This window comes from Pleurodeles waltl, chromosome 10, assembly GCF_031143425.1.
Source record: "Pleurodeles waltl isolate 20211129_DDA chromosome 10, aPleWal1.hap1.20221129, whole genome shotgun sequence".
In the NCBI taxonomy this organism is placed as follows: Eukaryota; Metazoa; Chordata; class Amphibia; order Caudata; family Salamandridae; genus Pleurodeles; species Pleurodeles waltl.
In genome coordinates this window covers 304,591,423-305,079,009 of record NC_090449.1, presented here as the reverse complement: position 1 = coordinate 305,079,009, position 487,587 = coordinate 304,591,423, and the positions used below count along the sequence as shown (strand labels likewise).

The window sequence follows — 487,587 nt, the reverse complement described above, 5'->3', positions numbered from 1 at the left end:
ATCACGCCCTAAATGCTCTAGAATGTAAAATTTCTGGCACACTTTACTGTATGGGAGAGGCAAAAAGCAGAGGCTAGCTTCTCTGTACAACCTCTTCTCCCCACACATTCCTCATATTTTAAAGGCTCATAGAAAGGCTCGTTCTAAAACATCATGTACCTAATGCTTCAGGCTGGTTAAGATAAGGTGAGTGGAGAAAGGTATGTAGCAATATTTGTAAACTAATATTTTAGGCTGGAAATGGATGTATTTTTAAATAACGCAATTTAATTAATATGCCACTAGGAACCAGCGTGAGTTCTGCACAGTTGCTTTTGAAGTCCGCCTTAGTTTTGTTTTGCCACTAAACTTGAATTATATCAACTGCAAACGTATTCCACTGAATAAGTCAGCTTTTACTTTACACACCTGGACACAATTCTCCCACCTGATCTCATTTATGGTAAGTAAATGAGCACTATACTGGGCAACACAATTACTTGGTGATTCGAGTATCCGTGACTGTGGGAGTCTCAGATTCCATTTTACTCCAAGGTTACCCCTCCATACTCTAGATCACAGTCAGATTTCAACCACACAATTTGGCGAGTTGGTTTTGATGGCATCAGCAATCATCTTGGCTCCTGATTGGCCAATACGGTTCCCCTGGAGGCTGAAAAGGAACACAAAAAAAGATTTACTCGCATAGAGTCCACCACTGGCTTAGAGTTCAGAATCTGAGGGTCTCCTCTCCCTACTTTCATGCCCCTTGCTTGAACCCTCCTTTTTAACAATGACATACTGTACACATACAGAGATAAGGAACTGCTTATTTCCACCCATAACTCCAGCTTGAAATCATATTGCACAATTTAACTCTGGCCTGACGTTCAGATATAAAGGCAAAGACGGACTACTGGCTGAAGTCGATGCCCTGATGAAAGGTCGGTTAACAGCTATACAGCTGTCAAACGTGTTTGACGATGTGAAACCGGCAAGACTGAAGAGGTGATTTTCCAGGATGTATTCACAATTCACACAACTTGCTGAGCAGCATGGGGAAAGACTTTACCCCTCCATCCCACCACAACGCACCAAGCAGGAGGAGGCAGAGCCTTAACCTGAAGCGTCATGTGGGAGTATATATCCCAGCGTCTCAGCCTGCCCTGTGGAACACAACTTGCCGAACAGCAGGGAGGACTTTACCCCCCCCAAACAAGGCAGGTGGCGGGGCCTTAATTTGAAGTGCTCTGCGGGCGCATATTCATTTGCAGCTCGTGGCGCGGGACGTGGCGGTAGGACGTGCCTGGAGGAAGAGCGGCCCATCTGTGCCTGTTCACGACCAGACAAGGCTGGGCTGCAGCCTGTCTCTTGGTCTTTGTAAAGAAACCCTAAGGTAGTTCTGAATCCGTTTTCGAAATTTCTTTAGACTAGTCTAGCTATCTGTTATTAACTATGGGGAAAAGGAAATGTAACTCCAGAAAGTGTGACTAATAAAACTACCAGTACCAAATTAATTAAAAAGTGTCTGATTTCGGTCATGTGGATCATTGATACTGAAACAGGGCAGGTGGAGGCAAGGCTGGATGCAACCTTGCACCTATCACCAACTGCATCTGATACACAGCCAGAAGACAGGTCTCCTATTAATCAGGTTACCACTACAAGGAGCAGGACTATCTGCGGAGCAGACTTCCCCTCCAGTGCTCCAAGGCGACACACGTGCAGAATCTCGAATCCCACTCCAAGCCCTCTAAGACCCCCAATCAGACACTGTAGTATTATTTACTGCAAGCTACTGCACACTTACAGCCAAAAGGAATAGAAATTCTAGAGGGCTAGAGGGGGTAAGGATACTGTGGAGACTCAGCAAGAGCCCATAAAAGCTCCCCCCAAAAAACAATGTTCACAATGAGGTAATGCAGGAAACATTGGTGGTAAAATCACTTCTTTGGATTTGCTGGAGCTTGAATCTAAATTTAACAATCATTGTGATAATTGTTTGAGCAAATTGGACAAGCTCGGTCAGATCAAAGTTTTAAAAGAAAAGTTAACAGCTGTTCACAAAGCTTACAATGCATCAGACCAGTGTGCAAACGGTTTTCTTGGATGTCGCTCTGCGCAGCCATCGTTGCCTGAGTGCCTAGCTTGTCCTGCTCTTTTCAATAGGACTAATCAACAAAGTGGTGTGATCAAGAATAGAACTCTTCCTGATAGAAATAATGTAGGAATTTAGAGGGACCTACAGCAAAGCTGTCATCAGCTCGTAGTGCAGAAACGTACCCTGTTAACCCATCTCATCCTGCAGTGAATGATAATCATCCTCATATTTCCCCAGAATGTACAGTAAACATTATTGCATGGAGAATGTCCCAACTTTGGTTAACACCTCCAAGAAAGTCAATGCCTCACTCTTAAATAAAGCAGTCCATTGGCCAAGGAAAAATTCTGGATGGACATGTAACTTTCGTGAACAAATCTCCTTAGTCAGAAGGGTTACGAGTGTTGGGTGACAACTGAAGGATTCTCAGGGAGACTATGCGCTTGTCAATTTAAAAAATCTCTCTTTTACTCAGGTGTTACTCCATTGGCTAGGTCCATTAATTTTCAAGCCAGGATCTATTAAGGACCAAGCATTAGGATACTTTTTGACCCACCTAATGCAAAAGTACCCGTAGACCTGCAAGAGCCTAAGAACAGAAATGAGGACCTGAACTTGAACCCTGTTTATAATGTACTTACTTTTAATAGATTTGAGGCCCTGAACATGTCCCCATTGACAATACTCCTGAGTCACAAGGAAATACGAGTAAAGAACTCATGGCAGACCATCATAGTTCTACCATCTAAGTCACTTCTCCAAAATTAAAGGTAATTTCTTGGAGTGTGTCAGGGCTTTGATCCAATATGGTGAATCCAGATAGGTTGAACTTTGTAAACTGTTACAATGTTATATGTTGCCTGGAGAACTGTGTTACTGAACACTGCTGTATAAATGGTTATTACTCATTCTGCACCTCTGCCATTCCGTCACCAGCAGGAAGAGCAGAAGGGGGACTAGTGACCGTGATCTCAGTCAGACTTACCAAACTGGTTATTGAGCAGTCAAAATGCACTTTGTTTGTCAGTTATTACTTTTTAAATTACAGGAGTCGAATTATCTATTACTGATTATTTTTTACAACAATGTTTTAACAATTCTAAAACTAATGTGATCGATAATCTGGAGGCATATATAACAGGTTTCCAGGACAAGCATAATAAAGAGACCCTGATTTTGGGTGGGTGATTTTAATATGCAAATTTGTAATCCACTTATTTCTTTGACATGTGGCTTACTGGACACAGAGGGGAAAGAGTTGACACACTTCAGACATGTGCCATATGGGGAGGATATAAATAGGGTCAATATGTTGGTGTTTGCACAAGAGTGTAAGCGTCGGCCAGTTCCATTACCACCTACTGGTAAGAGAAGAGGAAGCTGTAGTAACACAGATTTTATGTTGCTTTCAAAGGATCTTGCCCTGTTCATAATAAACTATGAGGTGACTGCAAGTTGCATTAGCGATTACAACCCGCTATCTCTCTAGCTTGTGATTGACATGGTGGAACCAAGAGTATAGGTCTGCAGCGGTGAAATTGATTTCTCTCTGAATAGAGGGGTTGGAATTAAATGGGAGAAGGTTCACAAAGAGCAATTTTTTTGTGATTTTTTAAAAGAATAATTATTTTTGTGATTTTTTAAGACATAATGAGTAGGACCTTTCTTTGGTCTCACGACATGGGGGATCCCCATAGATTATTCTACAGCGATATGTACCCTTTGTATTAATATTGTTTCTAGGTTACTACCAGGTCAACGCTCGAGAAAACCACAAATGCAGTAGTTTTACAATGCATGCACCCTAGCACATAAACATCTCAAATCGATCTTAGGGAGAGTCCCCAAGACAAGAACAAAATTTGTTATGGCTAGACGTGCATACAGGGATATCTTGGAAAAAAAGAAAGGCAGAAATAAGAGCAGAGGCGTCAGAGGAATTGCACATGGCAGGACAGTTAAAAGACAGTAAGGGCCATATTTACACAAAGTGGCGCAGCGCAGCAGGTTATCTTGCTTCGTTGTGTCACTGGGAAAGGACAGGAATGTGCTGTGTTTAAGGCATATGTCACACTCCTGTCCTTTCAGACTGCACTGGTACACAATGGGCTGCCTAGTACCAACACAAGCACCCTTACAGGCATTCCCAGGTTTACTAGGTTTGGTAAATCTGGTAATGCGCCATGTGTGGTGTAATTGAGCACCCACGAAACGCCCGTGGAATGCCTCCCTTGCACAGAGTAATGCAATGCAGCATTGCATTACTCCAGATTTTTTAAGCCATTCAAAGCCATGCAAAGTAGCTTTGTGTGGCTTCAAAAATCTGTCTTAGATGTTTACGTTATGTAACACACTGCGTGGTGCAAGTATGATGCAAAGCTCTCATAAATATGCCCCTAAATCTTCTTGGAAAGCAGTAAATCTGATTTTTTTCAGATTATGACAAAACGCAGATTGAGGCTCTCATTTCTTCTCATACTTGGGTACAGCTTTTTACCGCGGTTTTTGATCAAACAAACCTAGAATCTTCTTAAATTAATAGGGATGAGGTCGCCTAGGACCTGGAAGCCACCATTCATTTTACTGAGACCACTGACAGAAAGGACATGTTCTCCGCAATGAATGATAGCCCATTAGGCAAAGCACTCGACCTGGCTGGCATTCAGGAACATCTTTCGTTTTCGGCCCCTATAGTCACCAATGTGTTGAGAGAAGCAATTGCAGGTCAACTAGTCGCCATGTGGCAAGAGGCTATCATTGAACCGATGTTAAAGAAGGAGGGACAGTCCCTACCTATTTCTTATTGCCCTATTTCTCTTTTACACAGTACAGTCAAGATCTTGGGAAGGGTGATTTTGGCCAGGTTGGAAGAATGGACAGCCAGTAATATCAATCTGAAGTACCACTCGGTTTCTCCTCTGGCCTTGGTACCACTGAACAGTGCCTGCGTTTACATTTGATTACAGAAACATATGTCAAGGCCAAAAGAGGGTTCATGCGTATGGGCTTTCATGGTCCTCTCTTGTGCCTATGACACTGTACAGCAATGTAAACTCTGGGATATCATGAAGGCTCCAGGTACTTAAAGGGCCGTAATTGGTCTGCTTCACCAATTACATTGGCACACATCTGCAAAATTATGTTTTGGGAATATAAACTCAACTCTGGGAGGTTGTCAGGGTCGTGTCATGGCCCTGTTTCTATTTTTGCTTTATATTAATGGTCTAAAAAAGCATCCAGTGTATGGGGGTAAGGATTTGCCCAAAGTGGTCTCCCGATCGGGCCCAGCCCTACTGTAGGTAGACAATGGTGTTCTCTCGTCGAGAACTGCAAAATGACTGCAAATCCTTCTTGATGCTTTTCATACTTTCAAAACGAATTTGACAAAATCTTTTGTAATGAAATGTGGCCCAAAGAGTTCTAAGTCCAAATATTTTAGTTTAGCAGGAGCGGAAGTGGCGAAAGTTCAGCATTTCACCTATCTGGGCTTCCCTTACATAATTGGAAGTTCCTAATAAAATTCAGATCTCTCCTATTTCAGAAAACTATTGACTCAGTCTTACATTTTTCAACGAGACTGGGCCATAAGCCAATAAAGGAGTTAATATTTTTTTTACAGAAACTGATGCATCGCAATCGGCATTTACGGCACTGGAATCTGGGCTTATGTTTTTACGTACTCTTGGCTCTACCCCGATCTGCATCCACGTTATTATGCTATGCTGAAGATGGCCTTGATTTCGTGAAGATGTCATGAAGCCTAAACCTTTACTTTTATGGTTGCGAGTATGGAGCAACCCAAAAGCCAAACTCACCAGGCAAATTATCTCTGACTGCGTAGCCTTGGAGCGTGCCCTACATATTCCACGGCTGGGGTACATAAAAAGAATTTGCAGTGACTTGGGAGTTCAAGATTTCTATACACTGCTAGGTAGTATTTCCGCACAATCTACTGCCACATTAAAAGGCTGTTTCTATTATGGACGCTGAAGAGGCAGAATCTGGGGCAAGGCAAACGTTTCAACTTGGTGTTTCCTATCTACCACGAAACTAAACATTTGCACCAAAGGCCTATCTAACATATACATCTGACGCCTGGTCAAGATTCCCTCTCACCAGGTTGCGTTTTAATCTGGTCTGGTTCCTGTAAATTTTTCCTAATGAATGTCCATGGTTTTCAAATATTACACCGTGCCTTTCTTACGGTTTTTCTAGGCAAATCACTATTTATTTCATGTTATTTTGTATTCTTTACCTTTCTAATCGGAAACGTTTTTAGTTCCACTCTTCCGTGATGCTAATATTAGACATAATACATCTGCGTGTTCATTTTTACAGCAATCAGGCAGTCGCAAATCTGTGATGCAGTAAATAATTATTTTAAAAAAATGCTCTTTAGCTGCAAGGAAAAGGTCTATAGCAAATCGATTGCATGTCTCATAGTGTTTTTAGATCTCCTGTATGAAGTCTTTACTATTTTTTCTTTTATCTGAAATATAAAATTGTTTTAGAGAATAGATATTGATTTTGAGGCAGCGAAATAATGTGCCATAAGATACCTTTTTATGCTCTGTGTTTGATGTCCAAATAACTTTTAGAGATAAAACGATATTGATTAGACATATTTGTATTTTATTTTTAGCTTTTTTAATCTGTATGTGTGTGTTTATAATGGCTATTTATAGCCGAATAAAGTTGATTGATTGACTGCCTTTTAAGGCAAAGGTTTACAACCCGACTTTAGAACATCATTTCGGTACCCCCGGGTTAAATACAGACATGATGACCCTATACAAATATATAGTACATAAGCAGGGGTCCACTACTGCCTGTCTAGTAACTTAAATGTGCCATTAAAAAATGTATGAAACTCCATAGGTGTTTTCAGAATTACCAAAAATGTTTATAAATACCTTCCACTTCTGTCTATAGCGCATACATTCTCTTGATACACGCTGATTGTGAATCCTGGAAACCTGGCTGGATTGCCCTATTCGATGGGCTAATGAGCCTGAGCCTGAGTCTGGTTAACAGATTACAGTAATGACAACATACTAAAAGTGAAGGGCTAGCAATAAGTATGAGTGTATGCATGTTGGGAGCTGTGTGATTGCAACTGCTGCAGTATCCAACACAAAGTAAACCACATGTTTGGAGACCATGAATGAAGCTAGCAATGTATCACTTGCTGGAAGGAAAGATGATAAAAGTGGTAGTAATGTAATTGACTCTAGGATGATAGATGAAGATTGCTGTTGCCAGATTGACCGGCTGTGTGTGCACCAAAGTGCATGTTGTGAGTGGAAAGTTTCAGCTATAGAAAGACGAGTGCTAGCATCAAATCATAGAGGATGGTGCTCATGGGCACTGTAAACAGTGCAGCTCAGTGGCAATAACATGCTCTGCTATAGCAGAAAGGATGTCAGATCTGGAAAGCAGGGCAACAGCCCTGGAGACTGACGGTGCTGCTGCCCATGAGCAGACAGAGGCTCCTGAAGCCCAAGTGACTGAAATCCAGTGGAAGCTGGAAGATTATGACAATCAGCAACAATGAAATAACCAACATGTTCTAGGGGTGCCAGAAGAGAAAGAGGGAAATAATGAGAGACTATTCCTGACTAGCTCGGGAGAAGCCCCCTGAAACAGATTAGAGGGTGGAACTGGGGTCAAGAGATCCAAAGGGTGCACAGAATCTCATTAATGATAAATCAGACAAATCAGGACAGTTTGAAGCCCAGGGCAATTCTGGTGTATATTGTGTATTTTTTCCTGAGGCAAGCAATTTTTGAGCAAGCACAGCCAGACTCTCAATGCATTGTACATAATTGCTCTTTTTTTTTATAAGACCAACTTTTGCCACATAACAGTTGGGAGACGATGGCGTCGCACACAACTGTTCAGGCCCTTTCATGACAAGGGAGCTCAGGCATTCTTGATCAATCCAGCAAGGCTCAAGGTTGTTTGAAACAATAAAATGCGGTGTTTACATCCAAAATTAAAGCTGGGGAGTTCCTGGAGGGCAAGAGCCCATAAACTCAATGTAGGAGGCTGGCCTGGTTTGTAGTGGGTATCTAAGGTACTTACACCTTATACCATGTCCAGTTATCCCTTCTTAGTGAAACGTAGGCAGTGTCTAGAAGCCAGGCTCTCTAGAGGTAGCTGTAGCTGAGTAGCCAAGGCTTATCTAGGAGACATGTAAAGCTCATGCAATACCACTGTAGTCACACAGTACTCACACACATGAAAGAAAATACTCAGTGTTACAAAAATAAAGGTACTTTATTTTGTTGACACAAATGCCAAAAATACTATAGAGAATATACTCCCTAAGGAGGTAAGTAATACAAAAAATATATACACTAGTATGCAAAAACAGGTGTAAAAACAGTTAGAAAACATAGTGAAAATCACAATAGTTAGAAATGGGCCTGGGGGGAACACAAACCATATACTAAGAAAGTGGAATGCGAATGTCGGTTTCCCACCTAAGCAAGTGTAGTGTGTAGAGGGTCGCTGGGAGTACTAGAAAACACCAAAGGTAAGTACTAGAACCCACCCCAGAGCCCAGGAAAGGAGGAGTAAAACACAGTAACTTTCCCAGAACACACAGAAACACGACAAAGAAGATTATGCAAGAACCAGAAGAGACTGCAAGACACCAACAGTGGATTCCTGAACCTGAAGACCTGTTGAAGAAGGGGACCAAGTCCAAGAAGCACAGAAGACTCCAGGGAGAACAGGAGCCCCTGCTAACCCAGATAAAGGTGCGAAAGAAGAACCACTGGTTACCAAGAACAGTCAGTACTGCACCCAAGAAGACGGATTCGGGTTCCTAGTTGGTGCAGATGATGTCCCATGCCGGATGGAAGATTGTAGCCTGGTTTGCGTTGCTGGAGTCCGCCAACAAGCCCTGGCACACGCAAAGCTCGTGGTTAGCGGAAATGCCTGGCCCGGAACCAGGAAGGACCAGGTGGGCTCTACCCAGGAGGGGAGTCAGATGGGCCACTCAGCAACTCAGAGAGCCCACAGAAGACCAGGCAGTGCGCACAGGAGTCCCAAAGCACGGGGACAAAGGAGGTGCAAAATGAGGCCAAGGCAGCACTACGACAAATGCTCCCACACCGCCGGAGAACCATTCAGGAAGATGTGCATTGCAGGATAGAGTGCTGGGGGCCGGAGTTGCACAGTGCATGAAGAACTTCGTGGAAGGATGCCAACAAGCCTTGGCAACTGCAAAACACGCAGTGCATGGGGGTACTGTCTTGTGTGGGGAGGCAAGCTCTTACCTCCACTAAAGTTGGACAGTAGGACGTCAGGACCGCCAGGACCACTTCAGTCTACCATCCGTGATGCTGGATCCAAGCAACTTGTCAGGAGAGGGGACCCACGTAACCAGTCGTAGATGCAGTGAGGTGCCTGCTGAAGCAGGGGAGTGACTCCTTCACTCCAAGGGAGATTCCTTTGCTCTTCTGGTGCAGGCTGAAGACAGGCTGTCCTCTGAGGATGCGCGACCAGGAAACAGTTGCAGTTGCTGGCAGGAGCTGAAGATACAATGTTGCAGAAGTCATCTTTGCTTCTTTGTTGCATTTTGTAGAGTTCCTGGAGTGTCCAGATGCAGTTTCTTTGGTGAGAAGGTGAAGTAGAGGATGCAGAGGATTCCTGCTGGAGTCTTGCAATCCGAATCTGAAGAAACACCCAAAGGAGAGACCCTAAATAGCCCTGCAAGGGGGATTGGTCAGCTAAACATGTAAGCACCTATCAGGGGAGGGCTCTGACTTCACCTGCTGGCACTGGCCACTCAGATGCTCCCAGAGTTTCCTGCCAACTTGGAATTCAAGATGGCAAAAACCAGGGACCCTCTGGAAGAGCTTTGAGCACCACCCTTGGGGTGCTGATGGACAGGGGCGCGGTCACTCCCCTTTCCCTTGTCCAGTTTCGCACCAGAGCAAGGACTGGAGGTCCCTGAACCGGTGTAGACTGGATTATGCAAGGAGGGCACCAAATGATCCCTTCAAAGCATTTCCAGTGGCTTGGGGAGGCTACCCCCCAGAAGCCTGTAACACATATTTCCAAAGGAAGAGGATGTAACACCCTACTCCCAAAGGAAATTCTTTGTTCTGCCTTCCAAGGCTTGAGCCGGTCAAGCAACATGAGGGCAGAAACCTGTCTGAGAGGGGGCAGCAGCAGCTGGGTCTGCCTGGAAAACCTCAAAAGGCTGGAATGGCAATACTGGGGGTACTCTAAGGAGCCGCCAGAGTGCATGGAACCATACAACCAATGCTTGCAAAAGCCTTGGGGTATGATTCCAACATGTTTGATACCAAACATGCCTATGTTCGGAGTTACCATTATGTAGCTGGACATAGGTAGTGACCTATTTCTATTACACACGTAAAATGGCATCCCCGCGTTCACAAAGCCCAGGAAAATGGTCCTGGAGGTCGTGGGGGCACCTCTGGAAGCGCAGGGGTGTACTCACACACAGGTACTCTGCACCCTGCCCTTGGGGCAGGAGGGCATGCTATAGGGGTGACTTATAAGTGCCCTGGTGCAGTGATAATGGCAGTGAAAGGGTGTGTGCACCCTTTCATGCAGGCTGCAATGACAGTCCTGCAGAAGCCTTTGCATGGGCTCCCTATGGGAGGCAAAAGATATGCTGCAGCCCATAGGGATCCCCTGGAACTCCAATTCCCTGGGTACCTAAGGACCATATACTAGGGACTCTTAAGGGGGCACCAGTATGCCAATTTCTGATGGATACAACTACCTGTGGATTCCTCACCTTATGAATTCACCCTTGCGCCAGCATCCGACGGAAAATCTTCTTCCCAGCTCTCCACGTCGTCGAGGATGTCACAATTGCATGGCTCCATGCGACTCTGTCTGATGTCACCGTGCCAATAAGAGGTCCTCCCCAGCATGCTGACGTAATTTTCCTTTTTTCCGTGCCTTCGACGCTAACGTTTTCTCCTAGCTCTTGCTTCTGTTGGAGGTTTCATTTTGTTGCTATCAGAATTGTTAGTTACAATGTCTCCGCCTAGGAAGTCCGGTTTCAAGCCATGCAGAGAGTGCGGGGGTCGCATGTCGGTCACTTACCCTCATGACGATTGTCTTTTGTGCCTTAGCTCTGATCATGATGTCGAGGAGTGTGTGTCTTGCCAGAGCATGAACCCAAAGGTGTTAAAGGAAAGGGAGGCCAAACTCTTTTTGGCTAAGGCGAAGAAGGGTCATAGGAGCCAGTGTAGATCCTCTTCCCATGCTTCTTCGAAGAAGCATAAGAAACGGCGCTGTCATGACTCCCGGCGTCGTTCGGCTCGGACCCGATCAAGGTTGAGATCTCCATCTCGTCGACGCCGTTCGACGTGGGAGGTGAGTCCGACGGTGACTCCTCAACCCCAGAGCCCCAGGCTTCTCCGGCACCGTCTGTCTTTGAGGTTGTGGCACCTCCGGACAAGTCCTCGATTTTCACCTGCTGTTCAGGAGTCCGATGTTCAGCAAGCACAGGTGCATCAGGGAGACCAGCGGTATCCTGCCTTCCCGGCTCCGGGAGCGGATCTGGTGGCATTTTTTAATGCCATGTTCTCTTTGTTCAATGTGATGGCCCCTGCTGGTGCACCGGCTGGTCCCACGGGTCCATTGGCATTTTCATTGGGCTCCCCGCTCCGTAAAAGGGGCCGCCGTTTATACCATTCTATCCGTCTGAGGGTACCAGACCGGCGCCGAATACATCGCCTCGAGGCCCTGTGGATCCCATGACATCGCCTTCTAGATCCATGACGCCGATTTCATCACCCCGTCAACCGGCGCCGATGGTGGGGCCACGAGCATCCTCAGCGCCATTAGGATCCGTGCCAGTGCCGGATCCGAGTGATGGATTCGAACGGAGTCAACCTTCCTCTCCTGAGGCCGGTGTCTTCGATGTTGGCAAATTCCATGTCGACGCCGAGGTTGCAGGCTCGTTTGAGGTCACGCAGGAAGGCCTAGCGACGCTTAGAGGAGGAAGAGTATCAAAGGCAGTTGTTGGAGGAAGGAGAGATTGTTGAGCCCTTGGGAGAATATCAAGGCCTGGAGTCGGCCAGTGGGCTGGATACTTCCCCGGAATGGGACGTGTCTTCACCGGGGGAATTTACAGAGGAGGCATCTTCTTTTCACACAGCGATCAGGAAGGCAGCAAACTTTTTAGAACTTCCATTGCCTGCTGCGGAAGTTAAGACGAACATTTTAACGGAGGTCCTGCATCCTTCTTCGGTTTCTGAAGACCTTTTGCTTCCATTCAACAAGGCTCTTACGGAGCCCATATTAAAACTTTAGAGGAAGCCTGTATCCCCGCCTGCTGTGAATAGAGCTGTGGCAAGGAGATACATAGTGACGCCTGGTGATCCAGGGTTTATATCACAACATCCTACCCCAGAGAGTTTGGTGGTTCGGGCCTCCTGCTCTACACGGTCTGCTCCAGGCTCCTTCCTTGTGATTCCATCAGACAGGGAATCCAAGCAGATGGAGCAATCCGCAAAGAAGACTTTCTCGTCTTGCAGCATGGCTCTCAGGGCTGCAAACGCTACCTGTATGCTGGGTAGATATGTCCACGCCCTCATAGACTCTGCGAAGGGCATGGTTCCTGACCTGCCGCAGGATGTATAGAGACCATTTGGGGATCTCCTGTCTGATGCGCAGGCTGCGGCGAAACAAATAATCCAGTCTGGCCTGGACTCTACGGACTCGGTGGCCAGGGCAATGGGTACATCTATTGCTACCAGGAGGCACGGTTGGTTGATGTCCTCTGGGTTTTCTTCAGATGTATAGACCACTTTGTTGGATTTGCCTTTTGATGGGGATAAACTGTTTGGAGATAGCGGACTCTGCCCTAGAGCGCTTTAAAGATAGCCAGGCCACGGCGAAGTCTTTGGGATTGCAAGCCTCTTCTGCTACCCCTTTTAGGTCCTTTCGGAGGTTCAGGGGGTTTGGGCGTGGAGCAGTTTATCGAGGGAGACCCCAGTCCTCGGTCCAGCAGCCTACCAGCCTCCCATATCGGTCCTTTAGAGGGTGGAGGAGGGTTAGGACAAGAGGGGCCTCCCAGCAGCACCCTACGTCATCCTCTTCCTCTGGAGGACAACAGCAAGGGAAGCAGCCCTAGTTTTCTCCCCTTTATTGACCATACTTCTCCTGTAGGGGGAAGATTACGTCTTTTTCTCCACGAGAGGGAGTTAGTTACATCAGGCTCATGGGTTCTAAATATTGTGAGAAAAGGATATGCTCTCCTTTTTCAGGAGTTTCCTCCTCCCATCCCTCCCCGTTCCTCGTTTTGTTCAGAAGACCATCTCCTGTTGTTACAGCAGGAGGTTCAGACCTTATTGTCAAAAGGTGCGGTGGAGTTGGTTTCAGAGCAGCAAAGGGGTCAGGGTTGTTATTCAAGATACTTTCTGATCCCAAGAAGGACGTTCGTTTGAGACCAATCCTAGACCTGAGGATATTGAATTGGTTCCTCAAACCGGAGAAATTCAAGATGCTGACACTAGCGAAGGTACTTCTGGCGTTGAACAAAGAGGATTGGATGGTGTCTGTCGACTTGCAGGATGCGTACTTTCATATCCCTATACTCAAGTCGCACAGGAAGTATCTCCGGTTTGTGGTGGGGTCGCAACACTACCAGTTTGCGGTCCTTCCGTTTGGTCTTACTTAAGCACCTCGAGTTTTCACAAAGGTAATGGCAGTGACGACAGCAAGTCTCAGAAGGAAGGGGATATCGGAATTCCCTTACCTGGACGATTGGTTGATCAAAGCCAAGTCTCCAGAGCTTGTGTTGCGTCACTTGCAGATGATAACTCAGTTGTTGTTCAGGCAGGGTTTTTCGATAAATGTACCCAAAACTCACCAGGAGCCCTCTCAATGCCTCCTGTTCATAGGGGCAGTACTGGATACAACATTGAATCTGGCTTATCCACCGCCTCAGCGGATCTAGGATATTCAGGCATTGATTCCAATGTTTCAAAATGGAGCGGTTGTTCCAGTCCTCAAGGTATTACGCCTGCTTGGTCTGTTCGCTTCTTGCATTCTATTGGTCACTCATGCAGTTGGTACATGAGGGCTCTCCAATGGTGCAGTCGCAGGCAGTGGGTTCAACACAAAGGGGATCTTGAGGAGTCGATAACGATCTCCAGAGACACTGCAGCGGATTTACGATGGTAGCCTGTGGACGGCAACCTTTATCAAGGAAGGCCATTTTCACTGCTGCCTCCGGTGGCCACGGTCATGACGGATGCTTCCACTCTAGGGTGGGGAGCTCATCTGGGGGACCTGGAGATCAAGGGTCGTTGGTCTCCAGTGGAACAGACTTTTCATATCAATCTGTTGGAATTGCGGGCAATACGTCTGGCTCTCAAGGCCTTCCTCCCGTCCCTTCGCAGTCGGTCAGTTCAGGTCCTGATGGACAACACTACTGCGATGTGGTATATAAACAAGCAGGGAGGAGTAGGGTCGTATCTTCTCTGCAGAGAAGCTCTGCGTCTCTGATCCTGGTTTCAGGACCATCGGATTTGCTTGATAGCAAATCATCTGGCCGAGGCGCTCAACGTGTGTGCGGACTCTCTCGGTCGGCATCTTTCGGCCGATCACGAGTGGCGTCTCCATCCGGATCCGGCCCTGCACATCTTTCAGATGTGGGTATCTCCAGTGATAAATCTGTTTGCCACTCGGGAGAACGCGCACTGCCTGTCATTCTGCAGCCTCCAGTATCCGATGCAAGGAGCTTTGGGGGACGCGTTTCAGATCTCCTGGTGCAACCAGTTGCTTTACGCGTTTACCCCCATACCCTTGATTCCTCGGGTTCTGAAGAAGATTCGCCAAGATCGGACTCAGGCTTTTTAATAGCCCAGGATTGGCCAAGAAGGGTGTGGTACACGTACCTTCTCCAACTATCGCTGTGCCCTCCGCTCCGTCTACCTCTCAGGGCAGACCTCCTCTCGCAGTCGCAGGGGCACCCCCACCTCCAGAGCCTGCACCTTCATGCCTGGAGATAGAATGGGGCAACCTGAGTTCCTTTTCTCTACCACTAGATGTAGTGGATGTTATTTTATCATCCAGGCGACACTCCACTAAGTCAGTTTATGCCGGCAGGTGGGCAAAATTCGTGGCTTGGTGTGGAGAAAAGCAAATCAATCCTTTGAAGGCCCACCTTTCTGATATTTTATTATTTGCTTTGGACTTAGCAATGAAGGGGTGTGCAGTGGCTACGGTTAAGGGTTATTTAGCTGCTCTGTCAGTCTTTCTTGCCTCCCGGATCTGCCCTCATTGTTTAAATCACCTATTGTGGTTAGGTTTCTTAAGGGTTTGCTTAATAAGTTCACCATTTGAGCATATGCATTCTTGCCCGTTAAGGTTTTTAGTGGTTAAAATAGTTTTTCTTGTTGCCATAACCTCGGCTAGGTGGGTTAGTGAGCTTCAAGCTCTTTCTGTTAAACCTCCCTTAACCTTATTTTTCCCAGATAAAGTGGTGTTGAAAACCAGGGTGGCTTTCCTGTCAAAAGTTGTCACTCCTTTTCATATAGGGCAGGCTATTACCCTTCCATCTTTCTACCCTCCTCCTCACCCCTCAAAGGAGGAAGAAAGGCTTCACCGCTTGGACCCTAAAAAGGCGCTTAGTTATTACATTGAAAGGACAAAGGAATTTCGAATGGAAGATCAGCTGTTCGTGGGGTATATTGGACAAAGGAAGGGCAGAGCAGTCCATAAAAAAAAAATCTCCAGGTGGGTTATCCTTTGTATCAAGATCTGCTACTCGTTGGTGAAAAATGTTCCCCCTGAGGGTATCAGAGCCCATTCCACCAGGGTAAGTCCGCTACTTCGGCCCTGGCAAGGGGGGGTTCCGGTGGTGGATGTTTGTAAGGCAGCAACTTGGGCGTCCCTCCACACCTTCGCAAAGCATTATTGCTTGTACTCTGAGGTTCGGAGGGACGGCCATTTTGCACGATCTGTGTTGCAGGATTTCTTGGTGTAATCAGACAGGCACCCACCTCCGAGTGCGGTACTGCTGTAGGACTCTATTCATAAGGTGAGGAATCCACAGGTAGTTGTATCCATCAGAAGATCAAGTTACTTAACTTCGGTAATGCTTTTTCTGGTGGATACAATAGCTACCTGTGGATTCCTCACAGTCCCACCCGCCTCCCCGTTGCCTGTCTGATTGCACTAGGATATGTGGTTGTATAGATGTATGTATATATTGATATTTTTACTGTATATATAAATGATGGTTTTGATTATGTTGCATCATGAAGGTTTTGTGTATATATGTGTTTATTGTAGTTATTTTGGAGTCAGTTTTCACCTGTTCGCCTTAAAGGCACGTAAAAAATGGGTGAAACTGACGTCAGCACGCCGGCGAGGACCTCTCATTGGCACGGTGACGTCAGACGGAGTCACGTGGAGCCGTGCAATTGTGACGTCCTCGTCGACGTGGAGAGCTGGGAAGAAGATTTTCCGTCGGATGCTGGCGCAAGGGTGAATTCATAAGGTGAGGAATCCACAGGTAGCTATTGTATCCACCAGAAAAAGCGTTACCAAAGGTAAGTAACTTGTTCTTTGGGTGAAATACTGGGTTACCAGTATGCAACAACAAAATTTAGAGGAGAGAAAGCATAATCAATGGGGTCCTGGTTAGCAGGATACCAGTGAACACAGTCAATCACACTGACAGGCAAAAAATGGCAGTAACCATGGCAAAATGAGGGTACTTTCCTACACTCAAGAGCCCGGGTTCTAGTGAATCTGATGTAATTAATTATGGAAAAGTAAGTGTCCTGACAAGATTTGGGGTCAGATATCTGGTTTAATAAGTGCTTTGGACAAAAGTGTTTAATTTTGACTATGTAGTTGTCCCGTTTGTTATCTCTTTTTTTTCTTACTCTTTCTCTTACCCCTTCTTCGTTCAATAGGTCACGCCACATAAATTCCAGATTATGGGTGAATAATTTCAAGGTAGCAATAGGCGCTGGTAACTGGACAGAGAGAATGTGAACATCGCCAACAGACCTATGTGTGGTCTGTATGCTTCACATGGGTGGTGTGGGCATGGGGGCAGGAAGGGGGGTTGGTCAGAGAGGGTAAAGTGAGGGCAAATATAAAAAAATAAAAAGTAAGCAAAGGCAAGGGGAGTCATATGGGGGTTTGGAGGAGCCTGGACATTGTTGTTTTGAGATGGAAATTGAGAAATGCATCATGATCTGGTCTAGGACTTTGGGGAGGTTATTTTTTTTGTTGTAGACATATCAGGTTATAACATGATGCAGGCTTGTAAAATTTGTATCTGTTCAGTGAATGTCTGTGGTCTAAATGACAAATCTAAGATGTAAAATGTGGTGAGGTACTCAGAACCCAGGGGCCAGATATTATCTGTGATTAGAAAACACATATTCTTTAGGAAAGGGGACTTTGTTGCAGGTTAGGGGTATTCTCTTCTTGATTGTACATCCCAGAGCACCTCTACTAGGGCAGTAACAATACTGGCAAAGAGTATATGTATGGGGGAACTGCGAGCTGGTGGAGAAATTTGGCAGATGGGTGACTGTCGAATGCCAGGCTGCTGGTGCCGGATTCACCTTTCTGCTCGGTCTATGGATCTAATTTAGATGAAGCAGTCATTTTGGAGAGGTGGTAGTGGAGCTGGCCACATGGTCTACCCCGTTGATTGTGTGTGGTGACCTCAACCAGCATCTGTGTATCGGTGGTAAACAGGATATAAATTATCTGAGGAGGAAACCACAGGTTTATAGAGCAATGCACCATCTTATCAGTAGCTAAGGTCTGGTGGACATATGGGTATATTTATTTTTCGTGTCCACATCAAAAATATGACGGGCTGGATTTTTTTTTTTCTTCCTTCCGGGCTTGTGGGGATGGCTGCCATTAGGAGTCTCCCAAAAACGTTTCTGATCATAATCCCTTAATCTCAACGCTATCGGATACGGGGATAGCTAGTTGGCTGGGAAAGTGGACAATCTACAGGAAATTGCTCCTTAATATCAAGTATGTAGACCAAATGAAAAAGTGGATGAATTACTTTTTGGGAGTCAATAGAAATAGTGCATCAGGAAGGATCATCTGGGATTCATTAAAACCGGGAGTAACTGCAGAGACACTCAGTTTTGTCTCTCACAATCTGAAACAGCAGGCTAAAGAGGTTGGGAGGCTGTTAGAAATGGGGTCTCTAGTTGGCAGTCGGTTTGCACCCTGTCCAAGAAGGGACCCTCACTCTAGTTAGGATAAGGGAGATACCCGCTCAGATAACCCCTGCTCACCCCTTTGGTAGCTTGGCACAAGCAGTCGGGCTTATCTCAGAAGCAATGTTTAAAGCATTTGCACATAACACACAGTAATAAGTGAAAACCCTACAAAAGGACACCACACCAGTTTTAGAAAAATAGCCAATATTTATCTATATAAAACAAGTCCAAAAACGATAAGAATCCAACATACAGTAAGAAAAATATGAATTATGCAAGATTTACTCAAAACTACAGTTCCTTGAAGTCGATAGCTCCACCTGGGGCTATCACGGCGTCATGATCAACAAAACCAACAGTTCAGGCTGGCTGTGGCGTTGCGGGCCAGCTACAGTGCCGGGAAGACCCGCAAACAGTACCTTGGATTTGCAGGGCGTCGCGATCCTCGCGGTGAGCTCCGGAGGGCGGCGTCCCTGACGTCGCAGTGTCGGGTCCGGAGTCGGTGCAGGAGTCGTCGTGCCCTTGAGATCACACGCGTTGCAGATCGAACTCCAGGCTGATGAAGTCAGGTGCGCCAGCGTGGATGGCGCCGGAGCTGCGGTGCGAAGTGGGACGATGCGACGTGCGGTGCCCACAGGTCACGGTGCAGGCAGCGGCTCGGTGATGGCGTCCAGCGGCGTCGGTAAAACCAGGGCCGCGGTGTGAAGCGGGGCGGTACGACGTGCGGTCTCCACAGGTCACGGTGCAGGCAGCGTCGTTGTCGTTACTGAAGCGCTGTCGTCGGTAGGCCCAAGCCAGCGGTGTGGGACGGGACGGTGCTTCTTGACCCTCACAAGCAGTATCCACAGACCAAGGAGCAGGCAGGATGCCTGGTGACGACACAGGAGTCAATGGTGCTGGCGTCGGGGGACTGGGGCTGCGGCGTGGGACGGGACGGTGCTTTGTGTACCTCATGAGCGGTGTCCACAGGCCACGGTGCAGGCAGCGGCGCCGGTGTCAGCAGGAACGGCGGCGTCGGGGATGCCCAGGCTACGGTGTGAGCAGGCGATGCCGGAGTGCGGGCCCACAGGTCGCGGTGTGAGCAGCGGCTCAGTGAAGTCGTCTGATGATGGCGTCGGGGAGACCAGGGTCGTGGTGCGAAGCAGGGCAATGCGACTCCGCGTGGCGTCGGCAGGTCACGGTGCAGGCCAGCGGCGGCGTCGTTGGCGGCGTCCCATTGGTTTATCCTCTTGAACAACACAAAACACACAGTTCCCAGTGCTGTAGGTGTCCCTGAGAGATCCAACAAGAGGCAGGCTCTACTCCAAACCCTTGGAGAATTTTCTCAAGCAGGACACACAGCAAGGTTCACCCTTAGCCCTCTTTTCAGGCAGAAGCAGCAACTGCAGGCCAGTCCAGCAAAGCAACACAGCAAAGGGACAGTACTCCTCCTTCAGCTCTTCTCCTGGGCAGAGGTTCCTCTTGATTCCAGAAAGATTCTAAAAGTCTGGGGCTTTGGGTCTGCTTCTTATATCCAGTACTGCCTTTGAAATTTGCAAACTTCAAAACAAAGTCGCAAGTGTTTGCAAGATCCTTCCTTTTCCAGGCCAGACCCCAGACACTCACCAGAGGGTCGGAGACGGCATTGTGTGAGGGCAGGCACAGTCCTTTCAGGTGTGAGTGACCACTCCTCCCCTCCCTTCCAGCACGGATGGCTAATCAAGATATGCAGGCTACACCCCAGCACCCTTTGTGTCACTGTCTAGAGGAGAGGTGTGAACAGCCTGTAGGAGGCTGGACTGGCTTGTAGTGAGTACCTAGGGGTACTTGCACCTTGCACCAGGCCCAGTTATCCCTTATTAGTGTATAGGGTGTCTAGCAGCTTAGGCTGATAGATAATGGTAGCTTAGCAGAGCAGCTTAGGCTGAACTAGGAGACGTGTGAAGCTACTACAGTACCACTTAGTGTCATATGCACAATATCATAAGAAAACACAATACACAGTTATACTAAAAATAAAGGTACTTTATTTTTATGACAATATGCCAAAGTATCTTAGAGTGTACCCTCAGTGAGAGGATAGGAAATATACACAAGATATATATACACAATAGCAAAAATATGCAGTATAGTCTTAGAAAACAGTGCAAACAATGTATAGTTACAATAGGATGTAATGGGGAAACATAGGGATAGGGGCAACACAAACCATATACTCCAAAAGTGGAATGCGAACCACGAATGGACCCCAAACCTATGTGACCTTGTAGAGGGTCGCTGGAACTATTAGAAAATAGTGAGAGTTAGAAAAATAACCCTCCCCAAGACCCTGAAAAGTGAGTGCAAAGTGCACTAAAGTTCCCCTAAGGACAAAGAAGTCGTGTTAGAGGAATAATGCAGGAAAGACACAAACCAACAATGCAACAACTGTGGATTTCCAATCTAGGGTACCTGTGGAACAAGGGGACCAAGTCCAAAAGTCACAAGCAAGTCGGAGATGGGCAGATGCCCAGGAAATGCCAGCTGCGGGTGCAAAGAAGCTTCTACTGGACAGAAGAAGCTGAGGCTTCTGCAGGAACGAAAAGGGCTAGAGACTTCCCCTTTGGTGGACGGATCCCTCTCGCCGTGGAGAGTCGTGCAGAAATGTTTTCCCGCCGAAAGAACGCCAACAAGCCTTGCCAGCTGCAAATCATGCGGTTAGCGTTTTTGGCGCTGCTGTGGCCCTGGAGGGACCAGGAGGTCGCAAATTGGACCAGGAGAGAGAGGGGACGTCGAGCAAGACAAGGAGCCCTCTCAGCAGCAGGTAGCACCCGGAGAAGTGCCAGAAACAGGCACTACGAGGATGCGTGAAACGGTGCTCACCCGAAGTCGCACAAAGAAGTCCCACGTCGCCGGAGAACAACTTAGGAGGTCGTGCAATGCAGGTTAGAGTGCCGTGGACCCAGGCTGGACTGTGCACAAAGGATTTCCGCCGGAAGTGCACGGAGGCCGGAGTAGCTGCAAAAGTCGCGGTTCCCAGCAATGCAGTCTAGCGAGGTGAGGCAAGGACTTACCTCCACCAAACTTGGACTGAAGAGTCACTGGACTGTGGGGGTCACTTGGACAGAGTCGCTGGATTCGAGGGACCTCGCTCATCGTGCTGAGAGGAGACCCAAGGGACCGGTAATGCAGCTTTTTGGTGCCTGCGGTTGCAGGGGGAAGATTCCGTCGACCCATGGGAGATTTCTTCGGAGCTTCTGGTGCAGAGAGGAGGCAGACTACCCACACAGCATGCACAAGCAGGAAAACAGTCGAGAAGGCGGCAGGATCAGCGTTACAGAGTTGCAGTAGTCGTCTTAGCTACTTTGTTGCAGTTTTGCAGGCTTCCAGCACGGTCAGCAGTCGATTCCTTATCAGAAGGTGAAGAGAGAGATGCAGAGGAACTCGGCTGAGCTCTTGCATTCGTTATCTAAAGTTTCCCCAGAGACAGAGACCCTAAATAGCCAGAAAAGAGGGTTTGGCTACCTAGGAGAGAGGATAGGCTAGCAACACCTGAAGGAGCCTATCACAAGGAGTCTCTGACGTCACCTGGTGGCACTGGCCACTCAGAGCAGTCCAGTGTGCCAGCAGCACCTCTGTTTCCAAGATGGCAGAGGTCTGGAGCACACTGGAGGAGCTCTGGACACCTCCCAGGGGAGGTGCAGGTCAGGGGAGTGGTCACTCCCCTTTCCTTTGTCCAGTTTCGCGGCAGAGCAGGGCTAAGGGGTCCCCTGAACCGGTGTAGACTGGCTTATGCAGAATTGGGCACATCTGTGCCCAACAAAGCATTTCCAGAGGCTGGGGGAGGCTACTCCTCCCCTGCCTTCACACCATTTTCCAAAGGGAGAGGGTGTCACACCCTCTCTCAGAGGAAGTTCTTTGTTCTGCCATCCTGGGCCAGGCCTGGCTGGTCCCCAGGAGGGCAGATGCCTGTCTGAGGGGTTGGCCGCAGCTGCAGTGAAACCCCAGGAAGGGCAGTTTGGCAGTACCAGGGTCTGTGCTACAGACCACTGGGATCATGGGATTGTGCCAACTATGCCAGGATGGCATAGAGGGGGCAATTCCATGATCATAGACATGTTACATGGCCATATTCGGAGTTACCATTGTGAAGCTACATATAGGTAGTGACCTATATGTAGTGCACGCGTGTCATGGTGTCCCCGCACTCACAAAGTTCAGGGAATTGGCTCTGAACAATGTGGGGGCACCTTGGCTAGTGCCAGGGTGCCCTCACACTAAGTAACTTTGCACCTAACCTTTACCAGGTAAAGGTTAGACATATAGGTGACTTATAAGTTACTTAAGTGCAGTGTAAAATGGCTGTGAAATAACGTGGACGTTATTTCACTCAGGCTGCAGTGGCAGGCCTGTGTAAGAATTGTCAGAGCTCCCTATGGGTGGCAAAAGAAATGCTGCAGCCCATAGGGATCTCCTGGAACCCCAATACCCTGGGTACCTCAGTACCATATACTAGGGAATTATAAGGGTGTTCCAGTAAGCCAATGTAAATTGGTAAAAAATGGTCACTAGCCTGTTAGTGACAATTTGAAAGAAATGAGAGAGCATAACCACTGAGGTTCTGGTTAGCAGAGCCTCAGTGAGACAGTTAGGCACCACACAGGGAACACATACATATAGGCTACAAACTTATGAGCACTGGGGTCCTGACTAGCAGGGTCCCAGTGACACCTAACAAACATACTGAAAACATAGGGTTTTCACTATGAGCACTGGGCCCTGGCTAGCAGGATCCCAGTGAGACAGTGAAAACACCCTGACATACACTCACAAACAGGCCAAAAGTGGGGGTAACAAGGCTAGAAAGAGGCTACTTTCTCACACAGCCCAACTGTCAAACTGCCCCAGACAGGGAATCCACAAACAGGCAGAGTCACAGAATGGATTAAGCAAGAAAATGCCTACTTTCTACAAAAAAGCATTTTCAAACGCACAATCTTAAAATCAACTTTACTACAAGATGTATTTTTAAATTGTGAGTTCAGAGACCCCCAAACTCCACATGTCCATCCGCTCACAAAAGGGAATCTACACTTTAATCAGATTTAAAGGTAGCCCCCATGTTAACCTATGAAAGGGACAGGCCTTGCAACAGTAAAAAACGAATTTAGCAATATTTCACTGTCAGGACATATAAAACACATTACTATATGTCCTACCTTAACCATACACTGCACCCTGCCCTTGGGGCTACCTAGGGCCTACCTTAGGGGTGCCTTACATGTAAGATAAGGGAAGGTTTAGGCCTGGCAAATGGGTACACTTGCCCAGTCAAAGTTACAGTCAAAACTGCACACACAGACACTGCAGTGGCAGGTCTGAGACATGATTACAGAGCTACTTATGTGGGTGGCACAACCAGTGCTGCAGGCCGACTAGTAGCATTTGATTTACAGGCCCTGGGCACCTCTAGTGCACTTTACTAGGGACTTACTAGTAAATCAAATATGCCAATCATGGATAAATCAATCAACAGTACAATTTCTATAGGGAGCAGTTGCACTTTAGCACTAATTAGCAGTGGTAAAGTGCGCGAACACAATAAACCAGCAAAAACAGACCTGAAAAAATAGTAGAAAGAAGGCAATAAGTTTGGGGATAACCCTGCAAAAAGGGCCATATCCAACAGAGGCTATATGATGAGCTGGCTGAATTGGAAGCACAACACATGGCGAAGATCATAGCAGGTCATGGTGGCCTGGAAATGCAACAAAGAATAACAGTGGTAAAACTATGCTTAATAGTTATCATACAAGAAATTTGGCCAAGACATTTTAGATATACAGAGAGCTATTAGTATGGGAAGACCATGGGTAGATTATTGGCTTTCCGCACATAAGAAGAGGTAGAGAGGGGCATGAATAGCATAGAAAAGAACGATGGAAGCACAGTCACAATTCAGGACACTACTATAGTCAATGTTCAAGGAGGTTTACAGAGCATTATGTCAGAAGGATAATTCTCCTTCATTTGATCAGATAAGAGGATTCCTAGAGGGAGTAAAAAAGGATTCTCTAGATACTGATGAGGCAACACTTTAAAATCACTAGCCTCAGGTAAAGCTGCAGGTCCTGACAAAATACTACTAGAGTTTTATAAAGTATTTTTCTTAGAACTGGCTAAGGATCTGATAGAAATGCTCTGTGCGTTTCAGCGAGAGGGGTTTCCACCAACCTTCGGAAGGGGGGGCGTTGGGACACTAATATAGTGATCTTTAGAAAAAAGGGGAAGCCACTAGATAAACCTGGGAATACAGGCCAATATCGTTGATCAATTCTGACGCCAAACTAAACTCAAAGAACTTTGCGGCACACATGGGGTGGGTCACAGCCAAGGAGGGTTTGCCCTGGCAGCATGGGTTCATACCGGGGAGAGGTGCTACTACACTATTCAACATTGCTGCATACAGGGGAGACGTGCTATTACACTATTCAACATTGCTGAGGTGACTGGGAACCCTGTGGCTATGATCCTCCACGATGCAGAGAAGGTGTTTGATAGAGTATACTGGGGGTATCTTGAGGAATACTCAGGCATAAAGGGTTTGGGTCAGACCTGATTAAGGCTATAAGGGCACTGTATAATGGGGCATCTCCTCAACTTAAAATCATGGGCTTTGAATCATGCAGGATCATGATAACTAGGACAAAGCAGGAGTGTCTCAGCTTCCCCATTCTGTTCGCTGTCTACATTGACCTGCTGATCAATCAATTATTAAGGAATCAGATTATTTAACTGGTGAGGGTGAATGGTTATGAAACAAAGGTTTTGGCATATGCAGACAACATCACTTTAATAACACCAGACCTCCAAAATGAGCTGGCTGAAGACAAAAATGTGGCCGAAAAGTTTGGGACAATATCAGGCTTACACCTTAATAAAGAGAAAACTCAGATTGTGTGTACTGACAATGTTGTTATGTTACACAATGGCAGAGTAGAGAATGCTACTTATTAAGAGATCAAAATTTCGCCTAAGGTAGGCTCCATTTATGAGCTAAACCTCAATCTGCTACTAGGGAAAGTTGTAAAGATCTGAGGTGGATCAATGGTTGACACCTTACCCTAGCTGGTAATGTAATGTTTTAAAAATGAGCTTGTTCCCAAAAGAGTTATTCCTGTTCAGAGCCATACCACGTGAGATGTAAGATATGTGGTTCAAACTACTGGATGCTGTCTGCACCAACTTTTTATGGCAGTATAAAAGGGCACACTGGGCTTTAAAATATCTATACCTCCCGAAAGATCGGGTGGCTGGGCCATTCCCAACTTTACGTTCTATTATTGGGCAGCACTTTTTTAACACAAAGGGCTTCTCTTTTCAGTCAGGGTAGCTAGGAAGGATACTATAGCTTCCTGACTAGAACGCCCAACTATCTACGAATTATCCCCCGTGGAGGACGTAAGGAGAAGTTTGTTAAGGCGTATCAGGCCCAGCTACTATTGGTGTAGCCCTTCAGATTTGGAATAAGGTGAAGGGGAAAAGTAGGAGTCAAAAGGTATAACAGATATACTCCATTGTGGCGATCTTCCATTTTCCCCTCAATATTTCATGATGGGGTATGCAAGCAATGGGAACAAGCTGAGCTGAGCAGGCTGGGTGGCTCGTTGGTGATCTGCGCAGGACTTTGGGTTAGGGGCTAAGACCTTTAAATATTTGCAGATCAGGGATTTTCTGAACAAAATAGGGAGTGAGCTCCTATCGGTTGAAAGAAATCCTTTTCTGGATACAATTTTCCATCAGGGATACAAGATTGGTCAGATTTATACAATTTTGACCTTTAATCACAAGAGGTCAGATGGGAGGAAAGATTGGGAACACGGGGTATAGATATACAGGCCTCAATAGAGGTTGGTATGAAGGTGCTACTGACTGCTAGCTTGAGATCTCAACACTACAAAACTATATTCAATCTGTATTACACACCTGCCAAACTGTTCAGCTGGGCTATAAGAGCTGACTATAAGTTCCCCCACTGTGGGGAAGGTGCCTGCAGATATGCTGCACATGTTTTGTGAGTGTGAGAAGTTGCAGACTTTTAAAGAGGAGATTGATGTTTTCTGGAATAAGGTATTCACAACAGAGATCCATATTAGTCCATCAAAGATGTTATTCGACATCGATAAGCGGTCCTCAGGGGATCTGGGACAGCTCTATTTTATCTTCATCTCCATGGCTGTATCATGTCTCCTTATAGCGACAGCAATGAAAAATAATGAACCACCGACAACGCAACTTACTGAGCATGTATAACTTAGAGAAATGTTTATACAACTGTAAAGGAAGGGGAGCCAGGAAATGGGGGACACTGATTTGGTCACCAATGACAGACTGGATAAAAGACAGTCTTGGGTTTAGCGATTGGCTAGCTTCAGGGTTGTAACACCTGCTCTGAGCAGCATCAGGATTGGCCGCAGGGCAGGTTGGGAGCCTGTGCCTGCACTGCAGCGATGGAGGAGAGGAGCGGCGTGGCGCGACAGAGGAGGTAAGTGGTCTTTAAAAAATATTTTATTATTTAATTCACACCCCCGCGCCACCCCGCCCCTTCTTCTTCGTGCGAGACACAACTGGTATCATGGCGGGAATCTTGGCTGGAAAATTTTAAAAAGGCCTTCCTTGGGAAAGACGTTTGTATATCTATGAATAGGTAACTGGAGATGTGTGGCAATCAGCTGTTTTGAATGTTTTATTATAATGCTGAAATAATTATGTATTTCATTCATTGCTTCTGTGTGATATAAAAAAAATACGATAGCTGCCAACTCTGTAGGTGAGTTCATTCGATAGGTTGGGAGTATAATTCTCTGAAGGAGAAGATGAACAACCCAGGACAGACTTTGGTCCACAGCTTTTGATACTTACTTTATACATTTAGGAAACGAAGTTCGGGCGCTCCTCATGACACAGGTGAACCCATAAGGGAAATGTGGGAACTGATCTTAATATCTACTCGTGCAAAATAATTGCTACCTCTTTTCTGAGCAACCATCCCAGAAGAGAAGTAGGATGCTTCTGGGGGTTCTATTAGGGGGCAAAGTGGTGTCCCAGCCCATGGTGTAAGAAGAGAAGCATTGCTAGTCAGCAGTATGCATGTGAGACCAGATGTACAACATTAGTGCGTATGTGTTGCCCCATTTAGAGTGCTGTGCTTTCTGAAGGGCCTTGACTGTTTTTTAGTTATATTCACTGCTGTGACAGAGGTTTGTATATAAACTTTCTACCATATGGCACTCAGCCATGCTTTGTAATCTATCTTTTCTTTCCTAGAGGTAGGGGTGTCGTGGTGGATGATTTTCTGGACCCACTCACCTGGATGGAAGCATTCTAGATGTTTAGTTGTGATATTTCTTTATTGCCTCTATAACATATGTTACACACACAGGCCAGGATGTATCCGCTTCTGTACAAATTAGATCAACCAGATGCACAATGTGATAAGTGCCGCCCAAGGGGCAGTTATAGTGCGCCTGGGGGGAAAAAATGGCTACAAAAACATATACAGAAAAAGTGGAAGGTTAGTGGCTAGGTCCCTGCACTTCTAGCTCTCCATCATTTGAAACTTCTTGCCTAGGGGCAGTTTAAAGAAAGATATGCAAATGCTTCAAGACTCATTTCTTCCTCTAGGTTATTGACTGGAATGAGCAGAGGCTCATATGAAGCACTAAGTAGGACACTGAGGACCAAGCAGAGGATTCTGGAGGTAATTCACTACACAACCATCAGCCAGTGGAGGGACGGTGGTACTCTTGATAGATAAACCAGCATCATTTTTCCATCCTCCAAAGCATGCATAACATTTTAGTGTGAAATCCTATGTAAACTGTGTTGCAGCAATCTAGGCCAGAAAGAATCACTGCAAGAGCTTTCGAATGATAGCCCTGCAGAAGATGGAGAATGCCTAGAATAAAAGACAAATTAGGGAAATCATTCTTGGTTACAATATTTACTTATGGAATGAAAGACAACTCAGAGTCCAAGATAAAACGTATGATCTTGACATTACTGGAGGGAACTGTAGGGAATCCCAAAATATCTGAAGATTCTGCAATCATACTTTATGTTTTCGCTCCCTTGCTTATCCATTGAGATATGTTTGAGTCAGTTTTTGACAATGCTGTGATTACCCAGATCCTTGGGAATCCTTAAATGGATCTGTTGGTAATTAAGGCAGCTGTATATGGAGTGAAATAAGGCATAAGAAAGGGGTACTCTTATGGCACGACATAGGACGCCCCCTAGTTTTTAAGGTAATCTACAATGTTTCACTCATTATGTTGTAGTTAGAAAACAATGTCTTGAAAAACCTGTAAGCTGCTCCCTCTCGACCATGGGAGGACTTTAATCAGGAGATGAGGATGTTCACAGTGTCAATGCCTGTTAATATAACGTACTGGAGAGAACAAGGGCAGAGTTGCAAGCTAACCACCACTTCAAGAACCCTCGCTTACTAGACGGTGCAAACAGTTTGGTGGTAAAAGACCTACTGCGGGCCTACCAAGAACTTACAGTGAACTTGCAGCCCGCTCACTTATTACTATTGGTTGGCTTTATCGTCACTCTCATTTGCTTGCTTATTATTCAGTGGCTTGCCTTGTCCATGTTGTGTCTGTCCTTCCCCTGAAGCATAGCTTCTTTACCATGCTTTGACTTGGTTGTCTAGTATCCTTCCACTGCTCACTTTCATTTCTTCTTGCTTAAACACTCCATAAGAAGGCATGTGTTTTCTCTCCCTCGGGTGCTTCTCCCCCTCAAATATCCGCTCCATGTTGTTGTGGATATAGTGTGCTGCAAGCTGTCTCTTGTGCGCTTCTCCACACCAACCTCCTTCCTCTACCACGCTCCAGGTTTACTTCTTCCTCATGAGCTTCTCCCTTGCCCTGCCCTCGCTTTCCCCCTCCAACACCTACTCCCTGTTGTTGCTTCACACCCTCCTTCACTTCTACCCTCCCCCAGCGGTCGTTTTTATCCTTTTTTTCAAATATATATATATATTTTTTTACCTTAATTATTTTTGGAGAACCAAGAAGTAAATAGCTGCCGGCCGCTCTGATTTAAAGTAATAGAAAGTCTGCCATACTTCTATTTCGTTTTTCATTTACAGATCCACCTAGGGTCAGCATTATTTTGAAGGCATGCTCATGCCTATAAAACAGCATAGCAGGCATCACTGTCCCGTTTTTGCTGCTTTTCTTTCTTTTGGCCATGCTGCACAGTATCTTGCCGATGCTCTGCAGCATCACCAAAAAGGTGAGACCTATTGGCTCTGCCAATTCTATTTAAACAGTGGGGTTACAATGGCGTACTTTAGTCTCTGCAGGAACACATCTGAAGTTTAGGAAGAACTGACCAATCTTGTAGTGATCGTGTGTTAGCTGTTTGACAATATTTAATGGTTTCACATTGCAAAGATTCCAGAGAGGAAGGGTAAGAGATCAATAATGATCACAGTGATATTTTTCAGTCTTACTTATCTGGTGTGTGGCTAGCATTAACTAGATTCAAGTAAAGAGATCGCAGCTACAGTGAAACTGGACTGGAGTAAAGTATTTTTGTCAGTGAAGAATTACATTATGCAGTATCAGCGACGGTGAGATGACAGCACCTGAAGAGCTCCTTGAAATGTCATAACAGTAAATTTGCTTGAGAAAGCACCACCTAGGGGGGTGTGGCCACGCAGCCGAGCGTGGCGCACGCTTAACTGTTCGGCTCCGGAGGGGCCGACTTCAAATGGGTGCCTGGACGCGCTGAATCGGGCGATCTCGTGCCCAGAGAGGAGAGGGACGACTGCTGCGGACGGGGGGGGACCGCGGAGGTGCGGACTCGCCCCCTGGAGTGGGCTCCCGAGTGGCTGGAGCTGCCCGGGACTAAGGAGAGAGGCCGCGGCCCTGTCGACGGGCGGGGCCGGGACGCGCTGGGCTGGGAGGCTCCCCGTGTCGGAGCACTGAAGGTGAGCGGCTGGTACGCCCGGGGCTGCTTAGGCACGGCTGCGGCCCCGGGGACGGCCTCCGACGGACTCGTGCGCCCTGGCGCAGGCCTGGACCCGCGAGGTCGCCGCCGGATTGCGGCCGAGATCCCGGATTGGGCGGTGTGCTGCGCCCGGCATCGGATTCGGACGCGGGCCCACCCTGAAGGGGGGGGGGGGGGTGCGGATCGGAGCGTCTGGTGGCGAGATGGCCCCCTGCTCAAGGGGCGGAACCTGGTGCCTCCTGGCTGCGGGACTGCATACAACGAGGAGACGGGGGGCCTCCCGGGGCTGCCCGGTGAGGGGCCCGCTTTGGGTACGCCCCTCTGGGGGACGCACAATCGGTGCGCCGGTGTTGGATGCCCAGGGGCCCACGGATGCCGACGACGGGACTCTCTACGCCCAGGGCGGCCCGAGACGAGCGTTGATTGTCCTTTGAGGGGCGGGGCAGTGTGGAATCACCCTGCGCCATCCGCCATCGACTGCCAGAGTTGGGGGCCAGGTGCCTTTGTTCCCAGGTGCGGGCCCCCCTTGGTTGACTGAACCGGTGCCGATCTGAAGGCCTGCTGCATCCACCCCTCCTACACACAACGACGCAAATCTACGAAAGCACACCTGCCCCGGTTTAGCCCAGGACTGGTTCCTCATCTGTGGAGCGTGACGCACGCATGATCGTTTGGTCCGCGGGGGGCCACCGGCGGACCCAGGCCTGAGCGCACTGGATCGGACGATCCTCTATCGCGGGACGGACGCGGTAATCCGCGCGAACGTGGGGGGCCGCTGGGACCTGTTTGGTGGAACCGGGCCACACAACGTAGGTGGAGTCCCTTGACCCGGCCGCTTGCCGCCGCTTACAGCGCTGGGTGTAGCTGGCGGAGTGCCTGGGGCTCTCCCTGGAGCGATCAGATCCAGAGACTGCGACAACAGTGCCCTGGGCTAGTAGACAAATCAACAGCAAACAGCATAAGCGCCTGAACGGTGCGCTAGACTCACTGAGTCACCCCTCCCTGCCTGGCCAATGCCCCCCAAGGGCAGACATAAGAGCAAAGCCATGGACCCCCTGACACATACACCACTGGGGGACAATGAACCGACCATGCAGAACCAGTCGCAAATAAAAATACAAGACACTCTAGACAAGATACTGGGAGCCATTGAGGACACCAAATCCACATTACAGCGCGACATCAATCAAGTGGCGATAGAGGTGGGCCTCCTGAGAGCCGATCACCACAAATTGGCCGACAGAGTAAAAGAAGTGGAAGCAACGCTAGCGGAAGTCATCCCAAAACAAGCAGCCGTATCAGCGGAGGTGACCTCCTTAGCTGGCAGAGTGGCGAAGCTCGAGCAGCAAGCTGAAGACGCAGAAGGTAGAAATAGGAGGAACAATATTCGCGTGGTGGGCCTCCCTGAGGGGGCCGAGGGGACGAATATAGTGGAGTTTCTGGAGAAATGGCTAAGCACAGTTGTCGCACCAGGATGTCTGACCCCCTTTTACTCACTGGAGCGAGCACACCGTGTGCCAGCTAGACCACTCGCTCCTGGCAGGCCACCACGAGCAGTAATAGCTAAACTCCTGCACTACAGAGACAGAGACATCCTCTTACAGAAAGCCAGGGAAACCGGCCCGTTTAAAGTAGCCAATGGCGAAGCGACATTATTCCCTGACTTCAACTTGGAGGTCCAAAATAAGCGCGCCTCCTTCTTAGCCATTAAAAGAACCTTGCGAGAAGAGGAGATACAGTACTTGCTGCTCTACCCAGCAAGACTACGAGTGATTGCGGAGGGGAAAACCACGTTCTTCCAAACTCCAGAGGAGGCATGGGAATGGCTCGAAAGATCTGGGACACGGCCGACGCGACCTGCACCGGAGAACCGCGGGCGGGCGGGACCCAGCGGACCCCGATGGGGAAAAGACCCAGAGACCGCCAGCGGCTGGCGCCAACGCGGACACAGAGAGAAACTGGCAAGAGAGAGGCCCTGGAAGCGGCGGCCAAGGTGGGTGGAGAGTCATTGCCCCGGGAGGTCTCTGAAGAGGAATCGGACGATACGGTGGTGTCCTCGCCCGATGGCTCTGGGGATTCGACTTACACACCAAGAGTGACCCCGCAGACCGCTGACGAACTTGCATAGATTGAACCCGCACCGGCGCTGAAAGGCGAGACAAGATAAGTAGTGAAATGGCCCCTCCGGACCTGGCCACTCCCCCGGACCAGACTCTTGCCTGTCAGTCCTGACTGGCGAGTATTGCATTGATGTGTTTGAATAATTTGCAGTGTTGCAGAACTTATTGGGCAGCCTACAGTTCCGGAGGTGCCCTGGGGATGGGGAGTTGGGGTTTGCAGTTACTAGTTATATCGGCTACATGTGCGAAATGGTATGAGCATGAGGAAGGTACAAGCTTGTGGGGGAATCGATCGGGGCCATGGGCGTGCCGGCCCTACATACAACAGGCCTTGAGAATAGGATGGCGGACTACAATATCATAACTTGGAATGTTAGGGGGATGGGTACTCCTGCTAAGAGACATAGAATTCTTTCCTTTCTAAAAAGGAGAGGTGTGCAGATAGCTATGTTACAGGAAACCCATCTCGCACCTGGAGAGGGAGAGAAACTAAGGCGTAGATGGAGGGGACAGGTGTTTGCCACAGAATATTCAACTTACGCAAGGGGAGTCCTGATTTGGATTAGGGCGGGGGTCCCCTTCACGATTGATTCCTCCAACATAGACAGAGAGGGAAGGTTTGTCATATTGGAAGGGAAATTACAGGAGCTCCAGTTGACCCTGAGTTGTATATACGCCCCCAACCAGGACCAAACATCATTCATGACGGACCTGTCTAGGCACCTCACTCGTCAACACATGGGGGAAGTACTAATAGGAGGAGACTTTAACGCAGTGCTCGACATTGACTTAGCTAGATCTACCCCCCCACTACAGGGAGCAACATCAACCAAAACAGCAAAAAAACTAGTTGGGTGGCTAGACGACTGGGGGCTGGTAGATGCTTGGCGGTTTCAACACCCAGCGACCAGGGATTATTCGTTTTATTCGGGTCTCCATCAGGTACACACTAGAATCGATAGGATAGTTTGCACCGCGGGACTGGCTCGAAATATGACCCATGCTGAGTACCTTGCCCGCACAATATCAGATCACAACCCTCTATTACTGACATTGAGAGTATCACAGGACAGACCCCCCATACCATCATGGAGAATGCTCCCGACAGCGTTAGAAGACCAGGCATACAGGGAGGAATTACGATGCTACCTAACAGAACATATAGAAACAGAATATTCAACTTACGCAAGGGGAGTCCTGATTTGGATTAGGGCGGGGGTCCCCTTCACGATTGATTCCTCCAACAAAGACAGAGAGGGAAGGTTTGTCATATTGGAAGGGAAATTACAGGGGCTCCAGTTGACCCTGAGTTGTATATACGCCCCCAACCAGGACCAAACATCATTCATGACGGACCTGTCTAGGCACCTCACTCGTCAACACATGGGGGAAGTACTAATAGGAGGAGACTTTAACGCAGTGCTCGACATTGACTTAGATAGATCTACCCCCCCACTACAGGGAGCAACATCAACCAAAACAGCAAAAAAACTAGTTGGGTGGCTAGACGACTGGGGGCTGGTAGATGCTTGGCGGTTTCAACACCCAGCGACCAGGGATTATTCGTTTTATTTGGGTCTCCATCAGGTACACACTAGAATCGATAGGATAGTTTGCACCGCGGGACTGGCTCGAAATATGACCCATGCTGAGTACCTTGCCCGCACAATATCAGATCACAACCCTCTATTACTGACATTGAGAGTATCACAGGACAGACCCCCCATACCATCATGGAGAATGCTCCCAACAGCGCTACAAGACCAGGCATACAGGGAGGAATTACGATGCTACCTAACAGAACATATAGAAACTAACCAGGGATCCACTTCCGCCAGAGGCATAGAGTGGGAGACACTCAAAGTGGGGACACGGGGTCACTGTCTTGGACAGTCGGTGGGGATAACACGTACGCTTGAGAGAGAATTAAATGCATTGGAGAGGGTCATACATGAGGGGGAGCTGAGACAGGGCTCCGCAGGGCAAGTGGATGAAGAGTATGAACGTGCACGTAGAGAGCACTCCCAAGCTGAAGATACTTGGCATCCATACAGTCAGAGGAGGGGAGATCCGGTAGACTTTTGGCATGGCTGGTGCGCCCGTACAGAGATAGTGACCCTATTGCAAGTGTACTAGACATGGGGGGAACACACAGACTCAGCCCAGAATCCATTAACGACGCATTTAGAGATTACTATACACACCTATACAGGAAGCCCACAGACTTGAGGACGGGGACCCTTGACAATTTCCTAACGGATACCCCTACCGGTATTGAGCCCAGAGGGCAGGGTCGGCTTTGGGGGCCCAGTGACCGCGGATGAGACAACTGAAGCAATTGCACAGTTGGCCCCTGGGAAGACCCCAGGTACAGATGGTCTCCCTATGGACTTTTATAAAAAGTATAAATCCTTACTAGTCTCCAGACATATAGAAATGTATACGGAATCGGCAAAGAACGTAGAACTTCCACGCACACTGCGTGAGGCATTGGTAGTACCACTTCCTAAAACAAACAGCAGGGAGGCATCAGTAACAGACTTTCGCCCACTATCAATGCTAAATAGCGACTTTAAGATCCTCAGTAAGATCCTGGACAACCGGCTATTACCTCTTATGCCCACCCTGATACATCCTGACCAGAACGGTTTCATACCTGGTCGAAGCACCTCTCTAAACCTTAGGCGTATTTTCTCTATCATACATATGCCCAGTGAATCGAAGCCGCCAACCGGGATCATGCTAGCAGTGGACTTTGAAAAGGCCTTCGACTCAATTAGATGGGACTACCTGAGGGCGACAATGTTAAAGATGGGTCTGGGTGAGGGCTGGGTCGAATGGGTGGATCTGTTATACTCATCCCCACTGGCAAGGGTCAAGACAGGTAGGACAATCTCTGGTGCTTACCCAGTGCACCGAGGAACTAGACAGGGATGCCCCCTATCTCCATTGTTGTTCGCCCTGGCGATGGAGCCCCTGACGGCCTGGGTACGAGGGGACGGAGCGGGTAGAGGGATTCAGTGGGGACCAACTGACCACATTATCTCGCTATATGCAGATGACATCCTGATCTATCTTAGAGATGGGGCGAGCGGTCTCCCCTGGGCCCTGAACGCCCTGAACGCTCTGGAGGAGTTTGGAGAGGTGTCAGGATTAAGACTTAACTGTAATAAAACATATGTGTTCCCCCTGATGCCCGGATATAGATGTCCTGCAACGTGCCCAACAGACCTGAAATGGGCCTCACGGACATTTAGATACCTGGGGATCCAGATCTATCATGACGTGGGAGACCTAAGAGAGGGCAACCTTGGTAGTGCGCTTCGATCCCTGAGATCCTCGGTAGAATTTTGGCGCTCTCTGAAACTGTCGGTGATGGCCAGAGTGGCGCTCTCCAAGATGATCATGCTCTCCGACTTCTCTATTACTTCACCAACTTGCCACTGTTAATACCCCGAGCATGGTTCCGCGATCTGAACGCATTACTCAGAGAACTAATATGGGACAATGGGCGCAGGCGAACAACACTTACAACTATCTGCAGGCCACCCAACACGGGTGGCCTGGGAGCCCCCGACTTTGAGGCATACTACCTGGCATCCCAATTACAGTGGATACCCGGCTGGCTTGCGGGCCAGGGCCAACTGGATTTGTATACAGCCCAAGGAGCAATTGACACGGCGTGGATTGCGGCATGCATGACAAACAGAAAGATAACCCCCCCCTGGGAACAATATAATGATAAAAGTGGCAATGGCATGCTGGAAAAGATGCACGAAAAGGGTGGGAGTGGGCCCTCCATATTCCCCAGCTCTGCCACTGGCGGTGCTCGCCATAGAACCTAGGGGGAGGGGGCCGGGAAGCACGGGACTTGGCCCCTGGTTGTCAGCTGGAATAGAAGTAGTGTGAGGACTCTTCAAGGAGGGAGTGATGACGGGATTTGCTGAATTAACGGAAGAGGGTGTTCCCGGGGGCAGTTCCTGCTTTACGGGAGGCTAGAACACACTCTTAAAACTCACTGGGACACGGTGAATGCGGAACCTGCCACACATGAGGTCCTGCACTCACTGTTGACATTAGGGGAGGAATCACATCTGATCACCAAAATATATCGGACCCAAGTTGAGTCAGCCTTAGACCCATTACGGTCGCTGAGAGGACGGTGGGAGGGCACAATTGGGCGGGAACTAACTGACTCAGAGTGGAAGAGAATACTGGCCTACCCCCGGAAGATATCACGTAATACACGGTTAAGATACATTCAATACAATTATTTGCACAGAACGTACCTCACACCTCACAGACTGTTCCGTATATATGGAGGGACTTTGGGGACTTGCCCGAGATGCGGAGGAGGAGGGGCGGATTTTGACCACATGGTCCGGACTTGCCCAGCGATCCAGATAGGCTGGAGGGAAATATTGCCCACCCTGACTGAATTGTTTGAGTTTGAGTTGAGACCCACCCCTGAGCTGTGCCTGCTGGGCCTCAGACCGGCTGCGCTTTGCGGAAAAGTGAAGGGGCGCTTTCTGGACCTTTCCCTGGCCCTTTATAAGAGACTAATCTTGAGGGGCTGGAAGACCACAGACCGTCCTCTGCTGTCCGACTGGAAAAGGGATATATCAACATGGTCTAGAGCTGAACTACAGGTCCTAAAAGCAGAAGAAGCCAGGAATATTCGCCAGGTCCCTATAGCTCCGGGGTGGGAGAATTTAATGACGAGTTGGGAGAGTATAAATAAGAGGCTGGCAGGCCCAGTAGGAGAAACCAGTGAAATCCAATCCCCACCGAGGTTGGAACCAAATGGTGGAAGTACATAGATAGACACCCAAAAACAGACCCAGACCACACGTAGATCACATCAAGAGTAAGGGTGTGAGGACAGTTGGAACTCTGACCCCCACTCCACTGACAGTAATAGCAAGCAACGTGAGTGACCCGCCACTCCCACGGTGCGCCGGTGCGCCCTGGGTTGACATCTTCCCTCACCCAAAAACGAATACAATATAGTACCTTCAAGCTAACAATCACAAAAGCCATTCACACAAAGCCGTAAAGTTGACCTTTTGGGGTCCTTTGTTTTCTTTTTTCTCCCCTTCTTACTTTTCCTCACCTCCAACCGGTCCAATATGACTGTCACCAGAAATTGTATATCACATACCTTGTGTTCTCCCTCTCCCCCACTTTCCTCTTCCCCCCCTACCACCCTTATCTTCCTGCACTTAACCCTCTACGCCACCCTCCCAAGTTACAAGGAAGAAGGGGTTCAAGTTTGTTGTTTGATTGTTGATTATGAAGGAACAGCGAATTGAAGAAAGGAAACACGCTTTAACAAGTAAATGAGCACAATTTGTTGAATAAAGACCATTAAGACAAATGACAATAAAAAGTGCAAACAATGAGCAAAAGGTAGAATATAGCATAATAAACAAAAAATGCATGTAAAATGAACAAGTATGAAACTGTGCAACAACAAAATGTTAATAAAAATATATTAAAAAAAAAAAAAAGAAAGCACCACCTAAAATAAACTAAATAGTCAATAGTAAAGACAATTAATGGTCCCCGATATAAACCGGAAACACAGTATAAAAACAATACTGTCGCTTGTAGAAACTTGGCAATCATTGCATCCTGCTCCGCGGGGACAGTGACGCAATTCAGGTTTTCCGCTCTGTGAGGAAGATTCTGAACACACTACTTTAGTAAAAGCATTTTTTGGCTACTAACAATATTTTTTTGCCTTTATTCCGCATTTATGTCATTTCTTATCTTTTAACACCTTCCCTAATTTTCTCGGGATGTTTTCATCCTCATCGTTTTCTAAAAAGCTGGCGCTTTTTGATAAAAGCCCGGCTTATAGGGGTGGGGAGGAAGATGTCAAGGAAAGATGGTTATGTGTGGTGTGTTTTCCTGAATCTCACTGCAACAAGGACTGTGCATTTGTCAGAAAATATCCTACAGGCAGATGAGAACCCAGAGAAGGGGTACGTCTCAGGCTTAAAAAAGGGAGAAATTGGGCTTGGAGTATTACCTTCTGCTCCAGGGAACAAATACCACCCTTCTGCCCTCTACTCTTCCCAGGAGGCCTCTTCTGCCACTTAAAGATGGAGTGGGCATCAACTCGCCATGCCCAGCACTCCCATTCTGGTAGTCATAGAGGAGCAGAAGATCGATGTTGAGACTCACCCACATAGCAATGTGGAGGAGTTCAGAGTTTTTTGGGTCGACATCGAGGCACCTGTTTATGTTGAGGAATATGTCGACATTGGAAAGTACGCCGACCTTCAAATCTCTCCTTCTTCAGCCTAAATTATGGTGTCATTGGTTCACAAACCCAGGTAGAAAGAGGCTCTTTTGTCGTTATTTAATCAAGAATCGGCTCGTGGTGACAGCAGTCTCGACAGGGGGAAGATGATCAACCCCACATTTCTGCATCACCATCCTATCAAGGAAGGGTGCAGCCTCCACAACATTCTTCGGCGGGACCGAAGCCTGTTCTTGTTCCTCACCAGCAAGAAGTCAGGTATAGAGAGGATCCTCACTGATACTTCATAGAGAAATCTTCCTCTGGGCATTCTTAGAAGACATCCTGGCAGTAAGAAACAGAATATATTTCCCCGCAAAGGCACTTTTGTTTTCATTGGTCTCTGTCTTACAGTCCAAGAGGAGTCATAAATTAAGAACGCCTCCCCCACCCCCCTATTCACGTTCTGCTTCATCTTCCTCTTCTGGTTGGAGGCAGTTTTGTCAGCTTCACTGGAATCTACGCCTACGATTTCTTCAGAAGATGATCTTTAGCCTTTCTTGACTTTTCTAACAGGGCTATTTGGAAGTTCAATTTACAGAACACAAAGCCAGACGTCAGTACATCATTTCTTAAAGGATCCAAATAAAGTTGCAAGCTTGTCCTATTATTCGTTCGCGAATTGCAAATTGCGAGTCACAAAACAAAATGTACAACAGTGTTAACCACACTGTTTCTGATTCCCAAATGGGTCACATGGGTCTTTGCCTCATTAATGTTCATGAGGCAGGTCGCAACTTGCGACCCATTTGGGAATGGCCACACTCGCAGGGATGGTGGCCTGCTGGAGTGACCAGACCACCATGTCTGTGACTGCTTTTTAAATAAAGCAGTTTTTTAAAAAAATGCATCCCGTTTTCCTTAAAGGAAAACGGTGTGCATTTAAAAAATAAAAATGAAAAGTTTTCTTTTAATTTTTTCAGAGTACGTAGTGGACCGTGGGGCCACTGCCTCCTCTGAAAAAACATTTTCGCTACCATTCACAAAGGAGGAGTCCCTTGGGGACCCCTTCCATGTTTGCGAATGGATTACCACTGCAAATGTCTTGCGACCGCATTCCAGGTCACAAAACATTCTTACATCCCCCTGCGAGTCACAATTGGGATGGGACCCCCTTGGCACAACCCTTCCTAATAGTGAGTCGTAAGCACATTTTGTGAGTCAGTCATAGGTTACTGACTCGGAAAATGAGGATGGTACATACCATAAGGCCTAAGTGATTTGCCCAGAAACCCAAGATGTTATGGCAACGCCGCTAGTTTTTTTAAGGCAAAGCCCTTCACTTTTGCAGTTGTTGAACCATCAATGCATCACTGTAGTTGGGCTTCAGGCAGACCTCTTTTCAGTCAGAAGCAGTAAACACGCTGACTGTGTATTTTCACTGTTCCTATTATCAATCCCAACATGCAGACTGTTTTGTACTGGCTAAAAAAAAAGGGGTCGCTGGAAGGCACACTGTTGGTAAAACCAGCTGCATCTATGTAATCTGGTCATTTCTCACAGCTAAAACGGTTATCAAGCATGCAGCTCATTTGTGTGTTCCACAGTGACAGCTGATCTGTAATCCACCCCACTCCAATCTAACCCACTCCACCCCCACTCCACTCTACCCCAATCTATCCCACTCCACAACCCTAATCTACCCCACCCCAAGCCACCTGAGTGGGTGATAAATTCCTCTCCACTGGCAAAGTTTCTGGAATTTTGGCCACTTTGGAGTTTTTCCTGTGCTTGGCTCACCAACAATAAGTTGGCAAGCGAGAATTGGCGTCCCCTCGTACAATTTTCAGGCACTAGGAGGGCACACAGCGAGATTCCTACTCAAATAGCATCACAATCAACACAAGCAGCAGCACCCTGTGGCACGCTGTGTGTTGCCATTCGTGCTGATTTTTCAGCACATTAAGAGCTCTCGGTGCTAAAAACAGTGTAAGCCTATTTCCGCCTGTACAAGTTCAAGGAACTCCAGGGAATCTGGCAGAGTTTTCATATAACTCCGCAGAACCAAGCCCACCCCTAAAGCCACCCTAATATACCACTATATCCTCTGTCTCAATCTATCCCACTCCACTTTACTCCACCCCAATCTTCCCTACTCTAGCCCCTTTCATCTACACTCTACTCCACTCAAATCTTTCCCAACCTACTCCACTCCAATCTACCCCACTCCAATCCATCCCACTCCTCTCTACCCAACTAAAACTCTACCCTAATCTACCCAAGCCACTCTACCTCAATCTACCACACCCCAATCTTCCCTGCTCCACCCTACCTCAATCTACCCCACTCCAATGTAACCCAATCCACGTCACTCCACTCCATTTCAATCTCCCCCACTCTACCCTCACTCCACCCCACTTCACCCCAATCTACCCCACTCCACTCAACTCTACCCCAATCTACCCCACTCCACTGTACCCCAATCTACCCCACCCCACTCTTCTCTTCCCCACCACAATCTACCCAACTCCACTCTATCTCCATCTAGCCCACTTCATTTAACCTCAATCTACCCCACTCACCTCTCCCCAATCTACCTCACTCTATTCTCCCCAGTCTACCCCACTCCAGTCTACCCCAATCTACACCACTTTAATCTATCTCACTCCACTCTACCTCAATCTACCCAACTACACTTTACCCACCCTACCCCACTCTAGTCTACCCCACTCAACTCTCCCTAATCTATTCCACTACCGCCTAATACAATCTAACCCACTCCAATTTACCCAAGACCCCACTCTAATCTACCCAACTCCACTCCAATCTACCACACTCTACCCCAATCAACTCTAACCAAATCTATCCCACTCAACTCTACCAAATCTATCCAACTCCAATATACCCCAAACTACCCCACTCCACCACAATCTCCCCAACTCCACTCTGTCCCTCTCCACCTCACTACAATCTACTCCACTTTACCCAATTTACGCACTTCAGTCTATCTCAGGCTGCCCCACTATACCCAACTCCACTCTTCCCCAATCTACCCCACTACACTCCTCTCAACCTCACTCTACGACACTCCACTCTACTACTCCATTCTACCCCACTCCACTGTACCCCAATCTACCCCACTCCAACTACCCCAATTTACCCAGCTCTAATCTACCCCACTCCGATCTACCCCACTCAATTCCAATCTACCCCACTCCAATCTACTATGCTCTACCCAATCTACCCCACTCTACTCTAACCCAATTTATCCCACTCCACTCTACCCAATCTACCCACTTCAATCTACCTCAGGCTGCCCCAGTATACCCGACTCCACTCTGCCCCAATCTACCCCAACCAACTCAAACTCACTCTACCACACTCCATTCTACTACTCTAATCTACCCCACCCCACTCCAATCTACCTCACTCCAATTACCCCTATTTACCCCACTCTAATCTACCCCACGCCTATCAACCCCAATCCAATCAACCACATTCAACCCCATTCATCCCACTTCACTCTACCCAATCTACCCCACTCTAATCTACCCACTCCACTTTACCACAATCTCCCCAGCACCACTCTGCCCCAATCCACCTCACTACAATCTACTCCACTCTACCCAATCTACCCACTTCACTCTACCACAGGCTGCTCCACTATACCCAACTCCACTCTACCCCAATCTACGCCACCCCACTCCACCTCACTTTACCACACTCCACTCTACTACCCCAATTTACCCCACTCTAATCTACCCCTCTCCGACCTACCCTACTCCACTCCAATGTACCCCTCTCCAATCTACCACACTCTACCCCAATCAAAGACAATCTATTCAACTCAACTCTACCGAATCTACCCAAATCTAATCTACCCCAATCTACCCCACTCCACCACAATCTCCCCAACGCCACTCTGTCCCACTCCACCACACTACAATCTACTCCACTTTACCCAATCTACCCACTTCAGTCTACCTCAGGCTGCCCACTATACCCGACTCCACTCTTCCCCAATCTACCCCACTCCACTCCTCTCAACCTCACTCTACGACACTCCACTCTACTACTCCAATCTACCCCACTCCACTGTACCCCAATCTACCCCACTCCAACTACCCCAATTTACCCAGCTCTAATCTACCCCACTCAATTCCAATCTACCCCACTCCAATCTACTATGCTCCACCCAATCTACCCCACTCTACTCTAACCCAATTTATCCCACTCCACTCTTCCTAATCTACTCGACTCTAATCTACCCCAATTTACCCCACTCCACTCTACCAAATCTACCCACTTCAATCTACCTCAGGCTGCCCCAGTATACCCGACTCCACTCTGCCCCAATCTACCCCAACCAACTCAAACTCACTCTACCACACTCCATTCTACTACTCTAATCTACCCCACCCCACTCCAATTACCCCTATTTACCCCACTCTAATCTACCCCACGCCTATCAACCCCAATCCAATCAACCACATTCAACCCCATTCATCCCACTTCACTCTACCCAATCTACCCCACTCTAATCTACCCACTCCACTTTACCACAATCTCCCCAGCTCCACTCTGCCCCAATCCACCTCACTACAATCTACTCCACTCTTCCCAATCTACCCACTTCACTCTACCACAGGCTGCTCCACTATACCCAACTCCACTCTACCCCAATCTACGCCACCCCACTCCACCTCACTCTACCACACTCCACTCTACTACCCCAATTTACCCCACTCTAATCTACCCCTCTCCGACCTACCCTACTCCACTCCAATGTACCCCTCTCCAATCTACCACACTCTACCCCAATCAAACAAAATCTATTCAACTCAACTCTACCGAATCTACCCAACTCTAATCTACCCCAACGTACCCCACTCCACCACAATCTCCCCAACTCCACTCTGTCCCACTCCACCACACTACAATCTACTCCACTTTACCCAATCTACCCACTTCAGTCTACCTCAGGCTGCCCACTATACCTGACTCCACTCTTCCCCAATCTACCCCACTCCACTCCTTTCAACCTCACTCTACGACACTCCACTCTACTACTCCAATCTACCCCACTCCACTGTACCCCAATCTATCCCACTCCAACTACCCCAATTTACCCCACTCTAATCTACCCCACTCCGATCTACCCCACTCAATTCCAATCTATGGCACTCCAATCTACCATGCTCTACCCAATCTATCCCACTCCACTCTAACCCAATCTATCCCACTCCACTATACCCAATATACCCCACTCTAATCTAACCCAATCTACCCCACTCCACTCTACCAAATCTACCCACTTCAATCTACCTCAGGCTGCTCCACTATACCCGACTCCACTCTGCCCCAATCTACCCCAACCCACTCAAACTCTAGCACACTCTATTCTACTACTCTAATCTACCCCACTCCACTCTACCCCACTCCACTCTACCTCACTCCAATTACCCCTCTAATCTACCCTACGTCAATCAACCCCACTCCAATCAACCACATTCAACCCCATTCATCCCACTCCACTCTACCACAATCTCCCCAGCTCCACTCTGCCCCAATCCACCTCAATACAATCTACTCCACTCTACCCAATCTACCCACTTCAATCTATCTCAGGCTGCTCCACTATACCCAACTCCACTTTACCCCAATCTACGCCACCCCACTCCACTCCACCTCACTCTACCACGCTCCACTCTACTACTACCCCAATTTACCCCACTCTAATCTACCCCTCTCTGATCTACCCTACTCCACTCCAATCTACCCCACTCCAATCTACCACACTTTACCCCAATCCATTCTAACACAATCTATTCCACTCTGCTCAATCTACCCCACTCCACTGTACCCATTCTACCCACTTCAATCTACCTCAAGCTGCTCCACTATACCCCACTCCACTCTACCCCAAGCTACCCCACCCCACTCCACCTCACTCCACTCTACTACTCCTATCTACCCCACTCCACTCTACTCCAATCTACCCCATTCCTATTACCTCAATTTACCCCACTCTAATCTACACTACTCTGATCTACCCCACCCCAATCTACCCCACTCTATCACACTCTACCCCATTCTATCCCACTCCATACTGCCCAATCTACCTCACTCTAATCTACCCCAATCTACCCCACTCTACTCTACCACAATCTCACCAACTCCACTCTGTCCCAATCCACTTCACTACAATCTACTCCACTCTATCCAATCTACCCATTTCAATCTACCTCAGGCTGTGCCATTATACCCGACTCCACTCTACCCCAGTCTACCCCACCCCACTCCACCTCACTGTACCACACTCCACTCTACCACTCCAATCTACCTCACTCCACTCTACCCCATCTCCCCAATTGCAATCTACCCCACTTCACTCCACTACAATCTACACCAATCTACCCCACTCCATTCTACCCCACTCTACCCCAGTCCACTCTATCCCAATCTACCCTAGTCCTCTCTACTACAATCTACCTCACGCTACTATACCCCACTCCACTCTACCCAAATCTGCCCAACTACATTTGATAGCAATCCACCCCTCCCAACCACACTTCACTCAACCTCATCTCACTCCAGTCAATCCCACCCCACTCTACCCCAACTCACCCCACTACACTCTACCCTTCCCTACCCCACCCCATTACATTTTAGCCATGCTGAACAGCAGTCATACGTGTGTACATCAGAGCTAAAACACATTGGCAAAGCCAATAGCTCTCGCATAGGTAACACCTATTGCCTTTGCCAATGCTTGTTATGAATTGGGCTGGATAATTATCTTTAAAAACTTTGTTCTGAGATCTCACACATTCTGTTTTTTATAATTTCAGAGGGAATTCCTCAGTTGAAGAAACAGAATTGTCCATATTCTCAGTGAACGTTCTCTGCTCACTCTTGCTGATTCTACTGTTCTGACAGCCAGCTTCCAACTACAGTCACTCCTAATATTCCCCTTATGGGGGCCTCGAAGCACCAGCCTTTTCCGTACTGCACCATGGTCCCATTCCAATGTGCTGCTTTACCTCTGTCAGGCCGTGCTAGTTTCTGCTCCACGTCAAACAGTGCATTCCATTCTTTGCTTAGCTGATTACCCATTTCTTACAGAAAAGCCAGGTTACATATTGACCACCCATCACTATTGGTCAGGGCTTACATTGCCATACTTTATACACACTCCAGTCAGATAGTTCCTGCATGGTTCACCTATGCCGTCATTTCCTCCCGACCTCCCTCCACTCACTGCCAAATAGTTCTGGGATGGCTCCCACCAACAAGCAGAATCAAAGGTCTTCTTCCTCTCCTCCCGCAGGCTCTGTTCAATCTATGGCTTGCTGTCCTATAACTCTTTCCTCTGTTGTTCCTCTGATTTTACTCTCCCTTGCACTCGAGCCTCGTCCTCTTTTTTCACACTTACTTAATGTGAGTAAGGCCATGGTTTCCAGTCAGTGCAGTGGCAATGCAGATCGCCCCATCCATTCCCAGGGCATTCTCCTGCAGACTGTGAGCCAAAGAAAATAAAAAATAAAATGTTTAAAAGGTAAAGAGGGAGAAATAACAAGTGATATAAATAAAATTGGGACATGGTCCTAATTAAGAGTAAAATACAGTCATATGAAGAGATGAAGGCTGCCTGCAATCAAGGTATTATACTCAGGCGACAAAGAGGGCACAAGGAGAGAGTAGTATTAGGTTAAGTCATGGATAAACAGGAAAATGGAAAGGTGCAGTGAGATGAAGGGGGCGTTAGATGAAAGAGAGAGAGTAAGACTGGCAGACAAAGGACAGGAACACCTTTTGTATATGGGTACAGAGACAGAGAAGGTGTTGGCTTCAGCAAGTATAGCACTGAGAAAAGCAATAGTTTGGCTAGTGCATGCACAAACAGGCAAGTATGTGCACACAGATCAAAATGCCTGAAGACATTAGGGCCCATATTTATACTTTTCTTGCTCCACATTTGTGTCCTTTTTTTACGCAAATATGGCGCAATATTTATATTTTGACGTTAGACACGTCTAACGTCAAAATATTGGAGTTTGCACCATTTTTTAGATGCATGAACATACCTTGCATCAATGAGATGCAAGGTAGGCATTCCCATCTAAAAAATAGTGCTATCCCCATAGCCCCATATTTATCCCCCCGTGCGTGGGAGGAGGGGCCAAATAATGGTGCAAAGACATTAGGAGACCTGTTGACCCACTTCAGACACCATGGAATGGGTCCACAGGTGCCCGCCCCAAGCCCCAGGAACCCCCCTACTCCCACCAGAGGGACACCGGAGGATGGGGGACCCCATCCCAGGTAAGTAGAGGTAAGTTTTTAAAAACTTTTTTGACGTGCCATTGGGGGCCCTGAAATGGGCCCCCCTAGACGTCACTGGGTGCAGTGGCCATGCCCCGGGGACCCTTGTCCCCTGTGCTGGCCATTGGGGTGATGGGCATGACTCCTGTCTTTTATAAGACAGGAATCATGTGGTATGGATGGTTTTGCGTCAGAAAATGAAGCTAGTCGGGTTAAAGGCATTTTTTTGCCTCTAACCAGCCTAGCGTCATTTTTTGGTACACAACCCCCTTCTCCCATACCGCCACCCCACCTGGCTAACATAATTTTTTTACACTAGCCCACCCTTTGGCCTGGCTTGCGGGATTCCATAAATTTGGTGCCCGGCTGGCGCTCTGGAATGATGCAAGCTGGCGCTATACTTTTTTTATGCAAAACTACGTTTGCGCAGTTTTGCGTCAAGAAGTATAAATATGGGCCTAGGATTTTTGAGCTTGCATCTATAACGGCAAGAGAAAAACTTAAATTCTCCCAATGTAACTGTGACGAAGAAGACATACATGATTGTTGCACAGTCCATAAATCACTCTCGTGCATATGGATGGAAAATAAATTGCACCAAAACACCTGTACTTTTCTGCCTTACAATGCTGAAAAAGTTACTTCTTTTTTGTTTGCTGCTTTAATCTACTTCTTTGGTGTTTCGTATTCTGAATAAACAGTTTTAATTTACTATGCACTTTTTAGGTCGAACCTACCAGACAGTACAAACTGTCTGGTTGTCAAAGACCTATCTTCAGCTTACCAAGATCTTACAGCAGGCTAAAAGCCCGCCCACTGCTTACCATGGGTTGGCTTTGTTGCTACTGGCATTTGCTTGCTTATATTTTTGATAGCTTCCCATAAGCCTCTGGTGTTTGTCCCTTCTTTGGAGCGAAACCTCTTGATTTGTGTCCTTCCACTAATCACTATTAGGGAACTAATGTTTTATTTTATGCTTCCGCACTCCAAGAGTATGCATGTGTCTTCCAACTGTCTCCTTCATATGCTTCTCGCGCTCCTACCACTCTGTGCTGTTCTCTCGTGTTTGTCTAATTTTCTTCTCTCAGCACAGCTCTGTTTCTTATTGCTGGAGCACTTCAGAAGTGCATGTGTTTTTTAGCTGTCTCCATTGTGTGCTTCTCTTCTCCTTCCCACACCATGTTGTGCTCACTCTCATCCATGTGCTTCTCTTCTAGACCTCGAGCAACATGGTGCTCTTTTTCGCCAGTGTACTTCACTGGTGTTTTCACCCTTGTGAGCTTCTCCTACTCCACCCCCTCGTGCTGCTTTTCTGTTTCCTTCAATCCTTGCTCCTCAGCTACACCCACACCACTGTGTTCCTTTTTTTAAAAAAAATTGGCAATTTTGCGCTAAAAAATATTTTTTTTTAATTTACTGAACCAAGTGGCATTTGCCATCTTAGATTGGTAAAGAACAAATGAAATCAGGTGGTGCATGCATCGGTTCACTGGTGAGCACACGCCTTCTGGCACATGCATTTGTCAGTGGAATAACCTAAATGCACTGTAACTTTTTATTTTTTATTTTGTTGATGCTGCCCAGCGACCCAATGCTGTAGGGTCAAAAGCAATTAACAAAGCCAATATGGCTTTGTCAGTGCTTGTTTTAGTTTGCCCTACTTTCCCATAACATTTGTTTAGTCAGCTACTGTTTATTTTGTAATTAAGGCACAGAGAGTCAGTAGCAGTACATCTTTGTAGTTGGTTGTTGCAAAGTTAAGAAAATCACTGAAACCTAATCAGGCACTGTACTGCCTGACTTGAGTGATTTCAGTGAATATAGTAGGTGAAGCCCATGGGTGACACTACTGGATGTCATCAAATCAATCTTGTGATGAAGCTTGACGTGACTTAGACAACGGCAAATCCATCAACCCACACTATCTCCAGCACCCTCTATTTCTTGGTAAGCGAATAAATCACATTCATACATTCACATGTAACACCGGGTGGCTGATAATCTTTAAATCACCGAATAAACGAAGCGTTCAGAAAGACAAACCGAAAAATGCAGGGAGGTGCAAATGATGGTTGCACATTGAAAGAGAGGAGGGAAAAGAGATGCTACAGGAGGAAGCAGGGGAAAAGAATGAGCCTGTATGTTCCCCATGGGGCTGTCGGTGTAAACATCAACACATCATTAGGTTGCATCTCCCAACACGCAACCAAGAAATAGCCAAAAAGAGCCTTAACTAAATCGCCTCCAGACAACCTAAAATGTACTAAACAGAGTATTAAATGTCGATGACTGTCTCGTATGAGGTGTTCGAAGTCCTGCCACCAGTACCTTACTATTGTTAGATTTTGCTAAACCAATGATAACTAAATGCCACTTACTTCAGAATTCTCAAGCTGGTGTTGACCTTCAGCGCGTTGGCCATGGCCTTGGCTCCTGTCACTTCAATGGAGTTGCCTCGGAGGCTGCAGAGAGAAGAGGAGGAATATTACAAAGGTCCACTGGCACAGGAATGGGTCCAGTATACTAAATGCCACAGCATCTTAGTAGCTTTACCTCATGCACACAATTTTTAATACAAAAGGGATTTTTCATGTACCTCGGTCTCAGCCCTCTGATCTGCCTGTAGAAAGTAAACTACCCTACACTGCATACGTTTTTTCGATATAATGGACTGTTTGCATGCCTTCAAAAAGCTAAAAGCACCATGAGGATAAGGAAGTGGCAGAGTTCTGTAATGTATGGCTTACCCGGATGCAGGGCCACCCATGGCATCTGTGTTTCACTGACCTCTGCAAGATTGTCAGGTGGCATTGCATAGTCTTTGCCGCTCACTGACTGAGTCTGGGAGTGATTCATTATTGGCCTATACTCTATTATTGCTGTTGCTCTATCTTTGTCTTCTGGTCTTTTGCCAAGCCCAGTGACCATTGTCAAACTAGATCTCCCTGGCTGGTGTAACTCAAAGGCACGTAAGACAATCCTTGTGACAAGTGTTGTCACTGTCCTTGAAAGCACACAAAATACATACAATTGGGAGGTAACTGAATTGCCAAGTACCACATCTTTAGGATTTTACTTGCAGGTGTGTGGGTCGCCCAACAGTTCATGGTTTCTATGTGTCCTGAACGTTTACAAGGCGAAACAACCGTTTTTTAAGAGCTGTGTTAAGAGATCTCTGATTCATTATCGATCTCCATTCTACTGAGTTCTTCCTGATGAGAAAGAACCTCAAATGAAACCCCTTGTTCTGGTTTTACTAAGGGACAGGTTCTCGGGCTCCCAACATCCACTTGTTCTTTCACGGTTAAAGACTACTCTTCAAGAAAGGCTGCAATTATTACCGCAACACAGGAAGGGTGGGGGTAATCACAAGTCAGTGCCAGTATGAGGTCACTTTTGTCTGTGTTCTTGACCTCCTGGATGCCTCCCCCTTTTGTAGTCTGACTGTTGTGATCTTGATGCATCTCTCGTCTTTTGAGAAGGCTATCAAGGGCTTAATGTCAGGAATACTTCTGTTCTCACTGCTGTTGATATGGCTGATATCCCAGGTAGGGTTTGCCCTTGATTCTTAATGCCCGAAAGGATTGCTGCCCGTGTGCTTGAATAAAACTAAATTATTTGACTGTGTCAGTCTCAGCTTTCAAATCCTAAAGGGTGCCATCAACATGGTGGACAAACAACGACCTGCCCACAAATGTGCAGTCTAGAATATGATTCTGCACCTCAGGTTGAAATGAAGCACACTTTAGCCAGTCTTAATGGCATAGCTCTGCACCTCCCATTAACTGACGAAAATACTTGCTTTGATGCATCAATGGCAGCTTTAGGAGCTCACTCTCATTCTTGAAATATGACAATGGTCTCCTCTCTCTTCCCTTCTGGAATATTCAAAAGGTACTGGCCAATACCATTTCTCACTTTGGGATCATGGCGTCCTAAGATCGCAATTAAATGAGCGGCCTGGATGGTTGTAGCTGCCCGGGCGAGACCCACTTGCTCCGGGGAACCCAAGTGTCTTCCTTCACTTTCAGGAGGTTCATTACGAGGAGATGAGGGATTACATGAGCAGTGCTGAGCAGCTTGTTGAACGCCCAAAACTGCATTGGAATGGCTAATCAGACATGCTGGCATAGCCTGGGCTCTTAGTTCTTCCTCTCACTCCACAAATAATCCACTGCAGGTGTAGCTGTTGAAATTCTCTTCATCAGTTTTTTACATTTAAGAAAGAAGCAATCAGTTTGTTCAACTTGGACTGGCAGGACAAACCTTTAAAATGTTAGTCCTTTGAGAGTGTGACAACTAGAAATGTTATCTGGAGGGGAAGTCACGAGTGGCCAATCCATTTCCTCTGCTGGGTTCACAATGTAGTTGTCTCACTTTGTTGAAAAAGGGAAAATCCTTAAAGAAGCCAACCAAAGTTTTCATCTATAGTATCTGCATCTACTACACGTGGTGCTGATAAAGGCGGTGGATGGTAGGTGCAGTGGAAGCTGCAGTTGAAGTGGCAGCAGAAAGTGAGCAGATTCCAGTTGCGTTGGTTGAAATCTTGTATAATAAACGGTCATCTTGGTCTGAAGTTCTTTAATTAGGTCTAGGGCACATGCATGATCAGAAGCTCATATGAAGATTCCTCGCAATATGGCTCAAAGTATTTTACTGATGACCGCATCCAGGGAATGTAAACTATTAGGGTGTACTTAAGTGTTTTCCCCTCTGACTCCTTTTGGAAGTTTAGTCACTAAAGTGTACAAGACTGTAGTATGATGACAGTATGTGCCCAGGGCCCTAAAGGCATATTGTGGGTCCATTTTAGAGCCTACCTTGGGCACACTTATTTTAGCTTAAGCCTGAGGCCCATGCCCTTTTACCTAGTTACATGATTCATTTTCATTTATTCAACGAAATTCATTTTAGCATGGCTTGCTTTTAGCAGGGATGTTTTATTTTTCTAATCAGCTGCTGTCTGCGAAAGTGTTATTATTTCCCTTGCATGACATTTCACCATGTACCGCTGCCCAAGGCTGCTTAAGATAATCTATCTAGTATTGCTACCTCAAGAGCGCACAGCCAACCCCAACACTTAGACACCTTGCCACATCAGCTCTGTTTCTCAGAACACAACACGTTTTGTTATAAAAACAATACACAGGCCAAAGAAGGTTAGAGAGGTCACCCCAGCCAGAGGAGCCATCCTGTGCTGTGGGCCACTTCACTGCCACTTTGCTGACCTCAGTCCTCTCTCTAAAGCCAATAATGGAGACTGGGGGGCAGACTTCAGTTTTTCAGGTATGGGGGCGAGTGTTTCTTCCATGGACTAAATATGGGCAGAGAAGGGGCTGTCACCGCTATGCTACCATGTAGAAGCTAGATGTGTGGGTAGGAATACTTAGGTACAGTTTTATTCCAATATGCTGGGATTGTTTACCTGCTTTTCACTTATGGTAACAATTCTAACTGTTCTATGTTTCATCTTACTAATAATCGCAGCTCATATACATTTTCATAGATTGCTGTCTTTTCAATAAAGGTATTGAAAACTGTCCTGTATCTTTTGTCTGCCTATGTGTTTATGAGAATTGTGCAAACGAGAGAAAGGGGCAGGAGCTGCCAACCACGACTTCCCTGAGGAGTCAGAGTCTCATGCGTCAGGCTGTCACAACTCACCTTTGCTTTAGATTTGGGTGAGGTGGTCTTGGCTAGCCAAGAGGGCTAGACTGACAGCTATCAGACGGTGTGGGAACGACTCAGTCCCCTACATGCAGTGGCGCTGCCGCCCAAAATCAACAGTCTTATCTCCATGGCAAGAGTCCTCCGACAGGCCCTGTTCATGGCTTACCCACTGTGGTAGTGTGGAACTCTTCAGCAGGGCAGCAAAGTCCTGCTCTGGATCGGCAAAGTCGGGCTGCGCATGGTCACATGCAGCAGGATCTAAGTCCAAGTTTTTGAAGTTTTATGTTGGGGTTCAGCTTCTTTGAAATTTACATCTTTCCCCCTTTCTTCATCCTCCTGAAGGATGTTTGTCACAGCAGGCAGGACTCTGAAGCTAATTAACTCACAACAGGATTCATGGGAGTGACCAGAGTTCACACCTTCATGTCAGCCACAGTGATATGTGCATAAAAAGGTTAATCCTGGGCTCCCTGCCCTACTCTTTATGGTTCCCTTATCAGTCCCATCTCTTTCTTCCCGAGATGTGTCCAGGCCCCTTCCTTGCGATCTATCATTGAATCAAAGACCCATGCAAAGAGCATGCAGAGAGAGCCTGGCTCTCTCATTCTTCATTGCATGTCCCTCCCAGCTTACAGGAACACAACAAAACACACATCTGTATTGGGGGGTGGGGTCCTCTATGCCTCATAGTCTGACCAGGCAGGCCTGGGCTTCCCAAATTGGTTCCTCCACGCAATATACCAGTGTAGGCACACTTGCACTCAGTGTACATCCACAGCGAACTTGCTGCGCAGCATTGTTATACTCTTGTATTATACTAACACAAGCATAACAACAAGCAGCAAACGCATTCAGTCTGGCACTGTTCAATACTGCAGCCTTTCTGTATTGTACCAGAGTGTGTTATTTTGAAAACACACCCTGTCAGCATACACATTTACCACGCACACACTGCACCACACTTCACCCCTCGTGTAGTGGACTTCCTGTGAGCACACATGCACTCAGCACGTGTCCATCACACATGCTCTTCCACAGCTACCTGATGTAGGCCCGGGGTGAGTTAAGTACACAACAGCGGAACATTTAAAAAGAGGAGTGAGTCTGCAGGCCTCACTCCAGTGACACAGGGAAAAAAGGTCCTATTCACTACTACGATCACTACACGGTATGCTGCCACCACCACGCTTGAGCTGCTTAACTTCTGGTGAAGGCAGTAACTTTACCCCAATATAAGGGCTGCGCTTTGGGTCCCTCTCCCTGTCCAATAAGACAGCAATCCGTGAGACATTAATGTTGGGTCATCAATGGCAGATCCATCGATGATGGAACTGTTAATAGCTGGACTGTAGATGGTGGTGGTGTCAACAATTTGCGTGTCAACGTAGGCATCAACAACAATTTAGTCTTAAAGATTATGAATTTTATCGAGCAGGACTGACTTTGAGACCCACATGATGTTGGAACCAACGAAAATGGCAATGGCGTCACAGTTGAAGATGCTACAGGGATCTTAAGTGGAGGTTTAATTTGTGCACTACATGATGAAGGCTTGCATTCATGTTTTTTATCCACCTGCTGTACATACTTTTTAAGCAACTTAGCAGGGTGTTCCAGTGAACTGATAGACAACTTTCCAAAGCTAAAACATGAACCTCCTTTTGGAGAATCTCCTGTCATGGGACCTCTTTTGACTCTGCTTGGTAGAAGTGAAATGCTCTTGACTGACTCACCCCCAGAGGAAGAAACTTTCTCCCTCTTATAATAGTATAGCACCCTCCTTTTCGATCCTGGAGCATCTTTGAAGAGATTTATTTTTACAGGATTTACAGGGTAAATGCATAGAATGCACTTTTTTGTATCAATAGCTTTAAAAGGCTTAAAAGGAGTTTTCTTTGGGAGCCTGATATCCTGGAAGAGGAGGACATGTCCTAGTCCAAAGCCCACAGAGACAGACATTTAGGGAGAAAAACTGTCAAAGTGGATGGATAAATCCAGAAAGTGCCTGGAAGTTGGAAGAATCATTGTACTGTAGCAAACTAAGCACAGCTCAATTGTGACTCCTTGCACTCACAACGTTTGGTAAACATCTGAGGAGCAATGACCTCTAGGGGGAGTAAAATTCATACACTTCGCTGGTCAAAGTTTGGGTCTTTTCATTTGCGGTGGAAATAATCACTAAACTTACATTATTTACAAGTTGTACTTATGGAGAAAATAAATTGGACAATGCTCAGTATGTACCGGAGGCTCCCACTTTGATAGCAGGGAATATTCAAGCATGTAAAACTAAGAAAAATCCAATGCCAGAAAAAGGAAGTCACTATTAATGTAATGAACAACATTTGGTAGTACACAACTAAGGCCCTCAAATAGTAAATTATAGGTGAATGGTTCACAAACCCTTTCCTCAAAGATTTCTTTTCATCTTGTTTCTCCCACAAGGTGATTGCGGCCAATTTTACTTTTATGTCAGCGAAGTGGTTGCCGACATAGGGTGTTTATTGAAGTTCATACCCATTGTTATACACTTTAAAAGGGTTGGCAAATTGAAAGGTATAAATATTTGAATCTCCATTGATGATTCGAGTAGATCAATGACTTAACATATCAGTACTATCTTACTGAATATTTGAAGGAGGTAAACGTAGAGATAAATGTTTACTGAAACATGACATTATCGATCAGGTTGCAGGGTTCACCCCACAGGTTTCCTTGATTGTTCTATTGCCTAAATGGGAAATGAGGGTCTAATTAGCATGTACATCTAGCAGCCAAACTTTACCATTCAAAGACAGCGCTAACTTCGTATGATACACCAGCTGAACAGTGCACAGTTCTAGTCCAAATTCGACCTCATAATGGTCTATCATCATTTGGAACAGGAGTAGTAGTTACGCTACCTAACTAATGTTTTCACCCACAAACCTTGGTTTTTGTGTCTCACTGGCAGCTCAAATATTGCAGGTAGATATCTGCAAGGTAGTCTTAGACATTCCCATTGGACCTGGCCCTCTCTGAAGGGTCACCATCAAACTGTTTGCTTTCACCCCTCCTGTTTTCTGAACCCATTTTTTTTGGCTTTTAGGACTTTGGGCACTTTACCACTGCTAACCAGTGCTAAAGTGCTTGTGCTCTCTCCTGTAAACATGGTAAAATTGGCTTACACCCAATTTGCACATTGAATTTAGTTGTAAGTCCCTCGTCATGTGGTACTACATATACCCAGGGCCTGTAAATTACATGCTACTAATGGGCCTGCAGCACTTATTGTAGTTTCCACTTAAGTAGCTTTTTTTGCCTGTGTGTGCAGTTTTGAAGTGCCACTTTGACCTGGGAAAATAAACCATTTGCCAGGCCTAAACCTTCCTTTTTAATACACGTCACCCATAGGGAATGCCATAAACAGCCTATAGGGCAGGGAGCTCCGTATTTAAAAAGTTGGCCATGTGTTTAAGTTTTACATGTCCTGCTAGTAAAAAACCCTCAAATTTGTTTTTTGGTACTGTGAGGCCTACCTCTCTCACAGGATAACGGTGGGTTACCTTATTACACGTAATAACTGATAATGTTTGATTGGGAGCAGGTGGGAATGTTATGTTTGCTGTCTGAGGAATCATAATTTAAAACCCTCTTTAATGGTAAAGTTGGATTTTAAGTCAGAAGTCCGAAAATTTTGTACCTGCAGGCTCTTCCTGAGTCACATGAGTAGGTGTAGTTGTCAGTTTGTCTTAGTATATTCTTCCCTGACAGTCACAAAATAGAAGGTCTGGGTATTGGCAAGATGGGCCGTCCTAACTTGTTGAGGGGGCAGAAATGTCACGTGTCACACTTGCACTTCAGAGGCACTGCATCTGCTCAAATACAAAGGACTTCACACTAGCACATTCTGCCTGCCAGCAGACTGGGACCACAGCAGGGAAGGCAGGAACTTCCAGACACCACTGGAGGGGGAATACTCCAGAAGTTTCTTCCACTTCAAAGTGCGCACCAGGTCTAAAAAGGGGATTCTGACCTACTTTCCAGTACTCTTCTGGACCTGTGTATACTACTATAGCTTTAGAACCCGCTGTAGCGGGTTCTACCGGCTATTAAAGACCCACTCCCGCATTAAAGGCCCGAGCCGAAGGCGAGGGCCTTTAACAAGGGAGAGGGCCTTTAATAGCCGGTAGAGCCCGCTACGGCGGGTTCTAAGGCTATTAGAACATTCTGCCACTCAGGGCAGAATGTTCTATTAAATAAAACAAATTCTTCACAGGGCCTGAGGGGATTAAAATCCCCTCGGGCTCCGTGAGGCTTTGTTCACAGCTGTTGCTGTGAACAAAGCGAACATTGGAATGTTGGCGTTGCTGGCTTTTACCGGCCAGTAAAAGCCAGCAGCACTCAATTGTTTTCAATGGAGCTGCCAACGTTCCAATGTTCTAACAAATAAGGGATGCCCTGCTGCCAGAGAACTACCTTGCTGCTCGAGGCCTCCCAGTGCTATAACATTAGTCCTTGCAGCCCCTGAGCCCCCCTCACAAAAGTGATAGGTGGTGGGACTGGGAGGGGGCCCCCCTTCATTTCCTTAGCGGGGGGCTCAAGTTTTGTTATGCCACTCGGCCTACCTTGCTGTCTGAGACAGAAGACTGGACCTGCACCCTTTATCTCAGGCTGAAGGGACTCCAAGGGTCAGCTGACTGACCTTCCGTTCTGAGCTACAGGGACACAAGCTCCAGCAGTCCCACTGCAACTGCCCAGCTGAGTTGATGCACTGGATCTGCCTACACCTGAATGAGCCCTGCTAGCCTCTGCTAGAGCAAGTTCCTGATACCCAGGAGGTGCCTCATACATCTTGGACTTTTGGTGTGGCATCCGTTGAGCTTCTCCTTGAAAAAGAGGAGAAATCCAGAAGTTGTGGGCTCCTTGCGACTGCAAATGGGCCTTTTCACCCCAAGATCTTGCTGCCCGCACCGACCACCAACATGAGCTAGGGTGAACCTGTGTCTTTGCACTTACAGTGACCGCCAACAACGACCGGCAAGGCAAGATGTACCCTTTGAGCTACAGTATCCATAGGCCGTGGTGACCGCCAACACGAAGCTCCAGCAACGACTGTCCATGACTCCCGATAGGATCTTCGCTCTACAGCAACGGCCATCCACAATGCCCAGCCTCCTCTGCGTACTACAGCAATAACCAACTGCGATGCTGACAACCACTGTGTCCTGGACTCCTCGCACCTGACTTTGAGAATCTCACTTTTTTAGCAGGACTAACCTGGTCCCTGTATCTGGCCCGCACTCCATTGCGGATGGCCTGATCTTGTGACTTTCACCTGGCCTCGCATAATCAGATAACCGCAAGTGGTGCTTTGAGCTTTTAGGCGCTATACTTGCTGTAAATCTTTGAAATTACATATTTTGTTCTACTGTTTGGATATTTGTCCTTTTGGTATCAAATAATTTATTACATTTCATAAAAATTTCCTAAATTGGCGTAGAATTTTTCCTGAATTACATTTCCACTTTATTACTGTTAGAGGCAATGTGTAACTCATTTATGTTGCACACAAAGTTAAGTCTGGCTGCTTTTTGTGCCACACTACCAAAGGGTTAGTTACAGATTGATTTAGTATTTCTTGTGGTTCACCCTGACAAGGATGGTGGTTGTTGCTTGAGAAGGGCTCATATCCCCTTCAACCAGCAACTCAATTTCTCACATTAGTGCTCATTGGTGGAATTCAGGTACTTGTATTTACACAGTTCTGTTGGATATATCACCCTAAGGGGGGGGGGGGTTGTCTCCAAAACATTTTGCCTACTTACCTCCAATTTGTGCTGAAATTTGTTTTCTTGGTCTTAGGAATCTGTGCACTTTACACCTGCTAGCTAGTGTTTGTTCTCATTCCCCTAAAAATAGTTTGGCATATATCTAATTGACCTACTTAATGTACTTATATGTTCCTTGCAGAGTGGTATACCACATACCTAGGGCCTTTAAATTAGATGCTACCAGTGGGCCTGCAGCACTTTTTGTGCCACCTGCTTAAGTAGCATGCTAAAACGTGCCAGGCCGAGCAAATGCAGCCTGTGTGTGCAGATTTGAACTACCATTTTGACCTGGTTGGTCCTGTTGCTTGCGAAGGGCTCACATCCCTCTCATCTAACAACCCAATTTATCACACTGGTGCTCAGTTGTGGGATTTAGTACCTGTATGGGCACAGTACTGTTAGATCTGTCAATCTTAGGGTGGTCTTCCATAAACATTTTCCCTACTTACCTCCAAATTTTGCTGAACTTCATATTTGTTGCCCTTAGGACTCTGTGCACTTTACCACTTACAATCAGTGCTAAAGTGCTTGAGCTCACTCCCCTACACATGGTTTGATTGGTATATACATAATTGGCAAATTTAATTTACAAGTCCCTTGTAGAGTGGTATACCATGTACCCCGTCCTGGAAATTAAATGGTACCTGTGGGCATGGAGCACTTATTGTGCCACCCACTTAGGTAGAATCCTAAAACATGTCCTAGGCCTACCATTGCAGCCTGGGAGTAGTTTTAAACTGCCATGTCGACTTGATATTTAAACACCCTTTCCAAGCTTTAAACTCCTAAGGTAGGCCCTAGGTAGCCCAGAGGGAAGGGTGCTGGGCAATTAAAAGGCTGGACAAGTACTTTTACGTTTTGCATGTCTTTGTACTAAAAACAACTCTGAGGCCTACCCCTCCCGTTGGTTAACATTGGGAATTCCTTATTACATCTAATACGCTGTAGTTCCTAATTGGGAGCGGGTAGATATGTCATGTCTGGTACCTATGACTCTGCAGTGATAAACCCTCTTTAATGATAAAGTTAGATTTTTCATTACAATTTTGAAAATGCCACTTTAAGAAAGTTGGCATTTCCTGCAGTAGCCCTTTGTCCCTACAGCCTTTCTTCGGTCAAATAACTGGGAGGAGTTTATAAAGTCTTACTGTCAGCTACACCCAGACAGTCACAAGATAGAGGGATTAGGTGTGCCTCAATGGGCCATCTGCTGTCAGAATGAGGGTGGGGGTCGGAGCTGAACAAAGCCCCACTTACAACTGAATAGCCTGTGTTCCACCTTCACACAAAGGGCATAACGACTCTCCAGCCAGCTTGGAGTAGGGGCAGGGGAGTCAATAAATTGTATGCACTTCCAGAAGCTTCTCCCACCTTGCAGAAGAAGGGTGCCAGGGTAAAAAAGTAGGACCTTCAGACCCACCCTTCAGTACACTACACACTTCTGGGCCTATGGATACTCTGCCAGGAAGAATGACTACTTGAGGTACCGCCAATCTGATGGACTGCTGCTCTGGAAGACTGCTGGATTACTGCCCTGTTGCTCTGCTACCTTCTGCCTGGTGGTACGGACAGGATCTTCAAATATATCAGGACCTCTAGAGTGAGTCACATGAGCTTCTTTGCTTGCCTCCTGTTCACAGCCACCGGGACACAAAAGGCTTCCTCCATCCTAAACCAACACCTGGACCCAGCCTGAGTGAGTCCTGACCCTCCAATTGGCACCCCTCCAGTCCTGGACACTCAGAAGTGGTGCTATAGGTGCCCAGATGCCAAAATCTAAAAGTGGAGACTTTGAAAATTTTGGGGTAAAAACTGCTCTGACAATCAGGAGGAGACCAGGAACACCCGGCTCGTCTACACACTGAGGTGCATTGCCGATCAGACTGACTTTGAGGCTTCTCCAGCTACTTTCTTCTCTGCAGCAGCAAATCCATTTCAGTGGGCCTTCGCCAGTGGGGATACAACCTTGTGGAACTGTCTTCGGCTATAGCCCTCTGCCTTTTCCCACTGGAGATTTTTGACTTTCATTTTGATAACTAAGTCTGAACGCAGAAGTCTTCTCTGCAGCTTCCACCCAAGGTCATCCGACGACCATGCTCCCTCCTCGAGCTCCTCCTGTAGTCTTGCCTCGCTGAACTTACCTTCTAGGAACATTTTCTTCAAATATTTTTTCAAGTCTGAAGGTAAGCACTGACTGGGCCCAATCAAATTCTTGTATCCAAACCAAAATTTATTGTGGTTGGCCTTAACTTCTGACTTTAACCCAGTCTTACACGACTAGAAGTCTGAGGTTGGCGTTTGATCTTTTAGGCACTAGTTTTTACTAAAACCTTTAAAAATTCATAACTTTGACTTCATTTATTGAATTTTTGTTGTTTTGGTGTAACAAAATGTATTAAAGTTTACTCTATTTATTCCAAATTGGGTTGGGATTTTTCTTGTGTTGTGTTTTCACTTTATTACTGTTTGTGTGCTGCATAACTCCTTTACACATTCCCTCTAAGTTAAGCTGGATTGCTTTTTGGGCAAGCTACACAGAATTAGGCAAAGATTAATTTTGTGACTTTTTGTGGCTCATCCTGCAAGGGATGATGGCAGTTGCTAGACCAGGGCTCACACCCCACTCAACCAACAACCCTATTTTTCACAAGTACTATACAAATGTTTGTGTAACATAAACATGCCACTATAACTAAATTGATACCTGATTCTATTTCTTTTAATTCTCCTTGATTGGCCATTTTTGCTTCTTCCATATTCACTGCCACTCTACCTCCTGTCTGTGCATCTGACCCTACCAACAAGTCTGGAATTTGAGCTCAGCAGCCCAGAGAGCTAAACTGCAGCTGAGATCAGAGGATTCTGCAAGAAAAGAGGGCTTCTAGCATAAAGGAGCTCCAAAAAGGAAGAGCTCTATAAGCCCCTCAAGGGCCCATGAGGAGGCTCGCCGGATGCTAGACACAGCAGAGGAGGAGGAGGAAGCTATGGTGGAGCAAGAAGAGGACCTAACAATAGGTCCTGAGCTGCAGCACCCCAGAGAAAATGAGCCCCCTGCCAAGGTAGAAGGGGTGCTGTGCCTTCCAAGGGTCTGTCCCACAGTCGACCTGGATGAGGGAAGGACTAGGAGAAAATTCCAGCTGCAACCAGCCAAATTAGAATTGGAGGCAGCCAAGGAGGAGTCTGCTGGCAAAAGGGCCTTGGAGGAAAGGAAGCTGCCCCTAGAGGAAAGGCTGGCACAAGAAAAGAAGGCTAAAAGAGCCGTGGAAGAAAACAAATCTTGTTGGTTTATGAAGTGAGGCTTAGGGAGCTGGTCCTGAAGGCTAAATAAAGTACAGGGCCTAACAACAATGGTGGCAGTGAAACCGCAGTGCCCAATGGGGACAAGAGAGTCCACATCCCGAAAGACAAGTGGAATTATTCACAAGTTCTGTGTGGTGCTGGTCTGTCACTTTTTGTGACGCACCAGTGGCGCATAGTGCAGGCCCATGTCTACATGGCAATGCCACTTTGAGTGGGTTTGCATGGCCTTATATGTAAGGCCATGCCTTATGGTGTAAGGCAACGCGGCGCAAGTCGCTGCGCTGCCTCAAACTGTGTCAGGGAGGCGTTCCATGGGCATTGCAGTGGATTTTGCCACACAACACCCATGGGTTTTGACACATTCCCAGGTTTCCAAGAATCTGGAAACCTGGGAATGCGCCAAAATTTTACACTTCCCCAGGAGAGGTGCAATGGGGAAAAAATGTTAATTTCTCATCGTTTTTCCCTTTGTCTGTGTGCTGCATTCCACAGTACACATAGAAAGAGGAAAAAGCCTCCATTGATTTTGACTCGTTTGATTGTTTTTGTGTCCCTTCCTGCACAAAAAAATCCTGTCTGTGACTTAGGCATCCTTGCACCATGATGCAAGGGTGCTTGCAACAGCGCTAAACAGCCCATGGTGCGCCAGGGCAGGGGGAGAGGACAGACATGTGCCGCATCTTGTAGATACAAAGCATTCCTGCCCTTTTCTTGTGGCGCAAGGCAGCCCAGCACAGCCCTGCGCCATGGGGCTTGTGAATGAGCCCCCTGGTGCCTAGCTATGTGGTGGGGATGACTTTGAGAAATTATTTTCAGCTTATCGGGTAGACCTATGGCTGCATAGGGTCTCAGAAGAGGATTGGAGGTGAGTCTCTGGAAACACGTGCCCACAGAGGGGAGGAATATCTTGCTGACACTAGGGCCAGATTTTTCAAGATTTGCTGCAACACAATGCAGCAAAACTACTTACAATGCTGTGTCAAATGGAGAGGGGAGGAATGTGCCACGTTTCCAAACATATGGTACATTTTTTATCCCCCTCTATCCTAGGATATTGAATGCAGCCTAGTGCCAAAGCAGGCACCCTTGCTCCATGGTGCAAGGGTGCCTGTGTTACAGCCATTATTGTTTTTGTGCCAAAAGGGATGGCATCCAGCACCAAAACAATCTTCAGAGGCATTTTCTTCCTTCTATATGAGGTGCTGAATGCAGCATAAGTAGAAAGAGGAAATAACAAAGACATATAAACGTACTTCACCTTGTTACACCTCTGTTGAGAAGGCATACCATTTTGACACATATCTAGGTTTACTAGCAGGGACAAGCCCTTAATACACTTGGGACTACAAGTAGATGACCGGATGAAGTATATGAAAGCTTTGTTGCCAATAAGTTGGGCTCACCCCAGAAAAAGTACTGCAAGCTGTTAAACCAGTCCTGGGTAGATTCCATTGAGTACTCCAGTAAGGCACTGAGTGGGTGGGTAAGGGGCAGAAAAGTGAATGATAATATTGGGCTGTACAATCTGCTTCTGAGACTGTGTATGCTCAATATCTGTTTTACAGAGCTGCACCAACACCTGGCTGATAACAAGGTCACCCCAGGGAGCTTGCTAAGAAAGAAGACATCTGAATTAGTACGTGATTATCTAGAAGGTACCTGGGAGTAACCTCAAAAATGCTGGTTAAGGTTTCCTTCACCAGAGTGAGAGGGAGGTCCAAGGAGACACAGATAAGTCCCAGAATAAGGTGGGGAAAAAGGTTCCCATGCCCCTTCTGGGAAACAGGGAGGAGGTTCTGTTTGGCAGTGGCCCAGTGTGCACCATTTCCAACCCAGGTAGGACACAAGCAGCGGGACTCTGTCTGTCACAAAGAACCACCCACTCATGCAAACTCTCCAGGAGTGGGCAGAGTGGTCTTAGGAGTAGGTAGTTCCCAGGAGCAGAGGGAGGAACACGCCCTGGTGTCCTTTAACTAGGAGGAGGATTCCGAGGGAAAACTTGTGACCCCCAAAGGTGGGAGTCACCACTTCTATCAGGTAACAATAATGGGATACCTGTCTGTATCATAAGGGATACCTGTGCCAGACGACCACGGTGGTGGAAAGAATGGTTCCCCCAGAGCATTACACCAGAGAGGTGTGTAGGGCAACTCAGGCCCATGGGCAGTCCTTCTTCAACCCTATGACTCTGGTGTCCCTGGAATGGGGTAGATAAGTGACACATAGGGGGCATCTGGGAACTAGCTTTGATATTCCTGACTGCACTCTGGGTAATGAATCACCACAAGGGTTAGAAGAGCTGAGAGGGGCTCTGGCTTCCCAATAGGAGAGTATGGAGGCCTAGATGGAAGGGTAAGAGGTGGAGATCATCCACAGTGGGAGGACCAGTGGATCAGAGGTTGCCAGCTCTGAGTACAGAGCACACCAAGACTGACCCTGGTGAGGTCACTTCTGACCTGGAGGAGCTCCCTGTGCTATTACGTAGATAGAGGGTTGGAGATCTGCACTAGGCAGGCCCCTGCATGGCACCAACATAAGGTGGCACCCTTGAGGGTGGTGGTAGTTCCCACCTATAAGTTCTGGTTTGCCAGGCACCTGTTCAGCCTCATGTTAAAGACTCCAGGTTGAGAGGCCAGTCTCAGGCTTCACCTCTGAAATGGTGGAAGGGAGAGTGGAAACTGGGTGCCTTACTCCAGGGGCTGTTGCTACTCACTCTGCGAACCCTCGGAGGTCAGAGAACCCTTGACGGCCTCGGGCCTGGCTTGACACTGACAGTTTTGGTGGCCTCTTATAGTTGTTGTTCTTATGGGCAGAACTCCCCTTGGGTTGGAGACAAAAGTTTGATCCAAGGGGTGTAATGGCCACATCACTTTGTTGGCCATGGTGGTACTGTCTGCGTTCTGGGATGCATCTGTAAGGAAGTTAAGGTTAGGTGTTTCACAGACTGGGTCCGCAAGTTGGGAGAAGGGTTCCACATGGATCAGTCCAGTGGCTCAGGAGAGTTTAGACAGAGAGATCCAACTGAGTTCTGAGGGGCATAAAACTGAAAATTGCCTCTTCAGTAGAGAGATGAGGTATGCACCTTGTCCAAGCATGAACCACAATCCTAGTTAGGGTAAGTCACAAATACACTCTAAATTATTAGTGCTCATCCTATTGCAGCTTGGCATTGAGCAGTTAGGCTTAACCGAAGAGGCAATATGTTAAGTATGCGTGCAACAAACAGTAAACCAGTGAAAATACCACAAAAAAGATACCACACCTGGTTAGAATAATAGAGCTTAATTTAATTAACAAAACCCATAAGAAGAACTTGAGATACAAATTTTCAATTAATAAACTGAAATGTAGTGCTTTAAAGCATAAAGCGGCAGCTGGTGCTAACTGGATGATCTAGACCGGGTCAAATCTGAAATTTCAGGCCGGCTGCGATGGAGCCTGGGTCAGATACAGGGACCAGCCTAGGTCCACTACAAAAGTACCTTGTTTGTATCAATGCTGAGGGAGATCCGAGGAGCACGGGAGCGAGACGCCATTGCTGGTCCTTAGGATGTAGATAATGCATCGGTTCCAAGCCGCACAAAGTCGGGATGCGTCGGAAATTGAAGCAATGAGCTGCGCTGTCAGCGATGCAATATCCTTGATCCTCGCAGCAGTGAAGATGCATCGACATTGATGGAGACGCGCAGGTTCTGAGTGGTGCAACGATGTTGATGTGTTGATTTATACTGGAGAAGCACTTTATACCCCCTTCCAAGGGCCCAGGACTGGATTGACACCACTTGGCAGGGCAAGACTCACAGTTGGCAGAGTCCAAGTGCTCCAGCAAGTGAACTGGAGTTGGAGGACATTTCAAAAAGAGGACTCCATTAGTAGTCCTGGGAGGTGGGAGAGGGTGGCAGGGAGGCAAGTGGGTAGCAAGCGGGGGAAGGGAGGGAAAAAAACAGCTGGAAAAATGGACAGTGTACAGGCAACAACAGGGTACAGAAAGGAGGGAAAATAAAACGGGGCAACTATGGGTCCAGAAAAACAAGACTATAATTACACTTTACAAAAAACTATTACTGTGACAGCAATCACACAAGGTGGTGAGTCAGTTCAGATGGACCCCGGGATCGAACTGGGGGCCTCGTGCTGCAGCAAGGCACCAGACACGAGGAGCAAGGCAGAGGCAGCAGAGGAGAGTGCTGAGACCCAGGTCAAATTCTACTCACTGGTGGTTGTGCAGTGTTCTCCATAAGTAGTTCTGGGAGGTGGGAGGGGCTGGAAGGGAGGCGGGTGGGGGAGGGTAAAAAACTGCAGGAAAAAAGGACAAAGTTCAGGCAACAACGGGGCACAGCAAGGAGGCAAAACAGAAAAAAGCAACTGATGGTCCAGAAAATATAATTATACTTTACAAAACAAATTACCGGAACAGCAAACACACAAGGTGATGAGTCAGTCCAAGCTGACCACGGGATTGAACCGGTGGCATCATATGCTGCAGTTGGGCAGCAGACACGAGGAGTAAGGCAGAGGCAGCAGGGGAGAGCACTGAGACTGGGGTCAGAGGATACTGTGATAAGGAGTGTCTATTTTGAGATTACGTACACCATTTTATTCTACATTTCAGCAACCATACACTTTTAGGAGAAGGAACAAACAAGAGACCAATGACTTTAGAGGTTTTCTGAGAAAATGATCTTGTATTATAAGGAATAAAATACCTTAGGCCTCGCTCCTCTACATGGCCAAATAAATGCTCAGTGCCTTGCAATATCCTGATGGTTTACATAAGGATCCCTTATCCCATATATTAAAGTTTGAAATGTAACATGGAGTCGGTTATTCTAGTATGCAAACCTATAGGATTCCACAACATTGGCCCATGTATTGGCTAACGTATTGGTCCAACCTTCTTTATCCCTTGGGTGTCATCAGGAAAATGTTCTGCCCTTTTGCTATCAGACTCCTTGTTTCACATTTCCCTTACATAAGTTCCTCAAAGTTTGTCAGCTTTCGTTTCACTACATTTATTGTTTGGTATATTCTTTTTATTGCTTTTTAGAGCACACTATTGCCAACATATTTATCATTCAATTTAATGATGGTACCCTAGCTTAAAAACATAATGTAGTGCAGGTTTGTGAAAGTGTGCTTAGCTAACACTTCTCACATTTCATCAAAAACATTTCCCATCCTTACTGGTCCCTCTTGGGGAATCTTTAATTGCCTTCTTAATTGGGTGACGACCCTCTTATTGCTGTAAACGTGTTTCTCAAATGCTATATCCCTTGTCCACGTATACTTTAGTGGGACAAATTCAACTTTACATGTCCATGAAATATCTGTTCCAGCTGTCAATGAGATTTTATGAATCTTTAACCACACCTGTAATGTATTTAAGTTTCTTGATCCCACTGTTTTTACAATGTATTTGCACAATTCCTGCATATTCGTGTTTATCGAATTGTATGACAGGGATTCCAATTATTTCAGGCACCTTATCTGTATCACAGATAAGAACAGTAGCTGAAAAGTAGGGATAATGGCAGAAAGCTTATGGCATCTATGATAAGTGAAGAGAAAAAAGGGCAGAAGACTAGCTGTGTTTAATTGTCCTAATCTGCCTTCAAATAGTGTATGTGGGTGTGTATGTATGTACATATGTATATTCACTTAAAAAAACTGAAGGTTACTGGGACGTTATAGTTAGGTTTTGAATTTACTCACACAAGACCATAGAAATTCAGCAGTTATGGTTATTTCAAGTAACTATAACTTGCGCCCTAATGTAACTGTAACTCACAGCCCCCCTTCCATTTTTTTAAATATTGTATTTGGCCCAGGGGAGGTGGTTGTCCTCGGGTTCAGGTGTCCTTGCGGACCCCTCCTTTATGCTCTGTTTGGCCCTAAAGATGTGGTGGTCCCCAGGGCATTTGAAAGCCCAAGGAGGAGGGTCTGTGCGCCCCCATCCCTTTTTCAGAAAAAGTACCGGGGATCTGGTTGACCCCCCAGGCAGTGCGCCCCACTATATATTTTTTTAATGTAGCCCTGGGAAGGTAGTTCGTTCGCAGGCTTTGAGAAATCCCTTGGAGGTGGGGTCCCATGCCCCCCCTCCATGGTTTTAATTTAATACCCATGCCCCCGGGACATGGCCCACCCAGGGGCTTCATTAAAACAAGCACGGGAGACCACACCTTTTTTTTTTTTTTTACGTCACAATAAAATTCGCCAATATTCTAAAATTTTGCTGTGAATTAAAAACATGTTTTTTTTGCAAAGGAAGGCTCCCAGGGGGTTCCTATGTATATATATATATATATATATATATATATATATATATATATATATGAACACTTCGTTGGGCGTTTCTCTCCCTGCACCAGAAGGCCAATGGTGCTAGAATCGGACGCGCGCCACCGCGTCTATAAATCAAACACTACACCTTAAAATGTCATTAAGGCTTCCAGCACTCCACGATGGTTAAACCGAAGATTTATTAAACAGAACAGGAACGCGTTTCGGCGTAGCCGCCTTTGTCAACCTGAATACATTGTTGATAAAACAATGGGAAATAGGAAGGTCAGTGGATTTAGGTGATTCTGTGACCGCAGTGTAACCGCATAATTAAGGTTTACCAAAGTTCCCACGATTCGTCACAGAATTTAAAAATAAAAATGATTCTAGCTCAAACGGATAATACTAATACTGCCAGAGAATGTGCCACATAAAGTACATTTTTTCTGCATAGTTTAGATAATCTAATTGTTATAGCCCTAACCATGTTGAAGCTCTCCAGAGTGGTTTGTGGGCTGACATGATGATGAAATTCACATTTCACAGGCAAATGTAAAATAATTTACATATTTCACTTATCAATGTGAACTACTGATTTTTCTACCACTGCCTTTTGAGCAATAAAAGGATCAAAACATGTTTTCTACATATATCTGAAACACCGACGTTCCATTACTTACTCTAGGGTGCTGAGGCTCCGGTTCAGTATCAAGGCCTCAGCTAGAGCTTTGGCGCCATTCACCCCAATTGAGGCTCCCTGTAGGCTGAGTAAACATACGTGTGATTTGTTTATTACATTCACAATGAAACAAGGGTTTTTATTAGACTTACATTAATCATTTGTCCTTTAAGCAATACTTTTACTTTGTTTATTTAGCACGGTGCACAGTATAACGGCTTTTAGCTGTTTTGTGAAAAGGACGGATGGTAAATGCGATAAATGCCATACATGTGAGGGACATGCATGAAAGTTTTTTTTGCGCAGTATCCAGTGTGATTGCGTCATGGATTCATTGTGGGGGTGGCATATACAAATGTCTTAGTGAAGTGCAATTCTGTTCCTAATGGATACACAGGGTCCTCATCACAGCATCCTTAGAAGCATAACACAGAGGATCAAGCAGATCACGTTCTCGTGAGTACTGTTGTATGGAAAAACCATAACCGATAAGCCAAGCCTAGTGAATGAGAAGCAGAAATGAAGTAAATGAGGAGAGCAGAGAACGAGCGGTAACTAGAAACACGGGGAGCAATAAAAGTAAGAAAAACAAGCAATGCTATGCCAATCGGTTTCCTCTATGTGTAATCTATTGATTTAGCCAATTTGTTGTTTACCTGTTGCACAGCAGCACGAGATGCTATGCAGCATGGCTTAAAGTAAAACAAAAAAGTGCTACAGAACGGCCAGCTTTGACCACGTAATAGCAATTTTTTTTCCCTTAAGCCACGTTGCACAGCAGCCCACGTGGGTGTGCAACATGTAAAAAAACATTGAGGGTGGCACATTTTTGGGGGAGGGAAACAGGTCACAAATACAATGAAAATACGTTGGGGAAAAGGGGTCGTGGGTAAATACGGGTGGGTTGAAGGAGAGTTCATTTTGAACATGAAATCAATGAGAGTGGATGTACAAGGTCAGCACCACAGTACCTGCAGGAGCCTGCTGACAGTGGAAGAACACTGGCCACAGGAAGCTGTACTTGGGCCATGCTCCATGGCCTGGATACGCAGAGAAGCCCCAGGCAGAAGCTGAGGTGAGGAGGAGGTGCTGAACAATAGTAAGTACAGAAACGTGAGTGACTAGGAGCCAACCAATGGTGAGTAGAGGTAAGTAATGGGTGGGCTCTAAGCCCCTTTTAGGATATTTTTTAAGAACAATAGCTTTCACAGAACATGCATGCGCACGATTAGGCAAAACCTAAAAAGTAAGGGGACTAAAGGAAAAAAAGCAGATACGGAAAAAAAAAGAGAGAAGGAAGGGTGAAAGGAAGGAAAAGTGAATGGAAGGAGTAAGCGAAAAGAAAAAAGGAAAGGCAAAAGGATTTATAGATAATGGAAGAGTTAAGGGATAGGTGGATGAATGGAATGATGGACAGAAGGGTGAAAGCCTAGATGGATTAAAGAATAGTTGAAAGGCTGGATGAATACATGGATATGTTGATGAACGAAAGGGTGAAAGTATGATGGATGGGGAAAATTCAAAGAAGGAGGTGGGTGGATAGGCGGAGGTGATAAAATGAAAGATGGGTGAACGGATGGATGAATGAGTAAAAGCATGGATGCATAGGTATCATGCTGGAAATCTGAATGGATGTATGATGGGTCACATAATGGATGAATCGAAGGGTGAAAGGGCACATAACTGAAAGGAAAGTCAGGCTGGTTAAAGCAGTGATACTCAAAGTACAGCCAGGGGGCCTCATGCGGCCTTTCTTATCTTTACACGCGGTCCCCTGGGCTGCTGTTAGTCCACTCAGCACTAACAGTAAAAAGATGTTAACTAAACAAGCAAGTATTTATTTAAAGGTTAACTGAAGTTAAAGAAAGGAAGTAAGTAGGGTATCTTGCACCTTAACTTCAGGAAAACTTTCATAATACAAGGCACCTTGCAGCAAAAGTGTAAAAATACGATAATGACTCTTCAAAATTCAAAAAGTGTATTTCATTAACATGCAGAACCATCTCACCTTAGTCCATCATATATCACTACATTAAGAAATATTTTTTTAAGTAATTTAAAAAAAAAAGAATTTAGTCATATCCTTTCTTCCTCCCATCCTGATAAAAAATGCCAAGAGTGAACTAAGAGGCACATCAGTTGTTATGTGCACTCTTTGGGTGGCCTTGGTTTCTATTATGAACATCATTACACCTTACTAAACCAAACAAGAGAGAAGGTCCTGTAAGGTGAACATCCAGAAGTTATGCTTTTGAGGTCCTTTTATAAGCGATAATGAAGAAAACAGAGGGAAAGGGGAATACATTGTTTGCCTAAGATCACACAATTTGGTAAAGCAATGAACCTGGGATTAGTCCCATGTTTTCTGGTTTCACATTATGCAGTTCAGCCACTAAATGTGTATATGCTTTACTTCCCCTACTCCTACCTAACCACTACAGCACCCTTAGCCATGGCCAACTCTCTGCTGGCAGCTATGTGGCCCTGGTCACATCACTGACCAAACATTTTGTTCCCTTGGAAAACGCTTGCGAGTAGCCCTGGGTTAAAAGATGGATGGGGAACAGATAGAATGGAAGAAATAATGAAATGGCGAAAGGATGATGACAGAGTGGTGAAAAGATGGATGGAAGGGTGGATGGACACATAAGTGAACGAGGGTTGTAAGGGTGCTGGAGGCCCTTTTAGTGAGGGTCAGGCTCGCTGATGTTAAAGGGATAGATCAAAGTGGAGGTATTTTAATTTTCTGCCTACTCCCTAAGTCACGGATGTTGGGGGGACAGATATGGTTGAATATCATTTGGTAGACCAAAGATCTACAAAGTACTGTGTGGTTTTGTTGCTTTTGCACTTTACATTAACTGAACCACCTGGATCCGGTTTTTACCAGAAGTGAACTACAAGTTATAGAGAAAACGAAATACATGTTTTATTTTGTTCTCCATTAATACCCATTCTATCCTCAGGAGCAAAACACTATGGGTGATAGATAGTCTGCAATAACAGGTGTACAACACCATCCAGCCCACATGATATTATAGATGGAACCACTGAAGATCTCCTGTTTGAGTGGCAGATACATTAAACAGATTTAGATCCATGGCTGTTTGTCAGTACCACTGAAATAGAAGTGGGTCAGACTGCTCCCACTGGGAGGGTGCAAAGGTGTGCATTTCACTGCTCAAAACATATTATGATATCAAAAGTATGAGATGCTTCAAAAAGAGGCTGAAGACGTTCCAATGTGGCACACTGAGGTTAAGACACAATATGAATGATTTGGATAGGACCAAACAAATCTTTGGGGGCTATTCACAAAGGTAACTTTCAATCATGAGTAATCTACATATGTAAGTTTACTCTTACACTTTTGATTAACTTTACTACTTTCGGATATTCACCATTTACAAGTGTAAAGCTACTCAAAAGTGTAGATTTATGTCTCCTCCCATTGAATCATGGGGTAGAGCCAACTGTATGAGCGTAATTTACTACTGCCAAAAAGGATCACTTGTAAGCCCAGCACCACACATGTCCAGCCACTGATACTGCAACACCCTCCCATAGAAAATAATGGCGACAGGGACTTAAAATAGACCATTATAAGTAATGTTAAAATAAAATAATTTATTTCAACTTTTCAAAAAAAAAAAAAAGAATTAAATCGAATGTTATATACACACATATATATATATATATATATATATATACACATTCTAAAAATAAATACTGATTGAGAGCATATTCTCATAACCCTTTTTAATTGAAAAATCAAATAAATTTCAAACAAATCTTTTTTGTAATTTGTAATACATATTAGGTAATTACAAACGTTTTACTTTTTGTGTGTAAATTATGTAAATATTTATTTCCAAATTAATGTAATAGTGTGGTAGTATTTTTTTCCCCTACATTTAAAGTAAACATATAAAATGATTTACAATAATATTTAATCCCTTCGCTGCCAGGCCTCTACCCCTTGGGTGCCAGGCCTTTTTTTGGCTATTTGGGGCAGTTGGCGCTTAGGCCCTCGTAATTTTTGGTCCACATAAGCTACCCACGCCAAATTTGCATCTTTTTTTCCAACATCCCAAGGATACTAGAGGTACCCAGAGTTTGTGGGTTTCCCTGGAGGAGACCAAGAAAGTAGCCAAAATACAGCAAAAAGTTTGTTTAAAAAAAAGAAAATGGGAAAAAAGCGCTGCAGAAGAAGGCTTGTGGTTTTTCCCTGAAAATGACATCAACAAAGGGTTTGCGGTTCTAAAATCACCATCTTCCCAGCTTTCAGGAACAGGCAGACTTGAATCAGAAAACCACATTTTTCAACACAATTTTGGCACTTTACTGGGACATACCCCACTTTTACAATTTTTTGTGCTTTCAGCCTCCTTCCAGTTAGTGACGGAAATGGGTGTGAAACGAATGCTGGACCCCAGAAATCTAAATATTTCTGAAAAGTGGACAAAATTCTGAAGGGGTTCTTTGTGTAGATCCTTTTAGTTTTTCCTATGGAAAATAACAGCTGAAATAAAAAAATATTGAAATTGTGGTGGAAAAACAGGCATTTTTCTCCATGTTTTACTCTGTAACTTTTTCCTGCAATGTCAGATTTTTTAAAGCAATATACCGTTTCGTCTGCTAGACTCTTCTGGTTGGGGTGATATATAGGGCTTGTAGGGTCATCAAGAACCCTAGGTACCCAGAGCCATAAAATGAGATGCACCTTGCAATGGATTTTTATTCTATAATGGGTATACAGCAATTAATTTGCTGAAATATAAATAGTGAAAAATAGGTATCAAGATAAACTTTGCATTTCCAAAATGGACAGAAGATAAAGTGTTGAGAAACAGTGGTTATTTGCACATCCCTGTATTACGGGGTGCCCCTACTAGCATGTGAATTACAGGGCATTTCTCAAATAGACATCTATTTTACACACTCTCTACATTTGTTCCTTCCAAATGTAAGACTAAGACAAGGGGCAATAACACTTGTTCTGCTATTCTGTATTTCCCCAAGTCTCCCGATAAGAATAGTACCTCTCTTGCGTGGGTAGGCCTAGTGCCCGCGACATGAAACGCAACATGGACACATCACATTTTTACATTGAAAACTGACGGGAAAGTGCCTAGCTGTGCATTTTGAGCTCCAGCTCAGCCAGCACCTAGGAAAACCTACCAAACCTGTGCATTTTTGACAACTACACACCTAGGGGAATCCAAGATGGGGTGACTTGTGGGGCTCTCACAAGGTTCAAAAGTGGTACCTCACTTGTGTGGGTAGGCCTAGTGCCCGCAAAAAAAAATGCCCCAAAACACAACGCGGACACTTCACATTTAACCAAAGAAAACAGAGGACAAAATCCACACCTAGGCACTTTGCAAAAACAGCTCTATTACAGCCGGCACCTAAGGAATCCTACCAAAACTGTGCATTTTTCTAAACTAGACACCTAGGGGAATCAAAGAAGGGGTGACTTGTGGGGGCTCTCACCAGGTACGTTACCCAGAGTCCTTTGCAAACCTCAAAATTTGGCTCAAAAAACACTTTTCCCTCACATTTCCATGACAGAAAGTTCTGGAATCTGAGATGAGCCACAAATTTCCTTTTACCCAGCATTCCTCCATGCCTCCCAATAAAAATGGTACCTCAATTGTGTGGGTAGGCCTAGTGCCTGCGAAAGGAAATGCCCCAAAACACTATCTGGACACATCAAAATGATCAAAAATAAAACTGCCTGCGTTTTTGGATTTGGGCTCATTAGCCATATAGGGGACCCTACTAAACCCGAACATTTTTGAAAACTAGACACCCGAGGGAGGCCAGGGAGGTGTGACTTCCGTCGATCCCCCAGTGTTTTCTTACCCAGAATTTTCAACTTAACACAGATTTAGCTAAAAAATCACATTTTTCCCACATTTCTGTGTGGGATCACCGCACTGGAACAAATTTGCTACCACCCAAGGTTCTCCTCAGGCTCCAGGTAAGAATGATACTTCACTTGTGTAGGTGGGCCAAATGCCTGTGACAGGGAAGAGCTGAAAACATGTCAAAATTGGGAGGAACCAAAGCAGGTCCAAAAAGGTTATTTGGAAAAAAAAAAATTTTAGGCTGACAAGTGGGGCAGAATTTTTATTAGAATAGATGCAACAATGCTGGGTGGTAGAAATTTTGTGGATGCCTGCAGATTCCAGAAGGTTCCATCACACAAATGTGGGAAAAATGTGTGATTTCCAGCAAAATTGGAGGTTTGCAGTGCATTGTGGGTAGGAAAATGGTGTGGGTGCATGTGAAGCACACCACCCTGGACTAACCCAGATGTTTCATTTTCAGATGTGTCTAAGTCTCGTAGATTTTTCTACATCACAACGTCCCAAAGTCCAATAAGTGCAGCCCTCACCATTCCAAGTGGGACGATTTTGAGGGTTAGCTAAGCTCTCATGGCCCAAATGTAAAACCAAAACCCCAAATAATCAAATGTCATCTTGCTTGCTGTGGGATAACATGTTTTAGTGTGCAGGGATGAGCTGAAAGACTGTTACCCCCTTCAGTTGAGGTGGGAGCATAACCATCACCATACTGGTTGGTAGCCACTAACCCACTATTTAAAAAAAAAAAATCCCTGGCATCTAGTAGGCTTTCTTCCTTGCGTTAAATTGCAAAAAAATAAAAAATCCCTGGTGTCTAGTGGTTTCTGTCCCCCTGGGGGGCAAATTGGCCTAATGCAAATAGGCCGGATTGGAGTGAAGTGGGGTGGATTGGAGTGGAATGGATTGGAGTGGGATGGGGTTGATTGGATTGGATTGGGGTGGACTGAACTGGGGTGTGGTAGATTGGTGTGGGTTGGAATGGGGTGGGGTGAACTGGATTGGGGTGGACTGAATTGTAATAGGTTGTTTTGTAGTTGGGTTATTGGAGTGGGGTGGACTCAAATGGATTGAGTGGATTGGATTTGGGTGGGGTGGACTGGATTAGAGTGGGGTAGATCATGGGGGACTGGACTGAAACTGGAGTGAGTGGATTGGGGTGGGGTGGGCTGGACAGGAGTGGGTGGATTTTTTGAGTTGGGTCAATTGGATGAATGGACAGGGATGGAGTGGGGTGGATTGGACTGGAGAGCTGTGGATTGTATTGGATTCAAGTGTGGTGGACTGGAGTAGGGTGGTTTGGTTTGATTGAATTGGATTGGGGTGGATTTGAATGGAGTAGGGTGGGTTGGATTGGAAAGAAGTGGGTTGGATAATTGGGATGGGTTGAATCAGCTCAAGAGGATGGGTTGGATTGAGGTGAACTGGACTAGAGTGAGGTGGATTGGATTGGTGTGTGGTAGATTGACTGAAGTGGGGAGGATTGTATTGGAGTGGGGTGGATTGAATTGGGGTGAGGTAGACTGGATTGGAGTGAGGCAGATTGGTTTGGACTGAATTCAAGTGGGGTGCATTTGGGAGTGGGGTAGATTGGAGTCTGCATATTGGATTGGATGGTGTGGACTGGATTTGTGTGAGGTGGGCTGGATTTGTGTGACATGGATTGGATTGGTGTGGGGAAGATTGATTGGTGTAGGGAGGTTTGGATTGATTGGTGTGGGGTGGATTGGATTAATTGGGAGGACTGGATAGTGTAGGGTGGATTGGATTGGTGTGCAGTGTATTGGATTGGAATGGGGCAGATTGGGTTGGCGTGGATTGGATTGTGTGGATTGGTGTGGGGTGGATTGGACTAGGGTGGACTGGAGTGCGGTGGATTGGGGTGGGGTGGATTGTGGGTGAGTGGTTTGGTTTGGATTGCATTGGAGTGGGTTGGATGGGAGTGGATTTGGCTGGGTACACCGGCTTGAGTGGGGTGGACTGGAGCGGGACATATTAGATTGGGGTGGATTGGTATGGTGTGGATTGGGGTGGATTAAGGTGTACTGCATGATTATGTGCTAAAGCATAATTTCAGAAATTACACATAGGAAAGAAACAAAGTTGCTTTGCAATATTTAGAACAATATAAACATGATATGTTGAGAAGATCACCCACAAGAAAAAACAAAACAAAACAAAACAAAACATGAGACAAAGTGAGAAAAGAAGACTTGGCAAAATAAAAGAAAGTTAACTAGAGAAAATAAAACTTTGCAATCATGTTTAACTTGGTGGGCATGTTTTTGCCAGTCACACACCTTCTGTTTTCAGGGCACTAAAAGTTAAAAGGAACAAAACAGTACCTCAAACACCTCTGGAGCAGCGGACGGGCACCCATTAAGTTGAATCAATCAGTCCTTGGTCCCTCCTCAACAGAAAGGAACAGAAACAATATACGCCTCCTCTTTTTTTCCTCTTTTCATGTGTGCTATAGAATGCAGCACTGAAAAAGCCTATCAGGATTTGTTAGATCTGACGGGCTTAGGGTGGTCACCCCCAACTTTTTGCCTGCCTCCCTACATTTTTTTTACACTGTTTTTTTCTGGTTTTAGGACTCTAGCACTGGATAGCAGTTGTAAAGTGCACAAAGTGCATATGCTCTCTCTCTTAAAACATGGTGACATTGGCTCATACCCAGTTGGCATATTTAATTTACTTGGAAGTCCATAGTAAAGTGCACTACATGTGCCAAGGGCCTGTAAATAAATGCTACTAGTGGGCCTGCAGCACTGATTGTGCCACCCACCAAAGTAGTCCTTAACCATGTCTCAGGCCTGCCATTGCAAGGCTTGTGTGTGCAATTCCACTGCCACTTCCACTTGGTACTTAAAAGTACTTGCCAAGCCTTAAACTCTCCTTTTTCTACATATAAGTCACCCCTAAGGTAGGCCCTAGGTAACCCAGAGGACAGGTGCTGTGTAGGTAAAAGACAGGACATATATCTGTGTGTTTTATATGTCCTGGTAGTGGAAACTCCTAAATTCATTTTCCACTGCTGTGAGGCCTGCTCCCTTCAGAGGCTAACATCAGGGCTAACTTCATAAACTGTTTGAGTGGTAGATTCTGATTAGAAAGGGGAAAACAGGTCATATTTAGTATGGCCAGAATGGTAACACAAAATCCTGCTGAATGGTGAGGTTGGATTTCATATTTCTATTTTAGAAATGCTACTTTTAGAAAGTGAGCATTTCTCTGCACTTAAATCCTTCTGTGCCTTACAGCCTGTCTCCAGTCCATGTCTGGGCTGGTCTGGGTGACAGCTCCCTTGTGCATTTCACCCAGACAACCACAAAATCAGGATGCTCAGTCACACCTGCACACATCTGCATACTGAATGGGTCTTCCTGGGCTGGAAGGGTGGAGGGCCTTACACTTACATTTCAAAGGACAGTAGTCTGCCCTCACACAATGGACTGCCAAACCTGCACTGGGACCCTGGCAGACAGGATTGTACTGAAAGGGGACGTTGTGCACTTCTAAGCCACTCTTCAAATGCACATTTGGGTATATAAACTGGATCCCTGACACTACCAAATTATACACTTCTTGGGAAGACATTCTGCACCAGAACCTGCAACCTGCCAAGAGACGCTGCCTGGCTGCCCAAAGGACCCACCTGGACTGCTTTGCTGTAAAGGCCTGGTGCCTTGCTGTTGCCCTGCTGCCTTGCTGGCCTCTGGCTCTGCTGTGAAGTGCTCTGTAAGGGCCTGGATTGAGCTTGCCTCCTGTTTTCTGAATTCTCAGGGCCAAAAAGACACCATCTCTGCAAAAAAACTCCTTGTGTGGCGAAAATCTACACACTGCCTGCCTGAATCGACGCACAGCCTGCCCAGCAGTGAGAAAATCACTGCATCGCCAAACCAGAACGATGCAGCCTAGCTCCCAGAGTGGAGATCACGCGGTGCCAACGTTGCGACCAGAACTTCGACACACCGCCCACCGGATCGATGCATTGCCAAGCCAGAACGACGCAACCCGACATCCTGCTAGAGAAATCGACGCAGTGCGACACAAATTTCCCCGCATCGCCCACGGATCGACGCAGCACTTGTGACTTTGACGCAAACCAGGTACTTTGTGCTTGCAAGAGACCATTGTTGCTTTTAAGAACTAAAGACTCTTTTTATCATTTCAAAAGTGATATTTCAACGCATACCTTATCAAATCTTGATCGTTTTGATCTGCATTTAAAAAGATAAATATCTTAGATTTTTCTAAATCTGTGTGGTGTCTTTCTGTGGTGTTCTCACTGTGTTATTGCATGAGTTATTGCACAAACACTTTACACATTGTCTTCTAAGTTAAGCCTGACTGCTCAGTGCCAAGCTACCAGAGGGTGGGCACAGGATAATTTGGATTGTGTGTGACTTACCTTTAATAGGATTGTGGTCCCTACTTGGACAAGGGTGTATATCTCTGCCAACTAGAGACCCCATTTCTAACAGGATTATTTTTGTGCAGAAAGGTGTGCCTTCCTGCACAAAAACAATCCTGTGTGCAACGCAGGGACCCTTGCATCATGCTTCAACTGTGCCTGCATTGGCGCTAGGCTGTCAAAAACCCATAAAAGGGCCAGATTTAGGATAAGGTGCGATGCTCCAACAGCAGACGAGAAGGAACATTCTACTTTGCTTAGCATCTTGGAGCAATGCTTGCAGGCGTCACCGGTCCGTTTAATAAAAGCTGAGGTTAAGTTAAGATCTGCTCTGACATTTGCGTGATGGATATGTGCCCTATTCATTTTAGGATGACTTTTCATGTCACCGTCTAGTTCTATTGTCTAGTTCACATAACACATCTCATTGTGAAATACATTTGTCTAAAAATGGTATCTATTTCACAAATTGTATCATAGTTATGCTCTCAGTATGTGCTGCCTGTAATCTTCGATGAGCAAGGAGTTAGGTCACAACGTTTCTCTGGAGACTCTAGGGCCCAGATTTACTAAACTTACTCCGCACACTGCAGGAAGGGAGTTGCTGCGCTTTGTTGCATGAAAGGGACAGAGAAGAAATGTGCCATATTTACTAAGACATGGTGCACTTCTGCAGTGTCTGCATTGTGGTCAGGATAGTTTTTGTGCAGGAAGGGGCACCTTCCCACACAACTGCTATCCTTAGTGGTGCATTCCTCCTTGAATATGTGCTGTAGAATGCAGCACGCATGCAAAGAGGAAGTTACGAGGTGAACTACAGGTATTTCTCCTTGTTACACCACGGATGGATTGGCGCACCATTTTGGTGCAAACCCAGGTTTACTGACTTTAGTAAATCTGGGTTTACATCAAAATATATGGGTGAATGCACAGGAACGTCCATGCTCCACCCTTGTAACACCTCCAGGATGAAGGACAAAGCAAGGAAGCAACTGATGCTGCTTTGTGTTACTTTGTGGGTGAAAAGTCACCCAAGGCCATACAAATATCGAATTGCATGACTTTGTAAATCTAACTTAAGCACTTGCATTGCCATGCATCGACTTGTGTGATGCAATGACACCGCAACTGCTTTGTAAATCTGGCCCCAGCTATTTATTTACCCTGGTGCATTAAATCAGATTTCCAGGGTTAGTCCCCATTCATAAGTGGACACACTGGTAATGAGACATTTTTTAACACTGAGAGCTAGTGTTTTGGCAGGCTGGAAGCCAATTACCAGTGACTAATGGACCACTCAATATGATGCCCTTGGTGGAAGGAACGGGAGTTTTTGCATTCCTAAAACTTAAATAGGCTCATGGAGAGTACATGTACAGTCTAAAGCAGGTATGTGAAATGTCCCCTGGTTGGTTAATCATTTTTACCCAAGAAATCTGTCAAAAACAAACTGATCTTTGACCAAATAAATCGATTAATGACAAAACTAATTCAGTCTATTTAAAAATATACTGACTAGTGACAAAAACGCATGGCTTGGTGATGGCACTGTAACAAAACAGATTGCAGTTTGCAAATCAGCGTCAAATACAACAATGCTTTCTGCCAATTTACTGTGCATTTAATTGGTATACTGGCTAACCTTTGGCCTCATCTGGTAGGTAGCTGGCTTCTCATTGGGGAGTAACTTCGAGTCGAGGGCGGCTGCTCTTTGCTTAATGTCTTCCGTGGCTGAACTGAGGGCGCATCAGTGTTTAGGGCCCTCAAGTCGTCAATTTTAGAAGCTCTAAAAGCATATAGACGTCTCAGTTTACGGAGAGTTCTACAGAAAGCTAAGCCCATATTTACACTTTTTTAACACTGCATTTGCGCCATTTTTTGACGCAAAAGCAGCACACACTTGCAAAATACAATTGTATTTTGTAAGTTTGCACCATTTTTGCGTCAAAATGCGGCGTAAAAAAAGTATAAATATGGGCCTTAGGGTCTTGAGTTAGAACTCAGCGGGCGGATTAGTCCGTCATAACAGTGACAGGTATCTCGTCCAGCGACATCTAAATCCCATAGGACATGATGGGATTTAGATTTCAGTGAACGGGATATCCATTGCTGTTATGAAGGAGTTACCCATTCATCGAGTTCTAAATCAGGCCCTAAGTTACTCAGCATTCCACAAAATGTAACTTTTACTGGAATATGCTGATGCACTCCCACATTAGTTAAAAAAACATTTGGCAGGAGGATTCAACCAGCCTCAGTGTATGCACATCACTCATGGATAGTCAGGCAAAGCAGCTGCCACCCTGGCTTTGTGATCCTGTCACAGCCTTTTCCATCACTGGTCTCAGACTCAAAATGGCAGCAGCGGAACAAATGAGAGGGTACTGAGGGGTTAACAATGGCAGATGGGGCCAACCTTTGAATGTCTTGGGGATGAAAGTGCATGGTATGTCCTTTGTGCTACCCTTAGGGGCATATTAAAGAGAGGCTTGCGCTACTGTTGTGTCAGGCATCGCAAACCTTTCAACCATATCTAGGAGGCCACGTAATGCTACTTTGCGTGGCTTTGAATGGCCTCATAGATATGGAGTAAGGTAAGGCAGTGCAAATCTCTGTGTTGTCTTACTCTGTGTTAGGGAGGCGTTCCATGGGTGCTGCAGTGGGTGTTTCAATGCAACAGCCAAGGATGATGATGCATCCCCATATTTACACGAGCCTGTAAACCTGGGGATGCACCAAAAACCTTATGACTCCCTGGAGAGGGATGGGGGGGAGGGGGGTGCAACAAGAAGAAATATCTTTTTACCCCATTTTCTATGTGTGCTGCATTCTGCAGCACACATAGAAAGAGGAAAAGGCCTCCCAGGATTGTTTTGTGCAGGAAGGTGCCCCTGCCTGAACAAAAACTATCCTGCCTACAACCCAGACACCCTTGCACCATCCTGCAAAGGTGCCTGCGTTGGAGCTTGGCAGCCAAAATGGCGCCTGCGCAGTGGGAAAGGACAACAATGAGCCGTATTGCATAGATAAGGCGCATTACTGCCCTTTCCCTTTGACGCAGGACAGCACAGCAAGATGACTTGCTGTGCTGCCCTGCATCAAAACCCCATAAATCTGGGCCTTGCTATTTTGGTGAGTGGACGTGCATGCCTGAAAGCATTTTAAGGAGTGACTGCCAGGATTCTACACCAGGCAGCCCAGTGATCAGAGCTAGCTAAATCTGTAACACAACAGTGATCTCTGAAAAGGTCAAACATGAATATTGTAGCAAGTTCCGCATCAGCTGAGCAGTCAAGAGAGCAACCTGACCAGAGAAGCATATCAATTTCTCTACCCTCAAGCAACGCCTCTTCTTTCCCAGACCTCTCATTTCCGTACAAATACAAACACAGACACATCCCCTCATCCATTACAGAAAGCTGCAACTTATTGCTTGCGTCACAGCCTTTGGATCCATTTCAAAAACAGACTTAGCATCTCAGAATACAATACCCAATAGTTTCCAGCCGGGCCGTGGGATAGCCGCGCTGTTGCATTCGCTTGTCTTGATCCTCAGTCTGTGTGCTTTTAAAAGGGCACACTGAAATCTCCAAAGCACCATATGCTTATTGTTAGACTATGGCCTCGGGCTCCGCTTCCAATGCCTGCAGGCGATCCCTTGCTGGCTTTGCAACCAGCAACATCAACAGCATTATGGAAGACTGCTGGCCTTTCATCCAGTATCCACACAAAGAACAGCACAGTGGATTTTCAAAATGCTCCGGCACTGCAGATAGTGATTTTGAAGGTTGTCCCAACATTAGGTTTGAAAAGTAGCTTTTTAATTTGTTGGCATACTGTAATTACCTCAGGAGAAAACTGATGTCTCTTATAACGCCATTTCCAATTATGTCTGGGCCCTCTGGGCCTTACGGGACTCCATGGACCATCTTTACCATTCTCTCACTCAGTCTCAGAATGCTGTTGATTCTCACATACTGAGTTGCACAGTACACTGTATATTCTTTGTTTTTTTTAACTAGATCATGTTATACACTCTAGGCCCAATGCACAAAAGGCAATTTTGAGTACATAAAGTAGTCCTTGAGTAGCACTGCTTCACATACTACAAAAGAACATTCACAAACCTATGGGGGAGATCTCCACTTCTGTCTCTTTTATCTTTTTTGTCCATGTAAGCAAAGGATATAGTAATACATGTGGAAGTATCAGGGTGGAGTGGTTGGAAACCTGGGACGGGTGAATGGAAATTTAAGGAGGGGTTTAGGGAGGGCCTTGCTCACAAAAATACATCACCACATAAGAGTCAGACAGTTGCATTTCACAAAATACAGTTAAAATTCAACTACAATGAAGAAAACAGCCTTGGCTGTACTCCAGCTCACCTAGTAGTAAGTCAAGCACCACACATGACCAACCACTGCTACTGCAGCACACTTCCACAGATATATATGGAGGCATGGTTTAGCACTAGTCTGCTCACTTACAGTAATGCCATAAGGTTTTGCCTCACTTCTCTCCTCAACTTCTGAAACTATAACCCATTCGTCTGCCAGCCATCTCCCCCATACTCACACAGCACTCTCTCAGCCGCCGCTATCCCTTTCAGCCACTTCTCTACCATATACACCCTTCATCCACAATACTTCTAACTTCTTACTGGCCAGGTCTCCCTTGGAGGTACGGACAATTATGTCTCCTTCACCTGTCTAGTTCCTCACAACCTGCACATAAATCCATGTCCAATTATGACAGCTGGATCAAGCATCCTTCCCCTGAGTTTTATATCCTTCCATACCCTGATCTATATCTACCTCGGATGGTGAGAGAATCAAGATCTCAGCACATGTATTGACTCATCTGTCAAACTCACGGTCCCAACTCAAGTGCTGTTTGCACCCAGGTCCACAACCATTAAGATTAATCCCTGGGGAGACAGACTACCTAGAAGCAGCCAACAATCCTAGATGCAAAAGAACAGGCTCCTCCATCGAAGTGGAAGATCTTTGTGTATTCATTGAAAGTTATGAAAGCCAGAACACCACCTTCAAGCATACTCTAATTCTAACTGAGATCTACCTTCCCACCCTCACCATCATGAACCACAGAACTATCAAATGTAATTCAAGTCTTGTTGAACTTCCAATGTTTCCCATTACCAAGTCTACTAACCTAACTCCTTGCAGTGGTGGCCTATTACACAACTACTGTTCTAAATTTAAATGATGTGTGGAGACTTTGAATTCCAGCCTAGACAGAAACATGGCTCAAAGAATACCTAAACAATATTCTGGACTTCTTTTTCCTCCCATATTACTAATTTCACAGTTCCAAATGAGAAGACTGAGATAGAGAAGGAATAGTGGTCATTCAGAAGAACACACTAAGCTATTGATCTCTTCCTATTATGCAATTCAAGTCATTCCAATGTCTTTCTCTACACCACCTTCCATAGAGAAACCAGTGCATTAATCGAAGATTTTTGGAATTTATCACATCTCTGCTAATAATCTCCAAATCCACCAATTTTCTTGGGGGGTTCAATCTATATTGGGACAATGTGAGCAACAGACCTGCAAATATGTTTTCCTTTCTTCAAGACAATAATCTCATTCAACACTGCCTGAAACCCGCAAAGTGCACCAGTTCCACTTTGGATCTCATCATCTCTAAGGGCAAGCTTCGAACTGCCAAGGACCCAATCCCATGTTACTGGTCTGACCGCCTTGAAGTTTCTTTCAAATTAACCTTTGTCCCAAATAAAACTGCAAGGCAACCATACAAAAGATACAACAATGCTTTGTAACACAAAAAAACATTGACATGGAAGCCCCGACTGAAGAATATGCTCCATTGGAGAGCAAGTTGAAAACATCAGAATCCTCTCACCCCGGGTACTCAAAAATGTTTATGCTGAAAGAAAATGCTGAGAAAATTCGAGAAAGAATAGAGACAATCCCACTCCCTATCCAATCTGACAATACTGCGAGTTGCCACAAAAAATAAATCTGGTATCTTCAAAGCTACGACCTCATATCGAATCTATCTTGGCTGCTTCTATTTGAAGTGGTTAAACAGTCTATTATGCTGACATCCATCACCTCAACCAGAGCACCAGCAGTTAACTGTAAAGGATTTGTAAACTTGTTTGCTGAGAAAGTAAAATTCATGTTCACTTCCCCTATTTTCTAACAACCCCAACGAGTTCAAGATGAGAAGCAAAGATCAATGGTCCTGATCCCATTTTGAACCAGCCACTGACAAGAGCTGCTTGATACCATAAACAAGGTTAATCCTTCTAACCATTTCGCTGATGCAGTACTGAGGTTCATCAGCAAATAACTTGCCAAACAACGTCTAGGCTGATCAGGCAGATGCCAATGGCCTGAGGAATTTCCACCGTATCTCTGCCCTACCCTCCTTAGGAAAGGTGATTAAAAGCTGAGTTGCCTCTCAACTCTCTAGCCACATTCAGACAAAAAAACTGGTGTTCAGACCGGGCTATGCACAGAGACAAAACTGCAACAAATTGCGGATGACTCACTTTGCATCCTAGACTCTGGGAACTGCTCTCACCTCTGCGACTAACACACAGCAAAAAAAAAAGTACGATTTGAGGTTCCAAGCCGCCATATGTGTGCTATTTTAGTGGCAGGCAGAAAATATGCCTGTCACAAAATAAATCTTATCCTTTGGTCTGTAACTCCTGGAGGCTCTGCAAAATCACAGTCAGTGGTGTAAGGAAACTTGAGGACCCCCCTGCAAAGTACGTGGAGGGGTCCCTTCCGGACTTATTCAGGAGCTTTCAGGCCTGGGTACTGGCTGAGGGGGGCCCCTGGAGCTCACCTCCCAAGCACCGCTTGGGCTGCAGAGGCCTTTGTTACGTCCATGGTCGCAGTGTGTGATCTGGCTGAGTGTCCAGCTGCACCGTACCTCGGAATAGGTTGTCGTCTATTGCCAGGGTGCACATATACATTCAAATATAAAGTAAAGCTTTGCTCTCTATGGCATCTGAAAACCCCTATTTCAAAGGTACACAATCCTGCATTGTATGATTCGTGGGGAGGGGGGCATAGGTGTATGGTTGGAAAAGCAGGGCGGGTGGATTTAGAGACCCTATTAGTGTCCTTGGGATAGAGGATGGGGGAGTGGGAGAGTGGAGGCAAGGGGTGAGTGGTTTCGGCCATGAGTCACAGGAGAGTGGAGGCATAGGACAGGGTGGGCTGTGTAGAGTAAGAAATGCAGCTGTGCGGTGGTGAGCAACCTGGGGCAGTTGGAAGCTACTAAGAGGCAGGCGACAAAGAACCTAACACCGCTGCCACCAGTTGGACTGCTGCTCATCTTCCTTTTTATTGGCTCAGCGGCAGCACAGGGCCAATAGAAGAAGAATTAGACTAATTTTTAAAAACTGGAAATTACCATTTTTAGAGGCACTTTCGTAAAAATCATGACATTTGTACAAAAGTGCTGATTTTACATTTTTTCACAAATTGCAAAATTCCAATATGTTGGGGGCTCGACCTAGATCGTTCAGCTGCTTTGATACAGTCAGTCACTCTTCTGTAAACAGTACCAGAAGGAAAGCATGAGTATGCAGGGATGGTCCTTAACTGGTTCACCTTCTACTTGTTGAACTGTTCTCAGGTAGGTACAATTGTGAGCATTTTCTTTAGCAAAGTCAGCCTATGACAGTAGGTTCCCCAGGGCTTCATCATGTACCTAATACCGTTCAACTTATACCCTGATCCACATGGGGAGTTTCTCAGTAACTCTGGGATCCTTTATCACGAATATGCACATGATATCCAGTGAAGGTGATATAAGCTGCAGGTCAGAAGTGCGGGGTAAAATTGACAGAAAACAGTTACAACAGGCAGTGACAGGGCACAGGTGCAAGCACTCATAAGGAGGTTTAAAAAAAAAACACATCCTTGAGTGTTTACTTTTTATCGGTGTGAGAACACCTAACATGTAAACAATAGCCACCAATAACCATGCCACAGAAAGAGCACGCATGTATGACACTAGCAGATCTGTAATGTAATAATGCTCGTAAGACGACCTCCATCACAAAGGGGTTAGCAGAGCCCATTCGACTACAGTACTCCCAACACAGCAATGTTATTTCCTGTAAAACATTCAAGCATCGCTGGAGTCGGCAGAGTCCTCCTCATCAGCTGAGACGGGCTGTCGGGACCCCCTGGGGTCCAGAGAACCGCGAAGGAGCTCCCCCAGACCGGAAGGTTGTCCCCCACCTTATCATCGTGCCTACACTGTATCTGCCGTGCCTCCTCCGACACCGCCCACTTAGCCACATTACCCTCCCAGCACTCCAAATAGGCACCCGTCTGACCCATTCTGGTGATTACGACACAGCACTTGGCCACCAGCAGCAACAAATGTAAGAACGTCTAACGGTGGGCTCAGCAGAACAGGGAATCACCACCACCACCCACACTCGAGCCACCACGCTCACCCAGAATGCCTGCACAGGCGGGCAGCTCCATGCCAAATGGAAAAAAAAAGCTACATGTTACTGGCATCGGGGGCAGCTGGCTGGCCTATCGGGATCCATTTTATGCAGCAGCTTAGAGGTTAAGTGTATGCTGTGTAGGGAATGAGAATAAGCGAGTTTGATTCTGGCATTACTCGAAATGGATTTCACCAACGCCCACATTCTCTCCCATTTTGTATATTTGTTGTGCATCCCCAATTCACTGTCCCAAGCTGCGAGCCTGGGGAGGGGAGTGAGTGTCTGATCGGCTGTCATGGCTTTGTAGAAGAGAGACCAAGTGGTGTCCCCCATCAGCTCCAGCAAACCCCGGAATGGACGTGGCACGCTTGGGGCAGAGGGAAATGATGTCCGTATGCCCTTGACTGTAGCTATAAGACTTGTGTGCTGTAGAAATTGTTCTGGTCCCAAGTTGAAATGCTCTGGGTGTCATCGAATTAAATAAACTCGCTGTTGGGGCAGAGATCCCACAGTGCTTTCCATCAAGCGGACACGTCCAAGAAGTCCCGGAGTACCCTAATGCTGGCAAGTCCAAGAAGATTAATACCCTGGCAATTTTAAAACCGCTTTTACGGCATGCTTCTACAACGAGGTAGTATGTTAAATAAGATACGATACCAGGCCATCGTCCCTCCCGCCATGAGATTCTGAGGGATGGTTAGGCCACTAGCCGTGACCTGCAAAAACGTTTTCTCCCCCTTACTCCCCTCTGTGAGTCAATGTGAAGCATGCTGGATTTGGCAGGCCAAGTAATAATTTTCCAAATTCAGGACTGCAAGTCCCCCTCTTCCAGTGGCAGATCAGGAAGTCCCTCGTCGCCCTGCTATATCCCCCATGTAGATCAACGAAGTAAGTAGGGAATGCAGTTGTTTGAACACAGATGGGTAAAGACTGTTGAACGAGTGTTGAATGGAGTAGAGACAAACACCATTTTCGAGACGGCAACATGCCCCAGGAGGGAGAGGAGTGGGGTATTCCAGAATTGAATGAAGGACCGATGGTCTTCCATAACCCTGTCAATATATTACTTTAGGTGAGTCTGAATCGCATGCGTCACTACTACCCTCAAGTAATGGAAACCATCATGGAATCTCCCACTAGAGGGGCAACTCTGGCAAAGTCTCCAGAGCTTAGGAGAGAAGCGCCCTCAAGGGAAACAACAACGATTTCATGAGAGTAATCCAAAGGCCAGATAGCTCACCGAAAGTATCCAGATGCCCTACCAGACAGAGGAGAAGCGTCTGGGAGCTGTCAGATAAAATCAGCATAGTGAGACACCAAGTAGTTAACATCACCCACCCTAAGTGTCCACCAGTGTGTCATCGTCTGTGGAATCCAAATGGCCAGCAGTTCTAGTGCAATGACGAAAAGGAGTGGAGATAGTGGTCAATACTGACATGTTGCCTTGCCAACCATCCAATTATCAGAGCATACCTTACCAATCCGCACCCTAGCTGTGGGACTTATGTACAGGAACCTCTTCCAAGCTCGGAATTGTGGTCCAAACCCCATCGCATCCAGCATCTGTATGGGGTACTGGCAATAAACCATACTGAATACCTTGGCTATGTCGATGGAGACAATAGTATGTTCCTCCTCCCCTCTACCCTCCACTTTGTGTCAGACATGCATTAAACTCAGGAGGTTCATAGTAGTTTTACGACCGGGGATGAACCCACTTTGGTCCTCATGTAATAATTGTGTAATCACTGGAAGTAATTGAAGAGACAGAGCCTTTCAGAGCACTTTTAAGACTGTGTTGCTCATTGTGGAGGTCTATATGAGGACAGGTCCAAGCTATCCTAACCGGGCTTCTGCATCATAGAGATGCAACCCTCCTCCATGGAGTGTGGGAGTGCACTCTGGCATCCAAATAAATGTCCAACAGATATTGAGTAAAAGGGGGGGGGGGAGAAGGCTTGATAAAATCCTGAAGGGAAGCTATCACTGCCCAGCGCTTCCCCCGGGCAACTGCAAAAGGGTCACCTAAATCTTTTCTAGTGTGAAATCTGCCTCGAGGTCCAGGAAAAAGGACTCCCCAGTCAGGGGAGCGGTAAAGCAGTCAAAAATGCAGATCTGTGTTTTGGTCAGGAGGGTAAGGGCTAAGGTAAACCTGCTACAAATGAGATTTGAAAACAACCACTATTCCCCGTGTGTGTACGTCCCAGCCCTGGAGAGGTTCAAGATGAAGTGTGGAGGAGAGGGGGGTTTCCTGCCGTAGGATCTAAGCTAATAACCTTCCAGAACTGGAGAAGCTGGCTGTAGGATTTTAAGGTGCATTTGTCCAATCTGTCCCTCACATCCGCGACCTGCTGCTGGGGCACTAACTCTGCCCGCCTCCCGAATGTATAATTTGGAGAAAGTTGTTGTAAAAGCGCCAAGACGTCTTCCTTCCGAGTGAGTTCAGTCTGGAGAGTGCGTCAAACCCCACAGGTGAGGCCAATGCAGCACCCCCAGATCACAGCCTTTATTGCCTCCGAATCTGTAGATCTGTGATGTGTTGAGGACCAATTAACTCTCGGACAATGCCTCTGCCAGCATCTCCCTGCCCTTCACTTCTTGGGGGATCTCAGGGGGGAGCCCCCAGGTCAAGGGTGACCGTGTCCTGCTCGCCCATCTGATCTTACAGTAGACTGATATGATAAGTATCAGGAGAGTTGGGCCACTGCAAGGACCTCCTCGTCCCAGCAATGCAGATAATAACATCCAATCCAATCCACAGTACATATTATATATTGATTAATACCGGATAAATTCCTTTGAAATGGGGTGTGTATCTCTCCGTATATCACTCAGTCCCAGGTGGGCAATGACCTCTTGAAGTGAAGACGTCACCCCAGGCTTAGTGTCGTAGCGTGGTGAATGTATCAAGCTGCACGTTCAAGATGTAGTTAAAGTCACCAGACCTGAGAACCCATCAGACCAGTGGCGGCAAAAGTACATCCTGCCCTTTCGGCTAAAAGTGCCCATAATCAATGTTGGGCCCATAAGTATTAACAATGACCATACCCACCTCATCCAGTCTTCTCTGTATTAATAGGTAACAACCCTCAACATCAGCCTCCATGTATATAAGGGCAAACAAAACTACTGGGGCTATCAAGATATGGACGCCCCTAAAAAAGTACAATAGTTAGCATAGTAGATTTTTCCCTTCATTTTCTTTTCAATTGACAAGCCTTTACATCAGAGACGTGAGTCTTCTATTAAGAAAGGAGATAACCCTATAGGGTTTCTTGTAAGTGCCCAGACCCCGCACATTCCAGGACATGAGCTTCCATGTTTTTGGACGTAACCATTATTACTTCAGGTGTACATGGAGATCGAAGGCTCCCTCCCCATGACAAGGTAGCAACAACCAATAGGTCAACGTAAGAAAACAAATAAAGCAATACCTCCCAACCGTGGCAAGTATAACAGAAACACATTATCATACGAGTCCGAAACATTCAATGTGTCAAGACGTACGCTATCTCAACCCAGCTCCTCCAGGACACTACTGAGTGTCATCTCGAGTTTTGAGAACTGCCCTCACTGGTGGAGAATACACAAACCTCTATGCATAGCACATTGAAAAATAGGAAAAAAACATTTACGTGAGATAACCAGGAGGGGTTGAAAGGCTCAGCCACTGACAGGTATAGGAAGGTACAATGAAAGCCATTCGTAGGCAAGTGGAAGGGTGAAGAAGATGGGCATGTGGTAAGGTCTAATGCCATTTATTAGTATAATGCTATTGGAGAGTACTGGGGCAAGGATAGGCAGCAAATATTATAGACCTCGCTGCAAGCAATGTGTAACATACATTAGTGGGAGAAGGGTTTAATCCTCTGTACAGCTGAATAAAAACCTGTTCACCTGTAGATTTTTCATTTTTATGGCAAATTTTGTTAGGTATACATCCTCCACCCTGTGGGCAGGAAACAGAATCACTTACACATACAATTTAATAATAACAATACTGTCTTGTTCAACCTCCAATTTCTCTTTCCCACCCCCGATTATGGATCAACTCAACAACTAATGTACTCCCACCTCGGCTATAAGCATCCCTTCCTATATTCTAGCTTGGTATCTGCAGATTTCTTCATGTAAAAAGTACTGTCAAAGCAATTGCTGGATCTATAGCTATCCACCAGTACTGGCATCAGTCCAGCCAAATTCTGAAATGCTCCTGTAAGTAACTTCTGACCATGTAGATGGGCCTCACCCTGCTTATATATTAGTCTAGTCCTTTCTTCCATTCCTTAAGTGTAGGGGCAGAACCATCCTTCCACAGGCAGTCTATGTCCCTCTTCTCCACTACCAGACCCAAACACAGAAAAGCCATTTTGTGTCTGTTAGTATCTAAGTTTACCTTTATGTTTAAGATAGTTAATCTCGGACCCCTGGTTAACACCCATCCCAAAACAGAGTTTAGGATGGGAAGTAGTGTTACACCACATCCCTATACTGTGTGAATCAATCTCCCAACTATGAAGAGAACAGCAAACACTTCGGGAAGGCCACTGCCCCCATCTGCCACAGTTTGTCAAGTGAGATATAGTTTATGTAAGTATCTGCGATGGATACATTTTTATACCTGGACAATATCCTAGCCTTTTGTAACGACATGTTAGCCTCCTCCCTGTTTTCGTTTGAGAGTGTGCCCAGAACATCGGTCCCAGATCGGTTCAGCATCTTAAAGGAGTCTGCAGCATTTGTCACTAAAGAACAGTATATCTGTGTTAGTTTATGAGATCCGAGTTCGACTAGCAATAATTTCACCTCAAAGAGGTTGGATTCTAGTAATTCTTCCAAATCCGAGATGTATGTGTTTAGTGAGAGTCTCAATTCTAAGTAAAGAAAGAACTGTCTATGGTGTAGGTCATACTCCCTTGTAGGTCTTTAAAGGACTTTAGAACAATTCCTGGCATCATATCTGCCAAAACAGAGAACCCAATCAGGTGCCATTGTTTAAGACCCGACAAAATCGCGACCTGCTGAGGTCTCATCCCTGCCAACAAGTATGTCTCTCCTGTGACTCTGTATCCCCATTCCAAGTCCCTGAATGTGTCTCTCGAAATTTTCATGGCCATTTTAGCAGCTGGAGGGAGAGAAGAATCTACTCTACTCCCACAGAGCAAGTTCTGAATTGACACCCCCCCTAGATCTCCCCCATGTCGTACCGCCCACCATTCGTTGATTTACTGTAAGTGAGCGGCCCGGTTATCTGGTTGAGACATATTCTAGTTGCAGATCCCTTACCTTTGAATTTCCCCCATGCGTCAGCTGGATTCTTTTAAAGCAGTACCCCAGTGTGCTGTTAGGTGGCATCGATTGGCTCTGCTTCCGCCGTCGAGCGCCAGATAGGACGTTGCGGGTCCTATTTAGGTGCCACTCTGACGTGCTGATGTCAGTTTCTTTTCACAACTTTCCATGCCAGAAACGCAGAGCAATGAAGAACACTTACTACTGGTGCATCAAAACTAAAGCCCTGAAGGGGGAGTCCCTGTCCCTAGAAATCAGTTCTCAGAGCGCAGAGGTTGGGTGGGTTGGTAAGGAATCTGCAACTAGAATATGTCTCTACCAGATAAGCCAAAGGTAAGTAACTTGTTTATCTGCTAGAGACTTCTAGTTGCAGATGTCTTAACTTTGAATTGATAACCAAGCAATACCATCCCCAGAGGTGGGTCTGTAAAGCAAGATCATACTACAAAGTCCTGTAGGACCGAATGGGCAAAGTTCCTCTATCTACCGACCTGACTGTCCAGGCAGTAGTGTTTGGTAAACGTGTGCAGAGAAGCCCACATTGCTGTCTGACAGATATCAAGGGCTGGAACTCCATGTGCTAACTCAGTGGTCGTGACTGTTGCTTGGGTAGAATGAGCATGCAAGGTTTCAAGTGGTTGCTTCTTGGCCAGTGCATAGCAGATCTTAATACAGAGAAAACCCACCTGGAGATGGTTCGCTTCTGCACTGCCCGACCTTTCTTCGCACATACAAAACCAACATATAGTTGATCATCCAACCGGAACTCTTTTGTACGATCAAGGTAGAATGCCAATGCTATTTGTGAGTCCAGGTGGTGGAGTCTCTCCTCTTCCTTAGAGGGATGTGGGGGTGCGTAAAAGGTAGGCACGGTGATGAATTGGCTTACATGAAAGGGCGTAATCACTTTCGGCAGAAGGGAAGCCCTAGTGCTAAGCACAACTTCGTCAGGATAAATGGAAAGGTAAGGGGGCTTAGATGACAATGGCTTCAGATCCCTCACCCCGCGGGCAGATGTAACGGCCACAAGGAAGGCTGTTTTCAAAGTGAGAAGCCTGAGAGGACAATTGTGGAGAGGCTCAAAAGGAGAACACATCAGAAATGTCAAACCCAAATTCAAATCCCACTGCGACATAATGAATGGGGATGGATGAAACATATGCATAAGACCTTGAAGGAATCTATGTACAATAGGACACTTAAACAAAGAAGGCTGATCAGGCAGCCACAAAAAAAGTAGAAATGACAGACAAAAAGCCTTTGAGAGTGCCCATAGAAGAGCCCTGCTGGGCCAAAGAAAGTATAAAAAAACAGAACCTCAGAGAGAGGGGCAGAAAGGGGGTCAACAGACTTGTCTGTGAATCATGCCACAGATTTCTTCCAACAATAGGAGCCACATGGATCACTCGGACTCAGTCATCCTTGATCTCCTTGAGAACTCTGGGTAGAAGTGATATAGACAGAAAGGCATACAGGAGGCCTGAGTTCCACTCAAGACGAAAAGCGTCTCTGAGCGACTGCTGCCTTAGAAACTCCAACGTGCAAAACTGCTTACATTGTGTGTTCTCTACGGAGGTGAACAGATGTAACCAAGGCTCTCCCCACTGCTGAAAGAGAACTTGCGCCACCCCAGGATGGAGGTGCCATTTGTGATCTGGTAGACATTTTCAGCTGAGTTTGTCGGCTCTGGTGTTCAGAGAGCTTATCAGATGTTGAACCACCAGGGATCTGCCCTCTTGTTCCAGCCATATCCCAAGGTGCAGAGGCTCTTGACAAAGGGCCCATGACCCCACCCCGCCCTGCTTGTTACAGTACCACATGGCGGTGGGGTTTCCCTGTGAACAACTGCACCACCTTCCCCTTGACAGAGGGAAGAAATACCTTCAATGCAAGCCAGATTGCATGGAGCTCCAACAAGTTGATGTGAGCCCAGATTCCGACGGAGACCAGATGTCTCTAATTTCCACCTCTCCCAGCTGGTCGTCCCTTCCCAGAAGAGGCGCATCTGTCACTACTGACACATCTGGTTGGGGAAGGGACAGGGATCTGCCTCTGACCCAATCGCAGTTTGTTAATCACCACTGCAGATCTTGTGCAGTTCCCTCTGAGATCTGGACCTTGTCGGAGAGATTCCCCTGATGCTGCACCCGCTGGAGCTTCAGTTCTCACAGCAGAGCCCGCATATGCCATCTGGCATGTGTCACTAGCAGTTTGCAGGAGGCCATGAGGCCCAGCCACCTCAGAGTCATTCTCATCGAAATAAAGGATAGGTTGGTATCATAGCCTGAATAAGCCAGAAACTGCACTGCACTGCACTGCATCCAAAACAGCTCAGATGAAATGGAGCATCTTAGAGGGAATCAGGTGTGGCTTCGGCATGTTTATAGTGAACCCCAGTGAATGCAGGAGGTCCGCTGTTGTCTGGAGATGGAGACCAGAGCCTGGAGCGAGCCCACCTTCAACAGCCAGTCGTCGAGATAGGGGAAGAATAAAACCTCTGATCTGCGCAGTTAAGCTGTGACCACCGCCATCTCTTTGGTAAACACCTGAGGAGCGCTGGTAAGGCCAAAGGGGAGCACGGTGAACTGAAAGTGCTCATGGCCTACTGTGAACCGCAAGTAACATCTGTGGGCAGGCAGGACAGGTATAAAAAAAATATGTATCCTGCAAGTCCAACACTACTATCCAGTCTCCTAGGTCCAGGGCTGGTAAAACCTGAGCCATAGTGAGCATTTTGAATGTTTACTTCTTGAGGAAGAGATTGAGGGACTGAAGGGCTAGGAAAGGGTGGAGGCCTAGACCAGAAAGTAGTGAGAATAGCAACTAAGACCTATTTCTGGCAGGGACCCCTCTACATGGCTCCATTGGGCAAGAGAGCTAAAATGTCCTCATGGAGAAGGGACAGGTGATCCTCCGTCATCCAATCGCCCTTGATGGAAAATCAGACTAGGAAGGCTTAGAGGCTGCTGTGGGGGGATGGAGGGGTAGTTAGAGAGACTGCTGGCTCCCTGAGGCCGAGAATCCTCAGTATGTGGCTGGCCAGGAATGGACACTGTTGGAGGCCTCTTCTGTAGCCACGAAAGGGGCAAAAGGCAGACTTAGGGGACGAGGGACCGCCGCGAGAGCCAAGGGCCTGGCCATAGCACAAGAATCCTTGAAGCACTTGAGTGTTATGTGTTCCTTGATTCCAAAGAGACAGGTACCATCAAAGGGCGTGTCCATCAAAATAGTCTGGACAGTCTCAGAAAAGCCAGACATCCTCAACCAGGTGTGGCGCCTCAAGGCCACTTTCGACAATCCTGCTCTGCCCAGTCCACAACAGATTGTGAACTTTACTGCATCTCCTATTGGCAACTGCCTGAAAGTGTACAGCCAGAGCCTCCTCGGGACCTGTGGCAGCACTCGTGCAACCGTGTCCCACCGCATGTGGAAATGACAGCCCAAAAGGCATGCAGTGTTCACAGACCACAATGCTAGGCTGGAGGAAGAAAAACATCTTCTTCCCAAGTGTATTCAACCTTTTGGATTCCCTATCCTGGGGTGCGGACGGGAATGCACCCTGGGAAGTGAAGACTTGGATAATCAAGCTCTCCGGGGTGGGGTGTTGCATCAGAAAGCTTGGGTCCCCCAGAGCGGGTGATTGTGGCAGGCAATTGTCCTGTTTATAGGAGCTACTGTGTTGGGTTTGGACAGGTACCCAGTAGGACATCCATAAGGCCTTCATTAAGAGGGAGCATGGGTTCAGAAGAGCAAACCCCAGGCTGAAGCACCTCTATCAAGGTTAGTCCTGTCTATCACCGAAGGCAACATTGGAAGCAAGGTGCCTGCCAGCATCGGAGTCGGGTTGTACCACGTCCATCTGGCTCTGTGTCGGAGTTGGCAATGAGAATGGGGATGGCACCACCACTGGTGCTTCAGGACTGGAGTCGGGGAAGGTCAAGGCGGTATGACTGACACCAGTCTGGATCCAGGACCGGATCCATGGGTGCCCCTCGTGCCGAGGCTTAAGATGCTGGTGCAGAACCCCCAAGGGGCCCCTTCTGACTCTGTGGGGCCCAAAGGTGCTCCATCAGAGCCAGGCTGCCAAAAAATGAGGCACATAGTATCGTAAAACTCTCGGAGTTGGGAAGGGGTTGCTCTCAGAAACTCAAGGAAAAGCAGAGTTGGCCCAGGTGCAGGTTCCTCAGAACGAGGCCTATAGCGCCGATGATCACTTGTCTCGTCGACCGACGGATGAGGAGAAGTCAAAGAACGATTCAATGTCTTGCCTTTTTTCTTGTGCCTCGATGTACCTGATCACCCCGAGGACCTGGAGTGGGATGACGATGATGGAGGTCTCCACAACCACTGTCGGGGCCTTCCTCTCTACCAGGACCTCGACTTGCACGGAGTCAACAGCAGGCCACCATCAGCTTCAGGGACCACTATCTAAAAGCCTTCGGATACATCGCCCAACACTTACGGCACAAATTCAGGTTTTGGTCGTGTGGTCACACTTCAGGCACCAAAGACACACACGAGGTGCAGATCCATCACAGACATCGCCCGATGACAGGAACTGTGGGCCTTAAACCTGGCCTTCCTCGATGACATCCTCCACGCAGCAGGAGTAGAAAACTTGAAAAATCTTTGACAACATTTTTTAAAAGCTGGCCAGTTAAAAAAAGATCTTAGTATCGGTGGTAGCTGCGTGGAAAGAACATAACTGACGTCAGCATCCAGGGTAGCGCCTTTATAGCACCCGCAACATCATATCCGGCGTGGATGACGCCGATAATGGACACAGAGCCGACTGACGCTACCTAAAGGTGTAATTCTCTGGATCCAGCTGACGCTTGGGGGAAATCAAAGGTAAGGAATCTGCAACTAGAAGTTTCTATCAGATATAAACCCTGATGTCTGGTGCTGCCCCTCATATGTCGATTTGCAGCACTAAGAGAGGGCTATCCGAAGAAACCCATGGTTCTTTAAGAAGCTATGCAGTATGGAATGGACCTATTAAAAAAGGACTATGGAATTTCAAAAGGGAAATAATGAAGGTGGTACAGCGACCATGTAGAAGAAGAAGACTTTATTCGGTATAAAAAAATTCATCCATTAAAACAAATAATCGCCAATACATTTGTTAATATAACAATAAAACCATATACAATAAAAAACACCCATCAAGAATGTAAACATATAAAACCTCATTAATAAAAAAAAACAATAAAATATAAGAATTCATTCTAAAAACTCTACATTTTTACGCCAAGTAATAGCTCCCTTCAAGAATGATCCGAGGCCCTTCCACACCAGTACATCTGAGGCCATTTGCAGCCACATAAAAGCAGGACGATATTGCACAAAATCCTTGGGCCTTAGAAGAGGTAATAGAAATAGAAATCTAAACGGTGCATAAAAAACACAAAACAATGTAAAATGGGACAAGGTCTGTTGGGACACCCCATCACAGGGGCAGGGTCTAATAGATTTTTCCCCATACTGACCTAACGGGAAACACAGATTACTTCTAATGATCCCCAAATGGAATCGAGTAATAAGAGACCTTTCCCTCACATCCAGCGACCATGTAAAAAATGGCTAGTCTGGCAAAGAGCGACAGCAGGGGCGTTGTCCAGAATTTCTAATCTTTTATCGTCTGGATATTTTTTTCACATCACAGCATCAGCATGTAGTATATCTGTCCCCAAATACTTAAATCACTTTGTGGTCACTAGCAGATTTTGAGACCAGTTTCCGCAGTGAAAATGATTGCCAACTGTATAGAGCACTGTTTTAGCTCTGTTTAAGTGTAAGCCGGTGGACTCTCCAAAGATACGGAAAAAAATTGAGTACTCAGGGGCAGGACAACTCAGGGTTTATGAGGAACATTAAAACTTAATCTGCACATAGTGCCATTCTATTTGAAACTCCACCTGTCCACTTGAGTCCTCTCACCTGTGCATCCAGTCTCAAACACATCACTAAAAGTTAAATTGCAATGGCGAATAGCAGGGGAAGAGAGGACACCTCTGTCTGGTACCCCTCTATGGGGGTAAAGGCTCTAATGTGTCTCTTCCTTCTCTAACTCTAGCCGAAAGGCCTGTGTAGAGTAGCTTGATATCTATAATGAATTTTGTGATTATGTTGAGTCTGTGTAACAGAGTATACAAATAGTCTCACAGCACCAAATCAAATGTCTTTCCAAAACCTGCAAGTAGCAGATGTCATATCATTCAGTCAGTTTGCTAGTGCCAGCACATTATAAAGGCATCTTAAATCATGCCTGTTGGCTCGCATAAAGCGGGACTGTTCTGGGTTGACTAAGGAGAGTATCACCTTTGAAAGGCTATTATTTGGACAACACATTCAGTAGGAATATTGGTTGGTAGGAGAAGCATAAATCAGTGGATGGCCAAGCTTGTAAATGACCATGATTTCAACCCTCCAAAGGCAAATACCCCACCACCATTGATTACCACATCAAGTCATCTAACACTTTGGGTGCAAAAAGACTGAAAAATTCAGTCTAGGATCCATTTGAGCCCAGAGTCTTCCTTGACTGCAACTGGGCCAGACCCTCACTTAATTCTGGAGTGGTAAAATCATCTTCAAATGGAGCTCTTTATGACTCCAACAGAGTCATCAAATGGATTTCTGATACAAAACCCCAAAATACTCTTGGATCTCCTAGCTTCATATTGTGCAAAGTGACAGTTTGATTATCAGAGGTAACAAAGAAATAGCCTATTTCCCCTGAAAGGGTGGGCGATCAGGTTGTGCTGTTGAAGATTTAGGCATTAACGATAGGAGTCTCCTGCCAGCCTTGTCCCCCATTGGTAGACCTAGCTCTGCATTGCAAGTCAGGCTTGGTGCGCAACACCTAACAGCAATTGCTAATTTTAGATTGCACTCATTTTAGAGTGCCGTTAACTTTCTGAGCGTAGCAGGTAACGGTGAGTGTATGGGTTGGGATTCAAGCATCAAGATTCTAGACTCTGAGGGCCACATTTATAAAGATTTAGCATAGGGAAGCGCCACAAGCTTTTTAGCTGCACTGCCCTACCCCAAATGGAAAGGGCATGAATGCACCGTATTTATGAGATACAGTGCATTCCTGTCCTTTTAGCCAGCAGAGGCACAGAAATTGCAGTTGAGCGCAAATGCAGGGAGCCTCGCACTGTGGTGCAAGAGTGTCTGCATTGTTGGTAGGACTGTTTTTGTGCAGGAAGGGACACCTTTCTGCACATGAACAATCCATGGAGGCGTTTTCCTTGTTCTATGTGTGCCCCAGAATGCAGCATACATAGAAAAATGAAAAAACAAGGAGAAATTAAAATATTTCTCCTTGTTACATCACCTCTGAGAAGGGAAAAGGTTTTGGGGGTGCACCAGGTTTATATGATTTAGAAAATATTGGGCAGCGTCAAAATCCATGGGTGCTGCATGGAACACCCACAGCAACGCCCATGGAATGCCTCCTTAACGCAGAGTAAGGCAACGCAGAGCTTTGTGCTTCCTTGCCTTACTCCATATCTATGAAGCGATGCAAAGCCATACAGGGTGGCTTTGCATCGCCTCGTAGATATGATTGAGAGTCGTGTGCAACCAGAGGGTCTATAAAAATTATACTCCGGTGGCACAGGACTCTTGTAAATGAGAGCATAAGTCTGTTATATCCTCATGTCTTTTCACTGAACAACCACTTTGAATCTAACAATTTCTACCCCCCGCAGAGTGGCATTAAAGGCCTTCCACAGACTCCCAGGAAATTGTACTGATCCCCTAATATTTGAAACATATGTATCAATGGTTCCCTCAATGTATGTCATACCAATTTTATCAAGCTGGATCCGTGTACTCAGATGCCACCTCATTTCAGACCCTTGCGAGCTACAAGCTAGACACTGGCAATCGGTCTGAGAGGACCCAGGCAATGATCTGAACACTTACTAATCAGTGACCCTCAATATTGGGTGGAAGAAAGTAGACAAGTTAAGAGAAGGCTCCATATACTCCCAAATAAAATGTGAAGCTATGTTCTTACGGGTGAGGAGTCTACAAGACATATACCAAACCCAGATTCCCCACGAATTTGGCCTTTAATGACATCCAGTTTACAGATGCTCGCAGTTTTCTCCACCAGTTTCGAGGTCCCTCTGTCACTCCATTCGAGTCACCTTCCAAAACCACTGGACCCAATGGTAGATACAATGCAGGCATCGGATGGTGGGCTACAGGAAGGCAGCCATCAAGGGCAGAGGCAGATATACATTAACAAGAAGGATTTCTCCTCCAGTAGACTGAAACCTCTACATTTCTACCTAAGTTGTTATGTCGAACCTTTGTGGATTTAAAAGGTGCATGGCATTGAATAAGTATGGCAGCCCTTCCAGAGTCCCTTGTGAATCCCAAATGAAACACTTGCTTAAACCCCTCCCTAGCCACAAACAGGCATTTGTTGCCCACAAGGTGGGTTTCTGTAGAGAAAGTACCTCAGCGTACAGTCTCTTTGCACATTTTATCACCTCTCCTCCTTTGCCTTTATCTAACAATCCATTTACATGCCATGACAAAATGCACTTGGTCAGTTTTGGACCCCACTAACGCACTAGTCATTGAGAGGGCACCATATGTTAATACGGGAGTGTCTTACAATGGGCCTTGTTGCAACAGATGCCAGGGTGTGCAGGAATTTTTGACAAGGAGTGAACGTAAAACTTAAAACCCCTACTACCATCCCTATATCGTAAACATGAAGCATCTGTCATGGGACAGAATGATGATCGACACCAACATAGTAAACAAAACAACATATGTGGGCAATTCATATGCCATTAATGCACAAAAGAAATGTGAAGTAAACCAGCATCTTACCTAAACTGTAATACCAAGCAAGGCCTGGTGTTCTGTTCTATGCTGCCATTTACCCCATTTCTTCTGCAACCCCCATCTCCAACAACCTCCAATTTTAGTTAGTTGTTCGAAGTTTCTTTTTGTCCACAGACTCAATCAAATAATGCAGCAGTATTTGCATGTCTCTTGGACCTTTCTGTACAACCCTACAAAAATAATCATTCAGGGTTCGGCATGTAGGGTGGAGGGATACCCTTCTTCTTTTATCTCTTCTTTCCTCGTTCCCCGAGCCGCCTCTGCCACACCCATAAGCACTGGGAGGGCTGGTTTCTGTGATTTATGTTGGACAGATCTAGGCTGTGTGTGTTGTGGGATCCAAAATGTGATATTGTCAGTGATCAGGACCTCGTGTCCGAGCCAGAGGTCTGTTAAAATGAGGGTTGCACATTTGTGCTGATGGTAGGTCTCACATCTGCCCATAGTCAAACCACTTCTTGAGTGTCAAATAATTATTTTTGATTTTGATACATGGTTTTAAGTTTGGCCAGATATAGAAGCATTTACTTAATGTTCATTGTGAGTACTTTCTTCTTGGCTGTGACACATGATTTTCATTGTTGCTGCATTCATTTGGTATAGTCCCAGAAAATATGAATTCTTTAAGAGTTTTGCATTAGTGGTTCCTGCGCCCAGGTGTGTCAAAAGATCTCATCTCCATCATTATAGTTTAGGAAGTCAGCAATCTTTTGGGGACACCGGGGCTCTTGGTGGTGGCTTTGGCACCAGTGCTCTCTGCCCACGTTTAATACTAAAAAACAAGTAGAGTGAATCCTGTAACATCGTTGAGCATAACCATAGTTCCAGGAATCTTTCGGATAACATTGCACTTGTGGCCCTCTGGGAAGCCCACAAAATGTAGACTGTTTCTTCAGGCTTGTCCATCAGTGTCTTTCATTTGCTTCTCCAGATTCCTGAAGAACACTGAAAGCTTGGATATCTTCTGCTAGCAAGTCTACCCCGTGTCTTCTAGTTCTTAAACTCAGCCCTCTGCCTCCATAATCCTGTTTACATCTTACATCTGGTCTTGTTGCAATTACATAACGTCGGGGCCTAAAGTGTCAATCTTTGCCTCCAATGCCGGATTCTGAGCAAACTAATGTGGCGTAGTGTGCTCGGAAAAACCTGACATGGCAGCACATGTCATGATTTGTGACTTACAGATGTAGGCAGAAATTTACAAATAGAAAGTGGAGTTGCTGTGCTGCGTAGTGTGAACGGGAGGGCAGAACAGAGCCATAACCTGAAAGATGTGGTGCTGTTCTGCCCTAACCCTGGGACACTGTATGCAGCCTTGCACGAACACAGAGATACACAGGCACCCTTGCACCCTACTGCAATTGTGCAGAATGCAGCACATATGCAAAAAGGAGAAAAACAGGGAGAAAAAGTAAAAAATGGTTCTTCTTGTTATGCTAAAACCCATGGCTGGGTGCATGAGAATGCCCTTGCACCACCCATGGAATGCCTCCCTGATGCAAAGTAGCGCAAGGTGGCGCACTGTGCAGTATTGCATTACATTCTGTTAGAAACCCACACCAATACCCATTTGCATTGGTTTGTAAGTTCCAAACAGGATTTTGTGTTGGGTCTACTTTAAAAAGGTAACGCAAACCTGATACAACTGTAGGAAAGTACCATCTTGCCTGGCATGTTACCCCCATTTTTCACTGTATATATGTTGTTTTAGTTGTATGTGTCACTGGGACCCTGCCAGCCAGGGCCCCAGTGCTCATAAGTGTGCCTGAATGTGTTACCTGTGTTATGACTAACTGTCTCACTGAGGCTCTGCTATCCAGAACCTTAGTGGTTATGCTCTCTCATTTCTTTCAAATTGTCACTAACAGGCTAGTGACCAATTTTACCAATTTACATTGGCTTACTGGAACACCCTTATAATTCCCTAGTATATGGTACTGAGGTACCCAGGGTATTGGGGTTCTAGGAGATCCCTATGGGCTGCAGCATTTCTTTTGCCACCCATAGGGAGCTCTGACAATTCTTACACAGGCCTGCCACTGCAGCCTGGGTGAAATAACGTCCACGTTATTTCACAGCCATTTACCACTGCACTTTAAGTAACTTATAAGTCACCTATATGTCTAACCTTTATCTGGTAAAGGTTAGGTGCAAAGTTACTTAGTGTGAGGGCACCCTGGCACTAACCAAGGTGCCCCCACATTGTTCAGGGCAAATTCCCCGGACTTTGTGAGTGCGGGGACACCATTACACGCGTGCATTACACATAGGTCACTACCTATGTGTAGCTTCACAATGGTAACTCCGAATATGGCCAGGTAACATGTCTATGATCATGGAATTGCCCCCTCTATGCCATCCTGGCATAGTTGGCACAATCCCATGATCCCAGTGGTCTGTAGCACAGAACCTGGTACTGCCAAACTGCCTTTTCAGGGGTTTCACTGCAGCTGCTGCTGCTGCCAACCCCTCAGACAGGTTTCTGCCCTCCTGGGGTCCAGCCAGGCTTGTCCCAGGATGGCAGAACAAAGGACTTCCTCTGAGAGAGGGTGTTACACCCTCTCCCTTTGGAAAATGGTGTGAGGGCAGGGGAGGAGTAGCCTCCCCCAGCCTCTGGAAATGCTTTCATGGGCACAGATGGTGCCCATTTCTGCATAAGCCAGTCTACACCGGTTCAGGGACCCCTTAGCCCTGCTCTGGCGCGAAACTGGACAAAGGAAAGGGGAGTGACCACTCCCCTGACCTGCACCTCCTCTGGGAGGTGCCCAGAGCTCCTCCAGTGTGCTCCAGACCTCTGCCATCTTGGAAACAGAGGTGCTGCTGGCACACTGGACCGCTCTGAGTGGCCAGGGCCAGCAGGTGACGTCAAAGACTCCTTCTGATAGGCTCCTTCAGGTGTTGCTAGCCTATCCTCTCTCCTAAGTAGCCAAACCCTCTTTTCTGGCTATTTAGGGTCTCTGCTTTGGGGAATTCCTTAGATAACGAATGCAAGAGCTCATCAGAGTTCCTCTGCATCTCTCTCTTCACCTTCTGCCAAGGAATCGACTGCTGACCGCGCTGGAAGCCTGCAAAACTGCAACAAAGTAGCGAAGACGACTACTGCAACTCTGTAACGCTGATCCTGCTGCCTTCTCGACTGTTTTCCTGGTGGTGCATGCTGTGGGGGTAGTCTGCCTCCTCTCTGCACTAGAAGCTCCGAAGAAATCTCCCGTGGGCCGACGGAATCGTCCCCCTGCAACCGCAGGCACCAAAGAACTGCATTACCGGTACCCTGGGTCTCCTCTCAGCACGACGAGCGAGGTCCCTTGAATCCAGCAACTCTGTCCAAGTGACTCCCACAGTCCAGTGACTCTTCAGTCCAAGTTTGGTGGAGGTAAGTCCTTGCCTCCCCACGCCAGACTGCATTGCTGGGAACCGCGACTTTTGCAGCTACTCCTGCCTCTGTGCACTTCCGGCGGAAATCCTTTGTGCACAGCCAAGCCTGGGTCCACGGCACTCTAACCTGCATTGCACGACTTTCTAAGTTGTCCCCGGGCGGCGTGGGACTCCTTTGTGAAACTTCGGGTGAGCACCGTTTCACTCTTCTTCGTAGTGCCTGTTCTGGCACTTCTGCGGGTGCTGCCTGCTTCTGAGAGGGCTCCTTGTCTTGCTCGACGCCCCCTCTGTCCCCAGACGCAATTGGCGACATCCTGGTCCCTCCTGGGCCACAGCAGCATCCAAAAACCCTAACCGCACGATTTGCAGCTAGCAAGGCTTGTTGGCGGTCTTTCATCGGGAAAACACTTCTGCACGACTCTCCACGGCGTGGGGGATCCATCCTCCAAAGGGGAAGTCTCTAGCCCTTGTCGTTCCTGCAGAATCCTCAGCTTCTATTGTCCAGTAGCAGCTTCTTTGCACCCACAGTTGGCATTTCCTGGGCATCTGCCCATCTCCGACTTGCTTGTGACTTTTGGACTTGGTCCCCTTGTTCCACAGGTACCCTCGACTGGAAATCCATCGTTGTTGTATTGCTGGTTTGTGTCTTACCTGCAGAATTCCCCTATCACGACTTCTATGTCCTTTGGGGAACTTTAGTGCACTTTGCACTCACTTTTCAGGGTCTTGGGGTGGGCTATTTTTCTAACCCTTACTATTTTCTAATAGTCCCAGCGACCCTCTACAAGGTCACATAGGTTTGGGGTCCATTTGTGGTTCGCATTCCACTTTTGGAGTATATGGTTTGTGTTGCCCCTATCCCTATGTGTCCCCATTGCATCCTATTGTAACTATACATTGTTTGCACTGTTTTCTAAGACTATACTGCATATTTTTGGTATTGTGTACATATATCTTGTGTATATTTGCTATCCTCATACTGAGGGTACACTCTGAGATACTTTGGCATATTGTCATAAAAATAAAGTACCTTTATTTTTAGTATATCTGTGTATTGTGTTTTCTTATGATACTGTGCAAGTGACACTAGTGGTACTGTAGGAGCTTCACTCGTCTCCTAGTTCAGCCTAAGCTGCTCTGCTAAGCTACCATTATCTATCAGCCTAAGCTGCTAGACACCCTATACACTAATAAGGGATACCTGGGCCTGGTGCAAGGTGTAAGTACCCCTTGGTACTCACTACAAGCCAGTCCAGCCTCCTACAACAACACCTTTGTAAATTTGGCTAGGAGTTCCGTTGGAGAGTGCACCCAACATGGCCACTTTGCAGCCAGTAAATACGTGTACAAATTTAAAGAATCTGTGATAAGTTTCGATTTAATGTACAGTGTTCAATGAAATCGCAGAGCATCCAAACAGTAGTCCTCGGAAGCTTATCCAGCAGCAGCTTTTGATCATCTGATGCTTATGGTGCAAACATCGCTTGCATTATTGACTCGGGCCTCAGTTAGCAGCAGCATGCGTATTGCGTCACCTCTTGCTATCAGAATCTGCTTAGAGATGTTCTTCTGGAGTGCAGACCATCAAGGGGAAGAATATTCGTCAAAGTACGGCTTCGCCCCGCTTTACTTACACAGAGTGCCTTTAGTCACTGAAAACTGCTTTTTATGTATAATATGTCAGTGCACTTTATATAATGAGATACTGCGCCGGAATACGGCTTTAAGACACTTCTGGCTACAGTTAAATCACTGCATTTTTCATGAGATCAAGAATCAAATCTTTATTATACTTAAAGCATGTTTAAGCTACGACATGAAGTGTGTGTGCGAATAACTGTTTAAGATATGTTTATTATATATTCTATATGTGGTGTATTTTTTTATCTTTTTTATTTGCATGGTTCATTTCTAATCAAACAAATAATACGTATATTAAATATTGATACCCTTACTTGCTAATGGCAGTTTGTTAGTCCAGTCCCTAGTTAAGAGTGGTTTGGTCCACAGTCCAATACTTTTGATTGTTATAAAGTGTGGTTTGGTCCACAGTCCAGTACGCTTGGTTGTTATAAAGTGTGGTTTGGTCCACAGTCCAGTACTCTGGATTGTTACAAAGTATGGTTTAGTTAAAAGTTGGTGTTCAAGTACGTTTTTGTCTAGTTTTGAAATTATCCTTACTTGCCAATGGTAGGTTGTTAGTTCTGAACTGATATATAGTAATACACTTATTTGGCAGTGGTAGGTTTGACAGTCCACTAACGTTGATTATTGAAGTGGGGCCTCTCACTATAGGCTTGTCGGAAAAGGTCGTTCCCAGTGATCTCTTAAACTTCATCTACCCTAGCCATTGTCAATTCAGACTCTAAATTGCATTGTGGCTTGTCATCTACCCCTCTGGCATCATCATGCAGTCTTCTACAATTATGAACAGCATTTTGGAACATGGGGCCCATGGTGATACGTGGTTGTTGGTCTTCCGATGGGTATTTTCGACCTGGATCCCTATACTTGGGAAGTCAACCATAGAGGGATTTGAATTTAAGTCTTTCTTAGACTCACAGTCGATGCAGTGCTTGGCACCAATCTCCATGCATCGTAAGTCTTGTATGACCATGGGCGTCCGCTTCTTCATCAGCAGTTTTCTACTTAGAATTGTACTTGTTAACTGCAGACAAATGAATCATAATATCCTAGGCCAGCCCCACCACATCTAGGTCATTGTGATCTCATTAGGAATTGTCAAGCATAGTTACATACTTTAATTATTTTAATTAGTGTAATTATTTGGAGACAGAAGTGGGTGTTTTTTGCCAGTGGACTGAGGGGCGAGTGAAAAGAAAGCACTCTATCGAACAACAGCTCAGGGTGAGTTACAACCTCTGCCAGTGAAAAGGCGCTACCGTTGTGAGCTTTGATTGTTTCCTCCTACTCTGTTCATTCAGGAGAGGCAAAGCTGACTGCTTTGATTTCAATGTTCTGAAAGGTCCCCCCTGCAGTTCACCTTCTCAAAATTTAGAGGCCAAATATTGATTAGTAAGAACAAAACACAGGAAAAAAACATGTGTGCTCCTCACTCCTCCTGGCTAACTTAATGCCAAGGACTCAGATTGGAAGTACAATGAAACCAACTAATGTTGAAGAGACCAGTAATTACTCCTGTCCAGAAGGGCCGCCTTCCCGGAGTGAAATAAAGCTTGGAGAAGAGAAGAAATAGCCAATAAATCACGGTCTCCAGATGTGATTTTAATTATCAACTTCAGCTGGATTGGAAATCGCCTACATCAAGCAATTGGAAATACGCCTGTGTTAGTAAACAATGTAAAGGGCTGTTGGTTGAAAATCCAATAAAGAGACTTTAAAAAAAAGAAAATAAGCTTGCAATTTTCGTTTTTTCTATTTTGCACATACATTTCAATTGCCTTTTAGAGGATCTACAACATATTGGGGATACCCTTTTCTACGCCTAACAACCGTAAAGGGAATTGGATGCCCTGGGCATCTATTCACCAAAATATCACAGGGTCATCAGTGGAAGGGACAGCACAGGGGTGACGCCTGGTCTCACCTTTACCACCTCAACGGCTTCCTCAATGCTGCTCATGGACTAGGCAAACGGCAAGGGGTGGAAACTACAGGAGGCGAACAGGGCCCTCGGAGCGGTGATCACTTTCTGTTTCCCAGTTACCTCCATAACCCATCAGACGAGGGGTAACAAGGGTACCAAAGCGCAAGCTTCTGCTATCCCCAGTGACTCTTCACTGACCAACATGTCGGAGATGCGTTTGTCTGAATGCCATGGCGTTGCTCCCCGTGCAGCTTCGTCTCTCAAAGCCCAGTGAGGCCGACTGCAAAGTCCTACATGTCTGAATGGGATTTTAAGTCTCAATATAAAAATCTGTCATAAAAAAAACGGCTTTACAGTTTACTCAAACCTCCAAGTCTCATATCAGTGAAACCTAGAGAAATAACTGGATGAACACCTGGCACGTGACACATATACATTTGCAAGTTCAGATCCTTAAACTTGTTCCACAGGTTCAGCTTTTTTACTTCAAGTGTTTGTTTGTTTGAAACATTGAAAACACATCATATCTGTATATTTTTATGGTAACTAAATCAGTGGAGTAGCCCGGGGGCTTGGGCAGTAATGCAAGAAGAGGACATGCATTGACAAAGCCAACAGATCTCGCCTTCGGTGCCTATTGGCTTGGCCAGTGGTTTTCAGCAATGCAGTACAGGATCCTTGTTCAGTGCAGCATGGCTAAAGAGGACCCGACGTTGTGAGGCATGGCTAAATAGAAATATATAAAAAGCCTATGACGCAGCCTGTAACATCATTTTGTAGGCACACATGCTTTTTTAGGTCTTGTTTACACAGCGCATACACTGTTCAAAAGCGCATTGTTTTAGATATAGTGGGCTTACAACCCGCCCACAGCATTGCATTAGTTGTTTTCGTTGTCAGTTGCAATTGCAATCTTTCGCTCTCTTAGCTCCAGTAGACTTATCTTCCATTTTTTCTGCTTCTTCAAGAGTTTGCTTCTTTGAAACGGTGAAAACGTATTTCAAACACAGCAAATTTGGATATTTTTATGATAACTAAATCAGTGGCGTAACATGCGGGCCGGGGGGTCATTGCTGTAATGCAAGAAAAGAACAAGCATTGACAAAGCTAATAGGTCTTGTCTTCAGGGCCTAATGACTTTGCCAACGGTTTACAGCAATGCTGTACAGGATCTCCGGTCCTGTGCAAAGTGGCTAAAGGGGACCCGACCCTATGAAGCATGGCTAAAGAAAAATATTTAAAAAAGCCAATGCACTTCCTATAGCATCATTTTGTACGTGCACATGTGCATTTTTAGGTCTTGTCTACACAGCACATACACTGTGCCAAAAGATGTTTTGTTTACATTCGGTGGGATTACAGCTCGTCCACAGATTGCAAATCTGAGTGACAACGAAAGCAACTAATGCCAATCTTTTGAAGACTTAGCTCCTGTGAGCTTCTCTTCCATTCTTGTATTAGCTCCTCCCGGAACATGGCCCAAGTATTTGTGTTTTTCCTCATCTTTTTTCTTCCCCATCTTTTTTGCAACACACTATTTTTTATTCCATAAGTGTTTCAACATTATTCCTGGATGTGCAATGTGATTTCCTACTTTTAACCCAGCCATACCGGTTCTTCTTTATGTTACTTTTACCCGGTATGCCATCTCTATCGACACTTTGGTTACTTACACCCACAACTGTATTACTCCATGTCACTCTATGCCACCCTACGTTACTGCCCTCTATTTCACTGTACGCTACTCCACCCCATGCCACTCTACTCCACCCCACACTACGTCACTCTGCTCTTTCTATTTTATGCCACTCTACTCATCTCTACACATCAATCCACCCAACTCTAAACCACTCCAGTCAATGCCACTTTACACCACTCTGTGCCACTCCACGGCACTCTACTCCATGCCTCTCCACTTTACCCTATGCCCCTCTACTCTACACCACTCCAGCATACACCCCTCTACCCTATGCCACTCTACACCACTCCACGCCAATATACTCCACCCCACTCCATTGCACAGCACTCTTTGTCATTCAACACTATGTCACTCTTCTCTATTCCACTCTACTCCACTGCATCATTCTCAAAAAGAGACTGAGCGGCTCTCACTTCTCGGTCCTTTCTCCCCACATCCCAAACTCCTTCCACCAGGAGATCAGATTCACCTCTTATATCCTAAGAGTTAGGAAACTACTGAAGACTTGGCTATTCAAACAGGCACATGATTAACTCTTCTGACGGTTGGCTAAGCCACTGTTACCTGGCACCATGAAACCGTCTTCTGTACATGTGCTCTATAGATGTATTTAACATAACATAACTCCACTCTATACCGCTCTAATCTATGCCACCCTACTCTATGCATTCTATGCAGCTCCACTCCACGGCCCTCCACTTTACAGCACCAGAATTTACGCCACTCTATTCTATGGCACTTCCTTATATACCTCTCTTCTCTATTCCACTCCATGCGACTCTGCATCCTTCTACTCATTGTCACTTTACTCTATGCCACTCTATACCCCTTCTCTGTGCAGCATGGCTAAAGGACATCTCAAAGCCAATAGCTCTCACATAGAAGAGACCTGTTGGCTTTGCCAACGCTAATTTTTTTTTACTTTGAATTTACCAATCCAAGCTGGATCAGAGTAAGTCATTCTAACAACTTTTAACATGGTTCCCTTTTTAGCCTACAGAACACTGTATCCTGGGTCTTGTAGTATTGCTCTTAACATTGAAAATATGTGCTACGAAATCCCAGCATGCAAAAACCTGGGTGACTAAAAAGTCTGGGCTAGCTGAAGGTGTTACAAATTATGTATTTCCTCTTGGAACCCATCCCTGGCGTATAATATTTACTCTTTTACTTTCATAGACAAAATATTTGCGTGTTTTGAAGAAAGCAGACTTCATTTTTAGTGGAAAACAAATTATAGTAACATTGTAGTACAAGGTGTATGAGTGGCGTTTTCACCATTAAAATAAAATACAAAAATGTCTCATAAAGCAGGTGAAAACTAATAACCATCTACGGTCCCCACTAACCACAAATATTTATTTGAGGTTCTGCATTGAATTCTCAAAGGTAATAGTAAATCAGCACACCTAGAAGTAGTTTTGCTCACGGTGTAGATTTACAATTAGTTTTTACAAAACTGAACAGTAGTGACTCGGGAAAGCTGCACAGGTTCTCAAATATATTATACAATTAGACCTGTGTCTGTTTTAGGGCTGCTATTTTTGTGTAAAATCACGCAGAGCAGAAAGAAACCTCAATGTGCAAAAAGCACGTTTTTTTAGGGTTTTTGTTCTCCACGGGAAAAACATTTTTTCCTCGGAGAAACCGCAGCCATCCCTCCCCCACTCTTCGGAATACGGATAATCCGTTCCTCTCATCATCCTTGAAGGAAAGTTGCTTCAGCGCTTTGTTGGAGTAAAACTATGACTGGAAGAAGGGGAGGGGCGAATTAGAGGTGCTCACAAACTGACAAAGTAAACCAAGCCTTATTTCTCCCATCTTTCACCCTTTGAGTGGGGCTTCTTAACGTGCAGTTATAAACACCACATAGAATTATAGAGCAGTGAAAGCATTTATAATTCACAGCTATCACTTTGTGGGTAGCTAATAAGGCGTAAATGGCACCCTTTGCGCGAGTAAATGTTGGTGCAATGGCGTAACAGGATTTATGACTCGAGCAATGTTCTTAATTGTCAGCTTGCTCACAAAACACTGCGGATTTGGTTATTCGCGATAAACAGTGCAAATGTTATAACTGGCAACGTTGAAATGTTTCTCGGATGTCCAAAGACACAGCCTTCGGTAGGTGTATTGATTCCAAGACGATTCTAAAGCAAGTACCACCAGTTGTGGGTAGGTTATAAAGCATCAAAAGTGTGCAGAGTAACATAGGGGAACATTTATGAATTCGTCAGGCAGAGCAACAAGCCACCTTGCTGAGCTGCGCTGTGTGACAAAGAAAGGGCAGGAATACGCCACATCCCTGCCTTTTCCCAGCGCTGGCACACAATGTGCTGCCTACTGCCAACGGTGCCTGCATTGTAAGTAGGATTGTTTTTGTGCGGAAGGAGTACCATCCTGCACAATAACAATCCCCTGAGGCATTTTAATTTTTTTATGTGTTGTGAAGAACGCAGCACATATAAAAAGAGAAAAAAACGAGGAGAAATAAACATACTTCACGCACCACCCATGGAACACCTCCCTCGGGCAGAGTACTGCATCACAGCAATTTGCGCAACGTGAGTTACTCTGGGTTTATCAAGCCACTTATTATCTTATCATCATGGCTTGATAAATATCATTTAGTAGATGTGTCACGTTTGCCCCCGAGGTGTGTGATGCAAAAGCGATGCAATTACTACATAAATAAGGTCCACTGTCTCTGCATCGATGAGAGGTCACTGTAATTTGAGTTAGTGTCACATTGGATATATGGCACTTGGCAAGTATGTGCAGATCAAATTTCATTTAACAAACCACTGTACCACAACTAGGAGAGCAGGCAGTTGTGGTGATAGGTTCATATGATTACATCTGCAGACTGTAAAGCGCTGAAAAGACAAAGGTATGCAATGATCAAAGTAGAACAACACTTTATAGCCAAAGCACGCGCAGAAATTGAGGGTTTTGCCATTGACCTTCATTAAACGTTAGTGGAAGCTAATTACCAACAAGTACAGCTTCTGTGGCCAATGTTTGATATCAGTAACCTGGCTTCTGAAATTGGGTCACCGTAGCAATGGATACTGTATGCAACAAAACGCCTTGTGGCTAGTATAGCTGTTTTCTTTTCCATGTTTAAAAGAACTGACCATAAATTATACAGTCAATTCAAGTTTCTATGCACCAGTGTGCCTTATATCTGTGTGGGACATATAAAACCATTTGTTTAAACAAATAAATAAATATGAGAGCTGGGAGGTAAAAACAGAGTGCTCGATCCATAAATCCATTTACTACCCAGGTCCTATATCTGCTACTGTAATAATGCTGATTTGGGAAATCTACATACAAAACAATGTTTTGGTCTGACCAATAAGCAGTTCACCGAGACACTTAATTTACACTGTAAATATTACTCTTGGAACAGAATTAAGAGAGTCCTTTCAGACATTACTGAATCTGAATTCATCACTCTAATATGAATGGAAGCTGAGGAGACAGTTAATGTGTTTTAACAGTATGTTGTAATATACAATAAAGTTGTTTCCCCCGTGGGCTTAGTGAAAAAAGACCAAGTGTTTAAAGCTTTTGAATACTTAAGTGCACAAAAAATAGTAATTTACTTTCTATAGAGTACTTTGTACTGAACGTCTGCCATTCATAAGTGCTGAAAATGTTATTATTACCTAGTCTAACATTGCTCAATTTATCAACCACAGAAAGACTGAGGAAAAAATGGTCAGGCCAGAATTTGAATTTCTAATCTGCAGAGCTCAGAAGATGCCATCTGCAAATGATAACTCACTGACAGGGACTTTTTCACCTTTGTAAATTCACTCCTGCTCAGGAAAATGACAATAAATGACGGTCTACGTAAAAACTTTCTTCTTATGCAATTAACAAAGCCAAACGTAATACACAAGTACAAATGCCCGTTTGTAACATATTTACAAACAGTGAAATGTACACCTGTTGAATTACAGTGCGTAAAACCAGATACATTTTTTAGCATTCCTGAATTATGTGACTGACACTTTTTCGGTGTATAAGAATTTTACAGTACTCCTAAAAATCGTCATCAGAGATGTAATCCGAACCGAGGAGTAAATCTTCCTTTGTACCTCGTGATCTTTGCCACAATTCTTTGCTAGAAAGCTAATATTTATTTTGATAACCAAATGTAACTGATTTAATTACAGCGAACAACGTTAAAGAGAGATATACATATCAAGCACACATTGCGATTTTTTATCAGAAAATGTTGACCGGCCAATTACAAAAAGAGCTACAGCTCACCATTTAGGGCACAAATATATTATAACAGGATCACCACCTCCTCCAGATTTTTCCACGTTTCTGGGGACATTCCCGTGCATTGTAGATATCGCCTCCTCCAATTGAGAGCACCAGTCCATTCGTCCTGAGAAGGGGCCGGGTATGATTTTCAGTGTCTCTCAATGTCTCTTTTAGACATGGTGACACTAATACCCACAGATGCATGTTCTCCCCGGGGCCGCCGACATTGACAAGGATATCCAGCACAGATATGTGTGAGGAGCAATCAATCGAGCGCTCTATTATTCTCGAAACAGCGGAGAAAACCTTAGCCCAATAACGTGCAATGTTGGGACACTCCCAGACCATGTGGAAGAAGCTACGGGATCGCTAGTGCAAACGGGGCACGTAGCCTCGGCGAGCACCCCATTCTCTCAAGACACTGGTGATAAGGTAAGCCATGTGGATGAATTTCAGCTATAGGCGGGGGTGATGATCAGTTCTCTCCAGCCATCCATCACCTGGGGTACCACCCAGTCCTCTCATCGTTCCCTTAGGACCGCAAACTGGACTTAGGCTTCGGCTATTAGGAAGCTCTACAAGGTTGAAATGGCTCCCCGGCCCAATGGGCCAAAAGTAACTGTGGGTTACAGGGGGTTGTACTATGGCAAGATGGTCAATGTGGGGTGGTAGACTGTCAGGGCGTGGAGCAATTGCAGGTATTTATGGAATTGGGACTTATAAAGCACAAACTCCAAAAAGGATTTCATCTGTGAACCATTCACTGCATTACCCATCTTCGAGATGCTGATAAGGTTTTGGTGGTCAATGCCCTCTTGATGGGCCGTTTGCAGAAGCCAGGTGCCGTGCCATAGGAGGATCTCTTGAGTGGGTCTAATCTCCCAAACAGATCCATCAGAGGGCGGCTCGCAAACACAGGAGGGGCACCCACGTTACATCAGTGAGCAACCCAGGGAGAAGGGTTCCCATACAACAGTCCTTCACTGTGTTTGCAGAGAAGCAGTTACATCTCAAGCTGATTGATGGGGTTCTCGTGGCCCCTGAATAGCTAGTCATTGATTGGATTTAGGAGGCCTAGTAGTAAAGTCAGGGGTCACCAATGCCCATCCCACCCTCATTTATGGATTGCATGCCTTTGGAAGAGGCGATCTGTGGAGATTTATTTCCCCAGAGAATGGCTTGTATCCTAGCCCTAAGGTGTTTGAATCAATTGTCTGGGATGAGAAGGGGAAGGTTTTGAAGAATATAGAGTAGCCAGGATAGAATCATCACTTTGAAGAGGGCCACTAGCCCAGAAAACTAACATTTACGCCAGCGCCCCATGGGAGGACTAAAGATAGCCATTTGCCCTGGCTTTCAAGCTAAAAGGGTGCCCCGTTTGTAAACACTTGACGTTTCTGTTTTTTTTTAAAGTTGAAATTATGTCTAGCGCTGCCAAAGTTGGATGTGGTCCTGGCTTCTCTAGAACGCTAAGAGGGACTGATGTCTTGTAAGGAGGTAATGTTTACATTGGGCTACCTGGACGTCACAATCAACACATCCGATATAGGACAAACAAATGTGTTCCTATGGCCTTTACTGTATCAATTCTTTAGTTGCTCCAAATGTAGTCCATAATTGAGTCTGTACAGGTTTCACAGTGCTACTTAGTGGCTTTGAAAGATTGACATGCCAGGACTTCAAAATAGATAAAGGCAGGATTTTGGTCCAATTGTCGCTCTCAGAGGAGGGGCAGTGGGTGTGTCAGAAACGCGGCATAATTTGCCAAAGTTATGTTATTGGTTAATGATACATCAGAACACCTTTGTAGTTTGAATTATGTCTGGAGACGTAGTTGTGTGTCTACAAGAGTACAGTACATCGTTGAGGCTTCTAGAACGTGATAAAGGCAGTGGGCAGAGTCTTGTTTGAGTGACAGGGCCTGTGAGTGTCAAGTAGGTGGAAAGCCTGCATGAGCTTTGGCTAACTGTGAGTCTGATGAGAGAATGGATGCAGTCTGTAAGATGTGGTATTATAGCGCAAACCTTACTGGGTAAAAACTGAGTGCTGTACTTGGGCAAAAGCCCAAGGTACATTGCAAATCCTTTCCAAAAGGAATGCAAAACAAGTAAGTTTTATTTATTGGGTGTAAAGAAATGGCTCCCTGTTGCAGTTACCCCCCACTTTTTGCCTGATACTGATGCTGACTTGACTGAGAAGTGTGCTGGGACCCTGCTAACCAGGCCCCAGCACCAGTGTTCCTTCACCTAAAATGTACCATTGTATCCACAATTGGCACACCCTGGCATTCAGATAAGTCCCTTGTAACTGGTACTTCTAGTACCAAGGGCCCTGATGCCAAGGAAGGTCTCTAAGGGCTGCAGCATGTCTTATGCCACCCTAGAGACCCCTCACTCAGCACAGACACACTGCTTGCCAGCTTGTGTGTGCTAGTGAGAACAAAATGAGTAAGTCGACATGGCCCTCCCCTCAGGGTGCCATGCCAGCCTCTCACTGCCTATGCAGTATAGGTAAGACACCCCTCTAGCAGGCCTTACAGCCCTAAGGCAGGGTGCACTATACCATAGGTGAGGGTACCAGTGCATGAGCATGGTACCCCTACAGTGTCTAAACAAAACCTTAGACATTGTAAGTGCAGGGTAGCCATAAGAGTATATGGTCGGGGAGTCTGTCAAACACGAACTCCACAGCACCATAATGGCTACACTGAAAACTGGGAAGTTTGGTATCAAACTTCTCAGCACAATAAATGCACACTGATGCCAGTGTACATTTTATTGTAAAATACACCACAGAGGGCACCTTAGAGGTGCCCCCTGAAACTTAACCGACTGTCTGTGTAGGCTGACTAGTTCCAGCAGCCTGCCACACTAGAGACATGTTGCTGGCCCCATGGGGAGAGTGCCTTTGTCACTCTGAGGCCAGTAACAAAGCCTGCACTGGGTGGAGATGCTAACACCTCCCCCAGGCAGGAGCTGTAACACCTGGCGGTGAGCCTCAAAGGCTCACCCCTTTGTCACAGCCCAGCAGGACACTCCAGCTTAGTGGAGTTGCCCGCCCCCTCCGGCCACGGCCCCCACTTTTGGCGGCAAGGCTGGAGGGAACAAAGAAAGCAACAAGGAGGAGTCACTGGCCAGTCAGGACAGCCCCTAAGGTGTCCTGAGCTGAGGTGACTCTAACTTTTAGAAATCCTCCATCTTGCAGATGGAGGATTCCCCCAATAGGGTTAGGATTGTGACCCCCTCCCCTTGGGAGGAGGCACAAAGAGGGTGTACCCACCCTCAGGGCTAGTAGCCATTGGCTACTAACCCCCCAGACCTAAACACGCCCTTAAATTTAGTATTTAAGGGCTACCCTGAACCCTAGAAAATTAGATTCCTGCAACTACAAGAAGAAGGACTGCCTAGCTGAAAAACCCCTGCAGAGGAAGACCAGAAGACGACAACTGCCTTGGCTCCAGAAACTCACCGGCCTGTCTCCTGCCTTCCAAAGATCCTGCTCCAGCGACGCCTTCCAAAGGGACCAGCGACCTCGACATCCTCTGAGGACTGCCCCTGCTTCGAAAAGACAAGAAACTCCCGAGGACAGCGGACCTGCTCCAAGAAAAGCTGCAACTTTGTTTCCAGCAGCTTTAAAGAACCCTGCAAGCTCCCCGCAAAAGGCGTGAGACTTGCAACACTGCACCCGGCGACCCCGACTCGGCTGGTGGCGATCCAACACCTCAGGAGGGACCCCAGGACTACTCTGATACTGTGAGTACCAAAACCTGTCCCCCCTGAGCCCCCACAGCGCCGCCTGCAGAGGGAATCCCGAGGCTTCCCCTGACCGCGACTCTTTGAACCTAAAGTCCCGACACCTGGGAGAGACCCTGCACCCGCAGCCCCCAGGACCTGAAGGACCGGACTTTCACTGGAGAAGTGACCCCCAGGAGTCCCTCTCCCTTGCCCAAGTGGAGGTTTCCCCGAGGAACCCCCCCCTTGCCTGCCTGCAGCGCTGAAGAGATCCCAAGATCTCTCATAGACTAACATTGCGAACCCGACGCCTGTTTCTACACTGCACCCGGCCGCCCCCGCGCTGCTGAGGGTGAAATTTCTGTGTGGGCTTGTGTCCCCCCCGGTGCCCTACAAAACCCCCCTGGTCTGCCCTCCGAAGACGTGGGTACTTACCTGCAAGCAGACCGGAACCGGGGCACCCCCTTCTCTCCATTCTAGCCTATGTGTTTTGGGCACCACTTTGAACTCTGCACCTGACCGGCCCTGAGCTGCTGGTGTGGTAACTTTGGGGTTGCTCTGAACCCCCAACGGTGGGCTACCTTGGACCTAGAACTGAACCCTGTAAGTGACTTACTTACCTGGTAAAACTAACGAAAACTTACCTCCCCCAGGAACTGTGAAAATTGCACTAAGTGTCCACTTTTAAAACAGCTATTTGTCAATAACTTGAAAAGTATACATGCAATTTTGATGATTTGAAGTTCCTAAAGTACTTACCTGCAATACCTTTCGAATGAGATATTACATGTAGAATTTGAACCTGTGGTTCTTAAAATAAACTAAGAAAAGATATTTTTCTATATAAAAACCTATTGACTGGATTTGTCTCTGAGTGTGTGTACCTCATTTATTGTCTATGTGTATGTACAACAAATGCTTAACACTACTCCTTGGATAAGCCTACTGCTCGACCACACTACCACAAAATAGAGCATTAGTATTATCTATTTTTACCACTATCTTACCTCTAAGGGGAACCCTTGGACTCTGTGCATGCTATTCCTTACTTTGAAATAGCACATACAGAGCCAACTTCCTACATTGGGTACTTATGGTAATTGAAGAGTTGTGTCTTCGGTTTCTCCCTGAATTACTGGAGGATCTGAGCAGTGTTCTATTGGTTCAGACGGGGTTCTGTCAGGGGACCTTTTGAGAGCTGACGGGCTTAGGCTTGCACAGGTGGTGAGGCCTACGGATGGCCAATGCTACTTGAGGGCTCCCAGCCAATGAATGGGTTCTCAGGGTCGAAAGGACAGAACCCTTACAGTTCAGTGACTAAGCAGATTGTCACTGGGGGTAATCTGACCCACTGGAGTCTCCTGGACCCATGTCATCTCTGCAATGTGGTTCACGGCTGGAAATAAAGAGGCACCAGATCCACTAGACTCCTGTGAGGCAGTGAGTGAGTGATGCACTTTGGATCTCTATTGGAAAACTACCAATCTAATGTGTGAGAATGGCACAGGAATGCCTCAGTTCATGCCTATAGCGGCGGTGCATACCTTACAATTAGCTTAGTATTTATCCAAGGTATCCCGAACATAGATTTTCGGCCTGCCTTTACATTTGGTGGATAGTCACAGGACACAGAACAGTTAGACCCAAAACTGGTTCACAAGATCTTGATATTTCCTCAAAGCTTTGCTGTTCTTGTCTCATGGGGAACCCCAAGGATCATTGGGATGCACTTGGGAGGGTAAAGGTGCCCTGCTCCAAGCAAGGAAAAAAAGAACATAATGAGAGAGGTAGTGCCTTTCATGAGGGTAGGTGCGGGCTACTAAGGACATACATGGATGAGAGGATGCTTGTGGCTACATGGGGCTGCATATCTCGCCATAGTCAGCAAAGTGGCTTCTACAAGTCCAGATCTTCTGAAAAGACATTTGAGCCCCATCCAAACTGACATATGTTGGCAGGTCTCACTCCTCCTCTATACACACAATGTTTTTTAAGGTAATTTGTTGCAATCTGACACCCTTTTGTGGAGGTGCAGTCAGGCAACAGAAAGACTGAACTTGCCTTTATAATACAAAGGATTGGCAAATCCCTGCATAAACGCCTATCCCTAATTTCTTTTCAATAGGCGACTTGTGACGCACCCAGTCGCCAATTATAAAGAAAAGACGTCAGAGTTCAACTGTAATGACTTATTACAGTTGAGTTCTGACGTCACAATGCCTGCTGCCAGAGACAACAGCAGGGGTGAAAGGCAAGAGCAGGTGTTTAAAGCAACTAAAATTAAATATTGGTTTTCTTTCTTCTACTATGGCTACGGTGAAAAGCAGAAAGATCATATTTATTTTTTTGCACTCCTTAGATAACTACAGAGATTATTTCTGCATATTTCTACCCAGTACGGCCTACTGCAGCTTTTTTTTAACTGACTTGTACTGCGTTGATTTTAATATGTTTTTGCAACAAATATCTAACTGATCTTGATGTGTTCAATTTTGCAATAGAGGTTCTATTTTGATTCATCATGTTTACAAACATGTTCTTTCATATGAACGAGCTACACACCAAGTACATAAGTAGTTTATAGAAAAGGTGATGGTGTGACCATGTGTTATATGGGATAATGTACCCCTGCTGTACATACTAAGGATACTGCAAGTCACCTCAGAGTTCAATAACCTTATAAAGGGGCTCAGACTTCAGCCTCGTTTTCTCTATATGGTTATGGAACTTCTCTGTGACTTGCCATATCCTTATAATCTACGGCAGGTTTTTTTTTATCCCTAATAAAAAGCCCTTTGTGAGCTCCTTTTGTAACAGTGGTACATTTAATAAATACTAGAATGTGTGTCACAAACTAAGTTGCGAGTTGTACGTCCTGCTTTTGGGCCTGATGAACCACGTTAAGACACAGGTTTATATTATTAGGAGTTAGTGATTAATTTTTGGGCGAGTTGTTACACCCTTCACAATTTGTACTCACTAGCATATTGACTCAGGACAGTCAGAAACAATTTCTTGCACAGTTATACAGCACATGAGGGAGGCAGATTAGTGTAGGAGACCTCTATTTTATATTTCCAGTTCCATGGCAATAGTAACTTATGGGAGCTTTGATGGTTATTTAGACCGAATAAAGCTTGTGTGACTGAAATTTATGGGAGCTAAAAAACGGAAACTGTTTATATGATGGCAATGTAGACTTATTCCATGGATAACACAAGGCACATTAGCTGAAGTCAATACTGCAATGATACACCATGGTACATAACATTCTTGTCATAACATTTATGAATCATAATTGATTTGGATTTATAAAGCATGCACATATAAGTGGCATTCATAGGAAAAATAACGAATATGTAATTTAGCTGATACAAAATGTAAATATAACAAGCAGTGGCAAAACCAACAGGTCATGACTCATCCAACTGTCATTTTGTAGGCACGCGCAAACAAATGCAAGCACCTAAACATTATGCAGGCTTTTTTTTTTTTTTATATATTTTTAATTTAAAAAAGCACTTTTTTCTTTTTTTGAGGTGTAGGTGGGGTGAAGCAACACCGCAGGCAAGGGTGGGGAAGGAAGCAATACCAGGGATTGGAGCAACATAGGGGACAAAAGCAACATGGAGGATGAGAGGGCAGAAGCAGCACAGAGAGTGCAGGCTGGGGTCAGCAATACTGAGGGCAGGGTGGAAGCATCATGGGCAAGAGAGAGGAACGTAGAGCACAGGATGGAAGAGAAGCACACGGGTTATAGAAGAATGTGGAGTTGTTGGGGGGAAGTGCGTGGCCAAGAAAGCAATATTAGGGAGAAACACAGGAGGACGAGCACAACATGGACTGGGGAGAGGAAGAAACACATGGTGCGAGAAAGCAACACAAAGCATAGCGGTGGGGGGAAGAGCAGTACATGAAAGAGACTGCTGAATACCATGCACACGCGTAGAATGCTTAACAAAAAAAAAAGTAGTGCTTGAAAAGTGAGCAGTAGAATGGTACAAGTAATGCGTTCATGCTCCAGGTGAGGGACAAATACAACAATAGGAAATAAAGCCTAGACAAGGTGACAAATAAAAAGCAAATTAGAGCAACAATAAAGCCAACTTGAAATAATAGGCTCGATGGACATTATAAACTAACAATAAGCCTTTTCACCAACAGACATTTTGTGCTGTCTGGTAGGCAAGACCTAAAAATGGGAGCCAAAAAGAAGGGAGTAAGATGACTTTGAGGGTAGGCCTGGATGAAATCTTAATGATGCCCTCAAATTAATGAAATATGCAACATTTTATGAAGTTTCACATTACCCAATTTGGCAAAATGTCTGTCTAATGAAGTATGAATTGTACAGAAACTGTATCGCCAAGAGTCTCTGTTTCAGCTAGTCTCCTGCCGAGCAGGGGTACAACTGTTATTGGTGGAGCTGCTGCAGGGGCACTGGGCCAAGGGATGGTGGGGCCCCACTGCAGCAGATGCATGAACCTTCTGAGTGCAGATGCTAAGAGCACAGGAGATTATGTGATCTGATACTCCAATGATGCACTGGAGTCCATCAGCTGTGGGAGTCAGAGTCAGAACATCAGCATCCACTGGATCCCCTTCAGTTACACTGATGAAGGAAGCCTGGAAGTAAATCTCATTGCACATGCTCTGAGTGGCCGAGAGACATCAGTGTGGGGCACTGCGCATGCTCATACTTATAAGTGCAGAGCCCACCACCTGGCCCTAGTTTTCTGCTGCCACCAAACAAAACCTTACCCTGCTGTGTGGCTTCTGCTCTGTCAGAAGAGAGTCATGATTATAGCCTCAGGGGCAAACAGGCAGAGGGTAGACTTTGAAGGTCAGTATAAACACAGGTGGGGTTATTTAGCACATAATCCTGAAAATAGAAAAAATATTTCGTTTTTGTGTGTTTCTTGAACATTTTATGATCTGTGGTATTATAGATAATGTCTACACACTGGCTCGTGTTGTAAAATGTCACCATTATTGGTTATTGCAGAAGAAATAGAACCATTTTTTCTGAGACTCATGGAAACAGGCCAGGATTTTGGAGACCAAGAGGGAAATCCTCAGATGAAGATGTAGATCGAGGGGACCCACGAGCACTTGTTATACATACCTAACAACGAGCCATCAAGAGCAAGTTTTGGGGAGGGAATGATCCAGGTAAAAATACATGGAGGATGGGGAATAATTTCATGGTGGGTGGTCACAATGAAGCCTTCTAAGATTGAAGAGGGTGATATCCTCTGCAGATGAATTCCGAAGTGTGTGGTAGAGGAGATGGAATTGTAGTTCAAAAGGCAAAGGAATGGTCAATATAATAAAATAGTGCTGCCTGGAGTCCCTGTAAAGAATACGAGATGTTGACATGACTGGGGTAAATGTAAACACATCTAGCTGTCCTGCCTCTCAAAGGCCAGTGGGCGTGGAGTACAGTCAGTGACCCGCTAAACGGGCCCCTGTCGTTTAAAATTTTCATCTTGGGAAGAGCAGCACAACTTGGAAAGTTGAGTGCATCCTTCCAGTGAGTTTTACAGATCCTCATACTTCTCGTATTTTATGTATTTCTGGAAAACAATTTTTTCTCTGTGTTATGAAGGTGTTTTCTATCTCAGAAGAAACGTTCTGGAGATTTCAAAAGGAGGAAGCAAATGAATACACTTGAAATAAGACCTTCTTCATGTCAAGAAGTGTTGGTGTCCGGAAGTACGCAGAGGTGTGAATGGGCCAGCTATTTATCTGAAGGAGGAAGGCTTGCACTGTGTTGTTTATGCTGTCCCTGTCTGGTGCTGCCATTGTTTAGTCCAAACTTGCATTATAGCCTTAAGGTTTTAATTAGGACACAATTGTAAAGGTAAAATAACGAAAAACGTGACTATTAGGAAATAATGTCTTTATGAAATGCATATTTTTCCGTTGTAGATATTGCAAAACATTAGTCAAATTAACCGTCAGAAAGAAATTTGACCAAAGTGATAACCTTTATTTTTTCCAAAAATGTATAGTTCGTTTCTGTTTTTGTAACTGTAGTCGGATAGACTTGCATAAGCAACAGAGACAAGGAGTGACCGCAGAATGACTTCGCACTGGTTAATAGTGGTGAGTACGGACAGGTGAATCTGATGTCAGAGGAGCCCTGTTGCTGCTTACGGATCGCGGCGTCACCCAAGCAAGGGCCCAGTTTCATTGCATTGTCCATGACAAGTTACCACCACTGCTGTCACTATTACAGCGATGAGTTAGTTGCAGGAGCTGCAGGTGGTGGGGCTGATTGCAAAGAATAACTTTGGCGACCTTGTGCTGATGATTTCTTCTCGCTGTTTTTTGACAGGTCTCATTTGCAAGTACCTAGAGACAACCTATTTTAAGCGAGCTATACAAATAAAAATAAATAAGCTGAGAAGGGAGACAGCTGGCAGTTCGGGCGTAGCTTCCCTAACGAAAGTAAAGCCAGGACTGGGCCAACTATATACCTTATAATTACTATGCATACACATTACACAATATATACATACATACCTGTAGGGAAATGACTATCATGGCATGGTTACCACCTAACTTTTTGCCTTTTGTTGATGCTAGTTTTGATTGAAAGTGTGACGGGACCCTAAACTGTACCTTTGTTCCCACAATTGGCACAGCCCTGGCACACAGATAAATCCCTTGTAAATGGTACCCTTGGTACCAGGGGGCCTGTGGCCAGGGAAGGTCTCTAAGGGCTGAAGCACGTATTATGCCACCCTGGGGACCCCTCACTCAGCACATGCACACTGCCTCACAGCTTGTGTGTGCTGGTCATCCAACTCAATGGTGTATATCAAGCCCCTTGATAATACAAATGTCACTATTCCGGTGGGATTAATTTGCTCACTCTCCTGAGGTTGAATATAAGCTGGTAGACAGCTCAGGACCATGACCTGGATGAAAGAGAAATTCTCAGCCATGTCCCTCCTTTGGACCTGGATCAATCACTCATTCTCCAGTACAATTTGCACTCCCAGTTGCACAGCCTAAATAGCTAAGCTGTCCAGTGCCAATGGGTGAATCTGAGACCATTTTCATGGGAAGGCATGAGTGAGAAATGAAAAGACAGAGTCCTCATTAAGCTGTTTAAGTAATTAATCCAGTCATGGTCCAAACAGTTTTCCCAGGAAGGAAAGATTAAATTGCACTGATTTCTGGGAGGATGTCCCTTTCCAGGACCTCAGCAAGTACTGAATTTGAGTGGTAGCCTCAAATGAGGAGATTTACCTCTGGTATCCTTCAATGCCTGCTCCTTCATCCATCAAGGACATCTACGACAGCTTCGGATCCCAAGACTCTCCGAACTCACCAATAATGCCCCAACTAGGATCCACTGAACCACCACGGCTCCGGCACACCTGGACCACCCTCACGACGGACTAGACTCACTCCATCATGAGCAGTATCCATTCCGGAGCCTCTACTGACCCCTGCCCCCACTACATCTTCAACAAGGCCAGTGCATCAATCACACCCCAGCTCCACAAGACTATCATCGGCTCCATAGAGTCAGCAACCTTCCATGAGAACTGGAAGCATGCCGAGATCCGCTCGCATTTAAAGAAACACACAGCCAACCCAACAGATCCTAAGAACTACCATTCCATCTCGCTGCTGCTGCCCTTCCCAGCTAAGTTTGCCAAAAAAGAAATCAACAATCAGGTCGCCAAGACATAGAGGACAAAAACATCCTGGACATCTCCCAATCAGGATTCAGAACTAACCATAGCACAGAGACCGCCATGTTTGCTGCCACAGATGACATCCGCTCTCCTCGACCGCGGCCAAACAGCAGCCCTCATCCTACTAGATCTTTCAGCCACCTCCGATACAGTGTCCCACTGCACCCTATGCGCCAGACTCCACACAGCAGACATACGCAGCAAGGCCGTTTGATGGATACACTCCTTCCGAACAGGCAGAACACAGAGAGTCAGGCTCCGGCCACTCCTCTCAGAACCAACAGAAATCAGCTGTGGAGTACCCCAAGGATACTCGTTGAGCCCCATGCTGTTCAACATCTACATGACCCCACTCACCCCAATCATCAGGAACTACTGTATGAACATTGTGTCCTATGCTGATGACACCCAGCTGATCATCTCCCTGACCAAAAACCCCTCAACAGCCAAGAAGAGTTTCAATGATGGGATGGAAGCAGTCACCACCTGGATGACAGAGAGCTGCCTTAAGCTGAACTCCAACAAAAGCGAGATCCTCATCCTGGGACAATCCCCCTCAACCTGGGATGTGGTGGCCCACAACACTCGGCAGCACACCCTCCCCCACAGACCACGCACGAAACCTCAGCGTTGTCCTCGACTCAGTACTCACCATGACAAGACAGGCCAACTCTGTCGCATCCACCTGCTTCCACACCCTCGACTCCTACAGAAGATTTTCAGATGGATATAAAGCAACTGCCACAAAAGCGTGACACATGCCTTGATCACAAGCAGACTTGACTACTGCAGCACCCTCTATGCTGGAACCACCAAGAAGAACCGGAGCAAGCTGCAACAAATCCAGAACATGCTCGTCCTGAACATCCCCTGCAGAGAACAAATCACAGGACACCCGATAGACCTCCTCTGGCTCCCCGTCAAGAAGAGGATCAACTTCAAACTCCTCGTATACACCTACAGAGCCCTCCACAACATCGGACCCAGCTACCTCAACCATTGCATCAACTGGTGCTCCCCTTCTAGACCTCTCCGCTCCTCACAGCAGTCGCTGAACACCTTAACCTGAAAAAGAAGTCCTCAGCTGGAGGAAAATCATTCACCTACCTGGCGGCAAAAGGTTGGCACCCCGTTTCCTCTCCACCTCAGGCAGTCGCCATCCCTATCTCAATTCAGGAAGGACCTCAAGATCTGGTTCTTCGACTGAACCCTGAGGAGATGCCTAACAACACCTTGAGACCATATGGATGAGTTGCGCGCTCTAAAAAAACTGATTGATTGACTTCTCCATTACTCATAGCAGTGGTGATTGCACCCTCGTGTTTGTGGCAGTCATTCACCTACTTTGAGTATCCATTGATTCAGTTGGCTGAGAAGGATCAGTCTGTGTCTTATCAGATCAGTTTCTCATGCAAAATTTTGGAGTTCTGCTGCCACAGCTTCACAGTTGTACCCATTATTGTGTTTGGCCAGGTTTGTGGGATGTGGGATGAGAGGAAGATCTGATCCCATGTCACGCCTGCACAAAAACTACTTTATTATCCCACTTGGAGCTGGAGACACAAACAAGTGGGGCCAGAAGCTTGAGAGCGCCAGCATATGCTTAGGAATACAACAGCTTTTTCATCTACGGAGGACATCTTTGTTTTCAACTATTTGTTAAAAATGAATGCCATTACTTCTTATCTTGCAAGAGAAAAGAGCCAGAAGTCTATCTTAAATAGTTGTATTATTTTTAACCATTGACTCGCTCACAGGAGACAGGCAAATCAGACCTCATTTTCATCTTTCCACATGAAACTTATGGACTTCAAGGGCTTGCTAGCTTACACTCTGGAATAAGCTTTGTTGCAGAGGTATTCTGACAACTTGCCATTTTTAATGTGTGAACTACACACATACTGGCATATAAAAATGTTTCATATTCTTCTGATAAGGTAAAGAAGGGGGAAACATACGATAGGAATTGTGCACAATAAATACATGAGAACAAAAATACCACATGGCCAAGTCAAAATCGAACAGAAGCGAGGCCACACATCCTAGCCTCACTGAAGGCACATCCTTGATAAATTAGAAGAACGCTGATTTATTAGACTGTGGGCACAGAACCTACCAGAAGGAGCTACAACAATGTTTTCTGGAGGGGAAAAGAAATGCCAAGCTCTAAAGGCAGGGCTAGTTAGGACAAACTGCTAACTGCCTTTACTGTTCCAAGAAATAAGGCAGCTTTTTGTGAAATGAGAATAATTAAAAAATATTTTCTTTTTTTTGACATATGCTGCTTGTTTTGCAAAATTGCACCATAAACAAGTGATACACTTAGTAACACATACCACATTCACAAGGGACAGATCATGCACCCAGAGACTTACTAGAGCGAAGTGAGGGTCGTGTTCACCTTCAGCGCAGCACATATAGCGGACATTCCTTCGTCTCCAATGGTGTTCTCCTGCAGACTGATAAAGAAGCAGGGTCTGATGTCAATGGGCTCTCTAAAGTCTACTCTGTCCAATCATCTCGAAGAGCTTTTATTACATCCCCCATCTACCTCCCCGCTTCACACAACCTCTAAAAAGCTCTTTTGTAACCTTGCAATCCTTTATTCACAGTGCAACACCCCACAACACGACCAAACATACAATTTTCAGTCTACTGATTGACATGCCACTAATGACGCAGTAGCAGAAAAGCCCAAAGGAAAGAGCCACACTGCCGAGTCATGGTTTCACGGAACACCACACAGCAGAAACAAACAGCCACTACACACACGGGGGAATCATCAAGTGATGCTTAGCAGTCCGTGGCAGGGCGTGATATATAGACAACCATAGCTTGCAAAGGTCTGCACGATGGTTTCCACAGAGCCCAAGAGCACGAAAAAGACGTCTTGTTTCGCTATCATTCCCTGCGTCACTCACAAGCAGAGCTTTATTTGTGCAGGCAGTAAGCACAGTTTTTGGGGACCGGGACTTATTTTTTATTATCAGACTTTGACACAGAACTTGAGAAAGAAAGGCAGAAAGAGACGAAAGAAAGAGCAAGATAGTAAAATAGTGACAAAGAAAGCAGGCATGAAAAAGAACCGGTAGGAATTACGTTATCAGGCAGGAAGTGTAGGGCGGTGGAATAAAGAGGCATAAGACGGAATCAACACTGGCCAGCTTTGGTATTCAGCAACCCTGATAATCAACAGCACAGAAGGCCGGGCCTTAAGGAGCCTTGTGGGTGCCAGCACCAACTTTTTTTTTTACAAGTTACTGCCAACAATGGTTCGTAATAAGAATGTCAACGGATCTTTATAAACATTCATTGTAGATATCCAAAGCTACAGAAATACCAAAGGGAGTAGCCAGAAAATGTAAATATGCCTGTGGTATTCATAGAGTAAGTAGAAACTTTGGGCCATATGTAAGAAAAGAGGCACTGCACTCAATGCAGCACCACTTTTCTTGCGCCCCTTAGCGCCCCCCTAACGACACCATGTGTGAGCCGTACCTAAGATACGGCACACCACGGCAGTAGCTAGGAAACTAGCATCAACATTTTTGACGCCGGTTTGGAGCTTTGCAGGATTAGGTTTAAAAATATTGATGCTACTACTGCAAATCCCACTGAGGCCCATTATTATAAATAATGGTGGGCCTCCTTTTAACACCTGCTCTGAGCAGTGCTGAAAAAGATGACGCAAATATGGCACATGCATAATGTAGGGCAAAGGGTTGAATGCACTGCACAATCTTGCAAATCAAGCGCAGCGTTTTTGGCCATCTAACGCCATGTTAGAGTAAAAAAAAAATGACGCTACTGTGTCGTTAGATGGAGCAATGGGCTCTTACATCTGCCCCTTTTTCTCAAGTTCCATTAAGAACGTCAGGGTTGGAAATTCTTATATTGTCAGTTTAGCACTGGGACTGACAGGAGGAGGTCATGCCGTGGCAGGCTGATTAGAGCTTCATCCTATTTACAATAATGCCCCACTTGTCTTCTCCAATGGCACGAGGAGTGAAGCGAACAAGCTGCATCCCCCCAGACGAGTTCCACCCATCTATCCATCCATCCATCATATAACACATCGGCTCACCCATCCTTTCACCCTTCCATCCACCCTTTTACGTGTCCACCCTTGCAACCTTTCACTCTTCTACCCTTCCACACTCTTTCTTTTACCCTGCTTCACTGCTTTCTATCTACCGCTCTTTTGTTTCTCTCCTCCTTACTTTTTCTATCTTACCTTTTCCTATCTTGTTTGTTCTTTCTATTTGCCTCTCTCTCTCTTTTTTCCCTCTCTTTGTTTTTACAACTTTCCTCATTGCTCTTTCACTGTGCATTGGTTAGGTAGCGGAGTTTTCCGTTGCCCACGCTCCTTACTTATTACTGGTTATTATTTACGAGCCGCTGTCTGAAGGCATGCAGATAGAGCAAATCTTTTAGGAACTAATTAACATTTTAGTGGACAAGTGGCAATCTCTGCTGTGGCTGCTTAGGTGATTGGTAGTTGGTTTCTGCACTGGCGCCATTAACCCGAGGCCATATTGAACTGCCTTAGTGACAGAGCTGGTGGACAGAGGGGTGAACTCTCCCGAGACATGCCAAGAGTCTGCTCTGTTAGACCGTCCCCTCAAGTCGTCAATGTAAGGCTCCCTGCTGCCCACTGTCAATGTCAGGTTGGGAGAGGCTCAGTTCATTGTCTTTCGAAACTCGCAGCGTTTCAGGGCTCGAGTGGTCTGGACTGGCGCATCCAATGATGATTAATATAATTGCCTCAGTGCAATGACTCTTGGGAAACGGCCATTCCTGTCAAGAGGAAAAAGCAGGGCAAATAAATAAAAGCGACTATATAAATGCAAGGATTTGCTGGACAGCAAGTCGTAGTCCCTTCTCCTTTTCCGGCATCACACTAATAAGACATCCATATAAGTAAGCCCCTACTATTAGAATCAAAAGGTGAAAATGAATATGCTGTGGAAAAAATACACTGCAGGCAGTTAAGCCATTAATATAATCCCCATGATAAACAGCCGCAGATTGCATCCGCCATGCTGTTCCCAACAGAATACTCCAAGGCATGCATAGAAAGACCACAAAGAATACCACAAAGTACCCCAAAAATGGTCACCTGACTGATTCCACAAAGCCATTTAGGACAAAAAGGCTAATGGACACTGGAGAACACAGCCACACCTGTACCTGACTAAACAAATCACCCAAGATCAGGGTCTTCAGAACACCCAAAGAGAGGAGTGCACAGGCAAACAGCTGAGACAGAAGTAGCATCCTAGAAAAAAGCCAAACAAAACACCATAGGGAAGTGTCATGGGGGTAACTATGACACACATACACAGAATATTCTAGAACATGGCCACAAGAAAACATAAGAAGAATATCATAAGGGAAAACAATAGACACAAACACAAAGGGTATCCAGGACCATGGTGACTCAGAATACCATGGGAGAGTAACATAGGGTATCTATGGGCATACGTACATGGCACACCCTAGACCTGCATTATACAAAGCAGGAAAGGATAGGTTTGTAGGTTAACCTTGAGTCATGCAGTTGTCCATAAAAAGGGCCACACAGAGCCTTACAACCAAAATGTCAACACAAAAGCTATGTGACACAGGCGGCCAGAGCACCAAAGTACAAGGTATTGATTGCACAAATCCCATGGGCCAGGTCACATCAAGCGCCCTCACAGAGGGAGACACAGAGAATGACAGTTCCGGGTCCTACAGAGCGCCATCGGACAGGACTGTGCAAGTGGTAGGATCTGGACACCACAAAAAACACTCACTCCAGGCTGGTCAGGCTTTGATTGTGCTGTAGTGCTTGCGCCAGGGCCTTGGCTGCCTTTGACTGGATGAAGTTCCACTGGAGGCTGCAAAGGAACAAATAATTACAAGAACCAGCATGTCCAAAAGGTTTCCTTTTGTATAGTGAGAGGCTTTTTCTTACTTCAGCAGTGCATACGCAACAAGTCTAATACAGCAACAGTTCACACTGCCACACACAAACACACTCAGTACAGTAGCGATCAGAGGCGCAGAAAGGGCGACCTGGGCCATAATGAAAGAAAGGTGGATCCTCAATACCTCAGTATGGCAAGAAACTACAGCCATAGTTGGGTTCCCGAGGGCACTTCACATTGGAATCTGGTGTCACTACACATGCTGCACTATTGATAGCTACGCCACAGGTACAGCTGGCAGCAGTATAAGCATTTTTACACAAACACAACTTCAATCGATTCACCTCATGAGCATAGAGTCTGACCATGACTATTACTGGAAAACACATACACTCTGATTAAATGCTTAACTAAAAGGAAAAAAGTAGTTCCCTAAAAGTGAGCTGTGGAAGGACACAAGTCAGCTAATCAAAGAAGATGGTAAAGAGGACATTCTCCAGAGGAGTGACAAACACAAGATAAACAATGGACGCCATCAAATAAGAAGCAAGGACATGAGACACAGAATAGGACCAACCAATGGTAAGCAATGAGCGAGCTTTAAGTCCACTGTAAGTTCTTGGTAAACACACAATAGGTCTTTCAAAATCAGACAGCTTGCACTATCTGGTTTACTTGACCTAAAAAAGAGCTGATTGCCTATAGTGAGGACAATTAGGTAGACTTTCTGAGCTCATTAAGTGGGTTTCACAGCTCAACATGACTCTTGAAAATAGTGCTTTTTGAGGGGCAGGGAAAGTAGGGAGTGTGTATTGGTTAACAATACCACTCTTACTCAAAAACGTGCTCTCCCTAGAGTGACTGGATAAATGTATTGGATGTCAATAATCAATCATGCTTTTGCTGAATAGCCACCCTTGCCTGGGAGCAGGAGAGCACTGAATTAGTGGGTGTTAATAACACTCTTACTAAGAAGTACTCTCTCTCTATAAAGCAATGGCATTGATTGAGAGGGTGTCAATATTCAATAATACTGTTGCTGAGAAGAAGTACTCTTTCTAGAAAGCAATGACATCAATTGAGTGGAAGTCGATAATCAGTACCACTATTACTGAATAGCCATTAAATTAAAGGAGAGAGGTTATCGATTGAGTGGGTGTTAATTCTTAAAAATACTTTGAGCTTTTCTTAAAAGAAGCATTGGTCCTACAGAAGGTCACTGATTGAGAGTTGAAATCAAAACTCGTGCTAGCCCCAGAGAGAGGGTAAATATTATTTGGTGCTGACAATTAAGACAACTCTTGGTGAAAATAAAATTCATGGAGAGAGAGCAACGAATCAGTACTGTATTGACAAGTAATATCACTTTATTGAAAAAAAACTTTGGGCCAGATTTATAAAAATATCACTCAAAGCACCGCAGCAAGACTATTTGCTGTGCTAATATCAAGGAGAGAGCAGGAATGCACTATATCTACTAAGTTACGACACATCCCACTCTCTCCCTGTACTGGCACACTGAGTGCTGCCCAGCACCAACATAGGCAACCTTGTTCCACAATGCAAGGGTGCCTGTGTTACTTGCAGGATTGTTTTTGTGAAAGAAGGAACATTTTCAGGTACAAAAACAATCCTTATAGGCATTTTACTCTTTCTATATATGCTGCAAATTGCAGCACACGTACAAAGAGGAAATAATGAAGAGAAATGAAAATATTTTCCTTGTTACGCTTCTGTTGGGAAGGCATACAATTTTGACTCCATCCAAGGTTTAATATCCTTACTATATTGGAACTGTGTCGAAATCTATTTTTGGATGCATGGAAACATCCATGCTCCCCCCATGGAATACCTTCACAACACAGAGTAGAGCTAGGGAGTGATTTGAGCTACCTTGAGTTTCTCTGTGTTTACTAAGCCAAGCAAGGTGGCTTAGCGTTGCTTAATGTACCTCACTTTAGTCCTTGCATCGTCTTGCACAATACAAGGGCTTAGTAAATCTGGCCCCAGGTCTTCAGTGAGACAGGGAAGGGAATGGGTGGGCATGAAGACTGACAATCCCTAACAACAGTGTGCTGGAGTAAATACGGAGAAGAAACAGTGCCCTATTCTTGACACCTACATGAACAGGACAAAGTGCAAAAGAAGTCAAAGAAGAACATAAAGGGACAGGAGTAGTGGTAAAAAAAACTCACTGCAGTGACTCTAGTGTCCCATTCAGTCTCACTGCCTGTGCAATCGCCGTGGCCCCTTCATCATGTAAAAGGTTTGCTGTCAAACTAGAGACAAAAAGAAGATAGTGGTACAACAAACAGTGTGAAGATAATCCCATTAATATTTACACTCTGCCCCCATTTTCATTTCTACCTTGGTGTAAAGAAAATTGCGGGACCCTCGACTATGTTCTGCAGGGTGGGTCCCGCAATCTACACACTTGAACCTAATGAAATACAATAGGAAGAGGACTCGCAATAAGGACACAATATTGCATGTCAGCAAACACTTAAAAATCAACATTTCACATGACAAGGAGTCTTTTGATGTAGCACTACTTACGCAAAGACATTACACATAGTGTACGGCTCACAAATGATATCTACCTAGCTGTACTAAGCAAGCACAAAAGGTGCAGAGTTTACACAACTTGAATCTATTCCATATTAGCAGTCTAAATGTTGTCTGTATTTCTTAAAAATCTTAAAAGATTTGAGAAATTTTAAAACTTTTTATTATCTTTATATGTAGTTCATTAGCTTGCCTGGAGACAGACACCTGCCCTATCCTGGGAAAAATGATAATAGAACATGCTCACAGTCACATGCAAAGAAAGGTCTATTCCATGTCCTCTCCACCCAACAATGGTATTGTGTCACAGGAGCACTTTGCTCTCACATGCCACTGTGGGCATCCCAGACAAGCAGAGTGAGGCTGCTCTAAGCAGACATTTAGTGTAACCGCTCAAAAACTAAGGTGCTTGCAAATGACTCATACCCCCAACATCACCAAGAATAGATGGTTGTAGAAAAAAACAAAGACGATTGCTGGCTATGCCAATACTTTCTTTAAAACATTGTGCCTCTGTGCAGCCATTATCCCACCACTACACCCACAACAAAAATGCTGGGTGTAGACGGTACCCTATCACCACTGTTTTCAGTGGGAGGGACTAACCATGACACAGCACAACTAACGACTCAAAATGGGTTTTGAGATTGACATGGGCTTCCAACAATATATACATACAGTGGGCAATGGGTCTGGCTCCTGCTGTTGATTGAATTACTTCCTTGCCTATCTCAGTTCCCACTTTATTGTCCACTGCTTTCCTCAGTGTTCTTTGCTTGTCCCACCTATAGAGTATGTGTCCTTTACTGTGTTCTGATCGGTTTGCTTGTGTCCTTCCATTTCTTGCTGTTTTTCTTTCAGCACCCCATGGCAGTGCAAGTGTTTTTGCTCTCTCCACTGTCTGCTGCTTTCTCCTCACTCTCTACATTGTGTACTATATGTTTGCCCAACACCTTCTCCTGTTACCCCACCAATCAACTGCTTGGCTTTTATCCATTTACTTTCCTCCTCCCTCTCTACTTGAAGCTCCTCTGTTGCTCACCTGCATCCTTCTTCCATGATAACTTCTCCCCTCACCGTTTCTCTGGTGCTCCCCTGCCCCTCCCATTGCTGTGTTTGTCTCCCTTTAAAAACATGTTTTTTTTTTTTTAAATGCGGTTTTGAACACATTTTTATTGTATTTTTATTTACTGCTCCAAGCCGGAGTCTGAAATTTTGGAACATTAAACAAAAAAAAAATAGAGGTAACCTTTACATTTAGGTATACACGTCATCGCTTTATCTTTTACCAGTGCTGAACAGCATTGGCCAATGTATTTTTCCCCTCTGTTTAATGATGCTAAACAGCATCACGAAATAGGCATTGTTAAAGTCTACATGTTTGAATTGATAGCTGGAAGGCGAGTCGCATTGGCTTTGCTAATGCTTGTTGTCTGTGGTATCCATCATGCGGTAGAAGAAACATTCTTTATGAATTAGGTAAAATCACTTGTTTATAATACTAGTACATAACCATGCCTGTTTTCACCGAATTTCTTTTCCTATGTGGGTTATCTTAAAACGGTTTATAAATAGAGATTCTCTTTTTTTAAAATGCCTATCTAGAAACTCATCAATTCTATGCAGACAATTAGACATTAAAACTTTATATTGGACAAGTTGCTCAGCCGGTTAAATCTATCTAATGCTTGCAGGGATATATACAGTAAACACACAATGTATGTAAAAACACATGACTCTGAGCAAACAACTGAGCTGCAGTTTATACATATTTTTTGTGTGCATCCGCCATGCATCAATGCAAATTGCAAAATCTTACTCCCTTAGGATATGCCTTCTATAGATTAGATAGGACAATTGGCAGGGGAGGATGATTAGCATTCAGCTGCAGGTCAGACTTCACGTGCCAATTGAATGGGACTAACCCCCCCTCTGAGACATGTGAAGCAATGTCCTTCAAAATCCTTCAGCATAACTTTCTACTCCTTGAAGGCTTATTAATATATTGCTCACCCGGACCGCCTTGAAAAAAATTCAGAATTGGACAGATCTGTTAGAACCCATGGTTATGTCCACTAAGGCCATCATATTAGGTGACTTCAACATTCACTTTGATGAGATTCACAATCCGTTTGTCATTCGCCATTGCTATGAATCAATTGCCCCCCCCCCCCAGGTCTATGATACACTTAATATTAAAAAGCCCAGTCAACCTTGGTTTACTAAAGACCTCAAGCTCCTCCAAAGAAAGTATCGCCAACAAGAGCGACGCTGGAAATTGAATTGAATTCAGCTTTAATGGAGAAAGACAAATTAAATATTGCTCTCAAAAACTATAAAGAAGCAAGAACTGAAGCCAAATCTGAATTCTTTACCTCAAAAATTAGAGAGGCCTCTAACGCCACTAGAGAACTTTTTAAGGTGATCGATGCGCTGGCTTCCCCTCCAATATTGCCTGAACTGGAGAATTCACAGGAATTCTGAAATAAAGTAGCTATGCACTTTGAAAACAAAATCCTACAAATGTATGCAAACTTCATCCCCTGTGAGGAGAAAGCGGGCCATCCCATTATGGCTCACACGGACTCCAGCACAAGCCTCCTCACTCTATCCAATTTTCAACCTCTTCTCCCCGGACAGAATTAATAAGCTGATGTTTGAAACTAAATCAGGCTCTCCCTTGGACCCCTACCCCCTTCTATTATTCAATTGGCCCGACCTTGTTTCCTCAGCCCTAGCTCCAATCTTTCAGGAGGTCCTTACTTATGGGGTCTATCCAGCATCTTGGAAGGAGGCTACAGTAATCCCTCTGAAAAAAAAGCAAAATGGAAATAGCCAGGACTTTAATAACTTGCGTCCCATTGCCTTTTTTCCCTTTTTGGCGAAGATTTTCGAAAAACACATTAACAAGGAATTAGTAAACTTCCTATTAGATTCCGGAGGACTAGATGCCTCCCAACACGGTTTCAGGAAGGCACATAGTACAGAATCAGCCCTCATTAATTCCTCGGACTCCATCCGGAGAACGGTAGAGGAAGGGTAAGGAGCTATTTTGATCTTATTAGACCTGTCGGCGGCTTTCAATGCTATCTTTCCGTAAATTATGCTAGTCCGCCTACATCAAGCAGGTGTTAGAGAGCAGGCTCCTAAGTTACTGGAATCTTTTCTGACAAACAGGTGGACCACGGTTAGCTGTGGAGACTTCAGATCCCCAGCCTACCTACTACCCTGCTGTGTCCCTCAGGGTTCATCACTTAGTCACACTCTGTTCAACTTGTATGTTGCCCCGTTAGCCAATTTGATTCGATCGTTTGGTTTCAGACCTACTCCATATGCAGACGACACCCAATTGATCATCCCAGTTAACAAAAAATGGGAGGAAGTGGCTGATTGTTTCAATAAATGCATGCAGGCAGTCAACAGTTGGATGAAGCCTAACTGGCTCAAATTAACCGGTAACAAAACCAATATACTTTGCTTTGGACTAGGAAGTGAACAGTGGAATTTTCGCTGGTGGACGACTTACTGAAGCACTCTCCCAGTTCCTACTACCGCCACAAGGAATTTAGGGGTCATCTTTGTCAATTGTCTCTCTTTTAGACTACATGTCAACCACATTGTGAAAAACATGCTTTTGGACCTTAGAAATGCTAAAGAAAGTCTTCCCCTACCTTCAAAGGGAATGGAAAATTACAGTGACCTTGGCATTGGTGATTTCCAAAATGGACTACTGCAATGCCCTGTTGCTTAATATGGACAAATCCTCTCTGAACAATTTACAGCTGATCCAGAATACCGCTGCTAGAGCTATCCTGAGCCTCCCTCTCTCAGCTTCGGCTAGTGACAGTTTAAAACAACTGCACTTGCTTTCAGTGGCCCAGCGTATTATTTTCAAAACCATATGTCTGACTCATAAAGCAGTTCATGAAATCGGGTCCAATTATCTGGTTTCTAAACTTTGCTGGTATAGACCCAAGCGGCCTCTTCGCTCATCAGGAGCCTGTAGAATTCAGGCCCCCCGCACTAACAAAGCAAAATGGGGAGATAAAGCCTTCACTGTGGCGCAGCAAAATGCTGGAATTCTCTTCTCCTGACAATCAGGAAGGAACAAAGAGCCAGATGTACCAAAGGATTTTACCCATTCTGTGTCTATGGGAAAATGCTTTCGTACATATGGCCCAAAATCTTTTAACTTTTAGGAAGTTAGTCAAAACGTGGTTATTTCCGCGCTAACTGCCGTTTTCTGCTTTCTCTCCCTCCCAGCGGATGCGTCTCTTACCTTTTTTGCTAGCGCTTCGATGCCTCTGCCGGAATGCGCTTTATAAATACAAATATAAATATAAATACAAATACCGTGCAAGCATCAAATTGTGGTTAAAATCACACATTTTCTCATATTTTTGTGAGGGTAAGTTCTGGAATCAGTGGGGATTCAAGAAATTCCTTTCACTCAGCATTCCCTCACTTCTCCCAATAAAAATGGTACTGCACTTGTGTGGCTGAACCTATCACATTTGACACAATAGGTCCATGAACATCAATACATCAGAATATCAGAGGTAATGGAAATGACATCACACCAGTGCTTAATTTGTGCTTTTTGTTTCCGGTGCTGAGCACCAGCACTTATTTTTGAGGGCCTGCGCTTAGTCTTCTGCCTCAAGCATTTGCTGCGAGCAAAAGACACGTTTGGGAAAGACGGAGGAAGAGTAAAACAAAAAAGCGTCACGATGAGCAGAAAGCTGCAGGTGAGAGCTGAAGGGCAGGGAGTGGCTTTAAATGGATTAAAAAGTCCCGAAACGGCTTTAGGATTACGCTGCCTCAGTATTCCGTGTTTGCAGATTTAATTGCAGCAGCGGCGTGTTTAAGAGGAGGGCTTTGAGCACCGGCACCTTTTTATTGACAAATTAAGCACTGCATCACACACTATTTGACCTTTACTTTCACTCACACACACATGCACATATACAAGCACTCTTTTTTACTAACACACTTACACCATCAAACACGCACACAACATACATTTAAAATCATTTTTTACTTTCCTCAGCTGCTCGGTAAGGTCGTATTCCAGTGAACTGTACTCCATCTTTTACTACACTAATAGCGAATCATATTTTGAATGAGGAGGGGACATGTGACCCACCTCCCCAAGCCTTTTCTAGGCCCTATAGATCCCATTCCCTGGGTCCGATTGATATAAAAGGGGAGCAGTCGTCTGCCCCCTCCTCACCCATTTCCAGAATCCCGGGGGAGAGTAAAATGTTATGGGGAGGGGGATGTGCACCCCCCTTCTCCAAACCTCATTAAAGCACTGGGGGTCCCAATCCCTGGGGCACTGTATAACAATTAGGGTAGAGGAGGCGTGCAGCCCCCTCCCAAAACTATGGTATGACCCTGGGAACCCCATTGCACAGGGGTGGCTATATGATGGTGTCCCGGGGACCACCGGGGACACCCTTGTTTCCCTGCCCACAAGAATGCAGGCAGGGAAAAACATATGTGCTCCCACCCAGCATCTGGTGGGTCCCCAAAAAAATAAAAAGGCTGCTCCTTCCAGGTGGGATTAATGCCGGCTCCCACTGCACCCGGGATGGGTGCTGGCAGGGGACAAGTGCCTCCCTCACATTGGATATGTTGTAGGGAGCCCGGGGGAGACAATGGGGCACCCCACCATTGAAAAAACACAAGTTTCCAGCTCCTGTGCAACCCCATAGTATCTGGTACCAGGAAACCAGCGGAGCACCCACCGCACCATTGTGGGTTGTCCTGGGTGGGCACTGTATGAAAGAAGAACAAGTGCTGAGTCTACCACTTTTACTCCGGAAGGGAATCCTTGTGGCCGCCTCCCTCCCACATCAGAGGTTTGACGCTGCTCTTGCCCACAACATGTCTCGCTCCGAGCCCTTTCCACGTCGTACCCCCTCCACGGCGGCTCACCGGCTGACTCCACCGAAGGCCACATCGCCGTCTCGCTGGTAGGGGATCCCCTTAGGTAAGCTGTACGCCTCTCCTACCGCTGTCTCCCTACGTTTCATTGGGAAACGCTGTGTGACCCGCATGTGGCATTCCTTCTGCTCCTGGGTCCGGCGGAGCTTCTCAGGTGGCCCGCTTCCTATCCGTCTGCCATGTTCTCTCTCCTAGAAAACAGCACATGCGGCAGGAGGTCAGAGGAGAACGGTGAGGTGGCTTGGTCCTCGCAAACAGTGAATTTTGGACAAGAAAAGCGAGGTACTGTGTACCCCCGTTTTGACTGCAGAACAATGAGGGAATTGTGTTAAATCATCGGGGCCAGGTAGTAGTAACGCCATATGTGTTTCCAAGGGGTTGCCGGGTACCAGGAGAGGAGTAAACTGTGTCAAAAGGCAAGTCTGGAAGGAGCGCAGTTTACTCTTTGAGGAGTGGTAGGAAGGTATTTGGGGTCAAAGATAAGCTGACAAGTGTGTGTGTGTGGAGCCCCTTCTTAAAACAACCTAAACCTGGAGAGCAAAAGGACCAAGGCAGGGTTAACGGTACAGGCAAAGCTATTCTAAAATCAAAAAGTGGGAAATAACCGAGTAAGAGGCCTAGGATTATCCCCTCTGTGAGAACATATTTTAGGGATCTACCCAGAACGCTAGCCAAAGAGAGACAGGAGGCTGAACTACACCAACAGGACACACACATGGATACAGCCGCCTCGAAGAACACTATGGGTTTGGGAGAAACCCAAACAGCCCAAATAGAATGCAGCCCAAACAGATTTCAGACCCTGGTGTGCTTGGACTCAACAGGGACGAAAGTTGGATGCATCATAGTGGACCCCATAGTTTGGACGGCGGAGCTTGCGAAGGAGGAACTAGTTAAGCTAGGTGGGGGCAGTCAACAGCAAGATCAAGATCAAAGGCCCAGGGTTATAAATCTGTCAGGCCAGACCCCACCCGAGTGTTAGTAGGGGATGAGGAAAGTAGGGATCAGAGTGACTTAGAGTGCACCCTTAGTCAGTCCATCTTGGTAATGCTGAAAGTACTGCCTGTGGAAGTTAAGTGCGGCTTTGAAAAATCAAACTGTAATCAGATGGAGATCAGAGGGGGTTATGTGAGGTCCTCTGTAAAACAAATTGAGAAGTTGGCAGGAAGAACGGCTGCCCTGAAGGAGGAGGTAGGGAACCTTAAATCTGTAGTGGAAAAGAATAAGGAGAAAATCCACAGTTTCAACACAGGAGAGGAAAGTGTTATGACTAAACTTGAGCTCCTTGAAAACAATCAGAGGAGGAACAATCTGAGACTTTTAAGGGTTCCTGAAGGAATGGATGGTGAAGATTTAAAAGGGCTGGTGGTCGTTTGATTAATTTGAAGACACAGAGGCGGCCATTGCAAGGGACATTCAAAGGGAACAAAGGGATCCTTATAGAAAGCCCCATAAGAGACAACCCTAGGAAAATTATAGTGAGCTTTCACACGTATGCAATTAAGGAGCTTATTTTAGCAACTGCGCTAAAGAAGAAATCACTATTGGCGGAGGGAGGAGTCCCTTTTGAAATCAGATCAGATGTCTCAAGTACAACATTAAATAAACAATGGGAGTTGGGAAAAGGAGTGATGTGCTCAAGTGGTAAGGGCCACAGCCCAATTAAAGTTTTTGGCTTCCCTGAGAGTAATGGCAAAAAACAAAATGTAGAATTGTAAGGGTGGCAGAGAGGTATATGATCTCCTCAAGACCCTAGAGAAGGTCAGTTAAAAGGGCAATTTTTGTTCCATCCCCTCCCCTTTAGTTTAGTATAGGTTTTATATGTTTGATTGCAATACAAAATCTAGGCTTGGTGGAAGCCCCTCCTGAGGAGTTGATGCAGAGAGAATGGAGACAGGGGGGCCTCTCCCAGGGTAACAGGGGTGGGATGGGGTAACAGGGGTGGGATGGGGTGGCAGGGGACCACTGCATGGGGAGCCTGAGGGAAAAAAAGATGTCCTCAGAGTGGTGGAGAAAAGGGAGGCCTCAGGGGGGTATCACAATTCGAAATGGTGAGATTATATAGATGACAAGGGTAAATGAATTGAGGTTTCTGTCTTGGAATATTAATGGTTTGCGGGTGAGGAGTAGGCAAAGGAGGTTGTTGCAATATCTGAGAGATGTTCGGATGTGATGGTTCTACAAGAAACACACCTGTCTAAGCAAGAATGTATTGAGGGGTTTAAACCATGTAGATGGTTGCAACAGATAGTAGGTTCTGGTCAGTGGGAGTAGTAAAGGGGTAGCTATCTTAATTAAAAATCATCCTAGTATTTCCCTCCAGGAGGGGCCAGCATATAGGGCAGGAAGGTGGGTAATAGGAAAATTGGTGGCGTATGACTGCATTTACTTTGGTGGGATATTATGGGCCCAACAAAGATGATACTGTACCCCTAATCGATTTATTTCAACATCTGTTGCAATTTTCAGATCCCATAATATGGATGGGGGATTTTAATGTTGTATTATTTTTTTTTATTTTTTTATTTGATTGTATTAAATTACTTTTGATAGATTTTCAGGTAGTAGATCTAGATTAAATGAAAAAATGTGCTCCGAAGTACTAATTATGATGTCCCAGCTGGGGTTGTATGATATATGGAGAGAGACGATGGGGCCCAAACAGGGATATAAATATAACAACAAAAAATACAGACATCAGTCCAGGATCGATTATATCCTTATAGATGCAAGCCTGAGGTAGAGTGTGGAGGAGATAGTACATGTTGGAGCTCCCTTACCAGCTCATTCGGCAATTAGCTTGAATATCCGGCTAATGGGGAAGGTGGGCCGAGGTAGGTGGACTCTAGACAGAACTTTATTATTGGATGAGGATATGGTGGTAAAACTGCGAGCAGATGTAGAGGATTTATTAAATTTTAATGCAGGGTCAACTTCTCCAGCTTTGGTGTGGGACGCCTTTAAGGCGTTTCTGAGAGGGAGACTAATTAGGGTGGCTTCATTTAGGAGGAAGGCATATAAGGAAGACAATAGTAGGCTAGAAGAACAGGTGCAGCAAACAGAGCAAAGACTGACATCTGGATTTGGATGATGGGGAAATTGACCAACTGCATAAGTTAGACCAGGGATTGTGATATGAGCTGGCAGCTGTGATTAAGAGAAGGATTGAGAAGAGATGTGAGGCGAATAGGGTAGCACATTTTGAATACAGGGAAAACTTGGTCAACTGTTGCCCTGGAAAGTAAAATCAGATACGGTTAGAAATCGAGTGACAGAAATACGGTGTGAAAACTCTGGAGGAGGGGGGTCAGTAAAAGTGAGGAGGAGGCAGGAGAGGCTTTTTGAAATATTTTTAAGGAATTTTACACAGAAAGATTAATGGTGTCCCCGGAGGCAGTTAAGACATGGTTAGAAGTGGTGGGTCTAGTTATCTTGAGTGAGGAGGATAATAGAGTTCTGAATGAACAAATAGGGCTGGATGAAGTGGAGCACGGTATAAAGTTAGGTAAACTAGGGAAAGCACCAGGCCCTGACGGTCTACCCAATGAAGTCTATAGAGCCCTGGGAAGTGGTATAACGACATTTTTTGCGATTTTGTGTAACGATATCTTAGAAGAGTGAGGCGTGATCCCCCCATCCTGGAAGAAAGCTATGTTGCATTAATTTTAAACCCAAGGAAGGATCACAAATCTTGCGATTAATATATGCCGATATCCCTGTTAAACTGTGACTATAAAATCTTTGCAAAAATTATGGCAGATAGATTAAGTGGAGTCTTAGGAAATCTTATACATGTGGACCACGACATAAACAAAACAGAAGCTAACTTTATGAAGGTTATGAGGGACTCCTGTCGGTTAATGAGGAGTTGGAAAAATCTCCCTCTTACTATTTTAGGGAGGGTTAATCTAATTAAGACGACAATCCTACTCAAATTTTCATTTATTTTTAATGGTGTGACCCAGATGTATAATAAAGAAAAATGAAAAATTACCAGTTTTACGTGGGCCTCAAAGGGAGTGCGTATTGCCTGGAATAAGTTGAGAAGGAAGAAGGAGAAAGGAGATTGGCTCTGCCTGATATGCAATATTATGCGTGGGCCTTTCTCCTTAAAAATGTAAGAAAACTATTGAATGAACCTGAGGATTCCGAGATAGGGAGGATTTTCAAAGTGATGATGGAAATTAGTAGTGGATCACAGAGAGGCTTTCTATATAAATTTGGAGACCCCAAATATTTTTAGAAAGTAAAATTTAAGGTAATGCAGGATTTGGAAAATCTCTGGTGGGCAGTTAGGAGAGCAACCAAACTATCATATTACAGTAAGTATGCTCCTGTTTGGGACTCTCCAGGTTCGCCGGAATGGACCAAAGATACTCTGGCCGCACCTTTGAAGGAGGCATGGTTTCCAGAATGGTGGCACCTCATTAATAATGGGATTGTAAAGCCATATGAGGACCTCAATATGGAGATGGGGGGAAAACTCTCAAATTTAAATATCTCCAAATAACCAGCTGGTTGAAGTGTGTGAAAGATGAGGTTGGGGCTCGAATGACTTAGAGGAGCTATTACATCAGAAGGCCCACTTGAAAAAGGAAGTGTCAAAAGTTACTGGCTGATGATGGAGGTCAAGGATGGACAGTTTTCTTTGGAAGAAGAAGTGTGGGGAGAACACTTCCCTGGAATACAGATAAGAGATTTATGGCAAGTATCTACCACTCTTTTATATGCTACAGTTAGGCACGCTTCTTTAAGAAGAAACCATCTGTTTTCAATTCACAGGGCCTTCTGGACTTCTGAAAAAGTATCTAGACTGGGGTACGGTAACCAGATGAGCTGTAAGAAATGTGGTTCGGCTTCTGCTGACAATCTACATATGTTTATGAAATGCCCTCAGCTTACTCGATTGTGGAAAGAGGCTGGTCAGGTAATAGGTGAAATTCTCTCCTTAAATTGTCAGGTAAGTCTCCCTCTAGTTGTTTTTGGATGCCTGCCGAACCTGCCAATATTTAATAGAAATGGTGCTAAATACCTTTTTTACATGATATTATTAGCCAGGAGAGAGATCGGCAAAAAATGGATAAACGCTTCTCCTCCATCTTCCCTGGAGCTGAAGGATACACTTGTTTATAATTTAATACTTGATGGGAAGGACGAAAATAAGAAACACAAATTTAGGTGGTCCATTAAAAAATAACTGGAAAGATCAGGATAAGGATTATAAATAATAATCTGGCATTGTCCTATGATTACACTAATCGTTGGTTTTGAGACATATCTTGGTGGATGAACTGTAAAGGCAATACGTGACAGAGATTTGAACCAATCCAGAGAGGAGTCTCTCTGGGGAGACTGGTAAGGAGCAAAAAAAAAAGGAATTCCCTCCGCATGATTAGTTCTCTGAGTCTGGCTGTTGAAATGAATGAGGACAAAACAAACAAGCATTTACAATCCAACGGGTCTCACGTTTGCTCATGTTAGAGCTGATCGCGTTGTAAACTCCTAACCCGACTTTTCACCTATCGGGCAAAAGTGCATTTATGTACATAACCCGAAAAAGTGAAATTAACTATGTAAAGCGCTCGACTTCTGCCAAGCGAGAGCGCGCTCGTAAATTAGAGAAAAAAAAGTCCACGAGCCCGATGGAAAACAGCGAGCCTCGCATGTTTTCTGTACTTGGTCGCTGCGCTCGAGGAGGGCTAGCCACCGGAAAAGGCATGACGTATGCGTGCCTTCGACTAATGAAAGCAAGCAGATTTTATTAGGCAAGCCCACGAACCAATAAAAAACACTGACGTGAAGTTGACAGGGCTCCGAGCCCTTTTCTAAATACAAAAGTGTCTCGCTGCGATACGCATGCGCGAGCACATGCAACGCAGGCTCGACCCTACAAAAGGGAAGGACGGAATGCTGAACAATGTCAAACATTCACCACCAGTACAGAGATCTAGGCCTAAATCCATTGTTTTTTGCTACCCATGCCATTCCAGTTTGGACCCTGCCATATGCAAATCAGTCTTGATCCTGCTCCCCATAGCAAAAGTCCAGCCTGAACTGCCAGGCTAGGTCCTCACTAGCATCCTGGAACTGGTTTCAGAGTATCACCCCTCTTCAGCCAAGCTAGCTTGACTCTAATGGCATGGACAGCACAGTACCCACATCTGAGCATACTTGTCTCACTAAGGGCAACAAATGCAAAAAGAACAAGTGATGATATGTGTCACCCAAGTAATTTAAAAAAAATGTAGTGTTGCTGGCTCCTGCACGATACCATGGAATTAGGCCACTTGCAGTATTCCGGATGGGTCGTAGGGGCCCTGGGGTTCCCCTGCAGCCCCAAAACAAATTAAAGTTGTGGGAATCCTGGATGGGACAGGAAACAAAATTTAAGAAAAAAAGGAAATGTAATACATGAGGAGCTGGAGTCGCTCATTTATTATTGACTGCTTCTAGCAAAGAGTGCCCATAATGCCCTTCATTGGAAAATTTACTTATATTGTACTTCTGGTAGTGCCCTAATCTGGGAGTGGCACCACCATCATGGTTTTTAAATGCTAGTATATTTTGCTATTCCAGTTTTGGGTTCAAGTTTGTTAATTTATTAATAATAATACAATGAATACCAATTTATTATATATTTAAAAAACAAATTGTGAGTGCTTCAGATTAGAAAGACTAACAACTGTTGGCCTTTTTCACAAAAGTAAGTTTTGAATAAGTTTACTACTTTTCGATATTCAAAAACTGCACTTTTGAAGTAATTTACATATTTGTACTAATTTACATTTTTATAGTACGTCCAGCATTACACATGGCTAACCACTGGTACTGTAATACCCTCCAATAGAAAATAATACAGGTACGGACTTAAAATAAAACTCATAGGAAATCATATTATGAAATTAAATGATTTAAACCAGTTAAAATATAAATAAATATGAATTCGAATATATAAAAATAGTACATATATGTATATTTTTATGCATATATATTATTTAATTATAAAACACATCTGTTTTATAAATATGCCTTAATTATAACTATTTAATTATAAAATATTTAAGGAAATAATAAAAAAATGAAAGGAAAGAAAGAAAGGCTAGGAAATCAGAAACGAGTATGTACAAAGAAAGACAAATAAATAAAAAATAATTTCTGGGCAGACTGTCGTTAACAGTTAAAAGAACAAAGGGGGTCTACCACACGACATACCTGTGATATATTTTAGTTCAAACAATAATACAGAGTTCAACAACTAATGCGTTTGTCATATTCAACTTCTTCCTCACTTTAAAGTAGTGATTTTTAATTTCTAAATTTTGTGAAGAATTCTCGCAAGTAAGCACTTCTGCAGGAGATTCAAGGTCGTGATTCTCTTCAGGTAGGTTGCAATATAGTAGACTTCAGAAGATTATCTTTCCTATGCTGCTGAATCACAGTTAATCCCAAATTTATTTGGGATCAATCCCGCTGTTTGAATTAATAATATCTGATCTCTTATAGAGAGCAAACTCGAGTTTCAAAGTGTTGATAACAGATAATACTTTTGCCCACTGAACGGGGTGTTTGTATTAATGCTTATTTTTGATTTATGAATCATAAACTCGCCATGTATTATTAAAAATAGAGATTAAAATATTTTCATAGATTCACTCTATTTACTACAGATGTAAAAAAAAAAGTTTTAAAACTCATTCACTAAAATAAGCATTTTCATAAACACAGGATTCGGAAAGTAATACACGATTTCGTTATAACACTGTTTAATATCTTCATTAGGCAAAAGTAAAATAAATCAGCCTCTCAAAGTGTGAGCATGTGTCCTAGTGTGTCCGGTTACTCTTAACTCATAGGCATTCCCAGCCAATATGGGATTAAGTAGTTCGTAGGAACCGCTGGTTTGAAACTCCAGCGGAAAATGGAAAAAACATTCTAGAATGGAGTGGAAACACTGACTCCTAGCCGGTATCACCTAAAACATTTGATTCGGTGGAAGTTCTCACCACATCCTCAATATGCAATGCCAGAGATATCTATAGTCCTGACGGTCAGAGAAACCGGGATGCATCCCAGCCCCTATGTAAAGGACCTCCCTAAATCAGAATATCATCTGTTTTCTGAATGCCACTATATCTGCCCTAGAAAGATGAACGGCCAGATCAGTCATGCTGAGTTTTAATCCTGAGGACTGCAACTTGCACACCAGTCTCTACATAAGGTTTCATTTAGGAATATACTATAAACAAGTTAATTGTCCTCAATTGTTAAGCCACACTCCTTCTCAAGGTTCCAGAGTCACCCTTCTTAGGCTGCACCCCACCAAAACATAATTTTGTGAAATCGTAGAGCGGCCACTCTTTCCCTTGTAATTATATTACCGGGGCACAAAATAAGGCAGTTTAGCCTGTGAGGCGTCCATACCACACAGTCTTACAATTAGGCCCTCATTCAGAGTTGGCAAGCAATACCGCAAACAGTTGTTATTCCTGACTTGGTATTAGAAGATGTGTAAAAGTTTTGCAAAGGCACCACGATTTTACGTAGCACAAGTTCTGTAAACTAATGGCTGGTGAAATGAGTGCAGGGAGAAAACTGCAATACTCCATGTTTCACAGCTTGCAAACTGTGAAGTGTGCAGTATTAAGTGTGATGCCTGCGCATGTTTGTACATGGATCTCAATATAACAGGCCACTTATAATCAAGTCCTAATAATTCAAACATCCAGCTTGATGCTTGAAAAGCGTTCATACAATTCCAGAATTATTGATTGTCAGTTCTTTTTTTCATTTATCATTTGATATTTCATCAAATTCAGGACAAACAGGACCCCCGGCTGTGCAGGCATATTTAACAGTCTTTATGCACAAGCATTCAAAGGAGTGCATTAAGTCAGTTTCTGAAGGCAGGGCTGTGACAGCTGACAACTGAAAATGCCTGGACTGGGATGGAGGGGGGCAGGATAGCATGGGAGGGTGAGAGGATGCCACAAGTGTTTTAAAGATAATATATGGTGTTAGAGTGGAAGAAAATAAGTTACTTACCTGCAACTGTGGTTATCCAGAATTGGTATCTTTCATAGATTCACATGCTTGAATCATTCCCCGTCGTCGAAGTGGGAGTTCCACGGTAAACAGAAAGCAGTAGAACAAATTTTTAACATTGAAGTCAATGGAAAAATACATTCACTTTCATAGCTTATTAGTGTCATTAGAAAAGACCCAAAGTCCAGCCAATCAGGCGAGACCACCCTTTAGAACCCTCAACAGAGGCTCCATTCTCTCAGAGTTTCTAGCACAAGTGATGTATAAAGGAAGAAAAAACATAAGGTGAGCCTCTATGGGGAGGAGAGTAGGTCGCATGTGAATCTATGAAAGATACCAATACTGGAGAACCACAGTTAAAGGTGGGTAACTGATTTTCTTCTCCAGTATTGGGGTATCTATCATAGATTCACATGCTTGAAACAGAATAATTAGCAGAACACATAAGATATATATATATATATATATATATATATATATATATATATATATATATATATATATATATATATATATATATATATATATATATATATATATATAAACACACATATATTTTAGAGGATGGTGAGTAAAGAAATATCATCTCACCTTATGCAAATAAATTACGCAGAACGGCTTGTCCTACCGCTGCGTCCATTCTATCTGCGGTATCTGGGCGGTAGTGCTGAGAAAAGTTGTGGCTGCTAGACCACGTTGCGGTTCTGCAAATTTGCTGTAGAGGCACTCCTGCAAAGAAAGCGGTGGAGGTGGAGGTGGATACAGCTCTGGTGGAGTAGGCGTTGACGTTGGTTGTCAGTGGCTTTCCTGCTAGTAGGTGACAAAATTGGATTGCAGTGGCTAATCACAGAGCTATAGTCTGTTTGGCAATAGGATACCCCTTTCTAAGTTGCCCATAGCCTAAAAACAGTTGATCAGCTCTACTAAAGCTGCTATTCCTTTGTATGTAAAATTTGAGACATCTCTTGATATCTGAGGAATGTAGCACTCTTTCTGATGGAGTTTGGGGGTTTGGGAAGAAAGTCTTTAATATTACTGGCACATTTAGATGAAAGTTCGGGGAAACTTTAGGAATGAATTTTGGATTAGTTCTAAGGATGACCATGTCCGATTTAAATTGAAGAAAAGGTTGAGAGATTGTGAATGCTTGAATGTCACTGACAACCTTTGCTGAGGTAAGCTCTAGGAGAAGCGCTGTCTTCCAGGAAATATATTCCAATTCTGCTTTGTGAATAGGTTCAAATGGATGTTTCATAATTTGCGAAAGTACAACATTGAGGTGCCATGGAGGGGGAGGGAGTTTGATTGGAGGAAACAATCTGAATAATCCTTTTAGGAATTGCTTTACTATTCTTGAGGACCATAAAGATGGTGAAGTAGCAGTATGGCAGAATCCAGAAATGGCTGCCTGGTGAACTTTGATGGATGAGTAAGAGAGACCTGATTTTGCCAATTAAAGAAGATAAGGAAATATATGTTCAGGAGAAGATGTCAGAGGGTGGATAATGGAATACTTACACCATATACAGATTTTTTTTCCTTTTGAGTTTGTAAGTTTATTTGTAGCCTGGACTCTGGCATTAGCGAGCACTTCACAACAGTCTGGTGGAATATCTAGGCCAGCAAATTCATTGAATGCAGGAGCCAGGCTGATAATCGAAGAGAAGTTGGGATGGGATGACAAAATCGGTCCAGATTCATCGTTAGCAAGTCCAGTATTGGTTTCAAATGAATGTGAGGTTGTTCTGAGAGGAGCAGAAGCTCTGTGACCCAAAATTGGCGTGGCCATCTGGGAGCTATCAGTAATAGTCATCAAGGTTCCCTCTTCATCTTTTGTAGAATTCTTGGGATTAGCAGAAGCAGGGGAAAAGCGTAAGCCAAGATTCCTGACCATTTGATCAAAAATTTATTCCCCCTCGACCCTTTCTGCGTTTGCCAGCTTGCGTAGTATTGGCATTTTTTGTTTTCCTTTGTCGCAAAGAGGTCCAAATTGGGCTTGCCCCAGCAAAGAAAAATATGATCGAGAGTTTCCTGGTTGAGCTCCCTCGTGGCAGGTCATTGAGGTTCTGCTTAATGAGTTTGCCAGGGTGTTGGATACTCCTGTAACGTGTTCTGCTCTGAGAGTTACGTGATGTTGAGGTGTCTAATTCCATATCTCCTGTGCCTGAAGAGAGAGTGCTGGCGATTTTGTACCTCCCTGCTTGTTGAGGTAATGCATACTTGTGGTGTTGTCAGTTCAAACCAAAACTGATGAGCCTTTGATTTTGGCTAGGAAGGATTTGAGTGCCAGGAATACGGCTTTTAATTCCAACAAGTTGATGTGGAGCATTGCTACCTGGGTGGTCCATTTTGCTCTCACTGTCAGGTCTTTGAGGTGTGCGCCCAATCCTTCCTGAGTCGCGTCTGTGGTCAGAACATGCTCTGGGCTGTGATTCAGAAAAGAGAGACCCTCAGAGATGTGGGGGGTCTTCCACCACCATTCCATGGCTCGTTTTATCAATGGGGTTATTTGGACAATATCATCGAAAGATCCGTTTATTTGTTTCCACTGGCTGTCTAACTGCTGCTGAAGTGTTCTCATGTTGAGTTTGGTGTTAACAAAATGCACAAGGAGAGCATCCCATAAAAGATTTGTAACTCCGGACAGAAGTGGACTTTCTTTTGCAGAGATGGAGCGCTAGACTTCGAATCCTGTTCTGCATGTCATGAGAGGTGAAAACGTTTGCCTGTTACGTATCTAATATGGCTCCTAGAAAGGTGATGTTGGTTGACAGCATTAGGTGAGATTTTTGGTAGTTGACTGAGAGGCCTAATCTCTGGAAGAGGGACAGGCATGTTGCTGTGTCTCTGGCTGCCCTGGATGCTGTTTGTGGTTTTATTAGCCAATCGTCCAAGTATGGAAACACTTGAAATCCTTTTTGTCTGAGGTACGCTGCCACAGGAAATAAGACCTTGGTGAAAATTTGAGGAGCCGATCACAGACCAAAAGGTAACACTCTGAATTGGTAGTGCAACCCTGAAGCGTAAGAATTTCCTGTAGCTGGGGTGAATAGGGATGTGAAAATAGGCGTCTTGGAGATCCAAGGCCATCATGAAATCCCCCTGGTTGAGCAATCGTAATACATCCTGAAGAGTGATCATCCGAAATGATTGCTTTTTCAGGAATTTGATTAAACATCGAAGATCTAAGATAGGTCTCCAGTCCCCTGTCTTTTTCAGAATGAGGAAGACGCTAGAGTAGAAGCAGGTTCCCCTCTGAGACTTTGGTACGAGCTCTATTGCTCCCTTGTGTATCATAAGGAAATATGTACAAGGAGCTAATTTAAGTGGGCAGGTGGGGGTCCTCGTGCGGTACAGCTGTAGAAGGTTGCTGAAATTCCAGAGCATGCTTTTTTGTGATAATATCAAGGACCCATCGATCTGAGGTGGTCTGGGACCACTGGTGGGAGAATCTGGAAATTCTGCCCCCTATCTGAGTGTCGAAATAGAGGTTGGAGGCAGGCACTCGGTAGAGGTCAGAGCTTTCTGGCTGCGTCCTTCCCTCTATAAGCAGACTTTCCTCCTGTGGTGTGTCTGTAGGCTGCAGAGGGTGGTTGCAGATAGGGCTGTTGCTGACTGGTGGCTGAACAATACTGGCCCTGGTAAGGCTGGTACTGCCGATACTGGTGCAGGACGCCTCTGTAAGAATACAGTCCTCTTCCTCTTGCCCGTCAAAAGGGCTGCCTTTTGAACTGGAGAGTATACAGCGATCTAGCTGTGTCCATGTCCGTTTGTATTGATTGAAGCGCGTCATCTACGTGCTTGCCAAATAGTAGCTCTCCATCACATGGCGTATTCAGTACTTTCATCTGAACCTCTGGGGGGAAGGAAGTGGCTTTTAACCACCCCTGTTGTCTTAGTACTGCCGCTCCGGCTAGCTGGCGGAAACCTGTGGATGACACATCTATTGCACAGTCTATGATCTCAGCAGAGATCTTTTCTCCTTCTTGAAAAATCTTCAGAGCTTCAGCTCTAGCATCCTCAGGAAGGAGATAGATGTATTGGGAGATGTCCCACAACATCTGTCGGTCGTATCTGCCTAGAATTGCCAAGGAGTTTATTGCCCTGACTGTTGTAGCCACCATTGTGGAGAACTTTTTCCCTATCATATCTAAGCGCCTTCCTTCCTTATCCGGGGGGCGCGGAAAGTGGGGAGGATGGATTTCTGGACCTGCGCTGGGCCACCTGAGAATATTACGGAGTCAGGTTTAGGTTGACCATTTAAACAGGCTGGTGAATTTTCCAGCGATTTGTATTTTTTGTCCAGCCTAGGAAGTACCGCTGGAATGGAAGATGGGGTCTGCATTACTTTAAGGCCCTCTTCCCAGATGAAGTCTACAATCGGGATCGCACAAACTGATTTCCTGGTGTCTTCCTTAAAGTCATAAAGGAAGGAATCCGACTGTTTAGTTATAATGGGAAGCTGGAACCTTTTAGCTGCTCTTTTCATTACACTATGGAACTCCCCAATATCCTGTGGTGGAGAGTCTACTGGTGGTGGCGTAGAGGGGGATGGTGTTTGCGTCTGGTAATCATCCCATTCAGTGGGGAGTGAGGCAGTGTCCTGTATCCCTCCTCCTTCCTGGTCGTCTTCCGAAGAAGGTGGCTCGTTTCCAGGAAGTGGAGATGGAGGTGGTAACGGTACTGTAGGTACTTGAAAGTCTGAGGATCAGTATCCGGGAGCAGGACTCAATGGTATTTGCGGATGCTGCAGTGAAGTGGATGATCCTCGTGGCAGGAATCTACTATAATAATCTTGCATCATATGCTGTAAGACGGCAGTTAGTGACACTGGCATCTGCACTGTTGGCTTGGTGTGCCACCAGAAGCAGACCATCATCAGAGTAGTCATCTCCATATGCCTCTTCATCCGCATCAAGGAGATGTTCTGGAGGTACGGATAACACCTTACTAGGTGAGGTATGTGAAGGTAGCAATGCCTCTTGAGCGGATTTACGTTTAATTGCTATTAGTCTTAAGGGTAAAAAGGAAGATCCTCCTGAATCTACTATCGTCCACGGTGTAACTGTGGTGAATAAAAGGGCCATCGATGAAGCTGTTGTCAATGGTCTCGTCAACGGTGTGCTTGTCGACGGTATTGTCGTCGTCAGAGCCGTCATCGATGGAGTGGTCGCTTTTGGAGTTGTCAACGAAGCTGTCGTCGACGGAGCCGGTTTCGTTGGAACTGATTTCGATGGGGTTGTCATAAATGAAGCCTTAATTTGTGGTCCACCTGTCGATGTTGACAGAGTTGTTGACGGTATGACTGTCGACGATGTAGTAGACTTTTATTTCTTACCCGTCAACGATGTTGATTTCATCGGCATCTTTATATCCTGGGTTGGTAAAGAAGACCCATACCTCAATCTCACTGATGTTATTATCATCGTTGACAACGTTATTATCATGGGCGACGATGGAGCTGTGAACGTTGCCGTCGCTGAAGTAGCAGATGATACGAAAGCTCTCGATGATGCTCTCGCCGACGGGCTCGTCGACGAGACTGAGATTTTGTACGTCAACGGTGGCAAAGAGCTAGATGGTTTCTTAAGCTTTAATGAAGTGGCAGCTGGAGTGGAAGGTTCAGAAAGAACTTTCTCGCCATCTTTCTTTGAAGTAGAAGGAAATTCCTGCGCCTTTTCTTTCAGAGAGTGCATTTTTTTGGCTGCCTTACTTGTTTTTTGGAAAAAAACTCTACACAGATCCTTTCCTCTTTATTGATGCCACATAGGTGCTGCTGTCATCGTCATCAGAGAGATTCTCTCTGGTTTTACATTTTTGGATCCAATGCAGGAGCCAAGGTTTTGTGAGGAAGGGTTCCACAAATTTTACAGTCATTTACTTTGTGATTTGGGTGAAGACAGTAAATGTACTCCTTGTGAGGGTCCTCACAGTGCAGCCTTAGCTTTCCACTGGTGTTGCAGAGTCTAAATAAACCTTTCTTGGTTGTAAACATAACAGCTGTCGATGTAGAAAACAATATTAAAAAAATTCCCAGTCAGGAAAAGGTAAACTGAGCAGAGCTCAGGAAGGTTCTCTTACACACGAAGTGCGGTAGAACATCTGAGAGACTGGAGCCTCTGTGCTGAGGGTTCTCAAGGGTGGTCTCGCCTGATCGCCGGGACTTGGGGTCTTTTCTATTGATACTAATAAGCTATGAAAGTGAATGCATTTTTCCATTGACTTCAATGTTAAAAAATTGTTCTACAGCTTGCTATGTACTGTGGTATTCCCACTTCAATGACTGGGAATGATTCAATTAAGTGATACCCCAATACTGGAGATATTTGGGGCCCATTAGCGCATTAGAACTTCGTATTAGCAGTATCCTTTCCCCATCAGGTTTCAGTAGCTGGAGAGATATTCTACCAACGCTACTGCAGCTGCATGTAGACTAGGGAAAACAATTAAATACATTTCTCTCTGAATTGATTAATTTATTGATCAATGCTCACATGTATAAACAAACCAGGTATGTAGCAAGGCGAAGGAACAGAAGGGATGTAACAGTCAGAATACTTTCTGACATAAATAAAGAGCCACATTTATCCACGCGTTCTGCCAGTTCAAAGTTACCAAAAGTGTTACAAACCGATACAGTGTTGATTTATTTGACTTTGCACTGGAAAGTTGCCTAAATGTAATACAAACAAGCTTTGCGCTACTTTGCATCAAGGGGAATCCTCCACGTGAGGCATATGGGCATTTCAATGCGATCACCCATGGTTTTGATTCAAAGCTCTATCTATTAACATTTGTAGACATGGTTTTGTGCCAAAAAATACAGCTGCTCAAGGCAGAAGCACGGAAAGAGAGAAGTTTCCTGCCATTTGTTCTAACTTCTCCAGTGCGTTGCAGTGTACAACAGACATACAAAGTGAGACAAGGAAGCCTAAGCATAGTATTTTGTACTAGAAAGCTACCCTTCCAGTACAACATCTATGCTAGACTCACGCAGAAACCTTTCCGTCATGGTGCAACAGTAAGTGTGTGGTGCTTGGCAGCCAGAACATGCACCAGCGCTTGGTAAGAAAGCCACAGCACCGTAATCTCTTTGTAGATTATGCACTGTACTGGTCCCTCCCTTTCACAATTTTGCAGGAAAATAGTAATTTTGTCACGTTCTCTTAAATATCATTTACAAAAACATCATAGCATTGGAGTTAATAACAGAAAATGTATAACCCATGGAACAATACTTTGTAAATGATACTCAGGGAACAATATTTATGCCACTTAGTATGTCTGAATGAATATTATGAAATATATTGTTTGTTGCTTCAATCTGGATCACACACACGTCCCCGCATGTCTAGTGGGTGCAGCACTATCTATCAAGTTCCTGTTCAATGCTTCACCACCTAGTACCCTGGTGTTTAGTTTCTTGGCCCTAACAATCAAACTTCCACAACAGCTCCCATCCCAAATACCTGAGCATCCCACCAAACTGTTTACAATCTGCGCTATCTACAGAGAACCCTGACATGTAGACTTAATGAGTCACAGCTTGTGCAGAAAACTCTCTGAATTGGATGCCCCAGGGTTTCACTAGGTTATGGGTGAGTATGGTTGTGTCTGTTATTACCCAACACCTATGTCATTGCAGCCACGATGGTGGATGATGGTGGAGATGGTGTCTCTCAGATTCCACTGACTCCTCTTCTATTAAAGACGGGTAAATTGGTGGCAATTGTTTGCTGACCTCTGGCTTCCGATGGTTGTTTCCTGAAGCTTTAGGTGACTTATTTTGATCTAGTACTGAATACATTACATTGTGAAAGAACTACAGACTTCAGATCTAGGTTTAGTATATCATGCCCCATTTCATACTGCTGTCCATCCGTGGTCACATTTGCAAACTGTATGTGCTCCACCTCTGGTTCTACTTCATGGCCCAAAGGAGGTATTTGGTGCTTCAATACTAAGTCAACCATACTTTCATGACCTGTAGAGGCCATCACTTTACTCGGGTAAATTTGGGATAGCAGCTGGGGCAAATTTTCTGTATGGCTGTAACCCACATCGAATACTCCATAGATTCTTCTGATGTTTTCATAGGTTACATGTCTCATTCCCTAGCTCTTTTACTGAGCATGTGCAAAACTACACAGCTGACATCCTAAACACACAGGCCACATGACAATGCGCGAGCCCCCAAAGGAGAGTTCTGTCAGTAGTTTGTGAGACTGTGGGAATCCATCTTTTTTGTGGCATACACTGTACTTCTTTCTGCTTCACCAAGGCATAAATGGAAATGCTGATCTCATGAAAAATGCTCCAGTGATCTAGCACACAAGCACTCTAGCTACAGCAGTACAGAAGTGTCAAAATGGTCACGCCCTCAGACCCTCTTGGGTGCCTGGAGACACCCAGTTGCCACTGTGGTCCCTAAAGTTAGCTGCATTCCAGCTGTGAAGTGCATTGTTGATGCAGAGTGCATCCTCTGAAATGTAAGGTAGCTACCACACTTCACAAATGATGTCAGACCATTAGAGACCAGAGAAATGCCGAAGCACCAATCATGTTTAACAATCAAAGCACATGGAATAACCCCAAATACACTGTTACAAAAGAAGGACACTACTGTAAAAAAAAAAAAAAAAATCTGGAGACTAAAGTGACCCCAAAGCATTTGTGTATGCTATTGTGAATCACAAGGACATCACCACACCCTTGGGCTCAGTCAACAACATCACCCCCTCCTACGAACTCTGCGATGACTATCAAACTTTTTCCACAGCAAAATCACTACAGCAACTGTGCACACCAACCTGACCCTAGCAAACTCATTGCCTACCAACCCATCACCAATCAAGAAGGCCACCTGACGGAATGGACAACTCTCACCAGAGATGACACAGCGACAATCAAGTGGACCATCAACTCACAGGCCTGAACAGATTCACGTCTACGACCTGGGAATACCATCAATTAGCACCACTCTCACCCACATCATCAACACCTCCATCCCATCTGCCATATTCTCGGATGACTGGAAACATGCAGATGTCTATGTCCTCTGTAATAAACCATCAGCCGACCTGAACCAACTGAGCTCCTCTACCCAGCTAAATTGATTCAGACGTCCATCAACAAGCAGCACTCAACCCACCCTAACATCCACAACCGGCTGGGCAAGACCCAATCAGGATTCAGAAAAAAACACAGCACTGAAACAACACTGAACGTTGCCACTGACTACACTGGATGAAATTTCCAGAACATGCATTGCAGATTCAGGGGCATATTTATACTCTGTTTGCGCCGAATGTGCGTCAAAAATTTTGACGCCCAACCGGCGCAAACCCTGCCCCAAATTTATACTTTGACGCCCGACCCCGCGGGCGTCAAAATTCCACCATGTGCGTAATTTTTTGGAAGGGGGAAGCAGCCTTGCGTTAATTATATGCAAGGTAGGCGTTCCCTTCCAAAAAATGACTTTAAGGCCTGTGCCCCTTATTTATACTCTGGCATCATTTTGACGCGCAGGAGGGGGTGGGCCTTAAAAAACGGCGCACAGCCTGATGGGCGCCGTTTTTTAACTCCTGGGTCAGGGCAGGTGTTAAGGGACCTGTGGGCTCGGAAGGAGCCCAGAGGTGTCCTCCCCTGCCCCTAGGGACACCCCCTGCCACCCTTGCCCACCCCAGGAGGACACCCAAGGATGGAGGGACCCATCCCAGGGAAGTAAAGGTAAGTTCGGGTAAGTATTTTTTTCCGATTTTTTTTATGGCATAGGGGGGCATGATTTGGGCCCCCCTACATGTCACTATGCCCAATGACCATGCCCAGGGGACATAAGTCCCCTGGGCATGGCCACTGGGCACGGGGGCATGACTCCTGTCATTTTTTTTAACGCACACCAGTCCGCAGCGCCGGCTAACGTCATTCCATTATTAAGGCGCCCGCATGGCGCGTTGGAATGGCGTTAGCCGGCGGTAAACTTTTTGACGCACAACTGCGTTGGCGCAGTTGTGCGTCAAAAAGTATAAATATGGGCCTAAGTGCTGAAGAGTTCCATACCCCATGACTATTTAAATCTCCTAGAAGTAAATGTAAATGATGAGAATGTTAAACTCCTTGCTCTGTGAAAAGTTACAGTAAATTCGATAATCGTTGTCTCCCTGTAATCAATTTTACGAACGTGTGCGGTATGTAACGTAGCTGAGTAAGAACCAACTTATATATGAGTGACCGAATATTTCCTTGTGTTACCATGCTTTCAAGCAGTGGTCATTACCTACTAAACCTCGTCACTTTACACAGGGGTGATGAGGCCACACAGGGTATTGTACATGGACAATGCAGACTTACTCTAAGTCTTTGAGGGTGTGATTCTGGCGCAGAGCGCTGGCGAGCTCTCTTGCTCCTTTCACTCCGATGGAATTTTCTCGAAGGCTGGAAGAGACAAACGATAGAAAAGAGAGATAGTGATATAAAGCAATTGTGGGAAGGAAGCAAGAACAACAGTGAAGAAACTCATAGAAAGTAGGATCAAGCTGGCGCAGATCCATCATGGGACTCACTTGAGGTGGGCCAGCGCCTCGTTTTGCTTCAGTGCCTCTGTAAGGGCCATCACACCCACGTTACTGATAGAATTGCTCTGGAGACTAAAATGGGGAAGTAAATCAATAAATAAAATGAATCCATCTGATTTTCTTTTGGTTTTCACATTAACATTTTAAAGGAACATTTCTAAATTACGGTGAGTTGCCCGGGTTTTGTTTAGTGATAGAAAAAAAATGTTACTGCCAAACCCTATTTAACAAGGCCCCAGTTCTTCATTGGTTTTAAAGGTGGATGCTCGGGATGCTGAATATCAAGCCTGTCTAGTCATTATTCTAACTCATGCTTGCTTCTTCTGCCACCCTACAATGCCTGTCTCTATCTCACTCTTGCAGGTCCCTTTTCACCTCTACTTTCTCCGTTTGTCTCTGTTTCCCTACTTTTCTCGTCCACTTTCTTTTCTACATTTATCTCTCTCTCTGCCTGGATTGCAGTCTGACGATATAACTGAAGTCCCACCACCCCGAAACAAGTGTGACGACCAAGACAATAAAGCACAGGAGCCGCCTACATGAAGACCAATCTTCAGTTCGCAATAACAACCATTCCCCTGTCCATACTTGCATTCCTTGCCACCATTTGATATTACATCCTCTGCTCCTAAACTCGAGGATAGACCACAAACGCATGCTTCAGAGTATGTAAGGGGACTTACTCTAGGGTGATGAGGCTCAGATTCACCTTCAGCGCTTCTGCCAGGGCTGCCGCACCAGCATCCCCCACACAGTTGCTGGATAGTCTGAAAAGAAGGGAGCACACAGGTGAGTTATCAGGGAAAAAGAAGAAGGACTGATCAGGGAATGAACACGTGAACACACTGGTGAGTGAATATAAGGCAGGTAAAGGTGGTAATGAAAATACCATGCCAGTACATTTCTGAAGGAGTGGTTGAGTCAGTACATCACAGAGAAACTGTTTCTGAATCAGGTAAAATAATGAATGGATTAATCATTCACTGAGCACAATGATACATGAATGAATTGAGTGTAGATAAAACACAATTAGATTGGTTCAAGAATGCAATGATTAGTAAAGGCATAAATGAGCGATTGGTTGACCAAAAGTGAAAACACTGCGTGAGTCAACCATTTATTGAGCAAATTGTAAGTGGATGGATTATCTATCTACCCATCACACAGTCGCGTGTGTAATTAAACGGGAGTTCATTTCCATAGGAAGAGCATTTATTTACTTTGCTATTAACTTTCCTTTCATTTGACGTATCTTCACAAAACATTCTAAAATAAAAATACATCAGCCTGAGATACCTTCTGATAACTTTTAGGGTTATCCATCAAGTGGGTGCAAAGAAAAAGGGCTGGGTTCTAAAACACTTTTTCCCCTTTGCATTTTCCATAGGAAAAATTAGACTACAAAATAGAAAAAAAACGGCTGTACAGATGTACTCAAGATTTGGCTGAAAGCTAGATCTTTATTCAGAAAGCATGGTTTTTGTGATCTGGTGTAAATCAGTTCAGTAGTTTTTGATAAATCGAGGTTGAAAATGAATAGATATATTGACAGTGGGTACAGCAGGAGTTTCTCAGGAACTATAAAAAAATATTACAGCTGCCATAGTAGGATTCGGGGACTCAGTCCCCTGATCCTGTACATAAAAACCTAACATCTAAAGAGGCAGGGTGACCTCCCGGGCCCTGTTGGGGGTTGCTGGGTTAATTTTAAAATAAAATATCTTTTTGGAGCACCACAATCCTGCAACAGTCAGCGGAAGCTAGCACAGCATCCATGTGCTCCCACAGGAGCCACGGTGACCCCACTGGCTCCCGTGGGACTCCCGCAGGATTGGAAACAGAATTAAAAAAAAGGAAGAATGTATGTTGGGTGTCTGTGGGTGGTAGACCACCAATGGGGGGCTTGATCACCTGCAGGATGGTAGGTGTGTGGCACAGTATGGTCAACCAATATCACAAAATAAAATGAGGGACAGGGTGTTGAACCTTTTCAAACACTCACCCCAGTCACAGATCTGGGTTTAATCCACTGTTATTTTGCTTGCCACGTCTTCCCAGTTCGGACCCAGCTATATGCAAATCAGTCTTGACCCTGCTCCCAATTGGAGCATTCCAGCCCAAACTGCGAAGCCAGGTCCTCCCTGGACAGGATTCAAGCATCCTGTTGCATCATGTTGCTAAAGTTGTTCAAGCATCCTGGGACCGGTTTCAGGGTATCACCCTTCATCAGCCAGGCTAGATTGATGGACTAAACCCAGATCTGTGACTGGGGGTGAATGTTTGCATTGTTCAGCACTCCCCCCATCATCCTTTTGTGTTGCTACAGTATGGTCAACCCCCTGCCATGCACAGCCGAAGGCTGTCCGTGGCAAGATGTCAACCCCTGTGCACACGGCTACCCAAACATGGGGTGTTGGCTGCAATCATCACAATAAGATATTACTTTATGCTAAAACAACACAAACATTTTAATATACATTAAAAAAAACTGAAATTCACTTTGATAGTGAAAAACGTATATCTTGCATTGCTGTGACGTTCATATATTAGATCACTGATGAAATCTCAAGTCTATTTCATCACTGATGACAACTGAAATCTTGTGTAACTTAAGTATAACTGACGAATTGTGAATTTCAGTGTTTTTTTGGGGCTTAAAAAGTTGTAATTTTTTGTGTGTATTTCTAAGGTATTTTTAATGTCCACTTTGACCTTTGTTTTACACACACACACACACACACAAAAAACACACTACACAGTGGTAGTCACTAGTAGGCCGATATGGTTAGGTCAGAGTTTCCACAGGCAGATAGTTTGGATTTGCTAATAACTTTGGTGCTATTACACAAATCTGCACAAAACTTTCCAAAAAATGTTCATCCACCTCAGCTCCTTCCTAGAAAGTTTTCAGGTGATCCATCAAGTGTTGGCCAAGAAAAAGGGGTGTCCCAAAAAGTTGATTTTCTATAATCTCATAGGAAACTTCTGTTGTTGATACAGAAAAAAATGAATACCATACCACCAAATTTGGCAAACAGTTATAACTTTTAACAAAAGAATAAGTTACTTACCTTCAGTAACACCTCAGATTCCTCATGTTGTGAATATTCCCCAGGCAACAGACTGGACCTGGACATTTTAAAACAGTTTTCCTGTGCGCCGTAGGTGGCATTATGCAGCTCTGCACCAATGTCGTTCCGCTTCAGAAGTGACAAATGGAGCTGCATACATGCGTTACCCATGCATGCTGCTGTCAGATGCTTTCTAGGCTGTCTGCGCTCTCAGCCCCTTAGCAGACTGGCAAAGTGTGGGAAAATCTCTAAATTTAGGAGATTTTAAGATGTGAAAATAATCCAGTTAACAGAGTGGGGAGGTGGGGGGGGGGTCAGTGAGGAATTTGTTGTTCAATAGAGTATCCACCCGAAAGAGGCTTACCAAAGGTAAGTAACTTCTCCTTTTGATTGATACTTTTGCAATTTCCTCACCTTGTGAAAAGTACCACAACAGTACCTCCCAAGATCGGGAGTCTGCAAACTGCCCGCTAGGTCCTGCAGGACCTTTGGGTCTGAGCCAAAGGGCTTCTCTCGATGGACCTGACCGCTGAGGAGGGTGTGCTTTGTGAAAGAGTGCACCAACGTCCCTGTAGCTACCTGACAAATGTTCAGAACAGGCATTCAGCATACTAAACAGATGAGAGCAGCTGTGGCCCTGATAGAGTGAGTATGCAACCCTTCTGGAGGCTGTTTCTTTGCCAGTGCGTAGCAGAGTTTTCTGCAGAGAACAATCCAACAGAAGATTGGCAGTTTTGCATTTCCTTGCCCTTCTTTGCTCCATAAAACCCCACAGGGAGCTGATCATTCATCTAATGTTCCTTGGTTTCTATAAAAGCTTAGAGCCCTCTTAAATTTAAAAAAATGTGGTCTCTCTTCCTCCTCAGATGGAAGAGGTGGAGAAGATCTGGGGAGAAAGTGGTATAAAGTGGGTTGACCGAAAGAACTTGCAGCTCACTCACTCTTTTCACCAATGTTACGGAGATGAGAAAAACTGTCTTCAACATCAGAACTCGAAAAGCACAGCAGTTCAATAGGGGTGCACATCAACAAAAGTGAGGACAAAGTTCAAGCTCACTTGAGACATCACAAAGGGTTTTCGTGGAAACAAACGTTGCAAACTTTTCACAAATTGCATCAAAACAGGTGATTTAAATAATGAAGACTAATCCAAGATCCGCAAAACAGCCAAAAGAGCTGATAAGTGGCCCTTAACAGTGCTTAAAGCAAGGTCTTGCTGGGTTAGGGAGCGAAAAAACAAAATTTCCGACAATTCTGCTTGTAGTGGGTTAGTTTGTCAGATGCCACAACATTACACAAATTTATCCCAATGACTGGCATATTCCATCTTGTAGATGGATGCCTCCGTGCCAAGATGACATCAATGACCTTGTGATCTGCTAGCCATCTACAACTGAGTTTGTACGTCCTGGTGTTCAAAGAACGGTCTCTGCTGGTAAATACCTAGACAGGATCTTTATAGTTCAGCCACTTCAAGAAGAGCAGTTTCCTGATACATGTCCAAGAACACAGCCTGCCCAGCTTGTTGCAGTGCCACATAACAACGTTGCTGTCCACGAGCATGAGCACCTGCACCAGCCTTTGTTTGATAGTGAGCAGTAAGGCCTTCAACCCCAAATGAATCACCCTCAATTCCAACAAATTAATGTGGAGTTGAGGTTTTGCCACAGACCAGACGTCTCTGATCCCTACCTCTCCCAGATGGCCTCCCAAACCCAGCCGGATGATCTATGACCATGTTAGCTATGGGTGGGGTAAGGTGAGGGGCCTCCCACTGACCCAGTCACAGTCCAATAGCCACCACTGCAAGTCTTTTGCAGTCAAATTTGAATACAATCTGACATATTTTTCTGATGTTGTTCCCAGAGAGATATGATTTCCACATATTTGGCCAGCAGGATGTAGGTGGCCAGGAACCCCAAAGCCTCAGAGTTATACGCACTAAGATCCAGGAAGGAGGCTGAAACATCGGGCTTGTAGCCTAAATGTCCTGGACTCTCAATCCCATGGGAAAGGCACAAAACCACACTGTATCCAGAAAAGCTCATAGGTCTAACAGCAGAGTTTAAGAAGCACAGCCACATCAGGTAAACAACCCTATAATCAGCTAATAAGGTAGCAGTTCTATGCTTTATAGTCCCTCTAAAAGCCACCACACCTTAGGTTCTACAGCACTAGTGTGAACAATATTTAGTGAGCCTCTGACCAATGAGGAGGGAGGGTTTCATATGCATATATGAAAGATAGCAATGCTGGAGAACTAGAGTTACAGGTAAATAAGTAATTCCTTCTCCAGCAATTGGTCATTCAGAGATCCACAGACTTGAATCAGAATAGTAAGCAGGCTTGACTTTAACCAAACAAGTTATGCTGAACTGCTAGTTGCCCTGAAGAGTTGGCTGCTGCATTCAAATCCAGGGAGTAGTGCTTGATGAAAGTGTGCCTGCTTTTCCATGTAGCTGTGAGACAGTTCTAAAAGATAGTAGTCCTACATAGAGCGCAGCTATCACTGACCTGCTTCTTATGGAATTTGACCTCTTTCTGACCTGATGTGGGCACTTGGCTTTACTGTGGAAAAAAAGGTGATGCAGCCAGCAGGCAATACCATGCTGCAACATAGGGTGAGAACCTCTTGGATGGCCAAATTAGATGACTAGCTGATCAGAACCAAAGATGTCCTTTGTTCCATCTATGCAAAACTGGATGCACCTGCTTACATTGAAAGCCTAGTCCTAGACTTACAGCCAAAAGTTTCAAGATGTTTATGTAGAGTGACCTTTCCTTGTCTGGCCAGGCACGTTTTTGAAGGATCGGTTGTCATGACAACCTATATGCTGTAGGAAGGGAGTGAAGGCCTGCGTTGATGTTGTCTCATGAAACCTCCATCACAGCAGGGCTTGCTTGAGTTATCTGGGGACCATCCCATTACCTGACCACTACTGCCACTGTTGGTTTAGCTTTTACTGAGTGGGTCTCATCTGCAGCCAACAGAATGGAACTAACCTTTTGCAGGATGACATTAGTCTTGACTGGGATCGAATTTCCGCAGCATAGGCTTGCCATCAATGCTTGCAACCCAGTCTGTGTAGGGAAATTTATTGCTGGCCTGTTTAGCAGGACTACTGCAAGGAACTGAACCTGAATCAGGACAGATGGAAGACATTTGAACATTTGTGGGTATATTTACTAAATATTGCACCCTGTTTGCGTCACAAAAATGACTCAAATCAACATGGAATATTTTTCCTCAATTTACTTTCCAGTGTAAAACGGGTTTTGCGCTGGAAATTCACTTGAAAATAAAGCAGAATAGTGCATAACGCTGCTTTGCAACACTTAGCGCTAAGGGAGTGTCCCATGAGTGGTGCACAGGCGTTCCAATGCAACCACCCATGGTTATCGACACAAAACCCTATCTACTAAAGAAGTATGAAGGGTTTTGTGTAAAAATATAACACCCATGTCACATAGTCACTATTAAGGAGAAATGCTTTTATTTCTCCTTTCTTTTCTGACTTTGCATGTGTGCTGCACTGTCCAGCACACATGCAACGTGGGAAAAGTTTTAAAGTTATTTTAAGCATAGTAGTTTGTACTTTAAGGGTATCCTGCAAGTACAAAACCTATGCTAGTCACGCAACTGCCGTTGCAGTATGGTGTAAATGTGGGTGGGTGGTGCACGGATCCCTGATTGTGCACGCCTGCTAGGGAGAGGGAAGGAGAGTGCGATAACTTTGTAGATATGGTGCTGTCTCCTCCTCATGCAGTGCAGCATTTTGACTGCTGCGTTGTGCTGTGTGAGCATATGGTAAATAGACCCCTTAATCCTAGACCTAACCCCTGAGAGAGCTTGATGTGAGCAGCTGTGGAGGCATAAACCTTCACGAGCCTGTCTCCATACGAAGGCTGCCAGAGGCTAGGCACTTGGTGGATATACAAGGAGAAATTTTCAGGCCAAACAGAAGTGCTTTGAACTGGAACTACTGCCCTACCAAAAAGAAATGCAGACGCTGCCTGTGGTTTGGGTGTATGAGGACATGGATGTAGGCATCCTGCAGATCAAGGAAGGTAGGAAATTCGTCCTGCAGCAATAAAACTACATTCTATAAGGTGACTATACAAAAGGATTTCTTCTTCACAAAGTTGTTGAGTTCTCAAAGGCCCAGAACAGGTCTCCATTCTACCATTTTTTTCTGTGACTAAAAAGAAACTGGTGGGGAAGGGCACATTTCTCTGGGACTTTGGTACCTTTTTGATCTCTCCTCTGAGAGGAAGATTAAGAAGAGGAAGAAAAAGATTTTCCTGCTGAAGTTCCCAGACAGGCAAAAGATTGTTCCTTCCTGGGTGGGTGACTGGGCAGACTTTCCTGGAACTCTAGGTAGCACCTAGTGGTTGAGGTAATCTTGCCCCATTCCGCAGTGAAGAACAAGAGTCTCCTCCCTACAGCCTTTCTAGGGTTGAGCGCACAAGCGATCTGGCCCCTGTTATAATCTCTCTGTGGGCTTTTAACCATGCCAATGTCACGCCCATCAGTCTGGTTGGTTTGTGGGCTTGCCTTTTAAAATTCGCTTGATTTCTTTAGTGAAAGGCATGCATACGTAATGCCTTTTCCAGTGTACAGCCCTCCTCGAGAGCACTGGTAAACTACTGAAAACATACGAGGCTCCATGTTTTCCGCATGGCTTCTGGACTACTTTTTCTTTTTATTTCCCACACAGCACGATCTCACTGGGCAGTACTCACACACTTTGCATTATATCGACCCTGTTAGATGGATAATTGCACTTTTTTCGGTTACATGGATAATTGCACTTTTACCGATGTGTTTGACTGCAAGCAAACTTCTGTTTTCTTTTGTGTTTCTCCTTCACGCTTATGGTGGCCATCGGCTCGCTTATGTGAAACTGTTTTACTTTTCATTTTCAGTTTATGTAGCAAGAAAAGTCCGGTTAGGAGTTTACAATGCTAATAGCTCTAACTTGAGCAAATGCAAGACCCACTGCATTGAAAGTGCTTGTTGTGGATTGTCGGTGGGAGCAGCATCGAGAAGTCAGGTTCACTTAGTAGAATGTTGGGAGTGAGATTGTAAGGCACCCCTCTTCATTCCAGCCAACCTGTGGTAACTATGACATTCTTGGCCTCTGTCTGAGGCATATCCTTGGTAATAGTCGAACTGCCCAAAGGGGTACAACTGTGACCATTCGCCTTACTGGTTGTAGGCCAACATTTAGGCCTGTTAATGTTTGGAGACACAAAAGAGCATGGAAGGGGCACAGCTCTATTAAAGGACTTTCAATCAGTGTGCTGTACGAGTTTCTTGCTTTTAATTTTGCAGCGCATGGTTTACCTGTTTGCCAAACAGAGAGTATCTTTCAAAGGCCATTTCAAGAATTTCCACCTTCAACTTTCGGCAGAACGAATTTGACTTGAGCCAGCCTTGCCTTCTGAGGACTGCAGCACCAACCGAGTGACGAAATCACGCGATCAGCAGTTGAAATGTTAACCCGTTCCTTAATGATGGTTATAGCCTTCTGAGATGCATTTGCTGCCATTATAGATGTTGCTGCCATTGAGTTAACAACATATGTTGTCAATGCAATGTCATCCTCGTCAGCGAGTAAAGATAGGCGTTATAGGATTAGAACACCCCTGATGTGTTGTTATGATTAAATCTGGTTGGGGTGATCTGTTAAACATGCTGGAGTAAAGGAAGGTGCCCTCTGCTTCGGTTTGAGGCCCTGCATCTGCGGAGGTATTGTGTCAGTGGCAGTCATGAGGGCTAACCCCTCCTTCAAGATATGATCTAGAATAGACGTGACTTTGTTGTTTTTCTGAATAAATCTCCGAAGTTGTACAAAAAAATACTAGTGTTCTACCGAGAATTTCGGGAGGTGGAACTTCTTAGCTGTCCCTTCTAACAATTAATTGAACAGGGTGGTGTTGTCTGGTACAGACTTGTCTCCATTTGGCAGAATTAAGCTCCTCCATTGTTCCTCATCATGGTAATCACTGTCATCTTCCTTCTCTTCAACCATTACCTCATCTTTCTCCTCCTTTAGCAATGTGTCCTGATCAGTGTCAGGTGTGCCTTTGTCACCCATATCTCTTGGTGTTGGAGGAACTGGTTGTGGTACCGGAGGTGGAACTGGTTGGTTTTGTGGAGGTAGCAGGAGCTGTGGCTCAGATGATGCCAGTATTTGTTACTGAGGTTGTTCAGGTGCTGGCCCCTGGTGAGTGATATAATCTCGCAGCTGCTGGACCAGCCTTTGAAATACTTCCTTTATATGCCGTAGGCGAGGCATGAATGTGACCAGAACCCACATCATGAAGGTTCCCTGTAATGACGCCTGGGCTCGTAGGGACACACATAATCCCTGCATTAACGTTAACACGGTTGATCTCTTACTCTAACTCTTCATAATCACCTTTCTCATACTCGGGTATGTAGTACATATCTAACTGTGCTGGGAAATAAGCATGTCTGCGGCCTGCTCTTGGTTAATGACATGTGCTTCCAATTCCAATTCAAGAGTCTTTACTGGCACTGTGATGGAATCCTTATGGAAAATGTGAATAAGCTGGTAAAACCTACACAGAAAAGCAAGTTCAGCTGTTGTTGACAGGATTAACCACAGAATCAGCAGTGGTATCACTGCTGGAACTGTTTTCAATGAACTATGGTAGATGATGTGGTCACCCTGAACGTGGTCATCATCAATGTGGGTGTCACTGACGTGGATGACGACAGTGGTGATTAGCCCACTATCGACAGGACTGCAGCTGATGGCCTCATCATAGCAGGGTCTTCTCATTCAGCAATGGAATGGTCTTCAGTGGTGTACTTGATGTCATTGCTTGTGAGGTGGCTGTCAGTGGGGGAGAGGAGGGCTGTCAACAACGACTTCTTCGTAATTGATGGATTGTCCCTTATTGATGGTTTAGGCGGGATTACTGAAAGGGTGTCAGAAGAGCGGTACCATTGTGCCACGTTGTGGCCAGCCTAGTCCTTGGTCTTTTTCAATATTTCTTCTGTTAAAGGCTTGGTTTTGTCCTTTACAGTGATGGCTACAGGTGTTTCAGGTGCAAACTTCAGTTGAGGCAGATCCCTAAGCTTCCATTTTTGCGTCTTCTTCATTAAAGTGCTTTGTGGAGGTCTGTGCTTGGAATCATCCACAGATGAGAGGGAATCCCCTTTCTTCTTCTCAAGAAGTTGTAATGCTTGCAGCCAATCAATACCTTTCATAGTGGCTAAAGGCAATGAATACACTGACTGTATGGGCCAGCTGCATATTCTTCTTTTGTCCACAATCTTATTAGGATTTGAAGAGAGATATCTTCTTTTCTATGTCATGGTGGCAGTTGGTGGTGCCCCCTGGGCCGGTATGAGTACAAAAAACACGCAATAAACATCAAAGGTTGACTGAGCCAAAGCTATGGCTGATTAAAATTAAAGGAAGACCAAATCAAAATCCAGTACAGTAATCTGTGAGTTAGTAAAGAGCAGAGTCTTTCGGGGTACTCCCTTTCATATGTTAGAATGTGTGCAAGCAAGAACTCTAGAAGTAGTAGCGAGCTCAGCACTTCCACTTTATAGGCTGAAGTTTGGATTGTATCAAATGAGGGAGATGTACTACTATAAAAACACTATTGTTTAGTCCATGGCTGATTTAATACTATTGATTGCTATTTTAAAAGTACCAGGGATTGCCAGCCTGGAGCCTGGGAACTATACAAGCATGTGAATAGATGAAAGATCCAATGCTGGGGAACAACAAGTTATGCACCTCACTTAAGTAAGACATCTTACACATATTTAAGGATGACAACTGGGACTGAGACATTATTGAGAGAAATTCAAATGTGAATCTAGGATGTTAGAGACAGGAAGCCGAATGATGTGCTTGACGTGGAAATGGCCAGGCCCCTTGAAATCAACTTTCTTTATCAGAAAGTCATTGACAAAAATGTGCAGGGAGGAGCACACACTTGCAGGGCTTATACACAGTATGATAAGCAGCAAGTAATTTGATGTCATATCAGCAGGAGGTAGGCATAATTCAAGAAATATCGCTACTGATGAAGCGCTTACGAGATGTACACTGAAGTAGTACTTAGATATCATGATTAAGTAGATACACATTTACAAAGGGTTGACTTGACTACAGTGACAAAAGAGGCACCTTTTGCATTTAATGGTCAGAAGGTGTTTCAAGAGATAAAGTTTTGAAATGTGGAAAGGTCCCATGACTGCACACAGTATTTTATAATGTTCATGCGGCTATACAAGCCCCAACACTGTTGAAGGCATTTAAAGATACTACTCAAAGGAAGGAGCTGACAAATATGAGGAAACCACTGATATCAGCCTTAATGAAGCTAAACAAAGACCCTTAATGCTCTGGGTCCCCCCATAATAGGAAACCTCTAGCCACAAGTCTGTCAGTGTACGATTTCCACTGGCGGAGCGGGGGGGGCACCACTGGCAGAATCATACCTGACTGCCCGACTCTAAATAAAGCAGTCTGACTGTTCGTCGGGCAGACAAGGTGTTCCGTCACTTTTGTGGCCCACAATCTCCTACAACCATACATTCAGAACATCAGAAAAACAGTTTAATCATTACAAGCACCTGAAAGCACTATGCAAAGGAACCAGTAACATGGACTACTAATTGTAGAAGAAGGCTTAATTAATAAAATAAGGTTATGATTCTGTTGACATCTCTTATATAATCAATGTCTGGAAGCAGAGCCAGAGAAAGAAACCTGGAACTAAGAAATCTAATCGAAAGCATCCTGACTCCAAGAAAGTACAGGATATTCAGGCAACTGTCTAGTGAAGCTGAAATTAAAAGCTTCCTTCGCATGACCATCTACTGTATGTGCTTGTTCACAAATTTGGGGACTATCAGTGAACTACCCAGCGAACGTCTGAGAAATGATACAGTTTGAACAACAGGATACTGAAAGCTGGCAGTGGTTGTTCCAAAGCACAAACGACGCTTTACTTTGAATCACTCTAGGTGTGTAAAATAATGCAGGTCTAAGGAAGTAGCCAAAAAATAAAATACCACCCACTTTGAACCATGTGCCAAGAGCGAGAGGGAATTCTGAAATGCTTAAATTCCTTTCTTTCTTTCTTTACATTCTTCTTTCAATCTTTTCTCCTTCCTTTTTCTATTCTACTTTCTTTTTCCATCTTACTTTCCTTCCTTATTTACCTTTCTTCAATTTTTCCAACTACTCAGCCATTCATCGATGTATCCTTCTTTGTCATTTCCATCAACCCATCCCTCCTTCTGTCCATTTTTCTTTGTGCTTTCCTCCTTTATATTCAACATCCATCCTTCCTCCTAGTTATCAGCCCATCAATCCACCTTACTTTCCTTCTTCTTTCAATCATCCTGCTTTTTTCCTACAATTCATCCTTCTCTCCATTCATCCTTTGACCAACAAACCACACACATCCCTTCATCCATCCACACTTTCTTTTGTTCGTCCATCCCTCCTACCTTCTCTTCATTTATCCCTCTGTCTCCCCTCCATCTATGCATCCATCCATCCTCTTTCTATCCTTCTCTTAATCCCTTTGACAGAACGTTCTTTATAATCTTCTTGGAAACGAGGGTCTTTGATTAAAGTTAAAGAAAGCATAAAAATAATGTAAATGTTTCATGCTATGCAGAATTGCCCTGTGAACCCAAGCCGCCACTCAAGCTGCCCATGTTGGGGGAGGAGAGGTGGGTGAATAAAGTCCCTGGCCAAATCTGCAAACTTTTAAATAAAGTTTTTTCAAAAATTGCTGAGCACTTCCCCTAAACTCTTTGGGGCATATTTGTGAGAGCCTTGCATCATGTCTGCACCACGCAAAGTGGTACATGCATGATGCAAGGCTCTGAGTCAGATTTATGAAGCCAAGCAAAGCCACACTGCATGGCTTTGAGTGGCCTCATAAAGCCTGAATAAGACAGTGCAGTGCAATTCGTTGCATGGCCTTAATCTACGCAAGGGAAGCTTTCCATGGGTGTTGGTGTGGCTGTTACTACGCAACTCCCATGGGTTTTGATGCATTCCAGATTTACAAGGATTTGCAAACCTGGAAATGAGTCAAAATCTTATATCTCCCTCCGTAGGGTCGGCGTACCAAGGAGAAATATATTTACTTCTTCTTGTTTTTTCATCTTTCTACGTGTCCTGCTGCAGCACACGTAGAAAAAGAAAAAAGCCTCTATTGACTGTTTCTGTGCAGAAAGGTATCCCTTCCTAAACTTAAACAATCCTGCTGACATGGTTAAAGGGTACTTGTGTTGGCGCTAGGCTGCCGAAACAACACCAGCGCATGGGGAAAGGACAGGAATGCATCGTATTGGATATATGCGGTGCATTCCTGCCCTTCAATTTGACGGAGGGCAGCGCAGCAATTTACCTTGCTGCGCTGCCCTACGCCAAATCCCCAAAAAGCGAAAAAAAAGCAGGGCAAACAAGAGCACATCGACCAGGCACAAAGTAGCGCAGCTGTCTTTAGCGTGCAACTCTCGTAACCATTACTGAACAACCCAGCAAATTTATGAAAAATGCACAGTGTAAACAGAAGGACGATGAGGATCTACCAATGGTCGAAAAACGCATTGCTTGCCATTTCTCTCAGAGTGCACTTTTTGGAAGACAGCCCTTTGGGTCATGTTGACGTGTAAAATGTTAACAGAATACAATAATACAAAAAGCGTACGATTATTAAAATAAAATTAATCTGATGTCTAAAAAGAGTCGGTGTGCAGAGTAATATCTGTCCATTTAAAATGCCTGTCTCAAGGATGACAAAGCACGTCTTTAAAAGTATAACCAAATATTATTGTTTGTCCTTATATTATTATAAATAATTTCAGGAACAGAAAAAAATCTCCAAAGATTATGTCAAATCAAGTTCATATAGTTTCAAAATCCAAGAAATACATATATGGTTCTTTTTAAATCTAAAATTATATTGCAGTAACAGCGTTAAATTGAACAAACATGATTCGTGGTTTTGTCTGATATAAAACTGATCCACTTGCAATGTATAAATGAGTTAATGACTATTCCAGGCCTTAAATAGATCCCAAAGACCTCAGAGTATCCAAAGCAACCGAACTGGGGAGTCAGGGAGAGACCCCTAAAACATAAGCCTGTGGCACTGTAGAAGCCTTCAGCATCCTCTAATTGCAGGTAAGGGAGGACGCTTTAGGGGTATTCATGGGGTATAATATAGAAACAAGACAGTGTTACCGTAGCACTAGGACTTTGAGGAAGCACTTCCCCGTTAGGTTAAGAGCACTAATAAAATTTGGGGTGTATCTCCGTGATTAACTACTTTGGAGACCGCATGCTTAAAGCGTCTTTCTGGAATTGTAGTGAATTATCATGTTGGCAAAGACTGTCAGATGGATACTTCTGCATAACTGGTAGTCAATACATAAAGAATCCCACAAAAATGAAGGATCTACTTGATGCAGGGTACCCGGTAGAAACAAACTCCCTTTATCGATGGAGTACATGAGAGCTGAACTCAATCCTTTTTTTTTATGTTGTATTTTTTTATTTTAATATTCCATAACAATACACAGAGAGTAAATAACAAGCCTTCAAGATTCGTGTACATCATGCATCTTAAAGTCTGATAAAACCACACAAAAAATGTCAAGCAGGTTAGGAAAGCAAGACACTCAGCTTTAGGATAACATCCTGAAGTTCCTTGATACTTCATGTCTATTTCTAAGGCATGCAACTACTACTAAAATAGAGTAAATAGAATAACCATATTACAGTAGCACGATAATACAGTAGTACCTTACCCTAAAACAATAATGCAGTAATACAATAACACAATAATGTAATAATAATACAGTACTACAGTGGCCTGCCGGCTGCCTAGCATGAAGCTACTGGAAGAACTGGGTACTGCCTTCTACTGATCACGCTCAACCCATGGTGCGAGAGGCCCTCTTGCCACATGGAGGTTTTGCGGGGGAGCGCCGATATCGGCAGTCTCCCCCCCGGAATGTTTGCGAGAGTGGTACAGCCCATTCGCGCCGTTTTGGGCGCTTTTTGGGCTTGTTGGGACGAGGGGTTTGGTAGCATGGGGCTACCATATAAAAAGGGGCAAACACGTGGGGAGGCCACCATTTTGTGGATAGTGTTTGCCAGTGTGGCAGGCATTTTTTCACGGTGGGCGCGGCAGGTTTGCAGTAGGTTTCTATTTCAGAAGGGTGGCGAGGTATTAAAAAAAAAAAAAAAATACAACAACAACCGTTTAATATATTAGGGTAGTACAGAATAGTAGGGCAGTACCGGGATAAATAGAAGTAAGGAGGTTTGGTTACCGGTTCAGCGCGGTCGTGCAGGCTGTGTCATCGCGGGCCGAGATGGATGCCAGAGTGGAGGAAGCGATGAGGCTACTACGCGAAGCAGGTCGTTTGGACCTGTACGCAGATGGTGTTGCCTGCCGCGATTGCCCGGTGCGGCAGGCAGCAAGCGGAGTCGCGGCCGCGATGGCGGCTTGCTCCCTACCACGAAGCAGCGGGGGCGGCGGGCCCCGCAGGTAAGGAGCGTAGTGGCGGGGAAGATTCGCGCCGGGAGGGCTGGTGCGCCCTCCCGGTGACTAGCGGCTGCGGGGGCGCGGCCGCCTTCGGAGGTTGAGAAGGGCGGAGCCGGGGGCGGGATCGGCTCGGTCCCGGCCGCGGCTCCGACAAAAAAAAGATTAGTGGCAAGGGGGCCTCGCTCTTTAGGGGCGCGGCCGCCAAAAAGGGGCTTGCCGGCTAGGGCGCTCCAAGTAGGAGTGTCGGGGTGGGGTTTTCCCAGGCGGGGGAACGGGTTGAAGAGGGCGGGGGAGTGGTGTCTGGGCCTGGCCGAGTACTGCACCAGCTGGGGAGGCACATGGAAAGGAGCAGACAGGTGGGGGGTGATACAGAACAGGTACAGGTTCAGGAAGGAGTGGGAGGAGAGGCGGGTGGGGGGGGAAAGGGAGGAGTGGGGTTCGCGGGTGGGCAGTGGTGGGGGGCTTACAGACTCATGGGCAGGAGGTTGAGGTAGAAGGGACAGGTTTGGGTTCTAGTTGGGGCGGGGAGGGTATTTTTATGTTGGAATGGAGTGATGAGGAAGGTCAGATGTGGGAGGAGGAGGACATGATGGAGGAGGATGGCATTACCCTTAAGACAAATGAAGGGGACAGTGTAGGGGCGCAGAGTAGGGGGGCCAAAGGGTGGGTATAGGAGGATGCAGGAGTGGAGGACGGGCTATTGCTCACCGACCCGTTGGAAATTTTGCAGGGGGAGAAGAGTGGGAGCGATGAAGGGGACCCAGGTGAGCCTTTTGCGGGTTCAGCACCCTGGGATGAAGAGAAGGCGAGGCCCAGTACGGCTGGCTGGATCGGGCCACAAGGTAGTGGCCTTTCGCGGCGGGCCAAGGCAGCGGTACAGAGACGCCAGCCTGGATTGGGTGGTGCGCCCGCCAAGGTAATGGTGAGTACGGGGGAGCGGCCTGGCCCTTCTGCGCAAAAGGTGGGGCTTACGGCGGCCTCAAGGCGACCGCACTCTTCGGCGGCGCAGATGGAAGATCTTATCAAGAAAGCCCGGTTCGGGACAGGAGTTGGGGACAATGACGAGGAAGATGGGGCAGATGTGGAGGAACTAGATTATGAAGAAGACAGTGTGGAGGAGGGTGAAATTAGAGATGAGGAGGCATGGTGGGCGACTGGGGGGGGGAGTCTAATTCTGTTGGTGAAGTTTTGCAGGTACCATCGATGAGGGTGAGGAAGGAAGCAAGGCGGAAGGTTACTGAGCGGCCCCCGTCGTTGCGGACAGGTAATGCGCCACCGGGGTCAATGTCAGTGGGGGTGGCGGTAGGGACAGATGATGTGTTTGGGGGCACAGGGGAGCGGCTGCGCAAAGGTGTGTATGTGACGGATGTCGGGGTTGCTACGGAGGAGGTAAAAGAAGTAGAAATTAAGACGGACAAGGAGACAGGTAAGGCAAGTGAGGAGCACGGGGTGGGAAAAGTAGGGGGCAAGTGCAAAAGGTTGCCATACATGGGGACAGCGAAGCCTTTGGGTGTGCACCTAATGCAGGCGACGAAGGAAAAAATTTGGAAAGGAGAGTATGTGGAGATTCTTAAGTTACTGCATAGGGAGGTTCGAGCGAAAGAAGGCTCGAAGGAGGAAGAATTTGAGTTGTCGAAGCGGCCCCGCGTTCCAGTGACAATTGAGACTTAGACGGCGGCTTTTCTGATATTTGCGAGCGTGTATTGTGAGCGATTCCCGGAGCGGTCAGTGGCACTGTTAAAATTCATGGATGTTATTCGCAAGGCCTATTTGAATTTTGAACGAGGAGTTTCGGGCACGCATGGCTGCGGACGAGGAGGCTCAATGGGGTGAAATAGATGCTGACTTATGGCAGCACACCATGGGGCCCGCGAAATTTGGCAAAACTATTTTTACGGCGAGCGGGCTACCAATTATTTATCGGCCCTTTCGGGACCGCCCAACCCAGGGTGGGGCCAATCCCAGTACCAACACAACTGAAAAAGGTGGATCAGGAGCTAGCGGGAAGAGGTCTGGTGCGCGCTGGGATTTTAACAAGGGGTTATGCACGAGGGAGTACTGTAAATTCCGGCATGAGTGTTCTAAGTGCGGAGGGAAACATCCCCTCACCAGTTGTTAAGGAGGACCTACCGTCGGGCAGCAGTCAGCGACAGGAGGGAGTAGTGCCAATACGAATCAGGGACAGCCCAAGCAGAAAGGGCCAATGTTGGGGAAAAGCTATTACGCCAGTTAAGTTAGACAAGTTGGCGTTTTGGGTGGGGCGCTACGGGAATGAGGCTCAGGGGCTACTGTTGTTGCGCGGGTTTTGTGAAGGTTTTGAGTTGGGATATAACGGACCACGACAGCGGTGGTGGGCAGAGAACTTGCGCTCGGTGAAGGGTAAAGAGGAGCTTGTGCGGCTCAAACTTGACAAAGAGGTGGCGGAAGGGAGAATGGAAGGGCCTTTTACTGATTGGCCTTTGGAAAATTTGATTGTATCCCCTATAGGGGTGGTGCCTAAAAAGGAGCCGGGTCAGTATCGGCTAATTCATCATTTGTCCTGGCCGGAAGGGACATCGGTGAATGATTTCATCCCGGAGGAACTCACGAAAGTGTCATATGCCTTGGTGGACGTGGCAATGCCATTGGTGGAAGCCTTGGGGCCGGGCACCCTTATGGCGAAAACCGATATAAAGTCTGCTTTTCGGCTCTTGCCGGTGCATCCGCGGGATTTTGAGTTGCTGGGCATCCAATTCCAAGGCAACTGGTATGTGGATAAGGCTCTGCCCATGGGTTGCTCGATATCATGTTCATTGTTTGAATGTTTCAGCACTTTTTTGCAATGGATTTTTGTGACGGTCACTGGTCATGAGGCGGTGACACATTATTTGGATGATTTTTTCATTGCAGGGCCGAAGGAGTCCGAGTCTTGCAAAACAGCGTTGCAGAACTTTCAAGGCATTATGGGGGACCTGGGTGTGCCCCTGGCCCCCGAAAAGACAGTGGGGCCCTGTACGGCCTTATCTTTTTTGGGCATTGAATTGGATACTGTGGCTATGGTGGCACGTTTGCCAAAGGAGAAACAGAGGAATATGTTGGGAATGGTGCGACAGGTGGTGAAAAAACAGAAGGCGACAGTGAGGGACATTCAAGTGCTGTTCGGCCATTTAAATTTCGCATGCAGGGTTGTTCGGGTGGGCAGGACTTTCTGCAGGAGGCTTGGTATGGCATTGTCGGGGGGCACCGTGCCACATCATCACGTACGGCTCAGCGCGGGAATAAAAGAGGACTTGAGAATGTGGTGCGTGTTTTTAGAGTCGTTCAATGGAGTTCCCATTCAAGCCTGGACATTGTGTGAATGGGATGTTCACATTTTTTCGGATGCTGCGGGGGCGTCGGGTTTTGGAATTTATTGGCAGGGACAGTATTGTGCGGAACAGTGGCCTGAGTCATGGCGTTCAGGAGGGCGGAGCATTGCAGTTTTGGAGTTGTTTCCTTTGGTGGTTGTTGTGTGTGTGTGGGGGCATTATTTACAGAACAAGAGAGTGCTTTTCTGGGTAGATGATATGGCAGTGGTGCAGGTTATTAATCGGCAGTCAGCAAGAGAGCCTCAGGTGTTGCAGATTCTTCGTGTTTTTGTTTTGGCATGTTTGCGGCACGATATTTCTTTCAGGGCGCAGCACGTACCAGGGGTGAATAATGACATTGCGGATGCGTTGTCTCGTTCGCAGTGGGAGAGATTCCGTGGGTTGGTCGCGGACAAACGGGTGAGCAGGACGGAGATGCCGGCGGCGTTGTGGAGCATAGGCGGCAGAGGATTCTGCGATTGGTGGTGAACTCACTGGCTCCATCAACGCAGCACACATATGTACGGGCTTGGCGGGCTTTTTTGGAATCGGGAGCTCGGCGTCGCCAAAAGGAGCAGGAACGAGTTGATGATGTGGTCAATTTTATTATGGACATGGTGGATCTAGGTCTTTCAAAAGTGTCCATGGCAGGAAAATTGGCTGGGGTAGCCTTTATGGGCAAGATGTTGTGGGGTTATGCACTGTCGGCGGGGGAATTGGGGCGGCGCATTTTGGAAGGTTGGGCCAGGGAACAGGGGGCCGGAACGAGGACGCGGCAGCCCATTACGTTGGGGTTGTTTAAAAAGCTTATGCAGGCGGCTGAGGTAGTTTGCAAGGGTGCGGCGGAGTGCGCATTGTTCAGGACGTTGATGTCATGGATGTTTTTTGGGGCTTTTCGAGTGTCTGAGTTATTGGGTTCTTCTGATTGGGGAGGGATTCGATGGCAGGATGTTTGCGTGTCAGCAAAGGGCGTTGCGATATTTTTGGTACGGGCGAAGAATGATCAGCAAGGTCAAGGGAGGCAAGTATTTCTTCGAGCGTACCCTCGCCGAGAATTGTGCCCAGCGCGCTTGGTGCAAGAATTGAAGGGGATTTTGCGAAATAAGCAAGGTTGGGTTTTTTGTCATGCGAGTGGCGGACTGGTGTCAGCTACTGGAAGAACTGGGACTGCCTTCTACTGATCACGCTCAACCCATGGTACGAGAGGCCCTCTTGCCACATCCAGGGAATCCCTGTGAGTACAACAATCTGCTACGTTTGCACATAACATTTTACGTAGGAGCGTGTGTCTATTGCGACTACATCACAATTTACCCCGAGATGTGCATCAGTTCCATCAGGCCTTTTTGGAACCTGGGAGGGAGGGGCTGACGATGTGGAAGGCTGAAGGCGTGGGCACCTATGGCACTCTGTTTCACAATGGCGTACTCATACCCTTCGAACAATTACAGATTGACTATGCATTACCGGCGGGCCATTTCTTGGCCTATGGTTGTTGTTAGCAGAGATGAGCTGACTATGGCAGACTGTCGACATGGAGGCGGTGCAGCACCCACTGGTGCACATACTTCACACTACAGAGGGGCAACTGGCTCATCCCCTGACATATACATCACAGGACCCCTTGCTGCCAGCTCGCTGATGTTGGGAATGAGATATAGGCCGCAAACTGATGGTAACATAATCTCAATAAAAATTGGTTAAAAAAAAGCTCTGTTGCAACCTGAAACGTCAGACTCCTAATTCTTGTATCAATTTTACCATCTACAGTTCATTTACATAGGATTCACCTGTTAGTGCCAACACTCTAGCACAAATACCCTACCACACTGTTGACCACCAGGGTTAAACCTGGCACCCTTGGTGTGGGTTTCCCCTAACTTTTTGCCTTCAGACCCCCTGTTTTTGCTGGCTTTATGAGACTGCACACTTTACCAATGCTAACCAGTGCTCAAGTGCTTGTGCTACTTCTTAAAATGTTAGAGCAGTGTGGAAACAAAAAAACAACTCCAGCATCATGGTAGTCCACAAGTCTATTACAGGAAAAGGAAACTCCAGCCACTGGAAGCAGCTCAGGCAGTCTGAAGGCTTACTGCTTTCACAAGTCCCCACTCAAGTACAAACACTCCAACATTTCCACAAGAACATACCATAAGACAGCCCAAACAGAAGAACGTAGGAGATACCAAATACATGTTGTAATAAATACAACTGCTAACAATCCCACGTATCCCCTCCCACAAAAAAAACAAAAAAAAATAAATTCTAAAGAAAACGCAAAAACATAATAGGATTATTGATTAGAGTTCAGTTAATATTCCAAATCCTTCCATCCTTCAACTTCGCAGCCTCATCAAACACTTTGGTCACTCAATAAAGTCTAAAAAACATGTGGAGAATTGCTTGATCCCTTTAGTAGTTCCCCCTTTACCATATTCCCCCACCTTAACACCAAGGAATTTGACTGCTTTACTGATGTCATACAGTTTTTTCTTCATGCTGCAACTGAATTTCTCTAGCCTATCCCATCGAAACCATCTTGTGAACAATCAAGTCGGAAGTGCTGTGCACGTTTACTCTAGGCAGACACATCATAATACACGGCTTGCATTTAGTAATTCAAATAGAGAAATGCCCATTGTAAAGTGAGGAGCAAACCTATGCTCCACCACACTATCCTTCACCATTCTGAACTAATCATTTAACACACATTTTGCAATTTGAAAAGTTTCTTAAAGTGTTCTATTCAATCATTCCACATCCTATTTGTTTCATGGTGGTACAAGGTACACTTCTTGTGTATAATACCACTCTCATTCAGAAACTTCTCCAACTCTTTTGAGGTAAACTGCTGTTCACTGTCTGTCAAGATACATCTAAGACTTCTGTCGTTAGAGAACACCTCAACTGAAAACCTGATCACCAGAGATTTGGAGATATCTTACTCCACACTGACCTCAGGCCGCCTCGAAAGCATGTCCGTTAGTAGAAACAAATACTTAGACGTACCACCACAGTTCAATGGTCCCACAATATCCAACTCTAATTCCTATCCCATACCTGCAGGAATCTCATGGCAAATCAAAGAACACTAACTGATTTTCTGTGTCTTATCGCTCATCCAGCACTCATACCAATGTCTTAAACAATCTCTCCACCTGAATGTCCATACCAGGCCACCAATAATTTGCTCCTAATAATTTTGTAATCTTGCATATGCCCTGATGGCCTTTGTGTTCAAGGTACACCAACCAGCTTTTCACACTACATAGAGGAACTAACCTTCTACCTCTGAGTACTCGTTTGCTGCTAACAGAAAACTCATCCCTAAGCTTCCTAAAACTCAGAAATCAGTTACGCTACCTGTAACCTCACTACCACCCTCAATGGCTTTCCTGAACATTGAGAGAATTTCATACTTGTCAATTCCACCCAACTACTAAGACTCAGAAACACAACCACGAGAAACTTCACATACTCTGACCTCATCTACTTTCCACCATGTATCTTCCTCAACACTAAAGAATCTGTGACTAATCTTGCTGAACAATCTGCTGTTTTATTGTCCATCCATACCAGGAATATAGAACACAGAAAAATTATAATCCTAAAAAGCAACCAACCATCTACATATGTAAGAAGAAACATTATTCAACCCGTTCTTCACAAAAATATCTTGACGAGGCTTGGGATCCGTTTGAATTCCATCTTCACACCAAATAAACGTTTTTGAACTTCCTTACACTCCATTACACTGCCAAAGCCTCTTTCTCTATGGTGGGGTACCGAACTTCTGCTCCTTTCAAAAACTTTAAGGCAAACACTTCAGTACCCTCATGTCTCTGCCTCAATATAGCACACAAACCTTTCCTGCTTGTATCCGTCACAAGAATACAAGCCACCCCAGGATCAAATCTCTTCAAAGATCGTGCTGTAGCTAAACAAGTATTGGTATTAGAAAACTCTTATTGGCATTTTGTGACCCAATTGAAATGGATCCCTTTCCTAATCAAATGCCACATAGTGAAAGTTTCATTAACAAAATTAGGGATAACCTTACTATAAATCTCGGGCATACCCAAAAAAACGTTTATGTATATTTTTTTTTTAGAGGGATGGGGCAAATCTCCAATGGTTCTGACAAGATTGACGAGCAGTTCTTGGTTTAATACCTTCCGCCATGATATGACCCCGAGAAAGTTATTTCAGGTTGACAAAACTTGCATTTTGTGACTATCAAAGTAATACATTTAGGACTTACAACACATAATGCCTCCTTAACCTTCTCTAGATGAGATCCTAAAGAATCAGGGAAGATCAACACATCATGCTGAAAAAACTTCACTTCAGGAATTGTACTTAATACATCTACCCTGATCCTTTGGAAAAGAGACGCCGGTGACCAAAGACCGAACAGCATCCTATTAAAACAGAAAACACAAAAGTATGTAACTAAAGCAGTAAGGAATCTTCACAGAAACAAACCTGGTGGTAAGCAGCGGTTAGGTCCAACATGGTGAAGAACTTTGCACCCTCCAGTATATTGACCATCTCAGAAATGTTAGGCAGTGAAATGCTATCCTCAACTTCTTCCGTGTTGAGGTTCCTTAGATAAATGCAAAGTTTGCTCTCACCAGCTGTCGGGCCTGCAAACCTAGATGTGCTCTACTGTAGTAAAGAACTCTTAAGCCAATCATCTGCCTTTGCAGGGACCAATGTTTGTCGTAACCCCATAAGAATGTTTTACAGATACCAATGCTTGTTTACAAAGACCAATGCTTGTTTAGGACACGTGTTGCTCAAGCCTCCAGCATCCCTATGATTCAGACTGGGTGTGGTTGGATGCAGCAGGTATTTAAGCCACATCCGCCTGAGTGCAGTGGTAGCTGTAAAGGTCACCAGCTGCAGAGAAGGAGTCTCTGCTTCTCCACTTTTGATCTTTGTGTTCAGTCCTGTAACCTAGATGCCGCTTCTGGGGAGCTGAAGAGATTGAGAGAACTGACTACTGAAAAGACGGTAACTTGCTGCGTGCCCTCGAAAATAATTTATTTGTGAAAACTTGAAACTTGCTGTCTTGATATTTGAAAGTCAGATGTTTCGGAGCACGATGCCCCTAAGAAAGAACATCACTGGCGTTTAAGGTCACTGGGATACTCTCCGCTAGTCGTGTAATAACGCTTAGCATTACTGCTTACTATGCATCGCAGATAGGATTATTTCATGCAATTATCATAAAAACGATGTATTGTGAATTAGTTTGTTATGGCTAAATTTAATATGACATTTGCATAATGGGTGCTGGTGATATGGAACATTATGTGAATGGCCTGAAAGTTTCATTGCTATGCTCAACTTACGCTGTGATGTAACAGTGATAAAACAGATTGCTTTTGTTATTGATATTAACCCTATGTTCCCAGAATGTTACAAACATTGCACTGTGATCTTCTAATATAACCCTATGTTCCCAGAGTGTTACAAACATTGTACTGTGATCTTTTGATATTAACTTTATGTTCCCAGAGTGGTGCAAACATTGCACTGTGATCTTTTGGTATTAACCCTATGGTTCCAGAGTGATGCAAACTTTGCACCGTAGTCTTTTGAAATTAACCCTATGTTTTCAGTGTGATCAAAAGACACCGGATATGTGTTAACCCATGAATGTCTGTAAACCCTATTACCTGAGAATTTGTTGTCATTATTTGTTACCTAGCTAAATGTTGATGGAGATGAGTGAGACAGAATCTTAGGAATTTTCAGCAGGGTCATCAAAACAAGATATCCACGGAACTTCAAGTATATTTCGGTAGGCATTAATTAACGTCACTTAGGATCAATCTAGGGCCACAGTGGGAGTAGTCATAGATATTAAAGGAGGTTCAAGGTTCCTATGTTTTTACAAGTAATCCACATAGTTTCCCAAAAGTTCCTAGAGCAAGGAAGAGCCATCTAAAGCAGGGAAGGAGAACCTAACAGGTACACCTAGCTTGCACATAGTAGTCAGAGACTAGTATATACATGGTTACGAGTTACGAGCTGTTGAACTGATATATACTTTATCATATGAAATTGCAGCGCTTCAAGAACCATCACCAGTTGTTCAGATCCAGACCAGTGGCTAACTTGGTCAACATTGTGTTTCAGTGGGACAAACAGGTTAGTGCTTGACACAAGCATTCTTGGTGGCAACTACTACAGGTTCCACCCATTGGGAAGTTTCAACTTTTTCAATTATCCCCTCCTTACCTAATCGATCAAATTCCATCTTAACTGTAACCTACAGGCTAAATGGTATAGTCCCAACCTTAAACACAATGGGCACAACACCCTCCTTCAATTTTATGTGATGTATATAACCTTTAATACAACCCACTTTTTCAGAAAACACCTCTGAAAATTCACGTAACGTAATCTCTGGAATGGTATTCACCTTTCTGATTTGGACCTGGAGATCACCACTGGGATCCAGGTAAATGTGCAAACGCTTCTGAGGAAGCCAACTCAAAACACTGTCCCCCTTCCATGGAACATATATTTTACCATTGATTGTAGTACCTTAAAATCTTGTTTCTTACTCAAAATGTCCCACTAATTCAATTGGTTTTCCTCCATAACTATACATAGTAACATCAGGCTCATGCAGACTGACTACCCCACAGAAGCACTGTGCATAATCATAATCTAAAACCAAAGAAAATCATGCTCCTGAAACAATCACCATGGAAACAGAGATACCATTAAGAGCTACATAGGAAGGATGATCACATTTAACAATAGATACACAATTCACATCATTAATAATTTGATGCAAAATATCTGTTTCTTCAGAAAAAAAAATCCTTATTCATGTTGGACTTGCAACGTTTGGCAAATGTCCCTTTTTACCCAAAATTTTACACAAAGCTTTAGTGTCAGAACCGTCCTTGAAATTAGCAAAGTGATTGGGAGTGCAACATCTAAAACATAAAAAATAATTTTTCTTTTGTTTCGAAGAAAAAAATTGTACAGAATGAGCAGCTCCTTTGTCCTTACGTAATTCTTGTATACATAGCATAGAATGTTCAACACATTTAGCAATTAGTAACACCTCATTAAGCTTGGGATCATTCTTAGACCAGAGTTCTTCACATTTACATTCCAACTTGATTTGGTCCCTTATTATTTTTTCTATACCGGAAAAGGCTAGTTTAAGTAAAGCGGTTACAAAATCTTCAAAGCATTCATCCTCTCCTTGCTTTCTTTGATCAAAATAGTACCTCTGTTAAATAACAGATACTTAAGGGAGAAAATTAATGCCTAATTTTTTTATGGTAATGGCAAAATCTTTCAAAGACTGTGTAGCGCCTTCATCCACACTCTCACTTTCAATATTAGGTAGTTTCTCAAAAATGTCTTGTCCCTCTGATCCGAAATAATGAACCAACATAAATATTTTCTTTTCTGGAGGCAAAGTTGAACCACACACTTTCAAATAATTTATGAACACTTTCTTACATTCAGACTATGGAAGAACTCATTCATCCGGTGAAGCCAAAAAAATGGAGGACTAGAGATATGTTGCATGTTGGAAGAGAGAAGAAAGAAAAAAAGAAAAGCACAAAATACAGGAGAGCACAGGACTAATAAAACACAAAATCTAACAAAAACAAATAATAAATATAGAAAGACAAAAAAAAATCAATAGCTAAATGTGTTACACTGGTACACGAACATCTACCCAAAATCTACCTAAAAAGAAACTTGATTACATTATTGGACAACAAAGTGATCAATTTTGTACAAAAAATAGAGTCCTTCCTCAGCAAGAAACACACAGGGGGTCATTTTGACCTCGGTGGTCTTTTTCCAAGACCGCCAAGGGACTGCTGTGCAGAAGACCGCCAGTGGTGGCGGTTTGCCGCTCGGCCTATTATGACTGTTGGCAGCTCTCCATCCTTTTACAGACGGAGAGCTGGCAACAGCCATACTGGCGGGAGGTGGGGAAGTGGAGGTTGCTCCACCGCCACACCAACAGAACACCGCCCAGCGAATCACATCCTGTGATTCGCCGTGGTGGTGTTCTGTTGACGGTGTGGTGTCGGCGGAGCAGCCCCCATTGCTCCCGTCCCCTCCCGGAGGATCGTCGGACCAGGTAAGTCGATCATCCGTGAGGGGAGGGGGGTGAGGGGGTGTTGTGTGCGTGCTTGGCGGTGTGCGTGTGTGTATGTAGAGGGGGTGTGTGAGTGCGTGTATGCTTGCGGGGGTGTTGTGTGTTTGGGAATGAGTGCGTGTATGTCTGTAGGTATGTCTGTATGGATGTGTGCGTGTATGTTTGAATGTGGGTGTGCGTGTCTGACTGTGTGTGTGGATGTTGGCATGTATGTCGGTGTGTGTGCGTGTATGTGTGTTGGTGGTGCCTGCATGCGTGTCGTGTGTGTATGAATGATGTTATGTTGGGGGTCGGGGTGGGGAGGGAGGTCCTGCCACCTTTGGGGGGTGGCAGGGGTGGTGGGGTGGGTAGGAGAGGGAGTCGGGGTGGGGGTGGGGGAGACCCCTATCAGTGTCAGGGAAGGAATTCCCTGGCACTGATAGTGCTCACCGCCATGGATTTCATGGCGGTTTCAAACCGTAGGAAATCCATGGCGATCAGCTGGGTCCAAATACCGCTGGCGGTACAGTGACGGCCGCCGGGCTGAAGACCCAGGACTCCAGCCCAGCGGTCGTCTCCGCCCTGGCGGGCGGTACGGAGAAGCAGCGGATGACCATGGCGGTAACCGCCATGGTCATAATACAAAAAAAAAGACCGCCAGCCTGTTGGCGGTCTTACCTCCGCTTCTCCGCCTTCGCCATAATGACCCCCACAGTCTTTCCAAGTGAAAGTTGACGTATGAGTCAGAAAGCAGGAACAGAAGGCGATGATGTCACTCAAATGATCATCCCAATACAGGCAGACATCAAGAGCAGAAGAGAACAAGTATGAGGTCACAAAGAATCCACAGGGGCAGTTGCAGGTAAGTACAATGCAGGGAGAAATACAGCAATGAGCTGCAGCCAGTGGAGCCCAGTACTAGGAAGAAGAGAGGCCGACGAGGTGGCAGCCAGGAGCACTGAATTCACGGCTGCTATGGGCTGAAAAGAAACCAGTGAGTAGCAGGCAGGAGTGTATGCAGGCACAGTTGCTATGAGCCAAAAAGAAACCAGGCAAAAATGCGTGAAGGCATGGGTGCTTGCAGTTAAGTTGAAGCAAACGAGCGAGGAGGCTCGCACAAGTCACCAAACAGGGGAAACCATAAGTTCAAAAAACAAAATCCATATCACTGATAACAATGAATCCGAAAGGATTATAAAAATGAGGCCCAAAAAAGTAAAAAGCCCCACTACAAACATAAACACACCACATTAACAGTACCTTAGAGAACAGGAGTTGCAGGATTGAAGAAAACCCACTGTGGTGAGGTTTCCAAATGAAGAAACTGGGAAGTTCAACAAATCGTCACCAATATGGAAAGTAAATACAATCCAGTATTAAATTAGTCTGCAAGTTTATTGCAGGAAAAGAAAACTCCAGCCAATGGAAGCAGCTCCCACAGTTAGAATGCTAAGCACCTTCACAGCTGCCACAGTCAGGAACAAACAACCCAACATTTCACAAGAACATACCATGACACAGGCCATGGGAACAATGCAGGAGATACCATATACATGTTCTAATAATACCACTGCTAACTATGCCACAATTGGCTTAAACACAATTAGTATATTTAATTTACTTGTACGCCCCTGGTAAGGTGGCACTACCTGTGCCCAAGGTCTGTAAATTAAATGCTACTAGTGGGCCTGTAGCACTGACTGTGGCACCCACTTACGTAGCACTCTGAACATGTCTCAGGACTGCCACTGCAGCCTGTGTGTGTGTGTGTGGTTTTACACTGTCATATCAACCTGGCAAAGTAAATCTTTTGCCTGCCCCAAACCCTTCTTTGTAATACATATGTCACCCCTAAGCTAAACCCTGGACAGCCCAGAGGGCAGAATGCAATGTATTAGAGTAGGAAATGTACTTTTAAGTTTTACATGTCCCAACTCCTAAACTAATTTTTCACTACTGCAAAGGCCCACATCGCTGATGAGATAACATTAAAGTTACCTTATTGTATTTTATAAGTGTAATTTCTAAATGGGGACAGGTAACCAGTTCATTTTGGTGTCTCTGGAATTGGAATTTAAAATCCTAACTTATGGTGAAGTCCGATATTAAACTGCAATTTTAAAAATGACACTTTTAGAAATTTGACATTTTCTCGCCTTAGCCATCTGGTGTCTGCAGCCTGTCTCTGGGTCACATGACTGGGTGTAGTTGACAATTGGTCTTTGTGTATTGCCTGTTATACAGCCACACACAATAAGGAGCTTAGGTGTGTCTGGATGGGCCATCACTGGCAGGATGGGAGAGAAGACTCGTGCCCACTCTCATTTACATTTGAATAAGCTGGTCCTGTCTCCACACAAGGGCTGCATACCCCCTGTAGTTGGCCTGGAACCAGGGCCAGGAAGAGGGAGTACCTGTACACTTCAAAGGTATGTCTCTAGAAGCTTTTCCTCACTTCAAAGGCACAACTGGGTATAAATACTGGACCTCAGACACCACAACGTCAGTATACTTCTGTACCTGTGGATACTCTGCTAGGAAGAAGGGTTGCTGTGCTGCTGAAAAGACTGCCACTCTGCTGGACTGCTGATCCTGGATTGCTGGATCCTGTTGCCCTCTTGCTGGGGGTGAGGATTGGACTGCATCTTTTGAACCTAGAACCCAGAGCAACTCCAAGTGCTAGTTGTTTGGCCTTATGATCTGAAGCCTCAGGGACATAACAGGCTTCCAACAAGCTTGAATCTGCATTTGGACTCTGTCATCTGTGAGTGTACACTGCCAGGGGTGCCACCCCAGTCCTGGACCCTTGGAAGTGAGATAAAGGTGTTCAGCCAGTTTTTGTGGATCCAATGGAACCAATGCATCTGTCCTGCTGCACGGCGCAACCCCAAGTCGAACCAACGCATCTTTGCTGCTGTGTGGATTGGACATGTTACAAAGACCAGCATCACTGCTGAAGTCTGCAACGCCTTTGGAACCTCTGCTGCTGTTTAGAACCTCGTATCTCTTGTCAATGGCAGTCTCGACAATGACACCAACTCTGCAACGCAGTGCCGCAGCTCCTCGGAACCGACACATCACCTCCACTGCGCAACGCATCCTTGATGCGGACTTCGCATCACAAGCCCTCGTGGATGGGATCCTCAACGACGATTCATGACCTCGCATCGCAGCCTCGGTCCATTTCGCATTGCTATAGCTGCCCAAAGCATCTTTGGCACAGATCCTCGCAATTCTTTGCAAAACAGAATTTAAGGTTCTTTGTTCAGCTGGCCTAACAGGGTCCCTGTAGCTGGTCCACAACATGTCAAGATATCCACAATTGGCACTTTTTGCATTTTGGTGCTATTTTCGATGAAAATGTTAAGCTTGAATATACCCGGTTCTACTGATAGGATTTTTTATGTTTTGGTCCTGTTTTATTTATTAAAGAAAGTTCTATTTTTCTAAATTGATGTGGGATGCTTTTTGTGTGGTGTTTTAACATTATTACTGTTAAAAGTGTTGCACAAATATTTTACCATTGCCTCTGATTTAAGCTGCCTGCACTGTGCCAAGCTACCAGATAGTTGAGCACAGGTTAACTTACAGTTGGCTTGTGCCTCGTCATAACAAGGACTGTGGTTGCTGCTGGACCACGGCTCACACCCCAGTCAACCAACAACTCAATTTCTCAAAAACAGTATTAACCACTATGAATATGTTCACCAAATCAAGATAACAGGGAGCTAGAAGTTTTTATGAGTCGGGTCTCTCCACTTGCAATTCAATAATCAAACAAACCGGAGGGAGAACTCACTTGGTAATACAATTTAATATGGGGGTTGTTTCTCTACCTTGCCACGCAGAACGGCTACCCCATTTATTTTAAGTTACTATCACCCACTAGGATCTGACACTCCACTCTCCTAACCCCTGTAACAATTGTACCTTCTGCAGGGACATTCACAGAGTATTCTCCTATTAGTGCCAACATTCTAGCACAAGTACCCTACCATACCAGTGATCGGCAGTATTAACTGCTATATATAAGTTTAGACGTAACTACTGTTTGAAAATGGTGGTCTCTAAGATAATCTGTATTTGCAAGTGCATTTGTTGGAGGCAAACATTTGATGAGGGGTTGCCCACTATCGCAACACCGAAGCTAGAGAAGTATTTGGTTCCAATGCAGGCACAGTGTGCAAATAGACCTCCCGATATTCTAATATAATGAAGCAAGACATACCACAGGATTAACAGTTCAAAGGCAGGTGTGGGTGCAAATATGCCACCTGAGCATCCTTGGTGGTGGTGTGAGGCATGCAGCAGGACAAATTCCCAAGCTCAACTTAATGTATCTCTTCCCCACATGATCATTGTATAAGAACAACATATGCAAGCTTACAGAAGTTCTTGGAGGCTGGTGTTCTTCTTCAGTGCCTCAGCAATCCTTCTGGCTCCTATAGGCCCAATCACATTCTTTTGCAGGCTGCACAGAGGATGAAAGTGAAAGCAATGAGAAGCAACATATTCAGGAATAACTAGACACATTCTCACAGTCATCGCAGCTAGCAGGATCAAGGATAAATGTCTTAATAGGTGCTACAAGTAAATATTCATGCACAGTAGAGGATGATTAGTGATTTGGTGTTGTACCCTTTCGCACATTGCACAAAAGATAAAGAAAAGTTAGGAGGCTTAATCAGGACAGTTATCCTACATTAACCTTTCACAGGAATATTCCTCTACCTAAGCTGAATACTCTTTCATGATATTACTTGACGGGTGCAACTAAAGCCTTTCCATTCTTTATTTTTCTACTAAAGTACTTGTAAAACGTGATCTAACCATCGGAAACTGGAGAAATGTGTGTGTAAATGAGATATAAACATGTGGCAATGTTTGTGTTAGTCACAAAACAAACTATCTCCCAGTGTTTCTTGCAAAACAAAAACTGTTGAAAACAACTGTGATACAAAAAGCATATACCCATGTGGCTCCTATCCCTGTTCATACCAGTTATCAGAGTGTCAATCATTCCATGTGAGCTCGTAAAGAAAATACGAACACCAGCACTAACCCATACTTTTCAAGTTCGTGTGACATCACCAGCGCAGGCGCCCTCCTGGAGTGGGTTGTATTTAGTAAGTTTAATGTGTAAAACTGAATCAGCTCTCCACCCTAACTTCGACACTGCCATTTCAAAGAAAAAGGGGACCAGACGGGAAATGAGGAAGAAAACAGAGAAGCCACATTGACTGTATGAGTAAACAGGACTTCAAAGAAAAACAACATTGGTGTGCCTGAAAAATCACACATGTACAGTAATTAATTAATTGCAAAGAGGGGAGACCGTAATGAACATTAGAAATTATCTAAGTTCATGTAAAAGTAGCATTGTATGACCTCCTTTTTGGAACGACAAAATATGGTGTAATTGAAACCTAAAACATTAAAGTTCTTGCAAAAAGCATGTGTGTACAAAAAAAGGTGACATTTCCAGTCATTTAACCTTGTTGGTTGAAGAGTGTTTAAACCTTATATCCACCTGATTTATTTTTGCAACAATCTTCTGTTCTTGTTGGAGATGGCAAGACTAGCTTAGAAGCTACAAAGCTTAACTGGCTAATATTATACTTGTGTTCATTCCAATGTTCGGCCAAGACTGGACTTCGTGTTTTGATTTCTTATCTTGCTTTTGTGTTCAGAAATTTGTATTTTAATCTTTCTTTCTGCTTTTCTGATGTAAAACGTCCAGCAGGGACATTCTAATGCATATATACAATTCTTGCTGTCACAAGATAAAGAATGTTTTAATGTGATCTTATCTCCTGGATTTAAAATTGTATTGTCAAGTATAACAATGTTGCAATGGACAGAACTGTTGTGTTTCCTAGCACCTTGGCTGTGTTAATTCTTGTTGGTAATTGTCAGTGTCTCCTATAAGTTATTTGATCACTAGTGAACAAAGGTTTTTATGCAAATAGGTTGGCAAAGCCCAATGCTTTTTGATTATTTTTTGATGGATGTACTTGCTGTGGAATTTGCACACACAACAGTCAATCTCAGCGTACTTCGTTTGTTTGACTGATTAACAAATCGCTCACTGTGGAACCTTTCAAATTATCCTATGCTTTTTCTAAAATAGCTCAGCGATATCCTTGAACCGAAAATCTTTCCTTTTGATCTTGTAAAGTTTATTGCTTGAGGAATTTCCTTTTAACCTCATGAGTTCAACAGCCACGGCCCCTCTTTATAGGGTGGAGGGCCACGCCCCTCCACCTTTTGCCCCTCATGAAGTGTGCCTGTCAGGCTGAGCTAAGGTCAGCCTGACAGACACTCTTCATGTTGAGATCAGGCCGCCAGGAGCGAGACATGCACGATTTGTGGAGACTCCTGGCTGTCTGAGCTGAACTTTGGTGGGCTAAAGAGGTCACAGCTCCTATGGGCGTGACCTCCTCAGCTCAGCAAAGGTGCCTCGAGGCCCTTCCCTCGGTGACGAGGGGAAGCGTCACCCATTGACTTCGACCTGGGAGCTTCAGGTTTAAGCCTTGAAGCGCCCAAGGCGAGTGTCAATCAGTGATACCTCGATACCTCGCCACAGAGTGGGGTGGGGTGGGGTCAGCAGTCTCACTGACCCCATCCCACTCTGTGACGAAGTTGGGACTGCTGCCTTCCCTCATTGGCAGACCTAAGGTCAGCCCATGAGGTGAATGTTGATGAGTGTTGTGAATGGATGTGCGTGCGTGTGTGAATAAATGAGTGTGAGTGTGCTGCCCGCCCCTCTCCCTCCTAAAATTACCGGCCGCCACTTGAGTTCAAACCTTGCCATGAACATATTGGCATAACTGGGGGCCCCCATTTATTCCACTAATAAGCCATGTAGCTGTTAGTAAAATTCATATTCCAATTTTTTTTTTAGCAAGGATGATATCTGGACTAATCCGGAAAGTCACTGTTTGCTCATGGTTCAATGTCAGGTAAACCTGTTACTTTGCAGCATGATTGGTTACTTTCTCCATGTAGAAATATTTGTTCATAACCACTAATGCACCACCTTTATCAGCCAAATGGAACTTTATATTTGGATGGTAGTCAAAATATTTAGAATACCCCACTCTGTTGGTTCAATTATTGTGGATTTTGTTCTTGTTAAAGTTAACTTAATCGAGATCTATGTGATCATGGTTTTAAATGTGTCAATATCCTTGTAAGAAATAGGTGGCATAGAGTTACATTGTGATTTGAATTCTTTGTACAATGGATCATGCATGCAAATGTTTGTGTTCTCGATAGTAGAGAAAACATATTTCACCCTGAGGTTTCTCACAAATTTAAAAAACTGATATCAGTTTCTGGATGGTTTGCCTTGCATAAAGAAACAAAGGACATACCTTTGTTCAATACATTAACCTGTTCTTTTGTCAAGGGGAAAAAAGATTTTCTTAACTAGGTCTTGGGATGGCCGTGTAAGGTCATTTTTTCTTAATTTTTATTCTTTACCTTTGCCCCTCCTTGTTTTATATTCCTTGATGTTCCTGGTGCACGATTTGTTGTCAGACGTCTAGTTAAATAAAACTGCTTTGTTGGTTTTTCTCGATGTTGGAGGACATCAATATGTTTTTTCATAAAAACTGGTGTCGGTTCTTTCCTATTTTTGACACCCATGTTTCTGTCAATTTCACATCCTTTAGTGTAACACACTAAAAGTTGCATGGTATCATCACAATTTTAGTACAAGACATTTTAGATGCATGACTAGTGCTTGGTTTAGGTGGGTGTTGGCAAAACATCAGCCTGACATGATTTACTAATCTATTGGGCTTTTGACCTACAGATTCTGTTGTATTGTTTTTTCGACATACTGAACTTTGTTTTTTTTATACAGCTTTTGAAAATCGAATGGTAAACCTATGTTTTGTTCATTTCTATAGAGTTATCCCTCTGATGAACGGCCATAGGGGCACGAAATGCATCGGGGTTAATCATCAGAGTTTTATTGTTAAGTATGGATTCCGAAGATGTTGTTTAGAAAATCATCAGCATGAAATACGATGATGTTTCTGAAATTAAAAAATGCCAAAGTCATGTCGTGGATTACAACAAAGAAGACATTTCTCTAACAATAATAATATTAAAAAGGAACCATAAGTGGAGAAATCTATCCTTGTGAAACTGACTGATTCATCTTTTGTGATGGAACAGGAAACACCTGTTTTGGCGATCACAAAAAAGTTGTGCACTATGGGGCTATTCTCTCCACTGTGAATAACATTTGTGTTCAGATTGCATGTGTACTGGGATGGAGTACACGTCATGCTTTGCATGCTAAAAAGGAAAGAAACAAACACAAAAATGTTATAAAAGAAAGTGCAATTACAGGAACTTTGCACATCAATGTCTGCAGTGTGACAGAACCATTACTCAGAAAGCTTGGGGCCTTGTTTTGGTGAGCCTATGGGTCAAAATACCTGACACTTAGTTGGGCTAGGTCTGGAGTCACATTAAAATGATTACAATGATTACATTACAGTGAATACAATGATTACATTACAGTGAAAAGGTACACTGGCAAAACCACTAAAGGTTGCTGAGGAAGACTCTTTAAAACATATACTGTGGGAGAGTATAATAAAAAAGTACTCCTCATAGAAGCACTATTTGGAAGAAGCAACTGCAGCCTTGGAAGCCAGAGAGCTACACCGAGGGACCATGGCCGCAAAGCATTTTTCATGAGTTATAACGAAACAAGGGAGGTTAATTGACCAAGATCTTCAGCAACTAGCCAAGCTGGCAGTATTTGTTTATGATCCTCTGAATTGGCCTGTATATTTAAGTTACCCTTTTTCACTTTATGCAAGAAGACAATTGATTTGGTTTAGATTTGGAAGAATACCCTTGAGGACTTATTACTACAGCCGTCTCAATTACAGCACGGACCAACATTGTCGTCTATGTGGTCTGGCCCCGGAATCGTTAATGTGGTATCCTAGTTACCTGTGTCCAGGTAACAGGATACCTCAGGTTCTGGAATGCTGGGATGGAAGGAAGCAGGGAGTCATTTGAAGGGTCCAAGCGGTGAATGAAGACGCACATCTTGATGGCTTGCTATTAATAAATACTAAGCAACTCACCTGCATGTCCGGAATCCTTCCTACAAATTGGCAACAAAGGTGTTTCACTCAAACTTAAACGAGTATGTCTTTTGAAGGTTGCAGCCGCTGGTGGCCAGAAAGCAGAGTGTAGGCTTAAATACTGGTGTGGTGAGTGGGAACAGCCGGGTGCTCCTATTGTCGTGGTAGAGCGATATTCAGAGGAGAGGAGAAAATACATTTCGGGAATAACTAGTTCTTGGGCTCGTATGCGGCAGGTACTGAGGAACACAAGGGAGCGCCACTATGACGTGAAACTGTGACGTGCAGTGACATTGTAAGGAATGACGAGTCACGTTGGAAGGCATCAGGACACATAAGACATGCGCTCACACATCAAGACGCCATATTGTATTAGAATGTCTTAATGCCGTATCAACACTATTGGCAATCCTCTTGTGTTATGACTGGTGTATCCAGTGAAGCGCCCAGGGCATTGCAACTATTCATTCAGCTTTAAATATAGATGAATTGACACTGTGTGAGAATTATCAGTGCATCCAGTGGTGTGCACACCATCCTGCTACAATTCATGGCCATTAATTGCAGCCGCATCTGAAAATAATTACAGGTGCATCCATTGATGCACACATTGAACAGGTACAATTAATTGCCATTCATTATTACTGTTTCTGGTGACACGCACTCTGCATATTGAGTCCAGACAATTGTCACAATGGATTAGTGTCACAGGCGCATCACAGTGATGTGTACCCCTTTTGTCGTCTATATTTATGCGTACTGCGGTGTTACGACACCATTTATTTTTTTAACTAAATGGTTTACTGTATAATTGCAGGGTGATTAGCACACATTTATTCTACAGTTTACAGCAGCATTCAAATTAAATGTTTATTAGCATACGGTGCTTTTATAAAGATTTACATATTGACAGTAACATAAGTATCAACCTTAGGGAAGCTAGTGATATTGGTTTACCTATTACATTCAGAATGTCTTCTCAAAATTGTTGCCTCACTCCTCCAGCACCATATTTTCCTCAGCCTGACAACCCTTTATTAAAATGGTCAGACTGGAAGGAATACTTTATGAATTACATTTCAGCTTTAGAGGAAGAGAATGATAAGGGGTTTACATCTTCTAGGAAGAAACACATTCTTCTACGCTGTCTTGGTCCGGAAGGGTTGCACATCTACAGTCAGGTGAAAAAGAAAACAAGACAGGCTGATAGTGCTGATGCATTTGAAGATACCCTGGATGAAATAAATGCTTGCTACCAACCAACAGTTTGCGTGGCTAATGAGAGGTAAACTTTTTCCCCAAGGAAACAAGCCAAGACTTAATAAGCAGAAGAATTTGCAGCTGCGCACAAGAAGCTAGCAATCAATTGTAAATATGGGGCTTTACATGATGATCTCATTAGAGACTGGTTTGTAATGCACTCTAATAATGCGAGAATCCAAATCAAGCCATGGGCATGTGGAGATTATCCTCCAAATGAAATAGTGGCAATAGTAAAGAGAGATGAAGGGCCATATGTACGAACACATTTTCCCATTGACACAGAATGGGAAAAACCCTTTGCTACATCTGGCCTGAAATGTCCAAAAGGTGTGCTAAAGCTGCTTTAAAAAATGATAGTGAAAATGAATCAGTTTGCAAAGTGTCCAATTCTAAGGAAGATGAGAAGAAGGTAGAAAGAAGACGCAGGGTGGAAAAAGTCTGGAAAAAACAAACCTGATTGGGATGACAAAAGGCCAGTGTGTTTTAGGTGTGGTAACAGAGGCCATATTGCTAGGGACAATAATTGTCCTGCCATCAAAACAAAATGGGAACATTGTGGAATCATTGGCCATTTCGCCAAAGTGTGCAGGAAGAAGAAAAGTGACAGAAATATAGTTAAATGTGTGATGGATAATGGGAAAGATGTAGAGGAAGAGGATGATTCCACAAGCGATGAGGGGCTAGTTAGTATTGATGATGCAGTATTCGATGTGAACATAAGCTCCAAGAAGAAGCCTAAGCGTGACAAAAAAACGTTAACTGAGTTCATATACAAATTATAGCAGACTCAGGGTCTCTATACACCATAGTACAACGTTCTGTTTGGGAAGACAAGTTTGCTACAATTTTAGGTGACCAGTTGAATCCCACAGATATACACCCAGTTACCATCACAGTTGAGAAGATTCCCATGATGGGTCTTAAGGAGTTAGATTTTGAATTCAAAGACAGATCCGCTAAAGCAAAATTTTATGTGGCAGAAAAAAGGGCCATCAATACTTAGATAGATTGATTAGGGAGCTTTTGGCATTATCCCAGACCCAAATTGTGGAGATCAAGTAATGCTACTTAGTGAACCAAGTATGACTGATGAGGAGGAAGTAAAGAAATTATTTCCTAGTGTCTTTTCTGGTAAAGCAGGAAAATTGAATGGGGTTGTCCAAAGAAATATGTTAAAAGAGGGGGCAGTACCAGTCATGTGGTCAAGAATATACTCATGTGTGTCAGAGAAAGTGTCCTGAAGGAATTAAATACCTTAGAAAGTAAATTAATTCTAGAACCAGTGGTGAGTCCAAGATGCCTCCCTCCCCCACTTACAGTAGCTCATAAATCTGATGGTATCTTAAGAATATGCATTGACCTCAGACATCTGAATAAAAATATTGCTGTTGACAAGTTTCCTCTACCATGGATTGACAAACTTGTGTCGAAAGCTAAGGTTATACCCTGGTTTTCAACTATAGATTTAATGTGAGTCTATCACCAGCTCCAATTGCATCCACCTAGCAGAAATCTTACTGGGTTTATCACTCCCTTCAGGTGTTATAGAATCATTTGAAAACTGCCATTTGGCCTTGCATCAGTGGCTGTGGTTTTCAGTGCCTGATGTACAAACTTTTCAAAGGCACTGGGGGAGTGACATACTTTCAGGATGATATAAGGGTAATGGGCTGAGACAAGCAGGTACATAATTCAAGATTAAAATTGGTGGTAGAGATATTGTCCAGCAATGGATTGAAGGCTGAACTGAAGAAATGTAAGTCTGCATTAAAATCTGTAACATATCTTGGTCACGAAGTGGTTAGTGATGGTTTATAGGAATAAAGGACATTATTAAGGCTATTAGAGATGGTCCTGCCCTAACATCCAAGGAGGAAGTCATGACCTTTCTAGGCATTACAGAATTTTATACAAACTTTCAAAAAAACCTTTGCCATTAAAACATATAGAATGAGGCAATTGTTAAAGGTGAAACAAGAATTCAATTGGGCCGAAGAACTTCAAGTTGATTTTCAGAATATTAAACAAGATATATGTACTGTGGTTCCCTTGCAGGGATTTGCAATAGGTACACATTGTATTATAACCACAGACACTAGTGTAAAGGTTCTGGGAACTGTGTTAACTAAAATATCTGGAACAGGAGAAGAATGTACTGTGGCATATGCGCCCGATCATTGTTCCCGGCTATAGAAAAAGTTTTGGTAATTGAAAAATAAATGTTAGCTGTGGTGCGGGCAATGGAAACATTTAGACAGTATATCTGGGGAACGAACTTCACCCTCCGTACAGACCATAAACCATTGGTTAAGGTTCTCACATCGGAAGGCATTATCCGTCGCTTCCCCACGTATTGCAAGAATGAACTTGAGATTACTGGATTTTATATATGATATGGAATAGTTACCTGTGAAAACTAACAAAGTGGCAGATAATTTGAATTGTTCACCTTTGCCAAATGATGAACAGACAAATATAGAGTGGGATAACAACAGCACAGCAATGGTTGAGGAAGGCAAGAATGCTATATTAAAAGAAGAATGGGAACCAAAATACAAGAAAGATGAAACATTGGCATTGGTTAGACAGTTCATTACCAAAGGCTGGCCGGTTAAAACTAGTTACTGGAGGAACGCAAGGAGTTGTGGGATATAAAGATGAATTATCTATTAATGAAGCAGGATATGTTCTTAGGGTGGGACAGATTAGTGGCTCCTGAAGGACTGAGATTGAGAATTTTAGACATAAATCATGAGGGACATCTTAGTATTGTAAAATGAAAAAAAGAGTAAAATCAACCTACTAGTGACCTGGCATGGATGTAGATGCAGAATGATTTGTAAGGAACTGCGAGTTATGTGTCAACTCAGACAAAGCTCAATCTATGCCTAGACCATCTCTGGGAGAACAGAGGTATCTAGAACAGCCATGGGAAGAAGTGGCTATAGACATTTTATAACCCATTTTAGATGATTAGGGAGTGCCTGGGTATGCAATGATAGCCATTGACCATTCTTTTAAATGGCCGGAGATTGAAGTGTCGGAAGGTATAGATACCAAGGCAATTATTTATTTTCTTGAAAATATATTTCTAAGAGAAGGCATATCCAAGTCCGTATTTTTTTTTATAAAGAACTTTATTGTTTTTTTGCAAGAACAGGTAAATACACAATACAAAACAGGTTGCATCCCGCACCCCGAGGAAGCTACCATGCAGCACTGTTCATCAAATATAGTTAGCACAGACACATTTTGAATGATAGTTAGCTCCTGTCATGACTTGCTCCCTATAACAGGCCGCTTACGGACCAGGCGCGGACCTGGCACTCCAGGTGGCCTCCCACTTCCCCCACACTCTCCTGTACTTGTTTGGGCATCCTCTCGCTTCATATACAAGTTTCTCTCGCTGGGCACACCAGTCCACCCCACGGCGCCATTTGGCCAACGTCGGTGCCGCCTTCGCTTTCCAATCTGTCAAAATGTCTCTTTTGGCCAACAGACATGCCACTCCCTGGAAGATTCGATCCATTAGACTCTATTAGACCCTACTCCCTCCATGACCCCCAATAAGAGCGGCAATGGGGCCGTGACCACCTCCTCCTGTAAGACCCGGGAAATCTCAGTCACCACCATTCTCCAGTAAGTGGCAATGATCGAGCAGGACCACACCATATGATAGAAATCAGCTTCAGGGCCAGAACATCGGGGACAGTTAGCGTGGGGTCTGAGGCTCACCCCATGTAGTCTAATGGGCGTGAGGTAGGTTATGTGCAGGTAGTATGTCTGTAACACCCGAAAGCGGGTGGTCATGGTCACAGCCCTAGGGGCCATCAGTGCCTCCCTCCAGTCCTCTTCCTCCATGGGGCCCAGCCACTCCTCCCACCTCCAACGGAGCTTGTCCATCAACTGAGATGTGTTAATAACTAGGGAGCGGTAGATCGGCGACACCCTCCCCACCCAGACCCCTTATCAGCACCTTTGCCTCTATGGGACTGAACTCAGGAAGGATCTCCCCCACCCGGACGTATACGTGCAGCGCATGCCAGAGTTGCAGATACCTATGGAACTGGGTCCTATTAAGTGAAAGGTGCAGTTGAAGCTCTTCAAAGGATTGCATGTGCGACCCCTCCCAGACATCACCAAGTAAGGAGATTCCAATGAGGTCCCATCTTTGAAATCCCTCCAAGGCCGAGACTTCCGCCAACCACCCCCGTGCCACAATGGAGTCTGCTGGGTGAGACGGCCCCACCAACCCGACACCTTCTAGGCCTCATGCCAACCCATCAAAACCACCCCTGTCACATCCGGGATTACACGGGGGACGGGACGGCCATAGAGCGCATCAAGCACCTTGGGGTAACCCATCGTCTGGAGTTTCAGTTGGTATGCCGGGCCTGACCAGCCCCCCTCCATCCAGTCATTTATCACCAGCAGGTGCACTGCGAGATAATAATAATAGATGTTCGACATCCCCGGTCCACCCTCATAAACATCCCTCTGGCAAATGCCAAGGGCTAGCCTGGGTCGCGTACCGCACCACAAAAACTGTTGCACTACTGCTTCCATTTCTCTGAACCATTTCCAAGGCACTGGGTAAGGGAAACTCTGCATCAGATAAAGGAACCTGGAGAGGATCATCATTTTATAGAGTGCTATTCTGCCTGGCAGGTTAAGGGGCATGGTCTGCCAGCACTGAAGATCCTCCCTGACCCGTCGGGTGAGTGGGGAGACGTTAAGCGTCCAGGCCAGCTCTGGCAACAAGGCCACCTGCATACCCAGATATTTGAAGCTGTTACGCCTGATAGGGATGCCCTGCTGCCAGTCCATACAATCTCTGGAAGAGTGCAAAGGCACCAGCAGGGACTTGCTAGGTTGAGAGTCAAACCGGAGGCCTTGGAGAAAAGGCCCAGGATCTGCAGTGTCCGGGGACTGCTGTGGGCAGGGTTGGCCAGAAAAAGAAGCATGTTGTCCGCATAAAGTGCCACGCGGTCTTCCCGCCCCACAGGACAAGACCATCCATCTATCAGGGGTTCCTCCCTCAGTAACTTTGCCAAGGGTTCTATTGCCAATGCGAAGATAAGCGGGGGCAGGGGACACCCCTGGCGGGTGGCCCGTCGGATGGGGAACGATCTGAGGTCACTCCGTTCACCTACACTCACGCAGTCGGGTTGGAATAGAGGAGTTTCGCGAAACCTGGGTCCAGCCCATTGCTCAATAATACCTGGTCCAGGTAAGTCCAGTCCACAGTATCGAAAGCTTTCTCGAAGTCCAGTAGGAGGAGAGCCAATGGAGGGGTCAGGATGCCACGATGAGACAATGCTACATGCAGGCGCCTAATGTAGTGCCTTGTGCTTCGCGTAGGCATGCAGCCACATTGATCTGGGTGAATCAGCGAGGGCAGCAGTCCTTTCAACCTGGTTGCGAGGATCGTGGACAATACCTCGATCTCAGTATTGAGAAGGGAGATGGGGCAGTAGGCAGAGCAATACTGTGATGGGGGTGAGTCTTGGGAATAACCACTATGGTGGCTTAATCGATGCCCGAGGTAAAGCCGCCCGTCTCCTCGGCCTCCTCATACATAGCGAGCAAGTGGGGGCCTTGGATATCGCCACCTTTACTATAAAGTTCCGCCGGGAAGCCGTCCGGGCCCTGCGTCTTACCCAGTGTTAGCTTCGCAATCGCATCCCCCACCTCCTCGAGGCTAATGGCCTCGTCCAGATTGCACCTTTCCACCGGTGAAAGCCTTGGGAGGACAACATCTCCCAATAGGGGGGGCTCTCCCTTTCTGACTGCAGCTGGGGCCGCTCTGCGTAAAGTTGCGCATAGTAGTTGGCGAAGCTCTGCGCAATTTCGCTAGGGGTTTTGGAAAAAGCTCCTGACTCGTCAACTATCTCAGGGATAATCCAGCCAATGCAAAAGCTTCCCATTTTTGGCCCTGGGCTGCTGAGGCTCGCCAGATATGTTTTGCTGTCTCAAGAACAGAGAGCCTAATCTCTTCCCTGGCCAGGGTAAGTTGCCTCGATGTGGAGGCTTGCGCAGAGACAGCGAGCTGACGCTCGAGTCGTAGTGCCCTGGCCTCAAGGTCTGATACCTTAAGGAAACGTGCCCGCTCCCATATGCGTAGGAGGTGTTTAGCTTGCCACCTGAGGGTGGCATTGCAAGCCGCCCAGACTGTGCCCGGTGTTTGCACCGACTCCAGATTGTGCTCAAAATACTGAGTGAGGTGATCTTTCACCGCTTGGGTATAATCTCTATCCTGGAGATGCCAGGCGTTCAGACGCCACATCGGGCCCTGGGTGGGGTCTTTACCCCCCCAAACGGATTTGCAACGGTGCATGGTCAGAGACCCCGTGTGGCAATATCTCTGCCCCAGTGACACTGGCAACATCTAGTGCTGGCATAAAGATGAGATGAATCCTTGCATTCGTATGGTGTGCCGCCGAAGCATGAGTGTACTGCCGGTTTCTGGGGTGCCATATTCGCCATACCTCACACAGGCCAAGGTTCTCTCCAGTTTAACCGCCACCCCCCTGGAGCCCATGGAAAACCCTGCATGGTAGACTTGATTGTATCCCCCCGTGTGAGCATGGGGCATTTAGTGCCCAGCAGATGAGTCTCCTGGAGCAGAACCACGGAAGGGGCATAACTGCAAAGAGTATTAAAAACCGCAGATCTTTTGATCTTGTCCAGGAGCCCGTTCACGTTCCATAAAAGGACCTGCATCAATGGGGGCCACGTGTGGGGTGCACCAATGAAGTTTTGTGTCGCATGCCCGCCAGTGGGCCCAGGAGTGACCACCCAAAAATAAGGAAAAGGTAAAGTGACAACAGTTGAACCATACTGAAATATCACAACAGAGTCTTGTAAGTAACTCCCCTCTCCCCAACCGCCACACCCCATACTTCTACCCCTGAAGCATCTGTCGCCCAAAGACCCAACTAGAACCTGAAGACCAAATGGCCTGTCATTGGTGTGGAGTGGTGGACCCCTCCATTCAGCCGTATTATCTGCAACCTAGCCCCACCCATCCGCACCAGCCACTGCCAGGAAGGATGCGCCCTCTAGTGAGTACACTGGCCCGAGGCCACATTTCCACCCATCAGTTGAGCGCAGGAGTCTGGCTGAGACTATCTTCCTCCTCTGCTCGTGCGGGCCCCTGGACCCCAGGGGTGTCCAGGGGATTCTCTCCTGTCGGGCGACTGGGCCCCTGCTCCGAATCCCGGTCACTGGGGCTGCCTGGACCACTCCGCCTCCTGCGGCGGGACCTGGTGGGTCTGCGTCCCCCTCACGTGCCTGTTGCGGCAGCAGAGCCGCGACCCAAGGAGTCCCCCGCAGTCCGGGAGGGACCCCTCTGAGCCAAACCACCCTCCTCAGTCAGCAAGTCCCATGCCGCCTCCGGGGACTCAAAGAAAAAGGACATCCCATCCATGAGGACTTTCAGGTGAGCAGGGAAGAGGAGCATATATGTGAGCTGCATCGTCCTGAGTTTTTGCTTGACACTCTCGTACGAGCAGCGCCGAGCCTGGACCTCACAAGTGTAATCCTGTGGTTTTCCCATCGGGGGTCTGGATAGAGTCTGGCCTCTCTAAGGATGATATCACAGTCCTTAAAGTTCAGGAATCGGGCGATTATTGGTCTCTTTGGTCCACCAGGTGGGGGTCTGGGTGCAAGCGCCCTGTGCGCTTGTTCGACTGCAAACCAGGGGGAGAGACGCTGCTCTGGCATCCAGGATCGAATTCAGCTCTCCAAGAACACAAGCGCTTGGCTCGCCTCCACCCCCTCCGGGAAGCTGACGAAGCGCAGGTTGTTGCTCCTGGAGCGGTTCTCCGCGTCTTCTGCACGGCGGTGCAACTCGCCTGTTCGGGTCAGCAACTGGGCCACTTTAGTCTTCCGCTTGGGAAACACGGCCTTCTACCTCCGTAATTCGATCCACTGCAGTCTGGAGGTCTTGCCGCAAAAAGGCCTGGATGATATCACTGTCCTTAAAGCTCAGGAATCGGGCGATTATTGGTCCCTTTGGTCCACCAGGTGGGGGTCTGGGTGCAAGCGCCCTGTGCGCTTGTTCGATTGCAAACCAGGGGGAGAGACGCTGCTCTGGCATCCAGGATCGAATTTAGCAATCCAAGAACTCAAGCGCTTGGCTCGCCTCCGCCCCCTCCGGGAAGCCGACGAAGCACAGGTTGTTGCTCCTGGAGCGGTTCTCCGCGTCTTCTGCACGGCGGTGCAGCTCGCCTGTTCGGGTCAGCAACTGGGCCACTTTAGTCTTCCGCTTGGGAAACACGGCCTTCTACCTCCATAATTCGATCCACTGCAGTCTGGAGGTCTTGCCGCAACAAGCCCACGTGTCAAGCACCTCACCAATTTTGGTTTCTCCTACAAGCTGCGAGGACTGGATGGCCTGGAGGATTGCGCTCACTCCATCCAGTGCAGACCCCCCGAATGCCAGGTCTCCTGCACCCTAGGGGTGGTGCCTGTGTGGTGAACTGGTCAATCCGCTGCTGGGTCGTCAGAGGCTGCCTCCCAGCTCTGTCCTACCCCATATTGTCTCACTGGGCCAGGTAGGCACCCCGAAGCTTCGCCTGGCACGTTATGATTCCCCTCTCAGGGCCGCCTCAATCGGTGCCACCCGGTACCGCAGAAGCAACGGATTCCAGGAAGGGGGGAGGAGTTGAGACTCCTTCACCTCTGGCACCCCCTATCGCACCTCGCTCACCTCGCTCTCCACCCAACAGGGCACCCCCGGATGCGGGGCCTAACCCAGCCACAGCAGTTCTCTCGGTGGCTCTCCCACCTGTAGACCCAGCTCTCCGGGCTCCCTCTCACCGGGGCAGCCGCGAGGCTCATAACCTTGCTCGTTGGGGCCTCCACCTGTCAGCCACACACTCAGGGCTCCCGGTCACCACCGTTGGGCCTCCAACAGTACCTCCGGGGGGCAGTCAGGGAAGTCGCTGCCTCAACACCTCTGTTCAGCGCCCAGGCCCCGGCCTCGTCTCGCCCACTGGGGTGGACCCAGGACCAGCTGCAGCTTCTTCCCGCTCCTCTGTTGCACAGGCTTGTGTCCCTCCAAGGCCCCAAACCACCTCTGGTTCCGGCCTCCGCACCTCCCTCGGCACCACCACTGCTCCTTTGCTGCGCTCACTCGGCACTCGCCGCCCCCTCCGACTCACCTCTCAACCAGGGATTGTCAGGGTGAATTTGAGTGCAGGATGGTGGGGGCTTCTGCTGGTGGATGACGGAGGGGTCCGGAGCACTTTTAGAGTGCGACCGCCATCTTGACGCCCGAAGCCACGCCCCCCAAGTCCATATTAAGTGACAACGGACCGCAATTTAGTTCTGATAAGTATGTAAAATTGCTGAACAGGAATGGGATTAACAAAAAGAAAACTCCAGTTTATCATACTTCTGCTAATGGTATCGTAGAACGCTTGAACAGGGTGATGATGGGCAGGGTACAAGCAATAATTAATGTGAGTCGCGATTGGGTAACGGAGTTGAGTAGCACAGTCTGGGCATTTAGGATAACACCTAAAAGAACGTGGTGTAGTCCATTTAGGATTTTAAAAGGGAACAGTTTAGGAAAGACAATATGGCTTGGAGAAACATGGAAGTATACAGCAAATGGTCAAAAGTAACATAATGAAAATGCAGGAACTGTTCAAGGCTTACTATGACAAAAGACATGGTGTGAAGAAAGTGCATTTAACACAGAGAGACCAGGTGAGAGTAAAGAGGGGACACAAAGCAAGGAAATAAGATTGCAAGTTTTCAGAGCCAGTGCAAGTGGTTGAGGTTTATAATAAATCTGCCTTGTTAAGTGACAAAAAGATATGGCATTTTAATAGAATGTCCAGATGTAACAGAATTCTTCATTGATAAGGTACAAAAAGTGGACAGGAAGACACCCCACAACCCACGGACTGGTTATGGGATGATGTAGGAAGTATGTGTAAGAACACAAATGCGCCCACACATGTGGGTGCACCAATGTTGTGTGATGGAATTGAAAGTAGGAGAAGTATCCACAGCACTGTTAATAACACAACTGATTTACGTGTGACTACTAAACCAACAACACAGGGTGGTAAGTCAATTGTGTTGCCAAAGAAATTCAATGATTTTCAAACGTAACTGCACCTTATATGAGAGTTTCTACTGTGCATTATACGGATATTAGTAGAAGATAGGGATACCTTTACTCATCAAACTCAAGAGTGACAGTTGTGCCGCCCCGGATGTGACATCATATCCTTTACCGGGACTTCTGGTGTCTCCCCATAATCCCTCCCCCCACCCCAAGAGTTCGCCCCAGAACTGATGTAGGTGTAGGTGAGTCATGTGGGTTGTGACATCATGTGATCATGTGCTAGTCACGTGCCATGGTCCTTGCCATAGTACCTAGGTCTATGTGGTGTGTAAAATGGCGGCCGTGCAGGGGTGCACCATGTTTCTGCCCCTAGGAGAACAAGTCTGGGCATGTTCATGCCGTCACGGTGGTGCAGCTGTAGTGTGCTCCTCAGAGGGAGGAGCAGTGGAACTATATAGCCCCCAACCTCCCTCCCCGAGCACTGCATAACCTAGAAGGAGTGTACGATGGTGATCTTTTTTTAAAAGCCCCACATGTATAGAAAGGGTCATCGAGGGTGTATCCTGCCATAAACCATGACCTTTAAAAAACACAGTAGTCTTAAGGATGTGTGTAAGGGACAGATAAGTGAGGCCTGATCGGTCACGCAGGGGTCTTAATGCCGATACAAAGTTTCTAGAGGAGCTGCTACCCACTGCCCCTATTATCTTATCTGGCTTGCTTGTTACTGCTTACGTCAAACAATGAACTTTCAACCACGGTTTGGAAGTTAGGGGACACCATACCTGATTAGCAGATGTCAAAGTAGAAAGTGACAGCCCCCCAGGTGACACAGTGAATGGTTTAAACATTCCTATGTTATGAAAATGTAATCATAAAGCATAATATATTTCTGAGCCCACCCCTCTACAATGCCTGTGCATAATCAGCATGTCGTAACAAGTATAAAATCCCCCCAAGGGTATCATACACACAAACACATTCACAAGACTCTTTTGGTGAGCTGCGTATTGAAGTTGCGGAGGGCAGGGCTACCCCAGACAATCAAGAAGAAAAATATGAAGGGCAGAGCGCAAACTGGTGAAGCAACCCAGCTCCTACTTAAGGTAAATAAACATAGGGGGTGATTCTAAGTCCGGCGGGTGGCGGAGGCCGCCCGCCAGACTTCCCCCACCAAAATACCGCTCCGCGGTCGAAAGACCGCTGAGGGTATTTTGGGATTTGCCCTGGGCTGGCGGGCGGCCGCCAAAAGGCCGCCCGCCAGCCCAGGGCAAATCAACCTTCCCACGAGGACGCCGGCTCAGAATTGAGCCGGCGTAGTGGGAAGGTGCGACGGGTGCAGTGGCACCCGTCGCGTATTTCAGTGTCTGCAAAGCAGACACTGAAATACTTTGTGGGGCCCTCTTACGGGGGCCCCTGCAGTGCCCATGCCATTGGCATGGGCACTGCAGGGGCCCCCAGGGGCCCGCAGCACCCCCTACCGCCATCCTGTTCCTGGCGGGAGACCCGCCAGGAACAGGATGGCGGTAGGGGGTGTCAGAATCCCCAAGGCGGCGGAGCGCGCTCCGCCGCCATGGAGGATTCTGCAGGGCAGCGGGAAACCGGTGGGAGACCGCCGGTTTCCCGCATCTGACCGCGGCCGAACCGCCGCGGTCAGAATGCCCTGCGGGGCACCGCCGGTCTGTCGGCGGTGCTCCCGCCGACCCTGGCCCCGGCGGTCTCTGACCGCCGGGGTCAGAATGACCCTCATAGTCAGTTTTTATAACTATACAGTAATGTAGTTTCTCTATACCAATGTCTATATGACTTTTCCCTATGCCATCCAGAGCATAATGTTTGTGTATTGTACTTTGAAAAGTATTATCTGAGGTCTGTTTGTATGTTTTGTGCAAAATATGTTTAATTTGAGAAAGGGGGGAGGATGGCAAAGGTGCATATTTGCAATAGAAATAGTAAAACATCGCTCCTCCTGAGGCCTCACAGCTCTTCAGGGCATGGGGGTGATGTTTGCGCCTCCTGTCCCATCACTCACCCTAGGCCTCACAGTATGTTATGGTCACAGGGGTGTAGGACTCGAGCTTCGCAGTGGGTGTCCTCTGCTCTTCAGGGCATGAGGACGCCAAGCACGAGGCTAGCACCCCCCACCCCACTACAGGACCATGGATCATCGGGCAGGGGGCGACCAGCGCGAGGCTCGCGCCTCCAACCACAGACCTCACAGCTCCTCGTGGCTGGGTGCACAAGCCACGTGCTCGGCGTCCCTCCCTGATGGCCTCCGCTCTATAGTGGCAGAGGATCGTACACCCTGCCCAGGACCTCACAGCACCTCTGGGGCGGGGTTCGCCCGAGGGTCTCTGCCTTCAGGGTGGGACTGCCGAGTGCGAGGCTAGCTGCCCTTCACCCAACCACACAAAGACGACGGACCTGGAGGACGCCCTCCCCCAGGACCTCGTAGCACCTCTGGGGCAGGGGTCACGGGCTTTGCATTCGGCGCCCCCCACCCAGAGGGTCTCTGGCTTCAGGGGGTCTCTGGCTTCAGGGTGGGGGGCACGAGCACGAGGCACGAGGCCCGCTGCCCCTGCCCCAACCACATAAGGAAGATGGTCCAGTGAGCTAGATGACGCCCACCGGTCCCCCATGACCTCACAGCACCTCGGGGCGAGAGGGTTGCGGGCCTTGCAGTCGAAGGCCTTCGCCCAGATGGTCTCTGCCTTCAGGGCATGGGGGACCTGAGCGCCTGGCTCGCATCCCCTACCACACTGGCCAGACCTCACAAACGTCCCCAGGGACCATTAGCCGCGTTTTTTAAATAAATAAATATACAAATAAAATACATTTATAATTTTTTTTTTAAAAGCACTTCAGTGGGGGTGGACGACACAGAGCGCTAATGCTAGTTTCCTCTGCCCTGTAGTCCCCCAGCCCAGACACACAACAGTTCAATTGTGGGCACGGTGGGCACCCAATTGAAGCACCCCAATCCCATATGCACTCACCTTGGGGTTCCCGATGCCCAGTGGGCTCTGAGCACGATCCTGGAGCCCTCCCTTTATGCTCCCCTCCTCAGCCTACAGTTGTACAATGGCTGTGGAGGTGGACGACAAATACACATGTCTGTGTGTGGTGGAGCAAGGCTCTGCCTGTATGCTCCCAGCAAAGGGGAGCACATGGTAGAGAGTGAAAACAGGACAGACAGGACCCCAGGATTGGATCCAGTTCAAGTTTTATGTGTATATATATATATACATATATATATATATACACATACACAAATGCAAGGATTTTAAACTGTTAAGTTGTAGTATTGTGACAATGCAGCAGTTAAGAGTGACACTTTTTTTCCCCGCAAAAATAAAACCATGTTATGAAAGCTGGGGAACCCTATAAATTTTGCAAAATATTTGGAGTCCCATACCTTATGTGCGCAGCTGTGCCATCCTGTGACCTTTTGATAAACAGTGCATGATGCTTAGAGGACCATGAGCAAGATGTTTTTGTTTGTAGTAGTGCCAGAGCTTTGTTCTTTATGTATAATAATCTCAGGCGCTGTGGTTGTGAGGGAGAATAACCTAAAGTTGTATTATTCTGTACATCTGCTGTATTTGGCAATATGTCTGTAATGCGCACAGTAAGCCTGTTAAGCAGACACATTAAGTATGACTCCGATATAATATAATAGGATATAAATGAAAACAGCTGCTGGAAGAGACTTCATGAGGGATTTGGTGTCTGTATACTAACTCGGGTGCAAAATACCAAATTGTAGTTCACCAATCTTTAGTGTAAAATACGCCCTGGTAATTAGAGCCCTTTATGTTTATATTTCATCTGTTTTACTTAGCAACAGTATCTCCACCAATGGTCGCTTTTCAGTTTGTGATGTTCTGATTTTAACAGTATATTATGCATGACTAGTACATCATTTAAAATGAGTGGTAGACGGGTGGTAATAAAAATGTGGTGCAAAATGAGTTATGGTCTAAAGTCAATTCTGTCTCTTCTGTACATGGGATCCCCAAGAGATAACGTGAACCCTTAGAGGAAATGGCTGCTTTTCAGCAAGGTACAGCTATCTAGTTTTATAGGTCGGAGAACCGTGTCAACCTCAGGCCTCAACAACCTAGTCACATTTATTATTTTGCCTATCTCTAATAATGTTTCCTGATGTCTGTCTGTTTGCTTTTTGCAGGATATGACGCCGGAGTACAGATGGCTGTCAAAGCTCTACAGCTGATCCTAGAGGCTCAAGACACAAAGGGCCAGATGTAGGAAGGAAGCAATTTGCGAGTTGCAAATTGCGAGTCCTTCCGACTCGCAATTTGCAACTCGCAAATTGCTATGCAGTACGGTGTCTCAGACACCGACTGCAACTCGCTATGGGGTCGCAATGACCCACCTCATGAATATTCATGAGGTGGGTCGCAAATTGCGGCCCCATAGCGAGTATAGGCACTCGCTAACATGGAGGCCTGCTGTAGTCAGCAGGCCTCCATGTTAGCGACCTGCTTTTCAATAAAGCAGTTTTTTTTTTTTTTAAATGTAGCCCGTTTTCCCTAAGGGAAAACGAGCTGCATTTCAAAAAATCCGAAACCTTTTGTTTCGGTTTTTTCAGGGCAGGGAGTGGTCCCTTGGACCACTCCCTGCCCTGAAAAAATATTTTGGGGTCCATTCACAAAGGGGAAGGGGTCCCATGGGGACCCCTTCCCGTTTGCGAATGGGTTACCATCCACTTCAAGTGGATGGTAACTGCGACTCCATTTGCGACCGCATAAGCGGTCACAAATGGAATTGCATACCATTGCGAATCGCAAATAGGAAGGGAACACCCCTTCCTATTTGCGATTCGGAAATGCATTTTGCGAGTCGGTAACGACTCGCAAAATGCATTTCTGCATAGGAAACACGCATTTGCGAGTCGCAAACGGCAAATTTTGCCGTTTGCGACTCGCAAAGTGCTTCCTACATCTGGCCCAAAGTCCACAGTGCAACAGGATACAACTCTTAGCCAGTGTGTAAACGCAATGTAGGCATCAACCTTAACAGCCCAAAGCCACCATAAACACCCTACAGATGGGGGCCTCAAAGGATGTTCATAGTCAGTGTGTTATATTGTAAGTGTGACATTTATTCGTTTTACTTCCATACAGAGCCCCTGGGAGCACACACATGCATATCAATGCCGCAAAAGGTAAAAGGAGGCGTTAAAAAGGCTGTCCAAAAAAGGAAGTCTACAGCACCTTAAGAAGGACCCACTTATAAAGAAAGAAACATGACAAAGGAATACATCATGTGTATTTTACAAAAATGTAGAGCAAAAAGAACCCTAAACTCTTTCCCTCTCAAGCAGCTTTTTCCTCTAGGATACAGCAGTTCTAGCAATAGTTGATATGTTTTTTTTTTTATCTTTACATCGCAGAACTGTCACAAAAGATCTCAGGAGGAGTCCGCTGTAAGGCTAAGCAGTCATCATCGCCATTAAAGGACATCCCTGGGCCATTCAAAACACAAAGTCATCAACATCCAAGGGGATCAACGAGAAGCGTCAGGACAAACTATGCACTGGCTCTGCAGACAGTCGTCATAGACCAGGTAGAGACCTTAACCACTGCATCACTTTACAAATAAACTCCATGACCGGTAAACTGCACACTTCTCAGGAACTCCATTTGTGAAGGGCTGGGACACACAGGGGGTGGAGCACTTACAACCACAGACGCACCTCAGCAAGTACTGTGTAAAACCACTGAAGGGGATCCCAAGCAGTGCAACAACCTTAAAATAAATAGTCTTTCCTTACAGAATTGGAAGAAGAAGCAAGCGGTCCCTGAGCTACAAACGGTACGTCTAGATCTATCAGTTAAAAACACAGTTACACCTGAGGCAGGACCTTATAATGGACCTTATAATCTGCGAAGGTCTAAGGGCCAGATGTAGCAAGGCTTTTGCGCCTCGCAAACGGCGAAAAACACCGTTTGCGAGGCGCAAGAGCCTCTACGCGATGCAGAAACGCATTTTGCGAGTCAGAACCGACTCGCAAAATGCGTTTCCGACTCGCAAATAGGAAGGGGTGTTGCCTTCCTATTTGCGACTCGCAACGCGAAGCAAGTTGATTTGCGACCGCGAAAGCGGTCGCAAATGAACTCGCAGTTACCATCCACTTGAAGTGGATGGTAACTCATTCGCAAACGGGAAGGGGTCCCCTTTGTGAATGCTCACAATTTTTTTTTTTCAGAGCAGGCAGTGGTCCATAGGACAAAACGTTTCGTTTTTTTTTTCTAAGTGCAGCTTGTTTTCCTTTAAGGAAAACGGGCTGCAGATAGAAAAAAAAACTGCTTTATAGCAAAAGCAGTCACGGACATGGAGGTCTGCTGTCTCCAGCAGGCCACCATCCCCGTGAGTGCTCAGACCCAGACTTAATATTAATGAGGTGGGTCTTTGCGACCACATTGCGAGTCGCAGAAGGTGTCTGAGACACCTTTCTGCATGGCAAATTGCGAGTTGCAATTTGCGAGTCGCTCGGACTCGCAAATTGCAAGTCGCAATTTGCTTTGTTCCTACATCTGGCCCTAAATGTTTTACATCTGAGGCATCTAATGTAGATGTGCTACCCAGAGGATCAGTCCCAAAACCACCTATAACTATTCCACATAGTCTTTCTGAATCTCAGTTTGAAAATGACTACCCCATAGAGGACCCTCATTCTGGCTGTATTGGGCTTCTCAGGGCACTAGTAGGTGTGGTAGAGTTCTGAAACAGCAGCCGCCGAGCACAATGGGCCTTCTAGTGTAGACCCAGAGGCACAGCAATCCCATGTTCAACCATCATCTGCTCCCAGCCCCTGCGCGTCCTACAGCCCGGCGGCCCTAAGCTATTACGACCACCATTTAAGTTCCTCATATCCGATGTCACCAATAACACCACCTGGAGCGTACGATCCCACAAGTCCCCCATCGTGTGTATACATGGCTTGGTCTTCCCAAACCTCAACATACCCTGACAGTAGTACAGGCAGTACCGTCTAGCGAGGAACAGCCCTCTGAAGTACCAGGGTGTTCGCATTGGAACCCTGTTTTTTGACCCATCCTGGTCCTACCCTTCAGAAAGGGGTTATTGATGTTAACCTGGGGAACTGTAGGAGGGACAACTTGTTGTAATATCCACCCCTCACCTGCTGCCTCAAGTAATGCCCTAATATATGAGGTTTTGGACCACAATCAGGTACTAGAGACATATATGAAAGAAATACAGCAAGTCGTTAGAAAGCTAAAATCCAAAGTGAATTCCAAAACCTTAAAACCGGGGAAGGCTGGGAGCGAAACTGTGTCCTTCAGGGGCACCCAGAGTGAGATAGTTCAGAGGTTGGAAAGGTGTACAAGGGAGGTTGTATAATCTTGTGAATCAGCCACTGCAGACCTCAGCATTATACTGCCATGACTAGGCCTGAGGCGCATCTTAAGAAGTGTAGGAGTCGCATTTATTAATAAGGGTGTTCACAGGTCTAAATACAAAAAGAAGACTCATGATATACTCACTAAAGCTCTATGGTTCTTATGTGCGCTCAAAAACAAAAAGCCACTAGAACCCCCAATAACTGCTTAAAATCCCCCCAAAACGCTACAGCGGCATACAAAACGATCCCGGCCAGGCCTCAAAACGTAAAGTTTGGAGAGACCATCACCAACATTGGGTGTTTTAGGACTTCTAGGGGGAGAGTTCGGAGATTGAAATGCCCCGAACATACTGAAGGACCCTCTGACATGGCCGTAGTAGGTGAAGCTGCGTGGACACAGCCCGTAAATACAACAGTGACTGTTCAAATAGGCTGTGGGAGGTTACCTAAAAACAGTTGGGTTTGTAAGAAACAGAAGTGGGCAACAGAGGTAGACACAGTAGGCATTTAATAAGGAAATTAAGGAAAGCCAAACCATGGTGGTCATTTTGACTTTGGCAGTAAAAACCGCCTACTGCTGCGGTGAATGTGTACGAGCATGTCTGGGAAGTAAGCATGTATGAATGCGTGTATGGCAGTGTGTGTATGAATGCGTGTATGCTAGTGTGAGCGATTGGGTGTATGCATAGTGTATGTCTGCGGGTGTGTGCGTGTATGGCGGATAGGGGCGTGAGTGAGAGGATCGGAGGAGGTGGGGGGTGTGCTTGGATCGGGGGTGGGGTGTATGTGAATGTCACGGGGTGGGGGGCTAGTGTGTGTATGGGGGTGGGGCTTTGGATGGAGGTGGGTGGGAGGTGTCAGGTGTGTGTTTGGTGGGTGGGGGAGCCACCTACCAGTGACAGGGAAGGATTTCCCTGTCACCGGTAGGGCCTACCACCATGGTTTTCAACGTGTTGATAACACCACGAAAACAATGGTGGTAGGCAGGCTCATAATGCCGCTGGCGGGACTGCCGGCCGCTGGGCTGAAGATTGATATCTCCAACGGTATGAGTAGAGAAGTGGCGGGTTGGCTGCAGCCAGCCTGCCATTCTCATAATGAGGCAGTATGTGCTGCCAGCCTGTTGGCGGTACTACCGCCACATTTACACTCACCGCCGCAGTCATAATGACCCCCATTGTGTTACAAGGAGGCTTAAAAATACACCTGCACAGAACCTTAGTCAGCTAACCCAGAATGATACCCCCCAGGAGAACACCGTCCAACAGCGATCCTCAAGCTGAGGATTCAGAGCCTGTGTTTTTAGAGAGTGTTAGAAGGTACAGTCATACTGTAGAACGGTTTAGTGCTACAGAGCACTATGAGGAATTCAGATTTGTCAACCTACACTGTATAAATTCCTTTAATCATGGTGTTATAGCTATCCACCAAGCCGTACAGATGCTCATAGAAAGGATGTTACACGATGTGGGTCCAAATGATTTCTTCCAACTGCGCTTCCAGTGGCACGGCATTGTGTAGGTGTGGTAGAGTTCTGAAACAGCAGCCGCCGAGCACAATGGGCCTTCTAGTGTAGACCCAGAGGCACAGCAATCCCATGTTCAACCATCATCTGCTCCCAGCCCCTGCGCGTCCTATAGCCCTGCGGCCCTAAGCTATTACGACCACCATTTAAGTTCCTCATATCCGATGTCACCAATAACACCACCTGGAGCGTACGATCCCACAAGTCCCCCATCGTGTGTATACATGGCTTGGTCTTCCCAAACCTCAACATACCCTGACAGTAGTACAGGCAGTACCGTCTAGCGAGGAACAGCCCTCTGAAGTACCAGGGTGTTCGCATTGGAACCCTGTTTTTTGACCCATCCTGGTCCTACCCTTCAGAAAGGGGTTATTGATGTTAACCAGGGGAACTGTAGGAGGGACAACTTGTTGTAATATCCACCCCTCACCTGCTGCTTCAAGTAATGCCCTAATATATGACGTTTTGGACCACAATCAGGTACTAGAGACATATATGAAAGAAATACAGCAAGCCGTTATAAAGCTAAAATCCAAAGTGAATTCCTAAACCTTAAAACCGGGGAAGGCTGGGAGCGAAACTGTGTCCTTCAGGGGCACCCAGAGTGAGATAGTTCAGAGGTTGGAAAGGTGTACAAGGGAGGTTGTATAATCTTGTGAATCAGCCACTGCAGACCTCGGCATTATACTGCCATGACTAGGCCTGAGGCGCATCTTAAGAAGTGTAGGAGTCGCATTTATTAATAAGGGTGTTCACAGGTCTAAATACAAAAAGAAGACTCATGATATACTCACTAAAGCTCTATGGTTCTTATGTGCGCTCAAAAACAAAAAGCCACTAGAACCCCCAATAACTGCTTAAAATCCCCCAAAAACGCTACAGCGGCATACAAAACGATCCCGGCCAGGCCTCAAAACGTAGAGTTTGGAGAGACCAACATTGGGTGTTTTAGGACTTCTAGGGGAAGAGTTTGGAGATTGAAATGCCCCGAACATACTGAAGGACCCTCTGACATGGCCGTAGTAGGTGAAGCTGCGTGGACACAGCCCGTAAATACAACAGTGACTGTTCAAATAGGCTGTGGGAGGTTACCTAAAAACAGTTGGGTTTGTAAGAAACAGAAGTGGGCTAACAGAGGTAGACACCGTAGGCATTTAATAAGGAAATGAAGGAAAGCCAAACCATGGTGGTCATTTTGACTTTGGCAGTAAAAACCGCCTACTGCCATGGTGAATGTGTACGAGCATGTCTGGGAAGTAAGCATGTATGAATGCGTGTATGGCAGTGTGTGCATGAATGCGTGTATGCCAGTGTGAGCGATTGGGTGTATGCATAGTGTATGTCTGCGGGTGTGTGCGTGTATTGCGGATAGGGGTGTGAGAGAGAGGATCGGAGGAGGTGGGGGGTGTGCTTGGATCGGGGATGGGGTGTATGTGAATGTCACGGGGTGGGGGCTAGTGTGTGTATGGGGGTGGGGCTTTGGATGGAGGTGGGTGGGAGGTGTCAGGTGAGTGTTTGGTGGGTGGGGGAGCCACCTACCGGTGACAGGGAAGGATTTCCCTGTCACCGGTAGGGCCTACCACCATGGTTTTCAACGTGTTGATAACACCACGAAAACAATGGTGGTAGGCAGGCTCATAATGCCGCTGGCGGGACTGGCGGCCGCTGGGCTGAAGATTGATATCTCCAATGGTATGAGTAGAGAAGTGGCGGGTTGGCTGCAGCCAACCTGCCATTCTCATAATGTGGCAGTATGTGCTGCCAGCCTGTTGGCGGTACTAATGCCACATTTACACTCACCGCCGCAGTCATAATGACCCCCATTGTGTTACAAGGAGGCTTAAAAATACACCTGCACAGAACCTTAGTCAGCTAACCCAGAATGATACCCCCCAGGAGAACACCGTCCAACAGCGATCCTCAAGCTGAGGATTCAGAGCCTGTGTTTTTAGAGAGTGTTAGAAGGTACAGTCATACTGTAGAACGGTTTAGTGCTACAGAGCACTATGAGGAATTCAGATTTGTCAACCTACACTGTATAAATTCCTTTAATCATGGTGTTATAGCTATCCACCAAGCCGTACAGATGCTCATAGAAAGGATGTTACACGATGTGGGTCCAAATGATTTCTTCCAACTGCGCTTCCAGTGGCACGGCATTGCCGGTCTCTTGTTCACCTGACGAACACCCCGGAACGTGTTGGATGCTGTGGCATTTTTAGAAAACCTCTCTAACCTGTTACAGAGTAAGGCAGAAATAATAGCATAAGGGACCTTCAGAGTCATCGCCAATGTTGTTCGGGATCGTGAGGGTGGTGTTTCCAGACCTTTAAAGAGTATTTTGTATAGTAAAATCATTGGTAAGAAACAGAGATGGCTGCTCAACTTTAACAACAGTGTCGAACACATGTCTGGCTGCTAGCATAGCAGGGTTACTGATGGATTGCACCACCCTCGATGCTCATATTATGTCTAGAGCAACTGAAGCCCATAGGGCGCTTGAAATACTGCACACAGAATGGTCGGTTTTGGGGACCTAGAGCTTTTTGAGAAATATTTTGCTGCTACAGTAAAAGTTCTTTACCACAATGGTTCCTGAAAGAACTTCACAGACAGGAAGCGGCCAAAAAATAAGACCATTTATGTTCTCCATCATGAAATTCACTTTTATGGCATTTTGAACCTGAAGGGTTTTTCTATGAGCCAAGTACATGTGCCCCCACAGCGACCATATCTACAACATACAGACAACTCACCAATGTGAAATGCACTGTAAGATGTGTCAGAGGGATGTAGTCGCTGGGACAGAAGGTGCAGTGTCGCACATGTAATCTGTTTTGTCGCTTGCAAAACTGTTTGAGCATACACAACAGGTCTCTGCGTTGCAGCTTTAAAACAGACTGTAGGGAATGTGGACGTTACGTACCCGATGATCATATATGCAAAGGTCTGAATTGCCCCAGGTGTAAGGGGACAGAACACAAGTGTTACAAGGTTAAACGGCGTCCCCAAACCAAAACAGAAGACTACATAGTATTTGATATAGAGTTGACACAGGAGACAGTTGTACACCAGCCTGACTATATTTATGCTCATCATCTAACTTCAGATGACAACTGGGAGTTTTAAGGTCGCTCGTGTGTAAATGATTTCCTCAGCACATTCATTCAGCCAAAATTCAAAGGTTATACTATGATGGCTCATAACTCAAAAGAGTATGACTCATTCTTTATGCTCCAAACCATGATTCGTGAAAAGATGGCTGTAGAACTTATCGCCCAGGGCTCCAAACTGATGCTGTTAACGGCGTGCCTTTACAAATAAGGTTCATCGACACCCTGAATTTTCTGCCCATGAAATTGAGCAAACTGCCAAAAGCCTTTGGCTTTCCAGGGTGCAAAGGTTATTTCCCCCACTTTTTCAACACATGGGTGAATATGAGGGACCCATGCCTCCACCCGAAAGCTACGGTGTTGATGAGGTATATGACGCCTGCTAAGAAAGAGAGCTTTCTACAATGGTATGGTGAAAACCGTGAAAATAACTTTCATTTTCAAACCGAATTGAAAGCATACTTTCAGTCTGATGTAATTATTCTATGAAAAGCCTGCAACCTTTTCAGAGACGTGGTCATGGAGATGACTAAAAAGGTGAAAGTTTTGAAGCCCAACTCGCCCCAGATGACAAAGACCGTAAAATACATAGACACTTTCCAAAATATTACGCTGGCGTCCATGTGTATGTCTATCTACAAACACATGTTTTTGGAGCCTAACAGTATAGCTCTAGTACTGCCTGGCCTCTATAAAAGCAAACAGAACTGTTATCAACTCCATCTATCCAATGGCTTATGTATGTCTTTGACAAGGAAAACATCTTAAGTTAACACACGTTACAGGGTGGTGAATATCGATTGGGGCCTTATTATTTAGACAGTCATTCTGTAATTAACAGGGTGCCAATTGCTTTTGCGTACAACGTTTTTATTACCATGGGTGTCCCTGCTGTTACAAGCCCCACAAGTTTAACACATTGTTGGGCACCACGTTTGAACACTTACACGGCCATACTCTGGTGAAGGCTAAATATGTTGAAAACTGTGGCTTTATAATGAGAACCCTTTCGGAACATGAGTGGTTAGATATGCTAACATCAGATGCGGAACTCTTGTTTTTATTAAGAGTGGGCAGTTATCCGAAACTTTGGAGGTAGTACAAACGCAATACAGTTGTTCAGGGCTGTGGCAGAGGGTGAGAAAATACACTATTTTGACCTCACAAGTCTGTATCCGTTTGTGAACAAACAGAAGTTATACTCTGTAGGCCTCCCCACCATCACATATAGGGACTTTAAGCCCATAGGTGAATACTTTGGGCTCACTAAATGCCAAATCTACCAGCCCGTCAGCTTTACTTCCTGGTGCTACCGTACAGAGTCAATGGTAAGCTAATGTTCCTACTACATCAAACCTGCGCTGAAAGTAAAGTGCCTAACGAGTGCAGACACAATGGTTAGCAGAGGTTGCTGACCAGTACCCGGTGTAGCATTGAGGTACAAACGGCCCTGGAGAAGGGATACAGACTAGGTAAAATAGTGGAAATATGGCACTTTGAAAAGAAAACAACCTGACTCTCCTCTGACTATATCAATTTATTTTTGAGAGACAAGCAGGAGGCTTCAGGCTTTCCAGAATGGTGTGTTAATGAGGCCATCAGGCAAAAATACATTGATGATTACTACGCTCATGAAGGCATAAGATTGAGACCCGACTTCATCAAGGTCAACCCCACAAGGCGGCAGTTAGCCAAGGTCTGCCTAAACTCCTTATGGGGAAAATTCACGCAGCGTACAAACTTGTCAAACAGGACCATAATAACAGATCCTGATGAGCTGTTTAAGTACCTTTTTTCACCTTGTAATGATGTGTCCAGTTGCAAGTTTATCAATGATGAGACCCCAGCTCTGTGTTGGAAATACAAAAAAGGAGTACCCCACAACGTGTAACAATATAAACATCTTCATAGCCTGTTCCACAACGGCTCATGCACGTTTAGAGTGTGCTGGATAAACTTCAGGAGAAGTGTCTGTATCACGATACCGACTCTGTTATTTTTGTGAGTAAGGTCGGGAACGAAGACCTTCCACTAGGTGATTATCTAGGAGATTTAACCACCGAATAAGAAAAGGACGTATACATAGTGGAGTTCACTTCATCAGGACCCAAAAACTATTCGTACAAAACATCAACCAATGTTGTGTGCATGAAAGTCAAAGGTATCACCTTAAATGTTAATAACATCGTCAAAATAAATTTTGACAGTCTAAAAGATCTGGTGAATGACTACGCTATATCGAAATTGTTGTAAAGCAGCTTAGCATAGTGCGGTCCAAACAAACGGTGGGAAATTACAACCGAACCGCTGCATAAAACCTTATGTGTAGTGTTTGATAAAAGAGTCCTTACTGAGGACTTCAAAACCCTATAGTATGGTTATTAAAGGTGCATCAGAGTCACAAATCCCCACGACTATGGACACAAGATTGCAACATCTGTTCTCCTGCATTTTAGCAGCCCCTTAAATTGCAGTAAAAGTTATTTTATAAAGAAGCTGTTAGAAAACGCTCCAGGGGTTTTATACCAGACCCCAAACAACATTGTATGGCTTTATTCATGCTGGCAAGATCTTTATACGGAACTATACCTAAGGTTCCCCAACATCAAATTTATAGAACGCATACCTAGCAATCTCAATGACAATGCCTTGTTACCTACACACACCTTATAAACATGGTGATTGTAGACAATCTTATAAGCGAGGGTGGGGATCATCCTGAAATAGAAAAGGCTTTTACTCAAAATTCACACCAACACAATCTTACAAAAGTAAGAACAGTCGCTCTATAGCTCTAAATGCCTCACAGCTTCTCCTATTTAAAAACCCTTGTGACAAACAGCAAATATCTATCAGGGCTAAACAGATGTACCCTGGACACACCCAGTTTTTCTTGGAAGCCTTAAACAACTGTACCACTAAACCTCACAGCTACCTGCTGGTAGACTTGAAACCCAATACTCTAAAAGACTACAGCCTATGTGCCGGTATTTTCCCTCACGACTTCCCCGTCGCGTACATAACTAAAACTAGACCCAGAATTTATAAACAGAACCGTAAAATTACTTTTGTAACATTTACACTCTAAACCTTATACTATAAGGTGTTGACCATGTCTGTGCATCCTAATTTAGCCCTCCGAAATATGCTGGTCACATCAAAGAAAGGCCATCCTTTGCTCGGCTTCAGGTGACTTAGTGGCTGCTATTTCAGAAATCGCCTTAAACACCCTAAAAGGCCATGTTCCTATATTAGAGAGCCAGTTCCGCGTGTTGAAGAAAAGCCACATTATCAAAAAGCTTAGTAATAAAAAGGCGCCTTTATTTCTAAGAAGAAATTGGTAAAACTATCAGGTGACTTTATAGGTTCACTACTGGGCATAGCGATACCTTTAATTACAAACCTCCTAACCGGGAACTGCTGGATTACGCCCAAAAGATGTACTTGGTACAGCGCAACAGCTGGAACAGTTGGGCCTCTCTACAGGTGACGCCTGGGATATACAGAAAAATGAAATACTACGTCTAGATGCTGAGATAAAAAAAATTGGAACCGAACAGATTTAAAACTTTACGCCAACCTGCGACAAACCCGATCTTTACTCCAGAGCTCTTCAAAACTATTTACAACAGTACAAGCAATGGTCCTCTGAAAAAAATAAGCTGACTCTATATACCCCTCAATCTGAACCGCCACCACCAGCCCACGCAGTGCCTCAGGGTCAACAGCTCCCAAAACTGGTGACACCAGCACCCTGTCCTCGGTGTTTTTGTTCAAGAACTTTTAAAAAATATAGGTCAGAGGAACAGAGGGACATGTTACTAAGTAAAATGGCAGCTTCTGAAGATCTAACACGAGAGGGGTGAATTCCTCTACAAAGGGCAGCCGGTTGTTGGGTCTCATATGTATGACCTAGACAAAGGTCTCACACACCCTAAAGCGCCATCACACCAGAAAGTGCCACGAGGCTGGGACCAGTTTCTACGTGCAGCTGCAGAACTCAACATTCCTTCTACGATTGTCAGTAATGCCGAACACCAGTGTCTGCTGGAAAGTTTGAAAGATCCGGTTTACAACTCACCAAGTAATCCATCAGCAGGTGTTTTGAACCACCCCCCGTGAATGCCCGCAACCCTGTTTACCCCTGGTAATTCTGCTCTTGGTACACCTCAACTCTGGACCTTGGAACCTAAAAATACAACATCCGAAAGGAACACTTGGTTAAGTGTGTGATACTCCTGACTTTTGATCCTATGTATATGTTTTACATAGTATGTGTGAATAGTTTTACAGCTGTTAATGTCTTAATTGATTTCTTTCATCACTTATTTTCTTTAGTATGTTTGGCTGCTTAATATTGTACTAAAACTATTTGTAGTAAACACTTTTTAATTGTTTTAACACGTTTGTGTCATCTAATAAAGCTCTTTTTTTTAAACGTGTGTCGTGGCAACAGAATGAAAATGAATAGTCTGATTTCAAGTTGAAATTCTTTTACTGTAGACATTTATCATTACACGTACATATGTATTACACAGCCTTCCACTTTTGACAAACACCGTATTCTGTTTTAACAGAGTTCAGCATAGACCTGGCGTTTTCCTTTACGTATTTCACAACAATACAGTTGTTGTTTACTAGATTGTACGAACAAAGATTTAGAAAATTTCTTAACGTCATACCCTCAGACATTTTACTAATAAAATATATACAGTGCTCCCCACATGTGATGGCTAGAGAATCGTGCACCCGCATCTTGTTATACTCTACCCTAGCAGAAGCTTTCTTTATATACTTGAATACAGGTTTTGTATAGATGCTATGTTTGGGGAACGCCGCTGAACTGTCAAACATTGTAACCTTGTTGATATCTAAAAACAAACCAACCCAGTGTGTTTTGCTTTGTATTGCGGGTCTGTGTTAAAGACGAGTGAGTGTGGTCTTTCTACACCTATTTCTGTTGGTAGCCCATCTCTTGGGAGAACACCTAAAAATAATTTCTTAGCGTATTTATGATGGCTTAAGAACTCACTAATCTGCACAGTGTCCATTTTACAATATTTTAAAGATAGTCAAACATAATCTGGCGAGCGTGGTTGACCTGAAAGACGCTGTTGAACACAGAGAATACAATCATGTTCACATTCGAAGCCAGGGGCTGCCAAAACGTATTTCAGCTTTTAGATTTCCGTTTTTGATCAAAGTATAGTGGTCGCCGGCTTCCATGGCAGGCGTCAGATCGAAAGAGAAAAGTGTGTAGCCTGCCCCATATCCTTTTCTTGATATGACGACTCCTGAGTCCCTCAGATGTTTCCCTGTTATCAACACCAGCCTGAGGTATTCCCTGATAAAGTTAGCTGTTCCAAAACTTTGTTTGAAATTTAAAGGGTTTGAGGTATACTGGGCGATAAAAGATGTATTTTCCACAAAACCTATGATAATAAGTTTCGGTAGCTGTCCCAGAAATACATGTTGCTGTTGGGTTAATCGTGTACAGGCTGGAATGCTGAATATCTTCTGCGTGAGCCAGTTTGACGCTTGGTGACACTTTCACTCTCTTTACAAACAACCTGGCAGACAGTATGACAAGTTTATTCTGTTCTGCGTCCCCACAGATGAGACAGAACGAGTCCTTGTTGCAGGTTATTTTGATCTTAAGATTGATACCGTTGATGAGTAGTTTATCTTGGTAGAAAAGATCCGAAAATATGTGGCCTATGAGGTCAAACTGTCTACTGCCTGCTGCGAAGCTTGCTCTTTTTACAAAACCCTGATTGGGACCATCCAGCGCCCTGTCTTCAAAATGGCCATAAGTATCTTTGTAGAAGAGTACAGTTGAAAGCTGAGTATCCAGGGTGTCACGGCTGTATTTAAGAACACTCTCTATTTATACCCTATTTCATACATGTTATCACTTTGCGTGATAAGCCGATCACCAAGGGTAATGTCCACCTGATTAAACATGGTTGCGAAGGGGTAAGCGATTGTCGCCACATTGGCGCCGTTCGCTATGCTGGAAACATCTGCTTTAATAATTTTACAGATGAGGTGCAAAGCGTAATGTTGAGATCCAGATACATATTCATGGACCCTGACACGAAAAAACTCTATTGGCGCCAGAGGCTTCAAAGCGGCTAGCGGAGATACCTCCATGAAAAAACTGTTTTCGATGCTAGCCTGCGTGGGTTTTAGAGAAAACAGCACTAGCTCTGATTTAGCATATTCACCTGATGCGCAATGTACGAAGGCCTTGTTTGCAGGTTGATCAGCTTTAAAAAAAAAAATTACGTTAGCGCCTGTTCTCTATTTCTTCTTGAAAGCTCTCTTCCGACTTATGGATCTTCATTTGTGAGCACTTTTTGAAGATGGGCATCTTTTTTTATAGGTGGCCGATGGCCACTGGTGCTTTGAAACACTGCGTTTCCTTTTATCACATGTGTGAGATTTGTACACCAGCCCCGCTCCTTTTTGAGGTTGCTTATTCAAATGTTCGACAAATGCAGACGTCATGGAACCCACCACATCCTGTGCAATGTTCGTAGCAGCTGCTTTGACGTGTGGTTTTGCAGTTTTGGAGCCTCTTCTCAAGACCGGTATGGCTCTTCTAAACAAACTACGGAAAAAATAAAACGAACATGTCCCATACATAACCGGGGCCCGTTGAAAGTATGGTGGTGGGGCTCCATATCCAGCCTGGTTTCTGTAATAACCCCCGTACATCGAGGGGTCATGTATGTTTTCATAATCACCATGATGATTTCTTAATAGTCGCTGTCACGTCGCAGTCTTAAGTGAAGCTTAACAATAACTTTCCAGTATTTAAAGGACACCGGCTCAGCCTGGTAATTGCAGATCATGATCGCAATGGTGTCAAAATGGTTTTTAGAAGTAGTTGGGTTTGTTTCATTGTATATTAACCCTCCACTTGGACCCATCTTAGCAACAGCAAATAACTATTCCCTATCCTCTGTGACTCCACGATGTCGCCATACACATAGAGTGTATAGAAGCAGCCATTATTATCGGAGCACGACAGGTCCAGTTCTACTTGAGGTTGCTCAAAGGGTCCTGAGCAAGCTTTATGGTAAATATGGCATCATACATTGAAAAGGTGTTCCATGTTCTGGGGTATTGGATTTTTGTTAGGGCGACCTCCCAATCCCCTTTCCGGTCTACGGGGTTAGCCAATTCCACTGTATAATTAGAAATGTGATTGTCAGGTAACATGTCCTTTGAGGTGTTGGATGGCAGAGGGATATAAAATGGCATTGTCTCTACCTTGGCATCTACAACGAAACCCTGCTGTACTCGCACAACCTGCATGGAACTGGCCAACACCTAACTGTTATATTTCCCGGGCCACCCCTGCCATTTGACAAATATCTGTTAATTTCAGAATCTTTACAACTCTGTGTGGATCATTAGGTACTTTCTGTAGCTCCTCCTTGTAAAAGACACCCAACACCTTTTCCCCATCATAGTCCTTTAGCCTGTGACTATATATACATCTTCGTTAAGCTCCACACTTTCCACTATGAATATCTTGTCACTAAAAGTCTGTTGGGAACCCTTCGTAAAGACCCCTTTCAATTTTGAAACCCTAACATGGTCACCTTCTTTTAAAAGAGGCTTTTTTACACCTGCTGCGATCCAGTTCCGTACACAGTCGCCACACCTTTAACCAATTATCTGGTGTTACCACTTTGGGAGACGTTTTGGTGGTTCTGTAGTGAGTGGCCTTATAAATGTCTATAAAAGCCTGTAGAACATCCACGTATCTGTAGGTGTTATGGGCTGTGAAGTATCTCCACACCTTAGACTTTAAGGTTCCGTTAAAACGCTCTATAACAGCAGCTTTTACCTCCGTGTGCATTACAAAATGTTTAACATTGTGCTGTTTTAGTAATTTCTGAAACGTTCTCTTTAAAAAAAAAAATTCCCATGTCTGTTTGTAGTTTATGAGGGGGTTCGACCTTTTCTGTAGATTGCTTTAAAGGCTTTGGACACGCTGGTACTGCTTTTATCGTTAAGTGCTTTTGCATAGGCATACTCGGACAATACATTTATGACCGTTAATATATATCGAGCATCGTTATTATGGTTTGCTAAATCTTGAAGGCTAATTATGTCTACCTGCTACTAATAATCTATTTGCGCATCACTATGGTAGGTCTCCTTCTAAAACGCATTCTAGCCGGCTTGTGCAGTGAGTAAGCCTCTTCCCCAGATAACCAAGTCTTCACCAGCGCTCTGTTTACTGGTTCATTTTCAACTAGTGCCTTTCTAAACAGCATTTCGGTTCTCCCGAAGCTACCAACCCCTCTTTTACCATAATATAGCTTCCTTAACACATCCTTTGAAATGTTATCAGCCGGTACACCCCATGAAATGAAAGACGCCTGTTGTGTGTAGGGACATTTTATTAAAAAATAAAGATTGTTAGCACAACATAAGCATGGTATACTTTACAGTTTCACGGTACACGCCTTATCGTCGTCATCGTTGTTGGACAGTATGATATCTTTTGACTACCTATACATAGTATGACACATGTTACATACATTACTCTGGCCGGACCTTTTAATCTGTCTCAGCATCACATGCTTTGATATTTTTATAGATATATACTCAATAGCTCTAGACACAACTTTCCGCTCATCCCTCCTATAACTTTGTACACTCAGGGTACTGACAGCGTTCAACAGTTCATACAGTTCTAGGTCGGACAATACAAAACCTTTATTTGTGAAATAATCTTCAGTCAGAAGTTCCCAGTCAACTGTGAGAGTCTTAACTCACATGGATGGCCTTTGTAGGTGCTCTAGTATTAATCCGTTGTAGGCAGCCACACGTTGATACACCATTTGGCGAAACACACCATACTGTTGCACTGCATCTTCCAGGATGGCTCTCAAAGCTCCAGATAATGCAGAGTCACAGGGTATGTTTCAGCTATTCTTTCTTTAACCAACACATATACCAATCTGGCAAAACATATGCATCCTGGGTTTAACTCGTAGATGTTTTGCGCCAAGATATTCTGATACAAGTCCTAAAAATGAGTAAGTATGTACATTAAATAAGACAGTGATGACCCTCTAACATGGACTCCACAATTTTAAAACAGTCTTCGAGGGGCCAATAAACCTATTTTTAAAATAAACATCACACATATGTCTTTCTATAACCCTTTCTAACAAACTACCTACACAACCCTTGCATACAATCGCGTTTTGAACATGGTTCATTTGAGTACTGGATCTCTTTGACTGCTGCTGATACGATCTTAACAATATCGGGGTGTACATATTTATTTTCCTCGGACATCCCGTACACAACCCTTACCATTTTATATATCTTGTATAGGTCTAGCCTGCTACATATATGTTGAATTGTTCTTAGTGTGTGATTCGTATAGACACTGGTGAGCCTCCTGCTGCAGTTCATTAATTTTATGACCATAACAAAGATTATAATAGTCATGTTTGACACTTGTTCACAACAGTCCCTGCAAAGCCTTTAACAGGCCATATGGCATCGTTTGGGACACCCAGAGTTTCCTTTTCAAGAGCGCCGCCATTATAGGTACAAACACAATTCTTACACAGCTGTTTGTTTTGGCTTGTGGAACTTTCAGACTATTTTGAACTAAATAAGCAGTAAAAATTTACGTCATTAACCTTTGACGACGACCCTTCTCCCACACCTTTTTTTGTTGATGTTTTCTGCGGTTCAAACAGAAACAAAGACAAACTATTAGTTAAAAGTAACAAAATATACCCGAATATACGTTAAGTGTCTAGGGCGTATTTTACTAACCTCTTCATTTTCTTGGCACTTGGGGGCAGCTCTAAAATCTTGAGAGTCGCACAGGTCCATCGGTGCATAACAGCCGTTGGTGTTTAGATACAGCTACTGCCCAACAACTGTGTCTGATGAGTTTTCTTCCAGAAACCCTGTATCTTCATACACAGGTGAGTTAGGAGGTGCTATGGATTCTTCAACATCTCAATGTTGATGAAAATGTTTTTAACATTTAATTCGTCGCACGATGCATCACTGCCACTGCTGTCACACTTAATAGGGGATATCAGCTGCGGTAAATCCTTGAGGCTGAGCTTTTCAAGCCGATGGCAGAGATCCTCTTGAAAACTCATAACATTGTGACCCTCATCTTTGGGAGTACCATGCTGCCCGTTCTCATCCAATACCGGAGGTTTTAGAGTGCGATAATATCTGTCATTAGTGTTCAATCCTCTCTCTGAGGCAGCCTTTTTGATGAGGGGGTTGTATATCTTCATAATGACAGAATAATCTCTTTCAGTTAGGTGCTCCGGGTCTGGCCTATGTCGCTTAGGAGGTTCCTTATATGCATTCTAAGGGTCAAAAAAGAGTGTATTCCTCTACAGCATATCACTGACCAGGGCTAGAAAAATCTACTTGACCACTCCCTATAGCGATTGTTTTTTATGAGGTTGAGCTATTTTTAGAAACTACTCACCTCTTCTGGCCAGTGGACAAAGAACAGGTGTTCTGTTCAGACAGAAACTGAATTAGCAATTAAGGTGCCTTTAAATCCTATTCTTGTCACATTTGCTCTGACCTCAGAAACAGAGGTGAAAAGTCAGTTTGTCTTCTTGCAATGCAAATACTTTTCCTTGTGACTGCATAGTTCCAGGATTTTGTAAGGTTAACTTTCTGACCTGTGTGAAATGAAAGGCTGTGGGTATCAGGACTTTCCTAACACAAAACATTTATATAACTAAGTCAACTTAACAAACATTTCAAAATATATTTCAGTAGCTGTGAAAGACCATTTGTACTTGTGTGATGAAAAAAATAATATTTGAACAGGATGAAAAAAAAAAAGTCAGAACACTTCACTTGGTGATAAGCGAATGATAAATATTTTTTTCTGAAACCACATTTTCACAGATTATTGTTAATACACTATATAGTTTTATCAGTTAAGCTGCAAGTTAGTAGAAAGGTTTTTGCACATTTCTTGGAAATTTACTGTCTGTAAATGACAGTGCCCTACCACATCATGCTTTAGTAATCTAGGGCCAGATGTATCAAGAATCAATTTTGCGACTCTCAAATAGCGATTTTTATTGCGATTCGGTATTAGCGATTTCTTAAAAATCGCAAATGCTATTACAAAATCGCTATTCGCATCTATGTTCGCACAAATGTTTTGCATTTCCCAAATTGCGAATTCCAAACTGGAAATCGCAGTATTGGAAATGCAAACTCCAGGGTGCTGGGGGCCTAAGGTCCCCTCTGCTGCACCCACAAAAAGTATTTTAGGACATGTAAGGCACACACATGCCAAAGGGGCATGTGTGCATTACATGTTCATTTTAAAAATGCATTTTTAATGCAATTTTGAAATTTGCACATGGTTACCACCAAATTGTATTTGATGGTAATTGCGATTCCTTAATGCCCAATTCGCATTAAGGAATAGCATGATACATGTGCTTAGGAAATCGCAAATAGGGCTTCCTTATTTGCGATTTCTTATTTAGAGAATCGCAATCTGCAATTCGCTAAACGGGGGTCGCAATTTTAAGGAATCGCTATTTTAGCGATTCCTTAAAATTGCATAGCTAATGTCTTTCATACATACTGAAAGGCATTTTTGCATTCGCAAACGACCGTTCGCACCGTTTGCGAATGCTAAAAGCTTTGATACATCTGTCCCATAGTTATTAAAAGTGAGTGTTTAAACATAAACTGAGAAACACTCCTGCCCTGTTGGCAAAGCTATTAGTAAACTAAGGGGCAAGTCATGCTTGGATCATGTGTACCCTATATGTGGGCTAAATTTATTATACATAGAGTAAATATTTAGTCTATTTAATCAAACAAAAGAGGACTTTTTTTACAGCAGAAATGATGAGCTCACATATTTGAAGGTGCACTCATATTTGAAAATGAAGAAAAATGCAGCTGTAAAATACAATATTTGCATGGGATCACACAATTTGAGACCCTTTTCCGGGTCAAGTACAATACAATTAGGTCGACTAGATTGTTCAAGCTATTCGACCTGCAGGTCTAGTAAATTTTTTTTGATTTTTTGAGGCCTTTCTGAAACATGGTCTCCAGAAGGACTCTGAATCAATGAGGACTGACGCATAACACCGTCTATGTGTTAGGAGCTCAGCACATGACTAACACGTGTTCAACTGATGTCACAATCCCTATGACCCTCCTACACCTACTTCAGTTCTAGGGTGGGTAGGCAATGCTCAGGGAGGGAGGGTGGGTGTTGTGTAGTTCCACTGCCCTCCCTCTGAGGAGGCACACTACAGCTGCACCATCGTCACGGAATGAACATGCCCAGACTTGTCTTCTTGGGTGCAGAAATATGGCGCACACCTGCACAGCCACCATTTTACACAACACATAGACCTAGACACTATGGCATGGACCATTGCACGTGACTAGCATGTGATCCCTTGATGTCATAACCCACGTGACTCAGCTACACCTATGTCAGTTCCGGAGCAGGCTCTCGGTGGGGGGGACACACCGAAAGTCCCGTTAATGGATATGACGTCATATCTGGTGTGGGACAACTGTCTGATTCTGATGAGTAAAGGTATCCCTATATTTACTGGTATTATTTCCTTCCTATAATTTTTGTGTTAATTGCGGAAAGGACAAGGGGGATATGTTTTAGTTTGTTCTTTAGGTATATTTACATTTGATTTTTCTCCATAAATTATTTACTTAGTTCCATTTTATATTTGACAGTCCCTGTGTAGTAGCATGCTTAATGTGTCTCTGTCCTTTAGTAATGTATTGTAAATGTTACTAAAAAGGGAAGATGTGGTATCCTAATTACCTGTCAGGTAATGGGATACATCAGGTTCCGGAATGCTGAGTTGGAAGGGAGAGGGGAGTGTCAAATGAAGGGTCGGGCGGTGAATGAAGAAGAAGCTCTGCTTGTTGGCTTGCTCTCAATAAATACTAAGCAATTTACCTGCATGACTGAAATCTTTCCTACAGTTAATCTACGTTGTTTGAAAGGCAGGAAACTTCAGGTGCCATGACTTTGTAGGACATGATTAAATTAGCATTGTAAACTTATGGCTTTTTCATCTGTCCTTGCAGAAGTGTTCTATAGTAGCTGACCAAGGGTGCATAGGGCGTCTCACTCATATCAGTGTTTGCTTTGCGTCATTCACTATTGATTATCCCTTCTAAACTATCTAGAGAACTATCTAGTTTATGAAATTTTAACCATTTGCCTCTTTTGTACACATTAATGTACCTATGTACAGTATAACTGAGGACACATTGAATGTCTCACTGGTATCAGTGATTGTTTCTTATCACTTTTGTTTTTCCTTTTAAGTTATTTAAAGAATTGTGCATTTTATGAGACGCTAAGGATTTGCCTCTTTTGCACATAATAATGCCCTGGTCCACTACATTACTTTTTTTAATTTATCGTTTCGTTGTTGTAGCCTGTTTATCAATTTTTGCTATGATATAATTAAATGTGGAGTAAATATTTACTTGCACACCAAAATCTGGTTAGAAGGAACTAACGAAAGGCAGAGTGATTACAGAAGGAAGACCCACTCCATAACACACCACAATGAATATACAAAAAGTCCTCTCATTGTCAACGGTCCACATACAGGCCTTGAGAAACAATTTAAGAACATTCGTTCTGCACAGGATTTCAGGATGCTAAAACTGCAATGGGGAAAATGTAGTAGCTGTATGGCCAAACACATTACAACAATACAAGCATAGAATTAAGCAGTGACAAACTACCAACCAGGAGTCAGATGCCCTTTTATCTCTCTCCCCTGGTCAATCACCTCTAGGTGCACCACATATTTCAGCCGCATGCACAGGTGTAATCTGTAAATTTGAATAGTGCTGCTGCAGTATGCAAACAACTAATGTATTGGCTACTTAATAGTTTTAAACAAATGTGCTAAACATTAAACACACAGGAAAGAATGTCAGCATTCAACATGGCTATTCCTCTCAAAACAACATATCTAATGCCTCCATAAACAGAAAGCTGGATGGGTCTACATTGACATAAAACTGAGACAGAAACCAGACCCCTCAAAAAAAGTTGTAAGAACGAGCATAACCACCAATAACAAAAAACAATTTTACAGGCATTACAGAATCTACATGATTTTCATCAACACAGCAAAAAGGTCACACTACTATGCTCAACAGACAGACTCCACGGTGCCTACAACAGAACTGTTCAAAATAATAATGCATTTTGTAACCCTGTCAGTGCCCAAACAAGGGTAGTACATTCTCAGAAACTCTGATTCCTCAGCAATCTACTGTTTTGGAAAGTCTGCTAATACTATGTAGAGTCATGCATGATTTAAAACAGAATTTATGGCTTCCCAAGGACTACTTATCACTGTACGATGTAATCACTAGAATATAATTCATGAGTGTTTACTTTAGAACATTGGGAGTTCACAGGCACACAGAGGAATAAAAGATGTGTGATTTACAGCTCTCTGTGTGGCCTAGTCATTAAGCGAGTACCAGGCTGGAGAAGACGCAACAACTGGCAACAATATAGGGGATAAGTAAACAAAAAGAAGGCAGTGCTCTTCTAGGGCGTTAGCCATGGTCCAAGAAAACTGCTTCTGCGTGCCATGTGTGCTTTTGTCGAAGTGCTGAGTTGACGGTTGGCCTAAGTGAAGTCAAAGAGCAAATCCAGCTAGTGTGAAGAATGTGAATGGAAAAAGAGCTTAGTTGGTTAAGAAACTACAACCATGATCGTACTAAAAGGTACCACGCTGCCACGAAAAATATTTATACAATATACTGAGTGTTAACGCTAAAGGCGGTTTTAACCAGGTTTAGAAAGTGCATTTAAAGACAATTATCGAATAGCATTAAAGGCGGATCAACCAAGCATAAAACAACACAAACTGAAGAATACAATGAATAAAATAAAGAACTAACCAAGCCCGCTAAGGTGAGTTGCTGCCTCACGGCTGACGCAGGGCCCAAGAAAAAGCAAACGGAATGTGGTAGAGGAACAGTCCATATTTACAGCAGCCAGAACCTCAGCAGAAGGCCATACTGCCAACGGAGCCCATCAAGGATGACCCAGAGGTAAGTCCATCTCAGGGGCTGGGCTGGGGCATGGATGGAATTGCAGTCAGAGAGGGCAGGGAAAGTGATACTTCAAACTTCAGTGAGCTCCACACGGATGTAAAATGCTGCTTCCCTTCTCAAACCACCATCACTATTCAACACTATCAAAAAGCAAAATATTGGCAATAGATGGACTTCATGGATAGAGGCATTTGAAGATTTAATTGATGCACTTGAAGAGACTGATAACAGGAAGATTATCAAATATCTCACAAATCTTGTCTGTGATGGTGTAAAAGAAGTCATAAGGAAAATGCTGAGAACTGACGAAGAAGTCATGTACCATCAGATTAAGAATGTATCGAATCTCAAGTGTAAACCAGTACCAAACGTTGATTACGAACAATATGTTTTCACACAAGAACGTCAAAGAGCTGGCAAAACAATTGATGAATTTGTGGAAAGGCTTAACCCACTCATTAAAAACTAAGTTCAATCAATATAATGATGAGGAAGCCATGAGGCTTAGAGTGATCAATGGATGCTTGCACAATTCATTCAGACAATGAATGCTGAGAGAAACTCCTAGTCTGGAGTGAGTGTGAATGGCTAAGCAAGAGATAAGGAACGTGCTGAGAGACAAGCTGCCGGCATGGAGGTGCCCAGAAAGTGTCAGTCATGAGTGTAAAAAGTATTTCAAAACAAAAGACTGAAGGACACCAAGTTGTCTCTACACACAAAAAGAAGCTATGTTTCAAATGTGGATGTGTGTTTCCACATGAAGAAAAGTAACCCACTGGTCAGATACGCAAAGGCTGTGGTAAAGAGAACCAGTTGGTGATGATGCGCAGAGTGAAGGAAAAAGCAAGTGCGTCACGATGCAGACAAAATGGCTGCCAGAACGTTCCAGAAGCAATGTACAATGCACTCCCACACGGCCAAGCAGCAACACCAGTTAAGGCAAATAGATACTAAACAAAGTTTATTGTCATCTAAATGATAGTTCCTCAGCCTCAATAATGAGTGACAGCGAAGAAAGTGATTGTGCTATGTCAATGTGAACCCAAGAAAAACGTGCACATGTCGGAGTGGTTGATTGTGGGGAGAAAAGTCAGTCAAAGAAAAGTCGACATGTCAAAATAAAGAAATCATAAAAACATTGTCCAAAGATAACACTGAAAATAAATGGTTGTTCAATAACTTTCATCATCAATAGTGTGATTTGATAAATATAATGCTTGAAGAAAAGTACAATGAACTGTCTCCCTTACTGTGGCTCACACTGTCGAAGACCAAAGTATACACTTGGACTGCATCGACATCCATGAAGAGTAAAGGTTAATTTATGGCGACAGTGAAACTTAAGAAAACAAAGGTTCAAGCACCAATCTATGTACTTCAAGGTAGAGCAGCAAGTGTTTGTTTGCTCATTTTCAACACGACTGCTGATTTCAGTGAATTACAACATGAATGCCCATCACGAGATACTATGGTGGTCATTCCGACCTAGGCGGGCGGCGGTTGCCGCCCGCCCGTCGGAAGCCGCCTGAATACCGCCCCGCGGTCAATAGACCGCGAGGGGTATTCTGACTTTCCCGCTGGGCCGGCGGGCGATCTGATTCAGATCGCCCGCCGGCCCAGCGGGAAAGCGCCTTCCACAAGGAAGCCGGCTCGGAATCGAGCCGGCGGAGTGGAAGGCGTGCGACGGGTGCAGCAGCACCCGTCGCGCTTTTCAGTGTCTGCATCGCAGACACTGAAAAGCCTAGTTGGGCCCTGTTAGGGGGCCCCTGCAGTGCCCATGCCATGGGCATGGGCACTGCAGGGGCCCCCAGGGGCCCCAAGACGCCCGTTCCCGCCGGCCAGGTTCTGGCGGTAAGAACCGCCAGAGCCAGGCCGGCGGGAAGGGGGTCGGAATCCCCATGGCATGGAGGATTCCCCAGGGCAGCGGGAAACTGGCGGGAGACCGCCAGTTTTCCCAGTCTGACCGCGGCGTTAGCGCCGCGGTCAGAATGCCCTTAGGGGCACCGCCGGCCTGTCGGCGGTGCTCCCGCGCCCGTTGGCCCTGGCGGATTGTATCCGCCAGGGTCAGAATGAGGGCCTATGTCAATTACCTTCATTGTTTAATGGTTTGGGAAAGTTAAAGACCATGAAAGTAAAACTGTATATTAATGAGGATGTCCGTCCAGTTGCTCGGGGACATTGAAGAGTTGCTTTTTCAATTAGAAGAAGCTGTTGAAAAAGAACCTGAATCATTACTAACGCATGACATCACTGAAAATTCCACTGGTCCCATAGTAGTAGTGTCTGAAGTGTCTAAAAAGGACCATGAAGGAGCTGTGCACATATGCATGGACATGCGCCAAGTGAATGAAGCAAATGAATGAAAAAGACTTCCAGGGCCACACATTGCAGGCATAATAAATCAATTAAATGGTGCCAAGATCTTTTCTCAACAGGATTTGAATAAAGGTTATCATCAGTTAGAAATAGAAGAAAACTGCTGATAAATTACATCTTTTGCTGCACATGTTGGTTTGCTTAGTAATAAGAGAATTAACTTTGGTGTGTCATCGGTTGCACAGCTTTGCCAAGACACCATGCAACACATCATACAACCTGTTGTGAATGCATTTAACTATAGCAATAATAGCAGTAATATATTGTCTTTTGGAGCTACACAGAAGAAGCACAATAGAGCCCGCACACAAGTATCTCAATTACTGACCAATGCATGCTTGACTTTAAATGCTAACAAGTGTGAGTTCAATAAAACAAATTGAAATTCTTTTGGCCACATGGGGGCATGACGCCTGACCCTGCAAAAAGTACAAGCTTTAACAAATGGTGAACTCCCAGAAGATTTTTCAATAGTATGTTCTTTTCTTGGAGTGGCCAGCTACTGTTCACAATACATAAAGGACTTTGCTACTGTCAGTGCTCCACTACAAGAGTTAACCAAGAAAATGTTTTCTTTTAAATGTCCAAGAGAACATGAAAAGAGTTTCAAGACATTTAGACATGCCGTAGACAATTCTACAGAAATAGCATACTTCAATCCAAAGCTCCATACCTAAATTGTATTTGACGCTAGTCCTGTTGGGCTAGGCGCTATACTTGCACAGCATAGTGGATGCTCAAATGCAAGAAGACATATTGTGGTCTCTGCTAGTCAAAGTTCATCTCAAACAGAATGTGCTACTCACAGCCTGAGAAGGATAGTGTGGCTGTAGTATGGGGTTGTGTACATTTCTATGTATTCTTGTACGGAAAGCCTTTTATGCTGGAAACTGATCATCAAGCCTTACTAACTATCTTTGGCAATCCAAAGGGTAAGATGACTCCTTGAATTGAACGATGGGGACTTGAGTGCAAGGGTGCGATTATACAATTGTGCATCAACCGGGAAAGGATCAAAATCCTGCTGACTACTTATCAATAGTACCCAATCAAGGTCATGGCACTCTTGAAATGGTTGAGGCCTACATCAATGTCATTGTCAAGTACATCAGCTGCTGTATCATTAGCTCAGATTCTCACTGCAATGAGTCTTGATAGTGGCAAGTGAAAGTTAAAAGTCATAATTACACATCAGTCATGGACCAAACATGATCGACCTCTAAGTAATGATGGCGAATATCACAAGTACAAGAATGACAAAGATGAATTATCAATAAGTCAGGAAGGAGTTATTCTGCGAGGCATGAGGATCCTGATTACAGAAAGTCTATGACAAAAAGTGGTAGTTGTGGTTCACAAAAGACACTGTGGTTTTGTTGCTACAAAGAGAGCTCTTCGGGACTGAGTTTGGTTTCCATACCTAGATGAAAGAGTTGAAGAGGAGCTCACAGCCTGTCACATATGCAATTGCCTGTCAACCAAATTCACTCCACATAAGCTAAACAAGTCAGAACTCCATAAACATGACTGGGGGAATGTAGTAAGCGATTTCTTTCGTCCACTTGACAACGGACATCATTTAATGGTGATGATAGATGAATACTCATGTTTTCCATTGATCAGAGATCTTGAATCCACGACATGAATGAGTGATCGAAAACATTTCTGGCATATTTGCAACATTAGGTTTGCCAGCTATTGTGAAGTCAGACAATAGTCCACTGTTGAACCTCACCCTTTTTAGAGGGTCATCCTCAAACTTTTTGCCTCTTCTTATTTTTTCTTACTCTTTTTATTGACATTAGGACTCTGAGGACTTTACCACTGCTGATCAGTTCTAAAGTGCATGTGCTCTCCCGTCTAAGCTTGATATGATTGGCTTACACCTGATTGGCACATTTAATTTACCTGTAAGTCTCTTGTACAGAGGTATCACCATACCCAGGGCCTGAGATTAAATGCTACTAGTGGGCCGGCAGTGCAGCATGCGCTACCCACAGAAGTAGCCTTTCAAACCTGTCTCAAGCCAGCTACCGCAGAGACGGGGTGCGCAGTTTACTATCACAGGGACCTGGCATTTAAAGTTACTTGCCAGGCCTGGAACTTCCCTTATACTACATATATGTCACCCCTAAGGTAAGCCCTAGCTAACCCTATGGGCACTGTGCTGTGTATGTAAAAGGTAGGACATTTGTCTTTATGTACTACATGTCCTAGTAGTGGCAAGCGGCTATTTTGGTTCCTCACTACTGTGAGTGCTGCCTCTCTCATAGGATTGCATTGGAAATTCCCAAACATATGTCTGAGTGGTATTGTCGAATCTATGAGGGGTGGCATAGGCATGACGGTTGCTGGTCACCAGAAACCGTCTAGGGACTGCTCTGCTGTGGGACTGACCTGTGACCTAGGTCACTAGAAGGACCGACACTGTTCTTCACTTGGACCCTTGTGCTGGCCTGCTTGCCTGGTCCCTGCAGCCTTGTGTACCCTGAACTGTCTGCAGGAGCTGGGTGGTGTGCCCCCCCTCATGCTCCCCTGCATTTCTCTGGGTGTAGTGTTATTCCTTCCGCTGGGTACCAGGGAAGTGCCCTGTGCTCTGGTGAAGCACATGGAGGAGGCTTTACTCTTCAATTCAAAGCATGTGAAGAGCGCTTCATTGGCAACAAGAGCACAAGAAGAGAGCTTTGTCTGTGATTTGATGAGCGAGGGAAGAGTGCTTTATACTATTAGACACAGCGCGTGACAAGCAATGCCGTATCCGTCGGCCTGGGCGCAGGGAGCGCCCTGTGGATACCGGGGGTTGTGAGGCCCTCCCCCCGTCCCGGAACAAGAGACCCTGAAAGGAGCCCGCTGACAACCTCTACTTCAGCGCAGGTCAGGCACACTCTCGTAAGTGCCCCAGGGCACAGGCAGTGTAGGAGATGGCTCGTGGCTGACTTTATCAGGAAAAATCACTGCCGCAGCCTGAGCTGCTGCCTAAGTGCCCCCTCCCCCTGTGGGCAAGCTGGAGAGATCCTCAGAGGAGGATTACGATGACCCCCCCCATGGACAACACCAAGACCAGCGCCGCGGAGAGTGAATGGTCCGGCCAGCCGGGTGGGACGGCGTGTTTTGTGCCTCCAAGCCGGTTGGCTTAGTGCGCTCACCTCAACTCTCCAAGTAGAAGTTTGAGTAGTGGCGGATTGTGGAGGTCAGCAGCCACACCATGCAAATGCGAGTGGCGGCCCATTTGTGTCCCCTCCGTGTGGGAAAAGAAGTAGGCAGGCACAGTATTCCCCCTGGTAGAGAAGCCTGCGATGGCCATTCTGGCCTTGCTCCACTTTGGCCTCTTTTTGGCCAGAGAGGTCTCCCCGCAAGTTATTGCTGATATATGTTGTGTTTGGTATGATGATGTATTTTGCAATACAGTTTATTTTTATATAACCTGTTGTTGTGTTTCCTTTGCGGTATATTTATTGTGTCAAATGTGCTGTGTGTGTTATCCAAACACTTTATGCATTGCCTCTGGGATAAGCCTGACTGCTCGGGCCAAGCTACCATGGAGGTGATCAGGGTTTATCTTGGGTGTGTAACTCCCTCATCCTGACTAGAGTGGTGGGTTCTGCCTGGCTGAGGTGCACACCCTAGCCAACAAGAAACCCCATTTCTAACATCCACCCTTCATTAGCAATGACTTTAAGGAATTTTTGGAGCATCTGTATGTAAGACCAGTGCACTTGTTGAGCTTTGTACGGGCACGCTAAAGAAAGCAGTGCAGCGTGAAATTCTTGAGAAATTTAGTTTAAAAACCATGCTGAATTCTACTCTTCAAGATAATAGTTCAACACTTCACTTACCGCAAACAAAGGTGAAAGTCCTGCGACTTTGATGTTCAGGAGAGCAATGGCAACCAAGATACCCCAATGGACCACAGAAAGAGATACTAATGAACATTTGATTCATAAGAGGGACTTGGTTCAAAAACAGAAAATGAAAATGTATGCAGACAAGAGGTGACATGCAAAAGACCTCTTGTTCCGAAAGCAAAATTTGTTGATCACGCGACAGCTATAGAAAAGAAAATCTGATGCTCCTTACTGTGTTGAATCTTTTCAAGTAGTGTCTACCAAAGGAAACATGGTGACTGTCTGCAGACCAGCGAAGTCTCTTACCAGAGACTTTTCTCAATTCAGGCCTGCGTTTTGTTGAACTTTAGCTCGAGATGGTGAAAGAAAGACTGATTGTGACAACCCAATAACTGTTGCTGATTCCTTACTATTGGCAGTTCCTGACATTAAAGATGACCATTCACAGCTTCCAGTAACCAGATAAGGTTGACAGATCAAAGCACAAAGAAGATTAATTGAAGAACTATAGTTGTACATGTTTCCGTATATATTGATTTTGTATCGGTTTAATGATTTTCTAAAAATTAGCAATTTTTTCATTTAACAGATGAGGAGTTGTAATATCTTGAATGATTTAGAATGGAACCTTTATGGCTCCCCGAGGACTCTTTATCAGTGTATGTGTGATGTAATCACTATAATAGTATGTATGGGAGTTTACTTTACAATGAAGGGAGTTCAGGGGCGTGGTCACGCCAGCGACCAAGATGGCCGCAGAGCAGTGAAGCTCTGAGGATAGCTTCCCAGCAACACTGGTGTTCCTTTTTCATCCGGCCACATCCTTGAACACCAACTACACGTATGGGGACGCAACAGGCTCCCGCACCCAGCGGAGTAAAATGTTCCTAGTAGGCAAGCACATCGGTCACAACAACCAGCACTGTTCTAGAGTCCGCTGAGCACCAGCTGAATAACCAAAACTTAATGCATGCCCTGCCATTCCAACCAGCGCACAAATAAGTGGAGGAGTCCTGATTTCACACGGGCTAGGCCGGGACGACGATCCTGTGTGGGACCTCCCTGCAAGGCCGGATGTTCAATGCTGCTGCCTGATGACAGACCCTTGCTTCGGGCTCCTGCATGCCACCGGCTGTGAGGTCCATAAATAGAAAATTTGCTGTGTCTCCTGTACTTTCCTTTGAAAATGGGGAGCCCCGGGGGAATGGTGGTGACCAGGTAGAGGCGTTTTGAGGACCTGCAGAGTTGACACACATGGGGTAAGCTGCTTTCCTCCCTTCTGCCCCACCATCAATAATTCCTCAAGGCCACGGGAGGCTGTTGGACACGAGCCAATGCTCCATGGTTTCACTGGACTACTGCTTGCTACCTCACCACCGAATCGTTACATGAGCTGCCTGCACCCTCACTTGGCTCTGGTCCCAGTTTGGTTCCCTGGAGTACAACTTGATGTGCTCTGCTCTCACGCCCCTCCATCTCTCCATCAATGGCGGAGAACATTAGTCTACCACCTGGCATACTTACACTGCAGCTTAACTTGGGGCCCACAACACCCTGGCAGTTACTGCCTGGCACAATTTGCAGGCTGCGCTACTTATCTATTTGCTCAGATACCACCACGGGACACAGGGACCCCAGGCAGAAAAAACATTATTGTGATCAGTCTAAGGGGTCAAGAAACCAGCACTCGCCTTCAGACATTGAGGACTACCCACAGGAAGCTGTCACTTACCCACGCAGAGGGTGTGGCTACAATCATGGCGGAGTTGCATGCAGGTTTTAAATCCATCAACATCTGCTTTGACACGCATACAATCAGGCTTGACCACCTAGGTGAACAAACTGATGGTTAGGTGCTCCGGATAGACGGTGCAGAACAACACTTCTCCGACACTGAGGATGACGCAACATTGGCCGTAAAGCGCCTGGAGGAAGTGGGTGGGCTGCTCAAAGCAACTGCATCAATAAACGAGGACCCTGAGTTCAGGACCAGGAGCAATAACCTTCAGATCCTAGGAATCGCTGAATCTACGAATATGAGTCACTCCAATGTCATTGTCAAGCGTTTGCTCACAGAACATTTCACCAGGCAAGACTTCTCAGATACCTTTGTCGTAGAGCATGCCCATAAATCCCTTGGCCCCTGCCCCCTCGCCTGACCCACCAACTCAACCAATATTCACCTCCCTCCTGAATTATAGAGACTGTGACACTGCATTGATTCTGGCAAGGGAACAGGTTCCCTGCAATATCAACAATCTACAATATCACTGTATGCAGATTTTATAATTGCTGTACAGTAAGCAAGATGAAAATGTTCAAATGTCAAAAACACATGCCAGCGGTTCAAGTACAGTATTGTCTACCCAACTCGTCTTTGTATAGAGGTCAATGGCCAGCATTGAATCTTTACCTCACCCGCGGATGCCGCTGCGTTCTGCAAATGCCATGGACAGGGGTAACAACAACTCTTGCCATACCACTCCTGACCACAATCTTGTGGACGTGGCTACATTGGCCTCTAATGATCCACCGGTCTGAATTTCGACTGTACAGTCATCACTTCGCTGACATATCCTAGCATACCACTAGTGAAAAAGTCATCTCCATGAGTTTACTTTTATATGCCGCATCTGGAACTGCTATAAGCCTTACAAACACGTACTCTCTATTATTGTTTATTACCAAAGGTAACAAAGGGCGCCGACCACCATGGCATCACCACACCTTTAAGGTGTACACCACACTGTTTATGGTATTGTTGTGTTTTTCATGGACGGGGATTCACCAGGTGCTCTCACCTGCTGTGGGTGGGGGGTTGGGTTGAACTAGCTGAGACTCATTTATGTTTCATTGTTTGCATGTTCTTACACTACGACTTTTCACTTCACAACATGCCTTGCAATCTTCTTCCTACATTGCCATGGGGTCCTCACATAGGGGGCAGAAGGGGCTAGACCTACCTGTATTAACTGAAATATCCCCGGAAGGGCAAGCAGAAACTTTCCAAGCTGACATGGCGGAACACCAAGCTGGCATTCCTTCAGGAGACACACCTTGCACCCAGAGACACCTGCACATTTGTATCCACTTGGGAAGACAATAGCTTCTTTGTCTGCTATAGCTCATAATCCCTGGGGTCTGTACCCTGATTCATAAAAGTGTCCCTTTCACCTGCCATGACCCCTTCAAAGACCAGGAGGGAAGATATATTATCATATCAGGCATACTACCGGGCAAAACCATCCTTCTAGTCAATGTCTATCTCCAATACAGACTCCCCTGTTTTTTGTCACCAATTGGTTATCATGGGACGGGTAGAGGCTGAGTTAATTCTCCTCGGGGCCAATCTAACTATGAAACAAAATCCACCGCTAGACACCACAGGCTTGCCAAACCACAGTAAATCTGTGCACTTCGAATCCTGCAGGACAACTACCACCAGAAAGGTGGCACTCTCAACACGCTGCATCCAAGTCCTACACATTTTACTCTGCCCGTATGATGTCTGGTCTTGAACAGCCTAGTAGTTCCTATATAAAAGCGCAGTCCAATGGGAGAAAGACAACTCATTAACCCTGCACACTGTGGGACAAATTTTAAAACTGCTACTAAAAATTCCTTGCAACAATGGAGCGATTAGCCAGTCGCGATTCCCTGCATGCACGTTACATGATGCGGTCTTTAGTTCTGAAGTGCGGGACACTATCATTGAGTATTTCACGCTTAAAATGGAGAATGTTACGACATAGGCTGGCCTGTGGGAGGCTTTTAAGGCCTACATTCGCAGAGTGTGTATTGCCACTTTGGTGTCCTTAGAAGCATCCGCAATGACCTAGCCCAAGTGGATCATGAGATGTCGGATATCGACCATGAGTCTATTTGACAGGGCCCAAACACCTACCTACATCGATGCTCATGCTGTTGCCAGAATCTAGTGTCCTATCTCGGAAAGTATGCCTGCACAAGTGGGTACAGCGAGGGAGAGAGACTGAGCTGCACACTGGCCAGATTATTACGACCCAATTATCATAACACTTATATTAGGGAACTCCATACAGATGAGGGGGTGACTATAAAGGACAATTCCGGCATAGCCAAGACGTTCTTAAACTATTACCAAAGACTGTACACTACGCGCTCTACAGACGACCCTGACGCCATAACATCCTACCTAGTGAAAGGTAGCGATGATTTGGCTGACGGATGGAGAGCAGCAATACCTGGCGGTCTCTATCAACAGTGAAGAGATAATGTAGGCGATTGATGCCCTGGATGGCTCTAAAGTTCCTGGAGTGGATGGCCTCCCAGGAAGTTTTTTTAAGGCCTACAAACAGATTCTGGCTTCCCCACCTTTTGGAAATGTATGCAGAGTCCCTTGAAATGGCTACTTTCCCCACCACACTTAAGGAAGCCGTTATCACTTTGCTACTCAAATCCCGTAAGCCACCACAACTGTGTGAGTCCTATGGACTGCTATCCCATTTAAACCACAATAATAAAATACTATAGCCAAACTACTTGTGACTGGCCTCTCGCACCTGATGGAAGAAATCATCTTCCCCAAACAGTAGGGATTCGTACCCTATCGCTCTACCACACTTAGTCTGTGCAAAGTCTTTTCCATATTGAACCAAATCTCCCCAACATACCAAGCAGCCGTTACTCTACTCGATGCCGAGAAGGCATTTGATTTGCTACAGTGACTTTTTAAAGGCAACCCTGACTAAACTGGACCTCTCTCATGGCATCCTTAACCTCCTCTGTGCTACACCTAGATATGGATGCCTTTATGGATTGTCCATTAACTGGAGTACATTGAAGCTATTCTCTCTCACTGATGCCACAGTGCCCTGTGAACTGGAGTACCCCTTGGCATGGGGCGACGATTACCCACAATACCTCAGTATTATCCTGCAGCAACAGAAGGACATGGTGATGCAGTTCAATTACGGCCCGGCAACTGACAAACTCACTGCTCAAATTGAGCGATGGATCAGGCTGCCATTATCAATGGTTGGAAGGATAGCCAGCATAAAAATGGTGGAACTCCCTCACTTCTTATATCTGTTTTTGATTATCCCGAACCCAATGACTAACAGTTTTTTCGCCACACTCAGAGATCTACTGCTTCGCCCGATCTGGGGTGGTCGCAGCCTAGGATCCGATGGGAGACACATACACTCCCAAAAAGATCGCTTTAGAGTACCGGTTTTACATTTATGTTATCTGGTGGAACAATGCCACTTCTCTTACTATTGGTACCAATCAGACGCCGGAATACCATATCTGAAAGCGGAGCCATACTGGGTGGAACATACCCTCCCCTCTGCAATTCTGGCACTAGGACTCATGTGAGACCCCAATGACAAGATTTGAAGTTTTTGCTGTATGCAAAGCAAACTTATCTCTCCCAACCACAGACATACACTGCTACACTACTAGTTCCTCCACAAAGCATATACGACACCGATAGGCTTGACAAAAATAGATCTCAAACACTCACGTAACTGTCTGAAATGCGGTACAGTCCGCACAGATTTCATGCATCTTGCTTGGACTTGCACTACGAGCCACACCTACTGGGCACAGATACACACCTCACTCTTGATAATGACACAATCCCCATTAACCCTGATACCGTTACTAGCCTTACTGGGCCACACCAAGCCTCTTCCCTTGGGCATTTGACGTTTCATTGCAATTGCAATGTTGCTAGCCAAGTGCCGGATAGCCATATATTAGAGCCGTGCCAGAATCCTCACCAAGAAAGGCTGGCTGAAAGATGTGATTTACTGCAACTCCACCAGTGAAACTTACACAGCAATGTAACCCCCGACTTTAAGGTCCAAAGACATTTAGTAATGACAATACCAATAATGATGCCACCTGTAAACGGAGCCCTTGTCCACCCAATTTCCTGCATAAGCCCACACCCTGCCCTTAATGCTGAGGACTCCTGCCCTGCAGAACTAATCTTCCTGATTTCCCCGTAAACAATGCCATTATCGGCTCCCAGGGCCATTTGTATTCGCTTTCCACCCAGTTCAGTGTTATTGTCCACTGCGAGTGGTTACTCCTGCTGTCTACTAGAAATGTTGCTATGCGGCGTACAAATATGTTTGTCATGTTTTTTCTTGGGCGCAAAATGAAAAATACATTTTTTTTGGGAGTTCACAGTTACATGCAGAGGAATAAAGATGTGTAACTCACAGCTCCATGTGTGGCCTAGTCGTTCAGCAAATACCAGACTGGGGAAGACGCTACACCTTGCATCAGGCTTCCCTTCTAAGGTAGGCAATCAATGCAAATCATCAACATCCCAACCAACTCCATCCCTTTGGCAAGTGTGCTCATTCGCTCTATGAGCTGAGAATTAATCAATAGACATAATCAAAGATATAAAGGATGCTCTTCTAAAGACCATGTCCTCCAAACATTTTCAAATTTGTTCTCCCAGAATCCACTGTAGGCATTCCAGCAAAAGAGATCAGGAACCACTTGCTTTCAATGAGTGAATTCCCAGGCAAACTGAAAACATCTTTTACCAAACCTATAATATAGAAAAAGGAATTTGACCAGACCGGACCAGCTAGCCACAAACCAATATCAAACTGACACTTCTCAGATAAACTGATAAAAAAGATCCTTCATGTGATAATACAGTTTTATAGCAGGTAGTTGGAATTGTTTTAGGCCTGGAACAAGCAATGAATCAGGACTATACTCCAAGTGGGACAACTTCAAGAAATGTGTCAACACTAATGAAGTGTCTACTCCTCCTCAACCTCTCGAAGGTATCTGATAAGAATGACTACCAAATATTAGCTGACAAGACTTATGACACAGGCATACAGGGTACTATGTGAATCATCTAACAGGACCCACCACACACACACACATATGGGGGAGGAAGGAACAAGAGGGTGTCAGGCCACCAAGGGATGGATGCACTTTCCTAGTCAACAATGAACAACCCAAAAGATATATATATATATATATATATATATATATATATGGGAACTGTCACTTACCCAGTATACATCTGTTCGTGGCATGTAGTGCTGCAGATACACATGCTATGCATATCCCTTCCGACATCTAGTGTTAGACTCAGAGTGTTACAAGGTGTTTTTCTTCAAAGAAGTTTTTTGGGAGTCATGGGATCGAGTGACTCCTCCTCTCGGTTCCATTGCACATGGGCATCGACTCCATTGTTAGATTGTTTTCCTGCCTAGGGGGAAGAAAGGAGTGATAGGGTATAGAAATATAAAGAGATGTCCATGCAAATGTAAATGTATATACATATGTAAAAATGTAAAACTTAAACAACTTCAGGCTTCCAGGGAGGAGGGAGGAGGGAGGGTGCATGTGAATCTGCAGCACTACATGCCACTAACAGATGTACACTGGGTAAGTGACATTTTCCATTCGATGGCATGTGTAGCTGCAGATATACATGCTATGCATAGACTACAAAGCAGTTAGTCCTCCCAAAAAGCGGTGACTAGCCTGTAGGAGCTGAAGTTGTTTGGAATAACGTTTTTAAGACAGCCTGGCCTACAGTGGCTTGTTGCTGTGAGAACACATCAACACAGCAGTGTTTTGTAAATGTATGAGGGGTTGACCATGTAGCTGCTTTACATATGTCAAGCACTTGTATGTTTCCTAAAAAAGCCATTGTTGCACCCTTCTTTCTCGTAGAATGTGCTTTAGGGGTGATCAAAAGTTGTCTCTTTACTTTGATATGACATGCTTCCCATGCCACTGGATTCAAGCTAGCCTGGCTGATGAGGGGTGAAACCCCGAAACCGGTCCCAGGATGCTTGTTTCCAGTCCAGGAAAGACCTGGCCTAGCAGTTCGGGCTGGACTGTTCCCATGGGGAACAGGGTCAAGACTGATTTGCATATGGCTGGGTCTAAACTGGAATGGCATGGGCAGCAAAAAAACGATGGATTAAACCCAGATCTGTGACTGGGGGTGAATGTTTGACAATGTTCAGCATTCCGTCCATCTGCATTTGTCGCCCTAAGTGGGAAGGGTATTCCCAGACGTGGGTCCCGTGCTTCCCATGCCACTGGATTCAAGCTAGCCTGGCTGATGAGGGGTGAAACCCCGAAACCGGTCCCAGGATGCTTGTTTCCAGTCCAGGAAAGACCTGGCCTAGCAGTTCGGGCTGGACTGTTCCCATGGGGAACAGGGTCAAGACTGATTTGCATATGGCTGGGTCTAAACTGGAATGGCATGGGCAGCAAAAAAAACGATGGATTAAACCCAGATCTGTGACTGGGGGTGAATGTTTGACAATGTTCAGCATTCCGTCCATCACTTGTTGTTTTTGCATATATACATCTAACAATCCATCTTGCTAAGCCTTGTTTTGATATAGGATTGCATGTATGTGGTTGTTGGAAAGCCACAAAAAGTTGCTTTGTTTTCCTAAAATCTTTAGTTCTGTCTATGTAGTACATGAGAGATCTTTTGAGATCTAGGGCATGAAGAGCTCTTTCTGCCACAGAATCTGGCTGTGGAAAGAAGACTGGCAATTCCACTGTTTGATTGATGTGAAAAGGAGATACTACTTTTGGTAGAAATTTTGGATTTGTTCGTAGTACAACCTTAAGTTTGTGCACTTGGAAAAAAGGTTCTTCAAGAATGAATGCTTGTATTCCATTTACTATTCTTAAAGAAGTAACTGCGACAAGGACGGCGACCTTCCATGTTAAAAATTGAATTTGGGCAGAGTGTATGGGTTCAAAAGGTGGTCCCATGAGACTGGTAAGTACAATACTTAAATTCCATGATGGAACAGGTGGTGTTCCGGGTTGAATGATGCATTTTAATCCTTCCATGAAGGCTTTGCTAACTGGAACTCTGAATACAGAAGTATGTTGAATAGTTTGTAAGTATGCAGATATTGCAGTAAGGTGTATTTTAATGGATGCATAAGCCAAATTTGATTTCTGTAAATGAAGCAAATAGCATACAATATCTTGTATAGATGCTGTAAGTGGATCTATGGTTTTAGACTGACAATAGTAGACAAATATTTTCCACTTGTTTGCGTAGCACTGGATAGTAGTAGGTTTTCATGCTTGTTTAATTACTTCCATACATTCTGATGGAAGATTTAAATAACCAAATTCTATTACTTCAGGAGCCATATAGCTAGATTGAAAGCATTGGGGTTTGGGTGCCTGATTTGACCTTTGTTTTGTGTTAACAAATCTGGTCTGTTTCGGAGTTTGGAGTGAGGTACTACAGATAGGTCTAACAGTGTTGTGTACCAAGGTTGGCGTTCCCATATTAGTGCTATGAGTATCATGTTAAGTGACGTTTGATGTAATTTTTTGACTAGAAATCGAAGGAGTGGGAGAGGGGGACAAGTGTAAGCAAATATCCCTAACCAATTGATCCACTGAGCATTGCCACTGGATAGGGGATGTGGGTGTCTGGATGCAAAGTTTTGGCATTTTGCATTTTCGTTTGTTGCGAATAGATCTATGTCTGGTGTTCCACATTTTTTAAAGTACTTTTAAAGTATTTGTGAGTGAATCCACCATTTGTGTGTCTGTTGGTGGTTCCTGCTGAGGAGATCTGGCAACTGATTGTCTATTCCTGGAATGTATTGTGCTAGTAGATGAATTTCAATTGCCCATTTCCAATACTAGATTTTACAGGTGGGCAAAAAATTTGGTCTGCGTGTTTTACCATGCCTGGTAGCATTGGGAGACACTGGTACTTGGAATGTGTAGAAGATAGTGTATTAAATAAGAAATCTTCTTCCAATGGCTCTGAATGCATGGTTACCCCATGATAAGCTGCTGCCCTGGATATGACCTGGTTGTATGCAGTAGTATCTTCTGGTGGAAATGGTTTTGATGGGGAAGTATCTGGGTCATTATCTGGGATAGGATCAGGGTCATACATATCCCATGGGTCTGCCATATCTCCGTGTGAATAAAATGAATGTGTTAAAAAAGGCATTGGTGGTGGTCTGGTGTGAGGTGAGACAGATAATTGTGGAGAATGAGGAGGAGAAGTATGAGGAGATATTGGCTTCTCTTTTTGTTTTTGCACCTTTGCTGGTGGCTGTACAGAGTCCAGTTCCTCTTGGAAAGCCAGATGTATTTTTGTTATTAAAGGAGGTGCAGTAACAATCCTTCCTGTGTCTTTATGGATGTGTATTCTGGATTGTCTCTGATCCATGATTTGTAAAATGAGCTCTTCCTCAGAGGTTTTATGGGTTTCTCTCAATTTTTTGGAAAGTCCTTGTTCCTCTGTATATGAGGATTTTTTTGGTTCCGAAGTTTGTTGTTTTTTCGGTCCGGAAAATGTAGTGGAAGGTCTCGGCTCCGAAGCCGACTGCCGAGTTTTTGATTCTGAAGCATGGGATTTTTTACTGGAGTCCGAAATGGCGCCTTTGACAGATTTACTCGACTCTGAAGTAGACGGAGGAGTGGCCTTTTTCGGCGCCGACCCCGAAGGACGGTCGCCGACAGTCTTTTTTCAGGCGAAACCATGGCCTTCCGGCAGTGGTGTACCCAAGGCCTTAGAATGTTTTTTGTGCAGGGGTGTAGGGGCAGACGTACTCACATACTGTCCAGCTGTGATGGGTCTGTTGTCCTCCGATTCCTGTTCAGAGTCTGTGTCTCGGATGGAGACTGCTGTTTGCGCCTGCTATTCTTTAGCTGTCGAGATGTTCACTGCTTTTCAATGCCATTTCGAGTCTTCTATCTCTGCGATCTCTCGAAACGATCAACAGGCCTCACAATTTTGCTCCTGATGGTCTGGAGAAAGGCACAAATTACAAACCAAGTGCTGGTCTGTATAGGGATACTTCGCGTGGCACCGAGGACAGAATCAGAATGGAGTCCGATCCATCAGGCTTTCCACGTAGTAGGCCCAAATAGGCCCGAGTTGGGCGTACGCGCCCCCAAGGGCGAAAAAGAAGGTTCCGACGGTACTACAGGTTCGATGCTAGATGGAGAGCACGATCAAAACAATACCGACGAATAAGAAGGTTTTCTAAGGTTTTCCAAATCGAAATCTCGGAGTGAGAGGAAACAAGTCCGAACCCGACGGCGGAAAGAAAACAATATAACAATGGAGTCGATGCCCATGCGCAATGGAACCGAGAGGAGGAGTCACTCATTCCTGTGACTCCCAAAAGACTTCTTCAAAGAAAAACAACTTGTAACACTCTGAGCCCAACACTAGGTGTCGGAAGGGATATGCATAGCATGTGTATCTGCAGCTACACGTGCCATTGAACATATAAATATATATACTTTGCATTTGCATGCCGAAGAAGAATCGCTAAACGTGAGTATACATGAATACATGCGAGTTATTTATGTGCATAAATTTGTGAAATTGCATGATTGTTGTTTCAACGAATGGGATATCGAAGGATCAAAAATAATGGATCCTATTCCTGATGATCGGTGCAGACCCTTTAAGGCTATTAGGCAAAAGTATGTTGACCACAATGATGCTGAAGTAATTACCCGCTGATGCATCAATCACACTATTTTAACCATCTCCTAAACACTCAACTGAGTAAAGGGATACTTGAGACACCCAGGCAATTGTTTTCTTCACTGTCCCAGATTCCTTACATTTCTTCCACCAAGTGCTTTCTAACCACATTGGGATTCTATGCACCATTATAATAATTCTTATCAAATAAGGAAGCCTAAGGAAGAAGCCTGACACCTGGGCAGGTGTGTGCGGGCTCCGCATACAAGTTTTTGAATTGCCTGTTGGACACAGATGTCAGGGCATTTATAGGGGCACCCTAAATTAAATAATTTCCAAGTTGTTTCCGTGCTTACACCAAGATTGCTGTTTTGAGTTGTTTACTATGTGAAGCAGACAAGATATTACCACTTAGGTATATGCCAAATTGTCGAACTAGTACTATTCAAGTCTCCATTCCACACTCTACAAGTAGGCATTCCCAGTGATCAATAATCACACCATTAACTTTTACTGTTTGTCTAACCTCTCTTCTTGATATTGTGAAAGTTTTGAATCTTACCGCCAACAATAAAGCCGATGATACTCAGATCATCTTAAAACAGGAACACTTTGCTGACGTCGAGATAAATAGATATAGAAAATGTCTAGTATCAGTCAAGCAATAGATGCTAGAGAATCACCTAAAACTTGAACAACAAAAATTCTAACCCCTGGATTATGGCAAAACCATAACCCTATATCCGCCTGTTCTCTCAGAATGGGACAGCACCCAACAAGAAGTGTAGTCATAATCCTTGGCATAATAATCAACTCAAAGCTCTCACTTGCTCACCAATCAACAAAAAGACAAGCAACATATTGTACACAATGAGAATACTCTGACGTCTCTTCTTTTTCCAAGGTTTTTTCAAGCAGGATACAAGCATCTCTGGCCATATTAATATCTCATCTGAACTGTGCAAATGTAATCTAAAATAGACTATTCATTAAACTACAACTTCAAAGAATCTGGAACACACCAGCCAGATAAGTTCTTAACTTAAGAAACAAGACTAAATTACTCCTGCTCTCAAAGCTCTTCACCGGTTACCAGTGGCATAAAGAATATCCTTTAAAGCTCTTTGCCATGCGCCCAGGGTGATTAGTTGGACAGGACCACCCTGCTTACAGTCAAGCTCAGTGAATACAATCTTAGATCAAGTATGACTGCATGCCAGATGATCACACCCTATAAAAATGTGCCTTGGTAGGAGCTCCTTTTCATCACAGACACGCAAGTTCTGGAAGGCACCCCCAAAGAGCACAAGGACCATCAACAACCATTGAGACTTCAAGAGAATTGGAAGATAAAGATCAGGCTCTTCCAAATGGTGGAGCTAAAATAAACCATGCCACAACTAATGAGTGGTTTGAATATACTGCATGTGTAACTATCATCACACTCCTCTGTTTATAACCACAACCGTAAGCCACAGGTTCACGCTGCTATACCAAGCCTTAAGAACATTCTTTTTGGACCTTACACATGATACTAATGTCCTTCTCCCTTCCATTAAGTACAGATGCAGTAGTTACTAACCCAACTGCCACAAAGCAGTTAAGGGCGTCGAAATGAGGTAGTAACGTGCTATACAAATGCTTCCCTAAAATACAGTACAATAGCGCCCCAATGAAAACGTGGCAAATGTAAAAAATAATGTTAACCAAGAGAAAGGTCAGACTTGATGTAACTATCAGAAGAGACCGCTCAACTGAACTAAACTGATGGGGTCTCATGAGACTTGTATGACTGACACACCTCGTTATGTAAGCTGGACTTATAGAGTTCTGCTAGTCACCAGTGAGAGTATCCAGGTGCTAACTCCTGGTATTAAGATCGAAACATACATAAGAAGGCAGTATACAGGCATGCCTCCTTAAAGATGGATCAGTTCTGCATGCATCAAATATTGCCCGGCAATCAGCCTAACAAATGGGATAATGAACCCCTAACTGCACATTAAAAGAGTAATGCAAGTCCCAGGGGCGTTTCATGTCCATACAGAGGGATGAGGCTGAAGACAGAGTACCTTTATAGGGGCATGGAATTGGAGGTGACCTGCAATATCCTTTCATATGAAGAGTTTGGGGTGTGGTATTTATTTATATAATAATAGGTGGGCCCCTGCACGTATATTTACATTCTGATTGACCTGTAAGCTGTGTGTACCTTCTGCCTCTGGGATAGGCATGCGTGCTGGGTGACTGCTGCGTTGCCACTGCTGTTTCTACCATCAGCCTGCTCACAGCCACTCCTATCAGTGAGAGTGGTAGAGAGTTGACGACGTAGCAGGCCATGGACTGAGAGTGGCAGTTCCCACTATAGAGAAACTGCGGAAACCAGGTTGGGCAGGTGGCAGCATGTGCATCCTGCCCCCAGCTTCCATCATTGAGGCTGTGGAAGGAAAGGTGGGCAGGTGCTGGACAGCATGGCCTGCTCCATGGTATCCTTAAAGGTAGATACTTTGGGAGGTGAGCTGTACACATGCCAGTGTGTGTGGCCAGCTCACAAGGGAGGTTGGAGGAAATCCCTAAACTGGCAGCAGGAGACAAGCAAGCACTCTGAACTCATTACTCATTTATAATATGTTTTTACAAGCAAGTAGTCATATAATATGAAAAACTGTATCAGGAGGAAATTGTGAACTCCAACTTTTTGTAACATTTGTTTTGCTGTTTCACCACCTGTGTCAGCAGCTGCTTATCACCAGTTAAGTCCATCCTACCAATAGGAAACAGTAAAAAAAGAGGAAGGGCAACCCACCAGCCACTTCTGTGCTTGGGAACATATATACTAAATGGCCAAAAAGGGGTCATTTGTGAAAAATGCTATTCATTGTTTTCTGTATGTTATTTAAAAGACTTAAATAGATGAGTAGAGTAAATCTATAGAATAATCTTGGAGGCAAAACGTAAACAGAAGGAACCAGAACAACAGCATAAAAACAAAAACAGGCATACAAAAAAAGAGAGCATTTAATGAAAAGGCTTTATACTGAGGAGAAACAAAGATAATGAACAAATCGCTGTGGGATACAAGGCCAGTAAAGTTCATACATTTGACATGTACAGGTGATATATGCATAAATCAAAAAGATATGTGCCAATGAGACAATAATATGAAAATGACATCGAAAACAGAAAGGTGCAGTTCGATTAATACTTGAAGCTTGAAGGGATGGCTTTACGAAGACGTCCTGGAGAGCGCAACAAGCAAAATGTCTGTTCCTTTCCACTTCGGAGTCCAAGCTTTAGTGCTCTGCAAAAGTGTGAAGAGGGCGCCCATGTTGCTGCTCTGCAGATATCAATCACAGGAACTCCTCTGTCTCATGCCGAGGTGGAAGACTTGGCCCTTGCAGAATGAGCACTGAAACCCACTGAAGGATTTTTAAGGGCTAAAGCATAGCACTTATTAATACACAGAATGATCCACCTAGATAGGGTCCACTTCTGTGCAGCCTTCTCTTTTCATTGCCGAAATACCCAAAGAAAAGTTTATCACCTGTCTAAAATTCGTTAGTGCAACTGAAGTAAAAGCTAACTGCCCTCTTTGGGCCTAACTAGTGCAACCTCTCTTTACACACCTTCCTGTTTAGGAAGAGAGTTGGGTAAAAGGAAGAATGGGTGATGGACTGACCTGGGTGGAATGGGGTCACGACTTAAGATTGGAAAAGAGCCCTAGTTTGCAGCATCAACCTCTCAGGAAAAAACAAGTGAAACTTTTGTGTGATGACCCACCAGCTGAAGCTATAGCAATTAGGAAAAAGAGTTTTAATGCTTAAAAATCTCACCTGGCAACTGTAAAAATGGTCAGGCGGGGACTCCATTAAAAAAGTTGAAACAAGATTAAGGCCCCACTGAGGCATGGCAAATGGTGCTGGGAGAAACATGTTTGTCAAACCTTTCAGAAAGTGAAACACTACAAGTGCCAACAAGCTGCTAACTATCCCTTGAGAGTCTCCACTACACTGCCTTGTTGGGCTAATGGTAACGCAAACCTGAGGATGTCAAACAATTGAGCTGTCATGAGATTCGCATTATACAGAGCACGCCAACTGATAAAGCTGTTTTACCTTCTGGAGCATACCTTAGTGGAATGACGGCAAGCTGAAATCATGCTACCTAAAATTTCAGTAGGTAGCTTAAAAAGAAATCCGAGGTCCCTGCACAATCTCCAGGCATGAAGGTGGAGGCTCAGAAGGTTGGGGTGCAGGACTTTCCCTCTGTTTGTGAGAGGAGTTCGGCCCTGATTTGAAGATGGAGCAGAGGAGATAGGGAGGGGTGCAGAAGGTCTGAATAAAACATCCTTCTCATCCAATGAGTTGCTATGAGGATCATTTGGGCCCAGTCCTGGTGCGTTTCCTCAGACCCTGAGGAATCAACATTATGTGGTAATGCACAGTAAAAAGGAAAACTCACCTACAACTAAAATGCATCCCAAATGCTCCCTCCAATGGATACTGGATGGCACAGATCTGTGGACAGAATGTGTTGATGCAGGTGGCAAACAGGTCCACCTGAGGGGCACCCCAGTTAGCAAAGAGAAGCTGGACCACATTCTGGGTAGAGATGGCATTTGTGATTGCAAGATGACGCCAGCTGAAGCTGTCGGATCAGGTATTAAGAGAAGCCGCCAGATATTTACAACCAGCTAAACTCCATCCTGGTATGCCCCAGACCAGAGTCTCAGAGCGTCCCGACAGAGAATTTAAGACCATACTCCCCCCTGTTGACATACCCCATCATGGTTGTGTGATCTGTCAAGATCTGGACAGTCCAACAGTGAAGGGAATGAATGCCTTGAGTGCCAATCTCATTCCCCTTAGTTCGAGCAGGCTGATGTGTGGACATTGCTCTTCAGGTGACCGCATTCCACCCAGGTCAATCCAACCCCCAGACGAGCACCCCACCCTAGAGTGGGAGGATCCGTTACCACTGTGGCCACAGCAGGAAGGAGTTGAAGGATATCACTTTCACAGGATACTCCTCTACACCACACAAGGTCAAATTCGTATCAGCTTTGTAGGAGATTGAAATGGTGACTAACAGATCTCCTTCAGAGGCACTACTGGGGGCCCTGATGTGCCAAGGTGCAGAAGTGACCAGGAAGATGCAAAAAGCTAGCAAACCTAGCAGCCTTAAACAAAGGCCGGACTGGAATTCAAGCATATTCCCTTAACATTGCAAACATGCTGAATGTCGTGGATCCTCTGAGTAAGGGGAAAGGCCTTAAGAAATGTTGTATCCAGTACAGCTGTTATGAACATGAGGCACAGAGAGGGCTCCAGGTGAGACTTTGGCACATTGATGGTAAAGCCCAGTTCAAACAGCAGAGCTGCTGCCGAGTGCAGGCGATGGGACAGCAACTCCAGTGACTCGACTTTCAGTAGCGAGTCCTCCAGGTAAGGATACCTGAACTGGTGATATTGGGCCATCAACTTTGTAAAGACCCAAGATGCCGATGTCAAACCAAACAGGAGGACTGCAAACTGATAGTGAGTGGAATCCCCACAGCATTTAGGCAATCCTATGCAATTAAAGGATCAATGTTTGTAAATATGCAGCCTAGGGACAAAATCCAGACTCCTGGTTCCAGTGCAAATAGCACCTGTCCTAACGACAACATCTTGAATGTCTCCTTTGCAGAGGAAGTGGTTGAAGACCCTGAGGTCCAGCACTGGACACAGAACATTGTTCCTCTTAGGAGTCAGGGAGCATCAAGAGAATCATCCATGCCAGTTTTATTTTGCTTTGGTCCAGAGCTCCACTGCTCTTTTTGAAGATCTCCAATATCCAGTAGCAAGATGTGCAAGTGTTCTTCAGTCTGACTGGAGGAGGGAGGAGGACTATGGGGTGGGGTCTGTTGGAAAGGTAGGGTATACCCCTTTCAACGATTTGAATGGTCCACTGGTCCAAAGTAATGGCCCTCCAGGCTTCTAGATAGGACACTGGACCTCCCACAGGAGCCCCATAACGCAACTAGTAAACAAGGAAGTAAAGCTAATTTCCTAGAGGGGCTGGGAAAAAAGAGGAAGAAGAGTTTGAAGGCAGGGCACTCTCTTTCCACAGTCTTGGTACTGCCTGGGGTGAGGATACTGAGGCTGTTTGTTGCAGTTGCTGTAATGAGGCCTGACACTGGTGAAAACTGAAGCCTCTCACAAACACACTAAATTTGTTAAATTGTCTCTAGTCTCGCTGAAGAGGTTGCAAAGCAAGGAATCTTGTCTTCGCCCTGTTCACATTGAATCTTTCAAATTTGAAGTCTGCTTTATTTCCTAGATGCTTGGATACACCAAAAGGTAAACCCGTTAAGGTGGATTCAATATAAGTAGAGAACCCAGAGGTGCAGAGCCACATTTGGCGATGGACTGCCACAGAGGTACTCATGGATCCTGCCCTGAAGCTGCAGTATCGAGCCCAGATAGGATAGATTGACCTTCTGCAGTTTGACCATCTGGTGGCAGCTCCTTGAAGTGAAGATGTAAATGCTATGGTACGTTTGTCACCACCATGCTAGCCACATCCCACAGAGCATGGGTGAAAGAGCCAGGAAGCAGGCCGCATTGAGCGACTTTAATGCTAGGCCGTTGCAGAAAAAAGTTTCTTTCTGAGAACCTCCAATTTCTTAAATTCCTTGCCAGCAGACGCTCTGCAAAAAGCTTTAGAAGAGCACAAGGCTTAATACACTAGACTCTCAAGTGAAGAATGGAAGGTGAGCAAGATAAGTCACCAGATAGTGGCTGAAAGCATCTAGCTACAACCCTGCTGACTGCTGGGGAAGCGGTGAGTTTTTCTCAGACTGCCAAAATAGGGTCCAGTAGAGCATCGTTGAAGGGAAGTAAAGGATCCAAAGCCTAGAAGGAAGACTGAATGATCTCAATTAGGATGTTGGACTTAGCTTCCAATGAGGGCAGAGGAAGTTCAAGCACAGGTGCTGCTTTTCTAATAATGGTGCTATACAGGGTAATCTCTAATGGTGGGAGACCAGTAATGGTGTTCAAGGCCTGTTGCGGCCACTAACCTATGCAAGGGCTAAAAACCCTTGTACATGGCCGAATAAAATTGGATCTCCTAAGAATCCTCTTCTAAAGGGTCAGAATCGATTCCAAAAAGGACATGGATTGTACCCTTGTAGGATGCTTGCCTTCTATATTGTTCTTCGTTCAACAAACTTGAGCTTCCCTGCGCAATTTGATCACATAAAGACCTGAAAGCTGGTCCAACGGTCCTGGAGTCAGAGAGGGTGCACATGGTGCTGAAGTTGGTTTGAGGTCAGTGACGGGTGTAGTGGTGCTGGCACCGGGAGCCTCAGGCACCACTCCTACAGGGAATGGATCTTCAACCATTACCACTTCCGAAGATCTGTCCTCCTATGTCTTGATGAGGTAACTTTAGAATGACCTTTGGAAGATGTCTCTTCTTCATACATATGTTGCCTCACCTCAATAAGGAAGACTCCAGTTTTTTTGACCGAGGATGCAATTTTGGGGTTGTCTCTCATCCTCGATCCTGGCTACAGAGAGCTTTACTTCCCTCTCTTTCTTGGCCTTAGCATGCATGCTCTCACAGGAGTCACAGGTTTTGGAGACGTACTCAGACCCCAGACACCGGAGGAGATCATCTTGGGGAACTGTGATGCACATAACCATCGCAGCTTACGAAGAGTTTAAATACTGAACATTTAGTAGGTGATTTGATGATGACTACAACAAAAATTTGGATAAACAAAAATTCAGAAAGGAATCCCCAAGGTGCAAGCTCTGGATTCACACTGAAGGTGCAGAAAAACTGAACTGACTTTGCACCACCAGTGGGAAGTTTTGATGTGGAGGAGGCACCCTCTCCCAGTATGGGAGAGCTATGAAAATTTGCAACTATGGATATTCAAGAGCTGCCTGTAGAAGTATCCATCAAAAACTGACTCTCACTGACCACCAACTACAACCACCATTACAAATTAAGCACTTAAAAAACATTATTACAATTACCATCACTGGCTGATAACTGCTAGAGGACTTGATATAACAACACAGAGTGACAGGAGAGAGATTAGTACACTCACTGTAGAATGAGAAGGGGAAAGGGAAAGGGTTATATACTCACTGAAGGGTGGTCAACTTGGAGTTGGTTAGCAGTGCTGATGCAATGAACTTGGCTCCATCTTCTCTAATAACATTGTTCTGGATACTGTAGATACACAAACGAAGTAGACGACTAATTAGGAAGGTTTCAACACTTCTGTACTTATTAGCAAAGAACTGAAATTGACTAAATATTGTAGTCTAAATAACTACAGTATCACATCCAGTGAAAAAAATGTTACTTGCTCAAGTTTGAATAAGCAAGCAAGCAAGAAAAATGCTTGTCAGAATCTAATACTCTTGTGCAAAGCACTGTAATAAACAATAGGAGCACGTCTTCCAGCAGAGCAAAACGAAGCACTACACTAACACTAGACTATGAGTAACAAATGCTAGTCCACGTTTGTGCAGTCTCACGCACAGGCATGACTCCTCGCCATCTCTTGAACAACATTAACTAAATTACCACAAATCATAAGAGACTATTCTAACCTGAACCTCAAACCACTTCTACCTGAAATGACAGGTGGTTTATTCCTGGTCTAGGGAGAGTCACAGACTCAGTCCCTGCTGTTCTGCAGCTCAGAAGGTGATAATCGTGCAGTGATTGACAAAGCTGGTCTTCTCTGTTGCAGAGAATGACATTTCTTGTTTTATGAGTGCCAGTCCACTGCAGCATAGAAAACCATACTACTGAAATGAACAACACCAGCTGAGCATCTTCAGTATGTCAACCTATGACTCTTATCAATAAGGAGGGCAGATATCTCCAGCACAATAAAACAGTATTACCACACATCATAAACGGATTAATTGATTTGACATGACATTGACACCACAACAATCCCAAAAATCTGCCCTCTTTCTGCAAAGCAGTGCACTGCACTAATATAAATCCAGAGTGTCTACAAATTTTCTACAGAACAATGATCCACTACCCTGACTGAGCACTTCGCCCTTCAATGCCCTCACCAAGTGTTTGTATAGGAAATGCTACCCTGCCCAAACCCCTGGCTCTTGCAGAGGGATCCCCTGGACCAAGTAGGGGAGCACTTCTCCACCAAGGTCTACTTAGAAGAAAGCGTATGACCAAGCAGGGGATTCTTCCTCTCTCCTAATGCTCACATGGGAACTCTGGTTAAAAAAGACTTCTGACACACCCAGTAACTCTACCATACATACGGTACTCCATGCTCTGTATCATGCTCTGGCATTGTCCCTTGGACCCCAAGCTTAATATATTATTTCTCATAAGATTTTAGGAAGAACTTTGCAATCCTCTGATTAGTCACATCCACTAATGTGGAATGAGCCACACCATGGGAGACAGGGCCCCTTAATACACATAGTGGGAGCCCATCAGAGAAAATAGAAGGGCTAGCATTAAGACAGAAGACAAATTACTTCAAGGAAAGGCACTAAACAGAGTGAGCAGAAAGACAGCAAGAAGCCAGTTGTGCATTTATTTGGGGGCAACAAAGTTAGCCCAACAGAAACCAGGGTAACCCTCACTTCAAGACAAATCATTTGACTGTGCAAGCTAAACGTCTTAAGCAGAGTCATTGCTGAGATTACTCAAAGATTTGCAATGTGTGAGGCAAAGCAAATGTAACAGGGATCACAGGGAGTACCAACTTTAGAACCAGAAATTAGACAAAGCAAGGTCACTTACTTGAGGGATTGCAGTGTTTGGTTAATCTTCAGAGTGTCAGCCAAAGCCCCCGCACCTTTGGGCCCAATATCATTATTGCGTAAACTGAACAAAAAAGATCAACACATTTATATATGTAAGTAATTATGTATTTTTAATTATTTTCTTCAATGTTAGGACTGGAAACCAAAATCTTCTGCATGGTAAGAGTATGAGGTATTACTGGCATTAAACAAATGTAGACTACCTTCTAACCCCAGCAACACAAAATCACACCTAATCAAAGACTCATGTCTAAGACAAGAACATTTAATCAACTAGTAATCTCTTGATTACTTCTCATCATACTCTGTATAAGGATTGTGGACAAATTGGGGTAATGGTCCTTACTACAACATTTTTTCAAACCACTTGTGGTACAGGTGAAGCAATCTGGTCAATATACAAAATGCTCTAGGGGTCCAAATCTTTATTCCGTCTACCCACTTTTCCCATGCATTCCACACCCAAAGCATTTTTTTCCTCCAATCACAATGTTAAGTGGCAAGATTCACGTTCATGAAATGTGTATTTCTCTGCACCGGAGGTGACATCTTCTCCCTCCTTGGAGACAATTAGTCTCTCAAACATGTGAAAACTGTGCTTTCCTCACACAGGAAATGGCATGTCTACTTCCTAAACCTAAGTGCTGCCATTCCATCACTGGATATATTCCTTAATCAGATTAAGGAGCTGGCTTTAGAAGTGAAATTGCCTTTCTCCCGGGCAATGTCAACGGCGTGTCCCTAGTTAATGGAATGCCACATGAATGTAGTTGTGTGAGATTAATACCCTAATCTTACACATATCTCAAACACACTGATAATTCAATTGATATATGATCACATTAGAAACCATAAACACCAATAGCGACCACTTCCCCTTGCCCCATTGACAGCTGACATCCGTCCTAGCAAAGAAAGGGGGGAAAAGGATAAGGCCTGTAGAGGCAATATGGATCCTGCTGCATGTTCTTCAGGTGGGCCTGGGTTCCTCGGAGCTGAGTGTTACCTAACTGTAGGGTACCAGAGAGGGGGCTTAGAATCCTCAGCTTGTGAAGGATTACTGTCTCTCTGCAACCACTAAATGCATTTTTTGCCCTTTTTTCTTTGCCTAGGGAGGCTCTGTTGGTTTTTGAGGAAAGCCAAGGCCTAGAGTTTCACCAGTCGGATTAATCATCTGCTAGATGAGCCCCAGACGGGGACTATTTCTTCAAAAATTGGTTGTTTATTAAACAATTTCAAGCTTTGAACTGACTATTTATCAATGCAGCCAAATCGTTACGGAGTACTTACTGAGCTAAGAAAACAGACATCAATGCCAATGGGTTCCACCAACAAATCTAAAAGTATTTCCAAATACTGCATCTATTTCGGATTGTACCACTCTCCATTCAGCTCCAGTTGTGACTCCTGCTTAGGAGCTTCACTGGCAATTTTAGTACCATCACAATAAAGTGGAGTGCAGGGCTTGAATATAATTGTAGACATGATTGTTGCTGATGTGCAACAGCTACCTTCATCCCAATACACTTCTAGGGTTCAGCATCCGCTGCCACTAAGACAACTAAGTAATACCTGTACACCAGAAAAGCCTATTGGAAAAAAACCAGCAAGTTCCGAACTAATTTATGCCACTTACATTTTCATTGCAATGCAAGTTGAGATGGAAAACGTTTAACAATGACATCTTGTTGTGAAACATGGCCCACATAGTCTCACTTCCACATAAGGTCATGTGTATATATTTCCCTACCCTCGTCTCTTTATTAGAAGCATACTTTGTTTATATCACACTACTAGATGTGTTTATCCTCTTATGGCTGTGCTTATCAGGCTTTGCTTATTAAAGATACAGTATGCTTTGTTCGGTATGATGTAATGTGCAGTCTTGTCAACAAAGTCTTAGCTCTGATTCCACCATATTTGGTTTGTTTCTCAGAAAACTGTCTCAGTTCACGACCAGGTAAGACAAACAAATCGACTCACTCAACCTTTAGGCCAGGGATCACCACAATCACACTCTGCAGAGAGGCAAACTAACTTACCCAAGCATGTTAACTAACATGATTTGGCCTATCACCCACTGAGAAGTTAACTTCTGCTACACCTATGATGGCGGACTTCCTCTTTTTAGGTTGAGTGCGCAACCATTTTGACCTGTTGTAAGTGTTGTGGGCTTTTACGTACGCTTATGTCATGCCCATCACTTTCACTCATTTGTGGGCTTGCCTTTCAAAAATCACTTGACATTACTGGTAAATGCTTACGTTTGCCAGGCCTTGAAGCTCTTTTTGCCACGCCTTGCGGACTGCCCTTGTTATAAGGATTATTGCATGATCGCCGATATAATTCAGCATGGGTGAACTTTTTTTTTTTCTTTAGTCTCTCCCCTTCCTGCTGCTGCTGGTGGCCATGACGCTCACAGCACGAACAGACAAAAAAGCGTTAACTCGATTGGCGGTATTGAGGCACTGGTCACATTGTACACAGTTACCTAATTAAAGACATTCATGTGGCTCTCCCTTTAAAAGACTTGAAATTGGTAAATGCTTTACAAAAAACAGAAGTCCTCAAAGCAAGCGTGGTTCTCCAGGCACAGCAGGAGAGCCGATACTACAATATTCACTGCAATTGGGAACCTTGCACACTACTGCTTTGCAGGGCCTTACTTTTACAATACATTTTTGCCTATAACTGTGGTGGTACTAGGACAATGGGACCACCACCAAAATGTTCAGCAGAGCATGCTCTTTCTGTCTACAGCATCTCTGTCCCCACGCTAGGTTAGTGGGGACCCCAAATAAATAACTCTTCTCACCATTCAGTGTCTTTTTAAGTGCTCACACGGCTGGAACTTTAGTTTTTATAGCTGAGAGTAGTTTATGTTTTAAGGGCCATGGTTGTAATACCATTGCTATAGGCCTTTTACTCCTGAAAATGAGTAATGACCTACACTCTCTATGGGCTAAATAAATGGCTACACTCAATTATTTAATGTCATTTTCTTTTTGTGTGGTTTTGTCCTCTAGGCTTAACTATATAATTACGTGACCATGTTTCTTACAAATGCTATTTTCATTGTGATGTCCTCTAGGGACTTTTCTAAGCACTACAGCCATATCAACATACTAAAATATTCGTGCACACGGAAACTTGCCCCATAATGCTTTTCAGGGCAATACTTTGACAAAACTTCTTTGCTCATAACTCAGCCTGTGGTGGTCCTAAGCTACCACCAAAATGTTCAGCATGACGTGCTCTTTCTGACTACATCATCTCTGGGTCCCACACTATGATGGTGGGGACCCCAAAATAATAACCCCTCCCACCATTCAGTGTCTTTTTAATTGCTCTCATGGCTAGAACTTTTGCTTTACAGCTGAAAGTAGTTCATGTTTTAAGGGCCATGTTTTCATTGTGGTGTCTTAGGCTGTTCTAAGCATTACAGTTATATCAACATTCTAAAATAGGACCACCACCTAAACGTTCAGCACAATGTGCTCTTTCTATCTACATCATCTCTGGATCCTCACACTATGTTAGTGGGGACTCCGAAAAAATAAACTCTACCACCAAGTCAAAAGCTCTAACTCAAGAAAATGTGAGACCTATTGTATTGCAAATGTTTGTTTTTAGCTGAGTCACTTCACTTTAAGGTTTCCTTCAATAACACTTGCCCTCTTGCCGACTCACTTCTCCATCATGCTGGGGGCCTCCTACAGATTTCAGCCTTGCTTTTGGTAATTTAAGTGCTTAAATGTTATAATTTTATATTGTCTGAAGACACCAACTTTTGGTTTGATTATATTTCCCATCCTTAGGTAATCTCATTATCCATACCTGGTCTCACACAGGAAGTTACTTAAGCAACATAAATTGCGTTCCGAATTCTCTCCATCAGCTCTATTGTATTCTGAGGAACTAGTGCCAATTAGTGCAGCCACAAGTGCCTTGAATGAGAATTACAGTCCTGAAACAGTCCTCTTATATTATAGAGTTACAACCAAATACTATATAAAAAGGATAAAATGAAAGCACCCACCTATTTTTTCAATAGTATTGCAATCGTACTGCTAAAACCTCCACCCGTGAATTGTTTTTAATTGTTAATAATCTTTGTAATACTTCTCATCCTACCAGTGTTACTACTCCCTCTCAGCGACCAACTTTTTTTGTTCTTTGAAGAAAAATGCATAACCTTGCACTCAATTTTGATACCCTGTCTAATCTACCCAGGAACTCCTCATTCCCGTTTAAACAATGAGCAAATATTTTTTTCTCACTCCGTTAAATCATGCATTTACTGATTCAGCCATTCATTAAGTCACCAACCACCGTATTCTTGTTTTACCCTGTGGAGTATGATATTATAACCATAATGTTTCCATTCACGTTATAATTGCTTTGCAAAAGGGTTAAAACGTTTACAGGGGGGCAGAAGATGGACAGAGGGGTGCCAATCCTTAATACTTACTCGAGCACAGCAAGACTTCTGTTCACCATGAGGGATCTGGCCAGGGCCTTGGCACCTTTGTCACTGATCTCGTTATCTGCCAAGCTGATGAAAAGATAATTCTAGCTGTTATTTCCCGTTAGCACGAGTGGCAGTAAGCATAGTGGCAAAGCTACGATGTTGTGAGCTCTAGTGCGAACAAAGGAACGTTTCCCCCTCACTGGTGGCTGGGAAGTAAAATCGAGCAATAAACAGAATACAATGGACCCTTCAGGCCTTTGAGCTCGGGTGCCACAGCATTGTTAGCTGCCCCCCCCCCCCCCCCCGACCCCGTTAAGCCTAACACATTTGTATAAACAACAGAACCTATTTACTACATATGATGTGCCGTAAAACATGCACATATTGATTCAAACACTGGACCTTTCAACATGAACAAGCAAAGGATCTGCCTTATTTCCATAATACTGCTCTAGGGAAAAAGATCTTGCACTCTGAGGGTGGCTGTGAGCTCCTGCCCATTCTTGACTTTTCTTCCTGACACTGTGTTTTGATCCCTGTGATCTCGACATCAAGTCATTTGGTGGCTCTCCCTATTGTTCTGCTTGCTCTCCAACAAGCACAGGCTCTGCTGCATTGGTGATTCACCCAATTGGGCGCCCAATTAAGTACTTTTAACACCTGCTCAGAGCAGGCGTAAAAAGAGGGCATGCCATTGAATACAAAGGTCCCCCATGTACTCCGCAAGAGTGGTACCAAAATGTTGGGATACTTCTCCAGAGTAACTCCTACAGAGTACGTCAATAGCGTAAAAAATAATGACGCTACTGTCCCCTACCCTGCGCCATGGTGCACCATATTTTAACTATGGCACACCAGTGCTTAATTTGTGCTCGTTGATTCCGGGGAAAGCATTTGAGGGCCCGGGTTTATTCTTCTGCCTCAAGCATTTGCTGCGAGCAAAAGACACATATGGGAAAGACAGATAAGCGGAAAAACGAAAGAGCGTCACAAAGGGAGAAAGGAGAAAGAAGCAAGAGTGAGCTGAAGGGGCAGGCAGTGGCTTTATATGGATTGAAGAGACCCGAGATAGCTTCAGGTTTACGCCGCCTCAGTATTCCGTGTTCCCACATTTAATTGCAGCAGCCGTGTGTTATAGAGGACGGCTTTGGGCAACAGCACCTTTTTATTTACAAATTAAGCACTGCGGCACACACATGGTGGCAATCGGGGGGTGCTAAGGGGCGTAAGGAACGTGGCACTGCACTAAGTGCATCGCCACTTTCCTTAAATCAGCCTCTATATTTCTGTCAGACCTTATTTTAGCTAACGCTGTTCTGACACAGAACCATGAAAGGTTTTAATGGTGAATGTGATGTCATTTTCAACGACACGCACAACAATATGCTGGTCCCCTGGATCATGGACAAAGATTTCCCCCCTCCCTCCCACGTTGTGGGGGATATTAAGAACAATTTGGGTCACCTTGGTATTTAACAGTCTAAGCTACAAGGGATACGGCATTAATTGGGAATGTCCTTGTTCAAGATATTTGTAAAAGAAAGCTTTTTCTGTCATTTTGATTTTATTTAAATTTTCGAGCCATTCGCATGAGTCTTTCCAAGTGTGTGATTTTAAATGTACTCCGACACCAATCACATTAAGAACCAATCATTTGATGACTGACAGTTGCTGTTGAGTATATATTTGCACTCTTTAATGTGTCTTCCAGGATGGATGTGCCCTAAAACAGATGGCCATTGATTTGGACCGGAGGGTGCATACAGCAGTGATGAGTAATTTGCTGTGTATTTATCGATCCTTCCCCGCATGACTAACAGCATTTCTAATAGGCACACTACACAACGGGGTGTATTGGCATGGCTCTTTTGGGTGATACCTGGAAAAACTAATTTTCAAACCCTTCTTAAAATTAGGCAGAAATTAGCTTTCCTAACAGGCGTTTCGAAAGCAGATTTGTTTTTCAGTAAGATCAGTCAATCTAACATTATTTATAAAGACATGCACTGGAATACTATATTTTTATCTTAGAGTATGAAGGCCATATCTTCATTTGGTCAATAACACAGCATTCATTCCCAGCTATATTGATAAATCAAAAGTAAATATAACTAATCGTTAAAATTCAAGTTCTGGATGAGAAGCTTAAGAACTGATCATGGATAACAGAAGGAAACGCCTTGAAATTACATAGTTATTAACATGTTGGTATTGTCAATTGTTACCCTGACATCAAGTCCAGTGAGAACTACAGAGGCAGGGTAAGCCCCATAATGTAAACAGTGCAAGGGAGTAGCCAGAAAATCAAAATATTCCCTACTTTGAACCAAAGCTCTTATGGAACCAAGCAAGCGAAGCAAGTCATCGCGACCCTCCCCAGAAGAGTTTGCATGCTTCTTCCGTACAAGCATCTACCCATTCATCTCTTCATCCTTCCATCCACCCAATGATATCCACCATTTCACCTTTACATTCTGTTATCTATTAAGTCTTTCATCCAACATTGTCACCATTTTGTCTGTCCATCTATATCAAAACCTATCCAAAATATCTTCTATCTTATCCATTTTTTTGCTCATCCATACACCCTTTCATTCGTCAATCCGCCCTTTCATTCATCCACCCATCTTTTCACGCCATTCATCCATCCTCCCTTTCACTTATCGACCCATCCTTCGAACCATCCATCCACCCTTTCACTCACTAGTCCATACATTCACCCTTTCATCTAGCCATCCCTCTACCCTCCCTTTCATTCATCCATCCTTTCACACATCCATTCATTCACTTTCATTCAGTTCATCCATCCATCCACCCATTAATCCATCAATTCACTTTCACTCATCCATCCATCCTTTCTCCCTTTCACTTATCCATCCTTACATCCATCCTTTCACTCATTCAGCCATGCATGTATCCATCCACCGTAACACTCACCCATCCATCCACCAGTTTGCTCACACATCTATACATCCAATTACCCTTTCACTCATCAATCCATCCACTTACTTATCCATCCATTCACTCTTTCCCTTATCCACCGTCCACCCTTTCATCCTGCCATCCATCTATCCTGTCACGCATCCATCTACACTTTCACTCACATCCATCCATCCTTTCAACCTGTCCATCCATTTAGCCTTTCACTTCATTCATCCACTCTCCATCCATTTACTCTTTCATTCCATCAATCCTTTCACTCATTCATCCGTTCTTTCTCTCATCATCCATGCATCATTTCACCCTTCCGTACATCCATCCTTTCACTCATCTATCCAACCTTCCTCCCTTTCACTCATTCGTCCTTACATCCATCCTTTCTCTAATTCAGCCATGTATCTATCCATCCACATTTTCACTCACCAATCCTTCCACCATTTCACTCACACATCCATCCATCAATGCACTTACCCTTTCACTCACCCATCCTTTCACTTATCCATCCATACACCTTTCCCTCATCCACCATTTCATCCAGCCATCCATCTATCCTCTCTTTCACTCATTCATCCATTCTTTCACTCATCGGTCCTTACAGCCGTTTTCACTCACACATCCACCCATCCATCCATCCTTTCATCCCGTCCATCCAGCCTTTTACTCCATCCACCCATCATACATTTACCATTTCACTCCATCCATGCTTTTACTCCCTGATCCATCCATCCTTTCTCTCATCATCCATCCACCCTTTCACACATCCATTCATTCATCGTTCCTCCTTTTAACTTCTCCATTCTTACACCCATCCTTTCGCTCATTAATCTATGCATCTATATATCCACCCCTTCAGTCACCCACCTATTCACCATTTCACTCATCCTTCCATTCGTTCACTCCTTTCGCTCCCTACTCACCCTTTAAAGTTAATCATGAGTCTTTGTCTGCCATGCTACTGACAACAGAGTCCCGTTAGCCCCACCCCCACCCTCTGCTGTAGCTCATAAGCGGGAGGTTGGCGCCGTTTCTGTTGAAAAAAAATCACAAGGAGCCGGACTCTCAGAGGAGTGATGAGGTGAATTTTCCAGTTCAAAGACACGGATACAATTATTAACTTCGCTCAACATTTATCTCCTGGATCTCTCGTCAGTTTTCCTATACATATCACCTATTGCGACATACACTTTGAAAAAAACAAAAAAACTATATGGAGCGGTAAAGTTTATTTCACATTCTGCACAATTTATGCTAATTCAGATGAGGGTAGCACATGAACCTTGAAAAGATTGCGGACATCACCAATTGTAAATTGCAGTTACATTACATTTGCTGGATACTCAGCTAATGGTCCTCTGGGTATGCTTTCTTCTGCATTCCCTCTTAGAAACTGCATGCGTTTATATAATGAACTTACACATAGCAATAGAAATCATGTGCAGTTCATGAATCCATGCATGCACGTAATATAACTTTTACCAGGTATAACTTGTACTTTTGGAAAAAGACTTGTGAATGTGCCCCTTTCTTCTGCCTTTAAATGAAGGAAACCCCCCCAGAAAGCATTTTAAACAGAGCACTACTACGGTATCTCACTCATTCAAAAGTCAGCTTAATATGCTTCAAACAAGTCAAACCTGCCAATATACATAAGGGAGAAATCCCAAGTAAATTTTGGAACCTGGGGATTCTGGTGCATGTAGCACCAAAATGCACCTTATTAAAAAAAAACTTGTGATGTGAGATAATTATTGCACCCAATAAATACTGAACACCTCGTTGTCAGTTTTTACTGTTGAGATATTTATTTCAAACAATAATGGCCAACTGCTAAGGATGGTCAGGGGTATAATCTCACTACCAATACCTGCCCTGGCACCCTGTTTCTTACCTGATCTTCTTAATGTGACAATCCTTCGCACTCAGCACACTGGCCAGCAGTTCCATCACATTGTCCTTAAACTGGTTATTTTCAAGCCTATCAAATTAAATTGTGACAAAACAGAACTATTTAGTGTTATGCTTGCACAACCCATTTGTTTTTAGCAAAAAATAAACAACCACACCAAAATAAATATACTACTAGAAAGGTTTAATAGAGCATAGTTGGCAATACTTCGAAGTAGCATAGGTAATTTACACCAAGGTCGTTCGGAAATATCAAATATTTTCCAAGTAATCAAAAACTGCCATATTGTGCCCATTTCAAAGCTGGGACTCAACCACAGCCTCCAATTTATATTCCGGAGAGCCCTCAATCAAAAACAGCGAGTGGGGTATTTGAAGTTATTGTGGCCTTTATGCTTAAGACATTATTAGGCCCCAGGGACCCCATCCCCTGGGAATGAAATTCAACTAAAAGGGCTCTCCAACTGGAGTACTTTCTATTGGTTAATTAGTGAGTAACGCATAGTTGGGTGAATGTCGAGTACCGTACACCACAGATGTGTAAAGGACCATGAGGAAATGTCTCCAGTGGCCTTGTGTATGTGTAATTTTGGCAATCTGATTGTTGCTCGAGCTTCTTCATAGAGAAATCAGTGGCAAAATGAATCCTTATATCGACAAGACTACAAAGATTTGAATCTCCACCACACAAGGGTACTTTCTCTTAATAATATGGAGTAAGTGCTTCTTTCTTTGGTGCAAATGTCCTCACATCCCTTTGAATCAAAAACATGCCATCAAAATCATCAGCAAACAAGCTCGGGTCACTTTGGTACCATGAGATGTCCATCAGGTTGAAAAATGGTGGGAACACCGTTGCATACTACTAATGTGGAAGAGGTGGGCCGAACAACCCTTCAAAATTGGCAGGAAATGCTCTATGGTCACTTTGGTAAATTAATCCATCAATCAATATGGAAATTGGTGGGAAGACATTGCATACTACTAACTAGGAAGGGGTGGGACCAAACAGACAGAGCTTGATGGTGATTTGGTGCCTCTGCATACTCAGCAGCAATTAAAAGGGAGAACCATGGACTCTGCTCTCAGACCAGAAGACGACAAAAAATAACCCACTTCTCTTGGTCAGTCACTACAGAAAAGATTGTGCTCCAATAAATCAACAAAGCTTTCATCTCCATCAAGGATTACAGATAGTTTTTGAAGGTGCAATTGTAGAAAAAATAAACTTGTTTTGCCTTGGCAAACACGAGAATTTAGGATAATTTGCCCTTTACAGAAGTGGAGCTTCAACTGGAGAACCTGCTATGTTTATATTTGTAAATGCTTCTTGTTAAGGTTTAATTTCTATGAAATGAGCATCAGGGCCAGAATGTAGGTACACCCACCGGTATTTTCCTTTGGAGTGAGTGTGACTACAAGGGATACCTCCCCGGCATTTCCCAGACCAGAGGCTAGTCACCTTTTACCCTGGGACCTACCCTAGTATGAACAACCTGTTCAGGTAGGCCTTTTACTTTTTTCCTTACACTTAGCGAGCATGCCTAATAGCGGCCCTATCTAGGGGATCCTAGACCCTGACGAATGCCCCTGACCTTCCAGCACATAGAGAGGGCAGAAACATGTTGGTCCCTGTTTTTTAGACTCTACGAGACATTAATACTCAACTGAGTCCCCATTCCATTTTAACCCTACCTGCGTACACCTTTATTAAAAATACCCAACCAGGATTGGTGAAACGTACGGTATTTTTATTCCTAACCTCATCTGGATCCCTGTTATTTATCCAGTAAGATTTATTTCAGCACTCCCTCGACTGTTCCTTTAACAACGAGGTTGAGTCCGCCCAGGTAGTACTATCTTACCTGGGTGGGGCTAGGTGGTCAAATGATGAAGCATGACACTATAATGTGTGTGAGACCACCAAGGGCCAGATGTAGCAAAGTCCCAAATTGCGACTTGCAATTTGCGAGTCCCTGCGACTCGCAAATTGCAGGTCACAATTTGGGATGCAGAAAGGTGTCTCAGACACCTTCTGCGAGTCGCTATGGGGTCGCAAAGACCCACCTCATTAATATTAATGAGGTGGGTCGCAATTTGCGACCCCATAGCGATTCAGGGCACTCACGGGGATGGTGGCCTGCTGGGAACAGCAGACCTCCATGTCCGTGACTTCTTTTAAATAAAGCAGTTTTATTTTTTCAAAGTGCAAAAAGAGCTGCACTTTGAAAAATAAACCGAAACCTTTTGTTTCAGTATTTTTCAGGGCAGGTAGTGGTCCATTGGACCACTGCCTGCTCTGAAAAATTACTTTTTAGGCCAGACACAAAGCGGAAGGGGTCCCATGGGGACCCCTTCCCGTTTGCGACTGGGTTACCATCCACTTCAAGTGGATGGTAACTGCGAGTCCATTTGAGCACCAGTGCGACTCGCAAATAGGAAGGGAACACCCCTTCCTATTTGCGACTCGGAAATGCATTTTGCAAGTCGGTTCCGACTCGCAAAATGCATTTCTACATACCAGATGGGCTTTAGCGACTCGCAAACTGCGCTTTTCGCCGTTTGCGAGTCGCTAAAGCTTTCCTACATCTGGCCCCTAGTCCGTAAAGGGAACTACCTCTTGTGAGACACAACCATCCTCATAGCTACTTTTCACGCACAACTCCATCTAGAATTTATCTACACCTAACTGGTATTATTAGTTGAGGACACACTAATCCAGTTGCACCCTCCTCTCCGACCCCACACTTCCAGTGGCCCAGAATGGAACCTCACCTGTGTTTTTATCCAAGAGGAGTCCCCAGTTTTGCACAAACTGTCTACCCAACTGGAGTACTTTCTACTAGTTAATTAGTAAGTGCCACCTTTTTGGGTGAAGGTCTAGTGCATATGCCACACTACAGCTGTGTAAAGGGCCACAAGGTAGTGTCTCTGGTAGCCTTTCGTCGTAATTTTGGCAATGTGATTGTTCCTTGAGCGTCTTCAAACAGAAATTAGTGACAAAATTAATTCTTGTATAGAGACAACGATGACACTACAGAAAAATAATTAAATGTCCACCAAATAAGGGTACCTCTTCTTAATTATATGAAGTGCTTCTTGTTTGGTGGAGATCTCCTCGTAGTCCGCTGCATCAAAAAAGTGCCATCAAAATCAGCAGGAAACATGATCGGGTAAGTTGAGCTGTCCATCATCCTGGAAACTGACGTGAACACCATTGCACAGTACTAACGTGAAAGTGATGGGGCCAAACGGGCAGAGCTTTAAGAGATTTGGTGCATTTGCATACTCCACTGCAATTAAAAAGGGGAACCACAGACATTGCTGTCAGATCCAGAGAGGACAAGTAAGAACCCACTCATCTTGGACAGTCACTAAAGAAGAGATTATACTTCAATAAATCAAAGATGCATTCACCTCCACCAAGAGTTTCCTCATCACTTTTCAACATGCATTGTAGAGAAAACATACTGTCCAAAAGCCTGGAAAATGGGAGGAACACCGCTGTATACTACTGTCTGAAAGAGATGAGCCAAACAGGCGGAGCTTGTAGGTGATTTGGTGCTTTTGTATACTCAGCTGCAATTAAAAAGGGGAACCACGGACTGTGCTGCCAGATTTGGAGACAACAAGAAAGAACCCACTCGTCTAGGACAGTCACTAAAGATGGGATTGTGCTTCAATTAATCAAAGACACATTCACCTCCACCAAGGGTTTCGGATCACTTTTCAATGTGCATTGTAGAGAAAACACACTGTCCATCAGCCCCCCCCACTTGAGCCTCATTAGACCCTGGTGACATCGTACCCTGGGACCTGTATTACTTAAAGCTGCTGCCCCAGTGCCCACCCTGTCACCAACCATAGACAAGTTTACCCCTGCGGAGGGAGCCCCTGAACCCACGCAGCCTCAGACGGCTGCCCGCATAGGGCAAGCTATCATTGCTCCTGTCGCAGGGAGCAGCTATTTATGCTGCTCCCTGTAGGCTGGAGCAATCTGTTGATTTGTTCTCCTGCCTGCATCAGTGCTAGCAGGGAAACAGATCTCTTGTGCTCCCAGCCAGCAGGTTCATTTAAAGCTCCTGTTGGCTGGAAGTAGACTTTGTGTATGTTCCAGTTTTGGCCAGAGATTCAAAAATGCTCCAGCCAGATGGGAGAAAAGATGTTCCCTGCACACACTGGTGTGGCAGGGAAACTACTGCGAGTTAGAGTTTCCAAAAGTTGTCAAGCAGGACGTAAAGGGTTAACCCTTTTAGATGTTTTTGCCATTTTAGCTTGCTAGTCAAACTCACGAAGCCTGTCAATCACATTTCGATTTTTTTAAGAAACGTGATTGGTTGGTCTTTGTATGATATATATATTTGTGACCAAGACCTCGAAACGTGTCAATTATTTGCTTGTGTGAAGTAAAAAATGTAAACCTCCGAGAGAGTAAAGCTTAATCTCTACAACAATACGTTTTTATATCAGGCACGGAGGCAGAAAATAATTTTTAGTATGAAGATTCAAGATTAAAGCAAGCTGAGCATGCAGAAGCCCATCAGAGTATCATTTTCCACTCTTCTGCTTTATCAAGGCAGGGCTTGTTTAAACAGGATTTAGGTGCGTAATCAAAATGTGCAGAAAAAAAATAAAAATAAAAATAGACCCTAGGCAGAGTCAATTTTGCTTGTCTCTCAGCTATCCTGCTGCAGAGCCACAAACTCCCAGGGGTTTGGGTCCCTTCCGGATCCCGCCCCTATGGAACCATAAGAAAGGTGGCTAAAAAGCTGAAGAAGCAATGTGTGTATAGCTGTACTTATCTGGCCTCTCAACTAAAAAAAAGATCTGGGATCACTGTCAAGTGATTCGTACTCCTTCCCCTGTACAAACTGCAGGGGGGTAAGGGCAGCTGGCGTTTCTCTGTTCCTCCTGTCAAATGCAGTAAGATGAAAATGCTCTGCAGGCCCCAAGTCAACTGCAGAGAAAACAAAACAGAAGAACCTGCAGATGAAAAATGAAACCTGCAGATGAAAAATTAAACCTGCAGATGAAAAATGAAAGGTCTGCCGGGGCCTGCCTCTCCTCCCGAGAGAAAAAAATTGAAAGTAAGTAAGCCCTGACCATAGCAGTTTTCCACATCTGTTTAGCAATAGTGGAAATCCAGCTTTGTTTTCATATGCACCATTTAAGGGTGTCCTGCACGTTAAACGCAGTAGTGCCACCTTTACACTGTTTTCAATAAACAGACGGCTACTACTGTTAGTGTGCGGAATGGCAGCACCATAATTTTCTGAATGCACTGATCAGAACAGCATTATTAATGGCATTACCAGTGACACTCAGTTGTTATGAAATCACAAAAACTTCTCCATGCGAGGTTGCATACAATATACTACGGTTGATTCAAAGCATACCTACGAAAGGAACATCTTTTTGCTGAAAGAACAAGTTACTGACCTCCGGTAACAAATTATCTGGTACAGATATATTCTAGTTGCAGATACCATCCCTTAGAATTTCCCTCAGGTGTCAGTCTAGATCTGGAGATTTTTCCTCAAGCAGTACCCCTGTGCGCCGCCAGGTGGCATCAGTCGAATCCGCGTTCTTCGTAGGCGTCATGGTCGCCTGATGTGACATCGCAGGTTGTATGTATATAGGCACCACCATGGCACAATGATGTCAGTTTCTATTTATGAGTTTCCAGGCCAGAAGCACGCAGCCATGAAGAACTGACCCTGGTGTGCCAGAACTAGGGCCCTGAAAGGGAAGTCCCTATCCCCAGAAATCAGTTAGCAGAGCGGGTGGGATGGGTGGCTCAGTAACGAATCTGCAACAAGAATATGACTCTACCAGATAATTTGTTACCGAAGTTAAGTAACTTATTCATGTGATAGAGACTTGTAGTTGCAGATTCCTTACCTTAGAATAGATACCCAAGCAAAACCATCCCCGGAGGTGGGCTGCGAACTAAGATCATACTAGGAAGCCCTGCGGGACCGAACAGGAAATGTACTGATCCCTTGGACCAGACTCTCCAGGCAGTAGTGTTTGGTGAACATATGCAAGGACGCCCACACCTGGCATATGCCCAGGACTGAAACTCCACGTGCTAACGCAGTAGTTCCATCTATAGCTCTGTTGGAGTGAGCAAACAAGCCCTCTGGGGTTGCTTCTTAGCCAATGCGCAGCATAGTTTAATGCAGAGAACAACCCATCTAGAGATGGTTCTCTACTGCACTGCTCAACCATTCTTTGCACCCACATACCCAACACATACCCAATCAAAGAGTTGATCGTCCACCCAGAACTCTTTAGTATGATCAAGGTGGAACGCCAACACTCTTTTCGGGTCCAGACGATGGAGTCTCTCCTCTTCCTGATGAAGGAGGATGTGGAGGTGCATAAAAAGAAGGCAAGGTGATAGATTGGCCTACGTGGAAGGGCGTGACCACTTTTGGTAGAAAGAAGATGCCCTGTGCAATCATCACTTTGTCAGGGTAGATGTTAAACTAAGGCGGCTTGGATGACAACACCTGAGCTCACTGACCCTGCGGGCAGATGTAATAGCCACCAGGAAGGCTGTTTTCAATGTCAGAAGCCTAAGAGGACAATTATGAAGTGGCTCAAAGGGAGCACACATAAGGAATGTCAGATGCAGGTTCAAGTCCCAATAGGGCTTTCTGAAAGGTGAAGGAGGAAACATGTGGGTAAGACCTTTAAGGAACTGACTGTCAATAGGAGACTTAAACAAATAGGGTTGGTCAGGTAGTCTCAAAAAGGCAGAGCTAGCAGACAAAAAACTCGTAAGGTGGCCCAGAGCCCTATTGGACCAAAGAAAGTATATACAAGAGGACCTCTGAAAGAGGGGTAAAAAGGGGATCAACAGACTTGGCAGTGCACCATGCCACAAATTTGTTCCATTGACAGGCGTATGCCGTTTTGGTGGAGGGGCGCCTGGCTGCCAAGATAACATCACAGATTTCAGGTGGAAGGTTAAAAGCTGTCAACTGCTGCCACTCAATCTCCACGCAATAAGGTGGAGACTGGACAGGTTTGGGTGAAGAATCCTCCCCTGCTGCTGCAACAGAAGATCCTCCCGAAGGGGCAGTCTGATTGGAGGATTGATGGCCGTGCTCAATAGCTCGGGATACCAGACTCTTCATGCTCAGTCCAGAGCCACAAGGATTACTTGGGCCCAGTCTTCTTGAGAACTCTGGGTAGGAGTGGTATGGGTGGAAAGGCTATAGGAGGCCTGAGCTCTACTCAAGACAAAAAGTGTCACAGAGCGAGCGCTGCCTTGCAAACTCCAATGCGCAAAACTGATGACATTGCACGTTCTATGCGGAGGCAAACAGATATAATAAAGCCTCTCCCCATTGCTGAAAGAGATCTTGTGCCAACGCCAGATGGAGACGCCATTTGTGATCGACTAGGCATCGACAGCTGAGTTTGTCTGCTCTGGCATTCAGAAAGTCCGCCAGATGTAGAACCATCAAGGAAATGCCCTGCTGTTCCAGCCATGTCCAGAGGCGCACAGCCTCCTGACCAAGGGTTAACGACCCCACTTTGACCTGCTTGTTGCATTACCACATGGCGGTGGTGTTGTCCATGAACACCTGTACCACTTTCCCTTTGAGAGAGGGAAGGAATGCTTTCAGTGCCAGTCTGATCACCAGGAGCTCCAAACGTGGTTGATGTGGAGCTCGGACTCCGCCGGAGAGAAGACGTCTCTGATCTCCACCACACCCATGTGGTGCCCCACCCCAGGAGTGACTCACCAGTCTCTACTGTCAGATAGGATTGGGGAAGGGAGCGGGATCTCCCTCTAACCTAATCGCGGTTTGTTAACCCCCACTGCAGATTCTGCTCAGTTCTCTCTAAGATCTGGACCACGTCGGAGAGATTCTCCTGATGCTGCACCCACTAGAATTTCAGGTCCCACTGTAGAGCCCTCATATGCCACCTGGCATGAGACTCTAGCAGGATGCAGGAGGCCATGATGCCCAGCAGCCTCAGAGTCACTCTCACTGAAATCCAGGCTAGAGGCTGAAACATCAGTATCAGAGACCAAATATCCTGTACTTGTGCTTGGGAGGTTAGGCCCGAAACTGCACTTGTCCAGAACAGCTTAGATAAAAGGGAGCCTCTAGAGTCAGGTGTGACTTTGGAATGTTTATAGTGAACCCCAACTAATGCAAGAGGTCTGCCATAGTCTGGACGTGAGAGACGACAGCCTGGGGAGAGGATGCCTTCATCATCCAGTGGTCTATTTTATAAACATGTTCAAATTTTAATCTCATAACCACAGCACTCGCCCTAACAATAAAAGATGCTCGTTAATGAGCCATATATACAGTTATCAAAACCTTATATACATAGATGCATATCTTGCTTTAGCAGCATGCAGTCCTCTATCCCATAACCCTACTGTAGCACTGAAAACTGCATCTAAACGGTTTATGCTGCATGCAGTTAAACCTACTTGCGCAGTGGATAATTGAACAACAAGACTTGTCCTTGGGTCCTGGGTGTAGGGCAACAGGAATTCACCCTGCTGAGGAATCAGACTGCCCTTCTTCCATACAGAAGTAAAAAATCAGGTAATCACATCCAATCCTTCATCAGTTAAAGCATGCACACAATATAGGCTTCATATCACCCAAACAACTATACATTATTTTTTCTTTTTGAGTTCTGAGTAACCGTTGCTTAGCAAAAATCATACATTTGGTGACTTGATTACTCATACAATTGGAGCGGATGCTAAAACCAAATAGAACTGCCATTAACATAGTTCCCGTGCTTATACCTCTATATACCTGTTTAAAATGCATAATTCTCATGTCAAGAAGAGTTGGACAAATGTACAAAAATGCAGTAAATTATCTCCTTTCCCAGTGAACATAAAGAACACTTAGATTGACGAGGCCAATTTCCACAAACACCTTGATGCAGCAAAGGCCCACAGCTGCAGAATATTGGCAGGCATTTTGTAAGGTAAAAGGCCAATAAGTGACTTTCCCTGCATAGATCAAAGTTTAAAGGTCTAGCCTGTTAAACAGGTGCCTCACTGTCAGTACAATGCAACCTGGAGGGTTGGCAGTGGTCACACTCGTTGAAAGGAGGGCTCCACTTAAGGTTTCTCCAAAACACAGGGCCCACCTCTGGGTTGCAAATCATTAATAAGACAGTCCACGGCATACACGCATGATGGTAGTGTGCTTAGAAGCAATGAAATGTTAAAAAAGCAAGCGTTTGCAATGTAATAGGTCTCATATTTGCAAGAGTTTGAGCTATTGACATCACAAATGACAATGTCTTACCTATATGTTTTTGTTTGGAGTGGATGTGTATGAAATTATGTGGGTTAGATTGGAACTATAGTTGTGGAATTGTGTGGGGTAGAATCGTGTGGTCAGGGTTGCCTTTAGGACTGGTGGCGCCCTGTGCGACAGATTACTCTGGCACCCCTCACCCCATGACCTCCTCCTCGGTTTCACTCACTACCACCTGGCAAATGTGCCCCTCATCCCCTTTCACATACATTCATGTGCTTTAAAGCACTTGTAAGGGCTAGCTTTACTAATCCACTCAGCTAGCCACATAACATATAGGGGCATATTTAAGAGCCCCAGGGCCATTCTAATGCCACATTAATGTCATTTTGTTTACGCTAATGTGGCGTTAGAAGGCCAAAAACGCTGGGCCATATTTACAAAGTGGCGCAATGTGTGCATTGCGCCACTTTGTTTCCCTTTGTGCTACATTATGCCTGCGCCAGGCATAATGTATGCAAAGGTGGCATTCCCCCGTTAGGGATGGCCCAAAAAATGGCATAAAGAAATCTGACAGATTTGTTTGCATCATTTGTTTCCGGCACTTTCAACGCCTGCTCTGGTGTCTGTTGGTTACAATGGGCCTCTGGGTGCTTTGCAGGATAAGCATCAACATTTTTAATGCTAATCCTGCAAAGAGCCAGACTAGCATAAAAAATTCTGACACTAGTCCCCTAACTACCTCTATGTTGCGCCGTATTTTAAATAGAGCACACACATGGTGGTGTTAGGGGAGCGCTAAGGAGTGCCAGAAAAGTGGTGTAGCACTGTGTGCAGCACCACTTTTTTCAAATATGCTTCAGGGGCATATTTGAGAGCCCCTGGTGCCACTCTAACGCCACATTAGTGTAATTTGTTTTAAGCTAATGTGGTGTTAGAAGGCCAAAAACGCTGCCTCATATTTACAAAGTGGCGAATGCATGTACTGCGCCACTTTGTAACACTTTGCACTACATTATGCCTGCGCCAGGCATAATGTATGCAAAGCGGGACAAAAAAATGGCGCATAAATCTGACAGATTTCTTTGCGTCATTTTTTTCCAGCACTTTTAACACATGCTCAGAGCAGGCATTAAAAGGAGGCTTCCATAGGGCCTCTGGGTGCTTTGCAGGAATTGCAAAAATTCTGATGCTAGTCCCCTAACTACCACCATGGTGCGCCGTATTTTAAATACGACACATACTTGGTGGCGTAAGGGGGGGTGCTAAAAGGCGCAAGAAAAGTGGCGCAGCATTGTGTGCAGCACCACTTTTTTCAAATATGCCCCATAGGGCAGTGCTTAATTTGGAAATAAAAAGGTGGCGGTGCTCAAAGCCCTCCTCTTAAACATGCGGCTGCTGCAAATGTGCGAACACTAAATCCAGATGCAGCGTAATCCTGAAGCCATCTCTGGCCTTTTCAATCCATTTACAGGCACTCCCTGCCCCTTCAGCTCACTCTTCCGGATGTCTACTTTTTCCCATTGTCACGGTTTTTCCATTTTTCTCTTCCTCCATCTTTTCCATATGTGTCTTTTTCTCGCAGTAAATGCTTAAGGCAGAAAAATAAGCGCCAGCCCTAAAAAATAAGTACCAGTGCTCCGCACCGGCAAACAACAAGCACAAATGAAGCACTGACATAGTGGCATAGTTAAGAGCCCCCTAGTGCCATCCTAACACCACATTAGTGTCATTTTTCTACAGTAATGCGGGGTTAGAAGACCAAAAATGCTGCGCCATATTTACAATGAGGCACAATGCATGCAATGTGCCACTTTGTAAACATTTGCGCTACAGTATGTTTGCGCCAGGCATAATGTATGCAAAGTGGGCATCCCCCGTTAGGTGGACCAAAAAAAATGACACAAAGAAATCTGCTAGATTTCTTTGCATAATTTGGTTACACCACTTTTAACACCTGCTCAGAGCAGGCATTAAAAGGAGGCTTCCATTGGTTACAATGGGCCTCCGGGTGCTTTACAAGATTACCGTAAAAATATTTGATGCTAATCCTGTAAAGTGGCAGACTAGCATAAAATTTTTGACGCAAGTCGCCGAACAACCGCCATGGTGCACCGTGTTTTAAAAATGACGCACACATGGTGGCATTAGGGGGGGCGCTAAGGGGTGCAAGAAAAGTGGTGCTGCACTGTGTGCAACACCACTTTTCTTAAATATTCCCAATAGTTCTGTTTTTTGCAGCAGGCATATTAACCCTCTGTGCTATTTTACGTTGAGTCAAAGCTGCCTCTCGGCAAAACTCCCATCTCTCTCTCTCTAGCAGGAATATTAATCACAAGAGGTATCTTGACATTTTAATTGTTTCCTGAGGGCTAAACACACAAGAAACTTTTAAGCAGACGCAGCGCCCCTCCTGAGGTCGGCGCCCGGTGTGGTCGCACCGCCCAAAAGCCAGCCCTGCATGTGGGGTGTAGTGTATTTGTGTAGTAAAATTATGTGGCATGACAAATAGAAAGGGCTGCATGTGCAAAATGAAAAGACAAAGCTAATGGCGGACTCTGAGTCAGAGAACTCGACCCTGACTCAAGAGGTCCTGCCTGATGTGACGCCATAATCAGCAGAAGATCTACTTCGACTTACACCATGGACCATGGTGTCGGATATATATATATATATATATATATATATATATATATATATATATATAGGAGTAGCCCTTTTGGTTGGGGGGCCTACACGCCATGCTCGGACTGTATTGTGCGACGCAGCCACAGGCAAGGACACACACTACCCAAGGCCCGGAAGGTGTGGGACACTGAGACCGGATGTTGGCAGACTTGGACTCAGCAAATAACGGCTCCCCCCTCCCCGGGATGAACCCTGGAGTGGGCTGGAGCGGCACACAGAGCCTTTTTCAGTCCTTACTTCCCTTAACCCGCAGCAGGGGTCGGGGGAAGCAGACCTGATGTGTTTGGTTCCTAATGTTTGGAAGTTTGGATGGCCAGCCGTTGACAAGCGATCCTGGGGATGGGGAGTTTTGCATTGGGGTTGGTGTAGCTTCGTCATCTCTGAAACAATATACTTTTCTCTTAAGTTGATTGAACACAGGCTACAGTACTTGAGGCAGGTGAGGATTATAGAATACACGGTTGTCATATGGTAGATACAGGCAATGTATTGAAATGTATATCCTGGAATGTATGGGGAATGGGTCCTGCATATAAACACTACGCTATTCACTGCTACTTGAAGCGTAGAGGGGTGCAGATAGCCATAATACAGGAAAAACACTTGGTAACGCTTGTGCCGCAGATTGCGAGGTCACCTATTCGCAACCTCCTATTCGTCTTATGCCTGGGGGACTCTAGTGTGGATAAGGGCAGATATGTCCTGGTAGCGAGTACTGCCTTAGTGCTGGGAGGAGATTACAATTGTGTGATGGACATAACACTAGACCACTCCACCTCTTCCTGGCACCCCAGCTTACAAACTGTCTGCCAGCTTTGCAGACTAGCAAAGCCAATGGGGAAAAGTAGATGTCTGGAGGGTTCAACTTTGTAAAAACTGTGATTACTCACTTTAGTCCCCCATTTACCCCCTATGCACACAGTTGTATGCATTCCTCTGCTCCAACCGTCTGAGTAGCTATGTAAACTTCACAGAGTATCTCGGGAGAACGCTGTCAGACCACAGCCCTATACTTCTGGGGCTCTGATTATCAGGGGATAGACCAGTGATCCCCACATGGTGCCTGCAACCAGAGACGCTGGAAGAACCAACCCATAGGCAAACATTACACACAGCAATCAGCGATTACTTCACTACAAATCAGGGTAGCAGTTCTCCCCCTTGCTGGAATGGGAGGCCTTCAAGGTGGTCATCCGGAGGCACTGCCTGGGAATATCTGTTGTCATTAGAAAGGAAATAATTGAAGAGCTCCATACCCTAGACACAGCACTACACACCCTGCAGACCTCCAAGACCTTAGATGCCATCACAAACCAACAGTAACAATATTGTGTTGTTTTGGAAAAATTGAGATGCTATCAACACAACCCATACATGACAAAAGTACATGCAGAGAAGGGAAAATCAGGGAGATTACTAGCATGGCTGATTAGACCTGAGTCCCAGGGTTCCCCAATCACACATTTGATGACTGAGACAGGGGCACAGGTCTATCTACCAAGGGACATTAATAAAGAGTTCCGACAATACTATGAATCGTTATAGCGTATGCCAAAGACACTGCAGGACTGCACAATGAACACTTTCCTAGACTACCTTTCTCTCCTGAACTCACCTCCGGCCGCCAATAAGGAAATAGGAGGGCTGATAACCCTTTAAGAAATTAAGCAGGCTATCAAAGACATGGTGAGGGGTAAGACCCCAGGCCCAGACGGACTCCTGGTATAGTTCTACGTGACGTACATTACCTTACAGATGAAGAAACTAGAACAAGTATACGCTGAGGCTTTACAGTGTGGCTATCTTCCGGCCTCTACTCAAAGTGCCTCGGTTAAACCTCTCCCCAAAACTATGACACAGGGATCTCCCGTCACAGCCTATCGTCCCCTATCCATGCTTAACATGCACTTTAAAATATTAAGCAAGGTTCTAGCGTTCAGGCTGCTTCCCCACATACCGGCTCTCATACATAAAGATCAAAGTGGATTTATCCCACAACAGAGCATGACAGCTAACCTACAGAGGCTCTATCATGTACTCTACCAACCTGAGGTCTTAGACCAACAAACAGCATATATTATGTCAGCAGATCTCAAGAAAGTCTTTGACTGGGTACGCTGGGACTACATGCTGGAAGTCATGCGTAGGATGGGACTAGGTGCAGACTGGATTGAATAGGTTACTCTATTGTATGAGAAACCAACAGCAAGGGTGAAAACAGGAAGCACCATTTCTGAGGAGTATAACATCTACCGCAGCACGAGACAGGGTTGCCCACTACAGGGTTGCCCACTGTCTCCCCTCTTTTTCGCTCTGGCCATAGAACCCCTGGTGGTGTTTTTTCACCAACACAGGAAAGGTGAGGGTATAATGATAGAGGGTTTAGAGTGCGTCATCTTCCTCTATGCAGACAACATTTTACTATACTTATCCAAGGGTACGACAGGAGTGTTGGGAGCACTCCAACGCCTCGATGAATTTGGCAGACTATCAGGTCTAAGGGTCAACAAATCCAAGACTTATCTGTTCCTGTGTCGACAGAACGGCCCTTTACCACCGGATTTACCCAAGGGGAATCCAGTGGGCACCAGTGACCTTCAAATATTTAGGAATACAAATTTACCACCAACTGGCAGACATAAAGGAAGGGAACCTGAACAGGGCACTGAGCTCCTTGCGCATAAGTGTACCCTTCTGGAGAACATTGCACCTGCAGCTCATGGCCAGGGTAGCACTCTCTTAAGATGGTGATGCTGCCCAGGTTGCTTTATTATTTTACTAACACACCAATGAAATTACCAGGGTCATGGTTCAAACAACTCGGCACGTTGCTTAGAGAGCTCATTTGGAACGGGGATAGGCACAGAGTCACATATTACATAGAACATTGGCAAAGGGAGGTCTGGGGGTTCCAGAGTTTGAGTTGTTTTATTTGGCGGCCCAACCACAATGGGTGGCAAAGTGGCTAGATGACGCCAATATTTTCGACGCTATAGGGGTGATGCCATACCGTCACACTGTCCTAGCCAAACTATTGTGCCCTAGAATACCGATAAGCTGACAAGGGGTACTATTACAGGTGGCATTGCATGGGTGGCGCAGGGGAGTGAGAAGGTCCCGAAAGGCTCCACGGTATGCACAGCAGTGCTTAATTTGTGTTTGTTGTTTCCGGTGCGGAGCACCGGCACATATTTTGGAGGGCTGACGATTATTATTCTGCCCCAAGAATTTGCTGCGAGCGAAAGACACATGTGGGAAAGACGAAGGAAAAAACGTAAAAGCGTCACAATTGGAGACAGCAGAAAGCTGCCAAAGTGAGCTGAAGGGGCAGGGAGTGGCTTTAAATGGATTGACGAGGCCAGAGGTGGCTTCAGGATTACGCTGCCTCAGTATTCCGTGTGCCCACATTTATTTGCAGCAGATGTGTGTTTTGAGCATGGCACGTTTTTATTGACAAATTAAGCACCTATGCACAGCAGCTCCACTTGGTGTGTTTGCCATATGGGACACCAGCTAGCTGATTTACTGAAGCTCAATTAAGAACTTGGACTGCGGCTGGGGTAAGGACGACAGGCGATTGTTGTGAAATGGGAACTCTAGTCCCAATGACAGACCTAACTGAAAACTTTCGCCTACCCAAGGGCCAATTCCTGATAAATGAGGCACTAACAAGAACATTTAGAGAATTATGGGGAAAAGGGAGGGTAGAATACCTGCAACACCCAGTATTGAGCGCTTTACTAAAGTTGGGGGTCTGCTAAACAAGTGACATGGTTATATAAAGCACTGCCTGACATGGTCCACTTGCCCTCGGACACACTGAAGATCCAATGGGAGACAATGGCCCTCATTCTGACCTTGGCGGTCGGCGGAGAGGCGGCGGTCGGACCGCGAACAGACCGGCGGTATTAAAAATGGCATTCTGACCGCGGCGGTCACCGCCGCGACCGACCGCCACTTCCCCACTCCGACAGCCACGGCGGTCATGACCGAGGGGCTGGAGTCTGCGCACTCCGGTCCGGCGGTCGACCCAAGACCGCCAACGGTATCATGACCCTGCTTACCGCCGCGGTTTCTGGCGTTCGGGAACCGCCATGCGAACCATGGCGGTAGGCACTATCGGGGCCAGGGAATTCCTTCCCTGGCACTGATAGGGGTCTCCCCCACTGCCCCCCCGAGTCCTCCCCCCACACCCTCCACCCCCCTGCCACCCCCCAGAGGTGGTACATACCCCTCCCCACCCCACCCCGACATGCACATACACGCACCCCGACATGCACACACCCCCAACATGCACATATACACACCCCCTACACACACACATACACAACGGGGACACATACCCGCACACATACATGCCGACATGCGCACCCGCCGAACTACACACATTGCCCATAGGCACAGCAGCACTCCCCGCCCGCATGCACGCACTCACACACCCCCTCTACACACTCACACGCACACCCCCATGCACGCACACATCACACAACACCCCCCCACCCCCTCCCCTCACGGACGATCAACTTACCTTGTGCGTTGGTCCTCCGGGAGGTGACAGGAGCCATGGGGGGTGACCGCCAACAGAAGACCGCCAACAGAAGACCGCCACACAGAAATGTGGGTCGTAATTCTGTGGGCGGTGTTCTGCTGGCGTGGCGGTGGAGGTTGACCAGTCTCCACTTTCCCGCCGACCGCCAGTGTGGCTGCTGGCGGTTTTCCGGCGGAACGCTCCCAGCGGTCAGAATGCGCACAGCGGCATACCGCCGCGGTCGGCGGTCTTCACCGCGGCGGTAACTCGGCGGTCTCGCGAAAAGACCGCCAAGGTCAGAATGAGGGCCAATGTTAGGCCATCCAATACCAGACAAGGACTGGGACAAGATACTTGCGAACCCTCAGATAATATCCTGCAATACTAGGTTAAAGTATATACAGTTCAATTACCTTCAAATGACGTACCTTACTCTTCACTGACTGCAGGTGATATATGGAGAGAACGCACTACATTGCCCGAAGTGTCTCACATTAGATGCCGATTTTAAACACATGGTGTAGGGGTGGTCCATTATCCAAACCTTCTGGGAAGCAGTGCTGCAGAGAATTGAGAACAAAATTGGGAGGGTATTCCCGTTGACTATGGATGGGTGCCTACTAGGGAATTTCCCAAGACCCACAAAATGTAAGGTAGGCACAAAGTTTATAGACCTAGCCCTCGCATTAGCTAAACGCAAGATTGCAATGACATGTAAGTCCAAGTCAGGGTTCCCAATGGAGACATGGGTCCAAGATGTCTCCACGTGGGCGAGAGCAGAAGTACGTATTCTGCGTTGGCAAGTTACGTGAGGCATACGAAGACAACCAATGGCTGAACTGCGGCTAGAAGTTTTAGAGAGCTGCGATGCCCCCCCCAGAATTGGAATCAGAAGATGAACCAGATATTGCAGGCAAAAGTAAATAGGGGTGAGGACCGGCACCTGAGAGACACCTTCGTCACCCCCTAACACTCCGAGTGTCCATGGAAACCCCCCCAAAACACATATGCACTAGCTACATCTCATCAAATGAGCAATATCTGGGGCAGATGAAACCCATATATATATGGAAAATGTCACTTACCCAGTGTACATCTGTTCGTGGCATTAGTCGCTGCAGATTCACATGCTGTGCACAGTCCGCCATCTGGTGTTGGGCTCAGAGTGTTACAAGTTGTTTTTCTTCAAAGAAGTCTTTTCGAGTCACGAGACCGAGGGACTCCTCCCATTTCGACTCCATTGCGCATGGGCGTCGACTCCATCTTAGATTGTTTTCCCCGCAGAGGGTGAGGTAGGAGTTGTGTATGCTAGTAATAGTGCCCATGCAATGGAGTGAATACGTATGTACATCTCATCAAATGAGCAATATCTGGGGCAGATGAAACCCATATATATATGGAAAATGTCACTTACCCAGTGTACATCTGTTCGTGGCATTAGTCGCTGCAGATTCACATGCTGTGCACAGTCCGCCATCTGGTGTTGGGCTCAGAGTGTTACAAGTTGTTTTTCTTCGAAGAAGTCTTTTCGAGTCACGAGACCGAGGGACTCCTCCCATTTCGACTCCATTGCGCATGGGCGTCGACTCCATCTTAGATTGTTTTCCCCGCAGAGGGTGAGGTAGGAGTTGTGTATGCTAGTAATAGTGCCCATGCAATGGAGTGAATAAGTATGTACATAATGAAGCTTAAAGTAATATATTTACAAATGTACAAATGTTAAGATCTACTTCTAAACGGCTACAGGCTGCCGGGGAGGCGGGTGGGCGCATGTGAATCTGCAGCGACTAATGCCACGAACAGATGTACACTGGTAAGTGACATTTTCCGTTCGATGGCATGTGTAGCTGCAGATACACATGCTGTGCATAGACTAATAAGCAGTTATCTCCCCAAAAGCGGTGGTTCAGCCTGGAGGAGTTGAAGTTGTTTGAAATAATGTTCTTAGTACAGCTTGACCTACTGTGGCCTGTTGTGCAGTTAACACATCCACACAGTAGTGCTTGGTAAATGTATGAGGCGTAGACCATGTTGCTGCCTTACATATTTCGTTCATTGGAATATTTCCTAGAAAGGCCATGGTAGCACCTTTCTTTCTGGTTGAGTGTGCCTTTGGTGTAATAGGCAGCTCTCTCTTTGCTTTAATATAGCAGGTTTGAATGCATTTAACTATCCATCTAGCAATGCCTTGTTTTGAAATTGGATTTCCTGTATGAGGTTTTTGAAAAGCAATAAATAGTTGTTTTGTTTTTCGAATTAGTTTTGTTCTGTCAATGTAATACATTAGCGCTCTTTTGATGTCTAATGTATGTAGTGCTCTTTCAGCTATAGAATCTGGCTGTGGGAAGAACACTGGTAATTCTACCGTTTGATTCAAGTGGAACGGTGAGATTACCTTTGGTAAAAAATTTGGATTTGTTCGTAGGACTATTTTATTTTTGTGTATTTGAATAAATGGTTCTTGTATGGTAAAAGCTTGAATTTCACTCACTCTTTTTAGAGATGTGATGGCAATTAAAAACGCAACTTTCCACGTTAAGTATTGCATTTCACAAGAATGCATGGGTTCAAATGGTGGACCCATGAGTCGTGTTAAGACAATGTTGAGGTTCCATGAAGGAACAGGTGGCGTTCTTGGTGGTATAATTCTCTTTAGGCCTTCCATAAACGCTTTTATGACTGGTATTCTAAATAATGAAGTTGAATGAGTAATTTGCAGGTAAGCTGATATTGCGGTAAGATGTATCTTTATGGAAGAGAAAGCTAGATTTGATTTTTGTAAATGTAGTAAATACCCTACTATATCTTTTGGAGATGCATGTAATGGCTGAATTTGATTATTTTGGCAGTAATAAACAAATCTTTTCCACTTATTTGCATAGCAGTGTCTAGTGGTAGGTTTCCTAGCTTGTCTTATGACCTCCATACATTCTTGTGTGAGGTCTAAGTGTCCGAATTCTACGATTTCAGGAGCCAAATTGCTAGATTCAGAGATGCTGGATTTGAATGTCTGATCTGTTGTTTGTGTTGTGTTAACAGATCTGGTCTGTTGGGTAGTTTGACATGAGGTACTACTGAAAGGTCTAGTAGTGTTGTGTACCAAGGTTGCCTCGCCCATGTTGGTGCTATTAGTATGAGTTTGAGTTTGTTTTGACTCAAACTGTTTACTAGATATGGAAGGAGAGGGGGAAAAGCGTACGCAAATATCCCTGACCAGTTCATCCATAGAGCATTGCCTTGGGATTGGTCCTGTGGGTACCTGGATGTGAAGTTTTGGCATTTTGAGTTTTCCTTTGTTGCAAATAGATCTATTTGAGGTGTTCCCCAAATTTGAAAGTAAGTTTTTATTATTTGGGGGTGAATCTCCCATTCGTGGATTTGTTGGTGATCCCGAGAGAGATTGTCCGCTAACTAGTTCTGAATTCCTGGAATAAATTGTGCTATTAGGCGAATGTGGTTGTGAATCGCCCAATGCCATATTTTTTGTGTAAGGAGACACAACTGTGTTGAGTGCGTCCCTCCCTGTTTGTTTAAGTAATACATTGTTGTCATGTTGTCTGTTTTGACTAGAATGTATTTTTGGGTTATTATGGGTTGAAATGCTTTCAGCGCTAGAAATACCGCTAACAGTTCTAAGTGATTTATGTGAAACTGTCTTTGATGTATGTCCCATTGTCCTTGGATGCTGTGTTGATTGAGGTGTGCTCCCCACCCTGTCATGGAAGCATCTGTTGTTATGACGTATTGTGGCACTGGGTCTTGGAAAGGCCGCCCTTGGTTTAAATTTATACTGTTCCACCATAGAAGCGAGATGTATGTTTGGCGGTCTGTCAACACCAGATCTAGAAGCTGACCCTGTGCTTGTGACCATTGTGATGCTAGGCACTGTTGTAAGGGCCGCATGTGCAACCTTGCGTTTGGGACAATGGATATGCATGAAGACATCATGCCTAGCAGTTTCATTACCATTTTGACTTGTACCCTTTGTTTTGGGTACATGGCATGTATTACATTGTGAAATGTTTGTACCCTTTGTGGACTTGGAATGGCAATCCCTTTTGCTGTGTTGATTGTCGCTCCTAAGTATTGCTGTGTTTGACACGGCATAAGGTGTGACTTTGTGTAGTTGATCGAGAAACCTAGTTTGTGGAGGATTTGTATGACATATTTTGTGTGCTGTGAACACTGTCTTAGCGTGTTGGTTTTGATTAACCAGTCGTCTAAGTACGGGAACACATGTATATGCTGCCTTCTGATATGTGCAGCTACTACCGCCAGGCATTTTGTAAAAAACTCTTGGCGCAGTTGTTATTCCGAATGGCAACACTTTGAATTGGTAATGTATTCCTTGGAATACGAACCTTAGGTATTTTCTGTGTGAAGGATGTATTGGTATATGGAAATACGCATCCTTTAAGTCTAGTGTTGTCATGTAGTCTTGTTGTTTGAGCAGTGGGATTACGTCTTGTAATGTAACCATGTGAAAGTGGTCTGATTTGATGTAGGTATTTGGTGTTCTGAGATCTAGTATTGGTCTCAGACTGCCGTCCTTTTTGGGTATTAGAAAGTACAGTGAGTAAACTCCTGTGTTTATTTGTTGATTTGGTACTAATTCTATTGCTTCTTTTTGTAACAATGCTTGCACTTCTAGTCCTAGAAGGTCTATATGTTGTTTTGACATACTGTGTGTTTTCGGTGGGATGTTTGGAGGGATTTTGAGAAATTCCATGCAATAACCATGCTGGATAATTGCTAAGACCCAAGTGTCTGTTGTTATTTCCTCCCAATGTTTGTAAAATTGGCTTAGTCTCCCCCCACAGGTGTTATATGATGGGGTTGTGTGACGTGTAAGTCACTGTTTATTTTGAGGAGTTTTGGGGCTTTGGAACTTTCCCCTAATCTTCTGGAATTGGCCTCCTCTATATTGCCCCCGAAAACCTCCCCGCTGATATTGGCTCTGGTAAGTGGGCCTTGCTTGTGATGTTGTGGTTTCTGTTGGTTGACCTCGAAACCCTCCCCTAAAAGGTGTTTTGCGAAAAGTGCCTCTGCTCTGCGGGGAGTAGAGTGCGCCCATGGCTTTGGCTGTATCAGTGTGTTTCTTGAGTTTTTCAATAGCAGTGTCGACTTCCGGCCCAAACAACTGCTGTTCATTAAAGGGCATATTTAGCACGGCTTGTTGAATTTCCGGCTTGAACCCCGAAGTACGCAGCCATGCATGCCTTCTTATTGTTATTGCAGTGTTTACTGTCCTCGCAGCCGTATCTGCTGCATCCATTGAAGACCGTATCTGATTATTTGAGATACTTTGTCCTTCTTCCACCCCCTGTTGCGCCCTTTTCTGGAACTCTTTGGGTAAGTGTTCTATGAAATGCTGCATCTCATCCCAATGAGCTCTATCATATCTTGCCAAAAGTGCTTGTGAATTGGCAATGCGCCATTGGTTTGCTGCTTGTGCTGCCACCCTTTTGCCCGCTGCATCAAATTTGCGACTCTCTTTGTCTGGAGGTGGTGCGTCCCCTGAGGTATGAGAGTTCGCTCTCTTACGAGTTGCCCCGACAACTACTGAGTCTGGTGTCAATTACGTTGTAATATAAACGGGATCTGATGGCGGTGGCTTATATTTTTTCTCCACCCTTGGAGTTATGGCTCTGCCTTTAACAGGATCTTGAAAGATTTGTTTTGAATGTTTTAGCATTCCTGGGAGCATAGGTAGGCTTTGGTACTGGCTATGGGTGGATTATAGGGTGTTAAACAAAAAATCATCCTCAATTGGTTCGGAATGCAAGTTGATGTTGTGAAAAGCAGCAGCTCTTGCGACCACCTGTGTGTAAGATGTACTGTCCTCAGGTGGCGACGGTCTTGCAGGGTACGAGTCTGGGCTGTTGTCTGATACTGGGGCGTCGTAAAGGTCCCCTGCATCGGGATCATCCTGACTCATTGTAGTATGAGCTGGGGAGTGCATCAGTGGTGGAGTTGTTACTGGTGATGCGTGTATTGATGGTGGTGGAGACGGTGGTGGAGTTGTCTTCCTTGCCACTTTTGCCTGTGGCTGCTTGTCCTTTTGTTGAAAGGCAAGTTTTCTTTTTATTTTAATTGGGGGAAGAGTGGTTATCTTCCCTGTGTCCTCATGAATGTGGAGCCTTCTTTGTGTATAGTCTGGCTCTACAGCTTCAAGTTCCTCTCCGAATCTATGCTTTTGCATTTGGGAGGTTAATCCTTGTTCCTCTGTGTAGGAACCTGTTTTCGGCTCCGAGGCTGGATGTTTCGGAACCAAAACTTTTTCGGATGTCTTTTTAGGCTCCAAAACCTTTTTTATTTTCGACGTGGCATCTAGGTGCCGAACTTCTTCGGTGCCGCTGTCTCGGTGACAAATTTTTTCTGTGAAAGGTTGCTGTGTGGCGGTATCTCGACCTGAGTCGGATGACTTCGCCACAAACGTGCCATTTTTCGGTGCCGATGATCGGTCACCTATTTTTCAGGTTAAGCCATGGCCTGTTGGCGGTGGCGTCCCCTGGGCTTTTGTTGACTTCTCGTGAGTCTTATGTTTCGACATCTTACTCACGGTTTTTGGCGTTTCTTCGGCCTCGAGCTCTTCCGAGTCCGACTTATGGATGGAGAATGCTTCTTCTTCCTCCTCGAAGCGCTCTTGTCCTGTTGGCGTCGACGCCATTTGCAATCTTCTGGCTCTTCGGTCTCTTAATGTCTTTCTCGACCGAAACGCTCGACAGGCTTCACAAGTATCTTCCTTGTGCTCGGGAGACAAGCACAAGTTACAGACCAGATGCTGATCCGTATACGGATACTTGTTATGGCATTTTGGGCAGAAGCAGAATGGGGTCCGTTCCATCAGCCTTGAAGTCACGTGTGGCCGGGCCGACCAGGCCCCGACGGGGGATCGAAAAAACCCCGAAGGGCCACCGGAGCTCTTCAGAATTCGGTGTCGATTTGTTCTAACTAACCCGATACCGAACGCAAACAATACCGATGATTTTTTCCGAGATTCTAACTAAATTTCCGACCCGAAACACGGAGCGAAAAGGAACACGTCCGAACCCGATGGCGGAAATAAAACAATCTAAGATGGAGTCGACGCCCATGCGCAATGGAGTTGAAATGAGAGGAGTCCCTCGGTCTCGTGACTCGAAAAGACATCTTCGAAGAAATACAACTTGTAACACTCCGAGCCCAACACCAGATGGCGGACTGTGCACAGCATGTGTATCTGCAGCTACACATGCCATCGAACATATATATATATATATATATATATATATATATATATATATATATATATATATATATATATATATAGAGAGAGAGAGAGAGCGATATTAACAACAAATCCAAACAACGCCCTGACCCTACCATTTCCAGACAGAAACACTCGCGTTGAAAGCCTTTTATTACTAATCGCAATAACCCAGGACGTAAGGTTGACCCGGAGATGACCATGTAAGTTTCATAGTTTATATTTAAGCATTAAAGAGATGGTCGTTACTAACATACATGATTCTCAGCATCCCCCTATACTCAACAAATGCCAAAGGGGACCAAAATAACAGCCATATTGAAACTACATGTGCCAAATGGAGACGGAAATAGAAACAACCCCGAGCGCATAAGCGCTAGTTTAAGGAATTAGAATGACACTACTTGATCACACCATCTTCGCATTACCGTCTTAAGAACCAACACCCCTAACTTAGGAACAACTGGCACCAAAAAGGTTTTGATGGGTAACCGTCATGATTTGTTTGGATTTTTAATAATGTATATACCACATGGTACATGTAGTAAAGTCAAGGGAACTTGTACATGTGATTATATATACAAAACGACAATAAAAATATCTTTAAAAAAAAAAGAAGCAGATTTGAGAGAGTTGATTATGTTGGAGAGATCTTAAAGAAATACGGTTTTGTAGGATGACCACTGTGGTATTCAATGAGAAGGGTATGGATAAGAGTGGGAGGCTTAGTGTTGTCAATGTGCTGTTGGATCTTTCTTGTGTCGTATGAGCGGAGTCCACACAATGAATGCTGTAGCCTGTTGGAAAAATAACATCTAGGATGTGTGAACGAGTTACTTACCCATAACTGTGATTCGTCAGCATTAGTATCTTTCATAGATTCACATGACTGAATCATTCCTCGTCACTGAAGTGGGAGTCGCAGTAAAGGCCATAGGCTGTGACCACTTTATTAGCACATCCACCTTATACTAAAAGGCCAGAACTTCGGTCAGTGAGGTGAGAGTGCTCAGTGACTAACCTCTCCTAAAGGAGGCACACCTCAGCTTTCAAAGCACAAGTAGTGGACATTTAAAATTCTTAGATGAAATCACCAAGTTCAGCCTCTGTTTGGGAAGCAGGGTACGTCAGTTGTGAATCTATGGAAGGTATCCACAGTGGGGAACCACAGTTGAAGGTAACTCACTTTTTCTACATGTGGGTCTTTCATAGATGCACATGCTTGAATCAGTAAAGAAAGATTTACAATTTTAAACCATTAAGCACATTAAATGAGGACGGTGGGACAGAGAAAACAGGTCTCCATTTTTTAATATAGGACATAGAACTGCAGGATATCTATCCGTCCACGTTGGTGGTGCTAAGGAACCAGGCAGTCAATCTGTGAGATTGTGGACTGTTAAGTATCTGACCCTGGTATCAGGAGAGAAGCTTAGGACTGCCAGAATCTCAGTGTAGTTAATTCAGGTCTGAAAACCAGTATTGTCTGGGCCAGTAGGGGGCTATGAAAATCAGAATGCATGGTTCTATTTTCATTTTTGCTATTAGTTTGGATAGGTAATTAAGGTAGACAAACAACTTGCACCAACCTATCGAAAGAGCATTCCCCCAGGTAGGTGTGAGTGTCTGCTTACATAATAGTGGCATTTCCTGTGGTGCTTTGTTGCAAACAGGTCTATGTTTGGCTTTCTCCAGGTCCGAAATATCTGTTTTGGTACACTGTCCTTCGACTCTCACTTATGACAATCTTGTAATGTTCTACAGATTATTCTGCCTGATCCTTGCTGGTGCTGGATAAATGTTCTACTATAATGGTAATTTTGTTGTGAATCACTCAAAGCCATATCTTTTGTGCTTCCGTTGATGGGATCTAGAAGCACGTGCCTCCTTGTTTGATTATGTAGGTGGTGTTGTCTGTGTCTGATCAGACCAGCACCTGAAGCATCAGTGGCGACCACTAGGTGACAGGTAATACGTGATCTGATGTTTTCCTGTGCTGCCAACAGGGAAATGCATGTTTCATAACTATCGTTATCTCCACCCTGTCCTCGAAGGAACCAGATAACTGTGCCATATGTTTGTCCAATTCTTTTTCTATAGGCCTCAAGTGAAGTGTCTCCAGAACAGTTTTAGAACCACATAGGAGGCCTAGGGGTGGGGCATTCACCACTTTGGGGGATAAGAAGCTATAATCCCTATTTTGTCAGATGGATAAGTAGGAATGCATGATTTGCCATTGGATGTGAACTCTTTGCTCTCCATGGCCCTCTAATGCAGCTAGTTTTATCAGGAGAATCACTGTGCAGCAGTTACTGTGAGGGGTCTCGATTTGTCTGAGAGGTAATTGGGAGGAAGATACAGCACAGCAAGGCTCAGTAGAGCTCAAAGAAAACTCTGTGGAAACACATCTATATGATATTTACAGAGTCCTGTGACAATTTGCAGCAAGTAATCGCTTGAAAACAGCAGGAAAACTGTTGTAATGCATTCTATGCAGCTTTAGTTAAATTGTTAATCCCCACACAGTGGCTGCAGTTTGACAACTTTAAGTTGCATATATTGCATTTCACAACCATCAAGCGGTATAAAGCGGTAATAAAAGTAATCGACATTCCTCAGCACTCCAGTCACACTCAGCCTGACTGTTGGTTATATCATGTCGCTCGTGTCATACCCCGAGACAAGACGGCAGCCTATACCGCTGTGAAGGGCAGGCCTGCTAAAGGTATGATTTTCTAACTCGAGATGTGTTGGCTACAGTTGTGCATCTTCAGAGTGCATGTCTACTTAGTACTTGATTGTGTATTTGCACAGTGTGTGTCCGTAGTGCGTATCTTTCTGCACAGTCTGCGTTCCTGTGGTGTCTGCATGTTTGAGTGTGTCTACATGTTTTGTGCCTCTCAGCAGTACGTCTGCAGTGTGTAACTGTTTGCAAGTGTGTGTCTGTCAACATAGTGTGTGGCTCTCATACAGCTGTCTTAGCACGGTGCATGTGAGGCTGCAGTGTGGTTGCTGATAGGGGTCTCCTCCCCCTTCCTCTCCAGTTACACCCCGACCTCTCTAAACGCCCCCACCCCCCACTACATTCACACACACACACGCATACACACACCCATTCCCACATGCTTACACGCATGCATACATCCATTCACACACACATACGCAAACACTTTCACAACATACACGCAGACACGCATTCAAATTTCACAACATACATGCACTCTCACGTCCGTACATGCACACACACATTCAACACACACCTGCATTCACACACACACTCAAACATACATGCACACACACCCTCACACACACACAACATCCCCCCACCCCCTCCCCTGTTGGAGAACCAACTTACCTGGATCCAGGGGGTCCTCCGGCAGGAGACAGGACAGGGTGCTGCTACCACCAACAGAACACTGCCAGGCCGTATTATTGGTCATAATATGGCTGGTGGCGGTCTACTGGCGTTGCGCTGCTGGTGGTAGCATGGTGGTGCGGCATGGCCACAGCCGGATTTCTGCCATTCTTGTGGTGGAAATCCGACTGTGGTCATAATATGGCGGACTACTGGTAGCTGCGGCGACGGTCTTTTGGTTGCCTTCGCCGTGGCGGTAGGCAGTTTTTACCACCGATGTTAAAATGAGGGCCTATGTGTCTGTAGAGTGTGTGTGTTTTAGTGGGCATCGTCACGGTGGTGTGTGTCTTTACTGTATGTTTGTATCTGCAGTGTACGTTACTGCTGTGTGTGCGTACGCAGAGTATGCTTGCAGTGTGTGGTGGTTTGTGTGAGAGTGTGTCTGATGTGTGTGTGAGTGGTTTAGTGTGTATCCTTCTGGGTAGGGCTGTTGTGTCAGTTTGTAAGTATTTGGTATTTATAAAGGACCTGTAGACCTTACAGACTGTATTTGAACAGTTGTCAGGGTATTTTCGTTGCATCTTTTAAAACGAAGAGGAAACAAGCAGATGCATGCCGTGGCGCATTTCTGCCTCTAATATCCAACAGTGATTAGAAACGGTATATGAAGCTTATGTTCGCCAAGGTCTAAAAGCATTCAATATGCTGAGTTTGGTCCTGGGAGCACAGGGAAATTCCTACCCCATCCTTTTAATAGGAGCGAGACTCTGGTAGTCCATGCCTGAGACAGTACCATTCCACCAGGAAGAGGAAATAACCAGGATTCTCAAAAAAGCATTCACGAGTACAGCATGCATTAAGTAAACAAATGTTTCTGAAGATAGCAACTAGTTAGGCAGACGCTCAGCACAGTATACGAATTTGTGTAACTATATCCAGGTCATGAGCCTTGTTAGGATACCTTTAAATAACAGGGCAGAGACCCTAAATTAAAACAAAAGTAGGTCAAACCTAAACATTAACCAACAAATGTTGGAGTTGTTTTAGCCAGCTATAGAAGCCCTGCCTATAGTAAGAACGCATCTAAGAAAAATTCAAGCATCACTGTGGTGTCCATTTAGGAATGAAAATGAGCATACAATCACAAGATAAACTAAAATTCAAGAAACTTTTAAACCAAACCTCTTGCTATCAGAGATAGAAAAAGTGGTGGTTTGGAGGCAAAAGTAAAGACATGTGAAACTATATTGTAAGCTGAAAAGCAGGTTTAGCAGCCCAGGGTACTACTTACTGATGAGTTATTTCGTATGGACCTTGATAAAAAATAGAAAGACTAGAACTGTAACATAAACAATCTTGATATGAAAGAAATAACACAGTCACCTCTTTCACCTGATCAACCTAACAGAGTTATGTTTTGTGAGTGGGGGTCAACAGTTTAGCAGTTCGCATCTTTAGATGCATACTGGGGGTTTATCAACTTCTTTAAAATATCATTTAGTTCCTAATCATGTTATTTTTTTAGTCAGCCTCTTTTGCGTGCTCATTCACCAGAGGTGTGATGGCACAAAGGCCCATATTTATACTTTTTTTTAGCGCCGCATTTGCATCATTTTGTGACGCAAAAGTGGCGCAAACTTACAAAATACCATTATATTTTGTAAGTTTGCACCGCTTTTGCGTCAAAAAATGACACAAATGCGGCGCTAAAAAAGTATAAATATGGGCCAAAGTATGCTGAGAAAGAATACCCAAATACTTGAACAAGAGGGAAATAGTCAACTTTTCAAATGCTCTCGGAAACAGAAATGATTAGTCAAGATGAAGCTGAGATGAATGTCCCATAGAAATGTAAGTAGACAGTAAAGGCTCACAGTCCTTTGTCTCTTGAAATGCAACACCAAAAGTAAACCCTGGTTAACTAAGCGCAATGTCCACCTAGGGCTGTATTACATATATGGTGCACTTTCACTGTTTGTGCCACGGTCCACCTTTAAATAGGTGTGACGTGCACTTACAGAGAAAGTGCTCCATATTACAGTGAATGTTCTGCCTCCAGGGCAGCTGCGAACTTGTGCTGCTCTAGGGTAGTGTATTCAAATTAAATATGGAATGGCTGCTTCAAACCTGTGCCACCTTTTTGTGGTGCACTTTCGGTGCTCCTCCTAACACCATGTTTTCCTAAGTGCCAAGGTTCATAAAAGCGCAGGCACAGTGGTTCCCTCATTTACTTGGTGCCATACCCCGATGCAAATAAGGGAACACCCTCTAAACATAGAGCTGGGATACATGTGCATCACTGCTATCTGTGTTACAGAAGGGCACGCACAAGCATCAAACTTAAGTGCCCCAGGCTAACAAAAAGTTGGTGCACAAGCCTGTTACAATCACTATAACATGGCCCCCAGTAGTATAACTTCTAAGTCTATTTTTCAAAAATTCATGTGCAATCTACGACACAATAAATCAAAAGGAAGTCAAGAGCACCAGAAGAAATAGTCATTGATAGAAGCAGCGTTGAAGAGACTATTGACAAGAGCGACATCAACGGCTGTGTTGTTGACAGGGGTGTTGCTGAAGTCTTGAATGGGATCTGCAACGAAAACATCATTAATGTCGTCTGCTCCATATTCAACAGGCCTGTTGTTGACGGGTTCTGTATCTTCCCCTTATGCTGACTTCTCACCATTGCCATTGTAGATGAGGATTTGACAAAGGGAACAGTCAACGACGTTGTTGATGGGATCACATTTGACGCAGGATTTACCTGCAGCTTTTCAGTCAGCGGTGATGATGACAGAGACACTGAAGTTGAAGAATGCTCCCTTTTGCTTTCTTATTCTGGTAGAGACATACTTGATGATTTTGTATATGCCTTCTTATGCCTTTTTGACTCACGCTCTCCTAAGGTTGAGTCCTTAGGCTTAGATCTGGCCTTAGAGGATTCAGCTTCATCAGACTTTTTCTCTCAGATTTAGAGAAACTTGCCTTAGATTCAGCCCCTGAAGAGAGGTGTTCAGAATCATTTTTCTTTTGAATCCAACTGAGAAGTCTCCCCCACACCGTTATTCTGGGATTTGTCAGAATAAGTCCTGCATGTCTTGCAGTTTTTGGCCCTGTAACCATAATAGAGGCAATACATATATCTCTTGTGAGGGTGATATGAGAAAACCCTCATTTTTCAGGAACTATTACATGCCTTAAAGAGGCTGCTTTTAGATTTCTCTATAGTTGCCATTTGTAAGAGGCAACTGGTTTAAGAGGAAACCAGAAGCCCACAACAAAAGACAAAAGTTAACTTAGCTGTTCTTGATGAAGACCAAAGCTCTAGAATTCGCTTCCACATGACGTGCTGTAGAAATTTGAGGTGTGAGCTCCTCTAGGGGAAGTGAGTCACATAGCACTATCACCTCATGGGCTTAGGTCCAGGCCTTTTAAAATGAGATAGATGTTCTAATAAAGTGACCCCAGACTGTGCTTTTACTGCGACTCACACTGAGACAATAGGGAATGATTCAAGCATGTAAATCTATGAACGATCCAATGCTGGAGAACTATGTTTCTGTGATGAAGAGGGAGCCTAGCATGTAATAGGTGATAAGGTCTGATGTGTGGTTCGTAGAGAACTGTAGAGTGAGCTTAAATGAGCATCAGATGTATATGTATTCAGTAGTTTACGGATCCGTGGTAGTTAGGAGGTTGCATATAATGTTGAGCCATTTGTGCATTGATGCGATGTTAGTGTTTGTATCATTTAGGTCTTGGGGAAATTGTGGGAATGGACAGCATGGGATGTTGGGAGAGGCACATGAATATTGCTTCCCAAGTCTCTTCCTAGCCCTATCATGCCCAAATAGGCATTGTTGTTATGTTCATTTTTCGTTGAGGAAATTGTAAAATAACATCAGTGGTAGGCTAGGATGGCCATTTAACTTCAGGCCACCTAAAAAAACAATTAAAAGTTCATCATATGGTCCTAAAATAGGCTAATTGTCCCAGGGTCTATTGAGAAATTCTGAACTGATGGGAACAACACTATTACACAGAGATTTGGCAGTTACTACATACAAAACACTGTTTGACTAATCCAGAGATTTGGGAGTCCATATAAGGCCATCAAAATACTTCTCTGACGCTTTTTTTGTAAGAGCCTAACCTAAATGTCCTAAATGTTCTAAATGTGCTGGCTTTTGTGTAAGAATCTCACCTAAATGTGCTAGCTTGATGACATTTTGACGAGCACCCTTAGGAGGAATAACACACTCTTCTTTTAGTACCATCTTCCCTGAAATTGAGATGGAATCTCTCACTTTACGCAAATTCTGCATAGGAGTTAACTGATTCTCACGAGGCCATCCTTTGTTGTTGAACTCAATATTTTTTGTAATTCAGGATCTTCTTGACAACTCTCCATCCATGCTTCTCTTGATAAGTCACCACCAAACACACACAACACATCACCAACAACCACAACCACACATTCTTTGATGATTTAGGAATAAGATTATGTTGAAGAGTTCAGTGATCTTGAAAGACAATGGGCAGCACTGTTGAACGAACCTTGGATATAGTCTTCCAAAAATTGTATTCAGAAATTTAGATAGAATTCTACCCAAAAGGGCAGACGCTTTACCTGTCCCATTACTATTAAGTAATGCTAACTGGGGTTTACAGTCTGTCTTGATGGCAAATTAACTTCCCCATAGGGACCTTCTAAAACATTCAACAGCATGTGTGCAGGCAAAAGCCTCCCTTTCAATGGTGGAGTATCTGACTTCAAAACAAGAAAGGGGGTACTAAGGCAAAAGTCATAGTGTTTTCCAAACCCTGCCTTCTCTGAGTAAGCATGGCTCCCAAACTTCAGAGCTGGTATAAACATATAAATAGTAACTTAGCTTTTAATTAAAAGGAGTAAGAGGTACAGGACTGAAAATTTAGTTTTTGAGAGCAATAAATGCTTCCTGATGTTCCTCTGACCATATGAAGTCTACTCCCTTTTAAAGCAAATTTCTTAAAGGCAATGCTATGTGAGAAAACACATATTTCTGGAGTAAAACTCACAAAATCCTAAATAAGATCGTAGTTGATCTTTGTCAGCAGGTATGCGTAATTTTTCAATAGCTTAAATCAAATACAGTATAGGTGGTATACCTTTGGCAGGTATGGTGTGACGCATATAATCAATCTCCTGCATGAGAAATTTGCATTTTTACATCTGTAATGTCACGCCTTGCTTCTGTATAATTTCTAATACCTTTGACAACCGTAAATTGTGTGATTCTATTGTGTAATCAAAAACAAGAATGTTGTCTTGAAACGCCATAACCCCTTCCATACCCTTAAAAAGGGTAAACAGCAGTTTTGGGGAAACAAATATGGCTGACCCTAATCCAAATGACATCCGCACACACCTGAAAGCTCCATCAGGTGTGATGAATGTACTAAGATGTCTGCACCCTTCTTTCAGCAAAATCTGGTGATATGCATATTTGAGGTCTCAACAAGCAAAATATTTTGCCCCTCCAATTGTGCCAAAAGTGTTTGTATTTTTGGCAAGGGATGCCAGTCAACAATGATCTTTTTGTTTAAAGACATCAAATCAGCACAGAACCTTAAAGAACCAGATTTTTTCTTCACCAATACAATGGGAGGCACCCATTTGGATGAAACAACAGGTTCAATTACACCCTCTTCTTGAAACTGTTGAGTAAAACATGGAGTTATTTTCTTACACTAATGGGTACATCCCTGACTTTATGTCTAACAGGAGACGCACCAGGTCTGAGTTTAATCTCATGAGATAATTCTTTAAGCATGCCCAACTCTTTTCTGAATAAATATTTATACTGTGAGATAACTCCATCAATACCTTGAGGTATGGTCATACAATACTCAGGAATATCACAAGATGGATACAGAATGAGTCCTAGGTTACCTTGATGCAGCCACCCTAGGACATGCTGACCATTTTTAACAATGCATATTTTCCCAAACTTATGTGAGACATATAAGAATTGGAAGCCACAAAATAACCCACGATGCTGATGACAGATAGTTACAAACCATGCACCTTTAAACCATTATCTTCTAAGTTTCTATTGTTTCAATGTTTTTTAATAATGCCTCAGAAACTAAGGGAAAAGATGACCCTGAATCCACCAACATGATGGTTTTGACTCCATCAATAGCAACCTCACATTTCAGTGGTTTACTATCACTATCAATGGCTTTGGTAGGAATCTCATCCTGGCTCTTGTCACCACAGCAAACTGTTAAGATGAGATTATCTTTTTCCTGTCAGTCTTCACCATAGTCAGTCAATATGGCATTTATATTGTGATGAGGCCAGCAAACAGACAACAATCTTCCTACATTTGAAAAATTCTGTAAAATTTGCAGAACATAGGGATTTATTGGAATGCATATCCAATCTACATCTTGCATATTTGGCTTTACTGCCATTGGTTTTTATTAGTACATTTGTTAAATGTATTTCTGTTAGCATTGCGTACCACAGCAACTTCGAGGTGATTCTCCTTTTCATCATTTAGCATTTTTCATTAACCTCTTGACCTCTCAATACCATTTGCTACCTCTACCACTTCAGTCAATGTAGGATTCCTATGTCTTAATAATTGTGTCTGAATTTTCTTGTTGTTGCAGTGCATAATCCCCTCATCTAGAATATATTGGTCAATAATGGCTCCAAAATAACACATTGCTGCTAAAATGCAGAGCGGCAATGTAACTTTAAAGTGGTTCAGTAGTAAACTGATGTTGTGAATAAAAATTAAAGTGTTCCATTACCAAATTTGTCTCAACAGGAAAATTTGATTTAAGTCTATCTAAAGATTCACAGAACTCATCATATTCCTCAACCCCATCAGGCGCATGATATTGAGGTAAGTGATCAAAAAGTTATTGCGCCTCTGCACCAACATAGTTCAATAACAAACCTTTCTTTCTTGTAGCAGTGAACAGATTAGCATCAATAGAAAATCTAAAATTGTTAAATAACTCAATCTATTTGCTCCATTTCGTGGGCACATCCCCAGGAGTTTGGAGTAATGGTGGTGGTTTGTTATAAGATTGTTGCATGACGGAAATATGAAAATTAAACACCTGAGTTGAAAACAAGCTGTCCAGAAGAAACCTATGCCAGAAAGCTATAAAAATGTGAGGAGAGACGTTCACTATGTGTGACAATCAAGAATAAAAACTTAACTTGGTTTTCTATGAAGAAGACAGTGACCGATTGATGTACGAGCCCAAATGCAGTGACCATAAAGGAAATTCAGGAAATAGTTCCGCAGTGAAGAACACAGCTGGAGACAAGTCCTGGGTTGCCACAATGTAGTAATAATGGCATTAACCAGCATAGGTAAGAAATGACTTTAATATGTATAACTATCCACGTCAGCGGAGGAGGTGACCAACCACGACAATGGTCAGTATCCAACTGCCGTAGACTTGAAATACAAAGTTCTAGCATGGCAACTAGCTTGTGGTATGCAATAACCAGATACATATTCCTTCTTATTTTTACTGAACTGTTTTTGCTGGCCTTAGGACTCTGGGCACTTTACATAAACAAATAAGAGGCACTTGTTAAATACAATAGAGGAACTACATTGGAGACTGCTTCGCCTCTTCAATTTCTTTGTCTGTATCTCATACCATCCTAAAAACACATAGCATGGTGTTCTCTTTCAAAGGACAATTGCAGTGACTTTAGTGGATACCTTCTGTACTCATTGTTATACAACTGTGTATTTAACGAGTGCCTCTTATTTGTTTATACATCACTGTCTGTTTGGCTTGCCATACAGTTGGGGACCAGGGGTGTGGTCCTCTAAGAGTGCACCGTATGATAATTTATGCTAAGACTCATATTTACCTCGTAGCCTTGAGCGCCATTCTTTCCCTTAAGTCAACACCCTTCCAAAGTAGAAATCTCTCTGGGCACTTTACCACTACTGACCAGTGCTAAAGTGCAAGTGCTTTCTGTCTAAATTGGACTGGTGATTGGTTTATGCATGACTGACATATATGATTTACTGGTAAGTCCCTAGTAAAGTGCACTATGTGTGCCCATCGCCTGTAAATCAAATGCTACTAGTGGGCCTGCAGCACTAATTGTGCCACACACGAGTTGCCCTGTAAACCTGTCTCAGATCTGCCACTGCAGTGTCTGTGTGGGCAGTTTTGTATTGCCAGTTCGACCTGGCAAGTGTACCAACTTGCCAGGCCCAAACCTTCCCTTTTACTACATGTAAATCACCCCTAAGGTAGGCTCAAGGCAGCCCCGTGGGCAGGGTGCAGTGTATTTAAAAGGTAGGACATATATTGGTGTGTTTTACATTTCCTGACAGTTAAATACCGCTAAATTATGTTTTCACTATTGTAAGGCCTATCTCTCCCATAGGGTAACATAGGGTTTGTCTTGAAATATCTTTTAAGGGCAGTTTTCCACTGGGAGTAGATAGAGATCGGGAGTTTGGGGTCTCTAAACTCACAATTTAAAAATACATGTTTTGGTGAAGTTGGTTTTTAAATTGTCTGTTTGAAAATGCCACTTTTTGAAAGTGGGCATATTCTTGCTTAACCATTCTGTACCTCTGCTTGGCTGCTGAATCCACATCTGGGTCAGACTGACAGTTGGGCTGTTTGTGAATTCACTCTAGACAGTGACACAGAAGGAGATGAGGTGTGTCCTGCATATCCTTATGAGTTGTCCTGGGCTACAGCGGAAGAGAAGAGCTGAAAACGGCACTTGAAAGGGCTGTGCCTGACCTCACACAATACAGTCTCTAAACCCCTAGACTGTGGCTGGGGCAAGGCAACGAAGAGGCAGGGTTTTGTGCACTACAAAGACTTTCCTTTGAAGTTTGCCTACTTTAAAGGCGTAAATGAGTATAAGTATTGGACTGCTGACCCCACAATTTTAGAACACTGATGGACTGAGGGCATTCTGCCAGGGAGAAGAGCTAGATACTTGAGGAGGACCTGCCACTGTGCCTGTTGCTTTGCTGTGCTGGCCTGCTGCTGCTACTTCTGCCCTAGAAGTGAAAGGACTGGACTTTCAGGAACATCAAAGACTTCATCTGCCAGCACCTGGACTCTCTTGCTGAGATCCCTGGCTTGCCAAGTGGTGCCACATCTAGTCCCTTGGAAGGGGGTGCTGGTAAAACCTGAAAGAAAATCAACGCACCGGAGCTGGGTGGCAGAAAAATCAACGCAGTGCCTGCACCGCAGCTGAAAAATCGATGCAGCGCCAGTGAAATCAACGCATCACCTGCTTCAGCACAGATCCATAGTTGCTGTGCGTCTGGATTTTCCACTCAACGTCCCTGGGCGTCATATCTTCAACACCCATACACAAACCCTAGGCTGCCTGTCTGGAAATCGACGCATCCCTTCCCTGCGAGGAAAGAATCAACACACCGCTTACCAGGTGGGGAAAGAATCAACATTCAGCCTCACTTGCGAGTAAGGAATCTACGCATCAATTGCTTTTCTTATGCAACCTCGCCCCTGCGGCTCTATTTTTTAAGCATACCAGGTACTTGGTGCTAAAACAATGCATCCATTAATTCTTATGGATTAAGACTCTTTTTTAACTCTAAAAAGTAATATCTTTTCTTGTGTATGTTGAATTCTCGTCGTCTTGTTTGATTTAGATAAATATTGGCTATTTTACTAAACTTGTGTGGAGTTCTTTTGGGGTGTTCTCACTGTTTTACTGTGTGTGTTTGTACAAATACTTTACACAGTGCCTCTGGGATAAGCCTGACTGCGTGTGCCAAGCTACCAAGGGGGTGAGCAGGAGTTATCTGAGCTGTGTATCTCCCTTAACCTGACTGAAGTCAGAGTCCCTACTTGGAAAGGGTGTAAACTGACTGCCAACTAGGGACCCCATTTCTAAAAGATGCATATGAGAGTCTCAAAAGCAGCCTTGTTGTGTCACTGGGTAAATAAAATGCACTTTGTGCATTTTATTAAATAGGTAATGGTTCTGTGTGAATCCATCGCTCTTGACAAAAACACAACTAATTTAGATGAGCTAACCCAGGAAACATATTTTTTGTTCTAAAATGTTTTCACTCTGAATGACTTCTAAGCTCAAATACTAAGCATGTTTCTCATTTCAAAGAGATACATGTGATTTAAAAAAGGTGAGAATAGCACGGGATTTACTCATGTGCAGTATGTCCGTGAGTGTGACTCTAAAATGGAAAGGTGAGTTGGGGGCACTTAGATATTTTAATCTACTGCAGCATATTCTCCAGGGCCAGCCCGAATATAAAACTAGTGTCTAAACAATATTACCACACATTCCCCATGTTACCTCCTTTGGGGAGGAGCAGGGTAACATGCAAATGGAACTTATTAATAGGAAGATGATTTTAGAAGAATGGCTCATTCAGGAATGTCCACAGGTGATTGTGGAATGCACAGAGATGTGTGGGGCCTTGCAAAACCTGACTTTTTAGGTCTGGCTTTGAAACAGCTTTAGCTGTCGCATCAAACTATTGTGTTTCTCAAAACATCATACAAAATCGATATATATATATATATATATATATATATATATATATATATATATCTCAAGTTGTAATTGGTAAGCAACCTTCAAAGGTCTATTAAATTGTCATTCACATTTTGTTTTGTCCACCACAATTATTCATGTGGCCACAAGTCAGCCCATTTTACCCACTGGCTCTTTTAATTTTTGGGTGACTACACAAAGCATGTGCACATTGTTCGCAATAGGCCTAAAATGTGTTCCTTTCTATTAGGGCAAAGCTGAATCAAATTATACCTTAATGTACTTGCGTATTAAGTTTAAATGTCAGACATTTACTTTGCATGTGCTTCTTTTTAACATTTATGTTCCAAGGAGTTTAAGTGACATTGTAACATAATAGCTGTCCGCAATTTGAGTGCTTTGTTACGTGGTGATTCACTCTTGTCTCCTTCACAATCATTAATAATAAAATGCATGGTGCAACTGAAACACTTATACCCATATTTATACTTTTCTAGCACCGCCTTTGCGTCATTTTTTGATGCAAAAACGGCGCAAACTTGCAAAATACAATTGTATTTTGTACATTTGCGCCATTTTTGCGTCAAAAAGCGGCACAAAGGAGGCGCTAAAAAAGTATAAATATGGGCCCATGCTGTTTAAAAATATCAGTAATGAAACACCCTAATTTGTTAACAGTTATTTAAATTCAAAATTCTTATTGCAAGCATAAAGAGGCCAGCATAATTTATTTTTGTCCTATTTTTGTGGTACATGATTGCAATAAAAAAATAACCAGCGCACCAGCTTGCCAAGGTCACACATATTGGCTTGATGTATCAGTGGACTACTTACCGAAGGTTGCTGCAGTACAGGAGTGGCGACAGCAGACTTTTAAGCACATTGTAGGTGAGGCAATAAGAGAGGTTCGTCTCCTCGAAGCATGCATCGGAGACATGAAGCAGATAGGCTAGCACAGAGCAGTTCACTGGAGTCAGCTTGCCTGCCAAGCTCTCGTTCCTCAAGGCATCCTCAACACTCTTAGCAATCTCTGTGTGCTGCAGTTCATGCAGACAGTGCATCACATTTATAGTCCTTGAGCTGATGTTGTAGTTGGTATTGAGGCAGCTTTGAAGATAGCCAATAACTTGACTCCTAAATACACTGCTCTCGTCCTTAGGCAGAAGTATACTGGAGAACACCCTGCTTACCTGTGGGGAGAGAAGGCCAGACAGAAAGCGCACAAATATGTCCAAATGCCCCTCGTCTGACTGCAGTGACCTCTGCATGGCATTCTTAAAGTGATTTAAGAAACCCAACTTTGGCCATGACATCCCACTCTCCGTAAAGAGGTCAAAGATCGATCTCTTGGAAGCCATATAGTAGTATGTTGCAGCCAGGAACTCCTGAAGTGATAAGTGAGTAAAAAAATATACAGTGGAAAAATGTGTATCTTCTTTCAGTAATATTCTGTTACACAGACTACCCTGTAGTGACAGAAGGTCAATGCTGTTGCTTTTCATGTCATGTTCATAAAACACATACTTTTTCTTGATCAGGCCATAGAATGCCAACCTTCCAAGGCAGGGGATCAACTTCCGACTGTTGTTAAAAGCTTGGTCAAATTTACACATTTCCCGGTCCTTCTCTGTCCAGTCACTGCTGCCTAGAGCCATCCTGAAATAGTAGGAGTAAATTTCCGACAATGTCTTGGGAGCATCTGCCATTTCAGCGGACCGCTGAATAGTGTTTGTAATAATGTACCCTATGGAAGAGCCAGCAATCAAGCATACCGCTGGCACAGAGCACAAACAATGCAGGGATCTGTTGGCCTTAATGTAACTTAAAACCTGGTTAGATAAGTCTCTGTTCTCAAAGAACATTTTATCCAAAAAATCCTTGATTTCCACATCATGGAGACCTCGCATTTCAGTCATGCGGTCAACAAGTCCTCCTGGTATCTGGCTGGCAGCAATGGGTCTAGAAGTGATCCATATGGTGGCTTCTGGAAATAGGTTCCCGCGAATGATATTGGTGACCAGGTGGTCCACTTGTAGTTCCTTTTTGGGGTCTGCACAAACAACAGCACTGGAAAAATCAAGAGGTGATTTAAACTCATCAAGGCCATCCAGGATTAAGAGAGTCCTGACTGCTCCACTGGAGATGTAGCTAGGCTCTGTTATGTGTGGAAAAGCTGTCCTAATTAGCCTTTCAACAGATAACTTATCATAGCTGTTCAATTCCCGGAAAGTTATAGGAAGCACAAAGGGAAAATCTTTACTAAGCTCCCCCTTGGTCCACATGTAAACAAACATTTTCACTAATGTGGTTTTGCCCATCCCAGCCACCCCAACAGTGACTGAGATCCTGGGTGGGAAGCTGTATTTTGACAATGGCTGGAAGACTTTTTCCAAAGACACACTCCTAGTGACATTCCTGGTGCCTCGACTGGCCTCGAGCTGTGTTACATCGTGTTCTCGTTGCTGGATGTCAGTTAATCCTTCTACGAGCAGAAGATTGGTAAGTCTTTCCAGGGAAGTTTTTTCCAATATGGGGCCCAGTTCAATGCCGGTGCTATACTTCATCTGGAGGACCTCTGAATGCCTCTGCACCAGGGGATCTGTTGAGGAAGGAACACAGTGGTCAGTTCAAGAAGAATAATGAAAAACAGCAATCTTTACAGAAACATTGCAAGCAATTTCCAAAAAAGGCTGAGTTCATTCCTGATTCCTGTAGTCGTAGGAAAGATGAAAAAGGTGTAACGTGGGAGAAGTTATGTCTTACTCTTCCACACCTCATATCCATCTAAGAGTGACCCTATGCAGGGCTCAAGGACAAAGTCAATCTACATGTTAAATCAGTCAGTGGCCTTCCACTGGATAAATCAAATGCAGTTTGAGAGTAACTCCAATATCCACTGAGATCTATCAAGCTGGACCCTCTTTATTAACTTGGAGAAATTCCAAGTTATGTGTGCAAACTTTAGAAGCCTCAGGCACCAGAAAAACAGGGTCTTGTCTTAGCACTAGACAGTCCAACTAAACATGATACAACTCTAGAACTTACCTCTCCTTAACAAAGGGTTCTCATTCTCATTGGTCATCTTCTGGAAATAACTGTTTTCTATGGAGAGATTATGTTAAGACGAGTGGCAAGATGCCCAGTTGGATACTAAGGGCCAGAGGTATGAAACTTTTTTGCACTTGCAAACGGTGCGAATCTCAAAAATCGGCCGTTTGCGAGTGCAAAAACGTGGTCTGCGAGGCATGAAAGGCATTCGCAGACCAAAAATAAGAAATCTAAAAAATTTTGATTTTTTGCGTTGCAACCTGGTTTTGCGAGTTGCATTTTGCGATTAGGTATTTCCAGTAGGAAATTGCGAAGCGCAAATTGCAATTCGCAAAATCCAAGTTGCAAAGAGATGCATCAAAAAATCGCAAATTGCGATTTTTCACAGAATGGCATTTTGCACATGCAAAATACCATGAACTGAAACCAGGTGGTAACCAGGTGCAACATATATAAAGAGGCCCAGAATGCCTCAAACTCTTTTCAACAATGGCTGCACTCTATGTCATGGCGAGGAGGATGAGGATCTTGGCAGGTTTGAGGAGAGGGAGGAGGAGACAGGAGCGCATTTTCAGAGTGTGCATTACACTTTTTGACCTGACAGAGGAGGAAATATATGAGAGGTATAGGATGAACTCAGCCATGATACTTGATCTGGTAGCTGAGCTACAACCCATACTACAGCGCAGAACACTAAGGAGTCACAGCATACCCACCCATGTGCAGGTATTCTGCTCCCTACACCTACTCGCCTCAGGGAGCTATCAAGGGGTCATAGCAGCAGCTGGAGTGGTCACACAGAGTACCCTCTCCAGATTTTTCAATGCATTTATCAATGCCACGCTGAGCAAACTACACCAGTACATCAGATTCCCTCACACCCCACAGGAATTACAGCAGTCAAAAATAGAGTTTTACCAGATAGCACAGTTCCCCCACGTCCTAGGTGCCATAGATGGCACACATGTGGCAATCTGTCCACCATCAGCCACAGAGTTGTGTACCGCAACCGGAAATACCAACATTCCATGAATATACAGGTGATATACAATGCCGCCTACATCATTACTGATCTCGTGGCCAGGTACCCAGGGAGCACACATGATTCTTACATCTTTCGCCACAGAGGGATTCACACAAGACTGCTAGCTGGGGAGTTTGGTGAAGGATATCTACTAGGTAATGTCCCTCTGTACACTGGTGCATTGATGGCGTACCGATGTTAGATGGCTCAGTTACTCATCACACCCTCTGTCCCTTCCAGGAGACAGTGCTTACGCAGTGCACACCTACATGATGACACCCTACCTCAATCCTACAACACCAGCCGAACGGAGATACAATGCGGCACACAGGGTAACCCGCAACATGGTGGAGCGCACATTTGGACTGCTGAAGAGTCGCTTCCGGTGCCTCCACAAAAGTGGAGGGGCACTACAGTCCAGTCCAGAGACAACATGTAGAATAGTGGCTACTTGTGCAATCCTGCACAATATAGCTACCACCAGGGGCATACCTGTAGAAATCAGTGATACTGAATCAGATGAGCATGATGATCCCAAACCACCTTTACAGCCAGCAGACAGGACCAGTGCAGCAGAGGGAAGGCAAAGGCGTGCCGACATCACACACAACCCTTTCAGACGTGAGTATTAATGACACAAATCCTCTATCAACTGTACCTGTAGTGAAATAAATTTATTATCTTAAGTCAGGTAATGTACGTGTGAGTAAGAAAAAAAAAAAACAGGTAATGTGACAAACGCAAACCAATGAAGAACCAGAGTTATGCACTATTACTTCATAGTGTCAACAGCAGACCTATGGCAGCAAGAGTCATTTTTTGTGCCCATGCACACCACTCGGGTGCACAGGTACGTCACTGGCACCTCTATTGTCACCCTCAGTGGTAGTGCTGTGCCTGGCACTGTGCCGTCTGGTGTCCGCTGCTGGTACGGCAACACTGCTGAGGCTGGAACTGTCCTCAGTGTCCCCCAGTGCTAGCTCACTCGGAGTGGCTGATCTTGGTCCCATAATGTGTTCGATCACATTTGTGATCTGCACAAGTCCATTGACAACGTCCCTACTGCTGTGTGCTGCCTCCACTTGCGCATCCACTGCACGATGGGCAATCAGTGCTGTAGAATTTGCCATCCTGTTAGAGGAACGACAGAAGCTTCCAAACATGGTACGGAATCTGCGCTCCTGTCTGCGCTGGCTCCCCCTCTCATGGCGCTGCTCCTGGCAGAGTTCACGGACAGCACTTGTAAGGTCCCTGGTGTCCTGTGATACCTGCACCTGACCCTCACGCAGCTGTACAATGTTACTATTGAGGGAGTCAAGTTGGCGATGCAGGCCCATCATGTTGCTGTTATGTTTGCGTAGGTTTCTGTCTAATGCAAGGATCCGCTTATTTTGCAGACGCTGCTGCTGCAACATAGCAGCTTCTAGGCCACCGAATAAGGAAGGACCCTCACCTAACTCATGCTGCTGTGTCCAGGACTCTGTCGCAATCCTGCGTGGTGCTGTGGTTGGATGACACCTGCCCTCCTGAATCTGGCTGCACCTGTCTGGTGCTGATGGGGTACTTGGCCCTTCCTGCTGCTCATCGGAGTCGTTGCTGAGCTCTGGCAGTGGCAGTGCCCTGGGCCTGCGTCGTACAGTCGCTATGTTGAGGGACCCACTGGTGTTCGAATCTGAGGCCAGATGGGTGTCTGTTTCGCCTACCCGTGCAGATGCTGTGGCTGCTGGGCCTGGCCCACCTGCAACAACAATATGCAGCATGTCATTTCTGTATGTTACATTTTCGGTCAGACAATGGCAATAAAGGTACAGGTACTGCTCTACACTGTGTTGTGTTCCTCTGGGTTCTTGTAACGAAGGTGGGTCAGTAGTGTATCAATTGTAACACTGGACCACTCGTGAACCTCAACTAGAGGCGAAGTGTGGGTGAACTGTGGTGTGGTGTGGGGTCTGGGAGGGGAATTTCCTTTACGGACTAGGTGGTCTCACACACACTATATAGTGTCATGCTTCATCATATGACCACCTAGCCCCACCCAGGTAGGACAGTGCCACCTGGGCGGACTCAACCTCACTGTTAAAGGAACAGGAGGGAGTGCGTAAATTAATTCTTGTTCTGGAAAAGGGATCCAGCTATACTAGGAAATAAAAACACCTAAACAGATACCCATGTGAGTTTTTAATAGAAGGTTCTGTTTGGTGTGATTAAAAAGAGACCTTCCAGAGCTCATTTTTAAGGGCAGAAACATGTCGGCTTCTTCCTTTAGATAGGTGACCTTGTGAGTCATTGCTCTCGCATTGGTTTCCCAGTCTTCTTTTTAATCACACTAAACAGAACCTTCTATTAAAAACTCACATGGGTATCTGTTTAGGTGTTTTTATTTCCTAGTATAGCTGGATCCCTTTTCCAGAACAATAATTAATTTACGCACTCCCTCCTGTTCCTTTAACAGTGAGGTTGAGTCCGCCCAGGTGGCACTGTCCTACCTGGGTGGGGCTAGGTGGTCATATGATGAAGCATGACACTATATAGTGTGTGAGACCACCTAGTCAGTAAAGGAAATTCCCCTCCCAGACCCCACACCACACCACAGTTCACCCACACTTCGCCTCTAGTTGAGGTTCACGAGTGGTCCAGTGTTACAATTGATACACTACTGACCCACCTTCGATACAAGAACCCCGTACTCTCAGTTGTGATTTTGTATTGATTTCGGGAGTCGAGTATGGTTGTGTTCTTCTTCTGTCCCCCTTATCTCCCATATACTCTCTCTTAGTGTGTTGTTGTGTTCCTCTGGGTGTCACTCTACTTAAATACATTGTTGTGCTACTTTCAGTTCTAGGTTGTGGACTGCCACTCCCATAATGCATTGTAGTGCTGCTTCTAAGATGTGGACTGGACTACTTCTCACACTATTTCACATTACTTACTAAGTCCTAATGGGCTTTTGTGCATACACATATAGGGTTACAAAACAATGTTGCACTTACATTGGCTGGTACCTGGTGTGCCAGAGGTGTCGATCTTTGTGACCCCAGTCACAGCTCCAGGGAGGAGTGTGGACTCCACTAGGTCCTCCAATGGTGTTGATGGTGCCTCTGTGGGTGGACCGCCTCCTGTACCCCTGGCCTCCGCAAGTCTCCTTGCCACCCTCTCCTTTGCACGGGACCGGAGGTCATACCACCTCTTTTTTATCTCTTCAATGGAGTGCTGTGCCACTCCAATTGCGCAGATTTTGGACTGTATGTCCAGCCATAGTCTCCTCTTTTCACTCTTAGGCACCTGGAGTGAGCATTTTCCAAACAGGAGGTCATGGCTCCTCACCACCGCCTCAGTTAGTACCTCAAGCTCCTGCTCGCTGAATTTCAGCTTGCGCTTCCTTTCACCCTTCTCCTGTGCTTGGCCTGGGGTATCCATCCTTGCTCAGGTGTTCTTGCTGCTTCTGAGAGCTGCTTTGTGTGGCTGGGCTGCTCTCTCTCAGGATGCTGGTTTGGGTGTGGCACCTGAAACTGCCTGGGATGACTCATTTCCTGCTGGTGATGTCATCAGGCTCCTCCAGGTGTGCTTTCTTGAACTTTCTCGCAATTTTTTACCGAATCGCAAAAAAATCACAATTTGCGATAATGCAAATTGCGATTCGGTAAATGGGCCTCGCAAATCACAGAGAGCGATTTTTAAGAAATCACTATTTCCGAATCACAATATTGTTACATTGCCAATTGCGACTCGGAAATAGCAATTTCTTAAAAATCTCTATTTGCGATTCGCAAGCTCCAGTTTTCATACATATGGCCCCAGGTGCTGATTAATGGTGAGTGAAACTCCCAATTCCCAGCACTCCATTACTTTTTACCGCACTCAAACCAAAAATAAACAAATCAGGGGTGTGTGGAAGAATGTGAACTTTAATGAGGAGGACTTTGAATCAGGATAATGGAGATTACAGTACTAATTGTGTATTTACCCCTTTCGTGTCTCAATCCTTGCTATATGGGAATTTAACAAGCTGTAATAACCTGCACTGATTCTCATGCAATCCAAAAAAAACTTTATTCAATCAGAAATTACATCATTGCTGATTTCAAAACAGCTGAAGCAAAGGTCACATCAGCATTCCAAAGGAGATCCAACCTATAGTGTTTTACAAAAGTCTCATGGGTCGACCACTTGACAAATTTCCTGTATAAAGGGGCCCCCTAGCTCCACTCAAAACTGTAAACTTCACACTTGTATAGCACACTACTCACCCATTAGGGTCTCAAGGTGCTGTACACATACCACTGTGGAGACCCTCCTGGCTTTTCCCTGTGAAGAACCCACTCCTGGGCAACCACCAGGGTGAAGCCAGGTATCCAAGCACTGTCAGGGCCCTTGTGGAGATTAAGCAAGCTATTGCCCAGAGTTACAGAGTGGAACCCATTAATTAGATTAGGCACGGGGGTGGGAATTATCTGGTCCAAGGGAATTGAGCCCAAGACCTGCTGAGGTGGGAACTGAACCCTGGTCCAAGGCCAGATCTCTGCATCAGGGTCTGCCGCTCTAACCATTGTGCCACACTTCTCCACTCATGAGGTACATACACCACTTGATGATCTCACCTGAACTGATGGTGGAGGAGATTCACTTAGAGATTTATAGAACTGAGCTATAGCTTGATGGACCCATCTCTCAATAGTCTGAGAAGACATGGTCTGTTTGTATTTGCTGTGCCATGAGAAACAACCAGGGAATATAACACCCTAAAAGTCATAGTACAGGGTACGTAGACGGGCAAAGCCCGCATGACATCAAGGGAAGAGGGAAGCTCCAAATCAACGTCAGAAGGGAAAACTGGTAGTACAATCACTTGGAACAAATGAAAAGGAGAATTCACTTTTGGGACAAACTTAGAATCTAACCTAAAAACTACCAAATTGAGAAACAAATGTAAGTATGGGTAAGAGATCCAAATTAACCCATGTGTCTTTCTGACATTATGGCCATCAGGTAAGCAGCCTTAACTGATAACCACCCCCAATTCAAAATCCTCAATGGGTTCAAAGCATTGCTGTTGTAAACCCCTTAACACAATCAAGAGGTCCCATGTGACAGCTTGAGATACAGAGAGATACAGGTCTCTGTAATTTAAAACTCTGGAAGCATCTGACTACCAAAGGAGAGACCACTCTCCAGTCTTGATTTAATCTTACAGCCTTGATTGCTGACCTTTGTGAAGATGAACAAGAGGGTGCTAGGTCTTTTGCAAACCCTTCCCGTAAAAAAATATATATATATATCAAGGAATTCACATTGATTAATAGACATTGGATCTGACCCTTGTGCACATCCGATGAGTGAAAAGAGTTCCAATGCTTCCTATAGGATGCTAAAGTCGAGGGTTTTCTGGAGGCCTGAATTTCTTGTGCTATCTGTTCAGAACTCAGCTGGTGCTAAATTACCATTTTAATCTCCAAGTCGCCAGCCTGAGATGTATGAGCTGAAGTTGCGACAAGAGTGGAAACTGGAGAAGAGACAGTTCCAGATATAAGTGGAGAAAATTGGTCCTGGACAACAACAGAAGAACAACAAACCCGGGGCACTGGGGCCAGAAAAGGGGCACCAGAATCACCAATACCTTCTCCTCCCAAATCTTCTGAAGCACCTTTCGAGAGAAGGCAAATTAGAGGAAAAGCATACAGCAGTCCCTCTGGTGAAGGGACTATTAGGGAATCCACTGCCCACCCCTTGAGGCATATGGTTTCTGTATAGAATGCATGAAGAGATTGTGTTCACTCGGAATGCAAACGGGTCCATTCAAGCAGTACAAGAAAATGCACAAATACAACTCTGGAACAGCCAGATAGTGACAGAAGTTTCTGGCTCAGACTGTCTGCTCCAAAATTCAGTCTCCCTGGATGTCCACTGCAGGCAAAGTTCCTCTGCCCATAAAACTATTTGGGTTGCCATCTGCATTAGTGCCTTGCACTTCGTGCCACTTTGTCGATTTAGCTAAGACCCGGTGGTCTGACTGTTCTTCCAACTACATTGGTGCTTTCCAACTGGTGAGTCAATGCTGCTAAAGTCATCCACACCATTGTCAATTCTCTCCAGTTGGAGCAGTGACGGCTTTCTTCCATTAGTCAATAGCTGTTCTTCTCCTATTCCCCTTTTGTTGTTCCCCAACCCCTTTAGCTGGCACCTGTGGCTAACAATTTGGGGGGACAGAAATGGAAAGGAATCCCTTTTGATAGATTGTATACCTCTAGCCACCAAGCTAACTTGTGACGTATGGAAGAGGTGACCAGCACTGGGTTGGAGACCAATGCTGAGACATGTGGTTTACAAGAAGCTTTAGATGGAATCGAGCCAATGGGACTACTGCCATAGCTGCTGACACCAATCCCTTTGTTTTCAACAATCCCCTGGTAGACACTCAGGGCCATATTTAAGAATATTTGGTGCAACACAGGAAGACAACGTGCTGTGCTGTATCAAATGGAAACACTTGTAGCTGCCAAGCACTCATGCAGACACCCTTGCACCATGGTGCACGATAGCCTTCATTACAGGCAGGATTTGTGCTGGAAGAGGATCCGTCCTACACAAAGACAATCCTCTGAGGCAGTTTCGTCTTTTTACCTGTTGTGCAGAATGCAGCACATATAGAAAGAGGAAATAACAAGAATAAATAAACATATTTCTCCTTGTTACACCTCATCTTGGAAGACGCACCTTTTTGACACATTCTAGGTTTACTGCTGTTAGTAAATCTGATAATGTCTCAAAAATCATGGGTGGATGTGTGGCTACACCAACGTTCCATGGAAAACTTTCCCAGTGCAGAGTAATGCAAGGTAGTGACTTGTGGTGCCTTGCTTTACTCAGGATTTGCTATGCAATGCAGATCTATGTAAGGTGCCTCTGCATAACATAGTAAATCTGACTTAAGGGCTTGTATTGCCTTGTGAGACAGAACGGTGATGCAAGCCCTTAGTAAATTTGGCCCCCAAGCCTAACTGAGCAGTGCTGGCAAACTGATCCTCAGCACCGGTATCCCAGACTGAGGAACAAATGCCTAGACTATGCTGGTATTGAACACAACCCTTATAAAAGTCTTTGATATTTTCTAAATGAAGATGAGACTTCTCAAATTTGATAATGAGCCCCAACAGCTGCAGCAGTTTTGTCCCCTTCTTCATATCTTCCTGAGCCTTAGGTAAAGAAGAAGCAGACAGTAATCAGTCATCAAGGTACAGAAAACTGTGACCCTCCCCCCGCCTCCCAATGAAGGTGTACCACCACTGGTGCTGGTATCTTTGTGAACACTGTGGGAGAGGTTGCTAGACCTGAAGGAAGGGATTTAGATTGCAGATGCTGCTCCACTACTGTGAAACTGAGTAACCTGTAGCTATCTTCGTGAACGGGCATGTGAAAGAAAGCATCCTGTAAAATTCTATGTGGACAGGAAGCCGCTTTCCTTCAAAGGAATTATTCTTTGCAATGAAAACATCTGGAAAGTCTCCACTAGGAAATATTGGTTGACGGCCTTGAGATTCAAGTCTGGGCGGAACCTACTGCTGGGCTTCGGGACGAGAAATGGAGCACAGAAAAATCTTCTTCATCATTCGTGCTATGGCTTCAGAATCATGGCCCCCTGTCCAGCTTATTTTTTGAACCCCAAGGAGCATAGATTGTTTTATTAAGTTACCTTTAAGTAATACCATCAAAAAAACAGCCCGTTTGAGGAGAAAGAGAGAAGGGAATGTGATAACCTTCTTGTACAATGAAGAGGACCCAAACATTTGAGACAAGTTTCTTCCACTAATGGGAAAAGTCCCTCAATCTCGCTTCAACCCTGTGATAGTCACTTACTTGACTGTCCTTGATCTTAAGCACCCATTGGTCATTGTTTTGTAGTGCGCACAGTCCCCGGCTAGGCCATGAAAGGGACGCTGGTCTTGGGCTTCCTGCATTTACGTTTTTGCTAAAAAATACTTTTTGTTCCCAAAATGTTTGAACGGCTTAAGGATCTTCTTTTCCTAGGCTGACTTTTGGACCATTTCATCCAATTCTGGACAAAATAGCCTTGGTCTTGTAAAAGCCAGTTTCTGAATAACAGCATGTTGTGCAGCCTCCAGCTTCCAAAATTCCATCCATTGCAGACAATGTCACACAACAGCTGCTCCTGATTAGGAAGCTGGTGCCCAGAGTCTATCAAATGATAGGTCAGAAAGAAAAATCACAAGGAGCTCCATTTATGCAAGAAGTTTACTAGGTTCCCCCTTCTCCTGTAAAGCATCAAACAATTACTCAACATCTTTAAGTAGGACCTGTCACATAAACAACATGTATGTTTGTTCTAACAGAGAAATTATCAGCTGCAAATGATCTTTTAAGCTAGAGAAGCTTCATTCTTCCTATCAACAATATCAGGCAAGGTGGAGTCTTTAGTGGCAAGTGACGAAGTAGATTTCATTGATGCCAGAATTGTATTTACTTTGGGAACATTAAGGAAGTCCATCTCAAAGTTTTGTAGAGGTTATCTTTCATTGAGAGAGCGAGTGATGGTTTGTTACTATCCTTCCATCCCATGACCCTGCTTCCAGCAGGCAGGTCGATCCTCGCTCCGCCGGCCCGCGCCACCTCCTCACCGTCCGTTTCTCTTCTCTTTAGGGAAATCCCCAGCCGCTGCGTCCCCGCAGCCCCTCCCGCCTCCCCCCACCTCCTCACCGTCCGTTTCTCTTCTCTTTAGGGAAATCCCCAGCCGCTGCATCCCCGCGGCCCCTCACGCCTCCCCCCACCTCCTCACCATCCGTTTCTCTTCTCTTTAGGGAAATCCCCAGCCGTGCGTCCCCGCGGCCCCTCCCCCACCTCCTCACCGTCCGTTCTCTCCTTTAGTTTTTCCCGCCACTGCCTTCCCCTGCGGCCCCACCCCCCAGCCTTCCCATTCGCCCAGCCCTCCCACCTCCCAGCTGCCACTCCCTCCCTCCCCCCATTTATGGCAGCCGGAGCGCGGACGCGCCAAAGGCAAGCCCGTCTGCAACAAGACCGTGCCCAGTGCCAGTCCCCCTGGCCCTCTCAGACAAACCTACTCCCCCCTCAACCTCCACTCACTCAACCCAGGCCCTAGCCCCACCTGCACCCTTTCCAGCCCCACACACACTCATGGCCCTTTCACCTGCCACACCTGTCATTTCTCCTGCTCCTCTGGAAAAGCGCCCCCCCAACATGGGGGGAGCACGGTCCCTTAGGGGTCGGGGACGCCGGGGCTGAACCCTCGCACTATTTGTGTGCGGGCTGGCCGAGGCTTCCGCTCGCATGCCTCGCGAGGTGTGGGAGCGGAAGTACCTCCTGTGAGGTGAACGTCGGGCCGAACCGGTCTGGGCCGCCGCAAGCCAGTGGGGGGCTTAAAAGCGCCCCCACAGAAGGCTCGGCCTTCTTCTCGTTGGCGCGGTGGCCCGGACGTTCGGGCTTCATCTTGAGCTTCATCTTTTCTCTGGACTTCGACTTCGTGCTCACGCAGAAGGAAGCACAGGAGAGTTCCAGGCGGCGCAGAGGGATCCAGGTGTCCGGCTTCATAAGGAGCAGGCGGCAGGTCTCAGGGGCTCGATTTGCGGCTTGGGCAAGAGGTGAGTGAGCGCACAGTGACTGGGCTCCGGGTTTAGGAGTGGTGTTTAACTGTGCGGGCGCGCACCTGTTAGGGGTGCCCCCAAAAACTTTATTTGCTGCATTTTTTGCTTGTGATACAAGCGATCCTGGAGTTCGGTGCATCTCTCCCCCTGAGGCAAATATTGAGAGTCTGAAATTTCCTTTTCTCGGGTGCCAGTAACACACTGATTGCAGCGCGTAAGTGTGTTGTGGGGTGTGTGAGCCCCAGTGGCTCAGTTTATTTGCCGTGCAGTACAGCAGTATTTGCATTGAGCCATGTCGAGGTCATGAATCAGCGATAAGAAGGGATTATCGCGATTGTTACAGCATTTCTCTGTGATAGCTTTGCAATTTACCTGCTGCGCAGTGCGTTCGTATTTTGTTCCCTTTCACTAATTTGTGATAAATTGTGTATGCTTTTAAATCTGAATGTTATTTACATCAAAGACTTCGCAATTGGTTTTTTAAATAAGTGTGAACAGCCAGTTTGGTAATTTTGCTGTTGTTGATTTAACACAATTTTATTTCAGGCCTTCCAGGACTGTTAATAATTTCAAACCTGACTAAGTTTTCAATTTAACTCAGGGGTGATTGTTTTTAAGGAAGAATTTACTTGCAGGGTATCTTTCTGTTACAAGTGTATTGCGGCTGCTGCGCCCTTGTTTATCACTTGGTTTCTCACCTTACTTTTAAATTATGCCATCCACTAGAGTGAGGTTGGGCAAGAGGAAGGAAACTGATCCAGAGTTGGCCCAGCTATTGAAATTAGTTCTAGCAAAATTGGGTGACAATGACTCAGATGGGGGGGATGTCCCTTCAGAGGGAGATGACTGTGGGGAAGGGCCTTCCCGCCCTCGTCGAGCACACGTGGCCCCACGCGCAGCTTTCCCTCCAGTCAAACGTAGGAGTAAAAAGCAGGTTGCAGCGGTCCAACAAACAAGTTCAGCACAGGCAGCCCCCCCCCTCCATCTCCTACAGTTGAGCCAGTCCCCTTGGGAGCCCCCATGCCTACATCACTCACGGGGGTTAATCCAGTGCCTCACCCAAGGGAGGTGATGGATAATCCAGGCCCGGCATTAGGGGTGGATTCCATGCTGGCCGACATACGGCGATCTTTAGCAGTATTAGCAGCACCAACCAAGGAGTTACCCGTCCAAGCATCCCACAGTACCCAGGGGGTGACACCAGTGGGGTGACACAACGTCAGAGCAGGGGCGGAGTGCGACGAACTCCCCAGGAGCGTCTCAAGACCCAACAACCCAAGCCCTATTGGCAGTATCACAGATGTTATCCAAGCTGAGTGCGCCTCCCACCCCTCCCCCACCCCCCACAACTCCATGGGCTAGCGATTAATTTCAGAGTTCAGTGCAAGATCTTAAGCACCAGGTTGAAGCTTTGGCGACGGCGCGTGCTGTTCCTTCTTTGCAGGTGACGGCCTCCAGCCCCTGTGTCAGCCTGGCACCGGGCTCGCTCCCTCAGAATCCGCAGGTGGAAAAAGAGCATGGTAAGGGCAGCGAACAAGGCGTGAGTGCCACAAAAACACTTGCTTCTGCTGAGGGGACAGGAGTGGACACTTTGCTGTCCAGGCCAGGGAAGTTAGCAGCGCATGTGGCTCCCGAAATTAAAGAGAAAATATGGAAAGGGGAATTTGTAGATATTTTTAGCCTGGTCAGGGCTAAGAGAAGGGAGGTAGAAACAAAAGAAAATAATGCAAAAGCCTCTTCATTTTGCGAGAAAAAACTGAAGATTGAGGAGAACATTATGAATTGGTTGTTCGGTTATAATGTGTTTATGTCAGTTATGCTAGAGAAAAAGCCGGAAACTAGTATCGCTATGATATGCTATGCGAACAAGATATTAAAGGCTCATGTGACCATATTAAAGGACCATGTGAATGGAGGGAACGCTTGGCTAGAATATGACAGGGACTTCAGTTGGGCAAAGGTGGAGGACCCAGTGATAGGGTGGGACCAGACGGAAGTGAACATTTGGTGTGTGAATAACAAGTTACCCAGCAAGCAGCCCTTTCGAGCACAGTATGCAAATGACAAAAAAGGCTCTTGTTGGGCGTTCAACAGAAAGATATGTTCACGCCCCACAGGGACGTGCAAATTCAGGCACTCCTGTTCATTTTGTGGGCATCCTTCCCACCCCGAGTTTTAATGCCTTAAGAGATCAAGGGATAAAATTAAAGAGGGGAGTAAGCCCAATGTATAATTCATCCCTGCCCTTGCCCATTGACTTAGACGTCCTTATTCCCTGGTTGAAGGCTTATCCAGCTAAAGCTTCAGCTTAACTATTGATTGAAGGTTTCTCCCAGGGCTTTAGAATTCCCGCCACCAGGGTCCCCCCCCCTAAAGCATTGCAGGAATCTACTGTCTGCCTTAAGGAACCCTGAAGTGGTTGCGAGAAAAATTGCTAAGGAACGTACATTAGGAAGACTGGCAGGTCCTTTCCCGTCCCCCCCCCACTAATGACTTTGTCTGTTCCCCCTTAGGGGTAGTACCCAAGAAAGACCCTGGTCAGTTCAGGTTGATTCATAACCTGTCAGCCCCTAGGGGTGCTTCAGTAAATGACGCTATTGACCCGGTCCTCTGCTCAGTTTGCTATGCTACCGTCGATCAGGCACTGGAGAAGCTGAGGGTTCTGGGGCGCGGTACACTGCTAGCAAAAACAGATACTGAGGCAGCCTTCCGGCTCCTGCCAGTCCACCCTGAAGATTACCATCTCCTGGGATTTCAGTTTAATGGGGTCTATTTTTATGACAAGTGTATGCCCATGGGGTGTAGTTTGTCCTGCAGTTATTTCGAACAGTTCAGTTCAGCCTTACAGTGGATATTCACCAGGCGTACCAGTCATGATAACGTGATCCATTACTTGGATGATTTTCTAGTCTTGGGCCCCCCTAGGTCTACAAAATGCCTATGGGCCCTACAGTCACTAACTACCATGTTCAAGGAATTTGGGGTCCCAATTGCGCAGGACAAAACAGAGGGCCCCTTCACTTGCATCACTTTTCTGGGCATCGAAATTGACTCAGAGGCGGGTGAGTGTTGCCTTCCTTTAGATAAGCTTCAGGCTTTTAAGTGGTGCATCCGTACCGTCCTGTCCCATAATAAAGTCAGACTTCACCACCTGCAGGTCCTGGTCGGACAATTGAATTTCGCCCTGAGAATCATCCCCATGGCCCGCCCTTTTTTTAGATCCATAGCTAGGTCCATGGTGGGATTGACGGAGAAACACCACAACACCAGACTGTCTGCTGAAGTAAAAGAAGATTTGAGAGTCTGGGATGCTTTCCTGCAAGACTTCAATGGGGCGGTAATTTGGCCTCACCAGGCAGTAGATAGCCCCTCCCTCTGTCTATTCACAGACGCTGCAGGCAGCGTGGGGTTTGGGGCTATTCTTGTATCCGCCTGGTGCAGGGCGGATTGGCCAAGAGAATGGGCCAACCTAGGACTCACTAAAAATATTGCATTCTTGGAATTATTTCCCATCATCGTCGCGGTATCAGTGTGGGGCGACATATTAAGAGACAAATCTGTAGTATTTAGGTCAGACAACATGGCTGTCGTGGAGAGTATCAATAGACAGAAAGCTAGTTGCAGATGGGTACCTAGACTACTTAAACATTTGGTGCTGCAGTGTTTGAAGCTCAGCGTCACATTCCGGGCAAGGCATGTTCCAGGGGTAAATAACAACGCAGCTGATGCCTTGTCTCGATCATTGATGCAGGATTTTCAGAGGTTCCACCCACAGGCGTCGGAGAAGATGACGGAGTTCCCAACATCACTGTGGAAGATTGGTGTCCCTCATTAGCAGCCTTAGTAGTGTCATCATTGACAAAGCGCACTAGGGGGGGGCATATGAAAGGGCTTTCTTGCATTATAGATGGTTCTTGACATCTGTGAACATACCAGATTGGTTTTCATCAGAAGCAATCTGTGCCTTTTTGCAGCATTTAAAGATCCAAGGTAAACCAGTGTCTTGCACGAAAGCCAACTTGTCAGCCATCCGTTTTTTTGCCAAACTAAGAGGGCAAGACTCTAAACTCTATGCCTTTGTTATTAAGCAGGCACGAGTGGGGTGGTCTAGAGCAGACGGTCCCAGAACAGACTCCAGGCAGCCCATAACCCCGCAATTATTGGAAAAATTGGTGAGCTCAGTCACCCTAGTTACATTCTCACAATTTGAAGCTAACTTATTCACAGCGGCCTTTACTGTGGCCTTTTACAGGGCCTTTCGCATAGGGGAATTGATAGATGCTTCCACGAATGACCACGCAGGGGGTCTTCAGTGGCACGATGTAATAGTCGATAGTAACTGCGTAAATCCAAAACTGATCAGTTAGGCAAGGGTGCGAGGATTATACTACGGGCAGCGCATGGGTCAGCAATCTGTCCTGTAGCCAATCTAGCTGCTTACTTGAAGGCACCCCCCATTGAGAACTCCACTGCCCTATTCATACATGCTAATGGGGCTTGCCTGTCACGTTACCAATTTGCAGAGGTGTTGAATATTACACTATTGGCAGCAGGCGTGGAACCTGGGGGTTACTTCCCCCATTCATTCAGGATTGGTGCGGCCACCTTGGCAGCGGGGGCTGGCATGGCCATCTCAGAGGTGAAAGCCATTGGAAGATGGTCATCCAGTTGCTATAAACGTTACGTTAGGCCAGAATTGGTACAAGAAGTGGTTATTTGTCATGTCTTCGCAGTTATTCCTTTTTCTCACGCAATTTTCCTTTATTTCAGTAGATGGCTCCTTGTGTGGTTTGGGTATTGGGGCATTCATTCGTTCGTCGGGTGGCATACCGGTTGCAGCAGCTCCGTACACCGAATCCGGCGGCAAGCTTAGACGTGGCCTTCAGGTGGTGCGGGGTTGGCGGCACAGGAATTAAACAGCTACAACAGTTGGTAGACCTGGCTCGTGGATGTGCAGGGCTCCAGTCCCTGGACCTCATCATCATTCACCTTGGGGGCAACAACCTGGTACGCTTAGGTCGAAAGGCACTCAGGGAGGCCATATTTCTAGAAATTACACAGCTAGCTAAACAATTTCCACACGCATCCATCGCTTGGTCCCACATGGTACCACAGAAGAAATGGGGACCAGGAATAAAGCCAAGGACAATCAATGTGTCTGTTAGGAGACTCAATGCCGAGATGTCAAAACTCTCCCCTGGTCCAGGCCGTTTGTGGAACATTCCTCATAGACAATTAAAAGGACCGGAAATGTTTCACAGGGACCTGGTTCATTTGTCCGATGCTGGTACTGACCAATTCATAGCCGATATGTGGTTCTTTGCTAGGTGTCTCTTCTCTGGTGGGGAGGGCGAAGGACCTTTGGGGCCCTGGTCGCACTTGTGGCGGAAGAAGAGAGACTAAAGTAACCTGAAGCAACAGAGGGGACCCCAAGGGTGGGGCCTCAGTATAACAACAGAGATAGGATCCTGAAGTCCTGTGCCAACCTGCGAATGGACACACCAGATTGGGGGTAGGGAGCCCAGATCACTGGGGTGGTCACAGGGCTCATGCCCTGGGCCGCCCCGGTACACCCCTTGGCTGATTGGTGTTTGGAGAGGGGGCGAAACCCTGAGCATGGGTGCAAAAAACAGAGGAAGCAGGGGTACCGCCCCCCCCCCCAGGGTTACAGGTGATGACCAGTCCCTGTGTGGTCCAAAGGAGGTTCAGGACAGGAAGGGATCCTGTCAAAAATGTATGGTTACAAAATGTTAAATTGTACATAAAATTGTGTATATTGAGGATTAGCAGTGAAAGGTTTAATAGATAATTTGCATAAGATGATTTGCATGATTTTAATTTTGATTAATGCTATTTTGATCTTAAACAAAAGTATATAAATAAATGCTTCTTCCAACAAATTAATTGTATTGTCGGTGGTGTAAGACCTGTGTTGGGGAAAAGGCCTGCTGGTGCCTTCCGAGTCCTAATCCCACACACCACACACCAACCATAGCGACCACCCCGACAACAAACACAACACCCCCAATGCATTACACACATGCTATCCCCCCCCACCAACCAGCCCCGCAGCACACCACCCCACAACCAGAACACACCCCGCAACAACACCCTCATGCACCACACCAACACCACCCACCACAACCACCTCAACTGCCTGCTCCTCAACACCCGCTCCCTTCACAATCATGCCATAGAACTCTGGGACCTCATCACATCACACTCACCTGACATCGCCTTCCTCACGGAATCCTGGACCAACCCCTCCTCGGAACCTGACATAGCCATCGCCACCCCCAAGGGATACAAACTCCAACGCAAAGTCCGCCTCAACAGGCCAGACACTATCGACAACACAGAACACATGCACTTCCTAATCCACATTAACAACAACTCCAACCTCAGGTACACTAATCTACAGACCACCAGGACCACGCCCCGCCTTCTGCGACACCATCGCCGACACCATCAGCTCGCACGCCCTCACCTCCACAGACTACATCCTCCTCGGTGATTTCAACTTTCACTTGGAGAACCTACAAGACCACAACTGGTCACCGCACCCACCCACTCAGCAGGACACACGCTTGACGCAATTTTCACCTCAAGCCAACACATAGCCTACACCTGCACCACCAAACTCCTCTGGACTGACCACCACTGCGTCCATTTCTCCTTCACCAAACCCCCACACACCACCATCAACACACCACACCCTACCGCATGTGGGACAAGATCCCCACAGAACGCCTGAACTCCCAACTGGCTCACAACCCCCCCCACACCAACAACCTCAACACAGGAGCACACAACCTCTCTAAATGGATCACTACCTGCGCAGACACACTAGTCTCCCTCAGAAAACACATCGCCACCCGCAACATCAAGAATGCCCCCTGGTTCACCCCCGAACTCCAAGACTCCAAGCGCAAATGCCGCCAAGCGGAGAAAGTATGTCAACAAGAACCCTCTACAACCAACTTCTCCACCCTCAAAGCCACCGTTCGCACCCATCACCAACTCATACGCACCGCCAAAAGAGATCACTACCTTAACAACAACTCTCAAAACAGCAAAGAACTCTTCACCATCATTAATGAACTTGCCAAACCCAAAGCCAGCAACATAGACCCCTAACACACACAGCCCCTATGTGAGGCACTCTCCAACCACTTCCACCACAAAATCCTGGACATCCACAACAGCTCCATACCACACATACCCCTCACTCACCCAACTCAACCCCAACTCATGACCCCCCCCCCACCACACTCACCACCTGGGCCCCCACCGCACATACGAAGAAACTGAGAAAAACATGAACTCCATCCACTCCGGATCCCCCTCCGACCCCTGTCCACATCGCATCTATAACAAAGCCAGCCCAACCATCGCCCCCATACTCCGTGACATAATCAACTCCTCTTTCGACTCCGCCACCTACCCAGACCCCTGGAAGCACGCGGAAATCACTGCTCTCCTAAAAAAAAAAAAAAAAACGACCCAGAGATCCTCTCTAACTATCGCCCCATCTCCCTCCTCCCTTTCCCCGCCAAGGTTGCAGAGAAACTAGTCAACGCCCGCCTATCCCACTTCCTCGAAGAAAACAACACTCTTGACCCCTCACAATCCGGGTTCCGCAAGAACCACAGCACTGCAACCGCCCTCATCGCATACACTGACGACATCAGGACCAAAGTCAACAAAGGCAAGACCGTCGCACTCATCCTCCTAGACCTCTCCGTAGCCTTTGACACTGTCTGCCACCACACACTCCGCACACGCCTCCACAACATAGGAATTCACCTCAAAGCCTTAGACTGGCTCACCTCCTTTCTCACCAACCAGACCCAGAGAGTCCGCCTTCCACCTTTTCACTCCACCGCTACCAAGATCACCTGCTGAGTCCCCCAAGGGTCCTCCCTCAGCCCCACACTCGTCAACATTTACATGATCCACCTAGCCAATATCCTCCAACCAAACGGAATCACTATCCTCTCTTACGCAGATGACACCCAACTCATCCTCTCCATCACCTGCAACCCCACCACCTCCAAAACCAACCTACATGCTGCTCTCCTCGACAACGCCAACTGGTTGACAACTACCCACCTCAAGCTTAACCCCAACAAAACCGGGATCATCATCTTCGGCCTCAACAAAACAATATGGGACGACTCCTGGTGGCCCACCGCCCTAGGCCCCACACCCACCCCCGCAAACCACACATGCAACCTCGGCATCATCCTGGGCCCCTCCCTCTCCATGACACAGCAAATCAACGCCCTAACCTCCTCCTGCTTCCACACACTCCGCACTCTAAAAAAAATCCTTCAAACGGATTTCTCCAGAGACCAGGAAGACAGTCACCCATGCACTCATCAGCAGCAGACTAGATGACGATAACACCCTCTACGCCGGCACCACACTCAAACTCAAATGCAAACTCCAGAGAATCCAGAACACGGCCACACGCCTCGTCCTTGGCCTCCCCTGACACGAATGAATCTCACCACACCTCAAATCCCTTCACTGGCTCCCCATAGACAAGAGAATCACATTCAAGATCCTCATCCACGCACACAAATCCCTCCACAACACTGGTCCAACCTACCTCAACGAAAAAGTGAACTTCCACACTCCCACCCGCAACCTCTGATCAGCCGACCTCGCCCTAGCCACTGTCCCCCGCATCCAACGCACCACCACAGGAGGCAGGTCCTTCTCCTACCTTGCCCCCAAAACCTGGAACTCCCTCCCCACCAACCTTCGCAAAACCAAAGACCTCCTGCCCTTCAGAAAGAACCTCAAGCTATGGTTGTTCGAACAGTAACCCTCCTTGCCCACCCCTTGACCCCACCACCCCCCAAGTGCCTTGAGAACCTCATGGGTGAGTAGCGCGCTCTATACAATTTTTTGATTGATTGATTAATTGATTCAAATCTTTTAATAACAACTGCTGAATGACCTCATGGATAGGCAAAACCTCCACCTGTGTCTCACAATACTGAAAATAGAATCATTCTTCGGGTTGCTGTTGTTCAACCCACAGGTGCTGCTGGATATGAATTAGGAGGATCCTCATTTGCGAGGACTGCACATATTTGCCCTTCTGGTCCCTTTCATTGTCTTCCTCCTGATCCTCTCTCAGCCTTTTTGCCCTAGGCTCATCAAGAGCCAAGTCCACTGCCTCCTTAATTAAGTTCTGTAAGTCTGTCCATAAGATCTGCACCACTTCCTTCTCCTGTGGGAAACTCCATGTTATGCTGCTTGGAAGTGTCCTTTCTCCCTTCCATTAGAGCCAGAGCTGCGACAGAAACAGCTACAGCAGAGTCTGCTTAAATCCATAAAACACCTCCTCTGAATTCCAGCTGTGCGAGAGAGAGAAGGGGAATAAATGAAAGGGGCAATAAATTCAGCCTTCCTGTGCCCTTGGCGCAATGTTGCCAAAGCTCCCCATCCCGGCAGCCCAAGCAAATGAGCAGGGAGCGAGTCAGCAGCAGTGCAAAGACCCTGGCATTCCGGCCAAATTCAGTACAATGTTATAACAACAATGTAAGGAAATGCCTCTTTTTGCATGTTCACCCCCACATTTTTGGACTGATGCTACTGGTTTAATGACTCAGAGTGCACGGAGGTCTGCTAACCAAAACTCTGTGCCAGTGTTCTCACCCCAAACAAATTGCATGTTGAATTGGGCACACCCAATTGGCAAGGACGGACTTATTTAAAAGTCCCTAGTATATGGTACTATCTCTCTTATTAAACATGCTCTCGAAATTAGTGAGCTAATCAATTAATCCAACCTTGATTGTCTTTTTATCACTGAAACATGGGCGAGAGCTGACTCCAACCCAGATTTCCTAACTGCGGCACACCCGGGGTACTCTTTCGCTAGGCAAGATAGAGAAGAAAAGAGAGGAGGGGGTTAGCTATAATATTTAAAAATAATTTAAGTTGCATGCTTGGGGCGCTCAATTGCAGACAGCAGGTATGTGAAGGCTCTTATTTTTAAATTAAAGACCAGAATAGTATGGTAATAGAGGGCCTCTTACTCTATAGACCCCCTGGTCCCAAGAATGCCTTCCTTGCCGCCTGGCCCTCTATGCTGGAACCGCTGCTTTTAGTAGAGAATGCCATGGTGTTAGGCGGCTTTAATTTACATCTGGGCGATGTATCTGATCCAGCCATTTTAGATTTCACTAGTTACATGTAGAGTCTGGATTGGCACCTGGGAGGCATTTCGCCATCTCAAAATGCGGGCCATATGCTGGATGCTATCTTTATTAGACCAGGACTGATTTCCAGAAATGATAACAGGGCTTTGGATTGGACAGATCATTATCTACTATCTATTAAGTTAACCTGGCCAGCACCCGCCCTGCGCTAAAAAGCCTGTGGCATAAAATAAACCAGACAAATTTCTCCCAGGCATTTAAATATGGCTGGGACCAGGTGAAAGCTCTAGGTGACCGTACTCACCTAGAGATTTTTTACCTAGGTTTGAACAGGGCTATTGATCTGCTAGCGCCTCAGACTCTGGCAATCTCTAAAGCTCAACGTTCTCCCTCTGCGTCCTGGTACTCTGATGAGTTGAAAAATTTGCAAAGAGCATATCGTAGGCAGGAGCGTAAATGGCTTCTGAATAAAACCCAAATGGAAAGAGATAAGCTCAGAGAGGCGCTCAGGAAGTATAAATTGGCTATTAGGTTAGCCAAAACATATTATTATTCCAAAGCTATTAGAGAGGTGATTAATGCCCCCAAAGAATTGTTCAAAACAGTACGAGCCCTGACGTCCACACCGACGAGCACTGGATACCATTTATCAGAAAATTCACCTCAGTACTGTCAAAAGGTGGCCAATTTTTTTATAACAAAATTGTACATTTGTTGACAGATTTTAGCTCTCCCTCCCCTGACTTGGAGGGTGATTGGGAAGAGACCCTTCCACATGCGGAGCCAGGCAATCTACTATAATGCTTCCAACCTCTTTCTGTCAATAGAATTATAGATCTATTATTGGCGGTGAAATCCGGCTCACCTACCGACCTTTGTCCATCACATATTTTAAAGTTAGCTCCTACTCCGGTTGCCTCTGCTCTGGAGCCAGTGTTTGCCGAAATCCTTTTGGAAGGTAGTTTACCTGCTAATTGGAAACAATCTACGGTTATCCCACTTATCAAAAAAACAGGCAAAGATGCAACTGATCTCACCAATCTACGCCCAATCTCCTTACTGCCCTGCCTTGCTAAAATGTTAGAAAAACATCTCAATCAGGAGCTTGCTGAGTTTCTTCAAGGAATGGAAGGCTGGACCCCTCCCAACATGGTTTCCTCAGTGTGCACAACACTGAATCGGCTCTAATTTCTACATCGGACATAATTCGCAGAAGAGGGGACTTCGGAGAAGGCACAATTCTAGTTCTCCTAGACCTGTCTGCCGCATTTGATACTATCTCTCCCACCATCCTGCTTCGGTGTCTCTCCCAGGCTGGAGTGATGGGCAAGGCTTGGAAGTTAATTAGCTCTTTTCTTATGGATAGAACGATTACGGTGGCCTGTGGCGAGCAACGCGCCTCTCCCTTTCAAATCCTGTGCGGAGTCATCTCTTAGCCCTACTCTTTTTAATCTATACATGGCACCTTTAGCAGGTTTGGTACGCTCCTCTGGCTTCCAGATTGTTTCCTACGCTGATAACACGCAGGTGATTGTTCCTGTTTCCTACAACTAGGAGGAATCTAAAGAGAAATTTCGACTCTGCATGATAGCAATTAATAATTGGATGGCCAGAAACTGGCTAAAACTTAACGGGGATAAGACTGTGATTATGTGTTTTGGCCGTAATAATATTCCTTGGAACAACAGCTGGTGGCCTGTGGCCTGTGGCCTGTGGAGGCTGCCCTCTACCTTGTCCCTCTGCAAAAAATCTTGGCATAATATTCAACACCTCTCTTTCCTTTAATTTACAGATTAATAAAAATGGTTAAAGTCTGCTTTTGGATCTTAAAAACTCTTAGGAAAATTGTGCATCTTTTGGAGGAAGACTTAAGAATGCCGGTCGTGCTGGCTCTAGTCACCTCAAGACTTGACTACTGTAACGCCCTTTTGTTAAATGCTAATAAAACTTCTCTCGACAAACTACAGTCTATCCAGAATACGGGGGCACGCCTGATTCTGAATCTTCCCCAGTCTGCATCAGCTAGAAGTAGTCTGAAAACACTACACTGGCTACCTATTAATAAGAGAATTATTTTTAAAACTCATAGAGCTCTACAGTCTGAGGGCTGTGAATATTTTAAGTCCACCTTGCAATACTACCAACCTACTAGAAACTTGAGATCTTCTTCCAAACATGATCGCGGTTCCTCGATGCAATAAGGCTAGGTGGGGAGATCGTGCTTTCAAGGTGGAAGCTGCAAGGCTATGGAATGTCCTGCCTTTTGCGCTCTGCCAAACAGCTACACACACCACTTTTAGGAAAAGCCTGAAAACTTGGCTCTTCTCGCAATAGGCACTCTGTTGGAAGCTCTTTGTCTCCCCTTTATACTTGTTCAGTTTAGCACTTCGATGCGTCTCGCCGGAATGCGCTTTCTAAATAAGTCAATACAATACTATACAATGGTACCCAGGGGAGGTAAGGCAGAGTGTCCACTAAGGGTTGCAGCACTGTTTGTGCAACCCTGAGTGTGACAGGGTACAAAATGGCTCCCAGTCTATCACTGCAGACTGGAAGACAGTGTTTGCTCTGCCAGTTTGACTTTGGCAAAGTCCCCCCATCACTTAACACTATATGTAAGTTTCCCAAAAGAAGGCCTATAGAGCCCTATGGCATGGATCTGTATTTTGTTAACTAAAACACATATTTTTTATGTGTCTTAACCGCAACACTTCCGAATTGTCATTTTGCTGTGACTAAAGTTAATAGCCCCACTGGCTAACACTGGGTACCCAGTTGGCATGCGAACCTGGCTAACTCCTGAATGTGACTACCAAACTAGGTCACGTAGGATATCAAATTAATTGTAGCATTAAACCCGACCTAATGCCCAGGTCGAATTTAATACCACTTTTAAAGGTAAGCCACTTTTAGAAAGTTGCCACTCTGTGCTCCAGCAAGCCCAGCACCCTCACAAAGGCCATGGCACACAGCCAGGTTTCTGACCGTCTGGGGAGACGTGTGAAATACCCAGCACAGGAGGAAAGGCAGTTGCTATGGAGAGAGGTGTCACCTCCTCCCCCAGGATGGCCACTCAGGCTATTAACCCAAAAGGCGTGCTTAAAAAAGTGAAGCTGTCTTTGTGAGCGAGAAAGCACCAACAACCCTGAGCAGGATGCCTTTTGTCCCTGCAGGAAAAGTGGTGACAGGGTCAAGGAGAGAAAACTCGCCCCCAAACTGGTTGACCTGTTGAGGGGAGCCCCCTGGTAGCCCCCTGGTAGCCCCCTGGTAGCCACACCTCTAGGGGGGCTACCAAGCTTTTAACAATCGAGAAAGGGTTGTGCCATCTTGAAAAGGGCTAGAATGTTGCAGTCTGGGATAGTAGAATGCCACACATCACAGGAACTTTGTCATTCGATAGGAGGGGGCCCACTAGCTTATTGGCTAGTGACCACGTGGTCCTCTCAAGGCATTTTCCAGGGATGAAAATTGAACCTTTGGCTCTCTGACCCTCAGACCGAAGGAGGACTGGTCAGCTGCTCTTGGATCTCCACAAAGAAAGGCTACATGCTCTGAATATCTAAACCTGCTGTACTTTGGGGTAGGACTGTGCCTATATCTCCTGGCTCAGGGAAACATTAATTCCTGACATCCAGCAACAGCAGTGACTCCAAGGATCAGTTCACTATCTCTTAAAACCAGCTCCAGGGATACAAGAGCTGAAGTTGCCCAAATCATCAAGTTGGTTGCCACTGCAGACGTTTTGCCGCTACCAGTCACTGGGGACCAGAGAGGACAAATCTGAGATAGCTAAAAGTTGCACCCGAGTCTGCCTGACCCAGGACTGCTATCCAAGTCTGGGTTTGTCACAACCAAGGGACACTAGTCCCCACCTAAGGATTTTGCCTCAACCACAGTGCAGACTGACCAGTAGCCTAGCATGGGGTGGCCTGCTACTGTAACGTAGAGGACTTCTCTGGACCCCAATTTAAGTGGGCAAGTTCGCCCCACTTCACCCGAGGAGCACCCACAAAGACACCCCCGTTGACTGCACCACTACTGCAGCATCCTTTGAGCATCTTTTGCCTGCCTAATTCAGCATCAGGATCCATCCATTGTCGTCTATGGCAGTGGTCCAATAAGGTTTGGATTTTGCTTACGAAACACTCTGGTGGCCAGGTAACTGTCCAAAGTGTCCACTCTGTCCCCCTACACTACTGTCCTGCTGGAATTGGTCATCCAACCCAGGCTAGAGAAGCCAGACTATCTGTTTCGAAGTTTTCAAAAGTTTCCAAATTTATTGTTGACCAATGCTTGTTAGCAGCTGCATTTAGAAGTGATAACATTTTCCAAAATCTGTATCTCCAGAACCATCTGGTGGATTTTGTTCATCAAGGTCTCTAAAAATTAAAAAAATATAATCTACTTTTATAAATTGGTGTCTTCTTTCTTTTGTGTGTTGTTGCTTTCTTATATCATTGTTTGGTGTTGTTAAATGCTTTACACATTGTTCCTTTGCTAAGCCTTACTGCCCACAGTCACAGCTACCAGGGTTGAGCTTAAGGCTAAGCAAACAGACTTGACTGGACCCAAGATGGTATTTGAGAATGTACTGCACGATAAGGCCCCTAGCCATATCATAAGGTACACCCAAATCCACACTAACAACATAGAAAATAAACAATAATAAAACAAAAATGCCTGGCTAACCTCTGTTGGAAACAGAGAAAACCAAGAAAGGGGGGAGGGGGGGGGGGTGGAGCCTTCTTCATCCCCACAAAGTTGAAAGAGAAGAAGGATTTTTTTTTAGACCATAAATCTAGAAGCATGGCAAAATCTCTGTCTGGGGCTAAGGACGGCTCATATAATTCGAGATGAGACGAGGACAAGATGATGGGGTAATAACAATGTTAGTACAAACAAAGTAGATTATAAATAGTGAATACAACACCTGCATAAAAATATTATGGCACCTCCAATAACAGAGACGTGTAAAAAAATAGCAGTAAAAATGCATTTTGAAATGTCCTATTAATCTGATTTTCACACGCAGATGTTTCACCTTACCCAAATGAGGAATGCACGCAAGTAAAAAACAAGTGTTATTTGTGGAATATCTGAGTATTGCTTTCTCTTCTGTTTTCATTTTGTGTGCCCTCTATCTTTTAACAGATTGAGAACCCATTCACCATGATCCTGTAGGTAACCAGGAAAAACATCCTTTACCACTTAGTAAGAACAACTACCTGCCTATATAACGCAGTCACTACCATGAGTAGGACGTTGCCATGCAATACTTAACCACGCAAGTCGTTACAACGACTTGCCTTGGGGGGCACATTGTTGCCCTGGAGTTGAATTTGTGAGTCCAACACCTTCCCCACTGTTGCCTCGACTGGAGTTGGAGTAGTAATTTATACTATTTCAAAGTCCAGTGTTGTAACAACTTGCGTAGTAAGGCGATTGGTGGTAAAGTCTCAGTCGAGACTGCATTGGAAAGGTATGCGGGATTCCGTCATACAACCAGTAACCAGCATTTGTCCCTCTCCATAAGCCCACTATGGCCCATATTTATACTTTTTGACGCTAAACTGCGCTAACGCAGTTTAGCGTCAAAACATTTAGCGCCGTCTAACGCCATTCCGAAGCGCCATACGGGCGCCGTATTTATGGAATGGCGTTAGCCGGCGCAAGCAGACCGGCGCTGCCTGGTGTGCGTGGAAAAAAAACACGTAGACCAGGCAGCGCCGGCGTAGGGGGAAAATGGCGCTAGGGCGTCTTAAAATGGCGCAAGTCGGGTTGACGCTAAAAAATCGTCTTAACCCGATTTGCGCCATTTTTTCGACGCCCAGACGCCATTTAAATGACTCCTGTCTTAGTAAAGACAGGAGTCATGCCCCCTTGCCCAATGGCCATGCCCAGGGGACTTATGTCCCCTGGGCATGGTCATTGGGCATAGTGGCATGTAGGGGGGCACAAATAAGGCCCCCCTATGCCACCCAAAAAAAATTGAAAAATATAAAAAATTATACTTACGTGAACTTACCTGAATGTCCCTGGGGTGGGTCCCTCCATCCTTGGGTGTCCTCCTGGGGTGGGCAGGGGTGGCAGGGGGGGTCCCTGGGGGCAGGGGAGGGCACCTGTGGGCTCATTTTGAGCCCACAGGCCCCTTAACGCCTACCCTGACCCAGGCGTTAAAAAGTGGCGCAAATGCGGGGTTTTTTGACCCGCCACCTCCCGGGCGTGATTTTTGCCCGGGAGTATAAATACGACGCATTTGCGTCGCCGTCATTTTTTTAGACGGGAACGCCTTCCTTGCATCTCATTAACGCAAGGAAGGCGTTCACGCTAAAAAATGACGCTCTTTGCCCATACTTTGGCGCTAGACGCGTCTAACGCCAAAGTATAAATATGGCGTTAGTTTTGCGCCGAATTTGCGTAAAAAAAAACGACGCTAATTCGGCGTAAACGGAGTATAAATACGGGCCTTAATACCTTATTTCTGCTTTGGCCCTCCTCACACCTCCCCCCTCGGGTCTTGTAATGGCAGGGCCGCACTGATGGTCTCAAAGGACATCAATTCTTGCAATAAAGGGACTTTCACTTAAAGTTGTGATTCGATTTTTCTTTATTGTGCTCATTAATGTATTTGCTCTATTACAAATTTGCTTCTGTACAATAAAAGTAAGCCATTCTAATTCACTAAGCATCAGCTTTATTTTTAAACAACTCCCTGTTGCATTCCAAGCATGTAATCATCAGGATAACATCCAAAGTTCTAGCTGTAGAAAAACAATAAAATGAGAAAAAAGAATACTGCAACAATATGCCCTCTGCCATCACACACCATTTAAAAGTATAACCTAAATATAAATGGTAGTGGCAAGAACGAAATAAATTCAACATACCTCAAGTGATGTACAACTCAAAACCATATCAACACCAAATAGATAAAAGATCAAGTAACCAAGTTCCTCGAATCATTCCTTTCACAGCAGGAATTGAAGCCCTTGGAGGCCAACGGTGCAGTGCCGAGCTTTACAACACCCCGTGGGGTGGAGTATATGGAAATACCAGGTGTGCACATTTAGGAAGAAGGCCTGAGACTGGGATAGGGTTCTGTCACCAGATATGCATCTATCTTTGAAACGCAATCCAGGCACTGGGTGGTGGCATGGTCCTGTCACGAGAGCCTGGTACTAAGCCAGATACTTGTTATCGGGGCAGAGATTAATTCCTAAAGTGAAGGTCAAGCACTGTGGTTGAAAACTCTTGTTCTGAGGAGTTCCTCAAGCTCTCTCAAGATCTGCCAGGTGACCAATGTACATCCAGAATCCAGGGGTGTGCTCGGTTTCTTCAAGAGGAACGTGCACTGAAGAAGATGAGCTGTGGAGCGTTTCTCCAGCAAAGTAGCTCCTCCTATAGTGAATGCAGCCACCTTGGGGGAGAAAGGGCCACCATCTTGACAGAGCACCTTAAATTTGCTGCAATTCCTTGCTCTGCTTTGGCAGAGGAGGAAAACCATCACATTGTGGATGGGAAATCCATTGCTCAAACAACATAGCCAACTTTTAACCTCAGACTTACTCAGAATAAGATGGCAAGCGACAAGCGTGCCTTAGTTCAGAAGTGGAAGCGCTGTCAATAATCATGCTGCGCAACACTTACGGCTGTGCCTTTCCAGTGCACTTGCCCAAAGCCCTCGAGGGTCTTATTTATCTAGGAAAAATCATTAAAACGCTTAAAGAATGCTTATCTGCACGTTAATCTGCAATCTGTTAAGGCTCTGACATCACATAATTATCGGAACACTTAAGAACACAAGCCTCCTAATCCCTTCTTAAATTCAAGACATGGAAGACGTTCAGGGGGGTCCAAGAGGAATGCTGCGCGGAGACACCATTCGTATTCATTGAATGTCTTTGATGGAAGAGAAAACAGTGGCCTCTTATTATGTGGAAAGGTTAACTAGAAATAGTTAAGTCTGAGCGTCTGAACAAAAGCATAAGTGGATGAGCTGCCATCCGCCCAGGAATCTCTTCAGCAAGGTGACACTTGTGTCACCCACAAACCATACAGCGGTGCTCGTTTTTCCCAGTTTAGGAAGAAGAGAGTAGACAATATACAGTTTTTAAAAGGCTTTCTAATGAGACAAGTCTCAGATATTCAATCAAACAATTGAAACCATAATCTGCATTGCAATATCAGTGGTTTAGTTAGATAAGCGCCTTGTGCGAAAAATTAAGACACCCAACACCTGTTTCACCCCCTATGCGGCTCTCAAACAAGGGGCTTCTTCAGTGCTAGAGTTCTGCGCGGTCAAATTTAAATGTGCTGGCAAAATCTTATTTAGATTTAGAGTACTCAAGTGTATTGTGGCTGCAGACCTCGTCTAGTAATTCGGAATCGGTCCATTTAGAACATAGTTGTGTGGGATCCATTGTGGGATTTTATTGTGTAACAATAACACTTAATATTTACAGCACCCAGAAACTGCTGATATGCAACATAAAGCGCTATAAACAAGTCGTTATATGAAAGGAGATCTCGAGATCTATTCGTACTAGTTTGAATGGAAACAGTGATTGTTATTTTGGGAGAGGTGAGAGCTCCAAGGGTGGGAGCACAAGGAAAACTGGTAACACACTGCTTGTGAGGATTTCGTCTAGCGAAGGGAAAGTGAACATTCTTCCAGTCCCCCTGTTCAGGGAAAAACAAACTCTTTCAATGTTTCTGGCCTGGAAGGCAGGAAGGACAAGGTCTACTACTTACCAAGTAGCGCGACAAATAGTGCAGATTGTCTAATATTTAACACATCATCTAATAAATAATGAGCTTGCGTCCGATTTTGCCAGCAACCAGGTAAACACTAAACAACCCTACGTTTTTAGATGACAGCAGGGCAGATATCAAATGAGCTGCTCCTTTAACCAGCAGTAAACTAATTAGAACAGAAATTTAACAGAGACAAAATAGCTGAATCTTTGTACAATTTGGCTGGTGGTCGGAAAAAAGCAGGTAAAAGTTACTATTCACCTGGAAGGCTATCTTAATATTACATGTTTTGGGCTATTTATCAGCGACTAGGTAAAAAACAGTAACGTTTCTTCGCCGGCCAAATAGAGCATAATCTCTGCTTTTTACTAGCGGAGAGTTGCAAACAGAAAGGGCATTGCCTTTTCTATGATCGATGCAAAATACAACAGAATCTCTGCTACAAGGCTGGTGGGCTGGTAGAGAAGTTTCTTTGCCATGTGCCCAGCTGCCTACCAGTAGTACGAATCTCTGCTGGATAATCTGCAACCAGCCTTACGACCATTTGATGACTGGTCAAGGGTACGATCACTATAGAACCCGGATGCCACCAGTAGGCCCCCGCCCCAACACCCAACACCCGCCAAACGTAAACCGACAAAGTCTTATTGTTTTTGGCATTGGAATGATTTTATTTAAAAGTCAATTTCATTAAAATCATGACACATAAAAAACATATCTTGTAAGTCAAAATTCAATCTTGCCATAAATCATAATAATGACACAACCAAGGATCCTCCTCCTCCCTCGTTCCGATCACCGTTGGACCACACAGGTCAACCGTACATCACCTGTATCCTTGGGGGGGGGGTCGGGGTGCGCGGTTCCCAACACTTCACTGTCCCTTGTCCACGTGCACAGCGTTCCGCCCCCACCCCAACACCAAGCTGCCATGGGGGTGCAACCGGGTGGCTAGGAGCGGGAGCCCCGTGCCCAACACAGCGATCTGGGCACCCTAACCCCCAAGGTGGTGTGTACATCCGCCGGTTGATTCAGGACTGCAGGATCCTAACTTCAGAGTTATCCAGGGTACCCTGCCTTGGGTACCACTCTGTTGCTTAGGGTGAATTTATTATCTCATCTCACCAACACACACTATCCTCAATCTCATGTCTAAAGGGATGGGAGGGTGGGTTTGACGCCGATCCCGGTCACGCCGCCAACGCCGCCTCCGCAACAAGGCTGAGGCCTGGTCTGGGGGCATTTAAGTACCCCCCCAGTGGATGCGGCAATGCAGGCGGCGGCCGGAAGTGACGCGCATGACCTCCCTCAATTTTGGACTTCCGCCCCTCACCTTGCGAGAGGGCGGAAGTGACAGGCCAGCAAAACGTAGGACCAGCGTCCAGGGCTCAGGCCTCGGCTGCCCCGGGTCCTAAGCGCGTTGGCCCCCATTTTGGGGAGGCGCTCTGTCAAAGGTGCAGCTAAGGAAAATTGATAACCATCTGGCCTTTAAAAAAGATTAGTCACGTTTTTTTATTCCTGCTCAGCATCTACTTCCAGTTCTCATTAGCACTGCAGGTGCACAACAATTTTGGTTACTCTGAAACATTTTTCTTAGTGGATTTTTGTGACAGGTTTCAGGTTGCAGTGTTATTTTTAGGTTCTTACTATGTATTGGAGAAACAGAAAACTCCTGGTTCATAAACACGTTTATGATAGCTCATATCACATTTCATTCAGTAAAAGAGACGTCTTCCATCTACAGAAATAGAGGCTATGCTGACAAGTAATCTTAGTGACTTTGTGGAGTTACTTTTGTTTGCATGAAAGTGTGAATTTGTTGTTTTGAGTCCTACTGGGTTATGCAATAGATATATTCTCTGTGTGGCGGGGTGCAGCTATCTGAATAGAGCTGGTTTGCGTTTTCTCAAAGGAAGACCTGTGCAACATGTCATGATTTTTGGGCCAGGTTGTTTGCAAACGTCTGGCTTTCCACTGCTTTTATGCTGCATTGCTTTTATGCTGCATACGTTTCGTGCTGCTGTCTGTTGGAGTTCACAGGAATTTTCCTCTTCCCCACTTATGCCTGAATAGCTAATTTTTTTCAATTGTTTCCACTGCATTTTTGAATACGCAGTCTTACATCTTCTGCTGGAAAAGAAAACTGCAAGTATCAGAATGCAAAGACAAAAACCAATAGAAGATGCGCACCAGTGTGTGATAATCACTACCATTACTGGCCTTTTACCCATCATCACTTTGCATGCTGACAGTTTCGAACCCATATTTCTACTGGGATCAGTGAAACTCTCTCAAGGTGTTACTGTTTAAAAGGCCAGTTGTGTTTGGAGGTCTCATATAAGATAAGGCAATGGATTTTATGTAGATATTTAGCATTCGTTATATAAACGAAATACCGACCGAGTCGCTGTATCAAAAACATTTTAAGTTCCAGCCATTTTGTAATTTCAATGTTCCCAGCCCGCACCTAGGCACGCATAAAATTGTGACCTGATGTCCTCAGACGTCACCAGGTGTCATGCGTCATCATAGGACATCCCCTCGCTCTTCAAAAACTCGGTTTGATGAAGAGCAGGCCTACGCCTTTTATTCAGGGAGGCACTTTTTAATGGAAATGTAAGGATCCGCAAGACAAACCATTTCAAACCAATGCATTGATACACTGACTCGGGTGACTCTTGTGTTTATAACAGATTCTGTTAGGAGGCCAACTCGCCTTGAGGCGCTAGAGCCTCTAGTGCCCTACCGTCGGCATCTCTCACGGGTTTTGTGCTTTGATATTTAGCATTCAGCAGCATAGTAACAGCGTTGATAAGCAACCACTACAAAGTGGAAATGCATTGTGGAAAGTGAGACCATTTCAGAGCCAAGAGACCTTCAGGTGAACAATGCGATTTAGGTAGGTAAGTATTTAATGCTTTGTCCATTTCTGCAATTTTGAAACTAACCAAATCTGCTAACTACAGAGCTCTCTGAGGTAAAGCAGGTGAAAACCGTTTGCTTTAAGACATGAATTATCAATAAGGGCAAAAAAGAAAATTGTCGTTCATAAAAGCACCAACGATTTCTCAAGGCAATAAAGTCAACAGTTCGGCAATGGTGGTCAGAGGCAGGATGAAGGCAGGAAGTGTTGGAGGTAGTCAGCATGCTTGGGTTACGTGTATAACAGGGTCTTAAACAGTGATACACCCCTCTGTTCTAGACAGTCCGTTATAACCACATGGTGGGCGTTACTGAATGAACCATACGTTCAGGTTGGATTGTCAGGGACATCAATTGAATTCAACAAAATGGTAGGAGGAGCAGAAGTGACATCACACACCCTTTGACCTAAATGACAACACAAGAAGTCACATCACATGACCTCTGACTCTGAATCCCAAGAAGCAGTGTCAATTACCTTGATCCTAATATCACAGTAATTTGCATCACCAAAACTTGGTTTATTCTTCAAAAACAAACAAATATTGATAGATCACAAGGTCTCAATTAAAGAGATTTTAAAAAAGGACAAGTTACTTACCTTCAGTAACGCCTTAGCTGGTAGAGACAATATCTAGCTGCAGATTCCTTACCTTAGAATTTTCCCCAGGCGTCAGTGTGAATCTGGAGATTTTTTTCGAGCAGTACCCCGCGTGCAGTTGGGTGGCATCTGCGTCCTTCATTGACATCGTCTGCTGGATATGACGTTCTGGGTCCTATATAGGTGCCATCACAGCACGCTGATGTCAGTTTATTTATTTTTATGACTTTCCATGCCTGAAGCGCAGAGCCATGAAGAAACATGACAACTGTTGCTTCAAAACTTAGACCCTGAAATGGGGGTTCTGTCCCTAGAAATCAGTTCGCAGAGCAGGGAGGATGAGTGGATATGTAAGAAACATGAAACTAGAATATGTCTCCACCAGATAAGGGGTTAACAAAGGTAAGTAATTTGTCCCTCAGATAGAGACATCTGGTTGCAGATTCCTTACCTTAGAATAGACACTGAAGCAATACCATACCCGAAGGCAGGTCTGCGAAGAAAGATCATTGTAGGAAGTCTTGCATGACTGAACAGGCAAAGTATGTTTCCCTATGGGCCTAATTGTACAGGCAGTAGTGTTTGGTGCAGAGAAGCCCAAGTTGCTGCCTCACAGATAACAAGGTCTTGAACTCTGCAGGCTAACATAGTGGTCGCAGCTTTAGTGCTGGTACAATGAGCACACAAACCCTGAGGGGGTTGCTTCTTGGTCAGTGCGTAAAAAAGTTTTATGCAGAGGAAAACCTCATCTAAAAATGGATCTCTTCTGCACGCCTGACCTTTCTTCACACCCACATATCTGACAAAGAGTTGATAATCCATCCACAACTATTTTGTAAGATCATGGTAGAATGCCAATGCTTTTTTGGGGTCCAGGCGGTGGAGTCTCTTCTCTTAGAAAACTGTGGGGGTATGTAAACAGTAGGCAAGGTGATGGATTGGCCTACATGAACCTATTTACAATTGGAGACTTAAACAGAGAAGGTTCATCAGGCAGCCGCAAAAAAAGCAGAAAATGCAGATAGATAACCTTTAAAAGTGCCCATAGCAAAGCCCTGCAGGGCCAAAGAAAGAATGAACAACAAAACCTCAGAAAGAGGGGCTGAAAGGGGGTTCAACAGACTTGTTTGTGCATCTGGCCACAAATTTCTTCCAACGACAGGCGTATACCGTTTTGGTGGTTGAACGCCTGGCTGCTAAGATAACGTTATAGGCTTTGGACAGAAGGTCAAAAGCTGTCAACTATCATTGCTAAATCTCCACGCAATAAGGCAGAGAGTGGACATGGTCGGGTGCAGAATACTCCCCTGCTGCCATGACAGAAAATCCTCCTGAAGGAGCAGTCTGATCGGAGGATCGATGGCGATGCTCATTAGATCAGTATACCAAATTCTATGTGCCCAGTCCGGAGCCACAAGGATGTCTTGGGCCTGGTCCTTCTTGATGGTCTTGAGAACTCTGGGCAGAAGTGGTATGGGCAGAAAGGCATACAGGAGGCCTGAGTTCCACTTCAGACAAAAAGTGTAGCAGAGCAATTGCCACCTTGGAAACTCCAATGAGCAATACTGCCGACATTGTGCGTTCTCTGCAGAGGCAAACAGATCCAACCAAGGCTCTCCCCACTGCTGAAAAAGACCTTGTGCCACCTCGAGATGGAGACAGCATTTATGATCGACTAAGCATTGTCGGCTGGGTTTGTCTTCTCTGGCGTTCAGAGAGCCCACCAAATGTAAAGCCACCAGGGAAATGCCCGCTATTCCAGCCACATTGGGAGGCACAGAGCCTGTTGGCAAAGGGTCCACAACCCCACCCTTCCCTGCTTGTTGCATTATCACACAGCAGTAGTGTTGTCTATGAACAGCTGCACTAGCTTTCCCTTGAGAGAGGGTAGCAATGCTTTCAATGGTAGTCTGAACGCAAAGAGCTCCAACAGGTTGATGTGGAGACCTGACTCTGTCGGAGACCAGATTCCTCTGATCTCCGCCTCTCCCAGATGGAAGCCCTTGCCCAGAAGTGGCGCATCTGTTACTAGTGTCAGATCTGGTTGGGAAAGGGAGAGGGATCTGCCACTGACCCACTCATGGTTCGCTAGCCACCACTGCAGGATCACGCGCAGTTCCCTCTGAGATCTGGACCATGTTGAAGAGATTACCCTGATGCTGCACCTACTGGAACTTCAGGTCCCACACAGAACCCGCAAATGCCATCTGACATTGGTCACCAACAGAATACAGGAGGCCATGAGACCCAGCAGCCTCAAAGTCATTCTCACCAAAATCCATGATAGAGGCTGAAACATAGGTATCACAGCCTGAATACCTTGGACTCGCTGCTCGGGAGGATATGCCTGAAACTGCACTGTGTCCAGAACAGGTCTGATGAAAGGGAGTGTCTGAGAGAGAGAGGCAGGCATAACTTCAACATGTTTATAGTGAATCCCTGTGAATGCAGGAGGTCCTCTGTAGTCTGGAGGTGGGAGACAGCCAGTCATCAAGTTAGGGGGAGACTGAAATCCCTGATATGTGCAGATGAGCTGCGATCTCTGCCATCACCTTGGTGAACACCCGAGGGACTCTGGAAAGGCCAAAGGGGAGCACGGAGAACTGAAAGTGCCAGTGGCCTACCGTGAATCGAAGTAATGTCTGCGGACAGGCAGGACGGGAATATGGAAATAAGTGCCCTGCAAGTCCAATGCTACCATCCAGTCTCCTGGGTCCAGGGCTGAAAGAACCTGAGCCAGAGTGAGCATTCTGAACTTCCTTCCTGAGGAACAGATTGGGGACCGAAGGTCTAGGATATGGTGAAGGCCCTTGTCCTTTATGGGTACCAGGAAGTAGCGGAAACAGCAACCACAACCTATTTCTGGCCCAGGAATCGTCGCTATGGTTCCCTTGGCCAGGAGAGCCGTAACTTCCTCTCAAAGAAATGCCAAGAGATCCTCCGATAACCGAGCATAGGATGGTAGCATGGATAGAGGGGTAGTCTCAAATGGAAGGGAGTAGCCCACTCAGACTAAATGTAAAACCCAACTGTCTGACGTGATGGACTGCCAGTGGAGCAGGTGAAGGCGGATCCTGCCTCTGACTGGTCCCTGTTGGGGAAGAGTCAGACACCGAAGGTTTGGAGGCAGCTGCGGAGGGGTGGGGGGCAGTGGACTAGCCAGACCGCTTGCTCCTTGATCCATGAGGTTGGTCTATCTCAGGTCCCTGGTCATGCAAAGGCTGGGAAGTATGCGTGGCATGGTGGCTGGATGGGAACAGATGTGGTTGGGCACCCCCTTCCGTAGCCACGAAAGGGGCAAAAAGCAGACTGAGGGGGACGAGGGGCCGCTGCAAGGCTTTAGGGCCTGGCCGTAGCCCGAGAATCCTTGGCGCGCAAGTGCACTGAGTCTGCTTATTCTCTGAAGACACAGGTGACTTTAAAGGGCATGTCCATAAGATTGGCTTGGATATCCTCCAAAAAGCTAGATGTCAGCAAATAGGCGTCGCGCCACATGGCCACTGTCAAGGAAACCGCTCAGCCCTGTGAGTCGGTTATGCCCAGTCAACATTGGATCATGAACTTTGCTGCATCTCTCCCATCAGCAACTGCTTAGGAAAGTACAGACCGGGCTTCCTTCAGGACCCGGAGCAGCACTTGTGCAACTGTATCCCACAATATGTGGGACTTATGTCCCAAAAGGCATGCAGTGTTCATGGCCCACAATGCCAGGCTGGCAGAAGAAAACATCTTTTTCCCAAGGGTGTCCAGCCTCTTGGATTCCCTATCTGGGGGTGTGGAAGGGAACGCGTCATGGGAGGTGGTGGCTTGGATAACCAAGTTATCAAGGATGGGGTGTTGTGTAAGAAAACTTGGGTCGCCCAGAGCAGGGCAGTGGCAGTGGCAGTGGATAATTTTCCTGGTCACAGGCACCCCTGTTCTGGGTTTAGACCAGGTACCCCATAGGACATCTGTAAGGGCTTCATTGAAGGGCAGCAGGGGTTCAGAGGATCACGCTCCAGGTTGAAGCGCCTCTGTCAGCAGGTTAGCCCTGACTGCCACCGAAGGCAACTCAGGGTCCAGGACCTCAGCTGCTCTTCGCACCACCATAGAATATGACGCTTCCTCCTCTGTAGCCACGGCAGGGAGAGAAGCAGGCCAGTATTTGGGGAGGTATCCAGTCCAGTGGCTTCACCCAAGTCTGTACACCAGTCCATAGGGTCTTAGAGATGTTATTCCAAAGGGTCTAGTGACCCCTCCCATTTTTCACCGTAACCTAACCCATAGGAAAAAGTCTCAGGATCTGACATAGGAGACATGGCTACTGTCGGTGACAAAGTCGGCATCACCGGAAGCATCAGCGTCAGAACAGGCGTCATGGAAATTGGAAGTGGTACAACTAATGCTGTTCCAGATCCAAGCATGGATCATGGGTGCACCTCAGAGTCGAGGCCAAAGCTGCTGGTGCAGAACCTGGAAAGGTTCTCTTCCAAATCCGTAGGGCCAGAAGGTGCGCCAGCGATGTTGCCTGAAAATGAGGCGCAGGGCCTCACAGAACACCATCAGTTGGGCAGGGGTTGCTGTGGGTCCAGGAAACTGGGGGGAGGCATTGAGTCGGCCCAGACTCAGACTTCGCAGAGGGAGACCTAGAACAACAACGCTTCCGCTCCCTCATCTCGTTGGCCAACAGACGATGGGATGTGAACAAACGTTTCGTCATCTTCTTATGTTTCAACTAAACCAATTATTTCGAGCACTTGGAGTGGGACAACAATGAAGGTGGATTCCACAACCGATCCTGAGACCTTCCTCTCAACCAGGACCGTGGCTTTCACGGATTTGAGCGGTGGTTGGCCATCACCTTTAAGGACTTCTTCCTCAAAATCTTTGGATGTATGGCCCAACACTCAGAGCATGCCTTAGGGTCACAGACGTGCTCCATGCACCTAAGGCACTTGAGGTGCGGATCCGTCACAGACATCGCCCAATGACAGGACTCACAGGGCTTGAACCCGGACTTCCTCAGTGACATCCCTCAACGCACCAGGAGTTAACAACTTAAAAAAACTTTGACAAGAAGTTGAAAAAGGCCAATCAAAAATTGACTGAGGGGTAGCTCTCTTCAGATCAGTGCTGGCTGATCTGAAGCATGCCAGGGTGGCGCCTGTATAGGACCAGCAATATCATATCTGGCACTGGCAATGGCGGAGCACATCAATCTCACCTAATGGCATGCAATGATACTGCTCAAGAAAAATCTCTGGATCCAGATTGAGGGAAATTCTAAGGTAAGGAATCTGCAACTAGATGTCTCTATCAAATATGGTCATGTCCACGTGTATTAATTCATATGGTTTATAAATTGAACATATTATTGCCTTGACCTATTTTTTTAATGTTAATTAATTTTGTGATCACCCATAAGGCACTATCACACGTGGGAATGACAAAAATTAAGATTTTATTCAAACACACTTTATGATGTATTTTAAAGAGTGTGAATTTGACAGGTGAATGCATTTTATTTATAGAACCAAGCAGAGAAGCAGAAAGTAAACAGTGCTTATGAGGGCACTCTTAACTTTCTGTTCTTGGCTCTGCAGTTCCCACCTCCGAGGACAGGGAACACATTTACGACTCCTTCCCCTTTGCAAATTGATTACTATCTCCTTTGAGAAGTCAGTAACTTTTCAAACATTTGGAACAAAATTGCAGTCACAAACCATGTAAATATTGCATTGCAAACCATAATTTGGAAGGGACACCCTAAACACGCCTCTTCCTAATTGGAATTCGTTATGCATTTAACAAATCACAAAATGGATTTAGTACATTGTAAAAAGCCACAGTGGGGTCCCAAACCCTGTGATTTAGCTTATTGTAGGATTTGCAACCACTAAATGGCTTAGTAACTCAGTCCCTAAATGCACCCTCTGTCTTTTTAAGCTTTATGCAGCTCTCTCTCTCTCTCTCTCTCGCTCTCTCTCTCATATATATATATATATATATATATATGTATATATATATATATATATATATATATATATATTTATATATATATATATATATATATATATATATATATATATATATATATATATATATATATCTCCACACAATTGTATATATGTTGTAATTATATAGTTTAGTAGTAGAACAAGTGCAACTTTTTTAACCTCTTTCCCTCTCCCTTTGGAGCATTCTTATTTCCTCCTTACCTTGTCTTTGGGCTCTTCCCAATGGAGCTTGGTTTAGAATGTTGAGAGATGAAGCAGTTCGACAGTTGTGTAGAGCAAATGACTGAATAAAGAAGTCTACCAACCTCCTACCTCCTTTTGGTCTTCTTAATAATTTTAAGACTGATGACTAGGGTCCTACTGCGTACGGGGCAGTTTCAGTCACATCCCCTTTCTCTACTCTCTTCAAATCATACACCTCACGGAAGTTAAAGTGCGTTTTTATTTCCCCTATGTTGTGAAGCAGAAACTCATCAGGGCGGATTTGCTTCCATGGCACTTGCAAGCTCTACTTGGAAAAATACTGCCCACTGCACTGCCCTTGCTTGTCTTTCCCGCTCTGAGGAGTTTCAGCGATTTGAGAAGAGGAGCTGTGATGGAGAACAATAGATGGAGCTTCTTCATCTCTTTCGAGACCCAGGAACCGCAGGACTGGTGTGACGGTAAAGAATAGGAGGAGCTTCTTCATCCCTTTCGCGACCCACCAACCTAGGGGTAGGTCTAGTTCTCTTCAGTGTCTGTCTGGAGGGAATCTACAAATGAGTCATCTACTGTCTAACCACAGGACTTAAAGAAACATCTGTGTGAGTCCCCAGCAAGTCCTGAGGGCCGGCAACATCTTTGATGTTTTCTGCAGCACGGAGGGATCCCTTGATCATTGCCATTTCAAGCGATTCCCCTACTGCTGTACCCGTGTTTATAAAGGACACAAGTAAGGCGAATTAATGAGGATAACTTCAAAGTATGGTAACTTTTATATGAATTATAGAGAAATAATTTTTGGCAGCATCTATCATACCCAGTGTGTCACCTCCTATTTTCATTGATGTGGTGGTGCACACACCAATAAAAATTAGCACCTGCTGCACCTACTAAGGTGAAAAACCTTAGTTTACTTTAACGATAAAAAACAAACTTGTACTGCATTTACCATGATGCACTGGGCCTGACTGCATGCTGGAGTGTGAGGCAGGGTGCTCCCTTTCTGGTTTTCCTATAGATATGAATTCTAAACTGGATTATTCTAAGTGTATAGATTATTTAGATGGAAACCATATAATGATGTATGCTGACTCGTGTTCCCCTTTTACTTTACTTAACAAGGATGGCTTTGGGAAAATTAAAGGAAGCAATAACATTGAACTTAAAGAACCAGACATTTCACCGAAGGGTATACTAAAACCTATAACACTAGTGGGCATGATAAAAATGCATATGTGGTTTAATGATAGGTCCAGTATAGAAAAGATTTATATTGTAAAAAAAGGGCACCAATCTATTAAGGTGATGTCATCAAAAAGAGCTAGGCATTAACCTAGACCCCAATAATAAAGAACAAGTTCTCATAGCTAGATCTATAAATGGGGTGGACATTTGTAGTGGGTTCCAAGAGTTATTTTCAGATAAGCTTGGCCAATTACGAGAGTATCAACACAAAATCAGACTAAAGAGGGGTTCCAAACCTGTAGTGCATAAACCACGTCCAGTTCCTAATAAGATGAGAAAGATGAGAGACACTTTAGAAAATGGAACTAAATAAATTATGTGAGATGGGTATTATTCAACCTATAGATCAATCAGAGTGGTAAGCTCCTATTGTAATCACATCTAAAGCCAATGGAGAAGGATTTTGTTTATGTGTAGATTTACGTAGACTAAATTAAAACATCTGGGTTGAAAGACATACCTTACCCCACATAAACTAAATGTTAAGAACCATGGGTGAAGCTAAATATTTTAGTGTCATTGATTTGTCAATCGCTTACCAAGTTGACCTTCACCCAGACTCTAGACCTTTAACATCATTTATAACTCCCATTAGAGCTTTTATGTTTTTAAGAATGCCTTTTGAACTTGCATCTGCAGCCACAGTTTTCCAGAAAAGAATGCATTGGTTTTTAAAAGGGGTACAGCACACCTTATGTTTCCAGGATGATCCAGAACTAACACATAGGTCATGTCATATCTAACGCAACCCCATACCCAAGTCCTACCCGTAGTTCCCTCCTTTGTTTCCTATCCCAGTTCATCCAACAAGATATCTAGTGGCCTATTCATGCAATTTCTCTTTCACCCTGAGCAGACAGGATACACAAGTGATTATGTTCTATATTTCATGCTCCAAAACTTTCACTATATATAGTATGCGACTTTCAGCTGTACTATATACTTTACATTATGATCGTGAGTACACCGTTTGCCAAAAGCTTGCTGTAATTATCTTAACCTTGTTATGTAAACCCAATAAAAAGCTTAAAAAAATGGTTCCTGGAGGACATTTTGATATACGGCTCTACTATCGAGGAACATGACAATACTTTACATGAAGTATTTAAAAGGATGCTGGTCTGACCTAAAAAAAATGCCAAATCAGGTTCAAATGATTACTTGAGCCATACTATTTCAAAAGAAGGTTTTAGACCAAAAAAACAGTTTAATTCAGGCAGTAAAAGACGCTCCCTATCCCAAATGCAAAAATGATTTAAAGTCCTTCATGGGTCTCATTGAATATATGGCAAAGCATGTAAAAAACGTTTCTCATAAATGTGAAGAACTACATGTATCGTTGACGAGAAATAAGGAATTTGTTTGGGATAAGAAACACAAAAAAATAGTTGACTAAAACAAAGAAGAGATATTTAATTCATCAGCTTTAGGCACATTTGATCCCAAGAAGAGAACTATACTTGTGACAGATGCTAGCAGCAAAGGTTTCAGTGCTACATTATCACAGAAAGGAAAGAATGAAGAAAAAAAAAAATTACTTTTGCCTCTAGGTGCCTAACCAAATCAGAAAACAATTATTCTCTGACTGAGAGAGAAGCCCTAGCCTTATATTGGACTGTTGAACGTTTAAATCCTATGGGGCATAAGTGTTGCTATATGCACGGACCATAAGCCACGTACATATATGTTTTCCAAAAAAGGGGCTGAACACATTACGTCTTGCATTGCCAAGTTGATACTTGGCCTTGAAAACTTTTGTTTTAAACTAGAGTATGTACCAGGAGAAGAAAAGAAAAAATTGGACTATCTGTCTAGAGCACCTTTAAAACTGGAAGTGTAAGAAGATGTCAGAGTCACAAGATCCTCGGGGTCTGCACACGTTCCCAACACATCCACCACTGAACAGCTTCAAGACTCTGATAGATAAATCACAGAGGCTAAGAGAGTTCAAGAGGGGAAGAGGGGATTAGGAAGGGAAACAGCTGGGAAGGAGACCTGTAGTAAGAAAAAGGTTAGAACACACAATATGAACATTATAGCTCCTGAAATCAATACTAGACTATGATTCTAAGCATAGTCATTCTGAAAACATGAACAATCTAAGAATTGAGTTTAAAATGAGTTTCAAGATGGCCGGATACCTGTAAGGGAATCAAGATGGATTAAATGAAAACTTTCTTATTCAAGTACTTTCCTTTACATGAGAATCAGAAAAACATTCTGACTAAATTTTAAACCAGTCATATAAATCCTTTTTTGAGAATGCATACTAGGACCATACAATATTGCATCTGGAAACTCTAATCTTCTGTGTACTCTTAAAATGTTTCAACACAAATTGTGCATATTGTAGATTTATATTTATATATATATATATATATATATATATATATATATATATATATATATATATATATATATAGTAAACACCATAAAAGGATTGTGCACCATGAATAACACAATATGGATTCAGGAAAATAAATCACATAACTTGTCAACTCGAATATTACATGATAAATATCTTAGAATAGTGGCACACAATAAACAACATGAATTAAACTCGAGAAGAGAATCGTGCGTCTTGCCAATTCTAGTGTCACCAAGTAAATTGCCAAGAAATGGTAGTACACAATAAATATCAAAGTCAAATCATCATTAAACGAATCGCGCGTCTTGCCGATTCGTAAACCACGATGTAAATGCCATGAAATAACAGCTCACAATGAATAACAAGATCAAAGTACAATGAAACGAATTGCGCGTCTTTTGACGATTCTTAAGCCACCATGTAAATGTCAAGAAATGGTAGGGCGCAATGAACAACAAAGTTAAAACACCATAAACGAATTGCGCGTCTTGCCGATTCTTAAGCCACCATGCAATTGTCAAGAAATGGTAGCGTGCAATGAATAACAAGATTAAATTATCATGAAACAAATTGCGCGTCTTGCCGATTCGCAAGTCACCCTGCAAAGGACCCAAACACTCAAGCGCATATTGCACATGCACAAAGTACTCTGTCAAATCATAAAAGAATTAGGCCCATGAACATGAGAGTTCTCGATAACGGCGTCGGGAGGCCAGCCCAACCACCAGAACAAGGATCTCCAAATGAAGAATGAAAGTCAGATGTCTGGAAGATCAAATAGGCCACCGGGACAGGAGCTCAGGAAGTAGCTGCTGCTCTGCACCGGGACCTCTGAATAGTGAGCACTTGGAGCTGGGCTGGCTCCTTTTTCAAGAGTCTTGACCCAGCCCACAACCACACCCAGGCATGTTGCAGGGAAAGTCTATAGAAGGCCCTGGAAAGGGACCACACCCTAACACACTCTGAAAGCCTGCAGCAATACACTGCAAATGAACAGCATTTGTAAGCACATTAAAAATAAGTCTTCAGGATTGAACTCTGCAATGCAAAAGGTTAAACAACAACATATCAGCACAATGCATAAATTACGTTGTTTTGAGAGTGCTGGGTTTTTGCATTCTAGTCGCCGATAGAGCGTGCACTGCCCTGGTGTTGACAGTACTACCCTCTCCCAGGCACGCTCTAGGGCCTGGTTTGCCTGGATTAAGACGATGAAAGCGTCTCACAAGTACTGGAGCATGAACATCAGATGCGGAAACCCATGAGTTACTTTCAGGACCATAACCTTTTCATGAGATTAAGTACCATAGATTCCGCCGTCGTAGTTTAGAATCCAACACTTTCTTAACCTCATATTCTTCTTTTCCCTGTACTAGAACATGAGCTGGATGAGGGTGGACCTTTTGGACTGTCCTTTTCAATAGGGAAGTGTGGAACACTGGATGAATCCGTAAGGATCTGGACAATTGTAGTTTATAGGTTACTGGATTGATTTGCTGAAGGACTGTGTAAGGACCTATAAATTTGGGATTAAACATGTGCTTCTTCTTGAAGTCTATATGTTTTCTGTAAAGCCACACTTTGTCACCTGGTTGATATTGCAGTCCCTCACAATGTTTCTTGTCATAATGCCTTTTGTATTTTTGTTTGGCTTTTTCTAAATGCTGTTGAATCAGTTTCTGGGTTTGATGCAAATGCAGAATGGTTTCTGACACAGCTGGAGTAAGAGAACTTTCTTGAGGAATTGTGATGGGCAGGGTGTCAGGATGATAGCCAAATAAACCAAAAAAGGATGTAACGCCAATAGAAGTGTGGAATGAGTTATTGTAAGCTAACTCAGCTAACCAGAGCATAGATGTCCAAGAATGAAGTGCCTTTTCAGCGTAGGTATTGTTTCAAAGTCTGATTTAGTCTCTCCGTTTGACCATCTGTTTGAGGATGGTGACAAGTAGATAGTGTAGATGTCACTTGGAGTGTTTTACACCATGTCTTCCAGAAATTTAAGGCAAATTGCGACCCCCGATCGGAGAGGATAACTTTTGGCAGTCCATGATAACGAACCACTCTGTTCCGTAAAACAGTTGCCAATTCACTAGAAGTGGCCAATTTTTTACAGGCAAATAAATGTCCATATTTTGTGAGACTATCAACTACCACCAGAATTACTGAATGTTGTTGAACCACTGGCAGACCGGTAATAAAGTCTAAAGAAATATGCTCCCATGGACGACTTGGGTTTGGAAGTGGATGTAACAACCCTTTTGGTTTTGAATGACTTGTTTTAATGCGAGCACAAACTTCGCAGTTGTTTACCATTGCTTTTACATCTTTTGTTAGGGTAGGCCACCAAAAATAGCGTTGAATCAGTTCAAGAGTTTTAGGAGTACCTGGGTGACCTGCTGTCGGTATAACATGCAGCCAATGAAACACTATCTTGCGAAGTTTGGTAGTGGGTACGAACAAATGAGCGTCATGAAAGGGTATTCCTTGCTTGATTGACCTTTTGGGATCTGCTTGGGCCCATGTTTGCCATTTTTCAACAGTGAAAGAGTTGCGAATTTCTTCAAAGAAATCTTCAGTTTTTATAATACATAGAACCTTGTCAGGAGCAATGATAGCTCTAGAGACTTGAAATGCAGGCAACATGGTAGACTCTTGACGGGACAAGGCGTCAGCTTTGCGATTATCTTTACCAGGCCGGAAGGTTACTACAAAATCAAATTCGGCAAAAAACAGCATCCAGCGTAATTGACGAGGGGTCAAAAGTCTGGCGTAACTCATGAATTGAAGATTACGATGATCAGTATATACTGTGACAGTGTATTTGGCACCCAACAAACGATGTCTCCATTATTTAAAGGCGTCGCAAATCACAGAAGCTCTTTTTCAGCAATGACATAGTTCTGTTCGGCTTTGTTCAACTTCCGAGACATATAAGCTACAGGATGAAGTTGACCAGTGTCTTTATTTCGTTGTGATAAGACGGCTCCTATTGCTACATCTGAAGCATCAGCTTCCACTATGATAGGTCGATTCGCATCAGGATGAGTCAAGACTGGGGCAGTGGAGAAAGCTTTCTTCAAAGTCGAGAAGGCTTGATCAGCTTCTGGGGACCATACAAACTTTTCTTTCTTTCTTAGTAGCTTAGTGATTGGAGCCACTGTCAGGGAGAAATGATTTATGAATCTCCGGTAAAAATTTGCAAAACCCAGGAAACATTGTACATCACGAACAATCTTCGGGGTGGGCCAATCAGATACGGCTTTTACTTTCTTTTCTGCCATCACCATACCTTGAGGGGTAAGAATAACCCCTAAAAACTCAACTGTGGTAACATGAAACTCACCCCTAGTTAGTTTGCAATATAAATGGTGCTTTCGAAGAGCTGCAAGAATTTTCTTGACATGCTGGACATGTTCGTTTTCATTGTCAGAGTAGATCAAAATGTCATCAATGTAGACCATGGCAAATATGTCGAGGTACTCTCTAAGAACGTCATTCAAGAAAAATTGAAATGCTGCTGGAGCATTACACAGACCAAAAGGTATGACTGTGTATTCAAAAAGGCCATATCTTGTCTTGAACGCTGTTTTCCATTCGTCACCCTCTCTCATTCTGACCAAATGATAAGCACCTCGAAGGTCAAGCTTCCTGTAGATTTTTGCTTTCTTTACTTGTTCCAATAATACCGGAATTAGGGGTAATGGATATTTATTCTTGATGGTGACTTTGTTCAAACCCCTATAGTCGATGCAAGTTTGAAGTTCTCCATTAGCTTTTGTAACAAAAAACAAAGGCAAAGCTGCAGGAGACTTAGAGGGGCGAATGAAGCCATTCTCCAAAAATTGATCTAGGTATTTTCGTAAATGTTGATTTTCATGTTCTGACACCGCATATACATGACAGTTGGGAAGTATCGCACCTAGGGCTAGATCAATTTGACAGTCATAATATCTATGAGGAGGTAGAGTCTCTGCTCCTTTCTCATCAAATACATCTTTGTAAGATGAATACTGTTTGGGCAGCTGAATTTCTTTCTCCGCGGCAGTAGCTATGTAAGAGTTACAAACTTTTGGTACTTGAATCTTTTGGAGACATTGTTCGTTACATAGCGCAGATGAGAACATGATTTTTCGTTCTGCTTAATTGATCTCTGGATTGTGATGAGTTAACCATGGCAAGCCGAGAATAATCCCATATCGGGGAGCATGGATCACGTCAAGAATGATTTTCTCTTTATGTTTCTTTCTTTGATTCTTATCTTCACAAATCATTGACAAGGAGAGTTACTGGACCTCCAGTCTAGAGTTTTCCATCGACTGCCTGGATGATTTCTGGGGTCTTCTTTTCAATACATGGGATCCCCCATACACGAACCAATTGGACATCAACAAAGTTCCCAGTAGCCCCAGAATCGACTAGAGCTTTTTTGAAATAGATCTTTTTCTTGACCTGAACTCTTATTTCTAGTTTAAGATGTCTAGATTGTGAAGGGTCCACGTGACACCCATGAGCTACCCTTCTCTGCATCTCGGGTGTTTTAGTTTTCCAAACTCGACTGGTGCATTGGCTGCGATTTTCTGAACTGGACCTTGCTTGTTCTTTGGTTTGATTGGACAATCTTTGTCAAAAGGACCCTTCCGCCCACAATAAAGACATTGTCCATTTTTTCTGCGTAGGTCCTTTTCATCTTTGGTCAAAGGTCTTCTGATGGTTCCAATTTCCATCGGTTCCGGCGTTCTCTCTTTCGGAGTTTTTGAGTCTCTGTTATCATGAACACGCCATGAATATTTTTCAATCTTGTTGCGCGTTCCTTTACGTTCTGCTAAACGATGATCAAGCCTCAAGACAAGGTTTATTAATTCTTGACAGTCTGTAGGTTGTGGGTCGATTTGCGCTAAGATATCTTTTAGTTCCTCTTTGAGTCCCTTGTAAAACAAGACTGTTGTTTTTTCTTCAGGCCAGGATGTCTCGGCAACCAGCCGGTTAAAATTGGCTAAATATGACACTAGGTCTTGATTCCCTTGGCGTAAATCTAATAATTCACGATCTGCTGACTGTCTTACAGTTCTACGATCAAAAACTCTCTAAAACTCACGAACAAAATTTCTCCAGTTGTACAACAAGGGATTATATTTACGCACAAGAGGAATTGCCCAAGTAGCTGCATCCCCAGCCAAATATGATAACAAGAAAGCTACTCTTTACTGGGCATCGGGGAAAGTATGTGGTCGGCAGGTGAAGTGTAGTCCCACTTGAACCAGGAAAGATTGCGCTTTCAAAGGGTCACCTGAGAAACGTTCTGGGGGAGCTAAAGGAATTGCGGAAGGAACATCTAGGGAAATGTTTGTCGGATTACTTCCAGAAGCCTGAGAAGAACTACCTGGCCAGGACACACCTGTGGGACTTTGTTCCTTCTTCTCTACCTTATCTTGCAACTGACTCACTCTCTCAGCTAAGCTAGTTCTCAATTCTTTGGATGATATCGCCTCTGCCTGGAGCTGGATGATAGCCTTGACTAACTCGTCCAGCGTGGCCATGCTGAGAACATACACAAACCAGGAGGATAATAATTTGTGGGCTCACTATTCTGTCAGAGTCACCAGATCCTCAGGGGCTGCGCACGTTCCCAAAATGTCCACCACTGAACAGCTCCAAGACTCTGATAGATAAATCACAGAGGCTAAGAGAGTTCAAGAGGGGAAGAGGGGACTAGGAAGGGAAACAGCTGGCAAGGAGACCTGTAGTAAGAAAAAGATTAGAACACACAATATGAAAATTATATCTCCTGAAATCAATACTAGACTATGATTCTAAGCACAGTCATTCTGAAAACATGAACAATCTAAGAATTAAGTTTAAAATGACTAAGTTTCAAGATGGCCGGATACCTGTAAGTGAATCAAGATGGATTAAATAAAAACTTTCTTATTCAAGTACTTTCCTTTCCATGAGAATCAGAAAAACATTCTGACTAAAATTTAAACCAGTCATATAAATCCTTTTTTGAGAATGCATACTAGGACCATACAATATTGCATCTAGAAACTCTGATCTTCTGTGTACTCTTAAAATGTTTCAACACAAATTGCGCATATTGTACATTTATATATATATATATATATATATATATATATATATATATATATATATATATATATATATATATTGTAAACACCATAAAAGGATTGTGCACCATGAATAACACAATATGGATTCAGGAAAATAAATCACATAACTTGTCAACTCGAATATTACATTATAAATATCTTAGAATAGTGGCACACAATAAACAACATGAATTAAACTCGAGGAGAGAATCGTGCGTCTTGCTGATTTGAGTGTCGCCATGTAAATTGCCAAGAAATGGTAGTACTCAATGAATATCAAAGTCAAATCATCATTAAACGAATCGCGAGTCTTGCCGATTCGTAAACCACCATGTAAATGCCAAGAAATAACAGCTCACAATGAATAACAAGATCAAAGTACAATGAAACGAATCGCGCGTCTTTTGACGATTCTTAAGCCACCATGTAAATGTCAAGAAATGGTAGCGCGCATAATGAACAACAAAGTTAAAACACCATAAAGGATTTGCGCGTCTTGACGATTGTTAAGCCACCATGCAAATGTCAAGAAATGGTAGCGTGCAACGAATAACAAGATTAAATTATCATGAAACGAATCGCGCGTCTTGCCGATTCGCAAGTCACCCTGCAAATGACACAAACACTCAAGCACATATTTCACATGCGCAAAGTACTCTGTCAAATCATAAAAGAATTAGGCCCAAGAACATGAGGGTTCTCCATAACGGCGTCGGGAGGCCAGCCCAACCACCTTCTTACTGCCCAGAACAAGGATCTCCAAATGAAGAATGAAAGTCAGATGTCTGGAAGATCAAATAGGCCACGGGACAGGAGCTTAGGAAGTAGCTGCTGCTCTGCACCGGGACCTCTGAATAGTGAGCACTTGGAGCTGGGCTGGCTCCTTTTTCTAGAGTCTTGGCCCAGCACACAACCACACCCAGGCATGTTGCAGGGAAAGTCTCTAGAAGGACCTGGAAAGGGACCACACCCTAACACACTCTGAAAGCCTGCAGGAATACACTGCAAATGAACAGCATTTGTAAGCACATTAAAAAATAAGTCTTCAGGATTGAACTGTGCAATGCAAAAGGTTAAACAACAACATATCAGCACAATGCATAAATTAGGTTGTTTTGAGAGTGCTGGGTTTTTGCATTCTAGTCGCCAAAAGAGCGCGCACTGCCCTGGTGTTGACAGAAGAGCCCAATGACAGTCCCATTTGTACTATAACCCTGCCTGCTTTGTTTAAAGAAGATCGAATGGAATGTATGGAGAAAGACTGTACACAAAATGTAGTGAACTTAAGGAAGAACTGAAAGACCATTGGGAAGTTAGACATGAATTAAACATTCAGGGAGGAAAGCTATATAGGAACAAGAAAAATATGCCTTCAGAGGAACTAACTTACCTGCCACTTGAGGGTCATTTAGGTAGAAGCATTAAAAAAACTAAAGTAAGGAGTAAATTCTGGTTTCGTAGGATGGATTCCATCATTAAACCATAAGTAGAAAGACTGAACTGCGAAAAGTGACAAAAGCAAGAGTATCCGCAAAGCACCGCTATGACCTGTAGAAATACCTACAGAGCCCTGGAACAAACTAACAATCAACATACTAGGACCCATGGCAGGTCTGGGAGTATATAAAAAAATATGGTAGTCTTAATTAATTATACTTCTAAGTGGATAATCATTAAAGCAGTGCACCAATAAACTACCTCCCGTTTAATTGAGTTCCTAATGGATGTTTGGAGCAAGGAAGAAATACCACACAATAATTACAGACAATGGGGGTCAAATTACACCCCAAGATTTTCAACAACAAAAACTATATATCTACCTATCTATATCATATATATATATATATATATATATATATATATATATATATACATATATATATATATATATATATATATATATATATATATATATATATATATATATATATATATATTATATATATGTATCTATCTATATATATATATATTATATGTATCTATCTATCTATACATTATATCTATCTATATATATATATATATATCTATATATATATCTATATATACTGTATATATATATATTATATCTATATATCAAACATGAAAAACAGCATTGTACTGTCCCAAGGCCAATAGCCTTGTAGAAAGGGCTAATCACACGATAAAGGATTAAGTTCAACCAGCCATAGTAAATGGTCAAAACGTAAAAGGTTCAGTATGAAATTGCCTTTCATCATATCACACATCACCTAATTTCATTATGGGAATTTCCCCTTTTGTCTCACTTAAAGGTAGAGAGCGTAGCTCTAAAATGACACCTAATTGGTTAGGTGGAGGAAAACAATTTAACATTTACCCAAACAGGCTCCAGACAAAAGTATGGATACACAGAGAAAAGTACAAGAATTGGTATGACCAGAAATATGGGGTGAAGGTTCACGATTGTAAGGTTGGCGACTGAGTACAAGTAAGAAGGAATACCAAGGAACATCTACATTTTTTCAAATATCATCCTCCTCACCAAATAGCTGAAATATATCTTAACATAATTAAATTGAGCAAAAGTCAAATTTGGAGCACAGATAAACCTTCAAGAAACTATCCTAGATATCAACCGTCTCCTAGGCCTTCCGTTAGTTTTTAGTAATTCTATTAACTTTCAATGGTTAAATATATTCATTATCTCCTCTGAAATAAGGAGGGAGATGTGTTATAATTATATAGTCTGGTAGTAAAACCTTTGAACATTCCTCTCCCCCCCCCTACCTTGTCAATGGGCTCTTCCCAATGGAGGCGTGGTTTAGAATGTTGAGAGATGAAGGAGTACGACAGGTGTGGAGAGCAGGTGACTGATTAAAGAAGTATATCAACCTTTTGCTGCCTTTTGGATTTCTTCATAATCATAACAGTATATATATATTCATATATTTTTTGTCCTAGTTTCCATAGGAAAAGCAGTTTTTTTGCCAATAACTTTAGTGCCATTTGACAAAGCTTCACTATCTTTTCAGAACTAGTTCACCACTCACTTCAGCTGCTGCCATGAGAGTTTCAGGGTGATTTGTCAGACGGATGCTGAGAAAAAAAGGGAGGCCCCCAAAACATTTTTTCCACATGCAATTTCCATAGGGATTTTCAGACACGACTACAGCATAAATCGCTGGATGGAATTACACCAAATTTAGCAGAAAGCTATCTCTTGGTCCAGAAAGAACCCTTTTTGTTATTTGGTGTCCATTCGTTCAATAGTCTGGAGATATTTAAAGTTAAAAAAATATAGATATCTAGGGATGGTATTCCTCCGAGGTTCCAACAGTCACCGTGCTGATATCTCATTGACTGTCAATACTTCAACCAGGGAGAGTTGGCAGCCATTTTGGGACTCAGACTCTGCCAAGTCCCAAAAATAAAGATAAAAATAAAGACAAGGGGGCAGGGTATGAATACCATGACTCCCTAGTCAAGGTACTGGGGTTCTTCAGGGACTCCGCCACTGTCAAAGAAGCAATTTGTTTTATTTTTCCCACGAAACCGAGGAGGATTTACAGTTTTCGAGAAAAATTTATAAATATAAATAATGAGGAGGTGGCACATGCTGTGCCCCTCCCCAAGCCCAGTTTGGGCCATGGGGACCGCCACCTTCCCAGGGTTTTAAAATATGAATTAAGAGGAGGGTGGACACGTGGCCCCCTGTCTGTAGGCCTTTTAGGGCCCCGGGGACCGCCCCCTCCCCGGGGCTTGGCCTGGTAATAAGAGGCAGGCTGCGCGGACCCCCTCCTGATTGTGAAATTGCCCAGGGGACCACCACTTCATTGGCCACAGTAATCCTTTAAGTGGTGGGAGGGGGCTGGGGGGCAAATTCTGCCCCATAGACCACCACCTCCCCGGGATTGGCCCAATGCTAGAGAAAGGAGGGGAGCGCGTGGCCCCCCTCCTGGAGCCATCAATTGCCCTCAGGACCACCAGTCTCCAGGGCCAGCTTCCTATGTCCCGAGGTGCCGACCCTCTGGACATAGTAGTTTGCTGTCGCTTGTTGATAGGTACCACAGGCGAGAGCAAAGTGTAAGTCCACTCCTAGCGGGAGGGAGCAGGAAAAGTGCAGAAGAAGAAGAAAAACTGCTGTTGCTCCCTGTGCGCCAGAGCAATGAGTCCGCGGGGAATTGAGGGTTCCCCGTGATCATTAAAAGTAGGAAGACGCTTTAGGAACGGTCACATTGCCAAAATTACACCAGACATAGGCCCTCATTATGAACACGGTGGGAAAGACCGCACCGCCAGTGGTAACTACCGCCAACAGGCTGGCGGTCTGGGCCGCCAAATAATGAAGCACATGAAAAACAGGCAGCCTGCAAACCACTCACCGCCAGCAGAGGAGTGTCGACAAGGACGGAAGAGGCCGCCCACAGGCCGACGGAAAGGCCCAACCCGCCCAACAAAAAATGAAGCACAAATCCGCCATCAGTTCCGGGCCGGGAACCACCGCCTCTCAAAGCCAGGCGGAAACAAACCAAATAAAAGGAAACACTCACCGGAGGCCCACACAACACGCCAAAGCAGACATGGAGAGAGAGGTAGAAATCATGCCAGTGCTGCTCCTTGCCATATACCTCCGTGACCGTGACCGACGACGACGGTAAGTATCTCAACCTACTAAACAAGGGAAGAAAAGGCACAGTTACATACTCACCCACTCCACCCCCCGCAACACACCCACAACCCCTCACAACATTACAAGCCAAACACACCTGAGCAAGGTTCTTACCTGACAAGACAACCTGCCCAAAGTACCCACATGTGCACAACACCACCCCACCCCAATGAAACAAGAAACCACGGATCCAGACTTTGCCAACACCAACACTGTGCATACAAACTTTATTAAAGCTCCAGGAGCAACAGATTGTCCAAACGAGGCCATTGGCAGGTCCATATCAAAAAGGCTGATTGGCCCAAATGGCCCGAATTTGCCCACATGTGCACATGGTACTCCACCATAAAGGGGCATGAATGGGGCAGCCAGGCACCTCAGGGACCAGGGGCAGGGGGGTGATGGGTGTGGGGTCTTATGCTTGGGAGGGGCGGCTTGGGCTTACGTTTAGGTGGTGGAGGGGGCTTCGGTTTAGGTTCGGAAGGTAGGGGAGCGGGCTTGGACAGGGGGGGGGGGGGTTTGACAGATGGTCCAGGGCCAGCATGGGGCCTCTTGCTCACTGGGGAAGGGCAGACAGGGGAAGACTTGGACGTGGAAGTAGTGGACAGAGCAAGGAGGTTTGCACGTTTAGGGACGAGACAGGGTGAGTCAGTGGGTTCAAAAAGGTCTACACGGGATAGGAAAAGTTTCTTAGGGGCAGTCGGGGTAGACCTGGAGGAATGTGTGGGAGTGGAGGTAGAGAGAGTGGTTGTAACAAGTGGAGGTGTGCGTGACGTGGATGCAGGTGTCTGTACAGTATGCTGAGATGTGGTGGATGGGTGTCTAGGAACGTCTGAGTGTAATGGGAGGAGGGGGGTGGACACAGTGGGACAAGACAGGCTGCCAGTGTAAATGGATGTTGTCTGGGTGTCTGCAAGTTTGGTGAGTGTGCTGCAAGTGTTACTGAAAGTCGTGGTGAGTGCAGGTGTGGTGTCTGGGGTGCATGACTGGATGTCTGATGTTGTGGTGACTGCAAGAATGGAGTCAGCAACAGTGAACGAGGGTGCAGTGCTTGGGAGTGTGCACATAGAGGTGACAGACAGGGAGGCGGAAGAGGTGGACACAGTGGGGGAACTAGATGTTGTTGTGTGTGCCTTTGTATGTTGACTGTGTGTATGCCTGTGGTGGGAAGTGTGGTGCTTGTGTTTCTGTGTGTGCTTCTTGTGTGTTGAGGTGTGTGCATGGCTCTCTGAACGTCTGCTTGGGATGGGTGAAGGGAGTGGGGTGATGGAAGGGGTAGAGGTGGTTGGAGGGGGGAAAGACCAGTAACACTGGTTGCCATCAAAGAGGAGGCCAGAGCCTGAAAAGATCTCTGTACGCCAGACATGGCACCGTGAATGCCTTCATAGTATGCATTGAACTGCTGCATCTGGGATGCTAGCTGCTGGATGCCATTCACAATGGTTGTCTGCCCTACAGAGATGGTCCTCAGGAGGTCAATAGCCTCCTCCGTGAGGGCAGCAGGGCTGACTGGGGCAGGGGATGAGGTGCCTAGGGCGAAGGAGACGCCCACCCTTCTGGGTGAACGGGCACGGGCAACTGGGTGGGGCGCAACTGGGAGCGCAGCGATGGTATGGGGTGGCGGAAGACGGCAAAGATTAGATGGACCCACTAGGGTCTGCCACCACCAGGGAGCTCCCATCGGAGGAGGTATCAGAGTCACTACCTCCAGTGGTAGTTGCCTCCCCTGTGGTACTCCCCTCACCCTCCAACCCACTGGTCCCCTTGGCGTAGACTCTGCCTAGACTCTGCCTCCTTGGAACTGTGGGCCACTGCATCCCCACTCGCCGGTGCCACTGCTCCCTCGTCAGATGATGCTGATGTACACAGACAACACAAGAGTACAGGGGCGGGGAAGACAAAGCAGGAGAGAGAATATTAACATCTGAATGGATGTACATATCTGGTTCACCCATACTCTTACCCAGCTAATACACCAACATGCAGCACCTACAGCTATACTCATGGCCTTGCTCCTGACTACTGGCCACAACCCTAGTATACAACTATCTCCCAAATTACAGAAGGACCTGAAGCACTGCAGACCTGCCCCTTCTCATCTAACTGCCCATGGGGTCCATAATGCTAAATGACTTCAGTCAGAGTCCCTGCCTACAGCATACATACTACAGCACCCTCAGACATCCATCAAGGAGGCATTATATGATGTTGGTACTCACCCCCTTGTGTCTGCTTTGTAGCCTTCAAGCGCCCATCGAAGTCTGGATATGCCACCGCCAGAATGCGGCGCATTAGGGGGGGGGGGTCAGGACCCGACGGGCACCCCTTCCCCGTTGGGAGGATTTCCTCAGCTGGGCTTCGCAGGTCTTCCTCGCCCAGTGCCGCAGGTCCTCCCACCGTTTCCTACAGTGGGTAATCCGCCGGTTGTAGACACCCAGGGTCCGCACCTCCCTGGTGATGGCCTGTCAGAGTCCCCTCTTCTGATGGGCGCTGACCTGTAGGGAATACACAGAAAATAGACACTGAGGTCAGAAAAAGCACCTTTGCAACCACTAGCCATACGTCCCCTATGTGATAGACACTTCAAACAACATTCCAGCACCTCACTCAAGCTGAACGTCATGCATTAAACGACTGTGCAGTTCAAAATCATGCACACATGCATACAGCCATCCACCACCATCACACACATCCATGCACCCCATCCGCCTACTTACCTGCACCTGTGGTCGACCATATAACTTGGCATACAGGGGTAGGGCCCCGTCCACCAGCTTCTCCAGCTCCTCCGTGGTGAAGGCCGGGGTCCTTTCCCCTGTGACTCATGTCATTTCCAGGACCAGAGTCAGGACACAGCAGCACACTCAGTGGAGTACTTGCATGCACAGAAACCGGGAGTCAAGTGAACCTGGGGTGATGAAATGGCATACGCTCTGCGGCGGTGTGCACCGTCACCGCCAGAAGAGATCATGATAGGCCCATATTCCCCATTGACAACCATGTTAACCAATGAATGGGTGCACAACAGTGAACATCGCCTTACGCCATTACGACAACCGCTAGCGGTATGAGGTCACTTCCACTGCTACATATCTGGATGAGAGGGGATGACATTTTGCAAACTACTAGGCAGTTATTATTTGGTCATGGGCCCCATGTAGGCCCTATAGACCCCAGCCCTAAAACGCATGCCCAAAAGACTATTTACTCACCACAACAGTCCAGATTTATCAGTTAAGGTCATGTCACTCCAGTTTAACATCCTACAGTGCTTATGTGTCACCTAAATGTTTGACAGCAGTGTTGAATACACAACGTGTTGTGCTAATGTATTTGTGTCCCTCACATGTGTTCTCCACTCCTCCTAGGTATAGACCCATGTGGCGAGGGAGGGCCCCATCGGTGCACAGACCACTTATTGATTTGGAGACCATGGTGGAACGTCACATCATTATCAATTACAGACTCACTCGTGCCACTTCTCATGAACTTTGTGCATTACTGGATCCAGTACTGAGACCGGCTAATCGGAATCAGCATACCATCCCTACTGAAGTGCAAGTGTTCTCTGTACTCCATTTCTTGGCCCCAGGCTAATGTCAGGTGACAGGCTGTGAAACCCCTGCACCCATGCCCACTATGTTTCGCCTTATCCTGTCAAAATTACTAGATGCATTTGTACAACACTTACAGTCATGCGTGAGGTTTCCCCAAAGTGCCGAACTACTTGCCATCAAGCCAGACTTTTATGCCTTTGCCAATATTCTCCATGTGATAGGTGCCATTGATGGCACCCACATAGCTCTCATCCCCCCAAGAGTAAGTGAACAGGTGTAGAGAAAAAGGAAGAACTTCCACTCCATGAACATTCAGTTGCTGTATGCGACAGACCAGTACATCTCACATGTGAATGCCATGTTCCCTGGATCATTCCATGATTCATTTGCGCTGAGGAACAGCAGTGTGCCACACATGATGAAACAACTACAAGCGGACACTGGATGGATTATAGGCGAGTGTGTCTGACACTTTTTCTGTACATAACTGACAGCCAGGCTGTCTGCAACTGAGGGTAGTTAGTTACAGTCATGTGTTCCCCACTTTTGCAGGTGATTCTGGCTACCCAAACATGCATTGGCTCCTGACACCAGTGAGGAATTCTAGAACAGATGCTGAGAGGAAATACATTGAGGACCATGGACGTACTAGGAGGGTGATTGAGCGCACTATAGGTCTCATGAAGGCTAGATTTTGTGCCTCCGTCTCTCTGGGGTTACCTGTGCTATGGCCCTAAGAAGGTGTGTAAAATAGTGGTGGCCTGCTGCATGCTGCACAACTTGCTGTGAGGAAATCTATCCCCCTCTTGAAGGAGGAGGGTGCTGTATATTTAGACCAGCTGCCTCTGAGAGGGGATGAGAGTGATGGTGATGATGAAGAGGGGGAAGATGTACACTCCAGGAACCAACTGATCCAACTATACTTCCAGTGACTATGAGGTACTGTTCGCTGATGATGTTGTCTGTACTGGATACTGTCAGTCTGACTTATTCTCTATGGGGTTGGGGGGTATGTAGTCATTTTACTATGCAACATGAATTTCAAGTGCCATGTGACATGATAAACAACTAGTTAGACATTTGTGTTTACTCCACACCATACTGTGTGTGGGGTGCAACTCCTGCAATAAAGGTCTGATTACTGAATATAACTGGCAAATGCATTCACACTTTGGTTTGATTCAACATGATGACAGGGGACATTGAAATTGGTGTAACTGTGTTTTAATAGCGGTCAGGGATGCATTGGTGCTCTTTACAGTGATGGGAGTGGGCTGAGTTTGGGTCTCCACATTGGCTACATGGTCTCAGCCATTGGTGGCTGGGGTCATATGTCCATGAGTACTTTACTAGTTGTTGAGTTGATATTGGCCGGTGAGGATGGTGGTCCAGTGGAACATTTGGGAGACAGTTTGTGTCAGAGTCACCTCTTTGACGGTGCCTTGGTCTTGGCAGGTGTACCAGTGCCATATCTGGGTCCGAGGGGCCATTTGAGTGTCTGGTGTTGGGCTGAACGGGTAGGGGTGCTGGTCTCCTGTGTGTCCTTAGACAGTGGCACCAGTCCAGTTGCTGCTGCAGATGTTGATGGCTGGTCTGTATCGTGGTCTGTGGTAGGGGCTTTCTAGTTTGTGGGGGTCTGAGGCTGGGTTGGGAAGTGGTGCAGCAGCACTCCTGCAATAGTGGCCAAGGTGGCATTGAGCTGTTTCCACTGCTCCCTGCTCCACCCCATGGCCTCTTGGGTGGTGTGCTATCTGCAGCCTTTGATTCTGCTCCAGGGTGGCCATGATCTGGCCCATCCTGTCCTGGGTATGGTGGTATGATCCCAGGACCTCAGAGATCACCTCCTGGGTTGCAGCATCTATCCTTTAGCCTCCCCCCTGGGCCACTGATGCCCTTCCTCTGGACCTAGCCTCCTGTGCCTGTGTCCCCTGCACAGGTCTGGCGGTACCACTTGTACTGGGGCCATCAACATCCTGTCTGTTGATAGGTGGAGACTGTGGCCTCTGTACTTGTGTTCGAAGTGGCCTTGATACACGGGTGTGGGGTCGTTTGCCATGTGCTGATGTCGGTGGCTGGGTGGTAGGGGTGTCAGTGGTGTCCTGGGTGGGGCTGCTGGATGGTGACAGTCCAGGACTGTGTGATGGGCCAGGGTATTCCTCACTGTCCAGAGTTCCCTCTCCAGTGTCCTGGTTGGTGCCTCTGTCTCCATGTGGGACGCTGGCACTCTATGGCCTTTCTGTCAGAGTGGCATGGGTGGTGGTGGCTGTGGGGAGGAATGACATGAATGTTACATTTACATTTACAAAATCTGATGGGGTGGACAGGGCAGCCCTATTTTGTGCATGTTTTCCACTACTGGGCCATGAAGAGTCCTATTGTGAGGCTACCATTGCATTTAGCATGGGATGTGAAGGTGCATTTTGGTGGTGTAGTGCCATTATGATACCTTGCAGGGGTGGGTGGCTGTGCACAGGGGGAGGGATGTGGGCCTGTTGATGGGTTTGTGGGCATGCAAGGTTCCTGGATGTAGTGACTGGGGTCAGGGTAGGGTGTGGTCCTGGCGGTAGTTGGAGGGGTGACATGGTGCATGCATTATAGGTGTGGTAGATATGGGGTAACTGTAGATGACTTACCCAAGTCCATTCCTCCAGTGAGTCCAGTGAAGCCCTCAGGGTGCAGGATGGCCAGTACCTTTTCCGCCCAGTCGGTGTATTCGGGGGGGTGTTGGTGGGGGTCCTCCCCCAGTCTTCTGGACCGCAATGTTGTGCCTGGATGCCATCGACCTCAAGTTGTTCCATCTCTTGCAGATGTCGTCCCTCGGGCGTGGATGATTTCCCACTTCGTCGACCTTGTTCACTATTGTCTGCCACAACTCCATCTTCCTGGCGATGGGTGTGTGCTGGGCCTGTGCACCGAATATTTGTGGCTCGACCTTGAGTATCTCGTCCACCATTGTTCTTAACTCCCTTTCTGTGGGGTGCCATGCTGTGTGTTGTGGGTGGTGTGTTGTGTGGATATTGGTGAGGGTGCTGTTGTGTGGTTGAGTGTGTGAGTTGTGTGTTGTTGCAATCAGCATATGCTTGTAGTGTTGTCAGTCTGGCTTCTTCTATTGGTGATGCAAAGGATTGTGGGGTGTGTATGTGAGTGTTTTATAGTGTTGTGGATTGTGTCAGGTGTGTGGGTTTCAAACTTGCCAATGTGTCCATTTCTTACTGTTGGGTCTCATTGCTTGCTGTGGCGGTCTGTACAGCCAAGGGTCGTTGGGCATCCACTAATCGCTGCTGTGATTTGTGCATCATTATTTGGAGGGTGGAGGATTTCTGTCCCCGGCGGTGGCGGGGTAGGATGTCCAGCCTTTCCGCCGACAAGGCCCTGGCGGTGGCTGGTCGTAACAAATATTTTGGCGGGTTCTGTTTTTGGCATCTTTATATGGCGGGTTTCTGTTCACCCGCAAAGGGCGGTATTCTGTTCACCGTCGCCACGGCGGGCAACAGTGTTCACCACCATGTTCATAATGACCCCCATAGTCACTGGAGCCATTACCTCGTGGTCAGTTACGTAGTGTTAGCCTAGAATGTGCACTATAAATTTACCAAACAAGGCAGCACTTACTGATTAACCAGTAGAAAGATGTCCAGTTGGGTAGACATTTTGCGCAAAACTGTGAACTCTTCTTGGATAAAAAAAACAGGTGAGGATCCAATCTGGCACCGACGGTCATTTCTCAGAAATTAAACCTCAATGGGAAGCACTTACAAATATAAACATAGCAGTGCCCCAGTCAAGCTCCGATTCTGTAAAGGACAAATCCACCCAACTTATTGAACTTATCCAAGGCAAAGCAAGGTGTTTTCTGTGCAATTCCATATTGAAAAAAACACAGTTGGGCAAACCCTGCCGTGCCTGGACAAAGGCCACAGGTTGGGTGCCTGGGGTTATTCGCAAGTTATAATTACCATAGGGCATGAGTTCTAGTTACTTGAAACAACTCCGACTGTAACAGCTCAATTTTTATGGTTTTATGCAGCTAAATTCATAACCTAACAGAAATGTCCCTTTAACCTTTGTTTTTTTCAGTGAATAGATAGATAGATAGATAGATAGATAGATAGATAGATAGATAGATAGATAGATAGATAGATAAATAGATAGTTAGTCTTTACCCAACTGTATTAATAACTCTTATTTTCTGCTTTAATTGGTACTTTTTCCTCCCCCGAGCTGTTGATATTTCTGTTTTTGTTTGCCCTGGGCCACTCCTGTACTAACCTCTTCCTTAATCTGCCTGCTGCAGATGCTAATTGCTAAAGCTCATTTGCATTCCATTGAGGATTTTTGTGACTGGCAACGAAATTCCGCAACAAAGAAACAATTAATTAACTCTCCATCGATTGTTGGTTAAAAATATCTCCTGGCCAAATCGCCTTGGAGATAGAGATCTTAGACAATGCGTCAGAGCACAGTGCCTATGACTAAATTATTCTGGATTGAACTAGGTCATTATATATCCTTCAAAACATGAAATCGTTAAGATCACGTTATAAAGATGCAGAATTTCGCCACCTCCCACTGCCTCCATTCACCCTTAAATTAATGTTTATCATCTACCTACCATATCCCTCCAAAACGAAAATGCTTGTGAATAAATTACGCCGTTGTACCTTGATTGGGAGTCCCCTGAGGTAGTCGTGGTGACGGACGTAGATCAACTACCTTACTATGGGCCAGATGTAGCAAATTTAAAATTTGCGAGGTGCAAAGTGCGAGTCCATGCGACTCGCACTTTGCACCTCGCAAATTTGTATGCAGTACGGTGTCTCAGACACCGACTGCAACTCGCTATGGGGTCGCAATGACCCACCTCATGAATATTCATGAGGTGGGTCGCAAATTGCGGCCCCATAGCGAGTATAGGCACTCGCAAACATGGAGGCCTGCTGTCGTCAGCAGACCTCCATGTTCGTGACTGCTTTTAAATAAAGCAGTTTTTTTTTTTTTAAGTGTAGCCCGTTTTCCTTACAGGAAAACGAGCTGCACTTAAAAAAAAAACGAAACCTTTAGTTTCGGTATTTTTTCAGGGCAGGGAGTGGTCCCTTGGACCACTCCCTGCCCTGAAAAAATATTTGTGGGTCCAGTCACAAACTGGAAGGGGTCCCATGGGGACCCCTTCCAATTTGCGAGTGGGTTACCATCCACTTGAAGTGGATGGTAACTGCGATGTCATTTGTGACCGCGTACGCGGTCGCAAATGGTATTGCATACCACTCAGACTCGCAAATAGGAAGGGAACACCCCTTCCTATTTGCGAGTTGGAAATGCATATTGCGAGTCGGTACCGACTCGCAATATGCATTTCTGCATAGCAAAGAGGCATTTGCACCTCGCAAACGGCGATTTTCGCCGTTTGCGACGTGCAAATACTTTGCTACATCTGGCCCTAAATGTTAGCCACTGGAGAGGTGGGTGCACTTTTGACATACATGAAAGCTGCTACCAAGTTTTTATTAGCCTACTCAGCATTTCTTCTTTTGTTTTTCCCAAACAAACTCCCTAATTAAGAATATGTCTGTGAAATACAAAAACAGAAATTACCCTGATGCGAAGGTGGGGCACTGATTCTTTTCCCTGCCAGACTGCGGAGGGAAAGTTGGACTACCCTTAAAGGGTTGACCTTGCGATGCTTGAACTGCACAGGACCGTAGCTGCAAGAGAGTGCACGGGGTGGTACACCTTCATAAAAATGTATTTTATGGTAAATAGTTGAATACAGGTGCTTTCAGTCTGATTTGGTGAGATGTCTGTCGGATTTCACCAGGACTTTTTTTTTTTTACACAGACACAGACAAATAAGCATACACACTCTCTTCATCTCTTGGTTTATGAAGTGCTCCAAAATGTTGGTTATTTTACAAAATGTTGTGATTTCTCTCACTTTGTACCATAACAATCCACATCCCTTGTCACTGGCCCTTAAGACCCTCTCATGCGCCCTGCTTGTGGTATAATGTATTTTAACATTCTATAGTTGAGAAATCTGTAACTCATATGCCACCCCTCACAAATCATACTGACCAAGCTACGTCCCAGGAAATGCAACAACCATGTAATGCATGGATTGACACCTTTTATTTACTAAAAGCGCTAGCTGTAGTCAATTAGGGATTCCCCAAAACCTAAATGCAGCGGGAGCAAGGCGAGCCTGGCAGCTCAGAAAAATTGCCAATTTAAGTCTGTTCTCTCATCCCACCTAGCTTTAGACAACTCCCTCAATGGATTGGACTAAATTCGGATCACTTTAGCAAGGATGCCAACTGAAAAAAGATGCTTCTGAAAGAGTCACAATACTCTCCAAAGTCTTTCTGTTAGCCAGCTTGAGCCCTCAATGGACATTAATGCAGTAGAGACACTAACATGTTGGTGGGTAGGGTGTGGCAGAACTGACTGAGTTGCTCTTACTATTGGTAATTTGTAGTTAAGGCTAATAATAAAAAACGTATTGTGGGTGGGATTAAAATCCTGCAAACTGAATGTAAGCTGGGCTAAAGTTTTTGGGCACTAGTTTTAGTGGATATAGGGAGTCACTTCAGACTCGCTATATCCACCGCATAACTGAGTTTAGAAGTGGGCATGCCACAAATAAGCATGTGGTTGAATATATGGGTACTGGACACAGTGGAATTGTTTGCATTCCATTTGGAAGGATCCACCAATCATCCAGAGTGGTAGGCAGCAAATGGTAGGCCCTTTTGGAAGCAAGAGTTCACCCAAACTATCAAGAAGAGAGACTGGACTGGCTAAAATGCTGAAGTGGGTCACACTCTGATGTGAAATAATAAAAAGGGAATGTTGTTTTTTGTGAGTTAACACATGAACAAGTGTGATTGATTCTTGAGTGTTCCAATGTTCAGAAGCTGTGTCTGATTCTGGTGCGCCCAACAGTATGAAAGGGGATTCTTTATGAGAGGTTTGTCAGAGAGGTACACTTCTGACAGAGCCATTTGGTGGACAAGGTAGTCCTCATCAGTAGTTGAGCACTACAAGTCTTTTCTCTGACAGAGTTCCATGACAAAAGCAGACCAAGGGCTTCTGAAAAATGTCAGAGGAATCTGACAACAAAGTGGAAATTCTCCAGTAAGGTGCAACAGCATGACAGTGCTTCTGGAAGAATTTCAGTGTACACTTCTTCACCAAAGGTTTCCCATCCAATTGATGGACAAAGTGCAATAGATTATTTTACGAGAAGCTGCCAGGTTTCAGAGCCCTAACTAAACTAAAGATGGGCCAGGTAGTAAATCTAGAGACATTCAGCAGTCACATTCTTCCCATTTACTCACCATAGACAGTAATCTGCAGATAGAGCTGGTAATTGGTTGTCTCGATAAACGTTTGTAAGGTCTGAGAAGCATGACCCCCCTTGCTAGCCAGTACATCGATGACTGCCTTCACCTGGTCTGCCAGTGAGCTTGCTTCTTTCACCTGCCGAGCCTCCTCATCACTGACAAGGTCCAATTTCTTCATGTAGCTGATGATGTCCTCCAGGAATTGGGAGGAGACAGACCGCACAAGCTGTTTCTGGAAACGATTGATCCAAATGGCTGAAATGTAAAGGAGAATATCAAAGACAGGCAGGCAAAAGTAGTAATACACAGAACAAAAAAACAGAAGTTACTATAGCCAGAGGAAAAAAAGAGTCAAAGTTGTGATACAGAAAAAAGAAAGTTATTAAAGAATAAAGAAGAATTAATTCAAACAAAAACAAATATTTTTATAGTAGAGATCTTTCAGTGTTACATTAGTGGCAGTTATTACACGAAAATCTTTTCTCCATCTCATAGCTTGCAGACACAAAGTCACAAACATTGAGAGAAAAATAAAAAGACCACATAGTAAAGTGTTTCTAAGTTTGCAAGTGTATTTTTGACACTCAGGGGGTCATTCTGACCCTGGCGGCCGGTGACCGCCAGGGTCACCGACCACGGGAGCACCGCCAACAGGCTGGCGGTGCTCCCGAGGGCATTCTGACCGCGGCGGTTCAGCCGCGGTCAGAAAGGGTAAACCGGCGGTCTCCCGCCGGTTTACCACTGCCCTACAGAATCCTCCATGGCTGCGGAGCGCGCTCCGCAGCCATGGGGATTCTGACACCCCCTACCGCAATCCTGTTCCTGGCGGGTCTCCCGCCAGGAACAGGATGGCGGTAGTGGGTGCCGCGGGGCCCCTGGGGGCCCCTGCAGTGCCCATGCTCATGGCATTGGCACTGCAGGGGCCCCCGTAAGAGGGCCCGCAAAGTATTTCAGTGTCTGCTAAGCAGACACTGAAATACGCGACTGGTGCAGTTGCACCCGTCGCACCCCTGCAACTACGCCGGCTCAATTCTGAGCCGGCGTCCTCGTTGCAGGGGCATTTCCTCTGGGCCGGCGGGCGCTCTTTTGGAGACCGCCCGCCGGCCCAGAGGAAATGTCTGAAAGGCCGCCGCGGTCTTTTGACCGCGGTGCGGTCATTCAGCGGCGGTACCTTGGCGGACGGCCTCCGCCGTCCGCCAAGGTCAAAATGACCCCCTTAATGTCAACATTGTTATTCAAACTACAAAAAAGTGAGGAATCTAAAATTTCCTAGCTTACTTAAAGGAAAATGTCAGTTCTTTTGAGGACATGGTGGTGTGGATTATGCTCAAACTTTCTATTTCTTTAATACTTCCAGCAGTATTCAACAATAAACTATCTTTCCCAAGAGCCCCTAGGAAAGAAGTATAGAACAAACAATACAGTAGCCAATCACATAATAAAGTTACAGTCCATATAACTAAACGTCTCCCAAGGCTCTTCCTCTTTATTGAGTGCGACCTGCAGAATCATAATGAATTATTCACTTTTATTAGAGTCCGTACAATGGAAGCACAAAAAACAGAGTTGAAGAATCTGTGGTAGCAGAAGGAAAAAAACACCTTAAACAACAAGAGGCATTACTATACTTCTTAGCTGTAAATTTGCACTTTCAGGACCTTGTAGTCACATTATCCACCATAATGATGCATATCCATAACCAATCAACAAGCTTTACTTACGTGGAACGAAATGTCCCCCAACTGTTTACTACGAAAACCACGATGAAAAACACATGATCCTGGGTGGGGAAAAACTGTGGAAACAGTAGGGATGGGATAATCCTTGCCTGCGTGTCCTTAAAAGAATTGAAATTTTCCTTTAGGTAAGCTAGAAAATGTTATATTCTATAGCAAGACCAGAAGCAAGGACTATGCTTGTTTAAAGCTTAACCACCACCAGAGAGACCAGGTCCACCATTGTTTTAAAGTAAAACCGTTTAAACATAGAGTCCTAAGATCAGTCCGCAGCGTTAATATAATCTTCCAATCTTGCCCCAAGAGAAAAAGCTTTAGATGCCATTGGCCCTCTGACAGAATGGATGCTGAATTGTGACACGTCGATGCCTGCCTCAAGCATAACCCAGTGAGCAATGGGGGGAGAGGGGAGAGGGGTGGGAGACAGCTATGAAAGGTTTTTATCAAAGACAAGCAATTGTCTTTTGCTTGGTATGTCAGGTTTTCATGTGCTTTAAGACACCTCACCACACAAAGCCGAGGATGGGAATCGAAAGCCGGGTAAAATATTGTGTCTGAGTCTGTTTTAGTTCTTCTGGAAATATGGAACGTGACCCCATGAGGGGTGAATACTCTACTCGAGACGTCCAGGGCTCTGACATCAGACACCCTACGGCACAAAACCAAGCAGAGGAGCAATGCCAGCACTGCCGTAAATTCTTTGTGTGAACGGTAGTCATTCCTTTGCCAGGTTTGGAAAAGGTTTAGTACCAGATTAACATCCCACAGAGTAGAATAACTAGGTTCTGAAGGCAGGGACAATCGGATTCCTCTCAGCAGTTTACAGACCAAGGGGTATTACCCCACGGGAGCACCTTGCATCGGCCAATGTCCTGCAGAGATAGCTGAGTGATAAGAATTAACTGCCCTGTATGCAAGGCCTTGAGACACTAAAGATGCCAGAAAATTCAGGATTGGAATAATTTCACACCCCATAGAATCTTCTTGGCATTGTACACACCAACGCACCCATCTGGCTCACACTGACATATTGTTTGGAGGTCCCCTCTGCCCAGGCCTTAGCCAGTATACTTTCAGCTTCCTGTGAAAAGCCTGGGCCTCACCATCTCTGCCTGTAATCTGCCATGCAAAGAGTGGTAGACAGCCCTGTAGGACTAGCGGATTAAACTGAATATCTGGAGCGAGGGGAAGACGGATTGGAAAATCTTAAGAAAGTCCTAGAAGAACCGGAAACCTCCGTATCGGGGTGATCAGCACTACCTCGGCTTGCTGTCTCCTCAACTAGGTAGACAGTCTCATTACCATGGCGAAGCAAGGAAAACGCGTAACCTTTCTCCTTCGACCAGTCTTGCAGGAATGCGTCCATCGACAGAAAAAGAGGGTCTGGCTTACAACTGAAATATCTTGGAAGTTGATGATCCAGACGGGAAGCAAAGAGGTTTATCGAGAGAGGGCCCCAGTGTCTGCAGCTGAGTGAAGAATCATGTCTGGCGGTTCCCGTGAGCACCAGTCTGCAATTTGGTTGGAAGCTCCTGGGAGATGTTCTGCAGTGACCGATACGTTGTTATTGAGGCAATACGTCGAAAATTCTTTGGCTAAGTCCACTAGGGCTTTCAATTTTGGACCCCCGAGTTGATGTATGTAACGGACAGCTAAGCCGTTGTCCATCTTGAGAAGCATGGAGCAGTTTGCTTTATCCTTGGTCCAGCACTGGACTGTGAAGGAGCCCACCACAAGTTCTAAGCAACTGATGTGGAGAGGCTGTTCATCTGTGGACCATTTTCCTTCTGTGAACTACTCTCCACACTGGGCACCCCTTCTGGATTTGCTGGCCTCCAACTAGATAATGAGATCTGGGTCTGAGCCGAAAATCGCTCTGCCATTCCAGGCTTCCATATGGGATAACCACCATCTCATTTCGGTGTGGACCTCTTCTGTCAGGGGACCCTGCTCCGAGTACTGGAGAACCCTGCGTAAACAGAAAGCCTTGAGTCTCTGTAGTGCAATGGCCATGGAAAAATTGCTTGGATTGAGGACAAGAGAAGGCCCACTATCCTCACCACCTGGCATAAAGAGGTCTCGGGTCGATCGACCGTCTTTTTCAACTCTGTGTGGATTTTTGTAATTTTCCTGGAAGGCAAAAAGAGTTCTGTCCCCTGAGTTTATGACAAAACTCAGGAAGGTGATCCGTCTGAAAGGAAGCAAGATCACTTTCTTGATGTTGATGAGGAAGCCCAAACACTTCAAGAGACCGATTGTGAGTTGGAGTTGATCTTGTAAACTTGGACGGGCACTGGTGTATGAGAAGGACGTTGTCCAGGTAGATAATCAGACAAAGCTCTCAGTTTTTTGACCACCAGTTTCAAGACCTTGGTGAAACACCAAGGGGCAGAGGATAGACCTAAGGGAAAAGTTTTGCATTTGAAGATTTATACTCACCACTGGAAAAGTAAGAAGCATTGATGAGTGGGGGAGATAGGGACCATAAAACACGCATCCCTGAGGTCTAAGTGCACCATCCAATCAACCAAACACAATAGGTACCTGAGGCGGTGAATGCTTTCCATTTTGAAATGGCAGTATATTAGCCAACCATTGAACTCCGGAGGTTGATAACTGGGCATTGTCCCCCATCCCGCTTCTCTACCAGGAAGAGGTTAATTAGGAAACCCCGGGGGTGGAGTAAAGACGGGCGTTAGCCTGCTTGCAGAGTAAATCCTCTATCTCCTGATGTGTTAGAGACCTCTGAGCCTCTGGAAGCCTTAAGGGACAAGGGCTCGCTTACTGGACCCGTAGAATTCTATCTGGAATCCTTGGACAGTTTGGGGCACCTAGGTGTCTGTGGCGACGGCCGGACAATTGTGCAAAAACAGAGACAGACAGCCCCCCATTTGAAAACATGAATTGAATCTTACTCTCACCGATGTAGCTCCTTGAATTTGACCTCTAGAGGAGCCTCTGGTACCCTTTCTCGAAGACCCCCTTTGGTAGGGAAGATGCCTCCCGCTCAGGACTGCTCATGGCCTTTTCGGGAGGCCTGTCCTCTGGGAGGGCCTTGGTAGTAGAAATAACCGGTTGAGCGTCCCGTGCAATGGCCGGCCCCAACAAAAAAGCGTGGGTGGAAAACTTTGTTTTAATGGAAGTCTGCGCCTTGTCAAGGGAGGTAAATGTGGCAACAAATTTGCAAGTTCTCATACAAAAGGTTTGCCAAAGAGATTTTCCTGGGCCTCTGCGCCTGCCTTGGAAGAGGCATGGTCCCCCAACTTTTGGTCGACCTTGATAAGAAGAGGTTGGCATCATTCTGTAAAGAGCGCGCAGTTGGCGTTGCCCATGAAAATAACAGTGCGCTGCGCCCATCCAGAGATACCTCCCAGGGAGAAAGTACTGCCAGCGGCCTTAGCCTCTTCTGCCTACTCCAAGATTTTTGTCAGATGGCCTATGCCATCTATGGTTTTTCCCTGACAGGCCATCCACGACCTGTCTATGCCCTTTTTGGGATCGCAAATGAACTTCTGGAGGAAGGCGGCCATATGGGTGCAATTTCTGGAGTTGCTGAAATCTTGCCGCCAAGAGCATTCTGCCCTGAGTTCAGCACAAACATCCTTTTTCAGAGGTCTCTGTAGTGTGCTGGAGACACATTTGCCCACCTTATCTGAGGGGATCCATTCCGTAGACCTGGGCTGGACTAGTTCCTCTGGGTCCAGCATCAGAGGGACCCCCTGCACTTTCAGATTCTGACTGGCCAGTATTTGGCATAGACAAGTGTGTCACCAGGGCCTGGAGAGACCAGCCTCATCGGCGATGGAATCCACATCATCCCCATCGGATGAGGGAAAAGGAACAAAAGTAAGAGCATGGGTGCCTATGGCCTCTGATTCAGCGCCTGCCTGAGTAGAACGATCTAAAAACTCCTTTTTAAGCTAGTCAAAAGCTGCCAGGTCCACCCTGCTTCCAACTAGTTTTGGTGATCAATGCGCCTGATGCTCAAGCATCAACATGGAGCTCTTATTAAGGGGGTCTACAGGTATGTTAAGGGGAACTGGGAAGGCGTAGGCCATCTCTAACAGGCACTGTTCCAAACGTTCTATAGCGGAGGCTACTGCCTGATGGATGGAGGTGTCCATGGCCTGGCAGAATTCCTCACCTATGGGGAGGATCAAAATGGTCTCCTCCTCAAAGTGTTCCCCAGCCTCTTAGGACTGCATGTTTGCCAGTATAAGATGCCTCCCACTAGTTAACCCGCAGGGAGCTTAGCAATTATGGGAGCCTGTATATATAGAGGGGTAGAAGTCCCACAATTCTCCTAGGTCTTAGAGGCAATGCTGAGACTGGTATTGAACCAGAAATGTTTGTCTGTGCAGAGCACTTATTTTTTATGCAGGTTAAATCTGGGCTGTGCACCCTATAGATTCAAAAAGGGTAATTACTGCCTAGGCCCAAGCTCCTGAAGCGGGCAAGCGTATAAAGCGCATGTAAAGGGGAAGAAAGAAGGGACTGATCCAGTTCCTTGTTTTTACATACCCAGGCAAAGAGTCTGCCGCTCATCAATTACATAATACGGCCCCTGTCAGAGCAGGACATCCAGCTTCCAGGCGGTGCGGGGCAGATTGATGGCAGGAAGGCTGTAGGCCGGCGGGCCGTGCTCTGACAGGAATCTCTCTGGAAGAGCCGTCCTATGTGAAGGTGACGCGCCGAATGCCTGCCCTCTCACAGGCCACCAGAGTCCTCACAATACGCAATCCTCGCTAAGTCCGAAGAAGAATGGCAGTGAAAGGTGCAGTTACTACTGCACTTCCGCTGTGATCCCTGTGGAGAAAATAGGTTAACACGATTTTACGAGCAAATTCAAATCAAATGAAAAAACGGCAATGAAGGAGCGGTTTATTGTTGTGCTCCCCCTGCAATAGCTGTGGGTAAAAAAACAGATTCGCACAAGTGTACGTTTACTAATTGCCTGACAACAAATAAGGGGGACACATCTCTGATGGAAGCAAGAAAGAAGGACAAAGTGCCTCGGGAGACATTTAATACATGGACTGTAACATTAGTATGTAATTGGCTACTGTATTGTTTGTTCTAGACTTCTTTCCTAGGAGCTCTTGGGAAAGGTAGTTTATTGTTGAACACTGCTGAAAGTATTAAAGGAATAGAAAGTTTGAGCATAATCCTCACCTCTGGTCCCGCCATATAACTAACAGCTTTCTTCTTTGTGAGCCACGAGGAAATTTATCAATGGTTTGCAGGTGTACAAGTGGCAGCCACATGCTAAATGGTTACTGGATGCCCATGTAATTTGCTAACCATTGCACTGGAGAAGGTGCCTGTGAGGAACAACTTTCCTTGCGGGGATAACAGCTGTTCCATTCAAGGAAGCAGATAGCAGTCCCATGAGATGCTACATAATGCTCTCTGTATGACATTCACACTGTGCAATTTGTAGGTCTGAGTTTTGACAGTTCACTGTCAAACAGACTTACTGCTTACAATGTAAGGCGAGGAAGATTTGTGTTTACTCAATTCAGCACAGAATTTCTTCTACCAGCCTCTTTCAACCATTGACAGAAGACTTTGCCAATCATGCCTTGGCTCGGCCCAGTTGAGAATCCATTTCACACCAAATCCATTGGCTGTTTGTGTGTATCCTTCTGCCTATGCTCCATTACTTGCACAAGGAACTCCTTTACAAAAAAAGCCCTCTCTAGCCGCACCTGCTGACTTCTTCACAAGTCTTGCTCTGTTCCTCTTCTGTTCCTCTGCTCTATTCCCTCCCAGCCCCCACCTTTCAATGTTTATTTCTAATTTCCAAGAACTGTTCAGAGAACAAAGGTTTTTCCAAAAATCCCTAAAGGTGGATTTTCTTGCTAAGTGAAAAAAGGGGTAATACTTTCTCACTATTGTGCATATGTTGCGCTATTGCGTGTCTACATGTCACAAAATGGAAGCATCCTCTATTAGACACACAAGCCCTCACTCACTGAAGTGGTATACGTCATCATGGGGACGTGCTCGTCTCTGAGTAGCCGCTGCAATGCCCAGTTGCCCCTGCAAGGGGGCCCTTTGATGCTGAAGTTCTTTTAATTACTCAGGAAGCCAAGAAATGCTCTGATGGAAATTGGAGCGAGGGGTAAAGAGGTGGGAATGATTATAATTGGCTATGGGTTTGAGCTACCTTTTGGACATCTATCACCTCAGTGAGTTTCATAATGGACTGCGCCAACACTACATTAAAAGAAAATTTCCTTCAATTTGAGCTCACCCTATATTTTGAGACACAAGGAACTTCCATGAGGAGTATTTTTGTGCCAAGTTTGACGTGTCTACATTCACCATTTTTAAAACAACTTCATCTTTTATGCCAACAACCCCTTCAAAGAAGAAATTACCATCTGGCATAGATTTATAAATGCAGAAACAACAGATGAAGGACGGAATGCAGACCAAATCAAACATTCACCCCCAGTCATAGATAAGGGTTTAATCCATCATTTGTTTTGTTTGCCATGCCATTTGAGTTTGGACCCAGCCATATGCAAATCAGTCTTGACCCTGTCCCCCATGAGAACAGTCCAGCCCGAACTGCCAGGCCAGGTCCTCCATAGACCAGAAACAAGCCTCCTGGGACTGGTTTCAGGGTATCACCCTTCCTTATCCAGGCTAACTTGAATCTGGTGACATAGCAAGCACGGGACCCACGTCTGGGCATACCCTTCCCACTTGGGGCGACAAATGCAAAAACAACAAAGGATGGACGGAATGCAGAGCAAATCAAACATTCACCCCCAGTCACAGATCTGGGTTTAATCCATCAGTTTTTTTGCTTGCCGTGCCATTAAAGTTTGGACCCAGCCATATTCAAATCAGTCTTGACCCTGTTCTCCATAGGAACAGTCTAGCCCAAACTGCAAGGCAGGTCCTCCCTAGACCAGAAACAAGCATCCTGGGACCGGTTTTCAGGGTAACACCCTTTATCAGCCAGGCTATTTTGTTTGTGATAGATTTATATATGGCATTTTCATCATCTGAAAAGGAGACAACACAAGTGCAGCAACATTCTTCAGCTGGATCAACACTCTTGATCCGTTTTTGGTATTTACACAAACCTATATCCTTCCTTGGACTCACCGTCAAGTTTGATAATGGCACCCTAACTACCTCCACTAAGTTGCACACTTAGAAATACTGATTTCTTTCATTTCATTTTTGCTATTCTTTACCTCTTTTACTGTAGATTATCCACAGCCCAATCTTTTTATAATTTTCATTCACCCACCCCCTTTCTGCACTAGTGGCTCATAAACATGCTCTTTCTTTTGCATGGGTTCCATCATGCAAGGCTGCATGCACAGATAAATACTAAATAATAAGGCACTGACCCAGCCTCCGGTGCATATAATCCAAACATTTTACACAATAAACTGTCTTATGAGGGAATTAGAAAGTTTAACAGGCCTTTCATCTACAGTAAAAGAGGTAAAGAATAGCAAAATGAAAGAAATCGGTATTTCTAAGTGTGCAACTGTCCATGGACTTCGGCCCGTGAAGGTAACAAAGGGATCATGGAAGATGACATCTAGACATTGGTTCTAACGTGTAGGTTATCTGCTACTTCCACAAAGAAGATGATCTAAAAGAATAAAGCGGAACATAAGAAGAGAATCAGGATCTATGTAGAGAGGCCCAATATTTTCAACAACGTTCTGAGCAAAGCACAAGGTTTAAAAGATGATACATTTGGTGGCATGTAGCCAACACAGGAAACCAAAATTGCATTTAACAGTTTGCAAACAGAAACATTTAGAAATATGTCAACTGCAGTGTTCTGAATTTCCAGCAATGTAGTGATGTAGCAGAAACTTTAGTGCTGTCCTTCATGTGAGGTCATCTATGTGAGACAATTTATCTATTGTGTTAACCAAAGTACTAATGGTTTGACAGTAGAAAGATGCACAGAGAAGTCATTGTTAATGTGCATTCATTTAGACTACTGTTGGAAACCCTGATGGTTCAAAGTTTAACTAAATGTTTGAAGCATTAAACTGATATTATGATGTAATTTAGACTCTAGACTAATAGTATGTATTGAAACGATATTGAATTTCTAATGGTTAATGATGTAAATACATGTACCAAAACAGAGAAATGCAGTTCCATGTTATATTGACTGAAATATATTAACAGAGCCATTTTGTTTGAAGCTACTGTAACCTGAATGCTAATGAAGAATTATTAATCAAGAATGAACAGTTTGTGTAGTAAGATGTTCTTTATTTGATGTATTAATGTGCATTATTAATTCATTTGTATTAGCCTAAGTGAGGCCTGCTAGGCCCCATATTTCGTGACTGTGCAGAAAATGTTGTCATTCCCTTAATGTGAACTTTTCAATCAGACTTCGTTCCCATGAGAAGACTAAGGGGGTCATTCTTACTTTGGCGGGCGGCGGAGGCCGCCCGCCAAAGTAACCCCGTCAGAACACCGCACCGCGGTCGAAAGACCGCTGCGGTGATTCTGAGATTTGCCCTGGGCTGGCGGGCGGCCGCCGAAAGGCCACCCGCCAGCCCAGGGCAAATCAACCTTCCCACGAGGACGCCGGCTCAGAATTGAGCCGGCGTAGTGGGAAGGTGCGACGGGTGCAGTGGCACCTGTCGCGTATTTCAGTGTCTGCATAGCAGACACTGAAATACTTCGCGGGGCCCTCTTACAGGGGCCCCGCGGCACCCCCTACCGCCATCCTGTTCATGGCGGGTTTCCCGCCATGAACAGGATGGCGGTAGGGGGTGTCTGAATCCCCATGGCGGCGGAGCGCGCTCCGCCGCTATGGAGGATTCAGAAGGGCAGCGGTAAACCGGCGGGTGACCGCCGGTTTACCCTTTCTGTCCGCGGCTGAACCGCCGCGGTCAGAATGCCCTTCGGAGCACCGCCAGCCTGTCGGCGGTGCTCCCGTGGCCGGTGACCCTGGCGGTCACCGGCCGCCAGGGTCAGAATGAGGCCCTAATTCTGGTAATAGACTTCTATTGTTTTACACATGGAGAGTAGTACAAATTTGACCTTGAATGTAGAACTTCCTGGACTGTGAACTGGCAATTCAAACATTTTCTTCAATCTTGTATGAAGCTTCATGGATGAATGCTGTTCTCATGGTAGACCTTGGAAGGAATTAGGATGTTTCAACTTGGAGTTGTGTGATCGATTTCTATTGGATGATGCACCAACAACGTAAAATTAAACATTGTCTTGAACGAATCAGATTGTCATATGAACTTCGATATATTATTGACCAGTTGAACTCAGGTCAGATCCCTGTTTGGACAGATGAGTACTCTGCCAGAAGTTAAGAAGCTGAGCCCCTTTTTCCTGTATCCCGAATGCTGAGCCCCCTGGAGAGGCATCTTCCTCTCTGCCTTTTCCCTTTTGAAATGTTTTGCTGAGACTCAGAGATTTTCTTCCTAACCCCAACAGAAGAGTCTTGACCAAGCTTCTGTCATGCCAACCCTTTCCCTTCTTACCTATATTTTGCCCACTTTAGTAACCTGTTGGCCGAGATTACCTTTTTCCAAATTCTTTTTGTCCCTTTTGATATTTTTTTGTCTTTTTCTCGCATGTGTTAGCCCCCCCCCCTCCCCCCAACGTTTCCCCAATGTGGTTAACTTTAGGGTTTCCCTGTGCCCAGCTAAATTGAACTCTTCTGATTTGAAATGGTCGGAATACTTATCAAAACTGAGCAACATTTGTTTTCTGTCCATAAGATAATTTTATTAATGTTGTGTCTCATATTTGTTGAGGTATATGTTTCTCTTAATGTTAGTACGCCCGAACTTATTTAGTCACCTTCGAAATGTATAATCTTTTAGCCGTTGTGCTTTGCTCAGAAAGCTGTTGAAAATATTGGACCTCTCTGTGTAGATCCTGATTCTATTCTTATGTTCCATTTTACTATTTTAGATCATCCTCTTCGTGAAAGTAGCAAAAAACTTACAATTTAGAACCACTGTCTATATGTCATCTTCCATGATCCCCTTGTTACCTTCAGGGGCAGGAGTCCATATTTTGCATTAGGTGTGTGTGAGTAATTGTGTTATAGACAAGTGGGAAGCGACTGTATTGTTGAAAGAAGTGAGTGTGATGTCATTGTGTGCAGCGCTGGTATAGGTCGGTTGGTGTGAAGCTGCGCTGGTATTGGTGGACAGTGTCTAGCTTCTATTGGTTGAGAACATCAAGAGAAAAGGATTGTGTGACTGAAGTTATTGCCTGATTCGACCAAGAAAGTTATGGTAGTTAATTGAATTTGATTGTAAATTACATTTTTCAAAGCTTTAAAGAGTGCATTCATAGGAGATGTATTCATTCCAGTTACAGAAGTTATAGAGACCCCACCTGAAGGAACTTCAGGCCATTATGTATAGTCTGTTAAAGGATTACATGCATGTTTGTGGTTTGAACAATGGTTTATGGTTACTGAGAAAGAAGGTGTCTTAGCATTTTCCTGTTACAAGAACATTTAATCTGAGAATTCTAGCCAATTTGAGGCAAATACTTTATGAGATGAAATCGCCTCTGGATCCCACACAATTTGAAACCCTTGGTTTTGTGAACTCACAGCAGGAGAGAAAGTGACAAACAAGTATGAGAACTGAATGCAGAAAGCAATTAAGACACTTGCAGAGGCTAGATAGGATGCGGAACAGGAAATGTGGAGATCAGACATAATAGAGGGAGTCAGAATGTTTCCATCTATTTCAAATGAAGATGGTGAAAGCACTAAACCAAAGACTATAAAAAAGGCAGGAAAAGCAGAACAGAAAAAAGAAACTGAGGATAAAAAGACGTGAGGGTGATTCAGACAATAAGTTTATAAATCAGATCCTGATGAATCGTCCACCTCCGAACTATTCAGTGGAGATAGGAACAAGAAGTGAAGCAGGACCAAATGTAACCCTGAATGTGCCTATTGCTCCAGTTGCACAGACGCCAGATCACATAGTGCCAGGTACTCCTGCAAATTCAGTGACTCAGATTCCGGAAACAAGTCGATCAGTACAGAGTTTAAACACAATTCAGCCTGTACCAGATCCTGATGTGAACCAAGTTTTGCCAAATTCTAATGCAAGTCAGACAGTGCAGTCACCTGTATAAATCTGCCTCTGCAAAATTTTGTTCTGAAACAACCTGTGCCCATGTTTAGTTCAGTTCAGTCAATGCCAAATGTTAACCTGTGTTAAAATGGACAACGTCTCTGTGCTGTCTTATCAAGACAGAGTGTAAAGATGACGATTCCTAAAAATCAGACAAATCATATGGGTCTAGATGCATGAACAGTTCCAGTGACTATAGGTCCCGTTGTTCCTGTGTATGCTTCAGGTACGCCTTGGAGCAATGCCCACTTGATAAATGTCCTAACTGTTCCTGATACACTACCTACATCTGCTAGGATTTCACTAGTTGGTATGCAGAGATCAGTATATTCTAACAACTCAGAGATGGAGAGAACAGCTTCTCTTGTTAGACCATTTACCCCCATACAAATTGCAGATCCAAACCCGATAGCAAGTCAAACAAGATTTACTCTTGATAGGAGGTTTCCCCAAGGAGCCTCACTTTCTTTCGTGCCCAGATCCGATCCCTAATACAAATTGCAGCACTCCGCAGGAAGGAGTACCCTTCAAAACCCCAGAGAATATGTCAAAATATAATACTCAGAATCAGCAGAATGTAGGGCTGTTAAGAGCAGAAGTATCACAGAATACTGCTATAAGTTTGTGAGGTTTCACTGCATAACAGCTGAAAGCTTGGTTAAACAATTTGAGTTCACAAGGTGCGACAGGTATAACAAACTGGAATGCTAGAACAAAAGAGATGCCAAATACAAATAGATCAGTGAATGTGCCCAGGTTGAAACTGGAATTGAATCAAATGATTTTGAGAACATTACACACAGCCCAATTGGAAACTTACACCGAAGATGAACTACAGTTCAAGTGCAAAGATGTTATGCAACATGCAAGACAGGCTTATGAGAGAATAGCTAAAGTAGTCGAGTAATATGATGCTGATTTAGAAGAGAAGTTACAGATTAGAATTCAGCACAAAATACATAGTTAGTTTGAGATCTCCTGGAATTAAAATGTACATTAAGGAACTGATTTCATACTTTCAGAAATGGGGAGCTATAGATAAGCGGAAGGGTAGATGAGCAAAGAAAAGAGATCAGAAGAAAGCAAAGCTAAATGTGCCTCTGGCACAAGTAAATCAAGCCGAAGATAGTGTGAAAATCATGCCTATGAGAGCGATATCAGGTGTATGTTATGTCTGTGTACCTTGGAGTAGGAGCGATATCTTGTAATTCACAAATGATGACCCGAGACAGAGAGAAATCAGTGGAGTGGTATAAGCAGATGGAGGGATTCATGAAACTTTCAAAATGCCTGTGGGAGAATTTAAATATGCTGTTGGACATGTAGTTCCAACTGATTTATGGACTGAATGCAAGGTGAATGTCGACTGGCCTGATTTTGAACCTCAAAGATACCCAATAGTGGGTGCACCATCTGAAGAGGTCATGAAAAAGTATTACAAGGTGATCGAATTTCTGAAAAATAAGCTGTCTCCAAAAATATATTGATTGGCAGAAGATTGACAGGGCAGCTCAGGAATTAAAGGAGTGGACTCATGCCTATTTTGAGAGATTGCTACTAGCTTTCAAATAGCACAGAGGTACAGGGACAATACAAAGATATGGGTCATTCTCACTTCAGGTTTGTGCAAGGAATGGAGCCAGACAGAAGTGAGATGATCAAGCAGCACCTGATATGTTGGCTGAATAAACCGATTGATAAAATTCTGCAGAATGCAAAGTACTGCAGTGATGGACTGGAATTGATGCAGAAAAAGTTGAAAGAGTAGGTGATGGCCATGCAATTGAGGGCTACACAGAAAGACAGAGTCCGCAGATGATGGTGAACACCAGCGGAATTTAAGGAGTACCACAGCAGGTGACGAATATTGCCCAGTCTAGCAGTAGAGGACGTGGTGTTGGGTGGATCAAATTGGAGGTGTTCTTGATGTTCCGGCATTGAGGAAAACTAATCTGTGTCATGCACGTGGTGGTTTACGTCACTGACGATGGAAGTGTCCCTTTAATAATGTGAATAATCAAGTGCAAAATACTGGAGTTGCTTAAGTACAACTCAGTAATCAGGTTCAGATTCAAAGGGTTCAAAGATTTTGAGTACAAAATGTAAATGTGTCCCCAGGATTGGAGATAGAGGTACCGCAAGCCTTGTTGGCTTAGCAGCAAATGGTTGCTCCCCAATGGAATTTAAACCAGATTGCAAATGCAAATGTGAACCAGATAGCATTGCAATTTCCCCTATTGGACTTGAGTGATGAGTAATCTTCAGAAATTCTTCAAGCTGATAGCTCCGATGATGAGGATTGCATGCTAGGTGCATCCTTAGAAGTAGAGCGCATGGTCCCTACGTAAATGCCAACACCATGGGCCATGATGTGTCAGTCCTGCTTGACACTGGAGCTACCCGTTTCACTGTTAGAACAGCAGAAGTCCAAACTTTGAGCCTTTCAGGAAGGAAAATCTAGGTTGTCGAAGTCGTAAACAAACAATTGACAAACCTGAGACAGAATATCTTCCAGTAAAAATAAGTTCATTTGAAAATGAGCACTAATTTGTGGTTCATGATTCAAGTCCTGTAAGCTTACCTGGACACAACCTATGTAAGCTAAATTGTTCTTTTAGCTGCACACCCTGAAAAATCGCAATCCAAACGAAAGAGGAAGATGTGCCCTGTAAAATTGTGGAGCAGTATATGAGTGTCACACAGTACCCAATGCTGACATGTAATGAACTGCCCGAAGATTTGAAAGACATAGGTCCTCATTACAACCCTGGCGGTAACTGCTGCTTACCACCTTTCAGAAGACCGCCAACATACCGCTACAGCCGCAGAATTCCGCTACAGGTATCACAACCCACAGCTCGGAATCCGCCATAATACAGACACCCACACAAGTCCGCCACACCAAAGGTCAGTGATAAACTGGCAATAATAAAACCTCCACCGTCACGCCAACAGGAATACGCCTGCACTATCACGACCCACGAATCAACCGCAGTAATCCATTGGCGGTACACACCGCCGCGCTCAAAATACACACACATTTAAAAAAACACAACCACATTGGACAATTCAAAATACACACATCTGATACACCTACACACACCACACACCCAAACCAATATAAAGCACACACCCACATCACCCACAAACCCTTACTACCAGAAATTTAAAAGCAGGCCACAGAGAGACACTACCTAAAACAACACCAGCATCCACAGACACACAACAGCATCACTTACACAACATCCACGCACCTCAAACAACACACAACACATCCCCTCACACATCACAACACACACCACCTCAAACATCACCCACACCACATCATGGCACCTCAACGACACCCCAGGTTCTCTGAGGAGGAGTTCAGGGTCACAGTGGAGGAAATCGTCAGGGTAGAGCCACAGCTATTCGGATCACAGGTGCAGCAGACTTCCATTGCAAGGAGCTATGGCGCAGAATTGTCGACAGGGTCAACGCAGTGGGACAGCATCCAAGAACACAGGATGACATCAGGAAGAGGTTGAACGACCTACGGTGGAAGGTGCGTTCCGTGGTCTCCAGACACCATATTGCTGTACAGAGGACTGGCGGTGGATCCCCACCTCCTCCCCAACAACTAACAACATGGGAGGAGCAAGTCTTGGCAATACTGCATCCTGAGGGCCTCGCAGGAGTAGCAGGAGGACTGGACTCTGGTAAGTCAAATCTTTATTACCATATCCCCCACCCCACCTGCATGCCATCACATACCCACATCCTCCCCCTCACCCCCATCACTCCAACACCTCACATATGCCCCACCATCACAACCCAGCCATCCCAACACCAAGCCCTGCATGCAACACCAAAGCATGGACACCCATCATCAAAGCATGTCCACTAAAGATACCCACACAGACCCCAAACCAACTATCACACAAGGACCAAGCCAAGAATGCAAGCACTGGAGTACAGGGTCACTCACCCATTGCACATGATGGCACACACAGATGCAATAATCATGCCTTTACAACCCTACAGGACCCTTACCCAACGTCACCGGGCAGGAGGTGCCAGGCATATCCAGTGCCCCCTCAAAAGAGACCCACAGTGATGACAGCAGCTCTGCACAACTGGATCAAGATGACCAGCCCAGCCCATTAGGGACCTCAGGACAGTCGGTTCCCCTGACACTGGCACAAGCCACCACAGAGCCTCCCCCCTCAGGAAACACCAGCACAGCACCCACCCAGCGGGCCCATCCCTCTGTCCCCAGGACACATCAATCAGCAGTGTGTCCACCACTACAGGGACCCCAGGCAACCGCACTAACACAGGACGATCAGGCACCTGGGGGCAGTGGCAGTGGGCACACAGTTTAGGGGACAGAGGCACAGGAAAACAGGGAAGCTGGGAGGACTGCTGTGTGACAGGGGGAGGACAGGCCCAGGGAACCCACTCTCCACGAGGCACTCTCCAACATCATGGGAGCTTACCATCATTCCCAGGAGACGATGGCAACGGTACTGGGCAAGTTTCAGGAGACTCAGCGGCTGGAGGAGGAACACTACCTTGGGATCAGGGAGGACTTGAAGTCCATTAACAATACCCTGGTCACCATTGCAGGGGTGCTGCAAGACCTTGTCAACACCAGGAGGGACACAGTGGCATAACAAGGGGCCCCTGACACTAGCCTGGACGATGAACAGCCCTCCACCTCCGCTAGTGGACAGGAGGCACCGCCACAGGAACACAACACCAGCATCCCACGCCCTGCAGATGGAGAACCACCCCACAAACGGTCCCTGAGATCCAGGAACAAGACAGAGAACATTGCCAAGACCCCCGCCACGAAATGAGACCCCCCTAATGTCACCCTTCTGTCCCACTATGTCACCCTGTCCATCCTTCAACTGCCACTGCTCCACTTCCTATGCCCCTTTGGACAATGCACCTGTGAAATAAATAGACTGGACTCTGCCATGGACATTCCTCCACCATCCCCCCAGCCCATTTTACAACCCCCTCCACTTATTTGCACAGACATAAACACACTTCAATCACAAAACAATCTGGAGTCAGTCTGCGCTTTCACAAACGTGTAATTGCAATAACCATGGAATATAGCAATGTCAATTTACTTGTGCACATACCGATGTAACACAGCTGTAGGCCTGGAGGAAATATAGCAGAGGGCACAAAGTGGGACCCACATCCGTGAAATGGAAAGGCAAAGTGACAAGTCAGGGTCCATACACTGAGTGAAAAAGACAGACTTATGCTAGCTCCAGAAATTGTATGACATGTGGGAGGCAGTGACATTTTCCTACCTGTGTTTCACTGGAAGTATTGCATGATTATGTTGTTTCAGTTGTCGATATCCTCTTCTTCTGCCTCCTCTTCTTCACTGTCCATAGGCTCCACAGCTGCCACAAGACCACCAGCTGGCCTATCTTCCTGCAGAAAAGCCACCTGCCGTCACAAAGCCAGGGTTGTGCAGCAGACAGCAGGTCATGATTATCTGGCACACCTTCTTTGATGAGTAGTAGAGGGAACCACCTGTAATATGGAGGCACCGGAATCTGGCCTCCAGGAGGCCGAAGGTTCGTTTGATCACCCTCCTAGTTCTCCTATGTGCCTCAGTGTAGCGTTCCTCTGCCCTTGTCCTGGGATTCCTCACTGGGATCAGTAGCCATGACAGGTTGGGGTAACCAGAGTCACCTACAAATATCGAGGGACAAGTGTTAGACACACACTAACCATTAGGGACAACCCCATACCTAGACACCTATTTACACTGTATTGGGTCTTTCGCCTCACCTATTAGCCACACACGGTGCATCTGGAGTTGCCCCATCACATAAGGGATGCTGCTATTCCTCAAAATGTAAGCGTCATGCACTGAGCCAGGAAACTTGGCATAAACATGGGAGATGTACTGGTCTGCCAAACACACCATCTGCACATTCATCAAATGGTAGCTCTTCCGGTTTCTGTGCACCTGTTCACTCCTGCGGTGGGGGTACTAATGCCACATGTGTCCCATCAATGGCACCAATGATGTTGGGGATATGTCCCAGGGCACAGAAGTCACCTTTCACTGTGGGCAAATCCTCCAACTGAGGGAACACGATGTAGCTGCGCATGTGTTTCAGCAGGGCAGACAACACTCTGGACAACACGTTAGAGAACATTGGCTGGGACATCCCTGATTCAATGGCCACTGTTGTTTGAAAGGAACCAATTGCCAGGAAATGGAGTACTCACAGGACCTGCACTAAAGGGGGTATCCCAGTGGGATGGCGGATAGCAGACATCAGGTCTGGCTCCAACTGGGTGCACAGTTCCTGGATTGCTGCACGATCAAGTCTGTATGTGACTATTATGTGTCTCTCTTCCATTGTCGACAGGTCCACCAGTGGTCTGTACACCGGAGGATGCCGTCATCTCATCACCTGCCCCAGCAGACATGCCCTATGGAGGAGAACAGCGATCAGAGAGTCAGCCAACACTGAGGTATCCCAAAATGTAATTTGCACAAATGTTTTAATCCGCAATATGCCTGTAACTGTGTGTATTCCAGGCCTACATAGGTGTGACACAGTTATTATTAATGCCGTGTGGCCCCCTGAAATGGTGGCTGCCTGACCTGTAAGGTGGGACAAGGGGATATGAGGTGTTGTATACCGTCGCGGTGGGCGGTAGAAGACCGCGGCACGATTCTGCATTGGTTAACATTGGGCCCTATGGGTCCGAGGAGCCTATGACGATGTACGCCGGCGGTGACAGTACGCAACGCCGCGGACGTGACCGCCATTTTCTGTCTGTTCACTCACTTGATACCTGACCTTCAACAGGAGAGGACCTACACTGCAAGAGCTGCTGTGACCTCAGTCTGGAAGCGAAGATGGCTCATGTATCTGGGGAAAGGGCCCCTGCCTTCACTTCGTCGGAGTTGGAGAAACTAGTGGATGGGGTCCTCCCCCAGTACACACAACTGTACGGTCCTCCAGACAACCAGGTGAGTACACTGTGAGCATGCTGCATGGGCAATGCCTGTTTTGAATGGTGTGGATGGAAGATACATGGGGGGGCTGAGGACTGCCTGTGCAGATGGGGAGCGTATGTGCATCAGGGCAAGGGTGGGAACGGGAGTCAATGAGTATGACAGTCCAGACGGGTAAGTAATTTCCTTTCCCACTGTACCATTCCTCGAGGTCAGCGCCCACCAGAAGAAGGGTATTTGGCGTGCCATCACCAAGGATGTTCGGACCCTGGGGCCCACCACAGACGGAGCACCCACTGCCGGAAAAGATGGGAGGACCTGCGCCGCTGGAGCCTGAAGACGGCGGAGGCCCAGCTGGGGATGGCCTCCCAACGTGGGAGGGGTGTCCGTCGCACCATGATCCCTCTGATGTTCCGGATCCTGGCGGTGGCCTATGCCGAGTTGGATGGGCGCTTGAGGGCATCACAGCAGCCACAAGGGGGTGAGTACACTCTCATTCAGCTGACTTTGCGTGCATTACGAGGTGTCTGGGCGGGGGAGGTGGCCAGTGGGTTTCCCTAGGCCAGGGCAATCTTGGTAGGCAAGGTCCCTTGTGATGCAGGCTATGTGGCACCCCAACCCCACTAGTGGTTAGAGCCATCTACACCTAGTCAGGCTCCTGTGACTTCCAGGTGTGCAGCAATTAGGCTTAGGCCTCGTATCACCATGGGCATGTGATTAATCTAGGAACTATAAGTACATCACGTAGTGCAGAGGGCTGCTCACTGTCTGTTGTGTCCGCCAACGGTAGTGGTGTTGCATGCACTGAACATGTCTTTCTTCTGTCTTTCCCCCCCCCTTTTTCTGGTCTCCCTGTTCTTGTGTGCAATAGCATCATCAGGCGCAGGAGCATTGGCACGGGAGAAGGAGGGAGCTGCATTCCACTTGGCCCTGGAGGGTGAAGCTACGGAGTATGAAGCCACCAGTGGGACGGAGCGCGAGGGGAGCTCGACGGCGGGGACAGGAGCATACACCAGTGACAGCAACTCCTTCTCTGATGGGAGCTCCCTTGCGGTGGCGGGCCCCTCTGTGCCCACCGCAACAACAGGTACAGCCGCCACCCCACCTACCAGCACCACCCTCCCAGCAGCCCCTCAGCGTGTGTCCTGTGCCCGCTCACCCAGGAGGGTGGATATCTCCTTCGCCCCAGGCACCTCAGGCCCTGCCCCAGTCAGCCCTGCTGCCCTCAGTGAGGAGGCTATTGACCTCCTGAGATCCCTCACTGTTGGGCAGTCTACCATTCTGAGTGCCATCCAGGGTGTTGAGAGGCATTTGCAACAAACAAATGCATACCTGGAGGGCATTCATTCTGGCCAGGTAGCCCAACAGAGAGCCTTTCAGGCTCTGGCCTCAGCACTGATGGCAGCCATTGTCCCTGTGTCCAGCCTCCCCCCTCCAACCTCCTCCACCGAGACCTAATCCCCTGTACCTCAGCCTATCCCAAGCACACCATCAGACCAGCATGCACACACATCAACACACAAGAGTGGCTCAGGCAAACATAAGCACCACACATCCCACAGGCACTCACACAAGCACCATACCCATGCACACATACCAACATCCACTTCCCCCACTGTGTCCCCCTCCTCCACGTCTCCCTCCTCACTCCCAGTCTCGTCTCCACTCACACCTGCATGCACTACATCCTCAGCCACTACTTCCATCACCAGCACGCCCATCACCACACACCGCTCACGTGCACTCACCACCCCCACTACCATTCACACATCCCCAGTGTCCTCTACCAGTGTGTCTGTGAGCCCTCCTCCCAAAGTACACAAATGCAGGCAAACACCCACCCAACAGCCATCCACCTTACAACAGCCTCCAGCCCATGCACCTTCACCCAAATTCAGCAGACGTACACCTCCTACAACCACTACCTCTTCCTCCACTCCCAAACCCCCTCCATCTACCTGTCCCAGTGTGTCTAAAAAACTTTTCCTGTCAAACCTTGACCTCTTCCCTTCACCTCCCCCCACCCCCGTCCTTCCCCTAGGGCCAGGCTTTCCAGGTCCCATCCCAGCACCTCAGCCACCACATTCCCAGGCACGGTGGTGCCAGCAACTGCGGGGTCATGGAGTGCGCCAACCATCAGGGCTGCCAGTGTGCCACGTAGCGAGGGCAAGGACATTCCGCCACCTGCCAAGGTGAAAAAGGTGCCCACATTCCAGAGGGAGAAGCCTAAAAGACCAGCCACCAAGGGGTCAGCGAAAATGGAAGGGGATAGGGGCAAGACAACTGCACCACCATCAAAGGTGGGGAAGGGCCAAAATCTGAAGGGCAGGTCAGGAGGGGGCGTGGTGGCACAGACTGAGGGACCAGTGTCACACCTACTGTCCACGTCCACACCAAACTGTACGGCAGGGAACACCACCACCTGCACCGCCACCTGCATTGCCTCCGGCACATCTACAGCCGCTGCAACAGTCCCCAGCCTCTTCCCCAGTGGGCAGCCGTCCAAGGCTGCAGGAGACATCCTCCTTTCTCCCTCAGCAGGTGCTTACACATGCCCCGCCGCTAGCACCACCACCACAGACCCCGCCGCCATCACTGCCGCCACGAACACCACCGCCGCCACAGACCACGCAGCCAGCACTGCCGCCACAGACCCCGCAGCCAGCACCGCCACCACAGACCCCGCAGCCAGCACCGCCACCACAGACTCCGCAGCCAGCACAGCCACGACAGACCCCGAAGCCAGCACCGCCACAACAGACATCGCTGCAAGCACTAACAGCGGCCCCGCGACGTCCTCGGACAGTGGCAGCACCGCAGACATGCCTACCATCCCCAGTGGTCAGTCGTCCGAGTTCCAGGACCCTGGGCTGCTTCCATGAAGCATTACTGTCATCACTGTTGTCACCTGCAGGTGGAATCCGAAGCCGCAGCAGTGTGGGGTATGTCGCTGCCTCCATGGCGTATCATGCTACCTGTACCTCGGCAATCTCCTGGCACACACACCCAGGTAAGGGAATTGTACCGGCCACACTGCACGTGGAGTACTCTGGGCATCAGGCCCCCTCCAGAACCAGTGGAGAATCACATCCACTACCTCAGTCCTTGGCAGGATGAAGCACTCTCGGCACAAAACCCCCTCCAGAACCAATGGAGAATCACATCCACTACCTCAGTCCTTGGCAGGGTGAAGCACTCTGGGCACAAAGTCCCCTCCAGAACCAGTGGAGAAAGTCATCCACTACCTCAGTCCCTGGCAGGGTGAAGCACTCTGGGCAGAAAGCCCCCTCCAGAACCAGTGGAGAAAGGCATCCACTACCTCAGTCCTTGGCAGGATGAAGCACTCTGGGCACAAAGCCCCCTCCAGACCCCAGTGGAGAAAGGCATCCACTACCTCAGTCCTTGGCAGGATGAAGCACTCTGGGCACAAAGCCCCCCAGCACTCTGGGCACAAAGCCCCCTCCAGAACCAGTGGAGAAAGGCATCCACTACCTCAGTCCTTAGCAGGATGAAGCACTCTGGGCACAAAGCCCCCTCCAGAACCAGTGGAGAAAGGCATCCACTCCCTCAGTCCTTGGCAGGATGAAGCACTCTGGGCACAAAGCCCCCTCCAGAACCAGTGGAGAATCACATCCACTACCTCAGTCCTTGGCAGGATGAGCACTCTGGGCACAAAGCCCCCTCCAGAACCAGTGGAGAAAGGCATCCACTACCTCAGTCCTTGGCAGGATGAAGCAATCTGGGCACAAAGCCCCCTCCAGAACCAGTGGAGAAAGGCATCCACTTGAGAGACTGTGGCTTTGCACTCCCCAGGATAAAGCAGTGGGCAAACCACCCACCTGTGAGACTTGAGAGACTGTGGCTTTGCACTCCCCAGGATAAAGCAGTGGGCAAACCACCCACTGGAGAGACTTGAGAGACTGTGGCTTTGCACTCCCCAGGATACATCAATGGGCATAGAGCCCCCTCGTGCATCAGTGGCGTTGTGCATTCATCTGGCTGAGGTGTCCCTCCCCCCCTCCCCCTGAGATGCCTGTTTAATTTCGATCTGATGCCCCTCCAGTGTTCTCTCCGCTTCCAGTCAGGTATCTAATGTGGGCTTCGCCCATGCATTTTGGGCCCAGTGGTCCACGGACAATGATTGGTGCACTATCCGGACTTGTGTAGTTGGTTTACATTATTGTGTTTAATGGATTTTGAACTTTGATAATGAGATTTCACATGATTACATTTTCTCAAATCAATTCATTTTGTCCTTGCGTTCTTCCAGGTGATGGGTGGGGTGTATGTGTACTATTGCTGCATGTATTTGTGTTTATGGGGCGGGGGTGGGGGTGTTGCGTGTTGCATGTGTGTGTCACTCTTTTCCCTCCCCCCTCCCCTGTGTTGTAGGTGCAGTACTCACTGTGGTCGTCGCCGCCGTCGTTGGACCTCCTGATAGAAGAGAAGGAAGACCAGCATCGGCAGTATCTGCAATTCGGGCTCCATGGCGTCCTAGTTCCTCGTGGGGTGTGGAGAGGTGAGTGTTTTCCCTTCTGTGTACTGTTTCTGCCGTGTTTTTGTTCGTGTTGGTTCCACCCCGGAAAAGGTGGCGGATAGGCATCTTGTGATAAGGTGAGCGGTACACTGTCTTCCGCCTGTCTGTTGGCGGTTACCACCGCGCTGTTTGTATGTACCGCCGCGGGTCGGTCGGAGTGTTAAAGTGGCTGTCTATGTTGCCAGTTTCCGCCATGGTCGTGATCCCATTTTTTTTCCCACCGGCCAGTTTGCGGTAATTACCGCCGCTTTAACACCAACCGCCAGGGTTGTAATGATGGCCATAGTGACACCTGAAGTATGGGATTTTTCAGAAAAAGCGATAGAACTCATAAAAGGAGTTGAGCCTATTAAGATAACAGTGAAGCCTAATACAATGTATCTAAAAACACCCTGTATAATAGGTCTCCAGAGACAACTGATGGAAATACTTGTTTATTAAACTGTCTGATTGAACAAGGAATCCTGGAAGAGATAATGGGAAGACCATGAAACTCACCCGTTTTAGGACTGCAGAACCCCAATAGAAAGAACTGCATAGTCCAGGACGTGAGAATGTACGAAACACTGTCAATCCATGTTGTTCCGTGGTACCAAATCCTGCAGTAATTTTATTCCAAATTCCCTGTGAAGCAGAATGATTTACAGTGATTGATTTGTTTCAGGCATTCTTTTCCATACTATTGGATAAGGAAAGTCAATTCCTTTTATCGTTCAAATTCGGAAGTCGTATTTTAGGATTGTGCCGAATCCCACATGGGTATACTGAGTCACCATCCATTTTCAACAAGATCTTGAAAAAGAACCTCAAATCCCTTAGAATGGTCTAACACTCACTTTTAGTGTAGTACACAGATGACCTGCTTGCTGCATCAAAACACCCAAGAAGCACGCAGGAGAGACACAATTGCTCTCTTGAATCATTTAGGAGAGAATGGACATAACGTTCACCCAGCAAAGTTGCAGTATTGCCGCAAAGAAGTCCTGTATTTAGGTCACCACAGTCAGAAAGTTATGCGGGAAGTTTCCGAGGAAAGAATTTCAATAATCCTGAAAATGTACCCCATGCCACAAAGAAAGAAGTTAGAATGTTTCTGTGAATGGTTGGCTACTGTTGACAATCGATTCCAAACTTTCCCCTTTTGGCCAAGCCTTAACAAAGGTTGACATATAAGGATGTGTCTGACCCAGTACCACTGAATACCAACTGCATATGTGCTTCACTGAGACGACATCAGGCACTTACTCGACCAAGGAGCAAAAGCAGCCATCATCCTCCTTGATCTATCCGCAGCCGTTGACACCGTATCACACCACACACTCATCTCCAGACTCCACAGCATTGGCATTGAAAACAACGCACTCAAATGGATCGCCTCCTTCCTCTCTGGCTGAACACAAAGGATCCTCCTCCTTCCCTACATCTCCGCACTAAAGGATATCATCTGTGGCGTCCCCCAGGGCTCCTCCCTACCCTCGTCGATTCCACTGGCCGACATCACATGCACCCACGGACTCAACATCGTCTCCTACGCCGACGACACCCAGCTTGTCCTCTCCCTCTCAGATAGTACTGCACGAACCAACTTCAAAAACACCACGACCGACATTGCCTCCTGGATGAAGACCAATTGCCTCAAACTCAAATCAGACAAAACAGAGATTCTCATATATGGGAACAAGCCCTCCCCTTGGAAGTACACGTTATGGCCAACTCCCTTGGTCCCCCACCAATGCCTACCAACCAGGCACGCAACCTCAGGATCATCCTGGACACTCAACTGACAATGAAGCAACAGATCAATGCTGTCTCGTCTGCATGCTTCCGCATCCTCCGCAGGATTTTCAAATGGCTCCCCATCTCTACCAGGAAAACAGTCACCCAGCCCCTCATCACCAGCCGCCTCGACTATGGGAATGCACTCTATTCTGGAACCCCTAAACAGCTCATAAACCGCCTCCAGACCATCCAAAGCGGAGCATGAGGATGTTCATTGGATTGAGTCTGCCCATACAGAGTGATTCACAGAAGATGACATCCACAAGTGTCCTGATATTAGCAAATTCCTTTGCAGATAGGAAGCCACTTTACAATAATGATCCATGTTTACACACTGATGCTTCTAGAGGTGATTTATCGGCAAATGAGTATTACAAATGAATATACAAGTTTGTTGATGCCAGGGTAGCTAGAGATAGTTACATTTGCACACAGTTGCCTTCATCAGTAAGTGAGGGAATAACATATCCCAGTTTACCCCTGACCTATTGAATTTCCTGTAACCGGTTAGTAACAGTGTTGAAGCAGCAGGAGCGTTTTCAGTACTTCTATTCAAATTATGACCTAGTGTTTTCACTTGCAAAGCTGAAAAATATTGACACAGTTGGAGGTTTCTTTGAGCCTAAATTGATATATGGTTCAATTTGACCTGTATTTGTATCCCAGTAGAGAAGGAGTTCTTAGGACAAGTTGAGGGGAGGATAAGAGCTATGAAGACTAAGCTAGAAAAGGGAGTCATTTTACAAAATTGAAAAAGAAGGCAAAGATCACACACTGGCTGGAAATCAAGGATTCCTGGCTGTAGATTGGGTAAGTATATGAATATAGACCTAGATCAAAGACAGATATACATTTTCTAGGAACTAGTGAATGGAGTGAGACGTGTTTTTTGTTTATGAGCATTTGGACATTTTTGGCTGAATGGACAAGACCCACCTAACCAGGTGTTTATTTCATATGTGAGAAAAATACCTATTACAAACTATGAAGGCTGGTATGGTACATATTACCTTTCAGCAGTTTTTCTAAATATTTATCATGTGGACCCCCTTTCACTGCCAGGCCTTTTCCCCCTCAGGTACCACGCCTTTTTTGGGGGCTATTTGGGGCAGTTCGTGCTTAGGCCCTCATAACCTTCTGTCCACATAAGCTACCTATGCCAAATTTGTGCCCTTTTTTCCAACATCCTAGGGATTCTAGCGGTACCCAAAGTTTGTGGGTTCTCCTGAAGGAGACCAAGAAATTAGTATTAATACACCGGAATTATTTTGTTTTTTAAAACAAAATGGGGAAAAAGGGCTGCAGACGAAGGATTGTGTTTTTTCACTGAAAATGGCAATAACAAAGGGTTTCTGGTGCTAAAATCACCATCTTCCCAGCTTTCAGGAACAGACACACTTGAGTAAGAAAACCACATTTTTCAACACAATTTTGGCATTTTACTGGGACATACCCTATTTTTACTATTTTTTGTGCTTTTAGCCTCATTCCAGTTAGTGACATAAATAGGTGTTAAACCAATGCTAGATCCCGGAATGCAAAACATTACTGAAAAGTAGACAAAATTATGAATTCAGCATGGGGACATTTGTGTAGATCCTACAAGGGTTTCCTACAGAAAATAACAGCTGAAATAAAAATAATTGAAATGGAGCTAAAAAAAACAGCCGTTTTTGTCCACGTTTTACTCTGTAACGTTTTCTTGCGATGTCAGATTAGTGAAAGCAATATACTGTCACGTCTGCAGGACTCTTCTGGTTGCAGGGATATATAGGGCTTGTAGGTTTATTAAGAACCCTAGGTACCCAGAGTCAATAAATGAGCTACACCTTGCAATGGGTTTTCATTCTATACCGGGTACACAGCAATTAATTTGGTGAAATATAAAAACTGAAAAATAGGTATCAAGAAAACCTCTGTATTTCCAAAATGGGCACAAGATAAGGTGTTGATAAGCAGTGATTATTTGCACATCTCTGAATTCTGGGGTCCTCATACTAGCAAGTGAATTATAGGGCATTTCTCAAGAAGACGTCCTTTTTGAACACTGTCCTAAATCTGGAAGGACAAAATGTAGAGAAAGACAAGGGTCGATAACGCTTGTTTTGCTATTGTGTACCTCCAAGTCTCCCGATACAAATGGTACCTCACTTGCGTGGGAGGGCCTAACGCCCGCGACAGGAAACACAACATGGACACATCACATTTTTACACTGAAAACTGACCTGTTTTTTGGAAAGTGCCTAGCTGAGGATTTTGATCTCTAACTCAGCAGGCCCCTAGGGAAACCTACAAAACCTGTGCATTTTTGAAACGTAGACACCTAGGGTAATCCAAGAAGGGGTGCCTTGTGGGGCTCGCACCAGGTTCTGTTACCTAGAATCCTTTGCAAACATCAAAATTTGGCCAAAAAAAACACTTTTTTCTCATATTTCGGTGAAGTTCTGGAATCTGAGGAGCCACAAATTTCCTTCCACCTAGCGTTCCCCCAAGTCTCCCGATAAAAATGGTACCTCACTTGTGTGGGTAGGCCTAGCGCCCGTGACAGGAAATGTCCCAAAACACAACATGGACACATCAACTTTTTCCAAAGAAAACAGATCTGTTTTTTGGAACGTGCATAGCTGTGTATTTTTTTGGCCTCTAGCTCAGCCGGCACCTAGGGAAACCTACCAAACCTGTGCATTTTTTAAACCTAAACACCTAGGGGAATCCATGATGGGGTGACATGTGAGGCTCTCACCAGGTTCTGTTACCCAGAATCTTTTGCAAACCTCAAAATGTGGCCCAAAAAACACTATTTCCTCACATTTCGATGACAGAAAATTCTGCAATCTGAGCAGAGCCACACATTTCCTTCCACACAGCGTTCCCCCAAGTCTCCTGAAAAAAATTATACCTCACTTGTGTGGGTAGGCCTACTGCCCACAAACGGAAATGCCCCAAAACACTCTCTGGACACATCAAAATTATCAAATACAAACTACCTGTATTTGCGGGGGTGGTGGAAGCACCTGCGTTTTTGGTCTTGGGCTCAGCAGCCATATGGGGAAACCTACCAAACCCAGACATTTCTGAAAACTAGACACCCGAGGGAGTCCAGGGAGGTATGACTTGCGTGGATCCCCCTGTGTTTTCTTACCCCGAATCCTCAGCAAACCTTAAATTTAGCTACAAAAATCAAATTTTTCCCACATTTCTTTGTGGGATCCCTGCACTGGGACAAATGACCTACCACCCAACGTTCCCCTCAGCCTCCTGGTAAAAATGATGCCTCACTTGTGTAGGTGGGCCAAGTGACAGGAAAGAGACAAAAACATGTCGAAATTGAGGGGGAACCAAAGCGGGTCCAAAAGGGCAGTTTGAAAAAAAAACAATTTTAGGCTGACAAGTGGGGCAGAATTTTTATCGGCGTAGATGAGACATTGCTGGGTGGTAGGAATTTTGTGGATTCCTGCAGATTCCATCACAAAAATGTGGAAAAAATGTGTGATTTCCAGCAAAGTTGGGGGTTTGCAGGGCATCGTGGGTAAGAAAATGGTGCAGGGTGCAGGTTAAGCACACCACTCTGGACTCACCCAGATGTTAATTTTCAGATGTGTCTAGGTCTTGGGGATTTTTCTACATGGCAGTGTCCCAAACTCCAAAAAGTGCAGGCCTCACCATTCCAAGAGGGACAATTTTGAGAGTTAGCCAAGCTCTCATGGCCCAAATGTAAAAACAAAATCCAAAATAATCAAATGTCCTTTTGCTTGCAGTGGGATAAGATGTTTTAGTGTGCGGGGGGGGAGCTGAAAGACTGTTACCCCCTTCAGTTGGGGTGGGGGCATAACCATGCCCATACTGGTTGATAGCCACCACAACACTATTTTGGCCCCATTTATTTGGGGTGGGAGTATGGCTATACCCCCACCCTCTTATTTTGAAAAAAAACATTCCCTGGTCTCTGGTGGGCTTTCTGCCCCCCTTGGGGGAAGATGGGGCTTCCAAAAATAGGTTGATCTGCCCCCAAGGAGGGCAGATATGGCCAACATTAATATGCCCCCATGGGGAACGACCCTTGCCCAAGAGGCTGCCCCCCCAAACAAAACACACATGTACACACACATCAATCCATGGTGCCTAAGTGGTTTCTGCCCCCCCCGGGGGCAGATCGGCCTAATAGAAATAGGCTGATCTGCCCCCAAAGGGAGCAGAAATTACATAAAATAATTTCCCCCCCAAGGGGAGCGACCCTTGCCTAAGGGTCGCTTCCCTTGAGTGAAATTGGCACTGAAAAAATCCCTGGTGCCTAGCGATTTCTGCTCCCATTGGAGGCAGAGCAGTCTAATAAAAATAGGCCGATCTGCCCCCAAGGTGGACAGAATTGGCCTAAAATAAATTTGTCCCCCAGGAGAACGACCCTTGCCTAAGGGGTCGCTCCCCTTGCGTGAAACTGATGCAAAAAAATAAAAATCCCTGGTGTCTAGCAGGTTTCTTGCCCGCTTGGGGGCAGATTGGCCTAATAAAAATAGGCCGGCAAGGGGGACAGAAATGGCCTAAAGATAATTTTGCCCCATAGGAGCGACCCTTTCCTAGGGGGTGGCTCCCTACATATATATATATATTTTTTTTAATTTAAAAAAATCCCTGGTGCCTAGAGGTTTAGATCAGCCTAATTACAACAGGCCGATCTGCCCCCAAGGGGGCAGAAATGGCCTAAAACTAATTTGCCCACCCAGGGGAGCGACCCTTGCCTAAGGGTTCGTTCCTCTCATATGACACTGACAAAAAAAATCCCTGGTATTTAGTGGTTTATGCCCCCCTTGGGGGGCAGATATGCGTAATAAAAATAGGCGCCTAGAATTAACTGTGCCACAAGGGGAGCGACCCTTGCCTAAAGGGTAGCTCCCCACATATAAAAAAACAAAATTAAAAAAAAAGAAGATTCCTAGTGTCTAGGGGTTTCTGCCCCAAGGAGTGGCCCTTGCCCAAAGGGCTGCTCCCCTTATGCATAAACAAAAAAAAAAAACAATTTCCCTGGTGTCTAGTGGCATTTCTGGCAGCAGAAATGCTGAGAGAGACATGAAAGGAGAGGAAAGGCCTTTCCTCTCCTTTCATGCCTCTCTCACCCCCTCCACATGATCGGAGGAGAAATGCTTTTGCATTTCTCTTTCGAGGGTTAGGTCTCTGACGTCATCAGACGCCACGGGGTCCGGAGTGGAAGGATAAGCAATTTCCTTTCCACCCCTGCCCAGTGGAGGGGGGTGCTTGGCCCTTGGAGCACCCCGAGGGCCCATAGCAGGACGAGCTGGTCTTGTCCTCGGCACCGGGCAACCATAGCTGAGAGCAAGACCAGCTCGTTCTGGGCACCCGAGGGGTTAATGATCCAGTCTGGAGTGAGAAATCGAACACCAGAGTCAAGAGAGGAGCTAGAAATTATCTACAGACACTGCAGATGCTATATTATTAATGGACACAGAAATGGTTGTAGTGAGATCAATGGTATTGCAAAATCGCCTTGCGTTGGACATTCTTCTGCAAAGGAAGGTGGTGTTTATAAGATGTTGCATGCACAACAATGTTGCACTTACGTATCTGACAAAACTAAAGAGATAAAAAAATACATTACAGACAAGACTGAGTTGAAACAGGACCTGAAAGAGTTAACCAAAGTACTAATGATTTGACTGTAGAGAGATGCACTGAGAAGTCATTTTTAATATGCACTATTTTAGACTAATGTTAGAAACCCTGGTGGTATCTAAGTTCAATTAAATTTTGACAAATTACATGGAAATTTTGATGTAATTTAGACTCTAGACTAATAGTATATATCGAAATGATATAGAATTTCTAATGATTAAATTCATGTGCAAAAAACAGAGAAATGCAGTTCCACGTTATTTTGACTGAAATGTATTAACAGAGTAATTTCGCTTGAAGCTACTCCAACCTAAATGCTAATGAAGATTTATTAATGAAGAATTAACAGTTTGTGTATTAGGATGTGTTTTATTTGATGGAATAATGTGCAGAATTAATTCATTTGTATAAGCCAAAGTGTGGCATACTAGGCCTCGTATTTCGTGATTGTACAGACATTGTTGTCATTCCCTTAAAGTGTACTTTTCTTTCAGACTTCTTTCCTATGAGAAGATTCATTTTGGTAATAGACTTCTATTGTTATACACACAGAGAGTAGTACAAATTTGACCTTGGATGTATAACACCCTGGACTGTGAACGGCAATGTAAACATTTGATTCAATTTTGTATATGTAGCTACATGGATGGATGCTGTTCTCATGACAGACCTTGGAAGAAATGAGAATGTTTCAACTTGGAGTTCTGTGATCGATTTCTATTGAATGATGCCCCTTCAACATAAAATAAACTTTTATCCTGAACTAATCAGATTGCCGAATGAACTTTGATATATTGCTTACTAGTTGCACTTTGGTCAGATGCCCCTTGGCCAGATAAGTATCCTGCCTGAAGATGAGATGCTGAGCCCCTTGTTCTGTATCTTGAATGCTGAGCCCCTCGGAGAGGCATCTTCCTCTCTGCCTTTGCCTTTTTTTAATGTTTTGCTGAGACTTAGAGATTTTCTTCCTTACTCTTGCAGAAAACTCTTGACATAGCTTCTGTCATGCAGACACTTCCCTTTTTACCTACCTTTAGCCCACTTTAGTTCGTAGCCTGTTGCCTGAGATTACCTTTTTCTCGATTTGTTTTGTTCTTTCTGTCTTTTGCCCACGTGTTCCACCCCACACGTACCCCCCGATTTGGTTAACCCTAAGGTTCACCTTTGCCCAGCTCATTTGACCTCTGCTGATTTGAAATTGTATTGATGCTTATCAAAAAGAAGCAACATTTTATTAATGTTCTGTTTCATATTTGTTGAGTGCCTAGTTCTCTTAATGTTAGTATGCCTGAACTTATTTTGTCGCCTTGGGCAACCCATGGTGATTCTGTGTCTTCATAATTTTGTCCTTCTAGTTGCCTACATGACTTTGAGCTTGTGTTTGTAATAGATCCCTTAACATTATTCCTGACTGGAGTTTTCTTAGTATGGAACTAAATTGGTTTGTACTGAAATTTTGTTAATGGATCCTATGCAGGGTCCAAAGATCCATTGACCTCGATGAGCATTGATCCTTGCAAAGGATGAACATGCTCCAGCATATCAGACAAGCATAGTGGAGCATCATTTTTAAGCATGGCAAAGCAGGTTCCAGCGATCTCATTAACAAGACAACATTTGGGAACGTGATGACTTTTCTACCTCCCGGTGTCATGTGTATAAACTTTTTTCTTTCCCTACTTTGTTTTCTTTTTTTCAGTGAGCCATGCGGATATTTCAGATTGAGTGCGGGATCTCACCACAAGTGTGGAGATGGTAAAAGGACGTTTGCAGTGTGTAATACACTTGAGCTAGCTACCTGGGTCCTGTGAGACAACACATGAGTTATGCTCTTTTCTACTCTAACCTTAACTTTGTAACACCTTGCAAATGTGCTATGCTCACAGGATAAGATCCTGGTTTATACAGGTGACAGGAACACAAAAGCATCTTAGGTGACGTTTTGGGTAAACTTGTCAGGAAAACTATTGCCAACGTTGTTAATTCTTCCCTCAGCAACAACAATTCCCCTTTTCCTTGTACCCACGCTGGTTGCACCGGCGTCCTCATTCACGGTGGCTCTTGCAGAGGCTGTTCTTAGAACTAGCTTCTTCAGGTTTAACTGCCACTCAAGATGGTGGCCGCAAATCCTTGTGAGGTCAGCGCTCCAGTGTTTCTACCTTAGTCTCGTGCTGAAGCTTCCCTCCAGCTGTTTCTCTCTGGGAGCCCTGCACTTCAACTGTCATCCTGAGGAGAATGAGCAGTGTTCCTGAGGTACTTCATTTCATAGAGAATTCTTCCAATTTTGAGTAATTAATTATTTTTCTTGTTACGCTGTGCACACCAGATACTTTTTCCCTTTTGAAAAAGCTGAATTTTTTCCTTCTTCCAACAACTGGCTATGGGCTTTCTGAGGAGAATTTGTTTTGGCTTCACAGAACTTCAAGCAACTGCAGTAAGGAATCCTTTTGTATGATTTCCAGACTTGGAAACCTCTGACTCCTGGAGAAAGGAAGATATTAAGTCAACATTGTTCTCTTAGAGAAAGGATAATCTCTCAAAAGATCCAGGTTAGGAGAATAATATAATTAGGTGAATGTGAATGGCTGAACAGTTGAATGCACAGTAGTAATGTACTTATCTATGCTCTTATCACATGACTGCAGGTCCTTCCTTTAAAGAAATCCCAATAAGAATAAAGGTGCAGTTTTTCAGAGACACACACTGAATATCCTATCTTCAAGTGGGAAACACAGGCTGGAACTGGATCTGGAGGTGGTCTCTCTTTTTCTATACCCATTCCCTTTGTCCCCTAGCAGATGCACGGGTCACATAATCAGTTAAAATCTGAGCACGCATCTGTTGGAGGGAGTTGGGTAAAAGGCTTCTGCTCCTGTTGAAGTCTGGTTTAACGGGTAATCTTCTGACAGATTGAAGTGCCTAAAAATACTTATTTCCAACCAAGCAGAATGGCTAAAGATTTAGATTTTAATGCCTTGGCGGCAGTTATGGACGAAATGCAAAAACAGTTAACCTTTACCCTAGATGAAAACAAAAACTTGAGAGAGGAAATAAAAAGATCCCATGTTGAGACTCAACAGCTCATGGACAAATTAAATAACCTCCCTTCTGGGAATACCGCAGGGAGTAGTGGGGTTTCAGGTAACACAATCCGTACCTCTACCTTAGAAATATCCATACAAGTCATTCATTCCATCTCCCCTATCATTCCTTTGGCCCCACCTGAACGTTTTAGTGGAGATCCTTAAAAGGTGCAGATATTTTTGCCCCATGCTCCTTACACTTCCTTTGTCATCCCATTATTTTTACAGAGGATCAGTCAAACACAGCGTTCATTTGGTCTTATTTGAGTGGAGATGCGGCTTCATGGTCCATGCCTTTGGTGTCACAAAATGACTCTATATTATATGATTTTGAAGTCTTTAAAACCGAATTCCTTTGAATCTTTGACCGCAGAACAATTTTCCAAGCCACAGATAATGAATTACTAGACTTATTACAAGGTAATAGGGATTTGATCTCTTTTCTGGCCCAATTCAACAAATTAATTGTGGAGACTGGTTGGCCCGAGAGCAAAAGGGCTGCGTTTTTTTACCGAGGTTTACGAGAAGAACTAAAGGATGTGCTAGCCCAAATTCCAGATCGACCTACCGATGTGTCAAAATTAATTCTCTAGTTTTACAGATTGATCAGTGTCTGTTTGAAAGAAAAGCTGAACGCAAGAGAGATTTTCATCCTATCCCACGACGTTTCGATAGGAGTAAAGTGGAAAGTAAGAAGACCTCTGAGACACACTCTTCGGAAGAGCCAATGGAAATCAACAGTGTTCGAGGTCCCCTGTCTAAAAAGGAAAACGACAAGCAAAGATCTAAGAATCTAAGTCTCTATTGTGTGTTGTCTGGGCATTTTGTAAGAGAATGCCCAGAGAAGCCTAAACAAGATAATTCAGGAAAAGAGAAAATTAATTCTACTAAGAGAGTAGCCCTGGTTGACTTACAACACCAACCAGCCTCTGAACCCCAATTAGTGGCAAATACCTTACAGTCTGCTTCCTATCATCTTACCATCTCTTTTGACCTCATCTTCAGAGAAAAGAAGCTGAAGGAGGTTTCAGTAATGATTTACTCAGGAGCTATGGGAAATTTCTCCGACATCCAGTATGCCACAAAAATGGGAATACATTTCATTAAAAAAAAGAATAGCAGAGCATGTTCGTGCGGTGGATGGAACAAACTTGTCTTCAGGTCCAATCAAAGATGAAACTGAACCCATAGTTCTGAAAGATCATCTAGGACACCAAGAAAAGACATCTTTCAATCTCATAGATGCTCCTCAATTTCAGCTGATCTTGGGCTTACCGTGGCTTATGGAGCACAACCCTAAAATTAATTGAGAAAATTGGACTGTCCAATTAAATTCAAGTTATTGTCGGAAGCATTGTCATGGTCCTCAAGAGATAAGTAGTGCACCATCTCCCGCTCAAGTTTTAGCTACTAAATCCAATCTGGTTTGTGCTCTGGAAAAGGTTGTCATTCCCCTAGAATATAAAGAATTGTCTGCAGTGTTTGACCAAGCACAGGCAGATAAGCTACCTCCCCACAGATCTTACGATTGCAGGATTGAACTTTGAGCCAGGTGCGAATCTAGCTTGCACTAGAATCTATGCCCTTACTGAAAAGGAGAACAAGTTCCTAAAAAAATATTTTGAAACATGTTTGGCAAATGGTTTTATTGGTCCCTCTCAATCCTCAGTTTCTTACCCCACTTTTTTTTGTCCCAAAGAAGAAGAATGGAGAGTTAAGAACTTGTATTGATTATAGAGTGTTAAATCAAGTTACGGTGAAGAATCAATATCCCCCTGCCCTTGATTTCAGTACTGCCAGATCAGATAAAAGACACAAAAATCTACACCAAACTAGATCTTCGCGGAGCGTACCATTTAATTTGAGCTGCTAAGAGAGACGAATGGAAAACAGCCTTCCACAGCCCGTTTGGTCTATAAGAGTAACAAGTGATGCCTTATGGGCTATGTAACCCACTGGCCGCTTTCCAGCACTATGTAAACGATGTTCTGAGAGAGTTTTTAGATCAATTTGTAGTAGTCTACATTGATGATCTTTAAATCTTCCTATAGAATTAGCGAGCCCATGTAGATCACGTGAGAGCAGTTCTAAAGAAATTGTTGGAAAATAACCTATATGTGAAGTTGGAAAAGTGTGCCTTTCATGCGAAGGAAGTAGACTTCTTGGGATTCGTCTTAACGTAAAATGGAGTTTCCATGGATCCTGCTAAAATTCAAACAATCCTGGATTGGCCTTCTCCTAAAACGGTGAAGGAGGTGCAAAGTTTTATTAGCTTTGCCAATTTCTACAGCCGATTTATAAAAGAGTTTTCTAAAAAGGTGGACCCCATTACAAAACTTTTGAGAAAAGGAGTACCCTTCCATTGGTCAACTGATGCTGAAGAATCTTTTGAGTTCCCCTAAAGAGCCTTTACAACAGCTCCGATCTTTCTCCATCCTAACCCTGAGGAGCCATTTTTTGTGGAAGCTGACGCCTCCGACCAAGAGATTGGGGGTGTATTGCCTCACAGGCACAAAGAATCAGGTCAACTTCACCCAGTGGCATTTCGATCCAGGAAGTTAACTCCTCCTGAAAGAAATTATCCAATTGCAGACAAAGAGCTATTGGCAGTGAAGGATGCCTTTCAGGAATGGCAGCATTGTTTATTAGGGGCTCGTCATGTAGTTACCTTGTTTACCGATAAAACAAATCTTCAGTTTTTAAAGTCTGCTAAGATATTAACTCCAAGGCAATTGAGAAGGTCCTTATACTGTGCAGATTTTAATTTTACCATTACCTATCGACCTGGTTCTGCCAATGGTAAGGCGGATGCGTTATCAAGAATGAATAATATACCTGGAGTCGGAGAAGCTGAAATGATTCCAATTATTCCAGCAGACAAGTTTGTTTGTATCTTTACATTTTCCAAAATAAAAAGGAAGGTTTGAGAATCCATGTCTGACAAAGAAACTTCAGATTGGGCTAACAAAAAAAGAATGAAGAAGGGTTTTAGAAAATCTTCCTTTTGTTGAAAATGCTTTAAATTTGCCAACTCGCAAGTTGCAAGAACTAGCGCTACAAGCGTGTCATGATGATCCTTTAGCTGGCCATGAAGGAATTTTGAAGACTTTCAAATTAATTAAGAGGTATTTCTGGTAGCCTGCCATGATCCCTCAAATAAGACAATACATTCAAACCTGTGATAAATGCATTTGGGGAAAAACAACACAATTAGCTCCTGAAGGTGAGCTTCAGGCTCTTCCCATTGCACCATATCCCTGGCACACCATTACTATGGATTTGATTGTAGATTTACCTTCAAGTCAAGGTTTTGGCATAATCCTAGTTTTTGTAGACACCTTTTCTAAAATGAGTCATTTCATCCCTCTGAAGAAGGTTCCTCGAGACTCTTGGTTAGCACAGTTATTTTCACAGCACATAGTGAGAGCTCATGGCATTCCGGTCGTTGTAATCTCAGATCGAGGTCCCCAATTTGTTTCCCAATTCTGGAGGGCCTTTATGAAACAACTTGAACTAGACTTACGTTATTCTACCAGTTATCATCCGGAAACGGATGGACAGACAGAATGAGTTAACGAGGAGATAGAGCAGTACCTATGCTTCTATTTCCTGGACAAAGATAATGATTGGCCAGATTTCATTTGGACAGCAGAATTTGCATACAACAATGCTATTCATGCCTCCACTAGTTATTCTTCTTTCTATTTGAACTCTGGTAGGCACTCAAATATTATCTTAGGAAGGCCGGGAGGCTCGGTCCCAGCTGCGAATAAATTCAGGAAGAAAATTCAAAAGACCTACCAATCCGCTAGAGAACACTTGACCAAGGTGAAGGTCTCTTACAAGAAACATGCTGACAAAAAAAGAGGCGCAACCCTGGTTACTGCAAAGGTGAAAAGGCCTGGCTATCCACTCGACATTTACATTTAAGAGGGAACAAAAAATTCCAGCCTAGCTATTTAGGACCCTTTAAAATAAAGAAAATTGTAAATCCAATAAGAATCAAACTCGCCTTGCACCCTCAGATTAAGGTTCATCCAGTATTCAATGTCTTGCTACTTAAAAGAAGCCCTCCCAATGTCAGGACAACCAACCCTCCAGATCCTATCCAAATGGATTCACATTTAGAATATGAAGTGAACAGAATTTTAGACCCAAAGTTTAAAAAAGGACATTATATTACCTCAATGATTGGAAAGGTTTTGGCCCAGAAGAAAGGTCCTGGTAAGCCTTCCAAAATGTGCATGCTCCAAAGTTGATAAAGCAATTTCACAACACTTTCCCCAACAAACCTTTTGTGTGAGAGAGTTCTTTGGAGGGGGTACTGTCAGGAAAACTATTGCCAGCGTTGTTAAGTTCTTCCCTCGGCAAAAACGATTCCCCTTTTCCTTGTACACACGTTGTTTGCAGCAGCGTCCTCACTCCCAGTGGCTCTTGCGAAGGCTGTTCTTAGAACTAGCTTCTTCAGGTTTAACTGCCACTCAAGATGGTGGCCCCAAATCCCTGTGAGGTAGGCTCTCTAGTGTTTCTACCTTAGTCTTGTGCTGAAGTTTCCCTCCAGCTGTTTCTCTCTGGGAGCCCTGGACTTCAACTGTCATCCTGAGGAGAATGAGCAGTGTTCCGGAGGCACTTCGTTTCAGAGAGAATTCTTCCAGTTTTGAGTAATTAATTATTTTTCTTAGTACAGTGTGCACACCAGCTACTTTTTCCCTTTTGAAACAGCTGAATTTTTCCCTTCTTCCAACAACTGGCTATTGGCTTTCTGAGGAGAATTCGTTTTGGCTCAACAGAACTTCAAGCAACTGCAGTAAGGAATCCTTTTGTATGATTTCCATACTTGCCAATATATATATACACATATATATATACACACACACATATATATATATTTATTTATTCAATAACTCTTTGCTTTGCAGGCTTGCCAGTCTTGGAGACAAACCTCAGTGCTCAGACTAATTCCTAGAGACCGTGATTAAGAAGACTGAACCTTTGGAAGGAGTTTTCGTTTCCTGTAAAAGACATTAGTAGTTTGTATATTTGTGAACTTTTGAACTGTTCTCCAGAGAACCTTGGAAACCTCTGACTCCTGGAGAAAAGAATATATTAATTTTGTTCTCATAGCGAGAGACTAGTCTCTCAAAACATCCAGGTTAGGAGAATGATAGAATTGAGTGAATGTGAATGGCTGAACAGTTGAATGCACAGTAGGAAGGTACTTATCTAGGCTCTTATCACTGACTGCAGGTCCTTCCTTTAAAGAAACCCCAATAAGAAAAAAGGTGCAGGTTTTCAGAGCCCCACACTGAATATCGTATCTTCAAGGGGGAAACACAGGCTGGAACTGGATCTGGAAGTGGTCTCTGTTTTTCTATTCCCATTCCTCTTTCCCCCTAGCAGACTCAGGGTTCAGATAATCAGTTAAAATCTGAGCATGCATCTGTTGGGGGGAGTTGGGTAAAAGGCATCTGCTCCTGTGGAAATCTGATTTAATGGGTAATCTTCTGACAAAACTGAGAGAGGTTGGCCTTATGAGGGAAAGAAATACATTTCACAATCAACAGAGTCAACCTCAAGTGATCCAGAGTGGATCCACTGGATATAGGGGAAAGACCTTTTCTTGAAGGAACTCTCACTCACTGAATGTTATCCAGTGACATGCGTCATCAATTTTAAAGGGTACCTTTTATAGATCCCACACCCATTTTCCTCAAAAAGTGGTCCCCTGTAAGGAAAGAGGTCACAGCATGGTTCGACCCTCAGAGGGTCAGGACGAACTCAATGATGAACCATCTCACTAGATAACATTCAGTGAGTGAGAGTTCCCATAAGAAAAAGGTCATTCCCATACATCAATTGGGTACACCCCATATGAGTCAAGGTTGACTTGCTCTTGATTCTGACACTGTATATTAGGCGAGCGAGTCACAACCTCCATTTATCTCTTCCCTCCCTATCCTGATTTTTACACGAAAATAAATAAATTCTTTATTGACATGAGGCCAGTGACTTATATAGGGCATACCTTGCCCAAGTATGGTATGACACAAAATTGAGTTATTATCACACAAAGGGAGAGTATCGGGAGTGATCCAACCCCACACTAACTCCCGTTTCAGATAGAGACTGCAAACACACAAGGTTTGTGGAGTAGTATAAGAGAGGACAGGTATCTTGTGGCCTGTTCCAAATAGGCTGGTTGGGCGTGTAATAAGAGAGGATGTATGAGTGTGATGGGTGGCTAGACCTTTGAGGGAGTTCCCTTTACGGACTAGGTGGTTTCACAAACATTATAGTGTCATGCTTCATCATATGACCACCTAGCCCCACCCAGGTAAAATGGTACTACCTGGGCGGATTCAACCTCGTTGTTAAAAGAACTGCAGAGGGAGTGATGACATTTAATCTTGCTGGATAATACAAGGGATCCAGATAAGGGTAGTGAATAATAAAATTAACTTACAAATCACCTGTTTTAATAAGAAATAGCATGTAGTCTGCTGACTTTTTGACATGTCCGCAGGAAGGACAAGCCGACTCTGCTGGGCTTGCAGGGCCCACCCATTCTGACACTTAAGTATGGAGCGGTAGGGATCCATACCTAAACTATGCATACAGTTTCCTAGTCAGGAGTGGTTTAACACCATCTAAAAATGGTTCTACGAAGCTGGAATCTTTAACCAAAATAAGCAAGCTAGTTAGAGTACCCAAAGCCCATTTTGTCAAAAGCTGATTTAGCTTAAAATCTTAAATTGCCTTTTGAGCTCCAATTTACTTAGAAGTAGACCAGACCCTACTCCCCACCCATAGGTCTTCCCACAGATTCTCTAGTCCCATCCTCAGGAGGGTATCTCTTATATATTTGATCCAGGGGAGATTACTGGCACTAGGGTGTCTGAGATTTTCCTCCAGCCCATTACAATAATGCAATAATTCTGGTGTGTCCAAGAGTTTTCTTCAAAAGGTTAGGGGTCTAACTGTGGTTTTCTCTGCGACTGGTCTGAGCCCTAGATCCAACCTTAGCGGGATCAAAGGAGTTCTTTTGGGGAGGCACAACATTTGCCTCAAAAAATGTTTCTCAACCATTTCTAGGGATTTTGCAGACTTATGACCCCATTATTCAACACCATAAAGGGCCGCACCGAAAGTCTGATAAGAATACAACTGGCCTACCGGGAAGACAGGTTTAGAAAAGGACCCCCGCTGGACCTTCAGCCCACCAACATGTTGCTCCAATTTATCCCTTGGTTTAGAAATAAGGTGTACCCAATCCAGCCTCTCATCAAGATGGAGGCCCATGAACTCAAATAAGTAAACTTGTTCTAATGGGTTCCTTTGAAAGTGGGATTAGGATATGAGGTGTGGCAAGGGTTGGAAACCATGTTTAATTTCACTAGCATTGAATTCCACCCGCCTCTGAACACAGAACCTGCTGAACTCATCCAGGATTCGATGGTTCGGTTCCCCATTGGTGACATCGATAAAAGGAGAGTGTCATCTGCAAACACGAGGGCCGGAACCCTCAAGTTCGCTAACTTGGGAGTATCATTATCACAATTATTCAGCCGAGCAACCAAACTGTTAATATACAAATTAAAAATAAATTGGAGCAAGTACACACCCCTGTCTTATGCCCCTGGTCACTGGAAAAGGTTCTGCTACCTCACCTAACTTCCCGCAACGTACCTGGACAAAAGTCTGTTCTTGCAGCCTCTCAATGATGCGGCTTAAATATGCAGGGAAGCCCAGCTCAGCTAGCACCTGTCACAGCACGTTTCTCAGGATCAAATCAAATGCGGATCTAGATTCTACAAAAAACATGTAAGGTCTGCCCCTTTCAAGTACAATAGTTTTTTGATAAATCATCTGCAGCCTAAATACTTAATCAATCTTGGATGTGCAGGAGCAAAAGCCTGACTGCAGGAGACAAACTACGGCATTATCAACTAGCCAATCTAGAAGCCTCGATAGAATAATTCTACTAAAAAGTTTCTGAGTGGTGTTGATGAGGATGATGGGCTTATAAGTGGAACCAGTGGAGAAGACTTCTTATAAATAGGAAAGATTTCTGCCCCTGTCTACGATGGAGGCATGCGTAACCCACTTAAGTTGGCATTGAATACAACTGTGAGATACATGCCCCAAATATTGATTTAGGGAAGGAACAAGTCCTGGGCATTTTGTCAATGCCTGGGGCTTTGTGTGGGACGATCTTCCTGATAGCCTGCTCCACCCCATTTCAGATAATAATGGGGGACACACAGGTGTCAAGGGGCCTATCTAAGATTGGCAAGGGTGTGATTCTAGACAATACATTGGAATCACTTTCTCCTGTAGATTGTGAGTATATAATAGAGAAATGTGCTTTCCAGGCTGTAGCCGCTATGTTGCTTTATATTGTGTTCACACTGGCTACTAGGTTGCAAAAGGTGGACTGATCATTATCCCTTGTGGCTTCTTAAAATGACTCCCAACTCCCTTGAGCCCGTTCCCTTTTAGCTTTAATAATAATACTTTTATATGCGGTTCTCCTAGCTTGGATCTCACATGGGTCCTGTAACTTGACAGAACTGCAGAAGTGCAGGTTTAGCGGTTCAGCAATGAATATTAAACCACAACAGCGGGCTCTTCCTCTTTCCTAGGGACCTTACTTCTTTGAAGAATTTTTTTTGAAGGTCTACAAATGGTTTATTGTGAACTTCCCCGATTTTAGCCAAGAAAGTTTCCGGGCTCAGGTTTGGATCTAGAATGCAAAGAACCTCAAGACTCTTTTCCACATAGTTATAAGTGGATTTCACAGAGTCCTAGGTGCATGTCACTATGCGCCAGTGCATCCTGCGCCTGTTAGAGGCTAACTGAAGCACACATGAGGTTGCAACCCTGATACACAAAAGGTCCATGACAAGTTTAAGCGTGTTGTGATCACCGTCATGTCTATTAATGACTGCCATATCGATGACAACAGGCCAGAGTCTGACATCAACAAATATATAATCAATTAAACTTGTGATGGGCAGTCTACTGTAGGTATGTTTCTCATCCCTGTCTGACTGAGTTCTCCTATTACATGAACAAATGCTCTGGGGTTCAGAGTCAGAACCAAAAAGAACAGATGATGGAAGGAATTCTGAACAATGCAAACATTCACCTCCCATCATAAATATCTGGGTTTAATCCATAGTTTTTTTGCCCACCATGTCACCCCAGTTTGGACCCAGCCATATGCAAATCAATCTGACCCTGTTCCACCATGGGAGCAGTCCAGCACTAACTGCCAAGTCAGGTCCAGTCTGGACCAGAAACAAACATCCTGGGACCTGTTTCGGGGTATCACCCCTCATTAGACAGGCTAGCTTGAATTCAGTGGCACAGTGAGTACAGGGCACATGTTTAAGCATTCCCTTTACACTTATTGGGACAAAAGCAAAAAGAAGAGAAGATGGAAGGAATGCTAAACAATGCAAACATTCGCCCCAGTCACAAAGATCTGGGTTTAATCCATTGTTTTTTTGTTGTCCACCATGCCACCCCAGTTTGACCAAGCCAAAGGCAAATCAGTCTTTACCTTGTTCCCCAAGGGAACAGTCCAGACCATAAGAAGTGGGGTCAAGACTTATTTGCTAATGGCTGGGTCCAAACTGGGGTGTCATGGTGGGCAAAAAAAATAATGGATTAAACCCATATATTTGTGACTTGCGTGAATGTTTGCATTGTTCGGCATTCTGTCCACCATCTGTTCTTTTTGATTTTGTCACCCTAAGTGGGAAGGGTATTCCCAGACGTAAGTCCCAGTGTGTTCTGCTGGAAATGAAATGGAGGCACACAAAATATCACTCGATATTGCCTCCGTCCCTACCACAGTACAGCCTATATGTGTTCCCACCCACATCGCCAGCCCCCTTAGGGTGTACCCCGCTACAGGATACTGCCTCTATGCTATAAATAGCAAAGCCCGTGCGCCAAACTTTTGAGGTGAGCCAGGTTTTTTGAAGGAGATAGACATCATATTGGTCGCTAAACATTCCCCAGTCTGAGTTGTCAAGCTTAGAACACAGACCTGCCATATTCCACGACACAACCCTCAGCATAGGTTTGGGCCCTGCGTTATTTGTTGCCCTAGTTACATCTGGCAGATTGTAGAGCAATCAAAGGTCAGCTCTGCTGGGGGCTAAACTAGTGGCCTCTGTGCTGTGAGTGTCAGGTCTAATTAGCAAACATGATGTTGTGTTTCTCGGGGAATACCCGGAAGGTAAAGAGCCCTACTAATAGTTACACTGGCCTCATAACTCATATCATGGTTAGTGGAGAACACCTGGTGTTCTAGGGAAAAACCATGCTGGGAGGGTCCTGGGGGCCCAACAAAAGGGTTACCCTGAAGGATATTAAGCTGTATACTGGCCTTCTGGGTGGAAGAGGCAGTAAAACACTCAGCAACTCTCCGCAACAGGCCGTTCCTAGGGCCACCATAATGATAAAGTAGCCTATTCTTATTGGTTAGTCAATCTACTTGGTCCATGACCCCAAACCAATTGCGCACAGGAATATTATAAAACCATCACTGGGGACTGACTCATTGCAAGATGCATTGGGGCTGGAATGGTAGTGTAGCAGAAAAGGGGGAAGAGCCAACCCCTAACCTAGTGTGGGTTCATAAAAAGTAAAACAATGTTGGTATCCACAATTGGGGGTGCACAGGGTCACCTAACAGTTTGTTGACCACTGCAGGATCTCTCAAGTTGATGACGAGACAGTCCCATGATCAGTCTTTCCTTAACTTCCCAATCCAGCTCACTCTATGGGTAAGGAGAATGTTGTCCGCCAGTGACATCGAGAATTTCCTATATTTCCCCAGCCATTGTAAACAATTGTTCCCAATTTGATGTCGGGAATTACTTATATTTCCCCAGCCATTTTAAACACTTGTTCCCCAATTCGGTGTGGGATTCAGTCTGTCCTTCTCACAGCCCTGGCACTCCTGTCATAACGATCGTATAGGGGCAAGCCGCAGGTGGCAGGTTGATTATGGAGAGCTCCCTTATTCCTTGTATGGGTACTAGACCCTGTTTGGCTCAACATGGCCCCCCAGCCGATCCCTCTGTGGATCGCCTTGAGATTTCTCCAGGGGATAACTATGTCTTGGTTCATGAATTGATTCCATTGCAGCCCTCTGGGACCTTGCATTGTCGCAGAAAGTAATTAGCGGGGCTGTGGAAGATGTCGAACTGCTTCCACCTCTGTTGCTTGCGGCGGCAGGTCTGAGATGCGAGCTGGTTATACTAGTAGCCTCTGAGACTGAGGCTCCTCCAACACCGTGCTGTCTGCAAGGTGCCACAGAGTTACTGACAGCACTGAGAGATGATTCAATCACTGAGTCTCGCCATTACAGAAAAAAAGTTCCTCTCTCAGAATCCCTTTAATCCTGTCAATAATGGCTTCCACCAGATCATCCACACAACTTGATTTAGCGCTCCCATATGGACCTGTGTTGTTTTTCCACTGACATGCACAGATAGAGGAGGGGAAAGGGCAGTGGGGGTATCAAGACAAGGTAGCTTGGTTCTGACAGTCCGCCTAGCTTTTTTTGCAGCTTGTTGCAGTTCCTTTATGGGGCTGTCACAGTTTGAGCAATGTGGGGCTAGCTAGAGTTACTAGAGTCATAGATTAAGACCAAGTCCTTCACATTGGGATCAACCTCAAGGGTGCCCAAGAATCCTGTTCCAGATTCTGAAACTGTTCCTGATGCTCTTCCTGCTGTTCCTAACATAGGTCCTGGTGCTGGGGACACAGTGATCGCTAGGGTTGAGGGGGTCACAGTGGATGAGGCAGATGACAAGTGTTCAGACCCCCCCAGCTACCAAAGAGAGTCTTCTCTCATTCAGCTCGATTTCTGTGGCAACAATCCCAATCGTTCTTTGAAGCATCAAATCAACTGGGGTAGTTTTAGATGGAAGAGGTGCAGCAGAAATCCCCCCGCACACTTGCATTTTCTCATGCCAGCCTCGCTGCCGCGTCCTCCACCCACAAACCTCAAAGAACTTGCAGTAGTCACAGGCCTTCAGGCCTCCACCACTGGCTTCTTCCAGTGGTCCCATCAGAGCTAGAGCCCTTTCCACACTACAAAGAATAGATGATGGATAGTGGTACAGTCCCCCCTGGGTCAGATAGTGATGAAGGACATCTGCAGAAACCACTTTTACGATTGGTGACTTGCCTCACCCTTATAACAGCCGTAAGGGGGCCTACCGCTACTCGCAGCTTCACAGTTCAGGGATCACAGTTTATTCACAGTTTCCTTTTCCAGGAGGCTCCCAACGCGGCCCTCCTCCTCGTATCTTCTCCGGCCACCTCCAGTTACCTTCAATTGCCTTCTGTGGCTCCCCTAATGCCCCAACCACCCTGCCGTACACCAATGACCACCCACCTCCCAGAACCGGGTGCAGTGGCATTAGGGAGAGGCAATCAGAAAGGCACTAACTGGTGACCTGTGGGGCCTTTATGGGAGAGGAGGGAATTGGAAGCTGGGAACAAGTGCAGGGTAGGCGCTGCCTCTGTGTACAGCCTGTCAAAAAAGCGGAGCCACAAACACTGGCAGAGCAAAAGTCGAAGAGAAGCGGGGACAGGGGCAGGAAGATGGAAAACGGGAAAAGGGAAGGCTTCGCTCCAAGCCTGCACCAAATTCAGATTCCATCCTAAGCCTTCCGACTAATGACTAGGCTAGTATCTCCAAGTCAAGGATGATACAGACATCCCTCGTCCATGCCTCTTCCTGTATCTCTTCCTTGCGTATTTTTTTCAGCTCTGCTAAACCCACTGACATCCAGCCACCTCCTACCATCCTCCTCTGGTGTCCCGCAATTGGCGTCCGGCGTAGTGTGTTTAGCATCCATGGTGCTCTAGTGAATGTGTGTGTAGGCAGGGGACAAGCATGGAGTGAAAAGAGTTCCAAGTACCAGTGTCTTCTATGGCAAGAGAACCACTATTGAATTACCCCCAGGCACTAGTGTCCCCAGTAAGTGTAATAGTGTGAAGATCAAAATGCCTATTAAATCTGAGCAAGACTTGTTTTCCATTCGTCAGGCTACTTTACTGATGCTTTGTATTGTTTTTGACAAATGTTTAGTTCTCTTAATGCTAGTACGTTTTACTTATTTTGTCACCTCGGTCAACCCTTAGTGATCCTGCATCTTTCTAACATTGTCTTGAGAATTGTCACCATGACACTGAGCTTCAGTTTGTAATAAACCCCCTTACCTTTATTCCAAGCTGGAGTTTTCCATGTATGGCCACATTGGTCATACTGTGTAATCTAATTGGTTTGTATTGAAATTTTGTTGTTTGGTTTTCTACACCCTTATGCTGGGTCCACAGATCCGTTGACCTCGTTATTACTGCAAAGGATGAAAATGCTACAGCACTACACACAGCAAGCAACACTTTGTGTTTCTCTGAACTACATTGTTGCAGCTGTGATTCATGATTAAGTCATAGTGGCCAGGGATCACAAGCACAATAAAAGTGGTGTTTTGTTTACCTCCATACTCCACAACACATTTTCCAAATGCTAACACATTTCCTGCTCTGTCTTATTGGATTTCTATATTCTTGGCATTGCTTTTCTTTCATCTTATTCAGTTGGGGTTTTGGTGGTTTTTACTACATTTACTGGCTCCTTTGTCCTATCTTGATGTCCTGGTCTAAATTTGGTCTGACCCTGGCATGCCTGTTCTCGTGGGTTGCTAGTATTTTCAGAGGAAAATTAGTCATTTGTGCAAGTTTGGAGATTCCTGGGCATGAGTAAAAGTCGCCATAATATAAATGTTTAATGTCCGTGTAGGACTCCCTTACCCATGTGATCTGACAAAGTCAGGTAGAATGTCCTCAAGGTAGCTGTGTGGGGTCAACCTGCAGCTCTGCGAATATCCTCTAACCACAAGCTACCACAAAGGCTGTGGAGGCCACAGCACCTTGTGTTGTTGAGTTGGCCACAAAGGAGAAACCGTCAACACCAGCAGAATAACATAACATTAACCTAGCGATCTAGGGTCGGGCAGGAGACTGGGTTGTGTGACTCTTCAGGAATCTGAGGAAGTGAGCAAAGCAAGGACCCAAAAAGTCTCACCTGGGATAGGTATTCTTTGAAACAACTGAAAATGCATATGGAGGAAGAGAAAGGGTAGTGAAATACAGGACCTAAAGAAGTCTATCTTGGCCTGGGTCAATTTGTAGAACAGTGGTTTAACCTGTGGTCGGGGTATCACCTCTCCTACTCAGGAGGTTCACAACTGCTCAGACAGTTAAATAATATGGAAAGATTAATAAAGTGTTTTAAATAAGGAAGCAAAATGTAAAATTGAATCTTTTAAAACTTTCTGCAAATGTGACAGAATTTGAAATTGGAGGCTAAAAATTAAGTTAGTAGCCTGAGATTGATTCATGGGGGCAGTGCAAGTGCTTCAAACGAAATTTATTTTGGACAATGTGTGGCCTCTATTGAACTTAGAAAAGCTATAAATTTCCCATTAAAATTAAAAGTTAGATTTTTTTATACTATTTTGTGAATTTAATTAAATATTTCATGATTTGTGTATTTGTTTGATGCTTGCATCTGTATTTTTTGTATATTGTTTTGCGGTTCAAAACATCAAAAATGCTTAGGCTGGGGTCCCCGGCTTCCAAAAATGGCTCAGTGGGTGTCCACGGTTTACAATAAAGATTCAGTGGGGATCCGCAGGTTCTAGTAATGATTAAGGGGCAGTTGTCAGAAGTCAAAAGGTTTAGAACCAATGATGTAAAAAATTCAGCAGCAAATGCAAGTTGGAAACAGACAGAATTTAGGGGGCTTCTGGATAAAAATAAATGTATTAACGTAACACAATATTATCCCCGGGAGAGGTAGGCCTTACAATAGCAAAAAACAAAATTGAAAGTTTTTTACTACCAGGACATGTAAAAGTTAAACGTACATGCCCAACTAGTTAAATACAAAGAATCCTGCCCCATTGGCTGTTGAGGGCATGCCCAAGGGGTGACATATGTATTAAAAAAGTGCAGTTTAGGCCTGACAGAAGGCTTATTTTGGCAGGTGGAAGTGACAGTTTAAAACTGTACAAACAGGTTGCAAGCATATGCCTGGGACAAGTTTCAAAAGGCTACTTAAGTGAGTGTCATTATCAATGTTGCAGGTCCCTTACTAGCATTTAATTTACAGGCACTGGGTACAGGTAGTAAAACATTACTGGAGACTTAATAAGTAAAACAAATGTGACAATTGGGTGTAAGGTTTAAGGCTAGAGAACATGCACTTTTAACACTGGTTAGCAGTGGTAAAGTGTGCAGAGTACTAACACAAACAAAAAACAATTCAGCAAAACAGGAGGAATGAAGGCAAAAAGTGTGGGGGTGACCCTGCAGAGAGGCCAAGTCCAACAAGTCCTGCTCCAGTCAAAAGCCAGGGCACACATACCTTGATGGGCTTCCTTGCTTAGGTGGTAGAATGTGGATGAAGGCCCTCTTATGCAGAAGCACTGTCAGTACTATGCTGTTGTGGAGACCCTTGTATCTCTACAAGACTGCTGGATTAGGGGAGGCAGCACTTCTGATTGTAGGTGACTGAGTCACTCCTACAACAGGGGGCAACTGTTGGTCCGACCCTCCTGGCTCTCTAGCAGCACCACACCCAAAACATGAATGGTAAATGTTATTTCTGGCAGCCTAGCGCATGAACTCTGAAATACTCTCAGGGATTTGCAGTGCAACAAGTCTTACACTTTTCTCTTGTTAAAGAATGAGTCTTTTACACACACAAAGGCAGAGAAGAAGATGCAGGAAAGTTTTCAATACATGTACTGAAAATACTGTAATCTACTATAAAATACATGAGCTGCAATGACAATGGATAATAGGATGATGACAAGAGACAATGGGGGTCATTACAACATTGGCGGTATAAGGCGCTTACCGCGTGCAGAAGACCGCCAATACACTGCGGCGGCGGCGGTAGACCGCCACAGCTGTTATGACACACATCACGGAATCCGCTGAAATTCAGACACCCACACAATACCGCCACACCAAAGGTCAGCGATAAACATGCGAAAACAAATTCTCCACCTCCACTCCAACAGAAACACGCCCATGCCATTACGACCCACGAATCCACGCGGCGGTCTTACAACCGCGGTATTCCATTGCCGGTACACACCGCCACGCTCAAAATACACACACATTTACAATACACCGCCACATCGGACAATTCAAAATACACACACCTGATACACATACACACACCACACCCACACATCCAATACAATATAAAACACACACCCACATCACCCACAAACCCCTACAACCTGAAATTCTGAGAGAAGGCCAGAGAGACAGCATAGAATAGACAACCCCATCACACAGAGGCACACAGCACCATCACCCACACTACATCCACGCAAAAAACACCACATACCACTACACTCACCACACTCATCAACACATACACCACCCCACACATCACCCACACCACCCCATGGCACGCCAAAGACACCCTCGCTTCTCTGAGGAGGAGCTCAGGGTCATGGTGGAGGAAATCATCCGGGTAGAGCCACAGCTATTTGGCTCACAGGTACAGCACACATCAATAGCCAGGAAGATGGAGCTATGGCAAAGAATAGTGGACAGGGTCAACGCAGTGGGACAGCACCCAAGTAATAGGGAGGACATCAGGAAGAGGTGGAACGACCTATGGGGGAAGGTGCGTTCCACGGTCTCCAGGCACCACATCGCGGTACAGCGGACTGGCGGCGGACCCCCACCTCCTCCCCCACAGCTAACAACATGGGAGGAGCAAGTCTTGACCATCTTGCATCCTGAGGGCCTCGGAGGAGTCGTTGGAGGAACGGACACTAGTAAGTCAAATCTGAACTATCATGTCCCCCACCCTACCTGCATGCTATCACACATCCCCACCATCACACCCTCCACTATCACCCCACATCCTCACTTATGTACTAATAACACAAACTACACATCCCAACCCCAAGACCTGCATGACACAACGAAGCATGGACACCCCTCACTAAAGCATGCCCACTGCACATACCCAGAACACCCCCCAACCATCAGCACACAAGCCCCCACACAGGAATGCCTGCACTGGGGTTCACGCACACCCACCCATTGCACACCATGAAACACACACATGCAATAATCATGTTCTTATACCCCTGCAGGAACCCGAAGGAACGTCACCACACCAGAGGGTCCAGACAACACCACTCCACCCCCAGAAGAGGCCCACAGTGACAATAGCAGCTCTGCCCTACTGGATCTTGATGACCAGCCCGGACCATCATGGGCCTCAGGACAGTCGGTTCCCCTTGCCCAGCCACAGCCCAACACTGAGCTGCCACCCTCTGGTAACACCAGCACAGCACCCACCCAGCGGGCCCAAACCTCCCTACCCAGGACAGGTCAATCAGCGGTGTGTCCACCACTACAGGGCACCCAGGGTAACCCACCACCCCAACAACAACAGGGACCTGGGGGCAGTGGTAGTGGGCACACGGTCCAGGGGACGGAGGCACAGGAACACCGGGGAACAGGGAGGGCTGCTGTGCGACAGAGGGAGGACAGGCCAAGGGAACCAACTCTCCACGAGGCCCTCTCATCCATCATGGGAGCATACCACCACTCCCAGGAGACGATGGCCACGGTCCTGGACAAGTTGCAGGAGACCCTGCGTCTGCAGGAGGAGCAGTATTTGGGGTTCAGGGAGGAGCTCAGGACCATCGCGCCCTGGGCACCATCGTAGGGGTGCTGACGGACATTCAAAAGACCTTGAGGGACACCGTGGCACTCCAAGGGGCCCCTGACACTAGCCACGATGATGAACTGCCCACCACCTCCGCCGGCGCTAGTGGACAGGACGCCCCGCCACAGGACCAGCACCCCATCCCCTGCAGACGGACAACCACCACGCAAGCGGGCCCTGAGATCCAGGAACAGGACAGAGCAAGATGGCAAGACCCCCGCCAAGAAATAAGACCACCCTGATTGTCCCCCTACTGTCCCACTTTGTTACCCTGTCCAAATCGGAACTGCCCCAGCTCCACTTCCAATGGGCAGATGTGCAATGTACCTGTGAGACTAATAGACTGGACTCTGCCATGGACATTCCTCCACCATCACCCATCACCATTTTACAACCCCCCTTCATTATTTAGCACTTAAATAAACACCCTTGAAATACTAAAAAAAACTTGAGTCAGTCTATGATTTGTAATTTTGTATTATCAATTACAGTGTCATATTGGGTTACCCATTGGAAGGCTAACATACCAATGTCACACATCACAAGCCCTTCAAGGATGCAAGCAGTTGACACGTAGGTTACCACATTTGTGAAACTGAAATGGAAGGGGACAACTCAGTTAACAAATGGTGAGTGAAATGTAGGTACAGGATAGAGGTAGACGTGTGAAACTTAATGTAATGTTAAACCAGAAAATGTACTCACCTGTGTTTCACTGGAAATATTGCTGTATGACTGACTCCCTGACGTCGTTTTCTTCTTCCTCAGCTTCATCCTCATCAGTGTCCACAGGCTCCACAGCTGCTACAACACCGTCATCTGGATCATCCTCCTGCAGAAAAGGCATCTGGCGTTGTAATGCCAAATTATGGCGCATGGAGCTGGCGATGATGATGTCACACACCTTCTTCGGTGAGTAGAATAGGGATCCACCTGTCATATGGAGGCACCTGAACCTGACCTTAAGGAGGCCGAAGGTGAGTTAGATCACCCTCCTAGTCCGCCCATGGGCATCATTGTACCGTTCCTCTGCCCTGGTCCTGGGATTCCTCACTGGGGTCAATAGCCAGGAAAGGTTGGGGTAACCAGAGTCCCCCAATAGCCATACACGGTGCCTCTGAAGTTGACCCATCATATCAGGGATGCTGCTATTCCGCAGGATGTAGGCGTCATGCACTGAGCCAGGGAACATAGCATTTACCTGCGAGATGTACTGGTCTGCCAAACAGACCATCTGGACATTCATTGAATGATAACTCTTCCTGTTCCTGTACACCTGTTCACTCCTGCGGGGGGACCAGAGCTACATGTGTCCCATCAATGGCACCTATGAAGTTGGGGATATGTCCAAGGGCATAGAAGTCACCTTTCACTGTAGGCAAATCCTCCACCTCAGGGAAAATGACGTATCTCCTTACGTGTTTCAGCAGGGCAGACAACACTCTGGACAACACGTTGGAAAACATAGGCTGGGACATCCCTGATGCCATGGCCACTGTTGTCTGAAATGACCCACTTGCAAGGAAATGGAGCACTGACAGCACCTGCACGTCAGGGGGGATTCCAGTCGGATGGCGGATTGGTGACATCAGGTCTGGCTCCAACTGGGTACATAGTTCCTGGATTGTGGCACGGTCAAACCGGTAGGTGACGATTAAATGTCTCTCTTCCATTGTCAACAGGTCCACCAGCGGTCGGTACACCGGAGGATTCCGCCATCTTCTCATATGTCCCAGCTGACGGTGCCTAAGAAGGACAACAGCGAAGAAACAGTCATTATTCCTCCAGGTATGTACCCACAGTCACACAGTCACACAGAACACGGCACCAAACACAAAACCTTTCCTGTATGTGTGTTGAGTATAGGCCTAGCTATGTGTGACGCAGTAGTAACTGAAGCCATGTGGGCCCCTGAAATGGCGGCTGCCTGACCTCTAAACTGGGAGAATGGGATTGTGGGGTACCTGCGCTGGCGTTGCACACCATCGCGGTAGGCGGTCGTAGACCGCGGCGCAATGCTGCATTGGTTAACATTAGACCCTATGGGTCCCAGGAGCCAATTAACATGTGCGCCGGCGGTGTTGATGCGCACCGCCGCAGACGTCACCGCCATTTTCTATCTCTTCAATCACTAGATACCTGACCTTCGACAGGAGAGGACCTACACTGCTAGTGCTGCTGTGACCTCGGTCTGGAAGCGACGATGGCTGCTGCGTCTGGGGAAAGGGCCCCTGCCTTCACTGCACAGGAGTTGGAGAAACTTGTGGATGGGGTCCTCCCCCAGTACATGCTACTCTACGGTCCTCCAGACCAACAGGTTAGTACACAGGGAGCACGTTGTATGGGCTAGGCCTGGGTGGACAGGGCTGAGTGGAAGAGGGAAGGGGCCAGAGTTCATACTACAGTAAAGCAGGGGAATAAATGGGCCACATGGTCAGAGTAGGGAGGGGGCCACTCACATTGACGGTGCAGTTGGTAATGACTGTTCCTCTTCCCTTGTGCATGTCATGTAGGTCAGCGCCCACCAGAAGAGGGACATTTGGCGTGCCATCGCCAAGGAGGTCCGGACCCTGGGGGCCCACCAGAGACGGGGCACCCACTGCCGGAAGAGATGGGAGGACATTTGCCGCTGCAGCAAGAAGACGGCGGAGGCTCAGCTGGGGATGGCCTCCCAACGTGGGAGGGGTGCCCGTCGCACCATGACCCCCCTGATGTTCCGGATCCTGGCGGTGGCCTACCCGGAGTTGGATGGGCGCTTAACGACATCACAGCAGACACAAGGGGGTGAGTTCAACCTCATTCTGCGGACTTTGCGTGCAGTGGAGGTGTCTGGGTGGGGGAGATGGGCTGTGGGTGTCCCTAGGCCAGGGCGAGTTCGGTAGGCAAGGCCCCTCCGTAATGTAGTCCATGTGGCACTCTACCCCACCTCAGAAGAGTGGCAAGTTGAGGTATAGTTGCCCCTGTGGTATCCATGTGCGCAGATTTCCACCATTGCCATGTAGGACATATCCCAGAAATTGCATGTGCAGAGGCCAGGAGCACGGCGTTATGCATGGGGCTGCTGCGTCTGTCTTGTCCGCCAACGGTAGCGGTATGCCATGCACTAAAACTCTCTTTCTTCTGTCTCCCCCCCCCTTTTCCTGCTCTCCCTGTTCTTCTGTACATCAGCATCATCAGGCGGAGGTACAGTGGCACCGGAGCACGAGGGAGATGCATCCCACATGGCCATGGAGGGCCACACCACAGACTCTGAATGCACCAGTGGGACGGAGGGCGAGGGGAGCTTCACGTCGGCTACTGGATCACCAACCAGCGACACGGGCTCGTCCACCGATGGGAGCTCCCCTGTGGTGGCGGCACCATCTGTGCGCCCCACTTCTACAGGTACAGCTGCCACCTCCCCTACCAGCACCGCCCTCCCAGCAGCCCCTCAGCATACGCCCCGTGCCCGCTCACCCAGGAGGGTGGGCATCACCTTCACCTCAGGTCCTGCCCCAGTCACCCCTGCTACCCTCAGTGAGGAGGCCATTGACCTCCTCAGGTCACTCACTGTTGGGCAGTCTACCATTGTGAATGCCATCCAGGGTGTAGAACGAGGGTTGCAACACGGTAATGCATTCCTGGAGGGCATTCATTCTGGTCAGGCTGCCCTTCAGCGAACGCTGCAATCTCTGGCCTCAGCACTGATGGCAGCCATTGTCCCTGTGTCTAGCCTCCCCCCTCCAACTTCCTCCACCCAAACCCAATCCCCTGTACCCCAGCCCATCCCAAGCACACCTACAGACCAGCATGCACACACCTCAACACCCAAAAGTAGCTCAAGAAAACATAGGCACCACACACACCACAGGCACTCACACAAGCATCACACCCATACAGACACAGCAACATCCACTGTCTCCACTGTGTCCCCCTCCTCCTTTTCTCCCTCCTCCCTCCCAGTCTCGTCTACACACACACCTGCATGCACCACATCTACAGGCACTAGGACTCGCACCAGGACACCCAGCACCACAATCCGCTCACCTGCACTCACCACCTCCACTGCCATTTACACGTCCCCTGTGTCCTCTCCCAGTGTGTCTGTGACGCCCCCTCCCAAAGTACCCAAATGCCGGCCGGAGCCAAGGCACTGGTAGCCCACCCCCTGTAAAGGCTCTGAAATTGGAGACTGGACGATGGGACCGTGTCAAGACTCCTGGTGGGACAACAAGTGAAATGGGATCGAGGCGATTGGTGAGTAAGCTGTAACTCCAAAAAAAGGGGGAGGAAGGTCCAGAGGAAGTCTCCCCAGCCTGTTGTGAGTGTCACGGCGGAGAAGTGCGCCATCATTTCCGGCGGTACAGACACAGCCGCCAGCACCGTCGTCACTGGTCCGGAGACCACCGCCGGAGTCACAGCCCAGGAGGGCCCAACTATCGTCACTGGTCCGGAGACCACCGCCGGAGTCACAGCCCAGGAGGGCCCAACTATCGTCACTGGTCAGGAGACCACCGCCGGAGTCACAGCCCAGGAGGGCCCAACTATGGTCACTGGTCAGGAGACCACCGCCGGAGTCACAGCCCAGGAGGGCCCAACTATCGTTACTGGTCAGGAGACCACCGCCGGAGTCACAGCCCAGGAGGGGCCAGGATGCCACAGCCCCGCTGGCCAATGATGGAACATCATGCCACACACCAATGTCCAGTGTGGAGATCGTCATGCCACACACCAATGTCCAGTTTGGAGATCGTCATGCCACACACCAATGTCTAGTGTGGAGATCGTCATGCCACACACCATTGTCCAGTTTGGAGATCGTCATGCCACACACCAATGTCCAGTGTGGAGATCGTCATGCCACACACCAATGTCCAGTTTGGAGATCGTCATGCCACACACCAATGTCCAGTGTGGAGATCGTCATGCCACACACCAATGTCAGTATCAGAACCGCCATGGCAAAGCACCGCTGAACAGGGCAAAGACCGCCATGGCAAAGCACCGCTGAACAGGGCAAAGACCGCCATGGCAAAGCACTGCTGAACAGTCCTGAACCGCCATGGCAAAGCACCGCTGAACAGGGCAAAGACCGCCATGGCAAAGCACCGCTGAACAGTCCTGAACCGCCATGGCAAAGCACCGCTGAACCGGGCAAAGACCGCCATGGCAAAGCACCGCTGAACAGTCCTGGACCGCCATGCCAAAGCACCGCTGAACAGGGCAAAGACCGCCATGGCAAAGCACCGCTGAACAGGGCAAAGACCGCCATGGCAAAGCACCGCTGAACAGTCCTGAACCGCCATGCCAAAGCACCGCTGAACAGGGCAAAGACCGCCATGGTAAAGCACCGCTGAACAAGGCAAAGACCGCCATGGCAAAGCACTGCTGAACAGTCCTGAACCGCCATGGCAAAGCACCGCTGAACAGGGCAAAGACCGCCATGGCAAAGCACTGCTGAACAGGGCAAAGACCGCCATGGCAAAGCACCGCTGAACAGGGCAAAGACCACCATGGCAAAGCACCGCTGAACAGTCCTGAACCACCATGCCAAAGCAACGCTGAACAGGGCATGCACCGTGTAGGAATGAATGGACCGCCACATCAGGCATCCTTATCCCATGTGCAGCTGGGACAGTGACAGGACAGGAACTTTCACGAGGAGACTCATCCAGTCTGGGCACCAGTCCCCGTCCAGCACCAGTGGAGACCTGCATCTATTTGAGAGACTGTGGTTTTGCACTCCCCAGGAGAGTACAGTGGGCAAGCCACCCACTGTAGAGACTTGAGAGACTGTGGCTTTGCACTCCCCAGGATGGTACAGTGGGCAAACCACCCACTGTAGAGACTTGTGAGACTGTGGCTTTGCTCTCCCCAGGATGGTACAGTGGGCAAGCCACCCACTGTAGAGAGTTGAGAGACTGTGGCTTTGCACTCCCCAGGAAACATCAATGGGCATGGAGCCCCGTCGTGGATCTGGCTCTGCATTCATGTGGCTGAGGTGCCCCCCCTTCCCTTCCCCCTGAGGTGCCTGTAGTGTTTCTATCTGATGCCCCGGCAGTGTTCTCTCGGATTTTGGTCAGGTATCTATTGTGGGCCTCGCCCATGCATTTTTGGACTGTTGGTGCACGGACATTGTTGTGTACATATCTGCACTACTTCTTGTATTGTATATATAATTATGAGTGATTTAGAGATATATATCTGTATATTTTTGTATCACATGTATATTGGCACATTACAATGTTTGACCGAAATTCGCTTTGTCTTTGCATTCTTCCTGGGGGATTGTGGGTTGTTAATGTGATATTTTTGACTGCATTGGTGTGTATGTTGTAATATGCGAGGGTTGGGGTGGGGGTGTTTGGTGGGTGTCCCCCTAACTTTGCCTCCCCCCTCCCCGTGTCGTAGATGCAGTACTCACCGGTATCTTCTGCGCCTACGTCGCTGTTGGTCGTAAATGAGCAGAAAGACAAGGGCAGGGAGTATTTGGAGTTCCGGGTCCATGGAGTCGTCGTTCCTCGTGGGATGTGTTCAGGTGAGCGTTTTCCCATAGCAAAATCTGTTTCTGCCGTGTTTTTATCCACGGTGATTCCGCCCCGGAAAAGGTGGCGGATTGGCGGGTTGTAATGGTGTGGGTGGTACATTGTCTTCCGCCTGTCTGTTGGCGGTAACCGCCGTGCTGCTTGTCTGTACCGCCGTGGCGGGCGGTGTGTTAAAGTGGCTGTCTTTGTTCGCGGTTTCCGCCAGGGTCATAATTCCCTTTTTTTTGTCCGTCGGCCTGTTTGCGGTATTACCGCACCTTTTACACCGTCTGCCAGGGTTGTAATGACCACCAATATCAGGATTGTGAAAATAAGTGATGTGAATATGAACAATCCTAACACTTTGTAATAACATGGATATACAAACTCCCTCCCTCCCTAAAGTGTATTGTCTACCCTAAAGTGAGCAAGGTATGATAAACCTAATCTGCCCAAACCATGTGCATGAGAAGCACCTCAGCCCCCATTACCTTGGAACAAGGTCGGCCTCCAGTCCCCAAATCAAGTGATGTAGAGACACAAAGGCTGAGGTCTGCTGAAAACTGACGCACATTGTAGATGGAAGATCCTGGGTGGAACCCCTTTCAGTGACCCTGGTCTCACAGAGTGTTTTTGTATAAGGCCCACATTATTGTTCGTGCAGACATACTGACATGGGTATGTACCTAAGCATCAGATTGTGTGTGCAAACTTGGATTATCAATACCAACAAGTTCATTTCTATGAAGCAAAAGGACATGACATTTCAATACGTACATTACTGAAAATGACACTTTCACGGAATGGCAACTGATTATAATATAAAAACATTTCTTATAAAATGCAAGAACTGCAAGTACTGTTAGAATAATAAAAGACAAATAATAAAATATAGCATGTTTATCTAGGTAAAAGGGGACAGGCCTGCAAGCAGATGCTAAGCTAAACTCCTGTACCAGAGCAAATTAAAATGGATCCACAACTATGCCCTGTGAACTACCTCTACCTAAACTCCACTGAGCCACTGAACTGACCCCTCAGTTACACTTTTCCTTATCCGGGGACCCTATCTGTGCAGCTCCTAACCTTAACTTGCTTAAAGATGCATCCCAGTAGGCACACAATACCACTATGGCCAAAAAAGTGATGTGGCCCATTGTGTCCCTTGGATCCAACTTCTGCCACCAACCTAAGGAAAAAATGTCCCATTAAAACAGCAACCAACAGAGGCCACTGGCAGCTGTCAGTGTCAAGAGCCAGGCCCTAGGCTACTCACTGCCAGGTGGAAGCTCCAAGCAGGGACCTTGGGCAAGCCTCACTTCCAGCCTTGGGTGGACGAGTCATAGTTGTTCCCATACCACAAATCATAGTGGAGGTCTTTTTTAAATTAACCTTCAGGGTTCTGTCCTCCATATATGATGTAAAACGATAAATGAAAGTTGCTGCAGCCCATTTGAGGTTCTGGATAATAGGACCACATCATCTGCATACCATAATACTGTTGTAGTTTGGACTCTTGCTCTGAGCAAGACTGCTGGTCTCAGGATGACAGTACTTTCGTTTGTAGGTGACTAAGTTTCTTCCTACAACTAGTTGTAACTGTTGTCCAAACCTTACCGGCTTACTAGCAGTACCTCACCAGAAACACAATAGTAAAAGGTGATTTGTAGCAGTCGCTTTCGCATGGACTCAAAGTAATATCTCTCAGGGTTGTCGTGGTTAAACGGAAATTACCCTTTTCTCACAGATGTATTATGTCTCATACAAACAAAGGCAATAACACAGATGCAGTGAAGTTATAATAGTTTTTATTCAACATAACTGCAATTTGTGATAAGTTGCATGAACTGCAATGATTAGGATAATGAATATACCAAGCAACAGTATTGTGAAGAAGAGAGTCATTGTTATAAAGACCCCCACCATTGTGCAACATATGAAAGAAATATATGTATATGTATAAGATGGAATAAGCCCTAATACCCTAAGGAGAATAGGTCTAACCTCCTACCTAAAAGAAGAGCTGGGTTCGTTAAACCTAATCTGCCAAAGCTGTGTCCATGAGAGGAACCCCCAACCCTTGTTACCTTGGAATGAGGTCTCTATCTCAGACTCCGCAGGGACACGAAGACTGGGTCAGCGTCAAGATGACTGCAGCATCGGTATCAGCGATGGTGGCGATGCCCACTGGTCGGAATCCCTCTGATTATCTGTCTAAAAGTGTGTTGTATTTATACAGATCTACAAGGTCCCCTGACATAAGTGTTATTCATAACAATAGATAACAGGCATGCTTGGGACGGCAATTAATATCAACAATCCCTCGAAAGTATAGAGAGGGAAAATCCCTAAGTGTGAATGCCTACTGTATGTTTGTCTTTTGTGCTTGATCTTGACGCCTTGGCGCAGTGACACTGATAATAGAACCCATAACAAGTGGCCTAACTATAAACAAGGCCGCCATCTTAACGGAAATAAATAATTAAATGGACTAAGACAGAGCAAGCTAAGGAGGCTAAAAGTCACTGGGTGACGGGGGCACGAGTTTACAAGCCTACGGCTAAGCTAACTCCTGTTATCCCGCTAAAACAAACTAGGATTCACTACACCCTCCCCATTGCCGTAACAGGTATGATGAAGGTAAAGAAACCCAACTGCTAAAAAAGCTGCTACTGAACTAAAAGCCAAAAAAAAAAATACGAAAACTCAAGCTAAAAAAATGTAATGCTGTGTGTTAAAATTCGTTTAAAAAACATACAGAGATGTTAATAACAACCATGACAAGTATAGCAAACTTTTAGCATAATCGCTAGTTTTTAGAACCGGGAACTGGCAATCAAATTCATCAAATTATGTGCTATATGCAGGATCTTGAAGAATGTCATCGAAGTCACCATTCAAGGATCTTAAAAACTAGTCAACATCGTCAGAAGTGAAATTGAGAGCTGGACGGACAAACGGATCCACAGAGCAGAAGTGAGCCATATTCATCGGTGTATCGACACTTGCTGCAGCGTCCTCATCCATGTTAGATCGTAGAACAGAAGGCTCATAGGTGGCCTCGCGGAGCAAACTCAGTCTCAAGGGGCATGACCGTGTAAGAACCCTCATCGGGGACATCAGCAGTTCGTGGTCCACAGGAGATGTTGGTGCAACAGCAAGACAGACCATAGGCAGATGTTCAAAGAGACACCATATGCAGCGGAACACCGGTTGTACACACCATAGTAGAGGCCGGAATGACAATGACCAGTCAAACTCCAGTTCCACCAGCAAAGGTGTACCGAAGATCCGAACCATGCGTTCACGGCACAGCGGGGTTGACAGGAGCGGCTCCATTGCTCTGTGTCGCTGGAAAAAAACAACCACTGCGAATCAGAAAATATAGCAGTAGCAGTCCGCCAGTTAAAGCCAAAATAATTGGAAAGCCACCAAACACACTGGAAAAGAGAGAATGGATGGCTGATGGGATGACTCCGAAGACAGTCTGGAAGATGGACACGAAACCAGACCCGACAGCCTTAAAGAAATGAACAATCCCAGTTGTGCTTGAAGCATTGAATATTCTGGATACCAACTCTCCAAAGTGTTTGGGGAAATCGGTATTTAAAAGGGATTGTATCTCGGCTGATGATCTCGCAATCCGGAGAGCATACGTCTCTTTTGCAGATGTCAAGGCGACCTGTTTTTGAAACAATAGCGCCTTCAGTCTACTCAACTTGTCATAGTTCACATTAATAGTATCAATGTGGGGCCACATTTCAGATACTTGTATCTCTCGTGTGGGGGGAAACAAAACATGGCCACAACACGTAACGACCTTCGTGACTGAGACTGCGTAGGCAATTCCAGGTCGCAAGCCGCAACAGCTGTCATCGCTTAGTAGAACATAACTCCCATTAGAAAGTACATGAAACACTGAACGAATCAAGGGGACGGGAGTACCCTTCAGAAAACAGGCCAAATCCGCATAGCAAAGACCGTGAAGAGACACCTGTTTGCATATCATGGAATGACGAACAGTAGTCTCACATTCACTTCCGCTAAGAAAGACCTCCTGTTCACCGTTCAGACATCAATACTCAAAGGGCAACTCCCACTCTTCCTTAATAAAGCTATCTCCTAGCCGTTCATATCGTCCCACTGCAAGATGTTTCAGGCAGCTCGAGAAACAAAAGGTTGAAAACGGTAAATTAATAATGCCGTGTAAGAGCCAGATAGTTGAAGGACTCTCTGCTACCGTGAAGGGCAACTTATCTAATTTCTCTACTTGAAGCAAGGTGAAACGAGCCTCCCTTTTAGCCATTGTCTCTTGTTCCGTGGAAAAATTAAAAGCAGCGAATAGTTCACTCCCATTAATGTATTTCCATGGAATGTGGCCACTTCTCAGTGTCTGTAATGCCCAACCCAGCTGCATGATGGAACGTAGCTGTGTTTGTCCATGATATAACCGGGACAAATCAGTCTGAGTGATATCAATAGCAGATGACACTATATTCGACAGTGAATAAATCCTGTTGGATAGCGTGTTCATGCCATTGTCGACAACAGCCAAAGTTTTTTCCAAATTCTCCTTATCAAGTTGCCTTAAAGTTGCAGCAGCCTCAATTTGAGAAAGCTTCCAAATCTCATTATACATAGCATATAAAAACCGTTTCGAGCGTTGTTTCCTAGGACCCAATAGGAAATCTTGTAAATCTATACTGCCAGAAAGAGTGTTCAGGTGTTGTTTAACCGCTGTTAAAGTGTTCATCTGCACCCATTGCTGGCACAGCTTACCCACACTGTACGTTGTAATTATACCAGTATGTTGACCTGATAGAAAGCGAGGGTCTGGCCTATGAATGGAAAAAACCCCTGAAGAGTTAAAAAAACACCTCTGACACTCATTAGTGTTGGTGGGCCATACCAACCATCCCCCGGGACGGGAAAGTGAAGAATTATAAGCACCAGCCTTAACCATTGCATCTAGCCTGTCCTCTGAAACATTAAGAAAGTGTTGCCAATCTTTAAATTTTGTCTGTGTAGGGATATTGGGCGTGTTTAGATCTTTAATTTTTGCTAACCCCAGACATGATGTCTGCTCAACAGTGTCATTCAAAAAAATCATTTGCACAGGAATTAAGCAAGCTCGAAACAAAGCCTCCCTACCCTGTATTTGCCAATCTTATGTTCCCCATACACTCTTCAAATCGATAGTGTTCTTCCAATATTCGTAACCCTCAATCAAGAGTCGTGAAACAAAGGGATCTGAATAAATCAGTTTTGTATCTGTTAGCAAAAGTTTTCTAAATTGTGCTGTAAGTAATTTAAAATAATATGATTCAGCTTTCTTTGTATCATGCCCAGAAAAGTATGCGAATTTGTCACTGTAATACTTTGGACTCCCCACCTGTGGTGTTGAACAATGTTCCCATTGTGTGTAGTTAAAGAGAGGCCTATATCTAGTTGCACGGTGCAGGTAGTGATGTCCCCAATTGTTATAGCAGAACATTTCCCCATAATTCATTGTATAATCATATACATCATCACTTCCAAAAGCTGAGTAGTCCTTCATTTCAGTTAGCATTGAATCAACCGTTTGGACATCCCAATCATCAGAGACAACATTAGGTGTAATAACATCAGACATTGAAATTTTGAACACGTATGGTATTTGAATTATCTCTGTAGGCCCGTATATATCGAACTGAACTTTGTCCCATACAATCCCATCAGGAATCGGGATAGCTGTAATATTGACAGGGGACAAATCACGTCGGACCTTATGTGATGAATGATGTGGTGTTAAAATTACATCAACAGGCTCCACAGAGGAACGATCAGCGATATAGTGATCATTAATTAGTAAAAAGAAAACAGTCACAAAACCGATCCATAAAAACAATGCAATAAATGTCAAACAGAACCAGAGATAGTTCCATGGATATATCAAATAGTTCTTCTTAAGCCATCAATAGAATTTGCTACCTCTCGAAAGATTGTCAGTTTCAGTTGAGGATGAATCTGAAGAAAAATCATCAATGTCTACAAAATAGCCAGAGGAAGTCTCCGCAAACACAGGACCCATCAAATTTTCATCCACTGTCCGTGGAAGTTCTTGATAGATAACGTTATTAGTTGTGGAAGTGTTCGTGTAAAATACAGCCAAATCCTGATGCGGGGTGTTCTCCGAAGTTGTTACAGGAACCAACAAAAGTTCATTTTCCGCCCTCCCCATGATCGAGGAAGTGTCCGGAACAGCAGTCGACATAGTCGCATAGTCAGCAGTAGTGATATTCATCCTACTATGTAGATGGATGTCCTGTTGGGTAATGAGAGGGGATCGGGAACTACCCAAGGGACCTCCTGGTCTACTGTGAAGAATCGGCCACATGGTGTAATTTGATGTCATCAACGGAGATGAATCTGTTTGATTTCGAACCAGACAACGGTGGAAGGATGACAGTCCTGGTGCCTTTTATCCCCAAGACCAGTACAGGTGCTCTGTATGATGGACCAAATTATTTTTTCACAGCGATCTTCTCACGAACCAGATCCCCAACGTTAGGAATCCAGCCAGTCGAAGTTTTCGCCAATTCCCTTATTCCCAAGGTGGCAGCACTTGCAGATGATTTATCATCACGGAATTGTTGAAGCTCCTGTAAAACAGCGAGACGATCTTTTATGTCAAATGGTGTTTCTGCTGCCACCATACCAGGGGCATCTAGATCGGGGACATACATAGGTGTCCCAAAGAGAACCTCATATGGAGACTTTCCCCCCCAAGGACCGTCTTGGCAGATTATTCAGTGCTCTCTGGACCCCATACAGGTGATGTAACCAACTGCGGCCTGAATCTAATACTCGAGCTGTTAAGGACTGCTTTAGATCACGATTCCGCCTCTCCACAACCGAATTTCCCTCGGGATGGTATTGTGAGGAGTAATGGAGTTCAACACCCATCGTTCTCATGGTGTCCCTGAAAGCTTTAGAGGCAAATGCAGGGCCCTGGTCCGAATGGAATGCTGCAACCGCATATGTAGTGATAAAGATCAGCAAATCTTTTATAACAGTCCGGGCATCAGCCGACCGAGGTGGCCATACCCACAGGAATCTACAGCCACTAGAATGTATTTATATGCACCATCAGGCTGCAAGGGACCACAATGGTCCAGGTACACACAATGGAGTGGCTTATCTGACTCTAAGAGAGATGTCTGCGGAGGGCGTTTGATATTGGAGCCCTTAATCTGCTGACAAATGTCACAGCAAAGGACATACTGTTTAGTGAGTCTGCATAGACCAAGGCACCAGTACCTATGTTGTAGAATGGTGCTAGTGGCCTGTATACCAGCATTTGCAGAAGCGACACCTTCATGTGCAGCTGTAATTAGCCCCAATCTTTGGTCTTCATTTGGGATCACTCGATCACCTACATCAGGAATTGTTGCAAAAGCAACATTATGTGCACTGATATGGTAAGTATAGTTCGTAGGGTATCCTTTCGGAAGGGTCTTGCCTGCAGCCGAAGCTTTAACGGCAATCAGTATTTCATTATCCAACCTCGTCCGAGAACGAGTCACTGCACCCACAGAAGCTGTAGCTACTGATGCTTTGGCTGCTTCATCAGCCAATGTATCGCCGGCAACGTGTATTCCTACACGTTGGTGCCCTAATGTATGAACTACATGGACACATGGAAGCTTATCTTTAAGATCAGCCACTCTTCCCCACAACAATTTGTGTTTAATGGTGTTCCCTTTAGAATCTCTAAACCCGTTCAGTTTCCAATGATTGAGATATTCATTGTATGACTGGACGCAGTAATATGAATCACAGACGATCAAAGTCTGTGTTCCTGGCTCCGAATGTTCGAGCGCTAGAAGAAGAGCCTTTAGCTCAGCCAACTGGGCTGTGCAGTCCCCTAAGGTCTGAGTGTAGGTATTGTGAGGATGGAAAACTCCGTCTTCCATTACCCCGCACACGGCTGCGCAAGCTGCCGAGTATTGATGTTTAGTACCCACAGCCGGTTGTGCCGATCCATCAGTATAAATGATGGTATCATAACTGTCTATTGGCAAAATATGTAGAGGAGCGGGGTACTCCTGTTCATACTGGAGAAATTCTTGTGTATAAAATGTCTTGGGTCAAACACATAATCAACATCAGTGGCGGCCAGAGACGTTGCCCATTGAATCCAGCGTAGATGTAATGCCTTAGCATTTGGAACGCTCGCTTTAATGACAGCCTCTACGGCCGGCACCGGGGAGACAACAATAATGCGCTTCCCTTGGGCAAGTGGCCTCTCCTTTATGACGGCCATCTGAACTGCTGTCAGAATTTTTTCAGTAGGAGCAAAACGTTTCTCAGCATTGGAGTACAAATGTGATTTGTATGCTATCGGGACCGTGTTACCCTCATTAAAGGTGACATAGGTAAATCCAAGGGCACCAGCTATTATTCTGATGACCAAATTCGTTTTGTTGTCACGTGTGTATAAATGTCTAGCTTCCAGCATGTCCCGTTGTAGGTCCCTAAGGATGTGTGTGTGTTCAATCGTCCATCGCCTGCTAGAAAAATCGGGCTGAATTAAGTCATAAAGTGGTTTGATCCGTTCAGCATAATCTGGAATGTATGTTCTGCCAAAATTAAAGAAACCCAGTAATGACTGTAATTTCTTAAGCGTGTTTGGAGGCTGTAGCTGAGCACACTTTTCTAGGAAGTGCAGGGCCAGGCTCTTTCCCTCGTTTGATAGTTCATATCCTAGGAACAATACACTAAGAAATGCTATCTTGCTTTTCTTAAAATTCAATTTATAGCTGAAGGCTGCAAATCCCAAAATTATCCGATCGCCCCTTGCAAGATGAATGTCGAGGGTGTCGTCAGTGAGATAGATGTCATCCACATAGGATAATGCATCGGAATCAAGCTCGTGCAAGATTGATGTTACACGGGCCGAAAACAGTCCTGGGCTGTTTTTATAGCCTTGGGGTAAACGACAAAAGCGTTTCTGAGAGCCAAAGGAAAATGCACTTAGGTCCCGACTTTCATGTGCTAAATTCTGGCAGAAAAACCCATTAGATATATCCAATGTAGTTTTATATTTTTTACGCACTATATTATTGACCAGCGCTGTGCTGTGTTAATTTTGTATAGCATATGTGCGTGTATGACTATTCAAGTGTCTATAATCAACCACTATTCTATATGAATGATCAGGTTTCGCAACGGGAAATAGCGGATTATTCATTGCCGATGTGCAGGGCTCAATTACTCCCTGGTATTCAAGTTCTGACAGTATCTCCGTCACTGGAGTTTTCGCCTCATGTTTAACAGGGTATTGTGGCTGCGGGTGTGGTGTAGACCGAACGGGAATAACATGACAAGGAGAGTCCTTGTCCCAACCTACATGATTACGGTATAGTGCAGGTGCCTGCGCTAAAGCCCATTCAGCAGCATAGGTTTGTTTGTCTGCCTCTGGAACAAGATCGGAGAAAGAAGGCAAAATGACATCTTCCCCATGTGGGAGCTTGCGGACATGTTCAGGTGGCCAGTCTCTCTCGGCCAACAGGATATCACTAGTAAGTTCATCCCAAAATATTACACTAATAATGCTTTCCAAGTCTCCCTCTATCTGCTTCGTTAAATCATAAACCCGATCGGGTGGGAGAACGCGGCCATCCGCTGTCTCAACCGCGATGTAATCGCTAGTTGCTGTCGCATCCAGATGATCTTTCAGACTCTGGCGACATATTGTGACCTCTGCCGCGCTGTCCAACAGAGTTACTGCCCACCTCTTGTTCCTCAACAGTGTTCTCAATACTACTGGCATTTTTAACGGTCAGTGCTGCCACTTTCTTCTTTTTAAATTGTGGCTTTTGTTGAGGAGTCTTTCCTTCTTTTTTAATGGTAGACTGTGGCGAGTCTTTCTTTTCTTTCACGTATTCCGGACGTCGATCTTGACGGCCCCCTCTCTCGCTACGTTTATCCGGTGCGTCCTGAAGGGAACGAAAGGGACGTGAATCAGTATATCTGTCTGGAGTTCTAATGTTATCCCTATTCCTGAGATTATACCTCCGTTCGGAGTACTACGAATGTGGAGAATCAGCTCTTTTATTTCTCCTATCTTTGAAATCTTTTTGTTTGTCCCAGCGCTTCTTAGTGCCCTCTTGTGCTTGCTTCGTACCTTCCTTATGGGCAGTACTTGGAATGTCCAATTTTTTAGGTTTGGCTCCCAACCCATCCCGCCCTATACTAGTATAGGTATCGGATATTATTTTCGGTAGCTGTCTCCCTCGTTCCACATTTGGAGTTTCCCGGAGACGCTGGCGTATTGCCAGTGCCACTGCTTCCCCTTTAATATTACTTAGTATTATCGAGGAGACGGCGTCAAAGTTACGCATCAAATTTCATCCCCAGATCCAGGGCCGGTGCAGCCCCATGCTCATTTTGTATTTGTTTAAACACTTCCGGTAAATTGGCAAGTGTAGGGGTACCATGTGTGGTAGTATATACGGCAGCGAAGACTGTACCCCAAGTGGCACATTCATCCACCGAGGGAACCATCCAGAATGGCAAGCACATAGTGAGCAATTTATGTTTCTCCTGTGGCCCCGTATGGGGGAACACAGCTTCCAGCTGATTTGTTTTCTGAGCAATCCAGAACGCTATTTTTTCTCGTTCCGTGGGCACTTTACCCATTATAGTATGCACTGTTTGTGGATTAATCCCAGTAGCCAATTGATATCCACCAGCTACTGGTGGTGCTGGACGCGCTGGTGTAGTGTTCAATGTTCGCATTACGAACTGAACCAATCGTCTATATAATGCCACTAATTCATTATATAATATTCTCAAATCTACAATCGGCATAGTCTGTATGCCTGGGTGGGGTGTATATGTGGCAAACATGGGCCATGTAGGCCCTTCATTACTTAAAGGACCTAGCCTTACCCGTCGTAGTACATGTGGTAGAGCGCCTTCAAACCAGTTCTGATGCTCTTGATATGTGAGCGATATCTCATGATACTGGTATGCTTCGTATCTTACTGGTACGTCCGCAATGTCATAAGTGCGAAATGTGTGCGTTCGTTGGTCAGCCTCAGGAAAGGCAACCCAACAGTAAAATGTTTCTGTTTGGTAAGCTTCAGTTGCTTCTATAATCAGAGTAACCTCCCGCCCTCTTCTGTAAGGCCATGCGCTAATAAATGTTGTGTAAGTGCATGTCTAGCATTTGCAGGAATGTCTATGGTATTAGCCATAGTTGTTTAGAGAAACGGAACACCAAAATAGGGGAAGTTTTCCTTTTTGTGAGTTCGAGCTCGAACAACCTACAGCCTAATTAGGTGTCACCTGTTTGGCTGAGGAGGATTCTCCCAAAGACCACGGACGTCTCCGTATAATGGTACTGAGGGTACCTGTTGTCTGTGAGACAGTGATAGTCAAGGTATCAGTAAACTAGTGCCTAAACACCATAGTTGGTGGCGCCATGTCGTAGTTTGGACTCTTGCTCTGAGCAAGACTGCTGGTCTCAGGATGACAGTACTTTCATTTGTAGGTGACTAAGTTTCTTCCTACAACTAGTTGTAACTGTTGTCCAAACCTTACCGGCTTACTAGCAGTACCTCACCAGAAACACAATAGTAAAAGGTGATTTGTAGCAGTCGCTTACGCATGGACTCAAAGTAATATCTCTCAGGGTTGTCGTGGTTAAACGGAAATTACCCTTTTCTCATAGATTTATTATGTCTCATACAAACAAAGGCAATAACACAGATGCAGTGAAGTTACAATAGTTTTTATTCAACACAACTGCAATTTGTGATAAGTTGCATGAACTGCAATTATTAGGCTAATGAATATACCAAGCAACAGTATTGTGAAGAAGAGAGTCATTGTTATAAAGACCCCCACCATTGTGCAACATATGAAAAAAATATATGTATATGTATAAGATGGAATAGCCCTAATACCCTAAGGAGAATAGGTCTAACCTCCTACCTAAAAGGAGAGCTGGGTTTGTTAAACCTAATCTGCCAAAGCCGTGTCCATGAGAGGAGCCCCCAACCCTCGTTACCTTGGAATGAGGTCTCTATCTCAGACTCCGCAGGGACACGAAGACTGGGTCAGCGTCAAGATGACTGCAGCATCGGTATCAGCGATGGTGGCGATGCCCTCTGGTCGGAATCCCTCTGATTATCTGTCTAAAAGTGTGTATTTATACAGATCTACAAGGTCCCCTGACATAAGTGTTATTCATAACAATAGATAACAGGCATGCTTGGGACGGCAATTAATATCAACAATCCCTCGAAAGTATAGAGAGGGAAAATCCCTAAGTGTGAATGCCTACTGTATGTTTGTCTTTTGTGCTTGATCTTGACGCCTTTGCGCAGTGACACTGATAATAGAACCCATAACAAGTGGCCTAACTATAAACAAGGCCGCCATCTTAACGGAAATAACTAATTAAATGGACTAAGACAGAGCAAGCTAAGTAGGCTAAAAGTCACTGGGTGACGGGGGCACGAGTTTACAAGCCTACGGCTAAGCTAACTCCTGTTATCCCGCTAAAACAAACTAGGATTCACTACAATACTGGGAGAGATTGAGAACCTACTTTGGGAGAGTTTACATGTAATGGCTGGAGCTCTGTATCCACTTTGTGGATATACTGTAGAGGGCTAAAAATTACTGTGACAATTCAAAACCTTACCTTACTCCCCTTGTTACCTTAAATGGGCAAGTGTATTCATTTTCCATTTTGGCCGTAACGTACCTTAGCAGTACGTTTGCTATACATCTCAGATAAAAAGAAAACTAGATTCTCAGGTGTGTTCAATGATAATATGATTTGCCATAATTTCCCATGATTGATCAAATCAAAAGAGCTAGTCAGATACATAAAACAAAGATGTAAATGACCGACCTTGGCCCTATTGCGTTTGCCTATTATAAGATTTTAATTCAGGCACTGTTCTATGGTGCCAATACGCTTCTTATGATTCACTATGTACAGATTTATCGTTGGCTCCAAATTCCAATCTGTTCAAGATGGCTCTTCCCATAATTTTAGTGGAAGAGTTCGGAAGGGATATTGGTCGATAGCACTTAGCATCACTCTTGTTACCCTTTTAAAATGTTGGTACTCTTATGGATCCCAGCCAGGTGGAAGGGATTGGCCCAGCCCCTGCTGCATTTAATACTAAATTCAAGATGAGGACCCACAAATCAACTGTGCTTTTATACACGTCCACAGGCACCCCATCTGGTCCTGCGGCCTTCACTTTTAAACTTTTGTTAATGGCCATGGATACTCCTTCCAGGGTAACAATAATGTCACTCGCCTAGGAAGATAAGGGAATAGAATCACCTATTGTATCACAACTATTTGATGGATTAAAAGTCAAGGTAAAGTGGTCAACCCAGTCAGCCAAGACTAATGGTTCTAATTTCAGAGTCAAACTATCCCTAAGGAATCGCATATTAACTGTCTTTCAAAAATGGGAGCAGCTACTAGTCTCAGTTGCAGTCACTTGGGGCCAGATGGAGGAAACTCCCAAATTGCGACTTGCAATTTGCGAGTCCCTGCGACTCGCAAATTGCAAGTCACAATTTGGGATGCAGAAAGGTGTCTCAGACACCTTCTGCGAGTCGCTATGGGGTCGCAAAGAACCACCTCATTAATATTAATGAGGTGGGTCGCAATTTGCGACCCCATAGAGACTCAGGGCACTCACAGGGATGAAGGCCTGCTGGGAACAGCAGACCTCCATGTCCGTGACTGCTTGTAAATAAAGCAGTTTTTTTTTTCAAAGTGTAGCCCGTTTTCCTTAAAGGAAAACGAGCTGCACTTAGAAAAAAAAACCGAAACCTTTTGTTTCTGATTTTTTCAGGGCAAGTAGTGGTCCATTGGACCACTGCCTGCTCTGAAAAAATATTTTTGGGTCCAGTCACAAAGGGGAAGGGGTCCCATGGGGACCCCTTCCCGTTTGCGAGTGGGTTACCATCCACTTCAAGTGGATGGTAACTGCGAGTCCGAATTGCATACGACTGCGACTCGCAAATAGGAAGGGAACACCCCTTCCTATTTGCGACTCGGAAATGCATTTTGCGAGTCGGTTCCGACTCGCAAAATGCATTTCTACATACCAGATGGGGTTGTTTGCGAGTCGCTAAACCTTTCCTACATCTGGCCCTAAGTTATTCTATGCTATAGTTTGAAGTTCAATTTTCCTCTTTTATGCTACCTGTTTATAAAACAGTCTAAAGTGTTGTATTGCTTTCTTATCCCATGTCTTTGTGTGTAGTAGTGCCCTCAACTGCCCACACAATAAGTGCAATTATGCGCAAACCAATGTTTCATAGAATGGCTGTTTTTAGGTTTTCTATCTCCCTTATTGTTCTTTGATAGTTGACAACCAATGGACTGACTTATTGTCTCACGGGCTACCTTAATGTTATTATATTCAGACGTATGATCTGTACATGTCAAGAACTCCTCCTCATTATTAGTCATTACATTTGACATGAACCTACTTTGTTCTACCCCTGACTACTTTAGCCTAACGGTATTTGTTCCTACTACTTCTACATTCTCAGGGTTGCAGCAATCTGTGAATTCCCTAATACTTAGATTTATGATTGCACTTAGTGGATTATGGTCACTAATACTATTCAGAATTATGGTATGAGTTTTAACTATCCCAAGAGCATTCATTGATATTAAAATATAATCATTTATGCTCATTAGGCCCCTTCTGATAAATATGGGTATTGTGTGCGTATCTGGAGCGCAATCCATTTCTAACAGGTACAGATTATATTTATGTAGCAATTCATTCAAAATACCTCTATACTGGTTATGATAAAACTGTGTCTGTCCTTCTCTGTGTACATCTGCAATATTACACACTTCACTAGGTGATAGAGTGCATTTATGAATGTTAAAGTTCCCTGCACAAATTAAATAGTGGTCCGGGACGCCCAGGCTGAGAAAATAATCCAAGTCCCTCTCTAGGTCAACCCCAACCACTGCGCGTGTAATATTAAATGTGTTATTATAAAAATGCATATTTAATAAGTCAAGACTGTCCCTAACTGATAATAACGCAAATTGATACAGTTAGGATCCCACATACGTTTTATTTACTTTAACCGACAAGGCAGTTCAAATCAAAATGGCCGGCCCACCTTTTACCCTTCCTGAGCATAAGTGTATTGCTGGAGTACAAACTGATACAAAGTCCTCCATCTGAATTGCATCTATTGACCAAGTTTCTTGAATACTTAAAACATGTGAAGAAGCCATATCTTTTATATATTCAGAGGAATATAACTTATTTAGTGAACCTTCAATATTCCAAGAGATCAATGTCAACATAGTTTCACTCCAATATTGTATGTTTCTCAACATGGTACATTGCACAGATTTTTTTTAACTTGTTTCTCTATTATGGTAACAATATCACAGATGTAAGGCATAATATACCCCTGATAATCAGGTTTGCTAAGTGAATCCATTTCCTTTAAGGCTGTTAATGGTGCAAATATGTTAGATAAGGCGATGTTTGCTGAATTCTTACAACTTAACATCCCAAAGTTTTTGTTGATTTAATTTTGCAACCAAGAAATCGTCAGGTCTATAAAAATATCCCGAGGGACAACAACAATTGTGTTTCTCTTTCAAATATCTCTAGTTTTTGTTATAGATAATGATGCGAGTACCAATATAGCAATAGCAGGTGTTTAAAAATGTACTACTATACTATCCCCTTCAAATGTTTTTGGTCTTCCCCAATCTATTTCACTCTTCTCACCATTATAATATCATTGTAGAGACTGAGAGTGTTAAAAATCCTACATGTTAACCAGTGTACAACCTTATTTTTCAATGTCTCCCAATGCTAAGGTACACTGAATTCGTGGAGGTATCCCCCTTTAAAATGACAACACAGGGGTTGCTTCAGAAGGTAAGTGTAAAACATCTTGGGTGCATGGCTTATGGCCCCGATTTAGGATACTCACATTATTGGGTGATTTTACTACCAGCTTATCTCAAAGGTTGAACTGGGTTCTTCCACTAACTTCCCTTCCATTATTAAATAACCCAGCCATTTCACTGACCTCATGGAAATTTAAGGATTCTTTCTGGTTTACTTCTGTTGCACATACCTGTACTAAAGGATCATTATCTATGCTGTTACACATTGTGGTACCAATGATACCTCACTTGCTTGATTTTAAGGGACTGATTTTCCTTCACTAATAACTCATTCACATAAATCAAAACATAATCAAGTGAATTCAATTTTCTCATAACATTCCCAAGTTCAGTCTTAAAGTATGTTTCTAACAAGCATAATGAATAATTCAAACCTTTTAAAGACAGTCCAGTGTTTATGTCAGTAGTGTCATCAAGATCCCTGTATTTTTTTTTACCCTCAGATGCTTTGTTGTAATTTGATTTCAGGCATGGTATTTTGTCCCTTCTTCTTTTTGACCAGGGAAGAAATGGTTACGGGGATGTGCAAGATTACACTAATTTCCAATGGGGTAGTTGGAACACAAGGGTTATTTACAGGAGAGTTACTGTGATATTCTGGGCTATAACTTAGAAGTTTGTCCATGATTTCGGATGTAGCAGCATAAGTAACCGCCATCCTTTTTTCAACACTCGTAATTTCGTTATTGATTAGATCCATAGCCCGAGACAGATAGTTGGGTACAGAATTGGCATTGCCAGACAGTCTTGACTTCCCTGTAGCAGTCTGTGTCATGTTACGTAACCTTATCGGCTAAGTTCCCTAGGAGATATTAAATGTCATTATTTACTCATGGTGGGATGTCAAATTCCAGATGTTGGGTGGGAGATGGCCAAGCCCAGCTTTGTTCGGCTGCTGATGGGCACAGGCGGCCCGCCCTTGGCTTGATCTTTGCTTGAACGCGCAGCAGGGTCATCCCAAGCCACAGGCTTAACATTTCCAATTTAAGCATTCGACCAGCGTCAAATACAAAACACACCTGTGCACTCAGCAGAGAATTATGGGCCTTGCAGTCCCTGGCATGGAGGTCATTTAGGGGTCACTGACTTGCCCTTTGCTACCTCTGGCACTGCTTTTTCGACCCCTGGATCAGAGGTGGCACATTCATTACCAGGAACACAGTGGCTGCGTTGGGTCTCCATTCTCTTTGTTTTCGGTCAATTTTCTATGACACTAATAGTGAATAATTATATATTATTCACTATAAGTGTAATAAAAATGGAGTACAATTAGCCTGAATATGCCCTTCCTTGGCAGCTGAGGGCAGTAAAAAATACTTTTAAATGTATGTTATGTGCGTGCTTGCGGGTGAGAGTGTGTTTATGTGACAGAAAGTGTATGTAAGTGTGACTTTGTGTGTATGTAGGTTTCTGTGAGTGAAAGTGGCGGTTAAAAGGTGTATGATGTCACTTACGCTACCCGTGGCAAGTCGGTGAACTGACGTCCATGGTCCCTGGCCCCAGCTCTTGGCTCCAATGCACTCAATGTGCATCCCAGGCCGCAGGCTTAAAGTTTCCAATTTAAGTGCCCGACTGGTGCCAAATACATAGTCCCACCTGTGGGCTCACTAGATCATTAGGGGTCTTGCAATCCATGGCCCTAGCTCCTGGCTCCAAAGCATGTGTATTCCCCACAGGTACTTAAGCGAGTGGCACAATTAGTGCTGCAGGCGAACAATTAGCATTTCATTTACAGGTCCAAAAACATGCATATAGCCCAAAGCAAAACAAAGTATCTCCCGTTGGTAACCTGAGTGCAATACCATGACAAGCAAGACCAAAGCAAAAGGGGTTTCTCAGGAATGAGAGTAATGAGGTTCACCTCAAAGCAAGATGGTCACACAATGAAACGTGGTGTGAGCAGTTGGTCTTAAAACCAACTGGAAGTAACTAACTGTTGCCAGTTAGGTAAAGACTCTGAGGGTGTATGCTGCATGCTGTGCCTCAAAGCAAGCAGAAGCAGTATTTCAAGCCTGGACCACTGCAAAGGAAGCTGCGCTCAGAAAGTGAGCCAAGAAGAATAATTAGCACTAGAGAAAAATGAAGGTGTCCACAAGGCCTGAATGGATGCACCGCAAAAGTGATAGGCTGACTAATAATGAAAAATGTTATAAAAACACACCTATTATCAAAAATACATGGACAAATTGTTAGAGCAAGTAAAGGCAGGACTTACCATAAAGTTAAATAATTAGTATATTCCAACCAAGGATCAATAAGTACAGGACAGGACAGAACTAGGATAAGAGGTGTTGGAGTGTGACTTTTAAAATTAATATTAACATGAAAAGCTTACAATATAATGTGTAGTGAAACTGCATACAAATGTGTTAACATAGAAAATAATACACGCGTTTGAAATGTGCCCACGGGGAGCGGCCACCAATGTATACAATGTTTAATGAAACTGATTAATGATGAATTAATAATGTACTAATGTATGACTTTGTATTAGCATTAAGTGTTATATATTCGTTTTTTGTTAAATTAATCACTAGGCCTTAGTTAGCGAAGGTCCGGGCCTAGCTGCCTGGTCTCATATTAACTGTGTTTTTCTAACGTGCAATGTGCTGTTTTCCTGAAGGACGCTAAGCTGTACTTTTCCAGAAGCTAGAGATGTGTGTGTAGCCGTAGTAAATTCTTTCTCATGGGACCCATCTTGCTCAAGGAGACATTCTTGCCGAATGCAACAGTGTAATTCGCAATAGGTGCAAGGCCGTCTGGACTAGGAGAAGACAATGGAACTACTGACTGGAGCGTAAAGTGTAACTTTTCTTGACTGACATTCCACCTGATGAAGACGTCAATCACGGGAGCCAATCGACTGCATGAGAACTGTGTTAGGTGAAGATTCTAGTAAGGTGTGTGGAGAATTATTGGACAGAGCTAATGATGCACCAAATATTGCCCAATGGGAAGTTAGAGACTTGTTAGACTGTTTTGATATAATCGCTTGACTGGAGGAGAAATTAGCCATTCTTCGCCATTCTTCTTCACAAATCTTTGCCATTATGAGCCATTATTTGAGACTTTGATACTCTAAACCTTCCTCAGCTTATTCTTTGCCTGATACTTACTTCTCCTCTTTATGACAGAAGACCCTTATTTCTTAGCTATGCCATACTGAGACTTTGCCCTATCCTATCCTTGCTGATGGTGAATTGACTGATGTCCTGAGGATGAAGACTGACGCTGTTTGCTGATTCATTCGGATGGGTAACTATCTAATGAAACTGTAATTGTCTGTTTGACGTTTCTTTCTAGGTACCAACTGCTCTTTTGATAGAGGCCATAGTTAGATGTTTTCCAAATGTGTGTTTACCAAATTGTTTTGCATGAAGCCCAACATGCTGATGCTAATTCGAAGTTAGTTAAGGAGTTCACTAATATTGGATGCAAATAGACAAATGACTAAATTCTTGCTTTGTTGAATAATGTACTAATGATACTCTGCTAAAGCTGATTCATATTAACGTTGTGCTTCATTCTAAATGTTCATGATCAAGTCTTTGATAAAGTTGTGTTCTGATTGCCAAAGTTATAGTGGTTTGACGTGCTTGTTGATATTGAAACAAATAAATATGATATTAGATTGTAACTAATAGGGAATAAATATCCTAACACATAACTAGATTTGTGTGGTTATTCATGGCTGAAAGGTAATGGTGTGTTTGCTGTATTGATCTATATTAAATGTTATTGATTAGCTTAAATGATTAGTTATTTTGAATATTGGTGGAGTTATTGACATACTGATTGTGATGCCAAAAGATATCTCGTTCTGGGAAGTCTCCAAACGTGGGCAAAAGGTTCATTGGCCTAGACGTGTCTCCTTGTAAGTTTACTTATCAAGGTTCTGACGCGTTATCAGAGGCATCAAAAACTTTATGGAGCATAGACGTATCTAACTGTGCAGGGCCAGGAGCAGCAAAAAAGAGGCGGTTTTTAGTGGTGTCCGTGCTTTAAAACAATGACACCATAATGCTTTGTTTTTTATTGATGCTTCAGGGATCAGTAATAAGGGAATTCATATGTTCTTCCACCTAGCAGTCTTGCAGTAAAATCAACAGTACTCTCTCAACCTTTACAGAGCACAACCCTACCTTCATACCCACCTCCACCTCTCCTCCAATATCAATAAACAATAAAGGACATCGCGCCCAATCTCCTTAGAAGCATGCACGTAACAGACGTGAAATCTCCTGTTGCATCCTTCCAAACAGGCACAGCTGTTCAGCATCAGAAGACAGGTAGCAGGTCTCACATCCTTTGTAGTATCTACACTGCATTAAGCCAGTCGCTCAGCAGGCAAGGGCCTCTCTAAGCCTCTTAACTGCTGCCTTCTGCAAATCGCTTCTGCTTTAGCAAAACCGCTAACATTTATTTTGAAGCCATCATTTTTTTAAGGTTCTCCTAGGTCTTAGAATCTCTCACGCTCTCGCCAGAGAGAGAAAAATCTCAATAGGTGGACATCTGAGCTGGAGTCATTTACCTTCTGCTGTAGTGTACCTTCCCTACTTGAGTGTATATAGTTACTTCATCAGAATACTACTCGCTTTCAAAGGACTGATGAGCTTCATTCTTAGGTTGTTGGCTATTTTAAGTCACTGGTGGGGTTACAGAGTTTATTTTCCTTCAACTTCAATAACTCCAGGCCTGCACCAAATGCGATGGAGTACCCTTCCCAACAACCTTTTGGTTCACCAGCTTGATTTAGATGAGGGCAGACCTTAAGTATGCTGTTGACAGAGCCCCCGCTGTCTCCGTCGATGGAACACTTCCTCCAGGGCCAAACAGAGTAGGGACCGTCAGAAGAAGAACATTACGTAATACGCCCAAATTATGACGGACGGTGTCATGTATTTTTTTCTTGTCCATCACCACCAGGCAAAACCTGGCGGTGGGTGACAAGAAAAGAACTTTAATCACCTCCGTACCCTGGGAGAAAATTTCCAGGATGTAGGGGTCAATGGTTTTGTGTATTTCAAAAACAAACTCCTGCTTTGTGAGTTCATTTTTGAAAAAGAAAAAAGGTTAAAAGTTTGGTGAATGGCCGTCAAAACAAAGAGCAGCCATCCACCAAAGTGCACTGAAAGGGAACCACTGAGATGGCAGTTGCTTTCAGTTTACAGAAATTACCCCTGGACCATCTATCATCTCTAAATCTGGTGGATGGGAGCTCATCAGTACTAGGGAGGTAATGTCCTTCGTCAGCCTGGGAGATTGTACTCCATCTGCCAAACATTAAATCAGACCCTAGGTTTCTTTTCCCTACTGTAAATGTAGACTTTGTATCCTTGCAGGAAAGGACCAACTGGTATCTTCAGGGTTATCAATTTAAAATACAGAAAGTAATACGGGTAAGAACACATCTGTGCCACTTTCCAGTTGACATCATCCGCATGCGTTAGGACATCACATCTTCAGACTGAGCATAAAAACACATGGAACATGCACCCAGTAAGTGAAGAGGGTAGTGGACTGCTGAAGTTGGGCAGCAGCACTGGCATGTTGCATATGATATTTGTCCTTTGCATCGGTGTCAGAGGTATAATCTGCCATTGATCTTATTGGAATATTTGGCATGGAGTCTTTTGAGTCCCTCTATAAAGTTTAGTTCTTCCAGAAACTGGACCTTTTGTTGCAGGAAGAAACCTATTCCTGAACGACACTGACTTGCAGTGTCTGCAGAGGTCCATCTGATGCCTCTCAGAGAAGAAAAAAAGGCAAGTGGAGTAACTATTACCCTTCCCACGTTCCTGCTACAAGCGGTACGCTTCTTAAACAGAGTTGCTCCTCGAGCAGGAAAACTGATTCTCCTAATGGATTTTCATTAAGTAACTAATTGTAAACTGCAGAAACTCCCAAAGGGAAACAGAGCAATTGTCCAGAAAAAGATTTTCTCTGGACGTCCGAAAATAGAACTGGTGGACTGGGAAAGTGACCATCGGGTGGCAGTACCTAATTCCCTCTGCAGTCTCCCCTACGGTGTTTTTCAATTTTTTAAAACATTTTTTTTTAACATGTTTTTATTAAAAATATACATTTTCATAGGTCTACCAGGATTCTGCTGAACGTGCAGGAAAAACATAGCAGTTATGAACAGACGAAGATAGCCTGATGGAGAATTTCTTCTGGTACAAAAGTGGTCGGTTCTGGCCTTTTCTTGTGTGTTGATATCGCTACAGTGGTCTACAATATCTTTTGTTTCCTTCTACATTTCCCAGGCTCATTGACATCTTGAGGTAGCTAGATATTTATTGTTTAGCTGATTTGGAAGACTTCCCAAGAACTACCTTTTATCTGACTTTCCTGTGGATGACTATATTGGACATTTGGTTTGAGTCAGTTTTTGGAATCTGATTTTTCTTCTCAGATTAGATTTGAACTTCATTAAAGGCCTGAGTTACAGTTTGGCTCAAGGACGATCACAAACTGCTGCATATTCTGTCCATTTTAATACATGTGCCACTGGATATAAGGCACTTGTAATAAGGCTTATGGGCTACCTCCCATATTTGTGATGGTGTAATCCATCATTCAAACTCTATTTCAGGCATGAAGATTCCCATTCTCTTAAGGATTCCTTCCGAAGCAATGCTATGCCAATGTCCGGCCAGGAATATGAATATTATTCCAATTTTTTTGGATCACAATTATTTCCCAGTTACGTCAAACGATGCACTCATTGGTTACTAGTCTGTTATGTGTAATGCACCTTGAGAATAAGCAGTGGTAATATATGTTACCTCAAACTTAAAACTTGACAAAGGAAAAGCTGCAGCATAGTTCAACAGGAGTGAATGAATGCTTTTACACAGAGCTGAAATGAGAGCTAAAACGAGCCCTATAAAATTATTTAATACGACGCAGATATTTCACATAATAGGTGCAGCAAGGAAACCTGAACCTGGGTGGGGTCAGATTGAGGAATTCTTTCTAACCATTGTATTCATGGGGCGCAAATCATTCATTTTACAGCACCTTTTTTCGAGTAGGTTTTCTAAAAGAAATGTTTTACAGGCACTTATGCAGAGAAACTGAAGAAAGGTTGCAATAACCGAGGTGTGACATAGTAACCAGGAGTATTTTTTCTCTGTACCAGCCAACCATGTAGGTACCTAAAAGAACATTGTGACCACCATGATATGAACAACTTCTGTGGGATGATGGATCATTCTCACAACGCACAGGGGCTTTCTATGGTTCCCATAAGGCAAGACCAAGAGAAGATAAAACAGCATTTCTATTCTAAATTCCACATATTATATCACCACCAGAGCCTACACGTATGTTTTGTATAACTTTGTAATTGCATTTCCGTAGCGCTGAAGCAGATTAGCAGATGGGTAACATTCTATAGGAGAGGACAGTAGGCTGGGAGAGTGTTGAACTGCAGTGTGACCTAAGTAGTAAGCATTTTGGTGTTGTGCATGGCTAACCAGACTGGTACTCTTATATCCTCATAAGTTGCGGCAATTAGGCGTGTGAAGTTTAAGAAGAAGAGTGACATACAGAACTACATAGCTTACAGTATTTTATGGCTGTGTCTGACTGTGAGGATCACCAGAGTATCCACATAGGAGCATCAGAGAAGCAGTTTTCTTCTTAAACATGGTTAAAGGCCATATGTGTAAATGCACCCTATTATTGACCCTGGAGCATCAGAGGAACAACCCATGATATGCGCCCCTCACACAGCCCCCCTAGGGATGGCAAAGGAGTAACCCATGGTCATGTACTGGTTACAGAATGTTAATTCGTGAGTGACTTTGTGGCAACAGAACAGTGGGTAGCTGGTGTTCCTCTGACTAATTGTGTCCAAAGTATGGTAAAGTTTACGAAGGAGCTAATTAGTACATAAAACTTGTTTTGCTGAGGTAGAGGTGATGGAAAAGACAAGAAGCAGGGGTTCTGGTCGCAGGTGCTGCCTACTCCAAACAGGGAAGATGTTCTTAATCTTACCACGCTTCATCTGGACACCTGGTTTGGACACCCAGCAAGGTGCGGGTTTGTAGTCAAGGGAGTTGGAATAGAGGAGAACAAGATTGATGGTACTCAAGAGGAAAGAATTTGGACTACACTTGCTGAAGTGTGGGTCAGGGGAACTAGAGATCGGGGAGAAACATCAAATAGAAAGAAAGCAGGCTTTTTATTACCCAAATGCTAGTGCCTGCCCTGACTTCTGACCTGCTGGGGAGGATATACAGTACATAAAAGCACAATAACGCACTAGAAAACAGTGCTTTGCTACAGTGCTTTGCACTGACAACTTCCATCGAGTTTGTGGTAAAGCAGGCAGCTGAATTTCCCAGATTTATTATTAGTGGTAGACCTAGGAATGAGTCAACATCCTACACCTTCTCAGATGAGGCGTAACAAGGACTAATACACTTATTTCTCCTCGTTTTTTTCCTCTTTCTACTTGTGCTGCATTCTGCAGCACACTAAAAAGAGGAAAATGCCTCTTAGAATTGTTTTTGTCCAGGAACCTGTCCCTTCTTGCACAAAGCCAATCCTGTCTGTAACACAGGCACACGAGCTCCTTGCCACAAGAGTGCCTGCATTTGGCTCTAGGATGATAATTGTGTGCCAGCACAGGCAGAAGACAGGAATGCACCATATCTTGATCGATATGGCGCAATCCTGCACTCCCTCTCTCACACAGTGCAGCACAACATCTTGCTCTAGTGTGATGAGTGAAAGTTTGATAAATCTGACCATGTATGTTGTTAATGGTTCTTAAAAGGAACTGATGTAGTCATAAAGCAGCAGAGTGCTATTCAACAGAAAAGGGATACCCGATGTACATGCAGGAGTTCAGTTCCTCTCTCATCCAGTACCTGGGTGATGACTGAACAAGGTGAGAAGACCAATAAGCAAGCTAAAGCAACCCAAAACTAATGAGTTACACCACAGAGAGTTCAACCACCTACGTGACTCTGTACAACTAATATCAAATATTCACCATCTTACTCCTACCTCATCCAAGGACCATCTCGGCTGGTCACTGACTGACTCAGAGTCTGTCCGCACTACATTTCTGACCATCTCAAACATGACTCGTTTTGAGGAATCCAAGGAAGTACCTTCCCAGATTTGACACATCAGAGGGGACTTGTTCGGTCATAAGAAAAAGTTGTAAATCGAATTCACAGGAAGTTCAGTATATAGCGTTTCACCAGTATTGACGCATCCATGTTGTTTTGTTAATGCTTCGTAGACATTTACAATATTTGTGATGTTGGTGCCAGAGGAGATATCTCCATTAGGGCGTCGGGGCTGCGCCACTCGATGCCTTGGAACTGCGACTTAAGCAGTTTTCAATTATAGACGTAATTTTACTGTTGTTTTAAAGCAAATTACAGACCATTCTAAAACAATTTAAAACGATGGACACTCGTTAAAAAGAAGATACCCGGAGCAAACCGATCCTATAAATGCTTCTATATAATTGAGTTAACAATACTGCTCAGATTTCACGCTCCAGTCAATGATTTTAAAGATTATTTTATGTTGCCATCTTGAAAATTATCAGAGACTTGAGAAGATAAAGTGAGTCTCTGACTGGGATTATGACTGGAATGATTCTCTCATTATGAGCAACTGAGACTGAACGGTGAACCCCATTCTTAATGGAAATAGCTAAAGGACAGGGTGTGTTTTTTTTTTTAATTATCCTTATAAATACATTTCACACATAATCGTTTGAAACCCCCTGAAGCGGGTTCAGTTGAATTCATCGCATTTGGTAACTGCGTGAAGGCCACTATCGCACAGTACAATATCACTCATGACACACAGTATATTGTGAGCAAGCTGCGTGGGTGAAACAATCATTTACTAAACTAATCGGGTAGGCTTTTGTATAGCGCATGCACAGTTGCACAGAACACAACGCACGTCAACATACAGACAAGTGCACTTGTGAGCTTAGAGAGGACATCCAAGCATGCGCACAACGCACCCACGACGCAGACCAATAATAGTTTGCTTTTTTTTCTTATATAGTGTCTATCGCAAACGGAAACGAGGAAAAATGGAGACAGGATGAAGAAAGAGTCTTGTCAGAGAAACGATCTTCCCCAAAATGAAGTACTAATGGGAGATGACTTTCACCAGCTGGTTCACAAGGACCCAGTAGGAAAACAAATTAAGGAAGGAAGGACATGGAAGAAGGCGGGATGAGGTGTAAAAGAACGCGGGGTGGCACCGTGGCCGGGACCGAGTTAGAAAACATGCCAGAGGGAAATAGAGATACAGGAGCAAGCCAGAAAGGGTCATACATACATACATGTGCATAAATGAAGAGAACGAGGCTAATATAGACAATAAACATAGGGACGCACATATTGAGGTGAGGAAGGTCGCCAACCATCTGTGCAGCAGTTCCATTCCCGCCATTTATTTGCCAGGATGTTGCCCAGTAATATCCCTTTTTACATCAGTTTCAGGGCAAACGTAAATGGATCCCAAGCTGCAGGCATTCTTTTCCTCAGAGGCAACCTTCTGTGCCCCATGACGGGCAACAATAAAAATCGATCTCTTTATTTTGTAGACTTCATAGGAGCATCTCCCACTAATAGCTTGGTCCAGATCCTGACTGAAGGCAGCATACAGTTTTTAAAGTGCAAATCTTTTAAACAACATAACACCTATTAAATCTGGTCACGTGCTAATGCCTGGCTCCACCTCCTCTTTCCTCACTGAGAAATAATGTGAGCCCAATCCCCACAGACTCTTAAAACACAAAATATGTAGGTCCCGGCTACAGAGCAAATGCGCAGGGGCGCAACTAAACCAATATTTTGAGGAGGGGGCTAAAATTTTGAATTGTAGGGGGCGGGGTAATCCTCAGAGCGCGTGCCAAAATAACTAATTGGGGAAAGCAATTTAACACGGTTAAATGTTGCATTTGAATGCACATTTGGGGCACATGACATGGCAGAATGTAGAATGCTATTTTCTAGGACAATGTGCAAATGAAATATCCCAAAACATAATGGGCCCCTTTTAATAAGCCTCGGCATAATCAGGTATTTATTTAGCAACTGTCCAATCATACTGTGTTTACATGCATACAGTACGTATGCAATATTTGCAAGACAGGATGTCAAACCCAAATACAACTCTCTTGATGTCCTGAGCAGGATGCCTCGAGTTCAGGCAGTATTTGCACACTGGATGCAGAAGCTGCAATCCTTGGTAATGCACAGTAATCCAGAGTTCCAGAACCACTAACATGAAACCACAACCCAATCAGAAAGTGTAAGTATCCATGGTGCTGCCACCGCAAAGGCCAGATACCTAAAAATGGTTGATAACAATGAACATTAGAAGGAGCAGAATATAACATAGTAACACATTTGGTGAAAATATCTGCCATTCTTCTGCTAACCTTCCCTTCTGCCTATGACCTCCTCGAACCAGACATTTCTAACCCTGATGGTCTCTGTCCTCCCAGCAGACCCACTCTCCCTCCCTCTTTAGCTGTCCCTCTTTAGCCGGGTGCACAGTGAAATGTCCCAGGAAGGATCATGATAGGCCTCACTGTTGACACTCTGGAGAAGATGGAGAGTCTTCAGCCTCTCAGCGGCTCTCACTGCCTACACTGATACACAGAGCACTAAGCTCTAAATCTAACACCTCACACACATATATCTGCACTCTCCTACTCCACACTGTTTCTCCTTTTTCCTCCCTCCCTACCTGTTAGTGGCTAGAGGCCTCAGGTAGTGTATCTATGAATTACTGTTTCTTCTGTCTTAGGAAAGACCACTCTACCCTGCAAGCCTAATTTCCCATTACCTTAAGTGTTTCTCCTCATGTCCTCTCTCTGTGTCCCTCTTTTCTGTTCTCTTGCCCAATGCTGGCAGTGTTTTGTGGTCCCCTTATGTCACTTAATGAATGATACAAATTAGCACAAAACACAAAGGCCCATATTTATACTTTTTGACGCTAAACTGCGCTAACGCAGTTTAGCGTCAAAAAGTTTTGCGCCGTCTAACGCCATTCTGAAGCGCCATGCGGGCGCCGTATTTATGGAATGGCGTTAGACGGCGCAATCAGACCGGCGCTGCCTGGTTTGCGTGGGAAAAAACCACGTAGACCAGACAGCGCCGGCGTAGGGGGAAAATGGCGCATGGGCGTCTTAAAATGGGGCAAGTCAGGTTACGTCGAAAAAATCGTCTTAACCCGACTTGCGCCATTTTTTAACGACGCCCATCCCCCATCAACATGACTCCTATCATTGTAAAGATAGGAGTCATGCCCCCTTGCCCAATGGCCATGCCCAGGGGACTTCTGTCCCCTGGGCATGGTCATTGGGCATAGTGGCATGTAGGGGGGCACAAATCAGGCCCCCCTATGCCACCAAAAAAAAATATAAAAAATAAAAAATTATACTTACCTGAACTTACCTGAATGTCCCTGGGGTGGGTCCCTCCATCCTTGGGGGTCCTCCTGGGGTGGGCAAGGGTGGCAGGGGGGGTCCCTGGGGGCATGGGAGGGCACCTGTGGGCTCATTTTGAGCCCACAGGCCCCTTAACGCCTGCCCTGAGCAGGCGTTAAAAAGTGGCGCAAATGCGCCGTTTTTAGCCACGCCAACTCCCGGGCGTCTCTTTTGCCCGGGAGTATAAATACCACGTAAAGGCCTGGGAGTCATTTTTTAGACGGGAACGCCTCCCTTGCATATCATTAACGCAAGGAAGGGGTTCACGCTAAAAAATGACGCACATTCCGGGAACTTTGGCGCTATTCGCCTCTAACGCCATAGTATAAATATGGCGTTAGTTGGCGTTAGTTTTGCGTCGAAATTGCGTCAAAAAAAACGACGCAATTTCGGCGCAAACGGAGTATAAATATGGCCCAAAGAGAGAGATGAGAGGCATATGCACCTCCACATGTCCTCCCAAAATGAAACAGTACACACAAAAGGTGTGGAAAGCTTATTTATTATGGGAATACTCATTCAGTCGTGACCCTAATACCATAAATAGTATCATGGAAAATCGATTATATTGATGTCACTATAGGGGATTCCTCCTTTATGGAAGAAGTGGTCTGACACACTTAATTGTGTTATGCTTCATCATAGACCACCTCTCCCCAGCCAGGTTGGACAGTTCCACCCAGGTAGACTCAACCTCTTGGTTCGGACATGACATGTGAGAGGGAGTTCTTAGGTATTTTTACTGATCTGGATCCCAGCGTTATCCTGTAAGTTTTATCTAACAGACTACCGGTATTTTCACCTTTAATAAGGGTGTCCGTTGGTATGGTTGAAAACATAGGTCGACGGTCAGCATGGGGATATTGGCTCAGTCCGTCATTTTAAAAGCCAACATGTTTCTGCCCCCACTCAGAGCCAGTACTGATCTGGGGCATTCTTCAGGGCTGTGGATCCCTAGCTATGTGGTAAACTAGCACCTATCCTAATTAAAAGGTTGCAAAAACAGGGGAACATGCTCATATCCTACCTGAGTGGCAAGTCATCATATAAACACCTGATAGGGAAAGATAATATATAAAGACACGTGTAGACAAATTATGTCACAGTATATAGAGAAACTATATAGTGAATATGCGAAGTGGAAAACACTGCAAACCACTGAACACAATAGTGCTTTTACTGGTGTTAAAAACAAACACATGCATCCTTATGTTAGTTAGGCTATATGCTCTTCCTGACACTCTACTAGACTCTGTCAGTGCATCCTAAAAAATATACTTTGCCATTTTATGGGACAGCATGATAGAGAAATCATCCTAAAAAGTTCTTACCCTCTGATAGAGGGGTAACAATCTCAATGGGTTAACCCTCCCATCATATGGGTATGATGCCGTAATCATGCTGGCAGGGAAGAGATCCATCCAGTCTCAAGAGGCTCCCTCCGCCCCACACTACCTCCGCGGGGTCCCCACTCCACTCTTCCTATGCCACTCTACGCCCCTTCACTCCACTGTAATCTATGCCACTTCACTCCATACCACTCTATGCCACTCTAGAATTCTCTCGTACCCTGTGCCACCCCACTCTGAGTCTACTTTCATCACTCTATTCTATGCCAATCTACTCTACCCCACTTCATGCTACTCCACTCTACAACACTTCAATATGCCACTCCACCCTACTCTATTCCACTGAGCCCCAGACAATGCCACTCTACCCCACTCCACTCAATCTATGCCACTCTATGCCACTTCACTCTCTATGCCACTTCAGACCACTCTACTCTACCCCACTCTACACCACTCTACTATTCTCTATCCCACATTTTGCCACCCCACTGTATGACAGTCTACTCTTGTAGGAGGCTGGCCTGGCTTATAGTGGGTACCCTGTGGTACTTACACCCTGTGCCAGGTCCAGTTGTCCCTTATTAGTAGAATAGAAGTGTTTCTAGCAGCTTAGGCTAATAGTAGGTAGCTATGGCAAAACAGCTTAGACTGAACTAGGAGACATGCCAAGCTCCTACTATACCACTTATATCATATGCACAATATCACAAGAAAACACAATACACAGAGTTACTAGAAATATGCCACAGGTATCTCAGTGAGTACCCTCAGTAAGAAGGTTAGTAATATACACAAGTTATATGTACACAAACCCAAAACAGGTAAGTAAGAGTCAGAAAAGTAATGCAAACAGTGTAGAATTACAATAGGTTGCAATAGGCAAGCATAGGTCTAGGGGCAAAACAAACCATATACTCCAAAAGTGGAATGCAAATCACGAATGGACTCCAGACCTATGGAAGCTTGTAGAGGGTCGCTGGGACTGTAAGAAAACAGTTGTGGTGTCCAAGATACCCCACCCCAAGACCCTGAAAAGTAGGAGTAAAGTACACCTACTACCCCAAAAGAGCACAATAGTCGTGATATGGGGATTCTGCAAGAACAACAAACACCAGCAGAGCACTGAAAACGGATTCCTGGACCTGAGGACCTGCAAAGGAAGGGGACCAAGTCCAATAGTCACGACAGTGTCCGGGGGGGGCTTGAGCCCAGGAAACCCCAGATGAAGGTGCAAGGAAGCTGCCTCCGGATGGAAGAAGCTTGGAATTCTGCAAGAACAAAGAGGACTAGGAACTTCTCCTTTGGATGGAAGATGTCCCACGTTGCGATGAAGGTTGCATAAGTGTTACCACGCAGAAATACCACAAACAAGCCTTGCTAGCTGCAAGGGTCAATAGAGGTTTTTGGGTGCTGCTGAGGACCAGGAAGGACCAGTATGTCACCCCTTGGAGGAGGAGACAGAGGGGGGGGGGCTCAGCAACTCAGAGAGCCCTCACAGAAGCAGGAAGCACCCGCAGAAGTACCTGAACAGGCACTTGTAATATCTGTGAACCGGAGTCCACACAGAGTTACAAAAGAGGGTCCCATGACGTCAGAGGCCAACTCAGCGGGTTGAGCACTGCAGGACAGAGTGCTGGGGACCCAGGCTAGGCTGTGCACAAAGGAAATCCTGGAATAGTGCACAGAAGGCATAGCAGCTGCAAATCACGCAGTACACGTTTGCAGTCTAGCGTGGGGAGGCAAGGACTTACCTCCACCAAACTTGGACTGAAGGATCACTGGACTGTGGGAGTCACTTGGATAGAGTTCCTAAGTTCCAGGGTCCACGCTTGTCAGGATGAGAGGGGGACCCAGAGGACCGGTGATGCAGTCTTTTGGTGCCTGCGTTAGCAGGGGAAGATTCCCTCGACCCACTGGAGATTTCTTCTTGGCTTCTGGTGCACGGTGAAGGCAGGCGACCCCCAGAGCATGCACCACCAGGAAAAAGTTGAGACAGGCGTCAGGATGAGGCGCTACAATGTTGCTGGTAGTCGTCTTGCTACTTTGTTGCAGTTTTGCAGGCGTCCTGGAGCAGTCAGCGGTCGATCCTTGGTAGAAGTCGAAGAGGGAGATGCAGAGGAACTCTGGTGAGCTCTTGCGTTCGTTATCTGAAGAATACCCCAAAGCAGAGACCCTAAGTAGCCAGAAAAGGAGGTTTGGCTACCAAGGAAGGAGGATTGGCTACCAAGAAAGGTAAGAGCCTATCAGAGGGGGTCTCTGACGTCACCTACTGGCACTGGCCACTCAGAGCAGTCCAGTGTGCCCCCAACACCTCTGTTTCCAAGATGGCAGAGGTCTGGGACACACTGGAGGAGCTCTGGGCACCTCCCCTGGGAGGTACTGGTCAGGGGAGTGGTCACTCCCCTTTCCTTTGTCCAGTTTCGCACCAGAGCAGGGCTGGGGGATCCCTGAACCGGTGTAGACTGGCTTATGCAGAGATGGGCACCTTCTGTGCCCATCAAAGCATTTCCAGAGGCTGGGGAGGCTACTCCTCCCCAGCCCTTCACACCTATTTCCAACAGGAAAGGGTATAACACCCTCTCTCAGAGGAAATGCTTTGTTCTGCCTTCCTGGGCCAGGGCTGCCTGGACCCAAGGAGGGCAGAAACCTGTCTGAGGGGTTGGCAGCAGCAGCAGCTGCAGTGGAAACCCCAGAAAGGCAGTTTGGCAGTACCCAGGTTCTGTACTAGAGACCAGGGGGATCATGGAATTGTCACCCCAATACCAGAGTGGTATTGGGGTGACAATTCCATGATCTTAGACATGTTACATGGCCATGTTCGGAGTTACCATTGTGACGCTATACATGGGTAGTGACCTATGTATAGTGCACACGTGTAATGGTGTCCCCACACTCACAAAGCCCGGGGAATTTGCCCTGAACGACGTGAGGGCACCTTGGCTAGTGCCAGGGTGCCCACACACTAAGTAACTTGGCACCCAACCTTCAGACATATAGGTGACTTATAAGTTACTTATGTGCAGTGAGAAAAAGCTGTGAAATAACGTGGACATTATTTCACGCAGGCTGCAGTGGCAGGCCTGTGTAAGAATTGTCAGAGCTCCCTATGGGTGGCAAAAGAAATGCTGCAGCCCATAGGGATCTCCTGCAACCTCAATACCCTGGGTACCTGAGTACCATATACAAGGGAATTATATGGGTGTACCAGTGTGCCAATGAGAATTGGTAAATTTAGTCACTAGCCTGCAGTGACAAATTTGGAAAGCAGAGAGAGCATAAACACTGAGGTTCTGGTTAGCAGAGCCTCAGTGATACAGTTAGGCACCACACAGGGAACACATACAGGGCACATACTATGAGCACTGGGGTCCTGCCTTGCAGGATCCCAGTGACACAAGGGCTAAAACAACATGCATACAGTGAAATATGGGGGTAACATGCCAGGCAAGATGGTACTTTCATGCCAGGCAAGATGGTACTTTCCTACACAACCTTCCCCCCCCCCCAAACGAAGGACAATAAACCTAGCCATGACCTGATGAGTCTTCATTGTCTAAGTGGAAATATCTGGAGAGTCCATCTGCATTGGAGCGGGTACTCCCAGGTCTATGTTCCACTGTATAGTCCATTCCCTGTAGAGATATGGACCACCTCTACAATTTAGGGTTTTCACCTTTCATTTGTTTTAGCCAAAGTAGAGGTTTGTGGTCTGTCTGAACAATAAAGTGAGTGCCAAACAGGTATGGCCTCAACTTTTTCAGTGCCCAGACCACAGCAAAGGCCTCCCTCTCTATGGCAGACCAACACTTTTCTCTAGGGGTCAACCTTCTGCTGATAAAAGCAACAGGTTGATCCTGGCCCTCAGAATTCAGTTGTGATAAGACTGCCCCTACCCCTAATTCAGATGCATCAGTTTGAACAATTAATTTCTTGGAGTAACATGGGCTTTTTTGGACAGGTGCAGAGCACATGGCCTGTTTGAGCTCCTCAAAAGCTTTCTGACAGCTAGCTGTCCATAACACCATCTTAGGCATTTTCTTGCTTGTGAGATCATTAAGAGGGGCTGCTACGGAGCCATAATTCTTGATGAATCTCCAGGAATACCCTGTGAGGCCTAAAAAGGCTCTCACCTGGGTCTGAGTTGTAGGGGGAACCCAATCCATGATTGTCTGGATTTTACCTTGTAGTGGGGCAATCTGTTCTCCACCTACCAGGTGGCCCAGATAAACCACTTTTCCCTGCCCTATCTGGCACATTGAGGCCTTGATAGTGAGGCCTGCCTTTTGCAGGGCCTCTTAAACTTTCCAAAGGTTGACCAGGTGTTCATCCAAGGTTGATCTAAAGACAGCAATATCTTCTAGATATGCTGCACTAAAAGCCTCCAACCCTAGCAGGACTGTGTTCACCAACCTCTGAAAAGTGGCAGGTGCATTTTTCAAACCAAAGGGCATCACTGTAAATTGGTAGTGCCCCGCTATAGTTGAAAATGCAGTCTTTGGTTTAGCATCTTCTGCCAATCTGATCTGCCAATACCTTGCAGTCAGATCAAAAGTGCTAAGATACTTGGCAGAAGCCAGTGTATCAATGAGCTCATCTGCCCTGGGTATAGGGTGAGCATCAGTTTTTGTTACCTGATTGAGCCCTTTGTAATCTACACAAAACCTCATCTCCCTCTTTTCATCTTTGGTGTGAGGGTTTGGTACAAGCACCACTGGGCTAGCCCATGGGCTTTCAGAAGTTTCAATCACCCCCAAGTCCAACATTTTCTGCACCTCTTATTTAATGCAGTCTCTGACATGGTCAGGCTGCCTATAAATTGTACTTTTGACAGGCAGGCTGTCTCCAGTGTCAGTTGTGTGTTCACACCAGGATGTTGTACCTGGTACAAGTGAAAAGAGGTCTGAAAATTGGCTTAGGAGATTGATGCAGTTGTCTTTCTGTTCTGCAGTCAGACAGTCTGCTAACACTACTCCCTCCACTAAGGCATCTGCTTCAGTGGTGGAAAAGAGATCAGGGTGAGGGTCACTATCTTCTTCCTGTCCCTCATCTGTTGCCATGAGCAGGGTGAGATCAGCCCTGTCATAGTAGGGTTTCAGGCGGTTGACATGATTCACCCTAAGGGGACTCCTGGCAGTGCCCAGTTCTACCAAATAGGTAACCTCACCCTTTTTCTCAACAATTAGATGGGGTCCACTCCATTTGTCTTGGAGTGCCCTTGGGGCCACAGGCTCCAATACCCACACCTTCTGTCCTGGTTAGTACTGGATCAGAACAGCCTTCTGGTCATGCCATTGCTTTTGTAGCTCCTGGCTGGCCGAAAAGTTTTTACTGGCCTTTTTCATGTACTCAGCCATTCTGGATCTTAGACCAAGTACATAATCCACTATGTCCTGTTTAGGAGCTTTTAAGGGTTGTTCCCAACCCTCCTTCACAAGAGTGAGTGGACCTCTTACAGGGTGCCCCAAAAGGAGTTCAAAGGGGCTGAAGCCCACTCCTTTCTGGGGTACCTCACTGTAAGCAAAAAGGAGGCAAGGTATCAGGACATCCCATCTCCTCCTGAGATTTTCAGGGAGTCCCATTATCATACCTTTGAGAGTTTATTAAACCTCTCTACCAGTCCACTTGTCTGTGGATGGTAAGGGGTGGTGAACTTGTAGGTAACACCACACTCCTTTCACATTGCTTTCAAGTATGCAGACATGAAGTTGCTACCTCTGTCTGACACTACCTCTTTAGGAAAACCCACCCTGGAAAAGATTCCCAGGAGGGCCTTTGCCACTGCAGGAGCTGTAGTGGTCCTTAAAGGTATGGCTTCAAGATATCTTGTGGCATGGTCCACAACTACCAAGATAAATCTATTGCCTGAAGCAGTAGGAGGGTCAAGGGGGCCAACTATGTCAACCCCTACCCTTTCAAAGGGCACCCCAAACACTGGTAGTGGAATTAGAGGGGCCTTTGGAGTGCCACGAGTCTTGCCACTGGCTTGGCAGGTCACACAAGACTTGCAAAAATCTTTGGTGTCCTCTGAGATACGAGGCTAGTGAAACAAGAGGACACGTCTTTCCCAAGTTTTTATCTGGCCCAAATGCCCAGCCAAAGGAATGGCATGTGCTAGAGTGAGAAGAAATTCTCTGTACTGCAGGGGAATGACCAATCCCCTGGTTGCTCCAGGTCTTGAGGCCCTTGCCTCTGTGTACAAGAGGTTATCTTCCCAGTACACTCTATGACTGTCACGGACATCCGCATTTTGCTGTTTGACAGCTTGCTGTCTGAGACCCTCTAATGTGGGACAGGTTTGCTGTGCCACACTTAGATCTTCCCTGGCAGGCCCCCATCCACCCAAAAGCTCAGCAGTGTCTGCTGCCAGCTCCTCTGGTGTAGGTTCTGCACAAGGAGGAAATTACTCTTCCTCCGAAGGGGAATCATCTGTAGAGGGAGGGATAGTGGGTAGGGATTTACCCTTGCTACCCATAGCTTTAGGGAGCACTTGGTCCATTGTTCCAGAATCCAAGTTACCCTGGCCTTTTTGCTTTTTGGCCTGAGCCCTGGTTAAAGCAAAAATATGCCCAGGAATGCCCAGCATTGCTGCATGAGCCTCCAACTCCACTTCTGCCCAAGCTGATGTCTCTAAATCATTTCCTAGTAGACAGTCTACAGGTAAATCTGAGGCAACCACAACTTTCTTTGGACCAGTAACCCTGCCACCCCCCCCCCCCCCAGTTGAGATTCACAACAGCCATTGGGTGGCTAAGAGTGTTGTTATGAGCGTCTGTCACTTGTTACTGCTGACCAAGTAGGTGTTGTTCAGGGTGGACCAGTTTTTCTATCACCATAGTTACACTGGCTCCTGTGTCCCTGTAGGCCTGAACCTCAACACCATTTATTAGGGGAAGCTGCTTGTACTTATCCATATTAAGGGGACAAGCAACCAAGGTGGCCAAATCAATGGCACCTTCAGAGACTAAAATAGCCTCTGTGGTCTCCCTAACAAGACCAACCCCAACTACATTGCCAATAGTGAGCCCAGCTACACCCTTGGATTGGCTATTAGTAGTAGATTTCCCACCACCACTGCTATTACTAGGGGCACTAGAATTTGCAGCAAGGGTTGTGGTGGTGGGAGGTTTGGTGTTTTTCTTTGGACAACTGGAATCAGTTGCCCAATGGCCTTTGGCTTTACACAAATAACACCAAGGCTTTTTAGGTTGATTATTGGAAGAGGATTTGGACCCACTACCTCCAGATGATTTTTGTGGGCCTGATGAAGACTCAGAATGTTTACTTTTGTCCCCACCCTTGTCAGAAGACTTACCATCATTGTTCTTGCCATCCTTGTCACCCCCTGTATGAACTTTTCTGTTCACCCTTGTTCTGACCCACTTGTCTACCTTCTTTCCCAATTCTTGGGGAGAGGTCAGATCTGAGTCCACTAGGTATTGGTGCAACAAGTCAGACACACAGTTGTTCAGAATATGCTCTCTCAGAATAAGATTATACAGGCTTTCATAGTCAGATACCTTACTGCCATGTAACCACCCTTCCAAGGCCTTCACTGAACAGTCCACAAAATCTGTCCAGTCTTGAGAAGACTCTTTTCTGGTGACTCTGAACGTAATCCTGTATTGTTCAGTGGTTAAGCCAAATTCATCCATGAGTGCATCTTTCAATACTGTGTAGTTGTTAGCTTCACTTTCTCTAACAGTAAGGAGCCTATCCCTACCCTTACCAGTGAAAGATAGCCACAAAATAGCAGCCCACTGCCTTTGAGGGGCCAATTGTACCATACAGGCCCTCTCAAGTGCAGCAAACCACTTATTGTTGTCATCCCCCTCCTTGTAAGGGGGGACTATCTCGTGCAGATTCCTGGAATCTTGCTCTATAACAGGATTGTTATCAGGAATACTGCTGCTGCCACCATGGGGAACTAACCCAAACCTCTGTCTTTCCTTCTCAATGTCTAGGGATTCCCTATCTAAGGCCAGCTGTTGCTGTTTAAGCTTCAGTCTGGTCTCTTCAACCCTCAACTTTTTGAGTTCCCTTTCTAACAAGTTATCCTCAGGGTGGGTGGGTTGGGAATGCTTTGACACAGATGACAAATTGGAAACTTCAGAGGGGGACCTGTCCCTAACTGTCTGGACCCTGGTAAACTGGCCTCTAGGGAAAAAGGATGCCCTAATGTTATGGGAACCTTTCTCACTGCCAGCATCACTAGGTGCCCTGCTAGGGGGCAGACCCTTGTCAGAACCCTCCCCAGCTTCTTCAGGGGGATCCTCTGAATCAGACTGGGAAGCTTCTCCCTTTTCTAATCTCTCATTTGATGGGCCAGACTGGTTCTGGTCATCCACAACAAGCGTATTAAAGAAAAACTCTTTTGTAGGGTTCTTGCCTATACATAAACCTCTATCCAGGCAGAGACCCCTTAAACTCTTGTAGTTCAAACTCTCATAGGTTGCATTAACTGTCTTGAGAGTAGAATCTACAACAGACATGAAAGAAAAGGTTTAAGGATAGTGAGAAGAGAGAAAACGTTTTAGAACTTTTGAAAGCACAGAGAAAAAGCTTTTTCTAACTTTTAGAAAACTTTTAGAAGTTTTAAGAAACTTTTCAGAACTTTGTAAAATGTTTTAGGATAGAAAAGCAAACTTTTTGGGTTAAGTGTACATACACTGAACTGTTTGGTATATGATTCTCTTATGAAAAGTACAACATGACAATGTGGTAAAGCAGTTGCAAGTACTTATCCCACTGCTGCACCACCAATGTAGGAGGCTGGCCTGGCTTATAGTGGGTACCCTGTGGTACTTACACCCTGTGCCAGGTCCAGTTATCCCTTATTAGTAGAATAGAGGTGTTTCTAGCAGCTTAGGCTGATAGAAGGTAGCTATGGCAAATCAGCTTGGCTGAACTAGGAGACATGCAAAGCTCCTACTATACCACTTATATCATATGCACAATATCACAAGAAAACACAATACACAGTTACTAGAAATAAAGGCACTTTCTTTTTATGACAATATGCCACAAGTATCTCAGTGAGTACCGTCAGTAAGAAGGTAAGTACAAACCCAAAACAGGTAATTAAGAGTCAGAAAAGTAATGCAAACAGTGTAGAATTACAATAGGTTGCAATAGGCAAGCATAGGTCTAGGGGCAACACAAACCATATACTCCAAAAGTGGAATGCGAATCACGAATGGACTCCAGACCTATGGGAGCTTGTAGAGGGTCGCTGGGACTGTAAGAAAACAGTCAGGGTGTCCAAGATACCCCACCCCAAGACCCTGAAAAGTAGGTGTAAAGTACACCTAGAACCCAAAAGAGCACAATAGTCGTGATAGGGGGATTCTGCAAGAACAACAAACACTAGCAGGGCACTGAAAACGGATTCCTGGACCTGAGGACCAGCAAAGCAAGGGGACCAAGTCCAATAGGCGCGAAAGTGTCCAGGGGGGGCAGGAGCCCAGGAAACCCCGGATGAAGGTGCAAGGAAGCTGCCTCCGGATGGAAGAAGCTTGGAATTCTGCAAGAACGAAGAGGACTAGGAACTTCTCCTTTGGATGGAAAATGTCTCACGTCGCGATGAAGGTTGCATAAGTGTTCCCACGCAGAAATACCGCAAACAAGCCTTGCTAGCTGCAAGAGTTGCGGTAGAGGTTTTTGGGTGCTGCTGAGGACCAGGAAGTACCAGTATGTCGCCCCTTGGAGGAGGAGACAGAGGGGAGGCTCAGCAACTCAGAGAGCTCTCACAGAAGCAGGCAGCACCCGCAGAAGTACCTGAACAGGCACTTGGAAGATTTGTGAACCGGAGTCCACGCAGAGTTACAAAAGAGGGTCCCATGAAGGCAGAGGCCAACTCAGCGGGATGAGCACTGCAGGGCGGAGTGCTGGGGACCCAGGCTAGGCTGTGCACGAAGGAAATCCTGGAAGAGTGCACAGAAGCCGGAGGAGCTGCAAATCACGCAGTACACAGGTTTGCAGTCTAGCGTGGGGAGGCAGGGACTTACCTCCACCAAACTTGGACTGAAGGATCACTGGACTGTGGGAGTCACTTGGATAGAGTTCCTTTGTTCCAGGGACCACGCTCGTCAGGATGAGAGGGGACCCAGAGGACCGGTGATGCAGTCTTTTGGTGCCTGCGTTAGCAGGGGGAAGATTCCGTCGACCCACTGGAGATTTCTTCTTGGCTTCTGGTGCAGGGTGAAGGCAGGCAACCCCCCAGAGCATGCACCACCAGGAAACAGTCGAGAAAGCCGGCAGGATGAGGCGCTACAATGTTGCTGGTAGTCGTCTTGCTACTTTGTTGCAGTTTTGCAGGTGTCCTGGAGCAGTCAGCGGCTGATCCTTGGTAGAAGTCGAAGAGGGAGATGCAGAGGAACTCTGGTGAGCTCTTGCATTCGTTATGTGAAGAATTCCCCAAATCAGAGACCCTAAATTGCCAGAAAAGGAGGTTTGGCTACCAAGGAAGGAGGATTGGCTACCAAGAAAGGTAAGAGCCTATCAGAGGGGGTCTCTGACGTCACCTGCTGGCACTGGCCACTCAGAGCAGTCCAATGTGCCCCCAACACCTCTGTTTCAAAGATGGCAGAGGTCTGGGATACACTGGAAGAGCTCTGGGCACCTCCCCTGGGTGGTACTGGTCAGGGGAGTGGTCACTCCTCTTTCCTTTGTCCAGTTTCGCGCCAGAACAGGGCTGCGGGATCCCTGAACTGGTGTAGACTGGCTTATACAGAGATGGGCACCATCTGTGCCCATCAAAGCATTTCCAGAGGCTGGGGGAGGCTACTCCTCCCCAGCCCTTCACACCTATTACCAAAGGGAGAGGGTGTAACACCCTCTCTCAGAGGAAATCCTTTGTTCTGCCTTCCTGGGCCAGGGCTGCCTGGACTCCAGGAGGGCAGAAACCTGTTTGAGGGGTTGGCAGCAGCTGCAGTGGAAACCCCGGAAAGGCAGTTTGGCAGTACCCGGGTTCTATGCTAGAGACCCGGGGGATCATGGAATTGTCCCCCCAAAACCAGAATGGTATTGGGGTGACAATTCCATGATCTTCGACATGTTAAATGGCCATGTTCGGAGTTACCATTGTGACGCTATACATAGGTAGTGACCTATGTATAGTGCATACGTGTAATGGTGTCCCCGCACTCACAAAGTCCGGGGAATTTGCCCTGAACGATGTGGGGGCACCTTGGCTAGTGCCAGGGTTCCCACACACTAAGTAACTTGGCACCCAACCTTCACCAGGTGAAGGTTAGACATATAGGTGACTTATAAGTTACTTATGTGCAGTGAAAAATGGTGTGAAATAACATGGACGTTATTTCACGCAGGCTGCAGTGGCAGGCCTGTGTAAGATTTGTCTGAGCTCCCTATGGGTGGCAAAAGAAATGCTGCAGCCCACAGGGATCTCCTGGAACCCCAATACCCTGGGTACCTAAGTACCATATACAAGGGAATTATATGGGTGTACCAGTGTGCCAATGAGAATTGGTAAATTTAGTCACTAGCCTTCAGTGACAAATTTGGAAAGCAGAGAGAGCATAAACACTGAGGTTCTGGTTAGCAGAGCCTCAGTGATACAGTTAGGCACCACACAGGGAACAGATACAGGGCACATACTATGAGCACTGGGGTCCTGCCTGGCAGGATCCCAGTGACACAAGGGCTAAAACAACATACATACAGTGAAATATGTGGGTAACATGCCAGGCAAGATGGTACTTTCCTACAACTCTCACCTCTCTATTCTATGCCAATCTACTCTACCCACTCTATGCTAACCCACCCTACACCACATCAACATATACCAGTCTACCCCACTCTACTCTATGCCATTCCACACCACTTTAAGCCACTCTACTCCACTCCACTGTACTCTACGCCACTCCAATGAATGTCACTCTATTCTATGTGAATCCATTGTACTCTATAGCACTCTACTCCGCTCTAAGCCACTGTACTCTATGCCACTTCACACTACTCTACTCGACTTCACTCCACTATATACAATGCAGCTCTACTGCACTCCTCTCTACAACACTGTACGCCACTCTACTCTATGCCACTCCACTCAACGCCACTACACTCCATTATATACAATGCAGCTCTATGGCACTGTACTCTACAACACTCTATGCCACTCCACTCTACTCTGTGGCACTCCACTTCACTACATACAAAGCAGCTCTGTCAGTCTCATCTACAAAACTCTATGCCCCTATATTCTATGCCACTACTCCACTCTACACCACTCCACTCAATGCCACTCCACTCTACACCACACCATTCTACTCCATGTCACTCTACTCCATGCCACTCCACTCTATACCAATCTACTCTACGCCACTCTCTCCCAATTTACTCCAATCTACAGCAGTGGTTCCCAACCTTTTGACTTCTGTGGATCCCCACTTTATCATTACTGGAACCCAGGGACCCCCACTGAATCATAATTCGAATCCGGGGACCCCCCCACCGAGTCATTACTGAAAGCTGGAGACCTAGTATGCTAATAATATTTAATTTTCTAAGAAGTCGCGGACCCCCAGGGGTCCCCGGACCACAGGTTGGGAACCACTGGTCTACGCCACTCTACACCACTCCATTCTGCCTTTCCATGCCACTTCACAAAGAGCCACTATACTCCACTCTAGTCTATGCCACTATACTCGACACCACCCTTCTCTATGCCACTCTACTCTACACCACTCTATGCCACTCTGTTCACCACTCCACTCTACGCCAGTATACTCTATGCCACTCCATTCCACTCTACGCCACTCTACTCTATACCACTCGGCTTTATGCTACTCTACGCCACTCCACTCAATGCCACAAAATCTTTGGCAGTAGACAGAAAGAACAAAATGTAATGTTAACTAAGGTGCTGACGAAGTTGGCGATAAAGAGTTTATCGACAAGAATGAAAAGTGTCAATTTAGGGTGAGCACAGTTGAGTATTTGAGGGATTTAATTAACAAGGAAGTTATCAAACCCAGCTTAAATTTGGTTGAGATGGAAAATAAAGTGTCTATTCCACGAGACATAGATAAAGTCGGATCATTTTTGGGACTTGTGTAGTACTGTTCATTCTTTGTAAGAAGTTTTGCTGAGATTTTATTTCAGTTGCATGCCTTAATGGAAAAAAGGGCAATATTTACCTGCGAAGGTGTTATGGTATAGTTATATGTTTCATGTAAATGTTATTCATTTCTTGTTGCATATCGTAATATTGTACTACCACTCCCATTCGCCTGTGTTATTGAACACTTTTATGTTTTATTCTAATTTTCAATTTCTTTCCTACTCTTTCCTGCATTCTGTTATTGGGTGACAGGGTAGTTACAATGTCACCTGGTAACACGGTATATAATACTAAACAATATTTCAGAACTCTGGCTCAGTCAAAGAAGTGTCCCATTCAACGTGAGCAGAGAAGACAGCACCAGTCTTCTGATCTTCCCTCAGCAACTGTTCTCTCAAGGTTCTTTCCTTTCCTTGGGGGGGTGCTAGAGAGTCTGGCAGCAAGATGGCCACCATTTGACGGAGCTCTGCCAGCCGTGGAGAGTAATCCAGCAATTATCTTCACCCAGACTGCACAGCCAAACATTTTTCCCCTTATATGACCCTCGGGCCTACACTGGCCACGAGCCCAGTTTTTGAGAGGGGTCCCTGGAGGCGGTGGATCTGGGAAATCGTCTCCAGCCTTGTGTGGCCTGGTGAGCTGGGCTGCATGGCCGACATCAGCACTGCCTTGTGGGGGGCCGTGGGTGCCCCTTGGCCGAAGCGGGCTGGCAGCTGGTGTTAATTTGTGTTCCCCGTTTCCCCCTGGAGAGTGGAGCCCCCACCCCAGGTTGCCCAGCTGACTGTGCCTGGTTCACCGCAGTGGCTGAGTGCTTCCCTGCGGTCACAGGCCTGTCTGAAAAGCTAGGGACTCTGCGGGGCCCCCTGGTCAGAGGATGGAGACAACGCACTATAGGACCCCACCACTTGAGAGTTGAGCGGGGCTGGGAGGCAGATTTACTCAGACTGCGGGCAGGCGCAGCTTTCCTGGCCTGCCTTGTACAAGGAGCTTCTCCTGCACGTTGCACCTCCCCTGACTCCTTTGAGGACTACATTGCCAGCTCTGTGCACCCGACGAATCCATGAGGCTGCCCTAATTAAATTGGGTGGGGGTGCCCCCCTGTAGATTTACGCCCTCCCCCCTTGGTCATGCTGTGGGGGTGGGGCGGCCAGCATTGTGATGTCCCATTCTTGCTGCTTAAGGCTCTTTGTCTCTCCCAGCTGGGAGTGGTGACACTGCTAGTTTGGCCCTAGACACTGGAGGCTGTTGGTCAGTTCATGCCAAAGTACTAGGCCTAGATGGCCTTACTGTAGCCTTTCAAAAAGAATATGCCCAAATCTGGCTCCACACCTTCTGGCTATGTATGAAGAATCCCTGACGGGGTGTACTGACGTTCTGAGGGTGACACAATGTCAGTCTTGCTTGATGCCACTAAGGTGTTTGATTCTTTAGACTGGCACTACCTCTGTGATCTCATAGCTCGTATAGCCCTCAGTGCTAACTTCTGACGTCTGATCAAACTACTATGAATTCAACCTTTGGCCCACCTGCGGGTGAAAAGGACAGTCACTCCTCTAGGGAAACCTGGCAGGGATGCCCTCTGTCTTCATTCTCTTTGCTATCACAATGAGGCCCTTGGCAGAGAGGTTGCCGCATCACCCCCTCCCGGGGACTGATGTTCACTCCCAGAAGAATCTTAGTATCCATCACCTATGTAGGCCCACAATCCATAAACTAACCTTGCTCCTGTCATTAGGTTAATTATCCGTTTTGGAGGCTATGCCGGAATAACCATCAACCGCTCCAAATCAGTGAAATTCTCACTTACCTCAACCATGCAGCCCTGAGTCACAGAAGACCCCCCCCCGGCAATGGGCAGCAGTACCAGTTCAGTATTTAGGAGTCTGGATCAGCCACCATCTGAGTGAAATTTGGGGTGCTGATACTGGCAGGCTTATGACGTGGCTGGAGGATCACTTGCAGACGTGGAGCTGGTTGTCGCTGTCTCTGGAGGGGAGGATTGCAATTGCCAAGATTGTGGTGCTTCCCAAATTCCTCTATTTATTCATAAACCTTCCGCTACTGCTCACGGCTGATTTCCATAGCAAAATCTGCTCTAACTTAGTAGCATTGGTGTGGGCGGGCAGAGAGAAGTGGGTCAAATGGGAAGTCCTCCCTTTTCTCATTGAACAGGGCGGCCTATGTACACAGACACGAACCTATACTTTTATTGCGCTCGGGCGCAGCTTGCTCACTACTGGCAGCATCCTATCCTGTTTCAGCTCCATAAGGCTCCTGGGCATGATTGTGTTTCACCCTGTCCATTCAGTGCTGCTTCATACCTCCCCTGGAAGCGGCCCCTAAATGAGATTGACACTGCAGCATGTACTATTTGGGCGTGGGAAATGCTATGACAGCATGTAACTCGGAACACTTGTGTCCATACCACTTGTTGGACACCCGTCTTTCCTTCTCAGGCTGTGGTAATTTGAAACAACATTTGGGCATCTCTACCCGGAAGGCCACTTCCTCTCACCTCAACATATTGTGGCCAACCCATACCATGCCCCTTTGTATGTGCTCTCTTACCACCAGCTCCATGGTGCCGCCCACGCTATGCACAAAAATAACAGTTGATGGACGGAATGCAGAACAAAACATACATTCAACCCCAGTCACAGATCTGGGTTTAATCCATCAGTTTTTTTGCTCACCATGCCATTCCTGTTTGGACCCAGCCATATGCAAATCAGTCTTGACCCTGTTCTCTATGGGTACAGTCCAGCCCAAACTGCCAGACCGGGTCCTCCCTGGACCAGAAACAAGCTACCTGGGACCGGTTTCGGGGTTTCACCCCTCTTCAGCCAGGCTAGCTTGAATCTGGTGGCATAGTGAGCACGGGACCCACGTCTGGGCATACCCTTCCCACTTGGGGCGACAAAGCAAAAACAACAGTTGATGGACAGAATGCAGAACAAATCATACATTCACCCCCAGTCACAGATCTGGGTTTAATCCATCAGTATTTATGCTCACCATGCCATTCCAGTTTGGACCCAGCCATATGCAAATCAGTCTTGACCCTGTTCCCTATGACAACAGTCCAGCCTGAACTGCCAGACCAGGTCCTCCCTGGACCAGAAACAAGCATCCTGAGACCGGTTTCGGGGTTTCACCCCTCTTCAGCCAGGCTAGCTTGAATCTGGTGGCATAGTGAGCACGGGACCCACAGTGTAGTGGTCCCCCTGCCCAGCACATTTGATTTGTGCACTGTCTGCTGTGCAGACAGTGCGCATTACGAAGGTGCTTGGGCCCCTCCTGGTGGCAGCATTGCCGTTGGCTCGACTACAACAATGCTGGCACCACTTTCTTGCTCGGCTGACCATCAGAAACCTAGGTTTCTGCCCGTCACCCCTACGTTAAAGTCATAATGGGGCTGGCGGGGAGGTTGCCAGTACAGTGGTACCCACCCTGTCGGGAGTTTGGTGGACGGGTGTTCGTAATCAGGGCCATAGACTCTATTTCAGGTAATGTCAATAACATGTCTATTAAAACAATCATACATAAAGTAGTACCCTTACCATCGATAGGCCCCAGAATATCTATTGCCACATCCTCCAATGGAGCCTCTGGCAAGTTCCCTAACAACGCTGGCGGAACTCTGGTTACGCATACCACACACAATCCACAAACACTCACTATAATCCCACACAACTGTTTCAACCTGGACATCCAAACTAGGCCCCCAAAACAAACTTCTCAATTTCTCTTTTAATTTACTAATACCGAAATGCCCCTCTTATAATCTACCATCATCAATTCTGAACTTATCTCTAGAGACAATTATCTATGTTCTCTATTCACAGAATTTCCATCTCTCACATTCCAAGCAACGTTTCAGGCAATGTTCACCTCAAAAACCTTTGTTTTTCCAAACTCTCTTAACATCTCCAAAACCTCTTAGAAAATTAGATGTTCTTTAACATTTTTCCCCAACATCACCTTCTACTTCCTCAAACAATTTAATATCTTCTTCCCCCAAGGCAAAATTATACTCTCCTCGTTTTACTCCTACCATTCTACCTTTTCCACTAATCTAGACAAACAGTCTGCTACCTGATTCTTGACACCGGGTAGGTATTCCACTAATCATACTCTTGGAGAATAACCACCCATCTCATTGATCTACCAGATACCATCTCTAGGTCTGGGCATAGAACTCCGCTATGCCAGCGAGTTTTGTGGAATTTGGACACTTCGATCTATGTACAGTAGTGAAGGGTTCCCAGATTCCGCACCCTAGCACGGAGCAGAGCTTGTTAGCACTTGTGAGATTTGATTTTGGCACTCTGTTACAAACGCAATGACACTCCTGTGCCACTAGCGAGTGTGCACAAGACTTTGCGTCCTCTTGTGCTGCTTCCAACCGCCAGCCGCCAAAACTGGCCACCTGACAACTCACTTCTGAAGTAGATTTTCAACTCCAGAGCCACTAAATCTAGTCCAAAAGTGATTTTTTGACTAGATTTTCTCCTCCAGTGGACCCTGCAATTTGTTTTTCAGATTGAGAAGCCTTTTTTTAGCGAACAAGAAGGAAATGTGTTAGACCCCAACTTTCTGTTCCTGTCCAGCAGGCTCCCTTCCAGTGCTTTACCCATCCCCTGGTCACTTTCACTTGGATTTTGAGGTGGAAGGATCACTCTCTTTGTCTCCTGGATATACCTTTGGATTTAAGAACTTTGCTTTTATGAAATCACACCAGTAAGTTCCAAAACTATTGAATACGGGTACTGTTTGTTTGCTTGGGCATGCACCAGTATTTCTTTGTACTTTAATTCGATTTTAAAAAAATTATAGTCGTGAGTGGCCTGGAGTTTAAGCATGGGCCTAGTTGTTACTTAGTTTGCATTTTATTGATTTTCGCTTTTTTAAAGGAAAGTTGTTGCACAGACCACTTCCTTTTCTAAATGTTTGTAACATTTGCAATATTATTTTAGTATGTGGCATAGATTTCCAAAAGGCCATTTAGCCAGTCGGCCCAGGCCAGTACTAGTAGTCTCATCAGTTCATTAAATAAATGTTTCAGTAGTATATGTTTTTAAAACTTAATTTAGGGCAGGGATGGCAATGGATTAAATTTAAAATATTGGCTATTGTTTGCATTTCATTTTTCTTTGCAAAAAGTGTATATATTTCCGGTAATAATATTTGATGGCATAGGAGGCTGTTGTTTGACCATGTGTCTGGCAGCCATTTTGTGCATGCTGCCAGTGTTCCTTTGCCATAGGCTTGCATTTGTTATCCTTGCACCTTGTTGTTGTTTGCCCATGTGGCTGGCAGCCATTTTGTGCATGCAGCCAGTGTCCCTTTGCCATTTGCTTGCATGAGTTCTCCTTGCACCTTGTTGTTTGACCATGTGGCTGGCAGCCATTTGTGCATGCAGCCAGTGCCCCTTTCCTATAGGCTTGCATGTGTTCTTTGTTTGCCATGACTCCTTGCTCATTGTTGTTTGATCATGTGTCTGGCAGCCATTTTGTGCATGCAGCCAGTGCCCCTTTGCCACAGGCTTGCATGGGTTGTTTGCCATGCCTCCTTGCACCTTGTTGTTGTTTAACCATGTGGCTGGCTGGCAGCCATTTTGTCCATCCAGCCAGTGTCCCTTACCATAGGCTTGCATGTCTTCTTTGTCTCCATGCCTCCTTGTTTGCAGTTGCTGTTTGACCATGACCATGTGGATGGCAGCCATTTTATGCATGCAGCCAGTGTCCCTTTGCCATAGGCTTGCATGTGTTCATCTTTGTTCTCCTTGCTCATTGTTGTTGTTTGACCGTGTGACTGGCAGCAATTTTGTGCATACATCCAGTGTCCCTTGCCATAGGCTTGCATGTGGTCGTTGTTTGCCATGCCTCCTTGCTCCTTCTTGTTGTTGTTTGATCATGTGGCTGGCAGCCATTTTGTTCATCTAGCCAGTGTCACTTGCCATAGGTTTGCATGTGTTCTTTGTTCTCCATGCTACCTCCTTGTTGTTTGACCATATGGCTGGCTGGCTGGCAGCCATTTTGTGCGTACACTGTGCAGCCAGTGTGTCTTTGACATAGGCTTACATACAAACATCGTTAATTATTGATCATTTGTTTTTCAAGTTTTTATTCTTATTTTTTCTATTTTAATTTTTTATTTCATTTCTTAATTTCTTTTTTATTTAAAATGTTATATTTTAGGTTTATTTTTTTGTAATTTGTTTCCTTTTTTGTTTTTATTGTTTCCTTTTTTTATTTTTATTTTTTATTTAAATGTTTAATTTAATTTTTTATATTTTATTTCTTGAATAATTGTTTTTTTAATTTTATTTTTTATTTTTATTTTTTTAATTTCTTTTAATTTAAATTTTTATATATTTTTTATAATTTTTTTATTTATTATTTATTTAATTCTGCATTTTGCCTTGATCCATCCATCCTAGTCCTCCATTCATCCATTCACAAAAGATGCACAGCTGCACTACCGCATTCAGTTTCTTAGGTATAATTCAATTTCCTCCAGGACACCCTGGCTGCAGAGCACGGCAGACAAAGAACAGCATAATTTATTTTGTTAATGACTGTTTTATTTCCTCTGGACCACCTTGCCGCCACAGGTTATTTAAAGGATTATTCCATTTACCCACGCACCGCTCTCTGACTAACCAAGGTATCTCCTTTAAAACAGATGGAGATAAAGCAAAGAGCTAGATCTGCCTGTTGTGTTGTCTGATTTAAAATGTAAACATTTTTATGGTGCAGGTGTGTGGTTTGCCTTTACAGTGTTTGATTAATTAGGTATATAACATAAGTAACCAACTGCATTAAGATTGCATTTCTGTGTTCAAATTTTCATCCTGCAACAATGGCATGTTTCACTAAGTACATGTTTTTCTTGCTTAGTTGTTTTTAGGTGTACAAGAGAAGGGACTCCACATCACCCACCGTCCTGCCAAAGAGAAGGCCTTACAGTTACTTCGGTCCATAGGCACCAAACTCTTTTGCTTGTGCATCTTAGTGCCACTGCTATCCTAGAGCTTAAGATGGCCCCAAAGAAAGTTGCTACCAAGAAAGTGGCCAGTGAGAAGAAGCAGCTTTCCAACAGTCATGTGCCAAGTGCAACCTTTTTTGGGAGACGTGTGCCTGCCACACTGGCCTCCAGGGAGGAACCTGGGAGCACTCCCTCATTAACAGCACCACCTCAACCGAAGAACATGTCTGTCAGGGAGGCAGCCACTCAATCATGGCAACACCGACAAGAAGTGATGATGTACTAGATTTGTTCCTTTTGCAAAGTAGTACCCAATTGTTTCAGGAAACAGAGGAAGGTGGACAGCAGCTGGATCTTCCCGAAGTTGGAGTAGAACAGGAGGTCGAGCTTTCTGTCAAGCAAGAAACTCCTTTTTTAGAATCAAGGGCTCCCAGATCTCCAGCAAGAAAAAGGAAGGGTACTACTCCACCATCTTCTCCAAGCACCACTTCTGATGATGATTATAGGGACATGGAGTGGACCCCGGAAGAATCCAGGAGACGTCAGGAGAGGCAAGAGAAAAGAAAAGCCCCCGAAAACCTTAGAATTACAGAAGGGGGTGATGAGGATGATGTTGACGATACAGTAATTGTGGAAGCTGGCACAGAGGAGTCCAACATTACTATTCAACCTGCAGAGGCAGCACCGCCAGCTCCCAAAGTTGTAAGGTCCCAGGAGAGACCTGCACCAACCCATACCTCAGTAGGAGTATACCCTGCAGAGAGGTAACTGACACACCCACGACCACCTAAATCCAGTTTTTCTTCAGGCATTGGCAGTGGCCCAATAAGAAAGTAATCCTCTCCAGTTTGGTATTTTTTTCTTCTGATTAGCAAACAGGAGGAGAACATTGCCATATGCTCAATTTCCACGCAAGTATTTGCTGAGGTAAGCCTGGTTCACGTTATTGTACTACAGGCCAAATGACCCATGTGAAAAAAAATCACGCAATCCGGTGGAAGCAGTACCTTAAACCAAGTGCTCAACGTGTTCGAGGTGGTGAAGATGAGGAGAGCCAGAAACATCAGCTACAACTGGTCAAATCACAGTGGAAGGTGAGGAAGAATAGAGTGACATCCTCATGCATAGCAGCCCTGTCCCCAGCAGTGCACCAGAATCACCCGCCTCAGCAACCTCTCAATGGCACAGGAAGACGCAGAGTCAGATGGACACTCCACAGCATATGGTGACTGCACCACGACGCGTATTGAGTATATCACCACCTTCATCTCTAAAGTCACCTGCTCCAGTGGTCCCACAAAAGAAGAAAATCCATGTTACAATTACGGGCATGACCTCCTCCCTTTTTCTTTTGTGGAAGGAATGGGATTCTTAGAGTTTGTGGCAGCCCTCTGTCCGAAATGGAAGGTTCCAACTCAGGCCTATTTTTCAAGAGTTGTGGTTCCAGCGCTGCATACCAATGTGCTGCAATTGGTTGGACAAGCTTTGCACTAAGTGTTGTCCACACTATATACATCACGACAGACATGTGGACCAGTTGTCAGATGACTGATTACATGTGCATCACTGCTCACGGGATCTATTTTCTGGGGGTAAAGCAAAAGCTATCTACAGGTATTGGCCCTGAAGAAATTTTTAAGAGCATTCAGCAGTATGCAACAGTGGCCATTTTCACCATGGAGAAG

General features: G+C 45.3%; 1 protein-coding gene across 1 annotated transcript; it reads right to left on the bottom strand.

The window, feature by feature from the left end:
- Positions 1-242: 242 nt before the first annotated feature.
- Positions 243-376,999, bottom strand: NLRC3 (NLR family CARD domain containing 3). Its single transcript, XM_069209220.1, is given in 18 exon segments — positions 243-652; positions 46,085-46,168; positions 49,353-49,436; positions 68,717-68,800; positions 128,386-128,469; positions 131,809-131,892; positions 134,118-134,201; positions 159,829-159,912; positions 160,041-160,124; positions 160,736-160,819; positions 191,541-191,624; positions 260,625-260,708; positions 262,275-262,358; positions 266,769-266,852; positions 271,597-271,683; positions 310,074-311,838; positions 329,515-329,543; positions 376,842-376,999. Coding segments are annotated over 18 exon segments (3,222 nt in total). The 3' UTR covers positions 243-561.
- Positions 377,000-487,587: the final 110,588 nt, after the last annotated feature.